The sequence below is a fragment of the Bubalus bubalis genome, chromosome 10, assembly GCF_019923935.1.
Source record: "Bubalus bubalis isolate 160015118507 breed Murrah chromosome 10, NDDB_SH_1, whole genome shotgun sequence".
Lineage (NCBI taxonomy): Eukaryota > Metazoa > Chordata > Mammalia > Artiodactyla > Bovidae > Bubalus > Bubalus bubalis.
Window position 1 is genome coordinate 18,189,796 of NC_059166.1, and position 576,716 is coordinate 18,766,511.

Consider the following 576,716-nt stretch of genomic DNA (forward strand, 5'->3'; position numbering starts at 1 on the left):
GGTGACCAGAAGTCATCATAATTGAGATGAGAAACAGGGAGAGGATCAGACATTCGGTTTGGGAGGAGTGCTGAAGATAAACGAGGATGGTAGTAAATTGCAGTCAGATTAATTTTAACTCCTTTGGCTCCCACACAGGTATCTGGGGGTCCTTCCATATTGGGCTCAAACCTGGTTTGATTACGACCTTCGTGTATTTTGTTGCAGTTTCAGAGAGGGGACGGCTCATCTTCCTTGTCAGTGTTCTTCTCTGACACGGCGTAAGAGGAGCACTATGTGAGGAATTAGAGTGCTTCCAAACAATGCTGCCCATGGCCCCCTGACGCATGGGTGAATGGTCCAGACCTGCACCTGAGTGGGCCTCTACCCTCTCCTGCCTCTTCCCCCTGGTTCACACCCTCACACACACCCCTAGAAGTCCCGTGTACACTTCCCTCGGGGTCGATCCTCAGAAATAAAGTCAGTCATTATTATAGTGAATTATTATTATATTATTACAGAATAAAGAAAGTCATTATTCTAAGATGCCCCCAAGTAAGTTGTGTGGTGAGCTGAGAACCACCCTTTCCTTGTCTCCTTCCTGTAATCAAATTTATGTTCCTTCTAACGTCTAAATGAATACAACATAACCATCCACATATGAAGCCAAGTTGTAACAAATACCGATAATCCAATCAAGGTTTCTTAGGGATCATAAAAAATAATTGAGCTATAGAATCTTAGGAGCCAGCTTGAGATAAACAAGATTTGAGGTTTATGATCAATTCTTGAAAATAATGCCTCACTTCAGAGGAACCCCAAACTCTAAGAATACATGAAATATCCCCCTTTACAAAATGGATTGGGCGAGTGGGGAGTAAAACTATGATTTGTAAGACTTATCATGGTAAAGCTACCTTTACTGAAATCCACCAGTGGATTTAAACTATTCTATCAAAATTCTATACGTAACACAGCAATTCCACATGCTAAGTGAAAAGCTGTGGGGAAATGCTGTCATTCCTACATGGAAAAATGCTTATTCCGTTTTATTTGTAAACAGAGCATTTCTGAAAAGGCACGCAAACAGCGGTTGTAATACTGACCTGCAGTGTGAGGAACAGGTGGCCGGAAGAAAAGGAAAGGGCTGCTTTGGGGTTTGTAGCAAGTACCTGTATTATCTACTCAAAATGTTGAATTACACACTTCCTCCTAATTAAAAACACATTTTTATATCAATTGTAGTACACTAAGTTGAAAATGATTTTTGTCAAGTTGCTTAATTTCTAGGATATCCCAATCTAGAAGTTTTTCTCTCTCAGTGGAAGACTTGGATTGTTTCCATTTAACTACTGATTACCTATGATATTGGGCAAGTCTGTGTGGACTCAAACTCTTCATTGAAAAAAACGGGCTTAGACTAGAGATGACTTCCAAAATCTCCTTCTGGGCTGAGATGCTGTGCTTATGTGACTTGACTGTGCAATATTTGGAAAAAAAAGCTGAAATAAGTTGCCAAAGAGAATTTGAATGTGATAGTGAGTTTTGGTGAGCTGGCAGAAATAATGTGGCAGTATAGTTGTGTACAAATACTATTTTTGCAACATATTTTATTCTTAAACCACACCTCATTAATTCCCTTTCATTTCTACTCACCTTTGAAATACTTAGGGAACAACAAAAGAGACAGATTCAACTGAAGAAATTTATTTACTTTTTTTTCTAGGTACATAGATGACATAATTATAGACAAGTTTTGATACATAGGAAAACCCTTCTGTCCACCTCTTTTTGCTAAATGAATCATCACAATAATTTTTACAATTTTTAAAACAATACACAGCTTTCTTGGGCTGAAGCAATCGCAAGAACATATTGGTACTGGTATATTACAGCTACTTACAATGTTTAAGAACAGCAATGGAGAAAAATAAGTTATTTAAATATTGATTTCATATACAGAAAGTGCAATGTTGTTAGTTGTTATATAACTTGCTTGACAGTTTCTTGTTTCTCTATCAATTTAAAATCGAGATAACGTGGACTCAGACTTTTTTTTTCTGAAAATTATACAGTACACACATGCAGCGTTGACTTGGTGAACTGACTTTTGCTGCAATTATGAAAGCAAACTTTGCTCTGTCAGGAACTAATTTTCAACAGACTACTTATTTCCAATTTCACCCATACCTGGGTACAGGAAAAGAGAAAAGGGCCTCTGACTAAGGCAAGGCCATGAAAAATCTATCTCCTTGGTTATCTGGGAATGTAAGTAGTGGTTGGGGTTGGCTGCATTTCCTTATAGACAGCTTCAAAGAAAAAAGTGACACACAACGGGTGTGTAGCTACCTGAGCCGAACTGCCTCTCCAGCTTTCTCTTGTGCTTTCCTAAAACAACAGTGTTCACCCTTCCTCAACATTCTGCACAAGTGCAATGGATGAAAACCGGATATTGCTGAAGCCGACCACCTGCCTTCCGGCATCCACAGGCGGCCGCAAACCATCTCAGTCAAATATCACACACAAGCATTCAGGCTTCTCTAAGGTCAATTTAAAAGTTTAAAGCAAAAGAAGACCAAACAAATACTAAAAGTTTAAAAACAAAAGGATTTTAATAAAAAGCACAATAAAGTAAAAATCACCTCAGATCCCACAGACTAGGAAGCCCTTCCACTGAAAATGATTCATGGTCCCTGAATTTCACTTCTAGGCAAAGGCAATGATTTCCAAAGAAGAATGGAAAAAAAAAAAAATACGGTTTGGCATTCTTAAAAACTCATATTCAGAAAGTTCACTTTTCTGGCACCTCTTCTACATAAGTGAAAATCTTATGGTGAAAATGAACTAACACCAGGAAATTCACGTACGATTTTCCCTTCTCCTTTGCTCCTATGTATCACCTGACTATAGGACTTCCCTGGTAAGTGTGGTCTTTTAGCTCAGCTTCAACTCTGAGCAGGCTCTCTCACAAGTCACGCTGAGGCACCAAAAACATGGGGTGAGGAGCCCATCCATTCTAAAGCACCCTCTCCTTCACACGTGAAATCCCTTCCAATGACATAGTTACAGGAGAGCCTGCAGCCTCCTTACCCTTTCCATGGAATGTCGCATCCCACAGGAATGTCATAATGGGCTGAAGAGTTCAATAGAAATTTGGCCGCCTTAGCTTTTTCTTCTAGTGTTCCACAACTTCTTACATGGCATCTTATAGAAGGTGACTATTATTGAAGAAATATATATTATTCTTTAAAATGCATACCAAAAGCATGAAAAAAAAAAAATATCACCTGAGAACGTCCTTTTCCTCAGAAATATGGATCCAGATCTATTTTAAAGCAAATGGTAAAATGGCTTTGTAATTCATGAAAACACCTTCCCCCCCACCTCCCCTGAGGGATATCATTTGTTTTAATGAGTAGATAAAATATTACAGAACTTTTAAATCACGACTCTAAGCATTTCTACCATAAATGATCATACTCCATGCTTAAAATAGGGCTCATGATAAGAATGTAAAGGAAAATCATTTTATAAGCAACTGGGAACAATAATTTCTGTCTGCTAGAAAATCAGACAATAGATTAAAAGAGAATGCTGAAATCAGTTGGAAAAGAACTGAAAATATGCAACTATTTAATACATGGCCAATATAGTTTGTTTGGCTCCATAATGAACCTTTATTGTATTTAAGTGAATTACCCAAATAAGATGGAAAACAGTATTTTAACTATAAAACCAGGAAAAAAATCTTTTAAGATATCTTATAAACTATTTCCCTTTAAAGAACATCTTCCTTAAATATTCAACTGACAATGACTTTTTGCAAAGGTGATCTGTTATCCGATGACCGAATTTTGGAATGGATGTGGTCAAGATTCCAAGTCAATACCGCAGCACAATGACCAACATGGCAACAACACTAAAGTGATTAAATTAAAGATCATAACCTCAAACACACAAACATACTCTCACACATGATATCTTTGTGAATTTCAGCGAGCTTTTTACCAGATTTGTAGTTAGTTTAAAATCTGAAAGTCAACATGAATCCGGGCCTGATAAACACCCCTATAAAATAAGCCACGTTAGAGTGAGACGATTAGAAAAGCCCATTTCTGTTGGAAACATCCCACATACGTTAGATGGCAGTCTAAGCTGAGGATCTGGAACTACGGTTACAAGGTAGTGAACACTAGGTTAGATAACTGCTTAAAAGCTTACATTAAGGCAAATAAATGCTGATTTGCTAGAAAGCAATTATTAAAACATCTCTTGTTTACCTAAAGGAGAATAGGGCTTTCTTTTTCCAGTGCAGCCAGATTTTCTTACTTTTGAACACATGAGCCTGGTCAATAGTGTACAATCACTCCCGAGGCTGTTACTTTGGCCTGGCTAAAGCCCGTCTGGGCCTCAGGAACCCTGCAGGGTGACGGAAGGGTGAGGAACATGCTGAGACATGGGACAGGCAGCCTCTCCCCCTGCCCCCTGCCCTCGCCCAGCACACCAAGACAGACTGTGGGCAAAGCATTTGTGGCAAGTCGGCATCTTGGTTCTACTGTATCCTGAAAACAAAACTAAGTGCTTGTCTTTCCTTTGGGGGTCACAGAGAACCACACCAATTTCCTGGAGGGGGCTTTTCTGGAGAAGAGAAGGTCATCAGTCCCGTGCCAAGATTCCGAGTTCTGCTGGCAGCACACTGGGCCTTTCTCCTGGGTCTGGTCTGCATGTCCAGCCAAGGAGGAATTGCATCAGCATCATGAGCACAGTGAACGGGTGGCTCTTGTCCAGGGAGGCCCATTTCGGGCTTGGCTACATGGCCTCGGGGCCTGGTGGCAGTTTGAAGAGTCTGGCTGCAGACACGAGCTTGCTTATGTGTCTCTCCTCTGTGATGCCAGCCTCCTGAAGGCAAGTGTGGGACAGAGAAGGCACTTGGCCCAGGGTGCTAAAGCCCGCCTCAGAGAGGGCGCTGGCATACATGGGCAGACCGATGGAAACCAGCCAATCTGACACGGACGACACGTAGCCGGGAGAGAGGGGCTTCCTGCAGATTTCTGTGAGTCCACCGCTTGGGATCTAGGTAAACAAAGAAAGCGATTTCATCAAGATTTGACTGGTGCCACTGGAGAGCTCTTTCTTCTCTGCCTAAGAGGAGAGCTACTGAAATATTATATTTAATACTACACTATCAGAAAGGGATAATGCCATGAGATGTCAAAGCATCAAGAATTCTTTCTTGGCTTCTCAAGGTGAGACATATCCTCAAGAAAGTGTCTGAGGTCCTTGGAATTAGATCTAACCCCAATTATGTGTGGAAGTCTCCAAACCATCACCATTTATGTTTCTGGCTATTTTGTCTCATGGTGGTCACACTCTTCAATCAATGATCCCTATGGTGACTGAAGAAGTAAACCTATGTGATAATGTGAAAAAATAAGATACCCAGAAAAGCAATGATACTCATGTAGATTTTCTTCTGTATTTTGAATCTACATTAACATCCAGAAAATTAAGCCTTTATTATATTAAGCATTAATTAAAATTAATCAATTATAAAGAATTAAAAATACAATAATAAATGTTGGCTAGGGCAGGGAAATGAACATTTATATTTGACTTCTGTGAAGGCCAAGTGAGATACCTCTCAGAAAGGCAATTTACCACCAAATGTGCAAGTTCTTGAGATTTTCTGAAGTCTTAATGAAGCAAATCCTCTTGAAGGACTATATCCTCAGAAATTAGTCAACAAAGTCTATAGAATTTATTAACCAGGACATTCTTCATTCAATTATTTAAAATAAAAGTTTGGGGGAAAAATCTAAATGTCTTAATAATATGGAATTGGCTGAACTAAGACACACCTAATAGAACATTTTGAAACATGAATAATATAAAAAAATTTTCAGTAACAAAGAAATAGGTTCACAATCTGATAACTGAAAACATTAAGGTTTCCAACTGTACACGTACTATTATACACCTGCAGAGAAATAACCAAATGGATTTTTTTTTTTTTTTCACAGTTCTGGGAGATAATTTTCACCTTTTTCTTTCAGAAACTGTAGTTTTAAAACTCTGCAGGTTGAATACATATTACTTTCCCCCAGGTATCTCCCTTTGATATCTTACAAGGAATCCTGGTCTACTCAGTGGCTACCAGCATGCCCATCATTAAGCCCTACAACTGAATGGACTTCAGAAAGCTGGGTGAGGGGAGCCCTGAACCGTGGGCTGCTCACCGCCATGCGGTGCTGCTTCCGAAGCAGCTTAACACGGATCTGGTCCATGTTGGTGGCGACATCCCTTTCCGGCTGGTCTAAGTCTTCTGCATATCTCTGCACCAGGGCCTCAGGAATTCCACAGCGGCCGTGCTGCGAGCGAGAACAGAAATCTCTCAGCAAGGGTTGTGAGGATCTTTTTCTTTCTCCAAGAACAGCAAACATAAGGTAGGACAAGACATTTAGCTACTAGAAGTAGGACCAACAGTTTTAATTTGAGGTGCATATATTTTCTTTAGTGTCAGGACAAATATTTTAGAGAGAATATTTTACATCTTTATCTTTTAGGTAGTGATGAGCTCTGGAAATAACATTTTGAAAGATGGTTAAAGTAGAACACAATCCCCCTCCATTGTGGGGTCTAAGGTCTTCACCTCACTCTATGTGATCATTTTGCAAAAGGTTACTCCTGAAGGGCAAACTTGCGCTCTATAGATCATCTACTGTTGGTCCCTCAGCTACAAAGAGTTATACTAGGCCAGCATTTACTGTACAGTAGAATTCCCACTACTTTCCACTCAAAGGGGTTCATTCACTAAATATTAAGAAGGCAGAGGAGGAGTATTTTATCATAACGCATTCAAGGTCATAAGGCACTTATAACAAAGACTCTCAGGAATACATTAGAACAATTCATGCATTTCTAGGACTAACATACAGCTACATCTGTTTTCATGTATTTGTCTTCAAAGTCATTTTGATACTGGTAGATGTACTCTGGGCTTCCCCAGTGGCTCAGAGGTAAGGATCCTCCTGCAATGCAATGAGACTCAGGTTCAATCCCTGGGTGGGGAAGATTCTCTGGAGGAGGAAATGGCAACCCACTCCAGTGTTCTTGCCGGGAAAATTCCACGGATAGAGGAGCTTGGCACGCTATAGTCCACAGCGTCTCAGAGTTGAAAAGGACTGAGCGACTGAGCACATACACACAGTTCTACATGTTTGTGTTTCTCGCAAATGAGAAATGAGTTTTCATTATAGTTCTCAATGTTTTTGATACAATGGGGTATTTTATATAATCTTTTATCCCCAGTTAACCATACAGATATCATACAGTATAATTATTACATCTGAATGATGCTAAGTAGCACTTCAGTCATGTTCAACTCTGTGACCCCATGGGACTGGGGCCCACCAGGCTCCTCTGTCCATAGGATTCTCTAGGTAAGAATACTGGAGTGGGTTGCCATTTCCTTCTCCAGGAGATCTTCCTGACCCAGGGGTCAAACCTTCATCTCTTTTATCTCCTGCACTGGCAGGCGTGTTCTTTACCTCTAGTGTCACCTGGGAAGTCCCATTTACATCTGAACAGGGCTCCACTGGAGAAGGCAATGGCACCCCACTCCAGTACTCTTGCCTGGAAAATCCCATGGATGGAGGAGCCTGGTAGGCTGCAGTCCATGGGGTCACGAAGAGTCAGACACAACTGAGCGACTTCACTTTCACTTTTCACTTTCATGCATTGGAGAAGGAAATGGGAACCCACTCCAGTGTTCTTGCCTGGAGAATCCCAGGGACGGGGGAGCCTGGTGGGCTGCCGTCTTTGGGGTCGCACAGAGTCAGACACGACTGAAGCGACTTAGCAGCAGCAGCAGCAGGGCTCCACAGTTTTCAAAGTAGATTTACATTGATATTATTAACATTTTCTCCTATTAATACTTCTAAGAGGTACTTACGAAGGTTATTATTAATTCAATTTTACATCCAATGAAACAAAATGGGGATTTGTTAAAGTTTAAATACAAAGATGTTGAGTAACACATGGAAACTGGAGCTTTGTTTCAGGACCTGGTTCTAGTAATGACTGATAGTTCTCCTTGCAAAGAACAGTTGGCCAAAATTAAATACAAACAAGTGAAAGAAGAGAAGGGAAAGAAAAAGAAATCCCCCAAGGCTGTGTTTGCATTTAATCTGGACACTGTGCTCCTTGTTCAACTGAACACAAGGGCCCCCTGCCCTGCCACTGTCTGCCACCAGCTGCTGTCGGGGGGCAATGACATTGTTCCTGCCTGGCACCCCCAATTTACGGGGGTGGGGGGCCAGGGCCTCGGATACCTTATCAGAATAGGGCTCCTCGGTGAGGTCAATGCCTTCCGCCCGCAGCTTGTTCTCAGTGAGCATTTCTAGGTCCAGCCCGCGGGCGCAGGAGACCTTCCTGGCCAGCGCGGGCCCGAGCCGCACGCCGTGCTCCTGGAGGCTGGCGCTCTCGGGCAGCTCCGACAGCCAGGGTGGTGGCCTGGTGCTTGGTGGGCTGCCTGGCTCCGGCCCCGGGGGAGGCCTGGCCACCGCCACCGCCGGGGGACAGTCGCTGGGGCTGCCAGGGCTGCCCTTTTTAAGTGGCAGGCCGGGTGCGTCGGGGCCGGGGACGCCGGGGGGACCAGGAGGGACAGGATGCAGCCCGTTGGCAAGGCGCTCCCTGCTCTTCTTGGCGGGAACGGGCGGAGGCTGGACAGGAGGTTTGGCCTGCGTTCTGACCTCGGGGCCCCTCTGCTCAGCGTCCATGCCTTCTTTGGTGCCCGGGGGGTGATGTGTTCCTTCGAAATCGAGTCCTTTCCTATGACCCTCCAGAGGCGTCCGTGTTAAACTGGGTTTAACGGCAGGAGGCTGGGTGTCAAAGGTTTTGGGCAAACATGGAGGGGGGGATGCACCCCGTGAAAAGGGCCCCATCGGGCCATCCAGTTTCTTAGCAGTCGTTTTCTGAGGTTCAGAAAATCTCTTGCTTTGGGTCAGTAGCAGTGCATTGTCAACAGCAGAATCTCGTTTGGGGCTTGGAACCTTTGTGACGGAGGGGGCTGTCTTTTGTGGCACTTCAGGTACAATCTGAGGGGAGGGTTCTGTCACCTCGCCAGGCACATCTTTCTCAGGCTCTCCTTGAAGGTCGTCCAGGGAGTGGGACCGGGGCCAAGTCTCCACGGTCTGCGGGCCCTCCAGGGTCTCACAGCTCCGGCAGATGGAAACGGGGAGACTCCTTCGGTTTTTATTCAGATCAGTCACACACGGGGGATCACAGCTCTTGGAGGCGAGAAGGGTGAGACCACCGCCCAGCCTCCCCTCCCCTCCCTGCTTCAACACGTCCACTGACTTCGTCAAAGGCAAGGTTGGGTAGTTGCCCAGCTGGTTCCTGTTGAAAGACTTCAAGCCGGACTCGGTTGATGACTTGGCAGAGAGGCTGATTTTCCGAGTCTTGCCTACAAGGCAAGGAGAGATTTTTTACAATCGCATCTTAAAAAGCAAATCAATCAAATTGATATAAAAGGTGTGCTAACATTATTGAAATCTCCAACTCCCATATCCCGTTGTGGAATTACACTAAGGACATAAAATCACCACTGGTGACGCAGAGCTACTGTGGTTCCATTTTTATTTTTTAGAAAGAATTCTTCGTTTTATTAAAGGACTCAGGGAAATGAAAATTAATTGAGTTATGTGGAAAGAAAATATGCTGTGTCAGGCAATAATATAAATCTAGGCCTAATGTCTGTTTGCAGCTGTAGTCAGTGTGGAAGAAGGCATATCCATATCCCACTAAGGAACCACACTGATGGGATTTCTGATTAGAGTACAGTTTCCTAAGACCATGGTTGCAAAGGGGACAGGTTCTTTACACAGGGGAATCTCCAACCTCTGGGATCAAAGGCCCCATACTCTGAGGTGGAGCTGATAAAATAGTAACAGAAATAAAGGGTGCAATAAATATAATGCGCTTGAATCACCCCCAAAACATCCCTCCCTCCATCCTCGTCCATGGACAAATTGTCTTCCAGGAAACCAGTCCCTGGTGCCAAAAAAGGTAGGGGACCATTGCTTTAAATGGTATCCCCCCAAGGTTCACTGGTGACTACTGAACCCTCAAAACGTCTTTCAAGCCCTCAGTGCTTTTTGCTTTGTTCAAGCGTGTAAAATAAATGTATCCTGCAAACCGTCAGCCAATCCTGGTAACAATGAGTAAACAAGCTTAGGTGAGTCTACTGCCAGAGAGTCTTTAAGATACCAATACGGTTCTAATAACCACTGAAGCAACAGACCTCATTAAAGTAAACTGTCAGGCTGATAACTAAACTTATCAACCAGTCACAGTCTACTTACTTCACAATTGTTGACTGATACTAACTGCTTCTTCTGCTTGATGAACAGAGCTGCCTACGGTAACACTGAGGGCACCTGATCCCTGACCACTTAGGACTCCCTTTCTGTTTGAGACAAGTAAGCCATCTGGAATTTCCTATGGACTACCTCTGGGCTGTTAGGACAGGGAAACAACGAACAAGACTCATGGCCCTCAAATGGTCCTCTCCCTTGATATCGCTCTGTTCTTCGGTCATGCAGCTGAGGCATTTAAGATACCGCTGCTTGTGTGGCCCTGATGGATGGTCTACCTGGTAAATTGTTTTCCTTATGGACCTAATAGTTCCCAACAGTCAAATGTTGGTTTTTATTGCGAAAAGGAAAGGACATAGGAGACACACAATTTCGGTTTTATGGCTGCAGGTATTTTAGACGGAATTTATTCGCCTCACACCACAGTCAGCAAAGGCTAACTGGAAAGGAGAACGGTGAAGAGGTCAGAAAGGAAAAGATTACCACGGCATTCATAATGGTAAGAAAATTGTCTTTTTTTTTCAGAACATTGTACTTTTGAAATCAGTGATTTTCAAAGCAGGAGGATCCTTTGTAATGAAACTTCATTTATAAAACAGAGCAAAGTTGAAGTGTGGAGGTCGCTCAAGGCTGAGGCCAGCCCCTCTACCGTGGCCACCATCAGTCAGGCCACCAAGCGCCCCCTCCAGGCCTCTGGGGCTTGCAGGATCCCAAAGATCATAGATAAAAACCAGAGCTTCACGCAGCATGAGCTCCCGAATCAGAAGTTACAAACTGCAAAAGAGGCACTGCTGCTGTAAACCCGGTGTTTACTTCTCCACTCAATGAAAATACTTTCCTAGTAAAACTAGAGCAAAATCGTGCAGCTTGGTTTCATGTGTGAAAAAGCAAAGGTTGGGAAAGGTACCATATCCTTAACTACTTTGTGGATAAAGCAGAAAAATTTGGGCAGAAAATGTCAAAATCTAGTTTGAAAACATCTTTTAAAGTGCTTTTAGTTGGTTTGAATTGTGGACTTCCAGCAGTTTCCTATCTACACTGTATACTTCTCTGCTTTTCAAAGTGAAATTGATGGTTGATCCTATTGGTCCAAAACCTGTTTACTGAATGTCTTTTCATTAAACTATGAAATGCATTAAACTATGGAAGATATAAGTAAACCACTGATTCAAACTGAGTCCATCGTTTGTAGTGGGTGTGGGACCTGCTCCGCGAACTAAAAATACATATTCTCCAATAACTTTCAAAAACTAGACCATGAGGAGGGCTGGCCCAATGTGTAAAGTTTTGGGTACCATAACTCTGAGCCCCTAGTCATGCATGCTCTCTGAGTGGGAAGGAAGAACCATATCAGATGTGGGTAATTATATTCTTTCTGTCTAGCTGGTCTGAAGTTTTGAGATTTTTTTTTCTAATGAAAATGTAATATTTATGATTTAATCACATCCCCTTCATTCAGAGATCTAGCTTTCATAACAATTAAGCAATATTTGATAAAGTCAGACTTTTCACATTATTTTAATATGAATTTAGATATTTTCCTACTGAAATGATGATATACTGCTGCCATGATATATCTGTTTACAGAAGGAGTCACTCTGCTACTGCAGTCCCCGATCTGAATGTTCAGGGCCAGGCCTGCTTGGGTTTACGGTCTATTTAAGAAGAAAAACTGAGGTGATGGATGATAACGATCTGAAGGAACCAAACTTTCATGCCCTAGTTTTGTAACAATGTTCTCCGCGGGGCTTCTCGAAATTCTCATACTGAAATGAGAGACTCATGAACGACAGTCCTAAGCCCTAGGATATTCCTGCTCCTCAGAACAAATAAGCAAACAAATAGGCAAAGAGATCTTTTATGGAATATGTTGCCTTCTTCTTTGTTCCCCAAATAGCTCCACCTTCTTTCATCCAATCCACGATTAGAAAAGGTACTTATGATAACATATACAAACTATATATATAACATATACAAACAAATCCCTTCTGGCTTGAAGTTCAACTAAGCCCAGATACCCCTGGCTGATGTATGATGACATTAAGTAGTTAAGAGTTTGGACTTGAAAATGCTTATGGTATTGGAAAGTCAGGTCTAAAATACTGTTTACCATTCGGACTTCCCCTGGCAGTTCAGTGGTTAAGACTCTGTCTTCCAACGCACAGGGCTCAGGTTCCATTATCTGTCGGGGAACTAAGATCCCACATGCTATGTGGTGTGGCAAAACAAAAAAAATTGTCTACCATTGACTGCAAGACCATTAGGAGCCAGAGTGGTGCCAAGAGGAAGAGAACGAGAGCTTCAGTTATTGTTCAATTTCTCTTTAGCATCCTCACTTATAAACTATGCACTGCAGGATTTGAGTGATAATTAGCAAATTGCACACATATGCACCTAGCCCACTGCTTCATTCATAATCAGTGTTTACAAAATGCTAGGTATTTTTGATATATTACTACTTTATTTAAGTCTTAGAACAAGCTATAAAAGAGAAACTCATATTACCGATTTCAGAGGTAAGGGCAAGGGATGGCTGGAGATGTAATTGGACCCAAGTCTTTGGCTATGCACTCCAGGTCTCCCCACTCTAAACCCCCTTGACTTTTTTCATGGTCCAGAGGGAGAGGGAGGGCTAACCTCCGAGAGTTGCAAGACAATGGGAAGTTTGGGGTCCCTTTCTCTAACACACAAGTTTAAGCTCTTTCCAGTTAGGTGCTACTGCAGGATGGAAGAGTAACTAATGAAAAGCTCTCTCTACTCATCTCTCAGCATCATCCATTGCCTAGGTTCTTGAGAGATTTTCCTCCCACCTAAGGATCTGAATCAAGCACCAGTCGCCCTGGAAAAGCTCCTCTCCCTATTTCTAGTTTTCTCAAAAGCAATGGCTCAGGCTGAGGAAGACAGATAGTCATTAGCCAAAGCACAGACACCAAGAAATGGCCCAGAAGGCTTGCGTGTGACCATGCAGTTGTGATTATCTGTGCTGACAGTACCGTTTTCCAAATTCTCACTGCTTTCATAGCATCCTGAGTCTCGTGGAGAGCATCCACTCAAGCCCTGGCTGTCAACAAGCAGCTTCTCCTGGGATCCGGACTGGTCGCTGTTACCTAGAGAAGATGAACACACGGCATGGGATGGTAAGGGGAATGAAAAAAAAAAGCAGTTTTCAAATCCATCGCATCCCAATTTTATCCTCAGTTCTCACCATACATTTTTGAAGACTGAGATTTTGGAAGAAAACCAATTAAATGAGTGAGATCAGGACGTTTTTCTTTTCAAATCAAGTATCACAGGAAGCTAAGGCTGGAGAGAGAGCACAGAGGTGAAATGTCTTCTAAGTCACTCGGAGGATAACTGGCCTCAGGTCAACCAGGGAGAGGAGAAATTCAGAGCATCATATCAAAAGTGGGGGGAAAGCAACCACAGTCCTTTCTGAGGGCTGATACCACCAAGCAGGAGTAGAGAGTGAATAAATGGCCTTTTCACAAGGAGGAATTAGGCTGTATATGCTTTGTGGAGATCTAGAAGATTTGTGCTTCAAATAAGTTCCCACCTTTCCAAGTTTGGGAGCTGATATAAAAGTGAGCGTCAGACCTCCCTGGTAGTACAGTGGAGTAAGAATCCGCCTGCCACTTTGGGAGACATGGGTTTGATCCCTGGCCTGGGAGGATCCCACATGTTGTGTAGCAACTAAGCCCCTGCCCCACAACTACTAAAGCCTGCACGCCTAGAACCTGTGCTCCGCAACAAGAGAAGCCACCACAATGAGAAGCTTCTCACAAAGGGAGCAAGGCTGCCATAAAGGGGACATTAACCCCTAAACCCATGAGGAGTGAGTGAGTGAAGTCGCTCAGTCGTGTCCGACTCTTTGCGACCCCATGGACTATAGCCTACCAGGTTCCTCCATCCATGGAATTTTCCAAGCAAGAGTACTGGAATGGGTTGCCATTTCCTTCTTCAGAGGATCTTCCCAACCCAGCAATCGAACCCAGGTCTCCCGCATTGCAGGCAGATGCTTACACGGTTTGAGCCACCAGGGAGGTTAACCCATGAGGGGCCAGGGGCAAATCCTTTTGCTACGAATAGGTTGGAGGGTGTTTCCTCATTTTCCCTATTCCCTTTGTCTTGGGTTAGCATTTCTATTCCTGCACACAAAAGGTAATGACAGGAAAAGCTGAAAACACCCTCCAACTTGGAAACTGAGTACAGAATACCCTTAAGGTGGGTGACGGAAGGCTGAACGTCCTCATCCTAAGTAATCCTTCTAGAGAGAAGCATCAGATGCTTTCTGCTGCAAGTCAGCCTATAGAAAATCACATGGGAAGTCACATGGGCCTTCATCACCCACGCCGTGCAGCTCTGTACATTCTATAAATGGCACAGCTGACCTTATGCAGGTTCAAGGTTACAGGGAGATCGTCTTTCAATCATAAGACGGACTAAATGCTTGGTTGATAAAACAGGAAACAAAACATTTTCTACATAAAATAAGTAGTTGATGAATGGCTTTATTTTTCTCTTCACTTCCCCTCCTCCATCTCTCTCTCTCTCACACACACGCACACAAAACCAGAAATCTGATGTCTCTTCTCATCATTAAAAAAAAGTTGTGGGAAGACTGAGGGCTGCCACATACACACCAGCTGTTCCTACTGTCCACTGACCACTTCCTGTTTGTATTTCTCGCAAGGAAAGCATTTTATAACAGAAATCTTGGCAGATAAGCCCTTGAATTAGAGCACCAAAATAAGAAATGCTATTTTAAAAGTGATTAATGTAAAATTAACTAATTGGTAGCACAAGAGCAAACCCTTTCTCCTCCTCCACACTGAAAGTGGAACATTCTAGCGTGGTGTCCTCATTGTATGGAAGAGTCTGCGGATTTGGAATAGCCTCGGTTCTAGCCTAGTATGTTATTTAGGAAAATGATACTTGTAAAATGAGGGCTTTGAGCTATCAGTTACAACCCAGGAAGAGGAATCAATGCAGTTTGTCCCTGGTGAGATAGGTCAGTGCATTGCAGCGGCCAAAACAGATTCCAAAGTGCTGACCGATGGGAATAAAACAGAAAAGTTGTCCCCATCACTGCAGGAAAATGAGGACTGTGCCTGAAACTTTGGGGATGCCAGCCTACCACACAGCGGCATAATAACCTGAAGTTATTATGGGGAGTAAAGGGGTCCTTTGCAGTGCCTGAAAACATGTCAAGGAGACAGAGCCACCTTCTTCTTTCTCAAGGAGACAGAGCCACTTTCTTCCTGAAGGATATAATCAGCAGCTACTTGCAGGAATCCCACTATCAAATTTAGCAAAATTCCCTAAAACTAAAAGCCAGTGTTTCCCAGGCAGGTTGTCCTTCCTTAGGGAGAGTGAAGGGGCGGGGTATCTCTTAGATGGACTGTAAATCAAAGTCTTTTCCTCTCCCACGCTCACTAACATTAATGCCAAGGCACAAAGGAAGAAAAATGTGAGCTAGATCCATGAACATTCTCACAGTCAAGTGAGAATGAAGCACTGGGCTTGGGGCTAAAGCTTCATTTGGATATGACTTGAATTTGGACTAAATCTTTCCTCCATCTCATCACACACACACACACACACACACACACACACACACAGAGGAAGGAAAAGCATGCTAAGACCTTGATGAGACATCCAAACATCAAAAGGTACTTCTGCCCTGAGGACATGTGCCATTTTTCTGGAGAGTAGTTCTCTTGGGAAAAAATGGATTGTTGGATAGCAGGCCTTCCAACAGGCTTGCAAATTTATGTCTTTAAAAAGTAAGGATTGAAGTACAACAAAATGTTAACTTTAGTTGGATTTAGGAAGTGGATATGTGGATTTGTTTTTTCTCTCTACTTCCTCGCCTATTTGACATAATTCCTGATTACAATTCTTGTGAAAATGATTTTCTTAAAAGACAGCTTTCATTTGGCAGATGGAGGAGAATGGGTTTGGGATCAGTGGAAGGAATTGCTCTGGCACAATGAGAGTCTTTCCTGAATGGAGGAACCCTGTAGGAAGGCTGGCATTCCCCATGCACAGATGCAGTGAGAGAAGCTGGACCCGCCTGACTGCCAAGCAATGAGGCAGGTGTGTGTCTTGCTTCTGTGGGAGCTGAGATGGAAGATGAGTGAGACATCTCAGATCTCAGCAGATCCCTGGATCTGTCAACTCTGACAGAAACTGATGTGTTCCTCTAAGTTATCAGTTACTTAGTGTACTTCTAAAGCACAATGAATTTAGAATTGCTGAGTGTAGAATCTTCTCATCCTAGGATAATCCTGGATCCAGGCTCTTGGTGCTCACTGGCACCCTCGAGTCCTCTAACACCTTTTAGAACCACTAAAAAGAAGTATCACATTATATATAAAGGATGTTCTAAACAGTGGCACAGCACAGATTCAAAATGCGATTTATAAAGAAGCAGTGAGACTTCCTTAGACTGCTGGGTGGGCATCATGACAGGCAAAGATCCCCTTACCTATAAAATATCTCTGGGGCGGATCTCAGGACATGATCCCAGGAAGAACAAGGAGCCCCAGCCCTTGAGACAGACCCTGCCTTATATACTCAGAATTCAGCTTTGCTCCTTCTATGTTTGAATGCTAGAGGAAACATAACGGATGGGGTTTATCAACCAGCTGTTCTCAGTGGCTGAGGAAGAGCAAATGAACTATTTTATAGAGCAGATGTGGTCCAGGAGACTAGATAATTCAACATTAATTGATATTAATATAGCTGGTCAGCCTCCCAGGCACTGGGCCAGGCTCTGACACAACCTGGTCACGGGGCAACCCCTCACCCATGGTGTCTCCCAGGAAACTCCAATCCTAAAGAGACCCGGTTATAAATTGATATTAACTACGGAACACAGTTCCCTCCAAATCTATCCCCGAAGGCAGTGTGTTTATCTAGGGTTCAGACACCTATCTGATGGTGTGTCATCAGTTAATTTAGAGGAACAACCTATTAATCAGAAGTGAATTTAACTGCACTGAGACACTTCTGTGTCTCTTGAGTCTGGTACATTCGGTAATGCACCATTTTTTTTCCACCATTAACCATGGGTTTGGTGTGTCTTTTAGCAATGGAAATGCTATTAGCTACTGATATCCCTGAAGCAGAGCACACGAAAGAAAATACATTTGAATTCAATCACTGGAAAGGATGCTTCCCCCTTCATGATGAATAATCTCAGGAATATTTTTGATGTCAGACTGAAGAATAAAGAGCAAGATAAGACTGGGTTAATGGAGCAAAGGATACAGTGTATTCAAATAGACTACATAAAAGCTGTGAGCTCACTGAATTCTGTTCATGGACTGTAAAAATGAGCTATCATTTTGGCAGAGAAATCGCAATATGGAATTCTCTGCTCTACATATTCACTCGAGATGATTCCCTGCTTCTTTAACGCAAGCTGATGAATTTCATTTATTCATTAACTAACTCATTCAATCAGAAAACAACTCCAACTCCTCATGTGCTTTGAGAAGTAATTAACCCTTGGCAGGACAGGATACCCCAAGTTTGTCAGTCACTTTTGCACCTGGGTATTTTAATGACCTCCTAAAGGCTGTATATTCCACCAGCCCCCAAGGTGGCATGAACTATGTGTCTTAAGAAAAAAAAAAAAAAAAAAAAGTCCAAATAAAGAAAGAAAAATACAATTCAATATTCAGTGAAAAGGTACAGGGTAGTAAGATTTTCTTTTGCTCCTGCCTTGGCATTGGGAATCTATGTCTCTGTGCTGTTTGACATAATACAAAATTGACCTTGGCTTTGGAAAGAGTAGGGCTTCCCTGGTGGATCAGATAAGGAATCAGCCTGCAATGCAGGAGACCCTGGGTTCGATCCCTGGGTCAGGAAGATCCCCTGGAGAAGAAAATGGCAACCCACTCCAGTATTCTTGCCTGGAACATTCCACAGACAGAGGAGCCTGGCGGGCTACAGTCTATGGGGTCACAAAGAGCTGGACACGACTCAGTGACCAACACGTTCACATTTTGGAAAGAGCAAGATCAAATGAGGGACGCTGGGGACATAAGCACATATTAGCAGCTTATGGGATGCCTCCTGGTGACCTGAGAATGAGATGGATCCCACTGAACACATCTGGGCTGTGAGGGACTCACTGTCATATTCCTGTAACAGTTCCACTGCTGTCAAGAGAACAGCTCTGTGCTCTGGGTCCCTGATATTTAACTCGTCCAAGTCCTCCTCCTCTAGGAGCTTAAAGGTGTCCAGATCTTCATAGCCATTGAACAGGAAAGTGGGCATGTGCTCCTGGGAGGGAAATAAGACAGAAGAGACAGCTCAGCCACATGGTCCACGACCAACAACCAGTCTCAAACCCCTAAACTCTTTTTCCATAGCCACTTTTATGCGAATTCAAAAATTAATAAGTATCTTTCTAACAGTCTGTACCCCCCAGTTCTACAGCTCAGTGGGCAAGCGGGGCACTTCACTAACCATGGGTTAAGAAAGTATACACTGAAAGCTGAGGTGGACTCCACTGGCCTGCATTTTCATTGTGCCCTGGCTGTGAGCTGATGCCTGCAATGCCACCCAGCGTGTGGTGGAGGAGACACTTCTTTCATCTGGAGCCCAGCTCAGAGAGACCTGTGACTTCCCCAGGAGCAAGATAGCTTTGCAAGGAGGAAACAGGTCATACCATGTAGACCCACCTTACTAGATGCTGGGGGTAAAGGTGGTGGTGGTGGTGGGGGCAGGGAGAATCCTCTAGACCTCTGAGAGGCCAATCGGGATGCCAGGAGCCTGTGCTTACTGCCTTTCCTGGTAGTGGCTTGAAGCTCACAGCTCTTTGAAAGTTGCTCTTTGGACTAGGAGGAAATTTCAACCCAGAGTTTTCTCTATCACCCTCAAGGGAGGTAAAGGATAGTGTTACGGTGCTGATAATACTAATTCTATAGGATAATGGTACTCATCATAGCCATGGGTCATTCTTCTTGGACGACACAGATCACCCCACCCTTCCCTGAAAGTGCCCTTGCTTGCTTAGTTTAGGAGAAGGTAACGTGGGGTCCGGTGGGGCCAGAACAGGACGGAACTGACTTTGAGGTTGATCCGATCCAGGAGGTCCTCCACTGACTTCGGCTGAGGGGGTCTCCCTTTCCTCCTCCTCCTGGTGGCACGCTTGGGCTTCTCCTCTTCCTCGTTGAGCACGTCCACGTAGATGAATTTGAACGTGCCCACCTTGTTGTTCAGCAGGCCCATCCAGGTGCCCATGGGGGGTTTGCTGATTATATCAATGATGTCTCCTTTCTGTGGCCCAGGGAAGAAGGATCTTTCCATTAGGTACATTTCCAAGCATGAATCATCAATCCATCAGAAGTGTCAATCATGTGATGTGAAGATGCTATGAAGATTAGAATCTGGGCTCCACGAGTCACCTGATATGATTGGGAGTATGGCAGAGACCACAGAGAGAACTCCTGATTGTGCAGGATCCCACTGAGGCCCGAGATCCCATCCCCTCCACCTTCCTGCCCCAGAGGATGGTGGCTCAAGGTGTCCACCAGGGCTCACGGCTGGGTGGGCACCTGGCTCTCTGAAGGCCTTGCCCTCACCCAGAGAGCTCCTACTTCTTGGAGAAAAAATTCCCACCAATCAGAGGTCAGTAGTAACCCCTGCTCTATACTTGCTTCATACATTTTGTGAAATCCCATCTGCTCCATAAGGACGTCACTGATCACATCAGCGAAGTCAGTCATGTCCTTTCAGTTGGCAAAAGCACTGAGCCTGGAAGGTGAAGGGCAGTGGGAATTCTAGAGGGAAGCTGGGGTCAGATGACAGGGCCAGCGTGGTGATAAGACAGAATTAACACAAGACCCGCCTCTATCCCCAAAGGCGGGCTGGTTCTCTGGTTTTTCACTGCAGAAGAGACCAATGTATCAAAGGAGCAGATGCGTTGGCCAGTCTGCACCACAAGAGCTCAGCATTCAACACAAAGGAGAAGAGAACGGGTCCTAAAGCCACAGGGCACCCGGGGTGACTGCTCTGAGGTCAAGTAAACACACCTTGAGCTTGAGCGAGTCTGTGTCGTAAGGGCTGGGCGTGAAGTCGGTGTGCACCCTGGCGCGCCCACAGAACGGGCCCCGGTACGGGGGCTCCTCGTCATCACCATCTTCCGACTTGACACTCTCCCTATTGCTGGTTGAGGAATCGGTGGTGCTCACGGTCTGACCACCTGTAGGGAACACACGCAGAACTTGGGTCAACGCAAATTCCCTGCACAGCAAAGCTGGCGACTCTGAAGCTATCACAGACTAGGAAGGTAAGGGCCAGAGGAAAGCAGTCATGAGCCTGACCTGAGCAGAGGCCAGGGGACGATCTGAGTTTTCTGAGTGTTCTCCCTAATCAAGCCCCTAATTGGACAAGGGACTCCAGCAAGTTATCTTTATGACCAGGGAAGCCAGGTGACATGGAAACTCTCTGATAGGAGACACCAGCCTTAACCTTTATAACCTCCCGTTTGTCAGGTATACTGTCTTTACCCCATTTTACAGATGAGGAAGCTCAAAGAGGTCAAGTAACTTGCCCAAAGCCAAATGCTTTTTAAGTAGTGGGTTTAAACTTGGGTCTCTTCCCCCACAGTGCTCAGCCAACACCACCATTGGGTTAGGAGTGGTTCAACAGTGTGTGTTTTAGGGACATTTGTCATTCTCCTTTCATCTCCCCCCCAACCCCCGGTTCTTAGTTGACGAAAACTAAGATTACTAATAAAGTTTTCATCAACATTTTGTATTCATAAAAGTTAAGAAGACATTAGCTTTCTTTGTAAAACCAGAAGAGAATTATTGGGACGTCCCACTACACCAAATGCATCAGGGGAAAATAATGTCACGTTATTGTGTTGAATTCTGCACTAAAACATTTTTTTGATTAAAGATTGCCAATTGGAGAGAAGCATTTGTCTTCTCTTTTACTAACCCCCCACTAACATGCTAATAAAGGAATTGGATTCACCATGACAAAGAACATGGCAGAGGGCAATGCACTGATCAGAAACTTCTATCAAAATCTCTTAAGACAAAAAAGTGGTCAGAAGATCGCTGGTTGGTACTGCAGATGGAGGATGCGCCCAGAGGTCAGGAAAGCAGCGTGTGCGCTGCAGAACCCGGGTCAGCCCCTTTATTCTGCTGGTCACTGTCATCAGCGTTTCCCCTTGACTTCCTCCCTTCAGTCTCCATATCTTCCGCTAATGTGCTTTCCTCTCTCTCCCCTCCGACCAAAATCATTACCCTCTTGTTTATGCTACTGCTAGACATCGGCTACTGAACAAATAGGACTCTAGGGCCAGGTATTTTTCAGGTCTGTCTCCGTAACAGCACCCTAAGGGTAAGAACTCGGTCTTCTTTATCTTTAAATTGCCTGAACCTGACACTCAGCAAAAGTCTGACTTAGACGCCAAGGAAATCATCTATGATTGCAAACTGGACTCACTCATCGAGCTTTGACCGCTCAGAGAACTCCGCAGACTCTCCACAGAACCTCCGGCTTTGAGCTTGGGCTTGTCCATGTGTTCACTGTCAGGCTGAGAGGACGGAGGCGAGCCCGGCATTCCATCAAGGCCTGAATCCTGAAATGAGTTTTGACAAAATTACATTTTGTCAGAGGGGATGTGTATCTTTTTGTAATACACAGCTGCCTAGCAATGAAATCAATCGAATTCATCTTTATACTCATGTCTGATGCTTTACCCAAAATACACCTTCATTTTAATCTATATCCTGCTTCATCTTCAAGTTGTTGCTCACGTAACTATTAATTAAGCACTCAAAAAGTGTTTTTCATGCTCTAATAGATGTTCTTGAAAAAAAGATCTCTACCTTGGAGACAAAACATTTCGTTAAAGGCTTAGAGACTCTTTACATACTCCCTAGTTCAGTAATAAAGTGTTAGCAGCGCAGTCATGTCCAACTCTTTGCAACCCCATGTATTGCAGCCCACCAGGCTCCTCTGGCCATGGAATTCTCCAGGCAAGAATACTGGAGTGGGTAGCCATTCCCTTCTCTAGAGGAATCTTCTCGACCCAGGGATCGAACCTGGGTCTCCCACATTGCAGGCATATTTTTTACCATCTGGGCCACAAAGCTGGACCTCAAATGTAGATCAAATACAATCCACTAGTGATGTAGTGGGAGAAGGCAATGGCACCCCACTCCAGTACTCTTGCCTGGAAAATCCCATGGATGGAGGAGCCTGGTGGGCTGCAGTCCATGGGGTCGCTAGGAGTCGGACACGACTGAGCGACTTCACTTTCACTTTTCAGTTTCATGCATTGGAGAAGGAAATGGCAACCCACTCGTGTTCTTGCCTGGAAAATCCCAGGGACAGGGGAGCCTGGTGGGCTGCCGTCTCTGGGGTCGCACAGAGTCAGACACGACTGAAGCGACTTAGCAGCAGCAGCAGTGATATAGTATCCAGAAGTACTATCAGAAAATATTTTATCTATTTGAAGGGAAATTTCTACATTAAAAAAAAAAGTGTATTCCTTGTTTTTGTTTTTTAAAATAGAGATCAGATTTTTATATTTCTATTTACACAAATTATTGAAATTGGCTAATAAAATACCCACTTAGGACCCAGATACACAGTTGACCCTTGAACAACACAGGGGTTAGGGGTGCCGACCCAACTTGCAGTCGGCTCTCTTTATCTGTCATTCCGTATTTGTGGATTCAGACGACCAGAGTCGGACATGACTGAAGCATCTTAGCAGCATCAGAGGCAGCAGCAGTACGTTGTATAGTGCTGTAGAGTTTACTACTGAAAAAAAGCCACCCATGAGCCGACCTGTGCAGTTCAAACCTGTGTTGTTCAAAGGTCAACCGTACCTCAAACATACCATTTTTCTGTCTAAAATACAGTTTCCGTAAGTCACCCTACGAGTTTAGCTTCATTGACTTCTTCTAGTTTGTTGTTAGTAAAAAGCCGTCAAGCCTCTTTTAGATCCGAATGGTGAGAGCAGTGACTGAGCAGAACGTCTCGCTTTTGGGGTGGCTCGGTATCCATTAATTTGGCAGGCCCTCATCTGCACGTGTCACATGCTCATTTGATTTGAAGTGCTATATAGACAGACACTATCACATTTTTAAAAGTCTGCAGTCAGAATGGTTTACTTGCCCAAACAGAACAGTCTCTGTCATACTACACAGCCACGTGAGCACAAAACCAGCTAAACGAAACCTGTTATTTGCATAGTGCCGAATCATCAGAAGGGCTCTGAGAGATTCTGTGGGGCCCTGCAAACTTTTAAGGACAATCAAAAGGGCAGCTTCTGATCCAAAACACACTTCTGCTTTCCATTTAAGAAAAGAGAGCAAACAACCTTAGCAACAACATAAAGAGAGGCGCATTATTAGGAAGTTACTGAAGCTGGAAAGGATGAATTCCTGAGGAGGTTGGTTTTCATTCCTCTTTTCTGAATCATAAAATAAACCACCTATCCAATTAAAATCTTCTAAAAATTCTTCTGGAAAAAAATCTCACATTTTGAAAAACACCAATATGAAATATACATCTCTGATAGTGTATGTTCATAAGGCTCTTAAAAATTATTAATTCATTCATCACATTTATTGCATACCACAGGTACTATTTCAGATGCTGGGCATATAGCAGGAACAGAGCAGACAAAAATCCTTACCAGAAGAGTTGATATATTTAGTAAAAAGATTTTTTTTAAGCCTTACAATGTTAATTTCCTTTCTCTAAAAAGCACTATAATGATTCCTTCTTTTTTTGCTTTTGTGAAATGACTGTTCTAAATAAACAGGAAAATAAAAATACAAGGCATCTATATAGCAGTAAAATTACAGAGAAATGCTCAAAATGACATGAAAGCTATATGCTAATGATCCACAAAGCAAAAAAAAAACAAACAAAAAAAAAAAAACCCAGGAATATGTTTACAAGAGCTTTTAGTAGATAGTTCAATCTGGGGGAAAAAAATCAACTAAATAATAAGTGCTTTAAATTCATGCTTTCATTGGCATGTAGTCTGTCTCGTAGAAGCATGTGCAGTCTGCCCCATTGCTGGGTAGAAATATAGACTTTCCATCACTCCCACATCCATAGATTCAAGAAAGGAAAAGAATAAGGGTAACATTCAGGGAGTCCGGAGGAAGCCAGACATCCCCTGTAGGTATAACAAGCCCCAGTGTCTCATGTCTCAACCTGGGCACTCTCGGTATTTTGCATGGTTAATTCTTTGTTGCAGAGGCCTGTCCTGTGCCTTGTAAGATGCATCCTCAACACCACTCCACCCTAACCCATTGCAAGTATCAAAAATGTCCCCAGCCGATGCCCTGGGGTTGGTGGGGGAGCAAAATCACCGCCCCCACCCTCAGCACCCCATGAGAACCACTATAATAAACAGAAGACGCACAGGCTTTGTTTGAATAACAGGGCAGGAGGCTGGGCTAGCTGGTGCTGAGTGATTCAGACACGGAATTTAGCTCACCGTGTCCACTAGAGGGCAGCAGCTGAGCAAAAATGTCTGTTTCATTTTGTAGCTAAAGCGGCATTACCCACGTATTTCAAGTTAGACAACCAGCTCACACAGGATGACTTCAGCAGACTACAGAAAGAACACTATAAAGGTGTCAGAGGAGAGTGTTTTGAAATTTTAATGGTCAGAATTATCTCAGGCCCAGCTTTCCAAGTGTCTTTATTCCTTCCACCCATAAAAAGAAGGTCATATTCCTAGTGATGAAATTATAGAACTGGGGGAGGAGGCGTTGTCAATTCTGTGATATCTTAATGTTTGCAGATAAGGCTATTTAGTGAACACACACACCCCTGCAGAAACACAATTATTATGTAAGTCCTGCAGCTAGGAAACACTTTCTCAGTTTATTTCTCTGACTTGCTATGTGCTCCTAAGAACAACTTACACTACATTTATTTGAAAAGTCTGCTTCATAAGAAAATTTGAGTGTCTCTTTAAGGTTTGATTCTGGTGACATCCATTTTGAAGGCAGGGATATTTTAGAAAATAAAATCCTTCCTTTGTTTTCTAAATTTTAGTGCTAATTTTTACTACAGAATAATCATTTCTTTACATGTCTGTCTCTTTTGCTCATCTGTACATAGAACACAGGACCTGATTTGTATTCCCAGCACCAAACCTGGTGCTCGCATGACCCTAAGTGCTTAATAAATATTTGCTGAATCCACTGTTTGTCTACACAAACTAGGCATGGTCCTGGAGCCTGCTTAATGCCAATGAATGTATTTAGCACCACTGAAAAATCTCAAGACAGACCACCCCCAGCTTTTATTGTTATGCGAAAGAAGCAAGAGGGTATTTGCTTGACTGTCACATACCTGCTCAGAGACAGAGCTGCTATATTTTTTAGACATTCTCTTCCTCATTGTCTCTTTCACGGATTTCACCTTTTTTCCAAGAGAGATTCGGGAGGCAGTGGGTGATTTGATTACTTCTTTATACACAAAATCTCCTTCTTTACCCTGCAAAACAAAATTTATTAAGTATCTTTAATCACAGAAAATGAAGCCCCAAAACAGGTTTTATTATTCAAACCATGAATGTCCTACCTCTCAGCAAAATGTTGGCATGCTCCAGGATCTCCACATTTTTCTTATGTTAACTCAGTGCTGTTATTTATCTTTATGATTAAAAATTAAAGCTACTGACTAACTGGCTTATGTTTATTTGTTTAAAGTGGAATATGAGTAGTTTTATTTAAACTTAGTATGATATATTCTTCTCCTATTGCATTTTTTCCCACCAGTTTAAATACCCAAGGGGACTGTGTTTCATCAATAAAGAATGATTTAGATGAACCAGTGTTCACTTAATCTCAGCATGGGGAAGAAAAAAAGGATAACACTACTGAGTCACCCAAGAAAGTGGTAAGAACAAAATGGCAAAACTCAATCATTAGAAGTCCATCACCTGATCAGATTTATATCACTGAAGCATTTTGTGTGGTCAACTCCTAACCATGCATAAATTTATTTTTCCCTGAACAAGTTCGATTGTAGTCACTTCTCATTCTATTTTACATTGGGGGCGGGGCGGGGGGAGACTTTCCCTTGGAGAAAGAAAGAAAAAAGAAATTATACTTTTATTTTTTAAAAGATTGACCAGATAAAATTATTGGTTTATGAATCAATAAAATTTGATATCTAAATAAAATAATTTTATTCTCCCACGAAATCCTCACACACTACAAAAATATCATAGATGGGTGCTTTAGCTGACACATGATCATAACGGATATAAAGCACAGAATCCTGATTTCACAGCTTCACGATAAAATGCACAAGGGGAAAACAAAACTGTATGGAAAATACACCGACATCCTTGGGAATCTCAGAAGGTAAAGTTGAAGGAAAACCTGTACACGACAGTGGGGGCCTGACTCCAGACTGTGATTCAGAGACAAGTCTGAAAAGGCAGTAACCTTGGCTCAGAGGAGTCTGGTTTGCTTTGGCCCCAAGGGGACTGGGTTCATTTCAGGACACTCCAGATCAGGAGGTCCTAAGCTTAGTGCAGAGCTGCACACATGGCCTATGATAAGGCTGGTTTTCAGAAATGCTGGCTCACACTCTTGGAACCCAAATCACAGGGCTCTCTCCTGTGGCACTACCCACGTGTAACAGTCACATACACGTGCAACTGTTGTGAACAGAAAGCATGGGAGCACCAACGACTAAGACTGCAGAAACCAAACTCCTCTGGACTTGTGATTTGAAGAAACCTGGGAACCAAGACATTAAAGAAATGATGTTCCTGCAAAGAGAGAGATGGTCATCTTTCATTCCATATGAAACCAAAAAGAGTCTTTAAGATGGTGAAGCAAGGCTTCTCTCCAAACATGATTTAGGATCCCCGGAGGATGGTTACCTAGTATCGATTCTCAAAAATACTAAATGTGAAACTGAGTCCACCACATCACTTGAATCCAAACCTTCTGCCTCCCTTCTGATGTGTACTCACCATTGGGTCCGAATTATTACTGCCAATGTGCAGAGAACGATTTGTCAAGTCAAATCCTCCAAAACTGCAGGTTCTCTGTGGAAAGAAGGGGGGGGCAGAAATAATCCAGTTATGTTTAAGTCGCCGAACAGTGCATTGACCCAACACACGTCCCGTTTGCAGAATGTCACTGGACCACAAACGCATTACAGGATGAGTAAGAAAGGAGAAATGATGGAAAAAACACACGGTTCATGTTATAAGGAGACGTCGTCACGCATTTTGCCCTTCCACGGGCCGCTGGAACTATGCCTGCACCACAGGTTCAGAGTCCCCTTCACATGCAAAAACCAACTGGTTTAAAAAAAAAAAATATATATATATATACACAATGCAAAAATACCAAATATATGTTAATTGCTCAAGATGCCCTGTCTTTTAGCCACAGAATTTCCCTTCTATTCCCCTTAATATTGGCCACAGGAATAATAACGAGGGAACATGTCTTAGAAAACCCGTGTGCGCAAAGCAGTCTTGGAAACCCAGCTCTGAAGTCCACTGAAAGCAGGCCTTTCTAACAGCCTCTTGTTTTGTTTAGTTTTAAATCACTCAGATGGAGGAAAAGGCTATGTTTACAAGTAAAGTCCAATCAGGCCCAGAGGATTACTCACGCATTGCTTTACTGACCTAGCCAAAAATGCTGATAACTCTCCCATCTAACTGCCCAACTTAATCACTTATGACCCCTTCCTCAGAGTGTATGAAGTAAAGACACCACATTTGCCCAGAAAGAAAAAGACTGATTCCGTGACTGCCTTTCCTATTAATTTCAATAGGAAAACCATTGGTGTTATAAAGAATGAAAACTTGACTCTCCTTCTGGTTGGTTTCAAACTGAAAGGAACTGCTTATGCTTCAGTGCTGCTATATTCCCAGAACTTTGAACTCTCTGTTGCTTTTCCAGCACAAGAGTCCCCATCCCTACCCCTACCCCCTGCAACCCCCAAATCTAAGAAAAAGGAGAAACTCAAAGCATACTAATTTTTGTTACAATCTATTATCTTCTAAAGCAATTGGTAATAAAATCTGAATAACATATTTGGGTGCCAATGTTTTGTATTACTTGTTTCTCTGAGAACTCCAATTAACAGCTATTAAATGGAAGAAATGAACAGAAAAGCACAATGTATCCTATAAACATTGCTTACTGAAAATAAATACACCTCAGGTATATATTCTGCAGCTTCCCTGGTAGCTCAGTTGGTAAAGAATCCGCCTGCAATGTAGGAGACCCGGGTTCAATTCCTGGGTCGGGAAGATTCGCTGGAGAAAGGACAGGCTACCCACTCCAGTATTCTGGCCTGGAGTATTCCATGGACTGTATAGTCCATGGGGTTGCAAAGAGCTGGACACGACTGAACAACTTTCACTTTCAGGTATATATTAACTGAACTGAGAAAGTGGGAACATCCAGGAAGGAAAATGCCTAGGGTTTTGGAATCACAAAGATACAGATCCAAATCCCGGTTCTACCATTTAACTTTCTGTGTGAGCACAGGTAAAATACTTAAACTCTCTGAGCTCTGGTTTCTTCATTAGTAAAATACTGTCTATATCCTATATTTGAGACTTTTAGCATGCTGTCTGGCACAAAGCAGACACTCCCTAGTGGCTCAGTGGTAAAGAATCTGCCTGCAATACAGGAGACATGGGTTTAATCCCTGGTTTGGGAAGAGCCCCTGGAGAAGGAAATGGCAACTCCCTCCAGTATTCTTGTCTAGAGAATCCCAGGGACAGAAGAGCCTGGTGGGCTACAGTACATAGGATCTCAAAGAATTGGACACGGCTGAATGACTGAACCATCGACCACCAACACCACACTGAGAATACGGTAGCTCGTCCTGGCAACTGTTGTACTGAAGTCGAGATTTAGTCGACATTCTAAATACGTGAGTAAAGAACTAGAGCTTAGTTCTGAGCCTTATATTCTGGGATCTTCAACTGTAAAACCACAGCAATCCTAAGAATGGACCCATAAGTGAGCGAGAGCTGGTATGACAGAAAGAAAGGCCGGGAGAAGAAAGTGCTACGGAGGCATTTCAGGATAACCAACATCCAGGATAGCACATAACTGTTCTCCTTCATCAAAGCTATGGCTGCCGTTTTAAATAGTCTACCATAGACACGACTTCCAATAGACATTACTTTCATTTTATATGAGTATCAATGGACAATGTGATTTCCCTTACAACTTACTCAGACCTATACCTATTCTATAAAAAGACACAATACCTCTGTAAACAAAATCATCACCAAACCCCCTCATCTGCAAGCAATGTCATGACCATCTCTCAAGGCTGATTTTTAACTTTAACTTTCCCTTTCCAGCATATAGTGCCAAATACATTTTCTCATTTCTGCAGAGGCAGTCATTTTATCCCAGTCGCTTTCCTGTGACTCGGGGCTCCACAGACGCAGTATGGCGTCCAGATGCCTCATCATTTTATGTGCCCGTGCCCCCTGCTTTGTTCCCAATGCTGACTGCACCACTGAAGCCCAGCATGTTATTTCTGATGCACGTGAAGTAACTGACAAAGAATTTATGTGGAAACTATAACTGCAATAAATTAGAAGCTTATTTCTGTCTTCATAAGCCTGCTGCATGCATTTTTTCCTAAAATAAGAAGTACAGAGGAAGGAGTGGACTGGTTTTCTTAACTGCCAACTAAAACTTCTCCCAGTGATAGGCTAAGATATTTGGAACTGATTCTTGTGTATGAAGGATGAACCAAATTTAACAGCACTGCTTGAACTAATCTATAACTTTTTCTATTAGATCAAGTAGTTCTTGAAGCAGCACTCTTTCAACACAGAAAACAGAAGAGTAACAGAAAGTAAACCAATCTTTGACGTCAGTGGTCTACATAAATAAAGCTTACATGAAGCTTTTCAAGTTCAAACATCTCCTGTACAGAAATTACAAGAAAATTTTAGATAGATGCTTGTGGATGAGGAGAGCCAGTCAATGGAATGGTCATGCAGTTGAAAACATGTTTTGGGGGGAGGTTGGATTTTTTTTTACATGGACAAAATTCCAAAATGTCATGCATGTCTGTTCCCCCAAACAAAATTGAATGACCAAATAAAAAGCAAGACAAATGACCGTTTCCAGTGAGTACAAAGCATTGTCATTTCCCTGAGGTTTCATCAAGCAAATATGGCATATTTTGAAAGACAAAAAGATTAAGCTTGAAGAGTAAAGCAAAGTATACTTTTGAATAAAATGAAAGAGAGATATGACAAGAAGAATGGAAAAGACTTAAGTGAACCAAGCAAAGAACTTATCTTAACCTCTTAAAAACAAAAACGAAAACACCTCTTCTGTTAAAATATTTAACAACAGGGGTTAAAGCCTGCACTTCTACCACACGGGGCATGGGTTTGATCCCGGGTTGGGGAACTAAGACTCCATATGTCAAACAGCATGGCCAAAAACAACAGAAAAACAAAAACACTAATACTCCCCTATGTTCTCTGAATAATTAAATTTTGTTTTCTTGATTGTACAACTACAAGAAACAGTATGTTCAAATTTCTAATTTAGCACTGAACACGTATTTCAGCAAGTATCAGAACTGTCCAGTACTGCCTCAAGCTCACAGTATTTCAAAAAAATACCCAGTATCAGGTTGATGCTGGGGACAGAGGTGACAGAGTGCCACTTTACAAGTGGCGGAGTCAGTACACAAAAACAAGCTTGTCCAAGTGTCCATACTCAACGTCAATGAAGAATTAATCACGGGCCCACCAATGGCACAAATCTTAGAAATACAACTTCTAAAGAGAAGGTTCTGAGGAAGTTGTATCATTAACAATATAAATAATATAAAGGATATATATGAGCGAGCAACTCAAGTCAGTTGCAAAACTCCTCCATATTATCTGATTTAAACTCACAGGGGTGAGCCATCAATTCACAGAGAAGTGGATCTGATCTGTCAAGGTACAGAGGCAAGTAAACTAGGTAGAACACCTCTGAAGGTAAAAAAAAAAACACAACACAACAAATTATACCAAGACTAGGCGGCCACAAGTATTTTCCAAAAGATCTGTGGGTCAGAACTCAAGGGGTGATAACAAGAAATAGTAACAAAGAACTATTACTTTACAACAAAAACAAAACCAACCACAACTGCTGCCAAGACAAAGAACCAGAGCAAAAGCTGTTACTGATAACATTAAAAGTGTTGCAAGATTTACAAGAAGGTGAAAAAAAATGGAAAGTAAGACCTAGCGAGAAAGTCAACACGTGGGGATATTTGGAAGACCTAAGGGCTGGTACAAATGTAAGCATTCTACAAGGATGGCGCTGACCACAAAAGCAGAACTTGATTGAATGAATTTAGATTATAGTAACCACCCTGGGAAGTACATCTTACAAATGTGAAGAACTCTGGAAGAAGCCACCACGAGGGCAGCAACACAGTTATTCCTTTAGACCTTTGAAAGGGGACAGGCCAGCAGCCCCAAGTGGATTAAGTAGAGCGCCAGGGGCCACAAGCCCACAGTTCAGCCTCATCCTGTGCCATTTTATATAGGCTCTTGTGCAAACTAAAAGTTCAGTGGTAATTTCCATGGGGAAATATTTATATTCTCCAGTTCAACATAAGTCTTGCCCTAAAAATAAATTTCAGCAATTCGGTAGTGAAATCGAAGACCATTTTCTTATTTGAAAGTCAGTACTTTATTCCTTGCTAGGTACAGAAGAATCTATGGGGCAGTGGAAGGCCCTTTTGTTTAGAAAGATAAGCACATCAAATATACTTAAGTAAAACAAAAGAGCCCTAATTTTTCTTTCCTTTTAGATTGGAGAACTTTCCCTTTGTCCCCCAGACATAAATGTATTTCACAATGTTTTTTAAATTGGTGAGCACGGTGATGCCAATCTACTGTGAGCTAGTTCTTATTGTTCTAATTAACTGGAGAAGAGACACCTCCTTGTAGGGCAAAACATCCTTCTGTTTTGAATCAGCTTCTTGAGGTCAAGTGACAGGATGGCTGGGACTCATGGCAGCCACTTCTAGAAGGCCAAACCCCACCCTGTACTCTGAGAGCCCTTCTCTGAATCAGTTTCAATGTTCAGTTTTAAGGCTTCCCTGGTGGCTCAGCCTGCAATGCGGGAGACCAGAGTTCGATCCCTGGGTTGGGAAGATTCCCCTGGAGAAGAGAACGGCCACCCACTCCGGGATTCTGGCCTGAATGATCCCATGGACTGTATGGTCAGTCCATGGGGTCGCAAAGAGTTGAACACGACTGAGAGACTTGCATTAAAAATCCAACAGCTTCAGCTGGCAGGAGGGCAGATGAGAAAGAAGGGAGGAGCCATTCCTTTAAGAGAAGTAGGGTTAGGAATGGAGGTGATGGAGCGAGGGACCAGGAGAAGAGAGGGAAGGAGCCAGGCTCCCGGCAAGAGAGGCCATAATGCTTGACTGAACGTCACAGAAATGACAAGGCCATCCTGGGACCGTCTGGGTGACTCACGGACTTCTGGTGGATTCTCAAGAGAACCCTCTTAGTACAGCGGTCCACCGTGGCGGCCCACTTCCTCTTGGCCTCCTCCTCCTCCTCCAGCAAGCACCGCCTCAGGTCCTGCTTCTCGGCCTTGCTCAGGGTCCTGTCCGAGGCAGGACGCACTAGCTGGGTCAGGTTCAGGTGGCTGTACAGGCTGCGCTCCACCACGTAGGTGACATTGAACTCGCTGACCGCGGGGCGCCCGCGTGCCCTCCTGCCGGGGCCGCCGCAGCCCCCGCCCCCTTTGGGTTTCTGCCGGAGCAGCTGCAGGTCGCAGGTGGCACTGTGGACGCCCTTCCTGGAGGGGCGCTGGCAGAGGAAAGCTCTGGAACATGAGTGATTAGTGTCCGTCTTCTTCAAGCGGATCTGCTTCCGGACACTCTGCACCTCCTCCAGAGATGCCAGGAGGTGGTGTCGCCGACGGTGGCTGTCATAGAAGCAGAGACCATCGGTACTTACCCCGTGGCTCAGGGACCCAAGCCCCTTCTTCATCTCCCCCTCGGTGAGGGAGCGGGACACCTTCTGGGCCTTGTCATCTTCCGGGTACGAGAAGAACGTCCCCATCTTCTTGGGGGGCTTGATCAGGCCCCGGCTCTCTCCTTTGCTGAAGGTTTTGACCAATTTGCGGCCGGCACCCCAGGTGTCCAGGCTACTGGACGATGGAGCAGTGGTGAGAGAGTCTGAGTCATCTTCTGGGGGTTTCTCAGGAGAAGCATCAAAGAAAAAGGGCTTCTTGTGCACGCCGGAGTACAGGGCGGACCTTTCATCTGGGACTGGGGAATTCTCAAACACCTGTTCCTCCCCGCCTGGAGGGAAACACACACACACACACATGGTCAGGGGCTCCTGTCAACACACCCTTGCATTCTTTCACAGACTTATCTTTAGATCCCCAGCCCCCACAAAAAAGCAGCTAGTCCATCCAACCAGCACAACCTGCTTCCACAATCACTTACCTCCCATAAACCTGGTTCCTGCTTACATAAATGCATATAAAAAAGAAAATAAACTGAGCAAATAAATGGTTTCATGCAAGGTTAATGTTAAAAGGTTTCAGATGTGTTTTCTCCCCTTCCTCCTCCTCTCAGTGTCTTTGTAGACCAAACACCTTTACAGACCTATTAAAAATGCCACTTGGAAACTCTAAGCCCATCCATAACACAATATTCCTTAGGATTTAAGGATCATTATCCTCCCCAGTTTGTCAGTGCGGTACTCGGAAGCTAAGAATCAGAATCATTCTCCCTTCTGAAAGGTGCTCCTGTTGATCCGGTTGGCTTTTTACAGTCAGAGTGTGATGAATGCCATGTGGCTGACAGTGGTTTTTTTTATTGGTACACGTGCCATTTAAGTAATTAAATCACCAAGGGAGAAGTTAGGGTGAAGAAGCACCATAAAGGGCCACAGCCTGCAAACGCAACTGACAAATGGTCCCTGCTTGATAGGCTGAACACTAAAAGCTGGGGAACTGGATGATCCAAGCCAGGCATTCCCATCGACGCAGGCCCTGCTACAAAGCGGCAAGGGCGTTTAAGGGCCTGGACACGCAGGCAGCCTCATGGAGTGTTCCATTTCGTCTCAAGGATTCCAGCTCTTGAAGCCTTCACTGGAGCCAGGTATCCAGCCAAGCCTTTCAGAGCCCAGTGGAAAGGTTTGGACTTGCTGGCAGGAAAACCGAGTTCTTTTCTGCATGTGTTATGTGAACAGATGTGAGAAAAGAAGTAGGTCAAACTCTGGGTGTAGTGATCCTAACTGGCTCTTGTCCCTTTAATTATCGATATAAGGAAACTTTTGAGCACTGCGGCTTCCTGCCAGCTGAATTGTGAAGAGGAAAAAATACCAAGTTCCTTGGAACAGAAGGATGGCACTAAATATACCAGCTGGGAGGAGGGTGCCAGTGTGTGGCTAAATGTCAGTGATAAAGGAAAAGGACAGCTCTCTCCAGAGTAGGGTAAGATGAGTGACTGGTAACAGGCTTTTAAAGTTTCAGAAATTTCTTAATTTTTCCAACTGATGGGAATTACAGTTACAAATACAAAGAGAAAAAAAGCACTGCTGCTATTAAATACAGCCCAAGACTGACTTTGAGGTCAAGGAGATAGTGGTGGGGAGAGAGAGACTAAAAACATATCTGGTTCAAAGTTCTCCACAATCTGCAGCACAAATATATTCACTCGAGAATTATTCTTGGATCTTTCAAGGAAGTTTAAAACCCAGGGCTAAGGTTCTGATGGACACTGATCAGACTAGAATGCTTCCTGTTCCCTCTTCAGGACACCTGACGAATATGGACTAGAGACCAAGCGGCCATATGTTGCTGGAAGTAAAATACGGCAGCCTCTTCCAGATACAATCTACCCTCCACTTCCAGGGGTGAAGTGATCGGGTTGAAAGGCACAGCCTGGGGACAGGGGCAGCCCAACAGCAGACCTCTCCCTAAAATCAGTCCAATAACGGACCATGACTTCACATTTAGCCCAAGTGTCCATGGAGGTGTACAAAGGTCCTTAAGGTCTTAAGGGGATTTGGGGACGTTAAGGACCTATCAGTCAGAACTGTTCTGGAAATTTTCTAGATTCTGTATTTGGGGTTGTCATCAGAGATTCCAATACTTCCGTGTCATATATGAGTTTGGAACCAGCTGGTTCACACATGCCCATGACATAAGTAGCTCCACTTCCTGGTTCTGGCACATCAGCATCTGGTAAAGAGTTTGCCGGGAAACAGGGCAAACAATTCCAAAGAGGACACCTTAGCCTGTGCTATGGGCAGTCCCCATGTGGTTTGGGTTCTTCCATCCTTGTCAGACCCAAGGCCTGAAATCCCAGTCCACACTGGAGTCCTTGGGGTTTAGGGTATTACTTCTCCCATTCACCTCTGACTTGAAAGGGCAACTATCATACTGGAAGAACAGCAATTAAGATGTGCTCAACTTCATCATCATCTGGTGTATGAGTTGCTTCTTGCTCACCTGAGATGAGAGTAGATCATTTTGATAGGAGGAAGGAGGTAGGTGTGAGATGACTTAAAGCCCAAAACACAGATTCTAGCTCTAGCCATGCCACTCACCGTCTCTACCACCGTGGACAACTACTTCATCTCTCTGAGTCTGTTTCCTCACCTGTAATAATGCCTACCTGTATTTATTTTATTTTAATGGCCATGCCATGAAGCTGGTAGGATCTTAGTTCCCCGACCAGGGATTCAACCTGGACCACAGCAGTAAAAAGTGCCAAGTCCTAATCACTGGACCACCAGGGAATTCCCAAGGCCTACCTATTGTAGTAATATCTATTATAAGGATATTGAGAGGATAAAATTAAATGACTAGAGATAGGTAAGGGTACTTTGTATGCTGAACAACACTGTACAAAAGCTAGTGATTCATTAGCAGGTTACAGGTGAAGTGGAGTAATGAAGGAAGGGAAAAGACACAGAAATGACTGGATAAAGGGCACTACCCTGGCCTGCAATGTCATATTGTCTGGGGTCACCCATGCACCAGATAAGGACTCGCTACTCTAGTTACAAGAGTAAGCCTGAGTGATGAATTGTAACTCTCTGGGCTTTTCCAAGACTCCAAAGCTGGGGAGTGAGAGATGGGGTGGGAGCAGAGAGTGCACCCAGGATCTAGAGGAGTCAGGCTGCTCAGACTTAATTCCAGGACTCTGTCCAGCTGGCTCGGTGACCATGAGTACATTACTTCCCCTCTTCGTGTCCATCTGAGTTTCCTCACTTCACAGATGAGGGCAGCATCAGTGTCTGCCTCTGGTGAGTATTCTGAAGATGACATATTACAATAAAATCTTAAGTGTTTAGGAAAGCGGCTGGCACACGGAAGGCTCTCAGGAAATGCTTGTTATTATTCAGACAACTTAGTATTGGCACAGGCATGTGGAAATCAAAAGGATCAACTCTTTGAAGGTCCAGGGGTGGAAGGAGGGATTGTGGGGACTATGAATCTCTCCAGCTTTGCAAAGAAGGTGCCCATGTGGCCTCTCTGTACCAGCACAAGCTCTCTTGCTAATGAGAAAGTGTTCTACCATGCAGAGCATGGAGGAGTTCCAGTCTAGCATGGTGGTGTTGGGGGCAGCCTGCAGCGGATGTCCTGAACTGTACACACACCTGGGGCCTCTCCTGGTGACAGCGGCAAGCCTGGTCAATAGCACCCCAGATGCCGGAGCCCAGAACTGCCACTTGGGATTAAACTCACCAAATCCATCTTCCATCTATGACATCTAATTCATGCCCAGATGAATCAAAACTCTATGCTAAAAGTCTATAGTTATTACCTTTTACCCTATAGAGATCTCTTTTGGTACACTTTCCCTTTTTCTCAACTACGCCTCTCAGAGATAGCTGAATCGATTGATTCTGACATAAACACACAAGTGAGAATATTTCTGTGTTTTTATAAGCCCCAACACACATGACTATCACATACAAAGGGGCTCCAGGTTGGTAGGCACGGGACCATGTACTTCACCCATTTATCTCATTTATGGACAAGACCCACCAATTTATGCATGATAGATGAGATTTAATTTTGGCAACTATGCATGAGGTTTGTTTTAAAATGAGATGCTCCCAAGGTTGAATGATGGCAATTCCATATGTTCCTACTTAATATTACCAAACGACATTGTGTGTAATTTCAGTAGACCTGCCACGGGAGAGAAAGTCAGACTGTGTGTTCTGTTCTGTGGAACCATGACAGACAGGCAGGTATTAAAACAGCCAAATGTAAACAGCACCACACCTGGAATTACCATGCAAAAGACACCCAGATGCAACCCTGGAATTAAACAGAACTCTAAGTTTAAGAAACTGGCTATAAAGCAGATAGTGTCTCTTTCCCTGCTTCCCTTGTCTCTTTCCCCTTTCCCTTCAATCTCCACTTTCCCATAGTAACCCCCTGGCCTTCAATATTCCTCCAGAGGATTAAAACCAATAAATAATTACATCAAACAAAAAATTTCAAAATGCCAAAAACAGCAACAGAAACCCTCATCTATGTAAATAAAGGGGAATTCAGTTCCCTCCAAGGTGCGATTTGACTTAGGTACAACAAAAGAGCCTCTACAACGGCATTCTTTAGATCTACATGTTAAAATTTTGAACTTCCCCACAATGTCAGTGTGACATTTTAACAAGTTATGTGCTTTTAAAAAGAATAAAAAATTCTTTCTAGCATTTCTTTCAATCACTAATTGTTTCCCAAACCGGAAATCTTACTCTTGTAACTTTTGGGGAGACTTTTACAAGGTGCTGCAAATGCACTTTACTAACAATAAGAAAGACAGACACGGTTGAGATTTAAACTGTCATAATTACACTTCAAAGGTTAACTATTCAATACAATAAATCCAAGTTCATGTCCCTTTTGACATTATGGCTTCATCTGATGAGTGGCTTGTCCAGGAACCTGGCTCTTAAAGCACTTAGAATGGGAGGTCCTTAAAGCCTCTTTGGAACCTTGACTTGAGATCGTTAACAGGAAGAAGAAATCATCCCTCAGAGATCAGTTAGATGTTTGTTTGAGGTGGAGATATATTAAATTTGGACTAAATTCACTGGGTGAGAACCATAGTCCTTTAGGAGCCGAGGCTCAAACTCAGAAGATGTTCTAAAATAAAAGTTTATATAAAATGGTATAAGGTCCAAATGAAAGCTGGACCACATCTTGAGAAGAATTCATTGCCATACACTAGCCACTCCCCATCTTTGTAATATTTAAATAACTAAGCCTCCAGAATGCTGGAGGCCAGGATCCTACATTCCAGAAGGTACTCAGTGCTGCCTTGCTCACATGCAACCCCAAATTCCCCCTCTGCCAGCCTCAGCCAGAATCCATTTTTCCACTTTCGTATTTTCTACTGAGAGATGGACCCCAGATGACTTGATTTGGAATAAGTAGGGCGGAGTTTGCTTTGTTACCTTCTGTGCTGGGCTTTTTCATTTCTTCCACCCTGATGAGTTTCTTTCTCACTCTGCGAGTGGAGTTAACCAGCTTGTGTAACCTCTTAAACTTCACCGACTCCTCCGTCTCATCCTCCGACTGTTCTCTTGACTGGCAAAGAAACAAAGGAAAAGTTAATCAGATAATTGCTGGGCGGAGCTCTGCCTCATGGGCCAGTTTGAACTCTGGCAGCTCTGCAGCTGAACTTGGGACACCAACAAAGCCGCCCAACAGGTTCATAGAGAGACACGTACCATCATCTTAAGGTCTAATTTAGTGGAGAATTAAGTCCTAGGCACCCCCACACACACCGATGGCCTGGCCCGGCCTGGGGTGCATTTGTCTCAATGAATTCCCGGTCCTCTTTGAGAGAGCTCTGCAAGGACGCTCCCCTAGGCAGCCCTGTGATTGCAGTTACATTGCTGTGCTTTGGGCCAGCCTCTCCTCTGCCTGGCCCATCAGGGCTTGCTGTTTAACGTGGTCATCGACTACTTCTCCAAACCCAGATTCTGTTGACTTGTTCCAGTCCTCCCCGAAAATCAAAAACAGCAGGGCAGGAAAACGGAAGAGATGCAAAAAGCCATCCTCGGTCCCATTTGTGGGGACTGTCTCCCATCCCTCCTGCCTCTCCCAGTTCCTTCCAAGAGTTCCCAAGGAGAGCCTGGGGAAAGAGCCTGCATTCCTCCACGAGGGACAAGGGAAAAAGCTGACCTTTTCAGCCATACAGTCCAGTCCATATTCCCCAGCATCCCATTTCAGTTCTGCAGTGATTCAAGAATGCTCAGCCCAGCTGTTTTCCCTCAAGTATCAAACATTACAGAGAGGGGAAAAAAAAATGTCTCTGCAGCAATGACCCAAGCGAAAAACAATCCTTTCCTTGTGAACAAAATGAGGCTTTCGTTTCCAAGTCAGCTCCAACATTCAACAGGCAGTTTCCTCTGTTTTATCTGCTCAAAATGTGAAAAAGCAAAAGGAGGCTCCAAGTCAATGAACGTGCTGCCCGGGTCGGGTGCGCCGGCATCCTCGGGGGCGCAAAGCCGGGCGGAAATGCGCAGCCTCGGCACAGCCCAGGCCACTCCGGGCCGCTCCAGCTCACCCCGCGCATCCTGCCAACAACCTTCCCTTGGTTTCCTCCAACCAGACATGCCTCCAACCAAAACCAAACCACGTCTCCGAACCCGAGTCTAATATGGAGACCTCCCCCCTTCCAAGAAATGCTCTCACGAATCCCAATTTTATAGAAGCTAAATTGGGAAACAAGAGTGAGCAGAGAACAGTTCAAGAGGAAATGAGGTAGGGATTCTAGTAATTACTTAGGCAGAAAAATAGTGTCTGCTGTGAGTCCACAAATATTTCTGTAAGCACTCTGGCCCTCCATCAGGGATATACGACCCACTTCCTGGCCTCTGTCCTGGCCCTGGGGTTCCCAGCATTGGAGCCATTGTACTTTCTCCCTGCAAGACTATAAGCAAACCATTCACTCCTTAAAGAATAATTATTATAACCCATGAAACGGCAAGTCATCAGGAGAGGGGTATTTCTCAGACTTTCCTTCTGTGAAGTATATCAGTATCTACATCCAATTTCCCTTAAAAAAAAAAAAGGTCCTAGGTAAAATGTAGCATACACATTTCTGAATTAAAGTTAACTGCTGGTAATGAAGAGTAGAAATTAGGCCCCCAGATAATCGTGGAAGGAGGATACATTGCATGCTGGCCATCATGCTTAATGCATTTGGTCTAAAACTTAAAAGGTAACATATTAAAATAAAATAGTAAGTACAGCTTCTACTACATAATTATCTGATTGGAACTTTACTTTTTCTTGCATGACTTGCTGGTGTATGATGGGACAGTCAGACTGGTCAACCAGAGGAATGAGAACTTGGTTAACCCCTCATTCTGGGTAATCAGCACCTGAACAAAACCACAGTGCATGGAATTACACATAAACACTGAAAAACATTCTGCCTCCTTGATGTCTCTCAAAAACCAAATACTTCTAATAGAAGAAGAGTCCACATTTGACCACGGAAAGTTTCTGTACCTACTGGTGGGCTGCCGTCTATGGGGTTGCACAGAGTCGGACACGACTGAGGTGACTTAGCAGCAGCATAACCCTCACATTAAAAATTCTGAAGTCATGTGGAAATGAAATAAGCATGTGTGTGTGTGCGTGCTAAGCTGCTTCAGTCGTGTCTGACTCTTGCGACCCTATGGACTGTAGTCCGCAGGCTCCTCTATCCACGGGATATGGACTGTAGCCTGCCAGGCTCCTCTGTCCAAGGGATTCTCCAGGCAAGAATACTGCAGTGGGTTGCCATGCCCTCCTCCAGGGGATCTTCCCAACCCAGGGATTGAACCAATGTCTCTTACATCTCCTGCATTGGCAGGCAGGTTCTTTACCACTAGCACCACCTGGGACACCCCGAAATAAGCACAGGTTGTTCATAAGCAAGATTTGGGCAAGTTACATCATAGAATGAATATCACTCATACCTAGCTTGGGGTTGCTGGTGGCAGTGTGTGTGTAGGGGTGGGAAGGGGAGTAAAAAGAGAAAGAGGATCTGGAAAGGGATAATACAAAAATCTTGAGTCATAAAGATACAAATCACTTGTAGGAAACACACTATCGGAAGGAAATTTTCAGGAAGAAATCAAAATACTTAAACCAGGACAACAGATTTAAAGGCAATGACACCTCCCCATCCCCACCAGCCCTACTGTCCTCTTCTCAAATTCACTGGGGTGAAAAAGAACATATTCCAGGTACTTATTTCATTACTTTCACACGTTCCATCTACTTTTTGAGAAAGAACTCTTCAGAATTTTGAATTATTATTTTAATTTTTCTTGAAAAAAATTAAAAGTTTGGAGGCATTTGTCACTGACAAATCACAAATCATGGCAACCAATAACTTTCTTTGCAGTAGCATGTTTGGGGATACTAGACAAAATAGATGATGCCGCGCTATTTATACGAAGAGAAATGTAGGATAAAATCAGTCATTCAAGAAATATATGTATATCTTATTATTATCATTTTTAAAATAGAAAATCTCCTCTTTGTGAGCCCAGAAGTCACTGGAGGTAAACAGTATATCCCAAGGATGCTTTTATTGAGAGAGGTGTTGACTTCTCACTTCCTCCTGAGTCCAGATGAAGAACAGTTGTGAAATATTTGCCTTAAAAAAATCCTCTCCAGCTGTTTCAACATAAAGACTCTGTAAACGGCATGCATTTTTCTTTTAAACTAGGCAGGAAAGCTTAAATTCCTCATTTCATGTTTCTCCTTTTAAATACCATGTGCCACTACCCAAATGTTGGAAAAAAGAGACTTGTCTTTTTATTCAGAAAATACACCCCCAGAAATGTACATATGAGATGGGGGTGTGAGAATCTCTTTTAAGTTTTTTAAAATTAAGAAATAGATATGTGTATATAAAGGAAATCCTCATACTTAGAGGAACTTTGTAGAAGATGAAGGAAATCTGCATTGAATATAAAATGAATGACTGATTCCAAGAAATAGACTCAATGCTATTATAAAACCAGGCTTTAAATAAACTAAAGAGGAAAAAAATAACAGTATATGTTTATACACATTCAAACACAAGATGGTATCGCCTACCCTCCCTGACTTGGCCCAGGTCAGAGTACTAAAATAAACCTTAATTTGACCAGATTCTAAATTAGAAGGTGGAAACTCAATCATCTGTATACAACCCTTCACCTCTAAACCTTTAGTAGAAAAGGCAATAGATTTATCCCACCAGAGGATATGGAAAAGTGGATTTACAATATTGTAAATAGAAACATTTGATTTCCAACCTCCGTCTTGCAGATTTTTCCACCAGAAAGCCCATATGGCTCAACTTTTAATTACTTTGGCTAATGCTATATGTAGTAATTCTGTGGTGAATGCTTAAGTGTTTCATTTCTGGTTTCCATGGCAACATTACATCAGATTGCAGACAGCTGGCTCCACAGTTTTAAACCATAACAAATTGACCAAGCCAAGGCACAAAACTATAGTTGCTTTAAAGAGAGAGTACACCATTCTCCCGCCAGGGTGCTGAATGAGAAGACTATGGGGCCCGTTTGGCTTGCAACAGAGGGTGGAGCCTCCCTCTTTCTCAGCTTCTTTTGGAATATGTGCGTCCTTGACACATCTGCAATGTTCTAATGGGAAAGACACGGAGCCAGCACGGAGAACTTTTTATAACACAGCTACGTTAAGGATAATCAGAAAAAAAGGGAACACAATTAATAGCATCTGTAGATACAAAAATGCGTGTGCCGGAGCAAACTGAAAGCATGGCCTACTGATCAAACTGAAGCCTGTCACTGCAGGTCGTAACAGATGTGTCACTTGCCCCTGACCTTGTAACAAACTGTTCTCACAAACGGTGATGCGCTAGAACAAATGCTTTCCAAAAGCTGCGTGGCAGAGTCCTGCAGGCAAAGCAGTAACCTCTTGTAATAAAGACTAATCTGAACTTGCAAGGAGCAACTAGAACCCTTTGGGGGACCGCTGGAGACCTTGCTGAGCACAGGATTACAACTGCGCCTTCTGCAGAAACACACTCACTCAGCTTGCTTCCCCAGCTCCAAACATGTCCCGACTAAGTCAACGTATCTCCCCCGGAGCCACGCAGGGAACATTACATTTATGCACTCCTGAAAAGTATTCTGAAATTAGCAAGGTATTCGCCTGTGAAATTCACACGATGTCAATGGTACTAAACCTTCATGTTAGGAGAAGGAAACCGGTCTTCTTTAGGAGAAAAGCTGTTTGCAACACTGCCCGAAGCCAAGTCTTCCGCGTGAAAAGCCTCCGCGAGTGGCAACTAAGCTCCCAACCCAAGTACACCCAACCTCTCGTATCCTGCTTTATTCTCAATAATAATCACTGCTCTCCCCCCAAAACCTATGCCTTAGTCTTGAATGAGCAAGCTAGGAAAGAATGCTCTGAGTTACAAGGTAGGGAAGTAAGTAAGGGACTAGAAGGAAGAATCAAGAGGAACTTGATCAGGAAAGGGGGAAGCACCATAGTCAGGAATGATGAGAAAAGCTTTTACTTGAAGTGACAGAAGCATAGGCCCCCCCACCCCCCGGCATGAAATGAGTCCAGCAAACTTACCGGCTTCGGCATTGAGCAGGCCTCCGGGGTGATGCTGAGCGTGTCCGGGACCCCCACCCCCTCCCCACTCGGAGCGCGTCTTCACTCCCGCTCGACCCCTCTGTAATCGCAAAGTGATGGTGAGGCTCTCCCGGACCATGCTCCCGGGGAGTTACATGATCGGGCAGGCTCCGCCGGGACAGCTTACGATCGGAAGAAGTAAGTGAAGACACTGGTTTCAATTAGCCGCTTGCTGCCTGCTGACTGATCTCCCAGTTCCTCGCTCACTGCATAACTTGTAAGAAAGGCATAAGTCATCAGCTCTAAGCAAATCTCCTATTCACCACAAGGAAAAAAGGGAGTGTTGTACGTGGCAAACAATCCCTGTTTTCACTGACGAAGGCTCCCTGACCTCCCGCTGGCCTCCAGTTCCTTAATTACTGTCTATGGAATTCCAGAGAAAGAAAAAAAAGAACGCGAGAATCTGAGCAAGTCCGGGACAAGGACTCACCCTCACAAGTGACTGAACTGAAAAAAGATCTCTTTTGCAGATAAGTCTTCTCAACACCCCCTGAAGGGAGTCGTTGAGATTGAAAATAGACACCTTCCAAGGGCTATTTTTGAAACTCCAGAATTAAAACTTATGATTGTGGTTTTTCTCCTAAAGTTGTCACTTTCTGTCTCTCTCCCTGCTTTTTATTCTTTCCGTTTTAGCCACTAGAGTAAATGCAGGACGTTTCTCCTTCACTGATGCTTCTAAAACTGTCTTACCAAACTGTTTCAATGATCAGTTGTTTCGGAGCAGCTGAGTTCTCTTGGATTCTAAAATTTGAGCATGGGGACTCTGTCACAAGATGGTCATTTAATTTTCTCAGGGCTGTCTAGGGAGCGACATCACATGCTGCTACTCAAACAGAATATCATTTCAAAAGGCAGGACTGAAAACCCCTACGAAGAATCCAAAACATGGGTTGCAGGCCATGTCTGTATTTTCAGGGCTAAATTCACTCAGTTGGGGAAGTCATGTATTTCCATAGGTGCCTCTCCCACCATGCAAATCTTTATTTACACTATTCAAGGCCCCCCCCTACTCTTTTTGGATCATCACACAGCAGAGATCCCAGGGGGTACCACTGACCACCAGAGCTCCTTTTCCTGGGCACCTTTCCTATTCTCCTTCCTTGGGTGCCTTGGTATTCTCTCACTCTGCATGAGGATTTCCCAGGTGGTGCTAGTGGTAAAGAACCCGTCTGCCAATGCAGAAGACATTAGAGACTTGGGTTCGATCCCTGGGTGAGGAAGATCCCCTGGAGGAGGGTATGGCAACCCACTCTAGTATGCTTGCCTGGAGAATCCCATGGACAGAGAAGCCTGGCGGGCTACAGTCCACAGGGTCACAAACAGTCGGAAATGACTGAAGCACACACGCGTGTACTCTTCATGAAACTCCCTTCCCCTCAATTTTTCTGCCCCCCAAAAGTGTCTCCTCTCATCATTTATTGAACTTTCTTCCCTAGGCTACCTCTTCCCAATTTCACAAAGCCGTTTCCCTGACTCTCTGGTTTCACATATGCCCCCTTCCCACCGCCATCTGGGAAGCCCCACGTGTACCACAAATGGTGACAGGTGCTCTCCCAATGTCAGACTTCAAACACTGGGATTTATCAAACGCTCGCAATTCCCAGCCTCTGGGGTAAGGATCTGCATGACCTGGCCTCCCAGATGGTAGATGGCAGAGGACGATGGGGATGCTTCATGGCTTCCCTCCTGCACCACCCTAACTCTACCTGGGCTTTCTTCACCCAAGACTGACAACTACATTGCAAGCATCATCGTGCTTAGAATTCCTTAAGGCTGTCAGTAGACGTCTCACTTGAATTGCTCTGTCATTTCATGGAAACTAAGAAAATGTGTACGCCCCAAAGATGGTGGGGAAATACTCCTCGATGTTGGAGCTAGAACAGCCTGGGATTAATTTCCAAGTCCTCCAGCAAATCCCTCTACTTCTATGGGGCTTGGTCTACCTCCACGTACATTTGGTCTAATAACATTTGTCTTAAAGTGTTGTTGTTTTTACAAATGGTGTACATAACTGCATACAATTGACCACTGGAGCTTGGTAATAAGTGCTTATTAGATCTGCATTCTCTCTATTGCTGATTGGAATTCAAACAAGACCTATTTTAATTCTTACAAACGGCTGTTTTAGTTGCCCGTGTAGATAGCAAAAGCAAGGAAGACACATGAAAGCAAGTGGTGATGGCCAACGTTTGAGGCTGAGTCTGGGCAGGTTGTTGAGATGCACAGATGATTCTGAGTGGCACTCGGAGCCAGAACACAGGAGTCCTGCAGACACAGGTTGAGGTCCCCTTTAAGCCACTTGTGAACTATCATTTATAAAATAGGCAGTGGCAAGCCCCCTAGGGTTCTTGAGAAGATGAAGGGAGACCTTGACTGGGAGGGGAGCCCGTTAGGTTGCAAAGCCTCTACAATGTAAGACTGCAGGAGGCAGGCATTGATGAGCCAGGTTCTGGGAGGTGGGTGAAAGATAGGACCTATCTCCTATTTGTCCTCACAGTGGCCTCCTACTCCTTACTCACCCTTTTTAATGGCCACAAGAGGAGTCAGATATTTATGGAGACACTTCATGTGGAAAGCCACATATGCAGGGTGCCCATGGTGGGCCTTTGGCAGATAATCCATGCACAATTTGAAGAAGTTGAGACTCTCCAGCCCCGTAGCTCCCAGCCCTTGCTCTGTATTAGAGGAAATCTCAGGATATTTGAAAAACTAGGCTGAGCCAGGCCACCCTTGGGAAGTTTCTCCGTGGAAGCAAGAAGGAAACAGGGCGGATCCACTTCACGAAGGAGGAGCATCGCTGGTCTTGTTCGATGGGTAGTGGACTTGAACTTACCCAGCACACAAGAAGTGGGCAAATTTGCAGAGGACAGATTTGAGCACCTGACTCCCACCCTAAGGGAATGCTCTTTAGGTCCCCAGAGCAAAGTTCAAAGGCCATATTGTGAAATGTAGGCCTGAACGGTCAGAGCATCTCCAGCTTCTGTGTATGCTGTGCTAAGCTATGTGGATACTATGTGGGAACAGCCACTCACAGCACCTGGTTCCCATCCTCCGACTTCCTCACAGCACCTCAGACACCCCATCTCTCATGTGGCTGCACACCTCTGCACTTGCGGTTTCCTTTCTGGGATAATCTTTGCCTGCCGCATCTACTTCCCTAGCTCCTACGCCTCCTTCAAGATTCAGTTCATGTGTCACCTCCTCTGGAAAGCCTTCCTGGCCTTCTTCCTCATCTTCCTTATCCCAGGTGGTTGCACAGCAGCCCAACAGAGTATCTTGGGACTGAGCTCAGTATGTTATCGCATTATTATTAGCCCTTCACCAAACTTCAAGAAGACAAAGAAGACTGTCATCTCCATTTCTCTGCCTGTATTTCAGCAACATTTATTGTTTATCCCTATTAACACACGATCTATTTTTCATTAGAAATTTTGGAAAATATACATACAGGAAAAAAGAAAATGCTTATATTTTCTTAATCAGAAACATTAGTAACATTTTGGCTTATTTCTTCGTGTGCATGCGCATATGCACACACACACACACAATACACCTCTGTTACTTTTTTTAAAATAAACACACAAAAAGAATGACCTTGTGATCTTCAGCGGCTCCAGCTCCCAGTTACAGTCACTATCAAGGCCCCCAAAGCCGAAACAAACTGCCCACTTATAATCGTGACCCTCTTTGAGAGGCATTGTTGCTCTCAGGGTTTCCTTTGGAGAAACACTGGGGTTCTCAATGTACACTGCTCAAACTGTTTTATAACCTGTTTTTTAAAAATTAATATGTTTTGAACGTCTGCCGACATCAACAAATATTTAGCAAATAAAATATTACGCTGCATTAATGATTCAATGGTATTCAGTCATAGATACCTACTATAATTTACTTAAATAATGCTCTCAATCATTGGAACATTTGCATGTTTCTAATTTTTCAGCATTATAAAAAATACTCTGATGAACACTGTGTCATAAAATTTTTAATGTGTCTAGTACATCGGGTTTTTTTTAGAATAAGTGATTAGATTTTTGAATTGATGGGTAAATAATGGGGATATCGCTAAGTCTTTTGATACATATTAATTTGCTCATAAGAAACATTTTATTATTTTAAATTCTCACAAGGAGTATAAAAAGAATACCTATTTCTGCACACAATTGCCAACAATGAACATCATGATATTCTTCTCCATTTACAATAAATAGATATTTCCTGATTGGAATCAATGGATGGATGTACTGATTTAAAGCATTAGGAAGGGAAAAGAATCAAAAGTACATGAGTAAGCTGGCTTGACCTGGACTTACAAAGGTTATAATCTAGAAGTCTGGGGGTAGGAAGGTCCCAAGAGAAATTCAGACATATGATTACTATAAGTCAACTGTGATAAATGGGCAAGAGGAACCAAGAGATACAGGGGTTCAGAAATGGGTGAACTCACTTCTGGTTGGGGAAACTGAGACATGCTTCAGTGAGGGGACAGGCACTCGCCATGGCTTTGAGGACATTTCCAAGTTCCTGTATGAGCCTAAAAGTCCGCTGTTTACACAGCTCCCACTGACCTCACATGCCTGCCTATCTGGACAGTCAAAGAGGAGCTCAGCTGATGCTGCTCCCTTTATAAACAGCATGTGACACCAATCAACAACAGCTTCACGGCTCTCCTCTTCTCCAAGCTTGATTTCATAATCCCTCCAACATGCCTGATCTCCCTCCACTGGTCCAAGGAGTGATGCATTTGAGGTCACTCCCTACCTTAGGCGCAGTATATTGGCTTTCATATCAGCATTACCAGTCATCACCGTCCGGCCACGGCAGGGGCCTTCCGGTCACAGCCATCCAGTTAATGTGCTATTCTTTATGTTTACAGAAAAATCCATTTCACTTTTTGAAGAAGTTAGAATTACTTTCAAAAGTGTTTATGAGTTGTCAGAGTAACTACATAAAATATGAAACACATTGTGGGGTTTTTTTCCCCCTTATTTCACAAAGGAGTCAGGGGAGGACTCATCTGTTTAGCAAGAAATATTTTGTTCATTAGCTGGTGACATCATTGTCCTCTGAAATGAAGAGATTTTAGTCAGCATATGGAAAAAAAGATGAAATTCCATTCTTCTCCCAGAGGTGCAGTGTAACACTGAAATAATCTCTCTGGCAGTTTCAAAGTTAACTAGTTGTCGCCAGATTTGAAGGCGGAGGAGAAGGAGGCAGAGGAGGAGAAGATAATTACATGATACTCGTATTTGTATAAAGTATGTGAGAATTTGAGGTAATGTTACCATCCCCTAGAGGCAAAGGCTTGTCAGCACTTAATTCATTGAAAGAAACTATTGAAAAATGAACTATAAAGACAAAGGAACAAGGAAGGGATACTATGATCCCCAATAAACTCTCTTCTTTTGCTTAAAACTCACAAACTCTAAATTGCTTTTAGTTACCCCCAAATAATGTTGCTACCTTCACTGTAAGGAAGAAAGAAAATATAAGACCTCAGGAATCTTACAGCCAAGTCTAGGGAGATTTCAGTAACAAGTAAGCTCACCCATGATGATTCTGCAAGTTTCCATGGAGCACAGAAAATGCCTTTCCTTCTCGTGAAAGGAGTTGGGGGAAGAGAGATGTTTAAGTGACGGAAAATGAACCGACTTCCCCTTCATTCTGTAAATCTTTGGAAGATTTGACTGCTTGAGATTACGTCACCCTGCCCACAGGTCAGAGACCCCTTCTGGTTGTACAAAATAGGGAAGTTGAGATGAAAAAGTTATAGGAAAGTAGGCAACAATTCTATAGCTCTCTCTGTAAAGAGTGGGGGAGTGTCACCCAAAACACATCCATGGTGTCAGGCACACTAAAGACTAAAGCCAAACACCAAACCCACTCATTCCCAAGTGCCCTCAACTCTCACACAGCCCGTGCCATGGAAAAAGGATGATTCCGATCAAGACTGCCAACTAGGGCAATTACATAGGCGTTTGAGGCTCTAGTTTCTAGAGCTGATGGAAGTTTTCATCCCAGAAGCGGTAAGTCTCCCAAGGGACTGGGTGGTGTTTGCAAAGTCACATTGCTTTTATGGCATCTTAGACGAACTGATTCATGGATCAGGCATGATGCCTTCTTGGACAGGGTTGCTAAACAACCTTGACTAGGCACATGACAATGTAAAAATACGGAGAACTGGTGGAGCCTGCATGGCAACGGAGGGAAGGTGCAGACACCACGTTCTTTCCTCTGACCCAAAACTTAGGCCACCAATCAGCATGGGCATCTGTTGAAGATGGAGGTAGGTGGGCCAATGGTGCCTCCCAGAGTCATGATCTATGACCTTAACATACTTCTCCTTATGTTTGTTGAATAAATAATAAGCAAATTTACTTCCAAACAGAAGAAATCTTGGCTGAATCCTTAGAAAATGAATCAGTTAGAGCTAGAAAGGTTGTTTGTGGTCATCTAACTGGCAAAACAATCAGGTCATGATGACTGCTGAAAGCTAAATCACAGAATATTCTTCCCACAACAAGTAACAAAATGAACAGTGCCCTAAAAAACACAATTACTAAAAACTGGCAAAAATTCTACACCAAGAGCATCCAAAGGTACATAACCTAATATATTAAACTTCAGAACGACATGATCAAGCTAAGAAACAAATTTCTGAAGACACAGAAAAGGAAGTAAAGTGTGTGGCCCTCTCTATCTTCTGCTCTAGGAGCAGCAGAAACTGCTTCAGGAGAGGAATGAGTGAAAAGATGGAAAGTCAAATGTAAAGCTGGTCTTGATTGGAATGAAGCCTCTAGAAATTCACCAGGGATGAGAGGAATGAATTAAAAGCAGGCTGGCTCTGGCAGACCCATTCCCCCAACCTTAAGCAAGCAACGTGAACAGTGATGCAGAACTTTTAGCAAACTCTTAGCAGGAGGAAGTCTGAGCCAAGGTATCCCAGTGAAGCCCACATTCCACCTCAGTTTGGTTTTCCCCTCCTCGGGCTCTTACATCAGGCTATAGCAACAACAGGGGCTTCCCAGGTGGCACTAGTGGTAAAGAACCCGCCTGCCAATGAGAAGATACAGGAGATAAGGGTTCAATCCCTGGGTCAGGAAGATTCCCTGGAAAAGGAAGTGGCAATCCACTACAATATTCCTGCCTGGAGAATCCCACGGACAGAGAAGCCTGGCGGGCTACAATCCATAGTGTCACAAAGAGTCAAATATGACTGAGTGACTTGGCACACACACACATAGCAACAACAAACATGAATGGATCACAAAATAAATAAAGAAAACACCGCATCATCTGGCAGTATGGCAAATGGGTCAAAAAGTGATCCTCATTATATCAGAACAAAGAGAAAATGTGACCTGAACTACCCACGCATGATCAAAATGAAAAGAAATGCATGAAACAACCCAAACTGTAACAAGGAGGGGAAAGAGAGAGACAGAAAAGGCATGGACCAACACAGTGATTTTATTCTTGATCTCCATCTCTCTATCAGAAGAAAACAAAACTCAAGGAACAGGAAGAAATCCTCAACAGTTGCTTCTCTTTATAAATAGTTTAAGAAGAATATGAATTCAATTAAATGAGGCCTCAAAGACAAGATGCAAAACATAATGATATGAATTTTAAAACTGCAGTCATACATGGAAGCAACCTAAATGTCCATTGACAGAGGAACAGATAAAGATGTGGCATGTGTGTATGTATGTATGTACGTACATATGTGTGCGTGCGCGCGCGCGCACACACACACACACACAATGGAATACTATGCAGTCACAAAAAAGAATGAAATAATGCCATTTGCGGCAACACAGATTGGTGCAGAGACTATCATACTGAGTGAAGTAAATCAGAAAAGAGACAAATATCATATGGTATCACTTATATGTAGAATCTAAAAAAGATACAAATGAACTTATTTATAAAACAGAAATAGACTCATAAACATAGAAAACAAACTTACTGTTACCAAAGGAGAAAGAGGTGAGGAAATAAATTAAGAATTTGAGATTGACATATACACACTAGTATATATAAAACAGATAAACCACAAGGACCTACTACATAGCACAGGTAACTATATTGTAATCTATATTGCAAGATCTTGTAATAACCTATAGTGGAAAAGAATCTGAAGAGGAATACATGAGTATGTGTGTGAAATGCAATCACTTCGTTGTACACCTAAAACTACCATAGTGTTGTAAATTAACTATACTTCAATTTAAAAAAATTGCAGTCATAAGGAAATGCGGACCAACCAACTTATCACAGAACCAACTTGTAAATATTAATAAGAATGAGCAAAGAATAGGATCAATACCGTGGAAGTAAAAATTTCGATAGTGAGGAAAATCTATATTATTTTAAAGGTGTCTCATGGTAAAGAATCCGCCTGCCAATGCAGGAGATGAGGGTTTGATCCCTGGGTTGGGAAGATCTCTGAAGAAGGAAATAGCAACCATTTCCAGTACTCTTGCCTGGGAAATCCCATGGAAAGACAAGCCTGGCAGGCTACAACCTGCAAGGTTGCAAAAGAGTTGGCTATGACTTAACAACTAAACAATCAAATCAAATTATTTTAATCCATTTTCTGATATGATCCAAGTGTGAAGATTTACCCACCTATTCACCTAAGCCCAGGGCTTCCCTGGTAGCTCAGCTAGTAGAGAATTCACCTGCAATCCAGGAGACCCTGGTTCAACCCCTGGGTTGAGAAGATCCCTTGGAGAAGGGAAGAGATATTCACTCCAGTAATTCTGGCCTGGAGAATTCCATGGACAGAGGAGTTAGGCAGGCTACAGTCCATGGGATCACAAAGAGTCAGACATGACCGAGTGACTTTCACTCACTCACCTAAGCCCACTGGCCTTGCTGCTCCCTCTACCTGACACAGTTCTCTTCCTTCTCATGGTGAGCGACTTCTCAGTTTCAGTCATCTTTTCTGGGCTTTCTACACTCCCCTCACTGAGCCTAATGGACTTTCTGTGTGCACGTCACACGCTCAGTAGAAATATTCCAATTAAGCCCTCAATCATGCTGTCCACTTCTCTGTCTCTTCTCAAATATAAACCCCTGTGGATGGGGACTGGCCTGTCGTAGGTATTCAATAATGTTTGCACAATGAATGAGTGAAAGAATGTTCACGATGGCATTCTTTCATCTACATTCTTTCATCTGGGTCAAAAGCACAGGGCAAGACGTGTCCTTGTAGGAACTAATTATGCAATGCTATTAGAATTATACTAATAATAGTGCAGTCAGCAAGATATGACAGAAACTGTAGTACAAAGAGAAACAGCGGCGGAGAAGAGAATAAAGGGATATTTCCATAGAAATCATTTTGTGATTGGGATTTGAATGAGAATTTTGGTGTGTTAAAATACTGCTTTCCAAACGAATCCCCTTGGTGACTGAGTATAGTTCTAAGAGCTTTGATATAATGGGTAACTGTTAACTTATAGTTCAAATGAACTCTGAACAAGTGATGGGCAGCCTGTGACTTTAGTAAGTTGGCTTACGCTGGAAGTGACCCTCAGTCTGAATCTGACTCATGAACCATGATAGCATTTGGGTCTCTCACCAGCCCACCCATTATCATAAGATTTGGCATCAGAGCGGAAGATTTAATGAGGAATTAACACAGAATGAAACAATATCATTAAGCGAGTAATGAAAATCCTCTTAACCCAATCTCCTTGAGGTTCATCCCAAAAGCAAAATAAGAAATTGGCATTGCAAATCTAAATGCCAATCTTTAACCCATATTATATCACAAGTATCTGTATTTAGATATAATCGGCTAGCAGGGAAAATGTTGTATGTCTTGTCTGGTATTTATGCATTAGGTTGGACAGATGAAACTGCCATTTTTAGAGGTCAAAAGCTAATATTTCCAGTTCACATGGCTCGACCTAATAAAAGAAGTAACAAGGAATTCCCTGGCAGTCCAGTGGTTACGACTCTGCTCTCACTGCCAAGGGCCCAGGTTCATTCCCTGGTCAGGGAACTAAGATCTCATAAGCTGCACAGTGCAGCCAACATTTTTTTAAATTGAATGAAAAAAAAAAAGTAAATAAAGATGAAGCTGAGGATGAAAGGAAAATCTTAAAAAAGAAAAGTAAAAACAGACCAGAATGTGCCTCCAAACTCTTAAATTTTTAAAATGCTGACAATGGGTTACATAATCCTCAGATGACGTTGTGTCTGGATATTTTGTCATTGTTTGCTTTTGTTCGTGTGACCTCTGATGTGTTGAGGAGGGTCTGCAGGCAGCACCCTCAGCTCCCTGTGACCGTACAAACCAGTGCAGATAGAGATGTTCCTGGTTCGTTTGCTAGGTTGTTGTCATTTAGTCACTCAGTCCTGTGTGACTCTTCTGTGACCCCAAGGACTGCAGCCCACCCGGCTCCTCTGTCCGTGGGATTTCCCAGGCAAGAATACCAGAGTGGGTTGCCATGTCCTTCTCCAAGGGATCTTCCCAACCCAGGATCAAACCCACATCTCATGCATTAGTAGCCAGATTCTTTATCATTGAGCCACCAGGGAAGCCCTAGATTGCCAGGTGCAAAGAGCCAAATTCCCAATGATTTCTGGGCCTGCAGTAAGAGCAGCCCCCAACATAACAGGTTGATGAGCACACAACCACATGCTCGATCAGCCCATCTCACTGTCACTATACAGTCGTAGATAATTTCAAAACAATTAAGTATCATTTTTCCCAGACACTAATCCTAAGGTCACGTGTGTTACTGAAATCATACCAGAGCCGCTACTCAGCCCACGTACACTTATGCCTTCTGAAACAGAAAATAAACTGATTGTATGTTGGGTAAAGGCATAACCAAGTAAATACACATTATTTACATTACGCTTGTTCTGAAAACTCTAGCCATCTGCCATAATATGCAAAAGCATAAGCACTGCTACCATGTTAATGGCACGTACAAAAATAAACTTTTACGGGAACTCAAGCATTTCAAGAATGCCAGCGAATGGAAAGGCAGAAGATCGTCACACAAAGTAATAGAGGCTGGTGTTCACTGGGTGTTTATTTGGTGCCATTTAATACTTGAGACACCCGTGTCGGGTACATATACTTGGCTCGGGTTTGGAGGCTCAAAAAGATGAAAAAACTTGCAGAGCTAATAGGTGGCAGAGCTGGGATCTGAACCCAAAGTCTGACTCACGTCTGTGAGTTTAACCAGCCCCCTCGCCTGCCCACGCTGGGCAAATGCCTGGCCTTCCCCAGGCCAGAGCCTCCTTCCTGCCTAACTCTGTTTAAAGATGATGATCTTAAGGACTCACAGCAAACACATACCTCAAACTTTGGCCCTTCTCCCAGGGAGAAGGCTGGGGATAGAGGGTGGTGTGGAATAAATGACAAGAAGTCGTCTAAGCCATGGTTCTTGGTCAGCTTACGTCCAATGAGAACAAAGCTCACGTTTCTCACAGACTTTGTTACATGTTATTTCAACAGACTGATTTTATCTCCGGTCTCACCATAAACTACAGGTCTAAAGAATCATTACTTCCACTCTTCTAAAGAGAATTTTAATAAGTCTCTATTGTACTATCATTTCAGTTGCAAAATCACTTCTGTTAAAATTGAGGAATATTTCTTCTTCCCACCCAGCCAAATACAAAGGAAATTTATAGAAGGTATCCATAAAAGTCTGAATAGTTATCTCAAGGCTTCAAGTATGCATTAAAAGACCAGAATCAATAAAAGCTATTTAGCAAGATTTAGAAAAGTGTTAATTTTGGGGGGGGCAGGGCGGGCACAGTGTAACACAGCATGGCATAAACATGCAGTCCCAAGGGTACAAAAGCCCTCTGGCAAATTAAGGCTAGGTCAAACTTTTCTTCTTTCTCCTGGTCAAATCAGAAGTCAAACAAGTTGAGTAAAGCTCTTCTGTTCAAGAAATAAAGATCCAAAGTGGACATCCAACCATCCTGTATTTAAGCCTAGCGAGTATAAGTGTTAAAGTTACAACAAGCAGAACCATTTTCTAGCCACAAATCAAAACTTAACTGCCAATTAGAATCCTTTTAAGCTAAAATCCATAGATTAAGTTAAGAAAAAACAAGTCCTCTAGGAAAAGAGACTAAAAGAAAAAATATTAATACCGTTAAAAGCAAACAATAACAACTAACATTTAGAAATATAAGTTATTTTTATGCTTGGAATCTATTATCTCAAGGTAGGTAGGTAAGTTTAGTCACTAAATCATGTCCGACTCTTGTGACCCCATAGACTGTAGCCTGGCCAGGCTCCTCTGTCCATGGGATTTCCCAGCAAAAATACTGGAGCGGGTTGCCATTTCCTTCTCCAGGGGATCTTCCCAACCCAGGGATTGAACCAGGATCTCCTGCATTGCAGACAGATTCTTTACCGACTGAACCACCATAATTTAAGAGCAAAATGACAGTAGAAAGAAGGTCAAATGTTTTCTAAAGATACGTTTACTGGACCTATAATGTCAACTCTAAAACTAGGTCTGTTTGAATCTTCACAGTTTATGCATTCAATAAATATTTACTCAAAGTTAGCAAAAAAATGAAAATTGTATTCTTTAAAAACACTGGTACTATCCATAGGTGGGAGACAACCCTGTAAACTCATCATGTATTGTCATTAAAAAAGGTCTTCTTTGGGAATTGGATTTCCCCAAACAACAAATCTATTAACACTCATTTCTATTTTCTTTTGATACCTTTGTAATATAAAAACAAAACTAAAATTTCTGATAAATTTTAACTTGTGGACTTTGTATAGAAGTTCACCCTAATAAAAGAAACATATTCAAAATAAGAATCATTTTCATTTCATCAGTTATACTTAAGAATTTTGTTATTTAGCCCTCTTTTAAAAAATCTGTTCCCACCCAGAGTCTTAGACTCTAAAAAGAGCACCTTGGATTTATAGAAGCCTCTTGGACAAGGAGAAGCATCATTCTGCCCATGGAGAGACACCCCCAGAGCATGACCTCTGTTCTCTGACTGCATTCTATATTAAGTGATTAAACTGCATTCTGTATTAAGTGGCCCTTTTCTTTGGCCATAATAGAAATTAAGGCATTTGCCCCTAAGAACCACTAAAAAAGTTAACTTTGTGGAATGTTCTCCTGGCTTTCAGCACATTATCTTTTAGCAAGTTCTAGACTAGACTAAAGCTAGCTATCTCTTCATGCATAACAACAGACCTGAATGTTCTGTCTGGAAGACAATGGCTGTCATTGAGGCAGGTGAAATGACTCTGAAAAACCTCAGTAAAAGCCATCTAGGGGTGAGAGCCAAGTTTATGGTTTATAATTTTAGAAAGCCCCCAAAAGATTTAACAATTTTGTATCAGGCCAACACTATAGGGATATTTTAGTTGTGACCTTGAAAGTCCTTAATCAAGGAAACACTTAAAATAGTGCTTTGTAAAAAGTGAAAGAAATGACCACTTGATGTTGTGTCTCCATTACCCGAAATCTGGACACAGTTCAGCCACATGGCTCCCCAGGTTCCTGGCAAAGCTATATTCAGAAATGGAATGAAAGGCTATGCGGAGATGCACATACGGATGTAAGGTATTATTATAACACCACAGTGATAACATAGCTCTCCTTGCACAAATATTTCCCAACTCTAAATTCCCCCAAAAGTAAAAAGTTATCAATTATGAAACGATGACTTGCTTTACAAAATAACTCAACTTCACAAAACATTTCACCAGAATTGCTTCATCCTCATAAGGAACTCCAGATTCAAAAACATAATTCCAAGTTTTTCGGGAACACAGTTTGTATGAAGTGAAACAACTAAACAGGACTAAAATAGATGCTTGCAATGGACTCTAAGAGCTCTGTGCTTTATTTCCCTTGCTGGTGCTTTAATATTTCCGTATACATTGTATTTTTTAAAATAAGCTGAAGAGCATCATAATCAAATAATTGACAATTACAAATTTTTTGAAAAGAGATTTCACTGCAAGAATTTCAGGCACAGATCACCAACTCTTACCTACCAATTTTGTAAAAACAAACACTATGATTTACTAAAATGTATGCCTTGAGTAATGGAGAAGGAAATGGCAACCCACTCCAGTACTCTTGCCTGGAGAATCCCATGGAGGGAGGAGCCTGGTAGGCTACAGTCCATAGGGTCTCAAAGAGTCGGACATGACTGAGCGACTTCACTCACTCACTCACTCATGCCTTGAGTAAAAAACTTGAAATCCCAGAAAGACAGAGAGCATAAATTCCTTTAAACATTTTCCTAATCAGAAGGCAAACTGAACCTCAACCCAGAAGGGTGAAAGCTTAAAATGAGAACTCTTACAACCTTCCTCCTGCAGGAGGTAAAGGAAAACACAAGTTACTAAAATAAAATGAAAAATAGTAAAATACACATTCAGATGATTAACAAGGGATCCCGTTAAGTTCTCAACCAGAAACTCTTTTTAAAAACTCTGACACTCACAACAGAAGTTTGTTATTAATGAATAACAGCAGAGAACAGATTCCCCTCTGGCAAAGAGAAAGCTATTTTTCACTTCCCCTGGTAACTATCTTTAGTACTTCATACTCTTGGAAACCAAGAATGTGCATATGGATTTATTGTGAAACAACATGCAATTATCGACTGCCAGTTCTGGGGGTGGGGGAACCTATGAATCAACGCAAATGAAATCTTAAAGTAAGACAGGCATCAATATAGGCATTGAGGTCTGGTGACAAAGACCTTATGATCTCTGAAACTTTCATGGCCTGGGCATTCCTGACTAGGGCCAGTGGGCTATTTACATCTCAGTATAAGCCCTGGTCCTCACACAAAAGATAATCAAAGCCCTGAACCCAAGGCAGCTGGAGTAGTACACAGTGGGAATTATCTGAAATTAATTACTTGCTATCAGGCAAATGGAGCATCAGTGAGAAGCAGTATTTTGGATGGAATTTCTTGCTGAGTCTCCAGGAAAACACAGGACAGACTAAAGTCAGGTTAAGAGGGGTAAGTGTCACACATGTCGGGATTACCATCAAGTACAAGCAAACCGGTGCCAATGGTGGTCGGGTACAGTAATGAACGGTGTGACTGAACATGGTGTGGGTTGTTCGCACAGAGACAGCTAGCAAAGTACACGGGGTAGACAGCCTTTCTTCAGAAAACTCTCTCCAATGCTGAATAGACTGTCTTCATTCGCCAACATCTTTCAGTAACAAAGGCCAGGCATTCTGTTTTTTTGTTTGTTTGTTTTTAGCCATGCCACAGGGCATGGGGGAATCTTAGGTCCCCGACCAGGGATGGAACGTGTGACTCCTGCATTGCGAGCCGTCAGTCTTAACCACTGGACCGCCAGGAACGTCCCAGGACTGTAAGACATTCTAGAGCTTCTGGGAAATTGTGCTGAAAGTGGAGGGAGCATATGGTATCGTTGGCTCTCCGTCCAACTGGGGAAGGCTGAGCATATTTTTGAGCCGTCTATGAAGAAACAGTTTGCTGAGGAAATGATAACTAAGTGTGTGCATGAATCTCTGTGAGCAGGAGTGAGGGGGTTTTAACTTCTGCATCCCAGGGTAAACACTACGGGGTCAGAGTCTCCCTGTTCACCTTTGCAACCTGAATACCTAGCACAAAGTCTGGCACATACCAACTGCTCCACAGATGTCACCGAAGTGAACAAACAAATGTGCTAGAGAGTACCCACTTAAGAAGTACCGATTTCATTCTGACAGCTGATGTCAAGGTGATGCTTGTGATTTACCCTCTGAAAGGGGCTCAACAAACCAATACTTAATATAATGCTTTCTCAGCAACTGGTTTTATAGTAACTTTTTCCTAAATGAGACAAGCCTGTCTCCTTGCCATCTAACTATGTGAGGTTCTACCACTGGCCTGTTTCTCTAAATGGATAAAGTGTTATAACTTCTCCCTTGATGCAGATGCTATTAATCAGGACAGTACTCAGTGAGACGGACACCAAAGGACCCACTGTGGATGACTGGGGCTTTGTGTTCTCTCTCCTCCGAGTTGGGTCTGAATCACAATGAGTCCCGAGTTACGGTATTTATTCTTCATGATTTCTTTGGATTCATGATTTACATTTATTTTATGTTAGTCTTTAGAACTAGAGGATAAGAGACCCAAAACGATGCATTGAAAACCATAGATATGGTTCCTTTGATGACCTCATAGTCCTAGGACATGCTGCTGGCTAGCATATGACACATTTATTATTATAAATGGTAAAGTCTCAGAACCTTGCACACAACACCGTAACATGCAGTGTTTTCAAATGAATAACTCTGTGGGCCTTTTGTTTGTCTATTTGTTTGTTTTAGCTGCAATGGAATCTGGTGCTTGATTTAGGAAATCAGGGACAAGAAGATAGTGGGAGGGTTATATTTACTATAGATATGCCATCATTTGTTACTTAAATGCAAAGAAAGTACAAAGACTGAGTCTGTAGTTGGAAGACATAAAACAAGCTCTTAAAAGCAGCCAAGAAGAATGACCACTCAAATACACGCTTGTGCACTAAATATTTCTCAAACAGGCTATAGGAGCTGAACACTGTGCTAGGCATGCCTTTCTTGCTCAAGGAGCTCATAATTTCAACCTCAAGGAGGTTGATATACAATTAATTCAGATACTCCAGGATACCTGTTAGGTTTTGTGTTGCAAGCGAATTTAACAAAGTGCCGAACAGAAAGCTATGAAAATATACTTGAGGATGCTAAAGTTTCAGAGGAGGTGGCAGCTGGATGTCACCTTGAAGGAGGCATGGATTTTTATCTGGAAAATATGGACGAAGACCTTTTAGGAAATGCACAAATTAAAGCAGAGAGCATGAAAATACAAGTTATGATCAGTAATGCATGCAGGCTCCAGTGTGGATGGAGTGGAGGCTGTTAGGGCAAAGGATGAAAGATGGGAGTAGAGAAATTGATTAAAGCCAGATCACATAAGGTCTTGAGTCTGCCAAAAATTTTGAAATTTATCTTATAAAACTGGAAAACCATCAGCCTTTTGTGCATGCATGCAAGCTTAGTCACTCGGTTGTGTCCGACTTTTTGTGACTCGGTGGACTGTAGCCTGCCAGGCTCCTCTGTCCATGGAATTTTTCAGGCAAAAATACTGCAATGGGTTGCCACTTCCTCCTCCAGGGGTTCTTCCCGACCCAGGGATCGAATCCATGTCTCCTGCATTGGCAGGCAGATTCTTTACTATTGCACCACCTGGGAAGCTCCTCAGCCTTTTGTGAAACATAGGAATGTAAGAAAAGGCGTATATTTTGGAAAGATGACTGGCTGTATGGAGCATTAATAAGAGGAAACAAGAGATTGAAGATATGGAGGCAGAGTTGTTTCCAGAATTTAAGGAAGAAATGTCCTAATAAGCAAAATCATTGTGTAAGAGATGAAAAAAAGCAAACTTCCTTCATTTTCATGTCATAAAGTTTGATGATCACACCATGAAATGTCTATTTGAAACTCTGGAACTCTAATTCCTATGATCTTGGTGGAACTCTTGGGAAGTACTGTTTTGGTCACTTTAAAATGAATAATAAAAGGCATCAAAACTGGAAGAGAAGAAATGAAATTGCCTCTGTTCTTGGGTGACATGGTCTTACATGCAGAAAACACTAAAGATTATACACAGGCACAGACACACTCTACTGGAGATAATAGCGAAATTCCACAAAGTTGCAGAGTACAAAATTAATCTATGAAAGTCAGCTCCATCTTTATATACTGATAATGAACATTTTGAAAAGGAAATTAATGTTATCATATGTAAAAATAACAATAAGAATAAAATACTTAAACTTAACCAAGGAGGCAAGACTTTAATACTGAAAACCACAAAACAATGCTGAAAGACCAATAAGATGTAAATAAATGGAAGGATAGCCTGTTTCATGGATTGGAAGACTTCATATTGTTAAGATGACAATACTACCCAAACTGATCTACAGATCCAATGCAATCCGTATCAAAATCTCATGGTTCTTTTTGCAGAAATAGAAAAATCCAGCCTAAAACTCATATGGAATCTCAAGGGATTTTAATAGCTAAAACAGTCTGAAAAAGAGCCAAGTTGGAAGGCTTACATATCCCAATTTCAAACCTTTCTACAAAGCAACATTAATCAAAAAGGACAGACATATGAACCAATGAATAAAATAAGAGAGCCCAGAAATAAACCCTTACATATATGGTCAATTAATTTTCAAAAAGGGTACTAAAATCATTCAATGAAGAAAGGACAGTCTTTTCAACAAATGATTCTGGGAAAACAAGGAATTTACCCACAAAACAGTGAAGTTGGATGCATGTGTTCTATCATATACGAACAGTAACCTAAAATGGGTCATAGACCTAAACTTAAGAGCTAAAACTGTAAACTCTTAAAAGAAAATACAGGAGAAAATCTTCACCACAATTATTTGGCAATGATTTCTTGGATATGATACCAAAAGCAAATGCAAATTAGATTTCAAAATTTAAAACTTTAATACCTCAAAGGTCATTATCAAGAGAGCAAAAAGGTGGGACTTCCCTGGTGGTCTGCGCGAGTTATATCCCTGGTCAAGGAACTAAGATCCCACATGCCACGAGGCATGGCCAACAAAAAAGAGTGAAAAGGCAACTCATAGAATGGGAAAGAATATTTACAAGTTATGTACCATATAAGGGATTAATATTCAGAATATATAAAGAACTCTTACAACTCAACAACCAACAGAACAAAAACACAATTGAAGAATGGGCAAATAACTTGATAAACATTTCTATAAAGAATATATTAAAATGGTCAAGCACATAAAAAATGATGCTTAAACATTAGAGAAACCAAATCTTAGACCCTAGAGAAATCAAATCTAAACTACAATGAGGTATCATTCTATACCCATTCGGAATGGCTGGGGGGGGATCAAAAGTATTGGTGAGGAAGCAGAGAAATTAGAACTTCCATGTAGCTGTCAAGAACGTGAAATGGTGTAGCTGCTGTGGAAAACGGAACAGCATCGCCTCAGAAAGTTTAACAGAGAAATTAAACAAAAGTGGTATCCATGTGCAGTGGAAATATTGTTCATCCATAGAAAGGAATGAAGTTCTAGTATAGTTGTAATAGGGATGAGTCTAGAAAACATGGGGCTAAGTGAAATAAACCAGACACAGGAGGACAACCATTGTATGAGTTCACTTCTATAGGCACTTTGTAAGTACCTAGACTAGTCATATTCATACAGACGGGAAGTAAAATGTGGTTGCCAGGAGTTTGGAGAAGGTGAGGCGAGAATGGAGAGTTATTGTTTAAGGGTTATGGAATATCTGTGTCAGATAGTGAAAAAGTTCAGGAAGTGGGTTGAGGAGATGGTTGTACAGCAAAGTGTATGTACCTACCGCTACTGAATTGAACACTTAAAAATGCTTATAATGGTAAATTTTAAGTTGTACTTGACCATAATAAAGCAAACAAACCAATCAGCATGAACAGTACTATTCCAACTGCAGATTATCAGGTAAAGAAAAGAATAACACCTCAGAAGAGACGCCTCTTTTCAGATCCAGGTGGGAGGTGGTAATCGCAAAAAGAAGCCCAAAGGCTGAAATGGTGGAGGCTGTCCCTTTTTAGTAGAAGCGGTTAAGATGCTCACAGAGACAGTAAACTTACATTGCAGTTTGATGAGCCATCAAATGTTGGGTAAGAACCGTCCGGCCAGTCGGCAGGGTCCAAAGCAGTGGACTGCCGGTGCTGGGCCTCGTACTCCTTGAGCTGCAACAAGAGAAAACGGAAGACTGAAACGGAAATAATGGCCCAGACTGTCTACCAAGCAGCAGAAGAATACTTTGGGCACCATCTTCACACTGCTGTTGGTGACCAAGTGCCAGCCAAAGACAAAAGTCCCCAAACAGAAAGAAGATACAAGCCCTGTCTTGAAGGTTTTCATCTAAATCAAACCAAGAGACACAACGGACTCCTTGTATTCTGTATTCCAAAAAGAACCTTGATTTTCCTTCTCCAACACCCTCCAACATCAAGACTCATCTTTCTCAGTTTAATTGGAAGTCTGATAACAGAAATTGTCTGTAGTCTGGCCTCTGGATTACCTCTCCTTGTAGAACACACAAGGTGTAGACTTGGGATATTTTAGTAAAACAGAGGTGGAAGCTGGAGAGTGATTTTTAAAAATTGCTTGCTTGTCCTGACTGCCTTGAGTTCAGTTCAATGTTATCATCTAACAAATGTTACAGGATTTATTTGGGATCCTCTGGATGAGAGAACAATATACTTTGAATATGTTTAGAGACACTTAAAGTTTGACAAATGAGGTATTACAGAAAATTAACCAAGGTAGCCTAGCAGAGTCGGGCATGACTGAGCGGCTTCACTTTCACTTTTCACTTCCATGCATTGGAGAAGGAAATGGCAACCCACTCCAGTATTCTTGCCTGGAGAATCCCAGGGACGGTGGAGCCTGGTGGGCTGCCGTCTATGGGGTCGCACAGAGTCGGACATGACTGAAGCGACTTAGCAGCAGCAGCAGCAACCTAGCAGAAGTAGATGAACAAGCTTTCTGAATGGCAATGTGAGAAGTTCTAGGTGTTTTCCTAAAAACAGGTAGAAATTTAGCTATCTGCATGATACAATTAAATTGTTGCTGCATTAAAATTCTGTTATAAAGTGGTTTTTAGGTACAAATTTAAGATGTTGATCAAATCACGGTCCATGAATCAAGACATCAAAAAACAGAAACAATATGACCTAACAGCCCAGGAGATGGTACCAGGACCGTCCTTTACCACTGAAGCTATGTGGATGTAGCAAAGCCATTCTACTAGAAAAAAAGCAAACTTCCAAAGCCTTATTTCTACTTTGAAATTTTTCTCTGTGCACACTTGTGACAGGAAATGGACTGGGTAAGGCAGACAATATTAACAAGTAAGGGTTCCCAAATAGCTTAACCTCCATGTGCTTCAGTTCCTTCACATGGAAAACGTGATGACAATAAACTGTCTCACAGGACTATTATTAGAAAAAGTAAGATAACACAGCAAGCTTAACACACTGCACCCTTTGCAATAGACTTATTATGACGGTATTATCGGGCTTCCCTGGTGACTCAGATGGGAAAGAATCTGTCTGCCAATACTGGAGACGTAGGTTCGATCCCTGGGTTGGGAAGACCTCCTGGAGAATGGAATGGTTAGCCATTCCAGTATTCTTGCCTGGAGAATTCCGTGGACAGAGGAACTTGGCAGACTACAGTCCATGGGGCCGCAAAGAGTCGGACACAACTAAGTGACTAACATACACACATTATTATCACCCGTGTGGTTTCAGAGAGCTCAAAGTTCACATCAATTCTAGACATCTGAACTTCTGCTATTCAGGCACTTAATATTATTTTAATCTTTGTAGTATATTAGGGGGATTGATATGCTCTAATCTCTATAATACACTTAAGTGACATACTAGCATGCTCTTCCTTTCCAGAAGTGCATTATTCTTCCTGTATGAACAAAACAGCTGCCCTCTAAAAAGGGGGGTTATCATCTGCTTTTCAGGGTCCCTGCTGTACTTAACTCAACATTAGCCCCAAGTTCCCTGAGGCACTAAATAAGCAGTTCATCTTTAGGAAAACAAAACGAAGTCCTCCCCAGTTAATCATAAACAGACAACATTTTTCTTTTGCTATCTGTCCATTTCCATCATTTATCTTGGAGCCTAAGAGTGCATGTGCTTCTTCTTTCTTTAAAAAAAAAAAAAAAAAATCATTTGTTGGTTTTATGGCTTGTGGGATCTTAGTTCCCCAATCAGGGATTGAACCCAGGCTCTTGGCAGTGAGTGCGTACAGTCATAACCATTGGACCACAGGGGAATTTCCCACGTGCTTCTGATAAACATTCAGATTTGTGCTCTATCTAAATTTACCTTGATTTTTAACTTCCTAAATTAAAAAAGAAAAAAGATCTTTAACATTTTACAATGAAAAAAGCCTGGTTATTATTTACATAGTTACTCTTTTATAATCCATTCTGCTCCCAAAGACACTTGATGATGTTCATTTGAGAAACTTGTGTATTTTAAAGCAAAGTTATGGAGCTTTACTTTAATTCTGGGAGTTTTAAAATAATGGCATTTTAAAGTGTGTGTGTGAGCATGTGTGTTGGTGTCTGTCTGTCCATCTGTCTATCTCAGGAAGAACGACTATCTTCACATCCCATTTTCCCAAGTCTCGTAGTTTTCTCATACTTGAAGTCTATGACATGATTCTTAGAGGGATGGCCATCTTTAATAGGTTAATGCTTATCCTATGGTAAAGACTTTCATGGCGAGCAATTCTAAAATGTTCCCAATTCTGAGTGCTTATTATAAAGAACATTTATATTTAATCCAAGTCTCCTCCAGCTGCAATCTTCATTCATTTCCTTTTATTCTCTCCTCAGTAGAGATGAAAACAAAACCCTGTTCAGTACATCCTAAAGATGGACTGTTTAATAATCCTTCATATACTTGAAGACAGTGAATAAGTTCTTTTCTGCTTCTTTTCTGAGATAAATCCTTTCCAATTTCAGCCCACGAGACCTATTTTTAAAAAAACCCTCAATCACTTTGTTGCTCTCCTATGGCCTCTCTTCATGAGCCTTTAGCCGCCCACATTCCTATGATTGATGTGCAAGAGCTGCTACAAGGAAATGATTCAATAATATACGTGGGTTCTCAGCTCATAATTGCATGCTCTGGTATATCAGATGCCCAGACTCCCTTTTAAAAAAAAAGAAAAAAAATCTGTTATCTAATTTCCCAGTTACCATAGATATGGACTCAGGCATACACCCTTCTCAGGAGAACTATCCAGGGTCAACAGTTTGAAGGAACTATTCAGTTAACAAAAAAATAAAAATCATTAAGTTAAGCTGCTGTCTTTTTAAATCACACACTGCTTACACAGAGTTAATTCGTAAACTTCATTCTCTTTAAATGCTTTTGCAACTTACAGTGGTGTTTCACATATTAGTTCCTTGCAGCCTTTTTCATTTTTATCTTTGTATTGACAACTGGGTTTTTGGGAAGGTGAATCATGGACACACTCTTCACAGAGGGTAAATACTCATCAATCAGATCAAATCCACGTAAACAAAGCACCGTGGGCCAAACTGCATTCATTTGAACACAGGCAAAATTTTCCCCGACATGGTGCTAGTGGTAAAGTCTCCTGCCAATGCAGGAGACTAAGAGACATGGGTTCAACCCCTGGGTGGGGAAGATCCCGTGGAGGAGGGCATGACAACCCAGTCCAGTAATCTTACCTGGAGAATTCCATGGACAGAGGAGCCTGGCAGACTACTGTCCATGGGGTCACAAAGAGTCGGACACGACCGAGTGACTTACACTTTCACTTTAAAAGTTGCCCTGATACAGGAACACCGGGTGATACACCCAGCCCAGATGACAGAAAACCTTCTCTCCTGCTGCTGGGCTGTCCTGTCAAAACTAACGTCTAGACTTTCTACCTAGGGGTCAGTTTTTGCCCCTAACTTTCCAATTACTTAAATTCATTAACATTACAAAAATAACATTGCACAACAATAACAAACTACATCGAGCAACAAATCGGGACACAAGTTATTAGATACCTCCTAACAAATCAAAGAAAAATTACAGCTTCTTAGTAAGTTAAGACCAACGCTAGAAATTTCTCACAGGGACCACATCACCGTCTTGCAAACACAGGCTCAGAATTGAATTCCTCAAACTGTAACTAGGCTGTGCAATATTATCTAAAGAGTGGTAAAATGATCACAGTACATTAATTATACTGTGCATTTAATTGTGTCTAAATAGCAGCATGCAGACTTATGATAAAAATAATCTGAATCTTTGAAATATATCTCAAAGTACACTAGTGTTTAAGGAACTCTGAACTGTGTTCCATGTGCCCCAAGGGCTGTGCAAGTCAGTGCCCTGAATACCACAGATATTTACTAGCTAGTTTATATAAACTTTTAAGGGGCGTAACTTTAGAAAACTCAAATACAAAAAATGAATCAGAGGAGCTAATTATTAACATTATTTTCCAAGTTCCTCCTTAGCTACGCTGAATGTGAAAACACATAAAAATTTAAAAATGCAAATATTTTAACCTCTTGCAGAATGTCTTATGAAACAGAATTAGACAACTCTCTGAAACAGATTATAATAATTCTTTAGTAACAGAAAAGCATTAAATACCTATGGGTCTTTTAGTCTCTGGCTGACAATGGAAGAGACACATGTCTGATGTCAGGAAAGTCCATTCTTATCATGGTCATTATAGGAAGTCTAACTCTTGATGTTTCTTTTATACAGTGATCAAATAAACTTAGATCCTTGAGCTGATCATAAGCTAAAGGAGGCAGATCCTTGGTTTTTCTTGTTTTGTCTCTGGCTAAAAGGAAGCCCATCCAGATGCTAGAAGCCAAGAATGTATCTTGCTTTGCCAAGAGCCAGCCAACAAGGTCCCCTGCTATTTCATCATCTGTCAAAGGACACCCACCTTTGTGTGCAAAATCTAATAAAGTTTGGAAAATGTTATCAATTTTTTCTTTAATCTGTTTCTGGATTGCCTTATAGAAAACATTCTTGATGTCTTGATGGGCTCTATTCTATAGGCAAAGGCAGCCAGCCTGGCAACAGCCAGGCTCCAGGACTAAAACCTCCATCCACGTCCACACAGCTGTGCCACCTTTTCATGGAGTTGACTCCTGGTTTGACTCCATGCAAACAATTGCTAGCTGATAAAGGTATCAGCTCAGAAAGAGCATCGAATTTTTTTTCCTCCCCAACTTTGAAAGTATTCTTTTATTTCCTTTTCAGTTATAGAAACGTGCCCCCTCAAGTTGACAGCGTTAAGTTTTGACTGTGTTAACTCAGTTGATGCTTTTAACATTTTCTTCTGCTCCAAGAAAACTGAGTTCGATGCATGCTATGCAACTCTCTTGCCAAACATGGATGCTGGGACACGGATGCTGTCAGGATGAGTGCAGACAGCTTCTGCATTCAGAGCTTCCATTTTATGACTACACAAGCCATGTAACAGCATCACTCCCCAGACAGTAAGGACACATCTTGCCCACCATGGTAAAATATGGTAATATAGGTCTGTGTTTCTCACATGCATTTTGTAGGAATTCAGCTGGACTTTTTCCAAGTTGGCAACCCACTCCAGTACTCTTCCCTGGAAAATCCCGTGGACGGAGGAGCCTGGTAGGCTGCAGTCCATGGGGTCGCTAAGAGTCAGACACGACTAAGCAACTTCACCTTCCCTTTCCACTTTCATGCACTGGAGAAGGAAACGGCAACCCACTCCAGTGTTCTTGCCTGGAAAATCCCAGGGACAGCAGAGCCTGGTGGGCTGCTGTCTATGGGGTTGCACAGAGTCAGACACGACTGAAGTGACTTAGCAGCAGCAGCAGCATGACACGCTCAAGGAATGGCACTGTAGAGAAGATGTACGGTGGACGTATTGCCCCAGCTAGGTTGGGTGGCTAAAGGTGGGTGGGGCAGTGGGAGACCAGACTGAGGGTGAAGGGCAGGTGAAGGTGATCAGCAGCATGGACAGGATGTTGTCACTTGTCACCTTCTTCATCACTGTCCCAACACAGCTTCAGCCCACCAGGGATGCTGGCGGTTGAGATCACCCCTGCTCCTCTTCAATAGAGCGAGAGAAGACGGCAGGCGGGCATCTGGTGGTGACCTTATACCTCAGGTCTCCTAGGACAGGTCCCACCTCCCACTGCCCTCAGGCATTTTTTTCCCAGAGGATTGTCTCAGCAACATATTAAAGGTTTTTTTAAATTACTAATGTGTACAGTCAGGTATTCTATAAATTTAGCTGGGTTTTCCTGATGGCTCAGCAGTAAAAAATCCGCCTGCCAATGCACGCAACCCAGGTTTGATCCCTGTGTCAGGAAGATTTTTCTGGAGAGGGAAATGGCAACTCACTCCAGTATTCTTGCCTGGAAAATCCCATGAACAGAGGAGCCTGGAGGGCTACAGTCCATGGGGTCGCAAGAGTCGGACACGACTTAAGTGATTAAACCATCTCTCAGTATGTTTGTCACTATTTCAAGGTTTCATGCCTTCAAGATTCTGTTTAATGGTAAAGTCATACCTCACTCAATGATTCCTTAGTGACCTGAAATTCTAAATCTGCCTAATTTATGACTTGTCTACCATGTGAACCAAGTATTCAAAGTCAAAGTCAAGAATTAATCAGTCAGTTAGTTGGGCAACAAAGTGGGAAATCTCTTAGGAACTGCTCTCTTGCTATCATAAATGCTACTCCAGTGTCCTAAAGGCTTCTTTTAATGCCTAATTTAACTCAGAGCAAAAAAAAAAAAAAAAAAAACACACACACACACACAATAAACTGTAATTAATATCTACTTAGAAATGAAAGCGAGCAAAAGTTTAAGGTTTAGAGATATAGCTTGTCTTTTTATTCAAAGTTTAATTTGTGGAAGGCTTCTTTTAGAACTAGTGTTTATAATGGTTGCATTTAACTTTTCCTTGGTGTTTACTGAGTAATCGATCATTATCAGTCTATCCATTTACCCTTTGATGCCCATGTCCTAGTCTCTTTGAGCTGCTATAACCAATCACCATAGACCGGGTGGCTTATAAACAACAGAAATTTCTCATAGTGCTGGAGGCTGGGAAGTCCAAGATCAAGGAGGTGGCAGATTTAGTGTCTGATGATGCCTGACTTCCTGGTTCACAGACAGCATGTGTCCTCACACGGGGAAGGGGGTAAAGGAGCTCCCTGTGGCCTCTTTTATAAACTCACTAATCCCATTCATAAGGGCTCCACTCTGAAGAGCTAATCACCTTCTAAAGGTCTCATTTCCAAATTAGGATTTAATATATAAATTTGGGGGGATGCGGGGAGGACAAAAACATTTAGTCTATAGCCATCCCTCAACATTTTTCAATGTAAGGCAGTCAGGTGCTCACAAATGTAAACCAAACATCCACACTCTTACCCGAGCAAGTGCTTCTTCAATGGTGATCATCTTTTCCTTGACCATCATCATCAACTGAATCCGTTCCTCATCACTCATTGTTATCTCGCTTGCAACGTAACCCACATCTTCTCCTAGAGATCGAAGAAGAAAATCAATAAGAATGAGAAAGATAATAGAAAAATAAAACAGGATGCCAGTCTTGATTGTGTGTCATCTAGGACTAAAAGATGTGATTCAGGACCCTGTTCTTGATGGAGGCACAGGAGCAGGAATGGGCTGCATTTGGGGAAGCCAGTGAGCCCGTCTCATTGGAAAACAGCTCCAGGAACATATGGATGTTACCATGGAAACAAATCCTTCAAAATGATCAGAGTTTTTGTGACAGGGTATAGTGGAGGAGTTTTGGAAGAAGACTAACAGGGAGTTTGGAGTGACCGGTCAGGCAGAGACCCAATTTAAAGATCCAGTTAGAGGACACAAGCACTCCCGGGCTCCTTCAGACAAGGGTTGTCCGTGTCCTTCCAGTTCAAACATTAACAAGAAGAAAATGTTTCTATGGAAGATGGGAAGAGAATCCTCTTTCAAGACAGAGAACTTGAAGGTCACAGTATCTGCTGCAGAACAAAGCTCATAGCCTGGTAAAAGCCTGTGAAGTGTGTTAGTCACTCAGTCGTGTCCAGCTCCTTGCATCCCTTGTGGACTATAGCCCGCCAAGCTCTTCTTTCCATGGAACTCTCCAGGCAAGAATACAGGAGTGGGTAAAAGCCTAGATTTTTATAAAACAGTTTGACTGGTGTCCCTCAGGGGACATGCACAAGTAAATATAATCACAGGCGTGAAGTATTTTCGGTTCATTAGAAGGAAGGTACTATCTATGTGGATATCTGCAAGTGCCTCTGTCATAAATACGTTTCCACCCTATGAGGGGAACTCAACTTCCAGTCTGGAACTGAAGACAGCCAGAACTGCAGAGGGAAAGAGAACTCCTCGATTAGCATCCTTTGGCAGAGCTTTCCTGAAAAGCGAACACAGCCATCTGCTCTCAATAGGACAGCCACGTCGGCGTAGGTGCCTCTGATCAGCACGTGGGGAGGTTCTGTCAGGCGCAGACGTGCTGTCCCGTGTAGCTGGAGTTCTTAGCCCTCACCTTTCTCCTCCGCCACGTGTTTCCCACACACACATCACCACCATCAGCGTCGTCAGGATGCTGCGCTACGGACTAAACGAGTCTGGCTGCAGACTTGCGGGAATGCATCGCGGTCAGGACCTACCTTGGAATTTATGCTCCCCTGTGTTTCCTTATCTCATTTCCATTTTGTAATCAATCAGTCCAGAAACACCGCTCAAGTTCCCTTCGCCACTCAGTCCCTTGTGCGAGAAGAGTAATGGTGTGTGCCAGGTAAGGGGAGAGAGAGAGCCTTGGCAGTGATTCATTTGACTATCTGCAACACCTCCGGTGGTGGAGGGAGTTGCTTGGGTTTAAACAGAAATCCACGTGAGCCGATGAACTGTTGGCTTCCTCCTGCCGTCTCTCTCCTTTTCTTTCTTTCTAAATAAGATTTTGTTAGAATCCGGGGTTTACTTTGAATCTCAAGTGATGCTGGGTGTGTCCCAAAAAGGAGAAACTGTGAATGTTTAAGTATAACTCCCTTAGAGCAAGACAACTTAAATAAGCCCACTGACGACTGCCAAGGAACCCAGGTGTGCCCCTGGCATACAGGCTGCCCGTGTTTCTCATTTCCGTGTGTATGAATAACTGTGTATTCTGCACAGGGTAGGACACTGAGATTTCGTGAAAGAAAAGAAGTCGTGCCAGCGGTGAGCAACTAAAAATGTTCATCTAATGATAACCTTATCCAGCCAGACTGGAATCTGGAAGTAGCTTTGTTTCCCCTCCCTGTCTGAATGCTGGAGAAACATAAATTATATAACTGGGCCTCAAAGGGATGACATATTTACTTACTATATAAACAACAACAAAAGACACGGCTAAGAGGAGGGCAGGACTCCCTTTACAAAGCAGCCTGGGCAAATTCCCATGATGTCAGCCCATTAGACAGAGTTTCCAGGGGCAACAGCCCCATAACTGTCCCTGCCACAGAAAAGCACCAGAGTTCAGAAGACTGAAAAGGCCCCAAGTGGCAGGGCAGGGGGGAGGGTCCAAAACTAACAAACGCCAAGACTTTCTAGACCCTTTTAGGGCCGATCTTGGCCAGGAAAGATCTCCCTGAGGTTGATGTGATTGAGAAAAGGAAAGATTTGGTCTCTGCTGTCAGATCTATGAAAAGAAAGGGCTGTGAACTCTTTCCATTTTGTTTTCTTTGATTTAAAAAAAAAAGAAAAGAAAAAAAGAAAACCCACTGGGATGAAGTCTTAAAGTAATGATAGGAATGTCAGAAAAGCTGAACAGTTTATGGGCACACGCAATGACTTATTCTAACTTACAGCATCCGTTTAGATTAGCAGCCCAAACGTCTTAACATTTTAGAGCTGAAAGGACCTACTGTCCGCCAGCTGTGTTACAGTACCTTTTGAAGTCTGTCTCATTATTCCTTTCTGATTCTTTCGGAAGTTCTGCCAGAAATACTTATTTTTCTTCTTCCAATCTCCCTTTCCTTTAAAAAAAAAAAAAAAGGCATAAGCAATAAATTCATTAATAACCAAAGTAACCTCTTCCTTACAATTCAAAGCTTGTCAGAATACTTTGATTTCACAAAAAGAGACAGTTTTTCTCTTTCAGTTTTGTGAAAAGACTTAGAAATGCCTATAAAGTTGTTTAAAAGAAATGCAAATTTCCTAAGAGCAAGAAATGGTACAATGGAGTTAAGATGAGAAATAAAGAAACATCAAAAAAAAAAGCAGGCAAAACATGCATACTTATACTCACTTTGATGTCTGTTTAACTACTGTGTCTAATTCTGCCTTGTCTTGTGGTATAGTTTTCCCCCTTTGGTCTCAGCCACAATGATTTCAACTGAACCACAAATAGGATGCTTTAAAAAGTTAACTTTGTTTTGTTGTTATTCCTTGATTTTTTTCTGTTATCCCAGCTTTGTGAAGAGAACAGAATGGTTGATGCGTGCTGGGCACACTGGTGAGTCGGGCTGGTTTCACAGGTCTGTGGGGCTGACCCACCCTTCTCCCTTTGGTGTGGGTCTAGCTATGACATGGGCGGGGTGTGAGTCCCACCTCTCTGATACCCAGGTTACCTGGTGGCCTACCCACAGCTCACCCAGGGCACCGTGATGAGAAAAGCAAACTGCCACCCTGCTGTGATATCCCCCAACTCGACACGCCCCCTACACCTCCATCTTTCCCAGATGGTTCTGAGTGACTTTGATGTGAAACACAAGTTCACGGTCATGGCTATTCACTGTCATGGCTAGACATTTTTCCTGTCTGGTCGGCCTGTGATCCTCAGGAACATGTAATACTTTTTAAAAAGCAAGAGGAGAGGGGTCAAGTGAGGAAAAGGAAAGAACAGGGTGGCCCTTTATTCTTTAAAAATCAAATGAAGCGGCGGCAGCCCGATCTGTTCTCAGGGACGGGGCACACCCGAAGCTGTGGCTTCATCACCCGTTTGGGGTCCGGTTGCTCCATGGCCACTGGAAACAGGGCCCCGTGGAGTGATGCGCTGTTGGCTTCCACGGTCTAGACTGGTGGTGCCAGGCAGTACAGCATGAAACAGACCCATGGAAACCCCATGCCTAGGGCTCCCGTGCTAAGGGCATCACTTGTCAAAGCAGGATGCCCTCACTACGTTCTGACAACCCCCAGGACCACTAGAGGGAAACCAGAGCCCGCGGGCCTGAGGCTGCCTCTGTTCTCAGTATCTGGAAGGCGCCTGCTGCCTTTGGGCTAAACACGACAGCAAGTATCAGCTATGAAAGGTGGCAGCAGAAATGGGATTAGTAATACCTCTCTCTAGGGGCAATCTCAGAATAGGATTTTTCTCTTGTAAGCTATGCTTCCCTGGTGACTCAGCTGGTAAAGAATTTGTCTGCAGTGCGGAAGACTTGGGTTCGATCCCTGGGTTGGGAAGATCGTCCAGAGAAGGGAACGGCTACCCACTCCAGTATTCTGGTCTGGAGAATTCCATGGACTGTATAGTCCATGGGGTTGTAAAGAGTCGGACACAGCTGAGTGACTTTGACTTTCTTGTAAGCTATACTCTCCGCTCCTCCTGTTTAAATATTTTTGAAATGGATGTGTAGCTTTAAAAAAAAAATGGCAAGACCTAACGATCTCCAGCACTGACCATATCCACTTTGTATCTAATGGCATATGTCACTTAATGCTCACTAACGATGAACATATGATGTATTCCTATTTCCATTTGGTGGATGAGAAAACCAAGGCTTAGAGAGACAAGCGACTTGCCCGAGGTCATAACTAGGCAGCTGGTAGAGTCACGATTCAAATCCTAATCAAGGCCTGACTTCAGCACTTATGCTCCTAATTATGACTACTTTGCCAGACTTTCTTGGAGCAAAACAGAATAAAATGTGACAAAATTAGAAAAGTCGATTTTATAACCAAGGAAATAAACTACAGAACATCTATATTGTGCATAATCTTTCATTCAAAAGTTCCAAATTGAAGGATTTACCCTAAAGACTGGAGAAGGAAATGGCAACCCACTCCAGTGTTCTTGCCTGGGAAATCCCATGGACAGAGGAGCCTGGTGGGCTACAGACCATGGGGTCACAATGAGAGGGACATGACTGAACAACTGAGCAGGCACCCTAAAGACATGATCATGGGTAGGCTCAAGGATTTTCAGTGGTAGCAGCACTTCTCTGTGATAGAGAAAAAATTGCAAACAACTTACAAGTCCAGCAAAGAAGAGACTGGCTGTCTGAATTATGGCACATCCAACATGACAGATTACTATGCAGACTTTAGAATTTTACTGTAAAAAGTACTCAATCATGTAGGGACATGCTCAGGATATATTCAGTTGTAGAATATGATCCAAATTATGCTTTTTAAAACCCACATAAACACAGAAAATAAGGGGAAAGCTGTCAAAATCTTAACAATGTTTATTTCTGGATGGAAGGGTTCTTTGTAGGTTTTGTGTGTTCGCATATTTATATGGTCTATAAAGCATCAAAAGGAAATAATTCATTAGCAATGGTTAAACCAAGAAAAGTGGTACTGACCTACAGAGCTGTCTTCCGAGTTTGACTTATGGAGAGGATTCCTACAAAAGAAAAACAAGTGTGATTATCAAGGAACCTTACCTTCATGTGAGACCTGAAGACCCTCCTAACTAGTGAGACCCAGCATCAATCAGTTTAACGGAGCCCAGCAAATTTCTACAGAATATTAACCAACAGCCTTTCCCAGCCATCTGCCACCTTTCTAGAAACATGCTAATGTGCCACTTGTCAACACTAATTAAAGATTCACTCCAGGGTATGACCTATATTAAATGAAGGGAATGGACTTGACTGGGTGATCATTGAAGTGTCTGTCATTTCTGTGAATCATTATCTACATGCTAAGTTATTTCTATTAAGAGGTCCTTCAGGGACTTCCTTGGTGGGCCAGTGGTTACAAATCCAATTGCAAGGGAGGGGACGCAGGTTCAATCCCTGGTCAGGGAACTAAGACCCCACATGCGACGGAGCAACTAGGCCCACACCCATGCCCCACAACTACGGAGCCACGACAAAGATCCCCGCGTGCCACAACTAAGACCTCACGAGTCAAATAAATAAATACATAAATACTTAAAAAAAAAAAAAGTCTTTCATATAAATGGGAAAGCGAAGACCAATGAGAACACAGACCCAGCAGATGGGTAATAATGAGAAGATAGTCCCAGTATATGAGTAAGGTGGTCATCTGGAGGAAAGGTCAGGAGGGTGCAGAAGTCCAAGGACAACAGGCCACAGGAGACTGGAAGCCCCAGGTAGGGAGCAGCCAGGATGGAGCTCTTCTGGTCTCTTGCTGCCATCTGGCAAGTGTGCTACATGTCTCACTAGATCCTCCAAAGTGCAAAGTGAAGCCAGAAGTATACACTTCTTTTTTTTTTTTAACAAGAGCTTCACCTTTTTAAGTGACAGCAAATAACTCAATGTTTTTAAAAATGTGTCCAAGTTCATTAATTCATGTCTGGGCATCTGATTTGGCCCATCCCCTCCCCTCCCCAGGCTGCCAGCATGTGAACCTGAAATGTGAACTCGGTCCCAGACCAGGTGATTAAACCTTTCTCCAGAAAATACATAGACAGATGCCAACTTAAAGAAAGAAGGCAGAAGAACCAAAGAAAGTTCACATTGTTTTTTTTCAAAAGGGGAAGAGCTGAGGTGGAACAGCATCTTCCACCAGGTGGGTCCAGAGTGAGAGGTAAGCACAGTGTCCCTGAGTTTGCTGAGCAGGAAAGCCAGGAAGAAGGAATCTGCATCAAAACACAAGCAGGGGAGCTCAGAGGATGTATGCTTGAATCTCCACTGCACCTATATCCACCCAGGGCGGAGCGCGGAGGCGGCATCCGGTGAAATACTCTTTAGTGTGAGAAGGGCAGAGTACCACGGAAACAATCAGGAAGAGAAGTATTGTGTTGGACCAAAAGTTTACTCGAGTTATTCCATAATATCTTACAGAAGAACCTGAGTGAACTTTTTGCCCAATACAGTGACCAAAAAAGAATCTACAGAACTTAAGTTGACCAGACAGGGGCTAGGGTCTTCCTCTCATGCAGAGCCACCTGTGATAAGTCATCTCTCTTTGGAATAACTGCATCGATGCTGGCTGATGGCTGACTGACATTTGAGAATGGAAGCACCTTCAGAGCCCAAGTCTGCGAGAAAAGTGTTTCTGACTAGCACAAAAGGTGGAGTGACTCCTACTGTCCATGAGGGGACAGAGTTAAGAACAAAGAACAGAAAACAGGGGAAAGGACTCGACTACTGAAGAGCTAGACCTGTAGCGGAGTTTCTCGCCCATACTACCATGCTGCCAACACAAAAAGACGTAAGGAAAACCTACCTTTCAACACATTTTGCCAGATTTAGCTTCCAAAATACACTCTCTTCCTTTTGATCCACACAGTAAATGGAAATACCTAAACAAATATTTACATGAAAGGCTTCCATGAAACAACCATCTCAAAGTTTCAGTCATTCGGTAAAATGACTCAGTGTTGATGCTACTGTGAGTAAGGTACATGGACAATCATGAAGAAGCGGGGCTCACAATGGAGGGAGGGTGACAAACGTGAATAAATATGCGCGAAGAAGGAGAAGCAACAGCTGAAGGACGAAGGGGAAGGAGGGGAGGGGGCACGGGGTAGTGGAAGTAAGAACAGGAAGGACGAGGAAGTGGAGAAGCAGCGGCCACACATGCGAGCCAAGTGCTCAGGGTCACAAAAGGAGAAGCAAGGCAAATGCCTGCAGACAGCAGAGTGAAGCCCTGGCTAGGTGAGTGGGGATTAAGGCAGAAAGAAATATTGATGCTGGAGGTTTGAATTCTTAAACTTTTTTTTTTTAAATTCTGTTGCATTTGTAGCTCAGTCTACCTTATGGCAACCAGCCATGACCAACCAGCACCACCAGCAGGCTTTCTGCAGATGACCTCTGACAGCAAAGGAAGTGGCACAGCGAGTTTTAGACTCGCCCTTAGGACTAGGAAAGTCTTGACCTAATGGCTGAGTACCAAACATTTCAACTATCCCTAGCTCTTGATAAACTGGTGAACTATGTAATAAACTAAAAATATGTATATATCTTTCACTGTTCCTGAAAGAAATGTTTTCATGGGAAAATGGTCTAAAGAAATAGTAGTTTTTTCCAGTCCTTTGCTGATTTAGAATAATACGCTTTATTGAGTTGTAAGGAATTTTACCCACTGTTTTAATTCAACCCCAGTTTTGCAGAAAAGCCTAGTCTCCAGAGGCACAAGGCTCCTTGACTGGTTAGAGGCCAGCAAGGAGCTGTACTGAGGCACTGTTAGCTTGGCTGTCTTTCCAAAATATACTCAAGTCTCCCTACCTGGATATAGTGCATATAAAGTTGTCTCAAAAATTCAAACGTTGATTTCTAATTTTTCAACCCATTTTTCCAAAATTCACATTACAGAAAATTTCTGTTCTCTCTATTACATAGTTATCACAAAATAAGTTGATATTTCCCTCTCTAAAACGCTGACTTATAACTTCATTATTTTTACCTACTTTCTTCAAATTACTATGCATTTCAAATATTTATCCTTGGATTTGCATTTTTGATCTATTTGTTACGTAAATGCTTCTCCTAAGCATCACTTGCATTTCCCTCAGAATGCCAGCAGGTGGCACTGTAGTTTCTATATTCAACTTGCTTATTGTGGCCAGCGGGGATTGTTTTCAAAATTTCACCAGTTCACGATCTAGATACTGGCCAAAGACAGCAAGCCAGTGCTTTCATAAGCACGAGGCTTCCCAACTCATCAGTTTGCAAAGGGGCAAAATACCATCATCTGAAGTTTAATTTGGATGCAGAGAATCGTCCCTGCAAACAGAAGCTGGCAGAGCAGCAGAGATGTAAAAAAAAGGCCATCTCCTTTCTCCTCGAAACTGATTGGGAAATTCATCCAGCAGAAACAAAATTCAATGAAGCCACCAAATTCCAAATTCGGATGGCAGCAGGTAGAAAGGGTCGTTTACTGATCTCCTGGTAGAAGAAATTAACACTCAGAAGTCAGCTCCAAAGAGACCTTCTTGTAAGACATCCTTCTAGCCAGACACTGCAGATCTGAACATGGCAGCCTGTTTCCACCCATCATGCTCACTGTCAACAGGGTAAAAGAGATGGGGGACTTCCACAAAGATTCTGATGACCGGGAAGCAATTCGACTGTACTTTGAGAATTAAAGCATTTAATAATCATCGAATTTTGCATTTAAAGTCTCTGAACTCAGGATCTTTTCATCAATGACTGCTACTATTAGATCCCCAAACTGTTTAAACGTAAATATTTTTCCTCAAGACCCTTAACTACCCTAGTTATCCCTGAAGCCCAAATTCACTGAAGAAAATTCATAAGGAATGCATGAATTAGATTAAAAAAAAATCAACTTAAGGAACAACATCTCTAGAATTGAGCCAATTCTTTTCATTCGACACTCCAATCATTAACAAATTCTTTGTTAAGTTGCTTTCTTCCTTTTTTTCACTCATTCATTTATTCAGTGTTTCTTTCATTCAATAAATATTTATTAAGCTCTCCTTCTGCGTCTAGCATTCTCTGTGGTACTGAGATCATAGCAGTAAACAAACAATGGGTAAGATCCCTGTTCTCTGGGAGTGAGGATGGGGGAATGATCAAGAAGTGGGGAGAATTCTAGAAAGGATGGACAGAGAAGGCCTCTCTGAAGAGCTCACAGATGAGCACACACCTAGATGATAAGCTGGCATGACACTGGCTCCCTCCAGTGGGGAAGACTGAGTGGGGAAAGGAGAGAGGAGGAGGTGAGAAGTCTCCTTTGGCCATGCTCAGTTTTAGATGCTTATTGAACACCACTGCAAAGGGAGATAGTTGGATATGTGAGTCTGAGTTCAGGGGACTCACTGAGGACCACACATAAGCATTTAGAGGTCACCTGCATATTTAAAGCCAGGAGACCAACCAAACACAGTGAAGAGATGCTGAGACAGAGCTCAGGAGCAACCCAATTTTTCAGTTCAGTTCAGTTGCTCAGTCGTGTCTGACTCTTTGCGACCCCATGAATTGCAGCATGCCAGGCCTCCCTGTCCATCACCAACTCCCAGAGTTCACTCAGACTCACGTCCATCAAGTCAGTGATGCCATCCAGCCATCTCATCCTCTGTCGTCCCCTTCTCCTCCTGCCCCCAATCCCTCCTAGCATCAGAGTCTTTTCCAATGAGTCAACTCTTCGCATGAGGTGGCCAAAGTACTGGAGTTTCAGGTTTAGCATCATTCCTTCCAAAGAACTCCCAGGGCTGATCTCCTTCAGAATGGACTGGTTGGATCTCCTTGCAGTCCAAGGGACTCTCAAGAGTCTTCTCCAATACCACAGTTCAAAAGCATCAATTCTTCGGTGCTCAGCCTTCTTCACAGTCCAACTCTCACATCCATACATGACCACTGGAAAAACCATAGCCTTGACTAGACGGACCTTTGTTGGCAAAGTAATGTCTCTGCTTTTGAATATGCTATCTAGGTTGGTCATAACTTTCCTTCCAAGGAGTAAGCGTCTTTTAATTTCATGGCTAAAAATCCAATTTTTAGGGGTCAGGAAAAGAAGGGGAAGTGGACAGTGAGACTTCAGGGGAGGCGTCAGTGAGGAAAAGGAAAGCCAGGAAAGTACACTTTCACCTTTTCTGGCCAGAAGAATAATACTAAAATCGACTTAACACAGCTTATACTGCTGCCTCAAATGCCATACAGGGTAAATTCTACATTGCTCTATTTTTCCATTGAATCTATCTACAATAGAGATAGATAGAAGAGAAGACCAGAGAGAAAGAGGAAACTAACAAAGGTTAAAATGAAATTCTTTATATTTGTTTACAGAATTCCACCTTGCCTAAGGACACACAGCTGGTCAGAGACATAACTGCTTCATCCACTTCACTGAACATATTGCCTCTTATTTACATAAAGGAAATTCACATCACCTGATACACTGGCTTGCTTCTTGGGTAAATTCCTGGAAGACCCTCAGAAGCATTTATGAGGAGAGAGCATGCTTTCAACCCCAAATGTGAACATGGCTTATGGGTTTATCAGAACGAAGTATTTCAAAAATACATATTCAGTTGTGTTACTACCACAGGGTCCTCTTGTCTGCTTCTGGAAGAAAATGAGGCCACATCATTGAGCTCAAACCCAGTTTTCTTCCGTCCATTTATATATATAAATAGCCCAAGGTACCTCCAGGCAGAGACAGCTCTATCTCACTGTTACATACTTGAGCTGGCACACCAGAAAGGTAAAACAAACGCCCATGCATAAAGGAATTCCTAAAATAGATTGCAGGTCTGTATTTTGATGCACTGCCCAGAAACTTCATTATAACCAAACAAAAAGGAAAGAAAAACAGTTCTATCATCATTCCTAAGGAAGGACCATGTGTTATATGTTACTGGAAAACCTATACTTAAGAGACTTTAAAGGTTCCTTTATCTTGAGTCTCCGGAAATACGCTTTCCCATTAGTTTATTTCCTGCTGGATTTTGAATCAGGGCTTCTGCTGTGTCTGGGTCCTTGCCTGCTTCATCCCTTAGCCTGCCAAGACAGTCCCCAAGCCAGGAGCAATTTTCCTCAAGACCCAGAAAAAGAACTGAGGCATCTGTGCTATTGTATGTGCACAGGAGAGGGTGAAGAAGGTAACCGGGGTGAGGGCCTTTTTAGCAGTTAATATTTACTTTTGCTTTATTCTCTCTCTTTTTTCTTTTTGGCCATGTGATGCAGCTTTCAAGATCTCAGTTTCCCTGGAATTCGAACCTGGGCCACGGCAGTGAAAGCATCGAGCAAGTCCTAACCACTGGACTGCCAAGAAATTCCCTTCTTTTGCTTTATATTTGCCTTACTTAAACATAACAAACTTGGGACTTCTCTAGTGGCCAGGTGACTAAGACTCTGCATTCCCAAGGCAGAGGGCCCAGGTTCAGTCCTTGGTCAGGAAACAGGCACAGCTAAATAAATAAATGTAACAAATTACTCATATTCATATTTTGTATATTTAGTGACAAATCACTGTGCATAAAATAGGTAATTCTTTAGTTTGATATTTCAGGTACCAAAGATATTTTTTCATATAGGAGCATTTCTCCTCTATCTAACAGAAATAAAATGAAACAAAATTCAGCTCATACTATCCACTGTCGACCATGAAAATTTAAGGGTCACCCCTTTTCCTAGCCGTGGGGTGAGCACTAGGATAAGGCCTCCGACATGGAGGGTCCCCAGTGCTGGGCGCTCACTCTTGAGGTTGGGCACAAATGCAGGGAGCACGTACCTCCTCAAATTCCGTACCCTCTGTAATCTCTTGCTTTTCCCTCAGTGGGGCCCTTCCCAGCCAATCACTGCTGTATTTCATACACATGATGGAAATTAGCTTGCAAACCCACAGGATGGGATGGAAGGTACCTCTGCAGCCAAGCGTCTGGCATCCTGTTAGAACTCCCTGAAGATTCAGGATCAGTGACAACGCCAGTGACATGTTGTCATCCTGGTGAACACTCTCCATACGGGCTTCTCTTTCATGTCACAGTCTACTCCTGGCCTGTACTTTCTGGCTTTTTTGCTGAAAGGTCACCTTCCTATGTGATCAAGGCAGGAATATGAAGAACCAAGTCCAAGGCCGTGGCTGACACTGCACAGGCTCGGAGCTCACAGGCTCAGAAGTCAGGGACGCCCGTGATAACGCTGCCAGAAACCTAGGCCGGGTGTTCCTTCTTCCCACAAAGTAAAGCAGCGTAATGCAAAACTGTACCTACTTTAGTGGGTTGTTAGGGGAATTACAGGCGATAATGCAGGTAAAGGGCTTTGCTCAGTACATATGACCACCCCCTGGAGCCACCCCAATCAGATGGATTCACTTGGTCTTCGTGAACTATGACCCATCCTCATCCCACCAAACCCAGCCACTGCTCAGCCCCTACTCTAGACTCCAGCAGTTTCTGAATCACCAAAGTTCCTCTTTTTTTCATTTTTCTTACACTGGTGCTGTTGTTCAGCGGCTCAGTCATGTCCACCTCTTTGCGACATCGTAAACTGCAGCACACCCGGCCTCCCTGCCCTTCACTATCTTACATTAACTTCCCTTTCTTACATAATAATTTCCCTCAAATAATTTGAATGGATGCAGTGATTCCTCTTCCCCTTTCAATCTCATTTTATACAAGCAATTCATGTTTTTCCTAGAATTAAAAGAAAAAACCATCTAACACAACACTGCAACTCAACTATACTCCAATAAAGTTTTTTTTTTAATAATATTTCTTTATTTGGCTGTGCTGGGTCTTAGTTGCAGCATGCGGGATCTTTGATGGTCACTGGGGCATGTAGGGTCTAGTTCCCTGACCAGGGGTCAAACCTGGGCCCCCTGCTTTGGGAGCACAGTCTTAGCCACTGGAGCACCAGAGAAGTCCCTCCAATAAAGTTTTTAAAATTTTTTTCATATTTTCCCCCTGAAAATTTTAAAAACCCACAACAACTGAACAACACAATGTATCCTTTTTTTCAGCATAATGTAATTAACATTTGCTTACATCCTACTGTATTCCTTAAGCAATAAGAACTGTACAAATTTAGTTCACTGTGTTCAGCACAGCACATAGGAAAACAATTCTATGTTGATTTTGAGTAGATTTCAGTATGGATGCATACCAAATCATGGGAAACACTTTGGACCCATCAATCATGTAATATTAACTCCTTAAAAGAAATGGCAGGGTTTCCAGGTTTATTAAGTGTGGATATTGTCTCAAAGCAAGAATATCACCCAATCTTTAATTTCAATTTGAAAAGGGTCTCTTACCACACAAATCAAATTCTCACTCTTGGAAAGTGCTAAAAGAATATTTTGCAAAATTTGAAATTTTCAGCTATAGGTTTGGGCCCTTTCAACTTTTCCTTCTTGATGTTATTTTTGGTTTTTAAACTGCCACCAGAATCACTTTAGGTGAGCTTTTCCTTCCACACAAGATATCTCAAGAGCAGCATCTTACTCAGAAAAATTTCAAGAGGAAGACAGCCAATTCAGGTGCGGAAATTGATGTCTAATGACAATTATTTCTATTATCCCTCAATCCACTGCTAATTTTATTAGGTATGTGGAAGTTCTAGGTATTTAAACATGGTCTTTCCTGCTGCAAAGCAAGTGATTTTTGTTTTAAACATTAACTGCCCTCACATAGTTAAAATGAACATAATGGCTTCTCTTCCACTTCTCAACTGCACTTTACAAAAGCAATCCATGTTTTTCTTAGAATGAAAAAAAAAAAAATACACTAATGATCAAACAAGATGTCAACATGGAGATGAATTGGGCCGTTCACTGGTCTCTAGTTGTGAATGACATTATCTCTAATGTCTCCCCTGAGGCCACAACCCAGGAAGCCGCCCAGCACAATGGCTCACAAGGCAGGTTCTGGAGTCCGACCGCCTTGGACAGCTCTGCTGTTGCTAAGTCGCTTCAGTCGTGTCCAACTCTGTGCGACCGCATAGACGGCAGCCCAGCAGCCCCCGCCAGTCCCTGGGATTCTCCAGGCAAGAACACTGGAGTGGGTTGCCATTTCTTTCTCCAATGCATGAAAGTGAAAAGTGAAAGTGAAGTCGCTTAGTCGTGTCCATCTCTTCACGACCCCATGGACTGCAGCCCACCAGGCTCTCCGTCCATGGGATTTTCCAGGCAAGAGTACTGGAGTGGGGTGCCATTACCTTCTTGGACAGCTCTAGCATTCACTAACTAGCAACCCTGGACCAGCCACTTAGTCCCACTAAATCCAAGTTTCAAAGCATGCAAAACAGACACACTAATATTACGGAACATACGGGCTTTCTAGAGGTTTCAGTGAACTGTGGCTTGCCCAGTATTGAGAACACGCTTGCACGTGATAAGCAGCACTACCAAGAAGCCAGTGACCACGGGACTGTGCCCTGTTAAATTACGCGGCTACCCACACTCCCTGGGAGCACGTGGAGGTCGGGTGTCGGCACTGCCCTAGAAGACATAACTGGAATTTTACATCCTGGTGTTTCTGGGAAAGCTAGTGTTTTCACAGTGAAAAGAAATGACTCAGTTTTCACATGTCTTTTGCCCTTTGCCCTCCCTCTTGTTCCTACCTGAAACATGGGCAGAATGCCCAAGCAGCTGTCATTTTACTATAAGGAAGAAAGTCACATACTAAGGATAGAGGAGTAGAGAAAATAATTCTTCAGAATACCTACCTCCAGATTACTTGCCATATGGGGGAAAAGTATATATAAATATACCCCTGTTGGCCTCAACACTGCACACTTGGTTGTTAAGAAGTAAAAATGACAAACTTCTAAAAACATTGACGTGGGTTTACCAAGCACATTCATATACATTTCATTGGATTTCAGGCTCATACAGACCCTGAAAAGAACTAGCCCCACTATACAGATGGAGAGACTGAGGCCTGGCGCACTCATGGAAGTGACTTGTCCAATTGTATTAATAAGTCACAGAGCTGGGGCTTAACCTCAGCTCTTTTGACATCAAATCCAATGTCCTTCCCACTAGAAACCAGATGCATAATACTGTGAGCCCAAAGCTATAACGGTGTGCATTTTCTCTCATTACTGGCACTCAAGATGCAATTTAAGTTAGTGGCTTGGCCACAAGAGCGTCTGCAGTCCCAGGTCAAGCTCTGACTCTCGGTGTTTCCTCAACAGGCATACACATTAAGGTGTTCAAAAGGAAAAGGGGGGCTTCCCTCGTGGTCTAGAGGATAAGACTCCGCACTCCTAATGGACAGGGCCCAGGTTTGATCCCTGGTCAGGGAACTAAGATCTCATATACCACAACAAGCCTGGGCACTGCAGCAAAGACCCAACACAGCCAAAACAAATAACAAATAATCTTAAAAATAAATAAAAAGATAAATTTTTAAAAAGATCTTGAATTTCGTCTTCACTCTCATTTTGGTATAACCAGTAAAAACGAATGCCTTCCTTTTATGGCCTCAATGTGACATATTTTATATTTTATTTAAGTCTTTCAGAATTAATTTATTTAAGTCTTTCAGTATACCTTCAGAATTACTAAATTATTGTCAAAACCAAAATAAAACAGGAATGTAGCACATTAGTTTCACCACAAAAGCTAATTTTTTTAAATAAAATAAGGAAAAGAACTATACATAGCTTTGTTTACATTTTTAATGGCTGCTATTTATTCTGTAAATTGGACACAATTATTCCTTCCTTTTGGTTATTTCCTCCTTTAAAATTTACTGCATATGTGTAATAAGTATGTGGTCCAAGAAAGGCTTTTCTGCAAGGAAATGTGGTTGAGATTCGAGGCTGGCTGGATCAACAGGCACGCATCTGCCTGCTCCTTCGGAAGGACATTTGGTTATCACTATGCATGACGCAGGCCCTCACTCAGGAGCAGGTGTGGAAATGGATTGCCACTCTGCCTGGTACAGGGTGCACACGGGGCAATTCATCCCAGCAGAGGCTGGCACGGTAAGAAAAACTGGCCTTTGATATTCTTATCAAATTGGCATGGACCAGCGGGGAAAGCCAGGCTGCAAAGAGCTGGCCCCTACCAGCCAGGGCCTCAGGATAGGGAGAGGGAGTATGGGAGGAAAGGAGGTGGAAAAGAGGCTCCTTTGAATGATCTCCTCGGTCTGTTTCCATGGCGATGGCTCCAGAAGCGGGTCAGAACTTTCTCAGTGGAAACAAATAGCAGCCTCCATTCACCATCACTCAAACCACGCTGGCGACACTGGCCGCTGGGACGTCAGGATCTGGGGAGGGACGTGGGGGCCGGGGCTGTCAGCCTTTCTTCTGTTGGCTGCTCTGAGGTGTGTCAGTGAAGCTGCCCCTGAAGGCTAAAGCTGGAGGAGCTGTGGGCATGCAGGGCCCTTTCTGGCCTCCTGATCATGTGGCTGGAGACACAGGGACCAGCCACCCCCCCAGACAGGGCTGTGGGCGCTGCCCGCCTGCCCTACTTCTCCTGGCGGGCAGCACAAAGGACCGGGTCCTCTCCACAGTGGCTGCCACCATAGCCTTTTTGATGTTGTTGTTGTTTTCACTTTTAATTCCTTCAGATGTGTGTGTGTGTGTGTGTGTGTGTGTGTGTGTGAGAGTCACTCAACCATGTCCGACTCTGTAATCCCCTGGATTGTAGCTCGCCAGGCTCCTCTGTCCATGGGATTCTCCAGGCAAGAATACTGGAGTGGGTTGCCATTCCCTTCTCCAGGGGATCTTCCCCACCCAGAGACCAAACCCGGGTCTCCCGCATTACAGGCAGATTCTTTACGATCTGAGCCACCAGAAAAGCAAAGCTGATGAGAAACTTTGGCTTGTTATAAATACTATGAAAATGGGAACTCTTATAAGCTTTCCTGTCTTTCCAGATCTCACTTGTGTTAATTGAGGCATAACTGACATATAACCTTATATTGGTTTAAGATACACAACACAGTGATATGATATCTGTATATATGGGTCAGGAAGATCCATTCCCTTGGAAAAGGGAATGGCCACCCACTCCAGTACTCTTGCCTGGAGAATTCCATGGACAGAGGAGCCTGGCGGGCTACATACAGTCCATGGGGTCACAAAGGGTCGGTACACACTGTGAAGTCATCACCACAATAAGTCTAGTTAACATTTGTCACCATTCAGATCTCATGTTTGAATCTCATCTCTTGGTCACATCCTTGTACCTTCCACATGCGCAGCCACTAGGCAGCTGCTGACGTTTCCCCCGTACTTTGTCATTCCGCTGGCTGGTCTGACTCTGCCCTCGGATTGCTTCACATCCTTCCTCCTTTTGATTCACAGCTTTATCTGAAGTGACACACAAGCACCTGCCAGTGATGCACAAGCTCCAGGCAGCGCCGCCAGAGACCCCAAGACCACAGCCGACCCCCACCAGCACCCTCTGAGCAGACCCGGAATCCTCTGGTAACCGAGACGTGGAGCAGAGGCACGGAGCTTCCACTGGACTGACAAAGAAGCTGGTTTGGACAGAGATTCATAAACCCAAGCTGGCTGCCTGAGAACCCCTGGGGAACTTGTGACAGGCTCCACAGTTCCACTTTTGGGGAATCCAATTCACGGGAGCTGGGCAAGGCCTGAGGGTCTGTCTTCAGCAAACTCCCCAGCTAGCTCTAACGTGGGGATGTGCTTGGATTCCCCCAGGCTAACCCAGGAGAGAATGGAATCTCCTCCTTCCATCCTCCAAAATGCAGAAAGCCATAATCCCAGTGAGATTTTCAGAAAAGAATACGGAATACACTAAGATAAAACAAGTGGCCAGTAGGCTTCAAGGGTTACCCTTCTGCGAGGTTTTGTTTGGAGAAAGCTTTTAGACAAGGTTGAGGGCAGGGTCCAGCCGGACTCGGGGAGCTGCGGTGAACTTGTAGTCTGTCAGCTGAGCTCAGCTGGATCACATTTCCTCAAAATCCCTTCACCGCACGGTTCTGGGTCAGTGCGATGCTTCACATGAGATGCAGAAAGCAGAAGCAGAAGCAGAGGTGGTCTTCTCTTTGGGCCGCAGGGTCAGTGCAGGGCAGGAGGCCCTGAGCTGGGGCTGATGCACGTGGCAGAGTGTCCCCTGGGTCACTGGGTAGCAGATGGGCCGCGGGGCTCGCTTTCCTGCCCAGGGTCTCTGGTCCTGGGCTGTGGCTTGTCTCCCTTCCAAGGAAGGATGCCAGCAGCTCCTCCTGCAGGTTCCTGACTCTGGAGGATGGCTGGGCGGTGGTGAGGATGACTGGGTTTCAGCCCATCCTTGGAGGTGGCCATCTGTCCTCTGTCTCCAGTCATGCTGACTTCAGGCTACATCACTGGACACAGAGGGACAGTCTCACCGGGCTGTGGAACCAGCCCCCGCAGACACAGTAAGTCCAAAATGCTAGAACAACGTGATCACAATGTCTGCTTCTCTCCCCGACTGACGGCGGAATTTATGAGGCTCTCAGCCGCACCCAGCCCTGCAGGGACGGCCCGTCCCTCCTCCAGGCCCTATGCACTGTACCCACAGGGTATCACCTCACTGCGTCGTGTCTCCTTCGGGTTGTCAGAGGACAGTGACCTTCCCTAGCCTGTTCATCTTCCCAGGGCCAAGCGTATGTGTCCAGACAGCAGAAACGTAAAAAGTGTTTATTCAATTAAAGGTCATTTGCCGCCTAGCCCATTGCTGGCTCTCTCCACATGCGTCCGCCGTTACGAGGTCCCCGTGGTGGAGTCTATGATAAAAGGCCTGACGCTGGAATTCCACCTCTGCTTCACTCAAAGTTCATCATCATGACCATGCCATGTCATCTAGTCTTTCTTGGTTTCCTTAACTGCCAGCTACCAGTTACATTACAGTTCTGTTAAGAGGATTTACACACAAGTCACAGGCTTGCTTCCTCCCCTTCTCCTGCCAGGATGCGGGCTTAGTCACTTCAGTTGTGTCCAACTCTTTGCCACCCTATAGACTGTGGCCTTCCAGGCTCCTCTGCCCATGGGGATTTTCCAGGCAAGAATACTGGAGTGGGTTGCCATGCCCTCCTCCAGGGGATCTTCCCAACCCAGGGATCGTATCCACGTCTCTTATGCTCTTGCATTGGCAGGTGGGTTCTTTAGTCACCTGTCAGGATAGGAATGCTATTTATTTACTGGTAGCCCCCTCCTCCCCCACCCTCCTCCCTGTCCTGGTCACCTGTCCTTCAGGACAGACAATAACCAGCGTCCACCTCCACACAGTAAATACTTCCTGGCAGTCGCTGGATGCAGCCCAGGCAAGTGGCCTGAAGCTGGGCATGGTCAGCCGGAGGGTCGCTCACCAGACGGAGTTCAGGGCCACAGAGTTTTCGGAGCGGAACAGCTGAGGAGGAGAATTCTGACACAGCTGCTTTTGCTCTGAGCTCCTGTGTTCTGGAATGCTGAGCCCCTCAAATATGCTGCGCGATGGAGCACACACGTGTGCGGCACAGACCCACCCGCACAAACACATATTTCAGCACGTTGCGAGCACACAGGCTCTATGAAGGCGGTGGCTGTCTCCCAGCCTTTTCCCCTGCCCTCCCATCTCTGGGGCGCTGAAAGGACAGGAGAGCTCAGGCAGGAGGGGTACAGCGTAGGTGGCTGTGGCCACCGAGCTGCGTGTCCGACACCGGGTAATGAGATGGACGGTGGGGACCACAGGCACAGTGTGCAGAGCGCCGCCCTAACGCAGAGGGGGGTGTGTGTGGCTGGCGGTGGGGGCGGGGGGAGACACAGCATGTACCCGGGGCGGGCATGGCACTGGGTTATTTCGCACAACCGCTCTCAGAAAGAGCTTTTATCCTGCACATTTTATCAATTTGGAACTTGAGGCTTGGGGAATTTAACTCCCAGAACTAGCAGAGCTTAAATTCATACCCTGTCCAATACCAAAGCTGACATTAGCAACAGCAAAGAGAGTCCACGCAACGTTGGTGGGTACAGAGCAGGCTTTGCATTTGGTCAGAAAGGGAGAAATGGCCCAGGCTAGAAGGAACCCGGAGACCCTGACTCAAACTCACTACCATGTCCCTGGGAGCTGAAGCTGGAGGGCTGACCGTCACAGACAGACTGGGGGCCCAGGCCCTGGACAGTGCCCTTGCTCTTAGGCCCACAGCCTTGGCAGATAGCTGCATGCTTGCGAGCTAAGCTGCTTCAGTCATGTCCGACTCTGCAACTCCATGGACTGTAGCCTGCCAGGCTCCTCTGTCCATGGGATTCTCCAGGCAAGAATACTGGAGTGGGTTGCCATGCCCTCTCCCAGGGGATCTTCCCAACCCAGGGATCGAACCAATGTCCCATGGCTCCTGCATTGCAGGTGGATTCTTTACCCCTGAGCGACCAAGGAAGCCTGGCAGCTGGCTACTAGTCAACTAATTAAAGCAAAAGAATATGGACTACATATGCCTATGCCTGGCTCCTGGTGCAGCCTATTTATTGGGTTGACCAAAAAGTTTGTTCGGGTTTTTCCACTTTATCTCATGGAAAACCAGAAGGAACTTTTTGGCCAACCCAGTATTTTCTGAACCCTAAGCTTGTCGTCTGCCTATCTTCCCTGTCTGGTGAGCTCCAAGGACCAGACACTAGGAGCCCGAGTCACCCCGGGTGCTGTTCTCACAGGCCACAAGTGCCTGCCGCCCTTTCCTGGGGGGACAGTGGGAACATGGTGAGACGCACCCCCCTGAACTGGGCAGAACCGACTGGTGAGCTATCCTGAAGGATGGGCCTCCACAGGTTTTCTCACTCCTCACACATGCACATTCCCCACGGGAAAAAACTGGTATTCCCCTCCCCACCCCACAGCCTTGCCACAAACAGGATGTGGAAACAGGATGCATTAGTCTCAGCTCCAGGGATCACCGCTTGACCTGGATTTCTTAACAAACTCATCAGCAATTCTCACAGCCTGTGTTCCGTCTGAAGGAGGATTTAACAATCACCCTGCAGGCGGGTTTCTAGCGCTCCCATTTACCAGGGAAAAACAGAGCCCTGGCTCACCACACAAGGGCCCACAGTCCCTGTCCTCAGGGGAATTCCACAGACAGATGATGCGTGAGCCCCCTCCTCAAGCCCAGTCCCTGGAAACCAGCTAATTGAGCAAGAGGGAGGAGGTTCCACTGAGAAAAGAAACTTTCTGACATTTCTTACACATTTCAAGGAGGCTGGACACAAAGTTGTTGAGAACTGGATTCACGGTATTTTGCCTATAAGCGTAGCAAACACATTTTCTTTCCAATGTCTGCTTTCCTTCTGTTTATACGAAATATCCCAAATAGGCAATTCTAAACAGACGTAAAGTAGATTAGAGGACTGGGGGTCATCAGAAGACAGAGCAGTGACTGCTGAAGGACACGGGGTTTCTTTCTGAGAAAATGAAATGTTCTACATTGACAAGGTGATGGTGACACATACCTGTGGATATAGTGAACACCTGTGGCCTGTAAACTTTAAAAAGGTGACCAGTATGGTCTGTGCACGGCATTTCAACTAAGCTGATTAAAAAAAGAAAACTGATGACCCCACAAAAACCTGTCATACAAATGTTCAAAGCGGCATCATGCATAGATAACTGAAAAGTCAAAACAACCCTAAATGTCCATCAGTTGCTGAATGGATAAGCAGAATGTGCACATACAGACAACAAAAAGGAATGAATGTAGGAAAGCTTTGAAAACATTATGCTCAGTGAAATAAGCCAGTCACTTAAACCGTGTATGACCCTGTTTCCATGAAATGTCAGTAACAGGCAAATCTATAGAGACAGAAAGCTGATTTGTGGCTGTTCAGGGGAGAGGAAGATGGGAGAATTCAGTGGAGACAGCTGAGAGACACAGGATTTCTTTTTGAATTGACAAAAATACTCCAAAATTGATTGCAGTGATGGCCGCAAAACTCGACACACCCTAAAACCCACTGAACTTTATACTTTTCAACAGGTGAGTGGTGTGGTATGTGAACTATATCTCAAAGCTGTTACTAAGAATAAAATAAACACACTTTCCCAACAAAATTGCAGGTTTAAAAAGTTTTAAGGATTTTTAAAATTACTATAATATTTTGTTTGTTTCTCCGTATCATGCCTTTATTGGAGATGGTATGTGATCTGTTATTTCTATTTAACAGAGGAGGGAAAATCTGAGATGACTTGAACAAGACTGCAGAATGGAATGGAATGGGAAGGGGCAGCTTTTACAAAGAGATCTGGGGACTTGTGGAAACTACTGTTCTCTCTGCCACATGTTTTTTAAAATGCTTTTAACAGGTGTCTTCTTATGGCTAATATTCACAAACAAAAAGCACTGACATCATATTACACTGCTACCATTTTAGGGAGATGCTGGAATACGCTAGCTAACAGATGAGACTAAAGTTGGTCTTCTGTAATCAAAGTCCTGGAAATAATCCACTTTTAGGTTTATTTCAAAGTACCGGGGGTGAATGACTTGATGCACTTATTTAATGAGCGCCTGCTCTATGTAAAGCACTGTTCTGGATGTTACAGAAACTCCAAAGAGAGGAAGAGAGTGAGCTCATGGCCTCAAGGAGTCCATGATCATGCTAGGCTGGGTAGGAGCAGAAAAGTCCACAAGTGGTTAGGGGTTTTCCTGATGGCTCAGCGGTAAAGAATCGGTCTGCAATGCAAGAGAGGCAAGAGAAGCAGGTTCAGTCCCTGGGTTGGGAAGATCCCCTGGAGGAGGACATGGCAACCCACTCCAGTATTCTTGCCTGGGAAATCCCAAGGACAGAGGAGCCTGGTGGGCTACAGTTCATAGGGTTCCAAAGAATTGGCCATGACTGAGTGACTGAGCATGAACAAGGGGCTGGAGCCAGTGGTGAGGGCATGAACTTGGGTCAGACAGAACAGACATTGATAACAGACAAGACTGTTGGGCACTTATTAGATTCTTAAGAGCTTACTAAAGCTTCCCTGGTAGCTCAGCTAGTAAAGAATCTGCCTGCGATGCAGGAGACCACAGTTCGATTCCTGGGTTGGGAAGATCTGCTGGAGAAGAGATAGGCTACCCACCCCAGTATTCTTGGGCAAAGAATCTGCCTGCAATGCGGGAGACTTGGGTTTGATCCCTAGGTTGGGAAGATCCCCTGGAGAAGGGAAAGGCTATCCACTCCAGTATTCTGGCCTGGAGAAGTCCAGGGACTGTACAGTCCATGGGGTTGCAAATAGTCAGACACGAATGAGTGACTTTCACTTTCTATAGCATACTGAAGGAAGTACTTTACTGATTATCCTCACTTTATAGTCATGAAATCTGTAGATAAAAAGATTAATTAACTAGCTAAGAGTTGCAGAGCTAGAAGAAAGAGCCTGGATTTCAACCCAGAGAATTGGTAACCACAAGGCTATAATGGTACTTCAACTGGATTGGGATTTTTGTTTCTTGCTCTGGGACCTTGGACAAAGTAATTCCGCTCAAAAGTAGCACATACCTCAGTGAAAGATTCATGAAAAATTAAATGATCAAAGTACAATAAAAGTGACTAGCACCAGTGTCCAATACGCAGAAATAACCGAAGGTTATTACAGTGCTATAGTGTTAACAACAATGATGATGCTGCTGCATGTGACAGTATATGAAGAGACAGCAAATGTTCCTGGATTCCAAGCGGTAGAACGAATACAGCCAGCAAGGGGACTGAGAAAGCATTCAGGGAGAAGCGATCCTTAAAACAGGACTTAAAAGAAGGAAATGCTTTCCAGTCTGGAACACCAGACAACTCAGGAGGTATTGGAAACAAGCTCCAAGGCCTGGAGCTGGGCCGTGTGGCTGGGAGACGGGAAGATGAAGCAATAAAGATGGGCTGGGTCTCTATTAGGGGGTGTTGATCACCAAGGTGAAAACCTGAAGAGATCCTAATTTATAAGTGTCCCTGCGGGATCTCAGCGTCCTCTCGGTGTGCTGGGACCTAATCATATTTCAGGGAGTAATTTCCTAAATTACTCTTTTCCAGTTCACCAGAAGAGTGTTAAGGTCCCCCTTGGAGTAGTGAAGATGAAAAAGAGGGAGATGGGTCAAGATACAGAAGTAGCAAGCAACAAGATCTGGCAGAGGTCTTAGAATCATGAATGAAATGCAGAAATAATAATGTAAAGCTCTGTAAAGTCCAGAAAGTAGTCCCTGGGAAAAAGGGGGACCATACAGTCAGAGAACAAGTACTCACAGAGAAGGAAGAAGGATAAAGGAGGAGCGGTTCTACCATAAGAATATGCAGCTTGGGGTGACTGGAACGGCAATGAGCAGACAACCGGCAAGAGGCTGAAACAGGCACGTCACCAGCTTGGGGGAAGGGTCAGAGGGCGTGGTACAGATCCCACACGGGTGCCCAGAGATAGTTCAAAGCCACGGGTGGGTATAAGTATCTTGGGAGAGCTTGCAGGCTGGATAAAAGCTCCAGCAGGATAGCCAGAGTAAGAGGTGGGAGGAACACAGGGTGCCAAAGAGTGGGCATAAAGTGAGGAGGAGAAACTGGAAACCACAATGTCACAGACACACACACACTAAGGCTGAAGAGGGCAATGTGACCAAGAGAAAATGTGAGCCAAATGCAACAAGCATCTAAGGGCGGGGTGGGGGCATTGGACCTTGGGAAGAGCATCTCAGCAGGGAAAGAAGAGAGGAATTCAGCTTTGGGGGAAAAATTCAGCACTAAGTGGGGGAGAGAAATGGAATTATGTGAGGATGGCGAGATTCTCACAGGGTGGAAAGGAAGTAAGCATTTTTACGAGTGTGTGCTCACTCTCCCACTCACTCATTTATCCAAAGTCTTTTATGTAAAAGATCCTGGGCTTGGTGTGGGAGGTGACTACACACACACACACACACGGGAGGTGACTACACACACACATACACACAAACACACACACACACACACACACACACACACACACAGAGGCGAGCCCATAACTGCTGTCCACTGCTCCCACAGCAGAAGTGCTCAGGGGTGATGGAGCCCAGCAGCAGGATGCTCTATCTCCACTCTGCAGATTAGGGAGGACCTCCAGAAGAGGCAGGACCAGAACTGAGTCGTTAAGGCTGAATGAAGCTTGCATACGTAAGTGGGGCTGGGGAGGATGGTGAGGGTGACAGACAGGACACACCATCAGGAGGAGCAGGATGAGGCTCAGCGTCCATGGGAGAATGTGGCCCATCTGGGAGACTGTAGGAACTTAACCAGCCTGAAGAGCAGATCAAGGGAAGAGATGGCCAGGCAGGCAGAGGGCGGGTTAGGAGGGGTGCAGAGGGAGAGGCGGCAAGACCAGGAAAGCAGGCAATCAGGTGAATAGGCAGGATGCGAGACAGAACAAGGGAGACCAAGGGTGTCTTCCCTGGAGTCAAGAGGCAAAAGGAGGGAAAGACAGAGATTTTTGAGCGGGTGGGGGCTGCTGGAAAGAAAGCTGACACCTACAAGAGTTACCAGCTTGCCAGATGAAACAGATGAAATAATTTGGAGAGTGACGCAAAGTTCAAATGGAACAAATGGTTACATAGAACATTGATAAACTCAATTCTATGCATTTCATCTGACCACAAAACACTGCTCCCACTGTATTTATCTTCCGCTTCCATCACACTGCTATATATTTTTAGACTTTTTCACCATAAAATAGTTGAAGTGTAGTCACAGGTAATGAAAGAAAGGGAAACTAAATCAGCGAATTTTCAACTCTAGTGAAAGACTTAGGAGAAAAGAACTTATAAATATTGGCGAAGGTGAAGTGTTGAGATTTATTTTGGCCCTTGCTGTCTCTATAGATAAATTTAAGGGACCCAGTATATATAAAAATAAAATTTGCTCCTACTTCCGAGGGAACATCTGAAGTGGAAGTTTTAACTGCTGTTATTTACAGAATGCTAATGAACTCATTTACTTCTCACCTCTCCATTTGCATAAGCAATACAACAACAAGTACTTTAGAATTAGATCTTCAAGGTTAGCAGCATGAATTTTTAAGTGGGATTCAGTCTGGGCTCTGCCACCTGTTAGTTGTGTAAACAAAGGCAACTTCTCAACCCCTCTGTGCCTCAGTTTCTGCATTTGTCAATGGGAAAAACAACACCAAGAACAGTGGACTGTGCTCACAGCTGATGTTCAGAGAACAGCTGCTGTGGGAAGAAATGAGCAGGGTAAAGTGGAGGGTGTTGGACCGGGTTTCTAGAAAAGCTTTGTAAATGATGTGCCTTTCGCTTTTTTACCTTTGTGAGATGTCAGGGGAGTTTGTAATTTCCTCGGTCCTGTCCTGCCACAGCAAAAATTTGAAGCGACGGACAGACTGGTGTTACAGCTTGGTGTTACAGCTCAGTTTAATTTGGCAAGCAAAGGAAAATACAACCTCGAGGCGTGAAGGCGGGCTGACCCAAAAGACACCAACATGAGCCCGTGGCTCAATTTTGGCTCCTCTTCTTATATGTTTTTTCTTCTCCCCTTGAGCCTGTCCTATGTAAATTGGGTTAGTCAGGAGGGCTGCTTGCTTCACCTGAGGTTCTCATTCCGGTCCTTAGACCTTCCTTTGTTCTATTTTTGGAGGCTTTTTCCTTTCTTTGTCTTTTAGCCACCGCTATTTTGGACTCCGTTTTCCTATTCTAAGCACCTAACACCTTTTACCTTCTTCCCTTTACCTTGCTTCTCCTTCCCTCCTGGAAGATGCAGCAGCACTTTAAAACTGGAGGAAGGAAGGAAAGGAGCAAGGAGGAAGGGACGAGAGAGGGTGGGAGAGAGGGAGGGAAAAGGCAAGGAGGTGGAGGGAAGGACAGTCTGAGTTCCTGAAGGCTTGCTTGAGCTGCAGTGCCAGTCTTGGACCTGCCCATGAGCATGAATGTATCTAGTGAAACTTCCCTTAGTTAACAATACTACTTGTCAGGTTTTCTGTTATTTCCAACTAAACTCTGTTGGCACAACCTAAAAGTTGCAAGTTAAGTTCAATTTGAAGATCTTACTGAAGACTATAGCTCAGGGGACAGCTGCTCAGAGAGCTCTGAGAGGACTGATCCTAGGAGACCAGGGAGGAGCCAGGATAAACAGGGATTTTTCTTTCCCTGCAGAGGGGGAAAACATCAAAAGACTTGAACATCAAAAGATTACTATTAATCACACACACACACACAAATCCATATATTTTAAGTTAATTGTTCTAGTGACTTTCAACAAATTGTGGAAAATTCTTAAAGAGATAGGAATACCAGACCACCTGACCTGCCTCCTGAGAAATCTGTATGCAGGTCAAGAAGCAACAATTAGAACTGGACATGGAACAACAGACTGGTTCCAAATTGGGAAAGGAGTATGTCAAGGCTGTATATTGTTACGCTGCTTATTTAATTTATATGCAGAGTACATCGTGAGAAATGCTGGGCTGGATGAAGCATAAGCTGGAATCAAGATTGCCAGGAGAAATATCAATCACTTCAGATATGCAGATGACACCACCCTTATGGCAGAAAGTGAAGAAGAACTAAAGAACTTCTTGATGAAAGTGAAAGAGGAGAGTGAAAAAGTTGGCTTAAAACCTAACATTCAGAAAACAAAGATCATGGCATCTGGTCCCATCACTTCATGAAAAATAGATGGGGAAACAATGGAAACAATGAGAGACTTTATTTTGGGGGGCTCCAAAATCACTGCAGATGGTGACTGCAGCCATGAAATTAAAAAACATTTGCTCCTTGGAAGAAAAGTTATGACCAATCTAAACAGCATATTAAAAAGCAGAGACATTACTTTGCTGACAAAGGTCCATCTAGTCAAAGCTATGGTTTTTCCAGTAGTCATGTATGGATGTGAGAATTGGACTATAAAGAAAGCCGAGCGCCGAAGAATTGATGCTTTTGAAGTATGGTGTTGGAGAAGACTCTTGCGAGTTCCTTGGACTGCAAGGAGATCAAACCAGTCCATCCTAAATGAAATCAGTCCTGAATATTCATTGGAAGGACTGATGCTAAGGCTGAAACTCCAACACTTTGGCCACCTGATGCGAAGATATGACTCAAAGACCTGAGGCTGGGAAAGATTGAAGGCAGGAGGAGAAGGGGACGACAGAGGATGAGATAGTTGGATGGCATCACCAAGACGATGGACGAGTCTGAGCAAGCTCCAAAAGTTGGTGATGTACAGGGAGGCCTGGGATGCTGCAGTCCCTGGGGTTGCAGAGTTGGACATGACTGAGCGACTGAACTAAATGAACTGATGTATGGGAAGATACAGGAATCTGTGCTGTTTGAAATTATTCCTTAGGTATGCATCTTAACAGGGCCAGGATCCAAAGCACAGAATGCCTCCTTTTTTTATCCATACAGAAGTCCCTGGGGTTGGGGCTGGGGGCTCTGCAGTGGCTGATGACTCCACCTTTACAGAACTGTTGTGGAGGGAAACATTCCTTGCCTGCACCCATTCCATATAGATATAGTTATAAAAGATATTTTCCAACAAAAATTCTTTGTCTCAGTTATTCTTGAGAATAACTGGTGAGTAACAAGAAACTTTAATAAGCATTCACCTTTTCAACCAGTCAACACAAAGCTGAGATTGGTGTAATAAAGTGGATAGTCTCATCAATAGGCCATGTAAATAGATATAAACAGAAGAGCTCTGTCGGCCTTTTTTAGTATACTTTCAGTGAAAGCATATGGAGGGCCTACAGACTGGGGCGTGAGGGAGGGTGGGTGGCAGCTGGCAGGTCCATATTCCATACCCCCACCTCTCTCTCTCCATCCATGCATCCATCCACCCTTTCACCAGGCAGGTCCTGCATATCTCAGATGGTAAAGAATCTGCCTGCAATGCAGGAGACCCAGGTTCAGTCCCTGGGTCGGGAAGATACCCTGGAGAAAAGAATGGCTACCCATTCCAGTATTCTTGCCTGGAGAATTCCATGGACAGAGGATCCTGGGGGGCTACAGTCCACGGGATCGGACAGGACTGAGGGACTAACACTACATATCTAAAGACCAGAGTCCAAGGAACCTGACTTGTCAGGGTGCTCAGGTTCTGTCCTGCCAGGTATATCAGAATTCTCACTGCTGGTCTGCCCAATAACCCACCTCCTGGGTCTTTTCTGGCCAAAGCTATAGTACTGTAACTTGAAGACTTTAAATGCGGTTGAATGCAAAATACCACTGAGAGAGGTGATGATCTGCATTATAAGTAACGCCTGATACCTTGCTTAAAACAAGTTTTCACTGGGGGAGAAGGAAGGGCAGGGGTGCTGAGGCTCCTGAGACAACTGTGTGGGGAGGAGACAGTGGCTCTGGAAGGCAGGCGCCCCGCAGGGCCCACATCTCAGCTCCCGCATTTCCTGCTGTCATCTATGCCTCTGCTCCTAAGGTTGTGCTGCTGTTGATCTGTCCACTTGTATTTACTGAGTTCTCTTGCCTTTTGAATAAAAATGTAGAAGAAACCTTCTGCCAATTAAACGGCACTGCTGACTCAGAAGGGTATTATGGTTGGCAGATACTCTGTACTTCCTAACCAGACACAACCAACTGGTTTGCCAGGCCATCCTCCAGGGCCTGCAAAGTTACCAGCAAGCATCTTCATTTGCAGAATAGCAGGATTTTGCATTGCAGAGTATTTGCAAGCAGACAGGAGTGTATAGAAGAGAGAGCCAAAGCATACAAATTGGTGAGTCGAAGTAGAGCTCACATGGGAGCTCATCACAAAATTCTTGAAACTTTTCTGTAAATTAAAATTCTTTTCAAAAGTTTTTTTTTTTTTTAATTTAAGAAGTATTATAGTTTTCAAAAACCATTAAAAGGGAAATGGAGGAAAAGATGTACGGAAACTTTCAAATTATTTAGAAACAACTAAATTTAAGGAAACCATTTACTAGAACATGGGTTTCCCAGGTGGTTCAGTGGTAAAGAACCTGCCTGCCAACGCAGGAGACGCAGGTCCAATCCCTGGGTCAGGAAGATCCTCTGGAGGAGGAAATGGTAACCCACTCCAGTATTCTTGCCTGGGAAATCCCATGGACAGAGGAGCCTGGAGGGCTACAGTCCATGGGGTTGCAAAAGAGTTGGACATGACTGAGCAACTAAACAACAACAACAATAATTTACTAGAACAGAAGCAAAATGCACGTATGACAGATGGGGAGGCTGGGGGTTGTCAACAGCTCTGTGTGTGTGTGTGAGTGAGAGAGAGAGAGAGAGAGAGAAATTTGGTAATCTCAGGAGGCTGTTAGTCTATCTCTGGACCACAAGACTCATGCCACATTTTACCAAGTGGAGCACATAAACACGGAAAGAATGACTACCCACAATTGAGGGGAAGGAGAAACACCAGCCTAACTAAGACGCGTATAACTTTGGTGAGTCACTTCCTCTGAGGAGGAAAGTGACTTGTCTCCTGGTAGATTCAGAGACTGAGAGACCACCTGAGTTCTCAGGCTGAATCACGCCACAGAGGTAGCAAACCAGGTGGAGGAGCCTACAGCCTCTCGTGCGGAGCTGCTGCTCACCTTCAGTTCAACAACACCACACCTCCTATTTCAAAACTGAGGTCAACTCAAAACTCTTGGCTACTTCAGCCTCCACACTACTAAGTCCCCAGGAGAATACATGCAACTAAGACAAAGGAAATTCATGCTTATGGCACATTTATCTTTCAACCTCGAGGGGGCAACGGCCTGGGATTTCTTCTGCTCATCACCCCCAACATTCCCCAGGCCTGAAACTGAATCCGCTCAGTGTGACTGAAGCTTTGGCACGGCAGCCTCTGCTCCTGGAAGCCGCGTCAGTGCCAGCAACACACACACGTGGACGGATTAGGCAGAGCTGTGCTGTAAAGCACACACACGCTCGCCTAACGTGTGCTTTTCATTCCAGAAATACTTCTGACGCCTAAACCACTTCTATGCCTCCCTTGGCCTCAAACAGTCTAAGTGGCTCTGTGCCAGAGGAAGTGTCTGTTTAAAGATGGGGACTTTCTCAAAATTTCTTTACCTCAGAAGATCATAAATAGAACCTTTTAGCGTAATTATGATGGAATAAAGTAGAAAAGGGAAAGAAAAAAAATTGCTTTTTTCTTAAGTGATGTAAAAGAAATACTGGAAATATAAACTATAAGATAGAATTATCTTCCATGAGGGTCAAGATTACAGGGTTCAAGTTAGGACAAGTAAGCCAAAAGTACTACCTTTAATGGGAAAGGTTAGTGAGCATTTACCATCTTCTGTGACAAGTGTTTATTCTTGTTTTAAGGTGGTTCAGTGGTAAAGAATCTGCCTGCAATGCAGGAGACCCAGGTTTGATCCCTGGGTTGGGAAGATCCCCTGAAGCAGGGCATGGCCACCCACTCCAGTATTCTTGCTTGGAGAATTCCATGAACTGAGGAGCCTGGCAGGCTATAGCCCATGGGGTCGCAAAGAGTCAGAAACAACTGACCAACTAACACACACACACACACTTCAAAGCAAGGTGCAGAGAGGTACTGTAATCATTGTTTTATTCTGGAATGTATTATATTTTTGTACTTTGCTTCTTTATGACTTCCATCCTGTATCAAAAACCAGTGTAAAAGAAGAAAACCATTTTGGTTGACTTAGCTGTCTCTTCCTTTTCTCCACGCTCACTTTCAGATATTTCAGGTTGACTTACAACAAGGAGTGTGAAATCAATAACACTTTGCAGAATCCTTGGGCATCACCAATTGAATTACAGAATACACTCATCTACCTACATACATGTACACACACACACACACACACACACAGGAAAATAACTTCAAGTTCCACAGTACATACACAGTATGTGTACAATCACCTATCCCATTTCCGTCAGAGAGGACCTAAAAGACACCTTAGAAATTCCGCTCCAGGACAGAAGGAGGAAAACTTACTTTCTTTCCACTTCTGGTGTTGATACGGCGCTACAGAAGCCAAGCGACTCCTAGGAGAGAAGATTCATAGGGTCAGTGCAGGCAGAACAGCAGGCTTCATCTCATTTTTACATAATACCACTTTTTAAAAAAGACAGAAGCAAAAATAGATGATTAAAGTCACTGTGCTTACTTCGATCTGGGACCGCAGCTGAAGTGACGTGGGGCTGGCTTCGGGTTTCTCCTAAAACAGAACAGATGCTGGTTTAATGAGACTTCCAAACGTGGCACGCACCAGAAAAGACAAATAATGTGTAAGAAGAGATGGGGGAGAGTTGGGAAATGCTAGGTTACAGTGGGAGGAGATAAACAGATTTTCTGAAAAAAACTGTTTTTTAAATGAGAGCCCTAGCCTTTTAAAAGTGAACTGTTTTCCAAATTACATCGCTTGACACTGGTGACAATTTTATTGCAGAAGAGAAAAGCACAATCTAACTGAAGAGTATGGAGAGTTAATGGTAAAATGATTTTCCGGATGAGACGAGGCTGTCACAAAGACACAGACTTTACTACGATCCATTTATGTCATGAAGTCATGAAGAAGAGGCAGGGGATTCAAGGATTTTAGAGATAAAATAGCAGAGGATAATACTCTCATTTCACAGTTTTAAAAAACTGTACCCCTTCGAAAGAAAAAAAAGATAACCAGTTACCTGTGATTAAAAAATATATTGAAATAAACAGGATAATGACATTATTAGAAGTGTCATGGCATACTATAGAAAAATGAGTTATACAAGTAAACAGAGCACCACACTGGTATTTTTTCATAACTAGAGAAAAACTTTAAATAGGTGCTAAAGCAAAGGTTCACACCAAAGTGTGGTCCAAGACCAGGGTGGTCCCCGGCTGATCAGTAAGTCATAAGCAGGAAAATGGGCAGTTTTAGAGGAAGGAGTAATATTACCAACATTATACAAGCTTGAAATATGAAATTGTGAAAGTTTTCCAATAATCCTATTGTGTTCTTAGAGATCACTATCTTCTTTGGGACTACATGGGTACTATATGAAGACTGTTTTCTTAGTTAACATTAGTCAGTTAACACTCAGGAAATGGGCAAAGTTCATCTCAAATTACAAATTCTCACTTGCATCTAATTGCTTTTTTTTTAGCTTGCCTATTTCATCTTTAGCACAATTATAAATCTAGACCAATATTTTAAAATGCAGCAATGAAATGCAACTCCAAACAAAAGTATGAATGTAAACAAGGTAAAAGGAATCTGGTACAAATATAGAAGATAAAATGAGAGTGTTGGAGTGGTTACATCTGAGAATGGGGTGATGTGGATAAGCAGACCACAGGAGAAAACTGTTTTAATGGACTGGCAACCCACTCGACTCCAGTTCCAGGACCTCATTTGTTATGAAAAAATATCAGAGTGGTGTGAAGTCCCACTGAACTTCTCTCTGGTTAACATTCTCCTGGTTTGTATTACCACTTTTGTTTATAATGATCAAATATATATTCTGTCATAAAACAATAAATGGAAATGTTTGAGTTACATTCCAAGTCTGATTGGTATGATGTCAGACTCAAGTGCAATCAACAAAAGGGATATGTATTTTGGAGGTTCTTGGTGCTTAGAAACCAATCTGGTGCCCTGATACCGAACCTTTTAGGATCAGTGCCTAGAGAAATTTACAAACTTCAACTGTAGGAAGTAAGCAAAGGTAGAGTTTGCAATTTTTTCATCTTAAGTCTTCCCATTCAGGAGGGTATGGAAGCGTCAGAATTATGACACAACTCTATTAGTTCCTCTGAAATTGTCCTCTCACCCAACTCCATACCCATCAACACAAAGTAACTGATTCAACTCTTTCTGTCCTCTGTTCTTAACTTTCTTTATTCTCCAAGTCTCTCCTTACGAGATAATGCAGACCATGATAAGAAATTACCTGCTTTTATTATACATTTTTATCTGCACTTTTCTAATAAATTTTATTTATTGGTGCATCATTTGTTACTCCACATAATAAACACAATATTTATGGTATATTATGCAAAACATACCCATTCCTGCATACAAAGCTGATGCTTGTTAACAATCATATTAAATGTTTGATGATCTGGAACTAATACTCTAAAACAATTCATTTTCACGTGTTAGTTTGTCACTTATAATAGACATTTGACTGTGCTGTAGCTACTTAGGAAATTGGTTGGGGGTGTAAGTTTGATGTATAATGCATTACAGTTCACCCCATTAAAATAATGGACCCAGTTAGTTTCCATGCAGAACATCTGTTTTATCAGGAACAGAATATGTTGAACAGGAGACCTCGCACTGTGATTGTTTCTAGTACTTTTCCACCCGCAGAGTATGTCACAAACAATGTGATTCAGAGCAAACATTATTAATTTCATCTCTCAAGGAGAGACAACCACCATTATAATGAGGGATTTCTTAGATTAAATGTACCCTAAAGTAAAAACACTACACAAGTGAGGAGAAGCTTGTAAAATTACCCACTAAGTTAAGGACCTGTTTGATGTTTGGTGAGAAAACAGATTGGGCTCTTTGGCAAAATTCCACTATTATGATATTGATAGATGTCACATGGTATTAATGACAAGCATGCAAAAGACTACCATTCTGTCAGGCACTTGTGAATATGATGAAACCCATGTGGACCCACCATCAAGCCTAAGAAACAGAACATCACAATAAAGAGTTAAAGCTAGCAGGTACTGATGTACAGTTGGATAAAACACCTTCTGTGCAGAGCATGAGACAAGTTTGGAAATGCGTCATACACACTTGAGGGAAAAAGTACTGGACAGTTTTTTATTCTGTTTAGCACTAAAGAAGAAATAGATTTCTTCTACTGCACAACGTGAAATGAAAAGGTGTGAAAGAGCCAGGCAGAAACAGCACCATCCCTGGTGCCGTCTGCATACATACATGTATACATGTATGCAGCAATGAGGGGTATTGCTCACATAATAGCAAAACTTCCCTGGTGGCTCAGATGGTAAAGCGTCTGTCTACAATGCGGGAGACCCAGGTTCAATCCCTGGGTTGGGAAGATCCGCTGGAGAAGGAAATGGCATTCCACTCCAGTACTATTGCCTGGAAAATCCCATGGACAGAGGAGCCTGGTAGGCTACAGTCCATGGGGTCTCAAAGAGTCGGACATGACTGAGCGACTTCACTTCACTTACATAATAAAGAAGGATGGATTCAGGTCAAGGTGGGCAGAGAATGTGCAGCAACACAGATGGACCTGGAGATTATCATTCTAAGTGAAGTAAGTCAGAGGTAGAGAAAGTCAAGTACCTTATCACACCACTTATATGTGAAATCTACAAAAATGATACAAGCAGACCTATTTACAAAACAGAGACAGACTCATAGAAAGCAAATCTAAGGTTATGTAAAAGGGAGGGAAGGAGGAATAAATTAGGAGCTTGGGATTAACAGATACACACCACTATATATAAAATACATAAAAAAAGATCCTACTGTACAGCACAGGGAACTATATTCAATATCCTGTGATAAACCATAATGATTTATATTTTTTTGGCATACATACACACACACACACAGCTGGATCACTCTGTGTTATACCAGTAACTAACATGACATTGTAAATCAACTATATTTCAATTTTAAAAAATTAAAAGAACTATTAAAAAAAAAAAGAATGGGCAGAGAAAGGCTCCTCGACATCCTCCTTCCCTGTCCAGTTCCCAGTTTAGGCTGCCCCCTTCTCCGCTCCTAATTCAGCCAGTGTAATGCGGAGAATAAGCTATGGTTTTTCCAGCAGTCATGTATGGATGTGAGATTTGGACCGTAAAGAACGCTGAGTGCTGAAGAATTGATGCTTTTGAACTGTGTGTTGGAGAAGACTCTTGAGAGCCCCTTGGACTTCAAGGAGATCAAACCAGTCAGTCCTAAAGGAAATCGGTCCTGAATATTCATTGGATGCTGAAGCTGAAGCTTCAATACTTCGGCCACCTGATGTGAAGAACTGACTCATTGGAAAAGACCCTGATGCTGGGAAAGATAGAAGGCAGGAGAAGAGGATGACAGAGGATGAAATGGTTGGATGGCATCGCCGACTCGATGGACATGAGTTTGAGCAAGCTCCAGGAGATGGTGATGAACAGGGAAGCCCAGCATGCTGCAGTCCATGGGGTCGTAAAGAGTCGGATATGACTGACCGACTGAACTAAACTGAATGAGGGGAATGACACCACCCTAATGGCACAAAGAGAAGAGGAACTAAAGAGCTTCTTGATGAAGGTGAGAGAGGAGAGTGAAAAAGATGATTTAAAACTCAACATTTAAAAACCGAAGATCATGGCATCTGGTCCCATCACTTCATGGCAAATAGATTGGGGAAAAATGAAAACAGTGACAGACTCAGTAGTCAAAGTGTGGAATTCTAATCACTAAACTGCCAGGGCATTCATTAGAAGGATTCTTAAACACCTATGACTGATTACTTCTGCAATGGCTTCTGAATTGGTGTAAACACCAATGATTATTCCTGCAAAGGCCTCTGTATTAAGTGTGAAAGCACACAATACTTTTATATTTTTAAGCATAATGACTATTATAAAAAATTAAATTTGATAATAACTTTAGTTTTATCTCAACAATTAAAAATTTCTTAAGAAATACCAAAACAATTTCTCAAATTAGGCCATGCCCTATTTAAAATACTTTCTTGAAGTTTAAAAATTTTTAATAACTTATGTCATAAAGCTATGCAAGCAGCTTATGTTTAACAATAAAGGTCCATGATGATTTTATATTCATAGTTTGACTGAAAGAAACTAAACCATAGTATAGGATTTAGATGACAAAAAAATTACTGGGCGGGGGGGAACCTCGTATCCATTTCTTGTCAAATTGGACAATTTCTGGAAACAATTCCCTGAATGTTTATTATGTCTAACATGTATGTGCATGCATGCTAAGTCGCTTTAGTCATGTCTGACTCTGCGACACTATAGACCAGAGCCTGCCAGGCTCCTCTGTCCATGGGATTCTCCAGGCAAGAATGCTGGAGTGGGTTGCCATGTTCTTCTGCAGGGGCTCTTACTGACCCGGGGGTCAAACCCGCATCCCTTTGTCTCCAGCATTGGCAGGTGGGTTCTTTACCACTAGCACCACCTGGGAAGCCCATGTCAAACACAGAAGCAAAAAAAGAAAAGTGTTTCAAGATGACATAAGTGGTTTCCTAAAACCAAAACATAAGAGCACGTGTGTGTTTCCACTTGTTTGGGCATGTGCACACACACTCATACATGGGCAGCACACATACACACACAAACACACTCTGTGGTCACACCAGTGAACCAACCAGTGAAGTCGCTCAGTCGTGTCCGACTCTTTTTGACCCCATGGACTGTAGCCTACCAGGCTCCTCCTTCCATGGAATTCTCCGGGCAAGAATACTGGAGTGGGTTGCCATTTCCTTCTCCAAGGGATCTTCCTGACCCAAGGATTGAACCCAGGTCTCCCGCATTACAGGAAGTCGCTTTACCATCTGAGCCACCAGGGAAGCGGTCACACCAGTCGAGGTCAAATAGGAAACTAAAGTTCTGACCTTCCATGGCCGGGTTTTCACTCTGAAGCGCTACACACACTGTGCAATATACCAACGTCAAAATCCACTCAGGGCAGAATAGGGCCTGGAAAACAAGTACCCGGCCCTCACTCCCACACCAACTTGGCTTTCATGTTTTTGTGGAAATCCACACCTCTCCCTCCCTTAATGCCGGCAGTGCTGGAAGCCAAAGGAACTTCACAGCTGAGAAAGCAAGTGGGATAAACCTGTCCGCTGTTCCAAAAGCAGGGAGGAAGAACATCAGGAGCCCACCAGCTCTGCTTAGCACCAAGTTCTCCTCCTCCACCTCGGGTACAGGAAGAGGAAGGCGGAAAAAACCAAGAGGGCTGTGTGCTTACAACTTTCAACCACAAGTGAAATGCAACAGGCTCTTACCAATGTATTCAAAGAATGGCAGCAACAAAGTTCTGAACTGCCAGGCAAAGGTGCTGCTGGTGGTTGATGGGGACTTCTCTGGTGGTCCAGGGGCTAAGACTCCACACTCTAAATGCAGGAGGCCTGGGCTCGATTCCTGGTCAGGGACCTAGATCCCACAAGCCTTAACTAAAGATCCTACATGTCACAACTAAGCCCTAGCACAGCCAAATAAATTAAAAAAAAAAAAAAGACACACGTGGCATCCATCACTTAACAGGAAGACCGAAGTGCTGGCATGTCCCTGCTGGCCACGTATCCTCCCCTTGTCTGACTCCTCCATTCCAGCCCATCAATGCGGCATGTGTTCATTCTACCAGGTTTTAAACCTCAGTGTTTTCTTGGGAATTTTCTCACTCCCATCACATTAGGAGATGCTGCTTCTCCCTTCTCACAGCCAACGCACCTGCTCTCACAGACACCAGCTTCTTTGCCGTCCCCCTCACAGACCAGGCCACAGTGCATAGCAGAGTGGGAGGTGCTGACTTCAAGCCGGTAGAATTATGCTCCCATCTGGCTCCCACTTTAGATCTCAGTTTTATTTTATTTGGTTTTTCCAATGGCAACAAAAGATAAACAGACCATTTGATTGTCTTCAAGTTCCTTTCTGACTCTGAAACCCCAGGACTCAGCAGTGTCATGCCCACTCAAGCACTACTCCAATAAACCTTGAAATCCTAATGCCTTGTCTTTGGTATTTAAAGTGCTTCATGCTTCATGAGCAAGGAGATCAAACCAGTCTCTTTGGTCAATCCTAAAGGAAATAAATGCTGAATATTCACTGGACAGACTGATGCTGAAGCTGAAGCTCCAGTCCTTTGGCCACCTGATGCAGAGAGAGCTGACTCACTGGGAAAAAGCCCTGATGATGGGAAAGATTGAGGGCAGGAGAAGGAGGGGGTGACACAGGATGAGATGGTTAGATGGCATCACCAACTCAATGGACATGAGTTTGAGAAAGCTCCAGGAGATAATGAAGGACAGGGAAGGCTGGCATGCTGCAGTCTGTGGAATCGCAGAGTCAGACACAACTGAACAACGAGATCACGAGCATTAGAATCACCTGGAAGCTGGTTAGAAGGGCAGTCTTGGGCCCCACTTCCCACCTCCTGCATCAAAATCTGCATTTTACCAAGATCCTCAGCTGATCCGTATGCCCACATCCATTTGAGAAGCACAGGGCTTTGTACTGTTTCACATCTATGTTCCAAAATCTTTCCCAAAATGTGGAAACAGTGCAGACAGGATAAAGGTCACATTTCTGAAGGAAATGTGAACCAACTGGTCAGCTCATAAACCCTCTCCTTAGAGACTGGGTGCCGGGTCCACTGTCCCCTGAGTGGATGCTTTCCTAGTGTTTCACTTTTGCTCATGACTACCTGGAATGCCCTGCTGCTTCCTATCCACCCAAACCCTAGTCATCCTTCAGCATCAGCTACAAACCCATCTCTCCTTAAACCTTCCCTGCCCAGCTGTGTCCTAAGCACTATGCCTGAGGGTCCTTATGCGGAGGTACTCTTAAGCTTGGGGTAAAAAACCTGCCCGCCAATGCAGGAAACAAAGAGACAAAGGTCCACTCCCTGGGGCAGCAAGATCTTCTGAAGGAGGGCATGGCAACCCCTTCCAGTATTCTTGCCTGAAGAATCCCAGGGACAGAAGAGCCTGGTGAGCTACAGTCCATGGGGTCTCAAAGAGTCAGACATGACTTAAGTGAATTAGCAGACACATATTCTTCTGCTCATTTTATTTTATTCTCTCAAAGACAGGGGCTTCCCTGGTGGCTCAGAGGGTAAAGCATCTGCCTGCAATGCGGGAGACCCAGGTTCGATCCCTGGGTCAGAATCCCATGGACTTCATGTCCGACTCTTTGCGACCCCATGTACTGTAGCCCTCCAGGCTCTTCCATCCATGGGATTCTCCAGGCAAGGGTACTGGAGTGGATTGCCATTTCCTTCTCCAGAGGATCTTCCTGACCCAGGGATCGAACCCAGTTCTCCTGCATTGCAGGCAGACGCTTTACCCTCTGAGCCACCAGGGAAGCACAGGGTCTAGTTATTCCCTCAACTAGACCATAAATGCCCTCTTATCAGAGACTCACTTTACCCACAGGCAGACAGCTACACAGACATAGACACACAGAGAGTGTGTTTGTGTAAACATACCCCAACAAAAACTATTCAGCACTGATCATGCACCAGGTCCCATATGAAGTGCTAAAGAGACAGCAATGAACAAGACCGGTCCCTCTTCTTATGGGCGTTTCTCTCCAAAGTCTTGCACAGGCTCTCTGCTCAGAAGTGCTCGAGGGCTATCTATTGGTTTGATTTGCTTAAGCTTGTTTACTTTGCCAGTGATTCTGACTCTTCCACTGATTTCTGTTTCAGGTCTCACTGCCTGGAACATGTATTTTCATGCTTTAAGACTTCTTTCGTGTTGCAGGGCGTTACATCAGTAAGTAAAAGCAATTCAGCAAATACTCTCAAAATGATCTACAACTTAGAGCTGTAAGAACTTAAAAGGAACAGGTGGTATTTAATCATTCTTAAGGTAAAATCTGCAGTGGCCTGTGTGTTCTCAGTCGGGCCCCATACCTTGTCATGTCTTGTTTCACCTAAATCGTTCACAGGTGAAACAGGAAGCATTCGTCATTTTCAGGCTCCTATAAATAAACTCACAGCCCAGCATATAAAATGTTTTCTAGTGAGTGAAAGTGAATGGAAAACTACTCCCATCCCACCACATCAAAGAAGAAAGTTCCCAAGGAAAAAAACTCTTTTTTTTCCACAGTTGAATGCTATCCCACTGACTGCAACTTTAAAGCCTAACCATAATTAACAGATCAGAGAATTTCTAGAAGCAGTTATAAGAAAGCAACAAAAGTGGCAATCACTTAGCCATCACTGCCCTGTGGTGAGTCTCCTTGCTGCCTTAGCCCATGTTCTCCAAGCATTTGTCACATATTAGACCTCTCCATGTTGCAAAAATCACTTAGAATGGCTTATGAAACTTAAGTGCTATGTTACAGGATAAAGTTAAAAGACCAATGTAAATGATACAGAGAGGGCGAAAAATCAAGGTTCTATAGTAAAACCGGTCCATGAATTACATTAGTTCACAAAATACAGGTTATGGAGACCACATATTGAAGGGGCTAAGCTTTTGAACTGTGGTGTTGGAAAAGACTCTTGAGAGTCCCTTGGACTGCAAGGAGATCCAACCAGTCCATTCTGAAGATCAGTCCTAGGTGTTCATTGGAAGGACTGATGCTAAAGCTGAAACTCCAATACTTTGGCCACCATGTGCAAAGAGTTGACTCATTGGAAAAGATTCTGATGCTGGGAGGGATTGGAGGCAGGAGGAGAAGGGGACGACAGAGGATGAGATGGCTGGATGGCATCACCGACTCGATGGACGTGAGTCTGAGTGAACTCCGGGAGTTGGTGATGGACAGGGAGGCCTGGCGTGCTGTGATTCATGGGGTCGCAAAGATTCGGACACGACTGAGCGACTGAACTGAACCGAACTGAAGCTTTCTAATGTTTAATGCAAAAAAGACATGGTCAGTTAAAGATTGACATTACCCATCTTGCCTGGAGAATTCCATGGGCAGAGGAGCCTAGTGGGCTACAGTCCATAGGGTCGCAAAGGGTCAGACACAAATGAAGCAACTAAGCATATAGCACAAGGTAAGTCAAAAGATACAGGACTATTCCTGTGAGTGAGAATTTCTCCTCTGAATTCTGGCAGAGAGTACACTAGATCTCCCTGACCAACATCACAAGCCAGGTCCATACAGAACTGTCCTCCAAGTGCTTTAACTTCAGCAAAGCTGGAGGCAGGCCTGAGATCCCCTAATGTAAACCAAGGGGCCTCCCAAAGGGACATCCATGAAATGCACACGCCCCCACCCCCTACTGACTGGCAGTACCCAGGACCCAGGACGGGGGCAGAACTCAGTTTGGGGAGAAAGCAGATACATTCTGCCATCATGATGCATGGCTGTGGTAAAACACAGAGGTGTTAGTAACTGTTAGATGAACTGGTTAAAATCAAGGATAATTTGAATCTAAGAGTGTCAAGCATGGTGCTCTCAAGCATCATTTCAAATGAGGTAGTTTAACTTCTAAACTGTCTTAGGAGATGATGCACTGGATCTTTCAGGCTACAACTTGAACAGCGTTGAGTACAAAGCAGGCACCAAGCATCTTGCAGAAAGACAGGGATAAAACCTAGACCATGGCAATGACAATAGATCATTTCAATGACATGCCCTCTTATCATGGTAGAAGCATACACATGTTCATTCTATGAATAAAACTAACACAGTGTCTCATGTCATATAAGTGTAAAAATTAAAAGGCACAGTGTCATAAAGATATTTTAATCATCCTTTTTAAAAAGTTGTATAATTCAGTTTAGTTTATTGACACCAACATACAAATGGCCACTGCACTTCCCAGTGGTGGACACCATGATGTCCAGGCATTCTGGATGGTCCATCCAAACTCAGTGTTGTAAAAACAACGTGCAGAGATCCAAATTCACAAAGAGGTTTTCTGGGTTATCTCATTGCCGATGGGGATTGATTAACATGAGAGAAAAGTGAAGGAAAACAACTAAATGGGGCTGCTTGTTTTTAATTTCTCTCCAGGACTTCCCTGGTGGTCCAGTGGTTAAGAATCTGCCTGCCAATGCAGGGGACAAAGGTTCGATCCCTGGTCTGGGAGGATTCCACATGCTGTGGAAACCATGAGCCACAACTCCTGAACCCTCATTCTAGAGGCCCCAGTCTGAAACTACTGAGCTGCTCTGCAACAAGAGAAGCCCCCTGCAATAAGAAGCCCCCACAAGGAAGAGTAGCCCCCACTCACCGCAACTAGAAGCCCACGTGCAGCCATAAATAAACAAATAAAACTTCTCTCTGCTGTCTCTTCATTTATTCTTCTATCTAATCATTCTTTAATTTAAAAAATATTTATTGATCATACACTAAGCACTGTTCTAGTCAAGAGGGATAAACACTGAAAAAGACAGTTGATGCCCTCATGGAGCTGACATTCTAGTGATTTCAGAAGTCACTCATGGGAATGATTTGCACTTAATGTCTAAATCACAGACCCAGGGGTTTCCCTGGTGGTCCAGTGGTTAAGATTTCACTGGCCTGGGGAGGAAGGTGGGAGGGCAGTTCAAGAGGGAGGGGACATAGGTATACCCATGGTTGATTTGTGATGATGTTTGGCAGAAATGAACATAATACTGTAAAACAATTATCGTTCAATTAAAAACAAAAAAAATTTTTTTAAGACAATAAGCAAATATATATAGATCCAAATAGGTAAATAAACAAAAATAAACATGATTACAAAAAATAAAAAAAGAATCTGCCTGCCAATGCAAGGAATCCCAGTTCTATCCCTGGTCCAGGAAGATCCCACGCCCTGGGGGTGTTGGGGGGGGGCCTGCAACTGAGCCCATATACCACTACTGAGACTGTGCTTTAGACTCTAGAGCTCGTGCACTGCTAAGAGAGAGTAGTCCCCACTCACCACAACTAGAGAAGGTCTGAGCACAGCAATGAAAACCCAGCAGAGCCAAAAATAGATGAAAAAGTTAAAAAAAAATCACAGGCCCCATATTCCTTTATTCTAGCAGGGGCTATACAGGCAGGTGCTATCTGGACCGCTGTGCTCAGCTCATTGCCACATCTTCCAGAGGATAACGAAAACCAAAAGAACCTTCACTAGAAGGGTGTCTGGAAATGGAATCATACAAACGAGATCAATAGGAGGAACTGGGACTATTTACTCAGAGAAGGGAAGAACAATACAAAAGTGGGAAGGGCTTCCAGGGAGAGAAGGCAGACAGCCTTATGCACCTTCCCATGTGGCACAACATAACAGGTCCCTCTACAGAGGGGGCAGGGGCAGGGGGGACACCGAGGCTTCCCAGCTGGCTCAATGGTAAAGAATCTGCCTGCAAGAGACTCAGGAGACATGAGTTCTATCCCTGGGTAGGGAAGATCCCCTGGAATAGAAAATGGCAACCTACTCCGGTATTCTTGCCTGCAGAATTTGATGGACAGAGGAGCCTGATGGGCTACAGTCCATGGGGTCACAAAGTGTAGGACATGACTGAGCACAGCACACAGGGGGCAGGGTGGGAGGAGAAGGGGCTGAGTGAAAAAAACATTATGTGCTTTAATAGTAGTTATTGACAGTATCAGAGTGTTAGTGGAAACAGTAAATATTGAATTGGTACAAAATTTCCAAATACAATCTTCTTAATTTTTTAAAAACAGAACTGTGGGCTTATTTACTTAAAAATAACTTAAAAATTAGGATACATGCTTAAAAGGACTATGAGCGAGACCGCAGCAAAACTTTTAAGAGTAAGTAAGCTGTTGCTCGGAGAAGGCAATGGCACCCCACTCCAGTACTCTTGCCTGGAAAATCCCATGGACGGAGGAGCCTGGTAGGCTGCAGTCCATGAGGTCGCTAGGAGTCGGACACGACTGAGCAACTTCACTTTCACTTTTCACTTTCAGGCATTGGAGAAGGAAATGGCAACCCACTCCAGTGTTCTTGCCTGGAGAATCCCAGGGACGGGGGAGCCTAGTGGGCTTCCGTCTATGGGGTCACCCAGAGTCGGACACGACTGAAGCGACTTAGCAGCAGCAGCAGCAGCAAGCTGTTGCTGCTCTGGTTGCTCATTTCTTAACAAGGAGTTCACTCGCACAGCCAAGTGAAATCATTTTGGCCATTTTTATAACCACGGAAAAATACTTAACGGCAATTTATATTGCAAGAATCTAACAGCACTTTGAGTAACATCACAATAAAATTCCCTACAAAAATGTAACAGATTTCAAATCTACTTGAAACTTCTCATAGTAGGGATGACAAAATGACCAAGTTCTAATGTGCAGACTTGTGCATCCAACATCCATCCTGAAGCTAGCTCAGTCACACGGAGCCAAAAGGTTCCCGTGTCTCCACCGTGTCTGACCACTGTACCATGAACTGCACCTTGAACCATACGCATCCAACATTTCCAAGGCCCTGTGATCATCACATTAGGCAGAAGAGTGCTGGACAGCTGGCTGATAAAGTGCGAGCCATCACGGAGCTTGCTGCCCAGAGGAATCGCAACAGGTTCCATCTTGGGATCACACTCAATGAGCCCTAGAACAGCGGTTCTGCTTTTAGCACCTTGCAACCGCCCAGAGGGCTTGTTCAACACCATTGCTGGGACCCTCCCCAGAATTCCAGGTTCTGTTCATCTGGAGTGAACCTGCTGATTTGCATTAAGACCAAGTTCTCAGGTGAAGACCACACTGTTGGCTGGGGAGCCACACTTTTTTATTATTTACTTATTCATTTATTTTTGGCTGTGCTGGGTCTTCGTTGGTGTGCGCAGGCTTTATTGAGTTTCAGCAAGTGGGGACTACTCTTCACTGCAGTGGGGAGCACAGGCTATAGGCATGTGGGCTTCAGTAACTGCAGCACGCGGGCTCAGCAGTTGCCACTCGTGGGCCCTCGAGTGCGTGGGGCTCAGCAGTTACAGCATCCAAGCTCTAGAGCATGGGTCCAGTAGTTGTTGTGCAAGGGCTCAGTTGCCCCACAGTGTGTGGGATATTCCAGGCCCAGGGATCGAACCCCTGTGCCCTGCATTGGCAGGCAGATTCTTGACTACTGGACCACCAGGGAAGTCCTGGGGAGCCACACTTTTTGAGAATTGTCGTCCCAGACAAGGCAGAGTTGCTTCAAATTCTGGATTCAGTGGCCTGGAAATTAAAGAGATCTGTGTATCCTGAGTCACATCTAAACTCCAGCCTGGTTTTCTGTTCTCTAGAAGGAGATGATCAAGACTAATGATTTTAAAATAAAAAGGATGAGCTTAACATCACTTAAAGGTGGAGGGGGCAGGTAAAGCCAGGTGTCCAACAATAGAATAAGTTATTTACAACATGTGGAATCTGTATAATTGGAGGATTTGAGATCACGACCATGGTATTATCTGCTGCCTGGGATGCGGGCTATTTCAAAAACTGATCCGGACCTCTGTCAACTATAGTGATTCTATTACTTATGTTGCAGTGTAACAGCTGGAAATTAAATAAGACTTTGAGAGATAATTTACTTTTTTCATTATATTTTCACAGGAAAATGAACTACAAGTCCTAACCCAGTGACTCAAATGTTTTAGAATGAATAATCTTAGGAAGTTGGTGACTGCCTGTAACTGAACAAACATTCATGTATTCATTTATTCAACCAATATTTCTTAAGTGTCACCTTTATACTTAGCTGACATGCTGGGAACTGGAAGTATAAAGAAGAGTCGCTGAACTTCAGGAACTCATGATCAAGTAAGATGAACGTTACTGAAAAAATAAAAAACCCAAAGCCTCCACATTATCATATAAATAACATCTGATCTGATTAGTATGCACAATGAGTGTGTGAATATGGATTTTATAAAAGTATGTAGCTTCACCAAACTAGAGATGCCAAATTTAAATGAATCCTCTGAGACTGGCTCACATTTTGTCATGATTTAGAGCATTATTATTGTTGTCTTCGTAGCTGTAAAAATCAAACACCATCATGACATGTAACCATTGTTCTTTCTCAGTCTTTGCATCACATTTTCAAACCATCTTTAAAAGTTTTTTAACCATCTTAAAAAGCCTCAGAATCAATGACAGGCAATGACAATCCAGTATTCTAAAGTCGTCAGTGACAAACTTTTACTTCTGAAAGAAATAAACTTTTGAATTAATAGTAACGATGTGACTGTATGCATGCTCAGTTGTGTCCGAGTCTTTGTGACCCCATGGACTGTAGCCCACCAGGCTCCTCAGTCTGTGGGGTTTTCCAGGCAAGAATACTGCAGTGTGTTGCCATTTCCTTCTCTAGGGGATCTTCCCGACGCAGGGACAGAACTCAAGTCTCCTGTGTCTCCTGCACTGGCAGGCGGATTCTTTAACCCTGAGCCACACGGGAAGCCCAATAGTAATGTTATAAAACATTTAAAAACACACACATAAATGTCATAGTATTTGATTAAGAAAACTAACAATAAAATAAAAATTGGAAACTCAGAAGTTGAAACAACTGCCAAATTTTAGCCCAGGGCAAACTTTTTACTGCTGTATTTTAAGTGCTTGAAAAATCAGGTTTATAATGGAAACACAGACAGACCAAGCTCTGATGTAATATACATAAATGATATGTTTCTGTTCTTGTATAGTGATTTCCCTCCTCTCTAAACATTAATCTTTGAATGACTTACTCCATAAATTATTGAACTTAGTTCAAAAGCAAATGAAATCTAAAATACCCATTTACTGAATGGCTAAAGTGCCATGTTGAAATTACTGTGATTTATCTCTTTCTTTAATGGTTACTGTAGCAAACGTACTTCATTGCTCAAAATTATTACCTGGTAGCACAGTTTTCTCTAGTTTAAGCATAAATCTATCCCCCTATTCAGAACAGCAGCTGTTTGTCAAGATCTCGTTCATTGTTCACTCAGCCACAGCCACGAGGCTTGACTTTTTCTTTTTACATCCTGAAAGTGTATCTATACGTACACTGAGGTACATATAGATGGCATGCATATTTTGGGGAAAGCAATTAAATTTGCATGCACTATGATTACTACAGTGGGGGAGGGGTGAGGTAGAGCACCATTTACCCACAACTGGGCTCACTCCCTGTGCTCACATGCTACGCGACTACCAGCCGAGGCTCTGGAGGCAGACCTGTCCATAGAACTGTTACATTTCTCACACATTGCTGCTTGCAGGTACTACACTCACAGCCACTGAGCTGTTGTTGCTGTGGTAATAGACAGAGATTCTGGTTTAGAATCCAACGTCTCATCTGCACCAAGAGGAAGGCCTCCTCCTCATTTCCAGTCTTATGATTTGGTTGGTAGAAGAATTGAAAGTCAAAGTGAAGTCACTCAGTAGTGTCCAACTCTCTGTGACCCCCTGGACTGTAGCCTACCAGGTTTCTCCGTCCATGGGATTCTCCAGGCAAGAATACTGGAGTGGGTTACCATTTCCCTCTCCAGGGGATCTTCCCAACCCAGGGATCGAACCCGGGTCTCCTGCATTGTAGACAGACGCTTTAACCTCTGAGGGAAGAATTGAGGAAAACGTCTATTCTTCATCTAGAGAAAATTTGGCTGCATACATGACAAAATGGTTTAACATATAGAGAGCGCTGCTAAATAAATAAGAAAAACACTACTTTAGATAGAAAAATGGGCAAACAACTTTAAGAGATGAGCCACAAAACAAGATATTTTTTAAAATGTGCTCTTAGAAATAAAGAATTGAAAACACTATGAGAATACTTTTCACCAAACCGGTAAAGTTTTCTTTTTCTTGATAATATTAAATACTGAGAAGTACAAAATTTAAGAAGCATAGATATGCTGCTAATGGAAGTACAAACTATACAATATTTCCAGACGGCAATTTAAGTGTTTGTGGAGTCTTTAAAATGTTCCTACATTCAGCCTGCTAATAAGCTCATATCTAATAATCTACTTAAGTATATAATAAATTATCAAAGTGAAGATATACATTTAAAGATATTAATGGTTACTTATTTTTATAATAACAGAAGATGTACATTTCAAAATATTAATGGTTACTCATTTTTATAACAAAAAACACTTAAATAGCTTGAATTGAGGGGTACATAAATAAACTATGATACATTCGCAAGATAAAACGGTATATAACCATTAAAAATCACAACTCTGGAGAGTATTTAACAAGTGGAAAGTGTTCTCTATAGAAGGTCAAGAAATATAAGTAAGCACGCTCTATCCATAGCTTGATTCCAAAGTGTATTTGGGTAAATGCGTGAACATATATAGAATGTAAACTCCACTGGGCAGAAAATTCTGTATGTTTGGTTCACTGATGTACCCCAGAACCCAGCAGTGTCTGGCACTTAGTAGGTATTCACTGCAGTCTGGAAGGAAATAACCTAATATGTGGTGAAATCTGAGATGGGGATAGGGATCAGAGGTTTAAGCACAACTAAGTTTGTTTTTTTAGGGATTTCTGTATTTTCTTATTTTTCTTTATGGTGTACGTACTACTTTACAACCCCAAAGCAAGACAAAAATGTTTCTATTGGAAGCGTATTTTTTCTAATGCTATTTCTTCTGTAGAGCTAGAGTCAGATTTGGTTCAAAATTTACACCCACGTGCAGCACACTCTCAAGATTCTATACCGTAACTGGGACTTAGAAAACCCAAGGCATAGAAGAGGTATGTTAATTTTGTTAAATCTCACATGATAACTGATTTCTTTTCTACAAACAGATACTTATGGGGCCTTTGTCATTTAAGGATACATTATTCGTGTCCCGTGGCAGCCTGGTTGGGAGGGGAGTTTGGGGGAGGATGGATACATGCATATGTATGTCTGGGTCTCTTTGCCATGCACTTGAAGCTATTACAACATTGTTAATCGGCTATACCCCAATATAAAATACAAGGCTTAAATAAAAAAAATAATATACATTATTCAGCACACAAACACACATTTCACTGTACCTTATTTTTCTTAACTGCATTATAATACTGAAAATTTTGAAACATAAATAACTTGGAATTTTCTTCACAGAAAATTTGCTTTCCCTTTCCCTTTCTCTTCAACTGCCTTGTCAAATTCTCCTTTCCCATAGCATGGAAAGATAAAATTGGAAGCATTTCCTTGTTGTCTCTTAACTAGCCTCAGTCACCTAAATATCACCAGGGTGTTAATTAGAAAATGGTTATTTCATATAAAATTATGCATATTATATGCACAGAGAAATTGCATGTATGCAAACAGTAAGCCAATTTGCCCCTGGCAGGTAGCACTTTTTTCCTTAGGAAAGCAAACAAACAGAAGCCTCAGAAGAGTACAAACAGGAAACACACTCGGACCTGATCTCCAAGGGCAGAAAACAGATGGACAGCCGTTCCCTAGCACCTGCAGCAGGACTGATAAAAGCAGAGCGTGCAAACACAATGGCCAGCGTGCCTGGGACACTGACAAGGGAGCAGGCTGTGTCCCTGAATATGGCATGTCCCTCCAAAGGCTGAAATGAACCTAGAGATACAATTGTGACTTGGAGAAACAAGAAAAAAAGAGTCTTGCATGGTACAGCCAGGTCTGTCAAGAAAAAAAAAGGCATAATCCATGCAGTGATATGGTATCACTTCTAAATCACCCAAATTTTTTCCTTCCTATCAAGCTAATGTACACAAATTCAAAACACTAACACTTGAATTTTTCATTCATTTCATAAAATTCAGGGCTTCCCTGGTGGCTCGGATGGTAAAGAATCTGCCTGCAGTGCAGGAGACCAGGATTCGATCCCTGGGTCAAGAAGATCCCCTGGAGAAGGGAATGGCTACCCACTCCAGTATTCTTGCCTGGAGAATCCCATGGACAGAGGAGCCTGGTGGGCTACAGTCCACGGAGTTGCAAGAGTCAGACACAACTGATCGGCTAACACTTTCAATTTTTTCACTTTCATAAAATTCAACAGAAAGGGAACCTGAGTAGAGCACTCACCTTTACCATAAAACCTTAAGCTAGGAGAAACAAAGGGCACCCTATGTATACATTTTAAAGGTTGAGCATGTACAGTTTGAAAGTTGCTATGAAGAGGCGCTTTAAAATATTCCAAATTTTAGTCACCAGACACATGACCTGACAAATTCATGAAAATGTCAATTGAACTAAAGAGAAAATGATCTTTGGAAATACAGAATTCAGTTCTTTGTCATAAAACATCCACAGAGCAGTAAGTAGCCCCTCCAACTCTTCCAAAAATGTTTTAATGTTGGGATGAGCAATGCAGCACAGGAGAATGACTGAACAGGCAAGAGAAGGAAAGGTGGTTATAATTGCTGGGCAAGATTCAACGGTGGGGAAAAGACCGGTTACATCAAAACTGTCGAGGGCCTTTACAATCATGATTTGGAGTCTGGAAGTTAATGAATATTTTTGACAGGCCTTAAGGAAAATTAAAGATGCTACCATTTCTGTGCAACGTCCGCAACCCCCAAGACTGTCCGGTGCTCACATCACACCATTTAACGACATGACGCTGCAATTGTCTAGATTTGTCTACGGGGATTTCATGGATGGTTTCTCGGCAGAGGCTGCTCACCATTAACAGCCTAGCATCTAGTAAAGCCCCTGTAGAGACTGGACGAATGCATGAACGAAAGGTAGTAGAGGAGACAGAAAGTGGAGAGATCACAGCACAGAAAGCCTAATGCCCTGTATATGGTAGGAAACTAATGAACACTTATCAGCCAGATTAAAATTTCTATTATGTTTTTAATCTCGGATATTGACATTGTATAATTTGATCCACAAAGAATGAGACAGACAGTATGCTGAGAAATACAGACAAGACAATGACAGAAACATGTTCAGTGAAGGATTGAGACTTTGTTAAGCTCTCTCTATATCATCTCTATATATATGATTTTTCCAGTAGTCATGTATGGATGTGAGAGTCAGACCATAAAGAAAGTTGAGCACCAAAGATCTGATGCTTTTGAACTGTGGTGTTGGAGAAGAGTCCAACACCCTTGAGAGTCCTTTGAACTGCAAGGAGACCAAACCAGTCAATCCTAAAGGAAATCAGTCCTGAATATTCATTGGTAAGACTGATGCTGAACCTGAAGCTCCAATACTCTGGCCACCTGATGCAAAAATCTGACTCATTGGAAAAGACCCTGATGCTGGGAAAGATTGAAGGCAGGAGGAGAAGGGGATGACAGAGGATGAGATGGCTGGATGACATCACCAACTCAAGGGACATGAGCTTGAGCAAGCTCTGGAAGTTGGTGATGGACAGGGAAGCCTGGCATGCTGCAGTCCATGGGGTTGCAACGAGTTGGACATGACTGAGCGACTGAACTGAACCTGATACTGTCCACTACATGTGTTAAGGATGTTGCTAGGGACCACACAAGACTGCCATCTGTCCTTGCTTACCTTGAGTAGGCAACCAAAGGAAAAGTCAAAGTAATTTAGGGATACATGAAAGCAAATAGCTATTTTCTTGAAAACTCTCTCTTAAATATTCAAATGGTACCCATTTTTAAAAGTGAACTGATTGCTTCAGTTATCCACCCCCAAGGTATTATCAAGTAACCAAAGAAAGAGCAGCAACAAACTCCTTGGGGTCACTTGGTCAACATAATCTCATAAACACCAAGTAATTACCAAGATTTCATCAAGGCTCCCTCTCACACTGCATCCCACTTCCCCACCTGTTAGCTGTCACCGGATCTCCACCTATAAATTGCAGGCATATCCCAGGGCCAGTTCCGCCTTGAGAAGCAGGCATTTCTGCAGTACTTTCTGATTCATCATTATCAACATAATTATCATCACCAGCAATGTCACCATCATCACCATCACCTTCTTCCTCTTCACATGACTGCCATCATCACCAATGTCCATCAAGTACGCGCTTGGTGCCACATACCATTCTAGGCGCTTTACATGTATTACTTCATTTAATCTTCTCAAACACCTTATGCAGTAGCAAATTTTACTATTTCCATCTTAGAAACTAGGAGAGTGAGGCTCAGAGAGATTACAGACCACATGCCAGAAGTCTACTCGATTCCAGGGTGCACCGTCTCAATTGCCATGCTTACCATCTACTGACTCGTTGGATCAGTACTTCAGTGCTGACAATCGGGCTACCTGTAGCTTCCTGAGTCCCTCTCCTCCTCCCTGGCTCTTTAGCCCACATCCAAGTGTTTTGCTTGGTTGTCTTCTTCCTTCTAAGGCTTTGTTCTGATAACCTCCACAATAACCTTGGTTTTCTCCCAGGGCAGGGGTTCTGCCCCATCCTGTGTCAGCCTGGTGACCGAGTCCCTTCCACCTGCTCACAGACTTAACAACAGACAGATATCCATTAGTAGGGGTTCTCAATTTCCTGTCCCTGCCTGACCTCTCTGTCTTGAGGATCCCCATCACCTGCTGCTGGTCCAGACTTGAACTTCCTGCTGGAGACCTGAGCCTTCCAGTAGATTCTGGTGTTGAGGCCACTCAGTGGGTGGGTCTATACCCAAGTTCTGGTCTCTGCAGGACATTTCTGCTCCTGCCATCAATCAGTAGCCTTGCTGGAAAAACTCTGAAGGTGTTAAGGGTGGTAATGAATTTCGCATTAAAATTACCCACGTGCCAGAGAAGCTCTTGGATTCTCTATTTCAACTGCAGTCCAACAAAGACTCATTCTCTCTGGAGGCAGCACAAGAAAGACACTGTTCCAAGCCAGTGCTGGACACACGGCAGCTCCCTTCTCCTGCAAGACACAGAGGAGCCTGCCACCTGTCAGAGAGTGTGTAGTTTAATTAGGTAACACTTGTGAAGGCTTTTGTGACGTGTAGCACACGTGTCATCCCGGGAGCTCACACATGGCATTCCACATTGCAAAATTCAAGAGCTATTTTTAAAGACTCTACCAGCTGAGCAGAACCTACGGTATGTCCTTCACAGACTGTTGTAAATCTACTACTCTTTCATTGGGATACCTCGAAAAGAACACACAACTGGTGGAGATTATTGAACAGGATACAAAGGTCACTTTAAAAAAAAAAAAAAAGTATTTACAAGCAATGTTTAGTTTTCAGAGAAACCTCAAAGAGCTTTCTTTGTTTCATCCAGTAGTTTGAAAACAAACAATTCCAGGGGAGGGGGGTGGTTTGCAGAGTGGACCTATTGCACCATGCCTCCAGATGTCATTTCCAGGTAGGAGAGTGAGTCAGGACGCTGGGGGCCAGCTGAGGCACCACAGAGCCTTCCAGCATGCCCTGGAACCTATAAACACCAAAGCCAGGGTCTCTGAGGCCCTGGCTAGACTTGCTTGGTCAGTTAAAGTCAAGTGCAGGATCCACCTCTCCAGACTGTGATTACAGAAAGCTTTGCTGGCTTCAGGAAAACGAAATGGTTTATTTTTAATGAATGAGGGCAGGCCCTTCATCCCCTCTTTAAGAATGCTTCCTTCTGTCAAAGGGATCCTGTGATTGAGTGGGTAGGTTTAATGGACTGCCTCCGGCTAAGAGGTTTGCGGGTAGTTCCCCCAAATCATTTTAGTCCTCCAAAGACTGCCAGTGGGGTTTGCCACCTCTCCCCTGGGCTTTCCCTTCTGTGATTAACTGACCATCCTGAGGGCTCCATGGAGACCTGTGTCCTGCACTTTGCAGGGGCAAGGGCTGCCATGTTCTCAAACCCATTCACAGGACTTCCTTGAAAGTCCAGAGGTTAGGACTCCATGGCTTTCACTGCTGGGGACTCGAGTTTGAACCCTGGTTGGGGAACTAAGATCCCGTAAGACTCTCAATACATCCCCCCGCAAAAAAAAAACAACAAAAAAACCCCAACAATTCATGTTTATCTTTCTGGGATCTATGCTCTGACACAACAATGCTGATCATAACAAATGAAAGTCAAACCTGAACAATGATCCATCTTTAATTTTTTTTTTTAAGAAAGTTACCCTGTGATATATCTCCTATGAAATTAATACTTTTCTGTTTTATCAATCTTTCCCCCCCCCCCCCCACACATGTATATAACAAAAGCACCTTTTAAGAGAAAAGCCTGGGTCAAAGCTATCAAGTGTCAGAAAGTGATATTCTTCCCTGGCGCTTCCCATCTAATAGGTGGAAGAAGTACAATATATGAAAATCAGTACCCAGGCCCCTTTATAGTAAACAGAATTTCCCAGGCATACACACAATTTTCATTGACTAATATCAACATGTAACTTGTTCAGCTGACAAGCAGGCACCAATAGGACTAAGCAATTTTCTCCCCCAAATTAAAAATATTGAACACCAATTTCTAAATTCACTGGCCAGTGGAAGCCCCGCTCATCTGTCATTATAAAAATATGAGAGACTTCCCTGGTGGTCCAGTGGTTAAGACTCTGCACTTCAACAGGGGGATGCAGGCTCGACCCATGGTGGGAAAACTAAGATCTCACATGCCACGAGGTATGGCTAAAAAAATTTTTTTAATGTGAAAACACTCTGCTGTCTTGAATGTCAATGATTTTGGCTCACACTGAGCACAGCCAGGCAGTACGCTTGGCACTTTACAAATATTGAAAAATGTGTTCATTCTTCCTGAATCCTAAGGAATGTAATACGCACCAAAGGGCAGACACTTCACCCATTTTCTTCACTGCAGCAGCCCCAATGCCTGGCACATAATAGGTGCTGAATAAATATGTATTGAATACATTAAAAGAAAAATTTCCCATTGTTCACACTGTAGCCTTCAGAGATTATGTTTATCCCCTTTCTACAGAAGGAGAAACTGAGGTTCTAAGAGATTAAGTACTTGCTCCTGGTCACATGGCAAGCTCCCTTCCACCTGCCTCCTACACTCATGCTGAACCATTCTGCTCTATATCACCTGTCTCCTCAAGTCAATTACTGACTAAAACCATTTGCATCCAACAAAATGTCCGTATGAGTACACAGTTGACCCTTGAACATCTCAGGGCTTGGTCTGCATTTAATTTATAGTCCATATGTGAGGTTCCTCCACATCCATGGATTCAACCAAGCAAGAACAATGCAGTACTGTAGTATTTCCCATAGACAAATCTGCATATAAATGGACCCTTGCAGTTCAAACTCCTGTTGTTCAATGGTTATCTGTTCGTGCAAAAAAAAAAAAAAAACTCTAGAAAGTCTACCCATGATAGGCTTTCTGACTGTGCCTTATGACCCAATATTTAGCATGTTTGGGCATTCAAACCTAATTATTTGGGTGCTTCCAATATATCTTTACATAATTACCTTCTTTTTAGCAAGTATTATACAAGTATTATACAGTATTAAAAGTAGAAACACAAACCTTTTTGGATCACTTTCACCTGCTGTAAATATGAATGACATGCCCTTGGCAAAGGAGGATCAGAAAGCCACCCACGCTTTAAATATTCTTCATTCTCCAAAGAGGGATGGTCACACTTCTTCATAAAAAGGAGGAGCAAGTCCCCGTATATTTCTTCTTCCTTTCTACTTTCTATTCTTCATCATCATTCTTTTCTTCCCTTCTTTTTGACCCACAAACATGTTCAACTCTCCCCATAGAAAGAAAAATGAAAGATAGGGGAGGGCAGGAGACAGGAGAGGCGAGGAAGAAAGGGAGGAAGACAGGAAGGGGGAGTGAGAGGGAGGGAAGGGAGGAAGGGGTTGGTTGGTGAGCTCTACTCATTGCACTCATTCTTCAGAGCCGAAGATCAAACTTCTTATATGAATTTTCTATGGCCACCTCCTCCATTCACCCTTCACAGACCCATTCATTTCAGACCATACATCAGGTTAGGTGCCAAGAAGATGATGATAACTAAGATTCAGAGTGACTCTCTCTCACTCTAGCAGCTCCTATAAATCATCAACTACTGTAAAGTCTGTTAAGTCCCTGGCTTTACAGCTCCAAGGGAGCATCTGAACAGAATCTCAACTTCCACACAGTATAAAGTCAGTTCTGATCTTCCCACACCCCACTTCCATCTCTCTCTCACCTGCAAGAAGCCACATCAGCCTCAAGGCACCTCTGCTTATCCCTGCCTCTGCCATGGACTCAGTGAAGTTAAACTTCTTCCAGTTGACAAAGCATCTTGCCTCATTTCCATTCCCATAGCTGGTGTCTCTCCTCAGGCTTCTGTTCCCTTTCATCTGGTCTACAGCCACAGCCTTCTCACTGCTCCTGCTCCTCCCAAATAACTGAAAAAACTATTGATGAACCAGACCCCTCAAGAACACAGTGCCCATGTCATTCTCCTAATCAAAATTTTTTCAAATGTTGAACATTCCTACCCTGTCTGGGGGAAGGTAAATTGGGGCAGCCCCTATGGGGAACAGCATGGAGGGTTCTCAAAAAAACAAAAATTGAGTTGCTATATGATCCAGTAATCCTACTCCTGGGCATATATGCAGACAAACTGATAATTCAATAAGATACATGCAGCACCCTAGGCTCATTCTAGTACCATTTACAATAGGAGGAAAAGGAAGCAACCCAAGTGTCCATTGACATGGTACACACACACACACACACACACACACAATATTACACTACCATAAAAAAAGAATGAAATAATGTCATTTGCAGCTACATGAATGGACCTAGAGATCATCATACTAAATGATGTCAGAAAGAGAAAGAGAAATACCATATGATATCACTTATACGTAGAATCTTTATCTACAAAACAGAAGCAGACACACAAACTGAGAAAAGACTTGTGGTTGCCCAGGGGAGGGAGTGTCGGGGAGGGGTGGATTAGGGCTTTAGGACTAGAAGATACAAACTATCTATGGATTAAATAACAGAGTCCAACTGTGTAGCTCAGGGAACTATCTTCAATATGCTGTAGTAAACCGTAATGGAGAAGGGAAATTTTTTCACACATCCCCTCTTAACAACAGAACAATGTCAATTATTAAAGGATGTTTGAGGCTTCCCTGATAGGGGTACAACCTACTCTGCAAATTATTTAATCTCACTAATTTAATTGAAATTGAACTCCACTAAGCTCCCATGAACAGCCAAACATGATTCAAACTAAGTTAATACTAAAGTAGCTCAAACTACCAAGATTATAGTTAAGTTTCATGCATTTGGTAAGAAATCAACATGCTCAACGGATTCATACAGTTTTTAAAATGGTAAACATCCCCCTAGAGTCTCATTATTAAAACCGCAGTATTACTCAGATTCGAGTTGCTTTCTGTAAGAAATGCCTCTTTCTTCTTTTCCAACAATAATTATTTTGCCTGTGATTCTTTTCATATATACTTCATGATTCAGTGTTTCAATTTTGGGGAACTTGCTGCAAACTCAGGGGATAATGGTACAAATCATAAGTTTATAGATCACACAATAAATACTTCATTATACCATTTGACATCATTTTTTAAGCAATTTTTTTCTCCTTCCATTCATGGATGCTTTAAGGTAACTGTAAGCTTTAAAGAAGAGAAGGCAATGGCACCCCACTCCAATACTCTTGCTTAGAAAATCCCATGGGCAGAGGAGCCTGGTAGGCTGCAGTCCATGGGGTCTCGAAGAGTTGGACACGACTGAGCGACTTCACTTTCACTTTTCACTTTCATGCATTGGAGAAGGAAATGGCAAGCCACTCCAGTCTTGCCTGGAGAATCCCGGGGACTGGGGAGCCTGGCGGGCTGCCGTCTATGGGGTCACACAGAGTCGGACACGACTGAAGTGACTTAGCAGCAGCAGCAGCAGCAGCCTTTAAAGAATCCTTCTCTCTGAGTGACAGAAGCTAAGTAAATAACTGCTACTATTGCCAGGAAAGAATGAGGTACAAATTGAAATTTATGTGAAACATAAACACTTGGTGCTTCTTAACATTCTTTAAGTGAACTCTGATTTCCTCAATGCTTTAAACAAAATCTATCTAAGATGATCCCTCATATTTATAAAACTGTAAGCCTCTTTAACATCTTGAAATATGATCTCTCTGACATATACATGCTTTTTTAACACCTCAACTGCAAGTCATAGCGAGTCATAAGTATCAACATTCAGTCTAGCTTCGGGCCATGAAGGTTATGTAACAACAGGAAATTTACCAAAATGGAGATTAAGGATTTGAAAAATTGATGGAAAACCCATCAAGAGAGTAGCCTGAATAAAGGTTTAGGCAAATATTCCCATAATGGACTGAAAATAAAGTTCTAAACAACTGGGGATTTCATGCTTCACATTAATTTCATCAACTTTACATAGAAAATTACTAAAAAGCCAAATGACATTTCCTTTATATATATATAGTTTTATATACAGCCTCTTATATAAAGACTAGAGATCTCTTCAAGAAAATTAGATACCAAGGGAACATTTCATGCAAAGATGGGCACAATAAAGGACAGAAATGGTATGGACCTAACAGAAGCAGAAGATATTATGAAGAGGTGGCAAGAATACACAGAAGAACTATACAAAAAAGATCTTCTTGACCCAGATAACCACGATGGTGTGATCACTCACCTAGAGCCAGACATCCTGGAATGCGAAGTCAAGTGGGCCTTACTTAGGAAGCATCACTACGAACAAAGCTAGTGGAGGTGATGGAATTCCAGTTGAGCTATTTCAAATCCTGAAAGATGATGCTATGAAAGTGCTGCACTCAATATGCCAGCAAATTTGGAAAACACAACAGTAGCCACGGGACTGGAACGGGTCAGTTTTCATTCCAATCCCAAAGAAAGGCAATACCAAAGAATGTTCAAACTACTGCACAACTGCACTCATCTCACATGCTAGCAAAGTGACACTCAAAATTCTCTAAGCCAGGCTTCAACAGTACATGAACCGTGAACTTAAAAGGCAGAGGAACTAGAGATCAAATTGCCAACATCTGTTGGATCATTGAAAAAGCAAGAGAGCTCCAAAAAACATCTACTGCTTTATTGACTATGCCAAAGACTTTGACTGTGTGGATCACAACAAACTGTGGAAAATTCTTAAAAAGATGGGAATACCAGACCACCTGACTTGCCTCCTGAGAAATCTGTATGTATGTCAAGAAGCAACAGTTAGAACAGGACATGGAACAACAGACTGGTTCCAAATTGGGAAAGGAGTAGGTCAAGGCTATATATTGTCACCCTGCTTATTTAACTTATGTGCAGAGCATATCATGAGAAATGCTGGGCTGGATGAAGCACAAGCTGGAATCAAGATTGCTAGGAGAAATATCAATAACCTCAGATCTACAGATGACACCACCCTTATGGCAGAAAGCAAAGAAGAACTAAATAGCCTCTTGATGAAAGTGAAAGAGAAGAGTGAAAAAGTTGGCTTAAAAAACAAAGATCATGGCATCTGGTCCCATCACTGCATGGCAAATAGATGGAGAAACAGTGGAAACAGTGACAGACTTTATTTTCTTGGGCTTCAAAATCACTGCAGATGGTGATTGCAGCCATGAAATTAAAAGAGGCCTGCTCCTTGGAAGAAAAGCTATGACCAACCTAGACAGCATATTAAAAAGCATATTACTTTGCCAACAAAGGTCTGTCTAGTCAAAGCTATGATTTTTCCAGTAGTTGTGTATGGATGTGAGAGTTGGACCATAGAGAAAACTAAATGCTGAAGAATTGATGCTTTTGAACTGTGGTGTTGGAGAAGACTCTCGAGAGTCCCTTGGACTACAAGAAGATCCAACCAGTCCATCCTAAAGGAAATCAGTCCCAAATATTCATTGGAAGGACTGATGTTGAAGGTGAAACTCCGATACTTTGGCCACCTGATGGGAAGAATTGACCCACTGAAAAAGACTCTGATGCTGGGAAATATTGAAGGGAGAAGGGGACAACAGAGGATGAGATGGTTGGATGACATCACTGACTCAATGGACATGAGTTTGAGGAAGATTTTGGAGTTGGTGATGGACTGAGAAGCCTGGCGTGCTGCACTCCATGGAGTCACAAAGAGTCGAACAGGACTGAGCAACTGAACTGAAGTGATAAATAGCCTTGTACATGGTAAAAATTCAATATACGTTGATTGAATGTAATTGCATAACACTGAATTATATAATGCTGAATTACATAAAACTGGATCCTCTTGTAATTCATGGGTGTTTGTCTAATGGAAAAAAATACTTTTTACTGCATTTTTCCTGGACTCCAGGACACCTAAAGTGCTGAATCAATATTTACTGATGGATTGAATCATAGGATTATATATTTAATTGTATAAATTCATGATATTATTTAAATAAAAATACATATCTGAGAAGCAATTTTTATGTCTCTGTCACAGTTATATGGGCAAAGCTTTATCTTCTACCACTGGGTAGCTCATGACACTACAGAGCATTATATTAGTTTATCATGAGGTCCTCCTTACAGCAAGCCCATCTCAGAACGCGTATTACCTCTAATGCAGTGTGGCTTTGTATTACCTCATGAGAGTCCCATTTACTATGGAAGGTGAATTTTGTGCAGCTTCTAATTTAGACTGTCTTACAGAGAAAATGTAATGGTGGTAATATGGTTCCTTGGTTTATAGGAAGGTATGGCTCTTGTCTCAAGAGAACCAGTTGAGAACTTTAAAAACTAAGATAAAAAACAAAACTATTCCTGAGCACAAGTAATCTCTTTTGTGGTTTGAACATGCAAACATTAAGAATATAACCATGGGCACTGCTTTCCCTAACACTGACTTTTTCTTATAACAAAAAATACCCACATCAATGTTTAAGCACCTTCTGAGGAAAACTGAGGGAGTACTCATTGGGATTACTATACAAAACACTCTCTAAATTCATTGCTACTCCATCAGTAGTGGGTTTACAACCTCCAACTGACACATACGAGGATATTTTCCTGGAGAAGGCAATGGCACCCCACTCTAGTACTCTTGCCTGGAAAATCCCATGGATGGAGGAGTCTGGTAGGCTGCAGTCCATGGGGTCGCTAAGAGTCGGACACGACTGAGCAACTTCACTTTCACTTTTCACTTTCATGCATTGGAAAAGGAAATGGCAACCCACTCCAGTGTTCTTGCCTGGAGAATCCCAGGGACAGGGGAGCCTGGTGGGCTGCCGTCTATGGGGTCGCACAGAGTCGGACACGACTGAAGCGACTTAGCAGCAGCAGCAGCAGCAGGGTATTTTCCACAAATATCTTCTTGATAAGAAAAGAGCAAGTATTCCTGTTAAGCGTATGTTCTGTTATGGGCTGTGGTGAAAGTGATTCTTCAAGGGACCAGACTTGGTCATTTGATACACGCTTCATGACTGCCTCCAGCAGTTCTACTTTATTAAAAGCACAGGGAATCACTTTCTTCTGCTGCCTGACTTTAAATTGTAGTTTTGAAAGACAATCTTGAAGTCACTTAGGTATGAAATTTCTTACATAGCCCCAAGGTGATGTTGGCATAAAAATTTCTCCCTTCCCTTATCCTTATTCTTCTCTAATTCTTTTATCATAACATGGATGGCAATTTTCACAGCATTTTTGGACATCTTAAAGGAAACAAAACTATATTTCGGAGTTCATTTAAACAAAAATTAAAACAGGAGACGGTTTAAATTCAACACTGCTATTCACACAATACTACCTTCTTACAACTGTTAATAATTAGATATGTAGTTAATAATCGTTGGCCTCTGCAAGGTACAAGCCATCATGAGCCACCAGGTATTGTGGCAAATGTTCCAAAGGATTGTTCTTGTGCTCAGTCTCTCAGTCGTGTCGGATTCACTGTGACCCCATAGATTGCAGTCCAACAGGCTCCTCTGTCCATGAGCCTTTTCAGGCACGAATACTGGCGTGGGTAGCCATTCCCTTCTCCAGGGGATCTCCCCAACCAAGGGATTGAACCCCGTCTCTTATGCTGCAGGCAGATTCTGTACCATCTGAGCCATGAGGGAAGCTTACCCTATATACAATAATAACTCAAAAAGGATCAAAGACCTAAATATAAGAGTTCAAAACAAAAAAACCTCTTAGAAGAAAACAGAGAGAAGAAGCCTCATGACACTGTCTTTGGCAATGATTTCTTGGCTATGATACCAAAGACACAGGCAACAACAACAAAAAATTAAATAAACTGAACTTCATCAGAATTTTATAACATCTGTACAACAAAAAACACTATTAACAGAGGCAAGCTGGGGAAAGGGAGAAAATATGTGCAAATCATAGAGTATTTACATTCGATAAAGGATTAATATCCAGGATATATAGAGAACTCCTATAACACAACAACAAAAGCAACCCAATTTGAAAATGGAAAAAAAAAAAAACACTTTTTAATAGACATTTCTCTTAAGAAATATACAGATGGCCAAAAAGCAAATGAAAAGCTGCTCCATGTTACTAATCATTAGGGAGATGCAAATCAAAACCACAGGAAGGTATCATTTCACATCCATAAACAGGATAATTGGCTATTATTTTTTTAAAAAAGATAAGTAAGGAAAGAAGAGAACAAGCATTGGCAAGGATGTGGAGAAACTGAAACATCTATGCACTACTGATGGGAATGTAAAATGGTACAACTGCTATGGAAAACAGTATAAGGGCTTTTCAAAACATTAAAAATAGAATTACCTTATGTTCTAGAATTCTGCTTCTCGGTATACACCCACAAAGAACTGAGAGCAGAGACTCAAAGAGATATCTGCACACTCATGTTCATAGCAGCATTATTCTCAGAAGAGAAATGGTCAAAGCAATCCAACTGTCTCCTGATGGATGAGTGGACAAATAAAATGTGGTAAATAGATACAGTGAAATATTACTCAGTCCCTAAAAAATGAAGGAAATTCTGTCACATGCTGCTACATGGGAAAACCTTAAGGACATGATACTAAGTGAAATAAGTCAGTCCTAAAAGAACAACTACTATATAATTCCACTTATGAAAGTGAAAATGTAGTTGCTCTCTCCTGTTCCACTCTTTGAGACCTCATGGATTGTAGCCCACCAGGCTCCTCTGTTCATGGAATTCTCCAGGCAAGAATATTGGAGTGGATTGCCATTTCCTTCTCCAAGGGATCTTCCTGACCCAGGGATTGAATTTCACTTATGAGAGGCCAAATCCATAAAGACAGAAAGTAGAATAGTTACCTGGAGTTGGGGGGAAGCAGGGAGAGGGAAGTTATTGATCAGTAGGCATCAGGTTTCAGTTTTGCAGGATGAAAAGAGTCCTGACAATGGAGGGTGAAGATGAGAGCACAGTATACTAAACGCCACCAAAATGTACACTTAAAAATGGTTAAGATGGCGAATTTTATGCTATGTGTATTTTACTACAGTCTTTAAAAGAAGTAATTTTTTAATCTAAAAGAAAAAAAAGTGCTAAACCAAACTAAAATAAATTCAGCCCTCCTCATTTACCCCGATGTAATGAACAATGCCTTCCTAAACCTGAGAAGGGCCTGACCCCTGGCCCCAAGATTTTCCCCATTCCTTTCGGAAGGCCAATACCCTTAGGGCCATATACTTCCTTGATTCCTACATCCAAGCTCTTAGCACTCAAGCTCCGCTGCTAAGTTGTGCTAGAAGAAGACACACAAACGTCGGCTTGCCTCCGTGCTAGGTGCTGATGGATAGCACATCACTCTCTCTAAGCTTCAGCAATGAATTTAGGAATCTATCATGGAAAAAGCAAGAGAGTTCCAGAAAATCATCTATTTCTGCTTTATTGACTATGCCAAAGCCTTTGACTGTGTGGATCACAATAAACTGTGGAAAATTCTGAAACAGATGGGAATACCAGACCACCTGACCTGCCTCTTGAGAAATCTGTATGCAGGTCAGGAAGCAACAGTTAGAACTAGACATGTAACAACAGACTGGTTCCAAATAGGAAAAGGAGTACGTCTGTATATTGTCATCCTGCTTATTTAACTTATATGCAGAGTACATCATGAGAAACACTGGACTGGAGGAAGCACAAGCTGGAATCAAGATTGCCAGGAGAAATATCAATAACCTCAGATACGCAGATGACACCACCCTTATGGCAGAAAGTGAAGAAGAACTAAAGAGCCTCTTGATAAAAGTGAAAAAGGAGAGTGGAAAAGTTGGCTTAAAGCTCAACATTCAGAAAACTAAGATCATGGCATCCGGTCCCTCAGTTCATAGGAAATAGATGGGGAAACAGTGGAAACAGTGGCTGACTTTATTTTTCTGGGCTCCAAAATCACTGCAGATGGTGACTGCACCCATGAAATTAAAAGATGCTTACACCTTGAAAGGAAAGTTATGACCAACCTAGACAGCATATTAAAAAGCAGAGACATTACTTTGCCAACAAAGGTCCATCTAGTCAAGGCTATGCTTTTTCCAGTGGTCATGTGTGGATGAAAGATGAACTATAAAGAAAGCTGAGCACAGAATTGATGCTTTTGAACTGTGGTGTTGGAGAAGACTTTTGAAGAGTCCCTTGGACTGCAAGGAGATCCAACCAGTCCATCCTAAAGGAGATCAGTCCTGGGTGTTCATTGGAAGGACTGATATTGAAGCTGAAACTCCAATACTTTGGCCACATGATATGAAGAGCTGATCTGAAAAGACCCTGATGCTGGGAAAGATTGAGGGCAGGAGGAGAAGGGGACGACAGGATGAGATGGTTGGATGGCATTACCAACTCAATGGACATAGGTTTGGGTGGACTCTGGGAGTTGGTAATGGACAGGGAGGCCTGGCGTGCTGCGGTTCATGGGGTCGCAAAGAGTCGGGACACGACTGAGTGACTGAACTGAACTGAACTGATACAAACAGTAAGGGCTTCCCAGCTTGCTCAGTGGTAAAGAATCCTCCTGCCAATGCAAGAGATGTAGAGTCAGTCCCTGAGTCAGGAAGATCCCATGGAGAAGGAAACAGCAACCCACTCCAGTATTATTGCCTGGGAAATCCCACAGACAGAGGAGCCTGGTGCTATACAGTCCATGGGGTCGCCAAGAGTTGGATACAACTTAGCGACTAAACAACAACAATGCAAACAACAACATACGTAATGTGACAAATTAAAATAACCGACTGCCTTTATTTATAACTTCTTTCTCATCTTTTGCAGCTCAGAAACAGATTTCCCTCACATGAGCACTGCATCTCTTAATGGCGTCCTTCGGAGCACGTCTCTGAGGTTCTTATGGTGAGAATCCAGTCAAAAGAAATAAGCAAACAAACACAACCATTGCGGAAGAAATTTTTATCTGACTAAAATCATGTTCAAAATGTGCATCTCCTTAGGTCAGACCAGGTGACCGGCACCCAGCAATGAGAAATTTGCGACCTCCCCTATTCACCTCACACCCCTTACCCCCCCACCCCTTACACCCACCCCCACCCCCAAGGCCTGTTCAGCAGCTCCACCCCTTCTTCTTTCCTATTCTCCAGTCAGTGTGATGTGGGCATAAATATATCCCCACCTGGAGAAAATCTCTCTCAATTCTCCACTGCCTTGCAGGTCACAACCCAGCACAAGATGGGTTGGGTTACAACAATTATTGGGTTGGTTTCTGTTTTGAGGATTTTTCTTTTTTTTTTTTGGAGGTAATAAAATGAGCTTTAATATTAGCAAAGTGGACACATCCCGAGGTCAGGCCAGTTAGTCCAGTTTTTCTCAGGATGTGCTGGGATCCAGATGCCGAGCATACACACCACACATAACAAGTTTCCATGGGAAGATGGAGTCTACGTATAAAATAGGTAACTAACGAGAACCTACTGTATAGGACGGGGAATTCTACTCGGCACTCTGTAGTGACCTTAATGGGAAGGAAATCTAAAAAAGGGGGGGATATATGTATACATAGAGCTGATTCACTTTGCTGCACAGCAGTCACTAACACAAAACTGCAAAGCAACCATACTCCAATAAAAAAAAATTTTTTTAAGCATCCTATCCATTAGAATCATATTAAAAAATCAGTTTATATAAGCAAATTTTAAAGCATGAAAGAGATTTTTTTTTTACTATCAAATATACTTTCTTTGGGAGCCTTTTCACCTCTAATTAGAAGTTTGAGCCTCTTATCATATTTTACATTTTTATCAGCCAGTGGATTCATTTTGTAATAAAGGCACTTTTTTTCCCCCAGAATTATACTTTCCAAAACTTTATCGCTTTAAAAATTTTATTTATGCTTATTTCAAACACTGAGTGAACAATAAAAAAGCCTCACTTCTTGTGGATAAAAGTGCAAAGATCTCCAAAATGCCCAGGTACTGTCATTCATTTATTCATTATTTTCATTGTTATTTATTACATCTACTATGTGCTGGGAGGGGCTTCCCCAGGTGGCACCAGTGGTAAATAACCTACCTACCAATGCAGGAGACATGAGACGCAGGTTCGATCCCTGGGTCAGGAAGATCCCCTGGAGAAGGGCCCCACAACCCATTCCAGTATTCTTGGCTGGAGAATCCCATGGACAGAGGAGCTTGGCAGGTTACAGTCCATGGGGTCGCAAAGAGTCGGACATGACTGAAGCAACTTAGCACACATGCGGGTTGGGAATTGTTCAAGCCCGCAGAAATGCCAGCGTGAAGAATTATTTATTATACACTCATTATAGAATGGTTAAAGAACACAAAGGACTGTGGGATTCTGGAGCAGACTGTGGTGAAGTCTGCACAACCTGGGAATACACTAAAACCAGGGAACTAATTGTACACTTTAGGGCTTCCTTGGTGGCTCAGACAGTAAAGAATCTGCCTGAGATGCAGGAGACCTGGGTTCAATCCCTGGGTCGGGAAGACCCCCCTGGAAAAAGGAATGGCTACCCACTCCAGTGTTCTTGCCTGGAGAATCCCATTGGACAGAGAGAGGCGCCTGAGGTTCCCGGCCATAGGATCACAAAGAGTTAGACATGACTCAGCATCTAATACTTTGACTTTTCATGGGAGTGTTCTGAAGGAAGATAATATGTACTACCTGCTTGCACATGGTAGCTATTCAATAAATGTGTTACAAAGAACACGATCAGTTGTGGTATTAAATGAAAAGAAGATACTGACTTAAAAATATATACGTGTGTGTACACACACACACACACACACACACACACACATATATATAAAACCTTGCTTATTACTTTAGTCAGTATTATCATCCTAACTATAAGCCCTGTATAGCAGGCCTTTCAAGCCCTGTTAAAATCATCCAAACATTAGTTGTTTCCTTGTGTTGATCTAGGCTATGGCACAGACTAAGCTGAAGAATTGCACACATTCTTGTCCAATTACTCAGAAACCAGCCTTATGCTTGATTTTAGGTTGTTGAGTCCTGACTCCAGCCTAAGGCACCTGCTCCTCCAGATCAGTTCAGCTAAGCTTTTCAATCAACAAGCATCACCACCTTTACCTTTTCTATTGTACTTAACGAATCTCCAGGTAAAACCAGTTGGAAATTAGAATTTGCTGTAAGCAGACCTATATGTATCATCCACTCATGAATATGACTAATAGAATCTTGTCCTTGGCTGTCTTGTTCTATTGCGACATGAACTTCCTGAAATGAGGCTTATAATTTCTGTTACTAAAAACTTCCCCATGAAACCACCTAAGTTACTGAAACACAACAGAAAACCAGTAAATGTTGTTTTTACTTTGCTGTTTTTACCAGTTCCCTGTATTAACATTCAGGAAGAATAATACATGCCATCATTCAGCCAAATCTAAAATATTTATTACATAATACGACAAAATTTCAATGTTACAGAACCCTCTAACAATGTTAAACTAAAATTTCAAGACAAGACTACAGGTAAAACAGCAAAATGCTTTATTTTACTTCTCAAGTTATTTTACCTTCTTAAATGAAATTCTTCAATCATCTATTACCCACTGTGCTCTATAAAAATTAGGGAATATAATTTAACAGATTCTTTTTAATTTATAAGGTCTTTGGCCCCTGTTCTAAACGTCCAGGTTGTCGAGCCTTTGAATTCTCCTAATTACTTTTGAAATGTTCTGTGTCTCCATTTGTGAACATTTCTTACCACTGTCAGATAACTGTCTCGAGCAGTAAGTCAACCCTCTTTTAACTTATTGCTTCTATTCTGCTGCAAGTAAAACACCATGTATGTTTTTATGTGGGTATTTGTGTGTCTGTAAAGAGAGAAAGAAGAGATGAAGGAGAATGCATAGAAAACTGGAATTTCAGGAAGTGGCTTAGAACCTACCTGTTTGGAACTGTTACACTTGGTAAGTATTAGGAGACTTACACTTCTATTTTAAGTTATTTTGTGAGGTTTCCTTAAAAAAAAACTGTAATGAGTGTATTATTTTAATTTATACAGTAGAAATAACTATATTATACTATTCTTTATAATATCACACATTTAAACTATATTACCCAAACATAGACTAATCTGTAAATCAAGATTTACTCCTTGGGGAGGGGTGGGGGAGGAGGAGGAAGGGGAAGAGGTGGTGGGGGAGGGATGGAGAGTGGTTTGGGTAGAATCTCCCAAGAGTAACAATGCAAGGTTAGTAGGTGGTCTGGGAAGATTCAGAGATTTTTGCACTGACTTCTTGGTTTCAAAGGCATACTCCATGGCTCAGAGGTAGTAAAGCATCTGCCTGCAATGCAGGAGATGCAGGAGACCTGGGTTCGATCCCTGGGTAGGGAAGATCCCCTGGAGGAGGAAATGGCAACCCACTCCAGTGTTCTTGCCTGAAAAATCCCATGGACAGAGGAGCCTGGTGGGCTACAGTCTATGGGGTCACAAAGAGTTGGACATGATTGAGCAACTGAGCATGAGTCCAGTTTCAAATCCTACCTTTGATACCTACCAGCTATTACATTTTTAACAAGTCCTATTTATTTAGCATTCCTATTATAAATAATGTTTATTATATTCATTGAGCTTTAGCATGCACCCAGAAACCATCAAGTGCTCTACAAACGTTACCTGATTTAACCTAGTGTGTTTATGTAACCGTTACAACAACCTGTAATATCTTGCTTTACAACAACCCATTGTCATCCCCATCAGGCAGTGCCCTGACCGAAGTTCCAGGTAGGTCCCAAACAGAGAATGACCAAACAGGTGGGTGATGGAGTTTACCTACTGAGTTATTTGGCCTCCCTTTGGGAGCACTATTTTCTGCCTCTGCCCAAATGAAATTATAACGTTATTAATACCTGTCTCATAGGGGTATTAAAAATACATAAGGTGATAGGTATGGATGCCTCATGAACTTCAATGTACTTTTAAAATGTCATTATTGCAATAATTATCAGCATTGTTATTATAGCCTCTTCACATTTCACCCTTCCTTTCTAGTTATTGCAACTACTTTAGGTAGTGAAGCAGATAAAGTACCTGAGTTTTACACACGTTAGGTTATAGCAATGATCAACGATGCCAAATAGCTTCAATGATAATTATCATAAAATCACCGGCATTTAAAAGATTCATCAGAAACATTAACTAGTGACTTTCACTAAAGCTGAAAATCTCCCTTAGAAAGAAAGGTTTTTAATGTTCATCAGTCAAGTGACTCACTCCAATGAAGAATTCAGATAAATTATCAAAAGAGATTCCAAAAGACGAAAGAGATCAAAGGAGTATCTTGGAGATGTGAAACCCACCCGCCCAGGAGAAAGGATATCCACACACAAAAATGCCCTTTGAAATCACAGCTGGAAATCTGTCTGCCTCTTGGCATCTTTGTTAAGAAGGCATGTCCCTGCCATCGCACACATTAAAAAATAACATACACTCTCACAAACATATCCAGATGTTCACGAATATTCATGATGTGCTTCCAATCTGGTTTGGACTTACCCTTGATTTATTTTTGATTAAGTTCCATCAGCTTCTGCTGGGGCCCATGAGATGGATGGCATGGCTGTACCACAAATTTCAAACATCTTCATACTCTAAATAATTGCAGAAAGTCTCTCAAAGTATCCCGTAGAAATAAATGCTTTATGCACCAGCCTCAGAATAATCAGAGATAAAGAAACTGGTTCACTCTTGAACTCTTAACAGCACTGCTATACTTGATCAATGAAGCCTCCATTTCTAAAACAAAGGTTGAAATGGGGAGGTGGCGGGGGAGCCTGCAAATAGCTAGACTCTGATGTCCTTTTTCGGGAAATGGCAAGAGATGCACAGAAAGTCAACACCATGCTCTGAGGGTTCTGTGATGTATTTTTCAGTCACCAGGCTAGTTTGTGTCCTTCTAAACACTAAATGGTAAAAAAAAACAAAAAACAAAAAACAGAAGAACTGAACCAAATGCATAGAACAAATTATCCCAACATTTTACTGTCTTGCTTTCTTCTATTTAAAATAAAATTCACAAAACTTCCAAACTGGGGCTGGGGTGGGGGTGGGGGGGGGGGTGGTGGGAGTGGGGGGAGGCAGCGCCAATCAAAAATTACTGCTGAAACCAGTATAATGATCTTCTCAAAGGAGGTGGCCAGAGAAAGGGCCAGTCAGAATATTTGATGCTCTGGGGCGCAGTTCTTTCTGTCCTTGGTCATTTTGGTTGGTGCATAGGAGCTGTGGTGAGAGATCCCTCTAAAATATGGACCAAGTCTAGGGAATTCCCTGGTGGTCCAGTAGTTAGAACCTGGCACTTTCACTGCCGGAGCCTGGGTTCAATCCCAGGTCGGGGAACTAAAATCCTACATCAGCCAATAATAAATTTTAAAACTAAATATAAATAATAATATAAATATAAAATATATATAATTTTATAAATATTTTATTTATTTTCTTTAAAAAATAAAATGTAAAATAAGGACCTAGTCTACAGCCACACTACCCTGAACATGCCCCATCTCATCTGATAAGATGTGGACCTACGAGGTCAGAAGGCCAGTGCCCGGTGTATGGGTCGACACCAGCAAAGACCCGCAACCCTGCACCTGCTGACTTTCTGTCTGGGCCCTGCAGGCGTCTACCCAATCCCACTCCAGACCCCCAACCCTCGCCCTTCCAACCAACCAGGGCCGTAGAGGACAGGTGGACCCCTTGGCCTGGGCCACTCAGTCTTTGCCAAGGATATCAAACTTAGACCTTTGACAATATTGTCAAATAACATTGTAGATGTGGATGCGGAAACCCACTGAAAATAAGGAAACATTAATCACACTCCTTTACTTTTCTCTCACAGGGAGACCATACTGCCTCTAGCGTGCTACAAATTAACATGTTTAAATAGCCTATAATTAGCTTGTGATTAGCACAAATAAATTACACTGCAATCTTCCACGTGAAAAGTGTTTAATTGTTACATATAAACTCTGAGATCATACTATAGTCCTGGCTTTAATATTCCAGGGCTTCAAAAAGGCACCTGGCCTGGGCCTCACTCAATTCTGAAAGGTCCCAAGTCTAAGAACAAAGGCATCCCTTTCCTCTCCGAGCCCAGATTCTGGCCTCTGTAATTCTTGGGTTTTTCTCCCCAGTTACTGTCAACTTGATTAACATTTAGGAATGCTCTCTGTTGTATGTAAATGAAAACAACTACAAAGCTCAGACTTTTTTTCGCTTTCTGGCAAGCAAATGTATTTTGAGCAGAATGCTATTTTGGTGTTTAATCCCCCCAGGCACACTGCTTTTACAAATGCAAACAAACAAAAATCAGACATTTCTGAATGCTCAGGAGCAAAACTAGAAAAGGAAGCTGATGTCGTTGATTCATATTTGAAAAGTCTGATGGGGACTATTCTATATACACACACAACTAGTCTACCACCGATTGTATCTAATCTGTCAGCTTCCAGAATATACAGCTGTCTACAAAGGTCTCCAAGCTGAAGAGGATGGAAGGACACCTAAATTGATTGTTAAGTAGAATAAAAACCTTCTCAATTATGAGAGGTACAGGATGCCAAGATCAAATCTGGCAGCCAAGAGGCCTGTTTATGTCTGTGTTAACGTGGTGCAATGTACAAAAAATGCTGACTAAATTGGGACTGGACATTTGACTACAAATGGGACTTTGTCTGAGAGGAGCCCGAGCTGAGAACTGTATTACCATCTGGCTTAAGACATAAAGGCTCAGTGTATTTTGACATCAAGTGTGTGAATCCCACAGCAGAATGTGGTTCAGACTCACTATCTAATGCCCACTGTTTCTGACTGCAATCTGCAAATCAACAGTAGCCCAAAGCTAGCAAATAATGTCCTTTAAGACAAAACGAAACAAAACAAAAGCAAATGCCCTTAGCGCAACAGTTGGGCTTTAGCATTCAGCAGTTGAATATTTAAACTCAGGACAATTTGCAACACAGATTATGTACTTATCCTATGGGTGAGAATAAGAATTCAGGTATCTGGTAGCCTCCTGGGGCAGCCTAGGTGGGGGCAGCCCTTATCTTTTCTTGAATATTCAGGGAGCTTAAAGTAACAGGAAACCTGTTTTCCACAGGCTTTGCTGTCTCTAGCAAATAACAAAAGAAGAGCAGTCAGTAAGACAAAACAAAACCCCCCTGGAGACTGGACAAGTCTGTGTGGCTTGGGGAGGCCACAAGGTCACCTTGGCCCAGCTGATCAACTATTGCGAAAGGACGATTTGTTTTGTCTTGGGAATGGTGATGAATCAAAGCAATCTTCTTTTTATATTGTTAATAATACAAGACCTGTGAAAGGAGAGCGTGTATCTTTTCTCGTACATGTGTTTATGTACATGTGTTTATATCGTAGGTTCTAGCCATGGTAAACTTCTCTCCATGGCCCATAAAAGCCACATTTTCGCTCTCATTTTTGGCTTTTTCTCTGTGACCTCAGCCTTAAATTACTCTGCACTGTCTACACCTCCCTCCCCAACCAGATTAATCTTCTGTGTTTCTTTACAGTTGGGCTTAGGCATCACCTCCTCCAAGAAGCCTTCTTTGATTTTCCTAAACTGGGTCAGGGTTTCTCCTGTGTACTTCCTGCACTTAATAGTCTGCTTAAGGAATTCCTGCTGGTCCAATGATGAGGACTTGGCACTTTCACAGCCACGGGCCAGGGTTCAGTCCCTAAATGGGAAACCAAGATCTCGCAAACCAAAACAGTACAGCCAAAAAAAAATAGTCTGTTTACTTGTCTAAAACCCCCACTAAATTACACCATCTTTGTGGATGGGGAATACATCTTTGTATTTCTGGAATGACAAAGTCTCAGACACATGCCTGATGCTCACTTAATAGTCTTAAATAATGACATATACAAATAAATTCAACAAATACTCACTTAGTACCTATCATGTGCCATGCACTATATACAGAAAGCACCAAAACAGACTGACAAACATCCCTGTCCTCAATCCAGGATTTGCTGAGAAGGGACGTGGGGAAACTTTGCAAGGTGACAGTTGTGTTCTATGCCATGCCAGGATGTGGGTGACGTGACTACCCTCTTGGCAAAATTGGATAGCTCAGACGCCTGCATTTCAATGTGTAAACTGTACTTCACAAACAAGAAACTTTCAAAAAATAATAATTAAGCAGGCGTAAGAGTAAAGATGAAGGGAGAAGTCAGGATGCTGGTAACTGCTGAAGGGCACAGGAAGTTTGTTATACTATGCTGTTTATATATGTTTGAAATATCCCAAAATAGAAGCTAAAAGAAATCTCTGCACTCATATGAATAAATATTAATGAAGTACAAATCACAGACTCTCCAGCATCACTACAGGAGTTTTTGAACCAGGAATAAAAGGGAAGGAAAAGAAATAGGCAGTTAACAGGTCTCTTACGATAATGGACGAGGTATTTTATAGCAATTTCCCCATTTAATCCTGGTAATGACTTTACGATATTTTTATCCCATTTTATAGAAGGGGAAACTGAAACTTAGATAGGTTACACAACTTGCCAGCTAAGTACAAATGGCCAGAATTTAAACCCCGAGTCCCCCATCTTGCCATCATGATTCTCACCCTCTTTTGCCACTGTGACAACCACAGAGGCCAGGACTCCCACCTGGGCTTGGAGTGGGAGTGGTAGAATCTGAAGAAGCCCCAAGAATCATCTCTAGTCATGACAGGTACCACTTTCACTGCCTCTTAGTCTAGAATTATACCTTGAAAGATTAAATTATGAAAATTGCAAGGAACAGTAATTATGCCCCAGAATTATCCCTACACCATCAGCAATGATTCTGATATCCCATTCTGATATCCTCAGAGATAATGTGCAATATTTGTATTTACATTCTGGATCCTTAAAGACCTGGGTGCATCTCACCTGGGCTCCCAGGTCCTGGTGCCCACACAGATGTGTTAACAATCTGCATGGAGATCCAGCATCATGAGCAGGGTCCCACTTTGCAGTGGTAACTTTTCCATCAGGGCTGTGCTACACCAACCACCACACAAACTTGTTTCTGCCAACATCCGAGTAGACTCAGCTTCAAAGATGCCAAGGAAGCTGACGTGGCCAGTAATAAGAGGCTACCCTGCGAGTGTCTCTCTCCTGGCCACTCTCACTATGACAGATGTCAGACTTAGCATCACTAGAGAGGAGCCCATTATGGACTTGGGAAGCTGCTGTCATTTCCAAATGCAGCTTCTTGCAGCCAAAAACACACATGGTGCTCAGGGATGTGCCAAATGTATGGAAATACGGGCAACTTCCCTGCTGCTCAAGAGCGCTAATGTCCTGATCCCCAGCCGAGGCAAAGGCTGCGGTCCAAATACACAGTCCCTTTAGGGCCCGTTTGGTGCTAAATAAAAACTCTCACGATAGTTATACATTTGAATCACAATCCCTGCTTATGCTGTTGAATTTTCACCCATCTGTCCTCTCTCTGTTACCTCCATCTAAAATAACTGGCCCCCCAAAACACTTTATCAAGTGAGTGCTTTATTCCAGTCAGGGGCCAGGTGATTAGGTCCTGGAGAAGTAGTTTGATATCCAGTCCAGAAAGTTAATTACTAACATAATTATCAAAACCTTTTATTTTTCAGGGTTAAGTCAAGCATCTCTATGGGTAGCGTGACTTTTGGGCTTGTTCATTCTCCAGTTGGTATGTAATTAGCTCTAAAGGATACTGCATGTTTTTGGACTTTTTAAAGCCAAAGAAATATCTAAATATGTTCCATCTATAGAACATTTCCTCAATTCCCCAAATTCACCCAGAGGATTTAAAATGAAACAAACCCAAAAGACCTGTTTAAACCATCACCAAACTCTCCATCCTCAGGCTGTCTCTAAGGACTTTTTCTGCAGAGGACAACACAAGCTTGATGTTACTTTTTTTCCCCTAGAAAATGCTTTAGAATCCTAATGTGTTACTATTCCCTCTTAGTGCTGTCCGTGGATTATTTCTTCTCCAAGTCATCTCACTTCTGCTTTTGACAGGGCTGCTTACTAGCCCAGAAAAGAAGGATTTACACTGCAGGTCCTCAGACCCAAAGCTGCCCCAACAGCAGAGCAGGAAAGAAATTTGCCTACTTGTCTGAAGGCAAAATTCAAAGTCTAGAAGTTACAGGTAAAATCTGATGCAAGAAAGAGAGCCTTACGGACTGAAAGTTACAGCTTTTTAAGAAAATCGCTCTCCATCAGGACTCAATCTGTGATGAGCTTGTCACTTCAAGAGGAAGCTTTCCCCAGGTCACCAGAGTTGCAAGCATGGCCTGAATGATGACCTTAAAATACTTCTAGGGATTTCCCTGGCGGTCCAGTGGTTAAGACTCCTCGCTACCAATGCAAGGGGTTTGGGTTCGATTCCTTTTCAAGGAACTAATATTTGGCGAAGCATGCAGAGAAGCCACAAGATTTTTTTTTAATGCTTTTTAAGTCTCCAGCTTATGGATTCCTGAATAATGAGAACCATGTGGCATCTAACTTGGTCTTCAGCACTTGTCTGGAATCTCATAGAAAGGGAACCTGAATATGATGACTTGGATCTTACTTTTCTCACTAACTACAGTTGAAAGGATGAAGAGTTTCCAGCCTGGCTGCAACTGGCTCCCCTCAATGTTACCCACCATCACATTCCTGCAACTCTGATGAGAACTAATTTAGCTCCTGTGGTATTTTCTCCCATACTGTCTTCTGAAGCTCTGGAACAGAGCACACCAAATGAGGCCCATCTGTCTAAATGGGAAAAAGTTATTTATCCTACCCCCAGGCAGGCTTCCTTTCCTACCAAGAAGCTGCTCTCCAAGCTTCCCAAACACTGTGTGATAATTATGGAAACCCCAACTCTTAACCGGCTAGAATTTGGGGAAGAGCAGTTGAGTGTCGTATCAAGGATCATCTGCCAGTTCACAGCCATGGTTTCCTTGCTTGGTGAAGTGTCCTAGGAAGCCACAGAGTATCCTACCAGACTATTTTTCAACATCAAAATTGCAACATTCAAGAACTCAGTGCGATAATTAGGTTATTGTTTGGCTGCAATCTTGCCAAAAGGAAAAAACATCAACCTTGCCCCAGCAGGTTAGCCTAATGAATTTTAAAAGTCTTTTCCCACATGAGAATACTTTCTTAGAAGAAAAGAAACACCTCTCTCCCACTGACACAGGCCAGGGGACAAAGTTATAAGAAAGACGCCCTTAATAACAATGACGCCCAGGTGCCTGCTTGGGCCACGGTGCCAGGCTCCCGGGAGGATGGCTTTCTGCCCCCGACTGATGCTTCTGAGTCTCAGTTGACTTTATTATACCAACTCCCACCCATGTGGAATACTAAATCAGTGAGGAAAAAGGATCAGTAATTATTTGACAGTTATGCTATAAGAAACATTTAGGTGGATTGAGTTAAGGAAAAAAATCAAAGTGCATAAGAGCACCAGCATCTTACCTACAAAGGAAGTGAATCATGTATTTGTGAAATATAACAGCTGCAGTACCTAAACTACTTGTTGGATCCCTTATCCAATAGGTCTTTTGTAACATCCTTATCCAATAGGTTTTTATAATAGGTTTTTTATAAAAGGAATCAGTAATAAAATAATTATAGAAAATCACAAAATAAATAAGGATTCAATAGAATCGGTGTGCTTTTTTTTTTTAAGGCAAGAGGTATTGTTACTCAAAGAGCTTCCCAGGTGGCTAAGTGGTCAAGAATCCATGGGTTTGATCTCTGGGTCAGGAAGATCCTCTGGAGAAGGAAATGGCAATCCACTCCAGCATTCTTGCCTGGGAAATCCAATGGACAGAGGAGCCTGGAGGGCTACAGTCCATGGAGTCACAAAGAGTCAGACACAACACAGCGACTAAACAACAGCATGGAAATACTGGCAGATATATAGATTTTATGGCATGCATGCGTGCTAAGTCACTTCAGTCGTGTCTGACTCTTTGCAACCCTGTGGACCACAGCCCTCCAGGCTCCACTGTCTATGGGTTTCTCCAGGCGAGAATACTGGAGTGGGTTACCATGCTCTCCTCCAGGGAATCTTCCCAACCCAGGAATCAAACCTGCATCTCTTATGTCTCCTGCATTGGCAGGCAGGTTCTTTACCACTAGCACCATATGGGAAGCCCATAGATTATATGGACCTAAACTATTTATTTACTATTTATCACATGCAACTTCAAATTCTCCACTAACCATACACATAAAGGTCTTCACAAAACCGACACATGAATTTCAATGCACCTGAGAGAAGGAATATAGCCATGAAAAATGGTAATGACAAAGAAGTCTTAATAACACAGAACTATAATAAAATATTAAGTATAAAAGCAAGAATTACATAGCTGATGTAAAAATGCCCCCAACAGAGAATTGCTGAAACACCCATGTGGGTTTTTACTAGGTGAGAAATTAGGATGGTTTCTTGCTTCTTTAAACTTTATCTTGTTGAAAACAAAAAGAAGAAAACAAAGGAAGAAAAGAAAGAACAAGCATAGACCTCCTTTTGGATTAGAGTCAGTAAAAATGTAGTGTATATCAGTCTCGCGTAAAAATATCCTTTCCTCTTGAGTTAAATAAAAATGCGATATTTTCATAAGTACAAAAATTTGATCACTGTTGCCCCTACTGATACTTATTGTCTGATATCCACAGAACTGGGTTAATCCTTTGGGGATCTGAATTCTTTTATCTCAAAGTAGTGCAGCAAAATGATCCACGCACAAGCATAAGAAGGGGAGGGAGGGGACGCTGGACCAGGAGCAGACTGCTGAGCAAGCGCATATTCCCGGGATCCCACTCACCACGTCCAGGTCCTGGGAAACCCTCCGTTTCCGCAGCTCCTCCATCCTCTCACACACGTCGGAGAAGCAGGTATTGTAATAATCTGCATACTGCTGAGCCAGGTCATCGATGTTTCCCAGGGAGCCGTCCTGAGGGTGAGGAGAGCAGGGGAGAAACAGGAAGAGAACAGAGGCAGTCAGTCCATCTGCAAACGCCCTGCGTCCTCTAGTCTCCATCTGTGCAGCCTTTATACTAATAACAGCTGGTATTTTTAAAGTGGTGGACGTGTGCCACGCTGTTTTACACACAACATCTCCTAATCCTCCGGACACTCCTCGGACATTTTTCTCCCTGTATAGATGAACAAACAGCAGCTCAAAAAAGCTGAGCCACAGCCCAAGGGTTCCAGGGCTACCACACAAAGAAGCCAGGTCCCCAACTCAGGATTGTCTGATGCCAAGGCCATGGTTTTAACCCACACCCCTGCTTGCCTCACAGGGCCAAGAAATCCCCAGAAATAAACACTGTCAGTGCAAAGGTTCCCTAATGCCCAATTGGCAGGCTTCCCTGGTGGCTTAGATGGTAAAGAGTCTGCCTGCAATGAAGCAGACCGAGGTTCGATCCCTGAGTCAGGAAGATGCCCTGGAGAAGGAAATGGCAACCCACTCCAGTATTATTGCCTGGAAATCCCATAGACAGAGGAGCCCAGCGGGCTATAGTCCATGGGGTCGCAAAGAGTCAGACATGACTGAGCGACTAAGCACATCAATCAGAACCTCAGGAATTCTGGCGGGAAGCTGAGAATTCAGGAGCCAACAAGGAATGCTACATCTGGGACACATGTCAACCACACCTCCCATAAGATGCTCAGGAAAGTGGGAACTCTTGTTCTCCACGTCATTCAAGCACAGATGCAAGAGGACATGTACAAATTCACTTAAATATATAAGGAAATATGTCTGTCTCTCCATTCAGGGAAAGGCCCAGAAGTTGTGGGGTCCGAACCCTCGAGTTTACACCCATCTCTGCTGCCACTTCCAATTCATCAGCTTAGGTACGTTTCCTAATTTCCGGGTATTTCCCCATGAGGAGTAATGAAGCAATGTAACACACTCAGAGCTTGGTCCCTCACAGAGCTCTGACACACAAGTTAAGTGCTTGCTTTACTTAACTAATAGTATTCACTACAAGATAATACTTCAGACTATCGTCTTCCTTCAGGGGAAGTGATTCCTAAATACACACACACAGAGTGATGCTGTGTACATTTGTAGATTATGCCATTTCTTCTATTCATTCATTCATTCATTCCGAGAAGTATCTCCCTTGGCGCTTTTCACCTCCCAATGGGTTCTTCCTTTGGTATGAACAAATGACCCTACCAAAACAACCAAGGAAAACACAACTCTTAGACAATCGAAGAGACGCACTCACATTTTGCCTGGGACTGACCGCTGGCCAGCCCATTGCACAGTTCCGTCACCTATCATGCAGCACGTGTCCAAGACTGCAGAGCACACTTACTTAGACACAGGCAGGGTTTGGGAATTAAAAGTTCTTCAAAAGCCTTTCTGCTAAAGACCACAAGGCTCCAGTCAGGATGCTCAGGTCAGAACAAGCAACTGCATCTATTTCACTTCTGCTTTCACCAATGTCACAGAACTGACCGAGTGGGGAAATAGAAATTGAAAGAAATGATTTTTTCTTTCTTTTTTTTTTTTTTTAAAAAGAAAAGATGCTTCCTTTCTTACCAATAAAATGTTCTATATTTGAGGTAATGGCCTCGAAGTCTGTAGTACAGCACAGGGGTGGGAAGCTCTCTGCAAAAACAGTTAAGATGTTTGCACGTGTCTGGACAGGTCATTCCCTCACGTTTGAGACGACAGGCTGGATGGACACAGCGGGGTGGCCAGAGTCTACTGCGCCCCCTTGAAAACATTCATCATCAAATATCCAACAGGGAAATAACACAGGATCAAAATGGAAGTCCACTGCCAGCCAACGAGGAAATGCACAGAGGAGGCCAGCCTTGAAGTCCTCGCTTTGCTGCTTTCAGTAGAGGTGAGGTTCCTGACACATGGCATCATAAATCAGACTATGATCCTGAGGTTTGTTCTGACTCGTCTGAACGCAACAGTACACACCCTATGGACCACAACCTGAAAACCTACCACCTCCTGACTGGGTTTTCTTGTCTCCTTCCCCACTTGGCCTCATTGGCCTTGATCCAGTCACCAAAGGGACCTTGCAAAACAGAGATCAGACCGGGTCGCTCTCCCCTGAGAATGACGCATGCCACCCTCATCACCCATTCTACAAATAAACCCCACCCTCACCCGGCCTGGCTTTCAGGCCCCTTCATCTCTGCTACCCAACCCCAGCCTGGAGGAGAAAGGGGCTGAGGTCTGCCCACCAGGAGGGCCAGAGGAGCCAGAGAGCACGGGCAGCCCCTCTAGCACAGCTGCCCCTCTCCCACCACCAGGAGAAAGTACTGGAAGAAATTTTTAGGAAAGAGTGCGGGCAGAAGAGCTGCTCCCATGGGAGCATCTACTCTGGACACCAGCTACCGACAGCCAGGACTATGACTGCAAAGTGGCCAGTGAGGTAAAGGACTGGTCCACCCAAGCCCACTGCTGCCTAGGCCAGACAGAGCATCTGGACAGTTCCAAGGATGAAGGGAACCTCTGGGCCACCTCTAACATCAGACTGTCTGACTTCTATTGACCCAGGATGTTTGCTTACACCTCAAAGACACAAAGCCCTCATTTCCCAGTTCTCTTCAAAAGCCTCAAGCATTCTTAGGTCGCTCCCCCAGTACATACTGGGAAAGATCAAGCAGGCTCCTTCCAAGTGAGTGTTGGACTTGCAACAATGTTACCTGAGAACCCATCCTTCTGAGTTCCTGTCCTGATCCTGCCACTCCCCCATAGCCACTGGCACTCCTGGCGGACCCTGGGTTCTTTAGAATTGTCTTGGTCTCTAGTGAGTTTCTGGGGCTTCCCAGGTGGTACTAGGGGTAAAGAACCCACCTGCCAATGCAGGAGACATAAGAGACATCGGTTTGATCCCTGGGTTGGGAAGATACCCTGGAGAAAGAAATGGCAACCCACTCCAGTATTCTTGCCTGGTACATCCCATGGAAGGAGGAGCCTGGTGGGCTACAGTCCATAGGGTCGCAAAGAGTCAAACTGAAAGCAACTTAATACACACACACACACACACACACACACACACACACACACACACACTAGAGTATGATGACATCTTCATGGAGAAACTTCTACTGCATCCCTCCAAGGAAATGAAACATACTTGCCACCTTCGACCACATACAACTTCTGCATCAACCTGAGTGAACATGTGAGGCGGGTGGTTACAGCCACACACTTGCCTGAGAGCTGGCTGTTCTAAATGGAAATTCATCTCTCTCTCCCCTTCTCTCCCTCTCATTCAGAGGCACTAAGAGTTGTACTCCCATCTTGATTGTTGGCTTCTCAAAAGTAAGCAGCTTTCACGTTTATAAACTGTATGACTTATCCCAATCGACTACTGTTCTCTTGAATTCATCAAGGTCATCTAAAAAAAAAACTGTAAAAAACACTTATTTATAAAGCTTTCGTTCAAACTGCTTTCTTTCCTTTCTCTCTCCTCTCTTGTATATCCTAGAACATCTTCAAAGCCAACTGTTCACTTCAAAAGTTTCCAAGCTGCTAGTTAAACTTTCCTTCCCACTAGTGAAACAGTTTGCTTCCCTCTCCCTCACTTCCAATCACTCAGAACTCCCCCAAACTTCTGGGGCCTGGGAAATATCTGTTGCTTATGAGGAAGAAGGCAGCTGTTCAACTCGACTCAGGCCAAAGACAGCAAACATCTCACACCCTGCGATGTCCACCCCTCACTTGGTGCTCAGCAGATAATAAACTAGAACAGGGTGGCACAACTGACTCTATGTTTTCCCAAATCGCTTTCCAGATGTGCAGCGAGCCCCCATAATTATCACTTGCATCAGTCTTGATCCTTTGAGTGCCAAAAAAGGCAAAAGAAAAACTTTTTAAAGTGTGTATGTGTGATATTTATTTGGCTGGGTCGGATCTTAGTTGCAGCACTGGGTATCCTCACTGCATCACTCGGGATCTTTCATTGCAGGATAGGGACACTGCGGCTGTGGCTGACTTAGTTGCCCGAAGGCATATGCGACGTCCACCAGAAATCGAACCTGTGTCGCCTGCGTTGCAAGGCAGATTCTTAACCACTGGACCATGAGAGAAATCCCACACATGTGTTTTTTAAGGACATCTTGTCTGTCATCTGAAGAATGGAATTTTTCTATCCCAATCACATGGAACCAAGGAACGACATGATGAATTTCTCTTTACCCACTCCAAATGCAGGTTTTTTCAAGACTATCTGAAGACCTTTGCATCCTTCCTATTCAACTTGTTCTTTTTGTTTGATTGTTTTAATCCTTGTTGCTTATCTATTTTATTTTTTTGCCATGCCATGAGGCATGTCGGATCTTAGCTCCCTGACCAGGGATTGGACCTACACCCCCTGCATTGCAAGAGTGGAGTCTTAACCACTGAACTGCAAGGGAATCTCCAAGTCAACTTGTTCTTATTTGAGATAGTACAAACTTGTTCAGTAAAAATATTTACTTCAATTCAAATATTTGCAACATTAGTCTGTAGGGAATTTAAATAATGCAGCTGCTATTTCCATAGCACCACACCTAGTATATCTTTCTGGGGGGGATGTGAAGTTCATGTCTGATTCAACACCCCACAGTGCTAATGCCAAGTGGTACTGATGTCACAAAATAAACTTCTAAATATACAGTATGACTTTAAACTATAAAATTTGATATTTATTATAATAAATACAATTATTAAAATACTGAAACAGATGTCCTTATTTTTCTTCTAAGGTGCTAGAAGTTTCTGCTGTAGAGTGTATTACTTGTCTAATATGTTTCATTTCTTATATTTCCTCTTTGGTTCAAATGCATTAGGCTGAAGTGGGCTTCCTTGGTAGCTCAGTGGTAAAGAATCTCCCCGCCAGCCAATGCAGGAGGCATAAGACTCTCAGGTTGGGAAGATCTGGGTTGGGAAGACCTCCTGAAGGAGGAGGGCATAGTAACATACTCCAGCATTCTTGCCTGGAGAATCCCATGGATAGAGGAGCCTGGCGGGCTATAGTCCATGGGGTCACAAAGAGTCAGACACGACTGAAGTGACTTAGCATGGGCACAGGCTGAAGCAATACTAGTTCAAGTTTAGGAATAGAGAAAAATCTTATTTCCTCAAAATAAACTTCTTTAAGTAAGTTGTGAAATTTTGTGTCACATTATGTTTTTACAAGATTTTCCCATCTCTGTCTAAAAAGAAAAGAAAATGATACAAGCAAATTCAAGTTCTCTTCCCAGTTCTTAGTACAAAACCAGGTCACAGGATTTCCCAGGGGGCACAGCTTCAATCCCTGGTAGGGAAACTAAGATCACACATGCTGTGTGGTGCAGGCAAAAAAATGAAAAAATCAAAATCAAAATCAACCAAACCCAAAAAAGCAAGCACAACATTATTCCATACGATCATCCATTTCACTTGATATGAACTTAATTTAAATCTAGGTCCCACTACCAGTGTCAGCTCAATGGAAGACAAACTTGTGTAATTTCCCCATGAAGCCAAGGCACACATTTATGCCAAACCCATGTTTTTTAAACGAGCAACATAAAAATACAGAGATAAGGGACATTGGACTGAACCATTCAGATGGGGTGAACTTCTGTTACAATTAAGAAGAAAAGAAACAGAGCATTGTCCTCTCAACAATTCATTCCATAGTATTTCTGAATTTTTATCCCGATGTACTTCTGTCTCTGGAAAATGTGAAACTAAAAGAATTACGAAAACTGAGGCACTTGTATCTTTATTTTTGCTGTTCTTGCTCTCCTTTCCCCAGATGTCATTTATGCTTTAGACTATCTTGACAAACCTTAAGGGAAGATAAAGCAAAAGCAAAAAACTTCTCTGAAAACATCAGGAGGCATAATGTACTCTGGGTCGCTGTATGTAAAGTACATGCAAATGTATGCAAATGAACTTGTGGTCCTGCTATTTTATCTATCTATAAAGACAGAGCCCCAAGGGAAAACTCAATGTGTTGCTCTGAATCCCCAGAGTTGAGGGGAAGAAAGGGAATAGACTCCTGGCTCATTTATTTAATGCCTCTCTATCTTTTCTGTCTATAACAGTAAGTACATATACGATATATGTTATGAAATATAAATTACATGTCATATTTACACTGCTCACTATCGTTTGGGGGAGGGATAGAGATAGATCCATAAGTATAAATATATCAGACCCTACAGGATAAACTTACTAAAAGAAGTCACAACAATAAAACCCTGATTTCTTGAATGACTTCAACAATGCATTCGCACTCTTAATTAGTTTGTGTAAAGATTTTGAGGGGATAAACACTTCCAGCAACCTTTCAGGTGAAACTGCTATACCATAAACAAGACTTTAATTTCAGTTTCCTCGTTCAGCCTCATTGAATCTATGAGGCTGTTTGCACTGTTTGCACCAGCTCTGTCCTCCCATCCTGCCATACCATTCTGGAGAAATTCACTGAATCAGTCACGTCTGACTCTTTGCGACCCCACGGACTCCAACCTGCCAGCCTCCTCTGTCCATGGGATTTCCCAGGCAAGAATACTGGAGTGGGTTGCCATTCCCTTCTCTAGGGGCTCTTCCTGACCCAGGGATCAAACGCAGGTCTCCCACATTGCAGGCAGATTCTTTACCATATGAGCCACCAGGGAAGCCCATGAATCTATAATAACTGATCTCAGTTTTTTTTCTCCAAGGTATCCCTCCCAGCATTTCTGCAGATGGTTTGAGCTGAAATGCAGTTTGTATCAGGAAAGTTTTTGACATGTAACAACCAAAAACATACACTAGAGGGACAGATTAAGTCATGCTGGTGGTGAGGAGGGCCCTGGGGGCACACCCACAGGGCAGGTGGCTGAAGGAGGGCTGATTTCACATCTTCCACACTCTTCCCTTCAAAACACCCAGAACTTGCCAGAGCCTATGTCTAATTCTTATCTTGGCAAATATGATCCTGGTGCTCAGGGCCCCCACTATTTATGCATCAGTGGTCTCCAGTTAACATAAATCCCTTCCTGAAGAATGAACAGTCTCACATGCTGGCGGTCTTGGCCACTTCCTTCTTCCCAGCACTCTCTCAGCAACTGCCTCTAAAGGCAATGGTGTTCAAAGGTCTGGGGAACAAATACCTGAAAAAAAAATTAGTGTATGGAACCCCCTTGTTGTTGTTCAGTCGCTAAGTCATATTCAACTCTTTGCGACCCCATGGATTGCAGCGTGCCAGGCTTCCCTGTCCTCCACTGTCTTCTGGAGTTTGCTCAAGTTTGTGTCTATTGAGTCGGTGATGCTATCTAACCATCTCATCCTCAAAGAAGCTTCTTGACATAATGTAATTATTTAGGAATACTACTTACAACTCTAAGCATTTAATATAAATTATACCTATTAATATTTGAAATTACTCAGCATTAAAAATACACCCCAAAATAGGCATTTTAAATTAGATAAACACAAGTGTAAACAAAAAGTTCTAAGTTCTCTCCTGTTCTCCAATGAACAAGCTACTGTAGTGGTATCCACCCTGCAGATGATGGCCCATTAGGACTCAAGGCTGGATCCAAGAAGCACAACTGCTAGGGGACTGGAAGCTGATACAACAGTCTGCCTATACAGGTTGCTGCTTGTGCCAAGTATTGAGCCTAAAGTCACCATAGGTTGGCCAGGGCGGCAGTTATGCAGGAAGCTGGATGTGAAAGACCAAGGACAAAACGCGAGCGCATGGGAACCGGGAAGACAACTGGAATCCACACCTGCTTCTCATCAACTCTAACCTTGATGCCATGGGTGACCTACATGATAAGCTGGAGCTCCTTGGGTGACTCAGGCCCTCCAGAAGTTGAAGGAGATCTGGCAGGACCTGGACGTGCTGGGGGTCTGGGCACCAACTCATGCCAACAAGGTAAATCAGTGACACCACGAGGCAGCCACCACAGTGCCCACGACCCTCCACCAACCTTCAGAATCTAAAAACTATGGCTGCTGCTGATTCACTTCTAGCTTTGGGTTGACACAGTCCTTAATAACCACAGAATCCTCAGATATGTATTTGAGACCAGCATTTGTTTAAATGACAGGGCATAGCACAGAAGAGCACAGAACAGAACAGAAAGTCTTGGCAACATCCCATGAAGAAAGGGGACTGTTTCCTGCAACACTTGTTTCAGTTATGTATCTGTTTATACCTATGTAACTGTACCTGATCACCATGTACTAATAAAATATATCTTCTAGTGATTCTGTGGCCAAAAGTCGGAAAGTCATTGGTGGAGTTTGCCTTCCAGGCTGCACCCTGGGGGTCCACTTTGGAGTCTGTTCTTGAGTCCCATGGGTCTCTTCAGGACCTTCACCCTCCTCCTCAGCTCACCCCTAAATCCACATGCTCCCCAAAGGCCCTCCCTGCATTTTTTTTTTCTTCTTGTGGTCCCTCTCTGCTCCTTTGGGGGGAATGGCATCAGTGATTGAATAAGTTTAAAACCACAACAGAAGCATTTTTTTCTTCTCCTCTTCCTCCTGCAGGCTCAACACAGCCCGCTTGACTCAAGGATATGAAAAGTTTGAGATATTTTAGCAAAAATGTTATTACCAAAATCTTATGCATGAACTAGTAATTTCTAATTATCTCCTGGAAAGGGATTTGAACAGCTTGGCATAAATATGAACAAACTCAGTTTATAAGCCATAGACAGGAATAGCTACAACAAAATGGAATGAAAAGGCCTTCTCCTGGGGAGTGCGTGTGCTGGCATCTTTGACATCATGATGATTGCCAGGTGTGATGAAGAAAGTGATCCATAAAACTGTGGTCTTCAATCATCAGCACCTAGTGGGGTATTTCATTAATTCAAACAACATTTATTGAACACCTATGAAATTCCAAGTGCTGTGCTAGGTGCTAAGTATACAATATAAAATCAGGAAACATGAATGCTTATTATTACTGGACAGAGAAGCAAAGTATGGTCTTTATTTTAATGCAGTCATATAGTTAAGTCATGGAAACTTATTGAAGGGATTTACTAAATTGTGTGCTTGCTATATGAGGTCTTTTTGGGAATTAAAAGCTTTGAAAGATCCCATTTGCTGGGCTATTGGTGGCTTAAAAAAAAAACACATTTCACAGGAACCCTCGGAACTTGAAAAATGCAGGGAAAAGACTGGAACATTGACACTTTGCTCAACTTGACATTTTGCTAACGCTTAAAACGGACATGTGGATTTAGCTGGTGACAATTTGAGACTCAATTTATCTCTCCTTTCCAAAACTGCCTGAGCTTAATCGAAAATCATATATTGGAAAGAACAGCAGAGTGAGCTAGCTGGGTGGGAATGAAGTCAGAATCTCAGAATAGATTCACAGACTTCGATGAGCACTATTCACACTTTACCCTTCCTCCGGCCACCTCTGCCACATAACCATAGGGACACGAGCATTTGCAGGCACTGGGTATATCAAGATCCTACTGGGGGCAAAACTGATCTACGATATTCCTACAAATTTGGAAAATACATTTGTCTCAGAACACTCCTGAAATTTCTTTTTATGATGCTAATTAAACTTTGGATTGGGTTGGCCAAAAAGTTTGTTTCAGATTTCTCCATACCACCTTACAGAAAAACCCAAACAAACTTTATTACCAACCCAATAGAACATTTGAGTTTGTTTTATAAAAATTACATTCCACCCTGGCTTGAGCAGAGAGTTGGCAGGTGTGGTATACCTGGAGTCAGACATGTACCTGACTCCACCTGATTTTCAAGGACTGCTCCTGAGGACAGGGCGATTGTCAAGTGAGATTTGAGGTCCTGGTGACCTGATCAAACTGAAAACATTATGCTCATCACCATTGCCTGTTATAGTGCTGATCACATTTTTTCTTGGTGATGTTGCCAAAATTCTATATTTTTAAGAACTAAACAGTGCTATCAATAAAAATTCACGTGGCTTACAAACCTGAGGATACCAAATACATGGCCCAGTACTAAAAAATTTTGCAGCCCCTAATTTATATTTTGATAATTCTCAAAACTCCTCCTCCAGCTCCTGCGGCTGCTGCTGCTTAGTCGCTCAGCCATGTCCGACTCTTTGCGATCCCGTGCGCTGTGGTCTGGCAGGCTCCTGTGTTTATGGGATTCTCCAAGCAAGAAAACTGGAGTGGGTTGCCATTTCCCTCTCCAGGGAATCTTCCCAACCCCGGGATCGAACCTGGGTTTCCGGCACTGTAAGTGGATTCTTTACCTTCTGAGTCACCAGGGAAGCCCTCCACCTCCTTAGCAAATGCCTCTGTCTATTCTTCCTTGATATTCAATTCAAACTCCCCACACCCACCAAACTTTCATTCTGGATTCCAGTAGTCCAGAGATCAGCATCAAGCTGTTTCATCCATGCCAAGACCCTCAGGGTCATTCATTCAGCCCCAAAGTTAAGAGGTCATTAGGTTTTACAACGTGTCATAAATAAGTGCTAATATAATATTTCTTCTCCACTATCTCTCAGTGTCTCAAATATCTCAAAATGTTTCTCCATCCTAATCTTATCAGAGTTTCAAGCCCTCAACCAAGGTTCTCAGCTATCTAGCCCCTCTCCAATCCATCTCATTCACAACCCGCTTTATACCTCCTACCCACCGTAACTTTCAAAATATAAATCTTGAAAACTATAAATGTCTTGCAGTGAAGATCTGACAGTCAGTCTATTGCTGACAAAGCAAACGCCTTTTTATCTGTACTCTGTCTGCCTTTGTAGACCCCCACCCGTGGCTCCACCCGTGGTCCCATCCATGGACCAGTTTTGGCCACATCAAACTACAAGCAGCACTACATCATCACTGCTACTATCTCACAGTATTTCTTCTGCCTAGAACACCCTTCTCTTACTTCACTGATCCTCTAGGCAGCAGCCCACCCTTCGCAACAGCCCTGACCTTCCCACTTCATCAGCGTAAATCATACCCTCCCCACACGAATGGAACAATCCGAGGTCTGCGACTTGCTTTAAAGTCATGGGACAAGGAGAGAGGAGTGGGAGCAGGTGTAGAAAAAACAAGATTGGCCATGACTGATAACTGTAGTGCTGCCATATGGGTATTTTTTAAAACATTCTCTCCACTTTGATAGTTGAAATTTTCCATTTAAGACATCTTTTTAAAAAGGGACTCTTACTTATTTACATGGTGATTGTCCCCAGGAAAACTTTAAAGTCCTTGAAAGCTGAATCTGGGTCGTATTTTTGCAACCTTGGCCAGTAACAACCAGGACAACACCTGACACTTACCAATTACATGAGAAATATCTAACAAGTATATGAATGAATGAAAGAGGAAGTGAAAGTGAAAGTCGCTCAGTCCTGTCTGACTCTTTAAGACCCCATGGACTATAGAGTCCATGGAATTCTCCAGGCCAGAATACTGGAGTGGGTAGCCTTTCCCTTCTCCAGGGGATCTTCCCAACCCAGGGATTGAACCCAGGTCTCCTACATTGCAAGCAGACTCCTTACCAGCTGAGACACAAGGGAAGCCCAATAATATAGGAGTGGGTAACCTATCCCTTCTCCAGGGGATCTTCCTGACCCAGGAATTGAACCAGGGTCTCCCGCCTTGCAGGTGGATTCTTTACCAACTGAGCTTTCATAGGGAAGCCCCCTATGAAAGAGGAAAGGAAGGAAAAAATGGAAATCAGTAAAATGATCTCTCCCTTTCCTGAGGGTGCCAGGTAACTTCAGTCGATAACATCCTGTCCTCTACACTGGCATTTTCACATATAATGGTGAGCTTTCATAGGCTCAGCCTCCCTGTCCCCACCAACCCACAATAGCAATTAGGCTTAGTGAGCAAAACACTCAAACATGACAGGTATCATTAGAAACAATGACAAATGAACTGGGTGAGAGGGTGGGTCACCTCCATATGAACGTGCTCCGTTTCACGAGCACGTTCATCAGTCCCATTAGTTCATTAAGTCCAACAAAGTTAGCCTTAGATACCCAACTAACACAATCAGCTACATAGTACTATATTGTAATAGGTTTATAATGCTTCCCACACAAACAATACATTTAAAAAGTGCACAAAAATAAAGAAAACATTTTTATTTGTACAGTACCTTGAAAAGTACAGTAGCACCAACTGTATGGCCACTGCTTCTACTCTTGCTTCCTGGCATTCTGGGCTTGAAATAAAGACACTGTACTATTGTAGTCTACACAGTACTGTACAGTAAAGTACACAAAGCACAGCCAGTCACAGAGGATGCACCCACGTGACCATGTACACCTGACACGTGAACTACCTACCGTGACTGCACACACGCATGCACGTTCACCTCTCTGAAAGTTCACCATGTGGAGGTTCGTATGTAGGGACTTGCTGCAGTTCCTCTGATCGGGAGACAGCCTAACCCGTCCCCAGAAGAAATGCTACAGGGGGTGACTGACAGGGCAGCGCAGACATGAGGCAGGACAGGGGCCAAGAGACAGAAGGGAACCCAGTTTTCAAGATTCTTCATGTACAGGAATTAACGATTCCTAATAATCTCCACTTATTGCTGATAATTTTCAATATGTTGGGGGTCATAGATCTGGGTGGAAACCAATGGAAATTTCTCACACTTAAAAGACAGATGATAAAGTTTCTTGGTGCAATACCCTTAAGGTCTAAAGATTAAAGTCCCACATTCTTCTCATATCTTGACAGAAAAAGCAATTATGTGTTTGGAAACAAACACAGTGCCTTATATAAAAAGGCACGAAACACACCCAGAACTTGTCTGGCCGAAATCCTCCGCAGTCAGCTCCCAGTCAAAGAAGCCAGGAGGAAAACACACCTGGAATGCAACTGGCCCGGGTGTTGTAAGAAAGCAAATACCAGAGCAGTGCTGTGGCCACCGAAACAGGCACGTACCCTTTACAGGACTGAGTTATCATGAACTGAAGATATAATTGTTTGCTCCTATTTACTGGAGACTATTTTAGGGCCCTTTGCTCATTTGACACCCACTGGGTGGATTCTTTCCAAAGTCAGGGAGAAACCAGTTCACTCCCTACCCTGGAAAAGCTCCCAGTGGTCCCCAAACAACCCTTCACTACACATCCAAACCCCTCCAAGCACACTTCATGACTTAGTTTCTGCTATTTGCTCTTCTGACCAGTTCTTTATCTCCAGGACACTCACAATGGCCAACAGGGCACTAAGGGCTTCATTGAGGCCACCTTGGGAATGTGGGGTAAACAGAGAAAAATCTGGCTCCATCCTATACCACACCATGATCTGTAAAGTACAGGTAAAATTGGATTTAAAGAATGTCAGCCTCACAAAATCATTCCCCTTGTTCCATGCACACACTTGAGTATTCATGTATCTATGTATCTGTCCATCTACAAATGTAACCACATAAAATATGAATCGACATGACAGCCATACTTCTATTTCAATTTCGGGGGAAGACAAGTTCTTTCCCAGCAACATCATTTCCTCTCAAGATGAGCTCAATTTTCATCATAAGAGATTTTCATGTTCTCCAAGAATATAATGTGAAAATGCTCTGAAAAAGCATCGTAGGCACCCAGATCTGTTCTTACTCTTATTAGATTAAGACCATCTTGAAGTTGAGAGTGAAGATGATTTGCCTTGTACCACATTCCATACATGGTTACGGTATAAATCAACAGGCTTCTTATGAACTAAGAGAACAAAAATCTAAGATAAACTGACGTCATTCTACACGAAGCCAATCATCACAAGAATGAAAATATTCAATTTGCTCACAAGCTGAGAATTTACTAATGTCACCATTGGTTTTTCATGACACCCACAGTTTAAATTCCTAACATGTACTTTTTTGAAAGAGCAACTCACTTTGTCAAAGAATTAACATGTTCCCTCACATCTGTCAGAATGGCCATCATCAAAAATAACACAAGTGACAAGTCCCGGCAAGACTGTGGAGAAAAAGAAAGCTTCATACACTGTTGGTAGGAATGTAAACTGGTGTACCCACTGTAAACACACACACACACACACACACACACACACACACACGCACACACACATATGGTTTCCTCAAAAAATTAAAAGTAGAACCACCATATGATCCAGCAACTCCACTCCTGGGTATATTTATGAAAGAAACAAAAACACAAATTTGAAAACATACATGCACCCAAATGTTCATGGCAGCACTACTTACAGATGCCAAGACATGAAAGCAAAGTGTCCACCACAGATGAACGCATAAAAAAAATGTGGTCTATATTATACATAACAATGGAATACTCAGTTCAGTTCAGTTGCTCAGTCATGTCCAACTCTTTGCGACCCCATGAATTGCAGCACACCAGGCCTCCCTGTCCATCACCAACTCCCGGAGTTTACCCAAACTCATGTCCATTGAGTCGGTGATACCATCCAGCCATCTCATCCTCTGTCATCCCCTTCTCCTCCTGCCCCCAATCCCTCCCAGCATCAGGGTCTTTTCCAATGAGTCAACTCTTTGCATGAAGTGGCCAAAGTATTGGAGTTTCAGCTTCAGCATCAGTCCTTCCAATGAACACCCAGGACTGGTCTCCTTTAGGATGGACTGGTTGGATCTCCTTGCAGTCCAAAGGACTCTCAAGAGTCTTCTCCAACACCACAGTTCAAAAGCATCAATTCTTCGGTGCTCAGCTTTCTTCACAGTCCAACTCTCACATCCACACATGACCACTGGAAAAATCAAAGCCTTGACTAGACGGACCTTTGTTGGCAAAGTAATGTCTCTGCTTTTGAATATGCTATCGAGGCTGGTCATAACTTTCCTTCCAAACAGTAAGTGTCTTTTAATTTCATGGCTGCAGTCACCATCTGCAGTGATTTTGGAGCCCCAAAAAACAAAGTCTGACACTGTTTCCCCATCTATTTCCCATAAAGTGATGGGACCAGATGCCATGATCTTAGTTTTCTGAATGTTGAGCTTTAAGCCAATTTTTTCACTCTCCTCTTTCACTTTCATCAAGAGGCTTTTTAGTTCCTCTTCACTTTCTGCCATAAGGGTGGTATCATCTGCATATCTCTCAGCCATTAAAAAAGGATGAAATAATGCCATTTGCAACTGTCATGCTAAGTAAAGTAAGTCAGAAAGAGAAAGACAAATACCATATGATATCACTTATATATGGAATCTAAAAACATAATGAACTAGCGAATATAATAACAAAAGGAAGCCGTCTACGGCCACACCACCCTGAACATGCCCAGTCTCATCTGATCTCGGAAGCTAAGCAGGGTTGGGCCTGGTTAGTACTTGCATGGGAGAAAAAGAAGTAAAGTCAGATATACAGAACAAACTTGTGGGTACCAGTGGGGAGAGGGGAAGGAGGAGGGGCAATGTAGATGTAGGGGATTAAGAGGTATAAATTATTAGGTATAAAATAAGCTACAATGGTATATTGTACAATATGGGGAATATAGCCACATTTTATAATAACTATAAATAGAGTATAACTTTAAAAAATTGTGAATCACTATTTGTACCCATAACTTACATAATACTGTATATCAACTATACTTCAATCGAAAAAAAAAGAAAAGAACTAACATTTTAATCTACTCATCAGTGAAATCTAAAGTTCTCCAGACCAGCATTTGCTCTCACGGGGCCCCCTCATTTTTATCCATGATCTTGGATTTACAAAGCAATACTCCCACTAAAGAAAATGAACATTAAAACACGTACCACCTCCCACACTTTTCTATGCTTCTCAATTGCTGTATTAAAAAGGGGGCAATTTCACTTTCTTCTCTGTGATGTGGACAGGACACCTTTTGAAGTGTTTCTGCCCCAGTGTGGGAGGGGAACGCCCATAAGGAAAATCATATGTGCGCTCAGACTTCTTAAAGGGCTGCCCGGCTTTAAGATGCTGATTCATCAGAATGGGCTGCACTTTTTCCATTCATGAAGCACAGCAATTTAACAGTCGTGTTTTATTTTTCTGGGAAATCAATTACTGGGTGGCCTCCTTTCACCCCTGCGCACCCTCAAAACACAGCAGTTGGAGAGATGCCATTAGGACCCAGGCAGATCTTGTCCCTCTGCTCCAAAGCCCTACTCAGACTCCCCTCTTCCTCAGAGTAAAGGCCTCCATCCTCCCATAAACTGAAAGACCCTCCCCATCTGTGCCTCTGACCAGCGCCTCTCTCCTGCCTCTCCCAGGCTCACTGTCCCCCGGGATTATATAATAAACCTCATGACTCCTCCGTACTCCAAATCCACCAGCTCCAGCCAGGACATCGAACTTGCTCCTCCCTCTGCCTGTTGTGTTCTTCCCACGGTTATGTGCTAAGTCGCTTCAGTCGTCTCTCTGTGTGACCCCTAGGACTGTAGCCCACCACACTCCTCTGTCCATGGGATTCTCCAGGCAAGAATACTGGAGGGGGCTGTCTTTCCTTCTCCAGGGGATCTTCCCGACCCAGGCAGGGATCGAACTCACCCTCTCCTGCATTGGTGGTGGGTTCTTTACCACTAGCGCCCCCTGGGAAGCCCCCTTCCCAGGATTACCTACCCTCATCTCCTGCAGAGGTGACTCTAACCCCCTCTTCTCAAGGGACGTCCTAACTGCCATGGCGGCCTCCCTCCCCTGTACATACAACCTCTAACCCCCTTCTCTGCCTTATCTTTCTCCTTACCACTTTTCAGCATCTAAATTAGCTTGTGTGACACATCTTTTCCAGTCTCTTTCTCCTGGCTAAAGTGTAAGGTCCACAAGGTCGAGATTTTCCCCTGAGTTTTGTTCATCGTTCAGTATTGAAGGCAGTGCCTAGAAGACTCTCAATATAAATCTGCTGAATGAATGAATGCATGAAATAAAATGACAATCCACTAGGACTGTACTAAGTACTACACTCAAGCCCTGAGAAAGATGGATATAAACAATTCATATAATGCTCTATGTTTTAACTTTTTTTTTCCCCCCTAAGCAACAGATCTACTCCTCAGCCCTCTGATTTAAAAGTCACTGGCAAGTTTTAGCTTCTTAAACACCCAGAACTTCATCACAACTTAAAAGGCCAATATTAGGTATACTGATGCCCTTTGTAGGTACATCATCCTGTCCTCTTTGTAAGGTTTCAAAAGAAACAAATGGACTATACAGTTCAAGGTGCTAATTACATCAGCTTATTAAAAACAAACTCACAAGACGTGCTAGTTCTAAGACTTAGCACTTTTCTGTTTACGGAGTTTATTAGTTTCATACACGTGAGAAAGTCAAACATAGTGAACGTAAGATTGCAAAACAGCCAGTACCAAAGGAAAATGCTTTCCATTCACACAGACAGGCCTTTTAAAGAACTGGCTCTACTGTGCAAATTTGAAAATGAAAGCACATGGCAGTAAACAGGTTTTTACATGCCAGTGTTTCTGAATTCGTGGTAGGCTGATGTTCTGCTTCTTTATGTACTGGGTTGGCCAAAAAGTTCGTTCGGGTTTTACCCAATGAACTTTTTGGCCAACCTAATAATATGCGATTTAAGCAATCTCATACAATCAGAAAAGAAGTATTTGTAGTATTCCACACTGTAAAAACAAGTGAGGACTTCATTTGGTAAGAACTTTAAATGGAGCATAAACACTGGATCACTGAGCTGTACGCTTGAAACTTATACTGTACATCAGGGTTTCCCTTATGTCTCAGCTGGTAAAGAATCTGCCTGCAACGGGGAGACCTGGGTTCAATCCCTGGGCTGGGAAGATCCCCTGGAGAAGGGAAAGGCTACCCACTCCAGTATTCTGGCCTGGAGAATTCCATGGACTGTATAGTCCATGGGGTCACAACGTATAAATTAACTATAAAATAAGAAAAAAAAGAAAAAATTTTCAAAAAAATTAAGAGAAAAATAAAAGGTTAAAATCTACCAAAAACAAACAAACAAAAAAAAAAAAAAACAAAAAAAGAGTGAGGACCGTTTCAAGACATTCTGTATATCCAGGTCATAAATGACCTAGTTTAATAATGCCAAATCATTTTGTTATATTAGATTCACAGAGAAAGTTCTGTGAACAGCTGCTGCCGCTGCTGTTTAGTCACTAAGTTGTGTCCACCTCTTTGCAACCACATGGACTATAGCCCGCCATGTTCCTCTGGCCATGAGATTTCCCAGGCAAGAATGCTGGTGTCAGTAGCTATTTCCTCCTCCAGGGCATCTTCCCTACTCAGGGATCGAACCTGCGTCTACTGCATTGGCAGATGATTTTCTTTACCAAGGAGCCACCTAGAAAGCCATGAACAACTGTTAGTGGAGAAGATTACCTCTGTGAATGAATACCCCAGAATAAGACCTTCTGACTTGCAATGGCAAATCAGGCCATAAATGTAGGAAATAAATATTTCAAAATAGCCATTAAAGTTCACCGCTCCCCAACTGCTAGTACCTCACCACCCTCCTGGAAGCATGGTGAGTGAAAGGCTTCCCGTCCCTACTACTATCTTTCCATACTTTGAGGCACCATGAATCGCAGGGCATCCTGGCTGGCTCTCTGTCCAGACCAAGCTCAGGTCTTGTCCCCACCTCCCTACAGACAAGTGCGGCCGCAGAGGCTTAACATGACTCAAGTGAAAATGCAGAAAAGTCCATTTGATTTTCTACAGAAATAATTCAGAAAATATCTAGAAAGGTATTAGTCAATTCAATTAGTTGATTTCAACCTCATTTCATTTTTTTTCCTAAACATTAACCTACTGACTTTAGCCTCCTCTCCCATCCCCTTTTTTGTGGCAACCAAACCGCTAAAAGGTATGAAATATGGAAGAAGGAAGAGGATTAGTCATTCCTGGAAAATATACTTCCATGAGGCTCGTACTCTAACAGCAACATTCAAAGAGATAACCAAGAAAAATATACCAAGACAGGGACACTTGGCAGCATACTTCACCAGTTTTTTAATTACTATAAAATTTTATTTATTACACAAAAGGGTTTTCGTCCTTATTTGAGAATACCTTATTAGGTTGGAAGATATTTTGGAAAAAGCAAGAGACCCTAAGTAACTCCAAACCAGAGAGAGAATTTAATAGGAGAAAACCAAGACAGCACCATTCAAAGACAAGGAAAGGAAAAATCTGAAATGGAAACATCTCAGCCCACCACACTCAAATAAGAAGAACTTGAAGATGAGTGTCTGGGACTAACATTTGAAAACTTTCCACCAGACTACTTCTGTATGAATTTCTTCCTGAGTCCAAATCTTGCCAACTATCTTTAGATCTCTGATGATAGCTAAAACACCTACCTGTTGGATTTTATCCATGTTCCATAATTTCTTTTTCAATAAAATGTCCAGATACACATAAAAGACCACAGAATACTCTGTCTAGAAGGAGACATTTGAGAGCTCACTTGATCTTTCCTTACATCCTTTCCTCACCTCCACCTTCCATTTACAAAAAGAAATACGCTATTTGTTACTTAACAAATTTTTTATCTATGTTTGTGGAGGTTTTTCTTGGTTTGCTTTTGTTTGCAGTTTCCTTTCCCATTTTTGTCAAGGGAAGAACCAATACGGTGCAATGATTAAGATCCTAGGTTCTGATCTCAAAAAAGCAAATTACTACATTTCTTTGCGCCCCAAAGATGGAGGTACCTGCCTATAGGACAATATCACCAAATAAAGATGAGCATCTGTGTGGTGCATTCAGAACTCAGTGACTTCTCTTAGCAGTAACAACTGCCACTCGTGCTCACAATGTTACGGAATACCATGAAAGTGAAAGTGAGGTCGCTCAGTCTGCGACCCCATGGACTGTAGCCTACCAGACTCCTTTGTCCATGGGATTTTCCAGGCAAGAGTACTGGAGTGGTTTGCCATTTTCTTCTCCAGGGGATCTTCCCAAGCCAGGAATCAAACCCAGGTCTCCTGAGTTGTAAGCAGATGCTTTATAATCTGAGCCACCAGGAAGATCCCATGGAATACCATGAACAACCCTAAATTATCTAGCTTCAAAACTTTCACTGTATCATGGTGACATTATCTTTGTCCAGGTAGCAACAATTTCAGTGTGTGAAGCAGATATGATCACGAATAAAATGCAATGAGTAGGAAGCCAAGAGACCCAGGGTAAGCACAGCTTCCAAAAATGGCTTTTTCCTCTTCCGTGGCAGGGGCATACATCTAAAGGCAGGTCCTTCCCATGTTCTGTCCTTCCTTAATGTTTATGCATTCACTCCACCTACCAAGTCTTTATTCCAAATCCTCTCACATCTGTACATTTAAGTACTCTCCCCAACACATGTTAGCTCTGCCAGGCCAATGCATGTGAGGCAATGCATCTGTAATCCTCTGCAGCACCTGTCACAAGGTAGCACAGGTAGGCATTTAATAAAAGCTCAACAAAGGAATGAATTCTCTCCCAGAACACAAGCTTCAGACATGTAGCTTCAGACATCACATGGATGGCTTTAAAGCAATTGGCTTTTGTTCCATTTGTTCAAATTTGTAGAATAAACTGGTAATAGAATGAGAAAGGAGTATGTGTGTGTATGTGTGTGCTGTGTGTGTTGTGTGTTGGGGAGGCTGAAAAATGAAAGCTAGGAGAGAACTTAACATTTACTGAGCATATCAGTTCAGTTAGTTCAGTCGCTCAGTTGTGTCCAACTCTTTGCGACCCCATGAACCGCAGCACGCCAGGCCTCCCTGTCCATCACCAACTCCCGGAGTTTACCCAAACTCATGTCCATTGAATCGGTGATGCCATCCAGCCATCTCATCCTCTGTCATCCCCTTCTCCTCCTGCCCCCAATCCCTCCCAGCATCAGAGTTTTTTCCAATGAGTCGACTCTTCGCATGAGGTGGCCAAAGTATTGGAGTTTCAGCTTCAGCATCAGTCCTTCCAATGAACACCCAGGACTGATCTTCTTTAGGATGGACTGTTTGGATCTCCCTGCAGTTTAAGGGACTCTCAGAGTCTTCTCCAACACCACAGTTCAAAAGCATCAATTCTTTGGTGCTCAGCTTTCTTCACAGTCCTACTCTCACATCCATACATGACCACTGGAAAAACCATAGCCTTGACTAGACGGACCTTTGTTGGCAAAGTAATGTCTCTGCTCTCTAGGTTGGTCATAACTTTCCTTCCAAGGAGTAAGCATCTTAATTTCATGGCTGCAATCACCATCTGCAGTGATTTTGGAGCCCCAAAAAATAAAGTCTGACACTGTTTCTACCGTTTCCCCATCTATTTGCCATGAAGTGATGGGACCAGATGCCATGATCTTTGTTTTCTGAATGTTGAGCTTTAAGCCAACTTTTTCACTCTCCTCTTTCACTTTCATCAAGAGGCTCTTTAGCTCCTCTTCACTTTCTGCCATAAGGGTGGTGTCATCTGCATATCTGAGGTGATTGATATTTCTCCCGGCAATCTTGATTCCAGCTTGTGCTTCTTCCAGCCCAGCGTTTCTTATGATGTACTCTGCATAGAAATTAAATAAGCAGGGTGACAATATACAGCCTTGATGTACTCCTTTTCCTATTTGGAACCAGTCTGTTGTTCCATGTCCAGTTCTAAGTGTTGCCTCCTGACCTGCATATAGGTTTCTCAAGAGGCAGGTCAAGTGGTCTGGTATTCCCATCTCTTTCAGAATTTTCCAGTTTGTTGTGATCCACACAGTCAAAGGCTTTGGCATAGTCAATAAAGCAGAAATAGATGTTTTTCTGGAACTCTCTTGCTTTTTCCATGATCCAGTGGATGTTGGCAATTTGATCTCTCGTTCCTCTGCCTTTTCGAAAACCAGCTTGAACATGTGGAGTTCACGGTTCATGTATTGCTGAAGCCTGGCTTGGAGAATTTTGAACATTACTTTACTAGCGTGTGAGATGAGTGCAATTGTGCGGTAGTTTGAGCATTCTTTGGCATTGCCTTTCTTTGGGATTGGAATGAAAACTGACCTTTTCCAGTCCTGTGGCCACTGCTGAGTTTTCCAAATATATAGGTATTTATAAATATATATATACGTATAAATCTATCTATATATAGGTATATAGGCATATACATAGACAGGATACACATCTATATTATTTGTCAGTATTCTCACATGTTATTTACTTAAAACATACAAGACAATGTAGGTTTTACTGACTCCACCATACTAATGAGAACAGATACTCAGGGAAGTGACAAATGTATCCATTTGTCACACAGCTCATGAAGCACAGACCCAGGCCTCAAACCCACACCTGTTACCCCAAGACCTGACTTCACCATTCTAGTAATGTGGACTTACAGCAGTTGGGCATGTTAACAAATCTTAGCTAACCTTACTGCTTATCTAAATTATAAAGTCATCTATTAAGGCCTTCCACCAAAGGCCCCCCTCCATTATATTTTTAAATAAAAGTGACAGCTAGTTAACTTGACGCCCAAGCTGCACACACAGGTGTACGGCTAAATCATCCTTCCAACCACAACTGAGGAAGCCCATCCCTGGGTGCCTGGCCAGGCCAAAGGAAGTGGTACATCATCCAAGCCATCCTTTCTGTCTGAGGCCAGGATCACAGCTGAACACTGGAGGGACCGCTCGTGGCCCTGGGAAAGCTGAGGCTCGGAGACCCCGACCGTGGCTCTGGTGGCCTCTGAAGGTGTCCCCTCCCAAGCTCTTTACCCCAGTTCTTCATGCCGGAGCATGAAATAGCAAACCGGAGCTGGGTGCCCGGGGGGCAGAATCTCAGTGTCTTCCCACCAACTCCCCTCTCCTAAGTCTGAGCAGGAGCACTGGAAAGGGTGGGTCCAGACACAGGTCGGGCCTGACCTCAGCGCAGAGCCTGGAGGGCAGAAGGGGGTGCGATTATCACATCCTGGTCAGCCCCGGCCCGCCCTCTGCCAGGACAGCTTCCTGAGGAAATCCTGCTGGCTACAGAGAAACGGGAGGCCCGGGCCAAGGATGTAAACAGGAGTGGTGTGTTTTGTTCTGTGTCCCTGCACACTCAAGCAGGGCCTTGGCTCCACAGCTTTTGGGGCAGCAGCACCACTGAAGGGCCAAGGCTGAGCAATGCCTCCGATGACTAGGACTTACAAGTCAGGATGGGCATGGCTTCACGCAACTGTTTTAAGACTGACGTGATCTCTCCTACGCTTTCAGCTTAAGAAAGAATTTGGTTGTTTTAGTTGCGACCAACTCTGCGCGACCCCAGGGACTGCAGCCTGCCAGGCTCCTCTGTCCATGGGATTCTTCAGCAAGAGTACTGGAGTGGGTTGTCATTTCCTTCTCCAGGAGAATGTTCCCAACGCAGGGACTGAACCCACGTTTCTTATGTCTCCTGTATTGGCAGATGGGTTCTTTACCAACTTACACCACTTGGGAAGCCCCTGACCCTTAAGTGATACCTAACTTCACTCGACCTCATCTGTAAAATGGGGAGATAACGCCAGCACCTGCATCTCATCTCATCTCATCTCAACAGGAGCGTGACAAGATGAAAAGCAATAACTCCTGATGGCATTTAGCACAGTGCCTGTCACACAGCAGATGCTCAGTAATAATCTTAGCTAGTATTCAGTTCAGTTCAGTTCAGTCGCTCAGTCGTGTCCAACTCTTTGAGACCCCATGGGCTGCAGCACACCAGGCTTCCCTGTCCATCACCAATGATTGGAGCCTGGCTAGTATTACAAGCACCAAAATTAGAGAATTAATTGTCTAAACAAAACCCAGGGATGCCACTGTCTATAAAGTCTTTATTTTTATAAACAGTAACACAGAGGTATTTGAGATTTTTTTTTTTGAGGCATTTAATTAAGTTTGGCAATTATTTCCCCACTAAGGCTCTTATACATGAAGTTTCATGTAAATATTATTTGGAATCAGACTTTTGAGTACCAGAGACTGCATTTATGCTATTGTTTATACCAACTAGAGATAGCAGCCTGGGAAAAAAGCTCTTCCCCTTGCCATCAGCAATCATTTGGATGGTGGGATCTGCCTCTTCCAGGTGTGAATTCTCCCACCACCACAGGGTCTGATGTGGGGGTCTGTTTTCTCAAGAAGCTGAGAACAGTCCTGTCTGCCCACATAGGTCAGCTGAGCACAGGGGACTCCAGCCAAATGACATCTTACAATAGTGAGCTTGCAGCTTTTCGTCACTGTGCTTCCTGAGAGAAGCAATGAGGTCAGTGTGAAAATACGTCTAATTCTAGAAGTCAACACAAGGTCATGCACACAGGAAGTGGGAGAGGGAACACTGAAGGCCTTTTCTAATTGATCAAATGAGAAATTTGGGATTTGGAAATTTCAAGAAAACTGAGAAGACCGATTGGGGCCCTAAGTTTAAAAAGTTTTAGAGTTCCATGGTGGTCCAGTGGCTAAGACTCTTCGCTCTCAACGCAGGAGGTCAGCTTATGAAAACTGCCAGAAACTTTTGGATGGGAAGGTGGGTGATAGTGTGTGGGTGGCGGATGGAGGGTTGGGGCGACTCCTGTATTGAAATTGTGTTCACTTCACATTTCACTGTTACTATTTTGCAGTGTTCGTTGCTGTCAAAACTCTTGGAAACAATACTCACCCAATCACTTTGTCAGCAAGCCTGTCAAGCACAGATAGAGCCACCAGCCAGAAGGGACTCTCACCTCGACCTTGCACCAAGAGAACCTTCCTTTCGGCCTTGAGTCTCTTCCTGCCCCAACTATAGCAATTTCTGGTTTTATATTCTTCTTACATAGTGAATCACAAACTCTAAGGATGCTCAGGACAGCCAACTTTTGCATTTTTAACATCATATCCCATTAATGAGGTTTCTTAAACCCTTTTCTACCCATTGCTGAGCTTGATTCCAAATTACTGATTCTTCTGTCAGTTTTTGAAGGGACTGCACTTTGTTCCACGTGCTTACTCCACTGACTTCCCCCAGCCCTGGGGTGAGTCTGTTTTCAGAAGAAGTGGCAGCTGGGGGCCATCTCTGAAAATTTCTGGAGCCCTCTTCCTTTGGGACCATGAATCATCTTCCTTCTCAGTCTCAGCTTTAAAATTTCCCTTTTCCTCTGCAAATCAGAAGTTTCTTAATAGGATGTCTACTGGGCTGTGTAATAGTCTCCAAAGGGAAGTGATGAAGGTTTTGGCTTGAATCATTGAACTAGTGTTGGAAATGTAATCTATGGTCATGTACTATGGGGAGCAGTCCATCACTAACAGGATGGGCTACAGATGATGTAGGAAATTTAATTTTTCTAGCTATCCATTTTTATTGTACTTTACAAAGAACAGTTCTCTGCAAGCATTTATTCTGAACAAATGGTGGGAATTAAAACTAATTTATCCCAGGGTCTAAACCTTTTAGGATGAAAATCCCTTAAGATTTTAACTAAAATGTCCAGCAAAAAATTCACAGAGATTAAAATAAAACACACTATATATTGTTTCCATTTTCTCCATCCTTCCATTCCTGACCCTCAGCAATTCCATAAGGAATGGTTTCTGACTCCTCAAATTGGGCATCATAGCTAAGATACCACAGCAGTTGACCCTGGCTCAGAGACCAGGAGAGCAGAGTGGTGTCAGGAGAAGCTGCAAGCGGAGGTAACACTTTAATCCAGAAACCTCTATCGGTTAAGTTCAGTTTAGTTGCTCAGTTGTGTCCAGCTCTTTGCCACCCCATGGACTGCAGCACACCAGGCCTCCCTGTCCATCACCAACTCCCGGAGTTTATTCAGACTCGTGTCCATTGAGTTGGTGATGCCATCCAGCCGTTTCATCCCCTGTCTTCCCCTTCTCCTCCCACCAGAAGCCTCTATCACTCCTCTCCTAACACAGTCCCTGTGGGACACCATCATTCATCTCCCTCTGAAGGACAGAGGGCAGAAAACACAATGGGTGAGCCCAAAGGGTGACACACGACCTGATATTTACAGATATCACCACCAACATTCCTGGGGCCACGTAGACGCAATCCCCTCCAAAACCCTATGCCAGAGTCTCTGACCCTTCTCCCCACCCCGAGCTCATTGGCCCCCACCTAGAATGACAGTCTGTTTTGTCTCTGCACCCTCTCCCAACTTCTCTTCGGGGTAGCGGTTGAGATGGGGGCAGGGACAAGGAAGTGTTGTCCTCTTTGGAGGAGTCATTCAATTCTACCACTGCAGAGCAAAGAGGGAAGGCATTATATATAGTCTCTTTCTGACTAGATATACAGAGAGAGAGTAATAATAATGGTGAGAAGAGGGAAAAGTTGAAGGAACTGGCCTGAGGGTTTATTTAATGGGAACTTGGGACACAAGGCAATTCCCCATCCATTTCATTCCTCGGCTCATCAGATGGGAAATGCTGGACCTTCACCAAGCAAACACCTCCTTCTACTTTGGCCCTGTTTTCACTCCCTAGCACTTGGAAGAGGGACAGAGGAACCTGTCTTCCTCATCCCTGGTGGAATCCACCCAAACCCAATCAGCGTTTGTTGCACAGGTGTCTGTGCTGCCCAGGTCAGTTTCTTACTGAAACTCACTGCTTCTCTACCTTGTCAACTTTCCTTCTCCTCCCGGTCAAGGTGTTGGTCCTTGCAAAGTATTAAAACTAGAAAAAGTTTTGCTTTCTTTATACCTGCCTCCTTTTCCCAGCAGCTGCTCCCCTACACACCCAGCACACCCACCTGGATCAGCTTCCTAGGGCTGCTGTATTCCAAAGTACCCAAAACTGGGTGACTTAGAAACATACTATCTCATAGTTCTAGAAGCGGGAAGTCCCAAATCAAGGTTTCACATGTTCCCTCTGAAACCTGTAGGGGAATCCTTCTTTGCCTCTTCCTAGCTTGCAGTGTTTTGTCAGCAATCCTTGACATTCTGTGGCTTAATAGACACAACACTCTCATCCTCTATTTTCATAAAGTTCTCTCTGTCTACATGGGTCTTCACAGCATCTTCCCTCTGTGGATGCCTTTGACTGTGTCCAAATTTCCCCACTTTGGATTAGAGCCCACTCTTAACAACCTCATCTTAACCTGATTAAACCTGCAAAGACCCTATTTCAAATAAGGCTGCATTCTGAGATTAAGACTGAGGGTCCAGACTTTAACACATCTTCTTTGGGGGGATACAATTCAACCCACACCACCACCTCACAGGACTATAGGGACAATGGAATGAGATAATGCATGAAAAGAGCTTAGCAGAATGTTTGGCATGTAGTACATGATCAATCAGTCAATCTACATCAGCTGCCAACAACATTATTGCTATTATTACTAGTATCTTTTTGCTCCATAGCAGCTTTGCTAAAATGGCATTAAAAACAAGTCTTTACAGCAGTCAGGTTTGAAAGAATGTTCCAACTACATCACAAAAATATAACCTCCAAATTCCTTGAGGGAGAAAAAAAAATTACAATGGTTGACTGGGTAACAAACTGTAAAATGTTCTTTGTTCTATCCAGTGAGTTCTGAAGCTTCAAGAAAGCGAGGAATGTAGAGCTGTGTAGGAATCAATAAAGGAAGTCCTCCAAAGAATCTGCTGACAACTGAATTTCTAAGCTCCTTTGGTTTGCAGGAAAAAAAAAATTTTTGATTCTATCTGCATGCTCTCTCTACATTGCCACAAAGAACATAGGCTTATATTTTTAAAATAATAGTTTACAGCAAGGCAATAGGACAGCAGATACACAAAGCATTAGAAAACCAGAAGCCAAAGAACCAATTAATTGACTGCTAATGGTCTAAGAAGTAGTGCCTTAAAAATACAAGAAAAAAAGGTGATCACTTTTAGTTTTAAAAGATATTTCAGAGTGCTGGCTATGACCGCAGTTGTACAGTGGTGACTATTAATCACCTCCAAGACGCTGCTGCAGCACCAGCTTGCTTTTCTCTGCACTAAGAAAGCTTGTTTTGATTCAGATCTTCAGGGGACACCAGAAGGTAGCGTGCCACTGACCCCAGCCCTCATTCATTTTGCCAAGTCATTTTTCTACCAAAACAACATTTGGAACCTTCTCAGCACCTGCTGCCAACCACATTGCATAATTCAGGGCTTACTTATCTTGACCTAACTAGCAAATTCAGGATTTAAACCAATCTTGCTTTGGCTTGTTCACTTGGTATCTGGCTGATCCTCTGGGGAACCATCTATAACCAGCGCCCTCGAGCAACTCTCGCCCAGGATTTTCTTCTCTGTATGTGAGAACTTGAAACAGAATGCCCTGACGCTTGTCTGCAAGTAAGTCAACAGGTATACAAATGAACAGTGTGTGTGTCTTTTTAAAAATCTTGATTTTAAAAAATATATACAGACAAATCTAGTATCATAAAACCAAACTGCAGCTTGAAAAACTTTTGCTTGAAAAAGTTTTGCAGCTTCAAAAACTTTTTGGCTGACAACAGGAGTCTGTGAAAGTGGATCTTCCTGTTTTCCACAGTAGAAGAACAAACTGGAAGTCATGAGAACTAAACTTTGGCTTTTCTAGAATTCGTGGCAAGCTGGTAACAATGAGCCACCAGATGTCTGTGCTTCTCTCTGCCTCCTCAGAAGAGATGAGCCTGCAGTCTTGAGTGTTTGCCACACTGACCCACAATATAGCATTCATGACCTCAGGGACCAGGCAACCTGGATGGAAAATGGGCAAATGCTGACCGGGCATCACCTTCTGGCTTTCCCTCCAAACTCAGATCAAAGAATAGCGGAGTCCACAACCAGCTCGGTCAGGTTGACTTCAGAGAAGCATTTGAAAATATTTGCAAAGATATAACTTCAGTGTTTCACCTTTATTTCACAGATCAAATAGATGAACTTAGAGGCCTAGAATGTGCAGAAGCCACAATCAGAAATTGCTGAATTATGGGTATTGAAGTTATGGGCAGTGAAATGTCAGTGTGTTTGAAAAGAAAACTAGGAACCCTGGATTACTCACCAGACTAGTGAATTGTGGTTGCCAACAAACTGGGTTTCTAGTAGCTATAAGGGCATTAAACCAGTCGATGCATGTAAGGACACACTATGAAAGGTAAGGAGTTATATGCCCATGTAAGTATTATCACCTAATCTCCATGAGCAGTACTTACAGAGTAAGGGATGTGACTTGCTGAAAAATCTGATGCTTAAGGAGTATATTCATTCTACTTGACTCCCCTCAGGTTTCTATGGAAGCTCTTCCGCCATGGAAGAGATCCTGTTTTCTAAAGACACAAGCTCTGGGATGTGCAGTCTTTCAGTGACCTGACAAGCTGAGGAGTTCTTTGACATAGAATGAGGGGGTTACCAGCGGACATTCTGGTGTGTTGAAATAGTACATAATTCTCTGCTAGTGCTAAAGTAACATCACATAGATTTCATTGTATCTTTCATGTATCTTTTGACATCTATTTACTTTATTGCTCATTGCATAGCCTCCATTTCATAATATCTTAATCAGGGCAAATCACTACCATGCACCAGTGTTATGAGAAGCTTTCATTAAGTCATCACCTGGACACCACATGTTACGTAAGTAGAAGCAAAATGCTGTAGAAGCAGTAACTACCTTTCCCCAGCAGACTATGTCCTAAGGCTACATTTTTGTAGAAAGTTCTCAGTAAAACTGTATTTCATGATAAAATCTGCTTTAAAAATGATGTCTTATCTTTCCAACATAAACTTGTTCATCTTTATAGACTTTCTCAAAGTTTCACATTTTCTATAAATGCATAATGAAGTCACTCCCTAAATTAAAATGTACATAAGTGGCATATTATCTAATAATGATTAATAATAATAATCTTCCTTGAAGCACAAAGAATCTCATTTTCTATCAAGTTCACACTGATAATGTGTCTGCAGGTTGCTTTGGGCTCTGGTGCGGACACTACCATATGATGCTTTTATAAATTCTTGATTGGAGATGGAAGAGTCTTAACCAAGATGTAAAAACACAGAATGAATGCTTAGCAACCTGGGCAAAAACAGTGGTTAATTCAACAAAACCCTGGGGAAATATTTCACAAAAACATTTCAAGATACTAAAAGTAGATTTAGTATAGTTACATGGGTCCAGAACTCAAAAAATAAAATCATTAGTTAAGTGGATATTTTTCATATTTTACACATTTCTAAGAAGTCAACTATCAAAAAGATCTCATGCTATTGTGCCACTTAGTCACAAGGAGAACTGAAAAATCGCAATCTGTACAACCATTTAAGCTGAAAATATGTTTTCATTACAAATACCTTCCTGCCTCCAGAAAACCCTTCTTATTCACGAGTCCCATACATTCTCTCTCTTAAGTACATGTAACATTTTTAACACCAGTTTCCTAAAGTGAAACATGAAGGTTAATACTTTGAAATAATTTATGCATTTGTTTTTAAATTTTGTATTCTAAAAAGAACATTTGGCAAACATTAAAAACATTAAATCATCAAAAAAAAAAAGTTAAATTAAAACAAATTAAATCAATAGTTAATATCAATCCTAAATTGAACATGTGGTATCAGACCACCCCTCCACTTAAAGATGAGCGTGAAGAGAAATTAATTCACACTCCAACTAAAGATTTACCTATTAACAGCTAATAATAAGTAACATTTATGATCTGCTTCCCATATACCATGCACAGTTCTAGGGACTGAATTAATCTGACCAGACCCAATGATGTAAGTGGCTACCGTCCTCATTTTACTGATGAGGAAACCAAGGCACAGAACAGTTAAGGAGCTTGCTTAGGTCACGAAATGCTGAAGCCAAGATCTAAAGCCACTCTGAACTGCTTCCTTTGCTCTTTATTCCCCTACAAAACAAACTTTCAGTTTTCTAAGAGGTGTTCAAACAATTTTTTCTTGTTTCTAAATGTGCTTATCCTGTTCCTCTTCTCTTGATAAAACAAACAAAAAAATCTAATTATTATTGTATTATGACTTCATCGTTTAGTTGCTTCAAATTCACAGCAAAATTAAAGGAAACATAGATTCTCAATATGTCTCCTGCCCCCAAACATGCTTAGCCTCCCTCATTATCAGTAGCCCCTACAATTATGTTGTGACTTAAAAGAAATAGATAGTTGGTCTTCTTCCCAGTCCTGGTACAGGGCTCCTAACTCTTGAATTTGGAATGATAGGAGCATCTTGTGTCATTCATTAGGGGTCCCTTCAGAGGCATCTGAATTTTTGTTTATGAGGTGACTTAGGCTGGGGCTCCTAGAGAGTCTCGGAATGGAGCTGGCCACCAAGAAGACCAAGTGATTAGAAATTAGGAACTTGCAGTCTTATCTCATTCTCAGTATCCTGGAAGGGAAGCGGGGCTAGAGATTGAGTGCAGTAACCAAAGGCCAATCCTGCCTATATAATGAAGCCTCCATAAAAACCTAAAAGGACAGAGTTCAGAGAGCTGCTGGACTGGTGACTACGTGGAAATTCAAGGAGAGAGGTGCCCGAAAGAACATGGAAGTGAAACAGGAGAGAAGGGGGCAGGGCACAATCTTTGAAAGAATGACACAGCCGGAGGACACAACATCAACTGATTAGAATCAAAAGGGTCCAAGATGGCAGACAAGTCAACTTCAACCAGACCTTGGTCCTCAGTATACGCTCACTGTAACACATCAGCAATTGCCAGGACAGTTCCAAGGCCGATCAGCAAAGCCAAAAAGTGGGCAATGGCTCAATTTCTGGAAATCTCCACGCTTTCCCCAAAAAAGGTTGGAATAATCCTTCCATTCATTTGCTTGCTAAGTCGCTTCAATCGTGTCCGACTCTGTGCGACCCCATAGACAGCAGCCCACCAGGCTCCCCCGTCCCTGGGATTCTCCAGGCAAGAACACTGGAGTGGGTTGCCATTTCCTTCTCCATCCACTCATTTACCCAGCCCATAAAAGTTAACCATGCCACAATTTGGGGCCCACTCACCCTCTGCAATGGCCCACACTCTGTGGACTGTGTTTCTCTCTGAATAAATCCACTTCTTACCAATCACTTTGTTTCTCACTGAATTCCTTCTGTGCAAAGACACAAAGAACATGTGAGTAATTCTAATTAAAAGATTATTGGGTCAAGTCCCAAGCAGGGTTTTGACTGGGTTCGAGTCCCAGCCACATGGGTTAGAGTCCCAAACTGGGTTTTGGCTGTGTTCAAGTCCTGGCCTTGTGGGTTCGAGTCCTGGTACATGGGTCAAGTCCCAGCCTGAGGTCAACGGTTTCAGAAGCTCTACCCTCTCCCCACATACTAGCTCTAAGCAAGGTTCTTCCAACTGGCTGTTCCTAAGTTATATCTCTTTATAATCCCATAATCCAGTAAGTAAAAACTGGTTGATTTAGCAAGTAAATTGGGTTTCCCAAGTTCTGAGTGCTGCTCTAGCAAACTAATGGAACCCAGTAGCCAGCCAATCGGAACCACACATAACAATCCGGACTTGCAATTGGCAACTGTAATAGGGGCAGTCTTTGGGACTGAGCTAGTAGATAGCAGGACCTAACACTAGCAGAAAAATGTCAGATTTGAATTAAATTTGTGGGAAACTCAGTGTCCACTGAAAATCTGAGAATTGCTTGGGGTATTGAAATAAATCCATCAGACACATTAGAGTGGTGAGTATATTTGTTACAACCTACATTGTCACATCATAATCACCCCAAATCCAAAGCATGCAACATGATTCACTCTTGCTGTTGAACATCATTATAAAAATTCTCCGTGCTCCACCTCTTCATCCGTCCCTTCCCCCAACCCTGGCAACCACTGATCTTTTCAATGTCTCCATAGTCTTGCCTTTTCCAAACTGTCATATAGTCAGAATCAAAAATCTTTTCGGATTGGTTTCTTTCACTTAGTCATAAGCATTTAGGGTTCTTCCACATCTGTTAATGGCTTGATAGCTCATTTGTTTTTATCCCTAGATAATTTCCACCAAGCTTTACTTGTCCATTCACCTACTGAAAGACATTTTGGTTGGTTCCAGGTTTGCGCAATTATGAATAAAGTTGCTATAAATAGATGTATGCAGTTTTTTGTGTGGAGGACCTAAGTTTTCACTTTCTTTGGGCAAACACCAAGGAGTGCAATTGCTGGACTGGATGGTAAGAATAAGGCTTAGTTTTGTAAGAAACCACCAAATGGTCTTCCAAAGTGGCTGTACCATTTTTCATTCTCATCAGCAATGAACAAGAGTTCCAGTTGTTCCTCCTCTTCTTCAGCATTTGATGTGGTCAGTGTTCCAGATTTTGGCCATTGTTAAAGGTGTGCAGGGGTATCTCACTGCTGTTTTGTTTAAAAAAAAAAATTTTAACCCTGCATATTTTCAAACAAGGACACTTGTAAAATTGTTAATGTTTTATCTTATGTCTGTGCTCAGTCATGTCCAACTCTTTGCGACCAGGTGGACTGTAGCCCACAAGGCTCCTCGATCCGTGAAATTCTTCAGGCAAAAATTCTGGAGTGGGCTGCCATTTCCTACTCCAGGGTATCTTTCTGATCCAGGAATTGAAACTGTGTCTCCTGCATTGCCTGCATTAGCAGGAGATTCTTTACCACGGTGCCGCCTGGGAAGCCCTCATACTACAACTACAAGACTCCATTTTAGCCAAAAGGCCAAGTAGCAGTTATCTTATAAAGATAACTTTAAATCCTTGAAAGTTATAAAGAGTCCTTTAAATCCTCTGAAAATGAATGTAAGCCTATAGCAAAGATACTTATTCTTAAACTAGAATATACCTTTCTTCTTAATAACAAATAATATTGCAACACTCAATTTTTAAGAGTGCCCAAAAAAGCATAAAAACATTTTTACCTCGAGTGTGAAAAAAATGTGTTGGTTGATAAGAAGTCTTAGGCAAAAGTCATCAAGTCCACAAAATTAGGACAAATTTTGAAAGTAACCAAGATTAAGGATACATACTAAACTAAAAAAAAAAAACGTTTTTCTTCTGCCCTTCAATAATACTTTTAGTTAAGATTACAATTATAGGCATTATTTTTCTTTCACTTTTAATTCCACTTTCAATTCTTCATACCAGGACAGAAAATGAAGCCTTCATACCATAACAGGCACAGAGTGATGTGTGGACACATTGGACCTTCCTCATTCACTACTTGCTGTAAAACCAAACAAGCAGTGGATGAAGCAACAGAACCAACCATGAACCCAAATCTGCATCACAGACACCAAGGAGAGCTGCCAAGTATCTCTATGGACACACATAACTAAACTCTACAGAGCAATCATTATAAACGCAAACATATCCATGTTTTCACCAATCAGCTTAGAAAGTTGCAAGACAAGAGGAAGTCCCTTCAGAAAAGAAAGAATATGGGATCCAGAGAGGAAGAACTATCTCATTATCAAGCTCTTGTGTTGTGTGTCTCTAAGATACTCCAATGCCTGAGTCTCCAGCCTCCGTGCCGGATTCTCTATTACAGGACTTGACAAGCAAGAAAAAATACCAGCTAAGTTATCTCCAGGAAGCATCTCAACACATAAAGAATTAATGCTATCCAGTGAAACATCTTATGAAACAAAAGGTGGAACACTAGGCAGCTGGCTAGGAGCAAAGCTAACGACCAGCAGACCCACACATTCCAGGTGTCCTGACCAAATTAACTTAATTAACAAATTAGTATATGTTTATTTGAGAAACAACAATTCCAAGTCATCATAAAAATACATTTTATCTCAAAATTAGTCTGAAGGTTTACTGCTTATAGTCTTACACTGGTATTAAAAGGTACAGTTAATTCTTAGAGCTTTAGCCTCTACACATCTAAATTCATTATTTTGAAATCAATTTTATTTCTACCCTAAGAAAAGAATGTGTGTAAACCATGGGTAAACTCATCATATAACATAGCGGGATTATGATGGTTAAGTGTGAAGCATGAAGTATTCTTCGACCCAAGTGTTTCAGTGGTAAAGAATCCACTTGCCAATGCAAGAGACTCAGGTTCAAGCTCTGGGTAGGGAAGATCTCCTGGAGAAGGAAATGGCAACCTACTTCTTACCTGAAAAATCCCATGGACAGAGGAGCCTGGCGGGCTACAAGTCCATGGGGCCGCAAAGAGTCAGACAGGACTGAGCATATACACATGACATGCCAAACTGAGCATTTCCCTCTATTTCACTGTCCTCTAGAATTAGCTTTTAAAAGATGGAATTAAAGATACTTTGGTTATAGCATTGTGTGTGTAGTTATAAATAATAAATCTCCTTTTTAAGGAAACAAATCATTCACTCCCGGGCAAAGACAGGTAAGCAGATATGTGTTCACATAGATGTGTCAAGATAGACAATTTTTCTTTAGAATGAAAAAGTCACAGCACTACAACATCTCCAAAAATCTCTTGCATTAACCCAGCCTACTCTTGAGCTGAAGAGAATTTATCAAAAGTAAGTTACCAGGAGCAATCCTTGACTACTTACAGAGGAAAATATTGAGATGAATAGAAGCCAGATGATAGATAAACTCGTACATTTCACAAACGTTTAACCTCTCATCTTCTCTTGCCTAGACCACTAGTCTTCTTCCAAATTCATCACCAACTCATCACCCACAAAAGTCACATTTCTAGAAAGTGATCATGTCACCTGTCTGTTTAAAATTCTGCAATGACTTCTCATTGGAGCCTACAGAACGATGCCAGCTACCTCAGCTCTCACTACCCAGTACCCACCTCCGTGTGCTGTACTCTCCCGTCTCTTTTCCCCTCAGCTCTCTCCAGAAGGCCCTTCCTCCCTTCTTTCCTCCTTAGCCCTCACTGGGGAACACCTCTCAAGGGAAACCTACTCACTGCCAGGACCCAAGGTGGAAGGCATCTCTGGGACTGACCTGCCTGCACAGCACCGTGGCTGACCACCCCCCCACCCCCCACCCTGTACTCCAGCCTCCTTGGAGCACTCTACACACTGCACCACACGACTAGGTATTTAAGGAAGGGGCGGTGGATGCTGTTTGTCCTTCTGGAAGCCAGGGGTATGCGCAGTTAGTACTTAGCTTAAAAACGTAAGCAGAAAGATTGACAGTCCATTTGCAGTTGTTCAGTCACTAAGTCATGTCCAACTCTCTGAGACCCCATGGACTGCAGCACGCCAGGCTTCCCTGTCCATCACCAACTCCCAGAGCTTGCTCAGACTCATGTCCATCGAGTCGGTGATGCCATCCAACCATCTCATCCTCCGTCGTCCCCTTCTCCTCCTGCCTTTAATCTTTCCCAGAATCAGGGTCTTTTCTAAATAGTTGGCTCTTTGCATCAGGTGGCCAAAGGACTGGAGCTTCAGCTTCAGCATCAGTCCTTCTAATGAATATTCAGGACTGATTTCCTTTAGGATTGACAGGTTTGATCTCCTTGCAATCCAAGGGACTCTCAAGAGTCTTCTCCAACACCACAGTTCAAAAGCATCAATTCTTTGGCACTCAGCCTTTGTTATGGTACAACTCTCACATCCGTACATGACTGCTGGAAAAACCATACCCTTGACTATATGGACCTTTGTTGCCAAAGTGATGTCTCTGCTTTTGAAGAGGCTGTCTAGTTTTGTCATCGGTTTTCTTCCAATACTCAATAAGTGTTCCAATAGAGATGTGAAAGAATGAACTATAAAACTGCAACTGTGAGTTAATTTCCAGGAAGTAACAGGGGATTCAAACCGCAGCTCCCCTGTTCACTATCTGTGTGATTCAGGATGTGCACATTTAACTCCACTGTAAAATGGGGACAACACTGCTCAGTGGTCGCAAAGAGAAGACCAAGTAAGTACAGGAAGGGCCCCGCCCACCACTGGGATTCAGTCCCTCTCCCAACAAGGTGACATTCTCTGGTCAGAAGCTGGAGTCAAGGATGGTGAAAAGGATGCAGAACAAGCCAGGTGGAAGGGAGAAAATGTTTCAAGGTAGAGAGCGGCAAAGAAAGCATGAAAGCAAGATGCTGGAAGACGAGGAATATGCACTGTGACTTTAGTGCAGGGGCCTCTTTTTTAAAAAAATTATCATTTTATTTATTTATTTGGCTGTGCTGGGTCTTAGTTGCCACACCCAAACTCTCAGTTGTGACATGGGGATGGAACCTGGGTCCCCTGCATTGGGAGTTCAGAGTCTTAGCCACTGGACCACTAGGGAAGTCCCCAGGGGTCTTTTTTGATAGCAAATCAAGGGCCCCAGCCAGAATTATAAGGCTTAACTCTGTCTTTGGCAGATAATTGAAAATTGAGAGGTCTGAGCTCTGGCCCCTACTCTGCTGCCCCAAGCCCTCCCATTCCTATCTAAATGAAGGAGTTGAGGGCTCATGTCCAGGGTCTCTTTAGTCAGTGCCTCCTGATACATCACCCTGCAATTTCTCTACTTATGTAAAAGCCATAGGCTTTCCGCTGCCTAACAGGAACATAAAATCAAGATGAAGTCAGAATACTTGACACTAGGGCTGACGCTCAGATTCCAACACCTAAAATTAAGTCATTAGCTAAAGGGCTTACAGTAAGACGCCACCCAACAATATGTAAATTACACACTGGTCGGTACAAAGGCGTTTGCATTTTAAAAGCCCCCTAGGGATCTCACAGGCCTCTTCCCTCCCCCACACTTAAATACAGCCTGAAGGAGAGTCTTTTAAAGGAAGAAGACTTTAGTAAACAGCAAGGTACAATAAACCTAGCAGATAACCTAAAGAGTTTATTCATTATGTTTATTAACTTAAATAAACCTACTACACTTTTCTGTAGCCTGCATAGGAACTAGAAGAGGGGAAGGTCATCTGTGTAGAGTTTGTCTACACAATGGATATTTTCTAAGCATTGCTAGGAAATGGGTGTAAATTGTAGCAACAGAGCAGGGAAATGTAAGGTTTGGGGGAGGTGCATCTTGCAGGATCTAGCAAACAATAGTTACTCACTAACTCCCTTCCTCTCCCTTCCCAGCAAAGAAGTCTTAAATGCCTGCTTCTTCCAATTGGAGAACTTGATGAACCATCACAATTTACCAAATGGATACTTGGGGCTGAAAATATGATCCACCTCTTCTAATAACCTCAACAATTCCTACTCTTAAAAAAAAAAAAAAAAAAACCTAGGCTCCCCCACCCCAAAAAAGAAAATGGAATGTTTTGTCTGTAACCAGGGGGACAGAGGATGAGATGGTTAGATGGAGTCGTCAACGCAATGGTCCTGAGTCTGAGCAAACCCGGGGAGGTAGTGAAGGACAGGGAAAAATGGTGTGCTGCAGTCCATGGGGTCTCAAAGCGTCGGACATTACTGAGCAACTGAATAACAACAAGAGAGTAAAAATAAAAGTAACCCCCCAGAGGATTCTAACTGGTTCTGTACATCTCAACAGAAGTCTAAGAATGTCATCCTGAAAGGTGTCAGGTTTTGAAAACCCACGCAGACCATACGTTGCCGAGTTAGAGAACAGAACAGAGTATCTGACTAGAAGACCACGGTTTAATTGCTCAGGGTTTACAAATATTTCCCAATTTGCCGATACGCTTTCAGTGGAAGTGCCAGGATTTGAGTTTGCACAGCGGAACTGTCCAAGTCTAGATTCAGCATAAAGAAAATTTATTCTTCATAAAGGCACCCCATTATAAGCCAGGGCATGAGTGTACAGAATTGTATTTTGAAGTGGCTCCTGCATTTAAGAGTACATGCTCTTTTCCTTTTTCACTCAACAAAATCATGCTCTCAGCAGCCAGTCAGTAAGTCCCAAGCCCTGGAAGTAGAAAATTGAGTAAAATACGGACCATGCCCTCTAGGCCTGCACAATCCATAGTAAGTAGGGGTTCTCTATTATATATTCACTTGTTAGCATTTTATTCATGCCAGTACACTCATTTTCATGCCATAAATTATACTGTTACTTCTCTAAATAAGCGTTTTGTTAACAGCTATCTAAAAGCAACTAGTTGGTGCTGAACTGTGCAGGACTGAATTAATTTGAATGCAAAATGTGCCCTAATGAACTCAAACAACCACCCTGTATTTACTAAGATCAATGCCTCTGGGGTAACACCCTCCTCTGGGTCAGAACCAACAAAATCTACCGGGGGTCGGGGCGGGGGGGAGCGGGGGGGCGGTGGTCGGGGTTCGGGGCTGGGGGGTCCAGGCTGGGGGGTGGGGAGGAAGGGAACGGGAGACAGATGGTGAGTGTTCCTTGTTATACTGCCCCTTCGGGAAAGGGGAGCTGTGCTCATTCAATTAAAAACTCTAATAGGCTTTGAAGTTCATATTTTTACACTAAGAAGAATCTAAAAAATAAAAGTAGCAACTGTGCCTGAAATCTGCCAAGTATGATGCTTGGATGTATAATTCCCCTTCTACCTCTTACTCCCCTTTGAAGTTCTCTAATAAAAAAGTGAAAGTCCCTAAGTCCTGTCTGACTTTGAGATTCTCCAGGCCAGAATACTGCAGGGAGTAGCCTTTCCTTTCTCCAGATCTTCTCAACCCAGGGATCGAACCCAGGTCTCCCACATTGCAGGTGGATTCTTCACCAGCTGAGCCACAAGGGAAGCCCATAAATACTGGAGTGGGTAGCCTATCCCTTCTCCAGGGAATCTTCCCGACCCAGGAATTGAACACAGGGATGCAGGGATCTCCTGCATTGCAGGCAGATTCTTTACCAACTGAGCTATCAGGTAAAAGAATCTTCCAAATTTGTTGCTGTTGTTTAGTCACTAAGTCGTGTCCAACTCTATAGCGACCCCAAGGACTGTAGCCTGCCAGGCCCCTCTGTCCATGGTATTTCCCAGGCAATAATACTCGAGTGGGTTTCCATTTCCTTCTCCAGGGGTCTTCCGGACCCAGGGATAGAACTTGAGTCTCCTGCATTGGCAGGCGGATTCTTTACCACAGGTCCACAAACTTCCAAATCACCTTTGCCTACAATACCAGATGTAATCACATTTCTACTAGGTTGATTTGGGACAGTTAACTATGGAGCATCATGGCAAAATGCTCCTGACTGGTGGAGGTCAGAAACCTGGGGTCCAGCTTGATTTTGCCTCTAACAAGGTATTCAACGCCCAAGTCACTTCGTCCATCTAGGCTGAGAGATGATTGTAAAATCCCATATTTTAAATACAAAATGAAGAAAATAGTGTCTTTTATCTCTGTAAGAACAAAGTCTGACGTCAGTTTTGTGTCATGATATATTTTTCCAAAGATAGTTTCTAATAAACACTTGGATGATAGCATCCTCCACACAGAATCAAGATCCTTTTCCCCTAGTGACTTCTCATAGGCCCGTACAGAGGAGAGGTAAGCTATGTCCTCTGCGTCTGCCTTTTGCCTAAGGAACAATCTTGATGCCCAAGATTTAAAGGAAAAGAAGATCTTATAAAAGATGGGAAAGCAGGAGTGAACACTACCTGTTTAGGACAACTGTTACCGTCTTTCAGCCTCACACCGAACTAAATATTAGCTCTGTAAGAAGCACATATTTTCTTTTCTCCTGCATCGGCCTTTTGAATAACAGGTTTGGGCTTTTTGAGCCCCACCCCGTCTTCTAACTCAGCCAAAGAACACTCTGCTACGACTGATCCAACAGTGCTGGAATCTGCCAGGGAAGGGAGAGTCACTCTTCAGAAAGTGCTACATGCCACCCCCACCCCCAAACGACCCTGAGCCCACACTTCAATATAAGTGAGCCCCTCCAAGCCTTCCCTCCCCAGCCCACACCCTACTAAGAGATGCAAACCAATTTTCTCAGTGACTGAAAATTTAGAGTGAGACCTAAGCAAGAAAGAGCAAGATAAGCTTCTGCTGGATGAACTTAAAATACAGTCTATCACCCCAACTTTTATATATGTTCATTGAGTTTTCTGGAATTTCACTGAAGGCCCGTATTCATCAGTAATGTTCAGAAAATGCAAATAGCATAACTTGAAGTGTTTCTCAATATATATTTTTAAAATATTGGAGCGCCCTTGTGAGACGGCCCACACTCTGTCTATGGAGTGTGTATTTCCCTGAACAAATCTGCTTCCAAAAAATAAGTAAAATAAAATATCAGAGAGTGAGAAGAGCAGGTAGAAATCTTTGACCAACCTTCCCTGGCTCTCGGCATAAGAATAATCATTAAAACCAAAGGACACCTAAAGATGGAATAACTGGGACTTTTAGGATCTCTGGAAAGATGGGCCACAAGATTATTTGCAAGAAAAAAAATAGCCATTACTTATTGTTGCTCAGTTGCTCAGTGTATCCAGCTCTTTGCGACCCCATGGACTGCAGCATGCCAGGCTTCCGTGTCCTTCGCTATTTCCCTGAGTTTGCTCACTCACCTCTGCCGCCCCCTTCTATTAATACTAGTATGCTGAGCACTAGCTATATATCAACTTAGCTAAATCTCAGAAAATCCAAGAAGCAGATCTTCTTTGCTTCACTTTTCAGGTGATGAAATAGATGAGTGCAGTTGGGTACCTTGGCCAAGATGATGTAGTCAGTCAATAGGAGGACTGGGATCTGAATCCAGGCTCACTCACTACAAAACCCAAGAGCTGAATCACTGTGGTAAAAATGGTTTCATCATTCCCAAAGAGCTTCTTTCAACAAACTACACCTCCTTCTATTATAAAAAAAAAAAAAAATCTCCAAGTAAATACAGAGCCTCTTCCAATTGGCTTCCACAACAGCCAATTCCAAATCTTTACATTGAAGTTGACTTTTTAGATGTGGAATAAGATGCCAGGCTTACTTTATGTGTGGAGTAAGGTGCCTGACCTACCACACATCTGATTCCAGTCTACCTGCCTCTTTACAGCTCCATCAAAGCAAATCTACTAATTCCTCAAGGCGCTGAACCCCGAACAAGTTAAAGCTTCATCTTCCATGCCTAAAAACTATTTTTCAGAAATTATGCCAAATCCAGGGGCGGGTTTAGTTACTGGACATTTCAAAATACATGACAATACAGATTTAGCAGAATAAGCCCTATTGTTTTTAGCCCCAAACACATAACAAATATCCTGTAATTCTACAAATTGAAAACTGCAGAGTATGTTAGTTAACTTGTTGTGGTTCTGAGCAAGGAGGTAATTGTTTTCCTCTCCTGTTCAGACAACAAATAAACATCAGTAAAATCAGCCTCTTCCCAAATCCACAGCAGCCAAACACGGTTTGTTTACATCCAGTCTTTGAAAGACTCTTCCTCTGTCTTTTTCCACACCAACTTCTCAGCAGGTGTCCCAGATTACACTGTGCAACACCACACCGATTGTTTAAAACGTCTATCTTTGATCTGATCTGTGGCTGGTTATTTTTTAATTAGGTTTTTGAAATCCTAAACCTTGTGGATTTAACCCCTTAAGAATTAGAGCCGGAGAAGGACGACCCCCAAGGGGTGGGCTGGCCGAGTCAGCGAGCGCCCAGGAACGCGAGGTCCCCCAGAGGCTGCCCTGCTCCGGGGGCACCCACGACCCGCCCTCCTCGCGCCTCCAGGTAACTCACCAGGATGCCCATCACGTCGGTCCAGAGCCGGGAGAACGCCTCGGACATGCCCGCGCCCACCTCGGGCTCCGAAGCGGGCTCGGGCTCCGGCTCGAGCGCCGCGCCGGCGGCTCCCGCGTCTTGCTCCATGGCCGGGTCCCCGGGGCACCCTGGCCCCGCAGCCGCGCGCGCCCGGCCCCGGGAGCCGGTCCCCGCCCGCCGCGTCACCACCGAGCCGCGCCCCCGCGCCGCATCCCCCGCGGCCCCGGGCTCCGACCCGGCGGGGGCCCCCCGGGGCAAGCGGCCGCTCCTCGGCTCTAGGTGGCTGCGGGCCGCGCGACTGACAAGTCCGGGAACTTTCCCAGCTCGGGCTCGGCTCGGCGGCGGGGCAGCAGGAGGCAAAGTTCGCACCACTGAGTTTACCCGCGGGGAACTCTGGCGGCCCCAGCAGCGATGCACGCCGCTGCAAAGGCGTCTCTTCCTGCGGCCGGGACCGACTAACTGGGCACGCGACTCAGTGCTTCCAGAATGTCTGGGCAGGGCCCTGCCGGGTGACCGAGCTGCCTCGGGAACTTGGAGGGAACTCCCTGGCCCCCTCTCTTCAAAATGAGCTCTTCCAGCTCCACATGACTCTCTCCCCTCGACGCTAAAGAAAGCGTTTAGCAACAAAAGGTGCTCTGATGTCAGGCTCTTTGCATGGAAATGAGCCACAGACAGGAGAACAAATCGCCTGTTGAAAGAGCGGCCGCCTGCAGCCTCTCGCCTGCACAAGTTTCCAATCACGCCATTCACCGACACAGTCTTGGTCCCAGAAACTCGAGAAAGTTAATCTTTAAGCGAGTCCTACCCAAGAGTTCCCAAACAGTGAGTGTCACAACGCACACCTCGCCCCTCCCGAAGTCAAGCGACCTCAGGAATTACAACTCTCTGCCTCTGGCAGCCGAGACTTGGAAAAACAAGTGTGAAAGCTTGGGCACGAGCCATTGTTTGGCTCGTGTTTATGATGTTTATTACGAGTGGGGACATTTTGGTTCCCGGATGCCGGCAATGCTCTGCATTGCTAGGGGTTTCAGCGCTTTAGGGGAAATGCCCTGGGTTTTAATGGTTTCTTTAATGTAAGGACCGGCGTGGGGTGGGCGAGTGGGGAGGCGGATTTTCAAAAGGAAGTGCTATGGTTGTAACCAGTAAGCCAGCACACTTGGGGCCCCGTGTGTGTTTTTCTAAGGACAAAATCCATGACGGATTTATTTTATGAGGGAAATAGCCCTATAGAGGTGTTTCTCCTTTTGTGATTATTTCCTTAAAAACCACTCAACTTTCCCTGGGAGATGACGATCCACACTGGATTGGGTGATTGATCACTTTGTAAAGCAGTTCAGCAACCACGAGGAACCGCCTCTCTGTTAAAGGGCTGCTCTGTTAAAGGAGTGCTTCAAAAACCCAAGTGAGATGCCCCTCGGACAGAGTCCTCCCTGGGGCACCTCCCTGGTGTTTTTTTTTTTTTTTTTTTTCTGCCTTCTGGGTCCACATAAAAGAAGAGGCAAAAGAGCAAGTCCTTGAAATCCCTTCCCTCAAGCATTAATTACCAAAATCCAATAAATGAAGAGCCCTTAGAGGAAAGTTCAAAATTGGAAGGAAAAAAAAAAAAAAAACTTTTACAAAGGTAATTAAATTTATAAGCATAATCCCCAATGACAATATTTTTGAAAGGAAAGAAAAGGAATGAGAAAGCTCTCCCTTGATAGTCAGAAGGCATTGTGCTGAAGTGGAGTGCTGGGTGCAGAGTCAGTGTGACCAGGCCTACTGCTTTCCTGGGTTGATCCTGGTGCCAGGTGTGTGTTCTAAAATTCTGGGAATCCAAATAAATTCATTAAAGCAGTGCTGGGCTTTTTAAAATTATCATCATCATCATCACCTCTATAAAGACATGAAAATAAGTAAATGATGAAAAAAGGTAAAATAACCGTTGAATTGATTTTACGTATATTTAAGAATTTCAGTGTACTAGCCATGTGGTACCTTACTCAATGGGCTTCCCTGGTGGCTTCCCTGGTTAAGAATCCACCTGCCAATGCAGGAGACTGGGGTTCGATCCCTGGGTCGGGAAGATGTCCTGGTGCAGGAAATGACTACCCGCTCCAGTATTCTTGCCTGGGAAATTCCATAAACAGAGGAGCCTGGTGGGCTACAGTCCATGTGGTCACAGAGTCAGACATGACTTAGCAACTAAACAACAACAACATCTTACTCAATCCAAGAAAATACAAAGGACAGTGCTGCTTCTACTGGGGCTGCATAAACACATTATGGCAAGGGACTGAGCATGAAGCCAAACAAGAAGGATGGTGGGAGCATGAGTCTCCAGTGCCAAGCATGAGTCTTTCTTCCTGACTCATCAGAGGACCTGAGGGCAAAGCAGTGAACTTTTCTGCATTTCTATTTCCCCATCCTAGATGAAGCAAGGCCACACTAATTGCCACCTACCTCCTCAGAGGTGATATTACATTTCAGGGTCATCTAAAGATAGGTATTATTTAGCAACAACAGAAACACATCTCAATATAATTAAATCTTAGCCATCATTTTGGCAATCAGAGAATCAAGCTACCCTAGATATTTGAGGTCCTTTTCCTGGTGCTGCCTAATAAATGGATAGGGAAATAAATAATACATTTGAGGAGGAATGTTGGTACCTGTAATTTTGCTGTCTGTACATAAATATGAAATTCTGAGCAGTCATTTTTCTTCTTATAGAACACAATTTTTTTGACATTCGAAAAATGAAGCTGAACCTTTTCACGGATCAACTTCATGAAGCTTCTACTCAAAATGATTCTGATTACTTCTCCCAAATTGAGCCTTTTCTCCACGGCCAATTCTTCCCAAAAAATTCCTTCAAGGGCTTTTTAACAAAATATAAAGAATAATCAGCAACATCATTATCATGATCATATTATTTCAGAGTCCCCTAGGGTACCATTCACAAAGAGCTTTTTATAATAGAATTATACCCCCCATGAGGGTGGAAAAGGGCCTTTAAGATGACCTGGATCAAATCCCTCATATTGAAGATGAAGAAATAGGCTCTGGAGAACTTGAATGATCACTCCAAGTGAACAAATGGAGCAGACTCAAAGTCAGATGACTTCAGTACTTTTAAAAATTCTTTCATCTACACTGTAATGTATTTGATTCCCACAAAGCTCTGTAAGGTGGGCAAGTGTAGATTTGCCATTAAAGATGTGATATGGAAAGTATCCACTGACTCGATGGACATGAGTTTGAGCAGGTTCCGGGAGTTACTGGTGGACAGGGAAGTCTGGCGTGCTGCAGTCCATGGGGTCGCAAAGAGTTGGACACAACTGAGTGACTGCACTGAACACATAGGAATCCTTTTGTCTTTCCATCAAGGCTCTCCCTCAACCAACTCACTGGAATTGTTACAACACTGGTAAGTGAATTCCAAGGACAGAAAGGGACCTAGAACAAGATTTTTTAGATATCTAGTAGAGACCCAAAAGTGGACTGAAATCAGTTCTCTGTGTTCTGATAAATGTTTATTGCAATGAACTATTAGAATGCATTGAATGAAAGTAAATACTGGAAATACACCTATCCCAATAAGTGTTATTTCTTGGAAAATTAGCCTCAGTCGTTGTTTAGTCGCTAAGTGGTATCTGACTCTTTTGCAACCCTATGGACTGTAGCTTGCCAGGTATCTCTGTCCATGGGATTTTTCAGGCAAGAACATTGCCATTTCCTTCTCCAGGTGAACTTCCCAAGCCAGGGATCAAAGCTGAGTCTCCTGCATTGTCAGAAGGATTCTTTACCACTGAGCCACTTGGGAAGCCCAAATCTCAGTCATACAGCTGCACAATGCATGGAGCACAGAAGTCCATACATACACACATACACATATAAATGCACATACTGGACTGCTTTGTGAAAAAGTGGTTCTGACTATGTGGCAGGATTACAAATTTAAAAGCCAGTAGTCTAGAAGTTACAAGGTGTTGCCTGCAGCCTATTTAGGACATCTTTTTTTTTTTTTCATGATTTTTATTTGGATCCTCAACTAGCAACTTTTAAAAATTTTATTTATTTTTATTTATTGGCTGTGCTGGGTCTCCACTGCTGCATGCAGGCTTTCTCTATTTGTGGCAAGCGGGGGCTCCTCTCTTGTTGCTGTGCTTAGGCTTCTCATTGCAGTGGCTTCTCTTGTTGCAGAGCACAGGCTCTAGGTGCATCGGCTTCAACAGTTTCGACATATGGCCTTAGTTGCCCTGCAGAGTGTGGGATCTTCTCGGATCAGAGATCAAACCCATGTTCCCTGCAATGGCAGGCAGGTTCCTAACCACTGGGCCACCAGGGAAGCCCTAGGACATGATGCCTGGCAGTGAAGGTAGAGTTTGGCAGCAGCACAAATATAATGGATTCAGGACAGAGTTGAGTTTGAATTTCACCCAGGTTTCTATAAGATATTGGGCAAGTTATTTATCTCATTTGTAAAGTGGGAGAATTCAGCTATTTAATACAGCAGCTATGAGGTTGTATGTGAATGTGCAGGTAGTAACTCTATGAATTAGAACTTTTTCTCCCTTTTCCCTCCTTTTGCCCTCCACCTACCCACTCATACCATGAGGTTTATATCTATAAAATGTCCTTGTCCATACCTGTCTGTTGGATCACATTATAAAAGTGCTAAGTTTTCTAGTACATGCAAAAAAGAATTCCTAGCCCTGGAGTGTGGCTGCTGAGTAAAAGGTCTGGGAAGGCAGAGTGGAGTGATAAGGACTATTCAATTTTGAAAGTAAAAATAGCAATAACAGCAGTACCAATGTTATTTATTGAAAATCAACTTTATCTCAAGCACTGTGATTGACATTTTTAAAATAGTTTATTTAAACTTTAAATAGAATTTGTGACTTCTCACTACAATCCGTCCATCCCACCCTGCTCGCATCCCATTACATCCATCCACTGGTTCAAGCTACCAACCTCAGAGACATGACTGATTCCTTCCCACCTCACCATCACTCCCTTCTAACCATGAACAAGCCCTGTGGACCCTACTTCCTAAATATATGCCGAGTTCATCCACTTCTCTCTGTCTCTACTACCACCTTAGTTCATACTAGCTCCATCTTTTAGACTACTTTATTTGGATCAGTGCTTCTCAAAGTGTGGACTCAAGAAGAAAAGTATTGGCATAGCCTAATTTGTTGGAAATGTAAATTTCTAGGCCCCAGCCCCCAAGTCTACAGAGTCAGACACAGTGATCTGCAGTTTAACAAGCTCCCCCAGGTGATTGTGATATCTACACAAATTTGAGAGCCGCTAGGAACTTGGGACTGTCAGAATAAGGAAAGGAACACATTGCCAAGGGAAGGTAAAATTTTAAAATATAATCTATTGAAAAACTAAACCAGTGGATGGCTTTTAAAATTAGTTGGTAAAAGAAACCATCATGAGATATGTGAATGGAGTTCCCCAAATCAGATACTCAGAGACATTTAAGGACAGACAATAAAATGTTAAATGTATTTATTGGAATAAACTGTATTATCCATAAGAATAGCACAGCTTCATTCAAACCTTGTTATTTTTTATTTCATTGTTATTAATTTTTTTTTATTTTTATTTTTTAACTTTTCAGCCATGCTACAAGGCATGCAGGATCTTAGTTCCCTACTGTGGATTGAACCCATGGCCTCTGCAATGGAAGCATGGAGTCTTAACCATTGGACTGCCAGGGAAGTCCCCAAATACTTGTTACTTTTTAAAGGTAACACATTTTCTACAGAAAAAAAAAAAAAAGTGAGATTAAGCAGATGTTAAATCCAAAAGATTATAAATAGTCTAATTTATTTTTTTACCATACTGCCTTCTGAAATTGATCTATGAAAATAGATAAGCTCATTTACTTTTTGCCTACAGTCAGCAACGCTCTCTGGCACTCCAACGCTGGGCATTCCACAATGCCTCCGGGGTGGGGGGACTAACTTCAAGGAAACACTGAAATTCGAAAACATTTTTCCGCTTGACAATCGCAAACACATTTTTTCCACAACTACCTTAAAAGTGAGCCAAATCCCTGCTAAAGCATTACCTGTTTAAAAGTCTTCATCTTGGTGTATTTGGTAAGAGAGATGGAGAAAAGAACTAAGAGCAAACTAAAAAGAAAAATTAAAACCAAGTGAAGACAGCCCAAATAGGCTGTGGAGAGAAGGTAAATAAACAAAATGATGATTCAGAGCTCTAAATACTTTTCTCTGAAATCTCTTCTCCCACTCTGATAAGAAAGGTTACCAGCCTAGCCAGTTAGGTTTTCCTCTGTGTTGATGCTCTGTAAACACCAAGGTTTTGCCTGGGAATTATTCCTCCAGATAGACACTGTGACCGATATTTCATTTTGCATAGTTGGGTCAGACAAGATGATTTGTAAACCCATTCGTAATTCTGAAACATGAGGATTCTGAACTATTCAGTAATACATATTATAGACAAGAAGAAAAAGACTCTGAGTGGGCTGGTTCTGGTGTGTGCATGTTAGTGGCTCAGTCATGTCTGACTCTTTGTGATCGATCGCACAGACTGTAGCCCACCAGGCTCTTCTGTCCATGGAATTCTCCAGGCAAGAATACTGGAATGGGTAGCCATTCCCTTCTCCAGGGGATCGTCCCGACCCAAGTATCAAACCTGGGTCTCCTGCATTGCAGGCAAATTCTTTACCATCTGAGCTACCAGTGAAGCCCTTCCAACACTGAATTCACAATGTTTAAGGCAAAGAATCCAAAGACTTCAACTCACCATAAAACAACTTCTGAATTAACACGGGAGCAGTATCTCCTGTGGAGAGCTGTGAAATTCTCTGAGAGCTACCTGACACTGAAAAGCAGAAAAAAAGGAAGCATGGAGAGCGAATGGTCTGGAGAATCATACTCCCTGCTATTTATCTTTTAACTTATGAGAGTGTAAGGAAAAAAAAAAAAAAAAAAGGAATGTGTTAATAAGGGACCAGAGACTATGTTAAATATTTCCAAATTATGCAAGGAAAGTCTTAAAAAGCACAGCTGGGAAGTATCATCCACCAAACAAATTGCTTCATCAGTCTTGTGTATTTTATAAACTTTACCCAAAGCCTACTTGGCTGTCTCTATTGCTTAAACGTGGTCATGAAAAATATTTTTTTATTCCCCATTACTTTCAAAGGCTCCAATTAAGACTATGGCCTTGCTTCTTTGAAGTGCAATGTTATAGACATAGAACAAAAGATTCTCACTCACAAAATCAATCCCAGAAACCACAGAAAACTATTATAAATCTTATCCAGAATTGATGTATTATCCAGAATACTCTGGTTGAACAACAATAAATATTAATTTATAATTAATGACATTTGCATATGACTATTAACAAAGGAGGGGGGTGTTGAGCCGAGTATAGCATTCTAGAAAAAGTATGCACTGACTCATTAAAACAAAGGAAAGTGTGATTATCCTTTTTTACTACTCCTTTTTTTTTTTTTTAAAGAGTCACATATCTACTATATAAATTACTTGAGGAAGAACCATGAGTCTTAAATGCATTGCCCAGCCTGATGGTAACTGTATACAGATTGGCTTTCTTCTGTTCTTTCATGGAGGAGCCGGTACTCTGGATTACAAGGAATGAGGTTTTTATACTTCTAAAATGTTATATGTTGGCTGTTTTAAAGTGAAACTCGTATTCTTGTTTCTAAAGAAATAGAGAAAGGAAAGAAGGACGGGACAAAGAGAGAGAGAGAGAAAATGTCTTAACTTTCCCTTTAGCTGTAAAATTCTATCATTTTAGAATCTCAGAAGCATAGCTTCCTTCTCACACAGTCTAACTCCCTTCCTTTCCATGTATAGCAAGTTTTTTCAGTCTCTCCTCAGTCATTCAAAGCCATTTTCCTCTTCTGGGTACTTTCTTTCAAACTGCATTTCCTGTGACACACTCAGAGGCACACACGCATGCGCGCACATGCATACACAAAGGCCCAGTTATCTCAGCTTTTTTTCTGAGCTGCCTTATACAATTGAAGATAAAAATAAATGAACTTGGTGAAGAGCTCATCAGAAGAGGTGGCGCCATGAGAATGTCTCAATGAGCTTCTCACATATAGAGATAGAAGGTTAAGTGACAGGACACTGGTGTCATGGCTATTTCTTTAAATAGTGCTTTGGTCAAGTTTAGTGAAACGATTCCCTGTCTTGGGAAGCACGTTACACGCTCTGTTCCTGTGGTGAGTGCTGGCTGGGATGAGGATTGAAATCTAAGAGAAATATTAATATGGGTAAGCAGGCACTAGATTTTAGCACCATTTCCCTCTCAAGGAACACAAATATTTTTAAAGGAACAAATAAATGGATTGCCTAGGCATAAATTTTTCCTATGCCTTACAAATGAAACAACTAGGTTCTAGCTTCTCTTTATCTAATGAATGTTCTCAAAACTCAGATGATGTTGATTCCAATTGCAAAGAGACACAACAAAGGCCCCTTGTTCTAGAAATGAGGTCATTTGGACAGTCCATCCATTAAGAAAAAGCCTATTTTGCTTTCAGAGGTCACCTATTGGGGCAGGAAATCCATGTTTCAGCCAGTGAACTAACATCTGGCCTAAGTCTTCTGGGCTGAAATGTCAATTTCCTGGTCTAAATGGAACACACATGAAAGGAAAAGAGATGAAAAATACAATTTTTTTCCTTTTTTTTTTTTTTAAGCCATGCTCTGAGGCTTGCAAGATCTTAGTTCCCTTACCAAGGACTGAACCCAGGGCCACGGCAGTTAAAGTGCCAAGTCCTAACCAGTAGACTACCAGGGACCTCCCAAAATGTTTTCCCAGAAAAGTTACTCTTTAGTGACTAAGACCAAAAAAAACCAAAAAAACAAAAACCAACAACAGTAAAATACCCATGTGAAAATTTTATTTCTTTCTGTAATAACTACTGAAAGGTAAAATTAAGAGGCTAGGGATTAGTGATCGCAAAGGGACAAATCAGTCATTCAATCCTACTTTCATAATAAATCTACTTTAGAAAGACTAATTATGATTCATGATGGCTCATCCCCAGCTGGCCCAGATTTGCTTTTGTACTATGAGGAGTGGAAGTAGGGGGAAAGTTTACTAACTAAATTAACAGGATAAAAATTTAAAAAGAGAAAGTGGGACTTTCCTGGTGGCCCAGTGGTTAGGACTGTGCTTTCAATGCAGGAGGCATGGGTTCGATCCTTGGTGGGGGATCTATGATGCCCCTTGGCATCATGATCCCACATGATGCTTGGTCGTACCAAAAAAAAAAAAATCAGTATAAAAAAAGGAGAAAAACAAAGAATACTTAATCAACATATAAAAACCAGTCTTTTAAAGCCGATTAAAAGTACCATAAGGGCTTCCCCGGTGACTCAGTGGTAAAGAATCCACCTGCAATGCAGGAGACATGGGTTCAGTCCCTGGGTTGGGAAGATCCTCTGGAGGAGGGCGTGGCAACCTACTCCAGTGTTCTTTCCTGGAGAATCCCATGGACTGAGAAGCCTGGTGGGCTACAGTCTATGGGGTCACAAAGAGTCAGACATGACTGAAGCGACTGGACATGCTGGCACTCAAAAGTGCCAGAAAACATTTCATGTGTAATTCTTCTAAATAAGTCGCCCAAATTTATGACACTTTTGGTATTCTTTGATAATATTCCATAATTTTGACTAGTCTTTCTTCTATGTGTTCAAATTAGAGTGATTTTGGTCCTTCATTCATTTATTCATCAGGTGATAAATACTGATTGAGTTCTGGTTACATATGACATCATATTAGGTATTGAAAAAAGATAACCCTGGTTCTCAGGAGCATCTAATCAGGAGTATAAAATCCTTATTTTGTTGAAATTAATTTGTTAAATTGTCCCATTTAATTTATAATTCATGACAATATGGAGTCTAGAAGAGGGAAAGTGCAAATTGCAAAGTGCAAAGTGCAAATTGAGAAAACACAACTTTTCAAGTCATACTACTAATTTAAGCAAGAGGCTAACATGGATTAACAATGGGGACACTTAGCTCATGTTCCTGCCTGATCCCACACTGCTGATCCCACACTGCTTTCCAGCTTGATTTTCTGCTGTGATCCAACATAGAGTTATTCTGGAAGGCTCTTACCTACTTTGCCCCACATTCTGAATTTCCTACTTTACGTTTCTCTGTTTTGTTCAGTGGGTTCATTTTCCCTGAAATACTCCTGCTTTCTCCCTCCAGCTTTGTTGAGATATAATTGACTTCTTGTGTAAGTTTAAGGTGTACAATATGTTCATTTTTTACACTTATATATTGCAAAATGGTTACCACCACGCTGTTAGCTAACACCTTTATGACCAGTCATATCAGATAATTACCATCTTTTTTGTGGTGAGAACTATAAGATCTGCTCTCTTAGCAACTTTCAAGTATATAATACAGTAGTATATTCCAGGTTTCTCTGGTGTATGTAATACAGTACTATAAAACATTAATCACCATGCTGTGTATTGGATTCCCGGAACTTATAACTGGAAGTCTGTACCCAGTGGGCAATATCTTCCCTGTTCCTGCACTCCTAGCCCCTGGGAACCACCATTCTACTCTCTGCTTCTATGCGTTGTCCTCTCTTTGATTCCACATGTAAGTGGTATCATGGCTTCCCGGGTGGCTCAGTGCTAAGGAATCGCCTGCGATGCAGCACTCACAGGAGGTACAGGTGTGATCCCTGGGTGGGAAAGATTCCCTGGAGGGAGGCCATGGGAAGGCACTCTAGTATTCTTGCCTGGAGAATCCCATGGATAGAGGAGCCTGGTGAGTTACAGTCCATGGAGTCACAAGAGTCGGATATGACTGAAGCAAGTTAGCACAAACATGCACATAAGTGGTATCATACGGTATTCATTTTTCTCTGTCTGACTTCTTTCACTTAGTATAAGGCTCTCAAAGTTCATCCATATTGTCACAAATGGTAGGATTTCTTTCTCATGGCTGAATAATATTGGATATATATATATATACATATATATATATAAAACACATCTTCTTTATCCATTCATCTATTGATAATTTGGTTATTTCCATATCTTGTTTATTGTGAATAATACTTCAAGGAACATGGGAGTGCAGATATTTCTTTGAGATTCTTTTTCATTCCCTTTGAATATATACCCAGAAGCAGAATTGCTGGATCATATGGTAGTCCTATTTTTAACTTTTTTGAGGAAACTTCATACTGTTTTCCATAGTGACCGCACAATTTATATTCTCATCTATAGTTCACAAATGTTCCTTTTTCTCAGGTATCCTTATTTTCTGAAAGGGTATGGGTCGTTATGATGAGTAGCAAAGAATGAAATCCACTGGTGTAAACGAGATTGTAAAACCAAGAAAGACAGAACTTGGGGAATACCAGCATTCAAGAGAACAACATGGGGACCTCCCTGGTAGTCAGTGACTAAGACTGGATGCTCCCAATGCAGGGGACCCAGGGTCAGTCTGGTCAGGGAACTGGATCCCATATGCTGCAACTAAGAGCTGATGCAGCCAAATAAGTAAATTAATAAAATTTTAAAAAAGAGAGAGAGAACAAGATGGGGTCATGACATAATGTCTGATTGAGAGTAGTCCCAGGGGTAGAGAATCATGATGGCATGATGTCAAGGGAGCTGAGGATTATAGGAAGGAGGGTGGGATCAATGCCCAACATTAGCAATGTCTAGCATTATGGAAAAGTCAACTGCGAGCATATCAACCGAGTGTTCATTCTGGGGGTCACTGGTAACGCTACTGAGCCAATGCAATTTCATCATAGTGGAAGGAGCAAAAACAAGATTGCAGAGGAGTGATGAAATGATGGGAGAAAAATGGGCGAAGAAAGATGATAGAAGGGATCACAAGGTTTGAAGAAATGTTTTTAAGCATGTGAAAGATTTGCGCAAATTTTTAAGGCAAGCAGAAAAGGAATAGTAAAGGAGAAGAGACTGGAAATTTAAGAGAAGGTGAAGTGAAGTGAAGTGAAAGTCGCTCAGTCGTGTCTGACCCTTTTCAACCCAATGGACTGTACAGTCCATGGAATTCTCCAGGCCAGAATACTGGAGTGGGTAGCCTTTCCCTTTTCCAGGGGATCTTTCCAACCCAGGGATCGAACCCAGGTCTCCCACATTGCAGGCAGATTCTTTACCAGATGAGCCACAAGGGAAGCCCTTAAGAGAACTAATACTAGAATAAGATCCCAGAGGAGATGATGGTGATGATAATAATAATTTACATTTTTGAGAAATTATTGTTGGCAGGTTTCTCTCATACAGTGCTGAACAGAGTACCCCTTTCCTATTAACACATGTTTCCTACTCAGTAATACAATATACAATATGCAGGTCAGGAAGCAATAGTTAGAACTGGACATGGAACAACAGACTGGTTCCAAATAGGAAAAGGAGTATGTCAAGGCTGTATATTGTCACCCTGCTTATTTAACTTCTATGCAGAGTACATCATGAGAAACGCTAGGCTGGAAGAAGCACAAGCTGGAATCAAGATTGCCAGGAGAAATATCAATAACCTCAGATATGCAGATGACACCACCCTTATGGCAGAAGTGAAGAGGAACTAAAAAGCCTCTTGATGAAAGTGAAAGAGGAGAGTGAAAAAGTTGGCTTAAAGCTCAACATTCAGAAAACTAAGATCATGGCATCTGGTCCCATCACTTCATGGGAAATAGATGGGGAAACAGTGGAAACAGTGTCAGACTTTATTTTTGGGGGCTCAAAAATCTCTGCAGATGGTGATTGCAGCCATGAAATTAAAAGATGCTTATTCCTTGGAAGAAAAGTTATGACCAACCTAGATAGCATATTAAAAAGCAGAGACATTACCAACAAAAGTCCGTCTAGTCAAGGCTATGGTTTTTCTGGTAGTCATGTATGGATGTGAGAGTTGGACTGTGAAGAAAGCTGAGTGCCAAAGAATTGATACTTTTGAACTGTGGTGTTGGAGAAGACTCTTGAGAGTCCCTTGGACTGCAAGGAGATCCAACCAGTCCATTCTAAAGGAGATCAGTCCTGGGTGTTCATTGGAAGGACTGATGCTGAGGCTGAAACTCCAATACTTTGGCCACCTCATGCAAAGAGTTGACTCATTGGAAAAGACTCTGATGTTGGGAGGGATTTGGGACAGGAGGAGAAGGGGAAGACAGAGGATGAGAAGGCTGGATGGTGTCACTGACTTGATGGACATGAGTTTGAGTGAACTCCTGGAGTTGGTGATGGACAGGGAGGCCTGGCATGCTGCAATTCATGGGGTCACAAAGAGTCGGACATGAACTGAGCAACTAAACTGAACTGAACTGAATATAGTTGATCAGATGTAAGCATTCTAAGAAAGAATCACATTCCAGTCACATTTTACCAATGCTAGACCCAGATTATCTTCAATGAATTTTAGGATTTTCACAAGTCCTCATTCATACATTTCAGATATTTCAGGTTGATAAGTGTTTACTGAGTGTCTATCCTCTACTAAGGGCTTCGCATGTGGCTCAGTGGTAAAGAATCTGCCTGCTAAGCAAGAGATGCAGATTAGATCCTGGGGTCAGGAAGATTCCCTGGAGAAGGAAATGGCAATCCACTCCAATATTCTTACCTGGAAAATCCCATGGATAGAGGAATCTGGCGGGCTACAGTCCACAGGGTCAGAAAGAGTCAGACATGACAGCGACTAAACAACAAATTCTGTACAAAGCGTTGGGAAGTATGAAAAGTCACAGATTCAGACCTTGATGAACTTAGTCTACTGAAGCAAATGGACACATAAATATTCTCAACGCAGTCAGACAAAAGAATCCATAGGCCATTTATGAACTGAGACACTGGAGGGTCATGGCAGCCTAGAGGCATCATGGGAGCCTTCCGATAAGCGGTTTCATCTGAGTTAAAATAGTCTTCAAGGAAAGGTTGAAATTAACCAGTCAGATGGAGGCTAAGCTGGTTTCAGAGAACAACAGGAACAAAAAGCACAAAGACATACAATAACATTATGTGTCAGAGGAACTTGATACTATCTCTTTTAAAAAGTGCTAGTGAGTGTTCTTGCCTGGAGAATCCCAGGGACGGGGGAACCTGGTGGGCTGCCGTCTATGGGGTCACACAGAGTCGGACACGACTGAAGCGACTTAGCAGCAGCAGTAAGGAAATGACTAGATCCAAAGCTCAGAGAACAAGGTGGTCAGTCACACTGCACCTTGTCTGCAGTCAACTAAGGTGAGTCTTAAGGCTCTGGGAGAGGGCATCCTTTGTATTTTAATGCTTCCTGATTTCCTTTCAGGGATGGTAATCTTCATTTTGGGCTTCACTGGTGGCTCAGTGTAAAGAATCCGCCTGACAATGCAAGAGATGCAGGTTCCATCCCTGGGTTGGGAAGATCCCTTGGAGGAGGAAATGGCCACCTACTCCAATATTCTTCCCTGGAAAATTCCATGGACAGAGGAGCCTGGCAGACTACAGTCCATGGGGTGGCAAAAATCACACAAAACTTAACGATGAAATAACAACAGCAACAACCTTCATTTCACTTGCCAAGTGCACCATGTACCACTGAGAGTCCCTGGGCTTAATTGGCAGTGCGACTACCTGCAGTAACAGAGTACGTATATGAAAAGCCATGGGCATGTCAGGGAGCTAGTAAAATTTGGAACACTTCATTCATGTGCAGGTCATACATGCTCAAAGGCATAATGATCCTTTCTTTTTCTTTCCAATATTAGTATATGGACCACCCCCTTGACATTTCCTAGCAGCAGTACCAATCAGCTTCACACAGAGGGTCTCGTCCTAAATCTCCCCACCAACTCTGTAATCTGAAGTAATTCACCATCTCCCTAGTTCTTGAGTCCTTAACTCTAAAATTAAGGGGGTGAAAAAAGATACTTGAGGTCTTTTCCATTTTTAACATTCTATATGACTATGAGTGAATGTTTTGGTATAGGGATTGTCTTAGGGAATAAGGAAGTAAAGACAAACTAAAAGTCTGGGGAGGAGGAAAATGGCTTTCTTGCTTAGCGGAAGGAATTTATATAATGGGTGGGTCAAGCTGTCCGGAAGACACCCCTTATAAGAAATGGTTGATGCATGCATTCTTGATGAGAGCAGAGTGTGCCTCAATTCTGCATCTAGAAATCAAGCAGTATCTTCATGAAGGTGGCAATGGAATGTGACTGATATAAACAAAATTATAAATGTAAATGGCTACAAGATTCAGAAATTTGGCAGGATGCATTAAAATCCCATAAAAACATTCAATCTTCTGATCCAGTATTTAGATTCCTGGGAATTTATCCTGGAAAATTGTCAGAAAGAAACGAGAAGCTCTGTGCTCAGCTTATTGCTGCATTTCTAAAATAACATTTAAAATTTAGAAAGAAGCTTCACATTGCACATGAGAAGAATGGTCAAATAAATAATGATATTGAAGGAGTAATATTTGTTGATTAAAATATCAGCATAAAAAATTGCCAGTATAAAGAACATGTAACAGCATGAAAAAATACCCTCTGTATGAAAAATTTAACTCTGAGAAATGAGGAGTGCAGATGTACAAACATGAGATGAGACTCTACCAATATGTCAGTGTTTGCATTCTAGTAGAAGCTCAGTAAATATCTTTTGAGCAAATAAATAAACCAAGTGAAATGAAAACTGGCAATGTATTAGGATGTCAGGATACTGAATTAAATTATCACTGAAAAATTTTCTCTTATTGTTTTTTAATGATGATCAGAGTTAAAGTTAATGGAGGTTACTCATTTATTAAGCGTTTATTGTGTATAGATTCGGTCCTATAGATAACACATTCTGTAATGCTATCTCTTCATCACCTTCCGAAACAAGCCTGCTACATTTTCACCTCCAGATTCAAGCCTTCATGGAACCAAGTTCAATGCCAGCCAGACTTGAATGAATGAATGAATGCATACCTCAGTGAATGAATGAATGCATATCTCAATGAATGAGTGGAGAGACTGAGGCACCAGATCCTGGTGCTTTAAACCACACAGTCTCTGGTGTGCTGTATGGTTAGGAATTCTCAGCACTCACTCAAAAATCCTAGACTTCGAGATTCTCCATGTAAATAACTTCAAGAACTGGAAAGATTGAGTTCCTGAAGCTGAGAGACAAAGAGTTCTTTTCAAAAACCTTGTCTCCTTCAATTACTTCTGATCATTCTTGAATGCCTCGCTGTTGGACAATGGAACGTGCTACAAAAACTTTACATGTTGTAGCTTTTCCAAAGAGCAACAGGAATGCACTATGGCAAATTTTTAAGGAATGGAACCTGAAGTGACCCAGCATCCAAAAAAAAAAAAAAGCAAGCAGGAGCTGCTGGGAGTCACATTTTAAAAGGTTTTTTTGATATTTCCTCAGATCTCCTTAATAATAACAAATATTCAGGAACCACCTCTTTTGATCCATCCATAGTGTTTAACTTTCCTGGTTTTGCAGGTTTGATTGTAGACATGGTGTCGCAGATTAACAAGAGCTCTTTATTGGACTGAATTTTATCACTGGCTCCTGTGTGCCCAGGTTCCATGGAACCCACTGGAATGGTTCATCTGATTCCAAAAGACGTATTTAACCTTTCATCAGCAACACAAGCAATTCCACCCTTGATTTTTCTTGGATACGGAGTCTACCTTCTTTACTATTCATCTTGAGCTTTTCCACAGAGAAACACTGTTTTTGAAGTTGCTCTGTGCCCTTGCTATTTCTCCTGATTCCTTCCCTTCCAGCTGATTCAGAGGGAAGCACGGGCAGCCAGGTGCCATGTCTGATCACTGTTAAACTCCTCAAGGCACAAACGACAGTATTTTTAAGCATAGCAATCTCAGGGGTTCTACTTCAGTAGCTTGTGTGACATAAAGAGACTCATTTTCATCATTCACACATACATAGATTCAAGATACACCCCTCTTCCCATCATTCTAGAAACCCTGATGTGCCAGAGCTTGGCGATCTCAGTAAAGCAATAATAAATATTCCTTGCATCATCTCTACATATAGTGCCTGGTTTCTCCCAGAAATACCTGTAACTCATGAGGGAAAACCAGCAAAACATTTCATAAAACCATGGTGTTAAATGCCACTCACTTTCCTGGTCTATAAAATAAAATGTCTAACTTTCAGTGCCTATGAGGAGAAAAACTGGGAGTTCAGATACACATGGACCAGCATTTTCCAAGAGCTTTCTTCTCATCATAGATGCATCCTGGGCAAGCCAATTAATCTGGGCACCATGCCTCTAAGTGGGTTGTGTGCTGTTCCATGTCACTAACAGCATGACATATCTATGCCCTGCACCCACTTAATTTGTCCCTGGCTGGAATACATGGACTTTTATTTGTGCTATTATCATCATATCCTGTCTAGACTGAAAACAGCTACAGAGCGGCTCCCTTCATAGTCACTGAATTAAAAATAAAGAGACCAGTCTGCCCCCTCCCATCACCTCTGCTGGGGATGCTGGTTGCTTTCCACTCAGTCTCTCCCATCGAAAAGGGGAGAAACAGAGGGAAGACCGTGGAAGCTGCTTCCAACTGGTAAAATGTAAAATAAGAGTAAAACTTGACATTAAATAGTAAACACAGGGATCTGACTCTAGTAGTAGTATATTTGAAGTAAATCCCTTGGAAAAATAATGAAAGTTTTAAATCAAGCTAGGCAGCAGTAATGTTCAGACTCTGTTTTGACTCTAGTTTGAAAACACTGATATGCCAGGAAGTCAGGGAACAGAAGGATGACTATTTTCTGAGCTATGAGTGGGGAAGAGTCTGGGGACCACAGAAAGGATTCTCGAAGGCAGAGATGTTCAGGGGTGTGGCCGGCTATTCTTATTCTTATTCTGAGATTTTTGAGAGGTAAGAAAGCTCCTACAACCAAGGTAAGAAAATCCTTTAAACTTAAAATATTTTGAGTTTATATAACACCGATTAATCACTGGGGTAACTTACATCAGAAACAAACAAATCTAATCTGTCCATTTAAGGATTCATCAAAGGATCTAAGATGGTGGTTGAGCACAAAGACTTTGACTACTCAAGCTCAACCTTTAAGAAGTATTCTCTAAGCCTCACCTTCTTCACTTATAAAATCAAGTTAATGAAAGAGTCTGTGATATAGTGTTGATGAGAAGAACAAATGAGATACATTGCAAAGAATGTGATGCTATGGGTGGCATGTAGTAATGACCAATAAAATATATTATCTACTTTTATTATTATTATGTGGAAAAGCAGTCAATACAATACCTGCTTGGCTTAAAGGAAGCACTGAATAAATGAGAATAGTGATTATTAAAACTGTATTTCAATTCTGTTCAATACTAATGATAAATAGTAGCCCACAGAATCCCTTAAATATTTGCAGATCATTAGGTGCTTTTAGAAAACCATCTATATGCTCTTCCATTAGTAGACTTGGGGCTCAGAAGAGATTAAGTTCTTCTAATTTGATCTTCATTTCCCTCCTCTTGAGCTAAGGACACAATAGGCTTCCCTGGTGGCTCAGCGGTAAAAAAAAAATACACCTGCCAATGCAGGAGATGTTGGTTTGATCCATGGTTCAGGAAGATCCCCTGGAAAGGGAAATGGCTACCCACTCCAGTATTCTTGCCAGGGAAATCCTATTGACATAGGAGCCTGGCAGGCTACAGTCCATGGGGTCACAAAAGAGTCAGACATGATTTAGTGACTAAACAAAGAAAACAACAAAATGATGTTGGGTGGAGAAGAGAGAAGGAAAATAGATGGCATCGATTTCCAAAAGTGTTTCGAGGGTCTAACAGGAAAACGTATGCCATTGATTAGAGGGAAATGACCACAAATGTCTGAGAAATAACCCCTAGATTCAGGCACAAAATAATACACTCAGCCGGCTCTGTAAATTCCTCATTACCATATAAATTGTTTTCCAGGCTGATCTAATAGGATATGATTAATAATTGGAATTTGTTTTCTTCTAAGAAGATGAATGACTGAAGGAAACCCACACAATTTAGAAGTCCATTCCTAAACTGATCCAGTAAGTGCTTTCTGCTTTGTTTTGTATAAACAAAAGTATTCTAATTAGCGGGCGAGGTCCTCATGGATGCCCAATGAAGTATATGTGGCTGTGGTCTTGACATCGTATGTGTTCACAACAGGCAGTGGGGCTGCCTCTACTCACCATATGGCTTATGAAATAAGAATTGTAAACATTATGGCTGCTCGGGGACAGAACTTCCAAATCGGTGTTATTTATCCTCTGATTAGAATACCTTGTAAGCGCCGAGGACCGCTTGAGCTACTTTCCAGCCCTTTTCACTTCCTCTTTGGACCACTTCTGAGAAGCACAAGCTCATTTCTGGTATAAATTTAATGCAACCTGAACTGCTTATGAAAAGTTGGACAGGAAAACACAGAGCTTGTGCTAAAGGTAATTTTCAGACGAACAAGCTTTCCTTGTTCAAGTTGCCCAAAATTCAGAGCTATGCAAGGGGGAGGGAAGGATTGGCAAGTTAAGGGAAATAAAATCAGCAAAATAAGGCCTTTGATGACGAGTTAACACAATGTGTTCTAGCCAGTTGACACAATTACAGCTCCAGGTTCTTGGCCAGAAGGAGCAGGTAGCGATTTCTAATTCCACTGCCCATCCTACGCCGGGCATGTAGCCGCACGCACACAGTCACCGAGGCCCTTGTCAATTAAAAGCAACGTTAAGATGACATCCCATCTGCTCCACAAATGTCGCTGAGCTGGTGCCACCTGTTGAGGGGCTGTGGGGACAGTAGAAGGATAAAGAATCTCGACACAGGTTTGTATATTTATATACACAAAGAGCCGCTTCATTCAGTGTTCTCCCTTGCCTTCCACTCTCTACTCCTCTTCTTTGACAGAAATCTTTTGAATAGTTTCACAGTGGAATTCTACACCCCAAAGAATGTTAGTTGTATTTAAATACCAAGCCTGGGGAATCACAGGACATTGTGAAACATGGACCATACCTCAAATAGGAGGTAAAAAATGAACAGGCTAAGTTATTCTTGAACCATCCTCCACATGCCTTCACAAACAAGCATGAAGAAAAATTGCAGCCAAGGGGTTTTAAATTGGGAGTTAAAGATGGATTTTCTCAGTCAGAGTGAATCTAAGACACTAAGATGGCGATAGAGATTACTGAAGCTCTTTTCCAAAGATCTGGACAGTAGAAGAGTGTATCAGAATCACAGGGTCATGTCAGCTTACGTGAGCTTCTATCCAGCTTCTGCTCATGGAATTTCCCTGTAATATCTAAGTCCAGCTTTGGGCTTTGGCTAAAACCGTATCTCCTTTATCTGCCACTAATTCCCATGACCTTTTCCTTTTTTTTGGTGGGGAGTGGGGAGGAAGAGTTCTGGTTATCATTTAAAGCGTGTCTCTTGGGACTTCCTTGGTAGTCTGGTGTCTAAGATATCATGCCTCCTCTGCAGGAGGCATGAGTTTGATCCCTGATGGGGGGACTAAGATGCAGCATGCTGCGGTACAGCCAAAAAGCAGAAAACAAAACAGCAACAAGTAAGGTGTTGCACTCCTCAGTCACTCCACATTTCACTGGATCTCTGTCTACTGACACTAAAGCTGTCCTTCAAGACATCATCAAATGCCACCTCCTTCAGGAAGATTTTTTTCTTTTTTGGGGGGCAGTACCACCATCTTCCTTGCAAGAGCCTCATTCTTCTCTTCTATGATCCCAGAGAAATACCCTGCAAATCCCACTCTCACAGCACCTAACACACTGCATTTCATTTTTTTACTACTTTTTAAAGATTGCCTTTAAAAAAAAAATTGAAGTATAATTGATGTATATAATATGTTGGTTTCAGGTGTACAACACAGAGATCTTAAAAATACATTATGAAATTATCCCCACAGCAATTTCAGTAAACAACACACAGCATTTTAGTTTTTAAATTGCTTCATTGTTTCTTCACTGTGAGCTCCCTGAGGTCAGGGGCTCCATGTTTTGATTTTTTTTTTCTTTTTCTTTTTTGTTATTCTTAGTGCCTAGCACAGTGCCTGAAAAGAAAAGCTTCTCAGTGCAGAGTAAAACAAAGTAAAACAGAATCAACCCTGTGGAACACTCCCTATATGACAGGCACTGTTCTCAGCATGTTAATAATACAATATATCTCCTGAAAGTGTGGATTCTTTACTGCCTGAGCCACCAGGGAAGCCCAGGAATACTGGATTGGGTAGCCTATCCCCTCTCCAGGGGAATTTCCTGACCCAGGGATCCAACCAGGGTCTCCTGCATTGTAGGTGGATTCTTTACCAGCTGAGCTACCAGAGAAACCCTTTATCTCCTGAGGTTTTCAGAACTGACATAGATAAGTCGCATCCAAAGCCTGGTACAGAATAAATGGTGAATAAACTAGAAAATTTTATCTCATGAGTCAGTTAATTCTTAGAATATATTTCCTATGTAGTGCTACTACTATTTCTTCTCATTTTAAAGATGAAGAAATAGATATTTATAAAGGATAAGAAACTTGCCCCAAATCACTTACTCAGCTGAAGTGTCACGGTGGACTTCTATTTTATTTTAATATCACCTTTCTAGTTTTTGACAAATGAGTACTGCCTTTAATATTATGTCTTTTTCTTCCCAATCAGGTTTGCTGCTGCTGCTAAGTCATTTCAGTCGTGTCCGACTCTGTGTGACCCCATAGACGGCAGCCCACAAGGCTCCCCCGTCCCTGGGATTCTCCAGGCAAGAATACTGGAGTGGGTTGCCATTTCCTTCTCCAATGCAAGAAAGTGAAAAGTGAAAGTGAAGTCGCTCAGTTGTGTCCGACTCTTAGAGATCCCATGGACTGCAGCCTATCAGGCTCCTCCGTCCATGGGATTTTCCAGGCAAGAGTACTGGAGTGGGGTGCCATCGCCTTCTCCCCAAGTCAGGTTTATGGAGGTATAATTTATATACGGTAAATTTCATACTTTACTGCACACTTTTTACACTTTACTGCACAGTGCTGTGTTACAGTCCTGTAACCACCATCACAATCAACATAGGGAACAGTCACATCACCCCCAAGAGGCTTCCCATATGGTGCAGTGGTAACAGAATCCCTCTGACAATGCAGGAGATGCAAGAGACATGGGTTCAATCCCTGGGTTGGAAGATCCCCTGGAGGAGGGCATGGCAACCTGTCCCAGTATTCTTGCCTGAAGAATCCCATGGACAGAGGGATCTAGCAGACTACAGTCCATGGGGTTGCTAAGAGTCAGGCAGGACTGAGCACAGTGCAGCAAGAACACACCACTCCCGAAGAATTCCCTCATGCCCTGCAGTCATCAACCCCTTCCCACACTCCTGGGGTCTGGGAAACACTGATCTGATCTTTGTCCTTTACAGTTTGACCTTTTTCAGATTGTCACATAAGTGGAATCATAGCCTGTAGCCCGTTGAGGCTAGCTTCTTTCATTTAGCATTTGAATTTTGTAAAGCGTTTGCGATTCATCATGTTTCTGTGAGTATCAGCAGGTTGTTCATTTTTATTGCCAAGTGGTGTTCTATTGTATGGATATACTCCAGTTTACTGGTTAACCAGCTGAAGCATGCTTGGTTATTTCCCAGTTTTTGTTGATTATGAACAAAACCACTTCCACATTCATGGACAGGGGTTGTGTGAACATAGATTTTCATTTCACTTGGGTGAATACCCAGGGGTGAGCTTGCTGTGCCATAGAGGTAAGTATGTTTTTAATTGTATAAGAAAGTACCAAAATGATTTTCAGTAGTGGCTGTACCATCTTGTAATCTGATAAGTAATGTGTGAGAGTTTTTTTTGCTCCACAGACTTGCCAGCACTTGGTATTGCTAATTATTTTTTCTTGGTTTATTTTTCAAAGTCATTCTAATAGGTGTCTAGAGGTATTTCATTGTGGTTTTCATCTGCAATTCTCTAATGAGTAGTTATGTTGAATACCTTTTCATGTGCTCTGTTCAATATCTTACTCATTTAAAACATTGAGCTGTCTTCCTATTACTGAATTTTAAGACATCTGAATATATATTCTGGATGTGTTGTTTAGTTGCCAAGTCATGTCCAACTCTTCTCGACCCCATGGACTGCAGCATGCCAGGCCTCCCTGTCCCTCACCGTCTCCCAGAGTTTGCCCAAGTTTATGTCCATTGAATTGGTGATGCCATCCAACCATCTCATCCTCTGTCACCCTCTTCTGCCTTCAGTCTTTCCCTGCATCAGGGTCTTTTCCAGTGAGTTGGCTGTTTGCATCAGCTGGCCAAAGTATTAGAGCTTCAGCATCAGATAAAAGTCCTTCATCCAAAATATGCTTTGCAAATATTTTCTCAGTCTATGGTTGCTTTTTTATGTGCTGTTTTTCAAAAAGAATTTTTACATTTGATTAATTCCAACTTATTTATTTTTTCTTTCATGAGTCTTACTTTGTTGTTCTAAGAAAAGTCACAAAAAATTTCTCCAATGTTTTCATCCAGAAAATTTTCTAGGTTTAGATTTTTACATTTTGATCTATGATCTATTTTAAGTTAAACTTTATATAATACATATGTCTGTAGGTTTTTTGTTTTTATGTTTTGTCATTTATGGATTTCCAAGTGGTACAGTACCACTTATTAGAAAAACAGAGCAGAACTCGGAGTTCTAGTTTCTCTGATTCCAGAGGTCAAGCTTTTACCATGTAAATTCTTGTTCTGTGTTTATGTGTGTGTCTATATATAGACACACACACACACATTTTTCCCCTTTGTTGGGGGTAGACTGTAGGATCTTAGTTCCCTGATTAAGGATCAAACTGACCTTGGCAGTGAAAGTACAGAGTCCTAGTGCTTCACTGGACAACCAGGGCATTTTCTCTTTATGCATATTTTTAATCTGCTGCTGGATCATACACTCTTTGACAGAATTGTCTACATCCCCCCACTCCCCATAGCAGAAGGCCTTGAACACAGCGTGCTTGCATGCTCACTCAGTCATGTCTGACTCCTTGTGACCTACCAGGCTCCTCTGTCCATGGGATTTCCCAGACAAGAATCCTGGAGTGGGCTGCAATTCCTCCTCCAGGGGATCTTCCGGATCCAGGGATTGAATCCGAGCCTCCTGCATTGCAGGTGGATTCTCTACCACTGAGCCACCATGGAAGCACTCCTTGAGCACAGAATGTTCTCACTAATTACCCCTGGACTGATTCTTTATTTATTAATTATTATTATTATTATTTTTTGGCCATGCCCCAAGGCATGTAGGATCTTAGTTCTTCCACCAGGGGTTGAACCCATGCTCCCTGCATTGGAAAGACAGAGTGTTAACCACTAGACTGTCAGGGAAGTCCTGGACTGACTCTTTAAATGGAGGGTGGACTAACAATCATTCAAAACTGTCCAGTCCCTGTTCTCCTTTGCCAAAGGAAGAACAGCATCCTCATATATGATGCTTGTGTGTTCAGAGCTCTGACCCACCCAGCAGGTGTGTTGACCTCCATACCCTAAGCCATTTAATACAAGGATGGAGGAACTAGTCTGTCCTTCCTGTTAACATGGATTCCAGTCTACCAATGGTGTGCAGATGATTGCATTTCTTCTGACATCATTCCAGCCTGATATACAAGCTCTGGCTGTCCTGAGGAATGATCCTTTGCCAGTCCATTCTGGCCAACAGGCAGGGCAAGTTCAGGAGCAATTTGGGGCCAGAACTAGTGGGCGGATGTGGGTGGAGGCGGGAAATGTGCAACGCTAGTAGAACTGAGATTAACTGAGATCTGGCACCTGATCCTAGAGTAAATAAGCTAGTGTGGGCAGGCCCTCTGCATGACCTTCAGCTCCATGGACTTATAAGCAAAGGCCTTTCTGTAACTCATAGAGGGCAAGGCCAGTAAGCCATTGCCTGGTCTTTGCCACTCAGGAGGCAAGAGACTCTTACACAATCCACCTAAGATTGTGCATTTTTACCCCATTTTCCTTTCTAATTCTTATTCAATATTCTACTTCTCTCTTTCCCCATACAGCATAACAACAAACACCAAATCATTTCTTTCAGGACCACACAGAGGAAGAGACTCTCACAGGCTGAAAAGGAACAATTGCATTTTCTATTTATTTAAGAAAAAAATTTTTAGCTGTATCTTACAGCATGTAGGATCTTAGGTTTACAACCAGGGGGAACCCATGCTCCCTGCAGTGGAAACACAGAATCTTCACTACTGGACCACCAGAGAAGTCCCATTTTCTAGATATGAGTAACTATGGAGCCAGGAAGCAGAAACTATCTTTAAAATCTCTCAAGCTTTTGGTAAACACTTATATGACATAAGTGCTTTTAACCTAGGGCCTGTTACAGAGTAAGTTCTCAGACATGCCATATTGTTAGTCATTATCATGCAATTTTGCTTTTTTACTATTTTTAAAAACTGTGTAAAATGCCATAATTATATTTTGTATAAGATGTAATGCATGTACACACACACACACGCATACATGCATATGTGCACACATACACACACAGATGAGACACTGGAGACGGGGAGAAATATAGAGAGATTTGGAGATTAGGAAATGAGAGGAAAAGATAGAACACTGTGGTTGGCTGCTGCACGTCTTGTTATCCCACATTGAATTTCCAATCCCTCAGGAATTCTCTGTCATGATCTCTACTTTCATATTATCACAGAGATTCTGGGATCAGAGCTCTTCTTCAGTACTCTGCACATTTGGACATTCAGAGTCAGCTGGGTTATTTCAGGGAAAGTTAAATAAAATATATTTGTTGAATAAACATTAATGGAAAAGTCATCAAACCCTGAGCCAAGTGACCAATTAAACCAAATTCTATCAGCCAAGTGATTTGCTTTCCATCAAAACAAAATAAAGTCAAGTTGACTCAGAGGCTGAGCAAAAATTTTAATAACCTAATTAAAAAAGCAGCTGCCCATTAACAACATGAGGGAGACGACAGGCCATTCTGGTAGAGCTGGATTCTTAGGACAAATCATACACCCTCTTCTGAAGCCTGAGAATAAGCAGCAGGGGGTGGAAGAGAGTAAGTACGAAAGGATGCGTGAAAATATGAGGCAGCCATGGAAGCTGGGTCGTAAATATCTCTTCTGGGAGGACATCATTTTGTAGTGGATTTGACAGCTTGGTATACTGTAAGATCTTTTAGGACAGGGCTCCCAGCTTCCTCTCTAGTTGCCTTTGAGGGTTGTGTGGAGAATGTGGCAAGTGGCCAGTTGGCCAGGGCACCCAAGGATAACTAAGAGACACTGTCACCGCATATGCTTAAAAGCACCAAGTTCAGGTCATCTCACCCATATCTACTGAGCACACTGCACAAAGTTTGATTCCCAGAGGTACTGACCAAGTCCTGTGGCCTGCATGGAGTTTTTCCAGTCCTCGGGCACAGCTGGTTTCTGCAGCTCAGTGGGCTAACTGCTTGTGATGCCTCTGAACAAACTCAGACCAGCCCCACATGGCCTTCCTTTTTGGGCAGTGAAATAAAAGTAACAAGGCAGGGGTATGGTAATGCTCATTCCAAGGCTACTTTCAATGGTAATATCCATTATTTAGGCACTGAGGAGAACCCAGCCTAAAGCATATTCCTTGTCCTCCCTTGGTACATTTGACCAGTGGTTCTTAAACTTTAATCTGCATTAGCACTTTCTGGAGGATTCCCTGAGTGTCAGATTCAGTAGGTCTGGGCTGGGCCTGAGAACCTGCATTTCTGACAAGTTCCCAGGAGGTCCTGATGTTGCAGGTTCAGAAAGGACAATCTGAGAGCCACTGCATCTACATTTGCTTAGATAACATTTCTTATTTGTTTTCAACTTGACACACGTTAGAACCTTCAGAATTCAGTAACTACTGAATCATTACATAGTAAAAGAAAAAGTAACAGTGAAGTCAACAATGTTTCACTTTTATAGAGGTCAGGCTTTCAGTAACCTCAAGGGTTTGGAACATAGTTGCAAACTCAGTAGCAGGGTAAATAGGTCCTTAAATTGTTAAAATAGGTCTGTGAGAAAGTTATGGTACTTTGCAGAGGTGGGCAGTGTAGAGAACCTTTTAGGTCTGAGCGCAAAATAAGCTTAATACATGTTTCAAGATGACAAAAGAGTAGGAAGGCACCAAGCATCAGGCTATATTATTTGTCAGGGCAAAATGTCCTATTTGACTTGGTGTTAGCCCCTGTGGTCACCACTGTATTAGAAGCAAAACACAAGGGAATGGCTACCCACTCCAGTGTTCTTGCCTTGAGAATCCCCTGGACAGAAGGGCCTGGCAGTATAGTCCATGGGGTTGCAAGATTCGGACATGACTTAGTGACTAACACTTTCACTTTCATTTAGCCCCTGTGGTCACCACTGTATTACAAGCAAAACATTAATTAATTTTCCTAAAATATTAAGGTTCCTCTTAGAGCAACTCCCTCCCACTGCTGCCTCAGCATCAAATAAAGAAAATACAAAATGACCTGGAAAGCAACTACACTCTTGTAGAAAATAAATTTATAGAAAAAGAAAATATAAAACAGCCAACAAGGATACCCCCTAGATGTGAGAGTGCAAAAGGACTTATAGCTCAGCTTGGGATGCAGGATGATCAATGATTGTCAACTGGAAGTAGTTCTGGTGGGGCTGCTGGGTAATAAGTTCCACGGTCTCACCCTCAGAGGGAATGGAGGGATGGAGAAGAAAACCTGTCCCTGGTTCAGCCCTGAGGGCACCTGCCTGTGTTCCCAGGTACAGGAAGGAGGCTGTGAAAATTGAGGCCTATTACTCTGTAAACCCAAAGAAGGGTTGTAAACACTAGTGCAGAGAGATAGCCCTCCCATGTTGACAAGATCAAAGACCCCATGGAGAGACCTAATAGGGGCTGACCTAACAGCTGCTTTTGAAAGGGCTGCAAAGTATGAAGCAGAGCACAACACGAGCAACAGTGAAGTGGCAGCAGTGATGCTCCTTGACCATCAAGGAGTGACTTCCTAGAACCCAACTAGAGGCTGGAACCTTGGCACTCAGAGGCCAGTGATCCTGGTTGGTCTCCGCTAGACCCATCTCTGCCTTCTTTGTCATTTTCCCCCTGAGGGGTTGACATCTATCAACCATCCCGAGTCCTGGTTTTCTGGCTTCCTTTGGGTTGAGTCTGATAGTCAATGTGTTAGTTGCTCAGTCATGTCCGACTCTGTGCAACCCCATGGACTGCAACTCACTAGGCGCCTCTGTCCATGGAATTCTCCAGGCAAGAATACTAGAGTGGGTAGTCATTCCCTTCTCCAGGGGATCTTCCCCATCCAGGGATCAAACCCAGGTCCCTCACAGTGTGGGCAGATTCTTTACCAGGGGAACACAGTTTGAGTCTGATAGGTATAGAGTAAAGGGACAAACTAGGTGATTAAATAGTTAACCCCACTAGGGGATTATAAGTGGAAAAAATGTAGGAGACCCTGTAAGTTAATGATTAGTCAAGAAAGCAGGTTTGCTTAACCACAAAACTAACAGATTCATTTAGCAACAAAACCATGCAACAGAAGCCCAAGACATGCCCCCAGACAATAAAACAATGGTCGCCTGAGTTGCACCTCCTGCCCAGTGAGCTCACTAAGTTAATGATCCCTAGGATATGCTCTCTGTACACATAAAAACAATAATTTGTAGACCTACCTTGACCACATATAGGGTCAAGAAAACTCCCCTGCTCAACCTAGAGGAGGAGTGAATGATGGAAACATGACATCTACTCAAGAAAGACAAAGTTCTTCTCCCTCTCCCCACTGTTCTTCTGATTATAAAACTATAGCCCAGTAAGTTCTTGCTTGCCTACTTGTAAACCTCACAAGCGTCCTATTCTAACAAATCCCTTTTTATGTATCATTATGCCTTTTGCTGAATTCTTGTCTGCACTGAGACCTAAAGGACTATGGTATCAGAGCTCTTTAGAGTCCCCCAGATGACACCCAAACTGCTTCAAGTCTATGGTAGAGGATAGGACAGTGAAAGGAGAGACCAGGAGGGTAGAGGATGCCTATCAGTGTCTACTAGTGACTCCTGCAAAGGTTTCAGCGGTTGCTACCTTCCTCTAAGCCTGGGACTCCGCAGAAGTGGGCCCATTTCCACTGTTATGGTTCTTGATTTAACAACTACTTTCCCTTCAGTCTTCCAGGTGGCACCGGCTTCCCGCGGTTGCTAGCATCTGGTGCTTTCACATCCCTTGTTCTTTCATCTTACCCACACCTCTGTGAAACAGCACTTCCTTCAACTCTTGTCAAACCTTTTGAGTCAGCCTGCTGTTTACTGCCTGGACCCCCTGAGATAGAGATGAAGGTCAAAGCTTCCCCGGGTTGAGTGTGAGCTTTGGTGAGCTCCTGACTGTAAACTCAAGAACAAATGGAATCATTAGCTTTACTGCAGGGGATCCTGCAGTAGAAGGTAATGAAGGTAAAAGGACTTAAGGAAATTAGCCTCAGCTCAGGACTGTCAGTGGGAAAATGACTCTAAAACAATTGCCAAAATCACATAAGCAGGGGTTAAGCAGTTGAATACATTCTGCATAACTGACTAGTATAGACCGTAGGAGTTATTTTAAGAAAGTTCTCTAGAAGTTGTGAATTTTAAAACTGTGTCTTGAAAGAGCAATCATTTGTGTATTGGCCACACTGTGTAGCTTGAGGGATTTTAATTCCCTGACCAGGGATCAAACTTGACCCACAGCAGTGAAAATATGGAGTCCTAACCCCTGGACCACCAGAGAATTCCCAGTAATAAAATTATTGAAAAGACTTGAAGGATAGTATGAGTACTGGTGGGCTTCCCAGGTGGCTCAGTGGTAAAGAATCCATCTGCCAATGCAGGAGATGCAGGTTCGATCTCTAGGTCGGGAAGATCCCCCAGAGGAGGAAATGTCAACCTGCTCCAGTATTCTTGCCTGGAAAACCCCTTGGACAGAGGAGCTTGTTGGGCTACAGTCTATGGGGTCACAAAGAGTCAGATGCGTCTTAGCTACACAGCATACATGCATGCATATGAATACTGGTGGATTTAGGAAGGAATAAAGTGGGATGCTATGTTCTATTTTTTAGAACAGTTTTTTTTTTGAGATACAATTCACCCATTTAAAGTGTATAATTCATTGCATTTGAGCACATTTCTAGGGTTGTAAATAACTACAATAACTAAATAACTACAATAACTACAGCCTAATTTGTACCCATTGTACATTGTACTTTGTACCCATCAGCGGGCAATCCTCATTCACCCCCACCCACTGCCTTACCTCAAGCCCTAAGCACCGCTAATCCACTTTATGTCTCTATAAATATGCCAACTGAGAATATTTTATATAAATGGAATCATGCAATACATGGTGTTTTGTGACTGACTTCTTCCACTTAGCAAAATGTTTTCAAGAACCATCCCTTGGTACATGTCAGAATGTATATCAGTACTTTAATTCTTATTTCTAAATAATATTTTATTGTATGGATATATACATATTACGTATTCAGTCATCAGTGAATGTACGTTTGTGTTGTTTCCATTTTTTTAAAAAAATAATGCTGCTCTGGACACTCATACACAAGTCTTTGTGTGTACACATGTTTTTATTTCTCCTGGGTGCATCCCTAACAGCAATATTGCTGAGTGATATGATAATTCTGTTTATCTCTGAGGAACTGCCAAACTGTTTTTCTCAAGCAGCTGTGCCATCTTAAATTCTTACCAGTAAGGAACAAGGGTTCCAACTTTTCTACATCTGCATCAACTCTTGTTATAACATCTCTTTTTGTTTATAACCATCCTAATGAGTGTGGCGTAGTATCTCAAAGTGGTTTTGATTTCTCTTTCCTTAGTGACAAATGCTGTTGAGCATCTATCTGTGTGCTTACTAGTCATTTAGATATCTTCTTTGGAGAATGATTCATTCAAATTCTTTGCCATTTAAACACCGAGCTGTCTTTTGATGACTAAATTGCACTAGTTCATATTCTGGTTACAAGTCCCTTATCAAATATATACTTTGCAAATAGGTTCTCTTATTCTGGGGTTGTCTCTTCACTTCCCTGATGTTATTTCTTGGACCACAAAAGTTTTTATTTTTAAAATTTATTTATTTTTTAATTGAGGGACAATTGCTTATAGAATTTTGTTGTTTTCTGTCAAACATCAACATGAATCAGCACTGGTGTACATATAAAAGCTGTTATTTTTGATGTAGTCCAATTTATACTTTCTTTTGTCACTTTGGCATTATGCTCAATATCTAAGAAACTATTGCTTAATCTAAGGTCAAAAAGACTTATATCTATGTTTTCTCCTAAGAGTTTTATAGTTAGCTCTTATATTTAGATACGAACTGTTTGAGTTAATTTTTGTGCAGTGTGAGGAAGGAGTCCAACTTTATTCTTTTACATATGGATATTCAGTTGTTTCAGCACATATATTGAAATTACTATTCTTTATCCCATTGAATTGTCTTGATATCCTCATTTAAAAAACCAGTTTGCCATATATGTTAGGGCTTATTTCTGGACTTTCAGTTCTATTTCATTGATCCATATGTCTTTATTTACAGCACCACTGTCTTGATTAGTATAGCTTTGAAGTAAGTTTTGAAATTGGGCATTGTTAGTCTTTCACATTTGTTTTTTTTCTTTTCAGAATGTTTGGGCTACTCTGGATCTCCTTATAGGGACTGAGTTGAAAATGTAGCTCAATTTGGGGAGTGCTTCCATCTTATAAATATTAAGCATTCTGACCAATGAACATGGGGTGTTTTTCCATTTAATTATATCTTGAATTTCTTTCAACAATGTTTTGTGGTGTTTAGTGTATAAATCTTTCACTCTTATTGTTAAATTTATACCTAAGTACACACATGCATGCTGAGTCACTCTCATGTCTGATTCTTTAGGACCCCATGGACTGTAGCCCACCAAGTTCCTCTGTCCATGGGATTTCCCAAGCAAGAATACTGGAGCTGGTTGCCATTTTCCTCCTCCAGGGGATCTTCCTGACCCAGGGATTGAACTTGCATTCCCTGCATCTTGGGCACTGGCAGGTAAATTCTTTACTACTGGGCCCCCTGGGAAGCCTAAGTATTTTAGTCTATTTGATGCTATGATATTAATGACATTTTCTTAATTTCATTTTCAAAAATTTATTGTTAGTGTACAGAGTTATATTGATCTTATATTCTGCAATCTTGCTAAACTCATTTATTATTTAATAGTTTTTTTGTAGATTTCATAAGATTTTCTATGTACAAAATCATGTGATCTGCAAATATAGGTAGTTTTACTTTTTTATTTATGATGTGGAAAGCTTTTATTTCATTTTCTTGCATAACTACCCTGACTGGAACCTTCAGTAATCTGTTAGATAGAAGTGGACATCCTTATTTTGTTTCTAAGGAGAAATACATTTATTCTTTCTCTATTAGATATGATGAATTTTTTGGTTGATGCTTCATATCAGGCAGAGGAAGTTCATTTCTATTCTTAGAATGTTGAGAAAAAATTATTTTAATCATGAAAGGGTGCTAACTTTTGTTAAATGTGCTTTCTTGTGTCTACTGAGATGATTACATGGTTGTGTCCCTTATTCTATTAATATGATACAATATATTAATTGACTTTGGATCATAAGCCAATCCTTCATTCCTGAGATAAATCCCATTTGATCATGGTATAGAAACTTTCTAATACATTGCCAAATTCAGTTTGCTAGTATTTTGCTCAGGATTTTTGTGTCTAGGCATGTAAGATGTTAATATAAGGGATATTGGTCTGTAGGTTTCTTTTCTTGCAGTGTCTTTCCTGGTTTTCCTATAGGGTAATACTCACCTTATTGAATGAATTTAGATTGAATTTGCAAGTGTTCATCTTCTATTTTTTGAAAAAAAGTCTGTGAAGGATTCATGTTAATTATTTTTGGATGATTTGTAGAATTCACCGGTGAAGCCGTCTGGGTATGGGTTTCTTTGCTTGAAGTTTTAATATTACTCCTTTAATATCTTTACCAGTTATAAGGCTATTCAGACTTTCTATTTATTCTTGAGTCAGTTTTGGTAACTTGTATATTCCTAGGAATCTGTTTCATTTAAGTTATCTGATTGTTTGATGTACATTTATTCACAGTATTCTTTTTTTTTTTTTTCACAGTATTCTTTTATAATCCTTTTTATTTCCACTACCTAGGTCAGTGGCGATATCTCTTCTCTCCTTTCTAATTTTAATTATTTGAGTCTTCTCTCTGTGAATAGGCTAGCTAAAAGTTTATCAGTTCTGTTGATTTTATCAAAGAACCAACTTTTAGTTTCATTGATTTTCTCTAGCATTTTTCAAAGTCCATTTCATTGATTTCTGCTCTAGTCTTTAAATTTCATCCCTCTGACTTCTCTTTCTTTTTATTCTTCTTTCCCTCACCCTTTCTCCTTCTCCCTCTCCCTTCTTCATCTTCTTTGCCTTCTTCCTGTTCTTCTTTCTCCTTCTTTTTGTTACATAAATTAATCCATTTATCATGGTTAGCAATGTTTCAAATGGTAGAGCTTTACTGGTTTTTAAATTTCTGCAATCTTCTGATGATGAATTTTACTGTGATGGAAGAAGTGGTGTGTAGGTCCAGGCACAACCTCCTCGTGTTTTCATGTAGAAATTAGAATGCCAAATCCTCACAGCTCATCTCTTTATCTTGGTTTTGTCATAGAAGTGAGAAAATAAAAACATGACATCCACATTATCTTAGAATGCCACTGATTTCAATGTTTTTCTCCAATTTCCCAAGGGAGGAAACCATGATGGATCCTGTATTTACTGACAGTTTTGTCCTTCTTGGTGCATTGAGATATGTTGTTGCAAACTAGGTCTGAGCCCAGAGAACTTTAGTTCTTTTTTTAACATAGGCATTTTACAGCTATACATTGCCCTCTAAGCACTGCTTTAGCTGCATCCCATAAGTTTTGGTACATTGTATTCTTCTTTTATTTCATCTCTAAACATTTTCCAATTTTCCTTACAATTTCTTCTTTGATACATTGGTATTTGGAAGTGTGTTATTTAATTTTCCTATATTTATAGATTTACCAAATTTTCTTCACTAATTTATTTCCATCATGGCCAGAAAACATATTTTGTATGATTTCAATCTTTTTATATTGAGTCTTATTTTATGGATTAGCATATGGCCCATTATAGAGAATGTTTCACTTGTGCTGAGATATTTGTGGCTGTTGGATGTCATGTTTTTAGTTTTTATTCAGGTTTAAAGTACAGAGGTGCCTGGAATCAAACACATCTTCTTTACCTTGTGTGCTTAGTCACACAGTCATGTCTGACTCTTTGTGACCCCATGGACTGTAGTCTGCCGTGCTCCTCTGTCCATGGACCATGGTCAAATTGGGAGAAGAAGAATAATTTTAATCATGTTATTAGATACATAGATAAGTATAGATATATAGATATACATAGGTATAGGCTATTTTTTGCAGCATGGGGACATATCATATGACTTTGAGAATAAGGCTGTATGAAGTAATAACACAATGGATCCAAGACTCCCCACTCTGACTTTATGACACATGTGTGCATGGGTGATAAGTTGCTTCAGTCATATGCGAGTCTTTGCAACCCTATGGACTGTAGCCCACCAGGCTCCTCTGTCCATGAAGATTCTCCAGGCAAAAATACTGGAGTGGGTTGCTACGCCCTCCTCCAGGGGATCTTCCTGACCCAAGGATCTAACCCACATCTCTTACATCACCTGCACTGGCAGGCAAGTTCTTCACAACTAGCACCACTCACATATTTCAAGGGAAATCTTAGAAAATTAGAAGCCTGGATTCTATGATTCCAGAGGTCCCTTCTAGTATTAAAATGGTAGGTACATTATTGATGCTTAACTTCTCTAACTCTGACTCTGATCATCATTATTAACCAAGAACATGAGAAACTATCTGAAGGTTCTTGTGAAAATTAAATGATGACATTTTAAAATAAGAAAGAACATGGAAATGATTTACCACAGTGTTTGGTACATAATAAACATATTAGTTGCTTTTTAGATATGGAGGTTATTTAGATACAGAATGTTAGATTTTAGATGTAGAATTGATATTACTACCAATAAAGAAGGGTTTATCATTCATTTTTCTTCCCTCAAGTAGAAGATACAGGGAATCTTTGGCAGTGCTTTAAGGTTTTTGAAACTCTGGCCTGGTCTTGTTTCCTTGCTGTAAATGAAGAGAACAGAATATTTTATTTCTGGCAGGGGCAAAGAGGTTTTTTTTTAAACCAGATCCCTGATATGTATTCTAGTTACCTAAAAATGTTAGACCTGTTGGTGAGGATGTTATAAAGGAAATAAGCATCTGATGGATGGTCACAGGAAGATCAGACTAGATAACTTCTTATATCCTTTCAACCCCGAGTCTGCTGAATTAGACAATAGAGGTTATGAAATCATCTTGTGACTCTGATCATACTAATGAAAAGGGCACATTAGTCAATTTATTTCTTGGAACTATATTAAGGTTTTTGGTCTTCCATATTCAGTTTACTAAATCATTTCTGACAGTATGTTATGGTAATGTGGTCATAGGAAAGAGTTAATTCATTTCTACCCCAAAGCAATTTACTACCTCTCAAGTGTCGAATAAGAACTACAATGCATTGCTTAACCGATATCCATGCATCAGTGGAAACAAGTCCTAGCAAATTAAAAGTTTCATTTCCTCCTCTAAAATAGCATCCTGACTACATTCCCTGATTCTAGAAACCTTCATTCAAATGTGAGGAAGGACCAGATGGGCACCCTGTAAATTTACTCTGATTTAAGAGTTGAGAATTTGTAACTAAAGATAACATCCTGAAGCAATGTTTTGCTTCTTGTGCCCCCTCCAATTTAGTTTGACTTTTCACTCCAAAGGCTTCTTAAATGTACATACTTCTCAGGAAAAAACCCTGAGAACTTCTTAAAGGATTCAAGTGATATCAGGATGCATAAATCTTATAGCACTAATAAATGCTGAAAAGTAAGTATCTAAAGCCTAAATTATGAAAAAGAAATCTTTACAATGTCATATTTACCCATAAAATATTATTAAGTTTCCTGGGATTCGTTATAGTTTAAAATTCACATAGTCTCATAAAACCATTCTCTAAAACAAGGGTCCAGAACCCTGGGGCCATGGACTGGAACCGGACCACACAGCAGAAGGTGAGCAGCGGGCTAGCAAGTGAAGTTTCATTGCCTACGATAGAAGGAGTGCTCAATGGTTATTTGTTGTATTCTTTGAATGAATTCTCTTCTTTAACACATAAACAATTATCTGTAGTTGCAAAGTATTTTAAATGCTTGCAGAATGCCCTGAATGCTTTATTTATGATTACTTAACAATATTTCAGCTCAAGAAAAACTATGATTATCTGTTGGCTCTCTGATAGGAAATTTATAGGCTTATTGAAAGTGTTGTTGCTGTTTAGTTGCTAAGTCATGCCTGACTCTTGCAACCCCATGGACTGTAGCCTGCCAGGCTCCTCTGTCCATGGGATTTTCCATGCAAGAAGACTGGAGTAGTTTGCCATTTCCTTCTCTAGGGGATCTTCCCCAACCAGGGATCAAACTCTGGTCTCCTGCACTGCAGGCAAATTCTTTACCTCAGAGCCACCAGGGAAGCCCCCTATTGAAAGTGGGAAGTTGCCAAATAAGGAGTTATGGTAAAATGTTTTTCAAGTCAACAATTCAGTGTATTATCTTTTTATGAATGCTATTTCCCTTAAAGGCTTCCCAGATGGCTCAGTGGTAAAGAATCTGCCTGCCAGTGCAGGAGACGCAGGTTTGATCCCTGGGTTGGGAAGATCTGCAGAAGGAAATGGCAACTGACTGCAATATTCTTGTTTGGGAAATTCCATGGACAGAGGAGCCTGGCAGGATGCAATCCATGGGGTCGTAAAGAGTCAGGCATCACTTAGAGACTGAGCACACAGGCATTTCCCTCAAAATTTGCATAAGTTTTAGCTATACACTAATTTTTGCTGAAGGTAGTACTGATGTATTACACTGATGTTTCAATAGGGTTACCAGATAAAACACAAAGAACTGCATAATAATTGGTACAAAAATACCAAATATTGCACAGTGTACATATATGTGAAATCTGTGTATCTCTAGTTCAAATTTAACTGGATATCCTGTATTTTTTTCTCCTAAATTCGACAATCCCAGCTTCAAAGTAAATATTGCTCTCATCTTAAAGTGTTGTCACAATCGAATAAAAGTTGTTTAATAAATAAACCCTTAACTGACTGTCTTCACACACGATGTCTTTAATCTAAGCTATTTTATCATCATCTCTTCTCAGGAAAACAAACAAACTAAGGAAGAAGATGGCTTTGCTAGTGACGGCAGTGATGAGATTCTCCACGGGGCCTCTCCTTTGTAGTTCCCTGAAGTCAGCAGTGGCTCCCTGGGGCAGTGTTGCACCCGGGCCCAGAGTCCTACCCTCTGAATGAATGAATCCTATTTCACATTACAGGACTGTATCAGTATTCTTTTCCAGAAATTTCTTCCCTCTTCTGGAAGAGCAGCCCTGGACACATGGAAGTGGTAGATTTCAGCAACAAAGAAATTCTCTTCCCCAAGACCTTTCTTCCCTGAGGTTGACCTCACACAGAGGTTAACCCTTCACAACTGCACATCTTTGACTCTTGAACGTTGACTTCACAAGTATAAAAATGTGTGCCTTCAAAGTTTTGCAAAAATCTTTTAAACAAGAGGCAAAGTCAGAGCCACCACGTATGCCTCCTCTTCTCAGCACGTCTTTCGCTTGTATTGCCTCCTTCATACAAACTGCCACCTTCCTACAAACTGCCACCGAATAAGCACTGCACACTGAGTACACAGAATTCTGGGTACTGGGGCCCTGGGAGATGATAAGTTCCTGAAGTGCTGCATTTAGAGTTCGACAGAGCAGCATCCTTCTCTGGAGTGGGCGTGCTGTGGGATCTTAGTTCCTCCACCAGGGAGCGAATCCGGGCCCTCAGTAGTGAGAGTGTGGAGCCCCAAGCTCTGGATTGCCAGGGAATTCCTGACAGGGCAGCATTCTAAGCTAATCGTCCTTGAGTCTGCAACTCAAGCTTCCTGAGGTTCAGTCTTCTCATCTATGAAATGGGGCTATGAATACCAGGTAGACCCTAGGGTTACATGAAATATTGGGCCAAAGAACATAGCAAATGCTAAGCAAATGTGATTATTACTCATATAAAATATATTTAAGAATATGCAAATAGGGCTGTCCCTCGTGGTCTAGTGGTTAGGACGGCTTCCACTGCAAAGGTATGGGTTCCATTTGTAATCAGGGAACTAAGATCCCATATGCTACATGGTGTGACTAAAAAATTAAAAAAAAAATTAAGAATATGCAAATATCCATAGAAATTTGCTTTTTAACAAGCAGTACTCTCTACTGTAACAAGAATTTTCAACAGGTGTTAATGGCAACTAGAAGTGGCTTAATAAAGTCTATGCATGTAAGTGGTACTAGAATAATATGCTATGCTCAGTCGCTCCGTCATGTCTGACTCTTTGTAACCCCACGGAGTGTAGCCCCGCCAGGCTCCTCTGTCCATGGGATTCTCCAGGTAAGAATACTGGAGTGGGTTGCCATTTCCAACCCCAGGGGATCTTTCTGACACAGGGATCATCGAGCCTGAGTCTCCCGTGTCCCCTGCATTGGCAGGCAGGTTCTTTACCACTGTACCACCTGGGAAGCCCATGAGAATAATACAGAATTTTCAATTTCATTGTTTGGAAGAATGCTAAGCAGTTGGCTTCCCGACACTGACAGGGAGATGACCAAGTTCTGTAGAGCGTCCTTGTCTCCACTGCGCTAGTGTGGAGGATGGAACACAGCCTTCTGAAGGTCAGACACAGGCAATCTCACTGAGGGGCAGGGAGTGGCAGTACAGCAGTTGGCCCCCACCGGCAGGTGAAGCAGCCCTGTCATCACGCAGCGCTCACCCGGGCGGGGTCCGAGGAAGAAAGGCATGCTGGGAGCAACTCCATAGTCTTCCTCAGGCACCTGCGCTTCTTCAAATGCGGGCAGCGTGCCCCTCCGCCCGCCTCCACCGCGGTGCTGACCATCGGCTTAATCTGACTGAACCACAGGCCACTGAGGAAATGTCTCTCTGTCGTGTGGGGTGGCTGCCCTGCACATCAGTCCTCGAAAAGGTGAAAAGTTCTGTTTCGGAATACTGGCTCTTGCAGTTTTTTTCCATTTCTCTCTCTCCTCAAAGGAGAAGAAGCTGAGTTAAGAAGAGAAATGAGAATCTGGACCCTGCTCACCCAAAGAATAATGGATCTATTCTGCTCAAAAAATGCCTTGATTGTTGATATGTTTACTTCAGCTCCTTCTCTGAAATTTGGGGACAAAGCAAAATTGGGAGTAAGGAGAGATTGTGTGTGTGTGTGTGTGTGTGTGTGTACATGTGTGTGTGCAAACAGAGAGCTCCTTTCTCTAAGGGTTCAAGATAGCCCCATGTAATGAGCCTGCCCATCCCACTAAGGCATCAAAAGTCATTATTTTCCCCAAAGATACATTTAAACCACCTTTAAAGTGGGTCACCTAGGACTCATTTAGTTCATATCCTCAACCTTTGTTTGCTTATCTGTAAAGTGAAGACATTGGATTAGACACAACCTCAGACCCTTCCAGATCCAAAATGCTCTCTTGTTATGTTACTGAAACAGAAACAGTAGATCTGGACTTACCCACAAGCAAAGCATAGTCCCGGACTAGTGGTAAAGAACCTGCCTGACAATGCCAGAGACATAAGATATGTGGGTTTGATCCCTGGGTGGGGAAGATTTCCTGGAGGAGAACATGACAACCCACTCCAGTAATCTAGCTTGGAGACCCCCATGGACAGAGGAGGCTGGCGGACTACAGTCCATAGGGTTGCAAAGAGTTGACACAACTGAAGTGACTTAGCACAGCACACACAAAGAATACTCAACACTCTGTGTATGTCAATGTCTTCTTAACCCAAAGGACTTACTAGGCATTCGTGACATTTTCCTTTGCCTATTTCAAAAGAGAGAACCAGATTCTATGCATTTTAGTAAAGTAGCTATGGCAGTGGGTTTTAACTCTCATTCTTTGGAAAAGGTAAATGTCAATGTGCAGCACAGAGAGCTGAGGCTAGAAAACCCTGCTGTGGTGTTGAACCACTTTAGAAAGAAATCTGGTGCTTTTCCAGGTGCTTTCCCACCCTATAAGATAGAAGGGTGGTGGAAATTTTCAAGCCATTTTTTTGCTCCACGCTCTTTTTCCATGATGAATGAAGGCTTGGGATTTGATCAGATAAGCTGAGGTTCACAGCTCTGCACTGCTATTTATGAAGTATTATTTAAAACATGGGACATTAGCAGTTTCATGCTGTGTGCAGACCTTTCTGTGAAACAATAACAATAAAAGTAATAGCAGCCACCACATGTCAGGTAGTTATGTTCTAGACTGTGTTCTGGGCAAACATCTTACTAAAAGTTCAGTTCAGTTCAGTCTCTCAGTCATATCCGACTCTTTGCGACCCCATGGACTGCAGCACACCAGGCCTCCCTGTCCATCACCTACTCCAGGAGCTTATTCAAACTCATGTCCATTGAGTCGGTGATGCCATCCATCCATCTCATCCTCTGTCGTCCCCTTCTCTTCCTGCCTTCAATCTTTCCCAGCACCAGGGTCTTATCAAATAAGTCAGTTCTTCGCATCAGGTGGAGTTGGGTAATTTGTCCAAGGTCTTATCAAATTACAGAAGGACCCAGGATTTGTACAGTTCTGACCTTGCTGTCCATGTCTCAACCATTCCTGGCTTCTGCCACTGGTCTCCATTTGATTGCCAGCCCTGTGACTATTTCCTGGCTGTGTTTCCTAGCCTCATTTGCATTTTTGTCTGCCTTCTCTCATGGCCACAACACATCTGCAAAGGAATTCATGGCCATGGAACTAGATTTCTCCCTGCAAAATCCAAATAAGCCATTCCAGAAACATGGGAGTGCCCAGTGCCAAGTGAGCATCCTTCTTTGATGGGGCCAGCCAGCTGTGGCAGACAACTGTGTTCAGAGAGTCCCCTTGGTCTTCTGAAAACCATGACAAGGGCCCAACTGCCATTCACAAGATTTCCCGTGGAACATTCAGCCCCAAACTAGGCCAATGATTCCTCAGGTTTTTCTTGCCCGCTGATGAATCTTAATGCTCTTTGAATGTATAAGAAGAACAAATACTTCCTAAGTTCTGACAAAGGAATAGGACCTTTCCTTTTCTTCTTCCTCCCAGGAAAACTAGTGTGGTTGAGTCAAGGGTAAGGGCCAGGTGAAAGCCCAGTTCTAAAGCAGTGTTTTCTGACCCATGGGACTTCTCTAGCTGATGTCTCCCCCAGGATTCTAATTCACTTTGCCTCTTGGACAAGCTACAGGGTGCATGCAGATTATAGAAAATTTGGAGCCTGGGACTTCCCTGGCAGTCCAGTGGCTAAGACTCTGAGCTCCCAATGCAGGGAGCCTGGGTTTGATCCCTGGCCAGAGAACTAGATCCCACATGTTGCAACTAAGATAAAAGATTCTGTGTGCTGCAACCAAGACCCAGGGCACCAAATAAGTAAATTAATTAATTAAAAAGAAAAAAGAAAATTTGGAGACTAGCACCAGTGGCATTGACCTTCCCTGGTGCTCAGTGGTAAAGAATCTGCCTGCCAATGCAGGAGACATGGGTTTGATCCCTGTTTGGGAAGATTCCCCTGGCAAAGGAAATGGCAACCTACTTCAGTATTTTTGTCTGGGAAATCCCATGGACAGAGGATCCATGGGGTCACAAAGTGTTGGACATGACTTAGTGCCTAAACAACAACAACCACCATCAGTGGCATAAATAAGGTTTCTCAAACTCCCCTTCCCCTCCGGGATTCGGTGGCTTGGGGGCTCCAGCATCACCACCTGGGAGGGAGCAGCTGCAGAGAAGGGCAGGGGTGCCAGGCAGGGAGAAAGGACCCACTCACAGCGCTGCCCAGGGTCCAGACAGAGCAAGTGGTTCCCTGAAGCCTTTGCAAGACAATCCCTACACTTACATTCTGGAAAGGAAAAGAAGCAAACAGTTCAAGGACACATCCTCCAACATGGCATTTGTCTGAATAGAATTGTAATCCCCATCGGGGATGTTTCTTAGGCTGTTGAGTCCTTGCTGTGGGCAAGGAAGCACACCTGAGGAGACAAAGCGATTTCTCTGCTTCCCACTAGTCCAGGAGCAATCTGGTTCTAAGCACATCTGAAGGGTCATTGCCAGCACTACTGACCACCTATAGGGTTTTATCATGTTGTGTTTGTGAGATGCTCTGTGGCCACTCTGCGTGTACCCACATCCAGGTTCAGGGAGCCCTTCCAGACTGTCATAGATCATGGTAGATGTGATCCTCCACTCTGGGGTCCTATTGATTTCAGTGGACCATTTACAGCCTGGCATAGAGCCTATGATTGATGAAATTCACATATCATTTGCCTTTGTAGCTGTGCCCTGATGCGAACTTCCAGGAGAGAGAAACAAGATGCCCAAACTCAGCTCTGGGCTTGAGAGTCACATCCTTAGTGACTGAGCTCCTGTGAGACTCAACGTTTGAGCAGAATGTCATTCACAGCTCTCTTCCAGGTGTGGCGACTTCCACAAGCTATGCTTGAGTCACGCAGCCCACAGGCCAGTGTACTCAGATGTGATGGAAAGCTGAGTGTTGCTAATATCTGTAATGATATCCATACACCAAAGAAAATCCAGTTTCTGTGGAAGGCTCTATTAGTCCATATCCCAGCATGATGCAGGGTTGGGATCTGGGGAAGACGGATTGCACCTTCTGCCCATGGTGGGTGAAAGGCAAGCTCAGGACTCAGAAAAGAGAGGTTTAAAACCTTTCAAAAAATGAATTAGATAACCATTCAAATTGGATGGCTTAGTTATGTAACTCCCAGAGACAGGAAATAAGACTCTCTCTTCCAGCTGTATTCTACGAAAAGATCATCACAGAAGACAGTTCTGACTACCTTTTAATCTCAAGTAATACTTAAAGACACTTCATTAAGTACACTTTACAAAGATACTTCCTGTTCCCTATTCAGTGGTTTTTTTTTTTTTCCTTTTTGCCTGATCTTGTTAGCAGTGTTAAAGATACTAGGCGCTCTTTTTCAGGAAGAATTTAACTAAATTCTTTTAAATATTAGTATCTATTTTTCTTGGTTCTAAACTTCTCTCCTTTGCCACGTCTGGATTTTTCAGTCCTTTTCCTTATACTGAGTCTTCAAATGTTTCCAGGAGACCAGCAACAACAAAAATAACAATCACAATATGTATCTTATGCCCCAAGCTGTGGCTTTCTTAATCTTAGCCCTTATTTTTGGCTTTTATTTGATTTCAAAGAGCATTTCAGTACCTAATAGATCAATCACATCTTGCCTCTCCCCCCGATCTCTCTTGGTTTTCTCTTAGCTTTGCTTAGCATTCGTGGAGAAAGCTCAGTCAATCTCTTCAGATGAGTGCATGGTTCTCATAATTTGGAGGCACTGAGGATGGACAAAGAAGAACTAAAGAGCCTCTTGATGAAAGTGAAAGAGGAGAGTGAAAAAGTTGGCTTAAAACTCAACATTCAGAAAACTAAGATCATGGCATCCGGGTCCATCATTGCATGGCAAATAGATGGGGAAACAATGAAAACAGTGAGAGACGTCATTTTTTGGACTCCTAAATCACTGCAAATGGTGACTGCAGTGAAATTAAAAGACAATTGCTCCGTGGAAGAAAAACTATGACCAACCTAGACAGCATACTAAAAAGCAGAGACATTACTTTGCCAACAAAGGTTCATCTAGTCAAAGCTATGGTTTTTCCAGTGGTCATATATGGATGTGAGAGTTGGACTGTGAAGAAAGATGAACGTCGAAAAATTGATGCTTTTGAACTGTGGTGTTGGAGAAGACTCTTGAGAGTCCCTTGGACTGCAAGGAGATCCAACCAGTCCATCCTAAAGGAAATCAGTCCTGAATATTCATTGGAAGGACTGATGCTGAAGCTGAAACTCCAATCCTTTGGCCACCAGATGCAAAGAGCTGACTCATCTGAAAAGCCCCTGATGCTGGGAAAGATTGAAGATTGAGAGGAGAAGGGGACAACAGAGGATGAGATGGTTGGATGGCATCACCAACTTGATGGACATGAGTTTGAGTAAGCTCTGGGAGTTGGTGATGGACAGGGAAGCCTGGTGTGCTGCAGTCCATGGGATTGCAAAGAGTCAGACATGACTGAGTGACTGAATTGACTGACTGACTGAGGATGGACAGATGGGAGGAAGTAACCTTCATTATTCATATTAGATTGGATCACATGAATTTGCCAAAACCAGACCATTTTTTAGCCTATAAAAATAACTTAATGTGGTTTAAACTAATACAGGAGTTTTGGGCTCATATTTACACAGTAAATCACAATTTTCCTATAAAATCTACTCAGGCAGAGAATAAGATTATCTTCCTCATGGAAGGCTACCTTCATGCTGAACTCCACATTTTTCTAAAGATGATAATAGCTAGCATTTGCTGGATAATCCTGCATCTTCTCATGTAATCCTTGCATCAATTCCATGAGGTAGGACTTTATGACTCCCATTTTACAGATCTGAACACTGAGGCTCCTCCTTTGCACTTTTCTTCTACCACACAGTTTCATCTTTGCATTAACCTCTCACTATTTTTTTGCGGGGGGGTGCCGAGCCTCGTGACTTGTGGGATCTTCGTTCTCTGACCAGAGACTGAACCCTGGCCACTGCAGTGAAAGTGACTGAGTCCTAAACACTGGATCGCCAGGGAATTCTCCAACTTCTCATGTTTTAAAAAGGTCTTCCTAATATTCCTTTTCAAGTGATTTTTGCCTAAATCAAATGTGGAAAGTTATCTACCACCTGATCTTCACTGGGCCATAATCACCCAAGATACGATGGTGATGCCTCCCCGGTGATAAGGGAACTAGGAACAGTACCATTTATTTACCAGTCTGGGGTCCCTCATTTCCTCAGGTAGAAATGTTTTGGCATTATATTTTATTTTAAAGCTGTTCACAGATGACCAATTTGTACATGTTAAAAAACATACCAGGAACCCAGAGCATGAAAGTATCATCTTTATAGATGTCATCAAATAAAGTGTAAGAAATTAAATTAATGTGACACATACTTAATGACGTACATAATCATTATGATGTCTCACGGTAATTAGGCACAAATGGGATGTATTCCATGTAAATAACTGTAATTGGTTTGACTATACATAGATTTTTAGGGTTTTTTTTTCCTGATCACATTCAGTTTTGTAAGGTCTGTAAAGGGTATCAATGTGGAACTGTGTACCCAGATTCTATGTGTCAGCACCTCTATCCCCATCATCATATGTGCACTGACCAGCACAGGTGTGGGTCTTGCATCCTTTCCCTGAACAGTTAGAATTTCCTTCTCCCCTCTTCCCCAAACCCCAGCCCAGGATCATTGCGTCTTGGGTTGCAGGAATGCCCCTAACACCTCCCCTCCTGCCGTGCTTCTCCTAGACTCACGCCCTGAGGGGCTCCTTTGGCAGCTGCCAGAGCTGTACTTTTCTGTCTCCCTGGGTGTCCTGGATGCTGAGGGCTTGAAGTGACTACTCTCTGAGCTCCAGTGTTGTGGATGAGAGTGATGCTGGTGTTAATGTGAAAGAGGATGAGACAGAAGCAGGAAGAGGAAGGAAGGGCTTAAGCCTGGGCTGCTGACCAAGTGTCGGGGCTCAGTGTTGCAAGTGACCCTATTCATATCAATTGAAACCAAGGGGGGATTTACTGGATCCTATAACTGAAATATCAGGGCTGAATTCTAGTACTCAGGAATATTTGGGGGGATCTGTGTTTCTCTTTTGCTAAGTATTGCTTTTCTCTGTGCTGACTTAGTCTCAGGCAGTCATATCTGCATGGTACGAAGACAGCCACCAGCAGCTCCAGGCTTAAATCAACCATCTCAGAAACTGCAGGATAAAACACCTCTTTTTCAGTAGTTTCAACAAAACTCCTGAGTTCAACTACAATTTCCATGGCCCTTATTGTTTACTTGCTAAGTCGTGTCCTACTCTTTGCGACCCCATGGACTGTAGCCCTCCAGACCTCAATGTTCATGGAATTTTCTAGGCAAGAATGCTAGAGTGGGTTGCTATTTCCTTGCTCATCTTCCTTAACCAGGGATCGAACTTGCTTCTCCTGCATCGCAGGGGAATTTTAGTGACTGTAATTCGAGAGTTAGGATTCCAAAGGAAACAAGGTTTTGTTGTTGTTGTTTGGTTGCTAAGTTGTGTCCTACTCTTTGTGACCCCACAGACTGTAGCCCACCAGGCTCCTCTGTCCATGTAATTTTCCAGGCAAGAATTTTCCAGGCAAATGCCCTATGCCTCTCTTACAAGCAGAGAGGCCAAGGGCATGTGATGCTCTTGTGAATGGCTAGGGCTCCATCACAGGACAACCTTTAGAGCTGGAGGTGGATTCAGTCCCACTAGACCAGGTAGGCAGATAGTGGGCAATAGTAGGCTGCAAAGGAATTGGATGCTGTTATCAGAAAAGGAATTATGGAAGTGGGCAGATTATAGAAATGACAGATGTCTACTCTAGCTAGTGAAACAGAGGGCAGAGAGAGCACAAGTGAAATGGCCTTTGAGCCCCCATATCTCAGAGAGTTGTCTCAGAGAAGAGGAAGTATTAGGATTAAGGTAAATACAAGAAATGGGAGTAGATATAATCTCAGCGACCTACTGCACCTATTTAGTGGGTCTTTCAAGACCTTAAACTGAGCAAAAGTTTTACTTTTCTGTCCTTTAAAGCATCTCCCTCTATTGCATGCTGATATCTGCAATTTCTTTAATCACAGACAATCCTTTATTCTACAAACAGAGAAAATAGATTTAAGTGAAAATGCACTGGGGAAGGCAACGTAGAGATATGAACAAGTTGCAGTCCAAGTAGAAATGAAAATATCACATCATAAAGAACAGGGAAAGAAATGCCATTAAAACAGGAAGGCAAAGACTTTCCTGGTGATCCAGAGGTTAGGACTCCATGCTTCTCATGCAGGGGACATGGGTTCAATCCCTGGTTGGGGAGCTAAGATCCCGCGTGCTGCAAGGCACGGTTCCCCTCAAAAATAGGCCTAGTAAAATATACGTATTTAAAAAAAGAGGAAAGAAAGAATAAATATAGCTGATTAAAGACAGAGGACACTCTGTGGTGAGCTAAATGTAAAGAAAATCCAAGGAAGAGGGGATATATGTATGCTGCTGCTCCTGCTGCTGCTAAGTCACCTCAGTCGTGTCCGACTCTGTGCGACCCCATAGACGGCAGCCCACCAGGCTCCCCCATCCCTGGGATTCTCCAGGCAAGAACACTGGAGTGGGTTGCCATTTCCTTCTCCAATGCATGAAAGTGAAAAGTGAAAGTGAAGTCGCTCAGTCGTGTCCGACTCCTAGCGACCCCATGGACTGCAGCCCACCAGGCCCCTCCGTCCATGGGATTCTTCAGGCGAGAGTACTAGAGCGGGGTGCCATTGCCTTCTCCAGATATATGTATACGTGGGGCTAATTCATTTTGTTGTACAGCAGAAACTAACACAACACTGTAAAGCAATCATACTCCAATTAAAACAAATAAAGACAGAGGACAGTCAAAACTCACTTCTCAAATCTGTCAATGTCAACTCTGTTGATTGAATACAAATAGCAGCCACAAGATTGATCTTAGTGGAAACTCAATAATACTATGTTTTAACCGGTGATCACTTTGTTTTTAAAGCTTCTTTATTGAATGAGAACGAAACTTTCCAAACTTAGTATTTTCTCTTAGTTGAGAAGTCTCTGTTCACTGGACAATTTTGGCCCAGTTAGGTCATAATTTAAACTAGTGAGAAGAATGCAAGATAAAACACGCCACAGGAGAAATGTGTTGGCTCTCAGCCATACCCAGAGTCTTGGCGTGTCTTAGTAAAATTAAACTTCCCCCCACCGCTTCTCTGATATAATCTGAATTTTGCTAAACAAGACTTAAACAAACTTGAACTTAATTCCAAAAAGTTAGAGAGAATAGTTTAAGCTTTGGAATCCCTTAAAGGCCCTTAAATTTCAGAAATTCAGATTTATTTAATATTTAAAAGACACTTAAAAGGAATTTCCTGGTGGTCCAGTGGTTAAAATCTCAGGCTTTCACTCCTGGGGCCTGGGTTCAATCCCTGGTCCAGGAACTAAGATTACAAAAGCTATGGCCAAAAAACAAACAACAGCAGTCTAAAAAAATTTAAAAGATCCAATTAAAAATTTAAATAAAAAATGAAATAATTAAAAAAAAAAACAACACACTATGTTCCCCTCAATGTGACACCATCTAATTGGACTTTCAGTGAATGAAAGAGTGTTTAGGAGGCTGATCCTCCCAGTGACTTGGCTTTCAGACCTGACCACGTGGGTCAGATATTCTGAAGATGTCCCGGTGGAGGTTAGTAATGGGAGGACCAAAAATGTGACATCACAGTCCAAGTGTTTTTTATGATATTCACTCTTCCACATGAGAAACACTTCAAAGAATTTGCATGGGCCAAATGATATTCTAAAAACACCAATAAAGAGAATCAACACTACAAAAGAGCTGTCCTAATTATCCTGGGCATTTATAGTAATCCTGGCAAAAATAGTAATAAAAATTTAATTTTATGTCAAGGAGAATGACAGGAAAATGTCAGAAATGGTAGGGGTAGAATAATGTAAAGAAAAAGAGTCTGGAAGATAAGATGCCTTTTCATCTCTTTGGTAAAACACACAGAAATCTATAGCCATAATTTTAAGTTTAATTCCCAGTTCTCAACTGGGAGAGAGAAGGGAAATTCTTACCATATATCTGAGCATCAAAGATGAAAACTAGAGATGCACCAAGACTTGGGTGAGCTTCCCTTATTGCCAATATTTCATATAGGTTGTCACATGTTATTGCCAAAAGAATTATTTGCACTGTCTCAACTCCACTTGGGAGAGGAATATTGGTGATGTTCGTACCGGTTTTTTCTGGACTCCATCCACCCTGTAAGCCTTTTTCCTTTGCTAATTTTATTCTATATACTTTTGCTACCATAAATTATAACTGTGAATATTAAAAAAATAAAAGATGAAAAGCTAAGGGTGTTGGTTGCAACCATAGATAAAACTGAACATTGCATTGAAACTTAGACTTTCCTCATAGAATTAATGACTCTCATTTATACTCAAAGTCACTATATAACAAGTGTACATAGGCAGGATAGAAATCAAATTCCCCTCTGGGTATACATTAAAGGAAGTAGCATCTCCAACCCTATTTCCCAATGTACAATACTCATTATGCTTGTTTCTGTGTTCCTATGTTCAGATGGTCTTCGAATCCAATAGCCTATCAGTCACAATTATCTATGTCTCTGATGCTAATCTGCTACAAAAAAAATCTTTGCCTGAAAGCCTTCTGTTTAAGTTTATTCTGGACAATGGCAAAGGCTACCATGTGCTGCTATGAAGACCTCCATGGCACTGCCACCCAGATAAATGCACCAGACAGGCCTGGAGACTCCTGGGGGGAGGCCTCCCTCTAACCATTTCACTACCTTTTACCCTCAAGTCAACAGGAAAGGAAAACAGCAACAAAAATGAAGTTAAAGGCTCTAAGTTTGAGACTGTGAGGCATTTGAAATCAGGGAGGATTGGGTAGGATCACACCTTTACACATGGATGGATGGATGGCTGTGTTTGCACAAGGTTAGTCACTGTTCCCTCTCCCTGGGTCAACACCAGTGGTAACCTCCCGCCTCCTTCCTTGCCTGCTATTAACTCAAAGTGTAAAATACTTCTCAAATTACAGACTATGTCAGGTGATCTGGGGTGGAAATTAACCCAAATAATCCACGGAACCTAGCTAGCTTTGTATCTGTTTGTTTTGCACAGTAAAATAGAAAAATAAAAAGATTGCACACCATGAGAGATTTGGCTGTCTCCGGGTAACTGTCTCTGCTACACTAAAGGCTGGAGGATGAAATCTCTGAGAAATCTCTCTGGTCTTTGTTAAGGAACCAGGCTTTGATGTAAATGACTTGGGCAACCTGAATGCTCGCATTTGAAACAGACTCTGGGACTAGCTGCCGAGAACCAGGTGAGAAATCATAATTTGATTGCTACCAGGACATTTTTTCTGATGGTTCAAACTGGTGTGTGTGTGTGTGTGTGTATAGGTCTGTGTCGGCTGTAGGGCTGGTGTGCAATTTGCCGAGAGGCTGAATTTGCTGAGAGATAGGAAATTAAAGGGCTTCCCAGGTGGCGCAATGCTAAAGAACCTGCTGGCCAATGCAGGAGACACGGGTTTGATCCCTTGATGGGGAAGATCCCCTGGAGAAGGAAATGGCCACCCACTGCAGTATTCTTGCCTGGGAAATCCCATGGACGGGGGAGCCTGGCAGGCTACAGTCCACAGGGTCGCAAAAGAGGACACAACTGAGTGACTAAACAACAACAACAGGGGCATTATAGTACTAAACTATTATTCTTGAGGTCAGGGAAAGGTGCATGAGGCACACATCCATGGTGGGGAAGAAGCAAAGCCATGGAAGGATTTTTCTGAGAGGTTATTCCTGTTTCAGGTAGAGATGAATATGCAGTTCAATCCCTTCCCTAGGTTTTCGTATTTTTAATTATATTGAGTTTTGAATTTAAATACACCTGTGTGCTGTTTCTTTTTCCTTCTCTAGCCTAGGAGACCAGCTGTGTTTCTGGGACTGGCACAGGCTTGTGTGTGACTCCCATGATCCTCTGCTGCAAGGAGGCTCATCTCACGGGCACATCCCAGGGCAGCCCCACCACTCACTCCGCTTTCTCTTAAGTGATTGAAAAGCACACTTGACACACACGCCCTCTTCAGAGATCAAGTTATAATTAAATCCAGGAAAACTCTCTGACAGCTGGAGCCCGCAGGTTATGAGCTTGGTATTTGTTCTTGCAGAAGCCCACAGCTATAGCTGATGTGTTGCAGCCACATGCCTGACATGGGTGACCGTGGAATGTTTGTTCTGTCTACAGTCTATTTTGCTTGGTGAAAATAAAAGCCCACTTGTAAAGTAAACTTGCTTTGAATACAGATTTAAGCATTTTCTCAAAAAATGAAGCTCTCTGTGTTCCAGACAGGACAAAAGGTTAGTTTGACATTGTGCCAACAAACAAGAACCCATAACTAAGTAGTTGAGAATAGGTAAACACAAATGGCTTGGAGGGGGGCGGTGTCTGGTGGGAGGCCAGTGTGGAGCCCAGATTTAACAGCTTCATCAAAGGGAATGTGTTAAATGCTCATTAACTGAATTTACAAATGATCCCCTACTGGGAGGTGTTGCAAACAACAGAGGAATAAACACACATACACACCCTCACTCCCTAATTACATGCATACATGCATACAAAGCAGGAAATGGAGTAACCTTCTGCTTAGAAAACAAATCCAAGATAAAATAGTTTTAAACACAGACTTTCAAAGAAAATATTAGCATAGATTTCATACAGAATTAAGGGGAGAGCTCACAAAGGGTAAGCTGCTGTCTCTGGTGAAGGGTATTGGGGCACTGCAGGGCATAGATGGCAGGGGGCATGGCTAACTGGAAATAATCCTGGAAAAGATCGGAAACACATCCAGAAGGAAAGCAGGGGCCACTGGATACCAACAGAGGCAGGGTAGGATGCTAGATGATAATAGACCACCAGATTCCAAATATTTTTTCCTAAAGTCTCTAATTTTCTAGGGCTTCAGGAGTCACTGACCCAGACCATACTGTTGGGTCTTGGTCGTAAAGGAAGGACCACACTGGATCACACTAGCTGCCCTCCCTCGTATCACCCCATGGAGGCTTGAGAAGCCCTTAGGAACAGACTTCTCACAGTATTGTTTTGGGAGTTGCACAGGCATTTGGGGGAAAATGGAGAAGGCAACGGCACCCCACTCCAGTACTCTTGTCTGGAAAATCCCATGGACGGAGGAGCCTGGTGGGCTGCAGTCCATGGGGTCGCTAGGAGTTGGACACGACTGAGCAACTTCCCTTTCCCTTTCCCTTACTGGGAAAAAACAGTGCATTCTGGGTCTTCAGCCCCATCTGCATAGCATCAGAGACTCCGAGCAAAACCGTACCTCCACTCCTGTCCCACCCCTGAAATCTGACCCTGTGGGCCCCCTGCTGCTGGGGCAACACACCCCCTGGGCAGCAGAGCTGCCTCTGCTGAGATATGTTTGTGTGATGGGGGGCAAGTCCTTGGATCTCTTGCTCTGGGTCTCAGTTTCCTAACAAGATCAGAATTTCTTACTGGAGAATCTGTGAATTGGCTTCAGGGAAATCTCAACTCCCTTCTTGTTTGTAAACCTCTAATGTGAATGTGCATTTTTTTTTAAAGAGAAAGAACATACTCTTTAGGAAAGCATCATATTTTAGAGAATTTCCCAGAGGTCCAGTGCTTAAGATGTCATGATTTTACAAGGGTGTGGGTTCGATCCCTAGTTGGGGAATTAAGATCCCACAAGCCATGCAGTGCAACAACAACAAAATAATCATATTTTAAAAGATGTTCCTGATGTAAGAAAGTTAACAACCATTGACTATCACTAGATTATTGTTAAATTTAACTAGAACTAAACATCAATCCCTATCTCATACAGTCTCTTCCATCTCTGATCCATATAAACATCCAGACGTTCAGGTGATGAAGAATCTGAGGCACCTGATTATCATAGGTCTTCAAACCTATAATCCAGACATCCGACCTCCTTGATTAGGTGTATATGGACTGAAAACCATTGGAATTTTTTGGCCTAATTGGTGAAAAAAAGGATAAGTTCAGGGTTGCAGATGTGGACTGATGCTTAGACCATTCCTTCGTTTGAAAAGTAAAGAAAGAGGGAAAACCTTTGACCAAAATTACGGTATAAAATTGTACTCGGACATCTTGGGATTCAAGGAAAATATTGGAAAAGAGACAAGTGTGTTGCCTTTCATGGCTTTCTGAAAAACAAGGATAATGTCAATACCATGCCCTCAGCTAAACCTTGTAAAGGGTCCTCTGACTACCATCCTGGGAAATGGCTTTTCTTAGGTCCCCCAACACCCAGAGACCACAATGTAAAGTCACACATACACAGTAGGGTGCTAGGCGCTTATCCTGCTGAACCCATGTCACAGCTGTGGCAAGGGGATAGTGTACTAGCTTCATCCTCATTTCCAGGTAAAAAAAGAGGGGATTTTGGAAATGTGGGGCAACCTTTCTAAGGCTACAGATTGGCAACTGTTGGAGGTTGGATTCAAGTGCAGGCAGCCCCATTTTAGACCTTACCTACTGGTTTAACAAGTGTGTCTGGTTCCCATTAAGGGGTTGGGGGAGAGGTGAGAAGGGCTGGCTCGGGAGAGAAGGAGGTGGTACCACGTATATTCAGTGTGCGTGTATGTCTTCCTCCCATGGGCATTCCATAAGAACAACGGGGACTGGGTACGAAGCTGCTTGCATTTATAATTACTCCAGCATAATACGGTCCAAGGCCAAACAAATCAGTCTCTCTCTTCAGTTCCATCTCTCAATCTCCTGCTCCCTCTCTCTCCTCGTCCCTACCCCTCTCTCTTGTCCTCTCTTATTCTTTAACCAAAATACCTTATTCTTTTTAAAAAGATCATCTATCACTTATTTTATGCTGTGTGCGAGCTTCCTCTCGTTGCGGTGAGTGGGGGCTCCTCTTCGCTGTGGTGCACAGGCTTCTTATTGTGGTGGCTTCTCTTGTTATGAAGCCTGGGCTCTTGGCGCATGGACTTCGGTAGCTGTGGCGTGTGGACTCAGTAGCTGCAGCTCCTGGGCTCTAGAGCACAGGCTCAGCAATCGTGGTGCACGGGCTGAGCTGCCCTATCGAATGGGGAACCTTCCTGGAACAGGGATTGAACCTGTGTCCCTTGCACTGGCAGGTGGACTCCTATCTACTGTGCCACCAGGGAAGTCCAACATCCTACATTATTGAAGTTCTGATTCTTAAAAAATCTGAGAGAGACTTCCCTGGTGATCCAGTGGCAATGACTTCGAGTTCCCAATGCAAGGGACCCCAAGTTTGATCCCTGGTCAGGGAACTAGATGCCATATATGCAACCAAAGATCCCACAAGTCACAACTAAGATCTGGTGCAAATAACTAACTAAATAAAAATAAATATTAAAAAATCTGTGAGAATACACATTCAGAATAACAGCTATCTTTGGAGGTGAGAGAAGGGATGTGGTAGGTGAGAGGTAGAGAATGGCTTTAGACGTATAAATAAAACGCCTTGTTAAGCCAGACCATCGGCATGCACTTAATAGCTTATACATTTCCAGCTGAAAAATATGAATATTATTCAATATTAAACAAACTTTTTCACAGTCTGCCTAAAAAAAGATTTACTTGGCCTTAAAAATGTGCATACCACTTGACTGAGCAGCTCCATTTCTGGGAATCTATTCTGAGGAAATACTCTGAAATGAGGACAAAGATTTATATGCCAAAGGTTCATCACAATGTTATTTCTAATTTAAAAATCTTGAAGTAATTTAAAAAGTCTAACAAAGAATGATTGGGCAAATTATGCTGCATCTGTGAGCTGGGATATTATAATATTTCTAAAAAAATGCTTACAAAGTGTTTTTAAGGGTATAAGGAAATGCATTTGATGAAATTTTAAGTGGAAAAATGGAAAATGAAATTATGCATGAAATAATATTTCAAAGTTCTGGAAGAGGCTGAAAAACAAAGGACTGAAAGAGCCAGGCAAACAGTGGGCACCTTTGGGTTGTGCACCTGCGGCCCTTTGGACTTGTTCTAGGTTCAAACAACTGAGCATGTATTACTTTTGGGTGGGGGGCACACTGTGGATCTTTTGGGATCTCAGTTCTCTGACGGGACTGAATCCAGGCAACAGCACTGAAAGGCTGGAATCCCAACCACTAGGCCACCAAGGAACTCCCAATATGTATTACTTTCATAAAATGGAGAAAGAGTTGTCTTCCTGTAGGTTTGATCCCTGGGTTCAGAAGATCCACTGGAGAAGGGAATGGCTATCCACTCCAGTATTCTTGCCTGGAGAATGCTATGGACAGAGGAGCCTGGCGGGCTATAGTCTGTGGGGTTGCAAAGAGTCAGATACAACTGAGTGATTAACACTTTCACTGTCTGTTTTTTTACATTCTTGTCATCAAAAATCTTCTACATGTATGTGTATGGCTGAGTTCCTTTGCTATTCACCTGAAACTATCACAGCATTGTTATCAGCTATGCTTGGTTGCAATGGCACCCCACTCCAGTACTCTTGCCTGGAAAATCCCATGGACGGAGGGGCCTGGTAGGCTGCAGTCCATGGGGTCGCTAGGAGTCGGACACGACTGAGCGACTTCACTTCAACTTTTCACTTTCTTGCATTGGAGAAGGAAATGGCAACCCACTCCAGTGTTCGTGCCTGGAGAATCCCAGGGACGGGGGAGCCTGGTGGGCTGCTGTCTGTGGGGTCGCACAGAGTCGGACACGACTTTTGCAACTTAGCGGCAGCAGTAGCAGCAGCATGCTTCGTTGCCTCAGTTCTGTCCGACTCTTTGTGACCCAATGGACTGTACCCCGCCAGGCTCCTCTGTTCCTGGGATTTCCCGGGCAAGAATATTGGAGTGGGTTGCCATTTCCTTCTCCAGTTAATCAGCTATACCCAGTACAGAATAAAAAGCTTTAAGAAAAGTCTTCTGGTAGGTTCCTATATTGGCAATTGGGATGACTTTTGTCTCTTGGCCTAAATAATGTGCTGCTGCTGACAAGATAACTCACGGGGTTATGGGAGGGCATTCTGGAGTTCCTGGTCCCCAAACAATTCAGTGTCTCCTGTTTTGTGTCACCTACTCCAAGACTAGATGGAGATGAGGAAAGCCCAGTAGGAGACCCAGGTGGGTACACACCAATGTAGAGACGAACTGTGGTCACATGAGGTGATGGTGTGAGGTTTCTCTGGTGTGTATGCACACACACACACACTCACTCACACACTTGCCTCCCCACAGTGTCCCTGCCCACATTCCACCCAGCCTGAGTGCCATGGGAGGAAGGTATGTGGCAGCAGTCCAGGGGCCTCTGGGGCAGCTGTCTCTGGGCCCAGGTGGCCTCAAGGCAGGAGTCGCAGCTGTGTGTGTCGTCGGGGAGGGTCGGGGGTGGGGGAGCTGCTCTGCCCTCCTCTTTCTTCTTCATGCTCCCGCCTCCTTCTTCAGCCCCGTCAGTCACCCCAGGGAAGAAAGGGTTTGGCGAATTTAACTAGCTGCTGACAGCTCAGAGTAAGAAAGAAGTCAACCTGGGCTGAGCCGCAAGCATATGATAAGCCGTGTGGAGTGGGGTCCCCAGAGAGAGCTGGGGAACAGTTGGTTTGGATCTCTTCAGCTTTCCTTCTTGGGATCTGTGAGTGTCTTTCCTTGCTTTCTGGATGTTAGTTAGAATAGGAAAAAGGAGTCCAGAATGGTGGTGGCCTTTTTCCTATTCTATCGAACGCTGGATATACCTCTAGTTGTGTACTCAGAGAAATGAGCTACGCTTAGAAGCAGAGGCTGCAGCTGAGGGGAGGTCTAGGCTTGCCATAGATTCAGGAGAGGGCAAACAAACAAAAGGCCCCACGTCTCCGCACCACAATCTTAATCAAATGTTAAAATATGTACGCTGATTGGCCAAAAAGTTCATTCGGGTTTTTGCATATGATGGTGCAAAAGTACCTGAACGAACTTTTTGGCCAACTCAAAGTATATTTATATACTTTAAATACATATTTACATATATTTAAGCTATATATAGTTTGATATATATTTACATATTTTAAAATATATTTAAAGATGTTTGATATATGTATGGATCTATGCTTGATATATATGTATGTGTATATAGGACTTCCCTGGTGGCTCAGACGGTAAAGTGTCTGCCTACAGTGCTGGAGACGGGAGTTCAGTCCCTGGGTCGGGAAGATCTCCTGGAGAAGGAAACGGCAACCCACTCCAGTATTCTTGCCTGGAAAATTCCACGGACGGAGGAGCCTGGCAGGGTACAGTCCATGGGGTCGCAAAGAGTTGGACATGACTGAGTGACTTCACTTTCACTTTTCTTTCATATAAGTATGTGATTTTTAATTTCATGATATTAGGCAGAGATTAATAAGCAAAACTTATCAAGTCAAGGCCTTACTCCTCTCCCCCCCAACCATACAGTTCCCTTCTTCACCCCTCCTTCCCTAACATAACCACTGTTAGCTCCTTTAGTTATTTTATTTACTTGTTTCTGGCATTGTTGTCATCGTTCCTAAGTTACGTGCTTATCCTGCTCTTTCTTAGGTTTTTCCCGCACTACAGACATACAGATATTATCTATTGATTTCTTAATATGAAGGATGATGATTTAACATTCCAACCTGCCTCCTTCCCTTACCCACCTCATTTTCCCTTTTTTAAAAGCCTCCTAATGTAATGACTGTGTTAGCTCGGGTTCTCTGAGAAACAGAAAACAAGGAAGCACTAAAAATGAACAAGATAGGACTTCCAAGGTGGTCCAGTGGTTAAGAACCCACCTGCCCGTGCAAGGGACATGGGTTCAACCCCTGGTCTGGAAAGATTCCACATACCACAGGGCAACTAAACCCATGCACCACAGGAGGAGAAGCCACTGCAGTGAGAAGCCTGGGCTCTGCAATTAAAGAGTGGTCCCAACTCACCGCAACCAGAGAAAGCCTGCTCCCAGCAATCAAGACTCAGCACGGCCAAAAAATGAACACAGGAATAAATACACAAAATTAAATTTTAAAAAAATGAAACGAACAAGATAAAGGTGGTGGTTCCAGGGCCAATCTGACACCATGAAGGAGAGGGGCAAAGAAGGAAGACTGGGAAGGAAGAGCCTTAGACTGCAGGGTTGTTCTAAGAAATTCAAGGCCAGGCTGATGCTGAGACCCAGAATACAGACTGCTCAGTGCAGAAGTCTTGCACTGTGCAGCCATGGCCAGCGCTGGTCCCCCTGCTCAGTCACTGGCTGGGAACCCAGGAGATCAGGCCTTCCCTGAACACAACAGTGGGTCCCCAAGGAGGGATACATTCCCCAAAGCAAGCTGTCTTTCAAAGGGACGTCTGAGTGGTCCACCTCCACGGCCACCACATTTACATTCTAATTTATGATTTTGTTAGTCTTCAGTGCTTGCTTGTCATGACTGAATGAATATTGTTCATAACTGTGTCATATTGTGTACTATAATTGTATTTTCTTTTTTCATTATTTTTCCTCTCTTGGAGTTTTTTTATTTATTTACTTTTCTATGTATTTGCCCATTATTCTGCTCCAAATATTCTAACAGAGTATAGCACATCCTACATTGTAACAGAACCCATTGGTATATCTGTCAGTTCTGTTTCTCTATTTTGTTTATCTGTTCCATCTGGAGTCCTATTCTGGGTTGATAGTGCTCTGCTTATTCTCTCATTTGGTGGAGCAAGTCTTCCAGGAGCTTGTTGAAAGGGCTGAAAGTGATGTCAACATCTGACCCCTTATATGCTCTCAGTCCATCCCATATTTGACCATTTCTAAATCAGCAATCACTGCACCTCAGAATCTGGAAATTATTGTTCTTGGCTTCTCGGGTTACTGTTGAGCAGCCAATGCCATTCAGATTCCTGATGTCTTATTTGACCTTATTTTTTCTTTCTGGCAGCCTTTAGGGTCTTTTATTTATTCCTAGTGTTCTGAAATTTCACAATAATGTGCTTTATTCTCTATGTGGGGTACTGGGTTGGTCTCTCTAATCAGGAAACTCCTGTCTTTCTCTTTCAGGAAATTTTTGTTTATTATTTCACTGATTTCTTCCATTTTGTTTCTTCAGCTCTCTCTTTCTAGAACTTATTTGGATATTTGATCTACTGGACTGATCATCTAATTTCCTTAAATTCTGTCCTATTTTTCTATCTAGTTCTGGCAGATTTCCTAAACTTTATCTTCTAAGCCTCTTATAAATTGTTTTTGTTTTCAGAAAGTTATTTACTTATTTATTTTTTTACTCTATGTGTTTTTCTTTCTCTTGCCTCACTGAGGATTCTCAGTGTGTGTATGTGTATATGTGTGTGTATTAAGTTTCTTCAGTCATGTCCAGCTCTTTGCCACCCTATGGACTCTAGCCTGCAAGGCTCCTCTGTCCATGGGATTCTCCAGGCAAGAATACTGGAGTGGGTTGCCATGCCCTCCTCCAGGGGAGCTTCCCAACCCAGGGGTCAAACCTGCATCTCTTATGTCTCCTGCATTGGCAGGCGGGTTCTTTACCACTAGAACCACTTTGGAAGCCCATATGTGTGTGTTTATATATAAACAACACATGAGAGAACAAAATCATACTTCTATTTATTTGCTTTATAGTAAGCTTAAATTTTTGAAGGGTATGTTTGCTCAGTCACTCAATCGCTCAGTCAGGTCTGACTCTGAGACCCCATGGATTGTAGTCTGCCAGGCTCCCATGGCAACAGATTCTGTGTCCAATGCCTTAGCTGGAAGGTTTAGAATTTGGCATGAATCATGCCACTATTTCCATGAGCATGAGCTATCTTTCCCCAGACTACTCTGATTTTTTTTTAAATTAAGCAGTGTATTTTTAAAAATTGAAGTAGAGAACTCTGATTTTGCTAGGTTTTCCGACCAGGAGTTACTATGTTCTTTGCTTTGTATACATAAGCACATCTCTCTTTCATAGAATTCAATTTCATCTTGAGAATATACATCTTCAATTTTCAAAAGAGCTGTGTGCTCCCTCTGGTTCCAGAGACTCCACAGATAGCCAGCAAAAATGGCCTTGGACCACAGCCTTCCAAATACACTGTTGTTTTAGAAGTCCTGTTCCCAGCAGGCTTCTGGCAGGCTTCAAGATGGCAGAAAGAGCCTCAGTGTGCTTTGGATGCAATTCTGTCCCTCAAACTCTCTGCTACCTCTGAGTTCCTTTTCCCCACCTGTTTAGCTGTCTTTCATGTCTATAGCTTTCTCCTGTTATCTGATGATTCTTTGTTTAGACCACTGTAGATGGTGACTGCAGCCATGAAATTAAAAGACGCTTACTCCTTGGAAGGAAAGTTATGACCAACCTAGATAGCATATTCAAAAGCAGAGACATTACTTTGCCAACAAAGGTCTGGCTAGTCAAGGCTATGGTTTTTCCCATGGTCATGTATGGATGTGAGAGTTGGACTGTGAAGAAAGCTGAGTACCAAAGAATTGATGCTTTTGAACTGTGGTGTTGGAGAAGACTCTTGAGAGTCCCTTGGACTGCAAGGAGATCCAACCAGTCCATTCTAAAGGAGATCAGTCCTGGGTGTTCTTTGGAAGGACTGATGCTAAAGCTGAAACTCCAGTACTTTGGCCACCTCGTGCGAAGAGTTGACTCATTGGAAAAGACTCTGATGCTGGGAGGGATTGGGGGCAGGAGGAAAAGGGGACGACAGAGGATGAGATGGCTGGATGGCATCACTGACTTGATGGACGTGAGTTTGAGTGAACTCCGGGAGATGGTGATGGACAGGAAAGCCTGGCATGCTGTGATTCATGGGGTCGCAAAGAGTTGGACACAACTGAGCGACTGAACTGAACTGAACTGAAGACTGAGCCACCAGAACTCAAATTGGAAGCCCAGCATTGGGGGGCCTCCTTTCCCGGAACCTTCTTAGATTCCAATATGCTGGTTCCTGTGGGTGTTCTCCAGACCCCACACCCCACGTAATTTATTTTCAGTTTCCTCCGTTGTATTCTACAGGAGTCGCTACTGTTTCCCTCAATCTATGCTCAATCTTCCCAACTTTTGTTGGCATTTCTTACTTCTGTAATCCACCTTCCCCATCACTGCTGCTCTTATGGTTTTATTTCCCCCCTTATTTTCATTTTACTGGGGTTGTGGAGGGAGGAGGACAAATAGCATATGTCCAGTGCAATGTACTATGTATAATGAGACATCATGCTTCTTCTGTGCTTATTATTATACGCTCCATGCCAGCATTCTTTTTAAAAAATGGTTGAAAAGGTATATCTTTTGTAGGATGTGCTCAGAGGAAACAACTGATTCTCAGCTTTTTGTATCCCAAGATGTCCTTCTTTCTTCGACACTCTTTTGATCTAGTTCTCCATTAAAGTAATGAAAGTTTACCATTTAGTGAGGACCTCAGTGTGTCTCATTTCATCTTCACAGAATCACTGCAAGGTAGGCATTATTATACCCAATTTACAGATAAGGACTGTGGCTCAGAAAGTTTCTCCAGGAAACTCAGCTGACAAGATGTGGAGCATGGATTCAACTGGGTTCTGATCTGCCTTCCAAACTGACTACTCTTTCCAGGGCAGCCTGCTGCCCACCCCAGGGGGTGCTGAGTGCTAGGTGACACAGCAGTGACACAGGACTCACATGCCACGAGCTCTGTGGGAGAGTGTAATTTTCATGCAGGCAGAGCCCTCATCTGCCTTGTTGACCTCTATTTCCCAAGCACAAGAGCAGTACTCGATGCACTGAAAACACATGATCAATAATTTTTAAAAGAGCAAATGAATGAATGAATGGATGGATGGATAAATGTGGTATCCTTTAATTCTCAGAGCAACCCAGTCATGTCTCTTATATTACTCTTTTGTAAAAGGGTAAAAAATAAAGTTTCAGAAATTTGGGACTTCTCTTTTCTGGGGATCTGCCCTTTCTAGGAAGCAGTGTTTTTATGTAATCTGAGGAATAACCTGTGCTAAAGTGTCAGCTAAGACCAAACAGGATAGCTGAGTTGGTTTGACTACATGAGTTGAGAATTATTCAGCATTGGAGAGAGTGCAAACAAAAAACTGTCGGTGGGAATGTAAATTGGCACAGCCACCATGGCAAATAGAATGGAGGTTTCCTCAAAAAACTAAAAATAGAGTTGTCATATGATCTGGTAACCCCATTCCCAGGCATATATCTGAGAGCAAAACTATAATTTAAAAAAGACACATGCACCCCTATGTTCATAGCAGCACTATCCACAATAGCCAAGACATGGAAGCAAGCTAAACGACCATAGACAGATGAATGTAAAGAAGATGTGAGACATGTATACAATGGAATACTACTCAGCCATAAAAAAGAATGAAACAATGCCATTTGCAGCAACCTGATGGACCTAGAGATTATCATACTAAGTGAAAAAAGTCAGAAAAACAGACAAATAACACATATCACTTACACATGGAATCTGAAATAGGACATATGAACTTTATCTGGTTCTGAGGTGGCACCAGTGAGGAACTAGCCTGCCAGTGCAAGAGACTTAAGAGATGCAGGTTCAGTTTCCTGGGTCAGGAAGACTCACTGGAGGAGGGCATGGCAACCTACTCCAGTATCCTTCCTGAAGAATCTCATGGACAGAGGAGCCATGGGCTACGATCCGTAGGGTTGCACAGAGCTGAACACGACTGAAGCGACTTATCAGGCATGCACAAATTTTATCTATGGAAGAAACAGACTCACAGAGAACAGACTTGTAGCCAAGGGGAGGGAAACAACTGCGCTTCATATTTTCTTATCCCAAGATGTCCTTCTTCGACACTCTTTTGATCTAGTTCTTTATTGAGGTAATAAAAGGTGGGGGAGTTGGGGAGGGAGGAATCGAGAGCTTTGGTGTAGCAGATGCTAATATATATCTAATGGATAAGCAACAAAGTCCTACTGAATAGCATGGAGAACTATATTCAGTATCCTCTGATAAACCATGATGGAAAAGACAATGAAAATGAATATATATGCATATGCATAACTGAATCACTTTGGTTGCCATTTCCTTCTCCAGTGCAGCATGAATTAACACATAAATTAACAGCATAAATCAACTATGCTTAAATAAAAGAAATTAAACAAAATAATTCTTCAGCATTCATTTAGCAAAATATTATCAACCGTTCACTGTGTGCTATTGGACTAGGAGACTGAAATTCATTAAATCTCATCCTAGTTTCACAAAAATCCTGCCAGGTAGTTGACTGGTCTAAAACCAGTTTCTGAAATATCTACTCGCTCACTGAAGAATTTGCTTAAAATTCAACCCCTGTTTGAGAATCTGGACCTCATTTTAGTGTCCTGTATTTTCTTGGCATTTTGGAGCCGTTTGATGATTAAAAAAAAAAAAAAAATTAGTTCCTTGAAGGGCACATTTAACTTAATTTTGCATTTCTATTATGTATTGCTTGAGTTTGCAGGATTTTTAAAAAACGATGGGATTGTTTTGGACACTTGAAAGTGCCTTTTTCTATCTGACCTAGTTTTGAATAGTTAAGCTCTTTTTAGTCAGTTTATGTAAAGACTTTTATTCTGAGTTTAAATTAAATTAAGTTTTAATTTAATTTAATGTTTACTTCCAGGACACCTGAACGGATGTAGAAATGCTCCAAAGGGGTCTGATGTTACATAAGATATTCTCCAACCAGACTGTGATGAGCAAAAAACGAAGACAAAAGCCAAAGCAATCCACTTACTACCCCCTCCCTCTTTTCCTCCTTCCTCTCCCCTGACTACCATTCAAGGAAGAGACAAAGGTCCTCCTGGCTCCCTATTTTTGTGATTCTAGGTATCGAATGCTATTTTCTCTTGTTCTCTTGAGTCAAAGGAAAGAACTCAGGTGGGTAATTAAGTGGATGTATTTGGGGCAGGCAAAACTTCTGGCAACTTCTCCAATAAGCTGACCTACCTATTCATTCAAAAACTATTCCCTAAAACATCAGTGGGGCATGTGAATGGCTTAAAATAGAAATGACTAAAACAGCCAGAGAAATAGATAACTTTACAGCACTTGCATTGTTACTTTATTAATTGTAGAAATGCTTATAATAATTCAAATAGGTAGGAAAAGGGAGAATTACATTCTTTCTGCTTGCCTAACACATCCTTGGATCAGAATTTGTGAAATTTGTTAAGAGTGTTAATTAGTTGACTGTGTCCCTATCTTTGGCAGGAGAAAATGGAATCAAATTGCTCATAGAAATTTGAGTAACGGAATTATTTTAGAACGTGGACCTGTCAAATTCAATCTAGGAATGCTCACAAACTCATATTCTATTACTTTTTTTTTTAGGTCAAAAAATAGATGGTTCTTGGGACTTCCCTGGTGGTCCAGTGGCTAAGACTCCATGTTCCCAATGCAGCCGGTCCTGTGTTCAATCCCTGGTCAAGGAACTAGATCCCACGTGCTCTAACCAAGAGTTTACATGCCACAACTAAAGACCCTACGTGTAGCAGCTAAAAGACCCGATATGCTGCAATGAAGATCAAAGATCCTGTGTGCCTCAAGTAAGACCTGGTGCAGTCAAATTAACACACAAATATCTTAGAAAATGATGATTCTTTAAAAAAAAAGACAGCACATCTGTATTTATTTTCATATTTGGAAAACTACTGGGGTGTCAACCTAACTCAAGAAAAATGTCTTTCAAATTCCTTGGATAGTATCTGGAACAAAGATGATGTCCTTCTGACACTGCAGTGCTATGAGGGTAGCTAAGGTCATCTAGCTGTCATCGCTTGTTGGTCCCCAGAGATTCTGATCAGTGTCCCTGAGGCTGACTTACTGGAAATTCTCAGCCCAATCAGCTGGCTGGTCTGGGCATAATGAACTAAATGTTCCTCCATGTTATAAAATTCTATCATTTGAACTCTTCAGGCATTAGAATTATGTTTTGAAAAGTCTATCCATAGGGATGGTGACCAAAGTGGTTTTTAACAGTGTTGCTGACCACGGTGGCTGAACTGGCCACCTGCTTGTGTTGGGAGCCTCGTCAACTGCAGGTACATTCATGTGTGAATTGTGTAGACTCTGGGACCAGACTGCCTAGGTTCAAGCACTGGTTCCCACACATACCAGTTATGTGACTAGCTGTGTATTGACTTTCCTTATCAGTAAAACAAGGATTTTATGTATCTACCTCATTGGGTTTTTGTGAGGATAAAATGAGCTAATACGTCTAAAGAGTTAAGAATCGTGCCTAGCATCTGGTAAGTGGTATATTAAGTGTAAGTTAAGAGTGTATTACTATCATTATTATTTATGTGACGTATTTGAAATTACACAAGGTGCTTTTTGGTTCCAGATGCATAGGAGTGCATTTGTAGGTATGTTAAACTGGCAATTGCTCCTTTTATAACCCTGGAAATGCAATTTCCCAACAATGCAAGTTCTCATCCTTTCACTTTGCAGCCAGCTCCATTAAACATCTTGCTCCTCATCCTCTCTTTTTTTATTTTGCATGTACAATATACCCTCTTCCTCCATCAGAGATTACTTAACTCTGCTTTGGAAAATGTTTTTGTGATACTCACGACCCCCATGAACCCTCTTATTTTCTCTCACACTTTCAAATTTACTTTATCTTATTTTTAATTACCCAAGTGACAAGGGAAGTGGTGGATAAAAGGTTGAATTATGTTGTTGACAAACTACATCAAAATGAAGGGGGGAGTTGAAAAATGAGAGAGTCCAAGGCTTGATAGGAGGGGCCTAGATTCCTTCTGCATTCAAAGTTCTATGTCTGCCATTTCAGATTCAGATCCATATTTTATTACCATTTTATCTGCTACCTCATATGGGTTAAGCACTAGACTAAAGCTTTTAGATTATCATTTAATGCTCACAGCAACTCCTTGAAGGTAGGTTATTATGTCCCATCTTACAGATGAAGAAAAACAAAAATAGAGAGGTAAATAATATACCAAGACCACATAACTGGGAAGTAGAGAGCTAGAGTTAGAACCCATGCATTCTTATTCCAAACTTCATTCTCCATCTGCTTGTGTTGGGAGCCACGTCAGCTGCAGGTACACTATTCATAATCCCTTCTTTACATAACCATAGAAGCAAAATAATAATGGTCAAATTTCACTAATATCATGCCCTTGAAACAAAAAATCCCATTCTGAACATAGAAGTTTCCATATAGCTCTTCATTGTCCTCTAAATAAACCAACCATTTATTTATACAGAAGTCACTCTTCCATCCATCCTTTCATCCACCTATCTTCCTAATCATCTCTCTATTCTCTATCCATCCAATCACATATCCATCCATTCATCCACCTATACTTTTATTAACTATTTAGTATATCCCGGGGTTGTAATAAGTCCTAAATGAGTCCCTATCTTTAAGGAATTCTCAATCTAGGGAAAGGAACAACATATAAATAAAATTTGCAATATACTGGGGTTAACATTAATACATAGTGGTTCTTACAAAGTCTAAGAAAAATGCAGGAGAGGTGGGCAGGAGCGTTTCTAACTCTTCCTAGGGGAAAGTTTTCCAACTAGGATCTCTGGTATTTTAGAAGGTCAGAGAAGGAACCATTTGAAATTGGGCAAAGTTTTCTCAGAAGGGTTTGTGCCAAAGGAGGAGAGAAATAGGAGTCTGAGGCAATATAGAGGGGTTTAAACTCTGTTAATGTTTGAGTTGATCAAGAGTTTGCCAGAAACCAAACGTGGAGGAGGATATTCCAGACTCCCCAAAAAAACCTTGTTGGTGGAAAAGTACATGAAAATTATTTGCTAGGATTCCAATTTAGAGTATCATTCAAAAGAGGAGACAAAGCACCAAGGATAGGTGGTTAGGGTTTAGATAAAGAAAGGACTGGTGTGCAAGGCCAAGAATTTAATTTTCAAGGATATTAAAAATGCTCTCAAAGCATTATTACAGTCCATTATAAAATTATATCATTAAAAATTACAGTTCATTGTAAAATTTATTCTTCAACGCCCTTAAAATAAATAATAGATGTTCTTTCTGTCCCTTTCCAGAAACTTGTAACAGATTCTCTATATTTAGGGATAAATTTGCATTCAGAACTTGAGCTGGGATCCTAACCTTGTTTCTGGGGAATAATGCGTTCTGAATTCTAAACAACAGTTTACAAAACTCTTTGTGACTTGGCATGGTGGAACAGCCTTAGAGACCTGCCTGATGTTCAAATATGGGGCAAGGAAAGAAGATGTGGCCCCAAATGAAGACCTGCTTATTCTGTTACTCAAATGTGGCAAGAGAGACTTCTGGAAGTGAATTTTACTTGAGGTAATGGTAATTAAATTTTTGATATCAGTTTTAACCTGGATGTCTCTGCAACCCTACTTTTTATTTTCTTCCCAACCCTCTGGGATTGAAGTTAAATAGGTTAGTTAAATTAAGATATATAAATCTATCTCTGTATAAATACCTCTATACCTAGCATCATCTGCCAAAGAGGAGGCTGATCTGAACTGGAACTGTTTCTATAGATTTCAAGGCTCATTTGCCAGTCTCCTTAGCTGGGACAGAGCGATGTTTCTAAGCCTGAGAATTCCTCTTTCTGTCTGAGTTGATCAATACATCTTTTTGCATCCTCCAGCACAAAAACCCAAATGTGCTTCCTTTTCTAAAAGGGAGCCTCTGTCTTGCTGGGATTAAGAGGGCATAGTCCCATGACACAGTTTGCACTCAATTTTTGGCATCCAAAATACCTTCCCTCTTTCAAGAACTGTGGGCAGCCAGTCAAGAGGGGACAGTATTTTGGCATTTGGACTGAATATCTTACCTGCCAACTGGGCTGCCCTTAATACATTGTTTCTGAAACTGGGGGAAGCGCATGTAACAGGAACAGGCTTTGTGCTGTCAGAACACTTTTGATGAGCACGTCTGTACTGAGCTCAAGAGGAAGCCGGCCAGCTGTGTTTGTTCACTTTCTCCTGCACCAGTTTCCTCGGACTCCTGAATGCTCTCGGAGGGCAATTGTTACCTCTCAAGACTCATATTTCATTTCTTTACTTTATTAATACCATAACCATGGAATCACGCATTTTATACACAGTTGCCCTGACTGACATTCTAGCACTTTTCTCTCAATTACTCATCACCTTCTAGGCTTTAGTTCTGGTGTCAATCTTCTCAAGGAGGGGAGTGGAAATTAACCCAAACAGAGGCTCACGGGCTCCAGATGTTCAAACTGATGCTTCTTCCAGGATTCTCTTCCACAATTCTATTTTCATTCAACAAGTATCGATTGGATAGCACTTAGACTAGGTATTGTCCTCAGCTTCTCGGAGAAAATGGTGAGTGGAATAGTCTTCTGGAAATAACCTGAGAGGCCTCCTCCACTCCCCGAAGCCCAGTCCAGACCTGGAAAAGGAGCCAGAAGGACCTCGGGAGCCAGGTAGGGGATGGGGAGGGCTTGGCAAGGGGAGCAGAGCGTAGCTCAGAATCCATGCCTCAAGCCATGGGGCCCTCAGACCCTTGTTCACAACCCCTGTACCCTACTTTTTCCTTTAATCAGTTTTAATGAGCAAATCTGATCTCCTTTTTAATTTAGAAGAAAAAGAACCACACATTCTATAACAGACAGTTTCCACAGAAAAGAAAGGGAAAAAGTTGTTCAGCCAGCTGAGAAGAAGACTTCAGTAGGATATTAAATGCTAAAAAGTTAATCAGACGGTCCTGGTCCCCTGAGGCTTGGAATATGAAGTTCAGAGTTCCATCCTTCATTCCTGGCATGTGAGGAAATATTTTCAGATAATTTCATAGATAAGCCGAGGGTGGAAAAGCTCTGGCTCTTAAACAGTAAAAACTTTTCTTGGCTTACAGAATTGTTTTAGAGTCTTGGGGGCAGAATTTTACATAAATACCTACATAATTTTTGAATATATTTTATATAAATGATAAGTCACAAAAACACAAAACCTAGCAGAGGAATTTCTAGACAGCAGAGGCTTCCCAGTCTCTCGGAATTCTGATCGATTCATCAATGGCATTGAAAATCCCACCACCAAGTTATCTCATAGCTGTTTGCTACCACGGTCCCCTCCCGAATATTCCTGCCCAAAGGTCAGAAGGATACTTCCTTACAGAAAAACAGTCTTAAATTTCAAAAACAGACAGCCTACATACCCTGCCATCTTGATCCTCCATGAAGGGAGCTGCCGTGTTGCTATCAGGCCATACGTTCGAATGTTCTCCAACTTCCTTTCTGACTCAGATCGAATGAATTCGCAGCGCTGATGTAAGGCTCTTAATAGGAATCTGTTTTCAATTCGGGGCAGATGTGGGACACTCTTGTAGCTCTAGGGATTATCAACTTTAAAACAAATCGCCTTCAGGATGATAAGTCAAGAGGCAGTAACTGCTTCCTGAGGCCTCCTTGGGGTTCCTTCCAAATGCTTAACATACAACACAAGAGCTATGGCTCAAAAGAAGGTTTTGCTCCTGAAGTTCCCAGGCTTTAGAATGAAGCTTGCAAATACTCCTCAGAAACAAAGCTTGTAAATACATCTCAGAGCAATGAAACAGAAATTCAGATATTTTAGTAACATGCAAAAGTGATCAAAATGTTCCTGTCTCCCCTCCCCCCGCCCCTTGCTGCCCGCCTCCCCCCATCTATCTTAGCACTATGTTTGTTTCATGGATTAGAGTTTTTCCACAAATTGAATTGTTCTGGTTCAGAGTTTTCTTGGCTCAAGGAAAGGAAGGGGAGGACTATTCCAAGACTTCCACAGAGAAACATCCAGAAATCAATTTAACACGATAAGTTTAATGTTCTACAATTAGCATTCCCACAGCATGAACTGCCTACAACTCAAAGCACACTTGGTTCCGAGACACTCTGTAGGGCTGGCTCATCCACCAGGATTTTAGACTCACACACACAAAAAAGATAGCAGTTGCTTAATATAGTTTAACCCAAGTTAATAACCCTGAAAAGAGGTTAAAAGAAACTACTAACTTACAAAACAATCTGAGGACAAAAATTGAAGACTATTAAATGAAAATTTTCAACATTTTACATACAACTTTAAAATATTAAAAGTCAGTGTGTTTCCCCATAGAAGCAGATACAGATAAGTGTAGGTAAAAATTCGATCCCTGGATTGGGAAGATTTCCCTGGAGTAGAAGATGGCAACCCACTCCAGTATTCTTGCTTGGAGAATCCCAGGGACAGAGGAGCTTGGCGGGCTACAGTCCATGGGGTCACAGAAAGTCAGATACAACAGAGTAGACAGACAAACAGACAGAAACATTAGTGAAGAGCTAGAAAATAGTCACAGTAAATTACATATTTAGAAAACACAGTCTCTTCTTTAACATTAATGAGTGTGGCGTAATGAAAAGGCTCCCACCAATGAACACTAGGACTACTGTTTCTCTTATCTTCATAGGGAAAGACAGATTAAATTTTCCACTAGCTTACACATGTGCTAAATAACAATTAAGCAGCATCATATGGGGGCGTTAAGAATTCTGGATGAAAAAAAAAAAAACAAAAAAAAAGAATTCTGGATGGAGCATAAAGAGACCTATCCCCAGATGTCTTTCACTAGAGTGGCTTTGGGCAACCCACTGCCCAGGCCACAGTTCCATCGGCTGAATTAGGCAGGCGGTTTCTAAAATCCAAACTTTATATGTCAGTTATAAGGTTAATGCATTAATGACGCATTAATCGAGGCTTGGTAGAAAAGAGAAGGTAAAGGCCTCTTCCTTCTTTTGTTTGTAAGAGTAATCATTAATGGCCATTAGCTGGACATCTCAGACAAAACTTTTTCCGCCTTGAAACATATAAGTATGGCCATAAGGGAAGTTTCAGCTGAAAAGCTGAATCTGAAGAGTAAAGAAAGCTATTAATACAACTTATACAAATCAGATACATACACACACACACACACACACACATATATTGACTTGATGGGTATGAGAAAATGGTAACCTAAGGCATTCCTCAGAATTCTCTTCCTGCTCGTGGGCATTAATAAGGTACTTACTTAGCAAATTTATTAGGATTCATTGATTGTTTTTAATTGAATGAAGGAAAGTCAGATGTTGTTAGTGAACAGTGAGTTGTTTTGAAAGATGGGGATAAGATGGGAGACACCTGGTGTGGAAGATGGAGTTTGAAGTGGTAAGAAAAAAAGCAGGAATTACGAGTCTAATTCTAGGGCTGCTACTGCTTAGCCTTACTGCTCCCTTAGAGGTGTCCATCTTCTCATCTATACAAGGAGGGCATTGGTCTTTCCACCCTCTTATCTGCCTAATAATCAAAAGAGAAATTTTACTCAATAGGATGTAGCTTTTATTTTAGAGTTTGACTCTCAGAAGCACTGAAACCAAGACTATAAATTCAGTTCAGTGTACACCTGAAAACAACTATAGATCAGGCAGAGATTCACAGTTAATCTGTCATACAATCTTTTCCCCAACTGTGGGACATCCCCACTTACCTGCAAAAAAGAGCTCAGATACACTGGTAAAGTCCCGTTTTTGTTGCTATTGCTTAGTCGCTATGTCTGTCTGACTCCTTGCAACCCCACGGACTGTAGCCTGCCATGGGATTTTCCAGGCAAGAATACTGGAGTGGGTTGTCATTTCCTTCTCCAGGGGATCTTCCTGACCCAGGGATAGAATCCGAGTCTCCTGCAGTGGCAGGCGTCTTCTTTACTACTGAGCTGCTGCTGCTGCTAAGTCGCTTCAGTCGTGTCCGACTCTGTGTGACCCCGTAGATGGCAGCCCATCAGGCTCCCCTGCCCCTGGGATTCTCCAGGCAAGAACACTGGAGTGGGTTGCCATTTCCTTCTCCAATGCGTGAAAGTGAAAAGTGAAAGGGAAGTCGCTCAGTCGTGTTGGACTCTTAGCGACCCCATGGACTGCAGCCTACCAGGCTCCTCTGTCCATGGGATTTGCCAGGCAAGAGTACTGGAGTGGGGTGCCATAGCCTTCTCCATTACTACTGAGATAGGGAAGCCCAAAGTCCTATTACATAGAAATACAATAATTAAGATTTCCTTTCAATAAACTTATTTACATTTCTCAGTTATAATTTGATAATAACAAACATTGAAAAAAATCATGTATAATATTGATATTGTGGGTTGAACTGTGTCCGCCACCCTCCAAATTCATAAGGTGAGGCCTAACCCTATACCTTAGCGCATAATCTTATTTGGAGACAGGGTAATTTAATCAAAATGACATCACCAGTGCTGCTAAGTTGTTTCAGTTGTGTCTGACTCTTTGCAACCCTATGTACTTTAACTGCTAGGCTTCTCTGGCCCCGGGATTCCCAGGCAAGAATACTGGAATGGGTTGCCATTTCCTCCTCCAGGGAATCTTCCTAAACCAGGGATCGAACACATGTCTCTTACTTCTCCTGCATTCCCAGGCAGGTTCTTTACCACTAGTACCACCTAGGAGTGGCATAAATTCAATGTGACTGGTGTCCTAATAAAATGAGGGGAATTTGGACACAGAAACATACTTATAGGCAGAAAGCCATGTGAACAGGAAGACAGCCATCTAAAAGGCAAGAAGACCTAGAACAGATCCTTCCTTCACAGTCCTCAGAAGGGGCCAGCCCTGCCAAAATCTAGATTTTGGACTTAGAGTCTTGAAAACTATGAGGCAATACATTTCTGTTGTTTAAACCACTCAGTCTGTGGAACTACTTTGTTACAGCAGGTTGAGCAGAACAACAACTGGCATCCTCTGAGCAATGACTGTGCATTAGCTTGTGTACTTGTTCAGTCACTGTCTGACTCTGAGACCCCATGGACTGCAGCGCGCCAGGTGCCTCTGTCCTCCACTGTCTCCTGGAGATTGTTCAAATTCACATCCATTGAGTCGGTGACGCTCTCTAACCATCTCACCCTCTGTCAATCCTTCTCCCTTTGCCTTCAATCTTTCCCAGCATCAGGGTCTTTTCTTTGCCTCATGTAGTCATAGTGTTAGAGCTTAGTCTCATTCAGTATTAGTCCTTCCAGTGAATATTCAGGTACTGTCCACTGTTCATGGGGTTCTCCAGGCAGGAATACGGGAGTGGGTCACCATTTCCTCCTCCAGTGGACCACGTTTTGTCAGAACTCTTCACTATGACCGTACATCTTGGGTGGCCCTGCACGGCATGACTCACAGCTTCATTGAGTTATGCAAGCCCCTTCGCCACAACTAGGCTGTGATCCATGACTGTGCGCTGAGACTGGGCTGACAGTGGGGAAAGGGCAACAGCAGCAATGGTTTTGAAAATTAAAAAATAAAATCAAAATTATTCTTTTATTATTAAAATAAAATGATAATTTAATTATTATTAAAATAGTTTTTAAAAATGCCCTCTCCATTCCAACACACAACATAACACAGCTAATTCAACAAAGCACACAAAATACAAAAAATAAAAAATAAAATCCTAGAGAAGCCCAGTGATGGGGAGGATACCCACGACTGCGTTCTTATTCAAGGTACCATGTGCTGACTCAGCTGAAGAGTTGGGGGTCACCTCTGTAATCCTACCAGCTCTTCTATGCTGCTGCTACTGCTGCTAACTCGCCTCAGTCGTGTCCGACTCTGTGCGACCCCATAGACGGCAGCCCACCAGGCTCCCCCGTCCCTGGGATTCTCCAGGCAAGAACACTGGAGTGGGTTGCCATTTCCTTCTCCAATGCATGAAAGTGAAAAGGGAAAGTGAAGTAGCTCAGTTGTGTCCGACTCTTAGCGACCCTATGGACTGAGGCCCACCAGGCTCCTCCGTCCATGGGATTTTCCAGGCAAGAGTGCTGGGTGCCATTGCCTTCTCCACCAGCTCTTCTATAGGGCATGCCAATCCAAGTATTTACAAAACATCCTCTTATTAATCCTAAGAACTTGCCACCAAATCAGAACAAATGAAGCAGTACTGTGTCACTGTTTCATATCACAAAAGTTAGGCTACATTGATTCTTTTCAAGCACTTTATCAAAAATAAATGCAAATGCAACGAAACGAGCACAGTGAATGCACATTAAAACAAGCATTATTATATAGAACAAGTTGATATACTTTCCAAAGATTAGATTCAGACCAGATTGCGCACCATTATTCTCAAATGCCTCATCTGGTGAAGTTTGGAAGTAAGTTTTATAAAATCATTATGAAGGAAATGCAAACATTCTGAACGTATATGTTAATTAAAGTCAATTTCCATTATCTTTTGTCTTAACAAGCTCAGAATTAAACATAGTCTCTAAAAAGTGACAGCATTTATGGCTCAAACAAAGCTGAGACAAAGGCAGGACTCAGTGCAGGAAACAGGAAGGAGGAAAGCTTTTAGAGCCAGCTACCTTATTCAGGCAAGTGGATGTGGCCCCAGAGGAAATGAGATTCTCTAAGATTTAAGTTTTCAAAGGCAATGGCCTAATGTTCAGTGGGAACTGATGGATCAGTGGTTCTGGCAGAGTCTGATGCTTTCAATCAGTGAGGAGGAGTGGAATTATCTATTGCAATGCACAATTAGAATTGAGCTGTGTTTTGCAACTTGGATATCAGCAGTTGATTTTTTTTGCCCTTCAGGTTTGCCATAGTAACTTGCCTCCGTGTTATTTACATTAAAGCTGATCTGCCTCACTTTCCCATGAGAGCTAAAAGTAATAACTTAGGTTTTATAGAGCTGTACAATATATATCTTTTGTAGGGGGAAATTTTAGTTATTCCATTCCCATTGTGCACACCACAACTTGAGTTTATTATTTTATTCCGCACCATTCAAACGTTTAGTCTTCTGTTCATAAAATTCATAACGTTTCCCATGGTTTAGAGATGAACCAAGTGTGAAGATTTTAGATGATATCCTTTCTAACTCTCAGACTATGATTCAACACAGTATTTCTCATAATTGTCTGTTGAGAAAAGGCAGCTGGAGGTGCTTATTGAAAATGCAGACTCCCAGTGCCTTCATTGAAGGGTTGATTCTGTAGTTATGGTGGGTCTCTGGGGCTCCTGATCACTGGGCAAGCTTGAGAAATATTTTATTCCCTGACGTAGGTGGACTGTGGAATCACTGGAGAGAAAAAAAATAGTACTCAGTCTGGGTCCACTCCTAGAGATTCTAGAGATTCTGAGTCTGGGTTGTGGCCTGAGTATCTGGATTTTTAGAAGCTTCTGGTTGCTTCTAATTGTGCAGACAGGGTTGAGAATCACTGACATCGAAGAAACGAGACTCAGTTAAGTGAAACAGGTGTGAAAGCAACGTATCCCATTCCCATTAAGAAATTCAACGTGCTTTTATTTATTTATTCTATTTTGGCTGCGCTGCATCTCTGTTGTGGCATGCGGGCTCCTCTACTTGTGTCACGTAAGCCAGGTTGCCTTGCGGCACGCGGGATCTTAGTTCCCTGACCAGGTGTCGAACTTGCGTCCCCTGCATTGGAAGGCAGATTCTTAAAACTTTCAATGGGCTTTTATATACATGTGTGTCATTTGAATCCTTGAAAATCTGCTGAGATGGGAAGAGTAGATCTCTTTCTTTTACAGACAAGCAAACTGAAATTTAGAGAGGTGAAGAGGCTTGATCGAGGTATGATTAGAAGCAGAATTGTGGAATTGGTGAGATCTGCCTTACCTATTCTACTACTTGCTTATGCTTCTTTGCTTTTTAATAGCTCACCAGCTGTCCTAGACTCCCTTTAAAATTAAAACAAAACCAGAGTTTTGGTTGCCTAGAGCTTCCCTTACATCAGAATTGTTATTAATAATACTACGAATAACAGCCACATCAGCATCTAACATTGGGTCCTTTCTACACATTGCTAAGTACTCTGCCTACATTATCTAATTGCCTCAAAGACTCCATAAGGTGAGTTATTATTCCCATTTTACAGATGAGGAAACTGAGGCTTAAAGACTAAGTGACTTGCCAAAGGTCACATTCCTATGTAGCAGTCTTCTTATTTCATCTAAAGCTCTTCCTATTTTCTTTGCAGCCCACCAGATTTTGGCAAATGGCAGAGAGGAAAAGAATCTGATAAAGTAATTCAGAGAAAGCCATTATGGACAATTACAGATTTCCTGAATCATATTCCCACTTCTAATGTGGAGATCAGATTTTTTTAAGAAACTTCGAGAGGCCACCATTCAAAAATGTGAGTGTTCAGTTTAATAGAAGAATCATGGGTCACAAATTCTTAAGTTACCCGTTTTGTCTGCTGCCTGGGTTAACGCTGCCTTCCCAGAGACAGTCCATAATACACTGACAGCATCTGAAGGCTTGAGCCTGAGTCCCAAGTGCTTTTATTAGCTGTGGGGTCTTGAGCCAGTCACATCCAGGATGTGGCTTAATGCTCTGAGAGAACCAGATCCAGTTGGAAAATGAATCAGTATTCTCATCTTTCTTTTTCTAAGGTTTCCAAAGTAGTGAACTTATTTTCTTGCCCTGGATATGGCTGCTGTTGTCACTGTTGCTCATATAAACCATTATTATTGTTACTATATAAATAAAATATATGATACTAGATGCTATACAATAAAATGAAATATACATTATACTTAGAAATAAAGTGCTTTGTACGGTGCTTGGTAGAGAAAGCAAATATCCTGGACATCATCACTGTCGTCATCATCATTAAATTTATTATTTCTCCATTATAGTTAATCACTAATAGTACAGAAAACTTACAGAAATACTCATAGGTGGCAGTGACTGTACATTTATTCCTTTATATGTACAGAACATGTTTTTCTTATTTAAGTGCCCAGAACTCAAAGTAAGCCAAGTCAAGAATCAGGTTGCCTAAAAGTTCAAGAGGCAAGCACCTTCTGTTTAGCTACGAAAACTCTTTACAGAAATTAGGTACTATTTCCTGATGCTATAGGAAAGAGAAAAAGCTGTAAAAGAACAGAATCTCTTTATCCCTCCAATTCTGAAGATTATCATCCGGTGTGGGGATCCTAGCTAACTTCCTGCAAAGTTATAGTTACATAAAGATTGAAGAGAAATTATTCTTTTAAGTATACTATAAAGAGAATAAGGCTACTAGCTCAACTGTCAGAAGCTTATCCAAAATGCATTATCCAAAATCACTGTGGATGGTGACTGAAGCCATGAAATTAAAAGACGGCTGCTCCTTGGAAGGAAAGCTATGATAAACCTAGACAGTGTATTACAAAGCAGAGACATTACTTTGCCAATAAAGGTCCAGATAGTCAAAGCTATGGTTTTTCCAGTACTCATGTATGCATGTGAGAGATGGACCATAAAGAAGGCTGAGCACCAAAGAACTGATGTTTTCAAATTGTGGTGCTGGAGAAGACTCTTGAAAGTCCCATGGACTGCAAGGAGATCAGATCAGTCAATCCTAAAGGAAATCAACACTGAATATACATTGGAAGGACTGATGCTGAAGATGAAGCTTCAATACTTTGGCCACCTGATGCAAATAGCAGACTCATTGGAAAAGATCCAGATGCTGGGAAAGATTGAGGGCAGGAGGAGAAGAGGGTAACAGAGGATGAGATGGTTGGATGGCATCACTGACTCAATGGACATGAGTTTGAGCAAGCTGCTGGAGATAGTGAAGAACAAGGAAGCCTGGCATGCTGCAATCTATGCTTCAGGTGGAGCAGTCAGGAAGAGAAGACATTCAAACTGGAAGAATATGAAGTCAGCTATTATGTGTGGGAAGAAAAACTTTGCAGGCAAAGAAGGTTGTGAATGTGAAGTCTCTAAGGTGAGGAAAAATGCTTAGTGGAGTTGAGAAATTGGAAAAAGTCAAGTATAATTGGAGTGGGGAGAGCAAGGGAGAGGGGGTGTGACACGAGGTTATTAGGTCATCGGGACTGGACCACACTGCCCTCTGGACCATGGTAAGGAGTATGGATTTATTTTAAGTCCAGAAGAAACCACAGAAGAATTTTAAGCAGAGAAGCAACATGATCTGATTCATGTCTCCATGTAATTCCTATCATGTGTGGAGAAAAGACACTGAAGACAATGATGACCTTTATCTTCCCCGCCAATGCTTGTTAAAAAAGCAGAAATTATCAAGTAATCTCCCCCTAATTTTAAAGCAATCTTCCTTCACATTTCTGGAGGAACAGTAGTTCATCTACATTCTAAACAGGATACTAACAGAAACAGCAAGCTCCAACCTGCCTAGCTGGGGACAGTAATGCATTTTGCAACACTTGGTCAAAATTAAAGATAAAAGAGTTATCTTTCAAATTGCAGTCAGTGATGTGCATGTCATTAGGTCTCTTCTTCATCAGACAGGAGCACTGAGTTGAAAGTGAGCAAGATCTAGCCATATTCAGTCAGTTCAGTAGCTCAGTCATGTCTGACTCTTTTTGACCCTGTCGATTGCAGCAAGCCTGGCTTCCCTGTCCACCGCCAACTCCTGGAGCTTGCTCAAACTCATGTCCATTGAGTCGTTGATACCATCTAACCATCTCATCTTTTGTCATTCCCTTCTCCTCCCACCTTCAATCTTTCCCAGCATCAGGGTCTTTCCCAATGAGTCAACTCTTCGCATCAGGTGGCCAAAGTATTGGAGCTTCAGCTTCAGCATCAGTCCTTCCAATGAATATCCAGGACTGATTTCTTTTAGGATTGACTGATTTGATCTCCTTGCAGTCCAAGGGATTCTCAAGAGTCTTCTCCAACACCACAGCTCAAAAGCATCAATTCTTTGGCACTCAGCTTTCTTTAAAGTCCAACTCTCACATCCATACATGACCACTGGAAAAACCATAGCTTTGACTAGATGGACGTTTGTCGGCAAAGTAATGTCTCTGCTTTTTAATATGCTGTCTAGGTTGGTCATAGCTCTTCTTTCAAGGAGCAAGTGTCTTTTAATTTCAAGGCTACAGTCATCATCTGCAGTGGTTTTGGAGCCCAAGCATGTCACTGTTTCCATTGTTTCCCCAAATACTTCTATTTTCCATGAAGTAATGGGACTGGATGCCATGATCTTTGCTTTTTGAATGTTGAGTTTTGTTTTGTTTTTTTTTTTTTATAGACACTTTTTATTTATTTATTTTTTTACTTTACAATATTGTATTGGTTTTGCCATACATCAACATGAATCTGCCACGGGTGTACATGTGTTCCCAATCCTGAACCCCCCTCCCACTTCCCTCCCTATACCATCCCTCTGGGTCATCCCAGTGCGCCAGCCCCAAGCTTCCTGTATCTTGCATCGAACCTGGACTGGCGATTCATTTCTTATATGATATTATACATGTTTCAATGCCATTCTCCCAAATCATGCCCCTACTCCCTCTCCCACAGAGTCCAAAAGACTGTTCTATACATCTGTATCTCTTTTGCTGTCTCGCATACAGGGTTATCATTACCATCTTTCTAAATTCCATATATATGCGTTAGTATACTGTATTGGTGTTTTTCTTTCTGGCTTACTTCACTCTGTATAATCGGCTCCAGTTTCATCCACCTCATTAGAACTGATTCAAATGTATTCTTTTTAATGGCTGTGTAATACTCCATTGAATGTTGAGTTTTAAGCCAGCTTTTTCACTCTCCTCTTTCACTTTCATCAAGAGGTTCTTTAAGAGCCATATGGGACCCCATTAAGTCCCAGCTGGAGGATGAGGAATCTTGTGCTTCTTCATTTTGGACAGGTAACAGTAAACAAAACGAACAGGTGCCCACCCAGGATCACTTCCATCATAATAGAACTCTTAGCATTCCTGATAAATATAAAAGTTAAGACACTCAAACTCTACCTGGGCCAACTCAAAAATATGTCCTCCATCATCATGTAACCTTCTTTTTCCATTGTCCAGACAGGAGCAGGAAAGCAATAAAATTCCAACTCTCTTTATCCCAAACTCTCTTTTCAGGTTGCAGTTCAACGCAAAGCGTATGTCTATGGCTGAGTTATGAACTCCAAAAATAGAGGCTTGTCATGGAAATGTAGACAGACGCCTCACTGCAGCCGCGCTCCTGGGCACTGCCATGGTCATCAGTTTTAATGAGAGCTGTTAATATCACCTCCATCAGAATGGTTGCCCTGGGCTGGCTTTCTGGGCTGTGCACAGGTGCTCTCGGCCAAAACTGTAATGTAGGTTATTACATTATCAATGAGGCACAGATGTGCTTTCTGTCTGAACTCAAGGTGGTGTTCCTGCCAAATGCATAACTCTTTCAGTGGGCTGGGGTCTGTTTGTATCAAAATGTCGTTCTAGCTCAGTGAACCTGAGAAGCACCTTCTGCTTCTCCAGGACAGGAGTTTAGAAAACACGCTTAAGAATGCGAGAAGGCTGGGTTCTCAAAAGGCAGGTACAGGATTTCTTAAGAACACGAAACTCAGCCTGACACCTTCTGCTTTTTCAGTGAAAGCTTCAGCCACTTCATGTTCACTCATTGACTCAGGAGTTTCTTGGGCTCCCACCCTGTGCAGGTATACAGAAGAAGTCAGAGATGATTCTGCCAAGGACTTTTGCCCCCAGTTTTAGTGAAAATGTTAGTTGCTCAGTTGTGTCCAACTCTTTGCAACCCCAGGGACTGTAGCCTATGAGGCTTCTCTGTCCATGGGATTCTTCAGGCAAGAATACTGGAGTGGGTAGCCATTTCCTTCTCCGGGGGATCTTCCCAACCCAGGGATCAAACCTGGAACTCCCACACTGCAGGCAGGTTCTTTACCATCTGAACCACAATATACTGCAAATATTTCTGCCATTGCTGATTTTTTTTCTTCCAACTTCTTTGGAATTGTCTCTTAAGGCTTGGGTCTCCGTTGCTGTTCCCTGAGGCTCTAGTCCTAGCATTTTGGTGTTTTTCTACAGAGCTGAAGGTTTAACTTAATTGCACATCCCCAGTGGCGTGTCCTTTTTCCTAAGCTTGAAACTTCCATTCACTGAGCTTTTTGTTATTCAACTTGGTCCCTGGGATCTATCTGACTTCAAGCCAGATTTTTCTTAAAGCTGGCAGCTCCTGCAGTTAGCCTAGCATCCTACCCTGGCTCTGCCAAAAACAGTGTGGATGCCTGGGTGCTGAGAACTGGCTTTGAAAAGTACCCAGGGGCCACCACCAACGGGGCATCACACCTGCCTATGTTCTCAATGTGAAGTCAACCTGTCAGGAATGGAATGGTGGCACAGGGAGAAAAAAGGTTTCTCCTCCACACAGGAAGGAGTGGGGTTTGGATCAATCCTGACCTTGAAAGTGACATTGCCTTACTTGCTGTCCAGAAAAATTGTTCTCTTACACAGAAGCTAAATGGTGAGAAAGGAGATCAGTACACTGGCCACCATGCAGCCTCCTTGCTGTCATTTCAGTTTTTTAAGCATAGAGATGGATACAAGGAAGAACACTGGGAAGTGTGTGTGTGTGTGTGTGTGTGTGTGTGTGTATCAGAGAAAGAAAGAGAGAAAGAGTTTGGAAAAGCATGCAGTGTTTTGTTTTCCTGGGCATCTGAGAGCACTCAGTTGAGGAAAACCTGAGACCAGTGTGGTCAGGACCTACCATTATCCATTCCTCTGTCCTTCAGCTTTTGCATTCCTCTGGACTGATAATCAAAGATGACAGAGGCTCCTGAAGATAAATGGGCGCTCTTCTTCCCATTTCCTTTCCACCCCGCCCCCCGCCTCACTTCGGATCTCCCCCCGCACCTCTACTAATGCCCAATCCTCATCCGACTGATGCCAAACGGCAGTGGCAGCATGAAGGGGTGCCTGGTGGCATGAGCCCTGCTGCCTGGCCTCTCGACCCCCAGGGATGTGGCTGCTGCTGGGGACTGCAGGACTGTCATTCCTGCCATCCGGCTCAGAGCCCCAAAGATCCGGGCCAGCTGCAGTGCCCTGGTGGTGTGGTAGCTGTTCTACATGGCTGGCCTCGTTAGGAAGTGAATCTCTTGACAGGCAATTTGCTGCTGCCACCTGTATCCAGAAATCTTTTGCTAAGTCTGTGAAATGCAGGCAACCCCTTCTCTTCTCCCAGGCTTCGTTTTCATGACATGTTCTGCCTCTACTTAATGTGCACTGCCCTGTTGGCATTTCCATTTGCCACTTGAAATATTCTGATCGCCTCTGCTTTCTCCTAGGCAGATTAGGCACATGTTTTAGAAATGGGAGGAAGGCAAGGACATAAGGGACCCAACAGGTGACAATGGAAAGTAATGGCAAACAGACACACTTCTGACTCAGGAAGACTTGGGTGGCGCTGCAAGTCCCTCCAAGAGAATCTGAATTTGGATGAATACACAGGTGGAAGGGCTGACTGTCTGTATAGGGATTTATCATCAACGCTGCTCTCAAATGCCAGGTAGAAGTCTTCCTGATGATTACCTCAATGGTAGAAAATTTGGATAACACATTAATATCTACAAAGCACTTTTTAGGACCTCTACCAACTACTAGACAAATTCAAAAACAAGGTACATAAGAAGCTGATTAATGTTATTATATATATGTGTGTGTGTATATATATCAGATCAGATCAGTTCAGATCAGTTGCTCAGTCGTGTCCGACTCTGCGACCCCATGAATCGCAGCACGCCAGGTCTCCCTGTCCATCATCAACTCCTGGAGTTCACGGAGACTCACATCCATCGAGTCAGTGATGCCATCCAGCCATCTCATCCTCTGTTGTCCCCTTCTCCTCTTGCCCCCAATCCCTCCCAGCATCAGAGTCTTTTCCAATGAGTCAACTCTTCGCATGAGGTGACCAAAGTACTGGAGTTTCAGCTTTAGCATCATTCCTTCCAAAGAACTCCCAGGGCTGATCTCCTTCAGAATGGACTGGTTGGATCTCCTTGCAGTCCAACGGACTCTCAAGAGTCTTCTCCAACACCACAGTTCAAAAGCATCAATTCTTCAGCGCTCAGCCTTCTTCACAGTCCAACTCTCACATCCATACATGACCACAGGAAAAACCATAGCCTTGACTAGATGAACCTTTGTTGGCAATATATATATATATATATATATATGAAATTAAAAGATGCTTACTCCTTGGAAGGAAAGTTATGACCAACCTAGATAGCATATTCAAAAGCAGAGACATTACTTTGCCAACAAAGGTTCGTCTAGTCAAGGCTATGGTTTTTCCTGTGGTCATGTATGGATGTGAGAGTTGGACTGTGAAGAAGGCTGAGCACTGAAGAATTGATGCTTTTGAACTGTGGTGTTGGAGAAGACTCTTGAGAGTCCCTTGGACTGCAAGGAGATCCAACCAGTCCATTCTGAAGGAGATCAGCCCTGGGATTTCTTTGGAAGGAATGATGCTAAAGCTGAAACTCCAGTACTTTGGTCACCTCATGCGAAGAGTTGACTCATTGGAAAAGACTCTGATGCTGGGAGGGATTGGGGGCAGGAGGAGAAGGGGACAACAGAGGATGAGATGGCTGGATGGCATCACTGACTCGATGGACATAAGTCTGAGTGAACTCCGGGAGTTGGTGATGGACAGGGAGGCCAGGTGTGCTGCGATTCATGGGGTCGCAAAGAGTCGGACACGACTGAGCAACTGATCTGATCTGATATATATATAAATAATGTATAAGCTGTATCCTAAGAGTTTTTTTTTTTTGGGGGGGGGAGCAGGCAATTATAACATGTAAGTTATGTGCATGCTAAGTTGCTTCAGTCATGTCTGACTCTTTGCACCCCTATGGCCTATAGCCTACCAGGCTCCTCTGTCCATAGGATTTTCCAGGCAAGAATACTGGAGTGGGTTGCCGTGCCCGCCTCCAGGGGATCTTCCTGACCTAGGATTGAGCTCACGTCTCTTCTGTCTCCTGCATTGGCAGGCAGATTTTTTTATCACTAGCGCCACCTGGGAAGCCCTAATGTAAGGTAAGTGACATTTAAAAATAATTTAGATTCAAAATAGAACTCTTTTCCATATACTATTTCATAATTGAAAAGTTAAAGTTCTTCAAATTTCATGAAAATTGAAAAGAACATTATGAAAGTGGTATCCTCTGATTTCTAGTCTTTAAATATTTGCAAAAGACATATTTCAAATATATGCACATATTGTATTTAATTTTGGACTTAAAAAGTCAGTTCTTAAGTATGCTATTCTGTTCAGAAATTAAAAACGAGGGAAATAAAAATTTAAAAACCAATCTCTATAAGACATTGAAAGGGTATTAGAATGATGAAAAGTGTCTTAATCTTTAAAAGATCTTATCATTTCAACTGAAGTCTTCCCCCTGCTGATAAGGTTTGGGTCACTAGCAGTCTTTCCTGGCAGTCCAGTGGTTAAGACTCAGCTTCCATTGCAGGGGGCACGAGTTCAATCCCTGATTGAGGAACTAAGATCTTGCATGTGGCATGGTATGGCCAAAAAATTAAAAAATAAAAAGGTTTGACTCACTCTTGGTGTAAGAGACACCATCAGTAAGATGTAAAGACTTCTCCACGATGGGGAGTCAGTTCTCAGTCAAATTTTTGCCAGCCATTTCTTTTTCTCCATCAACCTTATGATTCATTAATGCAGTTAATAAAAATGCTTTAAGTCAAGTGTGTTCTGGATGTACAATGATGCGTAAGAATAGTTTTATTCCATCTTACAGAGTGAAGACGGACAGACAGTCAGATAAACAACAGCAGTGGAACCAGGGTCAGAGTGGGAGGAGAAGTGTTATAGGGCCTTCAACAGGAGCAGCTCACCCACCCCTGGGTATTGGTGAGAATGGTAGGGGAATGGGGACATTGGCCCTTACTCTGAAAGAAGAATCCAGGAGAGATCTGAATTTTCTCTCTGCTCACACAGTTCATATGAAATTTGAGGACAGTTTACACAATTGGCATTGGCAACCCCATCCATTCCTAGAATTCTGTCTTAACCCTAGAACCAAGGAACACCCTGAGTGTGGTGGATTAACTTTGGTTCTGTTTAATTTTCCTAATCATACCCATTGGTCTTGAATGATTTCAGCTCCCTTGGAACTCATGTTGTTCCACTTTGAGTATAAACATCACCCCCCATCCTTGCAGACAACAATCTTTGAGTGCCGTCCAGTTATAACGCACAGACAGCCAAGGTAACAGCAGCAAATAGAAGTAGAGAAAATACCAAGATGTTTGCATTGGGACATGGTTACCATGAAATGAGCAAACATTTAATTTTGTTTATTGAGGTCAACGTGAAAGCTGTTGAATCTCTTATAACAACTTTGTGACATTTGATGCATGCCTTTCTGAAACACCTCAAACTGAGCTTGTTGCTCTGAAATGTCAGAATGTTCTATTCTGGTAAGCAGTCAACTCGTATTGAGTTCTCCTTTTGTGCAGAATGCCGTGAAGTGTGGCTGAAATGTATAAGGGGAACGAAAGAGGATACAATGAACACTGGAAGCTGTGAGTCAGTAGACAGTGAAAACAATCTGAAAAGGCTTTTTCTGGTTTTGCTTGATTTCAGACCTGAATTCATGAACAAGGGGGAGAAGACCACCCATACTTTCTATGCGTGTGTTACTTTCATAATCCCCTTCTCAACGCAAGGGGAGGAATTTTTGCCTCCTGAGTGAGGTAATCTCAGAAATGGCAGCCTGAATCTGTGATGAAGCTGTGTACCATCTCAGACCAAGGCAGGGACCTGCTGAACTTTAAGGCCAGGAAGCCTTCAGACAGGGCTTAGAAAGGCAGGTCAACAATCTCAGGCCTCAGGCCTCTTTTCCATTTACATTTGATGTGGGTATGTTGACAAAATAAAATATTGAGAAATCATGGGAATTCCCTGGCTGTCCAGTGGTTAGGACTCCGCACTTTCAGTGCAGGAGGCATAGGTTTGATCCCTGGTTGTGGAACAGATCCTGGATGCTGCATAACACAGCCAAAAAAAAACAAACAAACAAACAAACAAACTGAGAAGTCATAATTATATAGAGGATAAATGAATAGCCTTTGGAGTTCTGAGATTTTAACCAAGGCTCCACTGTGATCAACTCCATGACTTTGGGCAAGTCGACCTCTGTGAGCCTCGGTGTCCGTATCTGTTAAATGGGGGTAATAATATCTACTCAGGTGTTTATTGTGAGGATTAAATGAGATAACTAACATATAAGTCACTTAGCATAGGGCCCAGTCTAGAAAAGTTTAATACATGTTAAGCTATTACTATCCATAATTATGTCAACTCTATGGAAATAAAATCAATGCTTTAATTAGGATTCTTTAGTTTGTTAATTTCCCAAATTGCCTAGTCTAAGCAGAAAGTTATGTGCATTCTAACAAATTCAACACAGGAAACCCAAAGACTCATTTATTAATTCAGTTAATAAGCATCTATGGAGCATTTTCTATGTGCTCAGCCATGGGTGAGCCACTGAGGGTGCCGGAATAAAAGTAACAGTTCCCATTTCCTAGGATCTTAAGTCTAGTAGAGCAGGTCAACAAATAGACCGACAATGACCGTGTGGCAAGTGTGCTTAATAAAGCCAGCTTGGCAGACCTATGCTTAGAAAACACAGAGCTCCTAAGAGAAGAGCACGTCAGACCAGAAGGATTACATGGTGATTCCAGTCTAACATGCTCATTCTAAAGGAATGGAAGAGGGAAGTCAGAAACACAGGAGAGATGACTGCAGGCCCTGCCTCATACCCTGCCGAGTTCCCCGCCTTAGAAACTCTTTTCTGCCTGGGCTGGGAGGTCGCTCTTTGGCCTTTAAGATAAATGCTGGCCTTGGACAGAAGCTTAAGGGGCCAGTCCTCTGTAACTCAGGTTTAAGCCAAGTTTGCAGACAGGGCAGCTTTGACCATATGCACCTGATCTGCTGCCCTGAATGCTTAGCATCAGAGCTAGGCTCTTTCTTCCCTGCACATCTTTTAAAACTCTAATCTTGGCTCTGATATCCATGCTTATGGATGGGATCCAGCTACCTCTTAAAGACTTTATTAATGACCTTTTTTGCTCTGGGTGGGTGTCGGTTTGTTTGCTTTTGATAATAGCTTTATTGAGATATAATTCACATATATACAATTCACTCAATTAAAATGTACAATTCAGTGACTTTTAGCATATTCCTAGCTCCACCATCACCACAATCACCTTCAGTAAATTTCATCACCTGAAAAAGAAACATTTGCACCCCCTAGCTGTCACCCCAATCCTCCTATCCCTCCAGCCTCTGGCAACCACTAACCTACTTTTAATCATTAGAGATTTGCCTGTTCTTTGCCTGTGAGATGTTCTGGACATCTCACACAAGTGCACATTATGGCCTGAATTATAACCCCCTAAATTCTTATGGTGAAGTTCTAACCCCTCAGTGTGACTGTGTATTTGGAGGCAGGGCCTTGAGAGGTAATTGTGTTTGTGTGTTAGCTGCTCAGTTGTGTCCAATTCTTTGCAACCCCATGGACTGTAGCCCACCAGGCTCCTCTGTCCATGGGATTCTCCAGGCAAGAATACTGGGGTGGGTTGCCATGCCTTCCTCCAGAGGATCATCCCAACCCAGGGATTGAACTCAGGTCTCCTGAATTGTATGCAGATTCTTTATCATCTGAGTCATCAGATCAGATTAGATCAGTCACTCAGTTGTGTCCGACTCTTTGTGACCCCATGAATCGCAGCACGCCAGGCCTCCCTGTCCATCACCAACTCCCGGAGTTCACTCAGACTCATGTCCATCGAGTCAGTGATGCCATCCAGCCATCTCATCCCCTGTCATCCCCTTCTCCTCCTGCCCCCAATCCCTCCCAGCATCAGAGTCTTTTCCAATGAGTCAACTCTTTGCATTAGGTGGCCAAAGTACTGGAGTTTCAGCTTTAGCATCATTCCTTCCAAAGAAATCCCAGGGCTGATCTCCTTCAGAATGGACTGGTTGGATCTCCTTGCAGTCCAAGGGACTCTCAAGAGTCTTCTCCAACACCACAGTTCAAAAGCATCAATTCTTTGGCGCTCAGCTTTCTTCACAGTCCAACTCTCACATCCATACATGACCACAGGGAAAACCATAGCCTTGACTAGACGAACCTTTGTTGGCAAAGTAATGTCTCTGCTTTTGAATATGCTATCTAGGTTGGTCATAACTTTCCTTCCAAGGAGTAAGCGTCTTTTAATTTCATGGCTGCAGTCACCATCTGTAGTGATTTTGGAGCCCAGAAAAATAAAGTCTGACACTGTTTCCACTGTTTCCCCATCTATTTCCCATGAAGTGGTGGGACCGGATGCCATGATCTTTGTTTTCTGAATGTTGAGCTTTAAGCCAACTTTTTCACTCTCCACTTTCACTTTCATCAAGAGGCTTTTGAGTTCCTCTTCACTTTCTGCCATAAGGGTGGTGTCATCTGCATATCTGAGTTTATTGATATCTCTCCCAGCAATCTTGATTCCAGCTTGTGTTTCTTCCAGTCCAGGGTTTCTCATGATGTACTCTGCATATAAGTTAAATAAACAGGGTGACAATATACAGCCTTGACGTACTCCTCTCCCAATTTGGAACCAGTCTGTTGTTCCATGTCCAGTTCTAAGTGTTGCTTCCTGACCTGCATACAAATTTCTCAAGAGGCAGATCAGGTGGTCTGGTATTCCCATCTCTTTCAGAATTTTCCACAGTTTATTGTGATCCACACAGTCAAAGGCTTTGGCATAGTTAATAAAGCAGAAATAGATGTTTTTCTGGAACTCTCTTGCTTTTTCTATGATCCAGTGGATGTTGGCAATTTGATCTCTGGTTCCTCTGAGTCATCAGGTAATTAAAATTAAATGGAAACTTAATGGTGGGGACCTAATCCAACAGGACTGGTGTCCTTATAAGAAAAGGAAGGGACACCAGGGCTGTGTGTGCAGAAGAAAGGCCATGCAAGGGCATAGCGAGAGGACAGTAGTCTGCTGGCCAAGCAGAGAGGCCTCGTGAGAAACCAGCTTGCCAAGATCTTGATCTTGGACTTCTAATCTCCAGAACCATGAGAAAATAAACTTCTGTTTAAGCCACTCAGTCTGTAATGTTTTATTACAGCAGCCCTAGTAGACTAATGTAGTAGATACATACAACATATGACCTTTTGTGTCTGACTTCCTTCACTTAGAATAATGTTTTCAAGGTTTAATCCATGTTTTAAGATATATCAGTACCTCATTCCTTTTTTGACAACAAATAATACTCAACTGTGTGGCTAAACTACATTTTGTTTATCCATTTTGATGGACATTTGGATTATTTCAACCTTTTGACTGTTAACGAGTAATGCTGCTATGGACATTCATGTATAAATTTTTGTGCGAACATGTTTTCATTTATCTTGGGCAAATGTATCTTGGAGTAAAATTTACAGGTCATATGGGAACTCTATGTATAACATTTTAGGAACTGTCTAACTGTTGTCCAAAAGGTCTACACATTTCACCTTCTCACTAGCAAGGAATGAAGGTTCCGGATTTTTCATATCCTTGTCACCATTTGTAATTGTCTGTCTTTTTTATTATAGCCACCGTAGTGGCTATAATCAGCTCTGAATATTCATTGGAAGGACTGATGCTGAAGCGGAAGCTCCAATACTTTGGCCACCTGATGCGAAGAGCCAACTCATTGGAACAGACCCTGATGCTGGGAGTGATTGAGGGCAGGAGGAGAAAGGGTTGCAAGGAGTCGACACAACTTAGTGACTAAACAACAACAGCAGTGGGTATAAAGTGGTGGTTCATTGTGGTTTGGGTTTGCACTTCCTTAATAATGGGCAATGTTAAGAGTCTTTTCGGGTGTTTATTGCCGTTTGTGTACCTTTTTTGGAGAAATGTTTGTTCAGATCTTTTGCCTTTTTTAATCAGCAATTAAGTTTTTTAGCCATTAATTTTTAATTTGACTTTTTATTGTTGAGTTGCAATTATTCTTTATATGTTCTGGATACAAGTTCCTTATCAGATATAAGATTTGCCAAACTTTGTTCATTCTGTACATTCTCTCTTCACTTTCTTGACGGTATCCTTGGAAGCACAAAAGTTTTCATTCTCTTGCATGTCCAGTTTATCTAATTTTTCTTTTGTTGCTTATGCTTTTGGTGTCTTATTTAAGAAACCACCGCCAAATCTAAGGACATGAAGATTTACTCATATGTGTTGTTCTAACAGTTTTACCATTTTAGGTCTTTTACCATTTAGGTCTTTGATCACTGTTGACTTAATTTTGTATATAGGGTGAGGTAAGGGTTCAAGTTCATTTTTGTGCATGTGGATATCCAGTTATCTCAGCATTATTTGTGGAAAGACTATTCATTTCCCCATTGAATTGTCTTAGGAATTTTATTAAAAATCAATCATAAATTAAAAATTTATTTCTGGACTATCAATTCTATTCCATTGATCTATATGTCTGTTTTTATGCCAGTACCATTGCTATTATTGTTGTTCAGTCACTAAGTTGTGTCTGACTCTTTGTGACCCCATGGACTGCAGTACGCCAGGCTTCCCTGTCCATCACTAACTCCCAAAGCTTTCTCAAACTCATGTCCATCAAGTCACTGATGCCATCCAACCATCTCATCCACTGTCATCCCCTTCTTCTCCTGCCTTCAATCTTTCCCAGCATCCGGGTCATTTCCAATGAGTCAGTTATTCACATCAGGTGGCCAAAGTATTGGAGCTTCAGCTTTAGCATCAGTCCTTCCAATGAATATTCAGGAATTATTCCCTTTATGATTGACTGGTTTGATCTTGCTGTCCAAGGGACTCTCAAGAGTCTTCTCCAACACCACAGCTCAAAAGCATCAATTCTTTGGTGCTCAGCTTTGTTTATGGTCCAACTCTCACTGATAATTGTAGCTTTGTAGTTAAGTTTTGAAATTGAGAAGTGTGAATACTCGAACTTTGTTCTTATTTTTCAGGATTGTTTTGGATATTGTGGGTTCCTTGAAGTTCTCTATGTTTTTGAAGGGTCATCTTTCTCTGGTGGCTTGCCAGGATTTATCTGCTCACTGAGGCATCTGGGGTTGACCTGCAAATATGCCGTGTGCTGATACCTATATGCCTCAGCATTACTTTGCCTGAATAGACTTTTTCCAGCCCCAAGAGCTGGATCTTGTTAATCCAAGTTCTTCTTCCTTTTTTTTTTTTAAATAGGACAAATCCACACTTTTATTTATTTTCAATATGTTTAAATCCTCAAAGGGTACAGCATCACAAGGATTTTGTGTCCAATGTCCTTAGTGGGAAGGTTGCTTTGGAATTTGGCACGAACCATGCCACTATTTCCATGAGCTCGATTTATCTTTCTCCAGATTACTCTGGTTTTGGTAGGTTTTCCACCAGGAGTTACTGTGTTGTTCTTTGCTTTGTACACATAAGCACATCTCTTGTCTAGATAGAATTAACTTTTATCTCGAGCATATACATCTTCAATTTTCAGGAGAGCAGTGTGTTCCCTCTGGTTCCATAGATCCCGTTTAGAGCCAGCAAAAATGGCCTTGGACCACAGCCTTCCAGACATATTTGTCGTTTTAGAAGTCCTGTTCCCAGCAGGCCTCCACAGGGTCCAAGATGGCTGAAAGAGCTTAATCCAAGTTCTTGATGGATATCTTGTCAGGGAGGAGATCTAATTCCAAGCTGAACTCTGGTTTCAAATAAGATTGATAGATTTGGTCTAATGGTTCACTATAGAATCCTAAGAATTAATTAGGTATGATGGACAGCTTAAGTGTAGTCATGTTATGGATGTTGTTTTTAAATTATAAAAATAAGGAATTCCCTGGCAGTACACAGGTTAGGACTCTGTGCTAAGGGAGGAAGCAGTTTGGATCCCGCAAGCTACATGGTGCTACCCCCCAAAATTATAAAAGTAATGTTGTCATATCCTAAAAAAGGTAAACAGTTAAAAAGCCATAATCCTTTTGTTAAAATTACAGTATAATTAAAGTAAAATTATGACAACCTAGACATAAAGTAAAAGTTATGACCAATCTAGACAGCATATTAAAAAGCAGAGACATTACTTTGCCAAGAAAGGTCCATCTAGTCAAAACTATGGTTTTTCCAGTAGTCATGTACGGATGTGAGAGTTGGACTATCAAGAAAGCTGAGTGCTGAAGAATCGATGCTTTTGAACTGTGGTGTTGGAGAAGATTCTTGAGAGTCGTTTGGAACACAAAGAGATCCAACCAGTCCATCCGAAAGGGAATCAGTCTTGAATATTCATTGGAAGGACTGCTGCTGAAGCTGAAGCTCCAATATTTTGCATCAGGCCACCTGATGCAAAGAACTGACTCATTGGAAAAGACCCTGATGCTGGGAAAGATTGAAGGCAGGAGGAGAAGGGGACGACAGAGGATGAGATGATTGGATGGCATCACCGACTCAATGGACATGAGTTTGAGTAAACTCCAGGAGTTGGAGATTGATAGGGAGGCCTGGCATGCTGCAGTCCATGGGGTTGCAAAGAGTCAGATATGACTGAGCAAGTGAACTGAACTCAAAGTAAAATTATAGTATCAATGATCTAAGGTATTACTGTAGATAGTAATACATTGGCTTCCCTGGTGGCTCAGCAGTAAAGAACCCTCCTGCCAATGCAGGAGACGTGGGTTTGATTCCTGGGTCAGGAAGATCCTCTGGGGAAGGAAATGGCAACCCACTCCAGTATTCTTGCTTGAAAAATCCCATGGTCAGAGGAGCCTGACAGGCTACAGACCATGGGGCCACAAAACAGTTGGACATGACTAAGTGTCTAAACAATAATTCCTCTGTAGATAGAAGTTTTTGTATCATTTTTGGAAATTAACTTGAGAATTCTGCTAGGAATTTTTGGGGTATCTATTCTTTCCCTTATGGTTTGAAAAGTCCTTCACATTTTTTGTTTTTTATTAGGCCATACTGTGCAGCATGTGGGATCTTAGTTCTCCCATCAGGGTTCAAACCTGTGGCTCCCTGTGTTGGAAGTGTGAAGTTTTAACCACTGGACTGCCAGAAAAGTCACACCACTCACATTTTTGTAGACATCTGTGTTCTTAGTTGCTCAGTCATGTCTGACTCTTCGTGACCCCATGGACCGTAGCCCTTCTGTCCACAGGGATTCTCCAGGAAAGAATACTGGAGTGGGTTGCCATGCCCTCCTCCAGGGGGTCTTTCCAACCCAGGGATTGAACCCACATCTCCCACATTGCAAGTGGGTTTTTTACCATCTGAACCACCAGGGAAGTCCTTTTGTAGGCGTAATCAAGCAAAAATCATACTTTGGGGTTAGGAAGAGTTTGTTCCATCTTAAGTGTACATTCACAGGAATATATTTACCTAGATTTATTTTGAGGTTAGGCTAAGATTTAACATGTGGTTTGTCTTTATATTGAACTCTTTCCTCTCTAAAAGCATATGTGTATTTCCAAACGCATCATTTCATCCTTAGAACACTTGTTAAGGCTGGCTACAAATGTTCAGGTTCAATCGATTTGGCTTCTGAGTCATTGAATAAAACATGTCACACCATTTATTAAAACCTGGGCTCTGGCAATCCTGATGCTCAGATTTTCTTCAGGTTGACCAGCAAGGGGCACTAAAGCCTAGCATCTCTTCCCTATTCCCTCCCAACAACATCAGAGGTTTCAGTAAGAAAGTAATTGGGAATGAATCTGGGAGCTGTGCACTTTTATAGTCAGATCAAAACAGTGGTGGCAGTCTCTTTGATTTTTTTTTTTTAAGGATATTGATATTTTTTAAATGAGAAAAATTCTGATTGGGTAAAAAGACAACAGAACAATTCCAAATATAGAACCACTCTTTGCTTACAAACCGTAATTCTCCTGTCTACTCAATACTATTAGGTAAACCAGCAGAATCCTGTCATTGCTTTTCTATGAATTACTGCATTTTTTCCATCCAGAGAACATAATGGCTTAGCCGCATAACGGTTCCTAAAAGGATGAACTACTTGATGTTACGGTGACAAGCAATTATTACAGAAGCCTACCGGTTGGTCATTTTTTCCCCCTTCCCTTTAAATGTTGCCTGCCTATTTATTTCCATCAGCTAGTAAGGATGACTCTTTTATTGTTTCAAATAAAGGATGTCATCTATATGCTAGGCACACATTATGAATAATTCCTTGTCATAACAAGACATGAATGTCCTTCAGAGACTGACATGAAGTTACTGGAGCTGTTTAGTATTTGGTAATGGGCTTTTCTTTTTAATTTTAGCTTTGATCCATGCTTAATCACCTCAAGGTATTGAAATACTAAGAAAGACAGCATTCAGTAATTAGTTCACCAAGCTGGAAGCTAAGACCCACTATTCTTTCATTCTAAATCAAAGAAATAGTTTCTGGAAGCTCAGTCCCCTTATCAATATTACAGAAATGATGCATGTAAAGTTAATTAATTCACAATTAATGTTCAATTACAGGTCAACCAATGTATAATACTCTGATTTTTTTCTCAATCATTCCTTTTTCAAACTGGTTTTCTTTTAAGACTTAGATTTTTTTGGACCTTGTTATTTGCAGCCTGTGAGAACTGTATTAAAATGGATCACATACTTATTCACCCAGCTCATTATAGCCCTGTTCCCCTCAAATACAATCCTAAGCCTCAAATGGCTGATTACTTAAGAACCCTCAAGAAATCTTAGCTAAATGATGGACAGTTCAGAGTATGATTTTTAAAATTTTCCCCTCTGCTAGCCAGAATGAGAAACTGGGGATCACAGAGTAAAGATTTTTTAGAGGCTGAGGCAGATATCATCAGTTCAGTTCAGTTCAGTCACTCAGTAGTGTCCAACTCTTTGCGACCCCATGAATTGCAGCATGCTAGACCTCCCTGTCCATCACCAACTCCCGGAGTTCACTCAGACTCACATCCATTGAGTCAGTGATTCCATCCAGCCATCTCATTCTCTGTCATCCCCTTCTCCTTCTGCCCCCAATCCCTCCCAGCATCAGAGTCTTTTCCAATGAGTCAACTCTTCCCATGAGATAGCCAAAGTATTGGAGTTTCAGCTTTAGCATCAGTCCTTCCAATGAACACCCAGGACTGATCTCCTTTAGAATGGACTGGTTGGATCTCCTTGCAGTCATGGGTGGAATAAAAAAGACAGAGCAAGAGAAAGAAAAGACTGTGGATTCCATGTTTTCTGAACAAATACGAAGGTGATCTGTCTGAGCTACAGTTCTGATGGTCCTGAGGCGTCCAGGTGTGGTGTCCTTTGCACTCCCTGGGCCTTTCTTCCCAGTGACCCAGGAGGTGGAGACAGAAACCATATGTGCCTGGCATGGTTAAGAGCACAGACTCGGGGGTTAGGTTTGTTGTAGTTGTTATTCAGTTGCTAAGCCGTGTCTGACTCTTTAAACCACAGGTCTCCAGGCTTCCCTGTCTTTCACTATTTCCCAGAGTTTGCTCAGATTTATGTCCATTGAGTTGGTAATGCTATCTAACTATCTCATCCTTTGCCTCCCGCTCTTCCTTTTGCCTTTAGTCTTTTCCAGCATCAGGGCCTTTTCCAATGAGTTGGCTCTTAGCATCAGGTGGCCAAAGTATTGGAGTTTCAGCTTCAGCATCAGTCCTTCCAATGAATATTCAGGACTGATTTCCTTTGGGATTGACTGGTTTGACTTCCTTGCAGGCCAAGTGACTCTCAAGAGTCTTTTCTACCCACAGTTCAAAAGCATCAGCCTGGTGATATATTCTGGCATGTAATTTTGGGCAAATGACTTTCTTATCTAAGCCTCAGTGAATTCTTCTATACTGTGAAGATTCACTCATACATTTAACAAATATTTATCAAATGTCTGCTATATGCCTGGCATTGTTCTAAGGCCCAACTGAGGAAATGAATGTGAAGCACTTCAGTTCACTTTAGTCGCTCAGTCGTGTCCAACTCTTTGCGACCCCATGAATCGCAGCACGCCAGGCCTCCCTGTCCATCACCAACTCCCGGAGTTCACTCAAACTCACTTCCCTCGAGTCGGTGATGCCATCCAGCCATCTCATCCTCTGTCATCCCCTTCTCCTCCTGCCCCCAATCCCTCCCAGCATCAGAGTCTTTTCCAATGAGTCAACTCTTCGCATGAGGTGGCCAAAGTACTGGAGTTTCAGCTTTAGCATCATTCCTTCCAAAGAAATCTAAGTGAAGCACTTAGAACTGTGAAAATAAATAACGTCAATTATAATCCATTGAGAACCTACTGTGCGCAGTGCACCCTATGCTGTACACTTTAGGCAATTGCTTAACCTCTTTCTGCCTCAGTTTTCCTCATTTGTGAGGGGAGATTTTGGTCTCATATGGCTTTTGTAAGGTTTAAATGAGGAGACTATATTAAATACTTTTGAACAGTGCCTGGCACATAATTAATGCCATGCAAATGTTTGCTATCACCACCTCAGTTTCTAAGTAACACCCTGGAGAGGTAAGTGTTATTCTCACCACTTGAAGGATGAGTTTACTGAGGTTTAGGGAGGTCAAGGTCAAATGACTGGTAAGTCACAGATTGGTGGTCTTATCTACCTGGTTCCAAACCCTGTCTATGCTTTTCCCATGGAACCTTGGTGCCTCCAGGAAGCATTGAACTCCTTGCTTGTGATTGTGCAGACTGTTTGCACATGAACTGTTTGCACAGTAGCTCCAAAATGCTACCCCTGGTTCCTCTGAGTCTCTTCTATAAGTGCGCCCATGGCCATATACATGCACACACACACACACACACACACACACTCACACACACAGGCACACACTCACATCCATTGTCTTTGCCCTTAGCATTTATTATGAGCAGTGGCTCCTCTCCTCATAGAAATCATGCCACCAGTTATGCATTCAGCAAAGCTGCCCATCCATTGCTCTGGAACCTGAATGCAAATTTAATTTTTCAGTCTGTGAGCGTTCTCAAAGCTGTCTTCCTGGCTTGCTCATTCATTCATTCATTCCATTATTCATCAAACATTCACCGTGAGCCAAGCTGTGTGCTAGGTAAATTCTTAAATTTTGCATTAACCACACACTATGTTTTCTCAGTATGTAAAATATCGGATCCTAATTGTGGACTTTGCACAGGTTAGTTTAAAAGGACAGAAGGTAGGAAAAGACAATGTTTGTTTGCTTTTCACGTGCCCAAGATGATAGTTCTATCAACACTTCACAGCTTAAATAAGAAGCATATTTTTGCACCGTGTCCTTTGTATATCTTCCCCTTAGGAAACACACAGCTACAAATTATATGGAGGTGCTTTAGAGAACAAATGAATCTCCCTCTGAGAATTGTGGGGGAATGTGACTGCTTTAATCAACTATTCTTTTTAACTTGATGCAGTTGAAAATGTTGCAAGTGTTCTAAGGGGTACATTACACCAAGTTGGTGACCGATTTGTGGAAAACCAAGTTACAAAGCCAAAATAGCAATTGTTTCTTTTATTAAAAAAATATAGGCACATTCGCCCTACCCCCACACACAAAGTGCCTGAATGAGGAGGGAGTGGATTTTGAATTCTCAATGTTATACCCCAAAAGAGCTACAAGTTTTGAGAATGCATTTGCTGTGTGTTGTTCTCTGAATATTTATTCTTTCTTCTTTTAATAATAATTCAATTCTCCCCTGGGGAAAGGTTTGTACTGGCTCGTGATTAAAAAATAAACCAAAATAAGACAAAAAACAAACCAGAAAATTCCTTATTGCCTTCTTCCTCAATCTTTTGGGAATGTGTGATGTGAGCGTTGCTCACTACTTCCCTCACTGTGCTTTTTTCTTAGGGTTTCTTTTTGGAAATGCCCTAGAACATGGTATTTCTTAGGCAATAAAAGCTTCCACTTGGCTGTGTTAGGAAATACAGAGAGAGAGCATTGTAAAAGGAATTTTAATCATTTCTGTTAATTGTCACTATTTAGAGGTTACCTTGAGGTTTCTGTCAAGAATTTCAAGTATGGGGCTAACATTGAGAGCCAAATGGCAAATTAATATATGACATGTAAGAAATATATACAAAGTGTCTTAAAGACAGAGACGTGTTAAAAATATTTGCCAACCACTATGATTCTTTTGTGATGCAGCAGACCGCCTGCAATGCAGGAGACCCAAGCTCAATCCCTGGGTCAGGAAATCCACTGGAGAAGGAAATGGCAACCTACTCTAGTATTCTTGCCTGGAACATTCCATGGACAGAGGAGTTTGGTGGGCTACAGTTTGTGGGGTCTCAAGAGTTGGATATGAGTGAGCGACAAACCACCACAATGATCAGAACAGATGTTATAGTTCCAGCTTTCATACTTTCATTGCTGGAATGTGGCAAGGTCTGGGTTTTCCCGGGGAGATAGGAGCCAGGATGACCAGTGAGACAGGAGCCGGGACAGCATTCCTTTAGCAACTAGTATAGAAGCATTCCCATAATTTAACAACTGGTTTATAGAGGTAGATTTTCCAAGTGAATGAGAATCTTGCATGGGAATCTTCCAAATAATCCTTCATATTCTTACTTTTTAATTGCAAAGGGATGCTATTTCTTTAAGATGTCCCACAAACTTGTATAAGCTTTAGGCACCCCCAAATCAGGTTTTAGACCCCCAGGTTGGCCATAACTGCACACCAGATGATTCCCAGCCCAGTCAACAACTGGATGGCAACTAGGGATGGGGTCTAGAAAGGGCTAGCTCTAGCCATGCCTATGTGGGTGTCCACTGCCCACTGCAGTGGGTGCTCTTGTCCAAAGTTCTGACTGGTCCTCACAGAAGGTCAACCCACTTTAGGAAGTGAATTCACTGGGCTATCATTATAATTATAGCCTGCTGTCATTATAATTTCTTATAATCTTTCCTCAGACACAAATTTCTTCAATTTCCTGCTTACCAAGGGACCTTGTGATTATAACTTAGCTCCTGCTGTGGCTGCCTTTGATAGGCTGGCCATCAGATTTAAGGGTGTAGTCCCTTAGGCAGCCCTATTTCTCAGAAAAAAAAAAAATTGATATTCTATTTTAGTAGCCATTATTCTAATTACCTGGTCAAAGTGAGTCCTCTTGTGAGAGACAATCTATGCTAAGATTTCTGAGCCCATGAAGCTGGACTTTGGATCATGGCAAATAGACTAAAATCAACATCCTGTCTCCAGGGACAGAATTCTCCACTGCATTGCCCTTGGCCTTCTTCCTTTACGCTCAGCAGTACTTTTATTTCAGTAGAACTGTTTATTTGTCTCCCCCACTAGACTGTAAACTCCTCAAGAACAGGGGCCATCTGTATTTCAAATAGTATAAATACATAACAGAGAGTAAGGGCTCAACAAATATTTGATGAATGAGTGAATGGTAAGAAAAAGTGTGTGATAATCTTTGGATATTAGTAAACTAGTAGCAACAGAAACTTTTAGCTAAATTTACAAAATCACTTTGCTTTTAATCAATTTATTTTTTCATTAGAAAAGTATTCGTAATGTTCTGTGGGTTAAGGATCTTTTACCTGTTTGTTGACAAGTCATATGAGATGTACTACAAACTTAACCATGGTTGATATAAAGTCATCTCTCCTTAAAATTTTTTTTCACTACAGTATAGTCCCTGTATTATTTTATGCCTGCCAGATCTGCAAATATTTAGGGGAATTGAAAATCACTTTCTATTTGGCATTTAAAGCTAGTGATGAGAAGCTAGTTATAGTAAGACTAAACCAGTCCTGGGATGAATTCCTTTGTTGAAAAATGTGCAAAATAACCCAATTGAATGGTATTGATGTCATTGCACATAATTTTCATCATTCAGAAAAATTTATTCTTGGTTTTAAAGCACTCATGCACACAGACACACATTATCCCACTACATGAAAATGTTGAGGCAGAAATTCAGGGAAAGAAAACAATTCTAATGAAAATAGCCTTTTACAAAAGAAGAACATTCAGAGGCAAATGAATGAACTGAATGATGATGAGAGAAATCAAAATGAAAAGACTTCTAATCCATATCAACACACTCCTCTGAGATTTTGTTTCTGAGTCAACTGTCTTCTCAACCCTTAAGGATATGAGTAATCTAAGAAAGAAAGAAAAGGAGAGAGGGAAGAAAAAGGGGAGAAAAAAGCCACAATAAAGTATGAGTGTGTGCGTGCACTTGGGTGTATGTGTATTAGGGACAAGAAGATGCTTCACAGCTTAATTCTTCTATTTACTCAAACTTGAAAACCAAATCAAACACGCTATCCCTCTATCACTAACATATCTTCTGAGAAAAAAATCCTTCAGGTATTCTGAACCATATTGCTGGCTCTGTAACTTGCCTTATTAAAGAAGCCCAAATGGAGACAAACTACAATGCATTTATTAATACTAGGGGGCAATTAACTACCCAAAGTGAACAATTAATATTTCCAAATCAGTTGTTGCTTGTTAGACTGATACTTCGTGCCTCTCAGAGGGAAGACAGGAAACTTTCTAGTCTCAAGCAGATATCATCTGGTCTTCATCTCTGCATCATTTTTCACTTGTAGCATGATGATCAATGGTACCCATGCTAGAATATCAAGAACTGATTTTATTAGCAGGATGCACAACTCACAGGCAAGCTGGTATCACCTTAACGGTATAAGAGCTGAGTTTGGGAGAAAAGCAACCATTTGGGAATTGTGTTTGTATTGAGAAAGAGAGGAGTTCATAGTGTTTGTTTTCATAAGCCGAGAGGAAGTGATCAACCCTGTGGATTCTAAAGTTCTAGCCCTCAAGTGCTTTTCACATTTCCTCTTTAAGGCATCAAGCAGCTGTTTCTCTTGAGAGGGCTCCTGGAAGCCAGCTGAGTTGAACACGGGGTAATGGAATGTGGGCTTGAAGAAGGAATGCTGAGATTCAGCTTATAATCACACACACACACACACACACACACACACACAGTCCTCAGAACCTGTGAGCAGCTCAACTGAAATTCTTTTTTCCTTACAGCCAGGCAAAGCAAGAATCTATCCTTCCCTGTGTCAAGGGGGGCGACCTTCCTCAGATCTCCCGCAGGGCCTGTGCTCTGAGGAACCCTGCAGACGCACAGCTGTGATGGCTGCCTCTGAGACAGCAGCCACCAGGAACACAACCCCAGGAGAAGCGACAGCCACACGACAGCAGCGGCTTCTTCTCCAAATGGCTGTCTGAACGCAGCAGGAGTCCTCCTTGTGACAGAAACTGGAAGCCTCTCCTTGTCCTCCTTGTTCCCCACCACAGCCTGCCTCCACCGGGCCGAGCTGTCATGAACTCCTTAGCACCAGGAACACCGGCCCCTCTCTAATTCAGTCCAGTTCAGTCTCTCAATCGTGTCTGACCCTGCAACCCCATGAACTGAAGCACACCAGGCTTCCCTGTCCTTCACTATCTCCTGGAGCCTGCTCAAACTCACGTCCATTGAGTCAGTGATGCCATCCAGCCATCTCATCCTCTGTCGTTCCCTTCTCCTCCTGCCTTCAATTTTTCCCAGCATCAGGGTCTTTTCCAGTGAGTCAGCTCTTCGCATGAGGTGGCCAAAGTATTGGAGCTTCAGCTTCAGCATTAGTCCTTCTAATGAATATTCAGAGTTGATTGGCCCACTCCTGGAGTGTGTTATCACTTCCTGCCATTGAGTGTGTTCCCTCAGCAATATTGGGCTGTGGTATTCTAACATGGTGGTCTTGTCGAGGCTGCGGGAAGGCTCTGCCCTGTGAATGGAGCTGGGCTCTCCTTCAAGGAAGGGAGACATTTTCTAGTGTCAGATGTGCAGGGAAAACATGGGCTCAAGGACAGGAACCTGGAATGTCATAGGGGATTAGGTCTGGGCTTCCAGGAGTCTCAGCACACTTCCCTGCAGGGTAGGAGGGGTCAGTGATCTTGCCACATGTATGCAAGCCTAGAGCTGGCAAGGGAGGTCCAAGAGTAAGCTCCAAACTCAGGGCATTTTATACAGCTGTGTATTATTTTATTTCTTTTGCAGTAGGACCCTCTTTAAATGCTCCAGTCCAGTCTCTCCCAGAGTGTTTTAGAAAATTCAAAGAATGGTCTTGGGCCAGCAGGTGAGAGTAGAGTTATAGAGAGGCCATGTCCCTGAGGCTGGACTTGGGGGGATGGTCATAGGAGGGACTCCAGATCTCCACCAAGTTAGTCCCCTGGCCTCCCACTTGACTGAAGAGTGGGCTTCCCTAGATCACTTCTCCTCATCCACTTCCACAGCCTTCCCAGTAACCAGCACATGGATAATTTCAACAATGGCTCTCATGACTGCTTTAAAGCAGGATTTCAAGTTTCCTGATCCTATCCAACTCTCTCATCTGATGTGCCAACTGAAATGCCCTGTTTTCATAGGTATTCAACATATGGGATTTATACCATCAATAGGGGTAAAAACAGCACATATTCAGTGCCAACAAGAGAGAGAACACAGCTTTAGACAGCATATAGTCACCAATCATGGTCCCCAAGGAAGAAACTATTTCTCTTTCTGGGGTTAGACTAATTTATACAGAAAATACATATATATATCTTAAAAAAGCTGTGTCTAGCTGTAGATGAGCCAATAGCATATGTGTTCCTAAGGCACCCACAATATAGTCCACTAAAGAAAAGAGAGCAGAATAAAATATAACATGCTTTTTTTTTTTTTTGTAGTGGCAGCTGCCCTTTTTCAGAGAAATACTAACTGGATATTGAGGTCATTCCTGAACCTATAAATTGCCTTGTGAGTGATAAACCCTCTTTCTGTGAAACTTACAATAAACATTGGTGTGTGAGGCTTGGGATGGATGAAAACACGCACTCTCCCTGGCCTTGAGAAATTAGATTGAATGCTAGGAATTGGAGTCTTTGTTGTTGGGAGAGAGATTCTGAAATCACTGGGGCATGACAGTGTTCTCAGGCTCATTCCAAGTTACCAAAATGAAGGGTCCAAAGACACTCAGAATCTCATAAAGTGTCTTGCCAAGAAAAAATGGAACTTTGCCTTCTTGGCTTCCAAAAGGAGGGTTTCCATCCAGGTTCCCACTGGAATGGAGAAGTCATTCACATATTTTCCCATCCTTGCTGGTCTCTCTGAATCACAATGACTTTATTTTAGCTTGTTATTTACCAAAGGAAAATGGTCCCTTAAAATCAGGCCAAAGACCAGTCTTCAGGTTAAAAAAAAAAAAAGTTAATTAAAAAAAGCAGGGTATACTATTGCATGACTACCACTATGGAAGAAAAATTATGCACAGAAAAAATACTGAGAGAACACAAGTCTCATCTCCCGTTTCAGGACTTTTCCAACTGTTTCTTCATCTTAAGCCCAAGAACAGAGAAAAACAATCTTTAATGGAGCAACAGAACTCAGTGATTACCCAGAATCTGATGGCTTTAGTTCTAGCAGATAATTTTTTTTCCCTACGATAACTTTAAATATTTTACAGATTTTTTAGAGTTTGCCAAAAATAGGTCTGTGAAGATCATGCAATGTTTTGTTTGTGAGAGAGGAAAAGAGATAAAAACATAACTTAAAAAAAAAAAAAGATGACTATGCAGGCAAAAATAATGCTATGGGATTTTAAATCCCATGCCTAGAGGTCTGAAGCTGATAACTTTTCCTGACCCCAAGGGGAAGATATTTTCCTTTCATGGGGAGCACAAAATCGTTGGCCATGCTTTCTCTCTTCCTTTGAAGACCATCTCGCCCCCCTGCTAGAGTAGGACAGATCAGGTGACAGTAAACCCAATCTGAGGCTTAAATTAAAAAATCTTTCTCTTGATCGCGTTGTAAAGGCTTCAGCTGCAAGTTGGAGAGCGCTGCGAGCTGGCTTGGCAGCAGAGGCCTGACACAGGGAGTAATGCCTGTGGTATGAGGGGGCCATTATCCACCAGCAACCTCGAGTGTGGGAAACTATTCATTCCTTCAACTCAGGGAAGGCAGCCCAAACTCTGAAAATCTGATCTCCTCCTTTTGCCAACGAGCCAGCTACAAGATTCTGGGATCCATCACTATTATTATAACTGTAAGGGAAAAAAATGACTTAATTGTAAAACAATGACCTCACCCCTAATACCCATGGTCTAATCATTTCTAAAGAAAGCTGCCTTTTTTTCGTTCCTGCCAACTTGCAAATGAAGCAAATTATGTTGGAACATGATTATATTCATTAGTGATTATTCCATGAAAACAGTGAGGATTTGAATTTACCCTCCACTTAACCCATACAACTAACACTGCTGTGTAGATCTCGGGCCTGGTAATTGATGCTGTGTTAGGAGACTATTTGTCCCAAGTTATGAGTGAACATGTATGCTTCTCTCAGTGAGATGCTGGTGCAGGTGAGAAAAAGAAAGCAAGTCACCAAAATGCACCTCATCTCAGAAGCAGGAATTATTTAGTTTAGAATCTTTGGATGATATTTCTCTGATTTAACTCTGTATTTTTCTATGGGAAAGAATGACCCAAGGGATAAGCCCACTCTCTCATAGTCACATGTCAACATCCTAAGAGGCTGAACTGACGCAGGTTACACTGAGCCAGCCTGAGGGCTGGTTATGCCCTGACATCCATCGCCTCCCACGTGGGCAGTGCCCAAGAGGTCACGTGAGGTCTGCTGGATGTCTAGGCATCCCCTTCTCGGGGAGGCAGAAGAAAGAACAAAGGAGAAAAGAGAATACAAAAGCACTATTACAGAATGACAGTATTTCCTAAAGTTGATTTCATTAACCGTTTTTGAGCTGATCTCTATCTTGTTGCTGAGAGATTGGTTAGCAAGGTCCCACTTCTACAGACGAAAGAAGTAAAATGGAGGAAAGACCGCGGCAGAAGGACTTGCTTGAGATGGATTAGCAAGTCACAGCAGGACTTGGAGAAACATTCAAGTTGTCTGATACATGCCCCTGAGCTCTGACAATGGAAGGAAGTTCAGAATTTGGAACGGAAGAAGAGGCTAAACCACCTTCTTTTCCGCAGTGGTCCAGCTGGTCAGACTTCTTTCAGATCCACGCCCTGAGTCATGGGAGACCATGTGGGCGGCTCAACGCTAAATTAGCACTCCCTCGAGGGAATATCCCATGGCCAGGTCATGGTAAGAATGGGTCAGAAGGACCACATGATGTTATATTATGATTTCCTTTAGGAAATGCCAACACCCTCAAATTATTTAGCCATCTGAGTCCCTACAGAAGAACAATCTTCACCTTAGACCAAGGATGTATCTCTCTCAGTCAAATAAATATGCTTGGAATCAGTGAGCAAAAAAGTCTTACCATATATAAATTGTGAAGCCCCTCAAAGTAGGATGCAGTGATGGAAGTTAAATAATTCTAATATCCCTGGTTGAGACAACCATCTGGCTCAATAAACTCATAGGCCAGTAAAGTGCTTGGTATTTTGTAAGGCCACGGTTTGTGTCTCTGCTTCCATCCAACCTTGACCCTGCCCAGCTTCCTATAGTCTGCCTGCTGATTTGGTTAGTGAATGACAATTTCCACAGTAATTTTTTGGAGTTATTTTTGAGCTGATCCACATTGATTTTTTCCCAACTAACTTGATGCAGAAGTTGAGTCAGTAAGAGAGAAATGTATACAGTGGTGATAAGTGTGCACGTGTGCCTGCTAAGTTGCTTCAGTTGCGTCCAACTCTTTGCAACCTCATGGACTGTAGCCCCTCCAGGCTCCTCTGTCCATGAAATTCTCCAGGCAAGAATACTAGAGTGAGTTGCTGTGCTGTCTGTCCTCCAGGGGATCTTCCCAACCCAGGAACTGAACCCAAGTCTCTTACTACTCTTGCACTGGGAGGCAGGTTTTTTACCACTAGCACCACCTTGGAAGCCCCAGCTATAAAAGTGACACACCTTTGGATGGTGGCTTTTCAATTCTCTGCCTCCTGCTGAACCTGGGAATAAAAGTTGCCATCAACACGGACACCAGTTATAATGTGTTTGCTTTGTTATTTGGACTATTCAATTCTGCTCTTGAGGACAGGAAAACAAAGGAATGAAAGAAATCCACAAGAAACCTTAGGCAAAGATAGTAAGTAAGGTAGTTCCTTATGCCATAGAGGCAAAATTTATAGCATGTATTATGTATTTGTATGTATGCAAAATTTATAGCATGTATTATGTATATGTAGAAGGGAATTTAGAATAAGCTAAGATATACTGAAGGGAAACAGAATAAAGGATTACGTGATACAACAAAGAAAGTCACCTATAGATAGAAAGGGATGGGAATATCAAGTCATAAGTCTTGATCATACTATCTCTGGGCTGAGAGCTACATCACCCCTCTATTATTACCCACTCATCAGCAACCCTCAATACAGTCCTATTCTGGCCCCTCAAGATCTGTGCTCAAAAGATGCAGATAACATCTATGGCTGTTTAACATGAAAACTGGTAAGCTACAGAGTGTGGTCAGGGGTCCTTGTCCCTGGGTCTCTCCAGTTCTGTGTCATTGGTCCAGGGTGTCTTCCCTCTACAGGCTCCCTTGCTCAAATGTTGACTCTGATGCCATAACCACCTCATCAGTGTGGAGAAAGAGACAGGACACATGGATCTGCATAATCCGGGATTCAGGTAGGGGTGCTGCCACTTGCTTGCACCTCCCCCTCATGAACTTACCCTGTCTCTTTCCCCTTGCTTTCCTCTCCGAGAAGTGAAGTGAAAGTTGCTCAGTCAAGTCCGATTGTTCATTACTCCACGGACTATAACCAGCTAGGCTCCTCTGTCCACGGAATTCTCCAGGCAAGAATACTGGAGTGGGTTGCCATGCCCTTCTCCAGGGGATCTTCCCAACCCAGGGATCGAACCCAGGTCTCCTGCATTGCAGGAAGATTCTTTACCATCTGAGCCACCAGGGAAGTCTTCAATCAATTGCATAAACTATGATTCTAGCATCTTAATTCAGTCTTGTACCTTCCTGTTTTGTGACCTTTGAAATAGCCTGGGATAATTTCCCACACCCCACCCCCACCGTTTTCTTCTCACACTCTTACTATGGAAGTGTGAAGGCCAAGGTGCTATGAAATTCTTAACAGTCCCTGTATTAGCTTATTACTTTCTGAGTCCTGACATTCATAATGAGTGAACAAGGTCTTTCAGAATCTTTGTACAGAAGGTAGTAATTTTAAAATATAAGGAGAAAAAAATAAGCCTACTGTGCCTCTGCAAGTTTCATTTATGTTTTCATTAGTTGTAAAGACATTTCAAAGCTTGACTAACTCTCCACCTATAAGCTTGAAGGGTCTGAAAATACCATGTAACTAGCCAAGGGGGAAAATTCAAGGCCATTTTGGAAGGAGGAAGAGCTCTTCTGAGAGTCAAGGCCTTAACTCATGAGATTTCTCCTACTATTTCCATCTGCTATTATTTACTGACTGTAATTGCTAGAAACATGTTTGTACTGGTCCCTTTAACAAAGTGGGTCAAAATTAGGAGTTGTGGATTTGACTCATCATAATATTAAGAGTCAACCCTAAGGCCTCTGGACATGTTATTACAGCCTAGAAACTGCTGAATTAGTGTACAACTTAGACATCTAAAACCAAGCACAAATACCTCTTTTTAAAATTATACAGCTTCTAATCAGTTTAACATGTTCTGTGGCAAATAATCATTCCAAGGAAACAATAGTATTAGTTATCTCTCTGTAATTGAGTAGGTCAGAAAGGACAAAAGAGGTTATAGTAAGAAAAAATGTCTTTTTGATTAGAGAGAGTTTATTTTTCTGATTTTGTCTTTTCTTTCAGTGACTTGATTGCATGTGACCAGATTAAGCATATGATTATATAAGGTCAGCAATCAGGGTCTGTTCATATCCTTACAACCCCTCCCCTTCCCCCTACCACCTGCCAGTTGCCTTTAGAATTTTTGTTCTGTGCAGAACTGAGTTTAAGTTACGCGATTAAAATGGACACATCGTTATGACACAAGTGGCCCTGAGGTATGGACCATTGTTTTCATTAAAAATCTGAGTTTAAATTTTACCGTAGAGGTGCTGATTGAGGGAGACAAAGAGTCCATGAATTGCCAGGAGGTGGTTACAGGATTCTCCAAAACGAATTATTTTCTATTATTGTTGTTGTTCAGTCGCTCAGTTGTGTCCAACTCTTTGCAACCCCATGGACTGCAGCATGCCAGGCTTCCCTGTCCATCATTATTTCATGGAGCTTGCTCAAACTCATGTCCATTGTGTTGGTGATGCCATCCAAACATCTGGTCCTCTGTTATCTCCTCCTCCTGCCCTCAATCTTTACCAGCACCAGGGTCTTTTCTAATGAGTTGGCTCTTTGCATCAGGCGGTCAAAGCATTGGAGCTTCAGCTTCAGCATCAGTCCTTCTGATGAATATTCAGGATTGATTTCCTTTAGGATTGACTGGTTTGATTCCCTTGAAGTCCAAGGGACTCTCAAGAGTCTTCAGCACAGTTCAAAAGCACCAGTTCTTCAGGGCTCAGCCTTCTTTATGGTCTAACTCTCACATCCATACATGACTACTGGAAAAACCATAGCTTTGACTAGACAGACCTTCGTGGGCAAAGTAATGTCTCTGTTTTTTAATATATGCTTTTCTACTATATCTTGGGCAAAAAATAACCCATGGACCCATCAAGAGTGAGTATAGTTCAGATATTTTTTAAATAGCTGAGAATCAGGATTTTCAGGCTGTGTAAGTTGTGTGTTTTTTTTTTTTTTTTTTTTTTTTTTTGTGGGGGGTGCTTCCCAGGTGGCACTAGAGGTAAAGAATCTGCCTGCCAGTGCAGGAGACACAAGAGATGTGTGTTTGATCCTGGGTTGGGAAGATCCCCTGGAGTCAAAAATGGCAACCCACTCTAGTATTCTTGCTGGAAAATTCCATGGGCAGAGGAGCCTGGCAGGCTACAGTCCATGGGGCCATAAAGAGTCAGACACTACTGAGCATACACACACACACACGGTTTTTTAACTTAGCTTTAGCTCTGGCTCCAGCTCCAGTTTTTTCTTGTCCTTACCTGCCTGCCCCAAGTCAGCTCAGGGAAGCACAGACATCCCTAGGGAGAGGTCAAGGGTCATGACAGACACTTGATGCCTTGCAGAAACTTCACTGGCAGAAATCAAATACGGATATTCAATATCAATATGCACATGGACACACAACTAAATCCAAACTTACAAACCATTTGAATCAACTAAAATTTCTGCTAAGTTTGCTAGTTTTTTTGTTAAAGATGTTTCAAAGGGACTACAATGCAGAATGTATGTTTCAGTAGAAATAAGTAATTCTTATTGAATCTGGTTTTGCTTTAAAACTAAATTTAGGACCTTTTCATTACCTTAAGTGGTTCTCATTTTCCAGCAAACATGACTAAACAACTCTTTTCTCTTTTTGTGTGACACTGATAAATGAAGGGAAATTTAGATAATTTCAATCAATGTGTAATTAGTTGCTTAATGTCATTCTCTCTTTCTTGTCTGTAAGCACCATGAGGGTAAGAAGTGATTCTTTCCTGTTCTTGTATGATCAATGGCTGATATACAGTATACACACATAATACATATTTTTAAAAGATGTAAATTGGCTTCCTTGGTGGTTCAGATGGTAAAGAATCTGTCTACAATGGAAGAGACCCAGGTTCCATCTGTGGGTCAGGAAGATCCCCTGGAGAAGGGAATGGTTACCCACTCCAGTATTCTTGCTTGGAGAATCCATGGACAGAGCAGCCTGGCTGTACTCCACGGCTACAGTCCATGGGGTCGCAAAGAGTCGGATACGACTGAAGTGACTTAGCACACACAGGTGGATATTTGGATGGATAGAAGAATCAAAGGAAAGAATGAAAAAGATCAGATGTGGGAGTCGGGTGGGTGGGGGCTCCTGCCTGCATGAAAGCTCCTGGCAGATTAGAGGGAACAGCAGGTTGACTCTGCCGTGTGATGCTTCACAGAACCTAGAAGAGGCTGGACTTCAGGATCAGACAGACTGGGTTTCAATCGTTGCTCTGTCCCTGCCTGTGTCTAATTATTTAATCTCTCCATGTCTCAGTTTCCTCATCTATAAACTGGAGAGAATACCACCTGCATCAGATCTTTGTTATAAATACCAAATCATACACGCTCCATAAAAGTTTAGCTTGATGCTATGCTCAGAATCCTGAATAAGGAGAAACTAACTAAATGCTAGTTTTCCAAGGGGCACTTACTTCAGGGAATTTGAGGCATACATGCCCACAAGCTCTGGGTGATGTACAGTATAGCTTCTGAAGGAGGAAAAGCTAAATGCTAAGTTCTCCAATGTTCCTTGTCTATAGTCTTTGCCTCAGAGAAGTAATATTTTCTTGTCTTTAGCTATCTCTTGAAAGGCAATCCCATCTACTGATCTAAGGTTCAATCCAACATTTTTAATTGTCTTCTGCACAGTTGGATGCTCTACTTTATAAAGTACAATTTTATGCTCACATGTAACATAGCCAACAACACCAAGTGAAGAATCTCAAATTACTGTCTCCTCTCCAGTCCCCTCTCTGATACTTTCACTTGCATTCTCTTGAACTCCAGGCTCAAAGCCTCAGAGTCAGTGATCCTTGCCTCATCTAGAAGAGAGGTCAAACCACCACCTCTTGGCTCAGTAGGCTTGAGCCAAAATCTGAACGTGGACACTTACATGCCATTGAATGGGTGAGCTTGCTGTTTACATCCACCAAACCCTGCTTTTCCTATTAGTTTCTCCTTTCCTATTAATAATTAGGAATATAATTATTCCTAATTATAATAATCCTCCTACCATTATTAAAGCTTCAAAACTCAAACTCATCCTTGGCAACATACATACACATTCAATATCTCCTATTCATCTTCCTTCACATGATCTCTCATATTCATTTTTCTTTCTGTATCTGCCATCACAACTTATATCCTGATCATACAGGTTAAGAGCATGGACTTTAGTGTCAAGCAAAACCGAATTTGAGTGAACATTTGTCACTTTTTTAAAAATCCCTGATTCATTTTTAAAATTTTTATTTATTTTTTGGCCAGACCGTGTGGTTTGCTTGATCTCAGTTTCCCAACCAGGGATTGAATCCCAAGCCACAGCAGTGAAAGCTCTGAATCCTAACCACTAGACCACCAGTTAGCTCCCTATACTTTGTCACTTTTTATCTGTGCTGCTAGACAATTCATCAGACCCCCCTAAGCCTCTATCTTCATCCAGCAAAAGAAATAATAGTAGTACCCATTTCATGTGATTGGGGGATTCATTGAGATAATGCCTAATGACAATGTCTGGGGTCTCACTGCTACTCATATGTATGTATCTCAGCGTTATTTTATCTAACCAAGGCTGAAATTTTTTCTACAACACTACTGATGGATACAACATTACTGCTCTGGCCTTGGCTTGAATCTTTTCAGGGATGGTGGATCAACATCTGAGCTCTATTTATGACTAAGCTTAGTTGTTATAAAGTTTATTCCTATATTGAACTGAGGTTCCCCTCACATCATTTTCATCATCTGGAGTGACAGAAAATTCATTGGAATAATTTTCCATATTACAACAACCTTTTAAGTCTATGAAGTCATCTTTCATGCTCCACTTTTATATTTCATCTTGCAGATTTAAACATCACAAATTGTTGAAGTTTTTCTTGACTGTACTCTGATCCACTCTACTTTATCAATATCTTTCTTAAAATATTTTGTGCTAAGCTGAACATGGAAATGCAACGGACTCAGGATAGGCAAAAAGGTCTTTAAAAAGAAGAACAAAGTTGGAGGAATCACAATTTCCAATTCTGAAACTTGGTACAAAGTCTACAGTAATCAAGACAGTGTGAAACTAAAACTATAAAACTCCTAGAAGAAAACCCAGAAGTAAATCTTTATGATCTTGGGTTAGGAAACAGTTTCTTAGATAGAATACCAAAAGCAAGAGCAACAACTACAACAGCCAAAGAATAAGTTACATTTTATAAAATTAAAGGACTTTTGTATTGCAAACAATACCAATAAAATAAAGTGAAAAGATAACCCATAGAATGGAAGAAAATATTTTCAAGTCATATATCTAATATGAGACTTGTGTTCAGAATATATTTTTTAAAATCTTAAAGCTTAACAATAATAGGATAAATAACCCGATTAAAACTGGACCAAAGATCCAAGCAGACATGTTTCTAAGGAAGACATACAAGTCGACAATGAATACATAAAAAGCTGCAAAACATTTGTCATTAGAGAAATGCCAATAAAGACTACAAAACATACCACTTCATATTCACTAGGATTGTTATAATCAAACGACAGCAATAACAAGATGTGGAAAAACCAAAAGCCTCATACATTGCTGATAGGAATGTAAAATGGTGCAGCAAATTTAAAAAACAGTTCCTTGAAATGTTGAACGTAGAGTTACCACATGGTCTAATATTTCCACTTCCTAGGTATATACCCAAGAGAAATGAAACATATGTTGGCACAAAAATTTGAACATGGATCATTACTCAGAATAACCAAAAGCTGGTTATTTGGACAATAGCCAAATAACTTGGACAAGTTGATGGACAATAACCAAATGTCCATCAACTGATGAATGGATAAATTAAGTGTGAATGGATAAATGTTGAGGACATTACTCATCAATAAAAAGAATTAAATATTGATATGTGATATGAAAGGGATGAACTTCCAAACATTGTTCTAAAAGAAAGAATCTAGTCATAGAAGACCACATATTATATAATGCTATTTTTATAAAATGTCCAGAATAAGCAAATCTATAAAGATGGAAAAAGTAGATCAGTGTTTGTTGAGGGCTGTGGGGAAAGTGTTGGTGGTCGGGGGGAATACAGAATGACTGCTAATGGTTACAGGGTCTCTTTTAGGGGTGATAAAAATGCTCTAAAAATGATTGCAGTGATGTTTTGCACAACTTTGTGAAAAATATATATATAACCACTGAATTATATACTTTAACACATTATTGACTGGAAATGTACTAATACCAAAGGCATTAGTTTCTGCAAAAATTCTCTGGTCAATGTGTTAAATGAGTGAATTATAAAGCTGTTTAAAAAAAATGTGTACAAATTTAGCACAATACTCTGCTGTGATCTGACCAATATCTGTTCACTGGGATTCTTTGTTATTTTTGAGGTCTGTACTTATACATTTACAGCACTACGGTTTAATTGTCTTTGTTTGTCTCTAACATAAACTATACGTACCTAAGGACAGGAATCATGTATTAATTGTTATAGTTACATATCCTTGTATAATGTCTTGTGTAGAATATTTAATTAAAACATGTTTATCAAATGAATACATTTTAGGCTAAATGAATGTAGTTTGCATTTGCTTTAGGGTAAATATTTCACAGGTTATCAATTAATCCTGCTCAACTTCTTTTCATGTGAATTGTTGTTAAGCCAGGGCAATTCTGTCTTATGCTTGGGCAATATATTTCTTTTTTAAATCAAAGTGAAGTGCTTTATATTTATTTGGTAAATTTTCTCTTCTCAGATAACATCAGTCATTCTAGCCAATTAAGATTTTCTTGGATCATTTCCATTTCTAGTATAGTCTCTATTTCTACTTGCTCTGTATTACAAATAAATCTGAATAAGCACACTTTTTATTATTTATAAGTTTATTATTAAAGACTCATAAGGTGTTCTCCAAAATGTTGATAAAATCATTGAAGGGCACAGAGCTGAGGTCAAAGACTGGTGGAACATCCAAAACTATCCGAAGACAGACTTAGTAAAAGGCTCGCGCTAACTGTACTGTGATCTAGTCCAGTGGCTGAAACTTCCCTGGGAGCACCTTTCTGCCCACCTCTCCAAATCAGACCCATTGCCATGTTTTTCATGGACCATTCTCTAATCATCACAGCCAGAATCTCTCTCTCCTTCTGTTTAATTTATTATAATATTTTGTTTGTACTACTGTTGAGACATTGATCTGATACTATTTTGAATTATATTTGTTCATGTAGGTGTCTTAGTATCTGTTCTAGACCATAAGAAACTTAAAAAGAGGAATGGTGATTTCTTTCAAACTTTTGCCTTTTAGAATCTGTGTGATTAGTAAGTTTTATAAATAACATAGATAAATAAAATATTAAAACTACCATTTAATGTCAACACCTTCGGGGGTAAATGGCTGAAAAATTATGTCAAATATTTAAAATAAATTCATATAATCCATATCAAAACCCTGCTAGAGCAGACACCTCCCCCCAGTCTTCTTCAGTTATTTATGACATGATTTGCAAAAGGATCACATTTTGTATGTTTAAAGTTTAAAGAATGAATCATCTTACAGTTTCCAAACTGGTCCATGCTAGCTTGAAATTCAATGTTTCTTGCCCTTGCCTTTTCCCTGTTTTGTTTCTGTCAGTCTTGGTCCAGTGTTTGGGTAACTGCTCTGCCTTTTTATGTTGCTGTGGTGCTTACAGGTATGTTTCTATAGCTGTGTTCTTCCATCCTACTGGAGTGTGGTCCAATTAAACCTCTTCTCTCTGTATCATGTCACAGATTCATCTTAATGAAACGTACAATAACTACTGTAGTATCCTCCCATTTCAGGGGATGAACACACTGAACATGTGTATAAAGAGGTAGAAGGCTTTCCATACTTGGTTTGCAGTATAAAAATAGGTAATTTCTAAATCACAACTTCCATACTGTTGTGGAAGAGGAGAGGGTTTACAATCTCCTCCTTGCAATTTTCAACATTTACTCAACAAGTACTTCCCGAGTGTCTACCATATGCTGGTTACACCATTCCAGATGTTGAAGACACAGCTGTGAACAAGACAAACACGGTCTGCACTCTCAAGGAACTTACATTCCAATGGAGGAGACAGACCCAAAAGAACTTTGTACATAAAATCTTTCCCGACAGGTTTAAGAAAATAAAACAACAGGACGCCTGGATTCTAGGTTGTTCATTTCTAACGGCTGGAGTCCCTAGGTCCACAATGAATATTTCTGAATTAACAATTCACACTTCATAGATCTAGACTTTTACCAACATACGTTCAGTATTGCTATTTCTCAACAGCTGTCACCTCAGATCACCACCCACAGGAAACTTGACTTTCAGTAATCCCACACTCGCAGAGTTTACACTGTTCCCATGGAATTTAGAGGCTAATCTGAGTCCTTTACACCAATCAGCATAATCCTATTCTCCTTGACTGTGATTGTTTTAGGCAGAGGCGAATGACTCAGTCTTTGCTAATCGCACTTGAGGTCTAATGTGAAGCTTCTGAGAAGGACTCCTGGCTTGTAAGAGAAAGGAAGACACAGAAAGAGGAGTCGGTCTTCTCAATCTCCGGAAATCTAGTGATGCTCTGGATGAGCCTCCAGTACCAGAGATAATCATCTTGCAACTCCAAAGAAGCCAGCTTGGAATACAAAGCCTACAAGCCTAAGAAGGTGCAGAAGAAAGCAGGAAAGAAATGATCTTCTTTTTGTTTTTTTTTTTACTGGAGTATAAATGTTGTGTGAGTTTCTGCTGTACAGCAAAGTGAACCAGCTATGCACATACGTATATTCCTCCCCCTTGAGCCTCCTTTCCATCTCCCTACTCGATCACACCCATCTAGGTCATCCCAGAGCACTGAGCTGAGCTCCCTGTGCTATGCAGCGGCTTCCCACTAGCTACCTATTTTACACATGGTAGTGTATATATGTCAATCCTTCCCTCCTAATTCATCCCACCCTCCCCTTTTCCCTCCTGTGTCCACATGTCTTTTCCCTACATCCATGTCTCTATTCCTGCCCTGCAAATAGGTTGAAGGAAATGACCTTCTTGATGACAAAGTTGAACCATGGAACTGTCCAACCCCTGAGGCACCCCACGTTGAGTCCTGTAGTTATGTGAGATAATGCAGTTTCTATGACCAACAGTCTAAAGCATTTTAACAGATAAAAGTAGATACAAATGCACATTAGCAGTCTGGCTGACTAATAGAATGGATGCACGTGTGTGTGTTAGTCTCTCAGTTGTGTCAAACTCTTTGCAGCCTCATGGATTGTAGACTGCCCGGCTCCTCTGTCCATGGGATTTCTCAGGCAAGAATACTGGAGTGGGTAGCCATTCCCTTCTCTGGGGATCTTCCAGAGATAAAACCCAGGTCTCCTGCATTGCAGGCAGATTCTTTACCGTTTGAGCCACCAGGGAAGCCTGATTAAATGTATGTGTAGGCATAAATTATCTCCCGTCTCCATTTATATTTGTTGCATTTATTTTTACATCAGGCAAAATCAATGGTAGAATTAGAAAATTTCAGGGTTGAAAACAAACATCTGAATTTACTATTAAAATAATTTAAAAAATCAATTCAACGTGTAGTGGTATTATGGTAAAATGAAATAGATGCTTACAAATTTCTTAACTGCTGAGGATATAATAAGACATCAAATAAATCAGTTTTTCTTTAAGTTCCTTAATAAAGAAGAAAATCAGATGTTGAGTCCAGCCTTTCATTTTATCACTGGGATAAATAGAGAATAGTTGCTGCAATCAATTGCCTGTTTGTTCCTCCAGAGAGCTCTCCCACAAGCATATATTATGTATGGAGATGAGAGGGGAAAATGGGTTCCTTTTCATACTGTCTTTTCTTCTAAACTACAGTTTCTCCATTGGGTCTCCTTTTAAATAAAATAAAAGCAAAAAATGTTAAACTATTGCTGTCAGAAAATAGATCTCTCTAAAAATGAAATGCCAATTGTCTTGCAAATATTTTCTGTTGCTCATTTACAATGTTCTATTGGTCACTTTGATGTAGTCAAAGCTTCTGAATATTTATAAAGATCTGTTATTTTTTGGGAGAAAGACAAGAAAGACAGGAACAACCTTATTGACTAGCTATTTAGCAATTCAACCTTTATTTTAAAGGACAGATGGTAAGCAATTATATTTATATAAAACCTCAATACATAGTCTTTATAAAGTTACTTTTGTAAGTATAACTCTAGCTATAACCTTTGGTATATTGCAGTTGGGGACATAGTTATAACTAGCCTTTGAGGCCTGGCAGTGGGGTGGAGAGAGTAGATCAGTCAGTCAGTCAGTCAGTTCAGTCACTCAGTTGTGTCCCACTCTTTATGACCCCATGGACTGCAGCATGCCAGGCCTCCCTGTCCATCACCAACTCCTCGAGTTTACTCAAACTCATGTCCATTGAGTCGGTGATGCCATCCAACCATCTCATCCTCTGTCATCCCCTTCTCCTCCTGCCTTCAATCTTTCCCAGCCTCAGGGTCTTTTCCCATGCTGCTGCTGCTGCTAAGTCACTTCAGTTGTGTCCAACTCTGTGCGACCCCAGAGATGGCAGCCCACCAGGCTCCTCTGTCCCTGGGATTCTCCAGGCAAGAATACTGGAGTGGGTTGCCATATCCTTGTCCAATGCATGAAAGTGCAAAGTGAAAGTGAAGTCCCTCAGTTGTGCCCGACTCTTAGCGACCCCATGGACTGCAGCCTACCAGGCTTCTCCGTTGATGGGATTTTCCAGGCAAGAGTACTGGAGTGGGGTGCCATTGCCTTCTCCTCTTTTCCTATGAGCAGGTGGCCAAAGTATTGGAGCTTCAGCTTCAGCATCAGTCCTTCCAATGAATATTCAGGACTGATTTCCTTTAGGATTGGACTGGTTGGATCTCCTTGCAGTCCAAGGGACTCTCAAGAGTCTTCTCCAACACCACAGTTCAAAAGTATCAATTCTTTGGCACTCAGCTTTCTTTATAGTCTATCTCTCACATACATACATGACCACTGGAAAAACCATAGCTTTGACTAGACGGACCTTTGTTAGCAAAGTAATGTCTCTGCTTTTTAATATGCTGTCTAGATTGGTCATAACTTTTCTTCCAGGGAGCAAGCGTCTTTTAATTTCATGGCTGCAGTCACATCTCATATTTACAACAATCACAGTCTTTTTTCTACCCATAACTACTGACCCCTCTTACTGAGATCATCTTCCAGTTTGTTCTTTCTATCTTACTAACGTGCAACAAGCAACCATAATACGTATTTTTTCTTGCTTGATCCTCTTGATCACCAGTCAGCTTCTCTTGGGAAGATAAAATGGATTTCCTTTCCTTTCATCTGTCTGGCAGAAAGAAGAAGGCTGTGGATAAACTATGGGTCGTCAACACACATGTCCAGCTTTTTAAAAGGAATCAGTTTCATTATCCTCAACCTCCATATATATTTTTTCCCAAGATTATTTAGTTGTGAGAGAGAGCTTGGTTCATTATTGTTTGAAAAATATTTTAATATAGTCTTTATCAGTTTAGAAAGGCATACCCATCACCTGTCCCAAGTCTTACTATAGAGCACTGCCCAGGGATGCAAACATTTGGGACAACTAAACAAAAATATAAATAGAAATAATGCTTTGAGGAAGCCTCTTTTACTTATTTATCAAGGCAACTTAAACACACAATCTGTAAAACCTACATGTTGTTAAAGTGATATTTTAGATCATGTAGGAATGGATGATCTCAATTCCAAACAGCCAAAGCAAGATAGGTTATTGAGGTTGGTTTATTTATTTATTTGGCCACACCATGCAACACGCAGGACTTTAGTTTCCTGACCAGGAATTGAACCTGTGTCCCCTGCAATGAAAGGTTGAAGTCTTAATCATTGGACTGCCAAGGAATTCCCTGAAGTTGATCATTTTTAATCAAACTAGGTGTTTTTTTTTGTGAGTCTACCAAAAATTTTGGTGATATAAACCCACACATCAACATTTTATGTAATTTCTTTTAGATTTGTCATGCTTTATTAAAAAAGGCAGATAAAACTTAATTAAAAAATCAAATCATGAGATATTTTTTGCAATTATAGTCAATCCTCATGTTATCTCATTTCATATTTTCTATCTCCTAATAGCAAAAATGGGACTTCTGCAGTAGCTTGGTGGTAAATAATCTGTCTGCAATGCAGAAGTGGGTTCAAACATTCAATCTCTGGGTGGGGGAAGATTCCCTGGATAAGTAAATGACTACCTAACCACTCCAGTATTCTTGCCTGAGAAATCCCACGGACAGAGGAGCCTGGCAGGCTACCGTCCACGGGATTGCAAAGAGCTGGACATGACTTAGTGACCAAACCATAACAGCAAATAACAAAAATAGACTTACTTAAAGTTATAATGCACTTTTAGATATCAAATTTAAACTGTGTGAGTTACATGAACATTTTTTTTTCCCTGGAGGTAGAGAAGTAAAATGGTTTAAAGACCAGTAGTTGGTAGATTCTTATGGTCTCCAACATATGGTCTCTTTTTCCTTCCATCAGCGGAAACCCCTCTGTTTGAACTCAATTCTTGCTCATGAATGACGAGGATCCGAAGTGCATGTTTCCAGACAAAGAGGGGCCTTTTATTCCCAGCATAATCGGAAGTGCTAAATTTTTGTTGATGCAGCATTTTGAGATTGAAAGCACTGTTCCAAGGACTTAATCCATAATAACTTTTATAATCCGGTGTTCTTACCTGGAAAAGTCTATGGACAGAGGAACCTGGTGGACTACAGTCCATGGGGTCGCAGATTGGACATGACTGAGCACACGGGCACACACACAGTCCTAGAGGAGTCACCATTATGCCCTCATTTCCCATTTGGGGAAACTGAGACAGCTAGGCAGTAGGAAAACCAGCATTTGAAGTCAGCCCACTCGGTTCTATTAGTCTGTGCTTTCAATCCCTATGCTATGGCTGCCTCTCCTGAAATATCTTCAATTCTTGAGTCTTCTTAGGGAGTTCTCAGGATCATCCCCTTCCTGCCTTGGCCATGCCCAGAATGCTTCCACCATTTGAAGATGATGATGGGGAAAACACTTAATAACCTTCAAGTTACCTTTCATCTGCGAATCAGTTTTCATGCAAAGTATTATTATCCTCATTATAAAGATAAGGAAAGAAGGAACAAAGGATCAGTTAAGTGTAAATGAGACCAAGCTGAAAACAGAAGTTCCCAGCCCTGTGATCTAATCATAAGAAAAGTTTTCATTCTAAGAGTTGCGCAGTAAACAGATTTGAAGAGAGAGAATGAATGTCATTGACGGGAATATAGGGAGGAAAAACCTGAAATGGAAAACTCTGCGCTTGCAATGATCAAATTTACTAGCTCATGGAAGCACAAATGATTTCATATATTCATTCAAATTCCTATGTGGGGTTGATAATGTATTATCACGTACATAGCCATAATCATAATGCTGTGGGCCTTAGCTCGATAAACCAAATCTTTCAAGAAGTCAGAGGCTGATGAAGCTACACTTGGTTCAAGATCTTAGCAGCACTGTGGGCTGAGCCAGGTTGAGGGCCCTCTTCCCAAGAAGAGGGTGGCTGTCTCTTCCCAAGGCGTGGCCCCGTTTTCCCTTCCAGCTGAGGAGCCTGACATGAAACAAGTCGCACCCAGCTCTGTGTGGGCATGCTCCCTACCTAGAAAATCACTTGATTCACTTGCCTGATTCTCAGGTTTTAATGTAGGCGAGGATGAAAATTCATGGAATAGTTTCCCATTGCTAGGCTATTAAAGACAGTGATATTGATTGTATGAGGGGGCGTGGAAATCTGATTCATCGATTTATCTGCACAAATTCAGTATTCCTAAGCTACTTAAGTGTCTCTTTAGCCTGAGAATCCATTTGATATCGTGGGTCACTGGTGCAGAGGAGGCAAACAAAATCTAGGTGCCTGACACAAATAAGAATAATCATAGGTTGGGAAGGGAAAGAAAAAGCAGCGAGTTCAACTTGTTTGAATTTAAGAAGAGGGAACATGAAAGAAAGAGGAAAGGATTCGTATTTTTCAGTTTAAGTTTTCAGGTGTGAGCGAGATATAAAAAGAGAGGTTGGGGAAATGGGATAAAGAAAAAAATAAGGGTAGTGGCCAGGGCAAGTATGGGCTAGGCTTAGAGACCAGTGAGCAGAAAAGACTGTAGAGCAGGGAGAAATGTAGGGAAAGGCTCAGTCATTGCAAAGTGCTTTAATGGACTTGAACTTCTGTCACTTCCTTCTGTTCAGCACTGTTATCACTGCCCTTTGAAATTCTAATTAGCCAATTAATCACTGTTCTCAACCCCCGCAGCTCACCAAAGGGGAAATTATGCTCCTGGTGGTAGCCAAAGCAATATCACCCCATGTCTAGATGAACTCAAATAAAACCAGTCTTGGAGGGTAAATTTTCCCTGCTCCTGCCTTAAGGAGTCACAGAAAATTCTAGAGGGACTCGGGTCATTTTCAGGAAAAAAAATTTATCTAAAAATTAGAGTTTTAATATGTATCCTAAAACTTTAAAGTACAGGGGATTTCTCTCTACAGACTGCATTTTTAGTTTCACTCTGTTCCATTTCAAATCTATTCACCTACTGGCATACAGCTATGAAAAAGATATTTGTGCAAATAGAGGACATAAATTCAGTACTAAGCAAGCTCTGTTGAAGCTTTGTCATGTTAATACCAGCCACAAATGAAAGTAAAATTTTATTTTTAGATTTAACCTCATAAATTGCCCAAAAGCAATTTTTTATTTCCAGCTGATTTATTTGAAGAAAATAGGCTCCAGATTTATTGGGTCTGTTAATAAAAAAAAAAAATTAACTGACCTCCTGGAGTTTTGCTGCTATTTATTGATCTCTTTCAAATTTAGTAAGCAATTCAATCTGCAGTAAGGCGTGTTGAATGAAATGGATTGTGAATGCAAAAATGGAATGAACATTTAAAAGCATTTTCAAGTCCCAGAAAGTAGCTTTAATAAATGAAAATAAATTAAATTCACATCACTGGAGAAAAAAAAGATGGATTTTGTTTTAATGGTGAACTACACAGAAACACTATTGGATGTAGGATCTACTGGGCAATTTTTTAGAAGCCAGCTCAGAGAATGGATTGTCAAAGCTCTGAGGAGTGAAAGGTCCATCCTAAGTGAAAGTGAAAAATGAAAGTGAAGTTGCTCTGTCGTGTCCTACTTTTTGCTACCCCATGGACTGTAGCCCACCAGGCTCCTCCATCCATGGAATTTTCTAGGCAAGAGTACTGGAGTGGGTTGCCATTTCCTTCTCCAGGGGATCTTCCCGACCCAGGGTTCGAAACCCGAGTCTCCCACATTGCAGGTAGAGGCTTTACCGTCTGAGCAATCAGGGAAGGTCCATCCTAATCTGTCCTGCAGCCATACCTTCTGAGACCTTGAGAAATTACTTTGAACATAATTCACTCCCACATTCACATCCAACCACTAAAACTGCTGACCAACTACTAGCAGTAGTAGTAGTGATGATGATGATAATGCAACATCAACGTGAGAATTATGGGGTGCTTCCCCAGAATTAGATGAAATGACCACCATATTTCCAAATCCACATGTTATGTTTCAGTACACTTCCTATTTCACCTTTGTTGTGGTTGCCAGTATCAACCATCTCTTTCTTCTTGAAACTACTTTGGCTTTCTGAATACCTCACCCATTCTGGACTATTTCTCTGCAAACTTCTATCTTCTTCTAGGTCTTTCTTTTGGGATCTCTTGACTCAGCCAACTCTTTAACCTGAAACGTTTAGGCAAGACTTAAGTAATGAGGCTTCCCAGGGGTTTTCCCTGGATGCTTCCTCTGTCAATTCTTTTTCTAAGCAACCTCTGTTATACTCTTGGTATCAGCTAACTCCTTTATGTTGATCTCTCTCTGTTTCCTTTTCATAACTCACTATTCACTCCTTGCTCCTCACCTCAAACTCAATATGATTTAAACTGAACTCAGTATTTTTCCTCTAAATAATTTTCTACCTCTGTAATGCCCATGTTCCACCCAACTCTCATTGGGACTCCTGGGAATTCTCTGGTGGTCCAGCGATTAGGACTCTGTGCTTCCACTGCAGGAGGCATGGGTTCCATCCCTGGTCAGGGAACTAAGCGCAGTGAGGCCAAAAAAATAAATAAATAAAAGGTGGGGAGGGACTCCTTGTTTGACCTACACAACAGAGGAACTATTTCTTCAATTCTTCCAACAACCGCACATATCTGAACCATTCTAGATGCTTAGAAGGGAAGTTAATTCACCACACATAGTAGGTGCCTTTAGACATTAGAGCTTCATTCTCTCCAGGAATTAAGGCTGAGAAAGGTTGAATCTTTACCCAATTTTTGTCTTTTTCCTACTTCTTATTTTCCTTGTAGGAATTCCCTCCCTTCTCATATTTAGTAAGTTCTAGGTATGCACTGGCTTCCCTGGTGGCTCAGAGGTTAAAGCGTCTGCCTCTAATGCAGGAGACCCAGGTTCGATCTCTGGGTTGGGAAGATCCCCTGGAGAAGGAAATGGTAACCCATGCCAGTATTCTTGCCTGGAGAATCCCATGGACGGAGAAGCCTGGTGGGCTACAGTCCACAGGGTCGCAAAGAGTCGGACACGACTGAGCACCTTCACCTTCACCTTCAGGCGTGCACAGGTGTGCATGCATGTTCAGTCTTGTCTGACTCTTCTTATCTCCGTGGACTGGAGCCTGCCAGGCTCCTCTGTCCATGGAATTTTCCAGGCAAGAAGACCAGAGTGGGTTGCCATTTCCTACTCCAGTAGTAAGCGTATCCTGATTTAAATTCCTGCCTTTAGCTTTGCCGTTTCTAATCTCTCCTCCCACTCTGCACCAAGTCACTTCTAAGCAGCAAATCTTACCACACTATTCTTCTCAAACCCTTCAATGCCTCCACATTTCCTAACCCCACTTCCCCAAACCAGGCCATAGTCAATACCAACTCTCTCCAGGTAAAATTAGATTTCTCCTATGGCTTTTACTTATATTCTTTGCAGCCAAAGATGGAGAAGCTCTATACAGTCAGCAAAACAAAACTGGGAGCTGACTGGCTCAGATCATAAACTCCTTATTGCAAAATCTAGACTTAAATAGAAAAAAGTAGGGAAAACCACTAGACCATTCAGATACGACCTAAATCAAATCACTTATGTTTATACAGTGGAAGTGACAAATAGATTCAAGGAATTAGATCTGATAAACAGAGTGCCTGAAGAACTATGGATGGAGGTTCATTAACATTGTACAGGAGGGCGTGATCAAAATCACCCCCAAGAAAAAGAAATGCAAAAAGGCAAAATGGTTGTCTGAGGAGGCCTTATAAATAGCTGAGAAATAAGAGAAGCAAAAGGCAAAGGAGAAAATGAAAGATATATCCATCTGAATGCAGAGTTCCAAAGAATATTAAGGAGAGATAAGAAAGCCTTCTTAAGTGATTAATGCAAAGAAATAGAGGAAAACAATAGAAGGGGAAAGACTAGAGAGCTTTTCAAGAAAATTAGAGATACCAAGGGAACATTTCAAGAAAAGTTGGGCACAATAAAGGACAGAAATGGTATGGACTTAACAGAAGCAGAAGATATTAAGAAGATGTGGCAAGAATATACAGATGAACTATACAAAAAAGATCTTCATGACCCAGATAACCACAATAGTGTGATCACTCACCTAGAGCCAGACATCCTGGAGTGTGACGTCAAGTGTGGGCCCTAGGAATCATCACTAGGAGCAAAGCTAGTGGAGGTGATGGAATTTCAGCTGAGCTATTTCAAATCCTAAAAGATGATGCTGTGAAAGTGCTGCACTCAATATGTCAGCAAATTTGGAAAACTCAGCAGTGGTCACAGGACTGGAAAAGGTCACTTTTCATTCTAATCCCTAAGAAAGGCAATGTCAAAGAATATTCAAACTATCTTACGATTGCACTTATCTCAAGTAAGTACTGAAAGTAATGCTCAAAATTCTCCAAGTGAAAGCAAATAAGAAAAGCAAGGGTTCAACAGTACATGAACCAAGAACTTGCAGATGTTCAATCTGGATTTAGAAAAGGCAGAGGAACCAGAGATCAAATTGCCAACATCCACTGGATCATAGAAAAAGCAAGAGAATTCCAGGAAAACATTTACTTCTGCTTCATTGATTATGCCAAAGCCTTTGACTGTGTGGATCACAACAAACTGGAAAATTCTTCAAGATATGGGAATACCAAACCACCTGACCTGCCTCCTGAGAAATCTGTATGCAGGTCAAGAAGCAACTGTTGGAACCGGACACGGAATAAACAGATTGGTTCCAAATTGGGAGAGGAGTACGTCAAGGCTGTATATTGTCACCCTGCTTATTTAACTTATATGCAGAGTACATCATGAGAAATACTGGGCTGGATGAAGCACAAGCCAGAATCAAGATTGCTGGGGGAAATATCAATAACTTCAGATATGCAGATGATACCACCCTTATGGCAGAAAGCAAAGAAGAACTAAAGAGCTCCTTGATGAAAGTGAAAGAGGAAAGTGAAGAAGCTGGTCTAAAGCTTAACTTAAAAAAAAATGAAGATCATGGCATCCAGTCCCATCACTTCGTGGTAAATAGATGGAGAAACAATGGAAACAGTGATAGACTTTATTTTCTTGGGCTTCAAAATCACAGCAGATGGTGACTGCAGCCATGAAATTAAAAGTTGCTGGCTCCTTGGAATAAAAGCTGACAAACCTAGACAGCATATTAAAAAACAGAGACATTACTTTGCCAGCACAGGTCCATCTAGTCAAAGCTATGGTTTTTCCAGTAGTCATGTATGGATGTGAGAGTTGGACTATAAAGAAAGTTGAATGCAGAAGAATTGAGGCTTTTGAACTGTGGTGTTGGAGAAGACTCTTGAGAGTCCCTTGGACTGCAAGGAGATCAAAGCAGTCAATCCTGAGGAAATCAGTCCTGAATATTCATTGAAAGGACTCATGCTGAAGCTGAAGCTTCAATACTTTGGCCACTTGATGTGAAGAACTGACTCATTTTTAAAAGACCCTGGTGCTGGGAAAGATTGAAGGCAGGAGGAGAAGGGGATGACAGAGGATGAGATAGCTGGCTGGCATCACCGACTCGATGGACATGAGTCTGATCAAGCTCCAGGAGTTGGTGATGGACTCCTGGATTGCTGCAGTCCATGGGGTCGCAAAGAATTGGAGATGAGTGAGCGACTGAACTGAAATGAATTGATGGTTTCTACAGGGCTCTTCAAAGATCATAGTCTATTGCAATCATTCATTTATTTAACAAAAAATTTGCAGAATGCCAACTATATGCACCAGGGAGGCAGTTATGAGCAAAATAAAGTCATCCTTCACATGGAATCCAATGCTAGATGGACAAACATCCAGAACACACGTGAAAAATTAATAGAATAACCAAATAATAAAGGACTTGGAGGTTCTTTTCTTAAAGATATTGGTCTATGTCTCTCCAGGAAGGTTTAACATATGAACTGAGAAATAAGTAGCAAGGAAAAGGATGCTGTGTGAAGATCTAGGAGAAGACAGTTCCTGGTAGAGAGAACAGCAAGTTCAAATGCCCTTGAGATTGGAACAAGGTGTTTGAGAAATGGAAAGAAGCCAGGGCAAGCTTCAGAAGTCATTGAGGTAGAGGATGAGAGGAAGAGATCCAGGAGATGGGCTGGAGACTCCATGGAGGCCAGGTTAGGGGTTTGGAATTTAGTTAAATTGCAGTGGAAGCCACTGGAGGGTTTTGAGCAGGGCAGAAAAGTGTTATGGCAGCTGGTGGGGAACAGACCATAAGCAGGCCAAGAGCACAGTCATAGTCTGGATTCAAAGTCATGATGCCTTAAACTGGATTCTGGCAGGGAAGATTGTAGGGTGTGTCATACCTGAAATATAATTTGGATGTAAAGCCAGCAGAAGGTGCTGATGGATTGTGGGTGGTTATTTCTGTGACTCTTTTTCTGGCTTATAAGCTTCTTGAGGCAAAGGCCTTTTCCTTCATATCTGTATTTTTAATTCCCATCATGGTGTCTGGCACCTAGAATGTCACTCAAACTGGTTTATGAATGAAGCAAGCTAAGAGGAAATTACATTGCAGCTGGGTGATCAGTACAGGCTTTACGGTAAAGGTAAGAAGTGACCTGTAACTTAAAAGATGGGTAAAATTTTGACTGGTAGAAATGGAAATAGAGGGAAGGTGAGCTCCTAACATTTCTAGATCCTGGGACAAGAATACAAATGGAACCCACATTCCTCCTGTCTTAATATTTTAAGTCTTAAGTCAAACCAACGGACTGTTAAATAAAATGTGCCTTACCAATTTTAAAATTATAAATCAAGCTAACAATCTGTTAAATAAAACATGCTCTATCCTTTTACCTTGACAAATATACTTTATAATCCCTAGGTTCTGGAACTTGGCAGTGGAGTGGGAGAGCCAGCCCATCCCCTGCCCTCTGCCCATCCCTATATGCACACATACAAACACCTCAGACTGCAAGTCAAGGTTCAGCCCACTTATTCCCCCACCCACAACTCTGTGCAGGTCATGAACACTGCCACTGGGTCACTGGAACAGGGAATTCTGGGTCTCAGGTGGTCATAGCAAGGATTAGGGGCAGGACTTGAGCTCAGGGTAAACACCTTCTCCAGACCCTGCCTGTGTTTCACCCCATGAGGAGCAGTAAGGCCAGAACAAGGCCCCCTAGAGTGTGAAGCTAAGGTCCCTTCTTACCTGGATCTGGGGGCTGGGACTGGTTGAGTGGATAAACAGGGAGAACCATGCATGAGGCCTACTTAGGGGAGAGGGAAAGACTCGTTTGTTTGGAGTGGGTAATTCATACAGCAGAGTAGAGATCAGGTCCCATAGGGATAAGAATTTGTGGTAAAGAACTTTGATCCCCTGGGCAATGGAGGGTTCTGAACTCTTAAGTAGAGGAAGAAACAGACATTTGTGTGCAGGGTGAGGCTGGATGAGGAAATGGGAGAGAGACGAGCACAGTGATTTTACTGCAAAGTTTAGGGGATGAAGTAATGAGAACTGAAAGCAGAGAGAAAGGAGTTCATGTAACATCTAAGAGGAAGAGACAACCAGTTAGATGCAGGGGATGAGGGAGATGGAGAAATTGGGCCAAAGATGATTTTGCAGAAAGAGATGTGGCTGGCTGTGTTACTCCTAGTGTTGAAGACTGCATGTTTGTGCCTCCTCCAAATTCATAATTTGGAGTCCTAATGGGATGGTATTTGGAGATGAGGCCTAGGGGAAAATAATTAAGTCATGAGGTCAGAGCCCCTATGATGGGATTAGTGTCCTTATAAGAAAAGGAAGAGAACTAGCCCTCTCTTTTTGTCATGTAAGGATGCAACAAAAAGACAGCTATTTTCAGGCACTTTGATCTTAATTCCCCAGCCTCCAGAACTGTGACAAATAAAGGCCTGTTGTTTAAGCCATCCATTCTATGGTATTTTAGACCAGCCTGAGTTGGTTAAGACAACTTATGTAACGATCTTCTCCTGAGAAGTCAGGTCTGAGTGTTGGTGTGTTTGGAGCACTGTTTCGGGAATCGATGCCATGCCTGGCTTCTCAAGACCCTAGGAACCTGGGTTTTCTCAAGCAAGCTCCCTCCCCACCTCAATACCTCTATCCACTGTCAGTGTGAGCACAGAAATGCAATTTTAGCTATGAGTTGTAAGTGATGTTTATTTTAGGTGGTAGGGGGATGTTATAGAGATGATAAAAATGTAGAATTCTTAGGAAAGGACAAGAAGTCCTGAGGCAGGCACCCAGGTCATGATCAGATAAGGTTAAACATCTTGGGGAAGCAGAAGAGATGACAGGGAGGGTGCACTCTAATGATGCAGTAGTGAAGAACTCGCCTGCTAATGCAGGAGCTGCAGGAGACGTGAGTTCGATCCCTGGGTAGGGAAAATCCCCTGGAGGAGGAAATGGGCAACACACTCCAGCATTCTTGCCTGGAGAATCCCATGGACACAAGAGTCTGGCGGGCTACAGTCCATGGGGTCACAAAGAGCAGGACATGGCTGAGTGACTGAGCATGTGGACTCTGAAGTACCTGGGTTTGACCCTGCCTCTTACCAGCCACATGACCTAGAAAGTCTGGCTCAGAACTTCTTCCAAAGCACAGTAGCATTGAGTGTCTTCTGTCCTGATGTGGGTGCTAGGAGCAGAGAGGAAGCTGTCCTTCCTGGGTGCCAGTCTCAGTCCCAGCCCAACTCCTGCTGTCCAACTCCTGCTACCCCAAAGAGGTGAGGGCAAAGGCCAGGGAGCTTTGACTGCAATAGGCAGACGCACCAGGGCTGCAGTGTTGTGATAGAATCAACCATTTCAGGACTTTCCCCCTAAAGAAATTTGTGCCACTTGGTGGAAAAATACCAGTTTTATATTTTGCATATTGGAACAGAAAAGAACTTTTGGCCAAGACCGCTGTAATTTCACCCGTGAGGTTACTTTCTTCGTGCGGGCTCTTATTGCTGCCATGTGTGGTGATGTGCTAACTAGCTGTTTGTCACTAGCTCTTTACTCCCTGTCCTCTTCCCACCGTTGCTTGGCAGCTGAGTTTGTTTTTCGTTTCAATCAGCAGCACACAATTTCAAGCAGATGTTTTCAAAAGTGCTTGACTTTTAAGCAGATATATGGTGCTCTCTTGGAGAAGGAAATGGCAACCCGCTCCAGTGTTCTTGCCTGGGGAATCCCAGAGACAGAGGGGCCTGGTAGGAGGCCGTCTATGGGGTCGCACAGAGTCGGACACGACTGAAGCGACTTAGCAGCAGCAGCAGCAGCAGCGTGGTGCTCTCTTGATGGTGCCGAGACCGCCATACTCAGTCCTGAATCTGGTTTGCAAATAAGGGTGCTGGTTGGCCTGAACTTGGACTGATTTTCTCGGGTTGTTATTGCTTGGACCTACCCTGGAAGCCTGTCAGCATTTTGAACGTGCCCATGCTGTTTTCCAAGGAGACACAGGCCTAGTGCAGACTGTAGGACTGGGAAGCACATGGTTTAGATTAGGGTGGCCTGCATTTGAACCCTGCCACCACCGAATGCTGACTGTGTGACCACAGACAATGTTTGTAGTTTACTTGTCTGTAGAATGGGGTAAGAATGGAACCGCATCTTATAGTGATAAGCGATAAGATGTGTAAACCATGTTGGTTCAATGACTGACATGAATAAGCATTCAGTACATCCAGAAAGAGTGGTATTATTTTTATCTAGATTTTTGAAATCCTTACAACAGTCCTGTGGGGTAGGTTGCTACTAATACTGCTATCACTGTGTTGTGGATAAAAAAGCTGAGGCCCGGAGTGGTTAAGTAGCTTGCCCAAAGTGACACAGCCAGCAAGTGGCACAGTGGTCTGGCTTCAGGGTCTCTCTGGCTCAACGTTTGGTGATCAGTGGGGCTGAGTGGAGGGCTTCCCTGGTGGCTCAGTGGTAAAGAAGTCCGCCTGCCAATTCAGGAGCCACAGGAGATGCGAGTTTGATCCCTGGGTCAGAAAGATCCCCTGGAGGAGGGCATGGCAACCCACTTCAGTACTCTTGCCTGGAGAATCCCATGCACAGAGGAGCCTGGCGGACTGCAGTCTGTAGGGTCACAAAGAGTCGGACACGACTGAGCAACTGAGTACGAGCACCAGAGGGGCTGCGTGGTACATAACCAGCTGTGCACACTCTGTGCACACTCAGACATGAGGGGTAAGCGCTTCACAGCACAAGATTTCATTTAACTTTCCAACTTCACTCCCTTGCGCTCTTCTGGGGGATGCTATTACCAGTTTCATGATAGAGATGAGGGAAATCAGAGGGTCAAATGAGGTCAGGGAGGACTTAGGCTGCTAAGGAAGGCTGCCCTCCAGGCCTGGCTCCAGGGCTGGCCCCCCAGCCTCCTTCTCTGCATGATGCTGGCATGGATCCTTCCGAGCTGCATGAACCTGAGTGATCATCTCACATCAATGTCCCCAGGCTGCCGATGGGCTTCCTGGGGACTCATGAGTTGGAGCCCATGTGCCCTGACTCAAGCCTGTTGTTTATGTTTTTGTTCATGGTATTATACTAACAATGTCAATTGCCACTGTAAGTAATTCAATATAATTCATGTTTTCTTTTCCTTCGGCCACAAGTCTTCTAATAATAAAAAGTTTCTAAAATGAATAAATATTAAAAACCAAATTTGCACAAGCATGAGGATGTTGAAAAGGCCAAGTAGACAAGAAATCTGGGCACTTTGCTTTAGAAAATAAAGGAACTGGGAAAAAAAAAACTAAAAGTGATAAAAGGTAGAAGTGGGAAAGGGATTCTGCAAAAATCCTTCATGTTATCCATATTCTGTAAAATTACTGCCCACAGTTACATAGTAGAAGGTGTTGCTGGTTACAGTTCTATCAGGAAAAAGGTGTTTTTTCCCCCTGAATTAGGTATTTTTTTCATTAGTTTTGTAGTTACATATCATAACTACATTTTAGTGCCATGGAAAAGTACAGGTATGCTCTGTAAGCTGATTCTGATTTTACATTTGAACCTTACATCTTACATACAATAAAACTATGCCATAATTTATCACCAGCAATAAACTAGTCATTAAAATGTCACTTTCTATGATACCCCATACACAGCTGTTAATCTCATTTTGGCTTCCCAGATGGCTCAGTGGGTAAAAAAAAATCCACTTGCAGTGCAGGAGAGGCAAGAGACATGCATAGGTTTGATTCTTGGGCGGAGAAGATCCCCTGAAGTAGGAAATGGCAACCCACTCCAATATTCTTGCCTGGGAAATCCCCATGGACAGAGGAACCTGGCAGGTTACAGTCCGGGGGTCGCAAAGAGCTGGACACGACTGAACACACATGCATAGCCTATTACCAGTTTCTTTGTTACCAGCCACGAAGAAAGGCAGCCCAGCAAAGCCTCTCTGTGTGTCCTGAAGACAGCCTCTCTCCTCTTCAAAATGCACTTCCAAATCATAAGAAACACATAGCACTAGTTTTTGCCAAGTATGTGATGGAGGACCTATTTTCCATTATTTTAATATAGTCTTATAAACTTTCCCTCTTTTAGAACCTCTGCTTTTGTGTGATACACATTTGAAAATTCTACTGACTTCCCAAGAAACTAAGTTCTGCACACTTAAGCAGAACCAGAAAATGTACTGACTGAGTTTCCCACCGATTTCCAAATGGGATTATTTGCTTCCAAATATTTGTTGGATTTCCGTTGGAACGAGACAGGTGGTTTTAGGCTCAAGGCTCTTCAAGGATGACAGAAAAATAAAGCAAGGCCAGTAGCCTTTTCCAAAGACACCCCATCCCAGTGCTGGCAGAACCCCAGTGTCTGCCCTCCACTGCTGTAGAGACAGGTGATGGGTGATCCCCACACTGACTTCATATGAACCAGGCATCTCTGGGCTCCTGGGGACCCAGGTGACCGAGACAGGCCTGCCTTCTTCCCTAGGATGCTTTTTTTGGAGCAGATCTGAGTCCTTTCACCTTGGCTGACGACAGGGCCATTGCTGCAGTGGACAAGGTTCCAGGGTGTAGGCAGCTGGGGTGAGTCCAGGCATTCTCTCTATCTCATCCATTCAGCTCAGTTCAGCAGAAGCACATGGAGTCCCTCCCAGGCTGCCACACAGCACACAAAGAAGCTGTTTGTCATGGAGGCTCGCAATCTCCCTCTCATGCAACTGAAAGTGAAAGTCACTCTGTCATGTCCGACTCTTTGCGACCCCATGGACTATATAATTCTCCAGGACAGAATACGGGAGTGGGTAGCCTTTCCCTTCTCCAGGGGATCTTCCCAACTCAGGGATGGAACCCAGGTCTCCTGCATTGCAAGCAGATTCTTTCCCAGCTGAGCCACAAGGGAAACCCAAGAATACTGGAATGGGTAGCCAATCTCTTCTCCAGGGAATCTTCCCGACCCAGTAATTGAACTGGGGTCTCCTGCATTGCAGATGGATTCTTTACCAACCAAGCTATGAGGGAAGCCCAACTGAACAGTCCTCTCATGCAAAGGACTCTGGTGATATGAAATTCGCCTCCCTCCCCTCATCCAAGGACTATATAACTCACCTTGATAATTCAGAGCTGGGAGAAATACCAAATAAACACACATCTTGGCACATCTGGGGACCCAGTTGTATTTAAGTCCAAACAATGAAGAGAGAGGGCTCTTGTAGGAGAAGAGAGTTGGGAAATGATTATCATCCTGTGAGATAACATTAGCTAATATGTGTGGAACAAGACCCTGTGCTAAGTTCTTTACACACACCACCTCAATCAATCCCTAAAACATCTGCAGCCATAAAATTGAAAGATGCTTGCTTCTTGAAAGAAAAGCTTTTAATATGCAGTGTTTTAAAAAGCAGAGGCATCAATTTGCCGACAAAGGTCCCTATAGTCAAAGCCATGGTTTTTTCAGCAGTCATGTACTGATGTGAGAGTTGGACCATGATAAAAGGCTAAGCACCAAAGAACGGTTGCTTTTGAACTGTGGTGTTGGAGAAGACTCTTGAGAGGCCCTTGGACTGCAAGGAGATCAAACCAGTCAATCCTAAAGGGAATCAGTCCTGAATATTCATCAGAAGGACTGATGCTGAAGCTGAAGCTCTAATACTTTGGCCACCTGATGTGAAGAGTTGACTCATTCATTGGAAAAGACCCTGATGCTGGGAAAGATTGAGGGCAAGAGAAGAAGGGGGTGACAGAGGATGAGATGGTTGGATAGTATCACTGACTCAATGGACATGAGTTTGAACAAATTCCAGGAGACGGTGAAGGACAGGGAAGACTGGCATGCTGCAGTCCATGGGGTTGCAAAGAGTCGGATGTGACTGAGCGACTGAACAAGGACTCAGGTGTGGCGTGTGGGATCTAGTTCTCTGACCATGAATTGAGCTTGGGCCTTTTGCACTGGGAAAGCGGAATCTTAGCCACTGGACTACCAAGGAAGTCCCACGGATTTAAAACCATTTTAAATCCCATTTTACAGAGAATGAGGCATAGAGAGATGAAGTAATTTGTCAGTCATTTACCTGATAAGTGATGGGTTCAAAACTCAAACCCTAGCTGGATTAACTCCAGAGTCTAAGAACGTAGCCATTTTTGCTAATCTGCATTTACCATTAAACTTATTTATTAGCATGTGGGAAATGAGGAGCATACAAGCATTCCACTCATTTGAACATGCCTATTTTTTAACTTCACATCATAATGCATGCACCACCAGTTTCTATCAATTACCAAACGCACAAATCAGAAACACGGCTCAGCCCAGTGTCATGAGCCTTGGACACTCTCGTTAAAGAAAAACCAGCCCGAATATACCACACTCGGTGTGGAGTGACAGGACTGTCATAAAGGCAATCATGTAAAAAACGAAATCTGCCATTATCCAGTTCCTGGATTTCCAAGAAGGAGTTGTTTTCTGCACCAGCTAATGATAAACACCCTTCTATTCATCATTCCCAGTTTTATACTCTTGGGACGAGGTTATCATCACTATCAAACCAGAGACATAAAAGACTAGGAAACATTTAGTTTTAGAAAATAATGGCTCAGAATCCTAGTAAATCAAAAGAGCAGGAGGGAAAATAAACTATATGGTTACGATGCCAGCTGGAGGTCCTTTATAGTTGGGCCTTGATATTAGTTTGCAAGTTTCAATACCGAAGATGGTGGAAAGCAATCTGCCCAGGAGAACCAGTCTCCAGGGTTATGCAGACTGAAGATAACGACAAGATCCTGGAACTGAAAGTCACCTCTATTGAAATCTCTGCTTTCAGGAGAGATTTAGTTGCTTATAAGAGCAGAGAAGGCAACAGAACTGTAAGGGATTAACAAGACGTTTATGGGTAATTTATTTGAGAAGTCAGAGGACTTCCCTGACCAGTCTTTCCTCCCAACACCCTAATACACACACACACACTTTGGCCAGGGAATTCTAGGCTTCTATAGAAATTACACTGTAACTGAATTCATTAAGTTATATTAATTAAAGCAATTTTAACACTCTTCAAAGTTGAACTTTGCTATGACTTTTTTTCAAGGAAAATTTACTGAAATCCTCTAAAAGCTGGGAACAGAGATTCTTAATCTGGAGTTCATGGATAGGCTCTTTCACAACAGGATGAAGAATTTACTCTGGAATATATGCAACATCCCATGTAGAAAGTCCATAGCTTTCATCACCTTCTCAAAGGAACCCGAGAGTCCTTAAAGGTTCAAAACTGCTCTCCTGGATAGAGATCCTCCAGGGTAGCTGAAGGACACAAGAGTTAAAAAGGCCCTATTTCACTCTCACTCATGCTTTCTGGAAGTTCCTGCTGACAGGAGGCTCCAGGCCAGCGGGTGCTTCTTTATAAAAACCAAAACAGTTTGGGAGGCGTCAGAGCCAGAGGCACGTTTCAGCCGGAGAAGCGGACAGTGTCTAGGAGTCCCTTTCCCAGGAGCCCCTGCTGGTCACCCTACAGTCCCCAACAGCGCAGCCCACGGTACAGCCATGTGCACAGAACTGGGCTTCAGTGTGGGCTTCAGTCCTCAATCTGTTTCTTTCTACTGGTTGCACAAACTTTGTCAAATAAATGCTTCCCTATCCTATTTTTTTCATCTATAAAATGGGAAAAACAATACTTTCCTCTCAAGACTTATGTGAGGGTTAAATGCGATCATGTGGACGTGCGTGACACACAGTCACCTATGGGAAACCCGTGGGAACAGGTGTGTTTGGAATTCAGGTTTTTAAGGAATGAAATACATTCCTCTATTTAATACCACCATCATGACCCATAATAAGATAAATAGCTATTTCTATAGCAAAACTATGAATATTCACATTAAGAGGGATGAACCAAGATTACAAACAGCCTTCTGTCAATTCAGGTCAGGTTTTGTTACCCCAAAATGTCAGTTTACAGAGCATTTTGGATTTGGGAGTTGAGAACAAGCCATTGTAAGCCTGTCTTGAAGAATCCCACTTGGTTCAGTTGCTATGGCCTTAATTCCTGTCACTCTTGAGTCACCAACCTTATAATCTCTGGGCATTGGTGCCGGACCCTTGCTGAACCTGGTACCCAGAGTATTTCTCTTACCTTGATGCTCATTTGAGCCATGTTCTGCTTGCCCTCGTGGCTCCCCTCTCCTCCTAAGGCAGCCTGTCCCAGCTCCCCAGGCAATCTCGCTCTTGCCACAGCTCCCTTATTCCAAGGGCTGCCTGCCTCCCATTTAATATGTTCTCGGAAACTATCAGACTCACTCCCAGTGACGTAGGTAGGTACTCTGATGAGAACACTCCTCTCCTGGAGATGCAGGGCACATTCCCCGGCTTCAGTCGGGTGTGCCTGAGAGCTGCTCGAGGATGAATGACGCAGCAAATCCTCCAGGACAGGGCGCCGAGCCTCTCTTCCCGGTTCCAGAGAGTCCCAAGACCATGGGTGCCGACAGCCGCAGAACAGCGGAGGGAGACACATTCAGTGGCTGCCTGGCAGTCAGTGGCAGGTAGCAGCTGCCTAAGGCCACCACCGTGATAAGACGTGGCCATGGGATCACGTGGTCTAGCACTGGTGGAGGGCAAAGGGCATGATCAAAGGGTTTCACCTCTCCTTGGTTCACCTGCCGGGTGACCTTGCATAAGTTACTCTAAATCCTCTGGACCTCAGCTATAAAATGGGGAAAACATTACCGGCTTTACTAGGGCTATAATTAGGAGTGTGTGGTGGCGCTAGTGGTAAAGAACCTGCCTGCCAATATAGGAGACACAGGAGACGTGCGTTTGATCCCTGGGTCAGGAAGATCCCTTCGAGGAGCGCACAGCAACCCAGTCCAGTATTCTTGCCTGGAGAATCCCATGGACAGAGGAGCCTGGCAGGCTACAGTCCATAGTGTCACTAAGAATTGGACATGACTGAAGTAACTAAGCAGCAGCTAACCTATATGAAGGCCTCGATAATATCCGGTCCCTTCCTTCAGTGCCCTTCCCTGGACTTTTACTTACTAGTTCGGGAGACCCCTGAAAGGCAGTAACAGGTCTTCTCCTTGTATTTACTTCTAGTGTAGGGTATGGCCCATAGCAGGCTTGTAATAAATCAGTGAATGAATGAATGCAATTGTTTTTGCAGTTGGTAGTATACCTCTGGGCTTCCCTGGTGGCTTAGTGGTAAAGAACCTGCCTGCCAATGCAGGAGACGCAGGCTCAATCCCTGGTCTGGGAAGATCACCTGGAGAAGAAAATTGTAACCCACTCCAGTATTCTTGCCTGGGAAACCCCATGGACAGAGGAACCTGGTGGGCTACAAACCCTGGTCCAAGGGTCACAAAAAGTTGGACACAACTTAGTGACTAAAACAACAACAGTACGCCTTTAGTTCCTGCTAAGTCAGAGAGCCACAATTTGAGAACCGAAAACTAAAGTGAACACGCCTGAGCCAGAGCTTCCGGGTCCAAATAACCATAACCTCCAACGTGGATAACAGAGTAGACTGCACAAGTTTTCCTGCTCAATAATAATGTTCCCTTTTTAAAATCAAACTTTTAATTTTATAGACAGAGTATTACATCCTAGCAACTAAGTATGAGAAGTCTGTCTTCTAGTCAATTGTCTCATTTAATTCTTATTGTAACTTCTTTGGTAGGTAACATTATTGTTTCTGTGGAGAGTGAAGAAGTTGGCTTAAAGCTCAACATTCAGAAAACAAAGATCATGGCATCCAGTCCCACCACTTCATGGGAAATAGATGGGGGAACAGTGTCAGAATTTATTTTTCTGGGCTCCAAAATCACTGCAAATGGTGACTGCAGCCATGAAATTAAAAGACACTTACTCCTTGGAAGGAAAGTTATGACCAACCTAGATAGCATATTCAAAAGCAGAGACATTACTTTGCCAACAAAGGTTCGTCTAGTCAAGGCTATAGTTTTTCCTGTGGTCATGTATGGATGTGAGAGTTGGACTGTGAAGAAGGCTGAGTGCCGAAGAATTGATGCTTTTGTACTATGGTGTTGGAGAAGACTCTTGAGAGTCCCTTGGACTGCAAGGAGATCCAACCAGTCCTTTCTGAAGGAGATCAGCCCTGGGATTTCTTTGGAAGGAATGATGCTAAAGCTGAAACTCCAGTACTTTGGCCACCTCATGTGAAGAGTTGACTCATTGGAAAAGACCCTGATGCTGGGAGGGGTTGGGGGCAAGAGGAGAAGGGGACGACAGAGATGAGATGGCTGGATGGCCTCACTGACTCGATGGACGTGAGTCTGAGTGAACTCCAGGAGTTGGTGATGGACAGGGAGGCCTGGCGTGCTGTGATTCATGGGGTCACAAAGAGTCGGACACGACTGAGCGACTGATCTGATCTGATCTGATTATTGTTTCTATCTTATAGCTACAGAAGCAGAGATTGGAGTTCATAAGTGATAGTTATCATTCATATTCATATAATCCTAACCCATAGACTCCTTTTTCTTCCAGTTTTATTGAGCTGGGTATAATTGATGTACCGTGCTGTGTAAGTTCAAGGTGTATAGCATAATGATTTGATTTACATATCATGAAATGATTACCACAATGTTTAGTGAGTATCATTTCACATAGATTTATAATTAAAGAAAAAATATTTTTTCCCTGTGATGAGAACTCTTACAGTTTACCTTCAACAACTTTCAAATATAACACACATCAGTGTTCAAGGTATTTATCATGTTGTACATTACATTATATTCCTAGTACTTACTTATCTTATAATTTGGAAGTTTGTACCTTTGACTGCCTTCATCCATTTCCCCTCCCTCCAAAATGTTGCCTTTCAGTTTAGAGTAAGACTTGAAGATCTAGTACAACTCAATACCCTTGTCGTGAATCCTCAACTATTATTAATTAATTCAACTATTATTGAATCCTCAACTATTAATAATTAATTAATTCAACCTTACTCTGGCAGGATAGATTCCCTGTCCACTGGTGAAAGACAGGGAAGCCTGGGGTACTGCAGTCCATTGGGTCACAGAGTCGGACACGACTGAGTGACTGGACTGCACCGAATTTAATCTTAGCATTCCGTTGGGTTCAAGCCGAGTATAATGAACACACTAATTCTCAAATATTCTGTAGACCCCAAGATTCACTGAGGGCTTTACATTGGTTTTGGGAATTAAGACACCATGGATTTAACAGTCTATTCAAACAGCTGTGCATTTAATGATTCCCCTATTCTCTTGGAATAGGGAAGAAAGAAAATGATTTTAATGTATCAAAATAGAAATCAATGCTGCTGTTTTTGCAGCATTTTAAATTAGCCTCAGCTCCTTATCTGAAAAGAGGGCACTAACAGTATTCGCCATGCTGATGTGAGACACCCAGGGAAACCCCAGGGCTTTGGCAGCTGTAAAAGCTGCAGCTGCGAGATGCAACCTTTACTGTGACAGACTGCCAAGGCTCCTTCCCAGCGCTAATTCTCTATAATTCCAAGATTATGCACTCTAGCAGTAAGCAAGTCTTTTAGTTACAATCTACGTTTTTCTAACTGGTTCTTATTGTTGCCATGTCTGAAAGGAACTTTGGGGTGGGGGGAGTAAAATGCAGTGTGTGTGTGTGTGTGTTTCTTTCTTCTTAGAGTACAGTGGTCCTCTGCTTACCTGAGGTTAGGTTTTCTGAGGTTTCAGTTACCTGTAGTCAACTGCAGTCTGAAACTATGAAATGGACAATTCCAGAAATAAACAATTCATACATTTTAAATTGTGTGCTGTTGTGAATAAAGTGATGATATCTTGAGGCTTCCAGCCCTGTTCTGCCCTGGATGGGAAGCATCTCTTTGTCCAGCATATCTTACCCCCATTAGTCACTTAGTAGCCAACTAGGTTGGGCTTCCCTGGTGGCTCAGGAGTAAATATTCCGTCTGCCAATGCAGGAGATGCAGGTTCACTTTTTGGGTCAAGAAGATCCCCTGGAGACGGAAATGGACCCACCCAGTATTCTTGCCAAGGAGATCCCATGGACAGAGGAACCCGGCACCCTACAGTCCATGGGGTCGCAAAAGAGTTGGACACTACTTAAGCAACTAAACAACAACAGCAGCAACAACCGCCAACTCGGTTATCAAATCAACTGTTGCGGTACTGTGGTGCTTGTGTCCCAGTAACCCTTGTTTTACTAAATGGCCCCAAAAGTCAAGAGTGATGTTGGCAATTTGGACATGCCATAGAGTAGCCATAAAATGCTTCTTTTAAGTGAAAGAGTGAAAGTTCTTGACTTAATAAAAAAGGAAGTGTATCATAAGATGATGCTAAGATCGATGGTAAGAACGCATCATCTATTTGTGAAATTGTGAAGAAGAAAAAGGAAATATGTGTTAGTTTCACTGTTGCCAAAGTTACAGCCACAGTGTGTGGTAAGTCTTAGTTAAGATGAAAAGGGCATTATATCTGTGAAAATGAAAGTTAGGTGCACAGTTGTGCCTGACTCTTTGTGACCCCATGGACTGTAACTGGCCAGGCTCCTCTGTGCATGGGATTCTCCAGGTAAGAATATTGGAGTGGGTTGCCATTTCCTTTTCCAGGGTATTAAATCTGTATAATAAGATAATTTGGGAGAGAGAAAGAAAACGCATGCATATAACTTTTATTACAGTATGTTGTTATAATTGTTCTATTTTTAGTTACTGTTGTTAATCTCTTACTGTGACTGATAAATTAAACTTCATCAGGGATATGTATATGTAAGGAAAACATGTATATAATGTTGTCCTTGATATCTGTGAGGTACTGGTTCCAGGATCCTGGTGGATACCAAAGTCCGTGGATGTTCATCAAAAGACTATAGCATCTGCATATAACCTAGGCACTTTCTCCCTATACTTTAAATCATCTTTAGATTACTTACAATACCTAATAGAATGTAAATACTATATAAATAGTTGTTCAGTTCAGTTCAGTCACTCAGTCGTGTCTGACTCTTTAAGCTATGTAAATATTTTTGAAGGAAAGTAACGACAACCTAGATAGCATATTAAAAAGCAGAGACATTACTTTGCCTACAAAAGTCTGTCTAGTCAAAGCTATGGTTTCTCCAGTAGTCATGTATGTATTTGTGAGCTGGACAATAGAAAAGGATGAGCAACGAAGAATTGGTGTCTTTGAACTGTGGTGCTGGAGAAGACTCTTGAAAGTTCCTTGAACAGCGAAGAGATCCAACCAGTCAATCCTAAAGGAAATTAACCCTGGATATTCATTGGAGGGACTGATGCTGAAGCTGAAACTCCAATCCTTTTGCCACCTGATGCGAAGAGCTGACTCACTGGAAAAGACCGTGATGCTGGGAAAGATTGAAGGTGGGGATGATAGAGGATGACATGGTTGGATGGCATCACCAGCTCAATGGACATGAGTTTGAGTAAACTCCGGGAGATGGTGAAGGACAGGGAAGCCTGCCGTGCTGCAGTCCGTGGGGTCGCAAAGAGTCAGACACAAGTGAGTGACTGAACAACAACAAATATTTTGAAAACAGCTTTCAGTGGGATGCAAATTCAAGTTTTACCTTTTCAAACGTCCTGGAATATTTTTTCCAAATATCTTAAACCTGAGGTTGCTGAAATTCGTGGGTGTGGAATGTGATGCCTCCGAGAGTAAAATGCTCAGGGGTTGGTACTGTGATTTCAGGCATCCACTAGGGGTCTTGCAATGTGTTTCCCATGAATACTGTACACTTTTTATTTTTTGCCTATAATAGAGTAAAACCAAGTCAGTCTCCATGAGCAAGTACTGTGACTGTAATCCAGGTAAGAGAGGAGGAAGATCAGAGAGGAAAAGGGAGCTGAAGTTAGATGAGACTGGAAGGGCTCACTTTGGATGAGCGAGGGGAGGCACTGTGGTTGGACAGCACTTCGACCACAGCCACTCTGATAGGTGAACCAATTCTTCCCAGAGGACACTGGCAGCGCAGGTAAAAAAATGTCACTCTGGAAGCCTGGAGGTAAGATGCTGGATATAGCTGGCAACACGCAAGGACAGTGTGGGGAATAAAGATGTGTAAATTCCTCACACTCAGCTTATGTGATCTGTGTTCCTTCCAGGATTCCAGAACACGTGTGCCCTTAATTGAGCCTGATCCCACACACTGTTCCCCACGCAAAGGAAAATCTCTCTTAATCCCTCTTTTTCGTCCATTCCTTTTTTTTTTTCAATAGAACCTTAAACTACACCTAGATAGAGGCACACTGTCACACAGACGAGTCTACTTCATGTCTTCTGATGATGACAGGCAGGGGTACACGATGGGAGAAGCAGAAACAGCCTTTGATTAATATTTCAGTCACTGGAGAGGAATTCGGCTCCAAGATGAAGGCATATTAAGAAATAGCTCCCAGACAAATGGAGTATGCGAGTTCATCTCAAATCATCCAACATCAGATTCACACTGCATCAAAATTCAGGTGATTTATACAGCCACATTAGGCTCTATTAGTATTAATGGGAAATATGCATGTATGTCAATATACACATTAATGCAGGCAGACTTCCCAAAGGGTTTTTGCTTTGGGGCAAAAGCTGCTATTATTTGCACCTTCACCACAATGGAAATAGAATTATACCCACTAAATAAGTGTTCAATATTCCATGTTCAGCTGAAAAAGGCTCATTCTTAAAGACACGAGTGAAGCTACATTTTATATTTATAATTAAAAGCATTAAAACAAATGGCCCTGTCTTATTACTATTATTTATTATTTATAATTTAAGATTTAATTTATCACTGGTGTTCAGTCATCAGTTATAGTGGAAGAGAGCAGTTGTCCAGTCCTTTATTCCGTGTCAAAAGATGAAGAAACAGAAAAACTACGGCACTGATTTATACAAATAGACATCCCAGAAGTGAAATAATAAAGTGTCAGAAAAGACAATTTTTCTAATCCACAAAGCAGGAAAAAACTAAGGCTAACACCTGTCAGTAATGCCCAAGGCAACATCCATTCATTTTCTGGTGAGAAATTTTAAGTCAAATGAAAAGCATTGAGAATTCCACAATATATTATCACTGTACCAGTAACATTGATTTCAACTGCTAATAAAAAAAAAGACCCAATTTAAAATGGCTCAATCTACAAGGAGGTTCGTTATTTCACAGTGAGGATGTCTAATTGTTTCCAGGTTAATTTGCTTGATCTAGTCTTATCAAGGGCCCTATCCACCCTACCATCCCGCAGGTCATCTTTGTAGTTCAGGGGTGAAATCTGGATGCCAGCTTCTGGCCTTAGTTGTAGACCTAACAATGCCAGTGAAGGAAGGAAGGAAGACAGATCACCTTCCTTGTGTCTCTTTTGCATGATGGGAAGGTTGTCGGCAGGAAAGTTTTTCCAGAAGTCCTTCAGTGGCCAGCATTAAATCACGTTCCTCTTCCAACATCAACAAATGGTGAGAGAAGTGGAACATAATGGTTGACTTAGATAATCAGTTTTACAACCCCAATTTACAAGTTCCAGAGAGCATCTCCGAGCTCATGGTCTCCCAGAGGAGGCTGTGGACCATACAGAACAGAGACTCAGAGGGTAAGGAAGCAAGAAGGTGGGGGTGAAAATGGATGTGTGTGTGTGCTCATGTGCTACCCAAGGGAGTGCCCTTGCTGGGACCCTCAAAGGTCTACTTACATCTTGGGTACCTGGGGGCTCACTGATGTACATGAAGCAGAGTGAGGTTTTGTCCTGAATCTCATTCAATACCATTGGTCTAAGGTGGTAAGTTTAAAAAAAAAAAATTAGATGAAAACTAGTACTGGGGAAGAGCAGTATGGTAAAATTCCTTAATTGGTTTGCAAAGGACAGACCTTTGAAACACTGATCTAAGGTAAAGGGTCTGGTCTGTTTCTTGGTGAAAGTGAAAGAAAAGAAAGAAAGTGAAGTCAATCAGTCATGTCTGACTCTTTGCGACGCCATGGACTATATAGCCTACCAGGCTCCTCTGTCCATGGGATTTTCCAGGCAAGAGTACTGGAATGGGTTGCCTTTTCCTTCTCCAGGAGATCTTCCCAACCCAGGGATCGAACTCAGGTCTCCCGCATTGTAGGCAGATGCTTTACCATCTGAGCCACCAGGGAAGTAGGGGTATTCTATCCATCAGAGGCACCACATTACATTTAGAGATCCTTGTCAACACATTCGCGTCTCTTAAAGAAATCAAAGTCAGAAGAAAAAATACACTTTTGAGTTGAATAAATATTTTAGTATATAATATGAATATATTTTTCTTTACACTAACACAGTTGTAAAACATAACTTTCACTGTTTCTTAAATGGAGGAAATGAAGTCACTCAGTTGTGTCTGACTCTTTGCAACACCATGGACTGTAAAAGGCTCCTCTGTCCATGGGATTCTCCAAGCAAGAGTACTGGAGTGGGTTGCCATTTCCAATGGGCCACAAAGCCAAAGTGCCTGGGGCCCATGAAAATAGTAACACCGTCCTGTTTCAAGGTACACGTGGATGGTACCCCAAGGCAGTGGGACCCAGAAGGGTCATATTTGCTCAGCAGTATGAACAGTGGGCAGGGGTGGGGAAGTTGCATTTCAACAGGAAAACATTAAATATAAATCAGAAAGCAACGGCAGCATCCCATGCTTGCCCACCAGCTAAACATGGTGTGAGCTAAGGTGCGAGTCAGCAGACTGGGTGCCCGGGATTCAGCCCAGGCCCACCAGGCATCAAGTGTAACAGGGTGGATGCCTGTCAAGTGATCACTACCTGGAGGTCAGGAAGGCTTCTGGGAGTAGGCAGAGCGGAGCCTTCGGGGTGAAGTTTCTCTGGGGACGGAGGAAAGGCGAGGATGGTCCAATCATGGGACCTCAGGCATCATCCATTAGGAAGACCTATTCAGACTGTTTAGCTCTGAAATCACATCATGGTGTTTAGGGGTAACCACCTAGTTGGCCTGAGTTAAGCTGCTTATGATTACAAGAAACACAAAAATGAGAAGCAGAGAGAAACATGCACACACAGGTAGCAGTTCCTAAGCACAAAATGTGACTTGGGAACGTTGTCAGATATTCTTTTTGGAAAAGAGAAGTTTATGAAACAATTACCTAATGTACCCTGAAGGCAAAGACTGGCAAAGTGAAGGCTGACTCCAGGACCTCTTGACAAGGTCTGGGGTGACAGGGGTATAAATGCCATTTCAAGTTGGAGGACTGTGGTTAAAGGCCAGGTATGCAGACCGATCCTATAATATCTTGTAGTTTCTCTCTCGTTGCCAAGTGGGAAGAGTGACATTGATAAATCACCCTATTATAACTTGTGATAAAAGCAGCGGGTACTTAGAGAACTGACCAAGAGACACATGAAAAAGACAAATGGCTGCAGGAAGAGAGCCGACACAAGTTGGAAATTAGTGATACCGGCTGTGGAATGAACAGGACAAAGTGTTGTAGACAGAGATAATACTCCAGTCTCGCGAATGTCCATTGATTTGAGTCACCTGACAGCCTTCTCGGAAAAAAGTCTCAATTACTATGAATACACACGAAAACACCCTGAAAACAATATGGCATGCAAATGCAAGGTATTATTATGACTTAACCAACTGAAGTGGAAAACTGAATCAATTATCTATATACTTTCATTTTAGGCTCAAGTTTGGGGATATTCGGTCAGGACTTCTGTTTTGGTTAAATGGTCTAGATATTTACCACTGTGGTGTGTAGAATCATCATCAAGAGTGTTTTGATTTTCTAAAACCTCCAGCTTTTGGAAGGACTCACAATGACCATGTTATGATACAAAAAGTCCCGCAGATACTTCTCCTCTATGAAACTGGGTTATTTTGTGCTGTCGACTGTGTGGGTTTCTCTAGTGGCATCAATAACCTAGTTCTCAAATGGCTTCCTTCTTAAACCTCAAGGGTTTCTGCCAACCACATTCCATTGGTCTGTAGAAAGTGCTGCCTTCCATTTTCCACTACCTCAGAGTTGGGCCAAGTCAGCCTGAGGGGGAGTCATTAACCACTTTGGTTCCTCCATGTGTCTGATTGACCACTAATATATAATGCGGTTAAGCAGGTAGGAAGCCACACGGGGAAGCAAGGTGAACATTCACTGCCATTTTCTCTGGCAGTTGTCAGCGATCAACAAGACCCAAAGCGAAACCTTCAGTTGCCAACAGTTCTAAATAATGAGTCCATGTTCCTGAGACAGAATGGCCCCTTGGGGGCCCCGGGCTGAGTGGGGGTGGGTTGGGGGAGAGGGACAGCATGAAAGTGGATAGAACAATGAACTTCTGAGATATTAATAAAGAAAGGAATGGATTAATGGAAGGGACCCATATGTAGGTTTCTGGTGAATCACTGGTGATACTGCATAAAGTACATGTGGCATCCAAGAGTTAGCCCATTTTTCCTTCAAGAAAACTCATTCTCGTGTTCTACAGCAGCTGCTACTGTTTGGATTATGAATAGTAATAAGCCATATGGCATGGCAGAAAGGAATCACACATATTTTCACATGGACAAATATTATCATTCCAACACATAAACACATCAATATAAGTGTTTTTTCTCCTGGGAGCAATACAGCCCCTGATCGCTGTTATAAGAAAATGACTTACTCTGGATGTGCAAAAATTACCTGCCATGGTTATTACTGGAGCCTGCACCTGCAACAGCAGTCTCCTCAAGTTTTTTTTTTTTTCTTATTTATAGGAAGACAGGAAGGAAGAGAGGGAGGGAAGGCAAGGAAGGAATGAAAGAAAATCAGAAGAAAGAGAAAGAAAACAGAGAGAAGGGGAAGACTGTTCAAGCAAGAGGGCCACACTGTTCCTAGCTTTCCATCTGGAAGGCAGCCCGACCCCAGACGCTCAGCACTGAGACAGCAGTGTGCTTGCCTGGGGATTGTAATGCCAATTCCCTAGCAACCAGACCCAGGAGGCAAAGACGGAAAAGACCAAATCAGGTTACTTAGACCGGTCAGTGAAGGCCTGTCCTGATTTTATTTTAAATGTCTCAAGGACAAAGCATCCATCATGGACCATGTATTTCTTCCAACAATTTATCTAGATCTTCCATTTCTTAATTTGGGCTTGTTACTTCTCTCTGTCATTTCATTTTTCTTCTTCTTCTTTGTCCCAGAACTTTCTAGATAAAGACTTTCCCCTGAAAATCTACCCCTTTTGGTGCAAGCTGTTCTGTAATCAACCCCAAACTTTTCTCTTCAGTCTCGCTTCCTGCCAAGGCTTGGCCATTGTCTTCCAAGGCTTTTCAGTGTCTGGTTTTTCAGGCTAAAGATGTGTCCCAGCAGGGTGGATGAGCCCAGCGGACTCAGAGAGGGCAACCCTGGGGCGAGGTTTGCAAGGAGGGACAGAAAGGGTGTGGCTTTGTCATTCAGGTCCTGTGGGTCACTGTGAAAGAAAGTGTAGTTACTCAGTCTTGTCTGACTCTTTGAAACCCCATGGATTTTAGTCCACCAGGCTCCTCTTTCCATGGAATTCTCCAGCCAAGAATACTGAGGTGGGTGGCCATTCCCTTCTCCAGGGGATCCTCCAGAGCCAGGGATCGAACCCGAGTCTCCCGCATTTGCAGGTGGATTGTATACTGTCTGAGCCACGGGGGAAGTCATCTCTAATAACGTGGAACCAAGGGAAGCCACTGGAGGCAGAAGACCTGGAGGGAGAATGGAGTGACCGAGGGAGCTGTGCCCGATGGAGAAAGCCGTCCTAGGAAATACCGCAATGGTGGGTGATGCTAGAATCACTTCCACAGTAGTGCAGTTTGCAGCGGGTCCTTTCTCTCAGTGTATAATTCCCCCAAGTGCACAAACTGGGAGCGGTTTACCTAGTGACTCTTCTCTCAATCATTAGAGTCTGGGTGACAGATATTTAAAAAAAAATTAAATCCCTAGGAGTTTGGGATTTGTATATATATATATATATATATAAAACACATACACACACAGAACTATATATAAAAATAGATGATTAACAAGGACCTACTGTACAGCACAGGAAACTCTACTCAGTATTCTGTAATAACCTATATAGGAAAAGAATCTGAAAAAGAACAGATAAAAGGATAGATATATGTACATGTGGCTTCCCAGCTTCCCAAGTGGCTCAGTGGTAAAAGGTCCGTCTGCCAATGCAGGAGACGCAGGTTTGATCCCTAGGTCAGGAAGATCCCCTGGAGGAGGAAATTGTAATCCATTCCAGTATTCTTGCCTGGGAAATCCCATGGGCAGAGGAACCTGGAGGGCTACAGCCCAAAGAGTCGCAGAGAGTCAGACACGACTGAGCACACATGCGCATATGTGTACAGCTGAATCGCTTTGCTGTACATCGGAAACTAACAAAGCAATGTCCATCAACTATACTGCAATGTGAAATGAAATGAGATAAAATAAAATAATCGAATCCAGCACTTTCCTGATGCTTGCTCACCCTGTACCTCAAGGGCCTTCAGCTCCGGGGGCATCTGTGGCCAGGTCGGTGAGCTTAAATGAAAAGTCATCAAGACCAAGAGAGGGTAGGGGCTGTAGGGACCTGGGGATGTATGCATCCAGATGAAAATACCAAGCCACTCGGCGCATGCAGAGCAGACTGGTCTGCAGCTGCCTTCAGCTTCAGGGCCAGCAGGCCAGAGGCCTCGCTCAGAAGCCCATCACCTTCCTCCCCGGGGCACCTTCCAGGTTCCCTCTTTTGCTGCCTGCACAGCTTCTCCCTCACTCTCGGCTGTGCTGGTCTCAACCCACATGTTTTGACCAATGTCACATCCACTGTCCCAAGCGTATCCCTTACACAGCCCAGCCCTTTAATAGGCTGCAGGAGGTGTCTGTGCACCTGGAGCAGTCCCTTCTCTGGGATAAGCATCTGGGGTTTACACCTCCTGTCCTGTGTGTGACATGGATGGTTTTGAGCTCCATGCCAGTAGCTCTCACTTCCCTGGTGGCTCAGACAATAATCTGCCTGCAATGCAGGAAACCTAGGTTTGATCCCTGGGTCAGGAAGATCCTCTGGAGAAAGGCATGCCTACCTACCCCAGTAAGTAGCTTCGCCTGGTAAATTCCATATGGAGGGCCATAGTCCATGGGGTCACAAGAGTTGGACACACTGAGCGACTAATACTCTCACTTTTTCAATTTCCAGTAGCTCTCAAAGTTGCTGGGTGATGCTGATGCTGTAGGTCTCCCTGGGCCAGTAGCATCTGCATCTCCCAGCAACTAGTTATAAATGCAAATCTGGGGGCCCTATCCTAGACCTCATGAAATCAGAACGTTAGGGGAGGTGCACCGTGGTAGACTGGCAATCTGTTCACACCAGCCTCTGGGAGGTTCTGCTGCAGGCTCAAGTTTGAGAACCTCTGCTGCCTCTGGTTGTCCCCATTCTCACTCTGCAATGTGCTTCAGGTGTCTGTAACCCTCTGAAACAGGCTGCCTCAGACTAAACCTGGACCCACACAAACTATTGTCTCATTCATTTTAGGGGAATAAAGGGGCATTATGAAGATTAAATTAGATAACACCCATGAAATACCTAGCACAGTTCCCAGCACTTACTAAATATGTAAGACATGTTAGTTATTCCTGTCATCATTAATCAAGTTGTCATATTAATTACATTTTTTCAATGTGGTCTGAGACCAAATGAACTTTTTCTAAAAAAGTTTTTTTTTCGATGTGGACCATTTTCTAAAGTCTTTATTGAATTTGTTACACTATTGCTTCTGTTTTATGTTTTGTTTTTTTTGGCCGCATAGGAAATCTTAGTTCCCTGAGGATTGAACCTCCACCTCTGCATTGGAAGGCAAAGTCTTAACCACTGGATCGCCAGGGAAGTCCCCAGATGAACTCTGATGTGTCAAATTGCTCTAGAGTTTTTGTCTCTCATTTACAAGTCACATATTTCCATAGTGAATGGAATTGTAAAACCTGTACCAAAAACAGTAGAATAAATGGTAGGGCTGAAACACCCTCATTGACGTAAGAAGTGATCTTGTTATAGCAACTAAAAGCTCCACAGGTTTGGGGAGGAATAAGATACAGCCCCCCCAGGAAAGGAAGGAAGCAATCACAGAGGTATGATTCCTTTGAGAATGAGGAGGGTGAAGTGCTGAAAGGAGAGATCAAACATAAACCTTGAACTTTCTGATATTTCAAAGAACACAGAGACTCTCCTTCCTAACTATCCTCCGATTTTAAAGGCCCTGCAGTGTCTCCCCCCTTCTTCCATTTTAGTTAAAAGACCATTTTGGATGTAACTATGCAAAAAAGTAGAAATGCCGGCCCATGCTGGGTCTGTATTAAAATTCACTCAATACAGAAAGCTGACTTTCATTAAAGTAACAGCTAAACGAGGGCCAAAAGCTTGACCTTCATGTTGTTCAAGAGCGACACCAATCACCCAGACTTGGCATGCACACGGATTTCTTGCAAGCATTTCAGCAGGTGTTTTCTGAACTGCATCCAGAATCGCACTGGACAGAAACACAGCAAAGGTCGCTGAAGCCACATCAATAATGATAAGCAAGCAGATCGCGGCCCCTCCCGCCCATCCTGCGAGCCCATGGAGATCACAGCACTGCTGAGTCCGCGGGAGGCAGCGTCTGCGGGAGCTTCTAGCCAAGTGCCAAAGTCATTTTGCCTACTTGAGACGGAGACTCTAACAGTGCAGGCCAGAGGTCTAAAGGAATGAGAAGAGCTTAGGAGAGGAGACTGGCTGAGATAAAACAAACACCATTTTTTTTTTTTTTTTTTATCAGTAGGTTTCATTTTAAAATTTGGGATCTCTAAAAAAAAAAAAAAATTGGGATCTCTTCAATACACCAGCTTACAATGTTATATCACAGCTGCTATATTTTTGGGTATACTTTTTTTTTTTTTAAAGTTAAGAAATTGTAATAAAGGGGAAAAGTTAATTATATTCCTTCCTGGAATTCTAAGTAGTAAGCATTTACAATAAAGTAAAATAAAATTACATCAAAGGACCCAGTTGACAAATACTATTATTCTGAATTCCTCCAGGTTCCTGCCTCCGAAACACCTGTTCAATAGCCTTTTTTGGACTGATGAGCATATTTCCACATGTAGGCCTTTGCCTGCCTCCAGCTTGCCAACCTGTGTTCAGAAAACAAGACTACTGTCCAGACAGGAGGGAAAGCAGGTCCAGAAGTCATAGCAAAGCTCAATCTCCTCCCCATACCTCATCCCTACCCAACTCTGGGGTAATATCGGAAGACTTATTTAACCTCTTTGTGCCTCAGTTTCTCTTTTTGTAAAATGAGAGACTGGTTAGATGCGAGTTGTTACTAGTTAGAAATAAATGTCACATGTCCAGAGGGTCTGATAAGTACTCAAAAATGCAGGGATGGGGGAAGATGGGTACCCATCCCGTCCACCGGGGGCAACTGTGCTCAGTCCAGCTGATTATTGCCACATCTTTTGATTCTTTTTCAAGGAAATATGTTTCTGGATTGTTACATCAAGTCTTCTGAATTTTAAATGTTGGCTTAAAGATTAAAAGAAATAAAACATTAAATATAATCTGCAGGTAGAAGGAAATGGCAACCCACTCCAGTGTTCTTGCCTGGAGAATCCCAGGGACGGGGGAGCCTGGTGGGCTGCCGTCTATGGGGTCGCACAGAGTCGGACACGACTGAAGCGACTTAGCAGCAGCAGCAGCAGCAGCAGGTAAAAATAGAACACTTATGTGTCCCTTCAAGTTCTCCACCTCCTTTGATTCAAAATTACCTTTAAAAGCTATGAATACAACTTGCCGGTCGACACATGCAACCTCTTGACTGTCGTCAGTCGTGTACTTATGATGACTTGTCTCCCCTTTCAAACTCTCAGCTGAACTGTATACCTCTTTTTCTCATAGGTAGAAAAGACTGCGAGTCGAATACAACTATGCATATGCATGGCAGAGTTGACCACCTAAAGCAAAGGAGGCTGCCAGGTAACCAGATTTCAGCAGGCAAACTGATATGAATAAAGCCAAGGGGCCGGGGGAGGTGTGAGGGCCAAACTAACCAGAAAGAAACTAGGACAGTGAGTGTGAAGGAGTAAACATGTTTCCTGTCTAGCAACCAGTAGCTAAGAAAGAGAAATGGGAAAATTTATGCACAATGTCATGAAAGGCAGGAGCTTTGAGGGGGCAAAATGTTCCAGGTGCCAGGAATGTTGCCTAGTGGATAGTTTGTTCTGAGCTCTTAAGATTGGCACTTGAGCCTGGAGACTTTTCTAGAAAAGATTTGGCTAACTCAAGGAACAGGGAAGAAAGTATCAGAAAGCTTTGCTGGCCTTAGAAGTAGATCTAAGAAGAATTAGACTTTTCTTTTATCCTAAGCAAAGATAGACTGTTATCTACATAAGATAGCCATAATTTCTAACTTGATGTAGTTTATACCCTACAGGATCCCTTCATCAACCATCAACCTTCATCAACCATCCCTTCATCATATTTTTCCTCAGAAATACGCTTCTTTCTCCCTGCTCAACTTGCACCTCTCTGGTCTGGGACCACTGTCATCTCATGTTTAGGTCCTGTGCTTAGTCACTCAGTCGTGTCCAGCTCTTTGCAACCCCAGGGACTGTAGCCTGCCAGGCTCCTCTGTCCGTGGAATTCTCCAGGCAAGAATACCGGAGCGGGTTGCCATACCCTCCTCCAGAGGATCTTCCCAACCCAGGGATTGAACCCAGGTCTCCCGCACTGCAGGTGGATTCTTTACCATCTGAGCCACCAGGGAACAACATCTTTCTAGCTAGGTTCCAGAAACTTCAGAGTCCAATCTACTTGGATGGACTAATTTTCTTTAAACACTGCTTTTATCATACCATTCTACTGTTCCCATACTTTCCATGGCTCCCAAGCCTTAACTTCTCTGCTTGGCCTTCAAGGCTCCCTAGCATCTACTCAATTTGATCTTTCCGCATCCCTCACATGCATTTCCTGCTTGGTCACTAAGTACTACCTCAACACTGGGGTTTCCACATCCCAGTGTTTACCCAACACCACGCCCTTTACCTGGATGCCTGTCCCTCTTCTTTCAAAATCCTGTCCATCCTTCTCCATCTATTTCCTTCATGTAACCTTCTCCAACTCCCCTGCCTTCAGAATCACTGTTCCTTTTACTGTGTGAACCACGCACTCTGAAACTCATTTATACATCATTTCACTCTCTAATTGTTTCGTGTACATATAGCTTGTCTCTCAATTATATTTTGACCTTAGTGAGTTGAGAGCGTGTCTTCTTCCCCTGTGTTTTCCACAGAAACAGCAGAGTAGGTACAGAAGCCAGACTCAGTTGACCAATGCTTTGTTCAGTTGAGCTCATATGGAGATGGGGATAAATGAGGATGTTAGGTTTGAAAAAAGAAAAACAGTTTGGGGTTTGTGGGTGGTAATGATCACACACATTAGTAACACACACATAGTAACCGGAGCCAGTTACTACTGTTGACTTCCCCCAAATAACGTGTGTGTGTGTGTGTGTGTGTGTGTGTGTGTGTGTGTGTATGCATGCATGTGTACATAGCACCCACTGCTGACTGCATCCGCATATTTCCTCCATCCTTGCTGAAGTTGGCCTGTAGAACCATTGTGCTAAGTTGTGCTCAGGGCAGGCACCTGGTCTACCAACTGTCCCTGAACAGCATACAACCTTGGGGACTTGAAGCTGCACAGCTGCTGCTGCTGCTGCTGTAAGTCGCTTCAGTCGTGTCCGACTCTGTGCGACCCCATAGACGGCAGCCCACCAGGCTCCTCCATCTGTGGGATTTTCCAGGCAAGAGTATTGGAGTGGGGTGCCATTGCCTTCTCCAGAAGCTGCACAGACAAGCTCCTAAATCAAAATTTGCAGGGGCTGCTATTATCCTCCTTGAGAGAAGCATTTTCTGTTTATATCCAGCATGGTAGAGAATTTCTAAGTGACAAAGGCAGCCTGCAAGGAAAAACTCATGAAAAAAAAAAAAAACAAAAAACCTCAAACACACCAAGAACAAAGAACAACTAGGGAATTATCCATGGAGGAAGAGTTCTGGCCCTTCAGGCTGAGAAGGTTGGGAGCCAATGTCCAACATCATGGATGAAATCACCAGCTTCTGATGGCAGAGCCTTCTATTTCTCACTCTCACACTGCTCAACACTCAGAGAGCGCCAAGCCCATCATTACATCTCTTCGTCCCATCATTACGTCTCACCATCAACGCAACTAAGATAACACCCTGCTGACCACAGAGACATTGGGCACATTAATTATGATAGAAAGACACTGTGAAAATGCACCAAGCGCTCCAAACTCCATTTCTGTTGATGCACACAGGCCTCCAAGCAGCCACTGGATCACATGAGGTTAAGTCCCTCCTTCCCTGTCCCTGGCTGCCTGAGTTGGCAGGTGTTTCACCTATGGCACAGTCTGGAAGGAAGGAGAGACTGGTGAGCGGCTGCCAGCAACCTAAGGCAGTCTCGGGGGCTGCTGGCCTGGCGGTAAGTGGCCACCCACTTGCCAAGGGAACTGGTGACAATATGCAGTGGCCAAGACGGAGCCAGGGACTGAAGAACTTCCAAAAAAGGAGAGAATTTTCAAAATGGGAGTTTGAGTGATCAAGGTTGAACAGAACGATAGGTGAGCTTTTATTTGCATGATAGGTGTTTTCTGTACAGTTCTGATATTCTCTCATGTGACTGACTGTATCTTTCCTGGGAACCTCCTTGGGTAAGGGACTGGGGTGTCTGAGTGTGAAGGACCAATACCTGCATCTTACCCACCCTGGAACCCATCAGAGCCTGCTGCTCCCTCAGCTCCTAGCCCCGTGGAGCAGAGATATCCCTTCCTGCCCTGAGAACATGCAGCAAAAAGCCTTAAAAAAATTTTTTTTAGCTTGTCAAAATGAGCTCCTAATAAAAACTAAGGCATTTAAACAATCAAAGTATTACAAGAGCATAGAAATAGTTCAGTCTCCAGAATACAACTGATATGCTTTGCCAAGTGAATGACTTGGATAACAAAGGTGGATATCTCAAAAGCTTGACTGTTAATCTCAAAATTGTGCCTTTTTAGCTATGTCTGGGAACAGTATAGTAATTTTTACCTTCCTTTCTCCAAAGATATACAACATGGCTTGCCAGCTGAGACACAGCATGAAAACCCAAGACACCAGGCACAATGAGCATTCTTTAACGGACAGAAGTGATTATTCAAAAAGCAATGTTTTAATTTGTTCTTGGAGTCAACTTTATGTCATAAAAGAAGGTAAGACAGGACATGCTGACAGGAGAAGGACAGGGGGGTCACGTTGCTGCCACCAGAAGAGAATTTGTTATTCCAACCTTGAAAGTCCCCTATTTTTCAAAAACAGACTCACAGACTTAGAGAACGAACTTATGGTTGCCAGGGGGGAAGATGGGGAAAGGGATAGTTAGGGAGTTTGTGATTTACATGTACACACTACGGTATTTAAAATGGATAACCAACAAGGTCCTACTGGATAGCACAAGGAAGACTGCTCAATGTTATGTGGCAGCCTGGATGGGAGGGGAGTTTGGGGGAGAATACATACATGTATATATATATATTACTGAGTCCCTTCACTGTCTATATGCTGTCCATCACCACATTGTTAATTGGCTATACTCCAATATAAAATAAAAAGTTTTTTAAAATTCCAATTTTTGCAACAGAATCTTCTATTTCCAATGAAGTTCAAATTCATATAGAGAAGAAAAGTGAAAGAAAGTGAAGTCACTCAGTTGTGTCTGACTCTTTGCGAACCCATGGACTGTAGCCCACCAGGCTCCTCCGTCCATGGGATTTTCCAGGCAAGAGTATTGGAGTGGGTTGCCATTTCTTCTCCAGGGGATTTTCCCAATCCAGGGATTGAACCCGGGTCTACCCACATTATAGGCAGATGCTTTACCATCTGAGCCACCAGGGAAGATCCCATTAGAAAAGATAAAACCCAATAAAATGTTATACCATGGAGCAGAGAGATATACTAACTGAGAAACACTGTGCTGGGAGTCAGGGTCCAGGATCTTGTAGTCGACTCTGGGTTCTCCAAGTAGGGGAACTTCACTTTACTCAACTATAAAATAAGATGGTCAGTCAAGGTTTCCAAGGCCTGGGAACCTGTGTCATTCTGTGAGGCTTTCAGAACTTGACCAATTCATTTGAAGTCAACTCGGTAGTTCTCAGTGACATAAAAGGCAATAGAAAGTCTGAATATGCCCAGTTCAGAAATTATAAAAATTAGCTTTAGACATTAGTATGCTCCTTTACCATGCTCTTCTGATTATGGTATATATTATGATCATTATATATACATACACATACACATATATTTATATAATCCTAAATGAGGTATATTTAAGGAAAATCAAAAGAAATCATCCAACTCAGAGTTCCAAGAAACGGTTCATCTGTGTTAAAAGCCTAGTTTGATGTTACAATTCCTTTCTGTCAGCAAGTCATGTTGCTTCAATAAGGTCATGTCTTGCATGCCCACAAGCTCTTCAGTATGGTTCATCAATAAAATTAGAAACATTTACACCCAAACAGTTCATCCAAAGTCATTTATCACTAATACCATTTGGTATGTAGAAGGCATGTTTCACTTTAAAATAATGAGCAAGGCTCCAGTCCTTTGATTATAAATTCCCCTTTCATCTTAATTTTATGAAAAGCCACAAGGAAAATGCCCAGTGTGATGCCCTTGATATTTAAATACTTCGTTCCACTTACCATTAGTCTGCTCCAAAACTCAGCCTCCCTTGCAAAATGCTCCATATTGAAGGGATAAATTTCGTGTTCTGCCTTGTCAAACGTGTCACTTGGACTGCTCCAGTGACTGAGCACAGGGAAACAAACATTTCAGCCGAGCTGCCTTCATAATATTGACGGTTTGCCTTCTCTCCTCGCTGGAAGTCTTGAGAGAAATGGAATTTACATACGTTGGGATGAGATGGGTGCGGACATTTCTCATAATTATGATTCAAAATCGAGTTATGTTGCATTCAGGGAGATAATAATATAACTAAAAGAAGAAAAGTATCCCCTAGCATTACTGCCACTTAAGACAGGACAACTCCTATTGCCTTGTGCCAATGTACCACACCCAGTCTCTGTGCCAAGAACAACCTACAGTGGGTGGTGTCAGCTTCTTCTTGCATCTTTTTTCAAGGCAGACTCTAGTAACTATGAACCTTTCAGCTCACTTGAAGGTGTGCACAGTGACACAAGAGTAGACATCTGGAACGCAAGTATAAGGTTGTAAGGTCAGAGAGAAAGCGTTGACAATCTTCTGGGTGAAATTAACCAAAGTCGACTATCAGATGATTCACTCTGGGTGTGCTCTATTAGAACAGGTAAAGTATGATTTTTAAACAACCACGTAAAGACGTAAGTGCATATAATAGTCTCACTTTTTTTTTCTTAGGAGAGATTGGAGAAGAAATAACTTCCTTAAAATGTCCGAGAGACTTGGGTCAGCGGTTGTCATTATAGGCATAACTAGGACATGAGACATTCCCGTTTTCATCAGTTCTGACTATTCTAAGGGTCATTCAAAAGAAGCAACGTTGTAAAGAGAGAGGTTTAACCCCTCCTACCCATCATTTTTGCTAGCTGAAAAAAGAAGGAAAAGAAAAGTCTAGATAAAGATTGATGGCAGAGACCTGGAAGAACTGAAGTTCTTTCTTTCTGGGGTCGTTTGATCTTTACATGTTCAATGAACATTTTCGGGATATTTACACCTAATGAAGTTGTCAAAGCTTCTGATGAAAAGCAAGACGAAAGTGCACAAACTGCATGCCTTTTGATAAACCTTCCCTTGAGTGTTCTAGCAACACGTCCTTCCTTTGCAGTTTCTAATTACACAGGACTTAATGAGCAGTGGCCCTTTACAGTAAACCAGACTGTGGTCAACCGCTGAGCTTCACTTCCAAAGCCTGGGGTGAAAAATCAGAAGCCAACATCCTGCTGTTCTGACATGAAATGAACTACTTTAACAGTTATTCTCTTGCAGGAAGACTTTCCCCTCCTCATTTTAATGTGGGTAGGGCTTTCTAAAACGCTTCATTTTTATAAGATCTTTACCCTAGCAGGCAGTTATTTATCTCTGGTAAATTTTCTCCATTTCTTTTGTGCCCCAGATTAGTTTCAACTTCGTCAGATTAACTGCTTAAATATTAAAAAAAAGTATATTGACAAACCAAGGGACCTGGGGAAATGGAAAGTTGGTCAACGAAGAGCTACTTTGCAAGAGAAGAAAGATGATTTTGTTGGAGAAATATGTAAAACTACTTGTGTATTTTTCTCCCCCTGGAAGCCCTGAGGAGGGCTACACGTAGGGTGACTATTCCATGAACTTGTTCTGCGGGTCCTGCCTCACAACTCAGCCCTTCTCTTAACTGCTGGTGTTTGTGGCCAGGGTGAGTCATCTGAACACCGAGCAACTTTTCCAAACATGTGAAGCAACTCTGGCAGAGAGGTTTCTTTGCAGCTGGTGAAATCTGATGCTCATTTCACCAAGCATGGGTATTTGTACTTTTGTAAAATAGATACGCTTGTGAAAAACTATACACAAACCCACGATTCTCAATTAAGTCCTATTTTTTAAAAACTCAAGGGCATCTAGATACTTAAGGGTATCCAAGGCACATCCCCATAAAAGAGGGAAAACAACTTTTGCTTTAAAACCATCTGCCACATGAATGTTTACAAGTGTGGGGTTTTATATATGGCATTGTCTTAAATTGAGCGGCACTAGTTCAGCCTGTGACCGACCCAACTAATGTCACTGGAACAGAAAACTGACTCTACAGGCATGTTTCGGCCACCTTTTTCACAGAGAGTGGTTATGAGAGCTTTCTTGAGTATTGGTGAGTTTTACTTATCTCCAAACAATTCACAAGAAAAAGAGGATGCAAAGTTAGTTTACATTGTCCAACAAATTAAACTGACATAAAGGGCAGTCTGTAAAGGATGAACTGGGCTGCCTTGAAAATGTGCTTTCAATCCTTCCACTCTGTTGCACAAATACAGTGAGTGGAGGACCAGAGTCTTCTCTTGTAAAAGGTTCACCCCTCTTTGTCTTGAAGAACTGTCAGTCTCACACGTGGAGTGCAATGCTGTGTTGAGTGCTACCACACACACTCCTAACCAAGTTTGGAGGTTTGAATTTAGGATTCTCTCTCTCACTCACTGTATCCTTTCTGTTCACCTCTCTGTCTCTGTGTCTCATCTCCTTACCATGGCAGAAGCCAGACCCAGCGGCAGGATTTCCTGGCTTTTGTTTTTGAAGAGTCTGACTCCCAAAGAGAAGATTGCGTCTGAAGGAAGGAGCAGAACGTCTTTGAGAAACAAGTCTGGGAATAGAGACAGGTTCCAAGGTCCCAGGGAAGGGTGAGTTTCTGGCCTTGCCCTGGGGAAGCAGAGTGCTCCAGGGAGGAAGAGTCGGGTGTGTCTTCGGACGAGGGCTTCCCTGGTGGCTCAGACAGTAAAGAATCCACCTGCCAATGCCAGAGTCTTGGGTTTGATCCCTGGTTCAGTAGGATCCCGTGGAGAAGGAAATGGCTACCCACTCCAGTAGCCTTGCCTGGAAAATCCCATGGACAGAGAAGTCTGGTGGGCCACAGTCCATGGGGTTTCAAAGAGTCTGACACCACTGAGGAATAAACACTTTCATGGAGCAGAAGCTATAGGACTGGGACTCACAGCTGCTACAAAGATCCTCATGACTCAGCGGGGCATGGGAGCTACTTCCAGGACTACTGGAAGTCTAGGGAGTGCTGGGGGCCTGGGTGGCCGGGTGCCAGTGAGACCATGACAGACCCCACCACCAAGGCCCCTCGCCATTCTGGGCATTGTGGACTCCTTCGCAAATCTGGCGAAGTCCTGGGAAGGAGAGGAAAGCCGAAGAAAGGCAAAAACGAGATGCATCTGGGGGCTCAAAGTTGTTTTAAAGGAAATATCAGGTTGGCCAAAAAGGTGGGTCAGGTTTTTCCACATGCTCTTAGGGAAAAAAATTTGGACTTTTTGGTCAGCCTAATACAAGTCACACTTCGTCCTCACTTGAGTTTGATGACAAGGGTTTGTATCAACTACTCATTCTGATGCCAAGCACTGTGGTGAGACCTTGGAAAGTCTGCTATTTTTTCTCTGTAGGCAGATGGAGTCATATGTCTAGTGTTACAACTAGAGAACTAGATAAACCCGTGTGCAATGTTACTCCTGGATTCAAGGTCACCTGCAAGCCTACGCTCCTTGGGAATCACCTTGACCTTCACCGTTGGCCTCTAGGGTGGGAAGCTTCCTGCTGTTGTTTCCTGGCTCTGCAGAGGTAAGAGGCACAGGTTGAAACAACAGATGGGGAAATTTCTCAGTTAGAAGTGGTTATTGTGTTCACTGTGATTTGAGCTTTTGGACCATAGAAGACAGAAAGCACATCTTGACCAAATAAAATTCTACGACAGAGAAAAAGATCCATTTAGGATCAGTTATCCAAGGCCCCCTAGGATATACTGAGCCTGGCACACTCACCCCATAATTCGATCTGGCCTTTCTCTTCCAATGTTAAGTATGGCAGTTCCTGAAATTTATTGTACATACTGCCTACATCTGTTACCAAATAGTTTCTGGGACCATTGACAGATGCAATTAAAAAATAAAAAAATTTTAAAAAAGCTCCGCCACATGGGTTGGAACCTATCTGACAGCGTAAAATAAGACATTCCTCAGTCTTTCCTGAATAGCCCATTTGTTGTTGTTCAGTCGCTAAGTCGTGTCTGACTCTTTGTGACCCCACGAACTGTAGCACTCCAGGTTTCCCTTTCCTTCACCATCTCCCAGAGTTTGCTCAGACTCGTGTCCATTGAGTCTATGATTCCATCCAACCATCTCATCATAAGCTGCCCCCTACTCTTCTTGCCAGAATCAAGGTCTTTTCCAATGAATTGGCTCTTCGCATCTCATGGCCAAAGTATTGAAACTTCAGTTTCAGTATCAGTCCTTCCAATGAACACCCAGGACTCATTTCCTTTAGGATGGACTGGTTGGATCTCCTTGCAGTCCAAGGGGCTCTCAGGAGTCTTCTCCAGCACCAGTTTGAAAGCATCAGTTCTTTGGTGCTCAGCCTTCTTTATGGTCCAACTCTCAAAGTATGAATAGAGTAAACATGCCAAATCTTTAGGTGAACACCAAAAGCTGATGGAAGATGTGAACCCCCAGTCTAGGATGCACACACACAGACCAGGGGGTGCCTTTTGTATCCTCAGAAGGAAGCTGTGCAGAGCACACGGACAAGAGAGGAGGGGTCATGAATGGCCTAGGTTGGGGTGGATAATAAACTGTGTGGTGAGACTGTGTCTTCATTGTAATTGGCTGTTTCTGCAAACAGCATAAGGACATAGCAACTGTCCCATCGCTGCGGTTGGCTGCATCTTGTCCTGCATCAAGCAGCCCCTGGGGACACTACAGGGTCCCTTAGGCATGGAAAGCGGGTTCATTTTCTTGTGTCTGTCATTAGGAGATGGTGAGAGAGGCCAGGAAATGGCAAGCAGTAGGAGGTGAGACTCTTTTCCCGCTGAGCAAACAGAGGGAAAGCACAGGCAGAGGCTGGAAGGAAGAGTGTAGGGGTGTTTACAGCCTTGTGTGGGCACTGGCCATGAAGGGTCTCTGAAGGGAAAGGAGAAAGGAGAGGAATGCTTATGTGTCATGCACATTTCTTGCTTCCTCTACGGTCTAAAGATTGATTTAGACCTAGCAAGCCTGGCAGGAGTGTGTGAATCTTGTCTGGACACAAATCCAGACATCAGGTCCAATTTCGAGTGCATTTAAGGCAACCCTGAAGGCTCTAATCTAATCTCAGGATCAGAGTGAACTACCAGCCTGGGAATAGCAAGTGCTTGAAGAGTTCCTTGCTATGGCTAAGAAGAGGGGAAAAGACGGAAAGATGTTGAACTCCATTTCCTGCACATGCATGCCATGTGCCTAGAATTTCATAGATGTTTGCATTTCATCACCTTTAGAACCCTGGGAGGTAGACATTATTATTAATACCTGTGTTTTGCTGAAGAGGAAACCGAGGTTCAGAGACTTGCCTGGATTCCTTATGGGATTCTCCACTCACTCAGCAGTTAGCAGTTGTTGTAATAGTGAAATTGATGGAAATGTTTGAAGTGGCAGTGAAGACTGCAACCTCAATATGTGTGAGGAGTTTCACGTGTTTATTTCACTTAATTGTCCAAAAACCAAGCAAGGTCTCATTCCAATTTTGCAAATGAAGAGTCTCAGGATGTTTGGGGGAGCACAGTTTTGAGAGCATTAGCCCGCTGTGGCCCCCTTTGCCTGGCAAAGCAATAAAGTTGTCCTTGTGAAAATTTAGTTCCATACTAGGGATTGAACCTATGTCCTCAGCACGAAGAGGACCATTGGACTGCCAGGGAATTTCGTCTCAGAATGTTTTAATACCATGACCTTGGTCATTCAGATATTGAGTCAGGATTTAAACCCAGGATGATTTACTTCAAAGTTCATTGTATCATGTCACTTTTTTCTCTTAAAGTTGTAAATAACCACATAGTTTCATAAAGAGAAGGCAAAAAAAAAAAAAAAAAAAAAAAAAAAAAAAAAAGTTAAACAGAATAATACCCAAGAGGGCCTTGGATAAAAAGTTGGTAAAAATTGCTGTGTGCTAGAGCCACGAAGATGCAGAAAAGGCCTACCTCTATGTTAGAAAGTCAATTATTTTATATAAACATGAAAACTGTGCTATGGTTAAACAGTGATTGGCCATAGCTGAAAGCTAGAAAAGAATAAATATTTATACCATCTGCCTGATGTTTCTTTGCTTATTAATTCAAATTTCTTTATGGCTTGTTCTCAACTATATCTCATTGTTTAAAATATAAAAGTTAGTGATAGATTCATTTAAAAAACTGGAAAAGGTATCGCTCTCAGTTAGTCATGCCTAGACGATGTGAGTGTCAGGACATGAGGTCCTGGGTACCACGGCCTATCTAAGGCAGTCTACCTTAGATGGTAAGCCAGAATACGTTTCTCGAACTCTACAAGCCAGATCTACATGAGAGTGGATGGTGGCTTCTGACAGACACAGCAGCCCTGAGCTCACCTCCCGGGCCACTCCTGCCAGGGGCATGCCAGGGCCCATCCCTGGTCACAGTCTTTGGGCATATCCGTTTGCTATCCTGTTTTCTCCTCTCATTCCCTCCCTTGGAAGAAAAAAAAGTGAAAGTAATCATAAAGTAAGCCACCTTCTGTTTAGAAACATTTTTTTGTTGTTGTTCCCGATGATCTCAAAATATTTTTCTGGAATCATATCTCCCCAGATGAAATGTCAAGCAAGATGCAATAATTTGCATGTTCTGATAGGATCTACATTTCTTGGCAATAGTTGCTTAGTAGATTAACACCAAATTTATGATCCATTCTTAGCAATTATACAGAATTCTAGAGTACAACTGGGTCTCATCTTGTGTTGCCACAATCCTCTTGCTTTCACGTTTTGCACAAACCCTCTTTCTTATGGGCAAAGATAGGACTTTGAATCTCCAATTCCTCCTAATGTTTGACAATATAGATACCCTGTATTTCATAGAAACGTCTCATAGCACGGGCTTCCCAGGTGGCTTATTAGTAGAGAACCTGCCTGCCAAGGCTGGAGACGTAGGATATACAGGTTCGATCCTTGAGTTGGAAAGATCCCCTGGAGCAGGAAGTGGCAACCCACTCCAGTATTCTTGCCTGGGAAATTCCACGGAGAGAGGAGCCTGATGGGCTACAGTCCACAGGGTCAGAGAGAGTTGGACATGACTGAGCACGCATGCTCTAATGGCAAATTTAAAGCAGAAGAATAGTCCATTGGTTTCACCCCAGTACCCTGTGTATTTTCCTAGGCCGTCACTTCAAGTGTCAATATATTGGAACCACAATGACATCGTTTACCACCTGGCTAAATTTACACCAAAATCAGACTTTAATATGTGCCAGAGGAATTCTGACATATACTTTCTGTCCTCTGAGCTCCACTGATTCTTGTTTGGCCCTTCACTATTTCATTTGCGCTAAAGTACCACACATACATACGAAGTACATATTGCAAAGAAAATTAAGGTGGAGTGAGGAGCTAAACCATAAAAAACAGAATCCTAAAAATTGATCAGCTTGTCACTGCCAAAGGTCATTTTCTAGGTGGAATATCCTGCTTTTATCAGATGTTAGTGTTCATTATTGGAAAGTTCTAATTAATAGTACATATTTCTTAAATATGTTGATTTAAAACCAACACCTGGAAATATTCAAGAGAAGACATGGTTGTTTTTTGGTAGTTAGAAGTCAAGCTAAATAATTTTTTTTTTTTAAAGAGACTTCCCTGGTGGTCCGGTGGTTAAGAATCTGCCTTGAAATACAGGGGATGTGGGTTCGATCCCTGGTTGGGGAACTAAGATCCAACTTGCCAAGGAGCAAGTATGAAGGCGCTACAACTCCTGAAGCTCACGTTGTAAGTAGAGAGTCCATGCACTGCAAAAAAAAGATCCTGCATGATGCAAAGAAGACTCAAAACAGCCAAATAAACATATAAATATTAAAAAAAAAAAAGTCAAGCAAGCCAGTTAAACGATGTGCAATCTCCAACTTTGGTGAGCTCAGTTTAGGAAACTCAGTCATTGTTTGCGAAACCATTAGTTTGTGGGTGTTAACTGTGATCCATGTCTCTTTCCCATATGAGATGAAGGGGCAATTTAAAAGGATGGGCTAAGTCCAGTTCTCTCTGGAGGCAAGAGAAGGAAGGGAATGGCTTATGGAGACTGGGCCTGTAATGCCTTTGTAAGACCATCCAAGACCAGGTTGGAGCCCCGTGATTATGGAGCAAATGCTATTTTCAGCTGCTCCCTCTGCCTCCAGCGGAAGGCTGGGGGCTGTTTGAAATTATCTGAGCTGCTGCAGTCACCTGCCAAGGGAGGTGACAGGAATTCCTCAGCCTGCTTGTCAACAGCATACTACCAGTTCTGACCCTTAATAATTTATCCTCTCTTGAGGCAACATCACCATCTTCTTTCAAATTCAGTGACCAACATCTACCAAGTTTATCCTGTGCTTCCTCAATAGCGATCTCCCCAATTTAGAGGACATCAAAAAATTCAATTATATCTTTTCTCCAACACTAGAAAAAAATGTAAAAGGTAAGCCATTTCTATGCACCGAGCCTAAGATAACTCTATATTGTTATCCTAGAAAACTAGGGTTTTGAGTAATCTGAATGTTGAAGAGTTTCTGTTCTTTTAAGCATAATCTGAGCAGAGTGATACAGGTCTAAGGTATAAGGACTCATTTTGGTTGAAAAACACAAGTGTTACATTAAAATGTTGGCTGTGCCCTTACTTTCTGAAATTGTTAAAACACAAGGAAACCAAACTTAATTTGTTATATAGGACAGAAACAATCTGATGTGTAGTAACCAAGCCATTTCTACTATGCACACAACATTTATGAAGGGAAACTGAATAGATTTCCCTTACAGGAGTACATATATGGAGTCATGTCTGAGAATAAAAAGAGAAAATACAGATGATATTCATAGGCTATATTTTTCTTCTGGACCATCTAACTATGCAGCTACAGATGTTTAAAATTAGTTTAAGTGATTACCCGTAACTCAATTCTTTTTTTTTTTTTTTTTTTATAAGCATCACTGTGGACGGAGAAGGCAATGGCAACCCACTCCAGTACTCTTGCCTGGAAAATCTCATGGATGGAGGAGCCTGATAGGCTGCAGTCCTTGGGGTCGCTGAGAGTCGGACACGACTGAGTGACTTCACTTTCATTTTTCACTTTCATGCATTGGAGAAGGAAATGGCAATCCATTCCAGTGTTCTTGCTTGAGAATCCCAGGGACAGCAGAGACTGGCGGGCTGCCATCTATGGGGTCTCACAGAGTCGGACATGCCTGCAGCGACTTAGCAGCAGCAGCAGTGGATCCGCTCAGGTGGTCCTTTGGATTTCAAAATAAAGATTTCTCTGATAAATGTCAATTCTTTGTCATCCAGAAGATGACTCACAGTGAAACACTTGGTTAATGCTTCCAGTTCTTTAAATCATGTACTACGTCAAAGCCTCTGACTGTGGAGCACAGTAAACTGGAAAACTCTGAAAGAGATGGAATACCAGACCACCTGACCTACCTCTTGAGAAACCTATATGCAGGTCAGGAAGCAACAGTTAGAACTGGACATGGAACAACAGACTGGTTCCAAATAGGAAAAGGACTACGTCAAGGCTGTATATTGTCACCCTGCTTATTTAACCTATATGCAGAGTACATCATGAGAAATGCTGGGCTGGAAGAAGCACAAGCTGGAATCAAGATTGCCAGGAGAAATATCAATCACCTCAGATATGCAGATGACACCACCCTTATGGTAGAAAGTGAAGAAGACCTAAAGAGCCTTTTGATGAAAGTGAAAGTCAAGAGTGAAAAAGTTGGCTTAAAGCTCAACATTCAGAAAACGAAGATCATGGCATCTTAGCATCACTTCATGGGAAACAGATGGGGAAACAGTGGAAACAGTGTCAGACTTTATTTATTTATTTATTTTTTTCCATTTTGGTTTCTATTTTTTTTTTCATTTTTAAAAAACTTTTTATTTTGTATCAGGGTATAGCCAATTAACATTGTTTTAATAGTTAGAGACTTTATTTTTTTGGGTTCCAAAATCACTGCAAATGGTGATTGCAGCCATGAAATGAAAAGACGCTTACTCCTTGGAAGGAAAGTTATGACCAACCTAGATAGCATATTCAAAAGCAGAGACATTACTTTGCCAACAAAGGTCCGTCTAGTCAAGGCTATAGTTTTTCCAGTGTCCATGTATGGAGGTGAAAGTTGAACTATAAAGAAAGCTGAGCACCAAAGAATTGATGCTTTTGAACTGTGGTGTTGGAGAAGACTCTTGAGAGTCCCTTGGACTGCAAGGAGATCCAACCAGTCCATTCTAAAGGAGATCAGTCCTGGGTGTTCATTGGAAGGACTGATGTTGAAGCTGAAACTCCAATACTTTGGCCACCTCATCCGAAGAGCTGACTCATTAGAAAAGACTCTGATGCTGGGAAAGATTGAGGGCAGGAGGAGAAGGGGATGCCAGAGGATGAGATGGTTGGATGGCGTCATCGACTCGATGGACATGGGTCTGGGTGGACTCCGGGAGTTGGTGATGGACAGGGAGGCCTGGTGTGCTCTGGTTCATGGGGTTGCAAAGAGTCGGACACGACTAAGCGACTGAACTGAACTGAATGAATAGTTGCCAGCCCATAGAGCCAAGCATAAAGGTTTTCTAGCAGGGAACTGGTTCCCAATGAATATGCACAAATGGCTCCTACCTTTTCTGGGTGGGCACGTCAGCCAGCTCTCCTACCATCTATGTTACAGCAGGGCCCTGATCTTTCCCACCATGCAGACTCATCAAGATATTTCTCTAGGGTTTGGGCAGAAGGGAGACCAGTTTGAGTTGTGCCCATGGCCACCAACTTCTTGCAAACCAAGCAGTCTTTCTAGATCAGTAACGTGGAATGTGGACAAACAGCTTCCTAATCAGGCACATGGCCTCCCAGCCTCCCCTGGCCTCCCCTTCATGGGAGACCACATGTGGAGCTAACCTGGCTGTAACAACACTGACAGGGCACATGCCCTTCATCGTCTAAGGCAGAAAGATGCCTCAGGCATTTGGACGTCTACTTCACGAGGCACCAGCACAGGGCAATTTATATAGAAATGCAATTTCACACAGAGGAGAAAAAAAGGACATATTTGTAATTGATGGTGGGGAGGGCAAAGTCTGTGTTCCCATTCTTCATGGTCGGTGCGAGGAGATGAATACAGGATAAGTGGCACCGAAGGGGCATTCATAGCAGATTGGTTTTCCTGACTTACAGAACCTCCCCAAATAATTTAGTAATGAAGACCTCTTCTGTGAACTGCCAACTTTATTTATCTGTTCTACCTCCATTCTGAATCAGAGTCATTTATATACTCTTTGTGGAGGAGTCCCATTCAACTGAGAATACAGCACGCTGTAAGGATTTATGGAGGGAGGTGTCCTTTAAAAGCAGCTAAGATGACAGTCTTTATCACATAGAATGAGACCCACAAAAATAACTTTTTGAATTATTTCAGGGATAGGCATACCCTGTTTTGGTCTAGCAATCAGTATTCTTATTCCTAACATTATTTCTCAAAATATCTTTAAGAAGCAGCCTTATGGCATTATTATTATTATTATTGGTAAACAAGGGCATCTGAAGACATTGGTGGGTCCTGGACAAGACAAAATCTAGAGAGAGCAGAGTGGTTTGGTGTGAACCTGACAGGTAGGCGGAAGACCTGGGTCTGGGGTTGTCCATCCGCTGGTCGGGTGACCTTGGATGGCCACCGCACACCCCAGTTTTCTATTCCATTTGCCTCAAAGAGTTAAAGGAGTTTACAGTGAAAATCTGCTCAGTTGCTCAAGTCATGTCTGACTCTTAGAGATCCCATGGACTGTAGCCTGCCAGGCTCCTCTATCCATGGGATTATCCAGGCAAGAATACTGGAACGGGTTGCCATTTCCTTCTCCAGGTAGATGCTCTGAAAATGCCCATGGCAACGTATACAGATGGTGCTGCTCCCTCATGGTACCATGAGAGCCCCCTTAGCATGCACAAGTGCCCCCACGTGCAGTCCTTAGGTCATCCCACACACTTTCCAGCCTAACAAGTTGAGGTTTCTAGCCAACATCCCCGCTCATTCCCTGACCTTTTCCTCTTTCCAGGCAGCACTGAGCTTCCAGCAAAGGAATCTCATGGTCCCTCAGGGTCTTGATGTGACTTTGATCTTGCAGGACTTTGTTTATTCTGTGTATTGGGTATGAACTCATCATGTTCAAGGTGTTAATCACTGCCACAAAATCGTTAATCCTTACCCATTTTACTTCTTTCCACCTCTTCCATTTTGGCTTCCAAACAACTTTGCATTCAGAATGCCCTTCCCATCCTCCACTTAACTTCCTGGGCTTCCCTGGTGGCACAGTGGTAAAGAATCGGCCTGACAATGCAAGAGATGTGGGTTTGATCCCTGGGTGGGGAAAATTGCCCTGGAGAAGGAAGTGGCAACCCACTTCAGTATTCTTGCCTGGGCAATCTCATAGACGGAGGAGTCTGGCGGGCCACAGTCCACAAGGTTGCAAAAAGTCGGACGTGACTGAGCGACTAAACCACCAGCATCATGTGTATATATACATATATATTCTTTTTTAGATTCTTTTCCAGTATAGTTGATTGCAAGACGTTGAATATAGTTCCCTGTGCTATTCAGTAGGACCTTGGCATTTATCTATTTTATACATAGTAGTGTGTGTATCTGCTATTCCTAAATTCCTAATTTCTCCCCCAACTCTGTTCCCCTTTGTTAACCATAAGTTTACTTTTTATGTCTGAGTCTATTTCTGTTTAGTAAATAAATTCATTGTATTATTTTTTTCAGATTCAATATATAAGTGATATCATATGATATTTGACTTTGCCTTCCTTCACTTAGTATGATAAACTCTAGGTCCAACCATGTGGCTGCAAATGGAACTAGAAGTAATAGATTCTTCATGAAGCTTCTAGATTGATTGCTGGTCATTAGATGCTTTCTACCAGAGGACTTATATAAAAGGAAATATTCATTCATTCACTCATTCCTTTTTTCATCCAACCAACACTTCTTCAGCTCCCACATAGCCTTTCAAAATCTAATTGAATATTTCTGGAAGTTTTGAAACAATGACTTGAGAAACAAAATTATGAATTACAGCTAAATGTTTATAGTGAACGCCACTCCCTCCCAGCTGTTTCTCTGGGCTTTAACTAGTAGCTCTTTAAAACAGACATTTACCCTGCAGCTTTGTTTAGTTACCTATCATTGCATGCATAACAAACCAGCCCAAAATTTAGTGGCTTGAAACAACAATTTATGATTATCCTTCATAGTCCAGTGGATTTGCTGGGTCCAGATGGGTAGGTCTCATCCAGGACCTGCCCCATGACTGCAGTCAGATGGGGACAGGTGCTAGAAGGGGCTAATGGCCCACGTGGACTAAGACTTCCAACTTGTGTAGCTTGCAGTTGATGTTGGCTGTTGACCGGGAGCCCAGCTGTGTTGTCAACCAGAATGACTCCATATGGCCTCTCCATGTGGTTAGCCTTCTCACAGCCCACTCACTGGGAAACATTACAAGGTCAGGCAGACAAGAGACTTGTAGCCTCGGAAGCTTCCAGACCTCTTAAGACCTAGCCTTGGGAGACGCAGACTGTCACTGCCACTGTACTCTCTTGGCCAAACTGGTCACAAAGGGGGCTTCCCTGGTGCCTCAGATGGCCAAGAATCTGCCTGCAATGCAGGAGACCCGGGTTCCAGCCCAGATTCAGAGAAGGAAAATCAGACTGCCTCTCGATGGAAAGAGCGCATGTGAGCACAAGGAGGGAAGGCGTGGATGGCAGATATCTTGGAGACTTTCTGCCCCAGGCTTCTGAGAGGAAGGTCCCCCAGCTATCATTACTGAGTGATTACTCCAAGCCTTTTACAGCTTTGCATGTTTTCTCAATTAATTCTCACAACAACCTGATAAGATAAATAGTATTTGTTTCCCTGTAGCAGAGAAGACAAAATAGGATCAAAATGGTTATATGACTTGTTCAAGGTCAAGTAGATTAAAAGGGGCAGAGTTGGGTTTTAAATCCTGGTATGTCTGAGCTCAAAGCATAGATTTTTCACATTATGCAATGCTTCTTAAAATGATTGCTGCATACAAAAAATGCCCAAGGTAAGGAAAGACAAAGAAAAAAGGGAGAAGTGGATAAAAGTGTTTTTATATAAGTGATAGTAGTTCTCTGATGACAACAAGCTCTAGACCACAGCCTCTTTTTTTTTTTTTTGTTTAAGGATTTTTTTGATGACTTTATTGAATCGGTTACAGTATTGTTCCTGTTTTATGTTTCATTTTTTTGGCTGCGAGGCATGTGGTACCTTATCTCCCCGACCAGGGATCGAACTCACACCTCCTGCACTGGAGAGCAAAGTCTTAACCTCTGGACCAACGGATAAGTCCCCTCTGTTATTCTTTAGGTAGCAGATTTACATGTTCAAGCCCCCGAATATTCTTGCTTTATGGAAAATGGTCTCTAATTTTAAATAAAGCATTTCAAGGGTAAATACTTCAGTAAAATGAAAGCTGAATGTATTATTAGAATTAAAATTTACTGTAGAGTAACACACTCTTATTAAATGGGACAAATGTTGCCTACTAATTTTTAATTATCTGGAAAATAAGGCTAACATTAGTCTTACTATCAAATAGGAGCTTTAAAAATTAATTAAAAGATGTGATTTAGTATTATGTCATAAACAAGTTGAATTTTTAAATAAACATTGAAATAAAACATGACTCACGGAACGAGACATTCACTTGTTTCAGGCTCATTTCCTGTTAGCTGCAGGGGGCAGCACTGGTCAGTTAATGGGTGTGCGTGTGTGTGTGTGTGTGTGCACGCGCATTCGTACATTCTTTCTCAAGAAAAGGGAGTCATTTCTTTCGCTGAAACGTTTTCATCTCTGCTCTTCAGGGCATGAGGTGGCCCTTCTTGAAGAGACCCTATCTCAAACTCCATTTCAAATGGGGGACTTTACTTTGGGATGAGAAAGACTGGTAAGAGACCCCAATGTTCCTTAAATTTTAAAATTCCTTATAAAATGATTAGTCCCCATCAAGAAACAAGTAGGAAATAAAGAGAAGACAAAGGAAAAAGGCAAGTCAGATCTGAGCAATACCATCAGTGAAATGTCCATGGGAACTGTGGGTTGTCAGCACACCTGCTGGATAGATCTTGGTGCCTGGAACATGTAATCTTTCCAGGCAAGGGCACTCCCTGGCTTTGGCCCACTTAACATGTTACTGAGCTCCTATGAGCTGAGGGATAAACCCCTTTTCCCCACAGGTTCTGCTAAATGACGAAGGGCAAAAATAGTGATTATCTGAGCAGTGCTGCCCCCTGCTGGGAGCAGTTATGCAACCCTGCAAACTGCAGTTTCCTCTGTCCTAGTTTCTATCAAGAGCATCTGCTAGGAAATGGTCAGAGCTCTAAAGCTCTAGGGGACCACCCAGGCCACACTACCCTTTCCCACGCCACCCCCTGCGCACAGTGGAAGCTCAGTTGGCGTTTGGAGGGGAAGTGACTTTCTCATTATCACAGCTTCAGTTCAGGTTTCTTTCTACACCGCCTGAACACCTGACACCCGGAATTCACAGTTTCAAAACAGATAGTGCTTAACCTCACTGTGCTGTTTGTACATTCTTTTTAGAACAGTCTGGTGCTCTATGGTGAATCTTATTCTTCAGATCTGACCCATTTAACTAGAACTGTCAGATTTCTCCTTAAGCACTGAAATACGACTTGGGGGACGAATGTGGTATTTACGATTCCTTACATCTCTTTCATGAAATAAAAATAACACAAAATTTAGTTACTATTCTGTCATCTAGTTTCTTAGGAAAGGATTCTTCCATAACTAGAGCTAGTGATTTAGGATAGAATTAAAAGAAATAAATTTGATATTGACAGAACCAGGAGGTTCCAACCGTCTTTCTAAATATTCATGCATTTGGCTAAGTTTTATTTGACTTTATGATTACTTGAGCCTTAAATATAATTCATATGATAAAAAATTGCATGTAAAATTTTACTGGTCAAAGTTTATTAGAAAGTTTAGAATCTCACAGCAGCCCGGTGGGGTAATTAATCAAAAATCTCAACTGGTTAGTCTACTGGTACCCACACACACTTGAGTTACCTGGTTTGGTTACTAGTTCCAAGATGGTGTCCATGTTACATTAATGGAGATGTTATACATACATGAGGTGCTTATACATTTCTAGTAAGACATTTTTCACAACTGTAATATAATGAAAACTGGGCAGCTTCTGTGTCAGAGAGTCTTAACTTCCGTTTCCAAGAACAAAGTATAGGATCTTGAGATGCCTTCATCCTCTCTGGCCAAAGCCTCATCCCAAATATGGTACCTACAAGAGACTTTCCATGATCCATCCATCTAACTTTTCTCCCTCTCTTCTTGATAGCAGTTGTTTTTATTTAGTTGATAAGTCATGTCCAACTCTTTGCAACCCCATGGATTGTAGCCCACCAGGCTCCTCTGTCCATGGGATTTTTCAGGCAAGAATACTGGAATGGGTTGCTGCCGGGAGCCGGCATATTGCATATTGAGTGCATATTGCATATTGAGTGCAGCACTTTCCACAGCATCATCTTTCAGGATCTGGAATAGCTCAACTGGAATTCTATCACTGCTGGGAGCAGGAGCTCCGCCCATGGCAAAGGTCATGAAGAAGGAGGCTCGGCATACGCAAAGGTGGGATCGAGCCTCAGGAGTCCCCCTGGAAATTCTCGAGCATCTACCCCCAAACCAGAGTCTGCCTACTTTCGGCTTTGTGCTCTCACCTACACCTCTGACTTTACGGGGGCAGTCCCCCACTACCTCTCTCTGAAAAAAGAGTTAGCTTACAGCTCCAGTTAATAATTCCTGGGTGTGACAGTGTTTCAACCTACAAACTCCTTTGGAAATCCTCTAGCCTGCCTGAATAGGTTTTTCCGGCCACATGAGATTGTTCAGAGCCTCCCAACTGTGAGAGGCAGGAGATGTTCTAAACTGTCTAAACACAGATTCTTTTGAGTAGTTAAAAGATTGATTAGAAATTGTATTGGTGAAGGGTTTTTCACTTATTGGGCCAATGTTTGCTGCTAAGTCTCCATACTCCTTACCTACTGTGTCCTTGGCAGTGTGTTGATTGATATAATGGGTGTATAGAAATGTAAGTAGTAGCCTCAATGTTTGTAACGTTGGACCCTTGAGTTAATTCTTTTCTTGATTGAGCCCACCTCACCTTTGCCCTATAGGAATGCAGCTTTGTCCAATGCTTTTTTGGAGGCTGGTGCCTGACTTTGGAATAATCACCTTTAGAGAAAGATAAGTTTCTTAAAATGTTAACAGGCCTCCAGGCCAGAAGATGATGTAATTCACCTGAACTTTTGCATATGATAAGTTTGAAAGCCTGGCTTCGATTAGGACCAGGAACTGCTGTCCTTGCATGACTCCACCCCTTCCCCCATTATCCTCTGTGCACAACTTTAGGTATAAAAACTACTTTGGAAAATAAAGTTGCGGGCCTTGTTCACTGAAACTTGGTCTCCCCATGTCACTCTCTCTCTCAAATTCTGGCTGAGTCTCCATCTGGAGCGCGGAACCCGCCATGCTTGCTAATTATGCCTGGGCTTCTAAGATCTGACCGGGGAGGCCTCAGCGTCTCCTCTCCTTCGGGAGAACGGAAGGACGCCTGCGGCCTACGTTACGTAAGTGGTGCAAACTTCTTGTCTTGAAGTTTTATTGGTCTCCCGCATAAACCAAGCTACTCAGCCTCTTTTCTCCACTGAATTTTCCTACTGAGCTATCCTCATTCTATTACTCTTTATATCTTTGATAAATATTTATAAATAAATAGGTCGCCGACGCCGTCCCCACTTCGAATACCCTGGATCAGCCGGAGCTGGACCCCGGCAGGTTGCCATTTTTTTCCTCCAGGGGATCTTCCCAACCCAGGGATCAAACCCACATCTCCTGCATTGCAGGTGGATTCTTTACCGCTGAGCTGCTGGGGAGGCTCCCTCTTGATAGCACCTTGGTATTGATGGTCTGGTTCTTGACATGTTGTTACAGTGAAAATGACTTTCTGTGTGTGTGCGTGTGTGCATGTGTATGTGCACACATGTGCTTGCGTGTGTGGTAGACTGAGCTAATAAGCTGTGTGCTTCTTGAAGGCAGGTGCTGAGTCTTTTATTCCTCTGATATTGTGCAGAAGTGCCTGCTGTAACATTATACCAAGGTGAGAACTCAAATGAGGTGGACCAATGCATTTGGCATTTCTTAGAAATTGAATTATAGGAAAAAGCTCATCGAGGGTGCCAGATCTTGCCCTCTTTAACAAACATGTCTGTTTCCCCCAAGATGCTGTCTGTTTATCTTGCCACCTGCCTGTTTTCTAGTCACTTCCAATTAGCATAATTGCCATCTTCAGGTCTCGCCCTTTATTGATCCTGGTAGTGAAGGCAGTTTACAGTCAGGAGCAGTGCTGGTAGAAGCTACAAATCTATTCACTAGGACCTCTAATAGAGTTCTGTCCCTTGTCTTGCTCTTCAGAATCGCTTTTGTCTGCTTCTGTTTTAGACTGCGCTTTCCTTTGTCTCATTTTCCCCAAGTTTGCTGTGGCAGAAATTCACTAGACCACCTGACGCAGGGATAGAGAGGTATGAGAAGATGCTTATGATGAAAGTTTGGTTGCAAGACAGACAACTGTGATCAACTTGTCAAAATAAAGACAAAAGAATATAAATAATCAGCAAGGTATTTATCAAACATCATGGCAGCAACATATGGAGGGCTATTCAGGGGTTTTTGGTTAACAGAAAGGGTTGAGACTGGAGTCCCTGGATTCTGAAAAGACTCTCCCCATGATGCTATTAAAGAAATGAACTAATAGCAAGAAAGCTGGCAAAAGTCCAGCCTGTATCTTGAAGCATTGTCAGAAAAAAAAAAAAAATGCATTCTTGAGCCTCCAGAAACGAGGAGAATGTGGCAGTATTGCCTAACATAAAGAAGACTGTTTCTAATTTATACAAGCGTTGTGCTGAGCCAAGAACTTAAGATATATTAAATCATTAGTATTTAATAGTGAATTTGGAGTGTATGCATGTTTGTACGCATAGAAATAAGCACCCAGAACAAAGATGGCAGACCAGAGGCGGTAGATCAAGTCAGAAAACTCTCTAGGCTTTCCAGGTGGCACCAGTGCTAAAGAACCTGCTTGCCAATGGAGGAGATGGAGACATAAGAGATTCGGGTTCGATCCTTGGGTTGGGAAGATCCCCTGGAGAAGGGAATGGCAACCCACTCCAGTATTCTTGCCTGGAGAATCCCACGGACAGAGGAGCCTGGCAGGCTACGACTAAAGCAACTTAGCACGCATGCAGGCACAGGTATCTCAGAAACCCAGTAGAGGCTTTAAGGCCAGGAGGGCAAGTGGCTCAAATTACTTGAGCCAATTCTGATTGTGGTGCAGGCTGCTCAGAGCCTGACCTGAGGAGGTTGTGAACAAGGCTACCAGGTGTGGGCACAGAGATGTGTACAGCACAACTCCTGAGTGTGTCAGTCACATAGACACACACATCCTCTATGCAATCTTGATTTTGAGCCCTCCCAAGCTCCATGGGAACAACTGTTTTGATTGATCCATAATGTTTGCTATGATATAAGAGGAGGAAGGGGGAAGACACCTGTTATATATTCCACATCTTTGTTCTACAGCCAGTCCTTTCTGCTTTCATCCGTGGTCAGACATCAACCAAGACTGACACTGCATCCCTGCCTAAGCTCCAACTGTAGAATCTTTGTCCTTTGGAAATGGATGTGACCGTGGCATCAGTATTATCTTCTTGTAGTTAGATTTACTCTCTCCCATAAAGCATCTAAACAGCTAAATGTGATTTCACTTTATTAGAATGATGCTAAAATGAATATTTTTCATAACCCATGGGGTACTGGAGAGAAATTTGAATGCTATGATTCCATTTGAGTTATATAATTGTATATATACTTATTTGGTAATATATTTAGCTGTTCATATGTAGGCTCATGCATAAGATTTTGGCCTTTTTTTTAATTTAATGATACTCAGTGTCATGACTATTATTTTCACCTGCCCACCATCCATCCTCCCTGTAGAATCAGCCCTTTCTCTTGCCCCTTACGTTTATGGAGGCAATGCCACTCGCAGATCTGGGTGCTCAAGTGACCCAGAACTGGACAATCAATCCTTTTTGTCGTATCACTGTGTTTGATTTAAGGACTGTTGTGAGTTAAACCATTTCCCCTAAGAAGAGAGGCTGAAGTCCTAACCTCCAGTACCTTAGAATGTGACCTTATCAAGACAGAGGCAATCAGGTTGAAATGTGGTTGTTAGGGTAAGCCCTTTGCCAATGTGACTAGAGTCCTAAAAAGGGGAAATGTGGACACAGATGGGCTTCCCAGGTGGCTCAGTGGTAAAGAATCTGCCTGCCAAATGCAGGAGACACAGGAGATGTGGGTTCAATCCTGGGTGGGCAAGATCCCCTGGAGTAGGAAATAGCAACCCACTCCTATATTCATGTCTGGAGAATTCCATGGACGGAGGAGCCTGGTGGGCTACAGTCGATAGGGTTGCAAAGTCAGACACAACTGGATGTGCGTGGACACTGAGGCACCAACAGAGGGAAGATAGTGAGTGGACAGGGAGAATACCGTTTATAAGCCAAGGCTAGCGGGAGTTGGGAGAGAGGATGGAACAGAGTTTTGTTCACCATTCTCCGAAGGAGCTAAGGATACCTTGATCTTGGACTTCTGGCCTCCAGAACTGTGAGAGGATACATTTCTATCCTTTAAACCCTGCAGTCTGTGATACTTTGTTACAGGGCGGCTGCTGCTAAGTCACTTCAGTCCAGTCGACCGCAGCCCACCAGGATCCCCCGTCCCTGGGATTCTCCAGGCAAGAACACTGGAGTGGGTTGCATTTCCTTCTCCAATGCATGAAAGTGAAAAGTGAAAGTGAAGTCGCTCAGTCGTGTCCGACTCTAGCGACCCCATGGACTGCAGCCCACAAGGCTCCTCCATTTATGGGATTTTCCAGGCAAGAGTACTGGAGTGGGGTGCCATTGCCTTCTCCGTTGTTACACGGCAGCCCTGGCAAATGAATATAGGAGTGATCATGTGACTCAAGTCAAGCCAATCAGAATGAACTTCAGAATTTTTACGGAAGCAGCTGGGAAAGAGATCTCTTTTCTTTTACAATTGTGAGCAAATAAGACTAGAGCTTCTGGGGATGCTAAGCGGACAGATTCTGTCTGTGTCTGAAGCCAGCTCTTGTGGGCAGAACTGGTAATCCTGAGTGAGAAAAGAGGTTCTGATGACACTGTTTGAGCTACAGGACTAAAATGTTTTGAAACAGCTTCTAGATCAGCTCTTGAGTTTTCAGTTACAGTGGCCAATAAGTGCCCCCTGCCCTTTTTTTATTTTCAAAGCACAGTATGATTAAGAAAGCCTTTAGACTTACAAATATGTACATTGTTGTTGTTTAGTCGCTAAGTTGTGTCTGACTCTGGGACCCCATGGACTGTAGCCCACCACACTCTGTCCATGGGATTTCCCAGGCAAGAATACTGGAGTGGGTTGCCATTCCCTTCTCCAGGGGGATTTTCCTGACTGGATTTGAATCCATATCTTCTGCACTGGCAGGTGGATTCCTTACCACTGAGCTGCCAGGAAAGCCCAGTTATTCTTACTCTCACTCATATGGTCCCAACTAAGTTACTTGGCATCTAAAATTTTGGGTATGACTGAACTACAGTCAGCGTGTTCCTATTATTGCATGGATATGGCTCAAAACTCATTGGAAAAGACCCTGATGCTGGGAAAGATTGAAGGCGGGAGGAGAAGGGGACGACAGAGGATGAGATGGTTGGATGGCATCACCGACTCGATGGATATGAGTTTGAGTGAACTCCGGGAGTTGGTGATGGACAGGGAGGCCTCGTGTGCTGCGATTCATGGGGTCACAAAGAGTCAGACACAACTGAGCGACTGAACTGAACTGAACTGGTGGCTCAAAACAGTAAAGGGAAATATGGGAAAAAATCCTCATCACCGTGTTCTACAATATAGCACAATTACATGGATTGTGGACCCTTTTAGAGCTGTCATCCTGGGGCACACAGATTTGAAAAGAATATGTGTTCAACAGCAAAGTGTGAAATTAAATTGAGTCATTTAAATATTACTGTCACAGGTCAAATCTGTTTTTGCAGTTATCAACTGTTCTTCATGCCATTCCCAAATGATACTATGAGACAGATATTTTAAGAAAGGATAGCTTTACATATATATGGAATCTAGAAAAATGATACTAATTAACCTATTTGCAGGGCAGGAATAGAGACGAAGATGTAAGAATGGACTTGTGGACACAGCGGGAGAAGAAGAGGGTGCGATGAATTGAGAAAGTAGCATTGAAACATGTAGATTACCATATATAAAATAGATAGTTAGTGGGAATTTGCTATATAACACAGGGAGCTCAGTCTGGTGGTCTGTGATGATCTAGAGGGGTGGGATGAGGGAGGTGGAAGGGAGGTCCAAGAGGGAGGGGACATATGTATACCTATGGCTGATTCATGTTGTGCAGCAAAAACCAATACAAAATTGTAAAGCAATTAACCTCCAATTAAAAATAAATTGAAAAAAGAAAGGATAGCTTTAGAAACTTCACTTAACACTAAGAAATAAAAATATGGGACATTTCAAGTTCCCTGATGGTGAAAATATTTCTATAATCTCCACTTTGGGACCCTTGTGCAGCTGCACACAGGAATTTTTTTTTTTTTTTCCCTCCTTTAAGGAGAACAGTCATAGTCTTGCCCAGTGGGACAGTTCTGGGTAGGGAGACAGACATGGAGGGAGTTACCACTTGGCCAGGTTGGGGCTTATTCTGAGAGCCACTGGTGAAAACCAGGCCCAGGACAGTCATGACCCTGAGTGATTGCCATCTGTTGCTTACTGGTTTCAATCCAGGCTTTCAGTCTGGTATCCACATTAGAAAAGATATGCACACATATTAGCATCAAAATAATTACCCACCACAGCATCTGTGCCAGGGGCAGAATGAATGGGCCATTTTAAATGCATTGTCCATTCACGCCTAAAGGTGACCTTTGCAATAATTCTGAAACACACTCCTGGATGACTTGGCTGGCTTGGTGCAAGAGTCTGACTTGCTGATTTCTGGGATGGATAACGGCTTCTTCAAAGCCAGAGCTCAAAGGGGTAAATATATATATGGTTATGTTATTTATTTTTGATCAAGGATATCTTTTATCCAAAAAATGACTTAAAGCAGTGACCTAGTTGCACATAATCATAAAATTAAAACAAACAAAAAATAAGATAAAGAGAAAAATAAAGAACATGAAAATCAGAGGGTGCCAGGTGTGAGATTAAAAAAACCATGTCCATGACTTAGTGACTGAGCACATGCACATAGTCCTAGGTATTTTCTAGCATAAAATGTGAAGAGGAAAACATGATCGGTCAAAAGAGTCAGTTTTTATATGGCAAACACAAACAAAGAGAGACACAAACGAAAACCTGGTTTGGAGCAGGGGTGACAGTCAGTGGTTTCGTGGATCTGCAGGACTCTGAAGTTCCCGTCCATATCTTCTACAAGACACAGCTTTCAAAGGAGGGGCTGACAGATTACTAAGAAAATATCTCTAGGTAGTTTCTACTAGGGGCATAGATCCTTAAAGCATTTCCCCAAAGGCCTGGGTTGTTTCTGATGATTCCATCAGGAAAACGAGGCGATAATTTGTTAACAGATTATGAGTGGGATCATAAAAGTTTATTGTGTATGATGTTTTTGTTTTTTTTTTTCATGAAATGAAAGCCTAAAGCAGACTGAGAGTTTTCAGTTTCAACACATTCAAATGCTAGAGGCTCCACTTTGCTCTGATCTGAACTCCTCAAGTTCAGGTTCAATAGAACTGAAACAATCAAGGGATGATTCTGAGCATGAGAGTCTGGCGAATCAGACAGTTTATGAGGGAGCCAGGTTGGACTTTCATCCACAGGTCTTAGACCTGTCATGCCTGTTGGGCTGATATTGCATGTGGTGAGTTGCATAGCAGCTTGACTGGTTAGAAAAGGGAAAGGGACAGAAGACAGCATCCTATCCTCCACAACAGAGGATGCTACGAGAACAGTGTGGAGGCAGCTTGAAGGAAGACACATTTTTAGGCAATATTACCAGCCAACATGTCAGAATGTAATGCCTTAAAAGGAACTACAAGTGGCCTAGTTGGCAAAACTGTTAGGGGACAAAACATAGAGACAAATACAATTCTGGGCTCTGCAAATACTGTGTGCATGCACGTGCGTGCGCACACACACACACACAGAATAAAGACAGACTAAATTGACTGAGCTCATTGCCTCCCAACATCATCACACATTGGATATTTAGCTCCTCCATCTATTCCATTGTTCTCTGTCTGATTACAAAGGTACAAGGGGCAAAAAATGGCCTAAATGTGTTCTCCTGAAACCTAATAGGGTCACATGATCAGGACAATCTCTATTAATGAAGGTGCTGAAGGAGACAAAATGGTACTGGACAAAGAAAGGGAACTCTACCTACCTCTGCAAGGTCTGAACTGCGTCAAGAAGAGCTTAATGTTGGAGGCAGGGAGAGAGTTCGGAAAATACAGACAAGCAAAACCCAGGATTCCACACAGCTATCTTGCACCACCCCCATTCTCGCCTTCCTGCAATGAGTCTCCTGAAATATTTTCTTAACAAGTTTGTTTATTCACAGCGGGAGACATTTCATACTGATCTGTTTGAGGATGCATTTAATTACTGTCATGTTGATAATGAAGATTATTCTCACCCTTCTATCTACAAACTTAATTGTATGCGCTAAGTCGCTTCAGTCGTGTCCAACTATGTGTGACCCTATGGACTGTAGCCCACCAGGCTCCTCTGTCCATTGGGATTCTCCAGGCAAGAACACTGGAATGGGTTGCCATGCCCTTCTCCAGGGGATCCTCCCAAGCCAGGGATCAAACTCATGTATGTTATGTCTCCTGCATTGGCAGGTGGGTTCTTTACCACCAGCGCCACCTCGGAAACCCCTTAATTGTATGTACACCCATCTTTTCTTGCTAACTTCACTTTCAGATATGTTTCCTCTGTTCAGATCTAATCTTGTTGTTCTCAATTCCTTTTAAAGACTTACTTAAATTTATTTATTTATTTGGCTGTGCTGTGTCCCAGTTGCAGCACTCAGGATCTTTTGTTGTGGCATGTGGGACCTAGTCCCCCAACCAGGAATGGAACCCAGACCCCCCTGCACAGAGGACATGGAGTCTTAGCCACTGCACTATGAGGGAAATCCCCTTTCCTGTTTCTTTTTCTCCATCTTAACTAGTATTTGGTCCATTAGGTCTCTTTTTAAATTTTATTTATTTTTTTGACTGCACTGGGACTTGGTCCCCTCACTTGGGCTTTCTCTAGTTGTTCTGAGCAGGGGCTACTCATCACTGCTGTGCTCAGACTTATTGCAGTGTCTTCTCTTGTTGTGGGGCACAGGTCTAGGCACATGGGCTTTAGTAGTTACAGCGTGAGGTCTCAGCAGTTGCGGCTCCCGGGCTCTAGAACATGGGCTCAGTAGTTACGGAGAACAGGCTTAGTTGCTCCGAGGCTTGTGGGATTCTTCCGGACCAGGGATTGACTTCAAGTCCCCTGTATTGGCAGGCAGATTCTTTAACCACTGGACCACCTGCAAAGTCCCTGCCCCATTAGTTTATTCTCAGATTAGTTTCTCTCTCATCTTAGAAACAACCCCCCATGGTACTCTCTCATTTTCTCAGGTTTCTTTTCTATGATAGCTTCTACCCAGAAGAGTCTATACTGTTGGTCTCTCCTTAGCTGTACATTGTAGTCATCTGGGAAGCTTTAATTGGACTGGGATGCAACCTGGCCATTGGCAGGGCTCAGATAGATCCTAAGGTGATTCTAATATGCAGCCAATGTACAGAACTACTGGTTTACCTGTGTTTCTATTAATTCCTCAAACCTCAAACCCTTTCACTTCTGGTTTATAGTCTAATCCAAAAGTCCATGAATATTTTCAGGTCTCCGCTTTGGTAATCTTCTTGAAACTTTCCTGTCTCTGGCTTCTGGACACTTGATTCCCCTCACCCCAAGCTTTGCATCTGTTCCTCAAAAGTTTTATTTCCTCACTCATTAAAATGGCACCAGGCCTTTACATGGTCACCCAAGCTGGAAATCATGCAATCATTGTCAATGCTGCACCTTCAGATTCTAGACTCTGTCACCAATTACTGTTATTTCTACCTCTTTAAGAGCTGAGTATCTGTCCCCTCTTGTCCATTCTCACTGCTTAGCCCAGGGTACCATGATCAGTGAGCATGCTAAGTCACTTCAGTCGTGTCCAACTCTTTGCAACCCTATGGACCATAGCCTGTCAGGCTCCTCTGTCCAAGGGATTCTCCAGGCAAGAATGGAGTGGGTTGCCATGCCTGTCTCCAGAGGATCTTCCTGACCCAAGGATCGAACCCGCATCTCTTACAGCTCCTGCATTGGCAGGTGGGTTCTTTACCACTAGCACCCCCTGGGAAGCCTGCAGTAGTTAAGATTAATAGAAGGCTTTCACAATTAGTCTTGCCCAAAGTTCCTCTATCATATGGTTTCCCTCTCCTTTACCAGGACCATCACCAGTTACTTCCTCCTGGTGCGCCTTACACCTGGCAACTGCAAACTCCTGATCACCTGATCATCTTTATACCCCTGGCATCTCACTTCTCAGGTGGTTTTGTAACAGTTTACTAGCATGGCCTTGTCTGACAGCTAATATCTGAACAGCTTTTATGGAGTGATTAACAAAGGTAGACAAGAATGAAAGAAAGAAGTACCAAATATGAGTGATTCTGATTTCAGACAGCCCAAGCAGGGAAGGCTACAGAGAGGTGTGGCACAATGAATCGACTTTGCCCGAAGTGTCCTGGTTCTCTTTCAGGTCTGCTTTTGTGCATATAGGAAATCATTTCTTTAAGACAAGTTCAATGCCACATACGGGTTTCATTACAGGCCAAATAGAAGGCAATAAAGCACCCTAGAAAATAATAGCATGAGCAAATTGCAGATATGGCCTGGCTCAATATCTGAATAAGGACTATATTCAATATAAAAGGAAAATATTCTGAGCACCCATGCCATTTGAAATAGGAGATCTTTGATTTATCAGTAAAAATCAAAGGAATGAAAGGCTTGTAGTGATGGGGTCCCCTCCTTTCACTGAAAGTGAAATGACTCTTGTCTAATGTTTTATTTCATTCTATTTCATGCCCATTTCTTAAGAACTAGTTTGAATTCCAGTACCTGAGTGGCCATAATGTGGGCCACTGGTTGCCCCTTCCATGAAATACTGATTTGATAAGCCATGTGGAGAAAAATGCATTTGTTCAGCTTCACCATCAACTTGTTTGGGAGAAATGTGGTAAGGAGACTACTGAGTCATCAATAGTGAATTGTGTTTTGGGGTGCAAATGGCTAATGCTCATGCGTTAATTAATACAACTTTACAGTTTTTTTGCTTTAAGAAGCAAAACCTAGATGAATCACCCAGTCACCTTTTCCTGTCTTCTCCCCAGCCCCCACCTCCTTCTTCCTCGATATTCGGAGTGAAAAAATGAAGATAATTTGTATGCACGTTTCTGACAATCCTTTTAGGGTTCTGTAATGATAAAGAACAATTAATGAAGGCTTCTCTGGCTTTGACTAACCACTGTCTGGGCAAATGTTTTAATTAACGAAGAGGCTAATTCCTTTGGTTTAATCACTCAACACTGAAGCAGAGGCTGCTTGGGAAAGCAAATGATCATTTCATTTAGGGGTGTCTCTGTCCACAAGATGGCAGTAAATGTTTGATGAGTTTCTAGGAGAACTGTTTTGTGTGTGTGTGTGTGTGTGTGCGCGCGCGTGGGGTGCGGGTGCTGGGTGGGGGCAGCTGTCGAAAGGGGAGTGAAACTTGGTCTAGAAGAAAATTTTTATTTATTTGCTGTTTTACATTTTTGTGTCAAGTAAATCCAGTAGTATATAATTAATTTAAAATGCTTTCAGGTAGGTGACATTGTTTATCATAACAGCTAAGCTGTGTACCAGACAATAAATAATATAACTGGTATTTACCTCAATTATATGTAACAAAAAAAGATGAATAAAAAATTAACATTTGGCTTGGAGGAATCACAGCTTTCTACCTATACTGGCTAATAACTTGAAACTATATGAACACACTGGTTTGTTTCTGAAGGTGAAGGAATGTTCTGTGCCAGAGTTTTGGGCGATACAAAAGTCCAGGATGCTAAGGTCTTGTCCTCAGGAAGTTTGAGACCAGCAGAAAATATCAGCATGTATTCAACTAATTGTTATACAAGGTAATGACAGAAGGGGTTATGGATGAAAAGCTGTGTCACTACAGTGGTGGAGAGATTACTGTCAACTGGAAGGAAACAGGGAAGGCCTTTTGGAATGCAGGACACTCAACATTTGCCCTGAAGAATGAGTGGGATCCAGATTTGGGCTTCACTGGTGGCTCAGACAGTAAAGAATCTGCCTGCAATGAAGGAGACCTGAGTTCGATCCCTGGGTTGGGAAGATCCCCTGGAGAAGAAATGGCAATCCACTCCAGTATTCCTGCCTAGAGAATTCCATGGACAGAGGAGCCTTTCAGGCTGCAGTTCATGGGGTTGCAAAGAGTCAGACAAGACTAAGTGACTAATATTTTCACTTTCTTTCATGCTGATAGGTATGGAGGTAAAAGCACAGGCAGGACAGGTGAGGAGTATCTGGGGACCAACAGGCCAGTTGACGTGGTTGCAAAATGTACGTAAAAAGGAGGATGGGGAATAAAGTCAGCCTGGTGTTGAACACTAGGTTCAGAAGTTTAGATTTTATTTTTGGAGGCACTGAAGGTTTTTGAGCTGAGGAGGGGGTCTAGCAACATGCTTCAGAAAGAACTGCCTGGAATCTGTGCAGGATGGATGAAAATGGAGAGAAACTGGCTGTTCGATGGTGTGTAATTCTGGAGAGAGGCAGTTGGGTGGTCCCGGCCAAGCCTTCATCGGAAAGCCTGGACCATTAACTTCATTTCTTTAGGTCATTTTCCTTCTATAAAAAGCAAATGGTTGGGCCAGGTGGTTCTTTTCAGCTCCAAAAACCACAGGCCTGGCTAGGATAATAGCAAGGGTGTAGGGACAGGGGAATAAATACAGGCGAGATTAGCAAGGCAGGCAAAAAGCACCTGGCCTCTGAGTGGAAAGAGAATGGAGGGATGTGGGGATGGGATGTTGGCAGGAGGGGAGCAGAGAGAGAGGGAGAAGCACAGTTCACGCAGCTGGTTGCCTAGAAAGACAGTGGGGGTGTAAGTGAAGACTAACACCAGCTTTGTGAAAAATGCACTTTTAGCTTTAAATGTACTGGTACCCCGGCACAATCTGTCGTGTGGAAATCGTGGACAAGGGGATTGTTTAAATTAATCTATTTGGGTAAATTATCTGAACAGAGATAGAATGGCTATCATAAATGTTTAGACTCTTTCCCTCGTAATAAACTCAGAATATATAACATTGTTAGAGAAGAAAGACTTTTAAAGGTAATATTGAAGCAAGCAAAAGAGGCAGTTCTTTGAATACAAAGATGGCATCGTGGGCCTGCCTCACGGGAACTGGGCTGGGAGCTACTCTCCTGTCTGTGATGCAGCCTGGGGTCCAAGCCTCCCATGAGCACTCACGGAATGACAAGCACACAAAGGGGAGGGTGGAGGAAGCACCGGCTGAGTCATCACAGAAGAACTATCCTCAGACAGTCTGATATTATCTCAACAACCAGAACAAACCAGTGTGGCGGCTACTCTCCACCCGATTCTGACGGGATGTTGGTGGGAAAAGAGCAAATGTGAAGTCAACCAACAGTTATCAGGGAGTGATTCAAAAAGTGCAATTTCAGGGCTGTCACAGGGTGACATCAGACAGTTGCAGGCTAATCTTCTGGACCACAACACTGTACAATGAGGACTGATGCCCAGAAGGGTGGATTGGCGGGAGGGAAAACTGGGTGGGATGTGCTTCCAAATCAGCAGAGATTAGTCTTTTTGATGCCACTCAGTGCTCTGAGTGGGCTTCCCTGGTAGCTCAGCTGGTAAAGAATCCACCTGCAATGCAGGAGACCCCAGTTTGATTCCTGGCTCGGGAAAATCCGCTGGAGAAGGGATAGGCTACCCACTCCAGTAGAATTGGCTGGAGAATCCCAAGGACTGTATAGTCCATGGATGTTGCAAAAATTGGGCTTCCCTGATAGTTCAGCTGGTAAAGAATTCGCCTGCAATGCAGGAGACCTGCGTTTGATCCCTGGATTGGGAAGATGCCCTGGAGAAGGGCGTGGCAACCCATTCCAGTATTCATGCCTGGAGAATCCCCATGGACAGAGGGGTCTGGCGGGCTACAGTCCATGGGGTGGCAAAGAGTCAGACACAACTGAGGGACTAAGCGCAGCACAGCACGTAGTGCTGTGAGTGGAGTGTGAAATGGACATTTTCATTCAGTGTGCTGAAAATTCATTTCCAGATTATTAGCTTCATCAGCATATCACCTTGACTTTTCTGCATAAATAGACATTGCTATATCATGAAATATATGTATGTATGCATATATATACATATAGGCAATTTTTAAGACAGGAATTTATGCTTTTTAAAAATGAAGCTGAAAGATTCCTAACCAGCTAGATTAAAACACATGCACACAATTATTACTGGCACCCTGACCATCCTGAAACAGTTTGTGTTTGGCACTGTGGACGAATTGGCATTTGATTTCCATACTTTCTAAACACCTAAAGTGCTTTTCCCTGAGAGTCTGGAGTGGCCCAAACATCAGGAACTGGGGAGGAAACTTGAGGACAAATTATGGCTTTTGGAGACCACTAGTTAACTTTCTCAACTTGTAATGATAAAAATATTGACTATTCCTTTAATAACAATGAATTTTAAAAAGTACTGTACAACCTCCTCTTTCTCCTTCTTTTTAAACCTACGTTTCCTTCTTCTTCTTTTTTTTAAACATGAATGTTTAAAAGCAATGTTTTCTGCAGTGTGATAGGAATTAGCAATTTAGTTTAGTCAGTGAATTTAATATTCTGCCTTGACTTTCCAGGTGGCGCTAGTGGTAAAAAACCAGAGTCGAGGATTTGATCCCTGGGTTGGGAAGATCCCCTGGAGGAGGGTACGGCAACACACTCTAGTATTCTTGCCTGGAGAATCCCATGGACAGAGGAGCCTGCTCGGTTAGTCACAGGGTCACAAAGAGTCAGACACGACTGAAGTGACTTAGCACACGCACACACTTGAGGTTAACCATCAAACCTTTCTGAACCCAGAACTCCCCTAAGTTCTCATCCTTTTGGGGCCTCTTTTTTGGCGGATCCATCTACTGGGTTGTGTCTCAAAGCAACCTGAAAAGCTCAGTGCAGAAACCACATATTAAGTCTTTTCTGCCTCCTCACCACCTATTTTGCGAGTGCTTGGTACATGGGCACATCACACATGCTGCAGAAATCAATGAATCACCTCTTTGCTTCTCTCAGTCTTATTCTACATCGGCTTACAGATGCATATTAACTATAAAAAGTAACACCATACCAACAGAACACGTAGTAGGAAGGTGAACTTGCTGTTACACTTGTAACATCAAAAATAACATCAAATTATAAACAAATACAATAATCATAAACAATTGGGGCAGTTATTCCTTTCTTCCCTCTCTCCTTTCCTTCCTTCCTTCGTGTCTAGTACCTGTAAGAAACTAAGGTTGCAGAATGTCAGGAGAAACCTGAAGGTGACCCAGGGCAACCCTTGCCTTATCATGAAGCAGCTCTACTATAGCTTTGAGAAGAGTCCTATGGCCTCTGCCCAAACACAAGCAACGACGGTGAACCATTATGGCTACAGAGAGCCCATTCTGTGTGTAAACCTTTGATTATGTATCAGGATGCTCTTCTTTATTACTCAGCACAAACCTGGTCCCTGCAACTTCTACTTATTGTTCCTGCTCCTAAGGATAAAAAAAAAATAATTGTTACGTCTTCTACATCATGGTCCTTAAGATATCTGAAATCATCATGTCCATCTTCAATCTCCTTTCTAAGGCTAAACTTCTTTGTGTGTGTGTGTTTTCCTCCTCATTATTCTTTATATATCTGGACCTCCCTTTCAGACATGTGGAAGCTTGGGGCTCTGATGCTGGTCGTGGTGCCCTCATAGTCCAGGAACCTGAACCCAGCCTGGGCAGGGAGGCACTGCTTCCAGCTGTTTGCAGACTACAGTCTGTGGGAGGCTTGAGGCAGTGGGAGGCAGGAACTGCAGCAGATTCATTTACAGTAACTGGACTAACTGTTCAAACAAACAATCAACACCCACCTCTCCCCTTTTCAAACTACAGCTTGCATCAGAATCTCCTGGAGGGGAACACAGATGGCTGGTCTCCACCCCCAGAGTTTCTAGCAGGTCTGAGCTGAGCTGTGAGAAACTGAATTTCCAACAATTCCCAGGTGATGCTGGCTCTGCGGGTCTGGGGCCACATTTGGAGAACCACTGCTGCAGATGATGGAATGATGCTGAGAGGCAATATGAGAAAGGGACAGCTGGCTTCATGTGAACTGTAAATGAACACAGGTCAGATCTGAGACTAGGTGGGCAGGTGTGGTACCTGCCCTGGGTGTAAAATGTAAGAAAAGCAGTCACTGTCAGGGTAACAGAAGTACAGGGCCATGCACAGGAGAGAGACAGCTGCAATCACGCCTGCTCCAAGCAAGTTGCTGGCCGAATGGTTTTCATGCTGCAACGTGGCCTCCATGGTAAGTAGAAGGTTGGCTTGCAAAGATGTGAGCATAGAATAGACATATAAGAGGGTTCTTAGTTTCCCTAACATCCTGGTGACTATTTCTTCCAGCAATAAATGTCACAACCCCACCCCCCTAGGCAAAAAAATTTCATGAAATTTTGGGCAGGGGGATAGGAGGGTTGCATTCTGTTGTTCAGTCAGACTCTTTGTGACCCCATGGACTGCAGCATTGCATTCTAAGAAATATTTAAAGAGTGTAAGAGTATAATAAAAAATTCCATTCACATCCTGAAAATATTTGAATTTCTTTTTCCAGAAGTGAAATTACATAAAGGACAGCAGGTAGTAAGTAAAGGTTGCAATCCACGAACTATTATCGTTATCATTGCTATCCTCAAAGGCTTTCCCATCTCCTAGGAGACAGACATGTAAATAAGTGATTCTACATGCAGAGTGAAATGAGCAGAGGTCCAGTAACAGGGCTACCAACTGACTGCCACTGGAATGGAGAGGACAGAGGGGCGCTGAGGATGTCTATGCATGGTACTGATTGTGTGCTCCAAGTCAACTGACTGAAAAACTGTGGCCCCCACCTCTGAGAAACCTGAAATCAGCAGCCAGAATTTCCAGACAGGGAGAGAGGACAGGGAGAGCTGGCGACATTCTCCACTAGCCCCGATGTCCTAACCTGGAGCCTTCCTCCACAGCTGCTGGTGGCCCCAAGAGGACACTGCCCCCTGCCCCCCACAGCCATCTTACTCTTCAACATGAGAGACATTCATTCTCAGGTTTGGCAAGAACTTAAAAGTGCTATCTGTTTTCATATATATATTATTATATAATTATCTATTATATTTTATATACAATTATATATTTAATAAATATAATGTATATATAAATATTAACATGCTAAGCTGCTAAGTCACTTCAGTCATGTCCAATTCTGTGAAATCCCATAGATGGCAGCCCACCAGGCTCTCCCGTCCCTGGGATTCTCCAGGCAAGAGTACTGGAGTAGGGTTCCATTGCCTTCTCCAATGCATGAAGGTGAAAAGTGAAAGTGAAGTCGCTCAGTTGTGTCCAACTCCTAGCGACCCCATGGATTGCAGCCCACCAGGCTCTTCCATCCATGGGATTCTCCAGGCAAGAGTATTGGAGTGGGGTGCCATTACCTTCTCCAAAATATTAATATATATATTTATGAATTAATTAATCTATTTATTTTTGGCTGTACTGAGCCTTCATTGCTGCGCATGGACTTTCTCTAGTTGTGGTGCATAGACTTCTCATTGCAGTGGCTTCTCTTTTTACAGAGCATGGCCTTTAGAGCAAGGGCTTCAGTAGTTGTGGCCCATGGGTTTAATTGCCCCTTGGTGTGTGGAGTCTCCCTGGACCAGGGATCAAACTGGTGTCCCCTGCATTGCAAGGCAGATTCTTAACCACTGGACCACCAGGGAAGCCCATCTTTTAAATACTTATTTATTTACTTTTGGCTGCGCTGGGTCTCAGTTGCAGCACATGCGATCTTAGTTGCGACAGGCGGGCTCAGTAGTTGTGGCACAGAGGGGTCTAGTTGTCCCTGGGCATGTGGCATTTTAGTTCCCTGACCAGGGTTCGAACCCATGTCCCCTGCATTGGAAGGTGGATTCTCAACCACTGGACCATCAAGGAAGTCCCCAAGGGTGTCATCTGTTCCATCCTCCAACTCCAGGTAGAATTTTACTTTCATAATCAAGACAAATAAATGCTGGCAATAAACTCCTTTTGAAAGTCTTCAGGGAATAAAGTTTCACAATGCCGCCTGTAAATTGTTGCTATGCATGTTTGTGTCTCCCCAAATTTCATGTGGTAAAGCCATAATCCCCAATGGGAGGATGTTTGGAGGTGGGTGTTTTTGGAGGTGATTAGGTTTAGATGAAGGGCTTCCCAAGTGGTAAAAAACCCACTTGCCAATTCAGAAGACATAAAGAGATGCAGGTTTGATTCCTGGGTCAGGAAAATCCCCTGCAGGAGAACACAGCAACCTATTCCGGTATTCTTGCCTGGAGAATACCTTGGACAGAAGGGTTACAGTCTATAGGGTTGCAAAGAGTCAGACACAACTGAAGTGATTTAGCACAGCAGAGCAGGTTTAGATGAGGTCATGAGGGTGGAATTCCCATGATGGGATTAGCATCCTTATAAGAAGAGGAGGACACCAGAGCTTCCGTTCTCTCCACCACATGAGGATACAAGGAGAAGATGGTCATCTGTGAACCAGGAGGGCACTCACTCAGAATGCAACCAGGCTGACACTCTGATCTTAAACTTCCAGGCTGCACGACTGTGAGAAATAAATGTCTGCTGCTGAAGCCCCCAGACGACGGTGCTCTCTACAGCAGCCTGAACTAAGACAGTTGCCGCAGCTGAATCTCTGTCATTTCGACCTTTTTTCTCTTTGCCCATTTCGATTACCACTTGCTATTCAGCTAGAGAAACAACCACCAGCCAGTTTTCTAGGAGTCAAAAATGTCCCCCTTCAAGGTGTGCTGAGTGCTGGGGATGACGGGCAGCTCAGGTTCCAGCAGGTGAAGACAGAGCCTGAACTTGAAGTCCCTATTTAGGGGAGGTAAGAACTCTGAAACTCTTTGGTACCAAGCAAGTGCCCTGTTTCAGGCAAAGCAAGGAAGAGGCTGAGGCAGAGCCCTGAGCTGCTCCATTAAGTCTGGACCTTCTCTGTCCCCAGGCAAGTGGATGGAAATTATTTGCAAGCAAAGTTAGAATCTAGGCATGCTTCAAATTATCTATGCCCTACATGGATAACAACCTGGATCAATTTCCTAAGTTAGGAAAGGGGAAAACTGGGTTTTAGTTCTGTGTGACATCATACATGGTAACTTTCCCAGTGTGGATTTCAGTCTATACATCTGTAAAATGAGGGACTTAGGTTAGATATAGTCAAAGCTGTGGTTTTTCCAGTAGTCATGTACGGATGTGAAAGTTGGACCATAAAGAAGGCTGAGTGCCAAAGAATTGATGCTTTCAAATGTGGGGCTAGAGAAGATTCTTGAGAGTCCCTTGGACTGCAAGGAGATCAAACCAGTCAATCCTAAGGAAAATCAACTCTGAATATTCATTGGAAGAACTGATGCTGAAGCTCTAATCCTTTGGCCACCTAATGTGAAGAGCTGACTCATTGGAAAAGACCGTTCTGCTGGGAAACACTGAAGGCAGGAGGAGAAGGGGATGACAGAGCATGACATGGTTGGATGGCATCATTGACTCAATGGACATGAGTTTGAACAAACTCCGTGAGATAGTGAAGGACAGGGAAGCCTGGTGTGCTGCAGTCCATGTTGTCACAAAGAGTCAGACACAACTGAGCAACTGAATAGCAACAGCAAAAAGTTATATAAGCTTAAGGTCCCATTTAGCTCTTAAACTGTCTAATTGTTTTTCAAGAAATGTAAAAGCTATCAAAATTATTAATATGTTTTATCTATTAGGGAAGAAGCTGCTCAGATTTCCTTTTGTATCTCTCTGTTCAAGACAAATGGACATCGCACACCAACAGTTTTGCTGTAGCCCTTTTGCTAAAGGATGTTTGTCCACCCACCAAATTTTGCATTCCAGGCTTGCCACATAACCTGAGCCTGTCACTGCATGTCACCAGGCTAATTTGTCCTAATCCCCTCAAATTCATAGCCCTGTGGATGGGTTTTCCTATTGGCAAACTCCAGGCTGATTAATGGGCAATTACAACAGGGAACATGGAGGTAGAGAGGGTTGGCAGAAAGGGACAGATGAATATTACCTGGAGTAATTCACTAGATTCAAATCAGAAAATATTAACCTCTTTTCAGGAAAATACATGGCAATCTGAACTTACAGAGTTCAAATACCAAGGTGGCTAAACCTCCAGGGTTGGTGAGGACAAGAGGCACTTGTAACAGAAGCTTCACTACACAGCCCATTGGTAAGTGGTGCTTTGATATCACATGAGTTGGTTGGCTGGTTCCTTCTCCATAAAATTGTTATTTTAAACCCCAAACTACCTGGGATAATTTCCAGCCTAGTGACGGGAAATCAAAGTGCAGCAGAATGATTTCCCCTGCAGAAAAAGGCTGCCCAGGGATGCACTGGAGATGGGCAGAAAATACACTTTGCTCCCAGAGGCCTTTTCCCTGCTTCCTATTTCACGGTCTCTCTGCCCACCTCCTTCACAAAGGCTACTCTGATTGGAATCAAGTTGAAAGCATCACCTATATTCAAGTGAGATAAAGAAAGAGTGCCTTGAAGTTAAGGAGAGCCTGCTGTGCAGTCTCAATTTTCTTTACTGTTATCTCCTAATCACCTTTTCTTTAATACAGAGACTATTTTATTTGTCCTTTAGAAGAAGATATTTTGGGGGGCTGGGGATTCATCTGGATTATCTTTAGGTAGAGATTATTCCAATCCAAGTGTACACACACTATGACAGTGTTCTCCAGGGCTTCAGCTCCCAATCCGGGTACTCTCTGGGGCTAAAAAAAGGAGGATGGGACTTCTCTGGTGGTCCAGTGGCTGAGACTTCATGCTCCCAATGCAGGGGGCCTGGGTTTGATTCCTGGTCAGGGATCTAGCTCCCACATGCCTCAACGAATATCAAGAATCCTGTGTGCCACAACGAAGACCCACACAGCCAAACAAATAAATAAATATAAAAGAGAAAAGAAGGACAAAAGACAGGAAAGGTTAGTAGCAATTTCAGTGATTCTGCCAGACCTCACCATGGTCATTACCATTTACCCTCCAATAAATGGACCTCCTGGTCTGGGATTGCCAAAATGATTTGTGTCAGACGGCAGAGTTGTCACATCCAGTAATAGCAAGGACAGATAGGAAATTTACAGCTACCATTCATTGAACACTATCCCTGAGCATATTACAGGCACTCTGCTGGTGACTGTACAGATATAATCTCACGTGATCCTCAGGTCAGTTCTCTGGGAAGCTGATTGTACCCCCATTTTCCAGGGTATGAAAGAGAATCCTAGAGGGTTAAATGACTTGCTTAGGGTCATGCAACTAGGAGGTAACAGAGCTGGGGTGAGAACCCAGTCTATCTGGCTCTAAAACATGTACTCTTTCCATTCTTCCTCCCTGAGCCTCTGGAGTAGAGAGCATTCTATTATCAATTTCACTTTCTGGTAGTATTGATATTTTATTTCAATTGTTATCGTAGTCACGTGGGAGCAAAATATGTGAGGCCATGCATCTTCTCTTTATTAATAGAAAACTGGGCTATGATTATTTGTGCACATTTGTCTTTAGTATCTGTATTACACATGCATCAGTTTAATACCAAAGCAGAAGCTTTATGTATTGGGCCCTTGGTACCAATATGTTTAGATTATGTATAGCTCTGAGCCTGTTTTACTATAACAGGGCCTCATTCTCTCAAGTATATCCATCAACCATCCATCAGTGTAATATACATCACTCATTTTAGAACACATTTCCATCAGACCTTTTCTCATTCCACTTTCTATTACCACATATGGCAATTACAAGTTTAAAAATCAGAAGGCTATAAAGTGAATAATCTAAAAATGATTAATTTTTCTCTGTTAGAAAGCTGTCATTTCTGTTCTTATGAACTGATAATAATAACCTTGTCATTCCCCTACTTCTTTTCTGTGATATAGGGTATGTGTTAATTTGTGAGGGCCGCCATAACAAAGAATCACAAACTGGATAGCTTAAATAACAGAAATTCATTGTCTCAGTTCTGGAAGAGAGAAGTCTGAGACCAAGGTCAGCAGGGGTAATTTCTTCTGAGGACATAGGGAGAATAAGTTCCATGCCTGTCTCCTAGCTTTCTGGTGTTTGGCTGGCCATCTTTGGCATTCTTGACTAATTGGCACATCACTGATCTCTGCCTTTGTGTTCCCATGGCATTCTCCCTGCCAGGGTGTCTGTGCCCAAATTTCTCCTTTCATAAGAACACCAGTCACTTTGGATTAGGGCCTCATCCTGCTACTCCAGTATGACTTTGTCCTACCTACTAACTAATTGCATTAGCAATAATCCTATTTCCAAGTAAGGTCACATTCTAATGTCATGGAGGTTAGGACTGCAACAAGCATTTTGAAGGGCCAGAGTTCAACCTGTAACAGTCTGGTTGGATAGCAGGTGAGTCAGTGTGGGCGGGCCAGCATTGAGCACATCTGGGATGTTCACTGAGGAAGCACTGATGCAGGAGCCCCAGGTCTGCCATGATGCTGCACACACTCCAGGAAGGACATTAACATATCCACATATGTGCATTAACATATCCATCGCAATGCCAGGTAGGAGGTGCTATTTTGGAGATGTGAGCGAAGCTGCTGCAAGAGGGTAGAGCGCGGCACTAAATATGCTGGGAATTGCTTGGGAAGAATTTCTTAAAACGCCTACTGCTCCTGATCAACTGCTTATCAAACTCAAAAAACAAGGGCAAAGTTTCAATATGACTCACTGTTGTCTAATATCAAAGCACTCATGTACTTCTTAGCAGTCAAACTCAGAGAAAAAGGCTTGTTTTAGGAGGAAGTGTCAATCAACATTTTTAAAGAGTAGGTGTCCTGATCTCTTTGCATAACATTTTGCCCTTTTGGTGATTTGATTAGGAATAAGCCTAAAATGGAGTGTGATGGATAGAAATGTGTTCAGCCTACAGATACATCTTCGTGTCTTCTGGTTTTATCTCTCTTGGAGTTATAAGTCAAATTACATTATGAACCAATATATCCCAGTGTAAACAATGGCATAGGAAAAGGATTTATAATATTCAACGATGGGTTGCTTATGCCAAACAACTTGGCTATTTTAAACTCTCACACCCTAAGACGACAGACATACCCTCAGTGTTTCCCACAGTGAGATTTGACCTGAATTTGTAGTAACCACCCCACACATTATAACTTAAAATTTGTTGTATGCATGGCACAGCATTGATCAGTTTCACGTCTGAAGTGGTGGATGGTAAATTCACACATTACATCTGAAGTCTGTGTCTAAGGCAAGGGCAATGACTGTCTAATTAATTTCTGTAGGATGTCAGTGAACTTTTAAAATTTAATATTAATGACAATCATTAAAAAAGTACCATTGGTATTTCATGAATGAAGGAAACATTATATATTTAAGCATTTATAAGTAGCTAGAAATCAGCCTCTTTTACGTTTAATTATTCTACTTTACTCTGGAAATATAATTTTCACACTCTAATCACAAGACAGACAAATAGACATGCTTATCAATAGCCTATGATTTAAATACACAAAAGCCTTCAACTTACTGCACCCTAAGTGCTCTTTGTCATGGCAATATCATTCTTTTCATGATTAATTCTGGGCTCCTAAAATACTGTGGGTTGATCCCCAGCCTTTTTTGGCACAAGGGACCAGTTTTTCGGGGGATGGTTTCAGGATGATTCAAGCACATTAAATTTATTGTGCATTTTATTTCTATTATTATTATTATGTTGTGATATATAATGAAATAATTTTACAACTCACCATAATGCAGAATCAGTGGGGTCTTTGAGCTTGTTTTCTGCAACTAGACAGTCCTATCTGGGAGGTGGTGGGAGACAGTGGACACCTGGAGGATGTTGTGTTCCTATGAGAATCTAATGCCACTGCTGATCTGACAGGCGGTTGAGCTCAGGCAGCAATGTGAGCGATGGGGAGTGGTTGTAAATACAGATGAAGCTTCACTTGCTCACCGCTCACCTCCTGCTGTGCTGCCTGGCTCCTAACAGGACATGGACTGGTATAGGTCCATGGTCTTGGGGTTGGTGACCCCTTCTCTAAAGGATGCTGGTAGAACCTTCGCAGCAGGTAAGATGCAAGGTGCAGGATTAAGTGATGCCTCTTTTCCTGGCACGGTGGCAGAGATTTGGTAAGAGTTGAGCAATTGGATGTCCCTATTGGGGATACTCTTTCCCATGGCAAGAGGTCTTCAAATTCTTATTAATGAGTCCTCAGGGAGTCATTGAGCAACAATTCTCCCCATGAAAAGTGGAGTAAGTTATTGTCCTATCTATGTCTAAGGCCGAAAATGCATAGAGGATGACTACTCTGAACCTCCATATTCATTTGGAAAACCTGTATTTAACAACTGCGGTGTATGGAAAAAGTTTTAGTATATTTGAGGATCCAGATTATCTCGGGAAGGAGAAAAACACTGGGTACATTTATAGAGTTTTGATGGGGTATAACTCTTAGGCTCCAACTGCCTCCCTATCTTTCCACTGAGATGTCCTACAGGCCCTTAAACTTGACATGATCAAATTTGAAGTCATGGATTATCCCTCTTCTCCTGCCACATTCCTCCAGCATAGCAACTTCTGTTTCCAAAGGTTAGCACATGATGTCCTCCTCAACTTAGTTACCCAAGTTCAAAACATTGCCATCATCTACTCCACCCTTTCCCTTACATCCACAACCGTTTTCACTATGTCCTGTTCTTTCTCCTTTGGATGTCTCCTGATCAGTCCTTATCTGATATCCATTTCCTTCACTCCTGCCTGAGTTCAGACGTCAGTATCTCTCCCATGGACAACACAACTGAACTGGACTTTCCATACATAGAACCCGCCTGACCCTCCACTAAGCTCTGGTTTTTATGCTGCCAAATGCACAGTAAAAGTGATATTACCTTCCTACTTCAAAGCCTCTGAGTCTACCTCGGTCTACAAGGTAAAGTTAAAGCAACTCAGTGAGGCAGACAAGGTCTTTCTCCATTGAGCCTTAACCTCCTTTCTAACCTGATCTCCTCCTTTCCCTGACCCTTTATCTTGAAACAGATCATGTACTTTCATTTCTCTGTGGAGTTGCCTCTGCCTGTAATTCCTTCTCCCCTCTCCTATTGAATCTCAACTCATCTTTTAAGACCAAGTTGATTCAACCTTTTACTGGTCAAACCTGTCAAGACCTCCTTCAATATTCTTGAGCATAATTACTTTCTTCTTCTTTGTGCATGCAGTATCTTACACATACTTATTTATAACAGAATTGAAGTGTAATTGTTTATAAATCTTCCCTCCTAGGTTGCTCATTACTTTAGGGCAGGAATTGTGTCTCATTTGTGTTTCAATTTCTAAAGCTTGTCTAAAACATAGTTTAATAACTTTTTGATGAATCAATGAATGAGGACGGAAGTCAAATTCATCATTTCTTTAACATTAGGAGTGGGTTTTTCCCTTTTATTTTCATAATTCTATTCTAGATAAGGAGTAAGATAGGAAAGCCTATCCTATCAAGTCTTATTATCAAACAATATAGTATCGACAAAGAAATTGGCAATTAGAACAATGAAAGAGAATAGACAGCCCCCAAATGGACACAACCACAAACTTGACTTGTGACATTTTTGCCTGTTATCAGTGGGGAAAGAATGGACTTTTCAAAAAATGGTGCTGGAGCAGTTGTTTATCCATATGGGAAAAAATGCAATTGTATGTCTATCTTTCACTTTTAAGTTCAGGTGAATTAAAGATTTTAAAAGTGAAAGGACAACTATTAGTATGAGACTTTTTAAAAGAAATTAGAGGAAAATATCGTTATGATGAAGAGGGATTTATTAAACATGAAACGAAAAAGCCAAAAACCCAAAGGAAAAACACTGAAATATACTATATTAAAATTAAGAAAGTCTGTTCATGGAATTATAGCATAAAGAAAGTGAAAAGACAAATCATGAACTTGGGAAAAATATTTTTCTAACATATATAACTAGTATTCCAGTATGCTATTTAGCACACCACTCTCAAACATAAACAGGCAAAAAAAGATCTCCAGGAAAGCATTAAACATGAAAAACAAAGATCATTGTAACAAAAAGAAAGCAAAACAACTTGGAACATGTAAAGAATATGCTAGAAAAAGAAAACTTTGAAGTTTTCAAGTTTACAAAGAACGGTATTTATTAAATAACAGGATGTTATACAAAAGAAAAATTCCAAGAAAAAATGATTTCTTGGAAAAAGTAAAAGCTTGATGGCAGAAATGAAAAACTAAATAGAAGCATAAGAAGATAAAGTTGAATAAAACTCCCAGAAAACAGAGACTATGACAAAGGGATGGAAATAGGAGGAACAAATGAGAAACACAAGGGTTATACCAGGAGATCCAACATCTGAAGGACAACAATCCCATAAGAAGAGAACAGAGAAATTAAACAGAGGAAAGCTATTAATGAATAGTTGAAGGGAAATTCTTCAGAACTGAACATGATTTTCCAAATTGAAAGATTCAATAAGTACCCAGCAGAATGGATGAAACAGCTCCTATCTTGGAATGGCACATTGTCATGAAATTTCAGATCATTTGCAACAAAAAGTAGATTTTACAATCGTGCAGAAAGAAAAATAGAGCTTTCATATAATGCATCAAGACACAGAAAGGCTTTAGACTTTCCAATAGCAAGACTGGAAGCTGATGTTTTCAAAATTTTAAAGGAAGATAATTTCTGGTCTACACCTATCACAGTCAATAAAGATACTTTTGGATGTTCATGTATCAGAAATGTATCATTCATGCATCCTTTCTCACAGAACTAGTGGCACTTTGGCTACTAACACTCACACAAAGCTACTGTGCTCCACCAAAACAAGGGTTTAAACCCAGAGAAAGGAAGATCTGGAGCCCAGGAAACAGGAGATCTGCTGCAGCAGAGAAGCAAAGGCAGTCAACCCCTAGAATGAATTCTCTAATGACAGCTGCTGACAACCCAGCTTAGAACAGGTCAGAAGGTTTCTTCAAGAAGGTAAAAAGAATAGACTAATATATTTGAACACTTTGAAAGGAGATTTATACAACTGGGGAAAATTTGGAAGTTGAATTCGTGAGGGGCCCATAAAAAACTAAATGAATAAAAAAATAAGCTAATTATTAACCCAAAGGAAAACCCAACGTTTCACAGGAAACAAACAGTAATTATTGGTATCACATGTCTAGGCTGTGAATAGTGTTCACATAGTCATAATTATGTAAACTGTGACTAGTGATATAACTAAAATATGATGTATGATTATTGGGAAGATGGAGAAAATGAGAAGTGTGAGTATGTGTGTGGGGAGATAGGATGTCTAAGAAAGAACTAAATTCTGATATTTCAAAATGGGAAGAAAAGAGGTATTTTTCTAAAACTGAAACACCTGTTAGTAACAACATAAACATTTTATTTAAGGATATATAGGTACATATTTTAAAAATCCTTTGAAAAGGCTGAAATCAGAAGTGGATTTTGGAGTGGGAACTGATTTTTTTAATATATCAACACTTGTGCTACTTTTTGCCTCCTATGTGTTTGTGCAATACAGATAAAACAACTGAATTTTAAAAGTAAGTAACAAAATAATACATATGGTATAACGTATTTTAGAAAGACAAAACCAAACAATATATCACTTAGGAATGCATTCATATGTGGAAAATCATTAAAAATGATGAAATGAGTGATAGAGTAAATACAGTTAAAAAAAAAAAACCTAAAAACCTCAGTATAGCAATGAGCTGGAGTGGAGGGATAAGGATGGGGGAGGTACTTTCAGACAAACTCAACATTATTAGTAAACTTCTATTTCTTAAGTTGAATAATAGGTTCATTTGAGCATAAATAAATTAAAAATAGACTAATTTATATGCATCAAACATCATAGAAAAACAAAAAATGCTGCCTTTGCATAATGCATTCATAAAAACTTACAGAATATTGTTTTCCTTTTAATCTATAGCTTGATGTCAGCCTTTAGTAGTAAAGTTAGAAAGTTGAGAGTTGACCATTATATGTGGACAGTGTCATGAAATAGATGTATTATCAATCAACTACATTAAGAACTTGATTATATGGGAAATTTCCATCTTCTGGTTAAAAGAATTCAAGCAAAACCATTCTCAACTTGTCTCTCTTTGAATCACCTACAGGATGCCATGATTTATGCTTACGATGTTTGTCTTTATTTGGGTTCTACTTGAGATTAACTGTGGCCAGTCCCACACCTTTCCTAACTTTTTATGTTCACCTAAGCTGCTTGACTACCCATTAGCACCAAGCGCCATTAGCAGTTATATTCCCTCCTTGACTACTCATGCTGAACTCGTCTGTAACAACAATAAGATAGACTGTTAGGAGGAATTCATCTTACACAGCACTGTTGAAAAACACCTCTAAGGTTTCCCCAAGTGATAGAAAACACTCCAAAACTTATAACAAGAGAACATCCAATCTCCTCAAATGGCTCTAGTTGTCAGTAGCTTTATTTTCAATACCAATTGTTGAGAAGTAATGTTCTTTTATCCAAGTTTCAAACTGTACTTACTGGTACTCATTTGCACAGCCTGAGAGACATTTATGTGGGATGACATTGAATTGAGCTTTCCATATTTCTGATTTACATCTTTTCTTTGGGTAGGACATCTTTTGACATAGCAAAACTATGTATTTGAAATCTGCTGATTGTCATTTGGTGGTGATGCTTTATTTGCACAGAGCAAAGCTACTGCCAAAATGGATTAGATTGCATCTGTGCCTTTACTATTTTGGAATTTTGAAAAATATTAAAAGAATAAAAATGATTTAAAGCAATATTCAGTACTAATAGCTTGACAAATATTTATTGACTCTTTCGGACATGAATACCTTTAATAAGTTATTTTCCCATTTGCTGACGCCAAGGGGTGGGACAGTATTTCTGACGTGAATACCTTTAATAAGTTATTTTCCCATTTGCTGACGCCAACGGGTGGGACAGTATTTCTGACGTGAATACCTTTAATACGTTATTTTCCCATTTGCTGACGCCAACGGGTGGGACAACCCCCAAATCTGCCAGACTAAGAAAGCTGTTGTCACCATCAATTAAAGCCCTTTGTTAGACAGCTCTGACCATGCACCTGTTTTCTTTCTTCTCTTCTTCTTTTATTATTATTTTTTAATGGAGAGCTACTCTATTCCCTTCTCTCTTATACTGAAAGAAAGGCAGGAGGGGGAAAGGAACAATAAATTTAGCTGAAGGCCAACGAGGGCACCCCACTAATGGCTCTCTCTCCTCCTGCCCCTGATTGCCTGAGAATAGGAAATCAGCTCACATCGATTGTTGTGATCAAGGAGCACAAGCTGTAATGTTGGTGAGTGAGCATGTGCTCCTTACTCACTGCCTTTCTCCCTTCCAAGAGAAATAATTACTACGTTTATTGGACATACTTCAGAGCAAATACCTTCTTCTGAGCTCATCAGTGCGAACGACGCAGTACTGCAGAGCTGGTCAGCCTTGATGAGAACACGCTGCTATTGGAGCCTCTATGTACAGACCATGACCTATTTCCTCTTGCTTCGCTCTGCCTTAATTCAAGGCAACACTCAAAACTATGAATGAAGTGTGAGAGTTGGAACATGTCTGTGTGTGACAGTGGACACACTGAGGTACCCTTGCACGTGTACGAATGCTCAGAGGATTACTCAGTTCTCAGAACAAGGCAGGACCAGCGAGGGGACCAGAAAAAGCAGCCCGGAGCCTGTCTGACCCACGTCTGTCCTTCCACACAGGCGTCAGCAAGGTTACCTGAGCACCAGCAGAAACCAAGCCAGTGACAACTCCCCTGGAATGTCAGGCTTCCTGAGATGCCATCCACCTTCAGAGGCACAACAGGAAATGAGTCAGGGGAATCATAATGATGAGAAGGGAAAAAAATGTCCTTCGCTCTATAAAATGCTTGCATGTAGATAATCTCACCTTTTAATTAACCCTTGCCTCTGGGGCAGAGATCACTGTCCTCATTTTAAGAATGAAGAAACAGATTTGGAGGCCTTAAGGTCAGAGCTAGGTGCTGGCTCAGCTCAAGTGTCCTCTTGGAAAATGGGGACATTTCCAACTCAAATTTTCGTACTTAATACTTGAAAATGTTACCTCTTAATGAGATTGGCTTTTTGTGGGGGTACTCTTTCAATTTTCCCCTTTATTAACAGTACATAGCTACCATGGTAAGTAATACATTTTTAGAGCTGCCAAGAAAAATCCCATTATGGTGATTATCACCATCTACAAACCACTGTGAGTTTTTGTGCTTCCATGGTGTACTCAGAGTCAAGGATATTTTATATTCTTAAAGTTATCATTTTCTTTTTAAGACATATTTAGTTTGTAACTTAGTCTTTTGGGTTTCCCAGGTGGCTCAGACGGTAAAGAATCTGCCTGGAGTAAAGGAGATTTGGGTTTAATTCCTGGATTGGGAAGATCCTCTGGAGAAGGAAATAGCTTCCCACTGCAGTATTCTTACCTGGAGAATCCCATGGACAGAGGAGCCTGGTGGGCTACAGTCCAAAGAGTCTCAAAGAGTTGAACACGACTGAGCGACTAACACACAAACACTTAATAGTCTTTCAGCTTTTTTTCTTCTTTTATTAAATAAAATGAATCAATTTTACCTGACTTGAAAATTTGACAGCAGTAAAGTGCTGAGTCGGAGAAGGCAATGGCACCCCACTCTAGTACTCTTGCCTGGAAAACCCCATGGATGGAGGAGCCTTGTAGGCTGCAGTCCATGGGGTCACTAAGAGTCGGACACAACTGAGCGACTTCACTTTCACTTTTCACTTTCATGCATTGGAGAAGGAAATGGCAACCCACTCCAATGTTCTTGCCTGGAGAATCCCAGGGACGGGGGAGCCTGGTGGGCTGCCATCTATGGGGTCGCACAGAGTAGGACACGACTGAAGTGACTTAGCAGCAGCAGCAGCAAAGTGCTGAGTGTATTTGTACTTTAGCTTTATTTAGTTGTAAAAGACCATAGAATTTTCTTCAATTAAAAATGCAGATACAATATAAAATGCTAAAAACTTATATATTAGTCCTATTTAGGAAACTATATTTGATAAAATAAATACTAATAATTATGCTTGCATGCATGCTCTGTGGCTAAGTGAGAAGCCTTGTGGCTCAGTGGTAAATAATTATAGAAATACTTAACTCAGGAAGACTCACTCAATATTTTGTAGCCCAATAGTAACAGATTATGAAATAGTGTTATTAAGCCCAAAAGCCCAATAGTTAATCTAAAGTTTGCACCTAGTCCAAGATCTGGCCCAAATAAAGCACTCAGTCAATATCTGTTCCTAAATGATAGCTGAATGTGTTGTCTTTTATACAACTCACTTATCTTCATTGATAATTTTACAATAACTTTAAATTGATTTTTAAAGGCTTTCACAAAATATATAATGTACATTTAGCATCATCTGAGCCACCAGGGAAGCCCTATATTTGGACTGATGGACCCTAAAGTGAAAAGGATTCAGGCTACTCTGATGATAAATAATTAGACATACAGTCTTTGGCAGTATAATTTTAATTTTAGAACTTAGTTTCTGTTCAGATTTTATTCTTATGAAACATTCCCTCACTTCATTTTTCTTCTGTTACTGCCACTCACTATTTTGGAATAGAATGTTCTTTTAGGAAACTAGTAATAATCTTCTTGGTGTAAAAAGCGACGGCTCCATTGAGCCCCCTGGTGTTGGGTTTGTTTCATCACAAAATTCTGAACATTCTGAATTCTACATTTTGTTTTGAAAACACTGAGCTGACTATTAATATGGCCATTTTATTATGATATAAATATAATAACAACAGTACCAAATTCAGAGAGTACCTTAACCTCTGAGATTTCTTCTCCCAAACTACCAAACCAATCCCAGTCTATTTATAAGGCTCCAACAAATTTTTTAAATGTATTAATTAGTTATTTGGACCACTGTAAAGGAAGTATTTATCAGGCTTCCCTGATAGCTCAGTTGGTAAAGAATCCACCTGGAATGAAGGAGACCCTGGTTTGATCCCTGGGTTGGGAATATCCACTGGAGAACGGAAAGGCTACCCACTCCATTATTCTGGCCTGGAGAATTCCATGGACTACAGTCCACGGGGTTGCAAAGAGTTGGACATGACTGAGCAACTTTCACTTTCACTTTCAAATGTGGTATACTCCATGGGGCGCATTCATCATTTTTCCAAACTCAGAATTAAGTTATATTATCTCAGGGCCAAGACAGGATCAAACATAACTTCATAAGACCTATGCAGCACAATTTTATATTTCTTCTTGCAGACACCAAGCCCGCCCACAAACATCACAAACTGTATAAAATGTTCATTTTTATTCTGATGTGATATTCCATATTACAGCATGTTTTGTAACTTTAGATTTGTTGTTCCCAGTAGTGGTATTATCCAGTTGTTGATTTGATTTTCCTTTTGTTCTACAGTCCCTAATGGACTGCAAACACATATAATCATCTGAGTGAGAACTCAAAATTCATTTTCCTACAGAATCACGCTTCATTTATTTTTAAATTTTAATTTATCTTTTTGAACTTGACTGTACTGGGGAGCATGTGGGATCTTAGTTCTCCAACCAAGGATTGAACCTGTGCCCCTGTATTGGAAGCACATGGTTTAACCACTGGACCACTAGGGGAGTCCCTAGTGATAATTAGTTTTCAAAGGTAAAGCTATGACAAACCTAGACAGAGTATTAAAAACCAGAGACATCACTTTGCCAACAAAGGTCTGTCTAGTCAAAGCTATGGTTTGTCTGGTAGTCATGTACGGATGTGGGGGTGGGACCATAAAAAAGGCTGAGCGCCAAAGAATTGATGCTCTTGAATTGTGGTGCTGGAGAAGACTCTTGAGAGACCTTTGGACAGCAAGAAAATAAAAAATGTCAATTCTAAAGGAAATCAATCCTGAATACTAATTGGAAGGACTGATGCTGAAGCTGAAGCTCCAATACTTCAGCCACCTCATGCGAAAAGCCAACTCTTTGGAAAGATTGAAGGCAGGAGAGGGGGCAAGAGAGGATGAGATGGTTGGATGGCATCATCAACTCAATGGTCATGAGTCTGAGCAAACCCCAGGAGATAGTGAAGGACAGGGAAGCCTGGCATGCTGCAGTCCATGGGGTTGCAAAGAGTTGGATACAACTGAGCGCCTGAATAACAATAATAATTTCTAAACCCAGTTTAACTCATATTGAAACGGGACTATTTTGTAACAGTACCATGTGTACTATACTTGCTCACTATTTATGAAACTATTTCTCTGGGAAAATCATTCTGTGGTCTGCTGCAGAGCTGTCAGAAATATACCTCATCTCCTTCACAGCAGGAGACCCACCCAGATTCCGACTACGAGCTGCAAACAGTTTGTACAGATGACTGGGCAGGTACTCCTTGGGGGCAGGCATGTGGATAGTGTGGAGAGGGTAAGAGAGAGCAACATTAAGTCCTTTCCCCAAATCCCTACCCCATTCCTGTCCTATTCTATGTAAATAACTCTAAGTATTATCTGGTTTTTCATTTAGGAGTACATAAATACTTCAGTTGAAAAATCTTAATGCATCTATGTGCTTTCAGGAACTCTTCATAGGTATGCAGTGGAAAAAGGATTATGGATGTATTAGAAAGCACATCCCTTACTCATCAGCAGGCACTGATCCCAGTGAAGTTCCAATGACTCTGCCAGGTGCTAGGATACAGAGATGAGTAAGCCACCCTCCTTACCCGAAGAACTTACATTCTAATCAGGAGCTACAGGTATCGAGACAGACCTTATTGTATACCACAGTGACCTTAATGTATTATACAAGGAAGCACAGTATATCACTTCAAGGGCTCTTAGAGTATCATTGGGCATGTATTATAAACATAACATAGAAATTAAATCAGAATCAAGAGCATAATATTACAAAGGTCACAAAGAGAACTTGAAGCAAGAGCCAAATAAATGGTATACAGTGTTTACTACACTACTATATTGGGATTCCCCGGTGGCTCAGATGGTAAAGCATCTGTCTGCAATGTGGGAGACCCAGGTTCGATCCCTGGCTTGGGAAGATCCCCTGGAGAAGGAAATGGCAACCCACTCCAGTACTATTGCCTAGAAAATTCCACGGATAGAGGAGCCTGGTGGGCTACAGTCCATGGGGTCGCAAAGAGTTGGACATGACTGAGTGACTTCACTCACTTACACTACTATATTACTCTACATACTACAGCATTAATGTAGTATACATTAATGTATACTATACTATATACATCATATATATATATATATATATATATATATAAATAGTATGTGTGTGTGTGTGTGTTAGTTGCTCAGTCATATCTGACTCTTTGTAACCCCATGGGCAGTAGCCTGCCAGGCTCCTCTGTCCATGGGATTTCCCAAATAGGAACATTGGAATGGGTTGTCATTTCCTTCTCCAGGGCATCTTCCTGACCCAAGAATTGAACTCAGGTCTCCCACATTGCAGGTAGATTCTTTACCATCTGAGCCACCAGAAAAGCCCATATGTACTGTATGGTATATATAGTGTATATATATTATATAGCCTTCCTTAACCATGGAGACCCTTCCCCCCACCCCCCATGGAAAAGGCCCTCACATCTTTCAGAGCACAACTGTGACATGGAACAAAATTCAAGGAAGTTCTGGTATGGAAAATAAGTGTATAAATTCAAGGAAGAAATTTTAGTAAAGTCGTGTTAGGTTAGCACATGTATTTATCTTTGCTCTCCATCCAACCATCTCTATAAAGGTAATCACAAAAAAGCTGTAAACACACGAGGGCAAGGACAGAATGAGAGAGCAGACAAGAGATGTTGAGTTGGTAGACAGCTGATGACAAGCAGTAACAGACTTAGCAGAGAGAAGAGACCCAAATTCAAGGCTGTCAGCAGTGTGCCAGTTAGAAATCCCATGATTTGCACCACAGAGCCCCAGAAAGCTTTTTAAGAACTGGAGGCAACAAGTACCTGCTGGAGGCACCTGGAGCTGAAACTGAAGAACTATTTGTATAAGGTTTAGTTGGGCCCCTGAGTCCCCGCCCTCAGCCTATGAAGCCAGGCACCCTCCCCTCGCTTCCCAGCAGGCACCAGTTTACTCTCCAGAGAGGATGAATCACAGAAGCTCTGGCTGAAGACGGCTAGGAGACAGGATGGTGAAAATATGGGAGTCAGAGGAAAGAGGTCACCCTACCAGCCCTTCCTCTCTTTGCCCCTTCACTCCCCAGAACATTGCTATCCACATTTATCATCTTCAGGCAGGACTGATTAGGTGATTCTTCTCTGGGGAAACTGATCAACAAAAGGGGGGCATCGAATTAATATTTGGAGTCTGCCAAAGCAATGTCCAGGTCCCCTGACTTTGTTTGTATACAAAAAGCTTCTGGTCAGAATTTTAGCCTGTCACTCATAGATATGAATGGCCATCAAGCATAATGGGACTGTGAGAAAACCCCAAAACATGGAGGATGAAACTGCAAGGAAACAGACTAATTCAGGGAGAGGAAATATACTCCTAAAAGACTATCATTAATATCTTCTAAGGGCTTCCCTGGTAGCTCAGCTGGTAAAGAATCTGCCTGTAATGCAGGAGACCTCAGTTCAATTCCCAGGTCGGGAAGATCTCCTGGAGGAGGGCATGGCAACCCACCCCCATATTCTTGCCTGGAGACTCCCCATGGACAGAGGAGCCTAGCAGGTTACAGTACATGGGGTTGCAAAGAGTCAGATATGACTGAGCGACTAAACACATCACAGTATCTTTTAAAATTGAGAAGGATCTTTTTTAAAAAGGGATGGGACAGAAAGAAAAAGGGATATTAGAGACTAAGAGCGCTTTTAGAAATTCAGGAAGAAATAAAAGCAGTATTAATAATTAAAAAAAAATTCAATAGATAATTTGGAAGATAAAATATATTTTCTAGATAGTAAAAGAAACAAAAATCCCAAACATAGAAAATAGGGGAGATATTTTTAAAAACCTAGAATATTGTATATCAAATATGATCATATATCTAATCAAGGGTTTCAAAAGGCGGATAAAGGAGAAAGAAGAAATTAATCCAATAAATAATATACAACAAATTCCAAGAATTTATGAAGAACAGCGATTTATGGATTGAAAAGGCCCACAATGTTTAAAATACAATAAATAAAAAATATTTACACCAAGCCACAGCATTGTAAAATTTTAGGGTTATAGAGAACTTCCTAAAACTTTTTTTTTGTGTGTGTGTGCTGGGGGTACTGTATCACATATAAGGAACTGGATATCAGAATGGCCTTGAAGAAGAGTATCACTATAAAACGTAAAGCAATAGAGCAAAGACTCCAATAATTCTTAGAGAAAATCATTTGCCACCTAGAATATAACGCTTACCCAAACTATCAAGAGTGCTAATTTAAAAACAAAAGTCTTATTTAGACAGTAAAATGCACAAAAAGTTTACCCCATTGTAACCATTCTCAGGAAGCCGCTGAATAATGTGCTCCAACCAAATAAGACAGTAAATCAAGTAAGAGAAAGATATGGGAGCCAGGAGATAGGATATCCAACACAGGCGATAAATGGAATTCCCAGAATAATAGTGACGGTAACTTCTAGAGCAAACATGGAGGTTAGAACAGAAGAGCAAGAGGTCCAGGAGGAATGCTTCAAAAGAAAAAAAAAAGGGAAGTAATTTTATTATTTGACAATGGTAGGAAGAATTTTTATAGTTCTTTTGGAAAAGTCAGTGTTGAGTTAGTGATGACTATAAGGAAAAGGAAATAAAGAAACAAAAGTCAAGAGACCAAGACAGTTATTAACTCCAGAGAAAATAAAACCTTGAACGAGACAGGTAATAATATTATTGTAATGTACAAGGCTCAGCTGTGAATACTACTTACGTGATTGTTATCATGATGATACTGATATAAAAACTGTTATTGAAACTTCACTGGGAGCCTTCCCTGGTGGTCCAGTGGTTGAGATTCCATGCTCCTAATGCAGGGGGCCCTGCTTCGATCCCTGGTCAGGGAACTAAGATTCTGCATGTCACATGATTTAAATTTTTATAAAAAATGACAATGAAACCATGAAGGCTAATCTTGTTTGAACTAGGAAGTGTTCCGCATGGGAGCCCAGGCACCAAGGCAGGCTGCCCAGGATCCTTATTGCATGATCAGGTGGGGTCTGCTTGACAGCTTTGAAAAAAAAAAACCTGGCTTAAGTCTCTTTCAAAAATAAATGGAAACAGCACATGTGAAACTAATACAATGTTATGTCAATTATCTCTAAATAAAAAAAATTTTTTTTTCAATAAGCAAAGGCAAAGACTGCCCCCAGACATTGTGGAAAAGGCCCAGGATATACAGGGAAGTTTCCTCAAGGAGACTTATCTGGGATCCCCCAGCAACCCTGACTGGTTACTGGCTACAGGGTGGGGGTTGAGAGTGGGGAGTAAGATCAGGGAGGTTCTGATGATTCTGCTTTCGGGACCCCTCAGTTCCTCAAGAGATGGGGCTATAAAGACAAGGATGAATAGTGCACCCTCTTAGGAAACGGAGACTGTGGCAGGGGTGGGCTGAGGGTCCTTCCCCACTCCGATGAAGCAGCAGCCAAGCTGGGGCAGTTCTGTGGCTTCTCTGACAGCAACTGGGGACAGCACTGGGTGACCGGGACCCCCAACTAGAGAGTGGGGCCCATGATTTTAACTTAGTGGAGCTCAGTTAGAAGGCTCCTGTGTTAGTCCCTGTAACCAGATTGATATTCTGCCAAGACAAGCAGGGCTATTTTCAACTGTCAAATGATGTATGGAATTCTGGGCTTCCCATGTGGAGCTAGTAGTAAAGAATCCACCTCCCAAAGCAGGAGACTCAAGAGACTGGGGTTCAATTCCTGGGTAGGGAAGATCCCCTGGAGGAGGAAATGGCAACCAATGGCAACTCCAATATTCTTGCCTGGGAAATCCCATGAACAGAGGAGCCTGGGGGGCCACATACAGTCTAGTGGGCAAAGAGTCGGACGCAATTGAACGTTTGAGCATTTATAGCACATATACAGAATTCTAAAATCCTGTTTAGAAAAATTGGCTGAAATAATTCTGAATGAAAAGCCCTGAGATGAAGAAAATATTCTGGAACTAAGCACAAGCGCTGGTTGCTGGGTGCATTCACCACTGTGATTGTACTAAATGCCACCGAACCACTCATTTTAAAATGGTTAACTTCATCTTCTGGAAACTTCCCCTCAATTAAACAATAAAAAGGAGAATGAAGCTGAAAGAAAAAGAAAAGCTCCAGGAAGAAGCAGGGCAAAACAACTTCTACATAGTGGCTGTCAGTAAATAGAGTTCCAATCCCTGTAGTCATTCATTCCTTCAATAAGTGTTGATCAAGTTAATACATTTTTTTTTATTTTGTCCACACTCAGCAAGATACCACCACTGCATCTCTAATTGTTCTCAGCAAACACGTGATTTACCCATCATTTTCTCTTTCCCAAATGTTTATATACAAATCCCTCCAAAGAGCCAACTCATTGGAAAAGACTCTGATGCTGGGAAAGATTGAGGGCAGGAGGAGAAGGGGGCAACAGAGGATGAGATGGCTGGATGGCATCACCAACTCAATGGACATGAGTTTGAGCAAACTCTGGGAGATAGGGAAGGACAGGGAAGCCTCATGAGCTGCAGTCCATGGGGTCACAAAGTGTCTGACACTTAGCAACTTAACAACAACAGACATACAAAAATTTACTACATTCCCATTGCTCTGAAAAAGGTACCAAGTATTGAGACCTGAGCTGCAATTCTGCTATATGTGGAAGCACCCCCAATGCCTCTCCTCTAGCAGCTAACTCAATACTATCAAGACTCAGCCCGGTAGAAGCAGGAGCTCTGGCTGCCATACCCAAGGTCCTAGAACCCCAGACTGCATCCTTTTCAAGAACATTGGGTCTCATTGGCTTTAGGAAAATAGGGACTGCCAGGTACTCATTTCTTATAGCCCCTAAATGCAAACTTCTTCCAAAATACTACATTCCATTATCCTGAAACATACCTTTAGAGGTAACTGGATATTAATAGATACCAACTGCACAAAAAAGACAAACAAGCATCTCTAAAGAGGAGACTCGATAAATTTAAGTCATTCTTTGCTGCATTGAATGAAAATTACATATGAGTGAAAAGGTAGATTTTTATAACATTGGATTCAGCAATGAAGTGACAGGAATGTAAAAAATCTCACTTCCTTTATTTCTATTGTACTTACATGGAGATAAATGTCTGTGATTCTATTTTATTTGTAGTTCCCATTTTGAGACCTCATAAATTATTTATTTTTATTTGGGCTATGTCGTCTCCTAGGATTTTACTTCAATGTGTTTGGCACTGATCTGCTAATTTTTATTTTAAAGGAGAAACATGAACAGAATCTCATTTGCTTTTGAGACATGAGCTAACTGCAATACTATCACTACTCCTCTGAACTGGTTTTAAAAGAGCAGGTTGGCTTCTTACTTCAAGCCCAACTCTTTTTCCCATCTCAGCTTTATGTCTGTGCGATTTGTGAATTGTAAACAACAATCATTTTTTAATGTTCTTAGGGAAATGCCTTGGCTGCATTTCAAGCCTTTTATGTATTCTCCTCATGATGTTATCTGTAATTAAGCTTTAGATAATTAACATTTCCCTCAAAATCGGTATCTCTATATCTTTTTCCCTTGTTTGTTACAGAACACTAAACTCTGTACTGCTCCCCACTGTCTTTCTGATCCTGAAGGTCAACCAAATTTAAATTTTTTTTTTTTTTGCATGTAAATAATAAATAAGTGGTGCATGGTCTGAAAGTAGCATTTAATCTAGTGGCTAACACTAGAATTTGAGGCTAGGAAAGAAATCGTTTTTATGTAGCTATCCTATTCCTTTTGCAAACAGAAAAGGAACTCTTAGAAGACTTCTCAGCAAAGTAATGGCTAAGGCAGCAGGTGATACAAGGGCTGGAGGAAAGGGGGTGATTCACCTCTTCATGGGTCTCAACTACTTCCAGGAGCGATCTGGGGAACCGCCTGGAAAGGAGGCATTTTGCCTTCCAGGGTTAGTGATAATATGCTTGGAAAGAGCTCACACAAGCCATTTCACCATTATTTTGTTATTACAGCTATTAGGAAAATAGAAGCTCTGCTTTAAATCTAGATGGCACATCTCTCTGTAGGAATTACAACTCATCGACAGAATCCACTGTTCCTATACCTTTGTATGGATGGGAAGAAGAGCAGTGTGAGTGAGACTTGTCTGAAGCATGTAGGATAGAAATCAAAGCTTGGAAAGGCAGCAAGAGATCTTCCCCTTGAAGTTTCAGAGTGGACGTGGCTCTGTCAACACTTCCATTCTGCATGTCTAACCTCCAGAACTGTGAGAGAACACATTTTGGTCATTACAAGCTCCCCAGTTTGTGGTATTCATAACAACAGCCCTAAAAAATCAAACAGTGTTATTAAAATGTTTTCTTACCACTAGAAACAAAATTTTAAAAACTTACCCCCCTGCTCCTGTCCCCCACACACATAAGCATGTGGGAGATGAGTAAAAACCCAAAGCCCTTCACATTGAAGCTGAAGGACAAACCTGTGTCTTACTCTTGACAGATTATGAACCTCGATGGGAATAAGAAACAAAGTCCTCAGAACATAAGGCTCTTATTTAAGCTCTGCTTAAAAATAACTAAAGACATAATAGCCACATTGAGTGGTGGGATCTGGAGACAAGGCTACTGAAATGGATGACCAAACCAAGCATTCTAAGACAAGGACGCTGTCCACTGGGACAGGTCATTTTTAAATGGCAAAAACTCAATGCACATCTTCAAAAGGGAAAAGATACTCTTCCAAAGAATTTGAATGTAATCATTAAGAGATAACACATATGTTTAGCACAACAGGAAGTGAATTAGAGCTATGTTAGTCACACAAAGTAAATAACAAATCACATTTGCCTAGGAAGAAGCTCAAAACCTTGGTATTTAAGATGCATGCATGCTCAGTCTCTAAGTTGTGACCAACTTTTTTGTGACCCTATGGACTCTATCTTTGCCAGGCTCCTCTGTCCATGGGATTTCCCAGGTAAGAATACTGGAGTGAGTTTCCATTTCCTCCTCCAGGGAATCTTCCTGACCCAGGGATGGAACTCGAGTCTCCTGCCTTAACAGGTGGATTCTTTACCATTGAGCCACCTGAGAAATGGTATTTAAGATGAGGGGAATACAAAGTGCTTCATTATGATCATAAATGGCTAATGCCACAAACATTCTTCCAAAGAGGGTCAAGACCACTTTCTACCTCTCTGGACACAGACAACCAAGAAGAAGGCTATACAGTTAATTTTTTACAGGGAAACGGCAAAGCCAGCAATATATTATTACTGATGCTCTTTAATAGCTCAGATCTTCCATACAATCACCTGGTGAATATTTCAACTGCTTAGGGTGACAGGATGCTCTGTATAATATATGATGTTCAGTTCAGTTCAGTCACTCAGTCCTGTCTGACTCTTTGCGACCCCATGGACTGCAGCATGCCTTGCTTCCCTGTCCATCACCAGCTCCTGGAGCTTATTCAGACTCATGTCCATTGAGCTGGTGATGCCATCCAACCATCTCATCCTCTGGTGTCCCCTTCTCTTCCCACTTTTAATCTTTCCCAGCATCAGGGTCTTTTCCAATGAGTCAGTTCTTTGCATCAGGTAGCCAAAGTACTGGAGTTTCAGCTTCATCATCAGTCCTTCCAACGAATATTCAGGACTGATTTTCTTTAGGATGGATTGGTTGGATCTCCTTGCTGTCCAAGGGACTCTCAAGAGTCTTCTCAACACCACAGTTCAAAAGTATCAGTTCTTTATCGTTCAGCTTTCTTTATAGTCTAACTCTCACATCCATACACGACTACTGGAAAAACCACAGCTTTGACTAAACAGACCTTTGTTGGCAAAGTAATGTCTCTGCTTTTTAATATGCTGTCTAGGTTGATCATAGGTTTTCTTCCAAGGAGCAAGCATCTTTTAATTTCATGGCTGCAGTCACCATTTGCAGTGATTTTGGAGCCTCCCAAAATAAAGTCTCTCACTGTTTCCATTGTTTCCCCATCTATTTGCCATGAAGTGATGGGACTGGATGCCATGATCTTAGTTTTCTGAATGTTGAGTTTGAAGCCAACTTTTTCACTCTCCTCTTTCACATTCATCAAGAGGCTCTTTAGTTCTTCACTTTCTGCAATAAAGGTGGTGCTCATCTGCATATCTGAGGTTATTGATATTTCTCCTGGCAATCTTGATTCCAGCTTTTGCTTCATCCAGCCGGGCATTTCACATGATGTACTCTGCATATAAGTTAAATAAGCAGATTGACAATATAAAGCCTTGATGTACTCCTTTCCCGATTTGGAACCAGTTTGTTGTTTCACGTTCCGTTCCAACTATTGCTTCTTGACCTGCATACAGATTTCTCTGGAGGCAGGTCAGGTGGTCTGGTATTCTCATCTCTTGAAGAATTTTCCAGAGTTTGTTGTGATCCGCACAGTCAAAGTCTTTGGCATAGTCAATAAAACAGAAATAAATGTTTTTCTGGAACTCTCTTGCTTTTTTTCGATGACCCAATAGATATTAGCAATTTGATCTCTGGTTCCTCTGCCTTTTCTAAATCCAGCTTGAACATCTTGAAGTTTATGGTTCATATGCTGTTGAAGCCTGGTGGAGAATTTTGAGCATTACTTTAATAGTGTGTGAGATAAGGGCAATTGTGCGGTAGTTTGAGCATTCTTTGGCATTGCCCTTCTTTGGGATTGGAATGAAAACTGACCTTTTCCAGTCCTGTGGCTCCTGCTGTGTTTTCCAAATTTGCTGGCATATTGAGTGCAGGACTTTCACAGCATCATCTATTAGGATTTGAAACAGCTCAACTGATATTCCATCACCTCCACTAGCTTTGTTTGTAGTGATGCTTCTTAAGGCCCACTTGACTTCGCATTCCAGGATGTCTGGCTCTAGGTGAGTGATCATACCATCGTGGTTATCTGGGTCATGAAGATTTCTTTTGTATAGCTCTTCTGTGTATTGTTGCCACCTCTTCTTAATATCTTCTGCTTCTGTTAGGTCCATACCATTTCTGTCCTGTATTGTGCCCATCTTTGCATGAATAGCATGAAAAGGCAAAAATATATGGCATAGGGTCTCTATTTGGACAAGAGTAGTATTCAGATGAAGATTCAGGTATGCCTGACAGCTGGACAAAGGTTCGTTTCTGTGAGACACTGAGAAGCCCCTGGGCAAGAATTAATACTGAGGGAAGAAGATCTATAACGGCAGAGCCTTGACAAGGGACATTGCTTCTGTGTGTGGCAAGCTGCCTATCATTTGGACTTAACAAAATTACAAAACACACCTCATAAGATTTGTCAGTAGCTATAAGTGACAATATACTTACTATATAGTAAGTAGCTACATATATTTCCACAGCACTTACATATTTTATAGTGAATTTATCAATGGCAATTTACACAACATTGTCTCTTTCCCATGAGATTTCAGGGCTTTACTAAAATATCTCCAAAAGATCTTTGCTTTAAAACTAGTGAAAGTTACATTTAAAAGTCTGTGAAATTTATTTCTTAAGAGACTCATTTTATCCATAAATCCAAAAGTTACCCATGAAACAAAAATTTCTACCCAGGCATTTCACACTGAAGTTGAAACAATATGAAAACAAATGTAACACATCTAGACACACAGATTTTTTTTCCTTGAAAAAGTCTTTTCACTTCTGTGAAATGTTGTCTCAAGGGACCTGAACATGTCCAGGCCAGCGACTTTCTCATAAACGGGATCTGGAGGGAGCTGGGTTTTCCACAGTGAAAAACATCCAGATTCATCAAGAGAAGAAAATTTCTCATGACTGGCTGAGCTCAACCTTTAAGGAAACAGCATGTTAAATTTCTGAACTGTTTATATCTAGGGTTTCAAAGGCAAATACATCACTCACATGATTGGGTAAATATTTCTTTTCTAAAGTAAATGTAATTTTTATTTTGAAAAACTTAATGACAGTTTTCCTCAAGGAAATTTGGAATTAAAAAGATATTTAAGGCAGTCAGTTTTTTGATTAAGTTGCCAAGTAGTCCTTGAAACGGAGAAGGCAATGGCACCCCACTCCAGTACTCTTGCCTGGAAAATCCCATGGACGGAGGAGCCTGGTGGGCTGCTGTCTATGGGGTCACACAGAGTCGGACACGACTGAGCGACTTCATTTTCACTTTTCACTTTCATGCATTGGAAAAGGAAATGGCAACCCACTCCAGTGTTCTTGCCTGGAGAATCCCAGGGATGGGGGAGCCTGGTGGGCTGCCGTCTATGGGGTCGCACAGAGTCGGACATGACTGAAGTGACTTAGCAGCAGTCCTTGAAAGCTTGTCAGGATATTTGGGAAAGGTGAAAACAGAAAGATTTGTTGTTGTTGTTTAGTCTCTCAGTCATGTCCAGCTCTTGCGACCCCATGGACTACAGCACACCAGGCTTCCCTGTCTCCTTGACTAGCTCCTTGAATTTGTTCCAACTCATGTCTATTGAGTCAGTGACACTATCCAACCATTGCATCCATTTGCCTTCAATCTTTCCCAGCATCAGAGTCTTTTCCAATGAGTTGGCTCTTTGCATCAGGTGGCCAAAGTTCTGGAGCTACAGCTTCAGCATCAGTCCTTCCACTGAGTATTCAGGGTTGATTTCCTTTAGGGTCAACCTCATTTGAATTGTCCATGTATGCAGTAAAATATTTCCCATTCCTCATAGTTGCAGACTGGTTGGTTAGTGTGGATTTGGGGCTGAGCTGAAGGGCTAGTCTGTAGGACAATGCTGGGCTGGGCAGAATCATATCCTCTGTGACATGCCAGCAAGGCCCACACTCTTATGTTTGAGTCAGTCACCCTAGAAGGACCCAGAGGGTAAATAAGAACTCTCATGCACAGCACACAGACACAAGTGAGTTTACGGCAATGAAAGTAAGGATGCATTTCCAAGACTATGTTCTCAATTTAAATTTCAAATAAAGGAAAACAGTGGACTGTCTAGTTGAAATTTGATACCAAAAACTGTAGGTTTAGCGCTCCTAGGACTCATGCATCAACCTCAAGTTGATGGAGCTAAAATACAATAAAACAGGTAAAAAGTAAATGGAAATTTTTTTTTAAAGTTTTTAAAACGTGTAAAAAATAAATAAATAAAACGTGTATAATTGCTTTGGGCTGCCCTGGTAGTCTCAGTGGTAAAGAATCTGCCTTTCAGTGCAGGTGACTTGGGTTTAATTCCTAGGTCAGGAAGATTCCCTGGAGAAGGAAATGCAACCCATCCCAGTGTTCTTGCCTGGGAAATCCCATGGACAGAGGAGCCCAGCAGGCTACAGTCACTGGAGTTGCAAAAGAGTCGGATACAATTTAGCGCCTAAACAACAACATAAATGCTTTACAACGTTTTGTTAGATTCTGCTGTACAACAATGTGAATCAGCCATATGTATGGCTATATCCCATCCCTCTTGAGCCTCCCTCCCATTCCCTAAATATTTGTTTTACAAAAACTTGGTAGACAATGTGAGTTTTAAAGCCTCTGCATTATGGAATGTAGTCCTGTTTTTTCTTTTTGCTTTTTTTTTGCATGAGGAAGGGGGTGGGAGATGAAGAGTGTTTTAAGATGATGGCTAAACTTGGTTTGGGCAGCAAGTAGTTGAATGGGTAGGACAGGCCTGCGTCTGGACCAAGGAGCAAACAGGCCCTTCTGCTGCTGGGAGGACAGGCACAGACTGCCCAGCAGGAAGCACCCGTGGCCTCAGCCCAGGCTGGGCTGCCTTCCTGGGCCTGAGAACAGCTCAGACACTCCTTCAGGGCATTAGGGGCCCAGCAGCAGACAGATAGGAAGAAAGCAGAGAGGACTAGTTGCAGGGAAGCCTATGCATAGGGCTTCCCAGGTGGCGCTAGTGAAAGAACCTGCTTATCAATTCAGGAGATGTAAGAGATGTGGGTTTGATCCTTGGGTCAGGAAGATCCCCTGGAGGAGGGCATGGCAACCCCCTCCAGTATTCTTGCCTGGAGAATCCCGTGGACAGAGGAGTCTGGTGGCTACAGCCCATAGGGCTGCAAAGAGTCAGACACGACTGAAGCGACTTAACATGCATGCTATGTAGAAGCACGTGTGGGCATCACGTGGGGACTCTGGGCACTGCATATGTGTGTGTGTGTGTAGGGGGGAGGTGAACTCAGAAGACCCGAGGTTGCTGCAGTTTCTGGTGGAGCCAAAGCCACAGGCACAGCCCTAGGTACTAAATTTGTCAGTCATTGTCTACTCCCCTGCTGGAAGGCCTACTCAGAGAGTGGCTGCGGTCGGTATTAGTTCTTGCTGAAATATTACCCCCGGTCACAAATTCTTTTAATTAAACAGCTGGAATATTATGCTAAAACTACTCCATAGAACAACATAAATTTATGTAAAAAATACATTAAAACCAAATAATTGCATAATGGGTGAATTTTTAAATATGTTTTTCTCAAGTAAAATTCATACCAGATGTGTGTATATATACACGTACACGCATACATAAGTGTGTGCTGTGCAGTGCTTAGTCGCTCAGCTGTGTCCAACTCTTTGTGACCCCATGGACTGTAGCCCGCTAGGCTCCTCTGTCCATGGCGATTCAGCAGGCATGTATACTGGAGCGGGTTGCCATGCCCTCCAGGGGATCTTCTCCCAACCCAGGGATTGAACCCAGGTCTCCTGCATTGCAGGCGGATACTTTATCAGCTGAGCCACTGGGGAAGCCATACATATGTGTGTATGTATATATAATAGTAATTTTATCAATGAAACCCTTAAGTAAGGAGCAAAAAGAATGTTTGTCTTTTGAAGTTTTCTATTGTTAATGATTTCTAGGGAAGAAATGTAGCAGTGAACTTTTATGACCTACTAGGTTTGGGGCTAGGTGGGGGGAGGGTTGTTAGAACTAGACTTAAAATAAGGCATCATGAATGCTATTTTCATCTGGAATAAGAGTGTGACATCTGCTTGGGAAATAGATTCCAGAAAAGGAGAATATTAAATAAGTTAAAGGAAAGCCAAAAATATTTCACCTTCACTAATAGTCTAAATATTCACAAGACATTTATCACTGTGAAATGCATGACTGTAAGTCTCTAATTAAATTGCTATTTCTAGCCCTTGAGCTACAGTGAAAATTCTATAAAGGAGGCTATAAACCAGTTATCAACCTATTTTAATCACAGTTTGAATTAACAGAAGAAAGCAGCACCAAGGAGAGGGCATAATTTTGACTCACACTAGACAGGCTTAAAATTGCAAACCATGTGCTACGTAGACAAGGACTGTTTCTCTTAATTCTCTGTATGAACTCAGAGCGTTGAATAGGGCTCTGCATTGTCAGTGTTGCATAAATCTTACAGACTGACTGGTAAGAGTCTCCTAAAAACAAAACAAAACATAAAAATGCATTTAATTCAAGCTCCAGGTTAGAACATCCTATGAGCCTCTCTGCCCAGTAATCATAAACTCATCATATAATGATGTCAGCAATTGGACATGCTCACAAACCTAGTGTAAAGGGATTTGTGTTGCTAAATTTGCACAGAGGAAACCTCTGGCTTGCTGTCAAAAATCAAACATGTGGACACTGTGATTCAGCAGTCCAGGAACCAGAAAGGAAAAAGAAATGATATGAAAAAAATTAGTTTGGAGGTTAGATGTAAAGAATGCTCTAGTCTAATAATTACCATGGCATATGATCTATGAGTCCCTGCAAACCTGTTTCTAGAATCACACATACAGAAGATAATGGGGTCATCATTTGGGCTGCTTTCCAGAAAAAATGAGAACAAGAATCTCTAAATAGTGTCGCTGAAAACATTTGTTCACCAATTATTTTTAAATATCTAGTATGTGTCACATTGATCTAATTAATTGGGTTCAAATGGTGAGCAATTTTTAGGAGATAAAAACAAAAATCCCGGGAAGAAAAGAAGTATCAAATGCTTTGAAGAGGGACTTCCCTGGTGGTCCAGTGGTTAAGAATCTGCCTGCCAATGCAGGCGACATGGGTTTGATCCCTGGTACAGGAAGATCCCACATGCCACGGGGCAACTAGGCCCATGTGCCAGAACTACTGAGCCTGCTCACCTAGAACCCATGCTCCACAGCCAGAGAAGACACTGCAGTGAGAAGCCCATGCGCTGCAATAAAGAGGAGCCCCGCCTTGCCACAACTGGAGAAAGTCTGCACAGCAATGAAGACCCAGGGCAGCCAAAAATAGATAAATAACATTTAAAAAAAAAAAAAAAACAACTTTGAAGAGAATGGAGTATAAACTATGGAGCAGTTATCTTATTCATAAATATGCACTGAGCACTAGAAATGACAGAAAGTCAGAACTTTAGCCCGGTTCTGCTTCAACCCTGCAGCTTTATCTCACTATGGGAGCTGGAAAACCCTAGCAAAGGTCCTTTAATGTCTGTTTGGGCTCTAATTTGTGTTTGCCTTTTACCTCTTTTTAAAATTATTCTGATCTGACTCTTTCAAGTTTCATTGCTGGTATTGTCTTCTGGGCTTGGACCCACCCTGACTTCACCAACTAAGTATGTGTCTAATTTTTTTTTTTTATTTAGGAAGTTTCCAAACACACACAAAGTTGGATGCATCATGAGTCAATGAATGATTCATTTTCATTATACAATGAGGCTCCATGAACTCATCACTGATCTTCTACCATGATCATTGTTTTGCCAATCTTGTTGTGTCTGTTCCTACTCCCTTTTTACAATGTCAATTTTATTTTCATTGCTTGAGATATTTTAATTTTGGATGGTTACTGATAAATCAAACGGGATTTCCAGTCATGGGGCTTAATGCCTAGCAAAAAGTAGGTCTCACAAATATTTGCTAAATGAATGATTGTTTTCAATAAAGCTTTCTTCACTATTATAGTGGGAGGGGTTTTCAAGTTGCCTAAGGTAGACATTCTGAATTCAGTGTTATTAATAGAAGGTGAGGCTTAGGAGACTTCCTCTTTAGGACACGTAAATCTTGTCCGGGTTTCCCTGGCCTGTTTCCCCCTCACATGTGCACATGCTCAGATGCTTCAGTCGTGTCGGACTCTGTGCGACTCTATGGACAGTAGCTTGTCAGGCTCCTCTGTTCATGGGATTTCCAGGCAAGAATACTGGAGTGAGTTGCCATGCCCTCCTCCAGAGGATCTTCTCTACCCAGGGCTCGAACCTGCAACTCCTGCACTGCAGGCAGATTCTTTGAATCAACGAGCCACCAGGGAAGCCCCGTTTTCCACTTACAACCCAATAAAAGGAAGCATTCAAACAGGAAAGGAAGTGGGGCAGCGTGGCAGGATAACAGAACTAAAGGTAAAGATCATCTCTCTTGAAATATTTAATTAAAACAAACACTATAAAATATGTAGCTACTTCCCGGGGTCATAAGTGGTGCTATTTTTCCAGAAATACATTTTCTCAAGCATATTTGATTCATTATGTACGTTTCATTGTACCTCATTTGCATGCAAAGATACCAGTTTTAGACCTAGAGAATAAAGAAATACAAGTCTCAAAAAATGTCAAACTAAATAGATGTGGTGAAGTACAGAAATCACTGCTATCTGAGAAGTTCTCTAAATCTGAGCTCAGTCTAAACGTACTTTAAAAATATCTCCAATGAAGAAGACACAACATTTTATTTGTGGATAATATAGAACTAAGAAAAGCACATAAGATAATATTCATTGAAAAATAAAGCAATAGGGATGACAAATCAGGAGACCTAATCCTATCCTGGCTTTCTGTCAATATCCCAAATGGCCATAATTTCAACCTTCACTTTTATCTGCCAAGCAAAACCAAGTGAAATCCTATTTGTATGGATGGCACAACAATTTGTCAAATAGTATTTGAGTAATTGGCATGGTTAGAAGAAGACTGATCTGGTAATCAGAAAACTTAACTGTGTGACCTTGGGCAGATCACTTAACCTGTCTGAGCCTTAGTTTCCTGACTGTACAAATCAGAACTGACTACCCAGTCAGAGGTTTTCTTTAGTGTTCCAAAGCACATAGGTAAGAGTGGAACTGCTCTGCTGAAAACAAAGGCAGGAGGGCAACTCAGAGCTCCACCTGTTCCTCATCCCTCCCACACCCAGGTCTCTCATGGAAGAGCAGGGTTTTAGGATCCCTAATTCCTGAAGAATTGATGCTTTTGAACTGTGGTGTTGGAGAAGACTCTTGAGAGTCCCTTGGACTGCAAGGAGATCCAACCAGTCCATCCTAAAGGAGATCAGTCCTGGGATTTCTTTGGAAGGAATGATGCTAAAGCTGAAACTCCAGTACTTTGGCCACCTCATGCGAAGAGTTGACTCATTGGAAAAGACTCTGATGCTGGGAGGGATTGGGGGCAGGAGGAGAAGGGGACGACAGAGGATGAGATGGCTGGATGGCATCACTGACTTGATGGACGTGAGTCTGAGTGAACTCTGGGAGTTGGTGATGGACAGGGAGGCCGGGCATGCTGCAATTCATGGGGTCGCAAAGAGTCGGACACAACTGAGTGACTGAATTGAACTGAACTGAATCTAGAATTGCTCGGGATTTGTCAACTCTAGAACCCCATAACTGTTTCACAGCTAAATAAATCTATGGCCAGCAGTGTTTTTAGAATCATTAAGAAATGTAAATGTGATTTTTTTGGGTGGATGGAAGATTATTAATATTTCTATATGATACTCTAGTTTCTTTCAAAGGAGCCATCAAAAAAGGAAATGTTACTTGTTTGAAAGCTAAATCCATATGCTTATTAGAATTTCTGCCCCCATCTCAAGGTAACATTTTCTTTTCAGATTATATTTATGTTCTTAATCTCCACTTACTAATTAGCCATATTTAGGTGGTCAATTATTTCACAACTACTTTTTTTGAATGTATGTGGGTATTACCTAGAGATCTGGGGACAGGACTGACAAGGTTTGGGGAGGAGGGCTAAGAGGGATGGGGGAGGGGCTGGGGAGGAGTGGGGGAGGGGACGAGAGGACGGGGTGGGGGGGGTGCGGGGAGGGGGTTTGGGGGTGGAAGGAAAGGGAGGAGGGGAAGGAGAGGGCGGGTCACTGGTTGCCTGCTTCAAGTTCTCTTCTGGTTTCTGGCTGATGACAAGCTTTTGTGCTTGTGAAGGAATGTGCTGAGGTGGAGATTTGAAGGACAGAAGACCTACTGAGCCTGGCCACTGCAGATTATAGATTCTGAGAAGGAAACTGCTGAGTCACAGGAACACGTCCTGAACCATCACCAAGTGGACTGCAGTCTTTGGCCCCAGGGCAGTGCTCTTTCCATCGATCAGTCCATGATGTCTGTGGGCTCCCACCTCCCACCTGAGGTCTCTGAGACCCTCCCACCCCCTCCCCAGAGCGCCTGCAACTTTTTAATTGGAAAGAATTCCAACATTCTTTGAAATCACAGCTTTCCTCTACTGCTGATCACACAGCTTTTCTTGTGCACTGGTGGTAGCCATTTAATTTTAGAAAGAAAATGCATTTACTCTTTCTTCCACTGACATCTCCCTTGAGCAGCATGAGGGATGGTACCCACACAGAGGCAGAGTTCAGGAAAAATACAAACACTGGTGATAGAAATAGAGGTTTCCCCCAACTCTGCATTTCTCAATATATGATGTGTTATGGGCTGAATTAAGTCCCCCCAGATTTTATGTTGAAGCCCTAAGCCCTGGTCCCTCAGAATGTACTAATATTTAGTGGTATGACCTGTAAGATGTGATTAAGTTAAATTGAGATGAGTAGGCCGGGCCCTAATCCAGTGTGATAGGTGTCCTTTTAAGAAAACTTGGACACAATGAGAGACACCAGGGATTTGAGGACACAGAGGGGTCACGGTGAGAAGGTGGTCATCTGCTAGCCAAGAGGAGAGGTCTCAGAAGAAACGAAACCTGCTGACTCCTTGATCTTAAACTTCCAGCCCCCAGGACTCTGAGAAAATAAGTTTCTGTTATTTAAGCCACCCAGTCTCTGGTATTTTGTTAATGCAGCCCTACCAGACTAATGCATTACATGTTTACATGTACATACAAACACATACATACACTATAGAAAAGGACATATCTAGCTATACATTCACACAGACACACACACACACACACACACACAGCACACGCCTCAGAGATTATTACCTTTTTCAATTTAAGGCTTCTTAACATATCATACACAAACACTGAGAATGCCACCTCATCAAATTATTTAGGAATTTATTGCATGATGATGTATAAATGAATGTTTTCATCTCTTAGTTGAATCAGGAAAACATCCATTTGTTTTTTAAATCACATCATGAGATACAAGTCCCTTCTTGTCTATCCAGTTTGCTAAGAAAATTCAGATACTATTTCCTGCTATGTAGGATTGTACAGAGATGATGAGATTGGCTGTAAGTTTAATTCTATGATTAGATACCTTTTCCTTTCAGATCAGGGTTGTTAGATTGTCTTATGATCAACAGAATCACTGAAACATGATTCAGATCTCTCTTTTTTCTTGCCAAGGATTTCCGAAGCTCTGCTTTGTATTATGTGCTGACAGTAATAAATAAATAATTCCTCTGCTATTAATGATATTAACATTTCATGTAACTCATTCATTAAGTTCTCAAGTGGAGACCCAAAGCTATTATAATTCAGTACATAGTCACTTAGTATGAAACATACGCCTTCTCAAGCACTGTGTCCATTTTAAAATTGATAGCACCATCAGGTCTACAAGGTCTCCAGAAGAATTTCATTTTCCCACTCGTCTAAAGTGATTGTGCTGTGTTCCCTGACCTTCAAAAGCTTTTTGTCATTTTTCTGTCATGTAGCTTAGAGGATCTTTCTTCCATCCATTCCATTTCAGTATGTGCTGTGGGTAAATCCAATAAACTAAGTAGCCATTTAGTTAAAATCCTCATGGGGTCAGAGCTCTGGGGAACATTTCAAGGCACTGATGTCCTTTCTTCAACTCTGATTTCCTAGATCATTGATCATCTTCTACCAGCTCTTTGAAATAGATCCTCTCACCCCTTAATCCCCTGTGTTGAAAGTAATGCTAGGTCTGATACCTAGCAGCTGGTGCTCCCTTTGGGATGGATGAGAGGAAAGGAAAGTCCTTCTCTTCATGATTAATAATCTAAGACTCTCCCAAAGAGAGGTGAATTCTGGACATTGCCAGACAAGGGTCCCTGAAGGTGAGTGGGGAGGACTCTGTTTACAGCCTCCTTCCCTAGGGCACCACCAATAGGGAGGTGTTACAGATAAACAGTTCTCTCCTCTCTCCAATGTAAATCGCTTGGTCAAAGGTGCCTGTAGGGTTGTTACAGCATTTTTCTTACTGTTTGTTACAACATTTTTCTTACTGGAGAATAAATCAAGAATGAGGTTGTAGAGGAGGGTCAAGTGAAACCCTGGACTTTGTAAACAGTAGGTGCTTAAATACTGTGGAATATAGAGGAAGCAATGAGGCTAAAGATGTTCTTTAAAAAAAATCAACTCAAAATATGGCATAACACTATATTCATGTTCTCTATTGTCACTGCAGATGGTGACTGCAGCCATGAAATTAAAAGATGCTTACTCCTTAGAAGGAAAGTTATGAACAACCTAGATAGCATATTGAAAAGCAGAGACATTACTTTGCCAACAAAGGTCCATCTAGTAAAGGCTATGGTTTTTCCAGTGGTCATGTATGGATGTGAGAGGTGGACTGTGAAGAAGGCTGAGCACCTAAGAATTGATGCTTTTGAATTGTGGTGTTGGAGAAGACTCTTAAGAGTCCCTTGGACTGCAAGGAGATCCAACCAGTCCATCCTAAAGGAGATCAGTCCTGGGTGTTCTTTGGAAGGAATGATGCTAAAGCTGAAACTCCAGTACTTTGGCCACCTCATGCAAAGAGTTGACTCAATGGAAAAGACTCTGATGCTGGGCGGGATTGGGGGCAGGAGGAAAAGGGGAAGACAGAAGATGAGATGGCTGGATGGCATCACCGACTCAATGGATGTAAGTTTGAGTGAACTCCGGGAATTGGTGATGGACAGGGAGGCCTGGCGAGCTGCGATTCATGGGGTCGCAAAGAGTCGGACACGACTGAGCAACTGAACTGAACTGAACTGACCTGATTGTAAGTTTGAGGTACACTAGTTCTATGATAAGTGAAATAATAGGTTTTAACATGAAAACAGAATTTTAGAGTGAAATAATTCTGGTAAATGCTGGGTTAAAAGAGAAGGGCTTTTTTTTTTTTTTCCCATGGTAGGGCCCCTCACAACTTGAATCTCTGTGAGATGACCATAGTATTCAGTGATTCCCAAACTTGTTGGCAGGGTCTGTTTCTTCTGTAAGATATTTGGAAAAGGTTGCATTAAAAAGCTTTTAACTCACAGGAGGGATGAACTGTCTGTTGCCTTAAACTGACTGGCACAGAATTTTAGAACCTCTCACCCATGTTGGTGGGACCAGCACTCCAGGAAAGAGCGCCCAGCCATCTTGCTGGCATAGGCTCCACCTTGAACTTTCCACAAGAGCCATGCATGTAGGTAGGGCAGAGAAATCAATGTCAAGTTTACTTCCAGTTTTTTTCACATTAAAAATATATATTTTTTGGACCATAAGTTTTTAGTATGCTGTGTCAGTGTCATAGTGGAGAAAGGTTCTGTAAGGGAAAGGCTAAGGGGTTAGTAGTGCCCTTTAGTGAAGCTGCAGAAAAGGGAGGAGAAACAAAAATAAAACATGAGACAGAAAAGGTCTCCTTTTTTACTCCTCAGCTGATAACAGAGCCTGACAGCAGAAAATGCAATTCAAATCAATCCAGCAAGAATAATGGGTGCCGTGGGAATGCGAAGCAAGATGCTTGTTTGTGCTAAACTACCTGACAGAGAGCGTATCTAGTGGTATCTTGGCTGCAGGATATTCATTCTTTCATTTAGTAAATATAGTACACATTCCAGTGATGACCAATTCTCGTTTAAATACTCATCTTAAGAGGTTTGGTCATGTCTACTTATACATTTAACAATGAAGAAATGATTAATGCATTAATCCATTCAAGGCAGCCACTCAACAAGTGGTTATGAATGTGAGCTGCAATCCAGAAAAAACTTGGTACAGTTTTAGTAGAAAATATGGAGACAAGCAAATATACTTTGCATGCATGCTTAGTCGCTCAGTCATGTCCCACTCTTTGGATTGTAGCCTGCCAGGCTCCTCTGTCCATGGCATTTCCCAGGCAAGAATACTGGAGTGAGTTGCAATTTTCCTCCTCCAGGATCTTTTCTCGACCTAGGGATACAAACCGTATCTCCTATGTCTCCTGCATTGCAGGCAGATTCTTTACCCACTGAGCCATTGAAAAGTGAAAGTGTTAGTTGCACGGTCATGTCCAACTCTTGGTGGCCCCATGGACTGCAGGTTTTCAGGCTCCTCTCTCCATGGATTCTTCAGGCAAGAATACTGGAGTGGGTTGCCATTCCCTTCTCCATGGGATCTTCCCAACCCAGGGATCAAACTCAGGTGTCCAACATTTCAGGCGGATTCTCTACCATCTGAGCCACCAAAGGCATTACTCAGCCATTGGGGAAGCACCATACTTTGATTACATCTATCAAAAATTATAAAAATAAGAGAAGATGTGAGTAGAGATTATTTTAGAGAGATAATTCTTTTTTCCTCTCCTTTCAAAAAATTTTTACTGTGGTTCCACAGCTTACATTGTTCAACATGTGTATGTTTTTAATGACAGCTTCATACTTATGTGTGGTTTTGTTATTTAGAGGTCATTGTTTTGCTTCAACTAAGACAGAAGAAGAGGTGATTTACTGTACACGTGTTAGATTCAGCCATGACTGAGAACAGAACTCGTCCAGAAATGTCACAGGTCCAAGGCAAAGGACCAAATGGGGCCTTTGTTCTTTCTAAAGTAATTTTAGTTATTTACTTATTTTTATTTTTGGTTGTGCTGGGTCTTTGTTGCTGCTCTGGCTACTCTCCAGTTGCAGTGTTCAGGCTTCTCATTGTGGTGGCTTCTTTTGCTGCAGAACTTGGGCGCTAGGGAGCATGGGCTCTAAGACACGTGGCTCAGTAGTTGTGGCTTCAGGCTTTAGAGCACAGGCTCCATAGTTGTGGTGCATGGGCTTAGCTGCTCTGCAGCATGGGGGATCTTCCTGGACTAGGGATCGAACCTGCGTCTCCTGCACTGGCAGGTGGATTCTTTTACCACTGAGATGCCAGGGAAGCCCCGAAAGGGACCATTTTGATATGAGCAGGGTGGGTCTCTCCAAGGTGGTGAAGGCGATGGATATCCTAGATCCACTGAGACAAGTTCTAGACAGTAGGCATGCAGTCCAGCAATCGGTACCAGCATTCCTAGCCTCTGGCTTTCTTTGTTCTGCTCCTGTGGCTTCCAAGGGTGCACAAACTGGCAGCTTCCAGGGACTTTGGCCTCGTTTTTTTTGGCACTTCAGCGCATGCATTTGCTTCTCCCTCTACTTGACTCTAAGGCATAGAGGCTTCTCTGACGGTGCTAAAGCCGAGAGCGAGGGGCAATTTTTCATTTCAAGTTTTATCATGAAGACAAGTAGAAAAAAATAGAGATTGGTGTATATACTTTATAAAAATTATATTCAAACTTCCAGGAAATTTCTATTCTGTGGCTCACTAGATGACTGAAGGCAATAAAGGCTGCTCATGCTGAATTACGGCAGATGGCTTTGTTATGAACAGGGTATCTGTGTTACCTTGACTTCCAGTAGCAGTTTTCCTCCATCTTCAAAAGGGATGTGAAGCCTTCACTTTCTGAAACTGGTATTAGTTCTGCAAAAGATTTTTTTGCTTTGTTTTCCATGAAGGCTGGCATTCAGATTTTCACCAACCCTGGAAGAACTCTCAAAGAACATCTTTTCTTACATCATCTCCAATTGTGGCTATAACAAGACAACCTGCCACCATACGATAAGGATGTTTTTCCTTTTGAGTCAGAGAAATTAAGAGCAGCATCAGAACACAAATTTAATGTATTCAAAAGTATTTGCTAAAAGACAGAGCTAGGACTAAACTTACTCAGTATGGTCGCAGTCAAACTTATCAGTAGGTTGAACAAGAGTGATGACACAAAGCGGCTACACTCCCTCTTCCAATTAGACGTTCCAGGTTTTACTGGTAAGAGCCACCCCAAGAAATCAATGGATAGTTGTTTAAAGATCCCAGATTTGACACTTTGGTTTTCTAGATTGTACCTTCAACTAGAATCTGTTCTGCCAAACAATTAAAAAGCAAACATATGCTATTATGCTATGAGAAAATAATGAAAACAAACTAATCAGGTCTTTGAACTCACAGTTTAGTATGGTGACCATTTATTTCCAGATGATTCTGTGTCATCCTCAGCCTGATCTGCTCACCGGTCCATCTCATGCTTAGTAACCCCAAGTGACTTTATACATTGTGTGATATCGTCCCTCAGTCTATAAAACAGACGTCATTTTTTTCTTTTTTAAAATATTTATTTATTTTGCTGTACCAGGTCTTAGTTGTGGCATGCAGGGTCTAGTTCCCTGACCAGGGATCAAACCCAGGCCCCCTGCATTGGGAGCTCAGAATCTTAGCCACTAGACCACCAGAGAAGGCCCTCTTTTTTTCTTTTTTCTTTTTTTTTAATTTCAGGATAGAGACCTGTGGCTAAAAGCATAGAGCTGAAATGACTGATTTTTCCCATTTATGCCCTTATGGAAGACAAAATCTGCAAATCCGAGTACAAATTGGAAGAATCCAAATTCTATTATCCACTCTCCTTGGTTTGTACCATCACTGGAATGTGAATTTCACTTCTTGGTATTTGTAATGGTTTAGTTTTATGTGCCTATTTGAATGCTTAAGATGTCCCAATTACACATTATTTCTGATACGTCTGGGAGGGTGTTCCCTGATAAAATGAGCATCTGAAGCAGTGGATTCTATTAAGTATGTTACCCTCCCCAGTGTGAGTAAACAGCATCCAACATGTTGAAGGCCTAAGCAGAAAAAAAGGCAGAGGAAAGAGGAATTTGCACTTTAAAAAATTTTTCCTGCCTCACTACTACTTAAGGTGGAACACCTCGTTTCCTCTCCTCCTGCTCTTGGATTGGAATTGACACCTTTGGCTCCCCTTTAGACTGGAACAGAATAATACCACTGGTCTCCAGTTTGCAGAGAGTAGATTGTGGGACTTCTTGGCTTCCATAATCACACGAGCCAATTTCTCATAATAAAGTTCCACATATATTGGGTCTATTTCTCTGAAGAAGTGACTGATACAAGGTCCATTTCTTTTTTCACAGCCTCTGGACCATCTTTTGCTGAAGAATTGAAAGATTTCTTGCTGAAAGCTCTGTAAACACATTTTCTTATTTCAGATCACTAATTCATGTAGCGTCTCTGATATTTTCCTCACAATAATATACTCTAGTGATCTTTATCCAAAGAGGCAAACAGTATTAGTGTCAGGTGCTCTGTGCTCACAAGCAAAGTAGCATGCATTTACATTTGTAAATATCCACTCCTGGAATATCATTGCTCATTCATTCTTTTTTTTTTTTTTTAACACCCATGTTTGCAGAGCCATGAACCATCCCAGAGCAATCTGTATTGGTTGTCTGTGCTCAACTGTGAAAATGCATCTTGATCTCATTCTTATTCCCCAAAGTCATGAGTCTAGCATAAAAGCAGACCTTTGTTACTAATTGCCCTGGTATTTTCTTGTCCCCAAAGCACATGATGCTCAGACCACAGTTCTCAAGAAAGAAAACACAGTAATTGAATATTTCAGTTAAATGCAAAATTACGCTGTTCTTCCAGCTAAGGTAGGTCTAGGATTTCTGAAAGGCCAGAATATCTAGAGATCTTTTAAGAACTCAGAGCAGAGGAAACATGGTGTTTTTATTCCTTTGTTGTAACTAAATGATACTGTCAAATTTATGTTCTCTATTTCCATTTTTCTATTTTCCAAACATACTCAGCATGGGATACTACCACTGTCTCATATTTAGAATATTTTTTTCATGGAGTTCATAATTTTTAATTGATTAATAATACACTTTTTGGTCAGTTTATGAGATGAGCTAGTTTTTTTATGCTTTAAAGTTCGTGTACTGTGTATAATCGCTCAGTGGTTTAAGATCACTTTCTCCTGCCCCATGAAAATGTTAGAAAACAAACAAATCTGACTGAATGGTTTCCCCTAAGCTATTTAAACTAAGTTAATAATCTATTAATAAAATGTAATGGGAGTTAACACCGAAATAGAAAAACACACATTATTTTGACGAATTACCCTCAGGGTCTGATAAGGCTTAACTAATTATTTATGAGCAGGGAAGAGCAATCTGGTAAACAAGTGCATTCAGTTTTGCTAAGCCGTGCTCAACTTTGGTTCCCATTCATCTCACATCTTCCAGGCTCAACTTTGGTTCCCATTCATCTCACATCTTTCAGGAATGGCCAGCAAAACTACACAGCGGCTTACAAAAAATTCCACCAGGTTCTGATTTCTCTGAGGTTAGCAGAAGGTGCTACCATTTAAATAAAAGTAGGACCAAAGAAAAAAAAAAGATACAATAGTAAAATGTGACAGGTCTGTTGCATGATTTCTTTGACTTTAGATTATTTACTTGGAGATCAAGGCTAGTTTGTCTGAAATATTTCAACTTTTAAAAAAAGATCAAGATACTTTTTAAAAAAGAACAATGACTTAGGTAATTTAGAATGAGAAAACTGGTAACCCAAAGGTTGATTATCTTATGCAAGGTTACCTGCATGTCAGATTAGCAGGCTAGGACTCTTCCTACCCAAGTATGCTGACAATGACATTGAATTATGGAAGAGGCCACCAGTTAAATGGGCAAGAATGACCCAACTATATTGCAGATTGCTCTTGATGACTCAAATGATCTTCAAACTTCAGAAAAATCTTTTTCTGATTTTTAATGCCTTAGCCTCCTCGAGGCTCTACAAACACTTGATCAATAGTCTATATTGATATATTTGGACAGAATTTCTCTAAGTGTGTCTATAAAACATGTGTGTTTTATTCCTGCTCCAAAAAAAGCTATTTTCAGTCAAAAAAACTTGGGGCATTATTTTATTAAGCACACCTATTTTAGAAATGAAAATTTCTCTTTGAGAGAAAGACTTTTTAATGTACTTGTCCACATAAACTTTCATTTGCATGTAGTGGTTATTTTCCCTGGAGGAAGGCATGGCAACCCACTCCAGTATTCTTGCCTGGAGAATCCCATGGACAGGGGAACCTGGTGGGCTACATTCCATGGGGTTGCAAAGAGTCAGACATGACTGGAGCAACTTAGCATGCATGCACAGAGGTTATATTAATAGTCACTACTCATATGGTCTAGAGCACCTAGCACGCTGTCTTGCATTCATTTGGTGGTCAATAATTGCTTGGGAATTTGAATTGGTAAACATTAGCTCTATCTGAATTCCTCTAACAGTCTCCTTATATGTGTATCATACATAGATATCTCTATGGTCTCACAAGGATTTTCTCCCAAAGACTGTTTCCAACTTCTAAGTTAATTCTGCTTTTTTAAACTGAAGTATAGTTGATTTACACGACTGTGTTAGTTTCAGGTGTAGAGCAAAATGATTCAGCTGTACATATATATGTACATATCTATATGTTTTTTAAGATTCAGTTTTATTATAGTTTACTACAAGATACTGAATATAGTTCCCTATGCTATATAGTAAATCCTTGTTGCTTGTCTATTTTACATATGGTAGTATGCATCCTTTAATCCCATATTCCCAGTTCATTCCTCACTCCTTCCCCTTTGCTTATTGTAATTTGTTTTCTATGTTTTTGAGCTCATTTCTGCTTTGTAAATGATTTCATTTGTACTATTTTTTTAGATTCCACATATAAATGATATCGGGATTCCCTGATGGCTCAGTGGTAAAGAATCTGCCTGCAATGCAGGACACACAGGAGAAGCAAGTTCAATCCCTGGGTTGGGAAGATCTCTAGGAGGAAGAAATGGCAACCCACTCCAGTATTCTTGCTTGGAAAATCCCATGGACAGAGGACCCTGGGGGGCTACAGTCCATAGGGTTGCACAGAGTTGAACACAACTGAGTGATTGAGCATGCATAAGTGATATCATCTAATATTTGTCTTTGACTTATTTCAGTGAAGTAAGTATGATAATCTCTAGGCCCATCCATGTTGCTGCAAATAGCATTACTGCGTTATTTTTTATGGTTGAGCAATATATCATATATATGTATATACACAGCACATTTTCTTTATCCATTCATCTGTCGACAGATACTTAGGTTGCCTCCATGTCCTGGTTATTGTAAACAGTGCTGCCATGGACACTGGGGTACACATATCTTTTTGAATTTGAGTATTCATCTTTTCTGGGTATACGGCCAGGAGTGGCATTGCTGGATCATATGGTAACCCTATTTTTTTCAAGGAATCTTCCATGAACAGTATGAAACAGCAAAAAGATAGGACATTGAAAGATGAACTCCCCAGGTTCAAGGTAGGTGCCCAATATACTACTGGACAAGAGTGGAGAAATAACTCCAGAAAGAATGAAGAGATGGAGCCAAAGCAAAAGCAACGCCCAGTTGTGGATGTGACTGGTGATGGAAGTAAAGTCCGAGGCTATAAAGAACGACATGGGATAGGAACCTGGAATGTTAGGCCCATGAATCATGGTAAATTGGAAGTGGTCAAACAGGAGATGGCAAGAGTGAACATCGACATTTTAGGAATCAGAGAACTAAATTGGAATGGAACGGGTGAATTTTAACTCAGATGACCATTATATCTACTACTGTGGGCAGGAATCCCTTAAATGAAATGGAGTAGCCATCACAGTCAACAAAAGAGTCCAAAATGCAGTACTTGGATGCCATCTCAAAAATGATAGAATGATCTCTGTTCATTTCCAAGGCAAACCATTCAATATCACAGTAATCCAAGTCTATGCCCCAACCAGTAATGCTGAGGAAGCTGAAGCTGAACGGTTCGATGAAGACCTACAAGACCTTCTAGAACTAAAACCTAAACAAGATGTCCTTTTCATTATAGGGGACTGGAATGCAACAGTAGGAAGTCAAGAGGTACCTTGAGTAACAGGCAAATTTGGCCTTGGAGTACAAAATGAAGCAGGGCAAAGGCTAAGAGAGTTTTGCCAAGAGAATGCACTAGTCATAGGAAACACCCTCTTCCAACAACACAAGAGATGACTCTACACATGGACATTCCCAGATGGTCAATACCAATATCAGATTGATTATATTCTTTGCAGCCAAAGATGGAGAAGTCAGTCAACAAAAACAAGACTGGGAGCTGACTGTGGTTCAGATCATGAACTCCTTATTGCCAAATTCAGACTTAAATTGAAGAGAGTAGGGAAAACCACTAGACCATTCAGGTATGACCTGTATCAAATCCCTTATGATTATACAGTGGAAGTGAAAAATAGATTTAAGGGACTAGATCTGATAGACAGAGTACCTGAAGAACTATGGATGGAGGTTGTGACATTGTACAGGGGGCAGTGATCAAGACCATCCCCAAGAAAAAGAAAAGCAAGGAGGCAAAATGGTTGTCTGAAGAGGCTTTACAAATAGCTGAGAAAAGAAGTGAAAAGCAAAAGAAAAAAAGAAACATACACCCATTTGAATGCAGAGTTCCAAAGAATATCAAGGAGAGGTAAGAAAGCCTTCCTCAGTGATCAATGCAAAGAAATAGAGGAAAACAAGAGAATGGGAAAGACTAGAGATCTCTTCAAGAAAATTAGAGATACCAAGGGAACATTTCATGCAAAGATGGGCACAATAAAGGAAAGAAATGGTATGGACCTAACAGAAGCAGAAGATATTAAGAAGAGGTGGCAAGAATACACAGAGGAACTATACAAAAAAAAATCTTCATGACCCAGATAATCACGTTGGTGTGATCACTTACCTAGAGCCAGACATCCTGGAATGCGAAGTCAAGTGGGCCTTAGGAAGCATCACTACAAACAAAGCTAGTGGAGGTGATGGAATTCCAGTTGAGCTATTTCAAATCCTAAAAGACGATGCTGTGAAAGTGCTGCACTCGATATGCCAGCAAATTTGGAAGACTCAGCAGTGGCTACAGTACTGGAAAAGGTCAGTTTTCATTCCAATCCCAAAGAAGGGCAATGCCAAAGTATGTTCAAGCTATTGCACAATTGCACTCATCTCACATGCTAGCAAAGTAATGCTCAAAATTCTCCAAGCCAGGCTTCAATGATACGTGAACTGTGAACTTCCAGATGTTCAAGCTGAGTTTAGAAAATGCAGAGGAACCAAAGATCAAATTGCCAACATCCGTTAGATCATCGAAAAAGCAAGAGAGTTCCAGAAAAACATCTATTTCTGCTTTATTGACTATGCCAAAGCCTTTGACTGTGTGGATCACAATCAACTGTGGAAAATTCTGAAAGAGATGGGAATAGCAGACCACCTGACCTTCCTCCTGAGAAACCTGTATGCAGGTCAAGAAGCAACAGTTGGAACTGGACATGGAACAGCAGACTGGTTCCAAATCGGGAAAAGGAGTACGTCAAGGCTGTATATTGTCACCCTGCTTATTTAACTTATATGCAGAGTACATCATAGGAAAAGGCGGGCTGGATGAAGCACAAGCTAGAATCAAGATTGCTGGGAGAAATATCAACAACCTCAGATATGCAGATGACACCACCCTTTTGGCAGAAAGTGGAGAAGAACTAAAGAGCCTCTTGATGAAAGTGAAAGAGGAGAGTGAAAAAGTTGGCTTAAAATTCAACATTCAGAAAACTAAGATCATGGCGTTTGGTCCCATCACTTCATGGCAAATAGATGGGGAAACAATGGAAACAGTGAGAGACTTTATTTTCTTGGGCTCCAAAATCTCTGCAGATGGTGACTGCAGCCATGAAATTTAAAGACGCTTGCTCCTTGAAAGAAAAGCTATGATCAACCTAGACAGCATATTAAAAAGCAGAGACATGACTTTGCCAACAAAGGTCCATCTGGTCAAAGCTGTGGTTTTTCCAGTTGTCATGTAAGGATGTGAGAGTTCGACTATAAAGAAAGCTGAGCACCGAAGAATTGAATTTTGAACTGTGGTGTTGGAGAAGACTCTTGAGTGTCCCTTGGACTGCAAGGAGATCCAACCAATCAATCCTACAGGAAATCATTCCTGAATTTTCATTGGAAGGACTGAAGCTGAAGCTGAAGCTCCGATGTTTTGGCCACCTGATGTAAAGAACTGACTCACTGGAAAAGACCCTGTTGTTGGGAAAGATTGAAGGCAGGAGGAGAAGGGGACACCAGAGGATGAGATGGTTGGATGGCATCACCAACTTGATGGACATGAGTTTGAGCAAGCTCTGGGAGTTGGTGATGGACAAGGAGGCCTGGCATGCTGAAGTCCATGGGGTCACAAAGAGTCAGACACGACCGAGTGACTGAACTGAACTGAACTCATACTGTTTACCTAGCGGTGCACCAATTTACATTCCCACCAACAGGTAGGAGGGCTCCCTTTCCTCCACACACTCTTCTATATTTATTATTTATAGACTTTTGAATGATTGCCATTCTGATTGATGTGAGGTGATAGTTCATTGTAGTCTTGATTTGTATTTATCTAATAATTAGTGAATTAGTGATTTTTGAGCATCTTTTTATGTGCCTCTTGGCCATATGTATGCCTGGGAAAACATCTGCAAACGATGCAACCAACAAGGGCTTCATTTCCAAAATATACACACAACTCATACAACTCAGTAACAAAAGAGCAAACCACCCCATCAAAAAATGGTCAGAACACCTAGATAGAAATTTTTTAAGGTTAATTCTTCATAGTACGACATCATTACTTTATATTGTTATTTTATCTGAAGTGGTAGTGAATTTCAGTCACATTTTGACCTAAATGTAAGCATTAAAATATATTTCTAAGCCACGTCAGAGAAATTTGGAAATTCAGTTGCACGAACCAACCTTCTGTTTCCTACTCTTGAAATGGCTGACAATATAGTTTATTCTCATATTTACTCCTTATGGGATTCTATATTTTAGCCCCTACTATTATTGACCATATGATATCAGTCTTACAGTTGGTCAGGAAAGTTTGTATTAGTACTATTGTTCAGGGACTCCATGGTCTACTTCTGTCAAAACCTGATCTATAACACTTTTTAGAGATAAATGACAGTATGGCTTTTTGTTTTAGTATTTTAGCTTTCCTGAATCGAGTTCTTGTTCTTATCAAAGTGAGAGTTAAAGCAGTAATCCTGTGAAACATTTTAACAAACGAATGTAGAAAATGACTGAATATTTCCAAGTTTCTTTCTCAGCCCACAGGCTCAGGAATATGAATTAGGTGCACTGATATAAATGTTGAATCTTTAATATTTCACACCAAAAGAAATGCCTCCAGGTAGCTTTTAGCATACTGCTGTAATCTTGGGTAATGAATTAATCATACTCATCCTTAACATGGAATGTTAAGGTGGAATTCATACCGAAGAGGCCGGATCAGATAAGCAAGCGCTATTGCTCTGGAAAACTATCTCACCAGTACATTAGAGTTCATAGAATTGACTAATCTCCACAGACTAGGATCTAAAATTAATATAGGCCCCCAAACCCCAGTCTCAGAACAGTGCCAGATAAAAATCCCACATCAGACTGCCAGAAGTGCTTCTGAGGAGAAGAACGACACCCAGGGAGCCAGTAATATTAATTCAGTAAATAGGAATTTATCCCACTTACCTTTGTCCTGAGGCCTTTCTGAATGGCAACAGCTATAGCTGATTGTGGAGGGCTGGTTCTCTTAACTAAAGAGGGGGTATCTGTATGTACAGTGCCATTCCTTAAACTAAATTTCTGCCTAGCTGGGTGACACAGAATTATACCCAGGTTGGCTGGAAATTTACAGGTTCATAGTGGTCAAAATGAAGCACAGGGTGGCTCACCAGTGTTCTGACATACACGGGGGAGGTCTTGGTTCACATAATTTTGATTATATAGAGATGAAAGTGGTTTTATGTTTTGCTATCCACACCTCCAGTGAGCTCTCCTACTCCCTATTATTTTATGGCTCTAGTCATTTCTTACAAGTAGTATTTTGGAGCTTAGCATAAGCAGCATGAGATCCATCATAAATTTGGTTACATGCAAGGAGCTGGACTTGGGAAGAAGAGTGGCATCAGTTGAGTGGCATCTTCTGTGAGAGGAGAGTATATACAAATGTGTATTTCATGGTCTTGCATCAATACATTTCATATTGTATTGAAATGATGAGAGCAATCCTTCCATCTGTCCATTCAATCATTAATTCTCTTAACAAATTTGTGTTCAGGATTTGTAATCTTTAAGGTTCTCTCCTGGCAGTACAGAGTATGATAAAAAAAATAAATGATGTGGTTTTCAGCCTTCAGTCTGTGAATGGATATGGGAGAGGGTGAGGAGAGGGCATGATGGAGAGAGAGCATGCCATAGTGGAAAGGCTGATCATAAACTTTACCTAAGTTATTGCTAGTTTTATAAATTCTACAAGATGAATTAACCCAACCCTCATTAGGCAGATTTTGTAATCTTAAATATAAAACTTATTTAAAAAGTATCATTCCTTGTGCTTCCCTGGTGGCTCAGTGGTAAAGAAACTGCCTGCCGATGCAGGAGACGTGGGCTTGGTCCCTGATCTGGAAAGATCCCACATGCAATGGAATAACTAAGACCATGTGCATCTATTATGCATGTGCTGTAGAGCCTGGGAACTGCAACTACTTAGCCCATGTACCACAGCTACAGAAGTCTGCACACACTAGAGCCTGTGCTCCACAACAGGAGAAGCCACCACAAAGAGAAGCCCACACACCGCAACTAGAGAGTGGCAATGAAGACCCAGCACAACCATAAATAAATACATAAATAGAAAGGATTACTCCTTTTTGTATAGCATTATTTGGTAGCATAGAAATCATACATAATAGATACGTAAAATACAGAAGGAGAAACTGACCTATGTAAATATCTATAATACAAGTCCAGTGAGACAAGTGCTATCAGGAAAGTACTAAGTACTGTGAGAATTTTGATAAATCAGAGATTGCTTTGACTTGGAAGGAGGATAAAGGCTCTAGAAAGGGGTTATCTTTCTAACAAGCTCCAAAGAGCATGCAAGATTTCAAGGGACAAAAGAATCTGAGTTCAAATACCACATAAGAAGGATTTGAGTGCTTAAAACCTGACCGGAAGGTGGCAGGGAGGGGTCTGGAAAGTGTTAGTGTGAGTGGGAGGTCTGTAGTCTGAGAAGGGAGGGGCTGGTGACCCATTTACAGACAAAAAGAAGGTAGGTGGGTGAGGGCGGGGCAGGTTGGGGGTTGGGAGCATAAGGGTAGCATGTACCAAGTTAGAGGGCTGGGGCAAGATCACAGAGCGATTGAAACAGCTTTTGAACATTTTTTTAGTGCCTATATTCTGGACATAGCTGATATTGAAAGTATATGTGTGATATTGCAGGAATGAGAGTTGAGAAGAAAAGGAAAAAGGATAGAGACTTATCGAATGTCCACGTTTTGAAGCAGAGAGGACGAAGAGCAATTGATGTACTAGAAAACTGCAGCATGTGAAATCAGGGAACAGAATGTATTACGGGTTGTGAGAACACAGACTATTTGTTTAAAAATACAACTACCTGGAGATTTAAAAATCCACAGTATTTACTCAGATACATCTTATATGGACTAGCACTTTTTTAAAAAAGGAGAAGAATCTTTAAAAACTAAAAGAATCTACAGATGAATATTTATTCACCTGTATTTGAATGAAAAAGAACTTTCCAAGAGTAAAAGATGAGACATGACGACAGCATGAAAAATTGAAAATTTATGTAACCAGGACAAAATTTTGCCAAGATCAAACAGATGCATCTCATTTTCCCTCTTATTCATGTCCTGTCTGCAGCCTGGTCCTTCCAGGGGTGGAGCCAACAGGCTGACTGGCCCAGAGTAGGGGAGGAAGAGACTGTGTTCTCTATGGAGCCAGGCTGGAAAGTCAGGCCTGTGAGGACTGCTAATGCCTCCATCTGCATAGGCCATCATTTTGCATACCAAAGGGTGGGCAGAGCTGATCAGACCCTATAGTTCTTCCAGAGTATGGGAAAAGACACCCCTTCCTTCTGCCCCCTGAGGCTGGGGCCTGGAGGCTTGCTGCTCTGTGCAGGAAAAATACTTGGCACAAGGGAAGTCAGAAATAAAAAGTCAGAGGGATCATGCAAGGAAGAGGGAAGTGAGAATGTGGAAGAAGAGAATTGGTCCCAAATGCGTGGCCTGGATGAAGCCCCTTGATCTGAGGGACTCAGAGGCAGAAATGGTCTCTCTCCATTTCCATTCAGTCTTTCAGTTTTATATATGTATGCATGTATGAATGTATAATTGCTTTACAGTATTGTATTAGTTTCTGCTGAAAATGAATCAGATATATATATCTCTCTATATCTATATATAGATATATATCTATATATAGATATATATCTCCTCCCTCTTGGACCTCTCTCCCTCCCACCACTCCCCACTCCCATCCCATCCTTCCAGGTCACCAAAGGGCACCATTTAGTCTTTTAGCAATGGATGGCCTTTCTGGCTGCCTTTTACCAACCTGGGTGCAGCCATATCAGGGATAACTGCTGGTGCATTTGATTAGACCTAGGGAGGCCTGGAGGTGGAGATTTTCTGGGTACTTCTTGGTTCCCATGTAGTGTGTCTGGGACCTGCTCCTAGAAAGTGTTAGCCCTGAAGTGAGAGCCTGCAAGCCGGGCACCGAGGTGAGGGTGGGAGACCTCCCAGCAGAGGCTGGGGGTGAAGCCCCTGTGCCCAGAAGAACGTGGCAGGCAGAGGGCACTACAGCAACCAGCCTAAGGGACCCAGCCAGCCAGGCAGCACCACTGGGCTGGGCTGAGGAGAGAGCCAGACAGAGAGTAGGTAGTACATGTGGACCCAAATTGTTCTTCAGTCCCACAAGGAGGCAACCAGTACACTCAGCTCCATTCTGGATGAGGGCTGGGGTAGGGGATCAGCAATAAGAGAACCAACACAATTACATCAGCAAACCAAAAACTGCTTAAAAGGGCTATTTGAACAATCAGTTCAGACACAATTCAAACACTTAAAGAAGCCCTATAAGTTAATTTCTACCTACCTATCCAATGGGTGAGAGTTTGTAGGCAAGACCAGAAAAGTTAGAAATAAAGTACATGTATCATCTGTATCTGCACGTTGAAGCACTGTATTGAGTAAATTTATGATTTGGACACATTCTCATATGTCAAAAACAACATTAATAAAATTAAATGTCAAATATCAAATTAGGGAAGGGCTTGCCAGGTGACAGTGGTGGTAAAGAACCCGCCTGCCAGTGCAGGAGACATAAGAGCCATGGGTTTGATCCCTAGGTCTGGAAGATCCCCTGGAGGAGAGGATGGCAACCCACTCCAGTATTCTTGCCTGAAGAATCCCATGGACAGAGGAGACTGGTGGGCTACAGTCCATGGGGTTGCAAGGAGTAGGACACGACTGAAGTGACTTAGCATACACACATCAAATAAGGGGGAAAAGAGATGAAGATGAAGAGAAAAAAAAGATGAACAAAGGGTTAATATCTTTTACTGACACAGAAGTGTTTCGAATAAATCAGAAAGATGGTAAGATCTCAGGAGCGGAATGGGCAAAAACAATGACCAAAAACATCCCCAAATAACCAGTCATTTTATAAACCAGGAAATACAAATAGCTAATAAACATTACATACTTGACAAGCTAATTAAGAAATAAAAAAATACAGTAATATTTGTACTATTTTTACTAATCAGAAGAGAAAACATTGATACAAATTTTCTAAAAATCAATCTAGCAATTTACATCAAGGACATTCAAAATGCTTATATCTTTTGATCTATTAATTCCACTTCTAGAAAATTATCCTAGAGAAATGACTGGAAGTGTGCACACATTTAACAATGAAATTCAGCAAAGTTCAAGATGTATGGAAAGAATGCATGTAAAATATTTCCTAGGCTCATGGCTCCCAAACAGATAAACTTGCACTGATTCTCATTTTAAAGACAGCCTAAGGGAGACTCCAGCTCCATAACTTTTCTTGCCATTCTATTTTAGTCTCTCAACCACTTTGCAATAAAGCCATCCTTCCTTATGTGCAACTGAAACACACTCTGGTTTGCTCTAAACCTATGTTTGATCTCATGTAGGCAGGATGAGGAGCTCCGTGGGATTAAATTTAAAAGTTTAAATTCATTAAATTAAAAAAAAAATCCTTTCTTGTCCCCAAATTTTCTTCTTTCTTTCAACAAATACTCACTTCTGGGGGCTTCTGACTTGCTTCTGGTCCTTGGCACCCACCTGGCCAAGATCATTGAGGTCTCTTTGCTCCCTAAATGCCAGGATGAGAAATGGCTGCACAGAAAGACAAGCACAGGGCTGCAACATAGTGTGATAAAAGCTCAAACTGATGACTGCACAGGGCGCACGGCTATGTAGAGAAATCCAGGTCAGCCTGGGGGAGTCACCTGGATACCTTGAGCTGAACAGGATTCCCCAAGTGGACAAAGACAGTGGTGAGGTGGGTGGGGTTTGGGGAGTGTGGAAACACCGCCAAAGGTACACTGAGAGAGTGTATGTCTTCATAGACTGGAGGCTATCCTGTATGGTTATGGGTGGAGCGTGTCAAGTGGGATATATGAGAATGAATAAGAGTTTGGGGACTTGCCTTGTAAACCGTGTTAAAGACTTTGAATTTCAACCTATAAACATTATGGAGTCAATGAATAATTTAAGTAGGTGGAACATAATCGGATTGTAGTGTTAACCAAGGACACATGGACACTGTGGGCGGGAGGTTGGAGGCGCAAGTACCACATATAATGAATTTGGACCCCAAAGAGCAAAGAGGGGATGGAATTGAAGAGAAGGGTACAGGAGAGAACATATAGAATCAGTACTGCTTAGGGACCTGTTGGTTGTGGTACAGGGCGAGGGAAAATGAGAAGATATCTCAGTTTCTGGCTCCCTAAAAATGTTACTTTATAAGAAATTTCACCTATGAAGAGTTCTCATACTTGAATGTACAAGAGTCTTTTAATTCATGACTGCAGTCACCGTCCGCAGTGATTTTGGAGCCCATGAAAATAAAGTCTGTCACTGTTTCCATTTCTTCCCCATTTATATGCCATGAAGTGAAGATGGGATGCCATGATTTTAGTTGTTTTGAATCTGAGTTTTAAGCCAGCTTTTTCACTCTCCTCTTTCACCTTCATCAAGAGGCTCTTTAGTTCCTCTTTGCTTTCTGCCATTAGAGTGGTATCGTCTGCATAGCTGAGGTTATTGATATTTCTCCCGGCAGTGTTGATTCCAGCTCGTGATTCATCCAGCCTGGCATGCATGACATACTCTGCACAGAAGTTAAATAAGCAGGGTGACAATATACAGCTTTGATGTACATTTTTCCCAGTTTGAACCAGTCCATTTTTCCATACTTCTAACTGTTGATTCTTGATCTGCATACAGGCTTCTCAGGGGATAGGTAAAGTGGTTTGGTACTCCCATCTCTTAAAGAATTTTCCAGTTTGTTGTGATCCACACAGTCAAAGGCTTTAGCATAGTCAATGAAGCAGAAGTTTTTCTGGGACATATAGAGTGCAGCACTTTAATAGCATCATCTTTTAGGATTTTAATACTATCTATCTGCAAATATGCAATATGGGAGATTGAGGCAGGAAGAAGACAGGCATGATGCTTATGAAAGAATAATAGGATTTAAAGGGTTGTGAAATAGTAAGAAATATGTATACATACTGGTCTTTGACCCCAGTTGAGAGACATAGCTCCCAAATTCCTTGGAATTTCCTAAGTGATGGGAAAAGACTATGTCTTCAGTTCTTAGAGGTGACTCTTGGCAGACTCCTGTCTTAGGGCTGGTCACCATGATTAGAAGCTTGGAACTTTCAGCCCCAACTCCATGCTTGGAGAGGGGAGAGAGGCTGGAGACTGAGTTAATGAATAATTGTGCCTACACAATGAAGCTTCCCTAAAAATCCCTGAACGACAAGTTTGGAGAGCTTCCTGGTTGGTGAACACATCCAGATACCAGGAGGGTGATGCAACCCAACTCTCCCGGGACAGAGGTTCCTGAACTTGTTCATTTCAATCCTTTAAAATATCCTTTGTATTGAATCAGCAGTGGTAAGTAAACTGTTTTCCTGAGTTCTGTGAGTTGCTCTTGCAATTATCGAACCTGAGGAGGGGAGTCACAGGAACTTCCCGTGTGCAGCCAAGCCACATAAAAGATGTGGGTAATCTTCAGACACACTGCTTGAGACTGGTATCCGAAGTGGGAGCAATCTTGAAGGATGGAGCCATTAACCAATGAGGTCTGTGCTAACTCCAATTAGTGTCAGAATTGAGTTGAATTTTAAGTCACCTGGTTGGGGTCACAGAACTGACTAGTGTGGGGAAATACCGACACATCTGGGAACTCCTGTGAGTGTGAGAACAAAAGAAAGAACAGTGACTATTTCCTAGACAAGTCAACATGGGAAGAGAAGTTAGTGAAGATGGAAAGGAGTGACCAGAACTGAGGAGAATGATGGCCAGATGAATGCATCTGAAGGAGAGTGGTCCAGAGGTGCAAATGAAGCAGTTGAAGCCAAACGAGAAAAGGAGAGACATGCGCCCCTGGATTTTGTCATTAGGAGGTTTTTGACAAGCTGAGAACTAGAAGAACAGAAGCAAACTGTGGAGGGAGAGAAAGGTGAGGAAGCAGAGACTGTAACTGTAGGAAGTAACTCAGGAAGCTCTGCTAGTGAAACAGGAGGGAAGGGGGCCGGGCACAGCCATTGAAAGAATGCCAAATACTGCTTAGAACCAAGTTGGGGCCCAAGACGGCAGAAGATTCGACTTCCCTAGACCTTGAGCCTCATAATACACTCATTGTAATACATTAGCATATGCTACGGGTGCCAGGACAGTTCCAAGGTTGACTATAAAAGGCCCCAAAGTGGGCAGTGGCCCAATTCCTGGAAATCTCTACCCCATCTCCAATATAGTTAGAATATTCCTCCCATTTGTTAGTGTATGAAATTACCCAGGACATAAAAACTAACCACCTCCACAAACCAGGACACTCTGCCTTCTGAGACAGCCCCATTCTGCCTATACAATGTGTGTCTTTCTACATAATCCTACCTTCACTTACTATGGCTCGCTCTTAAAATCCTTCCTATGCTAAGCCAAGGACCCTCACTTGGCGGCCAAGGGATTCTCCCAAGACCTAGGACATGACCATCCTCTCATGCCCCATTCTCCTGCAACACTAGGAAGGGCATGAGAGAGCTATAATAGCAAGATTGATAACTAATCAGGGGCTGCCATTTACAGCGTAACAGTTTCTTTATGTATTAACCTATTTAAAACTTTAAAGTACAAAATTTCTAAATGACACAAAGAAACATATCCAAATTCCCCAATACCATGACATCTTCACAGGTTTAACAATTAAATCTAATTTATATAGACATAAAGGTGTGAAGTGTGGGCCTGCTACTGGTAAGCGTACTTAAACATTATTAGTATTGTTGGTTTAAACCATCAATATATTGAAAAGGTTTCTGGATATACTTTTATGAAAAGTGGTTGCTGTTTAGTTGCTCAGTCGTGTCCAACTCTTTTGTGACCCCATAGACTGTAGCCCACCAGGATCTACTGTCCATGGGATTTCTCAGGCCAGAATACTGACTGAAGTGGGTTGTCATTTCCTCCTCCAGAGAATCTTCTCGGCCAAGAGATCAAACCTGCGTTGACTACATTGCCAGGCAGATTCTTTACCACTGAGCCACCAGGGAAGCCCCTTTATGAAAAGTGCAGGCTCCTATATTTATAAATGAACATAAAAGAAAAAAGATTAAAAGCTTTTTGCAAGCAGTATCAATAAATCTATCATAGTTACATAAATCTTAAGAGGTAAGCAATTTGGAAAGAGCTCACAAATTCCTTATTGAGCAAGTTCTCATTAGCAAAAGTCTAAAGAGAGCTTGTGTATCAGCCCACAAAAGCATCTAGAAGTCTGTGTTCCTACTCACTGATATCAGATGCATTATCCCAGAGGCAACCTCATGAGAAAAACCAATGAGATTGAAGTGGGCTGAGAAAATCTTTGAGAGATCAAAGCTTCTTTAAAGTTTTCTGGAAAATTTAGGTGCCATCCATCTATCTTTATGTGAACAAAACTAGAGTTAAAAATAATTCCATCCCTCATTCCACCCCTAATCCCTATTGGATACCCATTAAAATTTATTTCAAAGTTCTCTTCAGTGAGTTCCCAAACGAACGTGGGTGGATTCAGAGACTGACATCTCTTTATGGGTCACGAGGAGGTGAAAAACAACTCCTGGGCTTCAGAATTGTAGGAAGTGTCTTTAGAACTTTAGGAAGTGTCTAAGTCAGAAGGATTCAAGGTCCTTGTTTCCTAGGGATGCTGGTTTCACTCTCTCTATGTACTTCCCTGGTGGCTCAGATGGTGAAGAATCTGCCTGCAATGCAGAAGACCAGGGTTCGATCCCTGGGTCAGGAAGATTCCCTGGAGACGGGACTGGCTACCCACTCCAGTATTCTTGCCTAGGAAATCCCAGGGACAGAGGACATGATAGGCTACACAGTCCAGGGGTTGCAAAGGGTCAGACACGACTGAGCGACTAACACACACTCAGGTTGGAGAGTAGGTTTGAGACTAAATATAAATTTCCTCTAATAAATCACCTCTAATACCAGTCTCTGATTTAAAAATCTCATTAGGGGAAGGTAAGTCAAAGTTTGGAAACTGGCATGTGGTTAGTGATGTTTCGGCCTGGGTAGGAGGCCGAGTTTGATCTGCCTGCAGTCTTTTCTCAGACCTGGTATCTTGGATTTTTTCTCCTCTTTCCTTCTCCTCTTTCTCCACCCCACCTTTTCTTCTTCCTCTTCTACATTTCCATCTTGGCATTGTATTCCAACCCTGCCCTCTGCCCTCCAGCCAGGGCCTAAACTCCAGGACCTCGACTCTGAGTTATATTTCTGAGTCTGATGTATCTGCTACTACTGACAGATAGGAGTTTGAATCGAGTTTCATATATATATTTGCAATTACATATGATAACTACATATATTTAATAATACACCTGTTTTATATGTAAATAAAACATCAACAAAACCTATTATATATATTACATATATATGATTAAAAATCAAATTACTGTATAAAAAGGTTTGGCTGCAGTGGCTCTTACATTTGAATGTGCATGACCATCACATCTTAGAAATACAGATTCCTGGGTCCCACCCTCAAATTTGTGAGACTGGGGAGGGAAACAGAAAAGATTTACTCCAGGTCATTTCTTATTTAGGTCCACTTTGAAAAATGCAGTTAAGACTTTTTCCTTTTGAAAAGATAATTACTGCCCCCAGTGAAAATTAGATACAATGACTAGGTGAAGAGAATAACAAAAATGACACAGTTTAGATGGTTGTGGATATTTTTCCTTTCTACCTGTGTAAATGGGCTCCTTTACCTACTACATTACTGCAAGCGATGGACAAAGTTTTTTAGGGCATCTGAGAAAAATCAGATTTCCAATGGAAATTTTTCACTCAATGAAAAGAGAAAACAATTTTATTTATTTTTTTTGCCCTGGCACCTGTGATTTGCTGGGTATTGATAAAATAATCAGGGATTTGGAATTTTGTACGAAATATAGTCTTCTGATTACCTAGAATTTGTTCTCTTAGAGATAGAGCACCAGGGAGGTAAGGTCTTATCTGTGGTGAGGAATGTATTTTGACTACAAACAGCAAAATGAAATTCAAAGTTGTCTCCTAGCTACCGATCTTAGCTGGCATCTGAGAAATTTTGTAAACAACACTGACCCCCATGAACTGACCCTGGTATCCTAGCTTGCAGAACATCAAATGAATGTATGCACGCAGACCATGGGGAAAAAATTAAAAAAACAACCTCCATTCCCCCACCCCCCAAAAACTCCACCAAATCCTAAGGTGATGAGTTCTGTTTTTGAAAAAACAAATTCAATTAAAAAACCCATAAGATTATGGAAAATTAGGCCATAGAAAAAATTGGAGGAAATGATCCCAGTGTTTCCTAATTTCAAAGAATAACTTTATTCATGCTAAACATATAGCCTATGGGTTCTGGCTTCTGTCACCTTCCAAATAAAGTAAGAAACAGATTTTCTTACTTTTTTTTTTTGTTCTTGGCTTCTAATGCGCAGCTTGTTAAGTAGATTTCTGAGCGCAGGAGAAAGATAAAAAGCCTTTTTCATGTGGGGTGCAGGGGAAAGTGGTAGGGAAGGCCTGAGAAATGCTATCACTAATAACCTGCCAAATTAGGCAAGCACAGGGGGTGAACCAAAAGATCTGATAATTATTTTTTTCTAAGTAAAAATTTAATGGTTGGAAAGGGAAAGGGCAATGAATTGAATGGGCTGTAGGTCTGGTTCCTAACTCGAAGCATTTAAGAAATGTTTCATAATGATGGTGGTTGCCCACGTGCTTGCCCGCCCATGGCTAGAATGAAAGTGAATGAAATCTCTTAGAAGACCTTTGATCAGCCACCATCCCTGACAGGAGTCAGCTTGTACCGAAAAGGCAGCACTCCATCCTGTCCTGGGTGGGAGATCACTACCACCACTCAATCACAAAAGGTGACACCCTGGGGTTGATAATTCTTGAGGAGCCCAATTAATATATGCACCTGTGTGCCAAGTTGAGTTAAGATTTTTTTTTTTACATTTTTATATACTTTCTCTCAAAAATATTCATATTTATTAATGTCGCCTTAGTAATGTTATTCCCCTGCAGAGAAAAGGAAATGTGTTCATCTCAGCATTCTTGCCTGCTTCCTCTCCCTTTCCTCCTTGTTTTAATTAACAATTGCTCAGTGCCCTGAGGGCTGTCATTAATTAAAAGTTTTTTTTTTTTTTTTAAATCCTTCAGGAATAAGTAGAACTGATATTTTCCTCTTTTTAAACCTGAATGTGGCTTTCAGATTTATTTTGTAGTGTTTTTATGGTCTCCTTTCCTTATGATTAAATTTATTTCTGAAAGATTCAGTTGTTGATTTTATGCAAATTTAAGATTTTTCAATATAGGAACTAAAATCTCTTGATGTTTTATTAATTCATGCTCTCCTTAGAGTTTGGTTAGAGTTTTCACAACATGAAAATTATGCTTTAAGAGACAAAAAATACAAATATTAGGACCTCTTATAATTGGGAAGATGTACATTTTCATCATTTCTTCTTTTCCATTGTTTAAGAAGGAGGTAAAGATGTGTTTGGGGCTTAAAGGAATTCACTGATGAAGGCAGATGGAGGAGATAACTAGTAAGTACATGTGCCTTCAAGCCATTAGGCTGTGACTTATACTGTCTAATTACTATTTTGACCACTGATAGAATTTTTTCTCCCTTTAGTCTATGAAAAAACAGATTAAATAAGAGACTATAAAGGGACCAACATGATTCCAAAGGTGGCTTAATGAAAAAAGAATAAAATGTTCTGCAGTTTTATGGAAGGTTATAAACCTTATGAAGTGAACCGTTTTCTGATGATAAAATGCTGCTGCAAGGGCGGACCAGAACCTTCTATGACACAGGAGAGCAGCGTCTCCTCCAAGGTCATCGGCAGAGGCTTACAAACATACAGTCACGGCTCAAATCCCTCTAGCTGCAGTTTCTAAACTCCATTTCCCATGTTAAAACACAATGTGAACCGTAAGAATTAACTTTAAAAAATCACATGTGTTTGTCTTTACTGAAGGCTGCATGGTGGGAAATGGTCAGTGAGCAGAGCCAATTCCAACTCAGCCTCTTTTTTCCCTCACCTCTTTCAAGGGGGTGATACTGCAAAGCTCCAATGTCTCTCAGCCCCAGCAGCAGACACACACTTTTCAGTGTTTTCTTCTCTAGTCAATCCTCCATGAACTCATGCACCATTCCCCTCTCCTCCAAATGCAGGAACACTCTATGGCTCCCTCTTGGCCCACTCTGATCTCCCTTCTCTATACTTTCTTTCTCAAAGACTTTGGCTTAAAAATCCGTGGCCAATAATCCTTAATGGAAATCACCAGTCCTGGGTTTGTGCACTTTTAACTACTTCTGGACCTTTTATTTCTTTCTTTTCCTCTCTCCCTCCCTCCTCCCCTTCCCTCCTCCCTTCTTTTACTGTGCGGGTCTTAGTTGTGTGCAGGCAAGATCTTCAATCTTCATTCTGGCACGTGGGATCTTTAGTTACGGCCTGTGGAATCAAGTTCCCTGACCAGGGATCAAACCTGGGCCTTCTTCATTGGAAGCACAGAGTCTTAGCCACTGGATTACCAGGGAAATTCCTGCTTTTTATTTTAAAACAATTTTGAATTTACAGAAAATTAAAAGAATAGTCTGAAGAATTCTTTAATACCTTTTGTCCAAAGACCCCAGTCAAATTTTACCAATTGTCCCAATCACGGCCTTTGTAGCAAAAACATCGTTTCAGCATCCCTGTTGGACCTGACTGTCATGCCACTCTAATCTCCTTCAATCTGGAGTAGCTCTTCAACCTCTCCTTCACCTTCATTCTGAAGATCACATAAACACCATCGATTTTAACGTCTCGTCATTATCTGAAATGCAACAAATCTAAAATGGATCTCATCTTTTTCTCAAAATCAGCTCTTTCCCTGAATTCCTACTTTCTGTCATCTTTCTTCCAAAAATCTAGGCTTAAAACTTTTCCTCTCCCTTAGTCCATATGTGATTACCAAATTGTTATTATATCATTTTCTGTCACTCAATGCCTTTATGTGCATTTTCCATCAGCACCTGAAACTCAACATGTCCATCACTCTAGTCACAGCTTCTTTTCAAAACCTCCTCCTCAGCTTCCTATTGCCCTGAATGGCACCATCGTTGGCCAGGTGGCCCAAGCCAGCATGAGGGAGAGAGGCAGCAGGCGAGTATGAGTGTATCCTGTGACAACTTGTGTGTGTGCTAAATGGAAGGAGGAATGGGAGATGAGAGTAACGTGAGAATAAGCTTTAAATGCTGCGCTAAATAATTCAATTTTATTCATGCCTTCTTTCTGGACTATACTATAAGCCTTTAAAGGCTCTAGCTATTTTAAAAATTGACTTATAATCTTAGCACTAGCTACCTCTTTCTATTCAGAGAGAACTAAATAAAAGTTTGCTCATAAAGTTGATAAATTACACTGAAACTTAGAGCCTTTGAGAGTGTATCCTCCACTAAAAATTGCTTTCCTCTCTAAACATGGAAAGATTATTTCTAACTATAATCATCTGATTTGAAAAACATAGGCTATCATCTTACCTTTCCTCTAAATAGCAGTGGCAGAACTAATATAATAATTTAGCAAATACTGATTTAAAATAAAAAGTATTTAGCAAATACTTATTGAAGGCCTACTTTATTTATGTGAACTTAGAAGTATGAAAATGTAGAACTTTAAGCATTCTATCTTTAAAAAATAAACATATTGATTTAATTAAAAAATTTTTTATTAGACTACCAGCTTTCATAAGTAAATAAGGAAAGTCTAGTGGCCTGTGCTTATATGAGAGAGAAAAAGAAAAAAGCACATGTCATACTGTGCATTTAAGAGACAAGATTATAACAGTAAATGCATACATTAAAAAAGGAATACCTCAAGGAACTAGAAAAGTAAAACAAAGTAGACCAAAGTTAGCAGAATGAAAGAATAAATATCACAGTAGAAATGAATAAAATGGAGAATAGGAAAGAAACAGAAAAAACAAAACAAAACTAACTAAGAGTTGATAAACCATTGGCTAACTAAGATCATGGCATCTGGTCCCATCACTTCATGCAAATAGATGGGGAAACAATGGAAACAGTGGGAGACTTTATTTTCTTGGGCTCCAAAATCACTGCGGATGGTGACTGCAGCCATGAAATTAAAAGACACTTGCTCCTTGGAAGAAAAGCTATGACCAACTTAGCATATTAAAAAAGCAGAGACATTACTTTGCCGACAAAGGTCTGTCTAGTCAAAGCTATGGTTTTTCCAGTGGTCATGTATGGATGTGAGAGTTGGACTATAAAGAAAGCTGAGCACCAAAGAATTGATGCTTTTGAACTGTGGTATTGGAGAAGACTCTTGAAAGTTCCTTGACTGCAAGGATATCAAACCAGTCAATCCTAAAAGAAATCAGTCCTGAATATCCATTGGAAGGACTGATGCTGAAGATGAAACTCCAATACTTTGGCCACCTGATGTGAAGAACTAACTCATTGGAAAAGACCCTGATGCTGGGAAAGATTGAAGGTGGAAGGAGAAGGGGATGACAGAGGATGAGATGGTTGGATGGCATCACTGACTTGATGGACATGAGTTTGAGCAAATTCTAGGAGTTGGCGATGGACAGGGAAGTCTGGTATGCTGCAGTCCGTGGGGTGGCAAAGAGTTGGACAGGATTGAGTGACTGAACTGAACTGATACTAAGAAGGAAAAAAGAGAAGATTCAGATAAATCAAATCAGAAATGGAAAGGAGATATTACAACCGATGCCTAAGGGAAACAGGACCCTAGGAGACTATTATGAGCAATTATATAGCTTCCCAGGCCCTAGTGGTAAAAGATCCTTTCTGCCAGTGCAGGAGACATAGATGCGAGTTGGATCCCTGTGTTGGGAAGATCCCCTGGAGAAGGCTATGGCAACCCACTCCAGTATTCTTGCCTGGAGAATCCCATGGACAGAGGAGTATGGTGGGCTATGATCCACAGAACCACAAAGAGCCAGACATGACTGAAGCAACAGAGCATGCATACATACATATAGCAACAAACTGGATAACCTAACAGAACTGGAAAAGTTCCTAGAAATACACAAACTACCCAGACTGACTATTCAGCCATTAAAAAGAATGAAATATTGCCATTTGTAGCTACTTGATATTTTGATATATGTATACATTATTAAATAATCACCAAAATCTAAGGCTAACTAACATATCTGTCAGTTTATATAGTTACCATTTCCTTCTTTACTGTCACATTGAGTGAAGCAAGACAAGAGAAATATCATATGATATCACTTATATGAGGAATCTAAAAAGAAATGATACAAATGAACTTACAAAACAGAGAGTTTGCAGGCTTCATGTAATAGTCTTTCCATCACCATGTCGTGTTGATTTCTGACTCCACTGTTCACACACTTGCTTTCATGCCTGCCACATCAACAAATAGTCTTCATCCCTCCTTATCGAGCTCAAGTGCCTTTGCCTTAGCTCAGGCCCTCGCCATCTCCTGTCCCCATTCTTTTCCTCCAATCTATTCCTCACAAGGATGCCAGGGTCAGTGTGCAAAGACCAAAGAGGAACTAGCCTCTGTTTATAGACCTATAATGGTCTTTATTGCCTCCAGGGACTAATTCCAAATTCCTCAGATGGCATTCTAGCCTCAAGCTTTGTGACACTATAGACTGTAGCCCATCAGGCCCTTCTGTCCATGGAATTTTCTGGGCAAGAATATTGGAGTGAGTTGCCATGTCCTCCTCCAGGGGATCTTCCTGACCCAGGCATCAAAGCCATGTCTCTTGAGCCTCCTGCATTAGCAGGCAGATACTTTACCTTAGGCTTCCCAGGTGGCTCAGTGTTTACTATATTCTTTACGAATCCACCTGCCAATGCAGGAGACTCAGGAGACTTGGGTTTGATGCCTGGGTCAGGAAGATCCCCTGGAGGAGGAAATGGCAACCCACTCCAGTATTCTTGTCTGGAAATTCCATGGACAGAGGAGCCTGGTGGGCGACAGTCCATGTGGTGCCAAGAGTTGGACATGACTGAGCACACATGCGCATTCCTTGTCTCTCTTTCTCTACCCTCCCTCTTTCCCATCCATATTCATTCCTCCTATGTTGTAGCAACAGACTGGTCCCAATTATGTTGTACTGTGTTCATGTTTCCCAGATTGTTGCTACCCTCTAGAATATTCATGTTCATGCCCCTTTCTCATCTTAGCAAAAACTGAACTAAATTTCTAAGATCCAAGGAAAACATTATGTCCTGTAATCATTGAGGTAGAACCACTCACTCTATTACCAGAAATTTCACCATATCTTGTCTTGCTGCTGATAGTAGCTCTCTCATTTGGTGGTTTCTATTTTGACCCATGCACCTCCTCACAACTGACTGTGAGCAGTTAGAGAGCAAAAACCAGTTTTTTCATCATCTTTATGTTTCCAGGGCCTCACACTGTGATTGCTGGAGTCCCTAACAAATCTTTGTTGCTGCAGCTATACAAGACCAAACACCTCTTCTTCATTAAGCACCACACTATTTTGACTGTCAAGATTTTTCCTAGGTTTATCTCCATAATAAGCTTGTCATTGGAATTTCCTACTGATTTCCACTGTGGATTTTCCCTTTATTTTTCACACTGGTCCAAAGATCTAACTTACTCTTGTATTAAGTACTTCTACTCTTTAATGTTTCTACTTTTTGTGAATTTTAAAACATTCTCTAATTTCAGATGACATCATCTTGTATATATATTAAAAAATCCCAAAGAATCCACTAGAAAACTATTAGAACTAATAAATGAGTTCAGCAAGATTGCAGGATACAAGATTAATGTACAAAACCAATTGTATTTCTATACACTAGCAATAAACAACCAGGAAATAAAATTGAGAAAGTAATCTGCAATATCATCAAAGAGAGTAAAATACTAAACACACTGAACAAAAGAAGTTCAAGACTTATATAATGAAAACAAAACATTTTTGCAAAGAATTAAAAAAGATCTAAATAAGTGGGAAGACATCCCATGTTCATGGACTGGAAGATTCAATATTATGAAGATGGTATTAATCTCCAAATTCCACTGCAGATTCAATGCAATCTTTTAAAAATATCAATCAACTGCCTCTTGTTTTGCATGAAAGTATAAGCCAATCCTAAAATTTCATGAAAATTCAAGGGACTCAAACAGCCAATCTTGAAAAACAAGGACAAAGTTGGAATATTCACATTTCTCAATTTTAGAACTTATTACATAGCTATAATAAGATGCTGCGTGATATTGACATAAGTATAGATATATAGATCAATTGAATACAATTGAGAATCCAGAAATAAACCCACACACTTGCAATCAATTGATTTCAACTAAGAGCCCATAATAACCCAAAATGGAAACAGTCCAACTGTTCATCAAGTGATGAATGGATAAAAATATGATATATCTATATTACTCAGCAATAAAAAGGAATTAAGTACTGATATATTCCTTGGTAGCTCTGCTGGTAAAGAATCTGCCTGCAATGCAGGAGACCCTGGTTTGATTCCTGGGTCAGGAAGATCTCCTGCAGAAGGGATAGGCTATCCACTCCAGTCTTCTTGGGCTTCCCTGGTAGCTCAGACATTAAGAATCCACCTGCAATGCGGGAGACCTGGGTTCGATTCCTGGGTTAGGAAGATCCCCTGGAGGAGGGCATGGCAACCACTCCAGTATTCTCACCTGGAGAATCTTCATGGACAGAGGAGCCTGGTGGGCTACAGTCCAGGGGGGGTCACAAAAAATTGGACATGGCTGAGCAAGTAACACTTTCACTTTTTTATATACAACAGAGATGAACTTCAAACATATTATACTAAAAGAAAGAAGTCACTCACAAATTGTTAATTTCACGAGTGTATAATCTCTCATATTGTATGATCTTGTTTATATGACATGTCCAGAATAGGCAAATATATAGACAAAAGTAGATTTGTGGCTACTTAAGATTTGGGAGTGAGCAGAGGGATGGAAAGTGATTTATTTTGGAGGTGAAGCAATTGTTCTAAAATTAAATTATAGTGATGGTTACACAGCTCAGCAAATAAAAGAATAACCATTGAATTGTATGCTTTAAATAGGTGAACTTCACTGTATGCAAATTTTATCTCAACAAAGCTGCTAAAAATGATAAATAAACATTCCTTATTATCCATGTGCCCCAGTCTCCTAAATATACACAGTTACTTCATTACCATTTCAGGTTAAACATGGAAAATCAGATATTTAATTTTCCCCTGTTCATACTTTGTTCTTCTTCAAGTCACTCAATCATGTCTGACTCTTTGCGACCCCATGGACTATATAGTCCGTGGAATTCTCAAGGTCAGAATGAGAGTGAGTAGCCTTTCCCTTCTCCAGGGGATCTTCCTAATCCAGGGATTGAACCCAGGTCTTCTGCATTGCAGGTGGATTCTTTACCAGCTGAGACACAAGGTGAGCCCAAGAACACTGGAGTGTGTAGCCTATCCCTTCTCCAGCAGATCTTCCTGACCCAGGAATCAAAGTGGGGTCTCCTCCATTGCAGGCAGATTCTTTACCAACTGTGCTATCAGGGAAGCCCCATACTTAAAGGCCTATAATTGTAAGGAAGGCATGACTAAGGATGGGAACTATACATTTTGTCAGATTCCTTCCCTATTCCACTCAAAAAGTTCAAGCGCTTTTCCTCTATATTATCTTAATGTTCTATGGTAGATCATCTGTTGCTTTCCAACCAAACAATTCCTAGGCACTCGTAACTTCTCTCCCTCCTCTCTCTTCCTTCTCCTCCTCCTTCTTCTCTCTTCTCTTTCTCCAACCTTGTAAAGTAACATCCATTTCCCAAGTTTTAAAATTTTGTCTTTACAAAAAGTTACTCTTCCTTGTTATTATGATGTCTTCTCAACTCTCCTTGACTCAGAAACACAGAACATTTCTTATATGCTGGCTCTGTGATTACCACTGAGGATCCGAAAATGAATGACTCAATTTCTGTCTTAAAGAAGTTTCAATAAAGGAAATGAATAATATGTGTACATATGTACAAGTGACTATACGACAACATAAAACAATGCAAGAGATGCAGTGTGGGAGTATAATTAATTTTAATCAGAAGGGACGGGAAGTTCTCCAAAATCAAACAGTTCTTTATAAATTTGCCAAACTGTCAGTTGACTTCAAAATTCTTCACAGTATCATGAATCAAATTTCAAAGTAAAATGGTAAAGTATGGCTTTAGAGTTGGTCCTTTTCCATAAAGAAGCCTACCAGCTAATTTTATACTCATGTGGGATCTATGGATATTAAGAGAATTAGATCATAAGCTGAAATTCTAATACAAGGAAGCGAATGTGAGGATTCTAAACAAATGAAATTACATTTTAAAAGAGTAATCATTTCTGAATCCTAACATGAAACTCTTTCACAGAACACAACAAACAACAGCAACAAAAACTCCAAACCAAAACAAAACATGTCCTACTTCCAAGTAAAGACATACAGAAAAGTTTGAAATACAGTTTGATCCTCTCACTTGTCTACAAGGTCCCTGTACAGTTCACATTCTTTCTAATGGAGTTACCCTCTAAGACATTGAGAACCACGGGGCAAGCTCAGCTCTCTGGTATCAGGCACAGAGGAACTCTGACAAATTGGCCAGTCCATGGTGTCACTGCCTACTTTCTACTGAACATTCTGATTTATACATTGGCATCATATAAATTAATCTTTCCCAGCACATAGACTCCTGAATCAATTATGGAGTTTTTTGATGTATGAGATACCACTCAAGGTCATCCTAACCCAACATGCAAAATAAAATGGAAAGCAAAGAAGTTTTTCTATAGGGTTTGAGGCCATGAATCGTGCTTCCTTATGTGTCCCCTGAGGACACATCTCTCAGACTTTGGGCTCCATATGCCATGGTATCAATTAATCTCCTGGCCTTTACAGTTAGCTAATTTTCCTGTTAGCGATTTCCCACTAGAAGCCTCTTCCACTGGCCGTTGCATCCATGTAAGATGCTGTCATCATCTTCATGGTCTTGCTGCTTCTTGCACAGCCTTGTTCAACCCAGAATGACATTTCCTTTGTAGAAATCTCTTTTCAGTTTTCTATGATGTGCTTGGTTCATGTTTGTTTAATGAATGAATAAACCTACCCTGCCATCTTCTAGAGCTGATGTAAAGGCAAACAAAATAGTTGTTCTACAGTTCATTTATGAGTCAGTTATCTGTGAGTTTTATTACGCTTCTTGGGATTCAAATAGAATGGGTAAAATTCCAACTTTAAAAACCCAAAGGATCAGAGAAATAAAACTTACTGCTATTTTTAATGTCTTTAAAGTGATAGGCAATAAGAAAACTGCCAAATCAGGATCAGTCTAAAGAAAAAAAATTTTTTTTCTGGGAGTGATTGAAAGGGAGCATAAAAAGATGTCAAGCTGACAGATGGATTACTGCTATTTCAGATTTGCAACCAGAAAACAAGGCCAGGCTGTGGATCTTAGTGTGAAATTGCAAGTCTTCTATCTATTTCAGGAGATCACACTGGAACAGCTTATTTTCTTTCCCAGTCCTCCCCCATTTCTCCTATATACACAGCAGCTGTTATACCTGATGACATCTTCAAGGACAGTGCCAGAGATATATTTCTCCAGATTTTCCTTTTCCCAACCTTTTTTTGGGAGGGGAGGGGCAGCGTGGAACAATTTATAGAAGCTGAAAACCTTACAAATGTATGTTGCTCTATGGTAAAGAGATAATACCTAATATAGGAGTACATATTGAGAGGTAAAAATATTGACTGTCTTTAGCATTGTCCAACATCTCTTTTTAGGGTCATTTTCCTCTGAGTGATCTCACTTTTTACATACCCTACACCCTGTTGTTCATTATTGCTGCCTTTACTCAGACTGTTAAAGGCCTTACTTAACCTTTTTTTTTTTTTTTCATTTTTCTGACCATTTCCATGAGTCTCCTCCCATCAAAATCTATCTTTTTAATTTTCTGACACCAATAAAAAGAGGCACAGCAAGTCTAGGCTCACACTGGATTTAATATTTGAAAGTATACTCTATGCATTTCTGTTCTAGTTACTTTCATTTAAACAAATGGCTACTAGGACTTCCCTGGTGGTCCAGTGGCTAAGACCCCAGTTTCCAATGAAGGGGGCCTGGCTTTCAGCCCTAGTCAGGGAACTAGATCCCACATACTCCAACTAAAGATCCCACATGCTGCAACTAAGACCTAGCACAGTCAAATAAATAAATAGTAAGATAAATAAAGAAATGGTTATTGAAACCTATTGCCTTAATCTAATTTAATATAGGTAGAAAAGTAGAAATTTGGACAGTGAAGCAAGAACGTACTGTTCCATCCCAAATTACACTACAGAGGTGACTATTACCCCTCTATATGCGTGCTCAGGCACTCAGTCAAGTCCAACTCTCTGCGACCCCATGGACTATAGCCCACCAGGCTCCTCTGTTCATGGGATTTCCCAGGCAAGAATACTGGAGTGGGTTGCCACTTCCTTCTCCAGGGCATCTTCCTGACCCAGATATTGAACCTGAGTCTCCTGCATTGACAGGCAGGTTCTTCACTGCTGAGCCACCAGGGAAGCCCACCCTTCTGTATAAACCTGGGCTTATGCTTTGATCTTCAAAAGTAAAAATCCAACTTCTACTTGAGTTGAGTCATTTATTACTCAAATGTCATAGACTGACATTCTTTTTTTTCCTGGATATTATATTTTCTGACACTCAGATAATTTTAAATATTTTAAATTGTCCTTCATATTAACAGTCTGGTTTTTGGATATGAAATATTCTCAGTGCTCCATCACGAAGCCATGAGCTTAATAGCAAATTCCCATAAGCTACTAATAAAATGGCTCTAGACTTTTAACAGCAGTATTGTCTTCCTTCATTTTCTAAAATCAGTTAATTTAAAAGCCATCAGTGATAGACATCTTGTACTTTCTTACCATCAAAGGGAAGTCAAGAGAACATGGTTCTCATTTCTATTTTTTTTTTTCACCAATTAGTGGTAAAATGACATTGCTGCAAAAATGACATCATTGCTCTGGATCTCTGCATGTTGAAATTGGATTCAGTGACTCTTGAAATTGTTTAGATTGCAGATCCTTTGAGAATAAGATGAAAACTCATCCAACTGTCTATCACACATCCAGATACATGCATTTTGGGGTCATTTGTTAGCATTCTATTTGTTATAATACTATGTTTAACAGAGCCAGTTCTGGCCCAAGTTTGAATTCCACTTTCACCATTGCTAGTTCTGCAACCTTGGGAACATCATTAAATCACTCTAAACTTCAGTTCCTTACTCATTAAATAGGGAAAATAACACCTACTCCATAGGGTTATTGTCAATTTAAATATTTGTAAAAGTACTGAACTCAGTGTTTGGCCTATAGTGGAAGGCCCTCAATAAATGACAGGTCAACATAAATTGAAGAAACTAGAAAAAAATGTGTAGATTCCTTAAAAAACTGGAAATAGAACTGCCTTATGATCCAGCAATCCCACTGCTGTGCATACACACTGAGGAAACCAGAATTGAAAGAGACACGTGTACCCCAATGTTCATCGCAGCACTGTTTATAATAGCCAGGACATGGAAGCAACCTAGATGTCCATCAGCAGATGAATGGATAAGAAAGCTGTGGTACATATACACAATGGAGTATTACTCAGCCATTAAAAAATACATTTGAATCAGTTCTAATGAGGTGGATGAAACTGGAGCCTATTATACAGAGTGAAGTAAGCCAGAAAGAAAAACACCAATACAGTATACTAACGCATATATATGGAATTTAGAAAGATGGTAACAATAACCCTGTATACGAGACAGCAAAAGAGACACTGATGTATAGAACAGTCTTTTGGACTCTGTGGGAGAGGGAGAGGGTAGGATGATTTGGGAGAATGGCATTGAAATACGTATAATATCATGTATGAAATGAGTCGCCAGTCCAGGTTCGATGCACGATACTGGATGCTTGGGGCTGGTGCACTGGGATGACCCAGAGGGATGGTATGGGGAGGGAGGAGGGAGGAGGGTTCAGGATGGGGAACACATGTATACCTGTGGCAGATTCATTTCAATATTTGGCAAAACCAATACAATATTGTAAAGTTAAAAAAAAAAAAAACTAATCAGTAAGCTAAAAAAAAAAAAAATCTAAGCCAAACAATTCACTGGATTAGATTATTTCTAAAGTTCTGTTCTATGCATTTTTTAAAAAATAATTTTATTTTTCTTTTTAGAGCATTTGTAGGTCCACAGCAAAACTGTGCAAAGGCACAGAGATTTCCTATATCCCCCACCCCCACACGTGCCTAGATTCCTCCAACACCCCCACCCCCACGAGAGTAGTACATTTGTTACAACCAGTCAACATAGATTGACAGGGCACTTTATTAAAAGTCCACAGTTTACATTAGAGCTCACTCTTGGTGTTGTACATTCCATGAATTTGAACACATGCTTAACAACATGCATCCTGTTATATATTATATATATCATACAGAGTAGTAGTCTCCCTGTCCTAAAAATCCTCTGTACTCTGCCTATTTGTAATTCCTCCCTCCAACCCCTGGTAACCATTGCCTTTTTACTATCTCCATAGTTTTCCTTTCCCAGAGTATCATACAGTTGAAATCGTATAGTGTATAGTCTTTTCAGAATGGCTTCTTCCATTTGGTAACAGGTATTTTCTCACCATGTCTCGACATGGCTTGATAGCTCATTTCTTTTTAAAGCTGGATAAATTCCATTGTACGAATGTAGCATGGTTTATCCATTCACCTACTAAAGGACATTCAGTCACTTCTAAGTTTTGGCAGTTATGAATAAAGTTGCTACAAATATCCATGTGTTGGGTTTTGGTGTGGATTTGTTTTCAATCCCTTTTGGGTAAACGTCAAGCAGGGCAATTACGGGGCTGTACAGTAAGAGGACGTTTACTTTTAAAAGAAACCACCAAACATATCAGATATGTCTTTTGCAAATATTTTCTCCTAGTCTGTGTCTTGTCTTGTCATTCACTCAACATCATCTTTCACAGAGCAGAAGAATTTTATTTTAGTGAAGTCCAGCTTGTCACTTCTTTCATGGACGATGTCTTTGGTATGGTACCTCAAAAGTCATTGCCAAATCCAAGACCATCTAGATTTTCTCCTATGCTACTTCCTAGGAGTTTTGTCATTTTGCAGCTTACATTGATGTTTTTCATCCATTGTGAGTTAATTTTTGTGAAGAGCAACCTGTGTGTAAATTTTTTTTTTGCATGTGGGTGCTGAGTTGTTCCATTTGGTGTTTAATTTTATTTGTAAAGAAATCATATTTATTGATTTCTACAGCATAGTATTTAAGTCTACATATTCTTTCGGGATAAGTTAGAGGGCTGGATGAGGGGGAAGTGTCTCATCTTACAAGTTGAGGATGCACTGTGTACTAGTTTTTCTTCAAGATTTACAATGTTCATATCATATTAAAAGTTCTGATGAGTCCCAAAATAAAGACAATCTCTTCAGGGGTTGTCTCTGTGATTCTTAAACTTATTTCACTGGGTTTACTCACTTTTTGTCCCAAATCCTACTTATTTTTCAAAGAATTAATGTTCCTAAACACACTTCAGGAAATACTTTTCTGGTCTGGCATTCTTTGTGCTCCTTTAAATCTCATCTTCATCAAGGAATTACTTTTTTATTTGCATGCGTCCTAAGTTGCTTCATTCGCATCTGACCCTTTGGACTACAGCCCACCAGCCTCCTCTGTCCATGGGATTCTCCAGGCAAGAATACTATAGTGGATTGCCATGCCCTCCTCCAGGGGATCTTCCTGACTCGAACCCATGTCTCTTATGTCTCCTGCATTATTAGGTGGGTTCTTAACCACTAGCGCCTTTAGGGGGCATTATGTACAGTGGGGGATTCCCTGGTCACTCAGCTGGTAAAGAATCCACTTGCAATGCAGGAGACCGCAGTTTGATTCCTGGGTTGGGAAGATCCCCTGGAGAAGGGGAAGGCTAATCACCCCAGTATTCTTGAGCTTCCCTGGTGGCTCAGATGAAAAAGAATCCACCTCAATGTGGGAGACCTAGGTTTGATCCCTAGGTTGGGAAGATCCCTTGGAGGAGGGCATGGCAACCTACTCCAGTATTCCTGCCTAGAGAATCAATCCCTATGGACAGAGGAGCCTGGCAGGCTTACAGTCCATGGGGTTGCAAAGACTCGACATGACTGTGCAACTAAGCACAGCACAGCATAGCATGTACAGTGGACATAAGAATTGTTGGAATTTTAAGTACATATAAAATAGCTGTGCAAGATGGGTGAACTCAGTGATATATTTTGTTCATGTCCACAAGACCAATCAATCAAATTTTTTGTACGCTGAATACTAACAGCTAATTATGCTTGTGGTCAAATGCAGCGAGATACTCCTTGTTAAAACTATAGTCACAACACTTGCCCCTTACAAATACAGAGTATGATAGTATTTAACATAGTTCTTCATCCATAGAGACACATGGCTGACATCCATTTAATTATTTCATCCAAGTATTCAATTGAGAGCTATGGAAAACAATTTGGAAGCTGTAAATAGCCACTGAATTGATGTGTGTTAGACCATCATGCTGGCATTGGCCGCCCTGAATGTTTGACATGGAAATCTAGGTTATCACATCAGATGTGGGATACTGATTTGATACTATCCAACCCTGTCTAACTAGACTAAAATCTAACACAGAAAACTTAAATTCCTTCTCTTTTAGTCAATCAAGATCTTCTAAATATCTTGTTACCTTCCTCTTTGCCACTTTATCTAGACATATATGGTATTTCTGCATTAGTGGTCTTAATTGTTACCAGAAACATGGATTACAGAGGCAGGAAATGAAATATTGACAAAAAAAGTGTGAAAGAAACCTCAGGGGAAAAGCCAACAAAAACATTAAAAAAAGATAAAAATCGAAAAAGAAAAAGAAAAAAAAACCTAAGTGAAGGGAAAGCAGTTTAGTTTCTGGGGTTGAAAGCATGAGTAGAAAACATGGAAATGTGTTTTGAACATTCAGAAGACTTATTATACATATTTTATGGAGGAAGAAACTAAAAACAGAGAACAGACTCCAAAATGCTGTCATATGCAAACAACATACACTAGAAATAAATAACTCCATCCTGCAACTCAACAAAATAACTGGGTGAAAGTTCTTGGTTTCTAAGAATTCTGAATAACCCATAGGGTATATGTATATATATATATATGTTTATATATATATATATATATATTAGCACTTGCTTATGTTTTACAGGCAATTTCAGGACCAAATTTTCAAGAAATACTTTCCTTGGATAAAACTTTTATATTTTAAAAAAATGTACAGTAAGGCAGAGGCTATTTCCAGCTCCATTGAGCCTCAGAATTCTGCAGACATCAGTTTACATTGGTACTGTGATTTTATCAGTTGCTTATCAGGATTTTGCTCCATCAAGCAGGCCCACAGATTAAAAAAAAAAAAAAAATTGAAGTCACACACTACATCATAGCTGGAAACAACAAAACATTTAAAAGGTCTTTTGTATAACATATTGCAAGTCGCCAGCTGTTTTTCTGATCCACAGAGCAAATCCTGCACTGAAAGACTGCTGCCCAGAAGGCATGCGCTGACATTGATTTGAATCCACCAGCTCTCCCGGTGGATCAGGCAGCATTTACGCACTGGAATCAGTATTGCTATCACATACTCATCTGTCGCCTCATGGGACAAGAGCTGCAAGAAATATGAAGGGAAATTGCTCCCGTTAGGGGACAGCTACATTTATTTCTGTAAAAAGAAAAAAAAAGAAGCCACCACCTACAGTGTGCATGTTAAAAGGATGCCGAACTAAAAAAGAATCTACCCTTTTCCGCCCAATTATTAATACGCTCAGCAGAATAATACATTATTTCTGCTTCCTAGCTCCACTCTTAGCCTTCCTTGGGGTTGAGCTAACCAAGTTCTTTTCAAGGCCCCGCACAAGTGATTTGTCTTCTCAGAAACTCACACCCAAAGACATTTCAGAAAAATGTCCGCAGTGGCTGCCACTTTTGCCTTTGTGTCCGTGTCCATCCTTGTGTGCACACCCGCCAAAGGAAAGACTCTTTCACTGGATGAATCGGATTCAGGGATGTTTCTACATTTTTTATTTATTCTCCAATTTCCAGGATGGCCCTTCAGTTTGAAGGACTGCCACTATTTGAGGGAAAGCAATTTCAAATTTTAACTTGATTTTCTAAGCCAAAAATAAAGTGGCTTCACTTGATGGAAAGTGGTGTCATTCTCCTAAGAGTTCATTAGCCCTCTGAGCTTTCACTTCTTCCCATGGACAGCAGGACATTGACTCCCAGTAAATGTATGTCAAGCTCAGTAATTCCAAATACCCTGACTTAAGCCTAGGCTCACAGAGAAACACTGCCCTCAATACCAAACCACTTACATCCATCCATCCTTCCTTCCTTCCACCTATTTATCCAACAAATATTTATTAAGTACCCATTAGTGGAGAAGGCAATGGCACCCAACTCCAGTACTTTTGCCTGGAAAATTCCGTGGACAGGAGGAGCCTGGTAGGTTGCAGTCCATGGGGTCGCTAGGAGTCGGACACGACTGAGCGACTTCACTTTCACTTTTCACTTTCATGCATTGGAGAAGGAAATGGCAACCCACTCCAGTGTTCTTGCCTGGAGAATCCCAGGGACGGGGGAGCCTGGTGGGCTGCCGTCTATGGGGTCGCACAGAGTCGGACACGACTGAAGCGACTTAGCAGCGGCAGCAGCAGTCGTGGTGGTTTAGTCACTAAGTCACGTCCGACTCTTGCAACCCCCGTGAACGGAAGCCCACCAGGCTCCTCTATCCATGGGATTTCCCAGACAAGAAAACTGGAGTGGGTTACTATGCCCTTCTCCATTAAATACTCATTATGTACCTGAAAATACAGCCATGGATAAATAGACAAGACTTCTGCTGTCATAGAGTTTATCATGTAGGAGGAAGGTGTGATTGTTCATAGGATGTTACCCTTGAAACACTGTGATACAATCATGGTTGTTATTTTTAAAAGCTTTACCTTAATTCTCTGCTTTTCTTAGTGCATTCTATGCAGGAAAATGCTCTGAACAACATCTTCAGTTTAAGAATATAAAATATATTTAGAAGAGCAAAGATGACACTTAGCCTAAATGCTATAGCCTGTCAAATATTCTAAAACAGATAAGAATCTTAACAGAAGAACTCATACATACATTTAATACATAACACTAACCAGAGTGATGGAAGCATAAACGGTGTCTGCATGATGAATTGTTGACCAAGTATTTCATTCAGAAAAAGGCAAAATAAATTCTTGTGCATTTGAGACCAGAAAGAAAGCTATCATTAAATGCAAAGCTTGTTTAGCAAAAATAAATTCAATAGTCACAGTAGCAAGAGCCTCTTGGGAATAACAGGTCATTAGAAGCTTTTAAGATTCTCATAACAGATGACATTCCCTTAGGTCCTTTTCAGTCCCAACTTGGCCCAAGTCATTCTCTTTCTTTGGCGGTTTTTTAAGTCAGTAGGCTGCAGTATAATATATCTTGCCATCATAACCTAAAATATCAGATCAGCTCAATTGTTATGCAAGTAATGTTGCTTTGCAAATGACTGCTGCGAGACGGGATGCTACCAAATGAAGAGGAAAATGCGTGCCACGTCCACTCCCTGCTGCCTGTGGCTTAATCTGAAATAACATCTGTGAAGGAACGTGTGACACTTCGATCCAGCAATGCATGTGATGGGCAGAAGTATCTGTAATAAAATTTCTAGTCCAAGGGGATTAGGACACTGCAGCTTTCGCCTCTGCCTGTCCCTACTCTCACCATCCCATCTCTGCCCACCTTCTTCAGGAAAGGGAGCAGGTGGGAGTCAGCTCGCTCTGGAAACCAGCACTGTACATGTTCACCAAGATCAGGATTTCAACGGCAGCCATGGTTTCCTCTTCTGGGAGCAAGAGTTTAAACCCTCTTGGGATCTCAAGAAGGCTACCAACAAAATGTTTTTTTCTGTGCAAACCAATTGAAAAAAGGATTGAATTAAAAAAAATTATATTATGTAGAGCCTTCCACAGTGGGCTTCCCAGGTGATGCAGTGGTAAAGAATCTGCCTGCCAATGCCGGAGACTCAACAGACATGGGTTCGATCCCTGAGCTGAGAAGATCTTGTGGAGAAGGGAATGGCTACCTGCTCCAGTATTCTTGTCTGGGAAATCCTATGGACAGAGGAGTCTGGTGGGCTACAGTCCATGGGGTCACAAGAGAGTCAGACATGACTGAGTGACTGAGCATGCTCATACCACAGTGGGCGGTCCAGTGGTTAAGATTCTGCCTTCCAATGCTGGGAGTGGGTATGTGTTCGATTCCTGCCAGGGGAACTAAGATCCCATATACCGCAGGGGATCACCAAAAAATTAAAAGAGAAATTATGTTGTAATTAGTATCTATGAGAATTGATAATCATGAAGCATAATCTCTTTTCTTTTTTATAATTTATTTGGAAGCAACAAATCATGTATTTAAGGAGACTTGCAGAGAATCACGGGACTTGTTGGGCAACTGATTGATAAAGTGTAGAAGAATGGCAGAGGGACAGATCTGAGAAATATCTCTTGGATGTACATACTCAGAGCATGCCTGTGTGTGCTTTTAAGGATCCTCTTAGGATAAAACACTGGAAAAACATACATGCCTATCGATGCAAAAATATCAGAAGAATTCCTCAGAAGTTTCTCCTAATTCCATCATTTCCTGGCATGTGCTGCCAAGATGCCTTTGGGCTTCATAATGTGTCTATTATCGTCAACCTCTCCTTGTACATTAATAAGAAGATCCAGGCTGCCTAAATGCTGAATGAGGCTTAAATTCATTACAGCCTCCACTTAGTGATAAGCCTACATTTCTGTACTTATCACAGCAGAAGGTCTCAGAAACACCTGGTGCAGGGTGGGCACTCAATTAAAATGATTATCATTTTTGAAAGGAAAAAGACAGGAAAAAAATGGGCCTAATGCACAGTGCTTCATGAGCAGCCATTGCAGGAGGTACTACAGAAGTACCAGAAGAAGACTGTCTGATTCTGTGGCTTCTTTATGGTGTTGCAGGGATCTATCTCATCCCCAGTCACAATCAGCTTAATACAAGGGCATTTGAGCAAACTTCTTGAGAGGATGTACCCCCAAGTCCTGTCTCAGGGAATGAATGAAAGAAATGAATGCATGACTGATCGATAACATTGTGGCAGGCATCACTCTTAATTACAGCTAGGAAAAGATGAAGGGCAGTGAGAGAGGTTTTAAGGGAGGGCTTCTCAGGTGGTTCAGTGGTAAAGAATCCACCTGCCAAGGCAGGAGATGCAGGAGATGCAGGTTCGATTCCTGGATTGGGAAGAAACCCTGAAGGGGGAAATGGCAACCCACTCCAGTATTCTTGCCGGGAGAATCCAATGGACAGAGGAGTCACGCAGGCTGTAGTCCATGGGGTCATAAAGAGTTGGACACAACTGTGAGCATGTACACGTATCCCTTCCGCCCACCCTCCTTGGGGCAGATCTCAGGCACATCGATTCATAGTCTCCATGCCCAGCAGGAAGTGAAAATGGGGTCAGTGAATAGTCAGTCTTTGTCACAAAGGGAAAGGATTCAAATGTCCAGCCTCTCTTTCTACCTCATTGATGGCTACCACTCTCCAGAGGTTCTGCCACCTCTCGAGCAGGTGGCCTCTCCCCCTCAAGTTAGAAGGAGTCTCAAACATAAAAGCCAAGTGGGGAGACTTGAATGACAACAAAGAAAGAGGGAGATCAGAAATTCCTATGGAGGGTGCTTTTCATTGTGTTCAGTGTGTGTTCAGACATGATGAGAGCAGTAAGGTTTTCAATTTAAATTCTTTCTGAAATAGAAGAACATTACTATGAAGAGATACTTTTCAGAAAGCCAAGTGCCTTCCATCTATCACCTTGCTGTGTTTCAAAGTGTTCCTGCTCGCCATTTCTGCATCCCAGGAACTGAGCAGAAGATGGTCTGCACGATTATTCTGCCCTTCACCTGCCAATTCAGGACAAGCATATCCTTAAATTCTCACCCAATCTTGCCTTACTGAGATGACTGTTATTTTTTAGCAGTTCTATTTAGAATGTTGAACTATCCTGGGGACTCCTCCACCTGCTCCACAGTCTGTTGATTGTCTTAGTTTCTTTACCTTTTGTTCTTTTCAATTTCACAACCATTGCCTGATCTCTTAGTGAAATTCTCTTTTCATAACCTCCTTGGGAAACTCAAACATTCCATCCCCCTCATGCTTGACCACTCCTCTTTGGTCTGTAATACAAGTAACCTGCCTCTTCTTCTCCCCTTGGGCATCACTGTCATTCTCTTTCCTGTTCTTTCTTTTCTGATTGTTCTCAGAATGCTCTTTACCTTTCTGCCCCGACATGGGATGAATCCTAAGAGACTCAATTCTTGTCCCACTGCATCTTCCTCCCATTTTTCTACCATAGAAATGTCAAGCACCACAGCCACAACCTTCATTTGTCATTTCCTATCTATCTTCACTGCTTACTGATCACTGCCTGCCCTCAAATTGAGGGTCCTGCCTTCGCAGTTTTGTCCAAATTGGAGAAGCACGGTGCCATTCTCTGGGATGCCTGTATTGATATTTCTTTATCTAGAATAGGAAAGAATTGAACACTTTTTATATTTAATGTATGACTTGACAGTACTACACGTCTACAGCAGATTTTAAGTATATAAAACTCATCTCAAATAAGATGGTCTTGATATAGATGAAACGAAACAAGAACTGTCAAGAAGACTCTTGAGAGTCCCTTGGACAGCAAGGAGATCAAACCAGACAATCCTAAAGGAAATCAACCCTGAATATTCATTGGAAGGACTGATGCTATAGCTGAAGCTCCAATACTTTGGCCACCTGATGCGAAGAGCTGACTTATTGGAAAAGACCCTGATGCTGGGAAAGATTGAAGGCAGGAGGAGAAGGGGATGACGGAGAATGAGATGGTTAGATAGCATCACTGACTCAATGGACACGAATTTGAGCAAGCTCTGGGAGATAGTTGAGGACAGGGGAGCCTGGCATGCTGCAGTCCATGGGGTCACAAAGAGTTAGACAGGACTTAGTGACCAAACAACAACAACAACAAAACAAGAACTGGATTTTTTTTTTCCATCACTGTTCTTCCAGCAAGCTCTTTGAATGGCACCCAGGTGAAATCTTAACTGGGTATGATGATTAATCTCATATTTCAATTTGATTGGACTAAGGAATGCCTGAGTAGCTGAGAAAACATTATTTCTGGGTGTGTCTTGAAGGTGTTTCCATAAGAGTCTAGCATTTGACTCAGGAGACTGTGTAAGCAAAACCTGTCCTCACCAGTGTAGGCAGGTGTCATTAATGTGGGAGCCCGAATGGAACAAAGAGGTGGAGGAAGGGAAAATTCCCTCATCTTGAGCTGGAGCGTCCATCTTTTCTTGCTCTTGGACATTGGAGATCTTTATCCTCAGGCCTTTGGACTCTAGGACTCATATATGTGGCTCCTTGGGTTCTCAGGTCTTTGACCTTGGGCTGGGGATGACAGAGGATGAGATGGTTGGATGGCATCACTGACTCAATGGACATGAGTTTGAGTAATCTCCAGGAATTGGTGATGGACAGGGAGGCCTAGCATGCTGCAGTCCATGGGGGTTTCAAAGAGTCAGACACAACTGAGTGACTGAACTGACCTGGGAGTTACACCAGCAGCTCCCCTGTCTGGCTCTCAAGCCTTCAGACTTGGACTGAATTATGCCATCAGCTTCCTGGGTCTCCAGCTTGCAGTGGCAGAGATGGGATTTCTCAGCCTCTGTCACCATGTGAGCCAATCCCTGTAGTAAATCTTCTCCTATACATCTACGTCCCTATCTCTATATCCATAACCCTATCTGTCCGATTGGTTCCATTTCTCTGGAGAACCCTGACGGACACACCAGGTCCCTCACCTTTCCTGGGCATCTTTCCAGCATTAATCGAAGACTTTATCGAGCCATCCAGCCACCTAAGATCCCTCCCAGCTCAGACTGAGCAGACCACAGTTGGATGGGGAGGAGGGGGTGCTCATTGCTTCTCCCCTGTGCTCTTCTGCTCCTCTCCAAGAGCTCCCCCTACCTCTTCAGGCTTGGATGGAGGAGAGGAGGGAAAGGGCCCTGAGACATTCTTCCTTAATCCAGCAGCAGGGTGACCCCACTGAAGGTTAAGTTTGATCACATCAAGTTCTCTGAGGTCCTCAGAGCCTTCCCATTGCATTCAAGGGAAACTGCACCATCTTTCAGGGTAGCCCACCAGGCCCTCAGAGATCTGGTCCCACTCACCCTTGACCTCATCTTCAACACTCTCCTGCCCCAGATCACTCTGATCCAGCCATGCAGGTTGATGAGCTGTTGCTGAAATGTGCCAGGAAGGCTCTCGCTTTGGGAGCTCTGCACACCTAGTCCCTCTGCCTGGACTCCCCTTGTCATAGACACCCACACGACTCACTCCTTCACCAGCTCAAGCCCTATATCGCTGAATACTTTATTTAAAATTGCACCCTTATGTGATTCTCAACCCAGAGCTTTCTATGTTTCTCTACTGCCCTTTCCACTTTCTGGTGCACCATATCATTAACATTAATTTCACTTATCTTTCATTCTTATGTATTGAAGAGCACAGTGCGATTCAATACATAAATTGCAACACCTTACTGACTGGAAGTGAACTAAGATAATACATTTAAACAAAACATACAATGAACTAAGCAAAGACTTCTCGGTGGCTCAGAGGTAAAGAACATGCCTGCAATGAAGGAGACACAGGTTCCATATCTGGGTCTGGAAGAGAACATCGAGAAGGCAATGGCAACCCACTCCAGTACGTTTGCCTGGGAAATCAGAGGAGCCTGGCAGGCTACAGTCAGTCCATGGTGTTGCAAAGAGTCGGATACAACTTAGCAACTAAACAGCAACAACAACAAAGCAAAAGTTGGTCCGTTTATATTAATAAATAAGGCATAATAAGCCAGACCACCTTTTTTTGCTCTAAAACCCTTTTATGGCCACAACCTACCTGTTTATACCTCTTTCCCCTTAACTTACCACACATATTCTCCCCTCCAGTGCCACACACTGACTCAAGCACATTATGAGTAACCTTTTCTAGTCCTTTTCTCACACTGCTTTTTTCTTCTAAAATATTTTTCCTCTTTTGCTTATCCAGATACTAAATTTTTTAAAGGACTTCTCAAGTTTTCTCTTTTCTATGAAACAGGAAAGTGAATATTCGTGAAGCACATACTATATACAAACAAAAATAATGACACATTGTTTTGTTTAATTCTCTCAACACTCCTGCCATGTAAGTATTACTATTCCACCAAGTGCGCACTGCACTCAAGTAACTTGCCCAAGGAGGGTCCTATGACTCTCAGGGCTGGGATCCAAACGCAGTCTGAAAACCCTAAGTGCCACACATATTCTGCGTGACCATGATGCTTTTGACCCCTACTCTTCAATGATTTCTCTGAACCATATTTCAAATCCCACACCTCTATACTTCACAGTGGTTGAATTTATGATTTTTTGACTTTATGATGATGTGAAAGTGATATGCATTCTGTAAAAATGATACCTCGAATTTGGAATTTTGATCTTTTCCCAGGCATTGAGCCATGTTCCCAGCCAGTCAGGCCATCACGAGTATAAACAACTGATACACTTACAACCATTCGGTACCCAGACAACCATTCTATTTTTCACTTTTAGTACAGTGCTCAATACATTGCATGAGAGCCTCAACACTTCATTGTAAAAGAGGCTTTGTATTAGATGATTTTGCTGAACTGTAAGCTAATGTAAGTGTTCTAAGCACATTTAAGGTAGGTTCAGCTACGCTATGATGCTGGTAGTGGGTGTATTCAATGCATTCCTCATAAACTGAGGGATATCTGTATTGTCTTGGGCTTGTCCCTCTCATTGTTGTTTAACTTTGTATGTGTACTTGCAGAGCTCATGACTGTGATGCTTCCTGTTTCCCTGGAACTAGCCTAGTGTTCCTCTTTAACATTGGTAGGATGGCCAGAGCCCATGAAGGAAGAGGAGGAGTCGTTATCGAGCTGAAAGGGGAACGTGAAGCACTGAACTTTGAAAAAACAAAAATAGTTCATCGCAGCACTGTTTATAATAGCCAGGACATGGAAGCAACCTAGATGTCCATCAGCAGATGAATGGATAAGAAAGCTGTGGTACATATACACAATGGAGTATTACTCAGCCATTAAAAATAATACATTTGAATCAGTTCTAATGAGGTGGATGAAACTGGAGCCTATTATACAGAGTGAAGTAAGCCAGAAAGAAAAACACCAATACAGTATACTAACGCATATATATGGAATTTAGAAAGATGGTAACAATAACCCTGTGTACGAGACAGCAAAAGAGACACTGATGTATAGAACAGTCTTATGGACTCTGAGAGAGAGGGAGAGGGTGGGAAGATTTGGGAGAATGGCAATGAAACATGTAAAATATCATGTATGAAACGAGTTGCCAGTCCAGGTTCGATGCACGATACTGGATGCTTGGGGCTGGTGCACTGGGACGACCCAGAGGGATGGTGTGGGGAGGGAGGAGGGAGGAGGGTTCAGGATGGGGAAACACATGTATACCTGTGGCGGATTCATTTTGATATTTGGCAAAACTAATACAATTATGTAAAGTTTAAAAAATAAAATAAAATTAAAAAAAAATAAATAAATTTAAAAAAAAAGAAAAAGAAAAGAAAAAACAAAAATACAGAGGTTACAGTGGAGGAAATGATCCCTAAGTTCAAACAAGGCAGGTAAGAAAAAAAGATAAGAATCAGACTGGATTTCCTGATTTGGAGTAATATTATTTTTTAGTGAAAGAGACTTTAGTGGGCTATTGAAGATGGAAACCAGATTCCTGTGAATTCAAGAGTGAATAATAGGTGAGGAAATGGAAATGGCAAGAATAGAATATTCTTTCCAGAGTATTTATTTTTGAGAAGTGGAGAGAAATTGTTTAACATCTGAAGGGAGAAATCTTTAAGGACCAGGGACATAAGAGGAGAGAGGAAAGGGAGGGGAAGAAAGAAGGAAGGAAGTTAGGATGTAAAGAAGGCAGGAAATAAGGAAGGAAGGGAGGGAGATGAATAGCCTGCAGTAATAATTATGATAATAGGATGTTTTGCTTATGTTTCTAGAACTCCATGAGATGCTTGCCTTGAGGCCATTGTGATTTAGAGTATACTGAGCATGTGACCTTTCAGTAGTTTATGTGCTCCCAAATCCTTTTGCCCAACTTCTCCAATTAAAAAGACTTGAATTATTTAAATTTTTCTAAAAACACTGTATATAATAGGATTTCCTTTTGCACGATCAGCTTTTTGCTTTTGCCTTTTGTAAACATGAAAAAGGAGAATTTTGATATAGTAACGCAGCTGACTTCCCGAGGACTCAAGAATAAGGTCACCATCACGAGATCAAGTTCAGGAGCCATCACAGAGAGCAAGTTCAATATCTTCGATTATTTTGAGTATTGCCAAGGAGTGGGCAAAGATATATCCATTTGAATGCAGAGTTCCAAAGAATTTCAAGGAGAGATAAGAAAGCCTTCCTCAGTGATCAATGCAAAGAAATAGAGGAAAACAATAGAATGGGAAAGACTAGAGATGTCTTCAAGAAAATTAGAGATACCAAGGGAACATTTCATGCAAAGATGGGATCGATAAAGGACAGAAATGGTACGGGCCTAACAGAAGCAGAAGATATTAAGAAGAGATGTCAAGAATACACAGAAGAACTATACAAAAAAGATCTTCACAACCCAGATAATCACGACAGTGTAATCACTCACCTAGAGCCAGACATCCTGGAAGGTGAAGTCAAGTGGCCCTTAGGAAGCTTCACTACGAACAAAGCTAGTGTGATGGAATTCCAGTTGAGCTATTTCAAATCCTAAAAGATGATGCTGTTAAAGTGCTGCACTCAATATGTCAGCAAATTTGGAAAACTAAGCAGTGGCCACAGGATTGGAAAAGGTCAGTTTTCATTCCAATCCCAGAGAAAGGCAATGCCAAAGAATGCTCAGACTACCACACAATTGCACTCATCTCACACGCTAGCAAAGTAATGCTCAAAATTCTCCAAGCCAGGCTTCAACAGTACGTGAACCATGAACTTCCTGATGTTCAAATTGGATTTAGACAAGGCAGAGGAACCAGAGATCAAATTGCTAACATCCACTGGATCATCTAAAAAGCAAGAGTTCCAGAAAAACATCTATTTCTGCTTTATTGACTACACCAAAGCCTTTGACTGGGTGGATCACAATAAACTGTGGAAAATTCTTAAAGAGATGGGAATACCAGACGACTTGACCTGCCTCTTGAGAAACCTATATGCAGGTCAGGAAGAAACAGTTAGAACTGGACATGGAACAACACATTGGTTCCAAATCAGGAAAGGAGTATGTAGAGGCTGTATGTTGTTATCCCGCTTATTTAACTTATATGCAGAGGACATCATGAGAAACACTGGGCTGGATGAAGCACAAGCTGGAATCAAGATTGCCGGGAGAAACACCAATAACCTCAGATATGCAGATGACACCATCCTTACAGCAGAAAGTGAAGAACTAAAGAGCCTCTTGATGAAAATGAAAGAGGAGAGTTAAAAAGTTGGCTTAAAACTCAACTTTCAGAAAACTAAGATCATGGCATCTTAGCATCACTTCATGACAAATAGATGGGGAAACAGTGGAAACAGTGACAGACTTTATATTTGGGGGCTCCAAAATCTCTGCAGATGGTGACTGCAGCCATGAAATTAAAAGACACTTGCTCCCTGGAAGAAAAGCTATGACCAACCTAGACAGCATATTAAAAAGCAGAGACATGACTTTGCCAACAAAAGTCTGTCTAATCAAAGCTATGGTTTTTCCAGGAGTCATGTATGGATGTGAGAGTTGGACTATAAAGAAAGCTGAGCATCGAAGAATTGATGCTTTTGAACTGTGGTGTTGGAGAAGACTCTTAAAAGTCCCTTGGACTGCAAGAAGATCCAACCAGTCCATCCTAAAGGAAATCAGTCCTGAATATTCATTGGAAGGACTGATGCTGAAACTGAAACTCCAATACTTTGGCCACCTGATGTGAAAAACTGACTCGTTTGAAAAGACCCTGATGCTGGGAAAGATTGAAGACTGGAGGAGAAGGGGATGACAGAGAATGAGATGATTCGATGGCATCACTGACATGAGTTTGAGTAAACTCTGGGAGTTGGTGATGGAAAGGGAGGCCTGGCGTGCTGCAGTCCACAAGGTCGCAAAGAGTCGGACACGACTGAGTGACTGAACTGAACTGACTGAAGGAGTGGGCAGCCAGTCATCCTTCCTTTGAATGCCAACATGGTTAGAGGAACCTGAAGAGATGAGGTGTAGGATTGTCCATGATAGGCATGATTTACCAGTTGCCTTGTTTTTAAAGGAACAGAGGCAAGAAAGCTGGAGTACATATCGTAAGCCTGTGCGTGATCTATAACCTAGCATCCACACAGCATATTTATGGGTCCTTGAGGGATGGAAGCCAAACTCTGATATCATTACCTCTTCAATACGGCAAAGGTTAAAGTGCTATACCTAATGTAACTTTGCAGTTTTATACTACAAAGATGTTGGGGGTATGTTACTTAACGATCACACTTTGATTTAAAGATAGAAGCAGTATGCTTAGGGCCCTGCCTTGGTCTCCAGCAGCATGAGCTGCAGCCGTAAAACACGGGCAGTGACAGATGGTTATTAGCACGAGGAAATCTCCTAAAGGGCTTGAACAGGCTCAGAAGGTTCACAAAATGAACCAGAATCAGTGAATTCCCAAAGTTTAGAGGGAGCACCAGAGGGCAAGGGGATTAATGGGAGACAGTAGGGAAACAAAGGTCAAAAAGCTGCAGGTAACACATTCCCAATTTATTAAACAGCCTCTAATTAGTATTGGTCTGGTGCAAGTGAACAGAGGCATAGCTCAGTCAATAGCTCACACCAGAATTCTGCTTAAAGAAAAAATAAAATTATAATAATAAAAAGAAAGAAAGACCAAAAAAAGATTACATTCTAGAAACCTTCAAATGTCTGAAAAATTTTACAGCAACAAAAAAACAAACCTAAAAACCATGGTAGAGGGGCATACAGTTTCACCCAGGTGAATTAAGCTATTGTTATGAAATCACAATTTTTCTCAGTCTTCCAGCTCCTTGGACCTTCCCTATGTAAATAATGCTGACAGCTTTTAATTTTAAAAAATTAACCATAAGAATTAAAAAGACTATGGGGGTTCCCCAACATTCTCCTACTGATTGTTACTCTGAAGCAAGAGAGAGCTGAACAACAGGGAATAGAACATATTCTTACTCCAAGTATTCCTAAATGTAGTCTGTTTAACATGTATGAATTCATGATGTTTATATATAAACACACACAATTTCCTCTAATTGGAACTTAAGAAGAATAGGTCCCCAGCAGAAAACTACAGTAGAAATTAGAAAGGGATATAAATTATTCTTGAATCAAAATGTTCACACAGGAATTAAACAAATACCCCAAAAAACAAGCCTTTCCCCATTAATCTACTTTCTCACCACAGGAAGGCTGGGAGTATCTTTTAACACCAGGACAGGTACCAGATGATTAATTAGAAAAGGCCTTGGAGAAATTGTAGAATAGTGTCTAATAATAAAAATACTTTTCATCTGCAAAGAAATAAAAGTGAGAGTGGCTCATGCTTTCAACACCAGAGCTGGGCAGCTGGTGGAGAGAAACTGCAGAGGTTACCCAACATCAGGCATCCCAGGAAACAGTTAAGAAGGCACAGGGGACTTTATTATTGCTACTTCGTTTATATTTAAGAGAATGGGAAGGAGGCTGGGGCTGAATCACAAAGGAAAATATTGTAGCACAAAGCAGTGTCTTTGAACTTTAAAGAGGTATAGTATAAATAGCAATGGAACAGGAATAAAAACATAGGAAAAACATATAAGAAAAATTGCTGTTAAATAATTAAGGTCAAACAGTAAACAGAACACATAAATACAATGCCAGTTATTTTCCATAAAAGTAGTATCACATATAAAGTCAAATATAAATGAACTCAATACTGTAAGAAGGAGGGTGTCTTTCTTTTAAATACAGTTTGTAAGAGGCAATGTTTTAACATTCCACAACTTAAAATGTTTTTCTTAATGGCCTGAATTCCAAAGTTTGCCAACAGCCCAGTCATCAACCAGATGGCCTGGAAATAGAGTTGTCTCTTCAAGGGTCTGAAACAATCTAACGTTTCAGAGATCTAGAGCTCTCCAGTCCTGTGTCCAAAGCATTTTGGTGGTGGTAGATATACAAACTGCTCTGACTTTTGTGGGTTTGGAAGCTGCACCTGGATTAAGCCTGTGTTCTCATATCATATTTTACCAAGGTGACAGAAAAGGAGAGGTCCCCTGAGGTCCAGTGCTCCAAGGACAACAAGCAGCATAACTTCCAATAGATTGAATGAATCTGCTCACAGGTGGCAGTTATCAGGGTGAAAAAGCATGTCCAAAAAAAAAAGAAAATAACAAATAAACTAAAAACTTGGCTGGTCAATATTAAAAATATTGACCTATCCACCTGCAGTGCAGGAGACCCTGGTTCAATTCCTGGGCTGGGAAGATCCCCTGGAAAAGGGATAGGTTACCCACTCCAGTATTCTTGGGCTTCTCTGGTGGCTCAGAGGGTAAAGACTCTGCCTGCAATATGGGAGACCTGGGTTCGATTCCTGGGCTGGGAAGATCCCCTGGAGAAGGGATAGGCTACCCACTCTAGTATTCTTGGGCTTCCGTGGTGGCTCAGAGGGTAAACAATCTGCCTGCAGTGTGGGAGACCTGGGTTCAGTCTCTGGGTGGGAAAGATCTCCTGGAGAAGGAAATGGCAACCCACTCCAGTATTCTTGCCTGGAGAATTTCATGGACAGAGGAGCCTGGCAGGCCCCTGTCCATGGGATCATAAAGATTTGGATACAACTGAGCTACTTTCACCTTTTTTTACTTTTTTATCTGGAGAATTGCATATAGGTATAAAAATATCATGGTGCTTCTGTTCTTTGCTATATTTTTCTTTAAAATAAGCCCAGAAGAACAATAAACATCCTTAGGTTAGAATTTGAGCTCTATGCATACAGCAGATGTTCAATAAAGATTTTTTTCTTAATTATAAAAATGAATCTCTTCTTTGAAAAAACAAAGTTTAGGTCTTTGAAGTAAGTCTCTGGGAAACTCTAACACAAAGGGATACACAGAAGTAGGTGAAACTTTATTGAATTCCAGCCATAGAGTGAAAATGCTAAAATATCACACTGGCAGACAAAAAAAGACAATCCATATAAGTGATTTGAATAATAGGAGGCAGGAAAGCATAATTTTGGTGTTCCCTGAGTTACAGAGCTTACATAACAAAAACCTGTCTGCTGAACACTGGAAGCTGCAGAATCTTGGAGAACTTGGAGATGGTAATGACCAGTCAGTTCAGTTCAGTCACTCAGTCGTGTCTGATTCTTTGTGACCCCATGAACTGCAGCATGCCAGGCTTTCCTGTCCATCACCAACTCCAGGAGCTTACTCAAACTCATGTCTATCGAGTCGGTGATGCCATCCAACCATCTCATCCTCTGTCATCCCCTTCTCCTCCCTCCTTGAATCTTTCCCAGCATCAGGGTCTTTTCAAATGAGTCAGTTCTTTACATCAGGTGGCCAAAGTGTTGGAGTTTCAGGTTCAGCATCAGTCCTTTCCACTAAAAAAAAAGGTTTGTTATGTGATTTGTCATTGACATTGCTTTATCTCACACTGCAGACAGGCTAGTGTCTAATGACAATCAGACAGGATGGCCCCAAAGTGAGGAGGAACCACAGAAAACACAACTGCTATTGGAAAAATTGATAAGTGGGTGCATAATCAGTTTTATTTTACTCTCCTTTTAATGGCTGCTCAGGAAATACAATTCTAAAAATACTGTTCTCTCCAGCTTAACCAAATTATATATTTTATCACCCAGCGACTTAAGCACTAAATGTTACCGAAAGGGCTAATTTAAGACCTGAATTTATTTTAATTAGTCTTTGTAATACTGCAGCAGACTCGAGAATGGTTATAGGCCACCTGCACTGGTTAAGAATCTCAATGAAGTCCCAAACATTTCACATGGCTAGAGAAGACCATTTAAAACAATACAAAGAGAAAGTGGAAACCAGAGGAAGATGGGAAAGAAGGAAGCTGGCTGGTTTGTTTTCGGACGTGCTCTCCGCACACAGGCAGCTAGTTACGGTGGGGTCGTGGTGCGGTATTAATAACCGACAGCTGTTGTTAACTCGTACGTTAGAGTAGATAACCTTACTGGGATCCATACCAGGTCCTGGGCTGCAGAGTAATGAGTCCCCCTGGAATGAGAGCTTCGGCCTTCTTTGTTGTAACTATCGATCTACTGTACAGTCCTGATGTGATTTAGACGAGGGAGGAAGAGATAATGGCATTGATTATTCTATTTAGGAAGCAGACTAAGACAGAACTCAGGTACAATACACGAACAGAAAAAAAAACCCACTCAATCACTCCTTGTCTTTTCTTTGCCATTCACGGCGATGCAGGTAATCACGGTGACAGGTGAATACATCTTGATAAACATGTAGGTTTGAATTTCAGGGACACTTTGGTGGAACAAAACCATAACACTGCTTTTGCGGCTTTGGCTTTTGAAGGACTGTGTATCGCAGTCCTGATGAAGCCCTGGATGGTGGCTTACCAGGGAGGGGTGAGCCTGAGGGGCCCAGCGAGAAGAAATCTTCCTCAGTTGACATCATACTTTCTAACTTCATTGGGTAAAAATGTCTTTGATGTGAAACTGGACTCTGTAATGTAAGGAATGAGATTTAGCCCACCTATCCCATTTAGTCTAGTTCAAAAGTGGAGTGGGGGGTTGGGTATTTAATGCCCAGGGCACATTTGCAATGTCTGCAGACATTTTGGATTTTCCAGACTGAGAGTGATGGTGTTACTGGTATCGAGTGCTACCCTCCTCTACCCCTGCTATGCTAAAAACCAGGCATGGTGTCAATACCCTGTGATTCCCAGGACAGCCTTCCACAACAAAGAATTATCCAGCCCAAAGTGGCAAGAGTGCCAAGGCTGAGTAATCTTGGTCTAGTTTATTTCATAACAGGATTATCTAGAATTTAAAAAATATTTACCAAAAAGCTGCTCAAATGCCTAAAAGTTTGCCTTGGGACAAGAGTCCAACAGAAAAATAAAACTGAAAAGTATCTTGTGATGTGTTTTTCGCCTAGGTCTTATCTGGCTCCTATGGCCTGACTCTTAGCCACTTGAAACCTGCTTAAACTGCAGTAAATCACTGCTGAGCACTCCTGTTGGGTCTGGCAGCTGCATTTTGGGGAGAAAATTAAGAGGTAGAGTAATAGCCTTGGCTTCCACTGGGTTGATAGTCCAGGCTTGAATAACAGTAAATAATAGAACAGGGTAAATTTAGAATGTCTTTCATGCGACAAGCAGAGAATAGGAGGGAAAGAAGAGGAATTGTGTGATGACATTATGGAATTCAGAGCCAGAAGAAACAGGATTGTATCTGTTCCAATAAGCCACCGTGTGGTAAAGCAGCCATGAACTTGGTCCTTTCAGGTGGATAGACCTCGCAATAGCACATATAAGCCGTGTGATGCTGAAGCTCTGTGAATGTGGATTTCCTCATCTGTTAATGATATCTTCCTGACAGAGTTGTGAAGACTTTGTAGCACACCACAATTATTTTCGGCTGTTAATTACCATTTTCCAGATGAGAAAACAACAGTTCAGCAGGGTAGGTTAAAGGTCAAGTGTCCAGTCAAACAACGAGTTTGGAAAAGTCAGAGATACAGCTGAAATCTGGTCCAAGGTCAGGGCTCCATCCGTAATGCGTGCCACACATCTCCTTCCTTGGATTCTCATTAACACCACCATCTGCATTAACACCGAGTCACATCTACATGCATCGTGAGCAGGTACTATTGGAGGCACTGGGGATGCAAACATGGGCAAGACAACAGCATTCCTGGTGTCCTCGTGTAGGTGAAGTGTGAAGGGAACATGGTTTGGGGTTACCTATTTGGCCTTACGGAGTTAGGCTAATTTAGAGCTGAGATGGTCTTCGAACTGGGCTCTGAATGGTCAGGAAAGGGGGTGGGATGGAGCAAGGAAGCCCTCAGAGTCTCTGGAAACAGTAAAAAGGTAGTGTTTGGGGAGCTTGTAGCCGAGCAGAGAATTGCAGGTTTCAATAGGATGTTCTACATTCTGTCTGTTATGAATGGAAATACCTTATGTTGATCTAAGACTTCACACTTTACAAAGCATTCCCACCTCCCCTACCAGCACTGCCACTCTATCACAATGGAATGAACATTTGTTGAGAGCTTGTGGTGTGCCAGGAGCCATGCTAAGCAGTTTACATGAACCATATCATGTATTTTTAAGAAAAAGCTCTATGAAGAAGACACTTTTATTGCGAGGAAGGAAATTAGTATTTATTATGAAGCAACTAGTATAAAGGGATTTAGTGACTTGCCAGAAATTATGTACCAGTTAATGGAAAGCTTTGGCTAAACTGGGATCTTCTGATACCATGTTTCCAGGGCTCTCATAATTAATAGTTATGTATATGTCTTATATCTTTCCTTTTCCTCCTTGTACTTTTGTACTTTTCTAGATTATAAATTCTCTTAGGGTCAGGACTATTGGTATTTGTATCCTCTAAAACTTGGGTTGCAGTGGGAGGTAGGGGTAGAGATTTAAGTGTCTAGGACAGAATCAAGATTTAAGAAATGTTGGTGGAATTTAATGAAGATAGTTTATTTCAAGGGAGTGGAAAGATCCCCTGGGGAAGGGAATGGCTACCCATTCCAGTATTCTTGCCTGGAGAATTCCATGGATAGAAGAGCCTGGTGGGCTACTGTCCATAGGGTCACAAAGAGTTGGATACTACTGAGCATGTAACACTTTCACACTTTCACTTTCAAGGGAGTTCTCTCAAGGTACTTACAAAGTGATGTTTCTCTTCTCATTGAGAAGTGGGGCCTATTTCCACCCCTTGAACACAGATGGGCTTCTGACTACAAAGGAAGAGATATTATACAACTCTTGAGAGTAGGTTGTAAAAGTGATGCAGCTTCTACCTTCTCACCTGGCATTTGGGCTCTTAGAACCCCTGTGACACAATGAGGAAGTGAAATGAAGTGAAAGTCGCTCAGTCATGTCTGATTCTTTGCGATCCCATGGACTGTAGTCCATGGAATTCTCCAGGCCAGAATCCTGGAGTGGATAGTCTTTCCCTTCTCCAGGGGATCTTCCCAACCCAGGGATCAAACCCAGGTCTCCTACATTGCAGGCAGATTCTTTACCAGCTGAGCCACAGTGAGGAAGTAGAGGTCACCTATAAGTGTTCCAGTTGAAAGTCCCAGCTAAGAACTCAGTGGACAGCCAAAGTCAACTGCCGGATACTTGGGCGAGAAGTCCTGTGAGGTGACTCCAATTTTTAGCCACTGTCTGGTCACAACCACATGACAGACCCCAAATGAGAAACCCTGGCTGAACCTCCTCAAACCCAAGACCATAAGAGATAGTATCGTTTTTGCCACTTAGTTTTTGGGATGATGCTTTATATAGCAACAAATAATTGGAACAACTAGTTCAGTTACTTCCTGCACTGTGTTCACTTTTATAGATTTAAAACCTTATTGTTTAAGGTTTTATACTGATATATATATATATATATATAATATAAATACATTACATACAAGAGGGCAGTGATGTATAAAAGCTTTAAAAAGTTGCCAATCTATCTCTCTATATATAGATAGATTAGAGCGATGGCATCTGAAAATACGCTTTAGGCAGTTCCAAATCCTGCATTCTAATTTCTCAGATTTATTTTCATACTTTGCATTTCTGCTGACATTCTTGTGTCTTTCTTTCTTTTTTTGGCTGAAGTTGGTTTTTAATGATAATCTTATTGCTTGTGGGCAAGTACACTATGAGTTCTGAGATTAGCAGTGGAAGTGGCATTAGAGGGATCTCATCATATTCAGGTAGCTGAACAGCCAAGCAAGTCACACTGTGAACTGTCACCCTTACTGCTGATAAATATCTTTAATCCCATTCAAATATATTCCACTTCCAAGGCTATTCATAGCATGGTTTGTCCTCTATCATCAATTCTATTCATGCAGGTTGCCAAAGCTCCCCACATTATTCTCCCTCTGTTCAATAAATTATCAGAATATAATTAGTAATATATCAAAGAGGTACTTGACCCAGGTACCCACCTCCTTCAACAAAGTAGATTAAAAACACCTCTAACATATAGCATAAAGACATAGACAAAGTCATATATGGGCTCAATGCAATTCATGGGGGTCCCATGAATTGGATTCAGAGTAGAGATTTCCTTCCCTGTAAATTGGGCTCAATCACCTAAATGGTAGAGCAAGTGAAAGAGAAATAGCATTAAGGACATTTTCATGTTGGCATAAAGCTGAAGCCAGTAAAATGAATATCAGTCTATGACGCTGGGTCCAGATTGCTTATGACATAGCACAGCCATTTTCTGACTCCTAGAAAGAATTTCTAACGATAATTTAACCCTGCAAATTAAGTCCTCAGACGTTTCACTGGCTCCTTCTCTAGTTGCTCCATAGTGAAAAAATGTCATTGTTCAGTCGCTAAGTCATGTCCAACTCTTCGCAGGTTTAATATGCTTTCTAGGTATGTCATAGCTTTCAGTATTAAAAAGCAAAACATGAAAAAATAACACTCAGATAAAGTGTACCCACATGAGCCTGGCTGGCTATGGGGCGCCACGAAGAGTTGGACATGACCTAGCGACTAAACAGCAATAAAAGAAGATCTAAATGGCAGTTAAATCTGAGTAGAACATGGACTGCTAAGCCTTAGAGTTAAACATGACATTCAGTTTCTGCTTTGAAGAAGCTCACCATCTAGATGTATTCTATTAATGTGCCGGGGCAGCTTTAACAAAGTACCACAGACTGGGGGGCTTAAAAATAGAAATTTATTGTCTCACAGCTATGGAGCCTAGAAGTCTGAGATCAAGGTGCAACAAAATTTTGTTGCTTGATCAAACCTTAGTCAGGCTCCTAAACCTTCTCCCTCTCTGCACTTCTTGTAAAATCCAGTTTCAGCAAGGACTCCACCAGAATCCCTGACTCCTGATATCTGATCAGGCCCCCCACCCTCTATCACCCAGGTGATGTCTGATCACCCTGGACTGTCTTCAGCAAGAATCCTGCTAGGTTGGTTTAGCCAGAACCCCCTTATCCATTGGTACATAATTCCCTTTTCTAATGATATAAAATTCATTTTGCATTATGAATGGTAAAAGTTGTTTTATGGGGAAAAAGATATTCTCCCTTTAAAGATTAATTCTCCCCAAGAAGTCTTTTATTAGATAATTCTGCTATTGTAGTTCAAGAAGTATTGTTCTTAAACAGTTTGTCAAAATTCAGAAACTTCAGGCAACCCAGATTTCATTCCAGTTGATGAATCTGAAAGATTCTGTAATTGGTACTCTAATTGGACATCCAAGATAGGAGTCATCAAAAATTAAAGGAAAAACTGGTGTTTTGTTTTTTCCTCCCCAAAATGTGGTTCATCAATCTCTTTTTAAAAGAGAAGGTCACCATTTACCATTCCCCATCTTTTCTCAGGCAAATTGCTATCCTACTTTGAGGATACTTAATGGGCCAGTCATAGCTACCCAAAATGTACAAATGCAAAATGAGCTGATGATAATGTCTTCCACTTAGCAGTATCTTCTCTGCTCTTAAGCACTGTACCGTGTTTGAATTTGAGACTTGTTAAAAACAAAAACAAAACAAAACAATATATATATACATGTATTCTTTTGGATTTTTTTGTTTTTGTTTGCTTTTGCTTTTTGAGAATTTCCAGTTTTAGTTTGACCTGCATTACTAGCTTTCTCTTGGGAAACTTAATACTTAGCTTCATTTTAGGCTGGATTTGTATACTAAAAAGGACTGAGATAAAACTGTGGTCACTTTCCTTAATCTTGAAACAACTAACTGCTTACTTATCAGTCTTCTCTCCCCGCTTGTTGGTCTACTTCATAGATTCCCCAGCATTAGAACATTATCTATTTAAATCAAATCCTTTTTTTAAATGGCACAGCAAATTGCTTTTTTCTATCAGTCCATCACTGTGAAATTGGAAGGATGGGTGCTGAAGCTAAACTCCAATACTGGGGCCACCTGACATGAACAGCAGACTCATTGGAAAAGACCCTGATGCTGGGAAAGATTGAAGAGAGAGGAGAAGAGGGTGACAAAGGATGAGATAGGTGGTTGGATGACATCACCGATTCAATGGACATGATCTTTGGCAAACTCTGGGAGATGGTGAGGGACAGGGAGGCATGGTGTGCTTCAGTCCATGGGGTTGCAAAAAGTTGGACTCACCTGGCAACTGAACAACAATGAAAATAGTTGTGAAAAAGACATTGTTGATGAAATGTGTGATCCTCTAGAATTTAATGGGAAAAAAGGTACAAGAAATTCATAATTTGACTAATTTTGTTGACATTAAACAAACTGACTTTTAAATAGAAGCTTACAATTATTTTCAATCTAAATATGGGGGAAGATAATAGTTTTAATACTGGAAAAGCATATTTCTGATTCCTTAAATTCTTACTCCCTTCTACAAAGGGAAGTCCAAGATCACTGTGTGTGTGTGTATGTGCACACTCAATTGTGTTCAACTCTTTGTGATCCCATGGACTGTAGCCCATCAGACTCATCAGTTTGAGAACTTTTCTATGCAAGAACACTGGAGTAGATTGTCATTTCCTCCTCCAGGGGATCTTCCCAGGGATCGAACCTGCATATACTGTGTCTCCTAAATTGCAGGCAGATTCTTTACCGCTGAGTCAATGGGGAATCTATCAATTAGTGAAGAGGATTGTGGAATTGAATCTCCTACCATTCTATGGGCTTCCCTGGTGGCTCAGACAGTAAGTGGCTCAGAAGACTTGGGTTCAATCCCTGTGTCGGGAAGATCTCCTGGAGAAGGAAATGGTAACTCATTCCAGTATTCTTGCCTGGAGAATTCCATGGACAGAGGAGCCTGGTGGGCTATAGTCCATGGGGGTCACAAAGAGTTGGACATGACTGAATGGCTAACACACACACACACCATTCTGTGGTTAACATTTTAATTATTAGAAATAGTTTGTCTTAAAAGCTGAATTAATCTCTCTTTTTTTTTTTTGGTTTGTATTTTCCTGTTTCCTTTTATTTTCATCCATTGACTTGCAATTACTCTGATTTCTCAAATTTTAGTTGTCTCTGATAAACAATACTTACCTATAATCTGACAGTTTAGTTTTGTAGGTTGGAATTTGATCCATTTACAGTTTTTTTAAATTGGGTAATATACTTAGATGTATTTCTATCATTTTATATCTCTCTATTTCCACTTCTTTTCTTGTTGTTATTTAGTCACTAAATTGTGTCTGATTCTTTTTGACCCCCATGGACGGTGGCATGCCAGGTTTCCCTGTCCTTCACCGTCTCCCAGAGTTGACTCAAACTCATACCCATTGAGTCAGTGATGCTATCCAACCATCTCATCCTCCGTTATCCCCTTCTCCTCTTGCCCTCAATCTTTTCCGGCTCAGGGTCTTTTCCAATGAGTCAGCTCTTCACATGGGATGGCCAAAGTATTGGAGCTTCAGCATCAGTCCTTCCAATGAATCTTCAGGGTTGATTTCCTTTAGGATTGATTGATTTGATCTCCTTGCAGTCCAAGGGACTCTCAAGAGTCTTCTCCAGCACCACATTCAAAAGCATCAATTCTGCGGTGCTCAGCCTTCTTTATGGTCCAACTCGTATATCTGTACATGACTACTGGAAAAATTTCCTTCTTTGTCTTCTTTTAGGTTGAGTGTTTTTCTCATTATATTTCCTGCTTCTATTAATTTCGCAGTTATGCACACCTTGTCTATTCTCTTTATCTTTTTATGCCTATCCTAGGCACATTTTACATGCACATTTAACTGATCAATGTTCAAAAACAATAAATGTATGTTCTAGCCTTTAGGTAATACCATAATCTTTCACTTTCTCTCTATGGTCTGACTGCTTTAGAGTTATGTGATATAATTGTACATTTTAGTCTATCTTTACAAGATACTATTTTATTGCTTTATATAGTCACTTGAAAAAAGGTGTATCACCTTCCTGGCTCATTATTCCTTCTAACAACTCAGGCCTTCCATTTGGAACCTTCCTTTGCCTTGAAGAGCATCCTTTTGAATTTCTTTAATAAAGATACATAGACAAAGATTTCTCTTTACTTTTGTTTATTTAACAATATCTTTGACTTCTCTCTTAAAGCATTTTCATGGAGTGTACAACTGTTGGTTGGCTAATTCTCTTTTAATATTTTTAAGATACTGTTGCATTGTTTCTGGTTTCCTTTATTTCTACTTACGAGATCAGTTATCGGTATAACTGTCATTCCCTTGTTGTAATTGGCCTTTTTCTCTTTGTAATCTCTTTGCCTTTAGTGTTTTATAGCTTCACTATGACCCTTCAAAGAGTGAATTTCTTTGTATTTATTGCTTTAGATTTGCGGGCTTCCTGATGCTGAGCATCAGTATTTTCTCCTCTTTTTACATTCCCTCCTCCTTGGGCTCCAATTATACTAATGTTAGTCCTTCTTGTTTGATCCTGTTTTTCAACTTTTGTTTTATATTTTCTACCTTCTTGCCTCTCTGTGCTGCAATCTGATATTTTTCTTTTAATCTATTTCTTAGTTTTCTAGTCTCCTCTTCAATTGTGTCTAATTCTCTGTTGATTTCAGTTCCATTCAACATTTTTTTTTCCCTAGAAGTTCTATTTAATTTTTTTACAAATATCCTTGGTCATTAAAAAAATAGTTTCTTGCTTCTGGGATATACTTCAAGTCCATTTATTTTTTAAAGCATATTAAACATACACAGTTTTATATTTCTGATAATCCTGGAATCTGAAGTCTTGTTTATGAAGCCTTGTTTGTTTATATGTTTAGGTTCTCCACTATAAGGTCATTATTCCTTTATACTCTCTATGACATTTCCCAACCTTAGATTGCAGGTGAGTTTCCACAGAGGATTTGCAATTGTCTCTGCAAAATTACTGAGGAAATCTTCAAATCTGATACTCCTGTAAAGTACATTTTCAACTTGAAGTTTATAAATGATTGGAGAGTGGGAATCTGGGTTGTGACCACGTTTGATGTCTGATGTTATTACAGAGATTCAGGGGGAAACATTTTCCTTTAGGTATGAATTTTCCTGTTTTACGCAGACAGGTAATTTTCCTTGGCTAAGGATAAATGTTGAAGGGCTACATTATTTCTGTTTGCCTTTATACTTTATGTTGGAAATATCACTATTAGATTCACCATCCTGGGAGAGACCCCCCCTTAATCTGTAACTCTCATTCACCTTGAGACCATAAAGTTCAAGATCAACTTAAGCAAACATCCTCAGTGTATATGCTGGCTTCTGTCATTAGCTCATATCTTTGTTTTCTTCTTCAAGTCGCTTTCTGTGTCCGTGAATTTTTAACATTCCTACTATCTCATGTAAGCCTTTAAAGCTTTTTAAAAAGTCCATGATTTTAAGTTCTTCTCAAAGGGAGGCTCTTTTCAGAGTGTGTCATCTGTGATCACCGATGATATTGCCTAAACCTTGGAGTTCTTTTGAAGGCTGGGAAACCATATTAGATTTAAATTTTATTTAGTTTATTAAAATAATTACAACTTTCTAAAACCATAAAGTATGTATTTGCTGCTAATGTCATTCTGTGGCTTGGGTCTTCTTAATTACATGAGAATGTCAATTTTCATTTGCATAAGGATAGGAAATAATGATTATTTGATCCTGCTAGTTCTTTAGGCTTTTAATAAGTGAGGCTTCATTGTATAATTTGTTTTCAAAAGCCTAAACCAAGCAAGGTTTTAAACACATTGCTAATGTTTAATCTGAGTCGTACAGAAATTTTAAAAATAGGGGAGAAAATGCTAGAAATAAAAAAGACTTTATATCCTTTAAGATGAATTATTGTTTTCTTTCTTGGTACATGAAAGAGTTTTCTCTGTGTGAAATTTAGAAATTCTCATAAACATTCCTTTTCTACATGTTGACATAAGAATAAAATAAATGAAGAGCAACAGTAATCTCCCAAGGAATCACAGTTCAGCATGAAAATGGGAAATAAAACTTCCAGTCTAACATTTAAGAGACTTGGGTTCCATATAAAGGACCTGAGCCTTTGGAGAGTTTTTTTTTCACGGAGACAATGCCTGTCTCAAGTGGGGGCTTTGGTGTGAAAGATCACAAGACATCATTTCTTCAGTTTAATAATCCATTTAATACCACCTTTCAATCCCATTTCATGCTCAGTAAAGCAAAAATAAGCGAACCTTTTTGCTGACACTGGTTTTGCTGAAGAGCTTTTGTTTATAAGGCAGTGGTGACATGATCTTATCTTGGGCCGTCATTATTGGTTTGGCTTCTCTTCCCCATCCAAGCAATGCCTTCCTGTGATGTGTGCAGTATTCTCATAGCAGTGACTCCTGTCCTGGGCTGAAGTGGAGACATGTCTCAACTTTCTGCCTCAAACATTTGTTCAAGCGTTCACCTTTTCAACCATCTCTGAATGCTGAGGAGGAAATATAAATTCAACTGCTTGAACATGAACCAAGGCAAAGGGAGCCCTGTTAAACTTCCAGCAGATGCACAGTGCATACTTAATGACTTCACACTGAAGGCAAGTTCTTCTGTGAGTCGTGATCACCTATGAAATGCAGAATTATGATCGAGTGAGTGAGAAAAAGTCATGTAGAGTCAAAGATGATCCAGCCCTTAGCATTCGTTCTCTCTAAGATCTGAGACTGTTATGAAGATGCCATGTCGCTCCATTTTTGCTGTTTGAGATTTATAATAGTGACCAAAGAGAATGATAGGAGTTTGCATGAAAAAATGCTTTCATGGGGTATATTTTAAGAGACTGACTCAGCATTTGCAAATGAAATACATTATTATGGTTTTCATAAAATGTGTATACTATGGCAATTTTATCTTAAATTTCTATAGGACTTCACAGGCTGCTTTCACATAGTAACATTAACCTTTGTTTTTCAGATGAAAGAATGGAAACTTAGAGACTAAATGAATGGTCTTAACCAAAGTCCTATAATACAGTATTAGCAAAGCCACTTTTAGAACCCAGGCCTTCCAACTCATAAGGCAGTGTTCCCTGTATTACCCTAGTCATGCCCCTTGGAGTCTCAGTGTTCCCTAATGTTCCTCTGGTATTCCTCCCTCTGTCACACTTGGAAGGACACTCAGAGGTGTCCTACAAATTTGACAGTAGATCTAGGCCTATACTTCGAGTCTAATTGCTGCTTTCCCACAGGATAAATATCCATTTCCAAGCACAGCAATGGCCTATTCAGTTCAGTTCAGTTCAGTCGCTCAGTCGGATCCGACTCTTTGCGACCCCATGGACTGCAGCATGCCAGGCCTCCCTGTCCATCACCAACTCCCGGAGTTTACTCAAACTCATGTCCATTGAGTCGGTGATGCCATCCAACCATCTCATCCTCTGTCGTCCCCTTTTCCTCTCGCCTTCAATCTTTCCCAGCATCAGGGTCTTTTCAAATAAGTCAGCTCTTGGCATCAGGTGGCCAAAGTACTGGAGCTTCAGTTTCAGCATCAGTCCTTCCAGAGAATATTCAGGACTGATCTCCTTCAGAATGGACTGGTTGGATCTCCTTGCAGTCCAAGGGACTCTCAACAGCCTTCTCCAACACCACAGTTCAAAAGCATCAATTCTTCGGTGCTCAGCTTTCTTTATAGTCCAACTCTCACATCCATATATGACTATAGACCTATTATGGGTTCATTAATATGGGCAAATGGGCCAACATGCCACTAAATGACTAAAGAGAGAGTTTAGAAATATATCTGTAAATAACAGCTTCTGCAAGGGTTTCATATTGACATCCTGAAGAAGCATGTATCCAATGCACACTGTGTATAGGATGCTCACGATAAAAGTTCTTTCCCAGAAGGGCCACGAGTTAGGTGGAAAGACAGAGTATGAGTCTAAGAAAATATCCAGTTCCAGCCACCACCATCACAAAGATGGTGCAGAGCATCTTCATGGCTTTTGATGCATTTGGAAATATAGGGAGAATAAGTAGAGAAAAACCTTAGGCATAAAAGCAGGGAGCTTGTTTTAGGGAAGAGAGAGCTGGAGACTGAAGTGAGTAGCTCCAGGCAATGCCTGGGTTGCCATGAGAAGCTGGAGTCCTGCGGTAGATCCCCAGATGACTCTGAGCCTTAGGGTTTTCTGTGAAAGTGGTTTGTTGTTCAGTCGCTCAGTCCTGTCCAACTCTTTGTGGCCCCATGGACTGCAGCACACCAGGCTTCCCTGTCCTTTACTATCTCTCCGAGTTGCTCAAACTCATGTCCATTGAGTCAATGATGTCACGGGAAGAGGGCTCATATAACAAAGTTGTTTAGACGAGTTAAGTGGGAAAGTGCTTTGTACATCATAAAGCAATGCAGAAAGGAAGAGAGTGTGAAGGATAGATTGTCACCTATGGCGGCAATAGTTGGCTGCGATTTTGTCATGATGATGCCAATCACTTGTAGTATAGCCACGCTCGCAAACTACTGTGGATGCTATACAGACGTCTCCCACCCCCAGCTGCTCTCTGACTTGGTACACCAGTTCATGTAGCCATGTGGCAAACCCCCGATGTGGCACTTGGCAAATGGTGAGGTATGTTTGTGTCCCTGCACAACACTATTGCATGCACTTCAGGAACGTTAGTCTGTACATGCTGATGGTCCAACAGCAGCCCGCTTCTAAGAGCTGCATTCCTGCGCCACCCACATTTGAGGCGCTATCCTTTGATTTCTGAACATCACAGAAAGCACATTTTGTTGTAAAATTATAAGACAGCATATCACTACTTTTTTTTCCTCTCTGGGCTCTCTGTTTTCTTTTATGAATTCTTAGAACTAGATATTACATCCTATGAAATTATCCATGATTGGCTTTAATTTGCTTAGCTATGTCCACCTAGATTATGGGCAAAAAAAAAAAAAAAACAACAAAAAAACACATGATAAAGGATGGACTTCTATAGCATGTGGCTTTCCAGGCTCCATCAGTAATACTGTTACAGCAACCCTAGGTGAGTTTTCAAATTATCTGTGGGGTCAACTGGAAATCAAAAGGCATTAAAAACAGAGTTAGTTTGCATTTTACTGTGGGGTCAGTACAAAAGAAAATAGAAGAAAGATTTCCTGTATCTAAGAGTTCAGAGTTGTATGCGTGATATTAATCACACTCCCACATAATTAATATTGTGTCTGTGTTTTGACAGGCAGCTTGATGCTAACTAGAAATCACCTTAAATCCTATTGAAGATCTTTTAAAAAAAAATTCAGCCTTGCATTTTATAAAGCCTAACATAAGAGCATGTGTATAAGATGTAGAGACAGGCTGGAAAGAAGCCACATTAGGTATTAACAGCTATGTGAAAAAGTGTAGATTTGGGAGGTACAATAGGACTCTCTCTGGTCCAGCTTTTCATCAGTACCTGGGATGGAGCTAGAGAAGGATGCTGATCAAATGTACACATGAAACAAAGATGAACAGGGTCATGAACAAACATGACAGAATCAAAACACAAAAGGATTTGGAGGCTTAAACACCAGACAAAAACAGGCTGAATTGTAACAGGAAAAATATCTAGGATTTAGAGTAGATTTACAATAGATCATAAGCAAGAATCAGAGGTCATCTAATCAAGAGCCAAAGCCTTCATTTTCACCAAAGGTGAGATGGCTGTGTTTAACAACAAAAATCCTCCACAAAATTAGTCTATACTAATAGAAGGAAATATTGAAAGATATTTTTTGCATCTAACAGAGGAATCAATCGTTCCCTGAAGCTTGCACATTAGCATTACTGAAAAATATTTAAAATAAATTCAGATTTCCTGGCCTTTTTGGAACTTTTTTTTGGCTTACCTTTTCTAGAACTCTTGAAGCTATCTGTTCTAGTATAGGATATGATTGTTATAATTTCTTTACATTTCTAAAGTCTTTCATTCTATCTTCTGATAATTTGTATATCTGAGTCAGTTTCTTCAAAAATTAACTTCTACCTTTTGCTGAAATTACCTCAATTCTGTCAGCAAGAGCTGGTTGGCTTTAGCTAGTATTGGCATTGTTGCAAAACATGACTGTTCTTGGCATAATTCCTCACAACTGCCTCCCTAAGTAGTTTCTCTCATATTTCATGATTTGGTTGAAAACCCAATATGGTTAGGAAAAAGATGTGCATAAGTGAAGCATAATTATATTGATTCATGTTCAGCTGATAAAGATTTATTTGTCCTCGAGGCATAATAATGGCCAAGATTTGCCCATGATCAATAACTCTTGAACCAATAAATCTTGATATCGGCAACAAAAGCCAATATCTACTTAAACTTTTTTCAAAGTGTTATAATATGCTGATGGCATGAAACATGGGGCCCCATAAAACACATCTTGAGCTTCAGGTTGACATTAAGTTTGTATTCTCCAAGAGTTAATATTCGAGATTCTAGTAACTCTGGAGCAACTGGCTGATCAAGGGGAAAGTTGTTTAGTGAGGACTGATGGTTAATAATATATGTTTTTTGACTGAAACAGCAAATATTTGTGTCTTACAGTTTTGGAGGCTGGGAAGTCCAAGATTAAGGTGCTCGCATGTATGGTGTGAGTGGCTCTTCCTGCTTTAGAGATGGCCATGTAAGGACACTCTATCCTCACATAGCAACAAGATGATCTCATGTCTTTTATTCTTTATATAAGAGCTTTAGTCCCTTCATGAGGGCCCCTCCCCCTCCATGTCTTAATCTAATCTTAATTATTTCCCAAAAGCCCCATCTCTAAACACCACCACATTGGGGATGAGGGCTTCAACATATATACTTTAGGTGCACACCCACATTCACTCCAAAACAGATGGGAACAGGAGTGATGTCAAGTTTAACACAAACTGGCATATATAGTTCATTTACTCAGTCCTGTTTCACTCTTTGCGACCTCATGGACTGCAGCACTCCAGGCCTCCCTATCCATCACCAACTCCTGGAGCTTGCTCAAATTCATGTCCATCTAGTTGGTAGCCTTTCCCTTCTCCAGGGGATGTTTCTGACCCAGGGATCAAACCCAGGACTCCTGCATTGCAGGCAGATTCTTTATAAGCTGAGCCAAAAGGGAAGCCCAAGAATCCTGGAGTGGGTAATCTATCCCTTCTCTGGTGGATCTTCCTGACCCAGGAATCGAACCGGGGTCTCCTGCTTTGCAGGTGGATTCTTTACCAACTGAGCTATCAGGGAAGCCCCAGTTCATGCTTAATAACACATTTCTTTAGAGGAGCAAATAAGATTTTATTTTCTTGGGATCCAAAATCACGGCAGACGCTGACTGCAGCCATGAAATTAGAAGACGCTTGCTCCTTGGAAGAAAAGCTATGACAAACCTGGACAGCATATTAATAAGCAGAGATATTACTTTGCTGACAAAGGTCTGTCTAGCCAAAGCTATGGTTTTTCCAGTAGTCATGTACGGATGTGAGAGTTGGACCATAAAGAAGGCTGAGAGCCAAAGAATTGATGCTTTCAAACTGTGGTGCTGGAGAAGACTCTTGAGAGTCCCTTGGAGTGTAAGGAGATCAAACCAGTCAATATGAAAGGAAATTAACCCTGAATATTTCCTGGAAGGACTGATGCTGAAGCTGAAGCTCCAATACTCTGGCCACCGGATGCAAAGAGAAGATTCATTGGAAAAGACCCTGATCCTTGGAAAGATTGTGGGCAGGAGGAGAAGGGGGTGACAGAGGATGAGATGGTTGGATGGTATCACCAACTCAATGGACATGAGTTTGAGCAAAATCCAGGTAGTAAAGGACAGAGAAGCCTGGTGTGCTGCTGTCCATGGGATTGCAAAGAGTTGCAGACAACTTAGTGACTGAACAATAACAATGTGGAACCATTGTGTTAAAATCCAAATTGTTATGGAAATATAAAGTATAATAGAGTTCGTCCATAGATTTTAAGACCTGCACAACATACTGGCAAAAGAAAAACAGCTTTTTTTTTTTTAAAGAGCAGAAATAGAAACAAGGTATGAGAAGAAATGAAACAAAAGTATATGAAGGAAGCAAGCAAGGGAAGGCACAATAAGAACATTTTATTGGTTATACATCATGGGCCAGAATCTCGGTAAATTATTTGATGTGTGTCATTACATTTAAATCTTGCAATTCTATTAGGTACAAGCCAAACCTCAGGCACAACTATGATTCCTGCAGAATTGAGGTTTAGGCTAAAGAACTGGTTCTACGGTTTTCAGTTATCAAAGCTGGAATTTGAATCCATGTCTGTCTGAATCCAAGAATCCTGTTCTTTCTAGATTACTACTGGACTAAAGCTCAATGGTTACCTTTCGGGAGTCATTTGGGAATTATTAATATTAATGCAGATATATGGATGCTAGAAAGATGATACTAATGAACCTATTTGCAGGCAAGTAATGGAGATGAAGATGTAGAGAACAGACTTGTGGCACAGCGAGGGAAGGAGAGGGCGGGACAAATGAGGAAAGTAGTATTGCCATATATATACTACCATGTGCAAAAAACCAGGCTTCCCTGGTGGCTCAGATGGTAAAGCATCTGCCTGCAATGCAGGAGACCCCAGTTCGAACCCTGGGTTGGGAAGATCCCCTGGAGAAGGAAATGACAACCCACTCCAATACCCTTGCCTGAAAAATCCCACGGACAGAGGAGCCTGGTAGGCTACGGTCCATGGGGTTGCAAAGAGTCGGACACAACTGAGTGACTTCACTTTCACTTCATGTGCAAAATAGATAGCTGATGGGAAGTTGCTATATAACACAGGGAGACCAGCCTGGTACTCTGTGACAACCTAGAGGGGTGAGATGAGGGAGGGGAGGGAGGTTTAAGACAGAGGGAATATATGTGTGTGTATATATATACACACACACATATGATTATGATTGATTTACATTGTTGTACAGCAAAAACCAACACAACATTGGAAAGCAATTTTCCTCTAATTAAAAAATAAATTTAAAAAAGAGCTACCATTAAAAAGATAGTGTGACAAAGTACTTTTTTAGATTGGTAAGAGGGCTGTGCATTATTTTCTGTGCAATGCTAGCAGGCCTCAGACCAGTCTATGCAATGATTGTAAATATTGGTGGCTGATAATCTGGAAAAGGCAGATAGTGTAGTTTTTTCCTTGGTAGGTTGAAAATATTCTGTGGGACAAAAAGATGCTGGAATGTCTTTGACTTTTGGGAAGACAAGTGTCTTCCCACCAGGGTGTTAGTCTGCTGAGCTGCCGTTACAACATCATAGTCTGAGTGGCTTAAACAATAGGAATTTTTTATTCACAGTTCTGGAGGCTGAGAAGTTCAAGGTCAACTGATTCAGTTCCTGATGAGAATCCTTTCCTTGCTTGTGGATGTCTACTGTGTCCTTACATGGCAGAGAGACAGAGAGAGAGAGAGAAAGAGATCTGGTTTCTGTTCCTTTTTATGTAAGGAAACTAGGTCTACGGGTTCAGGGCACTACCTTTACGGCCCCATTTAACTTTAAAGAAAGAAAGATAGTGCTAAGTCGTGTCCAACTCTTGCAATCTCATGAAATGTAGCCTACCAGGCTCCTCTATCCAGGGGATTCTCCAGGCAAGAATACTGGAGTGGGTTAACCATTTCCTTCTGCAGGGGAACTTCCCAACCCAGGAACTGAACCCAGGTCTCCTTCATTGCAGGCAGATTCTTTACCAACTGAGCTATGAGGGAAGCCCCATTTAACTTTAATCACCTTCTTAAAGGGCTCATCTCTATACAGTCCCACAGGGGGTTGGGATTTCAACATATGAATGAATTTTAGGGAGACACATTCAGTCCACAGCAGCCAGTGCAGCACTTTGGACCTGTACCCAAAGATCTGTTCTTATTCATGTTCAGTTCTACCATCTATGACCTTGGGCAGATTTCCAATAAGCTTCCTTGAACCTCAGTCACCTGACTGATAACATGGACATCATTACGCTTGCGCAGTGAACATCACCGGGTTGTGAGGAAGATGAAATCTCACAGTGTGTAGGTAGCCCTGTGTTTCGGTGCATAAAGCTTTCCTGACACCGTGTAAGAGGGACTACTGTCCCAAAGATAGACAGCAGGGTTTGTAGGAGCTCTTATCTTCTGAGCTTTGGAAAGTATTCTAAAATCTCTAATTAAACATGACCTTTTAAATGGAAATGTTGTCAATATGTTTTGAGTTTTATTTATTTATTTATTTTTAATTGAAGGATATTTGCTTTACAATATTGTGTTGGTTTCTGCCAAACATCAGCATGAATCAGCCATAGGTATATATACATAAGTTCCCTCCCTCTTGCTCTTTCCCACCTCCTATTCCATCCCACCCCTCTAGGTGTTTCAAGCTTTTTATACATGTTCTTTTGGTCATTTACATGTTAACTGTTTCTAAAATTATCTAAGTAACATACAAATATATTGAAAAAATAAAGATGATGCTAAAATAAAAAGTAAAAGTCTTTCTTTTTTTCATAAATCCCACCCCCAGTTAACTACTGCTGTCTATTTGCTATATGCCATTTATAAGAATGCATGCATATTTCTATACATGTGCATGTAAACACGTATAAACCCACTATTTTGGGGAAGGTTTTTAAAGATGAAAATACAATGCTTCAATCTTTTTTCTGATCTTTCTATTTGAATGTATATTTGTCTGGCTTAAGTTCAATAATTATCTCGTTGAGCTAAAGATTAGCTGCTTTCAGCACGTGTTGAGATTGCTGTCCTTATCTGGGTTGTAGGTTTAAATGACTATGCTTTTTTGCAGTATCAAACCAATCATTTTCTCCAATTTCCTACTAATTTTTAGAAAACAATGAAGCAAAACATGCAATTATTTTGATATCTTGGTGCAAACACTGTTGTGCAGACAAAGCAGGAAACATGGCTGAAAACAGAAATCATCAGCTACCAAGCAATTTAAAATATTTGTTCATTAATGACATCTAATTCCAGAAGAGTAAAGGCAGTTTAATGATATAAGTGCATAATGCCTAAAAAAAGGAAGTTGTTTGAAATTCAACCTTCTAAAGTTTGAGTTTACATGTGAAAATAATTTGTGAAACCATAGAAGTATATTTATGCAAAGGAGGAAAAGTCTTATTTTGATAAAAGGCACTTTTTCAAAAAGTATGTATGAAATTTTCCATGTTCAGCCAGAGTGTGTGTCTGTGTGTGTATGTAAGGTTTTGTCATCTGTCTGAATGTCTTTTGTCTCTCATGCATTTAATAAACAGTTCTTATTTTACAATTCATTACAATTTCACTTTGTCTACTTGTGTCTCACATTACTCTAGTCTTTCTAAAGCAGCTGGTACATTTACTCTTGGAAAAGATAATAGGCTTAAAAATGAATTTTGTTTAAAATTCACCAACAAAACATTGAAGCTATTCCAAACCAGCTAACAATTGAACTCTGTCCTACTTACCCTGAGCAATACCATCCAGTGAAAGGCAATGTCTTGATGGATCATTCATGGAAAACTAAAGTAATTACCATCATTCTAATATTCCTATTTAAATGCATGAAAAACTGATTAGCTGAAAGCAGCCCTATATATAGCAGAAATGGCATCTTCTTAATATTTATGCTAATGCAAAAGACATTTTACACAAAGGTTAGAGGTGACATGTGGGTAAGAAATGATCTTAACATACACATTTGTTTACTTACAATAATGTATGACATGACTATTACTCTTTGAAAGAAATTTAATTGGCATGGAGGACAAGGTGTAGAGCAGATCAATGTGAAAATACATATGTATATATTCATAGGCACAAGTACATATGTATATATACACATATATACACATATATAAAATACATATCATACATATATAATACATATATACATATACACGAACATATATATATGTATATATAAAATACATTCATATAGAATCGTTAATCACTGACAGAGAAGTGGAACACTCATACATTCCACCTAGTTTTACATGTAGATTTCAGTTCACTTTCAGCCTGAGGTTGTCACATTTTTTCAGTCCAAAGAGAATTTTGATGGGAATTAGAAAAGCTTTAATAATTTAGCTGACTCTGAGCAATATATACCTCCCATATGTATAGTAAAGAAACTAAAACATGCTAAAAATGATACCATTTCAAATTGCAGTTACCATCTTAAGCAACGAATGAAGAACCAGGCTTATAAATTCAATTTGATTTTTACACTGTCATTTCCACATGGCTAACCTACAGACTGAATTCTGTTTTCTGCCAGCTTTCTAAGCACACTCCAAGGTGAGACTCCCCAGAAATGGTGCATAACAATGAGCACATCTCGGAAGCAGTGCATGAAGAACAAATAAAACATGAAATTACATGCGAACTCGAGAATCACATAAGCAGGTTAGGAACAGGTTACTGTCAATAACAGATTTCAAATAAGCCTCTGATTTAATGACAAGTGAAAGCCAGAGTCTGACGGAGGGCAATCAAATGCTTCTCTTTATATCTGCTCCTAACTCACTTTTTATATGAAAAGAAAAACTGAGCCATTACAACATCGGCAATACCAGGCTACACAAAATCTGAAAGGACAAAGGCTATTTGTATAGGCAAGTATAATACAATACACACCCACACCAGAAGTATGGTCAAGAGAACCAGTAACCAAGAGCAACTTCTAACTCAGCATATTGACGGAAGTTTACCGGCAAGAGCACTTGCTTCTCACTTAAGCACTCTAATTGTGATTGTCATCATCAGCACAACTGTGATGGAAAAGAAATATAGCTTTCAGATGGAAAAGCTCAAGAAACCACCAGGAGACTCACTCAGGGGGAAAAGAGGCCACACCTAAAATGACCCTGAGTTAGGTCTCTAAGAGAGATGTGACTTTTGTTTTTGTTTTTGTTTTTAGCATTTACAGGAGAGACTTATGGTTCACTTTGATTTCTCTTCTTAATTATACACTCCAGAATTCCAGACCCCAGGACACAATGCTGCTGCTGCTGCTGCGTCGCTTCACTCATGTCTGACTCTGTGTGACCCCATAGACGGCAGCCCACCAGGCTCCCCCGTCCCTGGGATTCTCCAGGCAAGAACACTGGAGTAGGTTGCCATTTCCTTCTCCAATGCTTGAAAGTGAAAAGTGAAAGTGAAGTCAGTCAGTCGTGTCCGACTCTTAGCAACCCCATGGATTGCAGCCTACCAGGCTCCTCCGCCCATGGGATTTTCCAGGCAAGAGTACTGGAGTGGATTGCCATTGCCTTCTCCACAATACCTCAACCAATTTTTTTTTTGGCACCTGAGTGTACTCCTTTTCTGCATTTCACTATTCATTATTTAGTATTGTTTTCTGTATTTTCAAGTTTGTTTCTGCGAAGCTTTGATGTCTTTCCCCCCAAAGTACTATAATTTCTTTCCAGGGAGGCCCTAGTATGATAAATTCTTGCTGAATTAATGTTTTACCAAAAATGGGAAGTAAAATAAGTTCACGACTCGGGTCAAAAGACATTTATTTCTAGACAAGCAATGATCTAATCGCAGATGGAGGTTTTGGAACAAACCTTTTCCCCTTTCATATAGACTTGGATGTTTTAACTCTGTACCCTCTATACTACATTGTGGGGACTGTGTTCACATTTGAGAAAGACCCTTGCTGTCAGATAATATGAAACGTAAATGGAGAAAAGTGGACCTTGCAGTTAAAGGCAGTGATTGTGAGGGCTCTGTATGAGAGCAGAAGGTAAGCTGCAGAAGCCTGACCCACCCTCATCTACTTCCAACTTGCCTGGAAACACCTGCTTCTGTCCAGCCCACTTTGTAATCGGGAGCAAAAGTCCAAGCAGAGAAATGCATCCATCTTTTGCGCATTCTAGTTCCAACAAAGGCGAGGGAACAACATGATCTTGTTCCCTCTGACCCTTGATGACACCCTGAAGCCAGATTCAAGATCCTTCATCAACTCCAGGTATAGCTGCTTTTGACCTCCCACCCACCGCTTTCCTCCTGGCGCAGAGAACTCCTGCTTCAAGGTCAAGAATATTCATTTGTGGGCAAAACATCGGGAATTCTATTTCCTTGGTAACTGGAGCAGGGAAAGAGAATTTGGGATGATGAGAAATATTTATTCTGACTAAGTACCTATCCATTCTCCTCATTCCTCAGGCTTTATCTGCAACACAAGAGAGGGTCCCAAGTTGCTCCAAGTAGTGATACGTTTAAAGTTAAATGGAAAGTGGAGTCTGCCGCTAAGTTTAGCTCTCCTGCTGAGATCCTTGGGAGATTATTACTTCCTTCTGGCTATATCAGGCCCCCCTTTTCCCATACCTATCAGCGGCTTTGAAGTTTCACTTCATTTGAAATATTGTACCGTAAAGGCACACCATGTGCTAACAGGCTGCGTGGATTAGTGGAGCAAATAGTTGCTTAAATTAAATTTAAAAGTAGTTCAGATAAAGACCTAGAGAATTAGTACTGAGGTTAAGGATGGAACCTACAGAGGGATGCCTGGCTGGAGGGGAAAATTACAGGGAGGAGGGGTTGCCTCCCCCGGCCCCCTCTGCCTCCCACTGGGAGAGAGTTTTGTCTAGTCTCTCCACGCAGTCAAAGGGGATCTTGCTTGAAGGATGAGTACAGGCGAGTTACTCTCAGAAGGATCAGAGGTAGATCTCTCAAGTACACGTGGACAGCCAGGGTTGCCCTCTGCTTTCTGTTGTCTGTGGTCAGGCAGGTATTGGCAGCGTTGGACAATCAACATACTTTCATTACAGATGAAGAAAAACCTTCTGTGAAAGCTGTATCACGGATCTAGGGAGAAACTTAAATTCTGCGCCGCACACAGATGCGTCTGTCAACCGCTCTTTCCTCAGCCCTGTCAGTGGATTTCAGTGACCCACCTGCACCTCATTACCCTCTGTACAACACTCTGCAGCGAATTCTTATTCATAATCAGACATCTCATCCAATTCCAGGTCGCAGAAATCACTTAAGCAGTCTTAATGAATACAGCATCCTTCGCATTCGCATTTAGTAAAATTCAAAGTAAAATATTCCCAAAGAGAGGCGGCTAACCTAACATTCTCATCCAAAATGCAAGCCTATAAAATCTGAGCTGAGACGATGGGGTCGCACTTATTTTTTTCCCCTTTTGTGTTTCCTTTAGGTTCCCAGGACGGTCCTAGAGAAATCGGATTCTCTCCTCCATATGTCATAAGTAGAAATGAAGTCTGAAGTATGCTGAGCAATCTTCTATCGTGGGTACCAGCAGAACAAGAGTGAATCTAAAATCTAAATCTAGTTTAGGGGCTTCTCTGGTGGTCCAGCAGCTAAGAATCTGCCTTCCAATTCAAGGAACATGGGTTTGATCCTTGGTCCAGGGAACTAAGACCCCACGTGGCTGCAGGGCAACGAAGCCCACTCACTGCAAGGAAGACCCAATGCAGCCAAAAAAAAAATAAATAATGTTTCTCTGAGATTTTACATGCCCACGAAATGGCCTTTAAAAAGTAAATCTAGTTTAGACTTAGAATCTAAAAAAGGATACATGGTAAAGGTAAAGCAAGATCATCAGGAAGCTTGATATGTTGTTGCTCAAACTCAAATCATGTCTGACTCTTTGCAGCCCCATGCACTGCAGCATGCCAGGCTTTCCTGTCCTTCTCCATCTCCTGGAGTTTGCCCAAGTTCATGTTCACTGAATCGGTGAAGTTTGATATATGGAACTCAATATATACATGCAGAAAGGAAGAGGACATAGCAGTAAGTTATTTTCTAAAGAAAGCAGGGAACACTGTAGAGTAATAAGCTTTTCCTTCTGTTTCTATAGAATTCATCATCGCTTTGCTTCCACTCCCAGGGTGATACAAACACAGGACTTTACGGAATAACTAAGGAGGCACGCTGTGAACGGATAAAGGCTAGAAAAAGGAACACCTCATTCTCCCTTTTTCCAGGTGAACAGGAAGCAGTTTATATACTGAAACACAATGAATCCACTAGAAGAAAACAGAAGATGCTTCCAGACACTTGCACGGAGGAGGTTCCCAAAAGCTCTCATTGCTAGGTCATCCTCACAAAGTTGCATATTCCTTATTTCTACTAAGAAAATAAAAGGAAACAAACCATTCAACATAATTCAGAAAGAATTTTTTTCTTGGGCTGTACCCAAGCACAAACTTATTTTATAGTCTTTATTAATGGACATGGGCTTTGCTTGGTTCTCCTCCCAAAATCCAGCATCTATAGCAGTGCCCGGAACTGCTTTCCTGCAGATAGCAGGAACTCATTAAATGTTTGCTGAGTTGAGGACTTTCAAACTGATTTTTATAAAACAGACACACATTTCAACTGGGCAATTCTCATATGGAGAAATAGATCATTCCGTGTAACAGCAAGAACCATGGGATAACTTTTAATTTTTTATTTAAGGAAAACTACAACTATGGAATAAAAAACCATTTTTCATGGAATAAAAAATTGGAACCTGTTTATTTTGATTTTCTGCTATTTCTGTGGCTTACTAATAAGCCAATCAATAGTATGAATAAATCTCTGCAGTAATTAGCAAATCTCTGGTGAATTCACCAATTTCTTTTTAAGGAAGGCAATTACAGAATTTAAAATCCATTCAGTCTCCTACTGAATTCTCCTTTACTGTACTGAAAAATCTAAATGGTCAATGCAAGTAAAAGCAACTGTATTTTGAGTGGAGTCAGTGGAGTTTCTTAAATTAAAATTTAATTTGCAGATAATTGCAGCTTACATGCATTTCTGAGAAATAATACAGAGAAATCCTATGTATCCTTCACTCAGGTTTCCCCAGTGGAAACACCTTGTAAGACCACAGGTAGTATATCACAATCTGGATATTGATTGATGCAGACAAGACACAAAACATTTCTATCACCATTAGGATCTTTTGTGGTGTTTCATAGCCGTGAAACACCTTCCCTCTCACCTTCACCCTACCATCACTCCTGGAATATACTACTATGTTTCTCAATTTCTATCATTTTGCTATTTCAATAATGTTATATAAACAGTATTCTTGCCTGGAATTAGCAGAGTCAGATACAACTGAGCAACTAACACCTTCCCTTTGGGTTTCCCAGGTGGTGCTAGTGGTAAAGAACTCCCCTGCCAATGCAAGAGACATAAGAGATGTGGGTTCAGTCCCTGAGTCAGGAAGATCCCCTGGAGGAAGGCTTGGCAACCCACTCCAGTCTTTTTGCCTGGAGAATCCCATGGAGAGAGGAGCCTGGCAGGCTATGGTCCATATGGTCTTAAAGAGTTGATACCACTGAAGTGACTTAGCATGTACATGCATGCAAACAGAGTACTTATTATATAATCTTTAGGATTGAGTTTTTTCATTCAGCCTAGTTCTCTGGTGATTCACCCATGCTATCATTTATATCAATAGTTTATTGCTTTTTGTTTTTAAGAATGTTTCATAGTATGAATGTACTGCAGTTTAACCATTCACCTTTCGATGGACATTTGTTTACTTTCAGTTTTTTGTTATTGTAAATAAAGTTGTTAAAATCATTCATCTACACATTTTTGTATGAACATAAGTTTTCATTTCTCTGGAATAAATGCCCGGGAGGGGAATTACTGGATAGAAGATAACTGAATGTTTGGATTTTGAAGGCACCGTTGAACCATTTTTCATAGTGGCTGTACATGTTGGATTTCCCTGATGGCTCAGACGGTAAAGAATTCTCCTCCAATGCGGGAGACCTGGGCTCGATCCTTGGGTTGGGAATTTTCCCTGGAGGAAGGCACGGCAACCCACCCCAGTATTCTTGCCTGGAGAATCCCATGGATTCTGGAAGAGGACTACGGTCCATGGGGTCGCAAAGAGTCAGACGCTACTGAGAGACTAAGCATAGCAGACTACACATTCAATCCAGCAGTCTATGAGTGATGTAATTTCTTTGCATTCTTGCCAGTATTTGATGGAGAAGGCAATGGCACCCCACTCCAGTACTCTTGCTTGGAAAATCCCATGGACGGAGGAGCCTGGTAGGCTGCAGTCCATGGGGTTGCGAAGAGTCGTACATGACCGCACAACTTCACTTCCACTTTTCACTTTCATGCATTGGAAAAGGAAATGGCACCCCACTCCAGTACTCTTGCCTGGAAAATCCCATGGATGGAGGAGCCTGGTAGGCTGCAGTCCATGGGGTCGCAAAGAGTCAGACATGACTGGGCGACTTCACTTTCACTTTCATGCATTGGAGAAGGAAATGGCAACCCACTCCAGTGTTCTTGCCTGGAGAATCCCAGGGACAGAGGAGCCTAGTGGGCTGCCATCTATGGGGTCACACAGAGTCGGACACGACTGAAGAAACTTAGCAGCAGCAACAGCAGCAGCATAAGAATTCTTTGCCTAATCCTAGATGTCAAAGTGGAGAAAGAAATGGCAACCCACTCCAGTGTTCTTGCCTGGAGAATCCCATGGACGGAGAAGCCTGATAGGCTGCAGTCCTTGGGGTCGCACAGAGTCAGACACGACTGAAGTGACTTGGCAGCAGCAGATGTCAAAGATATTTTAGCCATTTAAAAAAAAAATTTAGAGTTTTACATTTGTTTCTAATCCATTTTTGAGTCAATATATTATAAGGTATGACTCATTGGAAAAAATCCTGATGCTGGGAAAGACTAAAGGCAGGAGGAGAAGGGGGCGACAGAAGATGAGATGGTTGGATGGTATCACCAACTCAATGGACATGAGTTTGAGCAAACTCCTGGAGCTAGTGAAGGACAGGGAAGCCTGGCATGCTGTGGTTCATGGGGTCTCAAAGAGCTGGACACAACTCACCGACTGAACAACAACAACAGCAGTGACAATGAGTCTTAAATCTAGGTTCTCTCTTGTTTCCTATGGATGCCCAAATACCCAGCACCACTTGTAAAAGCTATCCTTCCTGCATTGAGTTGCTTTTGAATCTTTGTCAAAATATGCTAGGCAAATTTGTGAGTCCTGTTTCTGGATTTTCAATTCTCATCCATTGATCTCTGTGTCTATGAATAGATATTTTTGCTTTATTCCTGATGTCAGGAGAAAAATATTCTGCTTTTCACCCTTAATGAAATTTTATTATTAAGTTTTTTAAAGATACTCTTTCTCAGTCAAGAAATTGAGGAAATTCCCTTCTACTCCAGGTTTTTCTGAGTTTTATTTTTTCTAATAAATAACGGGTGTGTTGAATTTTGTCAAATGCTTTTTTTTTTTTTTTTAGGCGTCAGTTCTTCTTGTGCAATTTTTCTTCTTTGGCCTGCTAATATGGTGGATTATATTGAAGTGGTCTTATATCTCTGGATTAAGCCCTAATTGCTCATGGAATACAATTATTTTTATATTGCTGAGTTCTGTTTTGTTAGGAATTTTTACATCTATATTCATGAGAAATACTAGTGTGTAGTTTTCTGTTTCTATTACTTGGTATCAGGATTTTACTAGGTTCATAAAATGATTGTGGAAGTGGCCTTTTCTTATATTTTCTGGAAGAGATTTATAGAATTGATGCTTGGTGCAATTACCTATTAAAACACCTGGGTCTGGACTGCAGAATTGGATTTTAAAAACATTCAATTTTCTAAATAGTTGTGGGGCATTCGAGTAATTCTTTTTTTTTTTTTTTTTACACTGGGTAAATTGTGGTAGATGGTGTTTTTCAGAGAACTGGCCTATTTTATCTGAATTGTCAATTTTATGGGTATAGTGTTCTCTGAAACATTTCCCTGTTATCCGTTTGTCGTTTGCACAGTGTTAAAGGTTGAATTGTCCAAAATAATTTGATGTTTAAGTCCTAAACCTCAGTACCTTAACATATGACCTTATTTGGAGATATGGTCTATACACAGATAATCAAGTTAAGGCGAAGTCAGTAGGTAGACCCTAAAACAATAGGACTGGAGTCTTTATGAAAAGGGAAAATTTGGACACAGAGGTGAACGCAGAAGGAAAATAAGAAGACAGCCATCTACAAGCCACTGAGAGACCTGAAACAGATGCTTTCCTTCGCTTGGAAGGAACCAAAACTGCCAAAACCCTTGATTTTGGACTTCTTAGTCTCCAGCATTGTAAGACAGTTGATCAAGATTTCACTCAGTCTGTGGTACATTCTTACAATAACCACAGTAAACTTTTACAAAAGAGTATCTGTGGTGATATCTACATTTGTATTTCTGATATTAATCACTTGTGCCTTCTCTCTCTCTTTTTTTCTTATCATTCTTTGTCAATTTTATCTTTTCCAAGAACTATTGGTTGATTTTTTCTTCTCACACTCTGCTTTCAATTTCACTGTTTTCTGGACTTCAAAAACAGGTTTTTACTTCCTATCTTCTGCTTGCTTTGAGTTTATTTTGCTCTTTTTCCCCCTACATTCTCGAGGAGGGAGCTTAGAATATAAATTTGAAATTTTCCCTCCTTTGTAATGTGTGCATTTAGTGCTAAAAGTTTGACTCTTAGTACTGCTTTAGCTGTTTTCCACAAATTTTGATATATTTTAATTTCATTTTCATTCAGTTCAATGATTTTTTTTGGATTTCCCTTCAGGTTTTTCCTTTGACCTATAGATTATTTAGACATGTACTGTTTAGTTTCCAAGTGTTTAAAGATTTCCTGCTTTCTTTATGCTATTGCCTTCTACTTTTATTCCACTATGGTCAGAGAAAACATTCTGTATAATTTTAGTTCTTTCAAGCTTGCTGAGATTTGTTTAATGGCCATGATATGGCATTTTGGTATAGTTTCTGTATATTCTTGAAAATAATGAGTATTCTGCTATTGTTGAGTGGAATGTCCTGTAAGTATCAATTAGATCCTCTTGGTTGATGGCAGTGTTGAGTTCTTCCAAACTCTTAATTTTACACTAATTTTCTTTCTAGTTTTTCTTGCAGTCGTTGAGAGAATCATATTAAAGTCTCCATCTATAACTGTAGATTTGTCTATTTCTCCTTTCAGTTCTGACAGTTTTATCTTCTCATATTTTGCATCTTGCAGATTGTTCAGCTGGAGACCACTGTTACACTGGAGCCCTGTTAGTGTGATTCTAAGATGAGGGAGGAGAAGTTGTCTATAATTTGATGATGAAGTTTGATCTTTCAATGGACTTGTGTTCTCAGTTCCCATCTTCCCTAGTCTCAGAAAAGACAGGTAGGAGTAGAGGCTGGCATTGTCTGTTGGGTCCCAAAGTAGAATAAAACAATTATTTTGTTATTATTAACTAACAACAATAGTCTAAAAGTCTTTTTTCCCTTTCTTGATCCTTTAGCATTTTGGTGAGACTGTTTTTACTCACATCTGTGGCATTTTTATATTGCTGCCTTATTGAACAATAAGTCTAAGATATAAAAAGGAAAAAGAAAATTCAGCAAATTCACTGTTGTGTTCTTAGGTCTCAAGATCCCTTTCTGGTCTGCCTTCTTCTTATCACCTTTCAGAGTCTTCTTATGTTTGTCTTATGTATAATGCCTAGAGTTTTTAGTAGATTTAGCAGGAATATGCAAATTCTGCTAAATTGGATGTCCACCCCATCTAAGAGAAGGCCTCCAGTTATTGACGTTCTTTAAACAAATCCTAAACATCCATCCTCTGGTTGAAAACATATTTGATATCTCTTCTGGCACTATAATACTATTATGAAGAGTCTACTAGAAATTTAAAAATTTGAAACATTTTATTACTTAATAATATCACTGCCCTCCTAATTGACTTGTTTATTTCGATAGCCTATTCTCCTAAAATGAAGTACACTTACATTGTAATGTATAATGAATAATTATGATGTATAAATACATTGTAGAGTAGTTCTCTACCCTTTAAATTAACATTTGCATTAATTCAAACTGACCATTCCCTCCACCCTCCAAAAATTGATGGTACTACAGATAATTCATATATCATTATATTTTATAATGCACTAATACACAAAAAGATTTGGAAAGGCATTGTCCAATGAGCATCTGATTTTGAGCATAAGGAAGTACTCAAACTACAGGAAAGGTGGTTCTAGAAATTACTGCATAGACTGTGTCCAGTATAGTGCTTGGCAAGCAATATACATTGGATAAGTATTTGCAAATGATTGAATGAATAAATGAAGATGGCATTGAGTATTTGATGCTGATATTTTTCCTCTGACACAGAATTTTTGTAACTAATATGCATAAATGAAATCTGACTGCCTCTGATGGAAATTTACAGTTAGATGCAGATGTGTAATTTATGCATTTATACATACAGCATTTTTGGTTCTATGTCTCACATTTATGCTTGTGTATGGTAGATACACGGAGATTCTTAAAATTTTTTAAATCAGAAAATCTTTTCTTCTTTTGACATCATGCAAAACATAGGAAAATCAGCAATCACAAAGCTAGCTCTCTTCTACCTACAATAAAAGTTAGTTAATGGTTAAACCTCCTGAGCTTATTGAAAATTCTTTTCTTTCAAAAGATGTTCAAGGGTATGGTCATTTATCAGAAAATTGCTTCTTTTTCAAGTAAACAAATGACTTTTCTCCTGTTCTCTGCTTTCCAGGTCTCAGGATAAAATGTTGCCAAGTGGTAGAGATCTCTCATGCTGTGATTCATCTGAGCCCTGTAGACTAAGCCTAATTGATGGGCAGAGAATAAATAGAAAAGCAGGCTCTGGCTCTGCTGACACAAATCCAGTTTTCCTTGCCCATCTCCCAAATGCTGGCTAAATCTATCTACATTTTTCATGGGCAGAGTTACAGTGCTATATTTACATTTAGATGTGCAACATAAAGGAAATGCTTCTGATTGCTGCAAATTCTTTGGGTAAAAGAAAGAATTCTGATGTCAAGAGGTTCAACTGGTTGACTGCAGTTGGTCCTCTGTATTCACAAGTTCTGCATCCATGGACACTGAGGCCAGCTGTACTATGCCATTCTCTGCAAGATATTTGAGCATCAGCAGATTTTGGTATTTGCAGGGCTCCTGAACTAATCCTCAGACACTAGGTATGACTGTCCTTGAGAAAGATGAAGGAGAGATGTATGGAAAATCTTGGCTTTCTTCCACAGTCATGAAGGAAATGGATTGCATAGCTCTCTACTGTCTAAGGTCTTTACTCAAATGTCACCTTTTCTGTGAAATGTTTTCTGGCTGCACTGCTCAAGATTGTACCATCCTAGCCCCCTTGACACAAAAATATAAACTTATCCTCAATTTCCTTTCCTTGCCTTGTTCGACTTCAAAACACTTAGTATCATCTTGCGTTCTACATATTCTGCTCATTTATGCTGTTTATCATCTGTCTCACTCCACTAGAATGCTGTCTCATTGAAGGCAGGACTCTTTTCTATGTTTACTGCTGTATCCTTGAGAATCCTGGTATGTGGTAGGAGCTCAATGAATATCATAGAATAATGGAATTAATCCTCACTGAAAAAGACAATTGTCACAAAGAGTTTAACTGTCAAGATGATGACTGCTAATTGTACAATTCAGTTGGTTTTCATGACAAATGGAGACAGAAGGGGGAAGCTGTAATCTGGGAATAAAACAAATCTTCATGGTCCCTTTCTGTTATCTGACCAGGTCTCTTGGTCTCTCTGAGTTTCAGTTTCTCATCTTTAAACAAAGGGTACTGTCTAGTCACTAAATTGTGTCTGACTCTTTTGGGACATTATGAACTATATCTTGCCAGGTTCCTCTGTCCATGGAATTTCCCAGGCAAGAATACTGGAGTGGGTTGCCATTTCCTTCTCCAGGGGATCTTTCCAGTCCAGCAACTGAACTCATGTCTGCAGCATTGGCAGGCGGGTTCTTAACCACTGAGCTACCAGAGAAGTCCCTTAAACAAGGGAAAAAAATCACTACAGCGACTCCCCGCTTCCCATAGCTCCATCATCTAAGCATGCATTTGCTTATTATTTCCTGATCTGTGAGAGACTCTAAGTCCACAGTCTCAGTGAAAATCAAAAATGGTTTTATTTATTATGGAATTTTGTACCTCTCATATCTTACAGTCCTGGTGACACAAGTGATATTACAATAGAGGCAAAAAAAGGATAATGTAGTTTAAAATAGAGCAAAGAAGAAAATAGAAGAACAAAATTAGAGTAAAGGGAAAAAAAAGAATAAATAGAAAGGGTGTGGGGACTATTCCATTGCATAAAAGGAACCTCACAGAAAGGTCTATATCACCAGGAGAAATGAATTTCTAACACTGTATGCTGATCACAATTACATAATGAATCGTGATTTACAACATGATTTTTGCAAATAGACCTGGTGCATTGAATTGTTCTAACAGGTCATGTTTTTAAATGACTTCGAATCTTCAATAATAATAAAAAACTTAACACATGGACCTTGAGATTAGTGCCTTGCCATAAAATAAGGTGATTTCACTTCCTTAAAATGAATTATTCTCTGTGAGCAAGGCATGTGAAGCACTGTTCTCATTGATTCTCTTTCTTTACACACTTTTTGCTCTTCTCCAATCATAAGTCATTGCACCAATAGAACTTCCACTTGCATATAAAGTGACTGGTGCCATAGATGTATTTATTGTCACTTTTTATAAAAAGACTACACATTTTCAGCCATGACAAGAGACCAGCTGGCTAATTTGGAGTGCCTGCTGAACATTTGAGGAAAAGTAATCATTTTATTTTCACTGGTTTATTTAGAGGGTGCATTCTGAATATGAATGATCATAAATATGAGAATTATACAGATGTATGGGGGGTATCCAAATGTTTTCATAGAAATGCACAGAAAGCCTCTTCACAGCTCTGTGATATTTTTGAATAAGGCAATTCAGAAATGCCTATTTTTTAAGCAACAAATGAAGGTTAGTCAAAACTGATTATGGTATTACAGTTTTAAAGAATAGTTTTACTGTCAACAATTCATTGTATCTTTACAAAAAATTATTAATTGATATGAAATTTTATTAACTCTATGGGTTTTAAATATAATAATCTAATTATTAGTAAACATGTTCCCTTTACTGATTAACCCAGTGTGTTCATTATTATAATATTCACACACTAGTACTTAATTTCAGAATCCAATTTGAAAATAAGAAATCCTATATTATGTTTCCAAGAACAAAATCATAATATGGTTTGAATATAAAATGAAAATATAAGTTTTATTTAGATTTATATTTAATTTTTAAAATTTCTATTTTTTAATGTTATAAATAAAAAACTTGGCACTGATATATGCATATAATACGTAAATGACCAAATATACGGAACAATGGAAAGAGTGCATAATCTAAAATGTACAGTAGCCAAAAAACAAGTCCACTGCTCTAGGAAATAGTAAGTCTGAAACTGTCATTTCTATTTACTGTCAATCACCAGAACATATTTAATTTACCAAGTACTTTTAAGTGACTGGCATTATGCTAGGCACAGCAAGTATAATTACAAATAGTACAATAAACGGTCTAGGGTTTAACAAACTACACACCATAAAATTTACTCAAATAAAATAATAGAGGAACTAACATGTCACTTCTCCAGAGATCCTATTATACAACCACCAGAAATACATAAGACTCTTAAAGCCAGCAAAATCAGGCTTCTGTGTTGCCAAAATAGATGCCAGAAATCCCCATGCATTTTAAAATAGTTGTTTCTCAGCTACTACAGTTTTAGTAGATTTTGGTTCGTCTTCCAGTGAGTTTGACGGTCCAGCTTTTATAAAACAGTAAAAACTACAAGTCAGAAAGGGTAGAGGGTATAAAAATGTAGGAGAGCAGTAATAGGAGGAAGTAATAACAGTTGATGGGCTTTCCTGATATCTTAGTTGGTAAAGAATCCACCTGCAATGCAGGAGATCCCAGTTCAATTCCTGGGTTGGGAAGATCCTCTAGAGAAGGGATAGGCTATCCACTCCAGTATTCTTGGGCTTCCCTTATGGCTCAGCTTGTAAAGAATCCCCTGAAATGTGGGAGATCTGGGTTCAATCCCTGGGTGGGGAAGATCCCCTGGAGAAGGGAAAGGCTTACCCACTCCAGTATTCTAGCCTGGAGAATTCCATGGACTGTATAGTCCATGGGGTCGCAAAGAGTTGGACATGACTGAGCAACGTTCACAGTGACAGCTGAAAAGTAAATGAGAAAATTTAAAAAATAATTCCAACTGTCATCACACGCCATATTAAAATAAATGAAGAAGTAAATTATTATATTGCCATTTCCTTCTCCAATGCATGAAAGTGAAAAGTGAAAGTGAAGTCGCTCAGTCGTATCCAATTCCTAGTGACCCCATGGACTGCAGCCTATCAGGCTCCTCCGTCCATGGGATTTTCCAGGCAAGAGTACTGGAGTGGATTGCCATTGCCTTCTTGGATATAAAATATGAAAGGTCATTATATCTGAAAGCTAAAATTATCAAAGCTCTAGAAGAAAACATAAGATAAAATCTTTGCAACCTTGGGATAAGCAAGTATTTTTTACATGTGACACAAAAAGCATGAACCATTAAAGAAAACTTTGATAAGTTGGACTTAATCAAAATTTAAAAGCTTGCTTTTTGAAAGATACTCTTAAGAAAATTAAAAATGCAAAGCACAGAATGGGGAAAATATTCACAATACATATATCTGACAAAGTACTCGTAAATAGAAATTATTTAAAAAGTTTACAGCTCAATAAGAAGACAAAAACTCCAACTAACATGACACAAGATTTGAAAAGACATTTCATAATAGAAGATACCAGTTCAGTTCAGTCGCTCAGTCATGACGACTCTTTGCGACCCCATGAACCACAGCACGCCAAGCCTCCCTGTCCATCACCAGCTCCTGGAGTCCACCCAAACCTATGTCCATTGAGTCAGTGATGCCATCCAACCATCTCATCCTCTGTCGTCCCCTTCTCCTCCTGCCCTCAATCTTTCCCAGCATCAGGGTCTTTTCAAATGAGTCAGCTCTTCGCATCAGGTGGCCAAAGTATTGGAGTTTCAGCTTCAACATCAGTCCTTTCAATGAATAACCAGGACTGATCTCCTTTAGGATGGACTGGTTGGATCTTCCTGCAGTCCAAGGGACTCTCAAGAGTCTTCTCCAACACCACAGTTCAAAAGCATCAATTCTTCAGTGCTCAGCTTTCTTTATAGTCCAACTCTCACATCCATACATGACCACTGGAAAAATCATAGCCTTTACTAGACGGACCTTTGTTGGCAAAGTAATGTCTCTGCTTTTTAATACGCTGTCTAGGTTGGTCATAACTTTCCTTCCAAGGAGTAAGTGTCTTTTAATTTCATGGCTGCAGTCACCATCTGCAGTGATTTTGGAGCCCAGAAAAATATAGGAACAGGCAAAAAGCACATGAAAAGATGCTCAATATCATTAGCTATCAACGGAGTACAAATGAAAACTGCCATGATATATTAATGTACATCCTTCAAATAGCTCGACTTTTAAAAAAGACTAAGCATACCAAGTTTTGGTGAGGATGCAGAGCAATTGACAGTCTCATCAGTGCCAGTGAGAGTGTAAAATGTTACACCTACATTAACAAAAGTTGAACATACAATTACCAGACAATACAGCAATTCCACTCCTAGATATCTGTTCAAAAGAAATGAACATAAGTCCAATCCAACTCAATTAGAAGTTCCATGAAGCAAGGTGTTATCATGAATAGCCAATGCCTTGCACATCACCTAACTCCTAGAAGATGCTCATAGGTCGCTGTTAACTAAATGAATGTGTGTGTATTCAGTTGCTTAGTAGTGTCCGACTCTTCGTGATCCCATGGATTGTAATCCACCAGGTTCCTCTGTCCATGGGATTTTGCAGGAAAGAATACTGGATTGGGTTGCCATTTCCTCCTCCAGAGGATCTTCCAAATCCAGGGATAGAACCTATGTCTTCCATGTCTCCTGCATTGCAGGGAGATTCATTACCACTGTGCCACTGGAGCTCAGTAACTGAATGAATGGATGATAGCTAACTCATGGTATGCTCTAAGATTGAGCATACAGATGTATAATATATTATAGTGACTCAAATTTTGTTTTTATTTTTAAGGGACAAGACCATTCATCCATAGCAGTCTTATAAGAAATTCTAACATGTAAAACAGATTAAACCAAGTTATGCCTTGCCAGTCTACCCCAACTGTCTGCAGTGGCAACCAATAAAAAAACTTCTCAACATGGAGTTGGCAGGACCTGCAAGGACTCATGAAGGATTGGCAGGATTCTCAGAAGAGCAAGTGGAAAGACTGATTAGACTAGGAATTACATACAGAGTGATGGTGTGAAGTCTGGGTAGATGGGATGAGGTTTGATTACAAAGTGTTTTTCAAATATACTCCTTCACTTCCTGCTTCATCTTTAAGTCTCTTTTCTACCTTCTGAAGTCTAGAAATTCCCAGAACCAGAGCTCCCAACTATGCCAAGAGTAGGAAGTTTCTGCCAATTTTATGCTTTCAAGGCATTACTGTCCTTCACCAAAGCAAAAGATGCCATGGATTGTAAGACATACCATTATTTCATGCACCACTTAAAAAAAATGTTGCCAGTTAGAGTACAGGCATAGGGCTCTCTTATCACTTAGAAGTCTTATTTTAACTTATATAAAGAGCTTTTTCAAGATCATTTAGACATAGAAGGCATGTAACTGGAGATAGGATCTTGACCTCTTTAACACCTGTAGCACTGACAACTTATTTCAGGAACACCAGGGTTTAATTAGCATAACCTTGTAGTTTCATTTTTCCCCCTGATTGAATCACATGTTGCTGGAAGTTAGATAACTTCTGCTCAAAGTCAGCAGGAAGTTCAGTGAAAGTTCAGTGCTTTAGTGCTAAGTCCTGCACAATGAATGAATTGGTAATGCCAGCCTCCTGTTGCATTGACATTACTTTCATCTGTGACAGACTGTATTTTCCAAATACGGCTGCAGCAATATCTCTCAGCCCATATGCTCTTGTAGGAACTTGCTGCTTCCCAACCAAGACAGAGAGTTAATTCTTTGCCCCTTGAGTCTGGGCAGGCTCCGCAGTCACTTGTCACCATCAGGCTGTAGCAGAAGTGATGCTTCAGAATCTGGGTTGTGAAAGGTGATTCAGCTTCCACCTTGCCCATTGGACCACTCGCACTTGAAGTCTTCAGCCGCCAAGAAACAGTCCAATTGCCCTGGAGCTGCCAAGACACTTCAAAGCCCAAAGAAGGCCATGCAGAAAGACCACAGGGAGAGGCTCTGAGACTACACAAGGGAGAAAGACATCCAACTATCCTCCTCAGGCTTCAGCTTTCTGCTATTACAGCTCTAGTCTTCTTCTGAATGCATGAGAGACCTTGAACCAGAACTGCCCAGGCAAGCCTGCCTGAATTCCTGTCCCACAGAGACGGCAACAGATAAGAAGATGATCAGTATTGTTCTAAGCCATGTTGTTTGGGGAGTGATTTGTTACTAGTGAGAGACAGCTGGAATATAACTAGCCCTAGGCATTTGGCAATTTCTCACAGCTTTACCCGAGTTGCTTGATTTGTGCTAGGCAATCCTTTTTCAGATCTCTCAGTAACAAAACACTACCAGCTGCATCTACTTGTGAGCATAGGTCCTGTACAGCATGTGCCTTGCTGCTTCAGAAAAATATGAACTTGTGTTCAGATTTACTTCATTAATATAAATATTTCCTTCATTGTTCAGTCGCTAAATTGTGTCCGATTCTGTGACCCCATGAACTGCAGCATGCCAGGCTTCCCTGTCCTTCACTATCTCCCAGAGTTTACTCAAACTCATGTCCATTGAATCAGTGATGCCATCCAATCCTCTCATCCTATCACCCCCTTCTCCTCTTGCCCTCAATCTCGTCTGGCTCAGGGTCTTTTCTAATGAGTTGGCTCTTCGCATCAGGTGGCCAAAGTATTGTAGCTTCAGCTTCAGCATCAGTCCTTTCAATGAATATTCAAGGTTGATTTCCATTAGGATTGACCGGCTTGTTCTCTTTGCTGTCCAAGGGCCTTTCAAGAGTCTTCTCCAACACCACAGTTCTTCATTAACATATCGTATATACCTGTACTATTTCCATACTTCTACATATATGATAATTTTTCAATTCAAAATCTTAGTGTATTTTCTAAGAAGACACTTTAAATGGCATATGCAAATCAATACTCAGTACTCCCACACCTCTATGTGTATGATAATTTTTCAAAGTAAAATCACAGAGTGTTTTCTAAGAAGACACTTTAAGTGGCATATGCAAACCAGTACCTGTAGCATCCACAATGAACACAACAAGTCAAAACATGAACACCCATGACCAAGCTGAAGAATGTGAATCACAACTAAGTCATGGTAGCTATTAATACCTAGTCATGGGCAAAGAAAGATGCCATCCATTTTAAGATACATCCCAATTTTGAAGTGTTAAAGTGTGAAATTTTTGAATTACAGTAAACGGAATACGGCATTCTCTAGCCCTCTCTCATGGCCTGTATCATATATAATTTTCTGCCTTGTATTCTGGGTGTTTGTGCACACTGGTGTTATAAGCATTTGTTGGACCAGTCTACTTACCTCTACGATGCTAGAAGCTCCAAACTTCATGCTGTGCACAGTGCCTTCCTATCCAGAGTCAATTAATCACCCACATTGACTCCATTTTAATATCGCACTTTGCAGTGCCAAACACTCAGACTGGCTGGGCAATTCTTTGTTTACTTCTGTCTGGCTATAATCCTCAGTGACCATCCAATCTTGTGGTGTTCTTCTTAATTTTCCAAGTTCATTCCCACCAACTTGAGAACTGAGAGGTAACAGGGCACAGTGGGAAGAACCAAGATTTGGTGGCGGTGCTGAGTTCCTAGACTCTGTGGCCTTTGGTAAGCAACTCAACTTCTCTAGTCCCCAGATTTTTTTTTTTAATGGGAGTAACGTTACCTTCCTGGAAGGGCTATTGTAAGCAGTAAGTAAAAGTTTTACATAAAGTGTCTAATATCTGAAAGCCAAGCTCTAGTAACATTGTTTTCAGTTTCCATTTATCACCGTCACCTATTTTATGAAGATGATAAGATTGTCCTTTCAATTTCTCCTTTCTATCTAAAAATTTACCTCTATCTTTACCCCACTTGTCTTCATTAACTCTCGTATCATTCAGAATATCTCTGTTCTTTCCTAAGAACATTGTACTATCTTAGTTTCTTCATCGATAGATGAGGATTAATGAAATACCCACCCATGGGTCTGTTTATTAGGATTTAGCCAATTGATACATCTTAAAACCTTAGGTCATTTCCTGATACATAGTAAGTTAACAAATAGTCTTAGCATCTTGACTTTCTCCTACTTTACCTCTGGCAGTGAACAGGCTCTGCATGGTATTAAATCTAAGTGACTTGAGATGGGGAACAGGAAGAGAGTTGAGTTAAGGACTGAGTCTGTGTAGTTCAGAAAGAAGAAATGGAAATGGCTGTGAAAGATTAAAATGATTCTCTGTCACCAAATAAAGCCAGATCTCTTCTCTTCATGTTGTTAATCTGATTGTTGTTGTTCTTATCTATCTTCATTTTGTAAAACCTAATGAAAATTTTGTCTTGAATGAAGACTCAACAAATATTTGATTAACTGAATATATTTCAAATAAGAGTCAATGGAAAAATGGAGTTGATAAAGAGAACTTCACCTTAATGAACTTTCAAGAGCACATTTTGTCAATTTAAAGAGCCTACTCCATGAATACCAGATCTTGACCCCAGCTCCCAAATATCTTACATCTTTAGGCACATCCATTTCCCTAACAACACTTGGTGGTTGGGAGTTCCCTGGTGGTCGAGTGGTTAGAACTCTGAGCCTTCACTACTGAGGTTGCAGGTTAGGATCCTTGGTCAGGGAACTAAAATCCTGCAGCAAAGCCAAAAATGAAAAACAAAACAAAACAACAACACTTGATGGTTAACCTATAGCAAACCATCAGCCCTTTTGGCTTCAATGATCATATATTAGGTACTTTGCTTTCAAGGCATCATCTTCACCTCTAAGTATGTTCAGTTCAGTTCAGTTCAGTCGCTTAGTCGTGTCCGACTCTTTGCGACCCCATGAATCACAGCACGCCAGGCCTCCCTGTCCATCACCAACTCCCGGAGTTCACCCAAACTCATGTGCATAGAGTCGGTGATGCCATCCAGCCATCTCATCCTCTGTTGTCCCCTTCTCCTCCTGCCCCCAATCCCTCCAGCATCAGAGTCTTTTCCAATGAGTCAACTCTTCGCATGAGGTGGCCCAAGTATTGGAGTTTCAGCTTTAGCATCAGTCCTTCCAAAGAACACCCAGGACTGATCTCCTTTAGAATGGACTGGTTGGATCTCCTTGCAGTCGAAGGGACTCTCAAGAGTCTTCTCCAACACCACAGTTCAAAAACATCAATTCTTTGGCACTCAGCTTTCTTCACAATCCAACTCTCACATCCATACATGACCACTGGAAAAACCATAGCCTTGTTACACAGTGCAAAAGTTAGATTTTATTTTCCTGTAAATAATGATAACCTTTATAAAAAGTTTAATGATATTTCATTATTCATTGAATTTTCTAATTTGTTAACACTGCTTATTCATTTTCCCTGTAACTTTGGACTTAACCAACATGGTTTATGGTCTTCCCTGGTAGATCTGATGGTAAAGAATCTGCCTTGGGAGATCTGGGTTTGGTCCCTGGGTTGGGAAGATCCCCTAGAGGAGGACATGGCATCCCTCTCCAGTATTCCTGCCTGGAGAATCCCCATGGACAGAGAAGCCTGGTGGGCTACAGTCCATGGGGCGGCAAAGAGTCGGACATGACTGAGCAACTAAGCACAACATAGTTTTTAATCCATTTTTACTACCTTGTGGAAATTATTTTACTTTACAATAGGATGGCTTTCTTTCATATATAAGACACTACTTAGGAAGTAGTTCTGAAGATTACAGTGAGAGAAGATTGAAATCAGGTAAGAAGGTACCTAGAATATAATTGGTGATTTAACAAAACTTAATTTCATGACAAGCTTCCTCAATTCCTCTTGACCTTCTTTTTTTTTTCCCTATTAGTATGTGGGCAGCACTATAGAGAGAATTTTAGAATGCTATCAGTGCAATTTTATTTTCTTAGTTTTTGAATTTTAGCACATTAAATGCAAAAAAAGAATGCTGACATTTCTGGAATTTAATTTAAAGCTCCTATCTGTTTAACCTTTAATAATCCATATACATGTATAAATATTTCTCTCTCTCTTTCTTTTTACATCAGAGGTTTCCTCAGATTATCCTCCATGAAAAGACATGCTTTGGATTATCTTTTCTTGAGACAGGATAGAAACCATATCCAAGCCTACACAAATTTGATTGGCAAAGTCTTTGAGATTACTGTAAAGTACTTTCTAAATATCTGTGCTAAACTCCTGGAGTGTCTAAAGCATTATCTCGTTTATTTTAAATAAAAATCTATCCAGGTTTATGTAAGGAAAATTAGTAAATTTATTAACAGAACACAATCCAAGGCCTTTAAGATGACAGTAGAGAGATACTCTCTATGTGGTAAAGACCAAGCACAGAGGAAACCATGGTCCCAATTGTTAGTTCCAAAATTTACCAGTGCCCTGATCTCCTTTATTACTCTTGGCTACTGAATTTCAGGGCGTGAAACTGCATCTCATCTGAAACTGACAGGAGAGGCACGTAGTACTGTCGTACCTTCCTTAATGCCTTGTGGCTCAACTCAGACATTTATCTAGAACTCATTAAAATTGTAGAATAACGACTACACACAAACACACACACACACACACACAGACAGTAAATATCTGAAATATCAATCTCCTTATGCTAGACGTACACTTAGGAACAAACTTAAGTTTGTTCGGCTTTCAGAGTTCTAGATCCAAGAAGGGTGAGAGGATAACAAATTCCTTCTTCCACATAAGCTCCATTTTCTCTGTTTCAATTTAATTCAGATGTGCTTATCTCTTTTCTATCACTGACACTAGAACCACCCTTCCCTTTGCTTTCGTAAACCTTACTTTATTAAACAAATATTTATTGAGAACCTACTATGTTTTCAGAATAAATTAAGAACACAGTCTATGACCTTTATCTTCTTGAGTCACATTTCTTCTTGTTCTAGTCTTTTCCGTGGCTCAGGAATTAACTAACTCCATGATTTATATGTCTAAGAGTCATTTAATTCACTTTTCTCATATTCGTATAGACAGTATTCAGTTTTAACAATTCAGCAATTGGGACACCCTTCTGCTTACAAGAAGAGTAAAGAATTTGTTTTTAAATAGAGAAAACTCAATTTGAATAAGATGCTTGAAACCCACAGTTAGGTGCAGCAACAGACAAGTTGCCTATGGCACCAAAAAAGCACTGGCCTTGCCACTAAGTCGTCAAGAGGCTTGGAATAAATCACATGACCTCACTAGACTTCAGTTTCTTTAGGTTTAACATGATAGTTTTGCTAGATCACCTCTCTGGACTTCACTCTAAAATTTGATTCTGTCACATGTCTTATTGCTAAATATGTTTAGATATTTCATTTGACAGGTAAAACAAGAGAGAAGGTGATTGGCTGTTAAACCAGTTGGTCACATTTATCAATCTGATTTAGGAAGGAAAGTCACTTGCAGAACAGGCTTCTCTTAGAAAAGTCATGTTACCTTTTTTCTTTTCTTTCAGATTAGTTTGTTTCAGGTCAATCTGTCTCTCTCTTGAAGGACTTGAGTGAATCTTGGCTAGCACTTGAAATCTATGGTAAGGTACAGTAGGCAATTATTTAATGAGTTATTTTGTGACTACACAATAAGATGTGTCAACTTTTAACCATTGTTCTGCTTACCTAGATGCAGTTAGTTCAATATTGTGGGATCTGTGATGAGCAAAACATTACCTTTAGCACCAAATCTGGTATCTGGTAGGATGCTTTTGGTTACAAATAATAACAGAACATCATTACAATCTGGCTTAAATCATGAAGGGAATCAATTTGGGGAATTAACTGGCTCATGTAACTGCAGGGGTGGGCTTTTGGGTGCAGATCAGTTAGAGGTTCAGTTTCATTTTCCACAGATTCTTCCTGCTCCTCCATCTTTTATAGGCTAGCTTCATCCTCAGGTCGGGTTCCCTTTTTTTTTTTTTTATTTTATTTTTAAACTTTACATAATTGTATTAGTTTTGCCAAATATCAAAATGAATCCGCCACAGGTATACATGTGTTCCCCATCCTGAACCCTCCTCCCTCCTCCCTCCCCATACCATCCCTCTGGGTCGTCCCAGTGCACCAGCCCCAAGCATCCAGTATCATGCATCAAACCTGGACTGGCAACTCGTTTCATACATGATATTATACATGTTTCAATGCCATTCTCCCAAATCTTCCCACCCTCTCCCTCTCCCACAGAGTCCAAAAGACTGTTCTATACATCAGTGTCTCTTTTGCTGTCTCGTACACAGGGTTATTGTTACCATCTTTCTAAATTCCATATATATGCGTTAGTATACTGTATCGGTGTTTTTCTTTCTGGCTTACTTCACTCTGTATAATAGGCTCCAGTTTCATCCACCTCATTAGAACTGATTCAAATGTATTCTTTTTAATGGCTGAGTAATACGCCATTGTGTATATGTACCACTGCTTTCTTATCCATTCGTCTGCTGATGGACATCTAGGTTGCTTCCATGTCCTGGCTATTATAAACAGTGCTGCGATGAACATTGGGGTACACGTGTCTCTTTCCCTTCTGGTTTCCTCAGTGTGTATGCCCAGCAGTGGGATTGCTAGATCATAAGGCAGTTCTATTTCCAGTTTTTTAAGGACTCTCCACACTGTTCTCCATAGTGGCTGTACTAGTTTGCATTCCCACCAACAGTGTAAGAGGGTTCCCTTTTCTCCACACCCTCTCCAGCATTTATTACTTGTAGACTTTTGGATCGCAGCCATTCTGACTGGTGTGAAATGGTACCTCATAGTGGTTTTGATTTGCATTTATTTGATAATGAGTGATGTTGAGCATCTTTTCATGTGTTTGTTAGCCATCTGTATGTCTTCTTTGGAGAAATGTCTATTTAGTTCTTTGGCCCATTTTTTGATTGGGTCATTTATTTTTCTGGAGTTGAGCTGTAGGAGTTGCTTGTATATTTTTGAGATTAGTTGTTTGTCAGTTGCTTCATTTGCTATTATTTTCTCCCATTCTGAAGGCTGTCTTTTCACCTTGCTAATAGTTTCCTTTGATGTGCAGAAGCTTTTAAGGTTAATTAGGTCCCATTTGTTTATTTTTGCCTTTTTTTTTTAAATTTTATTTTATTTTTAAACTTTACATAATTGTATTAGTTTTGCCAAATATTTTTATTTCCAATATTCTGGGAGGTAGGTCATAGAGGGTCCTGCTGTGATGTATGTCAGAGAGTGTTTTGCCTATGTTCTCCTCTAGGAGTTTTATAGTTTCTGATCTTACGTTTAGATCTTTAATCCATTTTGAGTTTATTTTTGTGTATGGTGTTAGAAAGTGTTCTAGTTTCATTCTTTTACAAGTGGTTGACCAGATTTCCCAGCACCACTTGTTAAAGAGATTGTCTTTAATCCATTGTATATTCTTGCCTCCTTTGTCAAAGATAAGGTGTCCATATGTGCATGGATTTATCTCTGGGCTTTTTATTTTGTTCCATTGATCTATATTTCTGTCTTTGTGCCAGTACCATACTGTCTTGATAACTGTGGCTTTGTAGTAGAGCCTGAAGTCAGGTAGGTTGATTCCTCCAGTTCCATTCTTCTTTCTCAAGATCACTTTGGCTATTCGAGGTTTTTTGTATTTCCATACAAATTGTGAAATTATTTGTTCTAGCTCTGTGAAGAATACTGTTCGTAGCTTGATAGGGATTGCATTGAATTGGGTTCCCTTGATAAGGTGGCTGCAGCTAGAATTCAGCATACATACTTTTCTCTCCAGATCATGTGCAATGAGGTTGGAGGGGTGTTGGGTAAATTTCTTTCTTTCTTATTAAAATCCAAAGTTTCACTCTAATTGGATAAAGTTAGATCACAAAATCTCCTCTGGGCAGCAACCATGGTATGGAGGATGGGAAGAAGCCATTGGCTTCTCACCATGTAGAGCTAGAGGAGGGTCAGCCCTCATAGACAGTGCTTGGCTGTGTCAACACCTGGAGAGGCAGCCAATAAGAACTACATTACAAAAATAGGAAAAAAAAATGGCATCTGCTCATATTTTATACGTGGATGAACAGACACACAGACACATGTAAATAAAGAACTCTCTTATACTCAAGAATTTCCAAGTGAAAAGATATATGAACATGATGAAATAATCCCTTTGTGTTCTTAGTATTTTTGTTTAAGAAAGTATTAATATTGACATCTGTTGAATCTGATTTCTTTGAGCTTCTCTGATCCCTAGTAGGTAAGAAGATAATACTTTAAACTTACAAATGTTGCTATTTAACAGGTTTTATATTTTTTAATATCCATAAAAGCAATTTATATTCACAACTGCTAAGTCCCTAAATCCTTAGCAAGCAATGATAATTGTATTGTTATATTACTGCTAATGCTATAATAATAACACATGTCAAAATCCCAGGAACCAAAAGGTTAACTCTGGGGAATTCAAGTGCATTGACAACTCGGCATTCACAAGAGTGATCCTGGGTTATCATTTCCAACTTCTTTTTATTCCTCAGTGATACAGCATCCCAACATGATCATCTACATAAAGCACTCCCATAATCATATTAAGATTAAGGAAAATATGTATGAAACATTTTATTCATGCTTAGTGACAGTGAGCAAGGTGGAAATAGGCAGAAGAATTTTTGTGACAGTTTATATTTCAACAAATAATCACATGGTTTCAAGTGTACTCCCAAAGCAGATTACACATTTTACACATTTAATTATAATCATACTTTCCTCTTATCTGATATGAATATCATCAGTTTAAATACCAGTTTAATTGATGTCTATCATTTAATCATAATACGATCCAAGCCAATTATAACAATTCTTTCCTGTAAAACTATAGCTGTTAGAAGAATGTTGAGTGGGAAAATGTTTAAATCCTGACATAAAAATGTCTGTGATAAAACCAGGAACTTTGAATTTCATGGTCCTTTAATATTGCCTTTGAAGTAATGAAAAAGCCATTTTCCACCACTTGCTTCAAGGATTTCACTAATAACATCTTTCACAAAGGACCGATCTTTTTTAAAGCAGGATATTGTGACGTTATTCTAAAGCATTTAAAATTATATAACAAACTTTTACTGAAATTTCTCCGTCTACCTTTTTTTATTCTCCCTAATGAAATACTTGTTAAAGAGGTTACTTCAACCTTATGGAAATAGGTTATGCCTATGACAGAGTATCCATTATTTAATTCTGTTCCAGAAATAAAGGATAACAAGTTGGGCGGGGGACGGGGGTGGAGGATGAGGAAGAAGGATGTTATAAATAAAGACTAAAAAAATAGGCTTTTCTCTTTTTTTAATTGGAGTTGAATTGCTTTACAATGTGGTGTTAATTTATGCTATATAAAGAAGTGAATCAGCTATACATATACATACATCCCCTCCCTCTAGGCTTTTCTTTTGATCCTTTGGTTCACCTTAGGCGGCAGAAAACTTAGTACTTTGATAACCTTGGACAGGACGATCATGGACACTTACCTCCACACCAAACTCCCCTTTAGTAGGAATGCTGTCCACTTAAAAGGACCTAGTGGCAAGGAAATTGCCAGAGCTTAAACAGGTCAACAGAACCGGCAGTGATCTTTGCAGACTTTGCATGTTACACCCTGTGACTGTCCCTGTGTGCCCTGAACAAAGTCAACTACAGCAAGAAGCAGAATTTCAGAAATTCCTAGCTTAGGGCTGTCTAATTAAAAAATGGTGCAAGATAAAGTTTCCCAGGAGTACAGACATCTGAGGAGGAAATTAGTTTCTTCTTTTACTTCACATGGGATCTTCGGCAAGGAAACTGCAAAGGGGACTTCTGTAAAATTCACCCGAGAATGTCCTAGACAGGCTGTGCTGAGAGAAAGTTTACTGGGGGCAATAACCCCAGGCTTTGTGTTAGACCAACTTAGCTTTCCAGAGACGATCAAGTACTGAAATAAGGAGTGTTTCTAGGAAGTAACCAATAAGAAATTAGAGGATAACTTTACCAGCCAGTGCTAAAAAGAAAAAAGAAAAAATGAATGAATAAATGAACTAAGGAAAAATCTGAATCTAAAAAAGACTTTCCCATAGACATTTTTTTTCAAAGAAGATGTGCAGATGACCAACAGGCACATGAAAAATGCTCAATAGCACTAACCAACAGAGAAATGCAGATCAAAATCACAGTGCGATATCATCTCACAGCCATTAAAATGGTTATCATCAAAAAGTCTTCAAACACCAAATGTTGACAAGGATGTGGACCAAAGGAAACTCTAGTATGCTGTTAAGATTGTAAACTGGTGCAGTCACTATGGACAACTGCATGGAGGGTCCTCAAAAAGCTAAAAATAGAAATACAACATGATCCACCAATTCCACTCCTGGGGATATATTCAAAGAAAATGAAAACATGAATTTGAAAAGGTACAGGCACCCCAGTGTTCATCCCATTATTTAAAATAGCCACAATATGGAAGCAACCCAAGTATCCTCAACAGCTGAATGAATAAATCTAGGAATTCTCCACTGTGGCTCCAATGTTTACATTCGCAATGGAAACAAGTTGAAGATGATTACTAATGTAATACTGGTTCAGTTCAGTTCAGTCACTCAGTCATGTCCGACTCTTTGAGACCCCATGGACTGCAGCACGTCAGGCTTCCCTGTCCAACACCAACACCCAGAGCTTACTCAAACTCATGTCCATCGAGTCGGTGATGCCATCCAACCATCTCATCCTCTGCCACCCTCTTCTACTCCCGCTTTCAATCTTTCCCAGGATCAGGGTCTTTTCAAATGAGTTGATTCTTCACATCAGGTGGCCAAAGGATTGGAGTTTCAGCTTCAGCATCAGTCCTTCCAATGAACACCCAGGACTGATCTCCTTTAGGATGGACTGGTTGATCTCCTTGCAGTCCAAGGGACTCTCAAGACTCTTCTCCAAAACCACAGTTCAAAAGCATCAATTCTTTGGCACTCGGCTTTCTTTATAGTCCAACTCTCACATCCATACATGACCACCGGAAAAACCATAGCCTTGACTAGATGGGCCTTTGTTGGCAGAGTAATGTCTCTGCTTTTTCATATGCTGTCTAGGTTGGTCATAGCTTTTCTTCTAAGAAGCAAGTGTCTTTTAATTTCATGGCTGCAGTCACCATCTGCTGTGATTTTGGAGACCGAGAAAATAAAGTCTGTCACTGTTTCCATTGTTTCCCCATCTATTTGCCATGAAATGATGGGACTGGATGCTATAATTTTAGTTTTCTGAATGTTGAGTTTTAAGCCAGCTTTTTCATTCTCCTCTTTCACATTCATCAGGAGGCTCTTTAGTTCTTCTTCACTTTCCGCCATAAGGGTGGTGTCATCTGCATATCTGAGGTTATTGATATTTCTCCTGGCAATCTTGATTCCAGCTTGTGCTTCATCCAGCCTGGCATTTCACGTAATGTATTCTGCATATAAGTTAAATAAGCCCAGTGACAATATACGGCCTTGACGTACTGTACTCCTTTCTGGATTTGGAACCAGTCCATTGTTCCATGTCTGGTTCTAACTGTTGCTTCTTGACCTGCATACAGATTTCTCAGGAGACAGGTCAGGTGGTCTGGCACTCTCATCTCTTTAAGAATTTTCCACAGTTTGTTGTGATCCACACAGTCAAAGGCTTTGGTGTAGTCAATAAAGCAGAAGTTGATGTTTTTCTGGAACTCTGTTGCTTTTTCTATGAGTCAACAGATGTTGGCAATTTGATCTCTGGTTCCTGTGCCTTTTATAAATCCAGCTTGAGTATCTGGGAGTTCATGGTTCATGTACTGCTAAAGCCTCACTTGGAGAATTTTGAGGATTACTTTGCTAGCATGTGAGATGAGTGCAACTGTGCAGTTGGTTGAACATTCTTTGGCATTGACTTTCTTTGGGATTGGAATGAATTTTGGATATATATATATACACACACATATAGATAGATGTTGTATATATATATAAAGAAGATGTAATATATATATATATATATATATAAAATGCAATATTACTCAGCTATACAAAGAATGAAATTCTGCTATCTGTAACAATGTGGGTGGATATAGGAAGTATTATACTTAGTGAAGTAAGTCAGAGAAAGCAAAATCTCTATATTATAACTTATATGTAAAATCTGGAAAAGAAAACAAACAAATGTATAGAACACAACAGAAATAGACTCACAGAAATAGAGAACAAGCCAGTAGCTACCAGTGGTGAGAGGGAAGAGGATGTTAGGGAGGCATGTTAGGGATATGGGATTAAGAGGTATATGCTATTATGTATAAAATAATAAACAACAGGGTATGTTATAGAGCAAAGGGAAATACAGCCGTTATTTTCTATTTTATTATTTATTTATTTTTGGCTGCACAGTGCAGCTTGTGGGATCTCATTTCCCTGACAAGAGACTGAATTGAGAGTCCTGATTCCTGACCACTGAACCACCAAGGCACTCCCCATAATAACTTTAAGTGGAGTGTAATCTATAAAAATACTGAATCACTGTGTTGCATACCTGAAATTAATATAATATTGTAAATCAACTATACTTCAATTAAAAAAAAATAAAGACCTTCCTATGATAATGGTGGAGGGCATAGCTGCTTTCCTTTCATTACACATACTTTTCTGCTTGTTCCCTTCCTTTTCACAGGAAGAGTAGCAGTACCAGCTTAGAACCATTGTCAGAATTTCAGAATAGTGCCTGGAAAATTCTTAGATTTTGTGTGTGTGTGTGTGTGTGCTAAGTCACTTCAGTTGTGTCTGACTCTTTGAAGCCCTAGGGAGTATAACCCACTAGACTCCTTTGTCCATGGTATTCCCCAGGAAAGAATACAGGAGTGGGTTGCCATTTTCCACTTCAAGGAATCTTCCTAACCCAAGGATCAAACCTCCATCTCTTATCTTATGTCTCCTGCATTGGCAGGTGGCTTCTTTACCACAAATACCACTTGGGAAGCCCATTCTTAGATTAGCTATTCTTATTATAATAACATGATTTAATCGATTTTTGGATGCTGACGTATCTGTTAGAATGGCCAAATGAATGAGCCAGTACATTCATATCAGGAAAAGCATTTTAAAAGATCAGATTCCTTCAGTATTTTATGGCATCATTTTGTTGGAATCATTATATTCCACAAGATTGCCTGGGTCAGACCAGGTGACATGATGTAGAGTTTTAGCGAGCCTAAGTTTACCTCTATGGAGAAGGCAGTGGCACCCCACTCCAGTACTCTTGCCTGGAAAGTCCCATGGACGGAGGAGCCTGGTGGGCTGCAGTCCATGGGGTCGCTAGGAGTCGGACACAACTGAGCGACTTCACTTTCACTTTTCACTTTCATGCATTGGAGAAGGAAATGGCAACCCACTCCAGTGTTCTTGCCTGGAGAATCCCAGGGACAGGGGAGCCTGATGGGCTGCCGTCTATGGGGTCACACAGAGTTGGACACGACTGAAGTGACTTAGTAGTAGTAGTAGTAAGTTTACCTCTATAATATTTGGGACTCAGTAGATATGTCCCATGAAATGTAGTTGGCTAAACTTTTATGATGGGGCTCTGAAGTGAAGGTTGGAGAGGTTACAGGGATCCCCATATATATTTTAATCAAGACACATGACACGAAGTTTAAGAAACACTGTTTACTTTATTCATACCATGCCTGTGTCTTCAACATTCTAAAAGAGAAAAGATAGTCTGCTTCCTTTCAAATTCTTTTGGACAAGAGTCTTGAATGAAGGAGATAAGTGATTTAAGTGATTTGGCAATAAACGCTATAACTGCGGGCAACAAGGATATAGACGTCTAGACAAAACAATGTCATAAAGTATGTAGGAAAAAAAGCAAGCCTTGACTGAGGTTCTGCACAATCAGTGCAGCACTGTCCAACTCTGAATTTTCCACAGTGGTGAGTAGGTAGTTACACTAATTAAAGCAGAATAAAAGTTGTATGGCTAAATCCTTAAACAATAATGAAATTTTAGACATATTGTCTTGCGGTGATATTCTGGAAGCTGGCTGTATATTTATAGGTGATTTAAAGCTCCTGGTTTCATAAAGTTCCAACAACACTGCTAAGGTTTCTTTTCTACAATGTCCCAGAGACTGTTCAAGGATATGGGTTACCAGGGGAAAAAATCTGGACTAAATAATAATAATAATCAATTAAGGGACGGGGTACAAGCCCAAGCCTAAAATTCTTATGGCGTACTTCTTGCTGAAACAAGAAACTTTACAATAACCAGCTTTTGCGATCTTACTAAAACCTATTTTGTCAGGTTGCAGTACAACAGGCAATCAGACTTTCAAATATTGATCTTGTGGGCACAAATACAACCTTTGTGGCAAATCACAGCAGCACTGGGTTCTGGGAACTGAAGGAGGAAAAGCTAATAAGAAGAGAAAAGAAACACTTGTCAACCCATCAAGGCATACATTTCTCGGAGGCTCTTTCTGGCTTCTGACGTTGGATATAGAAAGATCACATGAAGCTACCTGAGTCTATGTGATGCCTAATTCGTTTTCCTCCACCTTATGACTCAGATGAGTCCTCAGGGAATTAGGTCAACTAATCAGTGTTTAAGTGTCTTGGAGAGAACGCTCAGATGGGTCAGCAATGGTCCAGGCAATGCAGAGGAGCACCTTCCTTGCCGAGAAGCAGGGAGTCCAATGCTGGTCCATTAGCACTTTAATTCACATACTGTTTCTAGAGACACACTGTCAAGAACTGTCAATAATCAAGATCGTCTGATGGCAAGGGATATGAATTGTCAGATCATTCGAGGAATCAGTTTCAGTTGATTTAATACCAGAGTGACCTTTCCTTCAGAATCAGTTTTCATTAATCTGGAGTCAGAAGGCAAAGTCCAGAGTAACCTTCTACAGTCCGGTAGAAAATGGTTTATCTGTTCAGATCTGTAGACATTCCCGTGCACGCAATCTTTAGGTCTCCTACCGTTTCTGGAGAAATGGTGTCTACTGGGCCATGATGACCATATGTGCTGTGCTTAGTAGCTTAGTCATGTCCAACTCTTTGCAACCCCATGGACTGTAGCCCACCAGGCTCCTCTGTCCATGGGCTTCTCCAGGCAAGTATACGGGAGTGGGTTGCATGCCCTTCTCCAGGGGATCTTCCCAACCCAGAGATCAAACCCAGGTCTCCTGCATTGCAGGCGGATTCTTTACCATCTTAGAAGTAGCTTCTAATCTATATACTCATTCTGTGACTCAGAATGGTGTAACCTTACTATGTTTTTCAGTCATGAAGTGAAGTTAAATGAAGTTACTCAGTCATGTCCAACTCTTTTGCGACCCCATGAACTGTAGCCTATGAGGTTTCTCTGTCCATGGGATTCTCCAGGCAAGAATACTGGAGTGGGTTGCCATTTCCTTCTCCAGGGGATCTTCCCGACCCAGGGACTGAACACAGGTCTCCCGCATTGCAGGCAGACGCTTTACCCTCTGAGCCACCAGGGAAAGATATTATCAATTTACTCCTTTTAAGTCACAGGAACATTGAAAAATTTTTAGGCCAACGCATTCTTCAAGGCCCACACTGAGATCTCCTCACACAGGGCGGTCCTGTCGTACTGCCTCTGGGAAAACCTCTGGGTTTCTCCATTTGAAAAAGACAAACAGGTATGAAGGAAAATCTTAGCAGGCTATTCATGCCGTTTGTGAAATTTAAATCTATGAATAAAAACAGATGCTGAAGAAAGGAGCATCAAAAGAAATAGCATAGATCCATCAAATAACTTATCTTAGCAGGACCTGGGGCACAGAATGAAGTCCTACAAACCATGAAGAACCTGGTAAACAAGGCCTTTTGTTTTACTGAGACTCAATTATACATATATATATAATATATGGGACTTCCCTGTTGATCCAGTGGTTAAGACTTTGCCTTCCAATGCACAGGGTGTGGGTTCAGTTCCTGATTGGGGAACTAAGATTCCACATGCCTTGTGGCCAAAATATATATATATATACATACAAAATTGGAGTGAATACACACACACACACACACACACACATAGGTATATATATGTATATATTCTAGCAAATGATCCTAGGACATCAATCTGCCCTCAGGTACAGAATATGTGCAGGCACTGAACAGGTAGAAATTTCACCTGTGTATCTGTGATATCTATGGCCACTAGCTATTGCTGACTACTATTGTCTTTCCTTCTTTCCACTCCTCCCTTGTTTCTTTTTCTATCCTTCCTCTTCTACTCCGCTTACTTCCCTCCTCTCTTTTCTCCCTCCCCTCCTTCCTTCTTTTCTTTCACAAGAGAAAATCCTCATCACCAGAAAAGATATTATATTAGAAAATAGAAAAAGGGCAAGGAACTAACAATGCACTTTACCAAAAAAGGAGTCCTTTGTGGTCACAAAATGACTCTGGGGAAAAAACCATCCTTTTTCTACAATGAAGAACTTCAAGAGTTTGTAAAGAAACAGTCAAAAGAAGCTAGTTCAAACCCCTCAAATGGAGAAAACTGAGAACCAGGGAGACGAAACTGGCTTGCTGAGGTCACACTACTAGACTAATGAAGACAACTTCTTGATCAACTTGGAGTTCCTTAAAGGTCTGCAAGAACATTTATTCAACTACAGAAAGACAGTTTCAAGAAAGATTCCATGTGCAATATTTGCAATAATCATCGTCATCATCGAGTTACACTTGAGTGCCTGGAATGAAAAGGAACTATAACAAAATATAGATGGAGTGTTTTCCCATGGCTTCATGTGAAAAGACCAAAGGAATTGCCTTCGTATTTTGCATTAAAACACCAATAAGAACAAAAGAAAGCTTAATACTTCTCAGTGTGTTGAAAGGAGTGTGAGCTGTGGTGAGTAATTTTTCCCTTTCTCTCAAGAACAGGCCAGTGCAGTGCACACAACTTGGATTAAGAACTCGGAAAGATTCTGCTGAAAGACTGCAAACCTTGGAACACAGAACTGCCAAGGGAAGCTGTGAGATTTCTTTTTCTTGCAACTTTAAGGTGATGCCTTTCAGGGTTGGTTTACATGTAATATGACTGTGACCTTGCATTACCTTTCAAAGCTTCTGAGAGGATACAATGATAGAGTTTAGGGTCTAACATTAAAGCTTGCACACTTACAATGACGGTCTATTAAATTCCAGCAATTTGGAAAGAATTAAGCATTATCTAAGTATTAGATACAATGACACAAATTTGAATTGATAAACCAGGCTCAAGATTGTTTTGCTTTACATTCAGTGTCTCCAGGTGGAAGAAAGTTTCTGCTTGCTTTTCCCATTTGGAGAGGAGGAAAGATAGAGAGAAGCAGGATGGTTAGTTTAAAAAAAAAAAAAGGTAAAGGTGTGTGCTCAGTCATGTCCTACTCTTTGCGGCCCCATGGACTGTAACCCACCAGGCTCCTCTGTCTATGGAATTTTCCAGGCAAGAATACTGGAGTGGGTTGCCATTTCATACTCCACAGGATCTTCCTGACACAGGGATCGAACATGCACATTTCCTACATTCTTATCTCTTGCATCTCCTGCATTTGCAGTTGGATTCTTTACCACTGTGCCACCCAGGAAGGTGGTCTTACTTAGTAAGATCACCTCTAAATCCCAGATGGGGTGGTGTTCAAGGAGCCCTGGTCCCTCAACATACATACGTAGTACATCTGCATTTCTTCTTAAGACATAAGGACTGAAATCACACTCCTTTATTACAAAAATAAATTATGCAGGAAAACAAGATTCCCATTTACATACTCTATAAAACTGAATTTTATTCCTTAAGTTTTATCTTTTTAAAAATATAGTGTATTTAATAGTGTTTTGTTCCTAGGGATCACCAAAATCAGAATTTCTTGGGATGCTTCTTAAAAGGTAGATTCCTAGGCTCCACTCAAGGTGTAAGGATTAGAATCATGGGGGATACCATGCCCTAAATCTGCATTTTAAACAAATCCCCCAAGTAATTCTTATGCATTGCTCTAACTCTTCAGCATTACTTAAATCAATTCTGTAACCTTGGCCTGAAAATAACTACTTAATTGCTTCCAAAGGACAAGAACAGCAAAAAATGTATAGGCTGTAATTCTACAATAAAAACATATCATTATACAAATGACACAGTAAGAGGACCTTAAAAATATGTAGAAGCATTTTGTCTAAATTCCCATTCCCAGTGTATAAATTCTCTCTATGCTTCATTTTCACAGGTCACATTTATATTTATGATTCTGTATGCAATTTCACACCAAATTAAGAGTAATTATCTGCCTCCTTTCTCTGACTCAGTTCTTATGGGATTGACTTTGTATAGATTCAGTATTCTTCATACTCTTAGGCTCAAATCCACAAGGAAAGTCAACATAAAAGTAAGACCTTCATTGTAACCAAATGAACAACATGAACAACCAGAAAAAATCCAGTGTCTGAGAAAAGTAAGGCTTTGATAAGTGAAAGTGAAAGTCACTCAGTCGTGTCCGACTCTCTCTAGGCCAGAATACTGGAGTGGGTAGCCTTTCCCTTCTCCAGGGAATCTTCCCAATGCAGGGATCGAACCCAGGTCTTGCACACTGCAGGCGGATTCTTTACCAGCTGAGCCACAAGCGAAGCCCAAGCTATGCAGGAATCGAACCAGGGTCCCCTGAGTTGCAGGCGGATTCTTTACCAACTGAGCTATCAGGGAAAGCTTTGATAAGGTCAGCAATAATTCAAACCCAACCCCATGTCCAAATTCCCCAAATTTCACTCAGAAAGGGGGCTTTCAAGCAATTGTCACTGCCTGGTAATTTCCAAATGTTAACTTAAATCGGATCCTCTCTTTAGCATTCAAACCTTTGCTTCTCTTTGCAATAGAACTTACAACCTGAACAGCCTTGATGACAGAAGTTTGCAAACAGAGGTGTTATGAATAGGCTTCAATTCCCAGCTGATGAACCTGACACGTGCAATTGACAGATGTTAGCTTGTGAAGGAGTTACGTGTGCTTAAAATACCGTTTCATTCATGGTGAGAAAGAAATAGCCATTTCAAATATGTACTAGCTGGTATGCACCCTCTGGCCAAAAGCTCTTTATATAGAAATGCCATTTTGCACAGCACAGTGTCAAAAGCAGGCACAGTACGGCAGGAGGATTTAACCAGGGACCGTGAGCGATCCAATGAACAAATATCCTGTGTCCTATTAAGTGAAAACAAATTTAAAACCATGCTGGGAAGCCAGTCGCCTGTTTATAAGATCAGTCTTTCAATGTTATCTGCTAGAAATCGTATCATTGGATTCCCATGTGATCAAAGCCAAGTAGAATTAGTGTCAAAAAAGCCATATCCCTTACTAATTCACGTTAGTTACAGGGGACTCGAGAGGAGTCACCACCAGTGGGTCTGTGAAAAAGCAGAACAACTCAAGGAGATAGCAATAGGAAAATCATTTGTCCATTTGTTGCAGTAATACTATGTAGTTCTAATTAATTATAAAAGTGCCACAGGCGACTAGTCACCATTGGGGTTTCGTCAAAGCAAAAATAAGTCAATAACTTAAGAAAGTGCATTAACACTACACTATTCAATTTTTGCAAGTAAATGAAAGGGGAGGGAAGCCTATATATTATGTAAGATCTTTAAGTAAGCATAATGCGGAGAGTACTGTAATATATCTGTTATAGACTAGAGAAGGAGCCAGATACAAAGTCTGGTGCAATAATTTTTACTAGCAATCAGAGGAAGATCTCTGAGTATATCACTTTAAAAAGCCAGCCTCCATCATTGCACTTCCTTGGGGCACTGGTGGAAGGTAAATTGGCACAAGCCCTCAGGAAGACAGTGGGGCAGGATATATAAAGCCTTATAAATATGCATGCCCTCTGACCTCACAACTTAACTTCTGGGAATTTATTCTATGCAAATGATCAAAGATATTAAGTAAAGATGAACTATAGGGGCATTCACGGTGGCTCAGTTTGTAAGAGTAAAGGCTTAGAAGCAACGTGAGTGTGCTAGAAATGAAACACTGGTCAAACTATGGCACAACCATTTACTGGGTAACGCACATTTTTAAAGACAATATCACATGGAAACTTTTATGATATATTATTTAATTATCATTTCTATCACTTAATGTTCTGGAGATATTGTTTAACAAAAGAGGAGTCTAACTAAATATTATAGTTGGTAGAATTCAAGTGTCTATGTGTCACTAAATTTTGTTGAATTTCTTAGCCTTAGGATTTGTCTTAAGAATGCACCTGTAATGAATGCTGGGTCTGAGTGTTTCAGGGAGCAAAAGTTGTACATGGACAGAGTCTTTACGTGTCCCCAAAGAATTGTGCACAAACTCTACTACGCTTGTGTTTGTGCTCAGTTGTGTCTGACTCTTGGTGACCCTATGGACTGGAGCCCACCAGGTTCCTCTGCCTACGGGATTTTCCAGGCAAGAATACAGGAGTGCATTGCCATTTCCTCCTCCAGGGGATTTTCCCGACCCAGGGATTGCAGCATCTCTGGAGTCTGCTGCATCTTAAGTGGACTTTTTACCATTGAGCCACCTGGGAAGTCCCACACACTCTACTATACAGGGGCATTAAATCCCACCCCCTTTCCCTCTGCAAGCACCCCCATTACAGGAAACACTAGAGCAGTGTCAGAAGTGAGACATGGCCCTGCTATTGCTCCTATTATTTCTTTATATTTCTTCCTTGGTGACAAGGGCATATTAGATTAAATCAGTGATTTTCTAGCTTTCCATTTTAAATGCAATAATATGTGAAATTTATCAAGCTGTTTAAAATATTTCAGGGGACTTCTAGAAGTCTTGAGCAGTATAGTGGACCAAATACCTTCACTGACCCTTTTGCTGAAAACAACTAAAATTTTCTGAATAAAATACTAAAAGGTGTTAATGACGGAAAGGCCAAAACTCAGTGAAACCAGGAACCTAAAGAGGTGTGTCATATACTGAAGACAAGATTGTCTTTGAGGGCATTTACCAGCAAAATAAACTTGAACATCAGCTCATGATCTTATGAAACATACAGGGCAGGAAACAAAGAAAGCCAGAATCCCCCTAAAGTCTCTAATATGAGATCTCGCATAAAAGGAGGTATCTGAATGGCCTTTATCTTCACTGTATGGAAGAACCAGAAATTACCTTCCTCTCATGAGACTGAAAGAAAATAAAACCACAAAATGGAGAGCACCAAGAGTATAGAGCTCAGAAAGGACAGTCATATTAGACCTGCAAAGCTTTTAGGTCTCATAATTGTCATGTATAGAATAAAAATACTTATGTTTAGTACGTATACAAAGGACTTCCCTGATAGCTCTGAGAATGAAGAATCTTCCTGTAATGCAGGAGACTCACGTTCAATCTCGGCATTGGGAAGATTCCTTGGAGAAGGGAATGACTACCCACTCCAGTATTCTTCCCTGGAGAATTCCATGGACAGAGGAGCTAAAAGCCAGCACGTTTGAAAACATGAGTAAAATGAAAACGAGACCAAAAAACACCGAACATTTGAAAAATAATGAAAACAGAACTTCCAGAAAATATATGAAGTGCTTTTGAAATGAAAAACTCAGTTGTTAAAAGTTTTTATTTGTAGCTGAGAGAGAATTACTAATTTGAAACTAGATCTAAAAAATTATACAGAACACAGAGAGACAAAGAGATGGCAAGTATGAAAGACAAAAGAAGTAGTATAAAGTAACAGAGTGAGAAGTTCAAAATCATATCTTACTGGAAATCCAGTGGGAGAAAAGGAAATGGGACAGAAGCAACATTTGAAGAATTAACGGCTAAGAATTGCCTCAGTTTTATGCTATTTACAGTATGCTGCTGCTGCTGCTAAGTCGATTCAGTTGTGTCCAACTCTGTGCGACCCCATAGATGGCAGCCCACCAGGCTCCTCCTTCCCTGAGATTCTCCAGGCTATACTGGAGTGGGCTGCCATTTCCTTCTCCAATGCATGCATGCATGCTAAGTTGCTTCAGTTGTGTCCAACTCTGTGCAACTCTATGGACAGCAGCCCTCCAGGCTCCTCTGTCCACAGGATTCTCCAGGCAAGAATACTGGAGTGGGTTGCCATTTCCGTCTCCCATTTACAGTATAATTACTGCTTTATTCTGTTTATTGGAGAAGGCGATGGCACCCCACTCCAGTACTCTTGCTGGGAAAATTCCATGGATGGAGGAGCCTGGTGGGCTGCAGCCCATGGGGTCGCGAAGAGTCGGATACGACTGAGCGACTTCCCTCTCACTTTACACTTTCATGCATTGGAAAAGGAAATAGCAACCCACTCCAGTGTTCTTGCCTGGAGAATCCCAGGGAAGGGGGAACCTGGTGGGCTGCTGTCTATGGGGTCACACAGAGTCAGACACGACTGAAGTGACTTAGCAACAACGATACTATTTATAATGAACAGAACAGACAAACACAACTCATGGTAGCAAACTGTACAACAACAAAGAAAAAAGTAACATCTTAAAAGCAAAAGAGGTGGAGGAAATAACCTAGTAAAATTAATAATTTGAGCTTACTTCTCAAAATTAACAGCATAAAAGTCGACCTAGGTTGATATGTATTTTTCTACATATTGAAGATGTTTCATTGTTACTTTTATGTTTTATTTTTATTAAATATTAATTTATTTTTTATTAAGTGCTACTTTTATTTTTGCCTTTGGTGTTGTACAGTTTGCTACCATGAGTTGTGTTTATCTGTTCTGTTCAATATAAATAGTATAAAGCAGTAGTTATACTGTAAATAGCATAAAACTGAGACAATTCTTAACCATTGATTCTTCAAATGAGGCTAACAAAGTAATGCTCAAAATTCTCCAAGCCAGGCTTCAACAGAATGTGAACCATAAATTTCCAGAGGTTCAAGCTGGATTTAGAAAAGTCAGAGGAACCAGAGATCAAATTGCCAACATCCGCTGGATCATGGAAAAAGCAAGAGAGTTCCAGAAAAACATCTATTTCTGCTTTATTGACTATGCCAAAGCCTTTGACTGTGTGGATCACAACAAACTGTGGAAAATTCTGAAAGAGATGGGAATGCCAGACCACCTGACCTGCCTCCTGAGAAATCTGTAGGCAGGTCAAGAAGCAGCAGTTAGAACTGGACATGGAACAGCAGACTTGTTCCAAATCTGGAAAAGAGTACATGAAGGCTGTATATTGTCACCTTGCTTATTTAACTTATACACAGAGTACATCATGGGAAATGCCAGGCTGGATGAAGCACAAGCTGAAATCAAGATTTCCAGGAGAAATATCAATAACCTCAGATGTGCAGATTACATCATCCTTATGGCAGAAAGTGAAGAAGAACTAAAGAGCCTCTTGATGAAAGTGAAAGAGGAGAGTGAAAAAGCTGGCTTAAAACTCAATATTCAGAAAACTAAGATCATGGTATCTGGTCCCATCACTTCATGGCAAATAGATGGGGAAACAATGGAAACAGTGAGAGATTTTATTTTCTTGGGCTCCAAGATCACTGCAGATGGTGACTGCAGCCATGAAATTAAAAGACGCTTGTTCCTTGGAAGAAAAGCTATGACCAACCTAGACAGCATATTAAAGAGCAGAGACATTACTCTGCCAACAAAGGTCCGTCTAGTCAAAGCTATGGTTTTTCCAGTGGTCGTGTATGGATGTGAGAGTTGGACTATTAAGAAAGCTGAGCACTGAAGAATTGATGCTTTTGAACTGTGATGTTGGAGAAGACTCTTGAGAGTCCCTTGGACTTCAAGGAGATCCAACCAGTCAATTGTAAAGGAAATCAGTCCTGAATGTTCATTGGAAGGACTGATGCTGAAGCTTAAATTCCAATCCTTTGGCCACCTGATGCAAAGAGCTGACTCAGTGGAAAAGACCCTGATCCTGGGAAGGATTGAAGGTGGAAAGAGAAGGGGGTAACAGCAGATGAGATGGTTGCATGGCATCACTGACACAGTGGACATGAGTTTGAGTAGGCTCCAGGAGTTGGTGATGGATAGGGAAGCCTGGCATGCTGCAGTCCATGGGATCGCAAAGAATCGGACACGAATGAGCAACTGAACCAAACTGAGTGACAATATCTTTCAAAAACAAAGTAAAGATATTTTCAGATAAAACCTGGACTCAGCCACTTCTCAGCAGAGCCAACATTTCTTTTAGTGAGGCATGGAATTATATCTAAGACCAGGTGCCAGGGGTGATCACAGTGTGGGAGTATCTTTGTGTCTTCTCAGTGACTAGAGGTAGAAAAACCTTCATATATAAACACACACAGGCAAACATACACCTATGCGCACACATACATGTATTACATACATTATCCACATGTATGCATGTGGTGAGCGCTTGTGCATGCCTGCTCACTTGTGTCCAGCCGTTTGTGACCCCATGGACTGTAGCCTGCCAGGCTCCTCTGTCCATGGAATCTCCAGGCAAGAATACTGGAGTGGGATGCCATATCCTTCTCCAGAGGATCTTCCCAACCCCACGAAAAAAACTCACATCTCATGCATTGGCAAACATATTCTTTACCATGGAAGCCATTCTTTTTCCGAGTATGTAGAATATGAACATGCTTCCAAAGGTAAAACTTTTTTAAAAAAAGATATTCATAGAAATGTCACTACTTTCCAAATTTCATCCTCTCTGATTGCCACCTTGACTAATAGATTAAAAATTCTGTTGTAATGAAATATTGTTGATTTATCTTTCCTGTTTTTCTTTTTGAAATGAATAGCAGATATATGAAGTTTTTATTTCCTCTTCTTACACAACAGGCATTTTGCTTCTAAAAGTCTCAGGGGTTAAGAAAGAAATAATTACAAAAATCAGAATATATTTAGGACAAATTTACAATAATAATACTGAATATCAGAACATATGAATGCAGATATAGTAATACTTAATGAATGCACTTCATGGGAAATAGATGGGGAAACAGTGGAAACAGTGTCAGACTTTATTTTTCTGGGCTCCAAAATCACTGCAGATGGTGACTGCAGCCATGAAATTAAAAGACACTTACTCCTTGGAAGGAAAATTATGACCAACCTAGATAGCATATTCAAAAGCAGAGACATTACTTTGCCAACAAAGGTCCGTCTAGTCAAGGCTATGGTTTTTCCTGTGGTCATGTATGGATGTGAGAGTTGGACTGTGAAGAAGGCTGAGCACTGAAGAATTGATGCTTTTGAACTGTGGTGCTGGAGAAGACTCTTGAGAGTCCCTTGGACTGCAAGGAGATCCAACCAGTCCATTCTGAAGGAGATCAGCCCTGGGATTTCTTTGAAGGAATGATGCTAAAGCTGAAACTCCAGTGCTTTGGCCACCTCATGCAAAGAGTTGACTCATTGGAAAAGACTCTGATGCTGGGAGGGACTGGGGGCAGGAGGAGAAGGGGATGACAGAGGATGAGATAGCTGGATGGCATCACTGACTCGATGGACATTGAGTCTGGGTGAACTCTGGGAGTTGGTGATGGACAGGGAGGCCTGGCATGCTGCGATTCATGGGGTTGCAAAGAGTCAGACACAACTGAGCAACTGAACTGAATGAATGCATTAAGCCTCCATTTTGAGATGTCAGTGCAAGAGCATCAGAATAAAAGCAAACAAAATAGAAGGAAGAAAAGAGAACAGATGACGGGAATAAAAACCAACGACACAACAGAGAAAGCTGAGACAGACAAAAGTCACTCCTGAACAAAAACCAAAATTTATAAAACTGTTTAAGAAGCAAATAGGAAAAAAGAGAAAAAGATAATTACATTATGATTCAAAAGAAAGGATGAAATAAATTCAAATGCATCAAAAAATTAGAAATACAATGAGGTTATTTTTCAATAACTTTGTACTCATAGACACATTACTTTTAAAACTGCACCAAAAATCCACTCGAAAATAAATAGAAAGACCAAATAGTACAATTGAATATTTGGAATCACTAAATAAAAATATTTCTGGAAGAAAACACCAGGTGGTATTTATTACCTTAAGTTCTATCATTTTTTTTTCAGTTACACTGGAACTGAAGTCGCTCAGTCCTGTGGGACACTTTGCGACCCCATGGACTGTAGCCTACCAGGCTCCCCAGTCCATAGAATCTTCCAGGCAAGAGTACTGAAGTGGGTTGCCATTTCCTTCTCCAGGGGATCTTCCTGGCCCAGATTATACAAAAATTATACCCAATTTATATCAAAGAGCAGAAAACCAGAACATTTACCAAACTCTCTTGTTGAACTAACATGATCTCGATGTCAATACCTGAGACAAGGACTGTGCAAAAAAGAAAATTATAATTAATTCTTTCTCATAATGGTATGTATTAGAAAATGTTAACTATCTACTTACTTTTGTTTCTTTTAGCAATGTAAATTCATATGGAACTGCATGTAACCTGGGCTCATGACTACCCAGCCTGAGAAAATATTTTTCTGCTTCCCTTACATCTATATGTAGTTGTGGAATTAACTTTGGGTGAATGAGATATGAGGAGGGCAATTTTCTGGTCATCTTTTTGAGAAATCTGTTCAGCAGCAACAGACTCACAGACAGGAAAAAAAACTTACATTTACCAAAGGCAGGGGGGTGATAAATTGGGAGTTTGGGATTAACATACTCACATTGCTATATATAAAATAAATAACAAGGACCTACTGTAGCACAGGGACCTATATTCAATATCTTGTAGTAATCTATAATTGAAAAGAATCTGAAAAGAATATGTTATATATGTATGTATAACTGAACCACTTTGCAGTATACCTGAAACTAACATGACTTTATAAATCAACTACACCTCAATAAAAAAATAATAAATGTTTTTAAAAAAAAGACAAAAAGAAGGAACATTTTTCAGGACTCTGTCCCTCTTTTAAGTGTCTGAGAGGTGGTAGGATTTGGAAGCCAAGTACTAAGTCCACGAAGCTGTCAAGCAGCTATGAACCACTTACCTATTCCAGACTATTACTAGGTGAGAAAAGTAAATGTCTATCTTATGCATGTTACTCTATTTTGGGTGTATTTGTTATAGCAGCTTAGTTTCTAGCCTAGTTAATACAAAATAGATGCAAAAATCTTAAATACATTAGCAAACTGAATCTAGCAAAGAATATAAAAGGTGGCCAAGTTTTGTTTATCTCAGGAATGCAAGGGTGGTTAAACATAAAACAATCTATTAATATATTTTATTGCTTTAGCAGCTCAATGAAGAAACTAACATACTAATCTCAGTAATTTCGTTAAAATAACTGGGTAGCATTCAAGTGCTTGACAAAATAAGGATAGAGAAGAAAAGCACATAGGGTCGCAAAGAGTCGGACATGAGTGAGCAACTAAGCACACACTCGATGGGATACATCAACATACTCCTTTTAAGTTAAGAACATCACAAATACTCCATGTTAACTTCTATTAAGGGTGGTACTAGAAGTAGAGGCAGCACAGTAGGATGAGAAAAGAAATAAAACAGAAAAGAAGGAATAAAATTATCATTATTAGCTGACAATAACATTGTACAGAAAAATACCAAAGAATTTGAGATAAAGTATTACAGCTATTAAGAAAGCTTAGTGAATTTCCTGAATATTTTATGTTCCTTAAATTGTCTAGATACAAACACCAACTGCAGTTTTTTCTATACATCAGGGAATTGAATTTTAAAAGATACTATTTATAACAGTATCAAAGGTATATATTTCACCAAAATATATCCAGCTGCTTTTCTACTTTATGTAGAAGATGTTAAAATTTTACCAAAAACATTTAAAGACATTCCCTCATCCAGCTACTAAAAGATGTATCTTGTTCAGAGATAGAATGATTCAAAATCCGTATGAGGTTAATTCTTAACAAACTGATCCATCAATTCAATCAAAATTTTAATCCAATCCCTAATAAGGATTTTGTGTAATAAAGTAAACTGATTCTAAAGTGTATATGGAGGAATAAAGGGTCAAGAATAGTCAGTATTGTTCTTAAAAGAGAAAATGTGTGTGTGTGTGTATGCTTAGTCACTCAGTTGTGTCCGACTCTTTGCAACCCCATGGACTGTAGCTCACCAGGCTCCTCTGTCCAGGGGATTCTCCAGGCAAGAATACTGGAGTGGGTTGCCATGCCCTCCTCCAGGGGATCTTCCCAACTTAGAGATTGAACCCAAGTCTCCAGCATTGCAGGTGGATTGTTTACCATCTGAGCCACCAGGGAGGCCCAAAATGAGAAAATAGAGTGGGAAATTCAGTTCATATGAACTCAGAGATTATTACTAAATACATTAAGATTAGGTAGCCTGCGAACACACATCTGTAAGATCTCACTTATTTCAGAGCTGGTGTTGCTGATCAGTGGGCAGAGGCAAATTTTTCAATTGAAAACAACAAGCATTTAAAAATGGAATTTGATCTTTACTCATACCATAAACACAAATTAATTTTAGCTGGACCACATACTTTAAGTGGAATGCAGAATTATAGAACTTTTAAAAGAAGACAATAGGAATTATCTTGACAACCTGGATTGGGGCAAAGGTTTTTCTTCGAGGCATAGGACATCTCTGGAGACACACGGGGAATCATTCAAAGGTTAACATTTTAGGGTTCTGTTCCTGCAATTAACTAAAAAGAAGAGACACCCCACAGAGGTCAAAAAGGATGCCCTGAATCTAATTTTGGCAAATTACAGTGTTTGGGAAGAGCATCAGTGATAAACCAGCTTCTCACACAAGATTCCTTCTTATATTCACAGTATAGTTGATCACCATGTCCTTCAATAGACAGATAGTTTTAGGAAGGCAAAGCAATGAAAAATACCACCGACATACATCAACAGAAAATGAAGTGCACTGAATTATCTTGCATAAGCAATAAAATAAATATTAAAGGTTACTACTGAGTCACAGAGGACATACCTTCCTATCAATATTAACAGATGTAGTGCATTAGCACCTGAAAGCTACACTTAACATTTTCATCTGTAAAATAGATAAAAAGAAGTAATTTCTAGAGCATATAAAAATGATATATAGCCAAAGACATCTGCCATGAACTATCTCCAAAATTATTTGGTTATAAGACAATGAATCATGGAAGCACCATTAAAAGCTGAGGCTAGAGGACATCAGAATTTTTCCTCTAGACCCATCCTCACTAGCTGGTGACCCCTACAGTCATGGTCATAAATATTTTAACTCCTGTATTCCTACCTATGAGCTGCCTGCTCATAGGAGATAGATAAAATCCAGTTATAAAGAATATTATTGGAACCATGGGCAAACTTGAATGGGGTTTGAGGATTAGAATGATGTAATGTAGCAACGTTTGGAGAAGGCAATGGCAGCCCACTCCAGTGCTTTTACCTAGAAAATCCCATGGACGGAGGAGCCTGGTAGGCTGCAGTCCATGGGGTCGCGAAGAGTCGGACACGACTGAGCGACTTCCTTTTCACTTTTCACTTTCATGCATTGGAGAAGGAAATGGCAAGCCACTCCAGTGTTCTTGCCTGGAGAATCCCAGGGACGGGGAAGCCTGGTGGGCTGCCGTCTATGGGGTCGCACAGAGTCGGACACGACTGAAGCGACTTTGCACAGCACAGCAATGTAGCAACATTAATTTTCTGAATTTTTTTTTTTTTCTCTTAGAATCCCCTTGTTTGTCAGTCAGTCAGTTCAGTCACTCCATCGTGTCCGACTCTTTGAGACCCCATGGACTGCAGCACACCAGGCTTCCCTGTCCATTACCAACTCTCAGAGCTTGCTCAAGCTCATGTCCATCAAGTTGGTGATGCCATCCAACCATCTCATCCTCTGTCGTCCTCTTCTCGTGCCTTCAATCTTTCCAAGCAGAAAGGTTTTTTCCAAGGAGTTGGCTGTTCACATCAGGTGGCCAAAGTATTGGAGTTTCAGCTTCAGCATCAGTCCTTCCAATGTTTGTAGCAAACATAGTAGCAAACAAGTCCTTCCCTTATTTGTTGCAAATACATATTAAAATATTGGGGATGATGGCCACCTTTGCTGGCAACTTACTTATAAAATGGTTTAGGGAAAAAGCCTTTGTACATCCCAACCAGTAAAAGTATTACAATATGAAAACAAACAAACAAACAAAAAGAATCCTTTTGCTTCCCTCCTCCTCCCCTTGTCTCCCTTCCCTTTTTCATCCTTTCTTCCCCTTCCCCTCCTCTTCCTCCTTTACCTCTTCTGTCTGCTTCTTCCTTCTTATTTTGCAGAAACAAAAAATACTAACAATGGGAGACAATTGTAGAAGCCTTCTTTCCTTTATAAATAAGAGGGAGAGGAGTATAAACTTTGAATTTGGAACATATTTTAAACTGATTGTAATAAATGAAAAATATAACCCTAATGTGTTTCCAATTTCAGAGGCTTATTATATTTTCAGGAGTCTAGGACAATTTTTTCTCTATAGGCTGGAAAGAGAAGAAAGCCCTGTTTCCCCTATTCTAAATAATTTCAGGCACATAGCAGATCAATAAACTACAGCTGGCATAAAGCAATGATTATTTCATAAGGATGAGTCCTTGTGAAATAATCATAAATGTCTAGACTTGTAGCTGTGACTCCTTTTATAATGACAGCAGATTTGAAACATGAATTACTTTCTTTCCAACAAAAACAACTTGGTAAAAACAACTTGGTAATGCTGGAGAGGAGAGCACTGAAAAAGCAATTTTAATAACTGTCCTGAGAACACACTGGCCTCCACCTTCAAGTTTCTAATTTATGTACTCAATTCAAGTGAAAGAATGCAGATACCGTACTGTTTTCCAGCTACGCAAGTCTCAAACTCAGTTGGTTCGGTGCCATCACGGCAACTGAGTGCACCCCATCCTGTCAGTTAACGATTTCTGAAGACACAGGTCAAGGTCATCAGGCAGCAGCAAGGTTAAAGTGGCCTTTTGTAGTTGTGGTTGTTTAGTCGATAAATCATGTCTGACTCTTTTGCGACCCCATGGACTGTAGCCCATCCGGCTCCTCTGTCCACAGGATTTCCCAGGCAAGAATATTGGAGTGGGTTGCCAGTTCCTCGTCCAGGGCGTCTGCCTGACTCGGGGATCGAACGCTCATCTCCTGCATTGGCAGACAAATTCTTTACCACTGAGCCTGAACTAGAAAGTAGATCCCATGGACTGTAGACCGCCAGACTCCTCTGTCCAGGAAGGAATACTGAAGCAGATTGCCATTTCCTTTTCCAGGGGATCTTCCCTACCCAGGGATCTAACCCAGGTCTTCTACATTGCAGGCAGATTCTTTACCTTCTGAGCCTCCAGTCTCAGCCACTAGAAAGTCACCAAGGTTAATTAGAACATCATAGCTCTTTAAATTCACTCTAATCCTGACCATACATTATATGATGCTAAAAAAATGATGACAAAGACTCTGATAAAAATGCATTCCCATTCTAGATCCCCTTCCCTTGGGTGTTCTGTGGACTTCTGATTCCTGCTGCTCTGTTCTTCCATTCTCTTTCTGGGCCTTCAGGAATGAGGATGGAGTTTGGTGTGCTTGGTTGGTCTGATTTCTAAAGTGCCCTACGCAGGGCTCACAACCGCTCTTAATAGCCCTGGGACTGTCCGGGGCCCACTCTGGCCTCTCCCGCAGAGATTATGCAAGTTTTGGACAAGGGCTGTTGGGAAATGGATCTATGCCAACAGTTCTGCCCGCAGAGTTACAGCAGTCTCTCTGCTGAAACATCATTTGATCCCATTTTTGTGTGTGGACATTTTCATTTTACATGTCCTTGCTCATTTCTTCAGAGTTTTCCCTTTAACTGGGGTTGAAAAGGTGCTAAAATAATAGTAGTGTGACTGGCCACTGTTTCAGATGTTGAATTTGTGGATAGTCAGAATTTCAGATGCCAGGACCTCTATCCTCTGGTGATATACCATGTTATGTTACATGACAAAAGAGATTTTGCATGTATAATTAAGGTAAGAGCTTTAAAACAGGGAGATTATTGTAGATAATTGGATGAACCTAGTCTAATCCGTCGGAGAAGGCAATGGAACCCCACTCCAGTACTCTTGCCTGGAAAATCCCATGGACGTAGGAGCCTGGTAGGCTGCAGTCCATGCGGTCGCTAAGATTCGGACACAACTGAGCGACTTCACTTTCACTTTTCACTTTCATGCATTGGAGAAGGAAATGGCAAGCCACTCCAGTGTTCTTGCCTGGAGAATCCCAGGGACGGGGGAGCCTGGTAGGCTGCCGTCTCTGGGGTCGCACAGTCTCTGGGGTCACACACAGTCGGACACGACTGAAGCGACTTAGCAGCAGCAGTCTAATCCATTGAGCCCTTAAAAGCAGATAACTTTCTCTTTTGGCAAGCAAAGAAGGATGCATCAGAAGAGGAAGTGAAAGATAGTCAAAATATGTGCAGGACTGGATCTATTATTACTGTCTTTGAAGATGAAGGGAGCCATGAGCTGAGAGAGTGACTCTAGAAGCTGAGCAGAGCGTAGGGCTGACAGCCGGAAGGAAAGGGTTCCCACATGGAACTGATTTGTACCAAGAATGTGAATGAGTCTAAAAGGTGACTTCCAAAAAACAAACAAACAAAAAGCTGACTTTCCCCTCATTGGACCCCAGGGCCTCCAGATAGGAGCCCACAATGGCAAATACTTTGATTTGACTTTCATGAGACTTTGAGCAGAGGAACCAACTGAACCTACCATGACTCTCGTCTACAGATCTGTGAGATAATTTTGTATTGTTTCAAGCCATTTAGTTGATAGTAATTGGTTACAGCAGCAATAGAAATCCAATGTGAGTTATCATTTTTTCTTTTATAATTTTCCAACTCTTTTCTTCTTTTAAACAGGAAATTGTCTCTGTGTTCTAGGGATGGGGAGCCATGAGGTAGGGAGAGTGTCCAGAATCAGTCTGCATATTTTTTTCGGACCTTTGTTTAATGAAATCTAGGGCTGGAGGAAAAAGGATTCCTGAGGTTAGGTAGAATGTCTAGATGAAAAAAAACCAGAAGCAGGAAGGGGATAGTTTCGCCCAAACCTGAGTGATCCCTAGATTTGTGGGCAGAAAAGAAAGAATAGGAATCACCAGAAGGGTCCTCAGGAGTTGGTACCCAAGGAAGGACCCTGCCTGGAATGAGTGAGCATGGTGGCTGGACTAGATGAACGACCACCATGTGGAGTATTGTCTGAAAGCCCAAGAATGATATGAAGCCTGCACCACTGAGCGTGCTGCATTGCCTGTATGCTCACTTGTGTCTGACTCTGCAACCCCATGGACTGTAGCCCGCCGGACTCCTCTGTCCATGGGATTTTTCCAGGCAAAGATACTGGAAAGGAAAGGAAAATGAAGTCACTCAGTCGTGTCTAACTTTTTGCGACCCCATGCATTGTAGCCTACCTGGCTCCTCCATCCATGAAATTTTCCAAGCAAGAGTACTGGAATGGGTTGCCATTTCCTTCTCCAGAGGATCTTCCTGACCCAGGGATGGAACCCAGGTCTCCCGCATTGCGGGCAGCCGCTTTACCGTCTGAGCCACCAGGGAAGCTACTGGATACTGGAATGGGTAGCTATTCCCTTCTCCAGGGGTTCTTTTCTTCCCAACTCAGGGATCGAACCCACATCTCTTGCATCTCCTGCATTAGCAGGTGGGTTCTTAACCATTGCGTGACCTAGGAAGCCCCACCATCGAGCCTACACTCCTTCTAATTGTATGTGCTTCTTCAGTCATCCTGGGGAGCCTGATGGAAGAAGTGTGAGGGCCCCAGAACTAGGACATCTGTGGCCCACAGTCCCACCACCTCACTACAGCTATACCACAGTACCGCACTATTCTTCCTCTACCCAGGGCCCCAGCACATCTAGGGGCTTGCAGGCTGCACAGTCCACGTTCTCCCACCTGCTGGTCTCCGTCTCCACCCTCCCCCCACCATGGCCCTTCTCCTCAGCTCCCATTCTGCTGAGGGTGGTAATGCTCATGGCTCCACCCCTCCCAGCCTTGCTCTGGGTTATCCGGGTTACTCAGCTCACTGCTTCAGGGATCACCGGCCAGCAAGGTGCGGGGGAGGTGTGCGGAGTGATGAGGAGTCCTCAGTTCACCCCCAGGAGCTATAAGGTTGCACACTGTACCAAACGGCACCACCTCCTGGATGTCTTCCACCTACAGAAATATCACCACCAAGTAGGTGACCACATACCTGACGGTCAGAACCAGGACACTTGCTAGTGAAGAAGTGGTGGAAAATACGGCCAGGACTTTAGCCACATAAATCCAGGAGATCCTAGCCGAATCGGGGGGTGTGGTCACCTAGCAAGAAGGCTCTTTTGTTTATTTTGCTCTTTTTAGTCTTTTGCTCTCTGGCGGGCTGTGACCCGGTCCTAGGGTGCATTGCAGGGATTTGTATGTATGGAAGGAGGAGCATGCGTTCTAATCGATATACTGTTCTGGGTTCAAGACTTCCCTTCCCTGCCTGACTGACCTTTTGCTCTTTGGACTCTGCTGGGCTGCCTCATTTTCCTTTCTTGTGGGCTGAGGTCATCCCTGGAAAGTTTCTGCCCCTCAGGCAGGTTGGCTCGTGTTGGAGTATGCCTGCATCCTTCAGGCTGACTGGGGAGGCCTAGACTAAAGGCTACACACAGCTAATGCTGTCAAGCTGTCGACTTTATGCTACTGAGTTATAATTACACAACTGGAAACTGTCTGAGCCAGAATTAGAGTCTGAGTCTTTTAAATTCCATTCCTGTGGGTTTTTTTTTTTTTTTTTCCCCTTCAACATCACAAATTTCCTGGTGGCCAGAGCCTAGCCTCCTTGGTGGCGATGCCTATAATTCTTGGCTGGTCCAGAACTAGGTTCCTCACTGGTCAGTTCATGCCTCACACATCCCAGGGGAACCTGATGACTGAGCTCATATGATTTTCCAAAAGTAATACTTCGTCTATCTAGAAAAATTAAGTTGACACCATAGAAATGACTGGGAACCAGAAGGACAGAAGGAAAATTTAACCTAAGCCAAAGTTCGTTAAATGAGAAACCTCAATTTAATAGCTACTAAATCTGAATGTTCACGTCATTGGTCACAGAGGAGGCAGCATTTCCTCAATGACAAGTGGAAAGGAAGAGTTTGGAACTTGGACCTTAAGTACCCTTTGTCTCCACAGCTGTATCTCCTTAGAGTCTTTTTTTTTTTTAATTTAAACTTAGAGTCTTATTTGATTCTCACTGCAAGATCTGTGGATGTTCATGTCTGTGTACCCTTAGGAGGGAGTCCCACAGTTAGAATGTACTGCTATAAAATGATCAGGTATAATTTTGTAAGGTAAGGTCAGAAAATATTGCAGCTTCTCCCGCTCCTCTTTTTAGAGCTGGTTTATTAAGTTAAAAAAAGGAAGAAATGTGCCTTCAAACAAACACACTAAATTAAACCTTTCAAAACACTTGTCATTAAATGATGATTTGTTGAAACTTCAGACAGGTTAAACGTATGCCACAATTTGAGTGAAAAAATTAGCTTTCCAGGGTTGCAATTACAATTCTACTTAGTTGCCATGGTGATCACACAGCATATGGATTTTGTCAGATAAAGACATCAGGGGTGGTGAGAAGGGACAGTGTATTTTTTGAATCACCACATGCCAAGTGTCAACTCTTTTGCAGTTCTCTTGCAAAAAAAAAAAATTAAGGAAAAAAATGTATCTGGATTCAGAGGGTTGGAAAGAGGAACAAGGCTTTGAAAGAATTTTAAAAAAGGAGGGGGAGATTACTAGAAATGTTTGAATAAAAATCTGAATTTAAAATAACTTGAATATTAATGCCAAATTGTGTATTAAGGGCACCTTGGAGTTTGGACATTAGAGGCACCTACAGTCTAACAAAAACATTCCAGTAGCAAGTGACCAATCTGTTTCATTCCTCCCGCATCTTAACTGTATGTGTGTCTAGGGTTATTTTTGTTAATATCCACCTCCTGGGTCAATATGAAAACTACAAAGTAGAATAAGAATTTCCCTGGGCTGAAGACACAGGGCTCTAAGATGGGAAATGATCTGAAATGAATTCCTTCCTGTAACAAAAAGAAAAACAAAAAGACTAAATACCCTGTGAATGCAAATGAAACTTGGAATTCTCAATTTACAGTTATTTTCATTTATCATTCAGAGCATACACACCCATAACAATGACATCTGTTCTGCCAGCATGAAAGTGAAATTGAAAGATCATACCACATCTCTGCTGCGGTGTAATAGAGTCTCAGAGTAAGTGAGTCTGGGTCCAGAAGCCTACCTGGCTCTAAAGATATCAGCAGTGACCGCAATTCATTAGCCACCATAGCAACCATAAACTCCTGGCCTTATGGACTCATTTACTCTAGTGGAGGAAGAGGAACAAACAACACACGAATGATACACAAGGTATTTGCAGAGTATAGTGAGGGCTGGGGAATAGGGCAACTGTGGTTTTGTAATGCAAAGTCCATCCTGGAATAGGAGGGAAACGGGTGGCGTGTCAGCTGGTGTGTCCAGATTGAGTGTCCTGAGAAGACCACTCAAGGAGGTGAAGTATGAGCTGGAGGATGTGAGGGATGAGACACTGGCAGTCAAGCAAAGATCTGGGGAAAGATCAGAGCAAAACAACACAAAGACTGAGCAGTCAAGAGTTTGGCTAAAGCAGAATGAGGAGCAGAAGACGGTTTAAGAAGTTTCTGACTGGAAGATCATGAAGGTCTGGTGATTTGGGATATGGGCTTGGTTTTAGTCCATTTCCTTTATAGACATGACAGAATTCTATAAAATTGCTCCAGAATTTATGAAAATGTAAGTGTTAGATATCTGGGGAGGATTGCCTGTGAAAAGAAACACGTGGTGTTGGATGGAGTGCTTTCAGGATGTTTTGCGGAACTCCCAGCCAGTGTTGGGAGCGGACTTCATTGATGAAGGTATGCACTTCCCGCTTATCGGCCCCTTGCATCCCCCAAGATTAAGTGATTTGGAAATGCTACCCAAGCCTTGATGCTCATCAGAAACACTGGTGATTGCTGCTGTTGTTCAATCGCTCAGTTATGTCTGACTCTTTATGACCCCATGGACTGCAGCACGCCAGGCTTCCCTGTGCTTCACTATCTCCTGGAGTCTGCTCAAACTCATGGCCATTGAGTTGATGATGCCATCCAGCCATGTCATTCTCTGTCACCCCTTCTCCTCTTGCCCTCAATCTTTTCTAGCATCAGGTTCTTCACATCAGGTGGCCAAAGTATTGGGAGTTCCAGCCTCAGCATCAGTCCTTCCAATGAATATTCCAGGGTTAATTTCCTTTAGGATTGACTGGTCTGATCTCCTTGCAGTCCAAGGGACTCTCAAGAGTCTTATCCAGCACCATAGTTCAAAAGCATCAATTCTTCAGTGCTCAGCTTTCTTTATGGTCCAACTCTCACATCCATTCATGACTACTGGAAAAACCACAGTTTTGACTAGACGGACCTTTGTCAGCAAAGCAATGTCTCTGCTTCTTAATACTCTGTGGAAAATTCTTAAAGAGATGGGACTACCAGGCCACCTTACCTGCCTATTGAGAAACCTGCATGCAGGTCAAGAAGCAACAGTTAGAACGGACATGGAATGACGGACTGGTTCAAAATTGGGAAAGGAGTACATCAAGGCTGTATATTGTCACCCTGCTTATTTAACTCATATGCAGAGTACATCATGCAAAATGCCCGGCTGGATGAAGCTCAAGCTGGTATCAAGATTGCCAGGAGAAATATCAATAATCTCAGATAACTGGTGGAGCCTGTTAAAAATTCAGGTTTCTGGCCCTTCTCCCAGGCTAGTTTAATCAAAATCCTACAGAAGGGGCCAGAGCACCTCTCTTTCTGTTAAATCCCCTGGGATGAGTCAGACCATCAGCCATACTGGGACACCAGGCACAGGACAGTGGAGCAGGTAGATTCTACCAATGCCAGCGAGACCTAGGAAATTGGGAGGGCACAGTATCTCTGACTTTCACAAATGGGGTTCGGGGGTGTCAGGAGGAGCTAAAGTCTCTGCTGTTGTTTATACAGCAGGCCTTCTCTGGTGAGAGCTTTATGAGGCTGGATTCCCCTTACAGTCTCAAATTGCCAGTCTGTTGATTCGTTTAGTGCTTCTCATCCTAAAATGGTGGTGATTTCTCAGAACTGCACACTTGTCTGGGTATGTTAATAGTGTGTCTGTGCCTTTAAATAGAAAGGCATTAGGGAATATTAGCCCAGGCTAATTATACACATCAGTTATAGCTAATAATTAAAATTTGCCTTAGGCTTTGTGGGAAGGTCGCTCTTAGGGACTAAGAGTTGATTCTCCCTCCCTCGTTGTTTTACATATTTACAAATTAATTTAAATGTGATAATCTGCAACACTGATAATCATAAATGCTTAACTAAATAGAAGTGCGTTAGCCTTGAGATAAGCTCCTTGTATGATAACTAAGACACAACCACTGATCCAAGAAATCTCCCTACAATACACTCCATTGCAATTGTGGAGTGGACTAACCACATGAGTGGGAAAAACAAAACCAAAAACAAAGTCTTCCCCATCTCCATCTGCCTAGTTTCTTGGAAGTCAGTAGGGCTCAGAAAATGTCCACTGTATAGATATCTATTTGAAGTTGGACTCAGATCAACATCCAATTTAATACAGGTCAGTGAACAAGTGTTAAAAAGCAAGGTCTCTAGCCTGCGTTCAATCTATACTGGATTAAAAACAATGATTTAGAGGTGAAAGGCTCTGTGTACCCTGCCATGAGCCCAGGGCCACTCAGCACTTCGGCTATTCTTCAGTGCAGAAATCCATGGCACCATATTTTCCCGAGGTCATCTTCATCAGATAGGACGTTGCTCGGTCTCATCCTGCCAGAGAATTTATTATATCGATTGGGGGAATAAGGTTAATTGAAATGAACTTTGTGTTTTAAAGGTGGGTTTGGTGCCAGCCTTAACAATTAAAATGGAATTCTTCTCCTTTAAATGTCTTGGGCTCATTTGATTGCATGGACAGGCGCTGTTTAGAGCAGAGGCAGGCGTAATTTTATATCGTGCAATGCTCATTTACTTTTCTCCTGTTGCTATAACAACTCACTTTTGAACCAGACATGGTGATAGAAAGCCTTGGCTTCCCGATGAATTTCACATTGGTTTTGTTTAGATTTTCAATCAGTTCACTTGGAACTGCAGCTGCAAGTGCAGGAATAGATTTTACTCTTTCCTTTTTTAGAAACCTTGCTTAGGACCAAAGCTTTGTGTTTCTATCTTGTCTGGAGGGTTACACCCCATGCACAGTTTGTGATCTCCCTGGCATAAATCATGTTTCAGACTCAGATTGTGTGCTGTTCTCTCCCCTAAAGGTAACACCAGGGTTTTTCCTGCGCCTGACAGAGAACCACACCCATCAAACCATTCTGTTTTTTAGTCTTCTGTCCAAATGCTACCAGCAAGATCTAGATCTCTGCAGCAATTGGGAATCTGTAAACCTCAAAATTCATGATAAACCTCATGCAGCAAAACAACATGCATTTCTTAATGACTTGAAGGGAACAGCAAGTAGATTTGGAAAAGGTAGAAACAGACAGATATTTTCAGAGAAACACAAAAGAGTAATTGCACACCCAACAATATGCAAATTCTGATTCCATCCACTTCTCGTACCCCTCCAACCCTGCCTCCCACTGATAACAGACACTAAGAAGGACCTAAAACAGATGCCCATGCTTTTGGAGGGCAATAGAAGAATTAGAATTGAATTGAAAAATGGATTCAAATATTTGGGGTGAAATAAATGCTTTCTGGTCAACATCTACATCTTTCCTTTTAGGGAAGATAAACTACAGGGCTTCCCTTGTGGCTCAGCTGATAAAGAACCCACCTGCCAATGCAGGAGACTCAAAAGAGGCAGGTTTGACCCCTGGGTCAGGAAGATCCCCTGGAGAATGAAATGGCAACCCGCTTCAGTACTCTTGCCTAGAAAATCCCATGAGTAGAGGAGCCTGGTGGGCTACAATCCATGGGGTCCCAAAGAGTTGGACATGACTGAGCACACATACACACAAAAAGTACAAAACAGTTTTCACAGCTTGATCAAATTTTTAAAAATTATAGAACTCTGGAGGCTAAGAAATGAGGTGAAAAACAATTCTAGAAACTATAACTCCCTTCACCGCCCCCATCTTTTAGCAAGATAAGTAGTGGCCATTAGCCAGTGCTGGCTCTTTGGACACGGTTCTCTCTTCTTGTCCATAGGTCTTAGGAAAAAGAGCCATGGGTGAACTACGAATTGTTAATCAGTAGCCTCTATTCCTTAAATATTAAGATAAATGGCTAGATGTTTACATGCTGAAAGCATTGAAAATGGCCAAAATACCATTTGAATGCCAATGAGACAATGTGACACATGCCGGTGCCAGGATTCTGGTCTTTTTCGGATGTGCTGTTTTTCTCTTGATTGCCCAGGTAATTCCATGACCCACAGTTATAAACATGGTGAGAAGCTATGCTTTGTGGCAGAATGTAGTCAAGACATTTGCTCCTTATGGCATTACCAAAAAAATGTGACCTATTTGGCGACATAATAATGATGACCTTTAGATAAGGAGGTTCGTTTTCAATTCTGGTGAAGCTATTAAAAGTAATCTTCAAGCACAGAATTAAAAGGGACAAACCTAATAATGAGTTGATTCTCTTTCCCTGTCTCTCCTCCATTCCCCCACCCCCTCTCCCAACTCCGGCCATCTCGCTCTCTCTTTATATATATATATATATATATAGAGAAACGTCAAATTGATGCAAGAGACTGGCAAACCACAGTGTGAATGTGAATTTCTGTTTTGCAAGAGTAATGTGGACCCTACGAAACAGCTCAGCCTCTTGGCCAGGCGGGCTCTCTGGAGAGTTTGCTGGATCATCAGCTATTCAGGAATGTAAATTTTGAGTCCTCCAAACTCTCAGACTTTCTAGTTAACTTTGTAAATCAAGTGTGGAAGAAGGAGAATCAATATTTGAACACCTCTAAATGTTAGGTGTGGATTTTGTTTAAATCACATCCTAAGCAGTTTTCTAATCATATGTGTGAAAAATGGGTCAAATCAACTGAATGCTTACCAGTCACTAGTCCTACTTTTCATTTCTGCCTTTGTAAACAAACCACTTAAAGTATTTTTTTATAATTGAGAGTTATGAGAGGGGAGATAAGATATACTTTTATAACATTAGCAGGAATGTTCATTCTCTCTCAAGAATTTCTTTATAATTTAGGACAAAAGCTTTGAAGAAGGTGTATTTTTCCTTTGTGTGATATATTTATGATGCTACTTTCTCATAGTTAAAAATCACCTGGACACACTCACAGCTAAGAGTGACATAGTTCATGGAAGAAACACTATTCACGAATATGATTAATATTTCAAACAAGGAGGACACAGAAGGGTCTGGCATTGAGCTCTCTGAGATCTCCCTTAATAACCTAGATGAACAAGGCAAATGAAGCCTCTTCCTTCCCAGGACGTGGGTAAGATTTTGAATCACCTTGACAGCTGGAGAAGCTGTCACTGCCACTTACCTGTGGCATGGTGGGCCATGAGTGGTGGGGCCAGATCTTGCCCTTGACACCAGGCCAATGTGTCAAACTACCAGCAAGCCTGCCTTGTAAATAGCTTGGCTCAAAGATGAGCATATAAAGAACATTTTGAGAGGGGAAACAGCAAGAACAAACACAGGATGTTTTAAAAGAACTACCTGGCTGAATGCACAAACCCTGGAAAGGACTTTGAATTAAAGTGCACCTCCTACTAAATATGACACACAATTGCAAGAAAAGTGCTGGAGAGAAATGAGACCACAACAGGGTGAAAACATCCATCTATTCACTCAATTCTTTAAAAAAAATATTCTTTGAGGGTTTAATCCACACCAGTCTCTGTGCTAATTGCTTGGGAAACAACAGTGAGTAAACTGCAGTCCTTGCCCTCAAGTAGCTGAAAGTCTAATGAGCCCAGATGTAAATAAAGTCATCACATGACACTAAATACTAAAATAGCACATTGGTGAAAAATTGAAAGCATTTCCCCTAAAGTCAGGAACAAGACAAGGGTGCCCACTTTCACCACTACTATTCAACATAGTTTTGGAAGTTTTGGCTACATCAATCAGAGCAGAAAAAGAAATAAAAGGAATCCAAATTGGAAAAGAAGGAGTAAAACTCTTACTATTTGCAGATGACATGATCCTCTACATAGAAAACCCTAAAGACTCCACCAGAAAATTACTAGAGCTAATCAATGAATATAGTAAAGTTGCAGGATATAAAATCAACACACAGAAATCCCTTACATTCCTATATACTAATAATGAGAAAATAGAAAGAGAAATTAAGGAAACAATTCCATTCACCATTGCAACAAAAAGAATAAAATACTTAGGAATATATCTACATAAAGAAACAAAAGACCTATATATAGAAAACTATAAAACACTGGTGAAAGAAATCAAAGAGGACACTAATAGATAGAGAAATATACCATGTTCATGGATCAGAAGAATCAATATACTGAAAATGAGTATACCACCCAAAGCCATCTATAGATTCAATGCAATCCCTATCAAGTTACCAACAGTATTTTTCACAGAGCTAGAACAAATAATTTCACAATTTGTATGGAAATACAAAAAAAAAAAACAAAAAACAAAAAACAAAAAACTCAAATAGCCAAAGCAATCTTGAGAAAGAAGAATGGAACTGGAGGAATCAACCTGCCTGACTTCAGGCTCTACTACAAAGCCACAGTCATCAAGACAGTATGGTACTGACACAAAGACAGAAATATGGATCAATGGAAGAGAATAGAAAGCCCAGAGATAAGTCCATGCACCTATGGACACTTTATCTTTGACAAAGGAGGCAAGAATATACAATGGATTAAAGACAATCTCTTTACAAGTGGTGCTGTGAAAACTGGTCAACCACTTGTAAAAGAATGAAACTAGAACACTTTTTAACACCATACACAAAAATAAACTCAAAATGGATTAAAGATCTAAATGTAAGACCAGAACTATAAAACTCCTAGAGGAGAACATAGGCAAAACACTCTCTGACATACATCACAGCAGGATCCTCTATGACCCACCTCCCAGAATATTGGAAATAAAAGCAAAAATAAACAAATGGGATCTAATTAAAATTAAAAGCTTCTGCACAACAAAGGAAACACTAAGCAAGGTGAAAAGACAGCCTTCAGAATGGGAGAAGATAATAGCAAATGAAACAACTGACAAAGAATTAATCTCAAAAATATACAAGCAACTCCTGCAGTTTAATTCCAGAAAAATAAATGACCCAATCAAAAAATGCGCCAAAGAACTAAACAGACATTTCTCCAAAGAAGACATACAGATGGTTAACAAACACATGAAAAGATGCTCAACATCACTCATTATCAAATAAATGCAAATCAAAACCACAATGAGGTACCATTTCACGCCAGTCAGAATGGCTGCGATCCAAAAGTCTACAAGTAATAAATGCTGGACAGGGTATGGAGAAAAGGGAACTCTCACCTCTTACACTGTTGATGGGAATGCAAACTAGTTCAGCCACTATGGAGAACAGTGTGAACATTCCTTAAAAAACTGGAAATAGAACTGCCATACGACCCAGCAATCCCACTGCTGGGCATACACACTGAGGAAACCAGAATTGAAAGAGACACGTGTACCCCAGTGTTCATCACAGCACTGTTTATAATAGCCAGAATATGGAAGCAACCTAGATGTCTATCAGCAGATGAATGGATAAGCAAGCTGTGGTACATATACACAATGGAGTATTACTCAGCCATTAAAAAGAATACATTTGAATCGGTTCTAATGAGGTAGATGAAACTGGAGCCTATTATACGGAGTGAAGTAAGCCAGAAAGAAAAATACCAATACAGTATACTAACGCATATATATGGAATTTAGAAAGATGGTAATGATAACCCTGTATGTGAGACAGCAAAAGAGATACAGATGTATATAACAGTCTTTTGGACTCTGTGGGAGAGGGCGAGGGTGGGATGATTTGGGAGAATGGCATTGAAACATGTATAATATCATATGTGAAACGAATTGCCAGTCCAGGCTTGATGCATGATACAGGATGCTCAGGGCTGGTGCACTGGGATGACCCAGAGGGATGGTATAGGGAGGGAGGTGGGAGGGGGGTTCAGGATGAGGAACACGTGTACACCCATGGTGGATTCATGTTGATGTATGGCAAAACCAATACAATATTGTAAAGTAATTAGCCTCCAATTAAAATAAATTAATTTATATTAAAAAAATAAAGTAGCACATTGGCAGAGAGCTGGGTAGGGCACTGCAAAGATGATGACCTGTGAACCACGTCTTTTTTTTTTTTTTTCATACAGAAAATATTTATTTTTCTCTGCCTGACTTATTTCACTTTGCATAATGCCTTCAAGTTCCATCCATTTTGTCACAAAAGATGGGACTTTATCTTTTTTATGGATGAATAATATTCCATTGTGTATACAGTTGACTCTTGAACAACATAGGGATTATGGGCACAGACCCCCACACAGTTGTAAATCTGTATATTGTCCTCCCTTGGTATCTATGTGGGATTGGTTTCAGACTTGCCACAGATACCAAAATCTGTGGATGTCAAGTTGAACCACGTCTTTAATTTGTAATTTCCTAAATATTGATAAGGAATGGGAATGGAGATAGAAAAGGCCCAGAGTTGGGATTCTGTATGGGATTCTGTGTGTAAAAGGCCTTTCATATCAAAGTCAAGATTTGAGGTGCTAGTAGTAAGGAACCTACCTGCCAATGCAGGAGATGTAAAGGAAACGGATTCCAGCCCTGGGTTGGGAAGATCCCCTGGAGGAGGAAATGGCAACTCACTCCAGTATTCCTGCCTGGAGAATCCCATGGACATAGGAGCCTGGCAGGCTACAGTCCATGGGATCGCAAATAGTCAGACACAACTGAAGTGACTTGGCATGCACGCATCCAGTCCTGAAAGCTTATTCTCAGCACACTGATTTTGCATCACAATTTGCGAGTAGAGTTTTCCACGGCTCTACAGTAGAATAAAAAATTGCCAGAGCAAGATATTTAAGCTGAAATGCTTGTAAGTTTTTAGATGATATGGATAGTTTAGTGCAGTTCAGAGAAGCATGCATTTCTTCTTTCCTTTCCTTTCTTCTTTCCTATATTTCTCTGAACTCAATTCCTCATCTGTAAAATGGTGGTCATCAGAGCACCTTCCTCTTGAGAAAGAAACAGGATAATGCCTTCAGAGGCTGAAGTGCTTAGCACAGTGGAAGGCATACCTTAGTCATTCAATAAATGTCAGCTCAGATTATGTTATCTGCAGGTTTACTTCAACTAGCTTGTGTGCGCGCACATAACTAGCTCGGTATGAGTATGTACGGGGAAGGGGTTTGCCTATATGCCTGTGTGTCTGTATTTGTGAGCTGAGTGTGAGTACTGTGTTGTGTGTATGTGTGTATATGAATATCTGGCATTTGAATGTGTCCTTCTTAATGCCACCGAGTTATTTTCAAAAATTCTCCAGAAGTTCTTTTATTAGACTAGTTCAGATAGCCAAGCCATTTGAAACACGAAATCTTTATGTACTGCAAGACCTTTTTTTTTTTAATTGAAAGGAGCAAATTTTAAAAAAGGACTACCCCAGCAGTCCAGTGGTTAAGAATCTGTACTTCCATTATAGGGGGCAGGTTTGATTCCTGGTTAGAGAACTAGGATTCCACATGCAGCATGGCACCACGAAATAAAGGAAGAAAGAACAACCCTAAAAGAGAAAAATACTATATTCTAATGGCACTGAAGGGGCTTCCCTGGTGGCTCAGTGGTAAAGAATCCACCCGCTAATGCAGGAAACACGGGTTCGATCCCTGGGTCGGAAAGATCCTCCAAAAAAGGAAATGGCAACCCATTCCAGTATTCTTGTCTGGAAAATCCCATGGACAGAGGAGCCTGGCAGGCTACAGTCCACTGGGTTGCAAAGTTGGACACGTCTTAGCAACTGAACAATAATGCCAACAATGGCACTGAAGAATAATTTGGTCTTTAAATTACATCCTTCTTTTTCAGTAGTCCTGATTGCTGAACTTGAATGTACATTCTTTCTATCATTAAAAAAAAAAAAAAACTGCTATAGCCATAAATACATGGTATATTTAAGGGAAATAATTTCAATCAACCACCCGCAAAGAAAAAAATGTTAACAGTCAAAGGGTCCTAAGAAAGAAAAATGACTTTCAATCCTTGATGAGGAAATTCTGTGATAACACTAAATTTTTTCTCACTATTTTCTGAAAGGTATTTCTGGAAGCTATAGTGAAATTCCACCACTGTTCAATTCATATATCAAAACATCTCTTACTTCTGTTTAAAATGTAGGGAATGCATGAGAAGCATCTTGTATGTTAATCCTATCTCCCTTGAGCATCTTATTCCTTTAAAAGGATTTATTTAACTCTAAATAAGCCAGCAGTTATATAGGTAGATTGAGTGTGCTATTTGAAATCCCCTCTCCAAAGTGGTGCTTCTGCCTGTTTGTGGTAAGGCCACTTTTTAACCACTTGCTCATTTTCTGCTAAAGCTGCATTGAATCATGGAGACAGAGGGACCTCTGGGGTCAGGGAGACCCAGGTTCAGACTGAAGCTTTGCTACTTAGTAGGTGGTGATCCTGGAGAGATGATTTTATTCACATTTTACTTGTAAAATTATTACTTAGCTTTTAAGCTACTTTAGGGGGTTAAAAATGAATATATAAAACAGTATCACCTTACCTGGTATATCAGAGGCTCTGTAATCCTGGCCATTACTAACCCTCATCCATGTCAATAATTCATATGGTAGAAAGATTGCCTATTCAGAAGTTCACATAGCTTATAGATTGTATTTATAATCATAAGCAGTTTGTGAACAATTCTTTAGTTAGTTAAGGTAGTGTTATTTGCTCAATCATATCCGACTCTTGTGGCCCCATGGACTGTGGCCCACCAGGCTCCTCTGACCATGAGATTTTCCCGGCAAGAATACTGGAGTGGATAGCCATTCCCTTCGCCAGGGGATCTTCCCGACCCAGGAATCGAACCCAGGTCTCCTGCATTGCAGGCAGATTCTTTACCGTTTGAGTCACCAGGGAATTTACTGCTAGTGCAGTTCATAAGGTGCCCATCCAACAACCTTGGTTCCCTGGAATTCCTAATTATATTCCAAACAAGAAATCAGAAAGATTCCTTCCCAGAGCATCACATAGGTAGGACAAACAATAGCGACCTCAGTTATACCACTTGAATACTATAGGGCATGATGTAGAATAGAAATGAGACTTAAGGTTCACACAGACCTTTACTCAGCAGAAGAGTTAATAGAATCGGAAAACCACAGGCATCTTCAAAGTTTAAACAGCATAAAAACAAACACCAGCAAAGTTCACTCCAACCAACCTGCTATTTGCCTTATTCGGACAACACCCAGGGAGAAGCCCTCCCAGCCCTTACACTTGGACTCTCAGGAAGGTGCCAGGAGCTTTTGATCCTAATGCTGACATTTCTTTAGTGAAAGACTTTGGAAATGATTCTCCCAGGCAGGAAGGACAATCCGTGTGAGATTGGAACCAGCACACAGAAAGGCCAGTGTTTCACCACCAGACATTCTTTCTGTTTTTGGTTTATGCTTTGATCTAACAGCCGCAAAAGTTCAGTGAGCCCTTCTGAGCAGGACCTGGGGTGGTATTCGGACCGGCCAGCATGCTTTCTACAAATTACTGCTTAAAAAAACAGAGATCACAGATCAAAAGAAAAAAAATCACAGACCAAAGAATAAAATAAATACAACTACATAATAAACCAACCATAAGCTCAGTTCAGGGTAGATTAGAAGGGGAGAAAAAAAGAAATTTTGACTAAGACCTTTAGTTCAGGGCAGAGCACCAGGCATCCCCCAGTCGGCCTGGTGGCTGCAGGAGGCCCAGGATCTTGGGTTTTCTGAATGCTTAGTCCAAACAAACAAGAATGGTCTAATCTTCCCGTGGAGCCAGCATGCTCAGCAAGCAACAAAAGCAAACTGAGATGAAGACATTCTTCAGGCTACCTCTCTTAGGTCTATAATCTCCAAATCAAACACTTCTTTCTTATGTGTGCTTCCCTAGATAGCTGTAAAGACTGCGAATGGATCCCCAGGACTCCTTCCAAGGTCACTGTAGGACACTGAGCAAAGCTGCTCTCCTGGAGAATCTCAAAATTCGAAGCTGGCTACGTTAATGAACCTTCCCTGGTCTGCATCACCTAAACACCCCTGCTGATACCAAGATGTCTAATTTGTAAAAATCAGTCAGCTGCTTTCTTGATTGTGGGCAAAACTGGTACCTGCAACTCCCATTTGTGATGGGTTTGTCTCACAAAGGAGTGAGCATCTTCTCATCTGTGGCTGAAGCTGTTCTTAGGTTGGGGACAGGGCATTTTGTTCTCATCTTTTGGATCCATTTTTGCCTACAGCCTCAAACACTGTTCTTTCTTTGCAGCTTCTGCTCTTTGAGCAGGCAGGCTAGCATTACCCCCTGGGCTCTTCTCTGTTGATTTCCAGGCAGTCACATGAAAGAGTCCTCATCTTAATTAAGTCAAAACCCCTTACTCAGTGTAGTTGTCCTTGACGGGCCAGCCCAAAGCACAGGATTAAGCTAACTAGCCTTTTACTGTAAGTGAAAGTGAAAGTCGCTCAGTCGTATCCAGTTCTTTGTGACCCTATAGACCACCAGGCTCTTCTGTCCATAGGATTCTCTAGGCAAGAACACTGGAGTGGGTTGTCATTTCCTCCTCCAGGGGATCTTCCCGACCCAAGGATTGAACCCGGGTCTCCCACATTGCAAGCAGATTCTTTACCATCTGAGCAACCCAGGAGGCATATTTACATCTTTACTGCAAACTGTCTTAAGAGGGATGCCTCTTAGAGGCACAGAGAGCTGCCTTCTCTGTCTCTAGAACTGACCTGTTGTTTTGATGCAGAGCAGAATGAGAGTGCAAATCTGTAGGAATCATGTAAACAGTTGGAGAAACTTGGACAGCCTTTAAATGTGTCGAAGAAAACAAATTAGGTGCAAATATTTAAAGAGCATTTCTCGTTTCGAAGTGATTTGTCATTCTTAGGCATTCTGTGAATGATGATTTCCATTTTATAATGAAGAGCTTGAAGAGGCCAAGTAAATCTGCTCCCATGCTGGCAGTGTTGGGTTGGGAACATGCCCATTGCCATTGTGGGAAGGCTGGTAACTGCCACTTGGATCAGGCTACAGGCTCGGCATGACTCAGCCCTGAAGCTTCAGTTTCACTCTTGGGTTGGCTAGAGAATTTTTAACTGAGTCTTCCACTTCCTCTCATCATTAGCCTCCCCCTACTCTTAGCACAGGATTTCAGGGAAATTGGATATCCAATCCAAAGAAACAATCCTATGGCAGAGAATCAAAGCTGTAGATGACACAATTTAAGTCACTGGGATAAAAGTCGATCAATAATTTCCAGAGACTTTTTTTTTGAGCCATTTAACATCAGAATGGTAGCTGAAAACTGGCCACCAGGAGAGTTTATATACAACATGAAGATCAACAAGTACTACAAATTAGAGCCCCTCTCCTACCCTCAAAGCCCATTATTCAACAGTGAGGCCACTGGCCAGGAATATATCAAGTGAGAGATGAAAGATCAAAGAGGGAGGTTCACCCTCTGGAGACACTCAGTGCAATCCCTGCGTGAAAAAGGAAAGCCAGAAAGTTTCTCTAAAACACAACAAAGATCTGACCAGGTTGGTCTACTTTTTACTCTTGGTATCCTTATACATTTTAGGTTTATTTATTTATTTTTACCTGAGTTACAAATGAATATATTCTCATTGCAAATAAATGAAATAATACTGCATTATTATACCAAAATCACTGCAGATGGTGATTGCAGCCATGAAATTAAAAGACGCTTACTCCTTTGGAAGGAAAGTTATGACCAACCTAGATAGCATATTCAAAAGCAGAGACATGACTTTGCCAACAAAGGTCCATCTAGTCAAGGCTATGGTTTTTCCAGTGGTCATGTATGGATGTTAGAGTTGGACTGTGAAGAAAGCTGAGCGCCGAAGAATTGATGCTTTTGAACTGTGGTGCTGGAGAAGACTCTTGAGAGTCCCTTGGACTGCAAGGAGATCCAACCAGTCCATTCTAAAGGAGATCAGTCCTGGGTGTTCATTGGAAGGACCGATGCTGAGGCTGAAACTCCAGTACTTTGGCCACCTGATGCAAAGAGTTGACTTATTGGAAAAGACCCTGATGCTGGGAGGGACTGGGGGCAGGAGAGGGGGACAACAGAGGATGAGATGCCTGGATGGCATCACCGACTCGATGGACATGAGTTTGAGTGAACTCTGGGAGTTGGTGATGGACAGGAAGGCCTGGTGTGCTGCGATTCATGGGGTCGCAAAGAGTTGGACATGACTGAGCGACTGAACTGAATTGAACTGAAGTGAATTATACCAAAATAATAATATATAGACTAAAAAAAATGATCCCTTTTATTTACCCATTTTCTCTGAAACTTTCTCTTAACTCATCAGTTTTATGGGCATTTTCACTCTTCTTTCTATGCATAGACACACATATAATGAATAAAAATACATATTTCCAAGGGCTTCCTTGGTGGCTCACCTGGTAAAGAATCCGCCTGCAATGCAGGAGACCTGGATTCAATCCCTGGGTTGGGAAGATCCCCTGGAGAAGGGAACGGCTACCCACTCCAGTATCATCAAACATTTTAGGCTTATTTATTTATTTTTACACAAGTTACAAATGAATATATTCTCAGATATTCTCATTGCAAACAAATGAAATCATTTTAGCTATTATTATTATGGTTAAAAATAACCATGTTATTATAATTATTTATAATAATATATAGACTGAAAAAAAGCCCTTTTATTTACCCATTTTCTCTTTAACTTTCTCTTAACTCATCAGTTTTATAGGCACTTTCACTCTTCTTTCTATGCACAGACACACATAGATGAATATAAATGTATATTTTCACACATGCATGTGTTCATATGTACTCTTCTGCATTTTATATTTTTATAAAATCTAATCAGGTTAAGACACTCAAAGATCCTATTCAAATCTAGATCACTAGACTTCTTACCATTAACTGAAGCTCATTCTCATCAGAGCAGAGATGATTTCCCCTCACATTTACCCTACTACCATTAATGCTTCAGGATGTACCTGAGAAATTTATAATTTATGTTAAATACAAATTGGCATCTTTTAGGTTGCACCATAAAATACTTACTACAATGTCGCTGATAAACCTCCTCATCTTTCTAAATGTAAACTAGAAACAAATAGCTTGAAGAAAATACAGTGATCGAGATGATAGACTTCATATGTAAAAATCAATTATTTTGAAATATGTGGGGCTTATTTTATATAAATAGCACATAAAATTAATTTTGTTTATTGATGTTTCAGGAAAACAACTGTATATTTGAAATGCCGATTATACTGTTGAAAATATAATTAATTAACTGAATTAAAGTAGGATATTATCTCATATGATATCATTCATGGAAAGTACTTTAAAAACTGTAATGTGTTATACGAATAGTACCTATTGATGTCATGCATAAGAAGAGAAATTTGTTCTTCTTTGCATGAATTTATTATTAAATGGGCTATATATCAAGCGTGCATTCTTTATGCTTTGACACATGCTTCATATGATTTTACTCCATGTAAATGTTTATTCCTAACTCACTGAGCAATTGTTATGCATTATGCATAAGCCTTTAACTTTCAATATTCAGATAATGCAGAATTTCTATATATAATTTAAATTCCCTGTATATAAATGACTATCAGTATATTTCAGTTAAATACTGCTAATTCTCAAGTTATTCAGGATGGCAAGGAATCGCCTTGGCAAGAACAACCCAGAATGACTAATAATTCTCTGGACATAAATACTTTGCAGGACGTGTCACCTCTTTCTGTTATGAATCTAAATAATCAAGCATTATGTTAACACTGATTATTTCCTTAGTAGCCATGTGAGGTCCCCTGGCAGGCACATGTCTTCATTTCCTTTCAGGCTCTTCTGTGTTTGGCCATAATACAACCCACTAAACACTATTAAATGAATAGCTGTAAAGGTAATGAAAACAATAACCAAACCATTAAATTCTTGAAGTCCATTCAAACATGTAGGTGCGCTTGACATTTCTTTTATTCAAACGCTGCTTCCTAATGTCCTAATGACCACTGAACATTTGTTACACATCAGCACGTCGCTAAGGGCATCCACATTTAATGTCAAAATAGCCACTTCTTAATCTTCAAGCAGTGTAGCAGGTGTAGCTGAAAATCTCGTAGCCTTAGGAGACTGAGACAAGCATTGATTTGATAGACTGAAGTTTCTGCCTTTTTCTTTTTTTAAATAAGCTCACTCTTTTGGTAGCAAGCACTTAGGGGATTCCCAAAATATTTGCAAACATTTCTGTCAGATAGCATCACCGTCACCATATGATTTAAACAAGCATGTATTCATCACACTTAAACCAGATGTCATCTGTGTAGATGAGAAATGAATCACTTGCTTCTGACAGCTTGTTTATTTCTGGCAACACTTTCCAGCAGGGATTGTCTAAATGCACAACACACTTTCCTTCTATCTAGACATGAGAATGAAAGTCCAAGTGCTGGAGGAAAAGGTATTTCTTCAAGATGATGTTTCTGAAAATCAGACCCCCTTTTCCCTCAGATATAGGGGTGTGTGGCAAGAAAAGGGAGGCAGTCTTAGAGGTCCAAGCTCTCTATGTGGTTTAAGAACAATAATTCTGTTACTGCTACCACCTCCAAATCCAACCTGGACCACTATTTCCATTAACTAAACAGTAGCTCCTATTAGCTACACTGTGCTAGGAAAGATGCTAAGCATTTTGGCCACATGATCTCATTTAATCCTCACAATAATCTTAGATACAGGCATCTTCTCTCCATGGTATGGTTGAGAAAACCAAGGTACAGACAGGTGCTGAATAAACTGCCCACGGATTCCCAGGGATTAAGTACGAGGCAAATCAGTGATTCACAGCAGGCCTTTTGACTCCAAAGTCTATGCTAGACTAACAGGTATTTTAGGTTCTGAGGTGATAAACTTAAGTTTTCTGAATCTCCTCCTGCTTATTTGTGGGATTAGGGAGTCAGGCAGCAGAACAACTAAGGGTCTTTCAGGTATAGATTTCTAAAAAATGTAAGCGCTTCCCAATATCTATAAAACAATTTCTACCATGTTTCTGATAATTTGCTAACATATATATCCTCTATCTTCCATGTTATAAATGGGCAGGAAGTTATCTTCTCAGTATATAAAGTACATCCTGATGGTGTTCCAATGTGTTTACAGCTCTTAAGGAAGAAAATAAATTTCAGAGGCCTTAAGAATAAAAGGCGCTTGTAAATTTCATTTTGGGGGGGCAGGTTAGGCCAAATGATTAGAGAAAGATTGTATGTGTGTGTGTGTGTGTGTGTGTGTGGCAAAGAGAATTATCATTAGGGTCACTATACAGTTCCCGAGGTGACTAAATGGCTTGAAAGAACGACTCTTCTAATAATGAGGATAAAGCAGAAAGAGGGAGATGGTGAGCAAACGATCGCTGAGCACTGCCACTGTGCAATATTAAGGTCCTTTCGATAAATCCTATAGATCAGACCAGTTCCCAGGTTGGAAGGTCACGATTCAGATGGCCAGAGGAACTGCTGTGTCAACTTTAAATGATATCTCTCCTTGCTACAGGGCCAAGAGGAGGTGGCCTTTAAAGAAAAATATCAACTATTACTAATGCCCTCTGTGCTTATATCAGCCGCTTCTCTCTTTTTGACAGTAAGGATGTGAAGATGAGAGAATCTAATCTGTACAAAGTTGACTGGTGAATGAGAAGACCTTCCAAGGGCTGCACCAGAAATAGGGGAGATGTGGGTCTTTTGGGGGCTATTGCAATCAAATTCATGTCCATCCTGCTATTGTGTCATGCATGCTAGAGCACCTCCTTTTTCAGTCAACCAAGAATATGCCCCCCTCTCCACTTTGGGGGGAAATCTGCTTATGGGGATGAATTGCTCATAATCAGAAAAATTTTCTAAATGTAAAAGTTAATATTATATGGTGCCTATGGACAGAGACTGGGGGAAGTAGCATTTATTTTTTTTTTTAGGGTGTTGAGGTTATAAGACAATTTGTCTTTACATTTTATATTTCCATTGATACAGCTATAATATTGTTTAAACCATATATGCAGAAATTGGGAGGGCTAATTTGGTATAAAATAAATTGATTTGCAACAGCATAACTTCCATACATTTTTCTCCATATGCAAAAAAGTCCCTATTTTATGTGTTCTCTGGGATCCTCCGTGGGAAGGATCTGAATTTCTGACAGTCTTAAACGTGACAGCAGCCTTTTAGCATGGAGACGAGTACAGTAATTTGGCAGCAAACTCAAGACTCATGCTCACCAGACTGGTAGATCGGAAGTAAATCACAGATGTCACACACATGCTCTCTTAGAAGGGAGAGAATTGATAAGGTGCCAAAGCCCATCACACCCACACCGTTCTCGTTCCAATTGATAGAATCTCTCACCCTTGAAATTCTGACAAGTACTATTAGAGAAAGAGACTCCAACTCATCTCTCTTCCTGACTCTTTATCCATCTTTCCAAACAGTTTCTATCTGAGCTCAGTCTCAGGCTCATTTAATTATGACATCTGAATCGATACTCCATACAAGACCCAGCCTATACTAGCTTACTTGGCAGCTTCCAATGTCCAAGACAGCCTTTCTGAAAATGTTCATCTCATTTTGAAAAGAAGGTATCCAGCTTAACGTTAGGTATCTTTAGTTATTTTTAATTTTTGAAACTAGTTGTTACTTACAGGTCTAACAAGATTGAACACATATTTTCAAAAAAATTATATTGCATAATCTGAGTTCATTTTTTTCTGTCTCTGAAATGCTAAGCAACAGACTACAAAAATGGAAATGAAGTCAATAGCAATTTAAATAAATTACAAGCTGGTAACAACCTGCTTTGGTGATGTTTTAAATGAAACATATTAACTGTAAAAATATCGGGATGCTTTAGAATATCTCAGATACCCCATTTTGATACTGTTGTAGATTTGTCAATATATGTATATAAAAGGAACATAACATGAGGGAGGTTTAGAAAAATAAAAAACATTGCATAAAAAATGATGTGCTATATTTGGAGCCCGATTTGGTGAAGTAAACATGATCAGTTAACATGAATCAATGTTCTTTCAACACCGAATGCATATCTGAAGAGGATTTCTAGTTGAAAAGCTCTCTTAATATATAATATATAGTTACGGTTATACACAAAGAACATCTACAATGTCCTTAAATCAAAATACTTCACGTCTCATCCCTGTGGATGAGATCTGTGAGTCTAGTATAAATTACCTAGATTCTCAGTTTCCTTGTCCATCAAATGTTTGTACAGGAGAGCCCAGAGGAATAAATACATCTTGAAGTTTGAAGATTCTGTGATTATTAGGCCATCTTAACTGTGTATGCTTAGGCCTTTAAAATACTCATTAAGGAATTTTTAGTCACTTGCAACTAAGTATAGGCCTCTATGTTTCAATACTAGGCTTATATGGGTCTAGAGTTACATAGGTCTATATGTAATAGGTCTCTACATAAGTCTATATGCTTTTTTTTTTTCCCCTTTGACTGTACTGCATGGCATGCGGGATCTTAGTTCCTGATCAGGAATTGAACCCACAATCCTTGCATTGTAAGTATGGAGCCTTAACCACTGGACCACCAGGGAAGTCCCTATAAGTCCATATGCTTTCAGGCCTGTATGTGTCTATACAGTATAGATTCCTAAGAGTCTAAAAGTTATAGCCAGCATATGTCCACAAAGCGTAGGCCCATGAGTCTATAAGGTATAAAGCTCTGCGTTTATAAGATACAGGCCTCTGTGTGCATGCATGCTAAGTTGCTTTAGTCGTATCCAACTTTTACTTTTTGAGATCCAATGGACTGTTGTCTGCCAGGCTCCTCTGTCCATGGGATTCTCCAGGCAAAGACACTGGAGTGAGTTGCCATGCCCTCCTCCAGGGGATCTTCCTGACCCAGGGATACTCATCTCTTATTTCTCCTGCATTGGCAGGTGGGTTTTTAACCACTAGCGCCATCTGGGAAGCCCTATATAGGCCTCTATATGTCTACAACCTACAAAACTCTGTGTCTAGAAGATATGAGCCAATGCATGTCTATAAGGCTTAGGCTTTGAGAAATATAAACAAGATACAAGTCTCAAATGTCTTGAAAATATCTACATGGGATCAAATAATTAGTTCCATTACCTTGATAATATTCCTTCTAGTTTTTTAAAAAAATCTGTGATTTTATCACAAGGAACAAAAGAGACACACAGACCCACATGCTCACATGTGTACTCATGCACACCTACATAAAATGACCCGTTGGAAGTCTTCAGAGAGAAGTCCGTATAAAATACAGACTTAAATCATAAGTAAGCTTCTCATGAGGAATTTTAAAAAGTGATTATAGGAAATCTTTTTAATAATACTTTGGAAGCTAACACATCAAAGTCAATTGTTTGGTGACTATTTTTAATGTTACTACAGAAAAGAAAAAAGACAAAGAACTGCTCCATTTTTCCTCTGAGAGTACTTAGCTTTACTGCCACTAGCGGGACTTAAATTCGTTAAGCCTGGCATTGTCCTAAAGGAGAAATAGCCATTATGATCTGTTGCCTTTGGGAATGATGGGTGATTGATGAGAGCTCACACATTCACATGAAAGAACTCAGGCCTAATACAACTTAACAGATGCCCCAAACAATAATATTAATAGTTTACATTTATTATTGTCACTATCTTTTCAAGCTACTTGACTAGATCACTGTTGTATATTATGTACTAAAATGTTTTTTAAAGGATCTGGTTACCTAGGTTCTAGCAGCTAACGAATACTGCTATTTTTATACCATTTTACTGTTAATAGCAGTGCCTCTAAATACTGCAAGCACTTATGAATAACCAAGAATACAATTACATCTCATTTGCCATACATATACCTGGTAATTTTTTATGAATCCTGAAAATATACTTCAAAACACCTCCTGAAATACCCTAAATAATTTTGCCTTATAGGAGTGAGCTGAAAAAGGTGGCAGAATTCTACTTTCCTGCTTTTAAACTAATTTTTCACTCTTTACAGAGCATTCAACTTTTACATTTTCAAAGAAGGGAAGGACTAGAGTTATCAAGGTCTGGCTTCTTAAACCTTGACTTAGGCTTGACTTTACTTTGACTCCAAACATCTTCTAGGACCAAAAATGTATTGTTAGAAATCCTTTCATAATCTGGTTAGAAATATTCTATTGAGAGCCCTGTATAGAAGGATATCTAAGTTAGACATGTCAGCAGTGGATGTCATTCAAGACAAATTGCTGTGGATTGGAATGGTTTTCTGATTTCAGAATCTATGAAGAAAACGTAATCTCAGTTCTCTGACCGCTCTTCATCACTATCCCATGTAGATGCAAAGGGGACCAGAGTTAATGCAAGGAGCCAGTGTAATTCAGCATAAAGAGCCCTTATTTAAGGTGATTATTGAAATTGTTGTCCAAACATAGACATTTATTTATTTCTGGAAAAAAAGTTCACTGACTATGTAGCTAAAACAGCCTGCATAAATTGCAACTGTTTTGGGCAAATTGTGGGCTTTGGCTGGACAAATATTTGCCCATCATTCTGGGTCTTTGGGTCTCAGCTTTCTTATTTTATTGTATTGAAAAATATGTTACATCTCAATTTCTTTTAATCCTACCGGATGGCCAAATCAATAACCCTCAATAGTTGAGAACGAGAAAAATGTTTATATCCTAAAACGTTGGTGGTGGTGGTTCAGTTGCTAAGTCACGTCTGACTCTTGCGACCCCATGGTCTGTAGCTGGCCAGGCTCCTCTATTGATGGGATTCCCCAGGCAAGAATAATGGAGTGGGTTGCCACTTCTCCAGTGGGTTGCCACTTCTCCAGGGAGTCTTCTTGATGCAGGGATCAAACCCGATCTCTTGCATTACAGGTAGATTCTTTACCAACTTAGCTACCAGGGAAGTCCCAGTCCTAAAATACTACACTGTGTTTAAGTAACTATTCTCCAATTAGTCTATAAATTCACTACAACACATAACCTGTTAGGGGTTTAAGGGAACTGGAAAATCATCAGTTCTTACTGAGAATATCTGTTTTCTATTGACTGCAAACTTACTTTGTGCCAATAGTGAAATCGCACTGCCAAAAATGTACCGTCTTAGGTTTCAGTAGCAGAAGTCCAGCCTTGAGAGCATTGGGGAAAGAGGTGTTCACCAATGTATCTATTACTGGCCAGTCTATACCTGGAATAGTATATCCAGGGTGAGCTGGAGCAATTCCAGGCACAAATGTTGAGGGCAGCAATGGCCTGGAAATGACCTTATTTCTAGAGAAATGGCAATAAATGGGATACTTAGACTAGAAAAAGAAGACATTACACCTAACTTTACAAATCTAGATCTGGAAAAGAGATTTTTGAGTTGCAAAGACTAAGACAATAGCCAACAGACTAAAGTTTGGGGACAAAGTCAGGATCAATGTATCCAATTTCTTTCTCATATTCTACTGTCCATGGGATTTCCCAGGCAAGAATACTGGAGTGGGTTGCCATTTCCTCCTCCAGGGGATGGTTCCAGCCCAGGGATTGAACCTGAGTCTCCTGTGTCTCCTCCATTGGCAGGAGGATTCATTACCGCTAGTGCCACCTGGGAAGCCCTCTTATACTCTAACATGTTCACAAACAGAATAGATGCCTCCTCTGAGGGAGAGAGCACCTGGTCACTTAAACTGTTCAACAGCCGCTGAATTCTTCCATGGAGGAGTGAGGTGTTTCCAGATTGTGTTCTGCAGCATCTGAGGAGGGTCCACAGAAGTGCTGGGGTGGGGAGAAGGATAGAATTAGGATGGTCAGTCCATTCAGTAGCTTCAGAGTGCCAGCCTCCAGCCCTGACTAACCACAGCAATACTGTTTCTGTTTGCTGTTGAATTGTTTTGGTGTCTGGTCTTTTGTTTGCTTAATGTAAGGGCTCTGCTTAGTATTTCCTTTGGATGAAAAGATGTGGGAAAATGTTCTAGTAATTTATCTGTTTTAAACCATTGACTCCAAGGCTTCCTTACAACTCTAAGGTTATAAGAATCTGTGATTTTAAATTCAAGACAGCTGTCCACTGTAAACACCCTCATCATCATTCAGATTTTCAGATAGTCCAGTTCTCAGATTAACTCTTAGTTTGTAACTTCTCAAAGACAGACTGGACAAAAGGATGCAACTAGAGATGTTTGATCTTCAAATGTTATGTTCTATGTGTAAAAAGAGGAGTAAGCCAAAGGGTGTAAGACACCCATGCATTTGATGAAGAACATGAGTCAGTAACTTTGAAGCCGTATTTGTTGATGATAAAATACAACTTACGGATGGAGAGAATAACATGGAAACTTAAATTACCGTGTGTAAAATAGATAGCAGTGGGAATTTGCTGTATGACTCAGGGAACTCAAACCGGGGCTCCGTGACAACCTAGAGGGGTGGGATGGGCAGGGAGATGGGAGAGAGATTCAAGAGGGAGAGGACATATGTACCCCTATGGCTGATTCATGTTGATGTCTGGCAGAAACCAACACAATTCTGTAAAGTAATTATCCTTCAATTTAAAAATAAACTTAAAATTTAAAAAATATACAATTTAGATAAGCAAGATGTGGTGGTGCTCAGTCACTCGGTTGTGTCCGACTCTTGTGACCCCATGGACTGTAGCCAGCCAGGCTCCTCTGTCCATGGGATTCTCCAGGCACGGATACTGGAGAGGGGTGCAATGTCTTCCTCCAGAGGATCTTCCTGAGCCAGGGTTTGAACCCACATCCTCTGCATCTCCTGTGTTGGCAGGTGGACTCTTTACCACTAGCGCCACCTGGGAAGTCCAACCAAGATGTGGTTGCATTTATTTTTTAACTCATCTCCAGAAACTCACTTCTCAGGTAAGTCTAAAAATAAAGACTAAATTAAATGACTAAGATGAAATTTGACTAAAAGGCTTCATTTTTCTTGCATAACGTTTTAAAATTTCATTAATTTTTTTCAAGAAACTTGATGGGTTGAACACCCCTCTTTATCTCCCGATATCTTACCCTCATATGATACTGTTTACATATGATACTGTTGTGATTTAACTGATTCTTAGCAAGTGTTTTAAAATACCAAAGAATTCATATTCTGAGACTCAAACTGAAAATTGGAAGTGAATGTGAATTAACAGTCAGGACTATTGAATACCTTTAAACTAATAGGAAGAATCATTTGGATATAAACATCTATCCCAGTTGCCCTAGGATGATTATAATTTAAAAAAATAAAACTAAAATAAGTGGTGGAGAAATCAAAACACTCTGGTGGGATTGTAAAATGGTGCACCCATTGTGGAGAACAATTTGTTATTTCCTCAAAAAACTTAAACATAGAATCACTACTGCTGCTGCTGCTAAGTTGCTTCAGTCGTGTCTGACTCTGTGCGACCCCATAGACGGCAGCCCACCAGGCCCTACTGTCCCTGGGATTCTCCAGGCAAGAACACTGGAGTGGGTTGCCATTTCCTCCTCCAATGCATGAGAGTGAAAAGTGAAAGTGAAGTCGCTCAGTCGTGTCCAACTCTTAGCGACCCCATGGATTGCAGCCTACCAGGCTTCTCCGTCCATGGGATTTTCCAGGCAAGAGTACTGGAGTGGGGTGCCATTGCCTCTAGTTATATATATGGGCTTCCCAGTGGCTCAGAAGGTAAAACATCCACCCACAATGCAGGAAACACAGGAGACACTGGTTCGATCCCTGGGTGGGGAAGATTCCCTGAAGAAAATGGCAACTCATTCCAGTATTCTTGCCTGAAAAATCCCATGGACAGAAGAACCTGGCTGGCTACAGTCCAAAGGGTCGCAAAGAGTTGGACAGGACTGAGTGACCAAGCACAGATATACATACACAAAAGAATTAAAAGGACAGGGACTCAGAAAATACATGGACATGCATGTTCATAGCAGCATTATTCACAATAACTAAAGGTTATAAGCAACATAAATGTCCAACAATGGATGAATAGATAGAGAAATTATGGTTTATGCCTACAATGGAATATTATTCAGCCACAGAAGGAATGAGGTGGTGATATATGCTATAACCTGAATGAACCTTGAAAATACTATACTAAGTAAAAGAAACCAGACATAAAATGTCACATGTTCTTTGATTCCATTTACATGAAATATTCAGAACAGATAAACTCAGAGAAACAGAAAGCAGAATAGTGCTTACCAGGGCCTGGAAGGTGGGGGTAGGGAAGTAGGCAGTAACTGTTTAATGGATGGAGGTTTCCTTTTGGGGTGATGAAAATGTTTTGAAACAAGATAAAGGTGGCACTGAGTTTCAAAATTGTTCACTTCAAAGTGGTTGGTTTTATATTATGTGAATTGTACCTTAATTAAAAAACATATGAAACTGAAAGTTGCTTAGTTGTGTCTGACTCTTTGCGACTCCCTGGACTGTACGGTGCGTGGAATTCTCCAGGCCAGAATACTGGAGTAGGTAGCCTTTCCCTCCTTCAGGGGATCTTCCCAACCCAGGAATCGAACTGGGGTCTCCTACATTGCAGGCAGATTCTTTACTAGCTGAGCTACTAGGGGAAAACATATAGACCAAATTAATTTTATGAATTCCTTTTGGGATAAAATACAAATGTCCTTAATTCCCAAGAACACACTAAACAAACAAAAAGTTGACCTCATCTTTCACACTCAGTGACAGTTTCTGTTGCCTGGTTTTTAGATTATATTGTCCAGAAAGATTGCTATGGCCCATTCATATCCATCCACCCATCACTCAGCCACACAGTTATTCAGCACCCACCCCTGACAGCCTGTGGCAAAAGGCAAACTACCTGCCTTCAAGGAGCTTCCAGTCTAGTGGGGAAGACCAGGCACAGCCATACACCTTTGTATGTGATATTTTACTAGCGATCTAAAGTGTCTCAGCACTTCAGAGACCAGTGAGGGATGGAGAAGTATGAGAACGCTCCATGGAGGTGGCAGAATAACAGTCCAATCTCTAAAGACAGGTGGGACTTCTTTAGCATTTTACATACTTTCAGGGCTTCCCTGGTGGCTTAGATGGCAAAGAATCCACCTGCAATGTAGGAGATGGATTCAATCCCTGGGTTGGGAAGATCCCCTGAAGGAGGGCATGGCAACCCATTTCAGCATTCTTGCTTGGAGAATCCCTATGGACAGAGGAGCCTGATGGGCTACAGTCCATAGGGTGGCAAAGAATCGGACATGACTGAGTGACTAAGCACAGAGCACAAAGCTTTTATCCCACTCCATTAAGACTGTTAACATGTCTCTCTGCCCTTACAGACTACATCACACTTGAGGTTAATAACCATATCCTTGTATCCCAGATGCCAGAAAATAGGCATCTTTCTCAGTTCTTGGAGTAAAATCTCTCTTGCAATCATTCCTACCACACAGAAATTAGGGATAAATTGCTATAAGAAAATGCAACAAAACTTTAGGTCAAAATGTGTGTTTAAATGGACCACCAGGTTATCTCACTGCCTTAGAATGGCTTTTTCTAAGCAAATGCTGTTCTGAGGCTAGGGACCAAAAGGCTGAGTGAGAGGAGCACGGGCAGGTTTGCATGAAACCAATCTAGTATAAGCTTTGGGTCCATTACTAGCACAGACCTCTTTCAAGGTCCTATCGATAACCTTATACTCTGAATTTCATACATATTTTCTCAAAAAGGATCTCCCAAGTTGTACAAGCTTCAAGCTCTAAAACGTCTAGGTTTACCTCTGAATAAAATAAACTCATGTGGTTTGATTCTGAGAAAATCAAGGTCTTTTGTAAGGAGTAAAGCCTGCACTGCTTAAGAAGATGGGGTGTGGAATTGCATTGCCTAGGTTAAAAGTCGGATCTATGCCACTTAAGAGACACACGACCTTGGGTCTGATACTTAACCAGTTTAAGCCATTTCCTCAGTTACAAGAAGAGCACCACTCACTTCATGAGAGTATGTTCTTCATTCAGCTTTATTTACTGAACACAAACTAGGGGCCAGGCCCTGGAGAGTGAATCAACAAAGGACATGTCCATAGTAGCAGGAGAAAATATTGGTTGTAGAGTGTACATTTATTCAGATTTCCAGATGACGGTGTGAAATGTAGAATCTGTATGTTAATTAGTTAGATTTGTGCATTACTGGGCTTCCAAGGTAGTGAAGTCTGCCAATGCAGGAGAGGCAAGAGATGCGGGTTCAGTCCCTGGGTCAGGAAGATCCCCTGGAAGAGGAAATGGCAACCCACTCCAGTATTCTTGCCTGGAGAATCCTATGGACAGAAGAGCCTGGCAGGCTACAGTCCATAGGGTCACAAAGAGATAGACATGACTAAGCAACTGAGCACATACAAGCATTACTAGGAGGAAATCTGAATATCTTTTAGACCTGGCAGTGGGAGCATATTCCAGGTGAAATTCAAGAAGAGGGTCTTGATACATGAGGCAGTTTTTCAGCAATTAATTTGTAGAAAACATGTGGCTCCTCCCAGGTTTTTCGTGACGGCCCAGAATGTGTGTTGCTGGAAGCCAGATATTTTTCCTGGAAGCTCAATGCCTGCAGAATCCACTCGCTCTGATGGTTCAGCGGAGCCAGAGTTTGGCAAGTTGTAAGGCCCGATAGACAAGCATTTGTTTCCATGAACTTTTAATTAAGGTTGTATCTGGAGCTTTGAATTGAATTTTTATATGGCAGAGAGGCAACTTCTTGTGTGCTAACAGCTTCACTGCTGTGCAGTAGGAGCATGGGGACCTGCATGTGCCAGCAAAGCTACCTTTGAATGTATATAATATCTTCAAATTATATGAGAAAGAAGCCAAGTTCAATGGCAAGAGGAGCTCTGGAGCTCTGCAGAATTAAGAGATAGGTCATATTTGTGAATGATGCACAGTATCCCTATCCATCACAATGAAAATGTTTTTCTCAGTTCTGTTCAAAATCTTTGTTGGATACCTACATTTTTTTTTCTTTCTTTTTTGAATCTGAGATTTAATCCAGGACAAAGACTGTCCACAGAAACATAAAATAACTTCAGGCTAAAAGTTCTAGCATGAAGTTTTTCACATTGGCAGCCCATTTATACAAATTAATTTGATGGCATAACTAATATTTCATTCCTCTAGACATGAGCACAGTCCAACTGAGTCTGTCTTCCATTCTTCTCTTTTTATTAATAGAATAAAAAGAGTTTTCTTTGCTTTATTTCAGATTTAACAAACCACTGATGGAGAAAAAAGGGAAAGTGAATCTTCTTCCCTTTCAAACCCTGAGTAACCTTGGCAGCAACATAAGCCTCTATCAAAGGCAAACAAGACTGTAAATAACAATTATTTCCCATTCACAAAATCTGCCTTTGACAGCCCAAGAAATAACAAATTATAAGTGAATAGCCCCCAAGAGGATTTAAAGCACTTTAATCATCCTGAACCTGTTTTGATGTTGTTTCTTTAGAGTGGAATTATTAACTCCTTTGAGGAACTACAACCAAGTTTGTAATTTCCGGATGTTCTAACTAAGCAGAGTGAAAGGCAGAAAAATCCACTGGCAAGACTTTTTTTGAAAAGTTAAAACAATTGAGATATTTTAAGGGTATAAATTCAGGGAATATACTCTACTTCCTTTATAGTTTCACTCTAAAAATGTACTAAAGAAACTTATAATATACATTGCCTTTTCTGAGGAAACCTATCTACTAGGGAGTCAGAATACATTCATTCTTTTGATTCATTTGCTTCATTGATTCTTTTCTAATGAATTCTTATCACGTTGGCATAGGAATAGGAATACAGTTGGTATGTGCTGGGTTTTGTCGCTCAGTCGTGACCCACTCTGCAACCCCATGGACTGTAGCCCATCAGGTTCCTCTGTCCATGGGGATCCTCCAGGCAAGAATACTGGAGTAGATGGCCATGTCCTCCTCCAAGGGATCTTCCCAACCCAGGGATCGAACCCAAGTCTCCCACACTGCAGGCAGATTCTTTATTGTCTGAATCACCAGGGTAGCCCAGTTGGTATAGGTATCCCTATTGGGTTCATACTTGGTGAATGCACCTAAATCTACATGCACAGACTTCCCTGGCAGTCCAGGGGTTAAGAGTCTGCCTTCCAATGCAGGGGACATGGGTTTGATAGTTGGTGGAGGAACTAAGATCCCACATGCCATGGGGCAATCAATTCCATGCCACAACTACTGAGCTTGTGCCATAATGAAGATGCAGCACATCCAAAAAATATAAATAAATAAACCTACATACATGTGAGGCAAGGAATTAAGGTTGAACAGAAAGAACTCTCATCGTGCCAGGAAGTAGTTGTGTGATTGGGTGTGGCCTTCTGAGCTGCAGTTGTTCTCACTGTAAGAGGCTCTTCCCAGTTATAAAATTCTCTGCT

General features: G+C 41.6%; 1 protein-coding gene and 2 pseudogenes across 5 annotated transcripts; all 3 read right to left on the reverse strand.

The window, feature by feature from the left end:
- Nucleotides 1–1,670: 1,670 nt before the first annotated feature.
- SASH1 (SAM and SH3 domain containing 1) lies at nt 1,671–261,539 on the reverse strand. Of its 5 annotated transcripts, none has more exons than XM_044924121.2 (20): nt 261,413–261,539; nt 149,829–149,957; nt 103,279–103,329; nt 103,107–103,156; nt 76,239–76,279; nt 73,602–73,688; nt 71,092–71,204; nt 63,737–63,838; nt 38,839–38,971; nt 33,361–33,707; nt 27,352–27,426; nt 25,713–25,856; nt 21,825–21,960; nt 20,399–20,568; nt 19,434–19,643; nt 18,494–18,644; nt 13,346–13,459; nt 8,310–9,442; nt 6,216–6,347; nt 1,671–5,052 (listed from the first exon to the last, which is right to left on the reverse strand). In XM_044924121.2, exons 1-20 carry the CDS (start codon nt 261,431–261,433, stop codon nt 4,789–4,791), a joined length of 3,603 nt encoding a protein of 1,200 aa, XP_044780056.2. In that variant the 5' UTR covers nt 261,434–261,539; the 3' UTR covers nt 1,671–4,788. The 5 variants fall into 5 exon arrangements, with proteins under 5 accessions (XP_044780056.2, XP_006080351.2, XP_006080352.2 ...); XM_006080289.4 differs by lacking the exon at nt 261,413–261,539 and adding an exon at nt 192,302–193,099; XM_006080290.4 differs by lacking the exons at nt 63,737–63,838; nt 71,092–71,204; nt 73,602–73,688; ... (3 more) ...; nt 149,829–149,957; nt 261,413–261,539 and adding an exon at nt 44,003–44,563.
- LOC112587614 lies at nt 67,355–69,695 on the reverse strand (annotated as a pseudogene).
- Nucleotides 261,540–282,959: 21,420 nt separating the features above from the next.
- Nucleotides 282,960–284,122, reverse strand: LOC112587590 (annotated as a pseudogene).
- Nucleotides 284,123–576,716: the final 292,594 nt, after the last annotated feature.

Excerpts from the sequence above, each read along its gene's own strand:
- SASH1 (XM_006080289.4), bottom strand. The coding sequence starts at position 192,430 with ATGGAGCAAGACGCGGGAGCCGCCGGCGCGGCGCTCGAGCCGGAGCCC. Across the intron at positions 149,958-192,301 it reads CCGACGTGATGGGCATCCTG|GACGGCTCCCTGGGAAACAT; the intron begins GTGAGTTACCTG and ends CCTCACCCTCAG. Across the intron at positions 73,689-76,238 it reads CTCGGAAGACAGCTCTGTAG|GAAAGGGAGATTGGAAGAAG; the intron begins GTCAGTACCACT and ends TTTTTTTTAAAG.